We start from the raw sequence: 576,716 nt of genomic DNA on the forward strand, positions 1-576,716 counted from the left end.
GAAGAGAACCCTTTTCTCTTCAGGACAGAGAGGAAACAAAGCTTGCAAACTGTGGCAAATAAAATAGTCTCAAAACAAGCTACAGTTTCAAACAAGTGGAGAAAATAACATCACCTCTATAAAAGCAGATCTTCCCCACTGAAGATGTTCAGCTTGTTCCAAGTCCTTTCTGTTAGCTTGCACCTGAAGCTGACTTCTTATAAAGCTGATGAGGTCCAGCTGTTTTATGGTCCTTTTTTTTAATCTCTGGTCTCCCCTTTCCCACAGAGAATCCTGACTTGGAGCTCCAAATATTCTAATCCAGTACACATGTAACATCTGGGAGCCAGATAGGTACAATGATCACAATGTTTAAGTATTTAAAAAAAAATAGTTTATATCTATCTATCTATCTAGATACAAACTATTTTTAATTTTTTTTTAATAGTATCTATCTATCCAGATAGATAGATAGATAGATGGCTACTATTAAAAAACTAGTTTATATCTATAAAATAGTTTATATCCAGATAGATAGATAGGTAGGTATAATTTTTTTCTTTTTCTTTTTCTAGCATTGTTAAAGGTTATACCTATTTAAATATTAGTGTGATGTTTATATTGTTTTCAACAATGTTTATGTTTTGCACTCATTTAATGATCATATCATAATATTGGAGGGCATGCCATAATTGGATCACTGAGAACTTTTGGGACAGTCAAATCAGTTTGTTTTCAGCTTTGAATCTCATATTAATGCACTTGAGTTATACCTATGAAGGTACGCCCATATTATGTTATCACTCAGTTTATGGACAAACATGGATATAGACAATCATGGCAAATTTAAAAATATGTACTTTAGACTGATTTTTGGCACATAAGTCAAGATGCTTTCATTGGTATCTCCATTTAACCTTCAGCATGCCAAAATAAATAGATACCTTGCCCCAGAAAAATAATCAAAACAGCTGGGGTTGAACCATAGACAGCAAGTGGGAAAAGTTAGGTGCTTCCAAAGGGCAATTCAGAGTTTCTAGCAAGGAGACACCTGAGCAAAGAGTTGCCTAGATCTAGCCAATGGAAACACTGTATATATCTACAGGTGCACTTTAATGCACATTAGCCTATTTAATGTGCGTTAAACCATCACTAAAAATGTGCTATTTAGTTAATGCACATTAAAATAGGCTAATGCATATTGAGTGTCAATTAGCTCTTTAGTTAATTCTCATTAAGACAAGCTAATATTGCATCAACATTTATACACGTACCTTTTAATTTAGTATGTTGAGAACGTGAGAGAAAAGGAAAGGTGGGAATCAAGGTAAAGAATCTTAGCTTGATGAGTTCCAAATGATATAGAAGTGGGATGTTAACTCTACGCTCTTAGCACAAAGTTATTCTGGATGTCTTTGCTTAATTTTTTTTTTTCCTGGTTAGGTGCCCAAATTCATTTAGACAGCTAATTTACTGGTTTGGATCTGATCATACAGTGCATTTAATAATAGAATCATGTATCCTAATTATTTTACAGTAAATATGCATTAATACACCTGACTGTGTCATAGTTTCTAAGGGCTTACATTGTAGCCTTAGCTAACATACTGTACACAGACATTTATCTGATAGGTTTGGAAAATTCTTTTTTCTTTTATAATAGAAGGAATGGTTCTCCTTTACTTTATCCCTCCAGCCCATCTGCAAACATACTCTCAGAAAATACAAAATTCACAGAATTGAGAGATTATTTTTAAGAGTAGCCTTGTTTCTACATTCTACAGACAAAACTAGATCAAGATTATTTTCACTTACGTTGGTTTCCTTTCAGCAGGTCTTTCATAGTCATCCTAAGTTTACAACATGTGCTTAATTGCCTTTTTTTTCTTTTTGGTTATGCACAAATATAAGCATGTCTAATTTTTTTTGCAAAATTGGAGGCATAGAGTTTAATTTGTCCAGTAAGAATCAGTAAGATTATTTCCACTCGCTTTAATGCAACCTAATGCCATTTGCAACCAAGATACAAATATGCTGGTGACAATCTCTAAACTAAATAGTAAGACTGGAATGTAAATGAAATCCACAAAAATGAATGGAATATTATTGGCCATATTGGTTTTTGCAAAGTTCAATGAAATGTAGCCAGCTATTTTATCTTTTCCAGGAAACATCACTAACCGTTAACTAACAGCTGCTAAATGGAATTTACAAAGTCCCAAAGTACTAATCTCAAAATACAACCTGATATTTGACGATAGAAAAGCTTCTCCTAACATGAACTTTCCTGAGCAAAGTTGTAAAATTCTATACTTTTCTTAACAGTCTGAAAATTTCCACATAGGAACGTCAACCACCAGAATTTAAAAGGATCAACTGTGTTTTTGCATGAAGCAGTTAAGAGAAAGGAATTATATGGAGGCACATTTGTCTTCAAAATTGTATTTAACTACTAATAAACATTAGAAAAAGCCACCAAAGAAAAACAGTCATAGACAAATAGGACTGAAAGGGACCTCAGCAGGTCATCAAGTTCAACCCCCTGCTAATACAATCCCAGGCATAATATAATCTAACCTGAACTTTAAAATTTCTAGCAGTGTTTTCCTAAACTCTTCAGGTAACCTGTGCCATTGCTTAAAAATCCTCAAAGTTCTTCCTAGTATTTGATGTACCTAAATATTCCTTGTTGCATTCTTTGTCACTTACATCTTTGTCCTGTCAGCTGTGGACACAGAGAATAACTGATCAGCTCAATAAAATCCCTTTAGAAAATCTCCATTTGAAAATTTGCCCTAAGAAGGTTAAGTTTGTTTCGTTTTGTTTTTTTCTCATTGTGTAGGAACTGCTGGACATCAGTACTGATGTAATAAGGAAGTAGGAGTTTAAATGGAATCAGATATTTCTATAGACAAAAAATGTCTAATGGCAGTAAATTTTTGATCTGACATATATGAACAGTTAAGAACAGCTATCTTCTGTCTGTTATTATGGACATATTAATTCACTTCAGAAAGTTATATTACTACTGTATGTATCTACATAGTGCTATCATTTTACAAACAGGATGCTGTTGTATGAGTTTGGCAAAATATTAATATCCCAGACCACTAAGATTATCTGTACAAGAATTTCAGACTCCCACACATTTCCAGACATAACAATTGTAACAATGTTAAATTATGGCATTGTAAGATGTTTTGATCCATTTGTTTACATTACTTCCCAACATCATAACAAACAACTAAATTGCTATCTCTTTAAAACTGTTTTCATTCATTGGTTTTATACCAGTATAGAAGTGGACAGATGCAACAGTTAAATTGGAACAGTTAACATGTCCCAGTGGCAAAGTTCATTCCCTTTCCTGTTCTTTTAAAATAATTTAATGTTATATCTGTTAACACTCTTTATCTGGAACAGAGCTCTCTATTTTTTGGCTTGTATTTTAAGAAATAAATAAAAAATGTAAAAAAAAAAATCTAACTTTGAAGAAGATAAAATATAAATGCTATGATTTAGAACTAGTTTATTGTTCGGTGTCATGAACTTTAAATCCTTACCTTTTGTGCTCTCTAATCTATATGAGTGCCACAGATCCATATCTAAAAAAACCCCAAAAAACTCAAGCTAGATTTATGCCTCTGTTCCTTCTTTTATAACAAACTGAGATCCACTGAGTATTTATTAGTGAAGAGAAATGAATCTGAAGAGTTGATATTTCCTACGTTTTAAGTTGTTCTACTTTGACTGTGTCACAACCCAAAGTTGTGATTTTTTTTGTTTGTGTGCGCTTCGGCACTGCTAAATTATTTTTCCCGCTAAATTGCAGCTTCTTTGCACGGTGGAGTTTTCTGCTGCAGAAGAGAACCCCGGTGCAACGGAGAATTTCCCGCCAATTTGAAGCTTTCTTTGCATGGTGCATTTCTTTTGCATCTAAGAAATGCATGGTGCAAGGAGCTCCCGCCATTTGTATGAGAATTCGTGCCACATTATTGGCCGATTCTAACATATGCACATGTGGCGGCTAGCGATTGGCTTGCTAGCTGTATAAAGAGCTTGGGTGGTTTCCGCCCAAGTTGGAAAGAAATTGGAGAACTCCGAGGAGACCCCCGCAAGGGAGGACTCCACGAACACCAGGAGAGAGAGAGAGAAAACCTTCGCCTTGTGTGAAGATCTCTAAGCGCTGCGGATCATTACGGACCCAACGCATTTCTTAAAAGGCAATAGAGGCCTGAACAGCCTCTAGCCTCTCCCCGTCGCCGATAAATTCCTAGACGTATCCCTTCCTGTACAAGAAACTACCGAACCCACGGAGCTTCAACAACTCCAGGGAAAAGAACGAATTTGTCATAGTCCTCTAACGAGGATTTAAGCAGAGCTGTACCTGGAAACTGTCCAGCCTACACCACGACCATCTTTGGTGTAAGTAAACAATCTTTAAATCAACCACTATGCGTCCATGACTAATTCTAGCTTGCCCCCAGTCTTCTCCGACCCCGCGTGCCCGGGCTGCTGGCCATGGCCCGCGTGCACAAAAGGGCCCGGATAGCTCCCAGCCCGCACAGACTGTACCATGAATTATCCTCCAGGAGTTGAATTATCAGATAAGAATGAACCAGTCAATAAATAAGGTCTATGAAGCCCAAAAACTAGCAACAATTTTCACTTATTTTACTGAATACTGTGCAGGTCAAATTCATTGATTTCTACTGCAATGGATAAGCACATACCAATATACTATTTAAGAGAGATTGGCACATAATAGGATATGCTTTTTCTTTTAAAGGCTTTTTGTGAATAAATCCACCTTTTTACTATACATTTAACAAAATATATACATCTGCATATAATCCTCTCAGGAAACCAATTGCATTAGAACCTTTTTCATGATATACTGCATTATGTAAACAATTTTTCACAAATTTCTATTGGACATTATATGAAACACATCACAGCTATGGACCACATGCAATGCTTATAAGTAGACTGAAGAATAGCCACAACTGATGTAAATGATCAAATTACCAGACATTAAATTTGTTAGTCATAATGTAATAGCATCTAGGCACCTTAGTCATTGCCCAGGATCCCACTGAGTTAGGCTTTGCACTATAAACATAACAAGAATCCCTGCCTCAAATTGTTTATGGTCTAATTGCATCACCATGGGGATTTCTACTTCACTCCTCACCCCACAACCCTTCTAACTTTTCTTTCAAGGATATGGCTGGTAGAAGATAGGACTGTCTGTAAGTCACCCACATAAAAGAGCTAATTGGGCAGTAAAGGCCACTTGATCAGCATTTGTCTCCCTGCAGCTCTGTAGAAAAAGCTGATAAAGCTGTCGGCAATATGTCCATCATGGCAACGTCTGAATAAAGAATGGAAACCCTCACTTTGTCATTGCCTCCCCTGCCATAACCCCAGCTCTTCCCAGGGCTCTGTGGTTGGTGCCATTGTTTTGAAGGTGCCACTGGTGCTGCCAGAAACCTAATAGTGGTAGTAGGGTCCCAGAGGGAATCCCTGACTGTTTCCTCCCTGAGTGAACTATCACAGAGCCAGAGACACTCCCTTCTCTTTGTAAGGAGTAGGGGGAAAGGAGAAAGTAGACAACTGTGGGATACTGGAGGTGGAAGAAACATGCAGACCTATAAAATTTGTTTCAAAGAACAAAACCAACTGCTGTTTAAAATAGCAACATTTTTGTGGTAGAGCTGCCATTTTTATAGTGTAACAAACTGTGAACACATGGACACTCAATTTTTGTCATACTAAAATAATGTATATACAACATGACAAACTGAACATTTGCCAAAAGCCTGAGAGGCCAGTTTGTAAAGCCTCAGTTATCTGCTGGTTGTCAGAATAAGGACACCAGTGTCAAGAACAAAATACTAGGGCTGGAGTAAAGGGAAATGGTACACATAATCTGCTCATGATGGGCCAAGTCCAAATGCAATTAAGTATATAAAAAGAGGACCATTGACTTCAATCAGTTTTATATGAGACAAATGTGTAATCTGTCAAGGTTTTATAGGATCTGCTCGTGGCATACTTTAAAAGCTTCCTGCACACATAATTTACACCCACAAGCACCCAGGGACAGATCCAGGGAGCTGTATTGGTGTAGTTGTACCCCCACTTTAATTTCTGCTCCACTCAAACTTTAGACCAACTGCCTGGCAGGGTGGTGGCATTTCTATTCAAGCAGTGCTGAGGAAGTTCATTGACTTCATGGGTCATTGAAATCTACCTGATTCTTGCTAATTTCTCTTTAATCAGTTCATTCCTGCTAATTTCATTTATAAATTACCCTTTCTCTTTTTATGGTCTTGATGTTCTGCTATTCAAATTATTCTTTCCTTTGAAATTTTTCTGTCTGTTAGACATTCCTAGTAAAGTCTCTCTTCTACTTCACAGCCCTGAAGACTGTTTTTAGCTCTAACTAAAAACCTTAACTCAGGTGTGGTAATATTAACTCATGTAAAGATAACTGCTAATAAAGTATTGGCGGTACTAGCAAGATGCTTAAGATGACTAGATTTGCTTTATAAATCTGAATAAGATATGTACATGTAACTATAATGAGTACTAACTATAATTAGTGCACTTTTCTATAGTTACATTTGTTCTTGCTGTGATCTTAAACTGATTAATATAGTGCTAGGCCCTAGCATATTGGTAAAGTTTATTGTTTCTCTTTTACTGGAGAAAAATGTGTTATATGTGTGTTTACCACACCATCTGCACCCCTCTTTTCCAAATCCTTGCTCTGTCCATGCAAACATCATTACTAATATAACAACTATATATTTCAGGGGCATTAAGATAATGAGCCGAAACTCCAAAAATGTGAAATCTCTTACCAGCTTTCCCCAGGTCTCTCTGTATGCCCTTAGAAAAACTTTTCTTCTTTCTGTGCCTGCATCTCAATTGCAAAATGGAAACAATAATATCACCATAGTTCAAGAAGTCTTGTGAGGATAAATACATTAATGCTTACAAGCTGTTCAAATGATACCATGAAAAAAGCCATAAAAAAGCTTATAAATAAATAAATCCTAGTAATCATTCAGCAAAATGGCTGGTTGTGTTGCAATATTTGCATATGCACTATTCAAAACTTGGTCTTTTATTTTTTTAAAGGATTCCAGTTGACCTTTAAGAAATTTTTACTCATTTCATGCAGGACAGTAATGCAAAATCCTTTTAACATAAGGCTCAATATTCATTTGTACTTGACACTTCTGACAAATAACATGTCTCTTTTAAAACAGTTTATCTTTTCAAAAGTACTGCGATTAAAACTAGTTTTAGAGGCTTATGTATAAAGAAAGAGACAAGTGTTTTTGACAGCATATGTTTCCAAGTACAGCATAGCTGTACCTCCCCTTTGATACAAGGTAGGATACTTTAAAGAGTGCTCTACTGGAAACACATCTTGCTTCCTGTCAGTTTGTCTGTCAGGCTACAAAAGAGCCTACTTGATCTGCAACCATAAGGCAAACCAGCTTCTGCAACAGAGTCTTTCTTCATGCTGAGGACTGCTGCTGCTGTTGTATGGGCCTTTGCATGCCAGCAGCTGTTCCTGTTATGGCTTCTGCCATACATTGTGGTGGCCCCTCTGAATCAATGCTTGGGGCTCGTGACTCAATCACCCACCCATAGTTATGATACTACCTGTAGATCAGTCTTAGTTCCTAGGCATTTCAAGTCTCTAGATGCTGTTCAGTATAAGAGGAGAGAGTGGAGTTGGATGCCCAGAAACACTGAAACATTCAGTTAAGAAGTGTGCATCAAAACTTGAGCTCTGATATCACATTTTTGTATGTAAAAAGAAACATTTTGATTATTTGATTTTCTGGTTTTATTTTCCTTTCTTCCAGGAATGTTTACATGTAATAATTATTTGTGAAACACAATTAACTTGCTCCCTCCTCCACTCCCAAGAATTCCAGAATTATGGAATGAACTTTCCAACTTTTCACCAGTCTTTCTTGACTCCATTCACAGAGACATTTGGCCAACATTTTGCTCCCAATTCTTCCAAATAAAACTATGGAGATCGTTGGTGTTATTTAACAAGATTGCATGATGTTATATATTCCCAGTGGAGATTGGGCTCCTTATGTGCAATATAAGCCTCTTCCCATAACATAGGAATTATTGAAATAGATACCTAAATCTCATCTTTGAGACAAGAGCTGTTATAAAATAATTAAAGGCAGTTATTTCTTACCATAACAGTTTGAAAAATGGTAAGAAACTGGTATAGACAGTTGCAAATTATAAAACCATCCCTTGGGGGGGGGGGGTTCCACATCATTATATTATAATCCATACTGTTTCTTATTATTCCCTTCTATATATAAAGCACAACAGACAGCAATGCTCTCTGTAGCCTATAATTTTCACATAGGCAGCTGCCAAAATGGTTATTTTTGGCCACTTTTATATACTGAGTACAAATTTTAGTTCCTGAGTGACTCTTCAGTCAGGAACACATTATTTTATCCAGGAATTTCCAGGAAAGGGTTTATGCATGGAAGTGGGTTGAGATGACTTATTTGAAAGTCATAAAAATGAGGTATTTCTGCAACAAAAAAGCTTCTACTTTATTCTATGAGATACTTCTGCATTTCCTGTTATACACAGGCAATGCAAACACTCTACTTCTTCAAACAAATGGCTTATGGCTTTAGGTTACATAAGAACTTAAGAATTGCCATTTCCTGGGTCAGGCCATAGGCCCATTTTACCTAGTATTCTGTGTCACACAGTGGCAGAGAGTGGATGCTGAAAGGGAGAATGAACTGGTTATTACCAGCATTTTTCTGATTGTTCCCCTCTCACTTGAAGCCTCCAGTATTTAACATCTGGGAAGCTTGATTCAGATGCTGGACTCCTAACTCCCATGGTCAGTAGCTACTGATGAACCTTTCCTCTAAGAATTTGTCCAATCTCATTTTGAATCTGGCTAAACTGTCTGCTTCCACAATATCTGGTGGCAATGACTTCCACATTTTCATTACATGCTGTGCAAAACAAGAACTTCATGTTGTTAGTTTTATGTTGCACTTTAAGGGAGGAAGCTCTTCAGGAACTGTGGCCCACACAGGAGTTCTGACTGAATTCTACTTTCTCATGTTTGATATTTTATATTATTATTATTCAAAACACCTCTTATTTCTGGTTCTATAGCTATGCTTTGTAATATCGCATATGATGTACTTGTCAAGTGGTGGGGAGGGGACAGGGGATGTATTTAAGGGCCCTGCTACATGTTCAAATTAAAGCTGGAGAGAAACCAGCTATAGAATTGTTACACATTTTCAAGCACTAACTTTATAGCTGATTGGCTTTTCTTATAGCTGGATAGTCATTACTGTGTAAACATTACTTTGCTTGTGTGGCCAATCTGAATTCATTGTGCAATTAACCAGTTAATTGAGTAATATATGTAGTGTGTAGCAGGGATCTAAAAGACTATAGTTCCTCACATTTATAGAACAATCCCATAAGAAAGCTATTCCTGACTAATGATTTCAGATAAATTGGATGGATTTAATCTCCTTTTCTATGAAGTCATTTTGTGTATTAACCAGGCATACAATAAACTGGAAAGAGATACCTACTAAAACTTTATTAGAGTATTTTATTCTTGATGGATACAGAAAGGGTCAATCCTTTCTTACTTGTCCTTCCATTATTTTTAAAGAAACACAAAATAAGAGTATTGTATATACAGAGTTTAGTCTTAAAATATATTTAGCTGATCTTTAAACTGCTAGAGTAAAACTAAACAGAAGCACTGTAATTACTAACTATGGGTGTTTTTACATGTGCTCTGGGAGTGGGGGTGCTCCGAGAGCCACTCTAAGTAAAGCACCTAGAGCATCTCATATATCAATATCTCCGAACTTCAAAATGCTACCCCCCACCACCATTTTGAATCATGAAGATCCTGATACATGATACGCAGGAGGCTGCTGGAGTGCATTAATTGCCATGCTCCAGCAGACTCAATTAATTTAGTCTGCTGCGATGCATTTGAATTCCAGTGAGTCACGGCAGCCTCCTTGCCTGTGTACAGGCACCTTTTAAGTCCTTCTGAGAAACAACTTACATTGTCTGAGATTTTGAGGGCCTAATGCTGGAAATATTCATCTCCCTTCTCCTTCCAGTCCTTTGGATTACAAATTGTGCACAGATGATAACGATCGTCTGCCACTCAGACCTAATTATCTCAGCAAAGTAAAAAGAATAAATTACATGGATACATTTCTCCCTTTCACCAAGTAATTTATTTAAAACAGAAACATTACTGGTTATAAACTGGCAAAAACTGGCAGCAGGCAATGTTCTCCACATCTATAATAAAGCATCGTGATTTGAGCACAAATGACTGGAGATTAAATACCTGATATTTATGTATGAGAAAACTGCTCAATGAGAGGCAATCAGATGGACCTGGAGCCCAAAAAAGAGTAATTTAGCTGTTTGGTAGAAGAAATCATTATGTGAAAATAAGAGCCAGTTCTTGGACCAAGGCAGTGCTTTGCCAAATAAAGGAGATAAGGCTGGACTTTTGGAGGACACCAAGAGATAAGACTGTCAAACATAAAGACCCTATTTTGTTCTGTTTGTTACAGATGACAGTACACATTAACAAAACAAATTTTAAACACCCACACCTAGGCCACCCTAACCTAGGGGCATTTTTACACGAGCACTGGGAGGCTTGGGGGGGAGGGGAGGGGAGGGATTTTAATTAGAAAACTGAACTAAGTAAAAGCACCCAAGCATCACATGCATCAGCATCCCTGTACTGAAAAATGGCAGCAGGGTACTTTGAACTAAAGTTTGTCAAACAAGCTTAGTTCAAAGCACTGCACTACCATTTTTCAGTGTAGGGATGCTGATACACATGACGCTAGAGTCTGCTAGAGTGGCTTAATTCCCATGCTTCAGCAGACTTGATTAACTGAGTCTGCTTCGACAAGCTGTATTTCCAGAACGTTGGAGAAGACTCTGTGCACGTGTATAGGAGCCCTTTAAGAGCTACATAGCTCTATAACCAATCAATCCATGGCATCTTTGCTGAAATAGCAATGTGACTAATTGCTGGCATAATAGGAGCAGGTTTATTATGTATAGGAGGGAATTAATATCACCTGTTGGCTGCTGACCTTTCACTGTACCTCTTGTTCTATGATTCCACTTCAGCAGTGACTGGCTTCAAACAAGTTTTCATAGATACTTTACTTTTCCTGGCAAGATGTTCAATTGCTAAGTAGAATAAAGGTAGTGTGATAAGACCAGTGAGCTTTGTTCTTCGGCCCAATGGGAAGGAGGGTGATCTAAAACTATTCCTTATTATCTGAAGCCAATCTCCGGTGTAGGAAGTCTGTTAGTTTGAACAGCAGAGAGTTGGAAAATCATATTGCAGTCTTCCTACTACAGTTTTTTCAGGGAATTTACAGCTATGTAACAGAGCAAAATGCTGTAACTTTATATGTGAAGGGAGAATGCTGAACTGGTCTTGTAGATTTCTGACTTACTCTCATTTCTCTAGGTAGATACCCATTTTGAAATAATTCCCAAAGAGCTCCCCGCAGCAATGGATGGAACAGATATTTGAAAGTGTCCCAGGGGAGCGGGGGCACCGGGAGACCCCCGCGGCGGCCAAGGGGTCTGCTTACCTCCTGCAGGGCCGGAAGACCCGAAGAGACTCCACGCGCCGGCGCTGCTGGCGCGGGCCATCAGCCGGGCATTTATCCGGCTGTGGCTGAGCGGCGGGGGCGGGGCACGCCGGCCGGGAGGAACAAAAGGCGGCCCCACCGATGCAGCGGGGTGGCTGGAGGGAGAGAGCAGGAGCGCGGAGCTCCAGTGAGCAGGGGATCAGCCGCCACCCGCGGAATGCGGGACGCCGCCGGATAGAGGCGGAGCAGGCTGTGAGCAGCGCAGCGGAGAGCCCAGAGGGGCAGAGACAGGGGGAGAAGTCAGCCCCAGAGGCGGGGCAGCAGCCGGGGAACTCGCCACCCGAGGCAGCGGGAGGCGTAGCAGCTACCCCGGGAGCGGGGCCAGCTGTAGCCGGTGTTGCGGAGCAGGCTGCGAGCAGCGCAGCGGAGAACCCAGAAGGGATGAGACAGAGGGAGAAGTCACCCCCAGAGGCGGGGCAGCAGCCAGCGGGGAACCCAACACCTGAGGCAGCGTGAGGCGTAGCAGCTACCCTGAGAGCGGGGCCAGCTGTAGCCGGTATTGCGGAGCCGCCGGAGTGGGTAACGGCGGCCGAGACTATTGCGGGAGGCAGAGAGGACGGCTGCCTCCCAAGGAAGGAGGGATCAGGGCAGCACCCTCCAACTGGGTGAGGCATACCCGGCCCGAAGACAGCCTGTAGGGGCTAGGGTGCCCGAGCCGAGAGAGAGGACGAGACGAGGACGGGTGAGAGGCCAGGACAGGAAGACCTGAGGTGGCGTATGGCCGGGGTGTAGGGGAGGACGGAGCCCCGAGAGTACCTGCGAAGAGGCGTGCCGGCACCAGGGGATACCCCGAGGGAAGACCCCCCACTGAGAGAGTCATCAAAGTCGTGGCAGGCGAGTTCTGGGGTCCCCCTTAATACCAGCCAGGGTAAACCCTGGGGCGTACCAACGAAGCTCGGGGGCACAAGATCCTGAGCCCGGGCTAAGGCAGCGCGCGAGCTCCTAATCGAACGGAGGCGGGTACAGAAAGCTTTAAAGAAATCTGTTCCTGGAGATTTTCCTAAGGGCATACTCTGAAATTTGGGGAAACATTCCCCTTTCCTGAATATGTTTGAGGGTTTTTCTGTGAATGTTCTGATATGCATCTGAGGTGACTTTTAAAGGACAAGTTACAGAGGGAATTCTCCAACATATTAATTGCATCAGCCTTTTCCAAGGCATGGTAGAGATTTATACTTCTTTATAAATTCAAGACAATTTTCTTCCGTGTATGTAATAAAAGAGCTGTAAGTAGAAGCTAGAAAGAAGGCAATAAGCAAAGTTCTAAAACCTCTTTAACCTCTTTGCTGAGAATTTGCCTGATTATTTGTTTACCTACTTATTTTCCACAGAGTAAAATAACTTAGTTATAATCACAAAATATAGTAAGAAAATTCAGCATTAGGGTGTTTAATTCATATTTCTAGTTTCTTGATTCATTCACTGAAAAGCATCTATAGGATCAATTTTGTTCATCTTCCATGGCCCTAATCTGATTGTTTGAAGTCTTTGCCATTCTATAGCAGAAACAAAATGTATGTAAGTTCCCTTAAACATTGCCTAGGGTGCCTCGCAGAGGGTAATAAAAGGGTCCATAGACTCTTCATTGAAGAACAGGAATCCAATGACAATTTTGAGACCTAGCGATGACTGTAGTCTTCAAACGGTAAATATTCAATTTCAGTCTAGATTGTTCATTTGGGATGTTCAAAGCTCATAATAGTTTTGTCATGAAAAACAGCAGACGAGATAGTGCATAGTAACAAATATATGGAAAGACCATTGATAAAGACAGCATTAATGTCTCAAAGAAGAAGGAAATAAAAGGGATGGATTTTATCTAGGGAGACAAGAAATGGCTTACATGTAGTGGATATAACTAATCAAAGTAATCTGAGAATTATGAACTATAAGAAATTGATTTTGGCACATATGAACATTTTTTTTAAAATGTGATTATATTATTATTCATAACTTTTCAAACACCAAAAGGGATAGTTATTAATAACCATAATAACATGATGCCCACCCAGGTGTGAATCGGCTGGCTTCTATCCATGTAAAATCTTTTAAATTATATTGAGGTAGGAGCAAGGTAGAAACACAATCTGGAAATGAAATAATTAGAATATTCTAAGGAAAAAAACATTAAACTTATATTAAGGGAAAAAATATTAAGAGAATCTTATAAATAGTTCCTTACCCCCCTCACTACAACATGCACCTATATGCAAATGTTGGAAGAACTGGGAATGTAGCACACTAGAAATAATAACTAGGAAGTAAAATGATGCATAATTAAGATCATCCAAACAATTTTAAATCTAGCCTTCTGTTACTTAAATTTTCATTTTGTACAATTATTCTTTCTCTCAGTAAGATGAAAATATTCAGATAAGCAAGTTTCGAATGAGTAATTTGAGATGTTTAGAACTTCATTTCAAATGAATAATTTCCCTATAAGTTAAGAACTCTAAAATATATAGATATGGTTTTTACATACTTCTTTATGAAATATAATGGTGTTCCCATGTCATCCTGTCCTGTTGACATGTAATTGACCTAATTTATATCTGTATAAGGCCTTCTCTACACATGCAGGTAAAGGTACAATGGAATCTAATATGCGATTCACACAATCCCACCTCCTGCTATGCCACATGTGCATGGCAGGAGGTGTTATTGTAGGATCGCACATTAGATCTAATCACGTCTGATTGCTGATGCAGGGGGACCCTGATCCCAGGCTCCACCTCCACCTGCAAGAAGCAAGCTTCTGAATCTGGGAGGCCTACACACCCATGTTAAGGGGCTCCCAGCTGCAGGGGCACCCCACACACCCCTGGGGCAGTGGGACTATGATACCCCCCCCCCTCCAGGGGTACAAGGAAGCCCCCAGGATGGGAGGTTCACTGCTGCAGAGATCTCCCCACCCAAGGGGTGTGGGAAGCCCCGGGGCCAATTAATCTCTTGCACATACCCCTAGGATATAGGAATTGCCCATGTGGCAATCCTCCCACCCTGGGGGTTTCACACCGCCTGAAAGCCTAAAGATCACAACAGGGACAATATTCACCCTTTGGGATTTTGCCAAGAGCAACAGTGTGGGGACTCAGTATCTGAAACTATGGGACTCTTGGTCCTGGCTGGGGTGCCACTGGGACCCAGAGTCAGCAGCTGCTGGGGCTGAGAGTCCCCAGCAATTGTAGGGCTCGCACCCCACCTGAGCAAGGTGCATCCTTATGGCTGGAAGTCTTGTCAGCTGATGGGGCTCCCAGCCACAGAGAAGACCCTGCTACATGTGCAAACTAAAGCCCAATAGTTAGACATTTTTTAGGTCTAACTTTAGAGCTAGTTGGAGCTCTTTATGACATTGGCAATGTGTAGGGGTGCACGTGCACCCCCTGAGCTTGGCAGTGCATGCCCTGCAAAAAGTGCCACCAACACTGCTGGCGGCACCTGCGGGTGGTCGCCACTTGCCCCTCCCCTCTTGCTGCCAACACCGCAGGTGGTGTCTGCAGGCAGTCCCCAATCACGTCTGGCTGCTGCTGCTGCTGCCGATGGCCTCTGCGGGTAGTCACTAATCACCAGTCAGCATTCACTGCCCCCCACCACCACTGACACCACTGTGGCCGTCTGCTGGAGCTCCCCACTCACAGACACCACTGCTACCACCTGTGTGCAGTCACCATGCCCCCCCCACCCCCAGCTCTGGGGGTACGCAGCGTTCACACTTTGTGATGTGATAAGTACTTTGCACATGTAGCTGGTCTCATGGTAATTGTGCAATTAACCAGTTAATTGCATGATACACATGTAGAGGGGGGCTAAGATATTAGTTGTCCCAAGCACAGTATTTTTTTTCAATGTGTATTCTGCCTCACAATACAGCAGCAAAGCTGAGATAATAATTAGCAACGGCTTGTTTCTGATCAAATGCCTGCAAGTGGAATGTGAAATTCTCAGATTTATTTTTCATTTGAAAATTATTGGCAGATTTCTATGGAAAATTCTTTTTGGCCTGAAGTTTATCTGTGAACAGCTTAATTCAAAGATTAGAAGTTCATATTTATATGTCAAACTGCTTAAATTACCATATTTCTTCAAATCCAAGACAATATTAAATTTAAGATGACCCCCCCCCAAAAAATTAGATTCTATACACAGAAAATTATAAATGTGTTATAATTTTCCATGTATGGAATCTAATTAGTGGGAGGTCATCTTAAATTCATCCCCCTCCCCCTCCACTGTTGTGATAGGGAAAGCACTGGCATGGGTGAAGGGCCAGACTCTGCCCTTTGCCTTCCCTGCCTACTCCCCCTGCCCCTTGCTGCTTCTGCTGCCTCTTCCCCATGTGCCCGCCTTCCTCCTCTGTCCCTGTGCTTGCCCCCTCACTTCCTGCCCCATTGATTCAAGTAAATACAGTACTTCTGCATTTTTTTAAACCTGGATTAGATAACTACTGTAGGTAATAAGCACACAGGGGCCTTATTATATATTCCTGTATATAAGTACTTGTAATTTTCTCATTTCAAACTTCCCTGTTAATTATAAATAGGGATGGGCACATAGTCAAATTACAGTAAGATAAATAAGGGTGAGAGTGACCGTGAGAAGTAAGCTACCAAAACCTAGCATTCTTTTACTGTGAGGCAAGAGTAGGCATGTGGGCAGTTACCATGGAGTATCATAATAGCAAAAATCTTTGTCTTTCTTTCCATCATGATGAGGTGACTTGTTTGTATGCCATCCCCTAACACATCCAGTCAATCAGAAACAATACTGCAGACTTAGTATGTCTAACCACTTCAGTTTACACTCTAGTTAGGCAAGTCACATGGTACTTTTATTTAGTTGGACAAAGTCTAGATTGCATTTTTTAAATTGAATGTACAACATAACATTCATTTTAAGGACCAGTTCAAGAAGACAAGCTTCAAAAATTACTTCTGAATTGTATTTCCCTTGGAATCATTGTCCAGCTCTTAATCATAAGTCATTCAATTAGCATCAATAAGCACTACCACATGATTAATGCAAACATCTACCACAAAGCACAATGAATGAAAATATAGACTGTGGACTATCTAGAACCATAGATAAAAAATTGGAGAATATTAATTGAAAAAGGTTATGTCTGTGTTAAAAAAATCATGAAAAGATATTTTTCATTCAGCTTTAGACAAAATTTTGCTAAGGATTAAAACATTACATAAAACAGGAATTTAAGTCAAAGCCTCACAATCCTCCATAACTGCAGTAACAGAAAGACATTATAGAATCTTGTGTATAGAAACAAGTGTTAGCATGATTACCTCTACTCCTGCTCTCTTTCCCATCAGGAATGTGTTTAGAAACTTCTGAATATCAATGAACCAGAGTAGATCTTAATTAGCCTTTCATCAGTATCTTCACAGCTGCTTGGTGCTGTAGAAGTAATAACAAAGTGACAAAAAAGAAAAGAAAAAGGCCAGTCACAACTACACACAGTTCAAAACAGATCTAAAAACAGTAAGTAAAAGATGGTGGTTGTGGGCGATTCCAGCTATCAGCTATGCTGTATGATGTACATCTGTTGAAAAAAGATTAAAGGTGAGCATAGGCTTTGATATATTTGATTAGAATTTCTTGTTACAAATGGTTAGACAGAAAACCAAGAAGAAAGCAGTTCAGGACTTAATAAGGTTCCTGAAAATATAAGCAGTATATACTATAAACTTTGAAATAAACTAAAACAAACCTGAAAGTTAAAAAAAAAGAATTTATGATATGGAAGCCCCGTGTATTGGTGAAATGTTAAGTTGAGGATGATTTCTGCTAGTTTGCATCTTTCCAATTATAGGTGGGATGTCAAAAATAAAGGGAAGAATGTGCTGTTAGCACAGGTCTTTCTTTCCATATGTGCGCCAGAAGAAGTGTAATGATGGGTAGGCAACTGGAGCACCAACCATGGGCATCCAAAAACAACAGCCACCCCTGTGGCCAGCCCATCTAGCCTAGTCTCTGCTGCTGTCACCATCCACTGTGTAGACCCCAGTAGTTCTGCTTCTGTGCACCAGGGTTAGGAGTGGTGGTATTTCTCCTCTTGCCTGCCTTTTGGATGGGTTTCTGTGTGTATGGAAACCTACAAGTTGTGTCAAAAGAGGGACTAGATGAGAAATAAAGTGATCCTGGTAACAGATATACACTAAACCTCCAAGCACTAAGCAGAGGAAAGTTAAACAGTCGGAGAGCATGACAGCTTTTCTGTGCATCCTTTCGACTCCTGTGGAGGCAGAGCAGGAGGGGAACCTTCTGAAATGGGAGAAGAGGTGAGGCACCAGCTGGAAGCTTCAAATGAGTTAAAACCAATGCAGAGCATGGCACTTTTATTGAAATGCCCCTCATTCAAATGAAATTCGACTCTTGGAGAGTCTAAAGGACCCGTGCCAAAAAAGAATGCAGAAGAAATTCTGTTTGGAACTTATAGATTCTCTTGCTCCCTATGCAGTTCCAAGCATAATTTAATCCTACCAGATGAATTTTCAAATGTGCCTAAGAAATTTAGGGACTTAAATAATAGCATTTTACAATAAGATTTAGTCTTCTAGGCATAAAAGCCTGCTTGCAGACATTTATTTTTAAAAGTGCTTTACCAGAAGAAGCAACGCATTACTTTGACCTGGCTTTGCAGCATCTGTAAAGATTAGGCACTTCAGTGGGGCTTTTTTGTGCTTTTAGCTAATAGCTCATTCTGTCAACTTCTAGCTAAAAGCATGCAAAAAAACCCCAATTAAAGTGCCCAATCTTTACAGACATTGGGTGAGCTAGGTTGAAGTAACATGCTGCCTCTTCTGGGCATGCCAGGGGTTCAGTGTGGAAAAGGGACAGAGTTTAGAGTAAAGCACTATTTTTGTTTGTTTGTTTTTTTATGTCTGCAAGCACCCTAAGTCACTTTTGAAAATTTGACCCTAACTGATCACCACTCACATGCAACATGGACTTTATGATGAGGTGGTCAACCAGTCAGAAAAGAATTAAAAACAATACTTGAGAGAGAGAGAGAGAGAGACTTGAATGTAGATTTCAAACAAGTAGTGATGGCGGTTTTACAATTACTCTGATGTTTTTCCTATTATGACATTTGAAAAAAAAGGTAATTTTATTTCAGAGTCACTGTTGATGCTGTGTTTAGGCTTACCTGTTATACTTAGAACTGGATACAATAAAATATAAAACTTTCTGAAAAAGGAAGTTAGAATACAGTTTTGGTTACGTGCAACTCTAGCAAAGTCTTTGTGTCGTTGCTAATAGTAAGCACTATCCTGAAAGATTCTGAGTAATGTCCAATTGTTACACAAATTGCCAATTGCTCAAATCACGAGCAAGACCTTATGAGGGAGGACAAGGCAAAATGCCACATTTATTGATTAAGCACTTAATACACACACACCCCACATTCAAACCCCAATTTCTGCTCTGCGTTGGTATATGTTACCAGTCTTATCAGTACTCTGATCAACTTAGTGGCCAGCCAAGTTGATCATGAGTAGGAGCCAGGCTTCTGCTGGTCTATCTTGTCAGACAAACCAATGCTCCAAGATGATATGCAGAACAAGACCCAAAATCTGTATGTCTCACCACATCTTATATAGCCTTGCCAATTCACCCAGTCATCTGGGCTTTGCTGTGTTACCACTATGTTCTTCCTTGAAAGTCGATTGCCATTGTTCTCTCACTGTTCTATGGTGCATTCTTCTTGTTTTGGTCTTTTATCTGTCTGCATTCTTCAGCCAGTTGCCAGCTGATGTTTTCCTTTTCCACAGACACACTCTCATCCATTCTCTCATACATACAGCATACAAAGGCTGAGTACTTATGTCAAGCTACAGAGCAATACAAAATGGAGTTTCTTAATGCAATGCAAGACTCAAAAAAATACATAAGATTAAAAGCAATAGGCAAAAAATCTATTTGTATAACGCAATCCCATTGTCTTGGGCTTGTCTTACCATCTTTCATGATCTCTCAAGGACCACTCATGTCCTTCTGTGACAAAATCTCATGCGTTAGGTTTAGGCATTCCAGAATAGAATGCTTGTTGAGTTTAACATATTTGGGTGACATTGAAAAGGAGACTAGAACCTTTGACTTTGTCTCTTATGGCTCTTCTTTGGCCAATGCTTTGAATTTGATTTATAGAAATGTTACAGAAAGAAAGAAAACTCCACCTTGAGAATATACTGAATGCCCAGCAATAAATATTTAAGTGTTTTATACAAAATGAACCAGAATCAAAAGAAGAAACTGAGAGTAACTCACAACAAGGGAGGCAGCAGCTTGGAATCCACTTTGGCAAAGGAGCCAGGTCTATCAGTGCCGTAACCACTGGGAAATTGAGTGTAAGGAGAGCTTTCTTCTCCTTATTGATTTTGCAGATGGTGCTGAAATCTAGCCTTTCATTTCAGTTGCTTTGCATTTATTAAAAATGCCCAAAATAGAAACAACACATTTTGATTCAAGTAGAATTAAGGATTTCATTCACTCGCTGTATTAAGTTGACTCTTTTGCTTGTTTTGTTTCACTTTGGATATAAATTATTTTGTAATTTAATTTTATTTATTTATTACTATTTAGCTCCCAAGGCAAAAATATACATTGTTTCAACAAGTCGAGTCAGAATCCTATCAAGGCTCACCTATTTCCTGTTGACCAAGCTGCTGAGTTCTAGAGCAGCTCACTACACAGGAAAGACCAAATCAGGGAAGTGGGACTTCCTGGGCAATGGGAAATCCTAACAAGTGAGTCTACATAGGAGTCATTAAATCTACTCATGGGGGTCACTACACACAGAAGCCATTGCTCATTCCCTTACCCAATGGTTATAAATGCCCTTATATACTATATACAGAGTGTGTGTGTGTGTGTGTGTGTGTGTGTGTGTGTGTGTGTGTGTGTGTGTGTGAGAGAGAGAGAGAGAGAGAGAGTTCGTCCTTTGTGAGTGAAGATGACCACAACCAGCGGGGTGGGTGGGGGACAGAAGAGAGAAAGGAAGTGGGAAAGAAGAAGGGATGGAGAAAAGAAAAAGGGAGAAAGACAGGAAAAAGGAGAAAGAAAAGAGGAAAGAGAGAGAAGGGGGGTGGAGACTAGGTCACATATATGTCATATATATGGCATATATATATATCTATATATAACTATATGCATCTATCATACACACACACACACACACAAAATGGAGCAAATGTTATATATAACATTTATTCTCTTCTCACCAGATTGCATGGAGTTTATGAAAGCACTATTAATTGCAAGCTGTAATGTGATCCTATTTAAAAATACTGGAATTTGCTTTTGAGTTTGATGAAAACTAACAGATTAAATCAGAAAAATTAAACTGATTAATGCAATGTGAAAAACCAAGAAATAGAAAGGTTCATTAAACAATTACAGTGTACACTCAAAGAGGATCATCCCTTGAGAGAAATTTTCCCAACCCTCCACACTCCATATTTACAAAAAACCTCCAAACCTTGTTCAACTCATCATCAGAAGGAAATTCTCCACTAATCAACAGACACTAAGCAGAGCATAACCCTGCCTTAACCATAAATCCAAATTTGTCAACAGGTGCCTGGGCTGCCAGAAAATGGCATCTAGCCATGAGCCAGATCTGCCATTTTGCCCACCCCTGCTCTAAAAGAACTGTCATGGAAAACTGATACAATAACAAGAAGGTAAATACTTTTTTACAGAACTACCTTCTTCTTTCTGACCTCCTAATCCTTATACTCAGGAGAAATCTGGAAAACATGTTCATATTACAGGCCTGGGAACAAAACTTCATTACCTTGCTGGACACCAAAGACCAAGGACTAAATACACCTTGTGTGTTCAATAACTTCTCTGTGTTCCAATGGAGCTTTCTCCCTTTTGAATGGTTCTGCTGTATATAATTAGGTCATTTATTCAACTGTACCTGTCTCGTAACTTGTCTTTGTGCCTAGTTTATACCCATCCTCCATTTCCTTAAAGCCTGTGGCACATGTTCATTTAATAGTGCAGTAGACTGTTGGCTTCAACCTCAGATAGTCCCAGGTCAGGGTTACCCAGGGTTATCAGGGTAGAAAGGGTAGGTTACCCAGAGTTATCATGGTAGACAATCAGCTCATTTTTAAAACCTGCACTTGGGCGGCTGTGGCTGAATCAGGACGAATCTCTACCATGCATGGGGACCCCAGGATCGAAGAGGATCTTTCTGGTCACAGGGACCCAGCAGACCAAGACCTTTAAAAACTGCATCTGCAGTCCAGCTGCATGTTTTGCTTTCTGGGTTACAGTGAGCCTGACACTGGAGAAACACTCCCCGCTGTTGGCTCACTACACCCATATTATTTGCCTCCCAGGATCAGGCAAGGGTGCTGGGTTCAGGATCCAGTGCTGCCCCCAGCCTGTTCCCACAAATCAAGTAGGGTACAGCTTTGTCCTGGACCCTGGCTCAGCTAAGAATCAGGATCTGTTATGTGTGAGCCCCAAAAGGCCACGTGTTCAATTTAAGTCATAACACCAACAAGCTACAAAGAAATTACATTATATGTGAAATAATACTTTGGCTCACTAGCTATATCAACACACCATAAAGTGGTTTGCATGTGTGTCAGGATTACTATATATGTCACAGTTAACACCTTAGTCATAGCATAAATTTAACATATAAAGGGATCCTAAGTGACTGTTTTAATTTACTTATAGAGTTAAATAGAATCCATTGTTTTGTCTGTTATTTAGCTTAGGCCGTACTTCTTTTCCCAATCTAACAAAGGATACTTTGTGCCCCAAAGCTAGTCTAACATATCTCCCAATTATACAATTGGCCCAATAAAAGATATCACCAAAAATCTCTTGCTTAATAAAACATGAAAGAAAGAATTTAGTGGTAGCAGTTCTAGGTTGCATGTAGGGACTAAGTGTTGACCAAAAGAAAAAAAAAAGAGAGAACTCAAGTCATGTGACCCCAGCCAGGTGCTTGTCCAGTCTCCTCTTGAAGACCCCCAAGGTAGGGGAGAACACCACCACCCTTGGAAGCCCAGTCCAGATTCTGGTGACCCTAACCATGAAGAAGTTCTTTCTGATGTATAGAGAAGGTAACTAAGAATCAGACAATAATGGTTCTCATTAACAAGCTGCAAATCATAGGCAAAGTTCATTACAAGTCAGGTATATTCAATATATGATCCTGCCCCCACAAAATTTGCAGTATCGGTTCCTTTAAAAAAATACATTAACTGAACAAATTTGTACATATTGAGAAATGATGACTAAATAGGCATCTTAGCACAGCCCTGAAATGGCTTGGAAACAGGAGTTGAAACCAAACAGAATCCCAGGATTTTGTGACCTCCTTTCTTTCTCTTTTAAAAATTAAAATATTTTTGGCCATTTTGGTTTTGGAGAAAGCATAAACATTAGGGTTGTGTGAAATTTCACTGTTTGTTTCAATTCAACAGTTTTGACTCATTTGGAGCTTGAAACAGTGAAATTGAATCGAAACAAAGGGCTTCAAAACACCCTCAAAACAAAACAAGGCTAGTTGAAACATATTGAAAGTTGTGAAATGTTTTGAGTTTCAAAGCAGCCACCAGCCAAGAGGTGGGAGACAGGGGAGAACTGGGGCTGCACTCCCAGTGGCTCCACAGCCCCATGTGGCTCAGCCAGGAGCACAGACCTGGCTCTCCCCACCTCCTACAGCCCGGCTGCAGGAAGCCAATCACAGCGCAGGGGAAGGGAACTGAGCCTGGGGTCAATTCCTCTCCCCAGCACTGTGATCTGGCTGGAGAAGGGAAATGAACCCAGCTGGGCTGAGTTCCCATCCCCAACCCGATCTAGCACTGGGGTGGGAACTCAGCTAGGCTGAGTTCCTTTCCCAGCCACATCATAGCATTGGGTAGGGGAACTGAGCAATCAGGCTCAGATACCTTCCCCAGCTCCCCGGTCCCAGGAGGCAACACCCAGGTTCCCTCCCTCATCTGGCAGGTACATTAGGGGCTTGCAGCCCTGGGAGAACTGGCACAGCCCTCACAACCCTCCTGGGGTTGTAGGCCTCCACCTGCCTGCTGGATGAGAGAGGCTGTTTTGAGCTTCCCCATTACAGTGAATGGGTGAAACAATATCGAAACAGCGTCAATGTTTCAACAAAGCAAAACAGAACAGCGGTTTTGAATTGAAATGACACGTTGTTCCATCAAAACCTCGAAACTCAAGTTGAAATGGAATGGTGCCATTTCGCACAGCCCTAATAAACATTCCAACCACATACAAATCAATGCAGCTGAAACCAGCATGAATCTGCAGATAGTGGTACAGTAGGTCTGAGAAGTATAAACGCAGTCACGGTCCTGAAAATTCTGCAGCCACACAATTTTCTATTTTGCTATTTTGATCAGTCATCTTCCCCTACCTTACCTATCCTGTATTACAAAATGGTAGGTGGGCCACAGAATAGAAAGCAGGAGCTCTTGAAGTGGTCCTGGTATAAAGAAAGAGTGTTCTGGTAGGGAAATGATTCAGTACCATAACCTTAAGGAATCACAGGAAGGCAGCTTTTCAAAGTGGGAACAGTATTATGCAGTTATGAGAAGATGCTGTTACAACTGGTCTTTACTAGGTATCAGAAATAAGGTGGGATATTTCTCTCAGAATGGTCACTGGTATTCAAGTTAGTGGAGACAAGTGTTATTAATGTGAAAAGTCACCTCTAATATATCTAAGTTCAGTTATTGAAGTTTGATTATCTTATACTAGGTTGAAGTTGGCTCAACATTCTTTAAAGAAGAACACAGACTTAGTGGAAATGTGATTTTTTTTCCTGTTTAGAATTGCATGCATCTCCTTGTACGCCAACATTGCTATGTCCTTCTGTGCTAAAGAAACAATAGTAATTCAGCCCTGACTTTTTCAACTTAGTTTATTCTTCCAGAGAGGTGAAGTTTTCTATAATGACATTTAACATCCTAACTTTTGGGTCCATTCAGTGAGTATTTTGTCCCTTTTTGCATTCCAGAACAATAACATAAAAAGGCCACTCTCTATCAAGAACTGTGGAAATAATTAAATGTATGGATGAGACTTGCCTTCTGGTAAAAGACAGCAAACATATAAATGGCTGCACAACTGACTGGGGATACCTTATTTTTTTATGACCTACTGAATAACTTTGTCTAACCAAAGGTACTTACTGCATGATAGTCAATAATTACTACATCCTAATTAAATTAAGAAAAAATGGTTGTTTTATATATGTGCTACAAACATCTTTTAAAGAGAGCAATAGAACAAGGAAATATCAGTCAACACTGATATTTCCCTAATACCCTAAGTACGCTCACCGTACTTAGGGTAGAAGGAAAGAAACAAACTGGAAAAATCCAATCCCTTAGTGTATGGCAAAATAGTTAGGCTGTGAAATCCCTCTAGGCACTGAGCAAAGCTTTTCTTTCCACACCAAGAAATAACAGCACCTCATGTGTGATTAAAAAGGGGGAAAGTACTCTGATCATTTAAAAGAACGATAGTCTCCAAAATTTCCAAGGACTTTTAAGGAAACAAAAGGACTATGAAATAATTATTTTCTCACTTAAAATAAAATACACTGTTGGTTAAAGGGCTGCATGCCCAAAGACATAACTGTGAGTTTATGTTTAGTATTTCAAGTAAGTATTGCTATTGAATTACAGCACAAAGGTGCATAGCCTTTAGGCAGAAAAAGCAAATTAGAAAATGAAAACACCAAGTTGGAAGAATGATTTTATGGGAAATACTTGAGTCATTTGCTTTTCACACACTTTTCAAAGGCAGATGTATTATCCTTTATGAAAGCTTTTTAAACTTTTAAGTTACCAATAAAACAAAATGTATAGCTATACATTTTACATGGCTTATATAGAAGCAAGACAAAGAATAAAGGTGGTTTATTAATATAAATGGTATGAATTAAGTTTGACTGCCACTTTAGAAATGATCTCCAAAGACTACTTATAAAAAAGATTACAGCCAGAAATGGTCAGGTTTTGTTTAACAAATTAAGTTCAGGTTGAGGGGTTTTGGTTGAGCTTGTCAGAGCAAGGCTGCCGTACCACAACTCAGGTGTTATGTATAGATATATAAAGATGCACAAGTACCATGTGATTTTCAGGTGACTTCTCTATCTGGCTGCCTTTGTCTATCTAGCATTAGTTTTTCCTTTGTTCTAAGTTTTATGACCACTGTTGGTCTAAGGGCTTTGTTAGGGCCTTGTTACATGATAATTGTGGGTGGGTATGCCTGCCTCACTCTGCTCCACCCTCCCCAGTACCCAACATCCCCACTCACTGGCCCTGTTCCCCTACCCATTCCACTTACTTGTGCATGCCCATGCTGCCTATCTCAGGCTGCCTGTCCCAGCTTCCCTGCCCAGCTACCACCACTGCTGCTCTCTGAGCTATCTCAGCCCAGAGAAAAACAGCAGTACACCAGTGGTGGGGTGGGGGCTGGGCAGCCAGGTTAACCCTTCCCTGCCTGTTCCCCTGGGACAGACAGTGTAGGCAGCCACAAGTAAGTGGGGGAAGGGAGGCCTGGGAGAGGTAAGGGGAGTGTCAGGAGTGGGAGGGAGAACTGGGGGAGCCCCAGGGGGCAGGGAGAAACCTAGCATGGAAAGCAAGGGATTCTTACCTTTCAGTCCTCCAGGCCCCTTCTGGCTTGAATATACGACTGCTCCAAACCTGAGTTAGCACTAACACCAATCAACATTTATGCAGCTCCCAGTGTAATGTGTAACAAGGCCCTTACTTGTTAATTTTAGGTGGCTCAGGGACCTCTTAAACCCCTGGATTGTCATGTAAACTAGTTTTAAGCACTTATAGGCATCTTAAAGTTATACCACTCCAGGGCAGGTTTATCTCTGATTTCTGTTACCCAGTTCATGTTCCATGAATATGTGGCCACTCCCCAGAGATAAGCCACCCAAGTTTCAGTCCTCCAGCATCCTAGGATGCAGTATTCCTTCCCTCACCCTTCTGTTCTATGTGGACAATTCACAGCTGTAGCTCCTAGCCATGTGCCTGCTTGCCAGCCCCCTACTGGCAAGTCACAGTTGTGCAGATCAGGGGACAGTCAAAGAAGGTTTTAGGCTGAACTAAATTAGTCTAAACTCAGACTAACACTAACTTCAATCAACATTTCAGAAGCTTAAAGTGCAATGTGTAACAAAGCTCTAACAATCTTCTGCCCAAATATAACACACACCTGTTCACGTTGTTTTCATTGCATTGAATGTTTTTTCTAGAGTTAAAATCGTCATTTTCCCATTGTCACCTACAGTTCCTGGGTGACTTAGGTAACAAAATAGCCCTTTTCACATTTTCTAATGGTTGAAAATGTAGCCAGGTCAATACAGAAATTGAAAAAAAAGTGATGATATAACATTCAGAGTTTTCATTTTGTTGCCACATATGAAGAGTAGCTATATCATAACCCAAGGTTTTTAATTACATCTATTTTTTTCGCACTTGTTTTATGAATTAGAGATAAGGCTTTTACATTCCAGAGTCCATTGGAAAAGTTAATCATTTAGACAATTTGATAACCCCAGTCTTTCAGTGATTCAGCCCAAATTTAATATATTGTGGTTTTGGACTTACTCTTGAACAAGGAAGGTTACAACAATCACAATTTGTTGGGGACTGAGTTCAGTTTCTTCTTTTCTTTGCTATCTTTATAAAGATACTTAAACATATTTAGTAAGTTAAATTATAAGGGTGATCAAATCTTTTATTAATTCTGCATTCCTGGTTTTCCCATGTAGCTCCTAAGAAGCCTATTTTCTCTGATGCATTTTCCTTCCTACATAACCCTGTCTGAATATTTCTGCTTGGGTTTTACTAATGATTTTTCCATATTTTTAGTCAGAAGAATGTTTCAGAGTAGTTCTTACCAAGTCTTAACTACTCTTTCCTTGATTACAAGAAAAGTACTGCATGAGAATTTCCATCAACTGGTTGAAGTAGAGATGATAGGAGAGATGAGGAATCCTCCACCAGCTGCAAACTTATTTATATAGGTTTGAAACCAGGGTCAGATGATAATAAAAAGCTACTTAGAATTAATTTGTATTTACTTTTAATTAGACTATATTATACATTTTAGTAATGTTTGGGGACATATACACATACCTTACTGTAATATATACAATATGTTAAATCTGGGCTGAATTACTTGAAAGCCTGGGATTATCAAACTGTCAAAATGATTAACTTTGCAATGGACTCTTCATTTATATGGGAAAAGTCCTCTCTCTAATTCATAGAACAAAGACAAAAAAACAGACAATGTCATTAAGAACCATGGGTTGTGATATGGTTATTCTTCACATGTGGCAACTAAATGTTATATCATCTCCTTTTTTAGATTGCCTTATTGACCTGGTCCAAGAGATAGCTACATTTTCAAGCATTAGAAAAAGTAAAATGGACAATTTTGTTGCACCTTCCTTCAGTTCTTCAATGTGTATATTATTTAACACAGACTTCATTGATGATGGGTGCAGTCAGCAGAAGTAAATCAAAGGTAGTGTGTCCCAGCCACCTGCAGAGGGTTTGGGATTGACAGTGTGGTCAGGGGGTAGAAAGGTAAGAAAGGTTTATTGATGTAACAAACACACAACTATGCGTAAATATCAAAACAAGGATAAGCAATAATAATTCACATTGGCAACTTATAGGCAGTCCCTTCTGATGCCTGATGTACAAGTTGCTCTTCTGCAAAGCTCAGCAAAGTCAGGCATCCCCGATCAGCGCTGTCCAAGGGGTACCGGGAAGAACCCTGGTACTAAGTCTTTGGGCTCCTCGAGATCCATGGGCCCACCGAATCCAGGTCAGCAGCTAATCTTAAATCAGGAGCTTCTTTTACAGAGCTGCATCTTCCTTCTAAATGATTTCTGGATGTGGCAGCCAATTTATAACTTCTGAGCAATGCTGATAATTTACAGTGATCCAGATTTTCCCTACTTCAAACTCTCCTTAGGCTGACCAATAGCAGTACAAGTCTTGCATTCTTTTGATAAGGTTAATTTTTACTATGACACAGGGCCTACTGCTTCAAGGCTTTGTTAAATTTACTAGGCCTTACTTTATACAAGGCCTTACTACATCTTTGACTTTAATTAGGCTCTTAGCAACAACATATAGCTTAATATTTAAACAAATAACAGAAAAACACTTGGTTTAATCTTCATAGAGCCTTCAGCAAGCACCTTTATCACACAGACATAATTTTCACCTGGCACAGAAGTGTATTTGGATGTACACATCACTATTGAATTTGGCTTGATACATTTAGTCTTTTTTTTAAAGTAGAGGGTTGCCTGAATAGAGTAGCCATTTGTATATCTCTTATTATTTTTAAGATTCTTGAGTACATCTCCATAGTGATGGAAATGTCTCTGTTAGATAGCTACCTGTGGAGGAGTGAGAGAGAGTAAACAGAGCCCCTGGGGTGCTTTACATACTGGGCAGCTGAGACTAAGGGAAGAAGAGTGGCTGGCAGTGACATAGAAGGACAATGAAAGTAAACAGAGCAGTGTGAGCAGCTGGTGAGGCTGCAGCTGGAGACCAGTGAAGGAAAAAAGGAATCACAGCAATACTTTTGGAGCAGTTGCTCACTCTGGATTGGAGGAGAGAGGCTGCCAGGAAGCATTTCTGGCCCCAGAGATGGGCAGAGAGGATGGATTCCCTGCAAGCTTCTGATAGGAGTGGCTGAGTGTTCCTGCAAGCAGGTACTGCTGACCCTGCCAGAGAAATGCTGTGGGAGTGACCAAATGAAGGAGGCATGTGGAGGTGTGCGTACATGAGGATTTTGAAAGTACTGAAGCGGAGTAGCTGCTAAGGATCCAGGAGAGAGACAAGGAAGATTTCATTCTAAGGTAAGAGCCACCTCGGTGGGTATTTGTTTTGCTTAGAAGAGAGATCCTACCGAGGGACTGTGTCTGCTCACCAATAGACCTATGAGGATCTGTAAAAAGCAGCATTATATTAATCAGTTTGGGATATGAGAGACTGATCCCAAGGTAAAGGGGACATGGACTGACTTTAAAGTGAGACTGAAACAGTTGTATCTGGGGTGTTTGAGCCTAGTCTAAGGCTATCCCCTAGATGTGGGTGTATGTCAGACTAAGACTACGGTCACCCAGGTGGCAGGCTACAGATGACTGTGCATTAGAGAATCGGTCAGCAGAAAACCAGGCCAAAGAGAAGCTTCAAGTTCCATCCAGAGTGGCTAGGGTGGGGTAAAAGGGAGGTTTGGAGCCCCATAGAAGAAGAGATTGGGACCTGAAGGATCTCAGGGTATTGCCTCCTATTAACATTGTACCAACAAAGTCGTGGCAGGATATATAGATTTTCCAGGTATAGAATCTAATTATTGGAGGTTTTTCTTGAATTTGTCCCCCTCCCACTGCTACTGGATGGAAAATAAATTGTGGGGTGGGGGGAGGAAATCAGGTAGCCTCCTTCCCCTTTGGACTGCCTGGTGAGCCATAATGGCCACAGGACAGTTTTCCCTGGAGGCTAATATGCTAACATGCTGAGCTGACATCTTGACTCTCAGCCCCAATGATAAATTAGTTCCTGGGCTTCCCATCTTCACTCGCAACTTTTATACTTGATTCCTTTCCAAGCGGAAGCTATAGTCTGTTCCTCAAGGCACTACTCCTGTCTCTGTCACTTGCATTTTTCAAGCATTTCAACACTTTCTGTGCCTCTCAGTTGTAGATGTTCCCTCATGCCCAGATACAAAAGCTATTCAGCAACTGGCAAAGGGAACTTCAGCAACTTGAGTGTACTCAGTTTCCTACAGGAAACAATTACATTAAAAATCCATCACCCCACAACTGCCCTTAGCAGGTAGAATGTAACAAAGTCCTACCAAAAGTGTATGAAAAGTAATTTTCCAAATGTGGGCTGATCTAAGGAGCTCCACAAAACTAGTGTAGCACAAATAGTGTATGTATATTTGTTAGGGTTCCTTTGAGCATTTATGTTCAGTGATGTAATCCACACCTGCATGCAGTAATAAGCTCTAATATGTTAAATGTTGTCAGTTTTAATTGTTCAATAATGACATATTTTGCCCAATGCTAATAGTAAGTAATTTATTCCATTTAAATCAATAGAATGGACCAGAGACTATAGTATCGGTACTACTTACACATGTAAGAGATACATGGGTATCCAAATGTTTAAGTACAATCCTATTCCAACCTGCCTGAGCTTCTGAAAACCCATTAACAAAACTAATGGGTGGATTTCACACTTCCTTGAGACTTTTCCCTTCATTTTAAGTTTTGATGATAGTGCATTATGAAAGTATCATTTTTCCAGGGACCCAAGTAAGTTGAATAGAATTACACTTAGATACTGTGCTATCTCATTACTCAGGAAAAGGCAGAGAGATTGCACTCAAAAGGGCTCTATTTTCTCTCAAAAGGGCAACTGCTAACACACATACAAAGATAGCTAACAACTGCCTGTTGATGTCATCACATCAGCCCTCCAGAAGGGAATTAACCCTTACTATTACAAATATCTAGCAAATAGATGTAGAATTGGTCCAAAATAAGAGCAAGGAAGGAACAAAGGAAATCAAAAACAATATTTTGTTGTGTGTGATTGGAAATAAACCTGCATTTCTTTTACCTCTGTCCTCTGATAATGGTGAAATTTGTATCCTTTACTATTACACTCACAAAAACATCACTTTACAAAAGATTGCCTTGAGAAGTTGTGGAATCTCCATCAAGGCTTTAAAGAGCAAGTCTGATATAGCCTGGACACGAGTGATCCTGCTTTGAGCAGGGGCTTGGCCTAGATGACCTCCTGCGATCCCTTCCATCCCTACATGTCTATGATCCTATTCTACCCTGTGCAACAGCCAAAATTCCGACAAGCTGCCTAGATTCCATGTTCACTTCCACTTTAACTTAGAAGAATACCTATGTAACTATACCTGACCTACCGCACACACTAACAAGCAACCCACCTAATCATTTGATTCAAAGTATGTTCTGTTATAACTTTATTCAGTTTGGGGAATACACAGTTTTGGGCATTGCACTCACAAACTCCATCATTCCAGATCCAATATGTTGTTGGCTTTTTTCATTAAAATGTGTTCCTTTAAATACAACAAACAAATAAGAAAAACTTATAGTTCTGTTAATGCAAAATGATTCCTGAGTATGTTACCTGATTCTGTGGAAGATCTGCCATCAAAATAACACAATTTTCATTTTTTTAAATATCCATTAAATAACATACATTCCTCCTGTGTTATACAAATATTTCCACAGAGCAAGATTCAGTTCCTTCCTTTTCTAACACAGGGGATGAGGAGACAACAGTTTAAAATTCCAGTTTCCAATAATAGCAAGATTTAGTGAAAAACATTTTAAGCCATGATAAATTGTGGTTCAGTGGCTTGAGTCTTTTAAACTCATTGAACTTTTTTTGGTATAAAACTTTGTATGGAAATCTCTCAGTAATATGTTTTCACATGAAATCTCTGACCTTGTTTGCTTTTGATTGGGCAGGAAATACGTGGGGAAAGACGCTCTGAAAGTAGCCTGAAATAGTTATTTAGCCCTGCTCTGAAATAGGAAGCACTGAGGCCTGCAAAAATTAATGGCAAAAAATATATAAATTTGGAAGCTAGGAATTGTATTAATTTCCTTCTATCTACACTGCTTCATTGAACTTTTATTTTAAGAAGCATGCAAATGATATTCACCTGCTTCCTAACTCTTCCCTTCACCCTTCCTTGGCTCAGCCAGCATAGGCACAGTCATGTTCCAACTCAGGGGAAGCAGAAATTTACCTGTATTAAAGGAAGAGAGTAAATGGAGCAGCTACTTACCTTTTGGGATTGCCTATGTATATGGTACATTTTGCCAACTTCTACTTCACACTGTGGGCCATGACATGTGACTCAAGGCCTGAGAGTTCAAATGAAAATATCTCTCTTTGGATAAAATGGATAAAATATTCAATATCCTGTAATAATTTCAAAGCTACATTTCAAGGCTCTTCATATAACAGAGAGACACCGAAAGATTTATTAACTGATCTTTCAATATAAGTTTATTTTTTCAGGTGTTTTGATGCAGGTTTTTGTGTTTAAAAAACATGTTAGACTATTTTTTCATTACTGGATAATTAGTGTCTAGTATATGGACTCTTCTACCAAGATTGGGAGCTTTAAAAAAAGTATAAGGTACCCCTTTCTTGCAAAAATGAATGAAAGCTAGATTCTTAACCCTCCTAGACCTGTGAGAACTCCTACATGCTGGCATGCAGCCCAGGAAGAAACATAATAATTTCCTCTATACTTTTCTAATAAAGTGCTTGAAATTTGATCTGGATTTGATAGAAGTGATAGAAGTACCATTACTACAACAACTGAGTTTTCACTGTCCATTCAGCCCTTGGCTTCCTGCTGAGCTTACACTCCAATCATATCCATTTGTGATGGTAGTTTTTATGACAGAAGCATCTGTTACTAGGAGACAGAGAACCAAAAAATCATTTCACATACACCTCAACAACTTCTCTCAGATGGCAACTTTTACCTTTTGCCCCTAATGAGTAACTTTATATTTCTACCACCCTCACCTTTGCCAGTGGTATGGAGCATTTTCTGGCACCATCCCCCCCCCCCCCCCCCCGAAAACTACAAAATAATTCACGTTACCTTTTATTTCTATGCCCATGTCTTAGTCTGATTTTCCAACCTAACTTTACCAAACTTTTCCTGCTTTTATGCCCCAATGGCATTCATGTGATTTTACTAGAACACTAGTCCATTAGAGCTCTGGTATTACTTCTGTATATAATGACTTTCTGTACAATATCTAATGACTGTAGGTAATGACTTTCTCTAGAATTTCATTTTTCATAGGAAGAAACAGAATCCTTCACTTGTTGAATGATTATGTAATCAGAAAAGGTTACATTCATTTAGCTGTAATGAATTAATGAAATTTATGGTTGAGGCCTGCAGGCAAGACCCTATGAATGTTTCTGAGTCTATTGATATTCATAAAACTTTAGGACTTTGTGAAAATTTTCATGATTACCTGGCACTTAGAGCTGTGAATAACAAACACATTTTTAATAATAGAGTAAAATCAGCCTATATATTTGGAGATACAATCTCAGAGCTGAAATATCATAGATTTCATAGATGTCATAGATTTATAGAGTTGGAAAGGACCTGGTAGATCATCAGGTCCGACCCCCTGCTGCAGGCAGGAAAGAGCACTGGGGTTAAGTAACCCTAGCCAGATGCCTATCTAATCTCCTCTTGAACATCTCCAGGGTAGGGGAAAGCACCACCTCCCTTGAAAGCCCATTCTAATATTTTGGCAACCCTTACCATAAAGAATTTCTTCCTTATGTCCAATCTAAATTTGTTCTCCTTCAGTTTGTGGCCATTACTTCTGGTAACCCCAAGGGGCACCCTAGTAAACAGTGTCCCCTATTCCCTGCTGACCCCCCTAGATGAGTTTGTAGCCAGCCATAAGATTACCTCTCAGCCTTCTCTTGTGGAGGCTGAAGAGACTCAGATCCCTCAGTATGAAAAACGTGAGAACAACGTTTTAACTTGTTGGCTTTTACCTGGGGGGGTTGTTCATCAAAGTCCTGGTTTCTCACCTGAAGGCTGGCAAACAAATATGAAGAGAACGCAACTATCTACACTGTTTTTCTTACAACTTAGGGAGAAAGTTCTGAAACTCGGTTCTACAGTATGAATAGAAAAAGTGAGAACAATTGCACTAGATGCACAGAGAATGCAATTTTTCAGTTTTAACAAATAGGATCATAGGAATTTTTATAGATTCATTGAGTTTAGGACTCAGCAGGACCATACAACAAGGATCAGGGAATCAATCCAGGCTGTTATGACTGCCTGAAGCATTACTTGCAGGTAGTTAATGCATATTTTCCTGAGTGTGTATTTTCCATGCATATATGCCTGAAGAAAGGTGACTGTGCCCAAAAGCTTGCTAAGAATGTTTTTCCAACTACTTAGTTGGTTTAATAAAAGATATCACATTTACTCAAGGAACCGTGCCTGCCTAATTTCCTGAATGGCGTTCATTTCTGAGAATCTTAAGATATTATATATTTTCAAAAGCATGTACCCTTTCCCCCAAAATCAGCTGCTGGAAATTCAAGTGTAGATTTTAAGCAAGGAAATGAAGTAATAGCAGCTTATGCTTCAGGAGGCCCTGCAGGGAAAAGACAAAGTAACACTGCACGGGCTGCACAGGGGGCTCTCCAGCTGACTGTGGGGACTTTCTTTCCCCTTGCAGAGGTTTATGCTGCAGTCCCTGCTATTGACTCAGAGAAGCTGCTTCCCAGGCATGCAGGGCCTGGCTTTGCTGTATTTCTAAAGTAGAACTAAGCCCCAGGTGCTAAATCCTGCCAAAGCTTCTGGCTGCCCACCCAGATCAGCTCAAAAAGAGAAGTCATCAGGCATTTTGGCTCAGGCAGCAGCACCTGCAGTGTCCTGAAGCTAGGGAGTTAAGAGAGCATCCCTATGCCATGGAAAAAAGTTTAGCACCCGGGGCAAAGCCTGCAGCGGCAGCCCACCCTTGCCCTGCGCACAGATCCAGGGAGCACATGCCCCCTACCTATGCTTGCCCAGGAGTGCATGTAGTGGCAAGAGCCACCCTGCCTCCATCCTTATGCCCACCCCCCACCCCCAAACGAGCCGCTCAAGGCTCCTTCCTGCACCCCACCCCAGCTGGGCAGCACCTGTTGGCACCCCTTTGCTTTGACACCTGGGATGGTCATCCCATTCACCCCACTTTGCTGTGGCACTGGAACAACCACAATGTTTTGCTCCTCCTAGACTTTAGCTGCCTGTGTTTTTCTTAGGAAAATACCACACTTACTAGTGTTTTCAAAGGAAAAATCTTTTTTTTCTTCATTCTGCCATATAACATGGGGAAATGTTGTATGTAAAAAAATAACATGATATTTAACAATGGAGAATCTATCATTTCCCTAGGTCATTTGTACCAACAGTTATTCAGCCTAACTTTTAACAATGTTCTAGAGATGGGATCTCATTATCTTTGCTCTGCTAGAATAGAGAGTCCTCGACTACCCAGTATTTTTCTTTCTGTGGAACTACTTTCAATCACCACTCAATCTGTTTAGAACCAGATTAAATTCTTTAAGTTTCTTATTGCAAGCTTTTTTTTCTCTCAAAATCTTTCCTAAACTGGAGATGCCAATACTATATACAGTAGCCTAGTAACATTCTCATTTAAGTTTCATGCAAAGGTAAAACCACTGTCCTACTACTAGTTACTGTTACCCTGTAGAAATGAAGAATGAATGCACTATGACTCCTAAATACTTTTCAGACTCACTAGATTCAGCTTCCTCACTTCCCAAAGTACAGTCTGCATGACTTGTTCATAGATGCATTTGGCTGCATTAAAGCACATTTTATTGATTGTGACTGTCACTGATAGGTATTGTAAGGCCTCGGGGACCTCTTTGTGGGTGCCCTGCCTCCCAGTGACTTCAGGGTGAAACCCTGTTCCAGTGCCCCCTAGATGGTCTGGGCGCTGCCCCTCTTTCTCACCTGCCACATCTTTGCTGTTGTAAGTTGGGGAGGCAGTTCCTGGTTGGTGCTGGGAGGTGTCTCGACCCTGGATGTTGTCTTCGTGGGGCTCCAAAACCTCCCTTTTACCCCACCCTTACCACGCCTTCAGCCTGGGACAAAACAGCTTCCTGCAGATCTTCTCCACACTGCCTGTTTTGCCAGGGCTGGGTCTTCAGGGCCATGAACCCTAGCAGGGGGCCACCCCTGGGTCTCAGGTTGGTTTCCCCCTCTTAAAGAAAATAAACTTACCCCATATGAGGTCATTCACAACTCAAGAGAAAAGATGGTGGCACCTGCCGGTACAGCTCCCAAGCCCGCCTTCCTCTCTCTCTCGGGCTCCTTTCTTTCCCCCTCCTAGGGGCTTATCTGTCTCCTTCCCCTTTAGTGGGTAGGGGTACTGGGACCTTCCCTGTGATCCATCCCTACCAGTTCCTCCGGTGTCCCCACCCTGGCATCCGGCTGACCTGGGGTCCAGCTGTCTTGGTTGCTCTTGCCAGCGTCCCTCTGCCCCCCTTTCTCGGGACTCACGGTTCCCCTCCAGAGCCATCTGAGGATGATTGTGGATCTGAGCGTTTGCCCTGAATCCTAATTCCAGGGCTCCTTGTCAGAGCCTTGCCATTCCCCTGCAGCATCCCACCTGAGCGCTGCTCTCCAGTGGGGCTCCTCAGCTCCTGCCAGCCCATGAACCCACCTCCTGTCTCACTGGTCTCCTGGTGGCCAGCTGCCTCCTCCTCTGGGGAGCTGGGGCTAGAGCTGGAGCCTCCCAGTTCCTCAGATGGCGATTCCCACCTGGTGCTTCGTTCCTCTCTCCCCCGCTCCACCCCAGCTGTTTCTCTGGCTGCCTTTTGAGCAGCCTGCACTGCTCAGAGACCATGCACCCAGCTCTCCCTGACACGCAGGCTCAGGCAGCTGTGAAACCACTGAGGCTGCATTTGTGTTGGCATCCATGCTCCAGCCTCCTCCCTGCTGCTGTCTATCCCGGCTCCTAAGGTAAGTGCCGCAGTGCTTTGGTTAGGGGTCTGGGCCACGCTGAGGTCCTGTCTCCCCTCTCACAGTGACAGATTTATCAAGTGATCCAGACTACTTGTAGGACTGCCTTTTACTCCTTATTATATAACACTTTGTTAGATTTATTTTCAGTCTCAAATTTTATCAGGGTTGATAGAGGCCAGAGATCACCTCCACCATTTAGCCCTTGGAAGTCATTGGCCATATTCACATTCCCATAGTGGCATACTTACTTCATGATAATGGCTAAAAAGGTTGAATTGCATAGGACCAAATTCTAATCCCCAAGTAACTACCTATAAACAGTCTATCTTATGACGATCACATGTTGACAGCTTCTTTTTCTCAAATCTCTTGTTAAATGATATTTAATTCATAAAATGTATGCTTTATTGATATTGGTGTTTTTTAATCAGATTGTTATGTGAGGTGCTATATTAAATACCTTTTACAAAGTTTATCCCATTTACAGTTATCAACCAAATTTATAATCTCCTCAAAGAAATAAATCAGATTTGTTTGACAGGACCTACTTTCCATAAAACTGTATTGAATGATTTTAAGTACTTTCCTATCTTTTGATTCTTTATCAGCTGAATCCCACATTCTTTTTATCACCAGAGTTCCATTAGTTACCTAGGTTTGAAGCCTACAACTATCCTGTTCATCTTGCTTTTAAAATATCACCACAATATTAGCACTTTTTTAGGCAGCTGGGATTTCATCAGAAACTCAAGATTTATTCAAATGTAATATCTATAGGCCAGAGATCTCCTAATCCAACTCCTTGGGATATAAGTTAGCCATTCCTCCTGATTATATTGTATCTATCTCTTAAGGATGATGTTTAACATCCTCCTTAGTAGTAGAGTAGAAAGTATTTCATTATCCCTATATGATATGAAGACTGTAGTTTGTATCTTTCTAAATACAGAATAGATTGAACGCTCCCCTGTTTTCTATATCAGCATTAACAATTTTACCAGCTCCAGCTAGTAAGAATCATTTATCATTTCTGAGATTATTTTCGTGTTGTTGTTTCTAATATACTTAAATACACATGTACATACATATACTGCCTTATTTATTATCTATAACTCTGCACGCAAAAACTTGTGATCCAATTTATATTTTACTTTTTATCACATTTGCTTGTCTAGTTCAAACTGCTACCTTCACATTGCAACTTAAACAGAATTGGCTTTTAGCCAAAATTATCCTTTTTTTCGGTGCATCTTTTTGGCCATCTAAAAAACTCTACTTAAACAGCTACCTGTTTTCATGAATATTTTTCTGTCTGTCGCAGAGCACTGGGGTGCCCTGCTCCTAGAGAGTGGAAACTGCCAGGGAGAGAGCCCTGGCAGGACATAACGAGCACAGCTGCAGGTTGCCCGGGGCAACTGGAGGCAGCGAAAGACCCACACCTGACAGCGGTTAGCTGGCGGTAAGGGGCAAGGCCTGGCCCTTATAAAGCCCAGAGCTGAGGCCAGGCTGGCAGTTCCCTGCCGGCAGCCAGGCGGAGAGGAGCTCCTGGGGCTGAAATGCAAGAACTGCTCGAGCAGAGTAAAGGATGGCGGCTCCGGGAGATTGGAGCAATGTTGTTATAGCCAGGCGGCCTTAAGTTACGTTGTAGCCTAGAGGGGGCGCAGAAGTCCCCAGGAAAGGGGGCGACATTACAGGGAAGGCCCCAGAGAGGGGTGACATTGCAGGGAGACCCCGAGTGGGCTCAGAGAGCCCAAGAGGGGGGCAGCATGACAGAGGAGGCCCGAGAGACGGGCATGAATATAGGCAGAGAGACACAACAATGTCTATCCCATCTGCGAGGCTTGGGGCTTGGTATTAGGGGTTGGTAGGAGCTATGCGTAGCCCATAAGGCAAGGGTGCCTAGGAAGCACCCATCATACAGGGAGACCCCCGGTGGGTCCGGGAAAACACGGGGACAGAGGTCCCAGCTAACCATGCCCAAGGAGACGTGAGGCAGCCTCCCAACTTTACCTTAAGATCAAAGACGTGGCAGGTGAGAATAGAGGGTGCCCTTGGGCCGACTTGGCACGGAGGAAGGGGCCTCAAGGAGATCACGGCCGTCCTGCAGGACCCCGCCATGACACTGTCTTTGTGCCTCTATATCAGTTTCACTGATAATTTCTTTTAGAAGTGATAAATTGGATCTTCTGAAATACCATATAGATTCACTTGGTAGTTACAACAGTCTTCTCTTTGCTAATAGTGAATATAATCAAGCTTGATCACCTATCCCTAGGCAACCACCAACTTCCAGTCCTGTGAATAATTCATCATTTTCCATCTTAATGTGATCCAAAATGAAGTGACTTCATGCTTTGTGTAATACCTTGGGTTAGAACATAATTTAGAATTCTTGAACTCCAAGAGTGTTTTAGAACTGGCTATATGAGACCTCCAGCATGTCTCCCAAGATGAACTCTCCCATTAAAACAGTTTTTCATGCCATAAATTATAGACAAGTATTTATTAAAGTACTCTTTTATTTTCTAGTTTATGGGGTCTCTGATAATTGCTTGGTCCTGTGGCTTTGTAGTTTGGCCTAGAATGAATCCATGCTAGAACTTATATTCTGAGCCATCGATAACTAAAACACACAATGTTTCCCCCATCTTTCATCTACTTCATCCTTCTGAAGGTTAAACTATTTTTTTAATTCAATCATAAAAATCTTCCCAGAAGTTTTCAAAAATTGTAATTGTGACAAATTTCTTTTCATCAACAAGAATTCTCCTCTGTGTGAATTCCTCTTGCTTATAAACCTAGACTCTGGGCATGAGTTTATAAGTAGTTGAAAATTTTCTTCTCTTCATACTCTTTGCCATGTTGGTTCAGTTTGTTAAGAACATATGGTATTGAATTTGACTCCCTGGCATCCCAGTTTGTGGTATTAGTTTAGTATCCTCTTGGTTGCTCTAGCTGGTCTTATCCTGAGAAAGTAAACTATCCTACCTATATGATGTTGACCATCCCATTTGTACAGCTCCACTGGAATGTAGCCCAATGTTTCAGATAGGGTTGGCAAGCCAACCTATTGGCTGTAGTCAAAAATTGTCAAACATTTCATGAAGCCAAGAATGCCCTAGGTGGAGGCCTACTTTATGTATTGCATCATGGTGTTATCTGTTAGGAAGTACAGGAGAAATAAACATCTTGCCTCTTGGTCCTACAGGAGTCAGGATACTCTCACACACACACTTAGGAGCAGACACTACCTACCCCACTCGTATCTCCTGAGCTCTTTCAACCTTTTTAATGGGAAGCCCCCACTAAGCCATATGGGGAAGTAGGACCTACTCTGTGCTGAAGGAAGAACAAAAACCAGAAACATAGGCAAGCTTCTTCTAGTGGCAATCTGCTGTGATAACAGGCTGTGAGGAAAGAGAAGAGCCATAGGAAACTAAGATTAACTGACCAGAATTGCAAGCAGCTGTCCCAGCCCTGAGGCTGCAAAGAACTATGCACAGCTCCTTCTTCTCCCAGTGTTACCATAGGGGAGGGGGAGTAAGCCTCAACTCCAAGGTAAAAAGAGACCCAGAGCAGGGAAAGGGGGAATGCCTGGATCCGGAAGTTGCTGACTCAGCCAGAGCGATAGCAGGGACAACTGAAGGTACTGAGGGAGCAGCTAGGATTGGGTTTCAGAGAAGCAGCTCTATTGAGGGAGTTGCCAGAGAAGAAAAGCATGAAGGAGCAACTCAGGGAAACTGCCCTGGGGCAGTCTGGAGAGACAAGCAGGGAAGGACATACCATAAAGATGCTAATAGCAGGGATGAGAAGAGTTACCATAAAGACTGGACTATAAGGGCAGGAAGAAGTCCCAGTTTGTTTTCTTTTCTATTTTCTTTGGAGTGGGAGAGGATTCCTCCCGGAAATATCAGGATAGTGTGTGGCGACTATCTGAACAATAGGCCAGGAAAAAAAATGGTTAAATACATGTCAGGTCATTGTGTTGCTCCAAGCCTGGTGAAGGATAACCAGGCTCAGCGGGGCTACTGATTGATCAGATCCAGAAATATACAAAGCATTTAGCTGGCTCTGAGGTAGATTGCATGGACTACTGATTGAAGATCTGGTGGAATGGGCAAGTGTGTAGGGGTTGGTGGAGCCCTCAATACACTGAGGCAGACCTCAAGACCAACAACTTCAAAAGCTGCACATCCAGGCATTTCTTTTCTCCCTTAACAACAAGTCATGGTAGGTGAGACCACGGACATGTGAAAGGTTCCATCAAGACATTGTCGTGGGCTTCATCCAGCTGGCTGAAGTGAAAAGACTGTCTTAGTACAGAAAACAGATTGAGGGAAAAAAAGCAGGGAAAACCTCCCAGATGAGGTAGTGAATACTAGAGACTGACAAAAACCAGCAAAGTTGAGGCAAGCATCTGATCCAAAAAGCTGGATGGACTTTGGTAAGTGCCCTCCTTTGGACACAGGCATGTCTAAATGTAGACAACATAACTACCTCTTAAAAACTGACCTTTTTGTCTCTTATAATTGCTATGCATGTCTTATTTCTGTTTATTTTCATTCTGTCTTTTCATTATAATATGGAATCACCAGTAATGATGGTTTGTCCTTTTAGGATAATATTTGGGAATTAATATTTCACTTTCTTCTAATTTCTGATAGTAAGGGAAGCTCTTAAATTAAAATATATCAAATGTTCAATTATTAATTTACTTCTTCAGATTACATCTTTCTTTGTCATAGAAAAGATATGCAATGATTTGGATAAATACTGGATTGATTAAAACTGGAATGAATCCATCATATTTAATAGCTCTATAAACAGTCTCAATTCTGGAAATATTTTGTGACTATAACAAAATGCTAAATGGCACAGATCTTCTCTAAAATTATATTCTCTCTGTATCTGTTCAACTGTATACCTAACATGGGGTGAGCAAATTGATTCTAAAAGAAAACATCCTGATTACTTTAGTCCTATGTAAATATATTTACAATGTTTTCAAAGTACTTTGATATTTCTAAAATTGTCTTTTGCTTCTCTGGAGCAAAACCCCCAGTTTTTTTCTTTTTTTAAAATTTATTTTAAAATTCATTCTCTCCCCTTTCCCCAACCATTTCTGACTTTTTCTCTCCCTCTCTATTCTCTATAGATAAATATAAGCGAGCTCAGACTTAGGATAAGCTTTAAACATTTTTATTGTGGTAGCAAGTTTTTGGTTTTGGATGTCCACTGTTTTATATTGTATTATTATTAGGTTTGTATTGATTCTTACTGTTGTATATTGTATTAGTATCATTTTCATATTGATTTTTATTGTTTCATATGGATATTGTATGTTTTAGGCCTGTGTTTGTAAGTGAACCAAAGTCATATCAAGTTTTCATTTTATATGTCAAGCCTCCATCTTGTGTCCGCTGCCTGGGCATCCCATGTTGCAACTGTATGAGTCACGTACCCCTCCCATGTAAATTGATTCCCCGATGAATAAGAATGATTGAAATATAATGGTAGCAGGTCTCTACTGAATGGCCTGTAATGACTGGGCCATCACCTCACATTGATTCATCCAGGAACCACGGACCTCACCCAGGAACAGAGACAAGACCAGTACTTGAAAGACAAAGGACCCTGCAAAACCAGCAACTCTCACCATTACAGACACCCAAAACTGCACATCCCTGCATGGAGCACACATGCTCAGTACGCCAGGGTTTGACCCTTGCCTGGGCATGCCTCCTGTCACTAGGGTCACACAAGATCTGCTCCTATAAAAAGGGGCAGTGAAGACAGACCCAGTGGGATGCTCTCTCCATCTGAACCAGCACTATGCTACACCACCTATCCACGCAGAGGCCCTGCCAGCGACCCCCCTCTGGGCAACACCTACTGGGCAAGGACCCCTTTCCAGCCTGGATAGGTAGATATTACCTGCATACCTCCTTCTACAATTTGGACTCTCTCTCTCTCTCCCCTTGTGGACTTCAGCCCCTGCACCAAGCCTCTCTAACCCCTGCTGCCATTGTGTTTGTGTGTGTGTGTGTGTGTGTGTGCGCGCATGCGTGTATGTATGTGCGCGCATGCGTGTGTGCAAGGGAACCAATAAGACATTGTGTCACCATCTCCCCTGTTCAATAAAACCACTGTCATTTGCAACCCCAAGTTGGGTCATGTTTTACTAAATCCCAGTCCCTTCCCTATCTTAAATTCCAGCCTTATTCTCTCTGTCTCTCAGTTCTAGCCCCCACCCCTCTCCACTAGTTTCCCGACCTCCTCTCAATTCCTACTGCCTTTTCCCTGTGACTTTCTGTTGCCTTTCTCTGCTTTCCCATTGCCCCGCTGCCTTTCAGTCACTCCTGCCACTTTTCCTGTGATTTTCTGCTGTCCCCCTGCTTCCCACACCCCTACTGCCTTTTCCCTGTGACTTTTTGCTGCCTTTCTCTGCTTTCCCACTGCCCTGCTGCCTTTCAGTCTCTCCTGCTGCTTTTTCTGTGATTTTCTGATGTCCGTCTCTCTGTTTTCATGCTTCCCCCACACCTTCTGTAGTCATTCCCGCCCCCCCCCCATAGCTTCCCAGCTCATCATGGCTGTCCTGCAATTTTCTCCAGCTCCCAGCACCTACTGCTGCTCCGTGCAACTTCTCTAGCTGCCCCAGAGCATCCTCTGGCCCCCCACACCCAGAGCCCCTCTTTAACACCCACATTTTCCCTTAGTCCTATTTTCCTTCTCCCCACCTACCTTTTCAGCTCCCCCGTAGGTCTGGCTCCAGTCCCAGCCACTGTGCCGGCATTGCTTCCCTGTTCTGCAGGCTTTGTGTGTTGTCTTTTAATCAATTAAGATCAATTAACCTAAAGTTACCTCCGAGCATCTGTTCTTCAGCCCAGGCCCCTCTAGTCTACTGGTTCTAATCCTGGTCCTGGTAACTTTAACTCCCTACACTTCTACTTTTTTACCTTAACCTTTCCCCAGGTATCCCAAGTACACCAAGCACATACATACATACACATCACAACACCCAACTTAGGAACTCACCTGTATGTATGTGTAGGTTGGTGGTATGTGTGTAAATTAGTGAATACACATATATATACATATCATTGTGTGTGTGTGTGTGTGTGTGGTATATGAATTAGTAATCCACGTATGTGTATTGGATGTGCAGGTATTGGTAACTGGTAAGTGATTCTGTCTAAATTTGGTGTGTGTAGCGTGTATGGACTTAAACTGGTGATAGGTGTGCATGAACCTAAACTAGTTATTTTGAACATGTGTGTATCTGAGTTGCTAAAGTGAGAGTGTATGTGTGTGTGTATACAAATTAGTGATCTGTGTCTAACTTTTGAGGTGTATAGTGTATGTGCTTGAATTGGTAATAGGTATGTATGTGCCTAGGCTGGTTTGGATGTGTGTGTGTGTGTGTGTGTGTGTGTATGTGTGTGTGTGTGTATGTGCCTGAGCTGGTAGTGTGTGTGTGTATGCACCTAATTGATTTGTGTCTATGTATATGTGCAATTGTGTCACACCCTCCTGTCTAATAACACAATATTAAAATCCTGAGAGTTGGTCTGACCTCACAGGGCAACATCTCTTCCAGTTTTCAGTATATCATCAAAATAACAGACACATTTTGATTCCTGGACTGCCTCATATTTTATCTTATGAAACACTACATGTTTACTGGTCATATACAATTTTCATGGTAAATCTGTAGCCTTATATAGAAGGAGTAGTTCAATCTGGCTTTCTTACTACCTGTCATGTGATCATTCTAGAGAAACCTTAGGGTCCTGACACATGTTACACTTAAGATGTGATTAACCAGCAAGGAATAAACCATAAAGTTATACACAAAAATATATAACAACTTTGTGCCTGGTTCCTATCATGACATTAATTGAACGTGTGGTCAGGCTGGGGTTCCCAGTCATGCTGTGAGTCCTGTGGCTGGGAGCCCCATCAGTTGATCAGTGCTACCAGCCATGGGATTGCACCATCAGCTGATGGGGATCGGCTGACAGGGTTTCCAGCCACAGAAGCTTGCTACTTGCTGATGCAGAGGGAACCTGGGATTGTGATCATGGGCTCCCCCTGCACTGCCAAGAAGGTGGGATGGGATCGGATGCTCGATCCCACAGTTATGTCTCCTGCCACGCGCATGTAGCATAGCAAGAAGCATGCCTGCGGGGATCACTCACCAGATCCCATGACATCTTTACTTGCATGTCTGCCAGGTACCTGAGGTACCTGACTCAGGTACCTGAGACACTGTGAACCTGTCTAAAATGATAGTTACCACACCTTTCTAAGCAGCAAACCAAAAGGAAATAAAGAAGAAAAAACTCTCCCCTTCCCTGGGATGAATCATCTGGGCCAGAGTTCAGTGGATCAGATTTGTTCTGTGCTATATTCTAGATATGGCAAATACAAGTTTGTCTGTGGACAAATAAAGGAACTGCAAGACTATTTCTATTACAACATGTAACAATTTGTATAAAACTTAATGTTTAGGGTAAAGAGTCCTTGGATCAGCCTTTCAGAACAAGACACCATCAGTGGAGGATTTTAAAACTATTTATGAATTTGGTCATTTTCATAAGTCCTTTTTTAAGTTTATTTCTCTCTTCAATTCTGTCCTAGTCCAGAGTCATGTTTTTATGTAACAAGTTTAAGAGTGGGATGACCAATCTGGTGTTTCTGGACAAAAAACTAATAGTGTAAAGGATTAGTTTGTTATACATACAAAAAAGACCACTGTCAATGTTTAACAATATTTCATTTACAAAATAATGTCTACTTTTCATTCTCTGTTGCATTTTAATGCTGTATCTTGCTGGACATATTGCATGTTGTCTCTGCAAAGGGATGCTTCAGTCTGAAAGCAGGGATGCTTCAGTCTGAAAGCAAAAAAGACCACTGTCAATGTTTAACAATATTTCATTTACAAAATAATGTCTACTTTTCATTCTCTGTTGCATTTTAATGCTGTATCTTGCTGGACATATTGCATGTTGTCTCTGCAAAGGGATGCTTCAGTCTGAAAGCAGGGCTGGTTTTATGCAGAGGCAAACTAGACACGTGTCTAGGGCCCTAAGTGAAGAAGGGGCCCAACTGTACTTATTTTACATATTATAATTATTGAGTGAAAAAAAGTCGGGTCCCATGAGTTTGTTTGCCTAGGGCCCACTTGAAGGTCAATCTGTCCCTGTCTGAAAGTAGTCCACATGCCACTTAAAACTTAAACTAAAGTCAGAGCAAATAAGGATAATTTTTAAATTCATTTAATGTAAATGGTCAGATCATAACTAACTTTATTCAAATGGAAGACTAATTACAGAGGGGAAAGATCAGATTGCACAAAGAGCCTTTCCCAGATATTTTGAGGCTTCTCCCAAGGGCAGTACAGTCATCCACCGTAGCAATCTTCAAAAAAAAATCTTGATGCCCATCTTGCTGGGGTCATTTGATCCCAGCAGTCTTTCCTGCCCACGAGCAGGGGGGCTGGATCTGATGATCTGTAAGGTCCCTTCCAGCCCCTAACAACTATGAAACTATTAGTTGGGGTAGGTACAATCACAACTGTTAGTTCACTTCCCTAAAAAGCCTTCTTATATATCTAGTCCCACCCCATATGAAGTAATTAATTATAGCTAAGACAATATAGGGGTGGGGATTGATAGTGCTCACTGGAACTTCCATTGCAAAGTGCAGCCTTCTTGAACCTCTGTGTCAAGCCCAGGGCAGCTTTCAAGAAACACATACAGCCTACTCATTGTTGAGCCCAAGTCCAGAAATGTGGCAACATAGACTGAGTATAAATGTTCATTTCTACTGGAAGAAACAAACATTGACCAGCCAGGAGGTGCTAGAATGCTGCATCCTGAGCTAACCCCAGCCTCAGGGAAGCCCATTAATTGACAGCCTTCCTCTTCCCTGCCTCAGAAGGGGGTGAGAGGGTTTCAGCCTCTGGAAAATACCACCACTCTGCCAATCAGAATTGGGGTGCAGAGTACTCAGCCACCACAGCAGAGTTCTGGGAGCCTACTGCAGGTGTAAGACAGGCTGCCTCACCTCACACTGCTCTGGGTTGACCCAAGGCAGCAGGGACACTTCATCACAGTAGCAAGTCTTGCTTTGAGTCAGTAGGTCAGCAAGGGAAAACTGGGCTTGGGCTTGCCAGGGTTTTGACCCCTCCATCTTATAAATCACCATGCCAGCCATTCAGCAGACTGGCTGGGAACCAGACTTGGAAGGCTTTCCCCAAGCCTGTCTGCCAGCTATGCTGGCTTTTAAATTGCAGGTCTTGCTACTCATTTGAGTAGCAGGGGCATGCAAGGGAAATCAGAGCTCTTAGGAGCCAGGCTTGGTATTTCAATCTCGCCCACCTCTCCCCCTTCTTGTGCTTAGCTAGGCGGGAGAGTGGTGAAAAGGAGAAGTAGGCAGGGGGCAGTGCAGTACCCAGGACCCAAGCAGAGGGAGCAGCATGGCAAAATCCTTGCCTGCTTCTCACAGTGGGAACTCCAGCATGAGAAGTAGGGAGGGATCAAGTTGGGCTGCTCTTCCCCTCCCATCTATACAAAGAGGGAGCAGCTTCCCCCTGTACCTTCTCAAGACTAGGATGACCCCAGCCTCAAGCAGGCATGGGAGCCTTAACCCTGGCTCCACTCCTCCTGGTCGCCAAGGGAATTAAGCAGTTGGAAAGTTTGCAGACATTCAGCTTCCCAAGAGAAACTTTTCCAGGAGTGATTTAACCCTTATTGATCCCCAGTTATTTTTCTCCTGGAGCAGCCCTTTTTTTTCCCCTCAGAGAGAAAAAAAAAAAGCTTCAACATTTTCTCACACATTTTTTCTACCAGGAGAATAGCAATTCTCCCAATAGAAACTGAATGCTTGTATTTGGTCATAGTCAGTTTGGAGTGGTCCTGAACATGTTCCTTTGCACTGTTCTGGGCCTCTCTGTATTGGTATGCTTCTTGGCACACATTCAGGGCCATTCTAAGACAGCAATACTGCCTAATTTTTAGGCTTTGGCAGAATCTGATTGGGAACAATCAGGCAGGATATTCCTCTGAGCAACAGACCTAGAATCAGCACAGAAGCAATAGATATAGTCCTGAGTTTCTACAGCTGCTTTTTGCCTAGTATGGTGTCTGCATAATAAGATAAGTAACATCCCTTTAAATATTTAATAAGACCTCTAGAGTATCTTCTGCATTTTGGAAGCTACCAGAAGCCTACAAGAGCAGAAGTGCATGTATATAGTTTGGCATGTTGTTTATCATCAGTAATTGTGGATAGCTGGATCCTAATATACTTAAGTAGTTCCTTTATATTATGTTTGTTTTGCAAAGAGTAAAGACTTAACTCCCTGCCTTCACCCTTGCAGCCTACAGCTTAAAGCAAACAATCTAATCAAAATGTAGCGGTAGAAAATAAAATAAATGTAGTGCTATTTTATTCACAAGTGAAGGTGAATTATATTTTCTATTCATCACTAGACATTACAACTATAACCTTTTTGTGTTTTTTAATATACCTTGTTGGACCTAGAAGGATGTGTAGCACTTCTATCTTAAAACTTCTTTGCTGCAATTTCCAGTGAGAACAGAATTTCTAACAAGTGCACGTTCATTATAGTACAGGGAGAGGTTCCCTGACATTTTTTCACCAGCTTTAATTATGCATAGTTGTTTCAGAGAATGATTATGTGCATGTTCACTGAAAACACAGATTATGTGATTCTTCATTACAGGATCAAGGTCAACAAGCAATAGACATTCCCTGTGAGTGGGCAGAAGGGCTTCTTCTATGGTACCTTCAACCTAAGAATCATATGTTCTGTTGAAAGAAGTACTACAGGATTCAGTATTACTATTTCAAAACTTCCTCAAAAGGACATTTCATCTTCACTGCAAATCCCTATAAGCAAGAGACCAAATAAGTATTTTTGTTCCTTTGCCAACTCTATCTAAAACTGAATTAAGTAAAAGGTATAGCTGGTTTTATTTTGCAAAGAATTGATTATAAAACAAATTTGGGTGGAAATATGCAGATTCAAAGTGCTAATACAAAATTCTGTGTTGAAAAATGTTTGAACACAATTCTTATTAAACCAGCAAAGCAATTGGAAATCACACCAATTCTAATCTAGTTTTTTTTGCAATTCATTATTCATGGTTGTTTTCATGAATGAAAGAGGTCTTTGCATTAATTAAAAAGAGAATGGTTATCTATTTCTAAGATGACAGGCAAATTTTCAGAGAGAAACACTTTCTTTAACATAGGAAAAAATGACATATTTGAGACAAATTAGGTCTTGGAAATGCAACAAGAATGAAACTCTTCATCATTTTGACTGACAATGATAAGTTTTTTCTGTACACCAAATCAGATCGTGAGCTGCTATAAATCTAGTATAACTTCACAAAAAATAGAGGTATGACAGTTTCTATCAGCTGAGGCTCTGATCTCAGTATTCTTAATCAATAATATTAAACAATCATCTTTTCAAATCAAGTCATCCAAAAAAATATTTTATGGTCTTAACTGGATTACTAAGGAAAATGTCATATCTCTGTACTTATATTCTAGCCACTGTCAGTCAGTATGGCTCCAGTGGCATAGGCTGAGGATATCAGCTTTATGCTCTATTTAGGGATCTGAAAATTGTGACAGATGTGTCAAATCTTCTGTCTGAATCAGTTGCAATTGTAGGAAGTCATCTTCAGAAGTCATGTTACAGCATGTAATCTCAAAGCACAGCCCCAAGCCTGCTCCCCTTGGCATTAATGGAGTTGACCTGAGCCTAGAAGACCTCTTTGCATTCAAGCAATGTTTTGGTGAGTTAAACCCCATTACCTCAGAAGGTGTGATTAGGAGTATACCTGTTCTATCCTCACACAGCTAGGAAATATCCCTCTATTCAGAAATATTCAAATTGTTCATATTGGTAGGAAGCGCTGTCTCAATATTTATATCACAATATTCCAGGCACATGCTTTTATTCCAAGACAAGATAAAAATAGACTAAATGAATCCCCTGTCAATACTGGGGATTCTTCCATTTTTGAGTAGTCTTTAAACTATATAAAGGGACTGCAAAGTGGACGCATAATTAAAATCAGAATGGTAGCATCTATACCTACAGTGGACAGGTGCCTATATCCCACAAGGTGCAATGCAGCAGAGAAACAAGCTCCTTAGTTACATCTCTATTTATTTTGTAAGTGCAGTCAATGGAGTTAAATCACTTATTAAAGGTTAGTATGTGTTAGTCTGAAGTCAGGCAGAAGACAGGGTATAGATACACCTCACAGACTAAGTCAGAGATGCACAAGCTTTCATGAGCCAGAGCTCATGTTATCAGGGCTAGATACAGAAATTCAGGGAGGTTAGATTACATTTAAAATGGCCACTCAATTTAACTTACTTCTCCCAGGTGCAGACTTTATACTTAGATGCCTAGTTAGGTCAACCTAAGTGTGAACTGAACAGAAGTTCAGGGAGGTTAGATCAGTCTAAAAATAGCTCACCTGATCTAATTTAACCCCACCTCCATGATAGTTTAACTTAGATGGGATCCAGAGAGACTGATCTTACCAAATGACACATTACAACCTGCCTCACAGCTGATTCACATGGTACCTGCCTGACCTGACCTCTTACATTCCTTTTTCCCACCCCACCACCTTTTCTCTCCTCCTCTCCTGCACTTCTCTGCCCATTCCCCCCCACCCCCCGCTCTGCCCCGCCTCCCATTCCCTACCATTTCCTTTTTATTGCTAGCCTCTTTATTACCTTGTATTATTACTTCTGTAGTGTTTTCCCTTTGGCTTTTTTTCTCCCCTGTTTTCTCCCCCCTCCCTTTACCTTTTGTTTTCCTACTTCTACCCTTTTATATTTTCACTGGCATCCTGTCATACTTTTAGCTTCTCCATTTCCTGCTTTCCTTATCTCCAAGTAGTCCCTGTTTCACAGACTGACTTTTTTACCTTGTATTTCATTTCTGTTGTCTCCCTCTGACTTTTTCTTCCCCCTGCTCTCTACCTGCTCCCTTCCCTGCATTTCCTTTCATCTTGCTTATCTCTACCTATTTACATTTTCACTGACATCCCTCCACACTTTTAGCTTCTCTCGTTCCTTGGAGTCTCAGACCAGCAGAGAGACTCCCTATACCTGACCTAGGGTGACTGCACCCAAAAGCTTGCTAAGAACTTTTTTCCAACTACTCAGTTGGTCTAATAAAACATATCACATCTACCCAAAGAACCTTTCCTGCATTTTTAGACATAGTAACTCCGAGCGTGCCCACACATGCAGGCACACGCTCTTGCAGCAACTCAAATAGAAGTGGTGCAAATTTGAGCTATGGCTTTTTCCCTCAGTGCACATGCCTAGACATGCACTTTGGTGTGGGGAAAATTGTGCCAGTTGGGGCAAAATAACCCTACCTGGCTCCTCCTGGATCTGGCTCTCCCCACAGGAGCTACTGCCCTCCCTGCAGGGCCCAGAGCTCCTGCAGGGGCTACAGCCCTGCACCCACCCCTCCCCTGCATGACCTCAGATTACCAGTAGCAGCCATGGCAATTGGGTCTCTTGGAGCCTCATGGCAGAGCCCCACCACATGGTGTGGGGGACAGTGGGCCTTGGCCCCAGCAACCTGGCACTCACGCTGCCACTGCTGCATCATATGGGTGCAGCCCAGCTCGGCAGGGTGCCACATGGCACCGCACACTGTTTGGCAGCTCAGGGTGCTCTGGCTGTCACCTGGGGTCATCACCATTCAGTCCCAGTGGCCCCAAGATGCCCAACAGCATGCAGCACCCTGTAAAGCCAGGCCACACCCACATGATGGGGCAGCAGCAGCAGCGCAGGTGCCAAGCCCCACTGCCCTCCACTGCTCCATGCCATGCAGGGTGGCTCTGCCACAAAACTCTGAGCTACCCCAACCACCACTGCTACTGCTGGTAAGTGTGGGCTGTGAGGTGGGGGGGTCTGGATGGGGGAGTGAGTAGGGAGTTGGGGGAACCAGCAGAGGCTGGGGGAATGAACAGGGAGCTTCAGAAAAGGACAGGGAGCTGAGAGAGCATGTGGTGGGGCTGGGTGGGCCCCCCATGGTCCCCTCCACCCTTCTTCAGCCCCTCCAACTCTCTGCTTACCTGGCACAAAGCCAAGTCCATGTCCCTGCAGCCTGCACTGCTGCTTTCCCTGCATAGGCAAGCAGTGTGCTTCAGCACTGGGGCAAGGGCCAGCCATAGAGGTACTCTGGCTGGCTACTAGAGAAACTCTGTGGAGGACCTGAGCCTCTGGTTTCCTGAGGGCATAGTCCAAGACTGTGCCCTGTCCCACTTTTTTCCCCTGGTGTATATTTTGATACTTGGATCTCCAGGTAGCAAATTTTGCCCCCACACTTCAAATATTCAGGACAGGGAATTTTTTTTTATTCCTGCACATGCATCTTGCAGCTCTCAAAGAGGTTTGAGATGGAAACTAAATATTTAGTGATGACTGATAAACAATAACTGATTCTGGATTCTTAGCCTCTCATGATGGACCTACCATGAAGCAAAAGAAGACTGGCACAAATGTAAGCAATGAGATGATGAGGAAGTTTCTGGCAAGGCAAATTGGATACACATATAGACAAGGTGTTTCTTACTATTATAGTATGAACAATATGACCATCCATGTGTGTTAGAATAAATGAAAAATACAATCTAATGTTCTTGTTAATGCATTTGGGGGAGTATTTTGTGGAGCATTAAGCCAAACTGATTTATTTCAATAGGAATAATAATAGTAATAGCAATAATATAGATATAGGAACATAGGGCAAAAATAAAATAAAAAAACACTCCAGTAACTTTTTGCTATGAAAAAGTTAATGAAACAAAAAATGAGTGTAATAAATTATTACATTTACTCCGAAGCATAATTATTCAGAATCTCACAATGCCAACAGAAACACAGCTGTTTCTTCTGATAAATACTAATTAGCTAGAGGAAAATCTAATCTTTAATAAATTTAATTAAATATGTTTGTTGAAATCTTTAAGTTACCCTAAAGACACAGTTTTTCTTTTCTCTTTATGAGTAAAGTGAATAACTAGCAGTTATAATACCCATTGTGGAAACCAGAACTATCCCTACTCAAATCTGAATGGAGCATGCTCTGTGTCCAGTTTAAATTTACTTCCTTCCCAAGGTCTGCCTTATCTAACTTAAACAAAACAAACCCATGTAGCCTCCAAACTTAGCTACTTTCTGCAGTCAGCCCCCTTTTCATTTTAGTCTTAATGCCCTGTATCTCAGACACACAGCAGAAACTCATATCATGAGATCCACCTCCATTCAAGGCTGTGGCAGGAGAGATTATGGTTGCATAACACCGGAGTTCTGCAATAGAATACAGTGTCCCAGAACCTATTGCTCTGTGGGCACGTCTACATAAGATATTTATGAAGAGTGGCCTAATTAGCTCCAAAGAAAAGTCTCCATGTCTACACATGTGGCCCTATTAGGTCAGTAAACTAATAATCTAATAAAGGCCTCCACAATAAACTACTAAAGTACTTGTGAATACAAGTACTATTCTGTGGCAATGTTATTTATTGTGCAGCAATACATGTGTAGACACTAACGGGGATGGCTGGGGCATAAAGATGCTTTAGTGCAGGGGCTGCCTGCTGGCTAGCTCCACACTGAACACCCTCATGCCCCATCCAGCCCCTCCACAGCTCATTGAGCCAGGTTGGAGCCAGGTTGGAGCCACCTGTGACCTCCAGAGCCCCCTGCCATGTGCTGCAGTCCTGGGCACATGTGTAAAGGTGGCATACGGGAGCTATAAACTCTGGTGCAATATGCACTGGAGTTGCTTGTTCCACATTAATTGCACATGTAGATGTACCCAGTGAAAGCATAGTTTTAATTATAAACACTTGGTAAAATAGGCTCATAGGAAAATAGGGCTGGAAGGGACCTCACAAGGTCATCTATTCCAGGCCCCTGCTCACTGCTCCAGGCAGGCTCTCTTCCTACTTTTTTCCACCCTCAATCCCAAATACAGTATTTAAAACCACTTTAAGAAAAGAAACAAGAAAAGCCATCAAGATGTGTAACGCTGCTCTTGGTCTGGCTACAGTCATTTGACAGTGGTCAAAGATACAAAACTTCAATAAACCTGTCACATAATTGGAAGTTTTACCCATTGACTATTCCATATGTTATTATTCCTTATTCATGCCTGTGCAATCAGTGATTGTGAGATCATTAGTCACAAATGGAATTTGGCCTAATACTGCTAGTCGGTTAAAAAAGTGATTTCAATATAAAATATTAAAAGTCAAACTGTCCTGAATTCAGTTAGCAGGTGAGTGGATAAGCTGCTGGAGTAATAGAAAACAGGTTTAATTTGTATTAGTGCAAGGGGATATAGAATAGTAAAAAGCTGTCTTACCTCAAACAACATTTTGTACAGCTGACTAAGTTCGCTTGTATAAGGATGTTCATAATCACATCACAATGTTTACTGAAAAAAACAAGTAAAATTACTAATGGCAGAAGGAATCATCTTCCTATTCTTGATACAGTTCCAAGAGTCCAAAAAACACATCATCTTAACTATAGAGTTGTCAAAAAAGGGAGTAATTAAAACAAATCTTAACACAAAAGGGAAAATTTTTCTTTAAAAAATATTTGTGTTTTCTGAGCCACTCTAGGTTACTTTGAGTAAAACTGTTCTAAGCCTTAGAACTCCAGATTCTTGCCATATTGTGTTATTTACACTGAGAATTTACATGAGAACCAACATAAAAACTTCTCAATGCAAAGGCATTTATTAGAAGGAAGATGTAACAAAGATTTGTCTGGTAGTGATATCAGAAGCAGTATTTCCAAGGCCAGAGACAATGACAGCATCTATATCTTATTCATACCTTCCTGGGATATATATGTATAACTTCCTATGCTATCAACAATATTTACAAGCCCACAGACAATTGGCCATCCATTTAGAGAGTCTTACAAGCATTTTACCATTAAAATTGAAAACATTTAAATCAGTGGTTCTCAATCTTTTTAGACTCAAAACAGCCCTGAAAAAAATGTCAGCTCAGCTTTCACTTATTTTTTGACTATAGAAAAATCCTTCTGTTATAAAGATTTTAGATGCACCATAAAATATCAGAATATTTTTGACACTATGGGCACTGAGGGTACGGGGGTGGGGAGGAGTGCTCTGTTACAGTGGATCTGAGAGCCACTCTAATTAAAGCGTTGCAGTGTCTCATGTATCAGCATCTCCACATTTCCAAATGGCATCGGGGGAACTTGAATTAAAGCTCATTTGATGAGCTTTAGTTCAAGGGCCCCTGCCACCATTTGAAGTCCAGGGACAATGATACATGAGACATGGGAGGCTGCTGGAGTGTAGTAATCACCACTCTCCAGCAGACTCAATTAATTGAGCCTATTCTGACATGCTGCAATTACAGTGCATCGGAGCAGGCTCCATGCTCATGTACTAGCACCATAGGAGGATTAATGCATGGGCTGATGGGACCTGGGCCCAGGGAACCCTACCAATCAGGGGCCCCCTATGTGCCTGGGTTCCCATGGGAAACAGCGGGTTTCCCCTTGCAAGCTGTCAGCATTTTCACTTTCAAGGAGTGTTTGGGGCTGCCAGGAGCAAGACCCAGGGGGCACTGTGTGCCTGTGCATAGTCCCATGTGGCCTGGAAAATAGCCAGTCAGCATGCAGAGCAGACCCCTGCAGGTAAGTGTATGGGGGAAAGGGAGTGGGGGCATATCTAGACCCCGATGGTGAGGAAGGAAGTGGGGAAAAGGCATAAGTGGGGCTGGGGGTGCTGCCAGACCTGGAACTGGGGTAGGGAGACAGATGGAGCCCGGGGTAACTCATCCAGAGTGTGTGGGGGTGCAGCTCCCTGCTGCTGCACACACATCTGAGTGGAGGCATTGGGTGGCATGTGCCTCCCCACCCTAGATTTGTGCACAGGGTGGATGCAGGCTGCCCACTGCAAGATTGGGGCTCTCTGCCCTGCTGCCTTTGCCTTGGGAGCCACACAGTTGTGCCTCCCACTGCTAGGTGGGCAGGGGATGCATGGCTTCCGGGGTAAAGGCAGCAGGGCAGACAGCCCCGAGGCCACAGTAGGCAACTTGCATTCACTCTCACCCTGCTTGGCTCTACTCTGGCCATGGGGTTGGGGTGGGAGGAAGTAGGGAGGGGTGACAGCTGAAAATTGTGTCGACAATACCTGTATGGAGAGAAACCAGAAGCTGAGCTCTAGGAAGATCATGGGGTGGGGACAGATGAAGGGGAGGAGATTGAGTATGAGCCTGGTGCTGAACTTCCCCTGTATGTCCCTACAGGAAGGGAAGAAGTCAGCCAAGCATTTCCAGTAGTAGTAACTCACTCAGGGCCACAAAGGGGAAATCCCTGAACAGAGCTGTGCTCCTTTACCCATGTAGAGATTCAAGATATACAAGAGAAGTATAAGTCCAAGATGGGAGAGCCAGTGATAGACTGGCTAGTTCAAATGTATAGTAAAGGGGCCTCTGCAATATCAGTGAGCTGTGCTGAGGTGGCCCAAGTCATCCTGTGCCCTGAGCTCCAGTTAAATCAGTTTGCAAGAGGTAATGAAAATGTTACTTTGCTTTCTGCTGCACTACAGGCGACCACTGCCAGTTATGGTAATATGGAAGAAGAGCTTAACCCTGCCCCTTGGGATGAGCCAATTTAAAGGAAGCTGTCCACTGCTTGTATCAGTTAACACTAACTGAAATAATATGTGCAGCAGTTTGGACATGCACACCAGATGCAGAAGTCATAACAGCACTGTTGTGGAGGAGGTTTTGCCAATGAGCACCATCAGAGTGCACCTCAGCCCTGTTGACCTTGGAGCCACAGGTAGTGAATCACCCAGTAACAAGTGCAATCCAGCAATTAGTGCAGCTCCTACCCATTTTGCAGAAGTCAATGAAAACCACCAAGACCATGGCAGTGGCCTCAGTGAAAGACAAACCCCTGACCCCCCTGAATTGTTGGGAAAAGCTGGGGAAGGCGGGCCCACAACTCTGCAAGTAAGAATCTGGAAAGACTTGTTAGCTGCCAGTTTCAATAAGGTGCAAATTGATGGACTGCCCACCAATGTCCTACAAGGGCTGTGGGGTAAACACTGTAGCAAAGGGGCAAGCCCAAAAGCAGAGCCTTCTGCACTGCCGGCAGTGTCACCAGAGGGATTCTCTGCCCTGAGGGTGGAACTGTCAACATTTTCCCAGGCATATGCAGGGCCACCAGCCTTTACCTCCCCTGCTCGTGTAACCTAGGAAGTTCGGCCGGCCCAACCCCAAAGGAAAGGGGCCATCATGGGGGCAGTAGCAGGCTGGACACCAGTATCTAAAGTTAATATTAGCCCCTTAATTTAGATACCTGTACAGATTCAATTAAGTAAAAGTGAACAGTCAATCAATATGCTATTAGACACAGGTGCCCAGATTTGCATTTTAGATTCTGTGGATTGGAAGGGGGAGAAAGGAACCCCTTATCAAGTAATGGAGTCAGAGGCACTAGAAAACCAGGACATCTGGTCCAAGTGACCTTCACACTACCTAATGGCTCTAAAGTAATGGTGGCAGCAGTAATACTTAAAGGGGGAGCAAGCTTACTGGGACTTAATGTACTAAGAGGACAGCAATTTGCCCTTAAGCAAGAAAATTGGCAGTCTGGGTGCGCAGTGCCTCACCAAAAACCAGAAGAAATAGCTATAAGAGCTGTAACTCGATGTAACATAATCCCACTGACCCTGCCTCCCATGAAAGGAATACATAGACCCCAGTATCAAACTCCTCCCAAGGCTACCCAACCTATCCAGTGTATTATCAGCCAGTAGTTGGAGAATGGGAGTATTATCTGAACCCACTCTCCATATAGCAATCCAGTGTGGCCAGTTCCTAAGCCACACCCTGGAAGGGTGTGGGCAATGGGGTCCCGCAGGGTTCGGTCCTTGGACCGATACTCTTTAATGTCTTCATCAGCGACTTGGACAAGGGAGTGAAACGTACTCTGTCCAAGTTTGCAGATGACACAAAGCTATGGGGAGAAGTGGACACGCCGGAGGGCAGGGAACAGCTGCAGGCAGACCTGGATAGGTTGCACAAGTGGGCAGAAAACAACAGGATGCAGTTCAACAAGGAGAAATGCAAAGTGCTGCACCTAGGGAGGAAAAATGTCCAGCACACCTACAGCCTAGGGAATGACCTGCTGGGTGGCACAGAGGTGGAAAGGGATCTTGGAGTCCTAGTGGACTCCAAGATGAACATGAGCCGGCAGTGTGACGAAGCCATCAAAAAAGCCAATGGTACTTTATCGTGCATCAGCAGATGCATGACAAATAGGTCCAGGGAGGTGATACTTCCCCTCTATAGGGCGTTGGTCAGACCGCAGTTGGAGTACTGCGTGCAATTCTGGGCGCCACACTTCAAGAAGGATGCGGATAACCTGGAGAGGATCCAGAGAAGGGCAACTCGTATGGTCAAGGGCCTGCAGACCAAGCCCTATGAGGAGAGACTAGAGAAACTGGACCTTTTCAGCCTCCGCAAGAGAAGGTTGAGAGGCGACCTTGTGGCTGCCTATAAGTTCATCATGGGGGCACAGAAGGGAATTGGTGAGGATTTATTCACCAAGGCGCCCCCGGGGGTTACAAGAAACAATGGCCACAAGCTAGCAGAGAGCAGATTTAGACTGGACATTAGGAAGAACTTCTTCACAGTTCGAGTGGCCAAGGTCTGGAACGGGCTCCCAAGGGAGGTGGTGCTCTCCCCTACCCTGGGGGTCTTCAAGAGGAGGTTAGACGAGTATCTAGCTGGGGTCATCTAGACCCAGCACTCTTTCCTGCTTATGCAGGGTTTCGGACTTGATGATCTATTGAGGTCCCTTCCGACCCTAACATCTATGAATCTATGAATCTATGAAATGGAGGGTGGTGGCTGACTATTGACTTTTGAGCTTTGAATGCTAATACTGACCCCTTGATGGCTGCTGTCCTGTCACCCAGCCTTGACAGAAAGCATCCAGTGTTATGGCCCTGCATGGATGGGATCCGTTGATATCAAAGACATGTTACGACAGTACATGTTTGTAGCCATAGAAGTTATCATGGGAATAATGTTCTCCTGCACCTCAGTGAAAGCTGCTGCCCAGGACACTTGTGAAGCACTAGAAACTCTGGCTAGCTGTGTATCCACCACCCATAGAACTACAGAGCAATAATAGCCCTCACTTCCTCAATCATCTTATGTATTACTGAACTGTGAAATATGGCATGTTATGGACATATCACATCCCATACCATCCACAGTCTAACGGACTGGTAGAGCGAGCCACTGGCATCCTCAAATGCAATTTGCAGTTAGCCACTGGCCCAGCTCTTAAGGACTGGCACTTGCACCTAGATCAAGCCATCGATTAGGCTAATAACCAACCTCATCCGAGAGGTAGCCCTATGCAACAGTCCTTTAGTTTAGGTGGTCCCCACGAGCTGGCAGTAGAGCGACCTAGGGGTGGTGATCCAGGAAAGCTCCAAGCAGGAGATTGAAGCATCCTCAGGGAAGCATCCTCAGGGAGATAAATAAGAGGGGACACTATTGGCAAAAGGTATGCATAATGCATGGTGGGTATTTAAGTCAGATTCATCTAATGGGAGCCAAGATCCTTGTTGCCTTGTTCCTACAGATTGGATCTGTCCACAAATGCGGCCATAGCCATTCCTATTTAAGCCTGCTACTGAAGACAAGTTCTATCACCTGTCTGAATCAGCTAGCACCATAAAGTGGTGGACTGTTATAACTGTATTCTTCTTACTAATGCCTTATTGTGTTTCCTGGGTAGGGCGTGTCTGCTATCCTTCTTATTACCCAGACATTTATGAACTTGCTCCTAAAGATCTAAAGGAGTGGCCTGACCCTGAAGAGCATTCCCCAAAAACTTGCTCAGTAAAACAATGACCTTCACGTGGTCCAGCCGCAGTATCCATATTAAAAGAAACCTGCCACCCAAGAGCAAGTGAAATCCTTGTCTCTAAGTAGAAGAAACAAGATAGTTGACTGGCAAGGTGGTAACTGTCAGTGCACCTGTGGCACTGGTCATTATCTTGGGTACATTCCCTACCTGAAGGCTGGAATGACCAACTGTGGGAAGGGAGGTAATTGTTGTAGCTCTGCTCATTTATAGGTTTGTTGTTACATACTTCCTGAGAGAAACCCTATTGAGCTCAACGCCCCTGAGTCTGTGCTCCCAATAGTGTATTCTGCATCTGTTCAGCCTCTCAAGCCACTGTGTTTATGGGAAAATCGATCCCTCCCCATTCCCTGATGTAGTGCATGTAGCTTTAGCATCTTAGCTGTAGCTATCACAGTGCTTCAGCAAGCAAGGTGTGGAGTGTGACAGCTGAAAATTGTGTCTAAAGTGCTTGCTGAATGCTCTGTGAGGATTAGACCAGGTGTTTCTTGTCATTTGTTCATGTATTGTAAGCTGTATTTTGCCGCTAAGAGCCTAATTAAAGTCAAAGATTAGTGAGGCCTTGTATGTAGTGACGCCTAGTAAATTTAGCAAGGCCTTGTAGAAATAGTAGTAGGCCTTGTGTAGTTAAACTTAACCTTATCAGAAGAATGCAAAGGCTTGTAGTGCTATTGATCAGTCCTAAGAAAAGTTGTAGTGAGAGAATCTAAATGTCTGTAAGTTATCAGCATAGCTCAGAAGTTATAAATTGGCTAGCAAATCCAGAAATCAATAGAAGAAAGATGCAGCATTGTGAAAGAAGCTACTAATTTAAGATTAGCTTTTGACCTAAATTCAGTAGGCCAATAGATCTCGAAGAGCCCAAAGACTGAATACCAGGGTCCTTCCCGGTACCCCTTGGACAGCACAGATCAGAGATGCCTGACTTTGCTGAGCTTTAGAGAAGAGAAACTTGTCATACTTCAGGCATCAAAGGGGACTACCAATAAGTTGCTGATGTGAATTGTTATTGTCTGTCATTGTTTCCTTGTTACTAAGTGTAGTTGTGTTTTTGTTAAGTAAACAAACAATAAACCTTTCTTACCTTTTACTCCCAACCACACTCTCAATCCTGAACCCTCTGCTGCCATCTAGGACAGGAGGAGAGGTGGACATGTGCCCCACCCCCAGCCCAGCTAGGTCCACCCAGCCTCCCCTGTGGTCAGGGGTGGCACCAGCCTTTTCCTGGTGGGGGGGTGGGGGTGGGGCTGGGCGTAGCCAGGCCAGAGGCTGGCCAAAGGCTTAGCCAGGCTAGAGGTTTGGGAAGTTATAGCTACCCTAAAATTTGCCTTGGCCCCCAAGATACCCACCCCCTCCCAGGGCCATCACCACCCGCACAGCTGAGCCCACCCCACTCCCACCTGCTTCAAGCCCAGGCCTGGCCCAGCCCCACCACCAAGAAGATGCTCGAGCTGCCAGGAGCAACACATCTTTGTGGGTTCAGCTGTGCAGAGCAGGAGGGTAGGCGGGGGTGCTGTGAAGGTAGCTAGAGGAGAACTAAAGTGAATCTGGGGGTGGCTATAGCCACCCCAAACCCTCCCCAGTGCCACCCTTGCCCATATGGCTTGGATGCCTGCTCTGCTCCACCCTTAGCAGCAGCAGCAGCAGCACCAGAAGGGGAAGGGACCACTCCCCCTCCCCCCCACTGGATCCCAGGGCCCCAGTAAATCTTAATCTGCCTCTGACAGGCAGATTAATCTTAACGGAAGTCTCTGGGTTTATCTTGTGAGTTGTATAGGTTTTAGAACACCTAACAGTGTTAATATTGAGTGGGACCCTCAAAAGATCTTCTCAGCTGCCACATCACCCTAATTGAGAATCACCAATTTAAAATTATTCAGAAATGAGAGAAAATATTCATAGTAAAAACAATGACTCATTCAACCTTTCTAATGTTCTGAGCCATTCAATCACTAGCAAGATTCCAAAATTAAATCCTTGACTATCTTGCAGCAATTTGTCTTACACCTGAATTGCTTCTGCTGTTCAAAGTAGTGAAGTGACTACCTTTTAATATGGGTCATCTCAAAGTAGAGTTTAAAAAAGCAATATTCCCTTTAGCACTACTACAAAATGGGATACAGCATGTAGAATATGGTCACTTAATTAAACTGTGATGCATACAACTGAGGAAAAGAACACAGATTGCATGAACATTTTTAATGTGTTTTATTTCTCAAACAAAATTATAGGAACATTCTGCTCAGTTAAATATATTACTTGAATATATTCTTGACTATATATTACTTGAATATATGCTTATACCATAAAGCAATGATGAAACCAACAAGAAAGACCAGAAAAAAAGGAAATTTATCAGAGATATTGATCAACCATAAAGATCTGGTAAATACAGTATAAAATATATCACAGGTTAAATATACCATATGTACTTGAATTTAAGATGGTCCCCCAATAATTATATACATTTGTTATAATTTTCTAGGTATAGAATCTAATTAGTGGAGATTTGCCTTGAATTTGTCCCCCTTCAACTTTCACTGCAGGTAAAGGAAATCTTTGTCCTCTGCCCACAACTTCTTCTCCTTACAGCCCCTCCCCTCCACCCTTATTCTCAGAGCCTCCTTTATCTGAGCATATGGAAGAAAGGGACAAATTTGAAAACACTGACCTTGAAATACACATGCCTGTAATAATTTTCATATAGGCAAATTACTATGGGTTCCCATAGATTTAGTTAATCCAAAAGTGATGCATTTTTACATTTTTTAAAACTGCTACAGGTTTTAGCATCCTTACTCCATAAACACATTTTTTAAGCAGCACTTTTGTATCCAATTATATATAGTAGAAGTTGTGCTTGATATTAGTCCAAAGCCAAAAGGATCATGATTTATCATATAGTTCATTGGACAGGGACCCAGCAAAATCAAGAGAATTTCAAGCCATGGTGACCCCACAGCTCAGCACTGCTCAGTATGTGTGTGTACTCCAGAAACCCCCACAAAGGATCTATGTGCTAATTAGCACCCCACTCATGACTGAAACTGGGTGTTCTTGTCACAAGTCCTGGGATCCTGCAAAAATGTATATGAAGATGAGGTACAGGGCATCCTGTTCTGGCTCCCTTTCATGGAGGGCTGGGCCACACTTACATGTGACAGGCTAATGGAGGGGGCTACAGAGAGATTCTGGATGGACTGTTTAGGGCCCTGTTTGCTGATGCATGCCACATATTTAAGGCTTGTGAAGAAACAGGAATAATTGGAAATAGGAAAAAAACAAGCAACTTAGATGTGGGAGTGAAGAAGAAGTTGAAATATGGTCAGTGTAGTGGCTTATCATGACTGTAAAATCATGACCATATATTTTATTCATATGGGCTGCATTAAGCTATCCTTGTGGTAGGTTCCCAAGAGTAGATTGCTCCTTGGCCTGTGGAGCAAGATTAGGATGATGGCCTGTTCTATGAAGAATGAGGAGCAATGAAAGGAATGTGTACAAGTACAATGAGAGGGTGGGAAAATACTAAAGAAAGAACCCAAATTTTTTTTCTGAATGTGAGGAAAAAAACTGGTCTAGGAAAAATAGAAGTAGTTTATGAGACTGCAATGGAGACTGCAGCATCTCCTACAAGTGGCAGTGAAGGGATTCTTGGTAGTGGAGGAAATTAGAGATATGAATAACCTATTGAATAAGTGGTTTAGACAGAAAGGACAGAGCAAAATCTTCCTTGCAAAGGCCATCTGAGTGGAGGATAAAGAAGAATGGTCCTCTTACTTTGCCCAAAGGAGAGGGGAAAAAAAGTTTTACAGCAGTGTGAAATGAGAGGGGAGTGCTGCTAACAAAGACAGAAGAGATATTGAGTGTGGTGAAGCAGTTTTACTAAAATTTATACTCCAGCAGGGTGTTGCATCAAGGAGCCTTTGACTCATTTTTGACAGGGTTAGAGGCAAACTTGGAGGAAAGTAAGGCATTAGCCCAAGAAGGACTAGACATTGGAGAAACAATGGGAGGCAATCTGAACCTTCAAGACAAGAAAGGCCCCAGGGAATAATGGGATCCTGGTAGAATTTTAAAAGACTTTTTGGGACATACTAAGCCCCAATATGTTAATGGTGTTCCAGGAGTGTCAGGACAGCCAGCAGATGGGGGCTGGTATGGACACAGGAATAATAATGCTATTGTACAAGAAAGGAGAGGGAAAAGTTGGAGAACTGGAGGAAAATCTACTTATTGAACCTACATTATAAAATAATGGCTGGGGTGTTAGTGAAAAGATTTAAAAGTTGTTGGAAAGGTAGTCCACAGTCATCAGGCTTGCACAGTCCCCAGTACAGTAGTAACTATAACAGTACTACTACTAAGAGATGTGATTTTGTACTATCAAGAATGAGGACTTAATGTGGCAGTCTTACATATCAATTTAGAAAAAATATATGAGTGGGTGGCACGTGAGTTCCTGTTTGGTAAACTGAACAAGACAGGGCTCCCACCAAAGTTTCTAAATTGGATTAATAATTATACATAAAAGAGTATGGTATAGGGTAGGAGTGAATGGTCATCTAATGGTGGAAGTCAAGGTCAGATCAGGCATGAGACAGGGGTGCCCCTGTCACTAATCCTATTCATTTGCACCATTGAGCAGAGGATCAGGACAGATTGCATGATCAAGGGTGTGTCAATTCCTGAAGAAAAGGCCATGCAAGCAAGATGCATGTTATGTAAGGACAGTGTTATTATCTTAGCAAGAGACAGCATGTCCCTAAAATGGGTGATAAGACATACAAATGAATATGAAAAGGCATTGGAGGCAAAACTAATGTACAAAAAAGGATTCATAGATTCATAGAAGTAGGGTCGGAAGGGACCTTGTAGATCATCAAGTCCCACCCCCTGCCCTGGGCAGGAGGGAAAACCAGGCTGAAATGACCCCAGCCAGGTAGACGTCAAGCCTCCTCTTAAAGACCCTCAGGGTAGGAGCCAGCACCACTTCCCTTGGAAGTTGGCACCAGATCCTAGCTGCCCTGACTGGATGCCTTATTGGATGTCTAGTCGAAACTGACTCTCTAACAATTTATGGCCATTATTTGTTGTTACCCCAGGGGGCACTAGGGGGGACAGGGTCTCTCCCAAACCCTGCTGGTCCCCCCCTGATGAGTTTATAAACAGCCACCAGGTCCCCCCTCAGCCTTCTCTTGCAAAGGCTGAACTGGTTAAGGTTCCATAGCCTCTCTTCATAGGGTCTGCCCTGCTGTCCCTGGATCATGTGGGTGGCCCTCCTCTGGACCCTCTCAATGCTGTCCACATCCCTCCTGAAGTGCGGTGTCCAGAACTGGATGCAGTACTCCAGCTGCAGCCTGACCAGTGTCGCATAGAGGGGGAGGATCACCTCCTTGGCTCTGCTTGAGATGCATCTGTGGATACACGACAAGGTACGGTTAGCCCTACTGACCATGAGCTCGCATTGTCAGCCCATGTTCATCTTGGAGTCAATAATGATTCCAAGATCTCTTTCTGCCACTGTGCTCTTGAGAAGGGAGTTTCCCAGCTTGTAAGTGTGCTGCTGGTTCCTACTGATAAGGAAGTGCCTGGTGGTGGGGAAGATGGAAAGAATGGTAAAATTGCAATGACAGATCACAATGGACCAAATCAAGAATTGGGAGTGGAGGTGGATGTGCAACTTGCAGGTGAATCAGCCTGGGAAAAGGTGAAAAAGAAGATGAAAAAAACAACAACTGGGGAGTTGGTACAATTGTAAGCTGTCAAATGCAGGATGCTTAAATGGAATTAAGGCAGTCATAATCCCAATCATACTGTATGTAGTTGTGGTGTTCCCTCTGTCATAGACAACCATGTATAGGATTCAATGGAAGCTGATGGTGTTCTTTTGGAAAGCCAAAAGGGAAAGGCTTAGGAGAACAACACTATACAAGGAGAAATTGAATGGAGGATGGGGCTTCCCAGATGTGTTTCTGTTTGTTTATGTGAAGTATGTCAGTCTTTGCTGCACTGAAGGAGCAAAAAGGGGCACCAAATGGGCTGGGTTTGTCTACTACTATGCAGAGATATTACTGCATAAGCATAATGTATATAAAAGGTCATGTTCATAGTCCTGGACCTGGATAATTCTGCCAATGTATGAGGAGATTGTAAAATTTGTGAATTGGTATGGGATGCAGACAATAGCCACAACAGAGTTAATGAACCGTAAAAAAAAAAATCTAGGTCTGGGTCAGGGTAAGGGAGATTATGTCCCCAGTGGGAAGGTTCATAGAGGAAGAAGCACAGGCTATTTGGAAGGCAGGTGTTTGACCAAAGCTTTTAGATGCAACACCAGGACTTCAGTCAATTGCTAGTACATCAGATAGTCCCAGTATGGGCACTCCATTACAGCTGGGGAATACGTACAATAGCCAAATGCCCCAAACATGTCACAGGGAAGAAAACATCTGGCATGTGATGTGGGAGTGTCAGTGCAACAGAATAGTCTTAGTAGAGTAAGGCAGAGAAAATCCTGCAGCAACTGGGTGCTAAGAGGTAACTCATGCTAGAAGTGGTTCTGTGCAGATTGTGGCCTCGAGCCCAGAAGAAGGATAGAGGAATAGTATAGAAAACTGTAGTGAGCTTTTGTATGGCATTGTGGAAAACACAAAATTTACTAGTCCTGCAACAATTGGACCTTTCTGTGGAAAATACCTTGCATTTGAGCTTGAACAAACTGGGATGGTATTGCTAGCAGGACACAAAAGAACTAGTTACAGAGCAAGTTATGGATTTATAGAAAAGAGACGAATGGCAATACCGAGTAGATCTAAGACGATGAAAAGATGATGAGGCCTGAGAGGTGAAGAAGTTATAGCTGCAGGCCAGGGTTTGACTAGGACTAGACATGATAAAGGATAAGTCAAAATATATATAGGATAAGAGGTGATAGATGATAAAAGACAAGTTTGGAAGGCAACAGTGAATAATGCAGTATAAAGAAGCGAAAGTGTCCACGTGTCTGGTGAAGGAGAGAATCATTTGATAATCTATAAATGCTCTCTGTTTTTTGTTAGTCTTATTTGTTGAAAGCATATTTTAAGTTTTGACACCTTATTATTTCATTTCCTTCTTAGTTGATGTAGTTTTTATAACGTAATGTAAACCAATGGAAGCATGTTTTAAGTTTCAGTACTTTATTGTTTTGATGGCCTGCAATTGATGTAGTATTTTTTTTTTTTAATGAAATGTAAGCTGACAGAAGCAGGTTTTTAAGCTTTTGATACTTTCATAATTTTTTTTAAAGGCTCCCATCAGTATGTCTGTTCAATATGGACCATGTGTTTTATAGTCGTGCTCAGTGTTGGCTGCACTTAATCAGCTTTATAGTTGTTTTCCATTACTGAGCACGTGCTGCTTTTGGCAGCAGTTCAATGACAGACAATGTATTTAATGAGTGTTCCTTGTATGTGAATGGTAAGATGAGGAGCTTTTTCCACATGCTGATTGGGAAAAGAAACCTCATCTTATATTTGAGTAAATATGGTATATATACTGTGAATCTGTTATACAGTCGTTGTTATTAGATACTTACCACCTAGCCTACAGGCAAAAAAAAATCATACGTTAGGTTTTTTTCTTCCTGTCTCAAGCACTAGTGGAGAAAAAGCCATAAATAATAGAATTTCCCAAAATGTGCGTCTAATTCCCTCCTCCAGTTGTTACATTTAAAGATTCCAGGGAGGGGAATTAATTTTTGGAGCAGTAATAACAACGATATAATTACTAGCTGCTTGCAGACATAGGAAAAAAAATGGTGCTTTACTTGAAACTTGGCATGCTCCCACACTGAGCCCAGAGCATGCCCAGAAGAGGCAGAGTGTTAGTTCCACCCAACTTTCGCAAAGTCTCTATTAATCAGACACTTTAGTCGGGTTGTTTTTAGGACTTTTACCTAATAGCTGATTTAGTCAGCTTGAGATAAGAATGCCAAAAAGCCCCACTGAAGCACCTGATTTATACAGATGCTGCAGAGCCGGGTTGAAGTAATGCTCTGATGCTTCCAGGAAAGCACTTTTTTTTTCCACATCCAACAGCACTCGTTTTTATGACAAGTGTTATATTTTTGGGCTTCATCAAATGACATATACATAGAGTACAACTAGGCAAAATTCTTCAAATAATCTATTCACTATAAAATGAAACTTTGGTTTAATTGAAACTATTTGCAAATTACAGTTGAGTCCAAAAGATAATTTTAGCCAAAGGAAAAAAAAAGAGAAAAAATGTTCAGTTTTGACCTTTCCAGACAACAAGACATTCCAATTTGTTATTTCAGAAAGATTTTGCTTTTGGATTGGTATCAATTATTGTTATAAAAAGTGTGTTTAAAAGCATATAAAGAATCCTGAAAAATAAACATTTTATGAAATTAAGGAAAATAATATTGGGAAAATTTATTATTTTATTTTTGCATTGCACTGTTAAATGAGTCTTCAGTGGTGGGACTATGGTATTGAAAATAATGATAAATAAAACATTTTTTTCTATTATAAATCTGTGCCTGAAGAAGGTGTTGAGGGTAAGAAGGGTTTGTTCTCTCATATGAGGAAAGAGGTAAAAACTGATATTCTGAAAGAAATAATAAAGTTGGAAACTTGATTAAATAATTTTGTGCTGTTATTACCATTTGATATGGTAGGCCAAAAAATGACTGGAAGGAAAGAGAAACTATCAAAGATAAGGTTTGCCTGGTACCCTAATAGATGTCACTTTGATAGGGGGCATCCTGACTGCACATTTGGATTAAAAGTGCCTGGTAAGAGTTCCACTTCCTGATTTTATGTTTTCCTTTTCCTTTTCTTTTCCTTTGTTTTAATGCAACATGAAGACAAGGAGGATATTCCTGGCAAAACTGTGTTGTCATTTGGGTCATTCTAATGAGCTATATAGCATTTGTCCCTGTAAAGCCACAAACTCTCAAAAGGTTTATATACTAACTGAACTGTCTGAGAAGTCTCTGGGATCAAGGTTAGAGCAAGATTGCCCTCCAGGTGACTTCTGGGGACCTTATGACATTTGACTGTAAATATGAGGGAGTTCCAAATGCACCATTAAGGAACATAATGACTGTGTAGTAATTAGTAAGGCATCTGAAGGGCTTTTTAGGGAGTTGGAGACTATAGTAACTGGTAATGTTCATTAGAGACAGCAATTAGAGCACCAGGACTGAGCCCAAAACCTGAGGATGCCTACACACATACAAAAAGCACTACTGCAATTAGGCATGGCTGACTTGTACTTGTAAATGAAGTTAGCTGCTAGACTGTATAAACATTTAAATGTAGTTCCCTTGGCTTTATTTATCGAGGGAAGATTTATAAGGATTAATTGCAAGAGACTCTACAAGAAGAGTTTAAAAAATGTATTAAACAACAGAAGAAAAACTGAGGGGAAATTTTAAGGAAATTAAATGTATGACCCACAGGTCCAAACATCCAATATCCATCGTTGATAGAGAATGGAAAATCTCCTTGCTTCTCACAGTCTAATCAACATCTTGCCATTATCAGTACAAAAGGGACATGAAAATGTAGACTTTGATGATTTGGGGATCATTCTCAGTAGCTTATGAATCTCCATTGATCTTGTGAAAGTGCTGTATCACTGAACATGCAGTCAACTGAATTCTGTTAAAAGCTGGATCATATATCCCCCAGAGAGGTGAATGGAAGTTCAATAAATCTTGATGGCCCCATTCAAGGGGGCAATGAGAAGGCTGTGAATCTTGAGTGGAACCAGTTTTCTACAACCTCTGCATAATCACCTATAAAGTTTAGAGACTGGAAAAACATCCAAAGGGAATAAGACAGAAATGGGATGCTAACATTGTGCCTGAAATACTTGGGGAAGGGGTACACATGTGTTGAGGAGAAATTCAGAGGCAAACCAGAAAGGAAAAGTTTGGGCAAAGAGGGAGGGTCTAGAGGACAAACCACACTCAGGAGGAAAATTCCTAGATTCACTGAAGGACTCTGATGTAGGCCCGAAGAACGGTCAAGACTGGTAATGAAAATGAAACATAGAAATATAAACTAGTGCTCATTGTCCAATGTTCTGTATAATTATATGGCTAAGTAAAAGGAAGATCCTTATAAAAGCACCTATTTCTTTAAATTATTAGGTATTCCTAAGGATGCAAAGTGAAAACTCAAGAGGCTCATGAGACTGGAGCTCCAGAAAGGGAGCAACTTTCCTACTCCTAAGAAGTATGAGAGTACTGGCCGTGGGGTCTTAAGCATTCTTTTTGGTCTTTAGAATTGTTTTTGACAGAAAGCTACAATGATTTGAAGTGTTCATGGAATGTCATTTATGTTTCCCTAAATTAGTTTTGCTGATATAAAGTGTTTGGTGCCTACAAACAGCTAAAAATAAGCTACATCTAATTTTCTATGTTTGCATGAGCTATGATGTTCCGTATAAATAGAATTTTATACTCTTGTAGGATAGCCAGTCAAAGGGCGTGCCCACACATGCAAGCACATGAGCTTGCAGCAGCTCAAATAGAAGCAGTGCAAATTTGAGCCGGGGCTTTTTGCCTCAGTGCACATGCTCAGACATGCACTTTGTTGTGGAGCAAATTGTGCCACTTGGGGCAAAATAACCCTGCCTAGCTCCTCCCCGATCTTCAGCCAGGGGTAGCTAGACCCCAGGGCTAGCACCTGTGCTGTCCCCAGCAGTATAAAAAGCTTCCCTGTCCTGGCCCCAGCAGTATAAAAAGCTGCCCTGGCAAGTAGCTCAGGGCTACTAGCTCTCAGGAGCTTCTGGGGCCCAGTCAATTGGTACCTGGGGACACTACCCCTTGTGCCAGCTGGACTGCTGCAGCAGCCCTGAGAGTTCCCTGCACCCTGTACCCACTGCAGCAGTCTGGCAGTGGGGGCTGCTGCCTGGCTGCAACCTGCTGTGCACCTGCCAGACTCAGATGGGGACTGCACAGCCAGTAGAGGTATCTGCCCCTCTGGGCCAGCTGCCAGTGGACTGTGGTTGTAGGGCTGGCCTGTGTGCGGCACTACTGCCATTCATGCCCCCTGCCCGACCATCTGAGCAGCTATCACCCAGAAGATGTTCTGGGTGTGGTGTACTGCTTTGACCTGTCAAAGCATGTCCTCCTGGCCCCACTTGGCCAGAAGGTCAGCCACAGCCAGATGGGTCCAAGGTGCCAGCTCTGAGCAGGCAGGGTCCTGCCACTGGCCTCCCTGGAAGGAATTCTGGTGTTCCCTATTGGAAAACTGAAAAATCCCTGATAAAAAAAATCCCAAAAATCAGTATGTAAAATACCCCCAAATCCATGTTCCTCCACAGGTAAAACAAAAGTCCACTATAAAGAAAGAGAGTGAGAGTGAGACTGAGACAGAGACAGAGACAGCGATCAGTTGGACAATGTTTTATTGATATATCTACAGTGTTGAAGCAAGTCTCTTATCATAATAAGAAAGTGAACTCTAAATAGAGGTTTCATGAATTCATGAATACATATTTTGCTGCCCTCCCACAGGGCAATGACCCCCACACAAGGGGCTGGTCCCCCACACAAGGGCTATGGCCCCCCAACAGGGGATTCAGCCCCTACACAAGGGATTTGACCCCACACAAGGGGTTCAACCCCTAGCAGAGGGTTCAGCCCCCACACAAGGGCTACACCCCCCAACAGGGGGTTTGCCCCCCCACACAAAGGGTTTGGCCCTCTGAAACGGGGTTCAGACCCCCAAAAGGGGGTTCAGCACTCTCACAAGGGATACAGCCCCCCAACAGGGTCCAAATGGCCCCCACAGGGGTTACCACCCCCCCTGCAAGCCCCACATGCCCCACCCCAGCCCCCCAATTGCTGCCCCACCTGGGCCCATTCCCCACCAGCTGCTGCAGTCCCCCCAGTGGCTGGGGAGGGAGGGCTGGGGGAGTGGGCAGGGCCATCGGTGGTTCCCCCCACAGTCCCTTCCCCCCTCCTGCAGCCTCTCCGACCCCTTACTCACTGGCACCAGAGCCCTGGTGCTGAAACATGCGGCCTAGCTGGCTGTGTGTTTCAGCACCAGGGCAAGGGGCAACCATAGAGATGCTCTGGCAACCAGAGTATCTCCATGGAGGACCCAGCCTCCAGTTGCCTGAGGGCACAGTCCCAAATATTTGGCCCTGCTTTTTTATAGTTCCCTTTTTTTTAGACGCCTGGATATCCAGGAGTCTAATTTTCTCCCCACGCTGCCAGTTTGCAGTGAGGGGAACATTTTTTTGTTCCCGCACATACCTGTTGCCCCACCTCAAAGGGGTTTGAGGTGGGGCAAGAGGCACATGTGTGCTTGTTTGGACGCACCCAAAGAGGACAGATGAGACTTCAGGAGGGACAAAGACTATTCACACCTAGTGGATCAAAACCCAAATAACTGGGAGAAGTATATACTGAGAATTTATATTAACATAGATATGCATATTGGCTGCTAATATAAGGCACACCATGGCAGGATAACCCAGAAAAGGGAATTGCTTTTTAAGGGAAAAAATATTCTACACTGAGCAAGGGAAACGATATTGCCTTGGAGAGAAAGGAAGCTGCATTTTTAGACAGTCTTGCAGATCAAGGCTAAGATGCAGGGATAAGGTAAAATCATAGTTCTGATATTTACTTTGAGGGGGAGGGTCATTTGTTTATTTTTATATCTTTGCCTGCATCTTAATGTATGATTTTTTTATGTTTGTTCTTGTTTTTATAATAAATATATATTTTTTTTATTTTGTATAATATACTTATTGTCAATGACAATGGTAATTTAAATGCATTTGACCATAGATGCATGTCTCTTCCAAGGTAGGGGAAATCTCTTTCCTGAATGCATGCCCAGAGAAGGGTATGATTCTTCTAACTGGCAACACATGGCAGAGAGGTACATGGGACTGGAAAGCACCCCTGAAGATATGAGAACACCCAGGGAGTGTATCTCAAAAGTGTACTTGGTTGCATCTGGGGGCAGGGTGAGTCACAGTTTCCTTGGCAAAAAACTTAAGGAATTTCAGATATGTCAGCTGTCAAGGCCCAGCTCCTGTGTGCTCAGTGGGTGGTCTAAGTAGGCACCTCTTTTGTCTGTTCCTCCCATCAAGCCAGGCTCCATAAAAAGGGAAATTAAAAATAAAGGTGGAAGATATGAAAATAAACTCTAGGAAATGGCAATTCAGTAAAAAGGTCTAGGTTTTACTTCTCAATATGCAAGAACCTTAAGGAAGAATAATGGTCATAGGTGCCAATGTTGTCATTTTGTATCAACTAACATCATCATCTTCCTAGGTTTGGCTGAAGGTGGCTAGGAGTGCTGCCATTCTTCAAAATTGGCTTCTTTTGCAGATCTCATTAAGGTTTAAAAATGTACCTGAAGTAGATGTTAAATCAAGCTCTAACCTCTGATTATTTGATTTCTAAATATGAATATTATATTTGGGACCATGCAAATACATGTATGTTTCCTGTCTCACAGACATTACTACATGAAATTGAGCCTTGGTTTGTATCAGGATGCTCCTGCCTCAGGCAAGGGGTCGGACTAGATGACCTGCAGAGGTCCCTTCCAGCCCTACTTCCCTATGATTCACATGGCTAATCACTAGTAGCCAGACAATCTGAACAGTCAGTCTCTTCTTTGGAAACTTTAAGCTGCTAAATTTCCAATAAGTTCAAAGGAAGTATGCTACAGAATGTGAATAGTACTGTATCCAGAAAACTGGAAGTTCTTATGGCAGGAGATTTATTTATTTAATTACATTTAAATTGTGGGAAAATCTAATACCAATTTTATGATTCCGCATCTTCTTATGATGCCAAACAAGCCCTAAAAAAGTGCTAGTTTTCTGATAAACTATATCAAGGTCAATACTGTTACAGCTCTGAAACAGCTAAACCACCTGGTTCATTCATTTTAGTCTAAATCCTCCTGATACTCCTTTCATCAGTGGAGCTGCCAACACAAACTAGGATTTTTCACATGTTGGCTCTCTTCTTTAATACTTCTGTCTGTCACACAGTAACTGCATCCCTCTCCTCATCATGGAAGTGTCATACAATATCCTTTCTGGATTGGAATATAAAACTTTTAAAACAACTAAGTTGTATATTCTTTTATTGGAACACCACAGCTGACTCCTTTGGCACATTCTTTTTTTAAGGAAGCCACAGCACAGCTAAAAGCATAGCCTGCTTAGAAACAGCAATATATTGTGGACACAAATAAAGGAATCCATTCTGTTATTTCAGGCAGATGCGAAACATTTTTAAGTGAAGAATTACCAAATAATTTATTACAGATTGTCTCTGTAAAATGAGCTATTGTGTTTGTAAAGTAGATGTAAATGACAGAAACAAACACAAAACCAAAACTTAGCCAACACCCCATTTCTTCCTCTCTCCCCCCCCCCCCCCCAACTCTCCTCTGTGACAAGAAAACCATCTTTAAAGCAATTGTTATCTGGCCATCCAGATTCAGTGTGGGATTGTGTATTTCTACCTATTCCTTTCTGAAACATTGGCTTTACTAAGAATGCCTCTGACACAGATTGTGCTTTCTGACCATCTATTGGTTATAATAACAAGAAGCAATCCTTTGGTAATGTGCAAACAGAAGCCAACTATGCTGAGAGATCAAAAAGCTACATGTTGAAAAGATCACAATTGTAACCATACAAACATTGGTAAAAGCAAGAATTTGAAAATGGTTCTTGGTCCTTTTAAGAGATGGTATAAACAAAAATCCTAACCACATTTAGCAGAAGTGGGATGGGAACCAGAGTTCACTGACAGAGTGACATTTGTTGCATGACCGGCCCCTTTAAAGTGCTTTACAGCAGTGCCCTGACAGAAGTGCATGGCTGCAGAGGGCTTTAAAAGTGCCTAGTCACATGACAAATTCATGCTCATGTTATAAGGGTTCAGATGAAGGCACTCCAAAATGGAGCACCTTCATTAATTTCTGTCTATCCCTGCATGAGATTGGATCTGGGCTAAGGTAGCTCAGTCTTGCCCCCAGTGCAGTCTGCAGGAAGGGAAAGGGAGAAGGGAGAGGAGGGACCTCTGGGCTGGAGTTTGCCCAGCCTGAGCTGGAGGGGGAGGTGTTTGGATTGGATTCCCTACCTGGCAGGGGGGCTTCAATCCATGCACAGAATGGATTCTGAAACAGAATTAATTCTGAAACCAGAAGAAAGTTGAATAATTTCTAACTTGTTCTGTTTTCATGTTTATATAAGTCTGACATTCAGAGTTCAGCTAGAAGCAGGAAATGTTTCATAAGAATATCTTGTCCATGTGAGATGTTCACCTCAGTTTTGCAAAACCATGAAATTCAGATAGCATCACTAAGGTTCAGAGTATATCAGCACTTTGCTAATTAGACCTTTTGTAGTTTGCTAGTTTTTACCACTTTTGTCCTCTTAATTTAAGTGAAGATTCATGATTTTTCTGTAGTTGCCTGAGAGAGGATATCTACCAGAAAAAAAGTTTATTGTAAGCCGCAAGCAACTAACATCTGGGAGAATTAACAGATCAAACAGAGCTTAATGGATTGCCCCATAAATTATAGTTCCATGCAGAGATTAAAATTGTCCTGTTAACAAATTTAATGTTTCTGTTCTCTGACTTTTAGAGGCCATTGAGTACAATCAAGCATCTCTGGTTTCAAAATGAATAGGCAGTAGTCAGAGATTAAACCGATATTATATTTCTGCTCTCCTGCCTTGATCTTTTTGGAGATGGAGCCTCCTGACTTGGAAATTACAAGAAATTAAATATCTAGACATTTGCATTTCTACTGATTGAAAAAAATATAATTATGGGAAATTTAATACCTACATCCAAATTTAAACAGATATGCACAGATGGGAGCATCTGCATTTCTGTTTCCAGAGACTTATCAACCTCTTAAAGATTAAGACTATGCTGAAATTAATATTTCTAATTAGCATGTTGCCAATAAAAGTTTCTGAGCACAGATTAAAACATTTGGGGAAAGCTTCATATGGCCAGGAATAATCATTCAAATAAACTTGTATTGCCTGCTTATTTTGTTAAAAGAAAACTTTAAAGAGTCAGTTGCTGTGGAGATGCTTGCTTGGCCTCTTCTCATCCCTGGCATGGATATATATAATTTGCCACAGATATATTTGTCAATTATATATATATAATTGAACATGCATTGCTTGCTCTTAATATACTCCTGATATTCTAGACATAATAATAAGCAGGACTGAAACTGTCCTTTAATTGTCATGAGGAAAGTACATAAAGAGGATCAATAAAAATGGAACAGTATTTTTGTGCGCAATATCTACATTTTTATTGGCCAACACTCATGTGCTATTCAATATAAAGGTAACCTATAGAAACTATTGGACTCCTTTCTGATTTTGCCAGGTAGATAAACTATCTGATATCAGGGATTGGATAATACTGACCAATAAATACATACCTATGATGTGCAATTGTTTGATTGAGAAGCTCTACCCCTGCCTTCTCTGATGATGCCCTTAGAGGATTAGAGTTAGACCTGAAAAATAATATTGGAAAAGATGCAGAGTCTTCTCCCAACAAGTCCCCAAATTTATACTCATCAGCTGATGTGTTCCAGTAGGACAAGAAGTCATGAACAATCCCTACCCTATTACAATCTTCAGAGGCAATTGCATAGGTTCCTTCACTTCTATCCCACTTGGAGGTAGCCATCTCCCCACAAAACCATTCATTAATCTGAAGCAAGGAATATTCCATTCTCTTCACATTCTTCAAAGAAGTGTCCTGGAAAATATCAAAGAGTGAGTAATTGGTTACATTCTATTTAGAAGCAACAGGGTAGAAAATGTACATGAGGCAGCAATGCATTTATCAATAGCTGGGGCCCAAGATATATTTGTTTGTAAAATAAATGTGAACACTTCAGGGAACTTTACAAAGCTAAATGGCAAGTAAGGAAAATCCAATAATTACCTGAAAGCATGTAAACTACATGGTGGCCAAGGACCTTATTACACAGTGAATTGGGGCAGTTCCTGGAGCTCTTAACAGCTGGATTGTCTGTACTTTAACACCTGAAACTAGTTTTAAGCACTCCTTATGCAGCTCAAAATTATGCCACTTCAGGGCAGGATAATTTCTGAACCATGCTACCCAATTCATGTTGCACTAAGGTTTAGCCACCTGACCTGCCCACCCTCCCCTGCTGGTCTGAATTGAGTCCACTGTCCCTCCCACCCTCCCCAGCATCCCATACCCATTCTCACTGCCTCCCCAACCCCTCCCCCCACCACTTACTTATGGCTGCCCATGCTGTCTGTTCCAGGGGAGCTGGCTCAGCCTGGAGAAGAGCAGCAGTCCAGCAGCAGCAGCTGGGCAAACAGGTTAACTCTTCCCTGCCTGCCTCCCTGGGGCAGACAGCCAGACAGCTAGAAGTAGGTGGAACTGGGGGAGCAGAGAGGGGAGCCCCAGAAGTGTAGGGAAACTGGAGGAACCTCAAGGATCAGGAGGGAAACCTGGAATGGGAGGCGGGGTGGACTTTTACCATTCAGTACCCCACATCGCTACTGGCCTGCAGTGTGACTGCTCCAAACTCAACAGCTATCAACATCTGTGCAGCTCACAGTTTAAGGTGTAACAAAGCAGCCCTAAGTGTTTAAGGAATCTCTCTCTAAACCCAATGGTACAGCTTTATAGAAAGATTCAAACCTCATTCAAGTCCATTGCATTCTCAGCATCAACAGTAACTTAATATCCTTCCTGATGATATCCAACCATCTTTGGTTGATAATCCAGAAGATTTATCACTGACAGCTGCTACCTTGAATATTGCATTCATTACAGCATAAAAAGGAAGTATACCATAACCCTCCCTGGCTACTGGTTGCTAGTTATTCAGTATGGCATTCTTCATTAGCTACTGGAGTTCCTGAGAAACCTCTGCTTTAGTGGTTTGTTCTTGCAGGATTGTAGAAAGAACCATAAGGAACCATCGTCCCTGCACTAAATGAACATGCCACTTGAAACAATCTACTGATGCAAACACTATTAGTTACTGGGATACCAGTCCATCAAATAAGCTTTTAAAAATCCCCCCAAATAAGTATTTTCTGAAATATGACCTATTTTTTATGGATTTGTAGCTCCTACATCTCTTTTTTTCCTCCGAACACTGGAAGTAACATCAAAATCTAATTGGCAACTGATACTGCCTTGTTAGTTTGGATCAGCCATGTTGAAATGAAACTGTTATGCTTGTGATGTGGATTTTGTCACCTTATCTAAACATGTCACTGCTGTTTCTTCATCCATGTGATAATTTGCCTTGAAACAGTTGCACGGGTGTCCCCTCAGTCAGCCAATTCCCTATTTGTCACTGTACATTTGCACTTTTACTTCCCTACATGCAAAGATGCTTCAATTAATAATGTAAGTTGACCAAACGTGTCAGATTCCACAGGCGGTTGCACTTTCACACAGAATATCTGTGCATTCTCAGATTTCAGAATTGTTATTGCTGCTGGTTTTCTTCACAGAACAATTTCAAGGCAGCACAAGCAGAGGAGAAACTATATCATGCTCCATAGGCAAATAATACATTAAGGTGTTTAGTAATGCTAGACCAGGCAATGTAGACACATTAAAGTCTGATTTCACGATCGAAGCTGGCCTCAGAAGTACCAATTCAAAAGCTAAAAAAACCCAAAAAACAAAAATTAAAATCATAAGCAATTCCATCCATGTCTCCATTTGTTATTTCCCACCTCATATGCTGCCCCCACCCCACACATCTTTCTTTCCTCTTGTAACCAAAATGCAGTCTTTCACATTTGTGCCACATTCTGGTGTTCCAGAATGAAACACACCGGGCTCCAGCTCCAAGTCACTTTTCACCCACTTCACCCACCCAGTGTGATGAACAGCCACTTGCAGGCAGCCAAGTGGGTAGGAGGTGGCCAGGAGCTGCAGCTGTGGACTGGGGCAGGAGCTGCCCACTTGCAGCTTCCCCCCTGCCTGACAGGGCATCTGGTGCCCAGCATACTTCCTCAAAGTTTCCCCTACTACCTGCTACCCAGAGCAGCACAGCAGGGGCAGAAGGAGGAGGAGCCGCTGGATGCTTGGGGAGCCAAGCAGTTCCTGGGTGGCTGTGAGAGCACTCCCCCTAGGAAGCTGTGCACTCTGGCTGGGGCCAGGGAACTGCTATCAGTGGGCATGGGGAGAGTGCAAGCAGGGGTGTGGTGTGGGCTGCAGAGCACTGTGGAAACAACCACAGGCCAGATGCAACCAGTTGGTGGGCCAGATCTGGCCCTCGGGCCATATTTTGCCTACCCCTGGGCTACACCCTACTTTGTCAGATGCTATGAATCAGCATGTATCATGCATACAGGAATCTGAGAAATAATTTTCCAACATTTCAATACAGACTTTTAAAAATTCCTGACTAAGGACCCCATGGACCAGTACCAGAGGGAACAACACAAGCTCTTAAAGACGTTACCTCTGAAACTACAAGAGAGGATTTCTGCTTCTACCTCTCAGATTCCAAGCCAGGCACCTTTTACTTACTACCCAAGATCCACAAACCTGGCAATCCAGAATGCCCCATTGCTTGGCACTTACATCACCACAGAAGGAGTTTCTAGTTATGCTGACTATTCCCATATGCCATGGGAGCTTCCAGCGATTTGAAAAACACCAAAGATTCCCTAAAGAAACTAGGCTTCATTGATAAGCTTCCAGCAAACACTATATTGGGTACCATGGATTGCAATCTCAATGCACCTCAGTACATCAACATAGCATCCCCCATGAGACAGATAAGCCATAAGGAAATTTTCTTCGGGGTGACACTGCTGCTGTTTCCATTCCACTCTCCTGCTTTGCTCTCATACAATATTATTTCATATTTAGAGACTGCCTGTACCTACAAGTGAACAGCACTGCCCTGGGAACACACATGCTCTCCAGTATGTCACAGGTACCCTCTCATCCTCTTAATATACCTAAGGTACGTCGATGACATATTCATTGTATGAATAATGGGGAAAAATCTCTAGAGAAACTCCACCAGGACTTTAACGACTGCCAATCCTCCATCAAACTGACTCTTAGAATCATAGAGTCATAGAAAACTAGGGTTGGAAGGGACCTCTGGAGGTCATCTAACCCAACCCCCTACTCAAAGAAGGACCATTCCTAACTAGATCATCCTAGTCAAGGCTTTGTCTAGGAGGTTCTTAAAAACTCCAATGATGGACAGTCAACAACCTCTCTTGGTAACCTGTTCTAATGTTTTACTCTCCCCCCTCCCCTTTTTTCCCCCACCCAGGAGAAATTTTTTCCTAATATTTAACCTAAACTTCCCTTGCTGCAACTTGAGACCATTGCTCCTTGTTCTGTCATCTGCAACCACTGAGAACAGTCTAGCTCCAGCCTCTTTGTAACTACCCTTCAGGTAGTTGAAACCTGCTATTAAATCCCCCCATCACTCTTCACTTCTCCAGACTAAATAACTGCAGTTCCCTTAGCCTCTACTCAGAAGTAATGTGTTTCAGCCCTCTCACCATTCAAGTTGCCCTCCACTGGACTCTATCAAATTTGTCCATATCCTTTCTGTAGTGAGTGGCCCAAAACTGAACATAGTACTCAAGATGTGGCCTCTCCAGTGCTGGGGCATAATCACTTTCCTTGACCTGCTGACAACACTCCTACCAGTATAGCCCAGGGTGCTGTTACCCTTCTTGGCAACAAGGGCACACTGCTAGCTCATATTCAGTTTTATTGTCCACTGTTAACCCCAGGTCCTTTTCTGCACAGGTGCTGCACAGCCAGTCAGCCTCCAGCCTGTACCGGTGCATGGAACTGTGCCGCTCTAAGTGCAGATCTTTGCACTTGTCCTTTTTGAACCTCATGAGATTTCTTTTGGTCCAATTCTCCATTTGACTAGGTCACTCTGAATCCTAGCCCTATGCTCCAGTATATCTAGTACTCCCCCCAGCTTGGTATCAACTGCAAACTTGGTGAGGGTGCACTCTATACCATCTTCCAGGTTGTTGATGAAAATATTGAACAAAACTGGCCACAGAACCTACCCCTGGGGCACTCCATTTGGACTGGCTGCCAACTAGACATTGAGCCAGTAATTAATGTTCTCTGAGCCCAGTGCTCCAGTCAGTTTTCTATTCAACTTACAGTCCATTCAACCAGCCCATACTTCCTGAGCTTGCCTGCAAAAATGTTGTGGGATACCGTACCAAAGGCCTTGCTAAAATCAAGGTACACCACATCCACTGGTCTCCTCATATCTACAGAGCCAGTCATCTCATCATAGAAGGCAATCAGATTGGTCAGGCATGACTTACCCTTGGTGAATCCATGCTGACTGTTCCTAATCACCTTTTTCTCTTCCAAGTGCTTAAAAATAGATTCCTTGAGGATCTGCTCCATCACTTCTCCAGGGACTGAGGTGAGGCTGACTGGTCTGTGGGCCATGGATCCTCCTTTTGCCCTTTCTTAATTATGGGCACTATGTTTGCCCTTTTCCTATCATCTGGGACCTCTCCTAATCACCATGAGTTTTCAAAGATGATGGTTCTGCAATCACATCAGCCAACTCCCTCAGCTCCCTCGGGTGCATTCCATCTGGCCCCATGGACTTGTACACATCCTCGCACTTAGAGCAGGTTACATTCCTGGAAAAGGCACTGTAAGTCGAAATGATGCAAGTCAAATCTGATTTTCCCATAGAAACAATGTTATAATAGGGGGTTACATTCCTGACCAAGGGCCTGATGCCCAACTTTTTATAGAAATGACCATAAACACCATATTTAAACCAACTATTTAATTTTATTTAATCAGAAGGTGAAGGAGCACCTTCACCAGGGTCATGAAATGAGCTTCTTTGGGGAGATTTTTGGGGAGACTTAGGGCCACTTGATGGCTTTTTGAGAAACTAATCCACGGAAGTTTGTTTTGCTGCCCTCTTTTTCTCATTGTAAATTTCTCTGTAGCACACATAGGCATTAGAGATCAAGTTGTTGGTCTTTGAGCTGCGTTCAAGGTTGGGATCCATTTTTTCAAAAATTACCATTGCAGCTTCCAAATGTTTGAAGGCCTCACTCATCTGCTTTGTTGTCATGGTACCTTGAGCAGGACTCTCTTCAATCTGGGCCTGATTTACTGCCTTCCTTTTCTCCTCAAGATGGACAAGCTCTTCATTGGTCAGTTCCTGGGAATGAGAGGCCAGCAGCTCCTCAACATCTTCTGTTTCAACTTCTAGCTGTAGCAGGCCAGCCATCTTCACAACATCAACAGTGACTTCATCTACTTGGTCTTTAAATCCTTGGAAATCAAAGACAAATTCTGGACACAATTTTTTCCAGACACCATTGAGGTTGGATTCTGTAACCTCCTTACAAGATTGTCCAATGGTCTTCACTGCATCCAGGATGTTGAAGCCCTTCCAGAATTCCTTGGGGGTTGGTCCACCTTCCTGGTCTGTGATGCTGATGACCCGGGTTCTTCTAAGGTAGTAATCCTTAAAAGATTAAATGACCCCCTAGTCCATAGGCTGGAGCAGCGATGTTGTGTTGGGGGGCAGGAAAATGACCTTGATGTTAGGGTCTAAATCTGCCAGGTGTGCAGGATGTCCAGGGGCATTGTCTAAAATAAACAAGCCTTGTGTGCAAGGTTGTTCCTCTCACAATTCTCAACAGCCGGCACAAAATAAACAGTGAACCATTCCTCAAAAACGGCCCCAGTCACCCAAGCTTTACGATTTGATTTCCAGATGACTAGAAGACTGCCTTTAACATAACCCTTAAGTGCTCTGGGATTCTCAGAATGATAAACAAATAAAGGTTTGAGCTTGAAATCACACACAGCATTTGAACCAAGCAAAAGGGTAAGCCTATCTTTAGCTGCTTTAAAACCAGCCATAATTTTTTCTTGTTGGACGATGTACATCCTGGAAGGCATTTTCTTCCAGAACATCCCAGTCTAGTCAACAGTGAAGATTTGCCTGGCACAATAACTTCCCTCTTCAATGATTTTAAACAATATTTTAGGAAAATCTTGAGCTGCAATCTCATCAGCACTAGTAGCTTCACCTTGCACCCTGATGTTATGCAAGGCATACCTGCCTTTAAAATGCATGAACCAACCCTTACTTGCACTGAATTTTTCATCCTTGGATCCCTCACCACATTGTTGCTTCACAGTGTCAAAAAGACTCAAAGCCTTGCCTTGAATGGTGGCTAAACTCAAAGGCACACAGTGCTGAGTTTGATCCTGAATCTACAAAATCAAAAGTTTTTCCATCTCAGCCACAAGTCCTGCACATTGCCTTATAATAATGGATTGGAATGAGGCCACACTTTTAATTTCACCACTTATTTTTTCCTTTTTTCTAATAACAGGTTTGCACAGTAGTATGAACCAGGTCCAATTGCCTACCAATTTCAGTTTGTGACAAACCACTCTTGCTAATCTTGATCATGTTGGCTTTCACCTCTAATGTGATGGCTTTTCTCCATTTCTTACCAGAACCCTCACCATCACTAAAGCACTGCCTTTTCCTATTATCAGCCATTTTTAAGAATATAAGAAACATCAGGAAGCAGAAACCCTTACACTAAGAAACATCAGGAAGCAGACTCAACACAGTACTGAATATAAAAAAGCTTAACACTAACACTAAGAATCCAATAATCCAAAGAATACAAGAAATGTATGCACCGGAGCACATCAGAAAGCAGGAGCACACCAGAGCACATGAAGAAGCAGACTGACTGGATGATGTATGGCACTGGATCCTTGCACTTACAGCATGCCGTAAGTGAGAGGATCCAGTGCCGCAAGTAATAACATAGGTGTAAATGGTGGAGCACCGCAAGTCGGAGCACCAGATGTCAAGAACTGCCTGCAGTCCCTAACCTGTTCTTTTGCCACTTTTGGCTGTTCACCTCCTCCCCAAACTATGCTGCCAAGTGCAGTAGTCTGAGAGATGACCTTGCCTGTGAAGACTGAGGTGAAAAAGGTACTGAATACATCAGCCTTTTCTGCATCCTCTGTTGCTAGGTTGCCTTTCCCATTCAGTAAGGGACCCGTGTTTTCCCTGATTTTACTCTTGTTACTGACATACTTATAGCAACCCTTCTTATTATCCTTCACATCGCTTGCTAGCTGCAACACCAACTGTGCTTTGGCCTTCCTGACTTCATCCCTGCATGTCTGAGCTATACTTTTATACCCCTTATACTTCAATACTCTATCCAGAATATCCATTTCTTAGATACCACTGTGAAAGACTGAAATAGTCACATTGCCACCATATTGTATCAGCAACCAACCAACCACTGTAGATATCTCTCTGACACCAACTTTTAACCTAAGCACACCACTAGACCCTTGTCTACATGCAAACTCTACATTAAAACCATATTTATTGTGATCCCACCAACCAGGATGTACCCCTTAGAGATCTGGAGCAGGGATTCCTACACTTACAATACAATCCCAAAATCCTAGCCACTCAAATCAACAGAGCCAGACTCAGACCCCACTCTGACCTGCTACAATACCAACCCTATAACAAAGACAACATAATTCCTCTTGTCTTCTGCAGTCCCCAGCTTGATCATTTTAGACTCATTATTAATGACCTCCAACCTCTCCTAGAATATTATGACCACGTCAAAGCAGTCTTGCTGGAAAAGCCTGTCCTGGTTTACAGAGAGCCCCCCAACAATGTCTTCTCCAGCAACAGACTACCTAATTCTTACTATCGCCAAGACACCAGGCTTTGCAACAAATCCAGATGCCAGCTGTGCCCCCTTGACAGCACAGACCACATCATCACTGGGTCAAAAAACACAGTTTATAACATCCCAGTTTCATTCACCTGCTCCTACCAATGACATACGTAGCATGGCCTGCTTACAATTGCATTTTGCTGCCTATGCTGGACAAATGGGGCAATCCTTACATGAAAGAATAAATGGACACTGATGTGACATTGATTTCAGAAAGAAACAAAAGCCTGTGATAGGGCACTGACTTTCCTGGACATTCTTTCACTGACCTCAGAGTAACTGTTCTTAACCAACAAAACTTAAAAAAAAAATCCCAAAAACACAAAATTGTGGAAAAAGAAGTCATCCACAGACAGGATTCTGTTAAAATTGGTTTTATGAGAGATTATGGATTCTTATCTCATTATGTGGAATAGTTTATATAACCACTAGCTCCTTCAGTCTGATAGCTGCTTTGTTTATCTTCTTCAATCCCTTCAACTCCCTATCACCTCTGTCAGCAGTGACCCCTTCTTTCTTGCCCCCTATCAATATGCTCTGCATTAAATGCTCCCTGCTCTCTGTAAATACATCCATAGCTTCTGAGGAAGTAGGCTGTGGCCAGTCTGGATGAGTAGGTCTGTATGATGTCAGACTGGCCTGCCATTTGCCTACTAACATGGCTAACAATCTCTCGCTAAGGAGGAGGAATGAGTTAAGATGGCCTGACTTCATATCAGGGATTAAGATTACATATTTGATGTAAGAAAGATTTTTTTCCCCTTGTAAATGCAGCAAATGTGACAGGCAATACATTGAGAAAGAATAAATGTGAAATACTTTTATACAGAGATACTCTTTAGAGGAGAAATGCACTCTAAATAATAAGGTTTGTGTGCATAAATCAGGAAATTCTTTGAAATGTGCCCCTAAGGAGACACTGACCTTTGCCATTTACCTCTGCAGCTGTAAAAGACTAGAACCTGCTGCAGGACATTTTTGAATAAACAGTATTTATTTAGCCTGTGGGGTTGTGAAAGGGTGTTTCAGTGAAATACAAACAGCAATGGCCCACTTCTCTCACTTTAATTTTCAGACATTAATTCATTTGAACCTTTTTGGCATTGGGAAGCCTGAATTTCCCTCAGCAATTCACTAATACGTTTAGCATTAGTTCTAAACTTCTCATGCTGGGAGCATCAGATGCGTTTGCTACCAGAGGATAGATTTGCTTTGATTAATCAGGGCGATGATATTGCACGGGTTCTTCCTTTATCATTCTGAAGTTGTGACCTCTGCATATTTCCAAGACTTAATACTATGTCCTATTCCCTTTCTTGCCTGAGGTTTTGCAGACAGACATGAATTGTATGGCATTATAATTTTGCCTTCACAGTCCCAGTGAAATAATGCAGCAATGAGATGAGAATTAGTATGCTTTTCCATTTTACATGCTTCCTACTCCTAGCTCTCTTCATTATTCTTACCACTGACATTAAATCTGCCCAAACTGCACACAGCTTACTGTATATCAACAATTTTATTTTATTTATTTGTGTTATTACCATCAGAGCTTGAATTGCTGGAAATCTATTAAGTACTAAGACGAAGTGCTCGCTTGCCACGTATTATCTCTGGTCTAATGAACTGACCACCTTGTGTTAATATTGTTTATGTTCCTATATTAATAATACACTGAAAAACTGATCAGTTCACAACCCTTACAATTTTTTTGTAATATGCTTCACAATCTCACACTGAAGCAAGGGGGATTTCATCCATCTGTGCTGCAGTCACAAGGACCAGCTTGTTTTTCTGCCAAAAAGATGAATGAATGTTCAGGAAAGGCTGGAACAGATTTAGGAGATTAAAGAAAGATTCTGAATGCATTTATTAAACCCTATTCAAAGGATTACTCTCTCTTCCTTTTATAGATAAAGTTAACTCTTAGTAACAGTACTGAGATGTATTGGATTTTCTTTTATAAATTTCTGCCTTTTAACTGACCCTGAAAATATAATTTATTCCTTTTCCCTAAAAAAAAAAAAAAAAAAGCATCAAAATGGATATATTTCTGCTTTATGAGCCAAATCTGCATTGGTTTATTGTGGGATGGGTAATGGGATTTAATGATGCTCAAAAATAAGAAGTTTTGATCCTCAATAGCACGAGTTATGCCTGTATAAACATGTGTCTGAGTTTCATTGTGAAAGAGAGTCTCATACCAAATGAATCTTGGAAATTTCTAAAAACAGACTTCATGCATGGGTTAGGACTTTGTACACATTTCAGTTTTTCGTGATTTATGCACACAAACCTTATTATTTAAAGTTAATTTCTCTCGTCCGAAGAATATCTCTGTATAAAAGCATTTCACATTTATTGTTTCTCAATGTATTGACTGTCACATTTGCTCCATTTACAAGCAAAAAAATCTTTCTTACACCAAAAATGTAACCTTAATGCCTGGTACGAAGTCAGGATATCTTTACTCATTCCTCCTCGTTAGAGACAGATAGTTAGCCATGTTAGTAGGCAAAAGGCAGGCTAGTGTGGCACCATCTTTCTAACTTGCCTCCAGTATTTATTGATCTGGGTGTCCAGCATCCATGCCAAATCTGAGTAGTCTAGCCAAACATTTTACATCGTCCTAATCACCACTTCACCAAAATAACTAAATAAATAAATAAAAGGTCTTGTTCACCTTAAAAGGAGCAAAAACTGATTTAATGTAGAAACTATGGGCACTTATATACATGCTCTGGGGGTGGAGGGGAGGAGTTTTAATTAGAGAGGGTCCAGGAGCCGCTCTAATTAAAGTGCCAGAGCATCTCATGTATCAACATCCCCACACTTCACAATGGCAGTGGTGGCACTAAAACTAAAGCTCAATGCGCTTTAGTTCAGGTACCCTTGCCACCATTTTGAAGTGGAGAGAAGCTGATACATGAGATGCAAGAGGCTGCTGGAGTGCAGTAATTACCATGCTCCAGCAAACTCAATTGATCTGCAATTACAACATGTTGAAGCAGCTTCCCAGCTCATGTACAGGCACCCTATGTGACATTTTCACTTGTAGCATTAGTCCTTCTAGAGCAGATTCAGTTTGGTGAAGCAGAGTATGTAAGGTTGTAGAGTTGTTGCATGTCACCTACCTCTCCTCTGCAAAGAGAACTTCAGTCCCTACTGAGAGTGAAAGCACAAGCCTGTTTAAAAGATTGAAAAAGCTCACCTTCAATTCCATATCCTATCAACTCCACTACTCTAAATTATGGTTGCTGGAGATATAAGTCAAGATAGATTCGGCCATTTTCCATTTCCTACTTACAAATCATATAAAGTCACCCTTGACAACCAGGGGATCAATTAATCATTTGCAGAAGTATACAAATTAGTTACGTTTCCTAAGAAAAATAAAAGACATCTTGCTTATAACTATTGAAATCAATACTGCCAGCATTTTTACAAAGAAAAATTACTTGTGTTATGTTATGGTAGTTTAAGAGTGATGTAGCTGTGATGGTCCAGAAAGGATGCAAGAGGCAAAGATTTCTTAGGGTGATGTCTTTGATTGGACTAACTATATAGTTAATGTAAAGTTAAATAAAATAGGTTTTGTTTTTTTTGTAAAATCATGTTAGTTTTCCAATAAATGTTTAATTATGATATGAATATGTAGAATTAAAGGAAAAACTTGCCCCCACAGACTTGTGTGCAGAAGGGTCTTTTGGCATTGGATCTAGTGCCATTCCACTCTGTGAGAATAAGAAGTAGACAGGATATGTATTCAACTCCAGGAGATTTCCTGAGTTACCATACTCAAGAGATGCTGGAGTTAGTGGTAGGCTTCAGTAGTTCCTTTTACAGGAGTCAGTAGCAAAATAGGCCTTCGGGATCAGAGGCATGGGTGGCTGCCCAGGGTCCAATTGTCAGGAGGCACCACACACACACATACACACACACACACACCCTGCCTCTTGTGCCAGGTAGATGACATCGGGGGACTCCAGTGGCAACTGGTCCCAGTGGTTAGGTAGTGGGGATGACCCTCAACTTGGCCATACCTGGAGCTGACTAGCCAGGGCAGCAGGATAAAAAGCCCCTGGGCAGTGGTGGTAGCAGTGGCAAGCACTGCCAGGCAGCATGATAGGCTAGGATGAGGGCACAGAGGGCTGGGCCATGGGCAAGGTAGCAATGTCCAGTGAGAAGGCAGTATGGCTGGGCAGCCCTGTTTGTGTGCCAAGTACCTTACCATCACTGACCTGCTGGGGCTGGAGGTTGAGCTGCACCCTCCCCAACCACCACCACCGCTGCCAAGGGTGAGGGTGCAGGTGGCTGGAAGGTGCAGGTGGTACTGCCCTACCACTGGGGCTGAGCTTATTGGGCAGGCAGCCCTGCCTACTGCCCACCTGCTTGCCCTTTCTGTCACTCTTCACCAAGCCCCACTCCCCACCCCCAGGCCAGCATCAGGCCAGCATCTTGAGTGAGTGGGCACGCACTGCTCCACCATTGCCCATGAGGTCCCTTGCCACCCTCAGCTGCTGACACATGCGTGCCCCTCACCCATGCACACAATCACATATACATACACCCACATACCCACATCCCCTCTACACACACATCCCACATCCCCCCTACACACACTCAAACACCCATCCCCACACACTCATTCCACATACCCCCCATCCCCTACACATACCCCCTTTTCCCCGCACACACAGAACCAGTGACATGGGAGGGTGCCCCAAATATAAGTCCACCCAGGGCACCATTTTCTCTAAGGCAATCTAATCCTGCCACTGACTCATTTCTTATCTTAAATTTCCATGCTTAGGGGGATTTCACCTTTTTTTCCACATTTCAAGGATCCTCAAAGAACATCCGAGGTTCCTAGGCTACATCTTAGGGAAAAGGATTTACTTGGCAGAGCAAGCATACCACAGCCAGGTTTACAGGATAGATTTTCAGTGGAGTTCAACATTTGAGCTTTTACTTAAACTGTTACCTCTCATCTGTGTTCCTGGGGAACCTTGGCACAGGACACAGTCTGTCTGACTCACAAAGAATTCCCCCCCACCCCACACCTAAACAAAACTGATTAAGATGCAGTGAGAGACACACCTAAGACCCTCCAGATAAGAGTGACAAGAGTGAAACAACTGCCCTAGGTCTCATTTGCATCTGAGATGGAACCAGATGACCATTCATTTACATGGGAGATGAAGAACAGAAAGCCTGAAGCAGAGACTGCAGTGAATTCTGGGATCAGAGAAGCAGGGCAGCACTGCATGATGGGGAATCTGTGCTGCAAATGCTAATCAACCCACATTTACACACACCCAGCTCAGCATTTATTGGACCAGTTCTAATCTGGATTTACTAAGGACTTCCCCCTCCCCCCCCCCCAACACACACACATCTCTAAGTTTAATAGGTATCTCGGGCCATACATTCCCCGGTCCCACTATGGGAGGCCTATTTAAACTTGATCGACTAAAACTTGGTTGCTGGGTTAGGGAATGCTGACACAAGAGACCGAGTCAGAGGGGGTATGGGCAACATTTGAACAATGGTAAAGGGGTTCATCACAGCATCCAGCCCACTGGAGCCCTGACCACAACGTTGTCATACTTTTCCCGAGATGACTGGTGGAAGTCCACTCCACAAAAGGTTATTAACACCCCAATAATTGCCTTAAGTCTGTTAAAAGACTATAGTAAGACCTGGAAAAGTCATGCTAAGCTGAGGCTTGTTCACAACAAGTAAAAATCCAAAATCCTGATGCTGCAAGCTATCTATTGTTTCTGAAGAAACCATAAGATATCCCATCAGTATATCTGCTATCCATAGCAATTTCAAGCTGGCTCCCAAGTATCTGGTTACTCCCTAACCTTCTGTGTTTCCTGATTATCAATCAGTTTCTTGAGATGTTCCAAACCAGATAACCCCTTGTCAATAGAAAAGACAATGATTTACACTATTGAGAATGCTTTGAAGAAGCTGAACTGAGGGTATAAAAATCTGTAAAAAAAAGCAGCAGTGTGTGTGCTGACACCATCCACTGTTCTTCTTGAGAGGCTGGAGGAAACATATCAACTCCGTTCAAAGATTGTGCTACGAACTTTACCTGTCAGCTTTGCAACCCGAGTACCTTGGACTGGTGAGATCCCAGCGCACTCTCTCTCTTTTCACTCTAGGCATAAATTTCTGAACCTGAACTGTACTAGTTAAGCTTGAGCTAAGTTTCCCCAAATACTTAGTGAAACCAGGGTAGTATTGTCATTGTTTGTATTTGTTTTTCCTTTGCATGTCTATTACTATTAGTACCATTATATATTTCATATACTTAGCAATAAATAACTTTTATAGTCAAACTGGTAGTAACTGGGTACATTTTTCCTTCTCTACTTCTCCTTCCTCACTTGCTCTGCAGCAACACTTCTTTTACCTAAGCTAAAGATCCCTGTGAAGCCCAAAATATTCTGTGGGGTCTGCTCATCAAAAGGCTAAAGATTGGGACGTGCCGAGTTTGAAACACATAAGGGGATCAGCTTGTACAGGCTGATTGACCCAGTTTGGCTCAGATGTGCCCTAATGAACTGAATGCTGGCCCATGAGGGTGTCAGCTGGACACCCAGCCAGATTCTGAGGTCTTCTGTTCACCTGTGTGCTTGTGTCTGACTGCAGTTTATTGTTGCTTTGATTAACTGATTCTTGGCATATGAGGGTGTCAGCCTGTCCATGCTGATCAACCTGGCCGGGTCAGGCGTGTCACATTAATCTGTGTGTGTTTGTGTGTGTATGACCGATTTGGTGACTGGAGGAACCCAGTCCCATTGAAACTGAGTCCTGCAAGATAGCTCCATTGGGGGTGAGGACTTGAAGAAGGGAGAGATACAGCTCCATATAGAAACACAAGTAACACAAGCAGTACATTGATAGAATTACCAAGACCCTAGAAACGTATGCCTAATAAATGAGCACACCCCAAAGTAATGGGCAAATCTGATAACAAAACTAATGCTTCTGCAGTAGTCAAAGTAGAGAAGAGATAGGAAAAAGGAGTATGTAGCACTATTAAACTTCCATTGCTTTAGGAAATGCATGAACCCAAGCTTCATTTGTCTCTAGCAGCTGTTTAGATTGAATTCAAAGTTCCATGGCACATTTTGTGGATAAATAATCTTACTATCTTGGCTAATGCTCCTCATTTTATAATGCAAGCTGAGTTATGTAAGGCTGTATATGTAGTATTCCTAAGTGTATTTCCATATGCATTCACCTTGCTGCCAGTATTTGACTCATTCATTTGTAATGTTCTTTGGAAGATCTCAAGAGTATAAGGAGCAAGATAAACAAAAATGTTATCCATGACAGGACAGATTTGCTCTGTATGAAAGGTCCCCTCTCTGATGTGCTAACTTTATACTTTTGGAGTCACTTCAAACCGTTTTGTTAATATATTGGGATCAGTTTCAAAGGACAGTTTTATATGAATAAAGAGGATTTAGCTAATTTTGTATAACCTAATATACATACTCTGATTCATATTTATTTCCCTGGATAAAGCAAGTCCTACAAATGTACATGTGAGTTACTACCCATTTGTGTATTTTTTTCCCCTAAATCAGCCTTGCAACATTCTATTCAGCCTGGATAGCAATTTTTTTGATGACCAGGTAAATTAATCATGTTTTTGTCATGATCATCAACTCATAGAAAGTCTGAGGAAGTGGATTTTCTACCTAGACTAGTAAATCTTTAATGACATGTGGCACTACAACCCTACAATAGGTTTAATAAAAAAATGTTTTCCATAAGAAAGAAGGACTCTGATATAACCAACTCAGATTCATAGCTTGATTGACAAATCATGTTATTTATAGCTCTCACATTAAGGTTTTTAGAATTAAGAGCCCAATCCAAAACTCAGTAAAGTCAACCTAAAAATTCCCATTGACTTAAGCCTAACGCTGTGGCACAAGCCAAGAAATTAAAATCTCAGACTTCTCCAACAAACTCCTGAAAGTTGTGACGATTTGACAATTTCTTCTTTTTCTTTGCCTCCATCTTGTCTCATTGTCCAGGTCAGCAGTTTGTCTCTAAGCATTCCTGCCTAGTGCATCCTCCAGGATGACCACCTTCTTGTCGTCTAGCATTCTGAACCGTCTCTGCATCCTGTTCTTATTTTCTGCTATCCTTAAACAGTTTCTTCTTTATCCTTCCTTTCAGTTGGCCTCAAATACCTTTATGCTATCTGTAATGTTTTTTACTAACTTTCCTGAAGCAGCACTGGTATCATTGTATGCAGATTGCACCCTCTCCAACCTCCAACCAACCTCATTCTTGAATCTCAAACTATCGCCTCTATAAACTTCCACCACTTTACACTTTGTTCCACAACTATCCTCCACTAATATTTTAACCCAGAAGTCCATTATTTGTTTTGCTCCAGAATCTACTTTTCTAGACAAACTGTACAGTCTTCACATTTTTAGGCCTCTCCTTGTCAGGAAGTAGGCATTCTGGGACTTGTTGGAATTGTAACAGTAGGCAATTAATGGCTCTTCATATGCAAAAAATATGTATGGACAACAGTCAAACTAACTCAAAGACTTAATCGGCTGCATTTCTGGTTTCAAGGTTTTATCCTCTATGACAGTCATCATAGCCTTTTATTTTTTACCCTGCATATGCAATGAAATCTGTTTCTCTAATCAGGTACTCAGCGGGCGCATCTAAACATGTGCCCCACTTTGCAGTTGGTACTGCGCAGGCATTTAGTACTTGCTTTAGTATTTTAGTGGGTACAAAATGACTGCTCAGTACCCACCAGTACTGCGCAGTCCTGGCAGCACATGGGTTGTTTCCAACCCAACTACACAGTAGCAATGAGTGGTGGCATCACAGTTAGTGTCCGCTGACACTACATCACCGTAGCTCATTGCTATGGTGACACAGCATCTCGTATAGACATGCCCAGGTATTCATAATTAATTTATCACTTGGTTCATCTTTTTTCCAAATGTTGCATATCTGATCAGCAACCTCTAAACACAGCAGTTCATCACCATAATTCAAGGATTGGTATCAAAGGTCAGTCTAACCACTTCAGATTGAGGAGATCTTAATGAAAGAAATACCGCTGGTATTATGAGAGTGCTTGTGACTCACTAGATGACTTTGCAGCAAAAAGCTTTGACCTCTGCAATGCCACCTATAATTGTGTTGCTGCAGATGGTCTATGAGTTCTGCTGCTGTCACAAAGATAGTGTGTTTTTTTGGAAGATCAGCACTACAGTGGGGCTGTCTTTAAACCTTGCAGAAGATCACTGCCTAACTGTAGCCAGCAATTCCAATGAGTCAACTGGTGTCCTGCTCTGAACTCTGTGGAACTTCAGCGGGTCCACAAAATGCTTCTCTGATGAGCCATTCATGTCAAAAGAAGCCACTTCCTGCAAACACAACAGGAGTGACAAAACTCTTCCTGGGTCCTGCCTGGTATCTCTGACCTTATTAAACTAACTGTGAGTTCAAAGCTGCCTACAGCTGCTGCAAACAAATGAACCAACAAACAACAGCAAGTCCTGTATGGAAGCTGATGAAGGATTGTGAGGGATTTTTCAAGATATTCCACCCTGTCTTGCAGGCTCCAGAAGCCAAATCAACAGATTACATCAAATGCTTCATTTATGGTAATAGAAGTCACATAGAGCTCACACTTTTGTTCATGACATTTCTCCTAAATCTGACATGTAACTAAAATAATGTCTACCATGCCCTGACTGGCTCTAAAGTTGCACTGAAACTTTAGCATTTTCAGGAGCAATTGGTAAAGAGTATCCAAGACAATATTTCACTAGCAGTTGACATCCTTTAATAGTTACTGCACTCCATTCCACATATTACATTAAATATTAAATATTGCATTAAAATTTGGCCTTTGCTTGGTGCCCTTTCTTTGGATGCCTACTACCTTACCTTATAATCTTTCTGCTGAAATTATTCCTACTCCATTTCCCTATGTTACCAAGCCTTGATAAATCATGTTTTAGGCCTCTCCAATATTCATGGATTTTGAACCCTTCCATTTTGTCTCTTGTATAACAGCAACCACTGTGCATTCTCCTAGCTTTTCTTTCATTCCTCCCACGTTCAGGGAAACCGAACATAACTCTTTGATTCATTTCTTTAGAATCACTCAGAATGTGCAAACTTTTGCCAGTTTCTACAGTTGGCAGATGAAATATCTTCTAATCTCTCATATGTGATAAGCTAGCATTGCAGTGGTATACTCCCAGAAAAGGAATACAGTATATATGAATGGCATAATTCTTACACACCTTAGGACCAGGCCTACTTTTCTTAGTATGAAATCAGAATTTCCTTCTCCTGTATGCTTCTCTGCCATGGCTGACAAGCTCCAGCTACCTGATTATAAGGTGACAACCTTGACAAGCTTAATTTCCTAACTATACTCTTGTTCCACTCTCTGAACCTGCAACATTACTGTATTTTTTTGTATTCAATATTTATATCAGCTTTTTGTCTTGTTATTTCCTTACTGTGTTAATAGTCATAAGAGATTGTTAACTGAGGCTAAGAATATTATCCCCATAAATCCATTCAGCGTATAAATGTTTTTTTTGCCTATGACACTATTCTAAACTAGCATCATACAAATTAAAGTTCTGTCTTTTCCAAGAATTGGTAACTGTAAAACTGACATCAGTAGTATTTTACAGGCTGTTTTTGAATCTCAAGTTTCAAGACATAAAAGATTTTCCTGTTGCTCTATAAGTCAGATTTAAAAACAAAAATAAAAAAGCAAAAAAAAAGCAGTGATCCAGATTATGGCATTCACTGGCCCTAAAAAACAGCATGGCTCAAGCTTCCTGTGGCACCAGTCCCACACAGTATCAGGGGGTACTTTTTGACATAGTCATATAGTATTCTCCTCCCTCTGAAGGACTTGCTGAGTCCTCCTTCCCTCTGAAGTAGCTGTGGCAGCAGGAAGGTACTCATGCTTTCCTTTATCCCCCCAGGTCTGAGAAGAGGGACTCCCCAACCCCCCAAGAGACTCTAAGGTGACAACAGGAGCAGCAGTAAGGAACCTCCTTCCCCTCACAGAAGCAAGGAAGATAAGAAGTGCCACCAGTTGTCCCTTTGTTCCTCCCCAGAATTTGAACTATATCTGCTAAAGTGTGTGAATCCATGTGTGGTTTTCTTGCAAAACACATTTAAATGAGTTGTTCACACTATGGCTGTTTGGGATTATGTAGATGAGATCCCAGATGCTGAAAGCCTTAGCATAAGCACCCATTTAGATGGAAGGGACTATTTAGCTTCATCAGAATAATTGTTTCACGCTGTCTACAGACGCAGGTAGACTTTGCCGTAGTGGTTACACTCAGATTATATTTTCAAACTTTTTTTCCACAACTGTCAAAGATAGAAATGTCCTTTTCTACTTAAATGAAAGCTAAGATTTCGATGTAATCGTACAAATCCAAGTTCTAGCCTCCTAGGCATGAACCTATTGTATTTAGGCCTTTACCTGACCTTGCCTCTAGTGTGCGTAATGACCTCCAATCATAACTATATCAAGCATAACTTGGAGCTGTTTGAAAGACTTTGAAAAACATTTCTACTGTGGCGTACATAACCACTGAAGAGTCCTATAAATATTTTTAATCCTTTAATTTTAAAAGAACCAATACATGGATATGACATGGAACATATTATTGTTAGTATATACTAGCCTTCTTCTTTGATTGGTTGTGTGTGCTGGGGTCTGCACACATGAGCATGCACCCAGATGTCCCTTCAATATAAGCCCATAACAGTAACACAACATTGGAGCCATTCACTTCTAGTTGTGGTATCATCTCCATCTACTTTAAGTGTTTCATCATACAAGAACATCTATAGGAAGATGTGATTATCTTCTGGTAAGGGGATACAATGTATCAAACACCGCCTGCCTGTTATGACCCCATGCTGTAGGAAACCCAAATGGCTAACATGGGCTTTCATTCAAACCTGGGCTATGCAGGCCTTCTCAGCCCTGCGCCCAATTGAAGCACAAGAGAAAATGAGCTTCACCATCACTTCCTTGTCAGTGGGTCTTTACTACTAGATCTTTGAGTATAATTAAGCCATTTCTTTGCAGCTTTTTATTTGCTAGGGGCTAGCTAGGAGGGATTTTTAGGGTTATGTTCCTTTTCAGTTTCCTTGTTGTATGGAAATAGTAGAAAGTAAAATCTAGTGTTATGGTTTATTAAATTACTATGTCTGTTTAAACACAAACAATATATGAAATTCTAAGATCTCCTCACACTTCTGTGTGAGATGTTGCAAGGTAATTGAACCTGTCAAATCTACCAGCAGCATACACATTTTACTTCTCATGTACAATGCAGAATACCATATGTTATTTTTAGAACTAATCTGACAGTTTATTTGAACTGACATCTTATATCTTGAGACTTACATCTCAAAGAAATTCAAGCACACAAATTCTACAGATTTCTCTTTCCAGATAAGAACCTTCAGTACAGGTCTGCTGTGGGACCTGAGAAAACACGTTTTGGATAAGAAACTTGAAAGACAAGCATTTTGAGTGAATGCTTCAAAATTTTAGCACCCCTGGGAAACTGCAACCTGTTTTTCTTCACTTAATAGGTGAAATTCCAGTTAATGAGCCTGCAGAGATGTATGGTACTTGTGGGTAAAAAAAAAAGGGGGAGAGAAAGAGAGAGAGAGAGAGAGAAGACCAAAACCACAAAAAGTTTACCTTTAGATGGCAAATAGAAAATATTGTAGTAAGTACCCCTAGCATTTGCGTGTGATTAAAATTGTCAGTTCTCATCAAACAGTTGGGATGAAGACCTGTGTCAGGACTTTAAAAGTATTCACTTAGGCAAGTGAGTGGGAGAAAAATTGACCTCTGGCTGTGCATATAATTGAGGTCCCTGGTTGAGCTGCTGAACTGAAAATTTACTTTCAAAGTTTGGTTCATATTGACTCTCAAACATTGAAACAAAATAATGAAAACCAATTATTTGCAAGTCAAATGAAACATTTAATTTTCAGATGCTTATAATGAAAGCAAAGGAGACAAAGGACTAGGTTAGCAAACATAGGAAAAGGAAGTCTGTCTTCTTCTGAAAAAGTGCAGTGGCTAGAGCACTTACCCAAGATGTGATAAAATGAGGTTCAACTCCTTCCTCTGTCCACCAGTGGTGAACAGAGGATCGCAGGGTTAGTTTCATGGTTCAGGCAGCTGAATGCTGTCCTGGATAATTGGATTCAATCCCTACCTCTGCCAGAAAATTCGTATGTGCTGCTAGGCAAGACCCATCAACCAAACTTTATATTTATGAGCACGAACTATGTGTTCCTCATTTACTGGTGCCTGATTTGGAATGTGAGGGTATGATTTGTAGAAATGCTGAACATTCACAGCTGAAGCTGAAGTCAGTGATAGCTATGCTTTGAACACATCAAATGTTATATCATGCTAAGTACTCTGAAAATTAGGTCCTAGCTATTTCAAATTGGGCACACAAATTTAATGGACTCTTTAGAGCTTAATCTTGCTGCGTCTAAGGTCCATCTATTAAATGGGATGATAATATCCCTCATCTCACAGGAGTATTGTGGAAAAATATTTGTGAAGCACTTGGATACTTCAGTGATAAGCACCACAGAAAAGCCCATAGAAAATTAATAATGCTGCCTTCACAGCAGAGTTTGAAAAGTATGCAGTAAATAAGGCATGAGGCTACATACTGAGCAATGAGGAGAAAACAAACTGCTGAAATCTGTTCATTAAATTGGCATCATCAGCTCTGAGCACTGAATTAGCCTGGCATCACATGGAAGGCAGGAGCTGCTTCTGCATGCCTCCCAGCATATGCTGAGGGCTCCCTGAGTTGCTGGAGATTGACAAGTGCAGGCAAGTGCCTAGGCCACCCCTAATTGCCTACCAAGTGATAGCAACCATGTCCCCAACCCCGTACCACCTCACTGCAGATCGTCCCCTGCAACCCACCCAGAACTTTCCAGAAAAAGCCCAGAGCAAGTGCAATCCTTTATTAATTGCATGTGCCCCAATGACTGGCCTTCCCACACCCTGCCATGGCACCTCACTGCCCATGCCCAAATCTGCAAAGCCAGGAGCTTCTGCACATACTGCTTGTCACCCTGCATGACTCTTGCCAGAGGCTACAGAACATCACTCATGGCCATTTGAAAAAGCCTGGCCAATGGTCACCATGCGATGCATCCTCCTGCTCCTGAACCAACAACTGTCAGTCCCATGAGGGGCCACCTTCCGCACCCTCTCCCAGCCCAGCATCCTGGACTGGGCTACTGGCTTCCATGTATCTGACAAGGACAATGACCCTCAGGATGCCATGGATGCCAGGGTGCTCTAGCACCATCTCCAGACTGTCAAGTGCTGGTTCCGGGCCCGCACCATCAGCAGCAACTAGTCAGAATGGATTGTCCTGGATACCTGGGATGATGAACAGTGAGTTTAGACCTTCTGCATGCAATAGATCACCTTCATGGACATTATAGCCCAGACACCCTGCACACCGCACACCTCAACATCAGCATGCAGCCACCCCTCACTCCGGAGAAGTGGGTGATCATTGCCATCTGGAAACTGTCCATCCTCAGCAGTCTCCACTCCATCACCAACCAGATCAGTGTGGTCAAGTCCATGGCTAGAGAGGCCATCTGGGAGGTGTGCCTGGTCATTCAGAATGCCCTGGCCAATTATATCATCTGCCTTGTCAACCTACTAGGTGATCACTAGTTACTACTGCATGGGCTTCCCCACCTACAAGAGGCCATGGACAGCACCCACATCTCTATCTTCTGAATGCCCCAAGGAACCCAGATGTTCATCAACCACAAGGGTTACTTCTCCCTCATCCTGCAGGGCATCATCAACTCCCTCAGGCCAGTTCACCCACATTTTCACCAGGTGGCTGGGCAGTGCCCATGATGCCCACATCTTCCACAATTCCCTCGTCCCCCAGATGATGGAGAACAGGTGCAATGCTCCTTGAGTCCCCATTTTCATCAGCAGCAACATTATTGTCCCTCCCCTTATCATCACAGACCCAGCTTACTTCCTCCTGTCCTAGCTCATGAGGCCCTACAAGGAGCAGGGGGAATAGGTTCATGGATTGTGAGGCTGGAAGGGACCTCAGAAGATTATTGATACTCAGATAATCAGGGCCCAAGCGGTGATGATCCCAACAAGAAGCAAGGGGGGCAAGAGTACCCAAAAGCCCCCCTGGCTCACCAAGGACATCCAGGAATGCCTGGTTGCCAAAAAGGTGATGTACATCCAGTGGAAGGTGGGGGGGGGGGCTATCTCCAAAGAGGAGTATACCTCCACTTCTCGGGCCTGTAGGGGGGCTGTTAGGAAAGCTAAGGCAGACATAGAGCTAGGACTAGCATCCAAGATCAAAGATAATAAAAAGTCCTTTTTCAAATATATAGGGAGGATGAAGAAGGCACTGAGAAACGTGGGGCCCGTGCAAGATACACTGGGCAATCTGGTGGCTGCACCAGAGGAGAAAGCAGACCTCTTTAACAAATTCTTCACCTCCATTTTCTTGTGCAGGGACCAGGACTCCCCCACCATGATTCAAGATGGACTCGAGGGGAACACCTCCAGACCTAAGGTTGAGGAGGACCAGATTAGAGTGCTTCTGGAGGGGTTGGATGTGTTCAGATCAGCAGGTCCAGATGCTTTCCACCCCAGGGCGTTGAGGGAGCTAGTATTGCAGGGCCCTTGGAATGGCTTTACGAGAGCTCATGGTGCTTGGACCTGGTGCCAGATGATTCGAAGATAGCCAATGTGGTCCCCATCTTTAAAAAAGGGAGGAGGGAGGACCCAGGCAACTATAGGCCTGTCAGTCTTACCTCAATCCTGGGGAAACTCTTTGAGAAGATCATCAAAGAGCACATCTGTGATGGGCCAGCATCGGGGATGATGCTAAAGGGCAACCAGCATGTTTTCATTAGGGGCAGGTCATGTCAGACCAACCTGATTGCCTTTTTACAATCAGGTCACAAAAGCATTGGATGCAGGTGTTGCCGTGGATGTAGTCTTTCTGGACTTCAGCAAGGCCTTTGACACTGTCGACCACCCCCTCCTCATTAAAAAACTAGGCGACTAAGGCATTGATGCCTACACGGTCAAATAGATTGCAAATTGGCTGAAGGGTCATAATCAGAGTGTGGTGGTGGACAGGTCATATTTAACCTGGGGGGAAGTGGGCAGTGGAATCCCCCAGGGCTCGGTCCTTGGGCCCACACTGTTCAATTTCTTTATCAGAGATTTGGATGATGGGGTGAAAAGCAACCTGCTTAAATTTGCTGATGATACCAAAAATTTGGGGTGAGGTGGGCATGCTAGCAGGGAGACCTGGATGCAGAAAGACCTGGATAGGTTGCAGGGATGGGCTAACAAAAACAGGATGCATTTCAATACTGACAAGTGCAGGGTGCTGCATTTGGGCAGTAGTAACCAGCAGCACATTTATAAGATGGGAAACTCCCTTCTTGAGAGCACGGAGGCAGAAAAGGATCTTGGAGTCATTATTGACTCCAAGATGAACATGGGCCGACAATGCGAGGTCACGGTCGGCAGGGCTAACTGGACCTTATCGTGCATCCACAGGTGCATCTCAAGTAGGGCCAAGGAGGTGATCCTCGCCCTCTACATGACACTGGTCAGGCCACAGCTGGAGTACTGTGTCCAGTTCTGGGCACCCCACTTCAAGAGGGATGTGGACAACATTGAGAAGGTCCAAAGGAGGGCTACCAGCATGATCCAGGGACAGCAGGGCAGACCCTACAATGAGAGGCTACGGGACCTGAACCTGTTCAGCCTTCACAAGAGAGGCTGAGGGGAGACCTGGTGACCATCTATAAACTCACTAAGGGGGACCAGAAGGGTTTGGGGGAGACCCTGTTTCCCCTAGTGCCCCTCAGGATAACAAGGAATAACGGCCACAAGTTGTTGGAGAGTAGGTTTAGATTAGACATCCGTAGGAAGTACTTCACAGTCAGGGCGGCTAGGATCTGGAACCAACTTCCAAGGGAAGTGGTGCTGGCTCCTACCCTGGGGGTTTTTAAGAAGAAGCTTGATGCCTACCTGGCTGGGGTCATTTGAGGCCAGTTTTCCTCCTGCCCAGGCAGGGGGTCAGACTTGAAGATCTACAAGGTCCCTTCCGACCCTACTTCTATGATTCTATGATTGAGTCCAACCTCTGTGCACGAAGCAGGAAAGATAACTGGGGCCAGGTGACCCCAGCAAGGTGACCATCTAGTTTCCTCTTAAAGATTTCCAGGGTAGGCAATTGCAGCACTTCTGCAGCACTTCTGTACACCCTAACTATGAAGAAGTTTTTCCTAACGTTGAGCCTGAAATGGTCTTCTATGAGTTTGTGACCATTACTCCTGGTTTTCCCCAAGGGTGCCCTGGTGAACCGTTGTTCACTGAGCCCTTGATGTAAGCCCCTGATATAGTGGTAAGCTGCTACCAAGTCCCCTCTCAGCCTTCTCTTTTTCAGGCTGAAGAGTCCCAGATCCCTCAGCCTTTCTCGTATGGCTTGCCGTGCAAGTCTCTAATCAGACGGGTGGCCCTTCTTTGGACTCTCTCAAGCTTTGCCATGTTCTTTTTAAAGTGTGGCACCCAGAATTGGATGCAGTACTCCAGCTGTGGCCTCACCTAGGCTGAGTGGGAGAATCACTTCCTTGGTTTTGCTGGAGATGCATCAATTGATGCATGCCAGAGTATTATTTGCCCTGTTGGCTACAGCATTGTACTGCCAGCTCATGTTCATACTGTGGTCTATTATTACCCCCAGGTCCTTTTCATTCATAGTGCTGGTCATATTGGCATTGCCAAACCTGTAGGTGTATAGGAAATTGTTCATGTAGGGGAATGCTGAAAGGAAGATGTCAATTACTGTCTGATCAGGTGTATAGATGGCTATACCCTGTACAGGAGGGATCGTGTAGAGAAAAGGGGCGGGGGTGTAGCTCTCTATGTTAAGGAAAGCTACACATCCCTGCAAGCCGATATTGGTGACCAGGGTGGACGGCTGGAGACCCTCTGGGTTAAAATCCATGGGGAACACAACACAGGGGACACAATGGTGGGAGTCTACTACAGACCTCCCACCCAAAGTCCTGAGCTTGACCAGGAGTTTGCCCGGGAACTGGCTGAGGCCGCATGCTCCAGGACCATGGTTGTCATGGGTGACTTCAATTACCCGGACATCTCATGGGAGGAACGCTCAGCAAAATCTGAGCGGTCACAAAGCTTCCTCTCGTGCGTGGATGACCTCTACCTGACTCAAGAAGTCTATGGGCCAATGAGAGGCAAAGCGCTGCTCGACCTGGTGCTGGCTACTGGGGATGACCTAGTCGGCGACTTAGTGATCGATGGGAAGCTGGGTGACAGCGACCATGAGCTGATCACCTTCACCATCCGCCGAAAAGCTGGCAAGTCAGTCAGCAAGTCCTTGACTTCAGGAAAGCCGACTTTGAGAAGCTCAGGAGGCTTGTCAGTGAGGCCCTAAGGGACTGTGACCGCAGGGAGAGGGGAGTTCAAGAAGAGTGGTTGCTCCTCAAGGGAGCGATCCTCAATGCACAAACTAAGTCTATTCCATCTCGGAGGAAAGGCAGCAAGAGGGCACAGCAGCCCCCCTGGCTCTCCAGGGACCTAGCAGACCTCCTGAGGCTAAAAAGAAAGGCCTACAAAGGATGGAGGATGGGAGCCACCTCCAAGGAGGATTATTCTGCACTGGTCCGGTCCTGTAGGGAGCAGACCAGGAAAGCCAAGGCTGCAACTGAACTCCAACTAGCTTTGAGCATCAAGAACAATAAAAAGTCCTCTTTCAGATATGTGGGGAGCTGGAGGAAAAGCAGGGGCAACGTTGGACCCCTGCTGAACCAGATGGGGCAACTGACAACTGACGCCCAGGAAAAAGCCAACCTATTAAATAGGTACTTTGCGTCGGTCTTTCATCAGTCCCATGGGACACCCATGCCCGCTACGGGACAGGGAAGTCTGGGTGAGGGTGATCCCCTGCCCTCCATTGATGCTGACTTCGTGAAGTAACATCTTGAGAAGCTGGATACCTTCAAGTCAGCCGGCCCTGACAATCTTCACCCCAGGGTACTCAAGGAGCTGGCGAGCATCATAGCCCAGCCTCTAGCGCGGATCTTTGAAAACTCTTGGCGCTCTGGTGTAGTGCCCGAAGACTGGAAGAAGGCCAATGTGGTGCCTATCTTCAAGAAAGGGAGGAAAGTGGATCCGGCTAACTATAGGCCCATTAGCCTGACTTCTATCCCGGTGAAGATCTTAGAAAAGTTTATCAAAGAGGCCATCCTTAATGGACTGGCCGACGCCAACATCTTAAGGGATAGCCAGCACGGGTTTGTCGTGGGTAGGTCTTGCTTAACCAATCTCATTTCCTTCTATGACCAGGTCACCTATCACCTGGACAAGGGAGAAGAGATTGATGTCATATATCTTGACTTCAAAAAAGCCTTTGACCTGGTTTCCCATAATCACCTCTTAGAGAAACTAGCCAATTGTCGCCTTGGGTCCTCCATGATCCACTGGCTGGAAAACTGGCTCCGGGGTCGGACCCAGAGGGTAGTAATTGATGGAAGTCACTCATTGTGGTGTCCTGTGACCAGTGCAGTCCCCCAGGGCTCTGTCCTTGGACCCATACTGTTCAACATCTTCATTAATGATGTGGACACTGGAGTCAGAAGTGGACTGGCCAAGTTCACTGATGACACCAAACTTTGGGGCAAAGCATCCACACCAGAAGACAGGCGGGTGATCCAGGCTGACCTGGACAGGCTCAGCAAGTGGGCGGATGAGAATCTGATGGTGTTCAACGCCGATAAATGCAAGGTTCTCCACCTTGGGAAGAAAAACCCGCAGCATCCTTATAGGCTCGGCAGTGCTATGTTGGCTAACACTATGCAAGAAAGAGACTTGGGGGTCATCATTGACCACAAGATGAACATGAGCCTGCAGTGCGATGCTGCAGCTAGTAAAGCGACCAAAATGCTGGCTTGCATCCATAGATGCTTCTCAAGCAAATCCCGGGACGTCATTCTCCCCTTGTACTCGGCCTTAGTGAGGCCACAGCTGGAGTACTGCATCCAGTTTTGGGCTCCACAATTCAAAAAGGATGTGGAGAAGCTTGAGAGAGTCCAGAGAAGAGCCACGCGCATGATCAGAGGTCAGGGAAGCAGACCCTACGATGAAAGGCTGAGAGCCCTGGGGCTCTTTAGCCTGGAAAAGCACAGGCCCAGGGGTGATCTGATGGCCACCTATAAGTTTATCAGGGGTGACCACCAGTATCTGGGGGAACGTCTGTTCACCAGAGCGCTCCAAGGGATGACGACTAGGTCGAATGGTCATAAACTACTACAAGACCGTTTCAGGCTGGACATAAGGAAGAATTTCTTTACTGTCTGAGCCCCCAAGGTCTGGAACAGCCTGCCACCGGAGGTGTTTCAAGCGCCTACATTGAACACCTTCAAGAGCAAACTGTATGCTCATCTTGCTGGGATCCTATGAACCCAGCTGACTTCCTGCCCTTTGGGCAGGGGGCTGGACTCAATGATCTTCCGAGGTCCCTTCCAGCCCTAATGTCTATGAAATCTATGAAATCCCTGTCCAGCAGGTAGTGGTGCTCTCTCATCATTGTCGAGCCCTACAGCCAGCAAACTTCCACCCCTCTGCACGCCCCCACCCTCCCTACCAGGCAGCGGCACTGCTGCAGGCAGAGGCAGGCAGGCAGGGATGTGGGGTGCAGTCGGCAAGGAGGTGGAAGCAGGGGTGAGAGGTGCAGGGGGCTGTGTAGCACCCCTTTGACCACAGCAGCCACTTCTGAACTAGTAAGTACCAGAGCTCGGAATATGTAACTGAACCCCATTGCAGGAATATTGTTAGATTTGTCACACCAAAAAATGTTGAAGATCATTTAGGACCTAATAGAAGTCCTTTGAAGTTCGGGGAGTCTTAGTATCAGCAAAAAGATGTTGATAGATAAAAGGATGACTCAGGATGTGACAAAGAGTAAAATCTTATTATGGAAAGAGTGAGAATGTTGGCCATTCAACAGATGTGGGAAGATGAAAATAAAAAGGTTTCAAAAACTTTTGGCCAAGTTTTTTTGAAGGTTTATCTAAAACTGAAATTTTTTTAATGTCTATCCATGCCAGAGGAAACCAAAAAGGAATAGAGTGGTCCAGTATCTTTTTAAAAAGTGCTCAAAAATTCAAATACTTACAAACATATGCTTACCACCTATAAATCTCATAAAAAAACACTTTCTCATATTATTACTAGAGTTGGCTGGTAATCTCAGGCAAAATGAGGACATGAAGAAAGGCTTAAAAATAAACCAAGGGAAAATGAATCAAACATTGAAGTTACAAATAGATTTGGGTCAAATTGTAGGAAGAGTTTTGACTTAATGCTTATTTTATCAAAGCATTTTATCCATCCACTTCTCATTCATGCATATTTCTTACTATATTAAGCATAATCAGTTCATCATTTGTCAGTTTAGCTGTTGAACTTGGAAATAAATTTGATTTAAATATTACATTTCTAAACAACTAATATGATTGAATGGAACCTTGAAAAAGGAAAAACTAAAATACTAACCATACTTTCATTTTACTTTAATATAGCTTTATGCTTTTTAACAAATAATATGCATATTATGTTAATGGACTTGAGTATCTTTATGGACTCTGTCAATGAATGAAGATTTTAAAAACTAACCATATGACAGTGTAGCTAAATTTCTTTTACTCTACCTCCATCCCTCACTTGTATAATTTAGGCTTTAAATTTTGATGGCTATCAAAAAACTTGTAAAATCACCAACTATCTTACAACTTCTCTCTGAGATTAGTCTTTTTTCTTCTATACAAGTACCTTATCACGTTTACAGACCTTCAAAATAAATACATTTATAACCTAATTATCCATCTAATCCAGGCTCTCCTTCTGAGGTCCTTTTCCGATTTCCCTCATGCAGCTATGTCAAGTGTCAGATCTGTTTGAGGTAGGATTCCATGGACCAACCACATTCTGAAAGACTTTAAGTTCCACCTACCAAATGCCAATTATGATATCCACCCAAGCACATGGCAAAATGAATTGGGCATTTGTAAAAGTACCTCTTTGGAGGCTAGTGGACAGTATTAGGACACGGTGACATATAAGCAGCCTTTTCAAAACAGAGTGTTCAAGTTTTTACATAATAGAAAATGCAATGTAGCTTACTTTAGTTTCATTGAAAGCTGAGATACCTTGCAAGTACTACTAGGTAAAATAAACATGGGCAGTTGTGCATAGGGGCGAAGGAGGGAGGTGGGTAATTGGGCTCAGCCTCCCCAAACAGGTATGGCTGGAAGGCAGCGTGGCCATAGGTTGCTGCAGCAGGGGGGAGGGGTGCGCATACTGATATGCCCTGTGCAACCAGGATTGCAGCTGGCTCAGGAGGCAGGTAAGTTTCTTTCTTTACCTGGGCTTGAGGAGGGGAGGGCAGATCAAGACCCCCACAGTGCAAGAGGCAGTGGGGTAGGGGCAGGGCCGAATCATTCATCCCTCCCCCTGCCCCTCTCCCTGCTGCACTGTGGGGATTGTCCCGTGACCCAGCCCAGATGGGGCCCCATTCATGGTGAATGGAGTTCCAGCAAGGCTGAGTCACGGGACAATCAGAGCCCAGCAGCTCCTCCAGAGGTGTGATGTGGCACTAAGGACCCAAGGTGGGGACACATGTACCCCCGATCTTTGCACAGGCCAAGGACGGGCTGCATCTGTGACCTGGGCTCTGCTTGCTCCCTGCCTCTGTGCCTCATTGCCACCTTTGAAAGTGGCGCAGCACCATACGAGTTCCGCCACTGCAGAGAAGCACATGGCATTGCGCCATGCCCATTTTAAAGTAGCAGCAGTGAGGTTCAGAGGCTGGGAGCAGACAGAGCCCAGCTTGCAGCTGTGGCCTGCCTTTGCCCAGTGCCCCCCACTTGCATGTGCCCCCCATTTGGCTCCCTGGTGCCACAATATGCCAAAGAGAGCTGCTGGGCTCTGACTGTCCCATGACTGGGCCTGGCTGGGGCCCTATTCACTGTGAATGACGGCCCAGATGGGCCATGTCATGGGGCAATCAGAGCCCAATGTCTCATCCAGGGGCATGGTGTGGGGTTACTAAGGGGGGGTGATGTGCCCCTCCTCTCCCAGCTCCCGCACAGTGCACATAGTGGCAGGAGCCATCTGCCCACACCCGTGAAGGAGTCACTGGGCTCCGATTGCCCTACAACCTGGCCTGGCCTGAACACAGCCTGGTGCAGCCCCACTCCTTCTCCCATGGCCCTTCCCTCTCCCCCCCCCCCCCCCGCCGTCTCCAGCATACTTTCCCATGTGGGGAGGCACATACACACGTGCATGCACACTAAGCTCCCCTCCCCACCCCACCCCACCCCACCCCCCCCCAAAAAAAATTCTCCATCTGCCTACACAGTTGTGGTATAGTAAATAAGCTGTAAATTAAAAACATATCTTATCTACCAACAGCTAGTTTGTGTAACCATGCTCTTACCTGTACTTGACATTTCTCTCAGTCTCCTCTAGCTTCATGTAGGTATAATACTCCCTGTCTTGGCCATCTTGCTTCAGGCTGGCTTTTAGGCTATAGACACAAATAAAGACAAAGGTCAGTCCATAAAGAGTCACAGCAAATTGCAGCTGGGAACTAATGAACAAGCTGTTCGCTAAAATTGTGAGAAATTAGGAGGCTCTGCAGTAAAAGGCAGAAAGTTGACATATTTGCCCTAAGTCATATGAGGGTTAATTTTCCCTCTTGAGGCAGGGCTAAATTGCTTTTAGAAATTGCTGTGTTTATAGCTTTTTTTAAATCTTGACTGGTGTCATGACCCCTTTATAACTTAAAGTCTAGGTGTCTCCTTGCATCTCTACCAACACTTTCAATACATGCAAACTTCTTCCTTTTTTCTAGCACATAATCCTGTACTGGTATAGTATCCTCCTTTAATACTAGGCCTACTATTGGAAACTGTAAAGTAGTCCTTGTTTGGCTGGAGCTAGGTCCTGTATATTTCCTTAAGGAATCTAAGATAAATAATCTTGGAGGTTATTTATTTATTTATTTTCCATCCTCCTTGGGTGCATCCAGACGAGAGCAGATGTGCAGTATGTGGCACCGCAAACATGTCATCAAACTTGTGTGTGCTGCTCCATTGGTTTTTCTCATGGGGTTTTTTGTGGGGCCCTGGATATATAACATGCTTCATATCCAGAGGTAAAAAAAAACACAGTAAAAAAAAATGGAGAGGCACATGCATGGGCAGCGTGTGTTGCTGAAAAATGGAGCCAGGCTGTCTGGAACCCCAATGCAGCTGCCAGCCAGGCTCTGCCTTGCAGGATCACCATAGCTGTAAACCCAGGAGGCCCCCAGGACCCCAGGTAAGGCTTCTGGGGCCAGTAGAGTGCCCTACCAGCCCCAGAGTAACTTGCCTCATGCCAAAGCACATGTGGCATAGGTGTTCCCCAAGAACAAGTAGCTGTGGTGCAAGGTGCACCACTGCTGCTTGTCCCTGGGCAACCAAATGTCCACACTCATCTGGACACGACCCTTGATTCCTTAAACAACCCCTTTTGATCTAACTGCATAGCAATCAACCCATTAAAAAACATATATACTTGCATACACACACACACACGCACACGCAGGCAGTGTATTAATGAAATACAGATATTTCCTGGTTTATCATAATCCTCTTCTGTGCTTTTCATTATGACTCCATTAACTTCTATTGAATTAATCCAGATTTACAGTACTATAAGCAAGAACGTAATCAAGCACTCATCTTTTGCCAAGCTGGAGGTTATCTTTTTACGTACATAAATGTTTCTCCCAAAGAAACTCATACAAAAGTTATAGTGATGCCAGAAAATCATAAAAAGACCACATAAAGGAATGCGTGGGATTTTAAAGTGGGGGCTGCCTTCTAAACAACCTCTTTTCCCAATATATCTCTTAGACAAATTGCAGACCGACTTGTTGCTGCCAGCAGAAAGAGAAGATACCATATTCTCACTTAAAACATACACCTTTTATTCCCAAAAAGCAGCTGCTGGAAATTGAAGTGTGCATTATATGCAAGGAAATATGGTAAATGAAGTTTCTGCCAGTTACCGGGCTGAAATATAAGAACATATACAATGCCATACTGAGTATAAGTGTCCCTGAACTTGTCACCTCCCCTTTGAAGCTGCCTATACTATCTGCCTCTAGAATATTCTGTGACAATGAATTCCACAAGTTAACTACATGATGTGTAAAGAAATTTTTCTTGCTAGTTTTAAATCTGTCTCCTAATTTTAGTGGGTACCCTCTTGTCCTAGTCCTCTGGGATTTGTTGAATAACAGTTCCTCAATTTACCTTGTCCATTCCCTTTGTAATTGTATAAAACTCTATCATATGCTCCCCATATCCCCCCTAGCTTTCTCCTTTCCAAACTGAAGAGCCCCAGGCTTTTTAGTCTCTCCTGGTATGGCAACTGCTTCATGCCTCCATCATTTTGGTTACTTTTCTCTGTACCTTTTCTAATTCTACTACATCCTTTTTAAGATGTGGAGACCAGAACTGCACACAGTATTGCAGTATTCCAATGCAGTATTCATCGGATGCACAATGAATTTGAACAGTAGCATAAAGATGTTCCCCGTTTTGTTTTCAGTTCTGTTCTTAATGATGACCAACATTTTATTACTTTTTTTGATCACCACTGCACATTGAAAGTGAAGTCTGCATGTGATCCACCGGTGGCAGAACAGTGAACAGGGCTGGACCCTTAGCTGCTGCTATTCAGGCAGAATTACCATTAACCCTATGGCAACCCATGTAACACATTACATAAGATTACCATTAACCCTAACACAATGAAGACCTAGTACCTTAAACTGCCACAAGTAAAGGAGGGGAACCATGGCAGCCAATGTCCTGCTTCTATAAAATGTTCTCAATATATGCTGAAGAGGTAGAGGGTCATGCCCCCTGCTACAGAGGAAGGCTGAACCCCCACAGTCTGTACTAATCTGACCAGGGGGTAAAATTCTTCCTGACCTCAAATATGGTGATCATTCTGACCCTGCCAGGTGGACTCACTGTTTTAATAGTAAAGAATTTTTTTCTGGATATCCAAACTATACTTTTTTGCCGCAACTTCAGGTCATTGGTCTGTGTTCTCCTCTCTGCAGCAAGAGAGAAAAGGTGTTTTTCCTCTCTTAATTGAAGCCCTTCAAGTATTAGCAGGAAGCGATCATGTCTGCTCTTAAGTGCCTTTTCCACAAGCTGAACATGCCTAGCTCCTTCAGCTTCTCATATGACCTATTTTCTAAGTGCTTAATCATCTTAGTTGCTTGCCTCTGGACCCTTTCTAACTTCTCCACATCTTTTTTAAAGTGTGGAGCCCAGTACTCCAGATGAGGTCTAGCCAATTCTGAGTGTAGAGGAAATATCATCTCTTGTGTCTTGCACCTAATGCTTCTGTTGATGCGTCCCAAAACTGCATTCACCATTTGTGTGGCCATATTACACTGCAGACTCATATTGAGTCTGGTATCTACCAAAACTCCCAAGTCCTAGTCCATAGGGCTGCCATCCAGTGAAGTGTCACACATTTTATATTTGTGTTTTCAATTTTTCCTCTAGAGGTGTATCACCTTGCATTTGCCCACATTGAATTTCATCCTGTTAGCTCTAGCCCAACTTTCCAATCCATTGAGATCCTTCTGAATTGTGCTCACATCCTCCAAAAAGTGTGCAATCCTCTCAGTTTCATGTCATCTGCAAACTGGCTTAAGAAGCTTTCTATGCCAGCATCAAAATTGTTATTCAACACACTGAAGAGCACTGGGCCCAGGACAGACCCCTGTGGGGCTCCATTTAAAGCCTCCTGCCATTCTGACATTGACCTGTTAATAAGTACCCTTTGCTTGAGGCTATTGAGACAGTTATCTATTCACTTTGTAGTGGTTTTATCCAGCCTAGATTTCTCCAATTTGTTTATGAGAAGGCCATGTGGTGCCTTGTCAATAGCCTTGCTGAAGTCCTGATGCACTATACCCACAGCATTCCCTTCATTCATCCAAGTAGTTATTTTGTCAAAGAAAGAGATTATTTGTTTGATGTGATTTTTTTTTTTCATAAATCCATGCTAGCTGCTTCTGATCAGCCTTCCCTCCTCCAGATGCTTGCAAATGGCCTTCCTTAGGATATGCTTCAGGATCTTCCCAGGTATTGAGGTGATACTAAAAGGCCTGTAGTTTCCTGAGTCCTCCTTTTTGCCTTTTTAAAGAGGGACACTACATTAGCCCTTTTCCTCTGGTACCTGGCCCATCTCCCATGACTTCATGGAAATCATTGGCAAGGGCTCCATGATTTCCTCTGTCAGTTCCTTCAGGACCCTGGGATTCATCCAGCCCTAAATTCAATCAGACCCAACAAAAGCTCTCTATCTCTTTTGTTATCTTCTCTACCAGCTTTCTCTCTTCCTTATCCAGATTATTCATATTGTCATGGTGCAGGGTCCTGCAGGAGGGCCATGATCTCCTCAAGGCCCCCTTCCCGTGCCAAGTTGGCCCCAAGGGCACCCTCAAATTCTCGCCCGCCACATCTTTGATGACACCATATATTTGGGGAGGCTGTCTTTTATGCCCCCTCAGTCACGTCCTGATGGACACTAAGACCCCGTGGTTTCTTGGACCCCTCGTGGGTCCCACTCTTCAATGGGTGCTTCAGAGGCATCCTAGCCTTATGGGCTACGTGTGGCTCCAACCACCCCTTTACTATGCCCCAAGCCTCGCAGCTGGAATAGACGTTGTTCGGTCCAGGTCTAGACCCTCTCTCTGGCACTTGGGCTCTCTGCAGCCCTGTCTCTCTCCGCGCCTTCTCTCTGGCACTTCTCAAAGCGCCACCCCCTTCTCTGGGCCTTCTCAGTAATGCCGCCCTCTCTCTTGGGCCTTCTCAATACTGCTGCCCCCTCCTCGGGGCCCTTCCACAATGCTGCCCCCTCTCAGGGCCTTCTCAATACTGCTGCCCCCTCCTCGGGGCCTTCTCACTACTGCTGCCCCCTCCTCGGGGCCTTCTCAAGCGCTGCCCCCCACTTCTCTGGGGCTCACTGCAAAGCTGTCCCCTTCTCTGGGGCTCACCACACCTGCACCGGGGCTTCTCAGCAACGCCCCCTTTCTGGGGCTTCTCAGCTGCCCCCCTCTGGGGCTGGGGTCAGTGCACCCTGAATGCTGCACCCTTGCTGGTGCTGGGGTACCCACACTGCTGTGGGTCCCCTATGAGGCCTCCTCCAACCCCTAATAGCCTCACCCAAACCACCGGTATCAGACAGTAACACAAACACAAGCCCCTTGGCTATAACATAAACAGAAGCCACCCGGCTATAACCACATTCAAGCCTACCAGGGATTCTTCATTTTGCAGCAGTGTCAGACGCTGCTCCTGCATCAGGCTTCTCCTCTCTTCCATGACAGAAAACTCCTTCCTCCTTGGCTGCTGGCAGGGAACTGCTAGCCTGGCCTCAGCCCCTGGGCTTTATATGGGAGCCAGGCCCTGCCCCTCCTGGTCAGCTGACCTCCTCTGGTTGACCTGCCAACCCACAATTGGGTTCATCCCTCACTGCTAGGGCTCCTTCCCTAGCAATTTTTACTTCTTAGGAGCAGTGCACCTAAGTGCTCCGCAAAAATATTAGGTGTCTGGCTGAAGCTTAAAAACAAATTGTGAAGACCAGGGAAAAGTAGTTTTTGAGTAGATCCATCATCTTTGCATCTTTAGTTAGGAGTTCCCCCCGGCTTGTTACCAAAGGACTCATAGTTTCCTTAGTTTCTTCTTTTCTGGCCAACATCCTTCTAGAACCTCTTTTTGTTGTCCTCAACCTCCTTTATCAGGTGCATCTCATTATTTATCTTTACTTTCTTTATTTTGGTCCTGCAGGCTCTTGCTATTTCCTGGTTTGCTTCCTTGGGACCTGCCCATTCTTCCATTTCCTATATGATTTCCTTCTGCATTTGAGGCATTTTACAAGCTCCTTGTACAGTCATATCGCTCTCTTGCCACTCTTCTTGTAATTCCATTGTATTGGGACACTTTCTTGTTGGGCTTCCACTATGTGCCCTTAGAAGTTCCTGGACACCTTTATCCTTCAATCAGTCCTCCCATGACACCATGCCTATTAGCTTCTTGAGTTGGTGCAAACGGGAGTCATCAACCACCACCAATTTTTTTCTTCCTTTTGGTGCAGTGGTCCTGAGCCCATGTCCTTGGGACTTTGCACTTCCTGCTCTCTAGGAGGCTGCTACCTTCTCTGCCTCATGCCTGCAGTCTTTGAAAAAATTATCAAGGCTCACATTTGTGAGAGCCTGGCAGGAAAAATTATGCTGAGGGGAAACTGGCATGGGTTCGTAGCAGGTAGATCATGCCTGAGTAATCTAGTCTCTTTTTATGACCAGGTTACAAAACACCTGGATGCAGGAGTAGCGGTTGACATCGTTTACTTAGACTTCAGGAAGGCCTTCGATATGGTATCCCACCCCATACTGGTGAACAAGTTAAGAGGCTGTGACTTGGATGACTACACAGTCCGGTGGGTGATGAATTGGCTAGAGGGTCATACCCAGAGAGTCGTAGCAGATGGGGCGGTATCGACCCGGAAGGGTGTGGGCAGTGGGGTCCTGCAGGGCTTGGTCCTTGGACCGATACTCTTTAATGTCTTCGTCAGCAACTTGGACGAGGGAGTGAAGTGTCCCGAGGAGTGTAGGATTAGTCAAGTACCTGAACTTGTGTGGAACACGGTCCCTGGTCAAAGTTGTGCCAAAGGGGTCAAAACCTGGTCATCAGAGTCACACTTTTAATCCAAAATGATATCTATGTTCATAGCCCTGGTCTGGTCAAAGGTCAGGAGCTGGGGAGTGCAGACAACAGGACAGGCAGGGATGAGGTATTAGGTCCCAGGGCTGGAGCAGGGATAAAGCAAGGTAAGGGCAAGATTAAGTCAAGACTGTGGTGACGCAGAAGCAAGGCTGAACTGCTGTGGGCTGTGAGGCATTAAGTGGCCAGGACCCAGATAAAGGTTATTCAGGACCCAGATATTCAGTCCAGCTGGTTCTGTCCAGCCAATCAGTTTGGTGCTTGCAGTTGGTGCTGCTCTGGGACCAAGCAATCTACCCTTTGCTTAGTGGAAAATCTCCCCTTTAACACAGAGGTGGGCAATTATTTGGGTCCATGGGCTACATAGGGAGTTCTGCTGAGCTGTTCTAGACTGGGTCAGCACCCCCCCCCCCACACACACACACCCCCACGCTGAGCAACAGCTCACCAAAACGCCCTACGTGGGATGAGGCCATGGGTGGGGAGTGGTGTTCAGGAGTGGGATGGTCAGGCAAGGCTGGGCTCATGAAGCAGGGTCATGGGGCAGTGACAGTGTAGGGCCAGGACTCGGGAAAGAGCCATGATCCACTGCCTGCATACCCCTGCAATAGGCATCAGTTCTGCAAGCAGGGACTTGCAGCAAACGGATTGCGATTCTGCTCCAGCCTGTCACCACCTCAAGATCCCAGACCTGGCCCCAGACGCAGCTCCCCACACAGCTCCCAGTGGGTCTCCAAGGAGATCCTTGGATTGGGGACGCCACAGGGCCAGGGCAGAATTACAATCTTCTCCCTACGCATCCCTCCCTAGAGAACTGGGGCTCTGCTCCAGCCCTGGCCCCATGCTGCCACTGCCCTATGATCCCAGGACCTCCATGGAGACTAGCCAGGAGCTGCATGGGCAAGACAGATGGGCTGGGGCTGAGGACTGTCAGGGAGCTGTGTCTAGGATTGGGTCCAGGATCTTGGGGTGGTGACAGTGTGAGGCTAGGGTCTGGGCAGAGCCATGATCTTCTCCCTGCAGGTAGAACCTGCCCCCATGGCAGGAGTGTATGGGCAGAGGAATGCAGCTCTGCCCTGGGCCCCCGTCCCCAGCCCCACACGGTCACTGCCCGAAGATCCTGGTGTCTCCCTAGCCCTGCACACCTGTCCCACACCCAGATGCCACCCCTATCCAGCCCACAGCCCTATCCCAGTGATGAAGCTAAGCTCCCAGCCCACATGGGTCCTGTCCCCAGTGGTGGGTGCAGGTTGGATTCACTGGAGTGCCTGGGCAGTGGGGCTGGGTCCAGCGGTGGCAGCAGTTGGAAGAAGCTGCCTCCGTGACCAAGGCTGCCAGGAAATGGAGTCCTGCCACTGCCCTAGTCCTGCTGGGAACCCAGGGGCAGTGGGACCAGCTGCACACACCATGGCCTGGGCTGGTCCCTGCGTCTGGGCCAGGAGGGACCGAGGGACCCACTGCAGGTCAGACAAAATCCCTCAGCAGGCCAGATCCAGCTCACAGGCTGTATTTTGTCCACCCCTGCTCTAACAGTTAGGAACAAAAAAGAGGCTTTTTTCCCAAATGGTCTTGTGGAACTAATCTACATCAAGACTTGATCATAGGAGGAATATCTGAATCTCTTGATGAGGAACTCACTGTTTTTAAATTACCCCTACACAACAATGCTTTGATAAATTCTAAGCATATTCATATATTACACAAATTATTTTTTTCTAATGAAGCTTGGATTTGCATATTTACTCTCCTGATCATCAAAGGATTTTGTAAAAGTACAAAACTAAAGCCTGGGGAAAGGATTTACTTTTGGTGAATCTGTGTTCAGAAGTTTCAAAAGTTATTTTAGCTAAGTAACTTGGTACTCATTATTCAGTAAGGCCCAGAGCCTGGATTCCCCCTATATCCTCAGTTCCTATTGCCTTCAGTGGAAGTTTTCAACTTTGTGTTTGTGTTATGCATAAAGAAAGCAAGAATGACCAATAAGTATTCTTTGCATGTGTCCTCCAAAGGAAGTGACTGTTGATCCCTGCTCCTGAAATGCCCCCATTCCCTATTTTGGCAGATAAAAACTATAGCTTTAGTATTGTAAATCGATGTGTCATAAATAATTCAACATTTTACTTGAGTAATAAAATTGGCGACTCAACTCCTTTTGCATGGAAGCTGGATGGAAATTAAAACGCTATACACGTTGCATTTTTCCAGACTACAGAGTACATTTGTCTTGGGGAAAAAATGTTAGAAATACATATATTGAACCTAGAGAATAGATGAAATACAGATTACTTGAATCCAGGTGCCTGGTTTTTATAAGTTGTTTACACTATGAAACTGGATGTATTTTAAATATATATAAGACAGTAAGCAATATATTAAATAAAGAACTGGTCTTAAATTTAGGGGAAGAAAACAACTTTTTACCTTATTAGTTCATCAAATGTTGATATCTTACATGCTATTTCTAGCCCTTTTCACGTATTACTTAGAGAAGCTAAGCATCTAGCTCACTGTGTATTCTAGCTATTAAAGCCATGATACAAATCCAGGCTAAATTCCTTCCTCGCTTCTCTCTAGCTTCCACTTTGAAACCTTGTACAGTCTGGCATTTATGAATATGTTTAAATTTATGTTCACTGTTATTTCTATGATGTCCATAAGACAACTCACATTATAAAAGCTATGTACCTTTCTGAATGATGTCCTACATTTTTAAGTGTTTGTCAAAATGGCAATACTAAAGAGAGTGCATGTCTGTACACAAATGCTTATATTCATGAGTGTAGTTTTATGTCTAATCCTGTTTAGTCTCAGTCCATTATAAAAAAACAGTTTTAGTTTATGTCCCAATTTAGGAATAAGTATATTTGCTTTAAATTAATCTGGCTCTGTTTTAGAAAGCTAAAAATATTTGTATGAAATACAGTACATCAACAAATGAATTCAGCTGGCAGTGGTTTCAATAAAGCTAACATAAGCTACTATTAGAACAACATGAGATTTCTGAGGTTTATCATCTGCATCGCTGGACCTAAATGTAAATAAAAGATGCTCTAATCTGCACATTTCCAGCTTTGATACATTTTACCAATATGCCCTAACAATATGGAAATCATACAGTACAAGCAAAATTTACAAGTATGCATGATTCCTAGGTGCTCAGAAAGCCCTTGAATTATATAGTATCAAATGTAGTCAAAAGGAACAGGATTTAAAATTCATATCACAAACATGTACATTTTCCTTCAAGCTTACCTTCAAATCAATCCAGCCCTATCAGTTTTAAAATTTTTGAGCTTATCAGCTGCAATGTACATTTTTCTTCAATCTAAACTGAAAAGGCTCCTTTCTATTTCCCATTGGAAATTCTAAATAGCAAATATGTCATTTGCAATATCATTTCAAATCAGTTGTAATTAGGATGTGGTAAAGAACGTGTGATCAGAAAGCCTTGGCACTATTAAAAGGTACACAACAGACTTGTGAATAATGGGATGCTTTGGTAAACTCACCAGATGTAAATGACAATATATTAGGACAAAGGGAAGTCAGAGCGTTGAACAAACTTTGGACAGAACTTTGCATGCATTAAACTATGATATTAAATCTTCATAGGTAAGAGCACTACTCCTCAAGTGCAGATGTAGAATTAATATTAAGGTAAACATGCAATATATTGTTTATTACCCTAGAGTAATTAGTTTAAGCATTTTTAAATCACCTTGGCAACTATCATCTTATGTATAGAGAGGTAGTTAGCCAGGCAGAAGGTAGGGGACAGCAGCATCTTAGAGATTCACTGGTTCAAATCAATGTATGTCACCCTGCTCTTGGTACTAGTTTCCACAATCTCTGCCAAGACACTCGCACCCCCCCCGCCCCCCCCCAGAGATTACATATGGACCTAGGTAATTGTATTTTGGAAAATGTTTGACACCATAACACATATTCACTCTATAACTTCAACTTGAATATTGTTATGAATAGTTAGAGGCACAATCACCTTCATTAAGTCATCATCTTCTTATGTCTCTGTACCACATTTGACCATTTTGTTGCACAAGTTTGTGCTCCTTTATTGTACTTTGCAAGATCTTTCATTGTACATGTGCCTTTGACCAGCATGTATTGCAGCAGGTGTTGCACAGGCTGAGGATTTTGCTGCAGTCACAGGTGGTTGAACCAATGATATAGCCCCACTTCTTCATTAGTTCCTTGGAACATATGACTCCAGTATGTAGGTGGGTGAGACGTTGCCACCTTTGCCATCATTCATCAGTCCCTGGTATTAAAGACTTGGCTGCTGGAATGTACATTTTTTTCACTGTCATGAGGAAGCTCCTGCATGACTTTAGATGTTTGGGTGCTGTGGGAAGGTCATACAGCATGTGCCTCAAATCTTCAGTTTGTCTCAGTCCTTCTATCCTGCTGGACACTGCTCTTCTGATGTCAGGCAGAGCAATGCCACCCAGCAGGTACACACTGTTTAGGTGGGTAAGCTTCAGACATCCCATGTTGCATCAGCAGCTATTATCATTCAGAATGTGGTCAAGGCACTTAGCATGTACAGGGCATGCATATTTTGCAGAGGAGACGCTGAGCAACAGACCAGTGGCTCAGATGGTTGAAGGGCTAGCTCCCTATTTCGAGTTGGTGAGCTTATATAGAATATACAAGTGCTCACCTTTGCTTTCGTCTTTATGTGTTCTTTGTACGAGCAGATTCTATCAAGGGTGACTCCAAGGTAAACTAGTTTGGGCAGTGGGATAGTAGGGTCGCAGAACATGTAATGTTGAGCTGGCAGTTGGCCTCATGATTTTTCAGATGGAAGGCGCATATTTGTGTTTTTGGTGGGTTGGTGTGGAATTGATTTTCAATGTAGTATGGGGTTAGGCTAATTAGTGCCTTGCTTATTGATTTTTGCAACATGGTCAAAGCCAGTGTTTGGGGCTGTTATGCACAAGTCATCTACAAAAAAAGGTCTGTTTTCGAGCAAGGTCTGAATCATCTCTGTAAGGTGTAGATATGTGGAGGAGTCGTCGGTTGGTTACATGTATACATTCATTAGGTGAAAACAGCATGTGACTATTTGACACCTCCTTGGCCGTCACAAACATGTTTGCATATCAACCGTAAGCTGTGAAAATGTGCACCTGGAACATGCCAGCATCATATAACACAACACAGTGAGAGACCCAGTCAAATCAGTTGCAGCAAAATCACCTCAGATGCCTTGTATTTCTTCTTCAAAAACTCCCAAGAGAAATCTTGCTTTGTTAAGGCTTCATCCCAGGTTCAATTTTTAGTGAAAGACCTAGAAAACAGTGCTGGGACTTAGCATCTTTCCCACCATTCTCCTGGCTGGGCAGACTTCAAGAAGGCTCCCAGAGAGCTGCACCAGAGTGCCACCTGAATGTAAAAGTGTGAACTTGGATCAAAATTGCAAGCAGAATAAACTTGCTAAAATGAATACATTACTGTTAGGCTCACTTTTGTTCTAGTTATAATTAGAAAAAAAATCCTTATTTTCCTTAACTCTGCTAGCAACTGATTTCTCATTGCATCTTCAGATTCTCTTCTCATTTTATTTCATTCCATACGCTTTAACTGATTTTTTTTCATGTCAAGTTCCCATGTCAATTTTTTTTTCCATGTTAAGAATTTAAGGATGATAGGAAAACATAAAAATATTCTGAGAAGCCCTCAGGGATTCTCTCTCAACCTGATATGACCTAAAACCTGAATCAACTTTGAATCAGTGACCGTGAATGTTTTTATACCATTTCTTCATATTATTCAAATAGTGCATTTGCACTGAGATAACTTTCAGGGATATTTATTTCTCTCACTTTAGTTTTATCTGATAAAAATGCTGTGTAGTGAGGCCTGAGAATAAATATACTTCCAAAAGACACTTAAATGGAGATTTGGTTGGGCTGATTATTTTACTGTCCATAGCCGGAAAGGCAACCAACTTCAGACACAATAGATAAATGACAGTTCTCATTCTGGTTTCCTGACCCTTGCATTGTATTACATTAGATGCATGCCAAAGACCCCTTTTACATTTTGTCAAATATAGGATTATTATTAATTATGGTGAAATTTGCAGGATATTTCTTTCTAGTAATGGGCAGATAAGGACCAAAAATGTTAAATGATAACCTATATTTTCTGATATTTTTTGTAATCTTCATGTGTGTTGTTGTAGGATTAATAGGTCTTAAAGACAGGGACCATATCCTTCTTATTGGATTGTAAAACACCCAGTATGATAGTTTCACAATTCTGGTGTATAGTATATAAACTGACATGAAATGGGCAGAAGTTTCCTAGTGGTGGACCAACCACAAAGGAATAAGTTGATTTGATTAAAGAGCACTAGACAAAAAAAATCTAGCACTGTGATTATGAAGAATGTTAAGATAATTACACTATACTGGCACAGTGCTGTTTACACTGGCAATGAGCTTTTGTCTTTGTGTGCAGAAAATAATTTGATAATATTTACCACAATTTTTGATTTGGGAATTTACAGATGGTTTTTGTGAATGCCTCTCTGTGGCTGCCTTGTAGTTTTAATTATTAGCTCAAATAAGCACAGTCCCCAAGAAAGCATCTTTAACAGAGAACTGTTTACTCTGGAGTCAAACAAGTAAATGTTCTTCAAGTCAATGCTGACTATGAACACTGAGAATTGTTGTCAAATTTATCTGGCTGTATTCTATTTTAACTTTCCAGTTTTCATTATTCATAACTCTTTGAGAATTTCTTTTTTTCTAACTGCAAATGATCTAAGACTCAGCAAGATCCCTTAATACAACTTATAGATTGTACACATTGTTGCTGTAGAATAATAAAATACAGTATTCTTGTGAATCCCAATTGATTTCATCATTCATATGGGAAATAAGCAATGTTTCTTCACTTAAGCTAATAGCATCCTAAACTTTTTTTCCAATATAGACATAACATTATTGATTCCATTACCAGTGCTCAGAATTCATGATGTTTTGCCCCATTTATCATGAATGACACTTATGAAAATACTTTTTGTCACTCCACACTTTCTTGACTGTGTTACAGTGTAAGTGAGTGAGACAAACTCTTTAGCCCAACCTCAACTAACAACAACAACAAACCAAAACTTGCAACCATAGTGTTTGCCAACTGCAGATTATTTTGTAGTTATAAACATGTTTCAAACACTAGAAATATTTTTCCTGAAATCCCATACTACTCCACATCAGCAACAATTTAAGGTGCTAAGCCTCTTCCAAATGCCTAGAAAAATTCTACCTTTTCCAATACAAGGAAACGCTCTTTTTTAACAACATAATCACAGGCTTAGCACATAAAACAATAAAGGATGAATAACATGGTATCTGTGTTAGGGATGGAAAACTAGTGGGATCGTAAAAATGTGTGTGTTACTGCTATATAAATTGGAGGTAAATTATTAATTTGTTACTGGAATCATTAGGAGTGCTATTGAGCAAGGTAAACAATAGCTCAATAGCAATCTTCTGTCAAAGGAAATGATCATGGGGAGCAAAAATTGTCCATTGTAGTTGTACAGGATAATGCTCAATGGTCTGAGAGAATAAAGACACTTTCATGAATATGAAAGAAAGGGTAAGCAAATGCCAATAAAGACAGACTCAATTAAAGATTTCTGGAGGGAGATTGGTGCAGTAAAACCAGATTAACTTAATGCCTGGAACTAGGGGGAATAAAGAGCACTTTGAAAGGTTTAACAGATGAATTAAGGTCTGAGAACCATAAGGTATGGAGCTCCGTCAATTCCCATTGATGTCAATGAGGCTGGAATGCGCTCACCAGTAGCAGAGGAACGGGCTCTTAATGTGGAAGTAGGCAACATTAAACATGATCCTAAATGCACTGTTAATGAACTGCTTTTTAAAAATCAGCTTTAAAAAGAAAATTAAGAGGGAAGAGGCACAGGAAATTAAAAAGCAGTTAAGATGTAACAGATACTGACAAAAAGCAGGCAACAGATATATGGATAAAAGTAAGCACTCGCTTCAGTTGGTGCAGTAAACTTTGTAGTAGAGAGGTAAAGGATGCTACGGTAGAAAAAAAAGCTTCTGTTCATTTGATTTCACATTAAAGCTTGATTGAATTATTTTAAATGCCTCTTGTATAAAATTGTTGAATATGACACTATTAGACAAAATATAGCCCCATTGCTAGTTTCATTGTGTTGATTAGAACAAGAAAATCAGAGCTACATGTTCCTTGTGTGTGTTCAACAAGTGCTGCCTATAGTTCTGTTTTCTGGGATGTATTTGTTATAGCTATATTTCCTGAGATGTATACTATTACATCCATGTATTAATTACATTTTTGTCAAAGCCATAGATCCAGAGGGTACAAGAACAGAGTCTATTACCTCTGCAATTCAGGCATCTGAAAATGCTCAGTGTTCTTTCCTCATATGCCTGCAGCTCCAATCTTCCTGTCCGTAGAGACATCATTAAACTCCATTTCCTGTTGCATTCAAAATTAAAACAGCATCCCTCAGGGATTACACAGATGCCTAAGTCATAATAATGGAGCTGTAGAAACATTTGCAGGCTGCAGCTTCTTCATTTTTTGTTTGTTTGTTTTTAAAGAAATATTCATGTTCAATTTATAATTAAACAAATTTATTAGTGGATATCTGAGGCCCCAGACTTCATATAGTATTGGAAGAAGAAGGTTATGGTAATTGTTCAAAATAGCTCCTGAAAAGACATATTAAATACTGACTTGTGAGAAATGATGATGGTTTAATAATAACAGTTTTTAGAATCTGACCTGTATTAAGTCAATGAAGCTGATGTTTGGTAGAGGCTCTCAGGTAAGGTGAACCTCTTTCTTTTTCTTCTCTTCTATTAAAGAGATTTCTGCCTCATTTTATTAGTGTTTGGATATTTCATTTTTCCATTCATAGGGAACGTGTTAGATCTAAGTCTATTAAAAAATGCATCAATGTTTTAGAAATAATGTCACAATGCATTTTTTTCACTGTTCCCTATGCTAGTCACAGTTACAGCAAGGTCACTTGCTTCTTTTCATACTTCTTGAATCTGACAAGTTATCAATAGTTTCCAGGTTCCGTGTTTTAGTATTAACCCATATATTTAATGGCGATTACCATTAAAAAGTCAACATTTTTCAAGAAAACTTACTTTTGCTATTTCTTTTAATAAATGATCTATAAAAAATGCTGTATTCTATACCCAGGGGCCACTATTAAAAACTTACCATTTTGAGGACTGATGTTGATGGCAATATTTGACTATCACAGCTTAATCTGAGAATTTTTTTGTACACAGATTGTAGAGACCATAAATAGAACTCTGCATGGGCACTGATCCATTCTTCTAAGGAAATGAGGGAATTTACATATCTAAATAACTTTACCTCAATAATTACAGTATTTTAAGTATTCCCTATGGTGCATGTGTGAAAGTAGAAGGAATATTGCAAAGGCTAAGTTAATTTTGATTTTCTTTTCTAAAATAGGCAAGTTTGAAAATATCCCATGTTAGCATTTGTTGTATCTCGACATACACGGACTTTGCAAAGAAGGCAGCCTTCTCTAGCCTTTTCACTGTGCCAGGCACCCCACCCTTCATATGTCAATCCATCTCAAACTCACCTGTGCCTTTTCTTCACTGCCACCCCCACTTCATCATTCCCTGAGAGTCATCCATAAGCTTTATAGCACTCTTCTCATTCAGACTTCTTCACAAGATACACTTTTCCAATGATATTTGCAGAAAATTAACTATATATTATTGTCTCAGTAAAGAAACATTGGCAACTGGTCATATATTCAATAAAATAAAACTGTTAAAGTACTTGATATGGACTTCTCCCCTTCTCCCTTTGAATATTTATTCTTTTAAAACTCAAAGCCCTTCAGGCAAGGATGCAATGTGCTCTGTATTTAACTACCAAAGACATTTTAGCCATCGGTATAAACATGTAGAACCTCTCACTTACGAATGTTTCTGTTCAATGTATGTATTCAACATATAAGTTGCACCAAAGCATTTATTCTTTTTCCCAGGAGCTTCCGTAAGGAAAGGTACATGATTCCATATATTCTTGGATGCCCAATTAGATTAGCAGTCAAAATTTCAGCAAGTTAAAAGGATTGGTTTTCACTAGAGTTGACAGTTATCTCCAGAAGCATAACTAGCAATTTTTGCACCCTGGACACAGATGTTGGTGGGTGGGGGGAATGGGGAGGGTAGTTATGCTAAGTCCCAGAGAGACTTACTTGACTCCAGCTCGCCACACTCTGGCTGCTGCTGCCACAGTGCAGGCTCCCCACACATGGGACACTGCTGCTAACTGCTGGATGCTAGAGGCTGCTGGGTTTGATGTTAACTATATTACTGCAGGGATTCTTAGCCAGAGTGCTGTGGCACCTTAGGAAGATCCTTTTAAGAGTGCCACCCCACTGCCGCTCTTAGGTTGACCAGCCCCGCCATATATCTGTTTCTGGGAGACACCATATGGAGCCAGATTGGAAAGGAGCTGGGGCAGGAGAGGATGCCCTGCTGCAGTCCAGCCTGATGGAAGGAGCCAAAAGAAAGCTGCTGCTGCTGACCTGCCTGAAAGCCCAGACTTGCAATATCACCACTGTAGATAGGAATGCTGCTCCTGGCCCTATGTTTCCTAGCGAGCGAGCCATTGAGGCAAAGGCAGGGGGAAATATTTCCCTTGTATCAGGAAAGGAGGGGTTCCAGGAGTCCAAAAGGGTGAGAATCACCATACCACTAGTCATCTCTCTCCCTCAATTCATAGCTGGTCACTGCCAGATATACCAGGTAGCAGATTGTTACTTCAAATATCAATGCCCATTTCTACAAATCTTCCCTATTGACAAAGGGCATCTTCCTGAACCATAATCCAAATATCCAGTCATCCATGCTGAAGAGCAACATCGTTTCTTTGTCTAGAAGAAGCTCCATTTTCTAATACATATTTTAAAGCCATGATATTCACATAGCTTCTAAATGTTGCACAGATACCTAACATATATTGCATTTATGTTGACACTTAACAGGAACATCTAGACATGCACTTTAATGTGCGGTAGTCTATTTTACTGTGCTTTAAAGCATTGCTAAAAAAAGTGCTATTATGCTAATGCACAGTAAAATAGGCTACTGCATGTTAAGTGTCACTCAAAAAGCATGTGCTTGCACTACTAAGCATTAGGGCAGCCTAATGGACACTTATTTGGTAACTCGCATTAGAGTTACTAAATGTAATGCATATTAGGAAAAGTGCATTAATGCACATATAGATGTGCTCAACCTATACCTGATAATAGATTCATAGACAGTAGTAATAAAAGATACTTGTAAGATCATCTAGTCCACCTCACTGCCAAGAGAAGATTATTTTCAGTGCATTTTTTCTCATGATTTGTCCTATCCTATTCTGCTATTCTGTCAAATAGAAGGAATATGCTAGGATATGAATATGAGGTATTTTTATTTATGAAAACAATCAGCTTAATTACAATGAAAAAGACATCATTTGTGAAAGTCAGCTGTGGCCCTCTTTGGTAGCTGAATTACGTTTTGCACTGTAGCATGAAAGGTCTTCATATTAAGGCAATTGTAAACAATTATCTATTCTACCTAGTTAGTAAACAACTGACTCCAATTGGCTGAACTGAAAACTGTTGGCAGTTTAAGAAGACTTTTTTTCCACAAAACTTTGGAACTAATGGCCCTGTGTAAGTCACAAAACCTTTTTAACTTGAAATGAAGATGTTACCAACTCAGGCATAATAACTGCAGGATATTCCATGATTGTCTTTAAATGTTTTAATACCAGTGATTTTCCTCAATGCAAATTTACTACAAAAAGGGCACATCTACACAAGACACTTTACTGTCCAGTAGACTAATCTACTGCCCAGTAAAATATCACTGTCTACACATTATGGTATTTACTATGCAGTAAGTTAGTCTACTGCACAGTTAGCTAGTACCTGTAAATATAGGTAGTACACTTGTGTAGACGCTGACCGGGAGCAAATTTGATCCTTGTCAGCCACACCAGCAGAGGGCCACAGAGGATGGGGAGTTCTCTGTCCCCAGTCCTGGTGCTGATCAGCTCCTGGCTTCCCACAGAAGCTGGGAGCCAAGCTGAGCCATGATTAGACAAATCTTTGCTTCCCTGCTCAGCCAGCGGCTCACCAGCAGCTTTCCAAGGAGCTGGGCAGCTCCTGGTGAGCCCCCTGCTCAGCAGGGATTCCCTATCCAGCTGCGGGCTCACCATCAGCTGCCCCAGGAGCAGGACAGCTCCCAGAGAGCCCCCTGCTGGGCACGGGGTTTGTTGGCAGCTGTGTCCCTTGATGTGAATGGATGGGGCCAGAAGAGTTCTGCCGGCTACAGCAGCCACTTTCTCTTGGCCCTGTGCACATCTGGACCCCTCCCAATGTGCACAGGGCCAGGAAACAGCTGTCACTGCAGCTGGCAGAGCTCTCTTGGCCCCATGCCCCCTGCCAGCCCCCAAACTAGCACCCCAGGGAGTCTGGAGCTCCCCCTGGCTGTTGCAGAGGCAGGCAGACATGAACAACTCGTGTCCCAGTGGCTGAGGGTGGGGGGGCATGGCAGTGATGGCAGTAAGTGGGGGAGCTCCTGTGCTGGCAGGGGTGGGGGAGAGTTGGTGAGCACTGATCAAGGGTCAGCAACCACCTGCAGATGCCGCCAGCAGTGGCGGCAGTGGCCAGCAGGGATTGTGGATAGCCTGTAGATGACTGGCTCAACCCCCTTGTGCCTTGCAGATAGTAGGCGGATAGCCTGTGATGACTGCTCAACCCCTTTTATGTAGGGGGTGCACTGCCATGCTCAGGGGGTACACTTGCACCCACGTGCATCCCCTATGTGTCACCCCTGGTGGCAGAGCAGGGAAGAAGCAGCCCTGTACTGGGCTGCTCCCATTGGAAGCAGATTTCCACTCCCAGGGAATGCTTTACTATATCGCATTAATAGCACATCTACAAGCACCCAAACAGTACTGTAATTTAGATTACTAGTAGCAACTTTTTTTGTTGTTGATATGGAGAAGTGCTGAAAAGCTTCAAAAGTATATTTGGGTACATTACAGAAGTATATAGAAGTACAGGCATTAAAAATGGAAAATACCATATATCATTTGGTTAATTTATCTGCAAGTAAAGGACTGTTTATTCTTTAAAGTGTTTTTTCATTGCTTTCATTTTTACCCCATCTACGATTTCCCTAATATTCAGCCAAAAGTTTCCTATTACTCTTTTCCATTCCCCAGCCAGTTCAGTACTCTGCTTTATTCAGTTTCACCCTGCACAACAATGTAGGGCAGTGGTGGCCAAGCAAGAACACATGGGCCACATACTAGCCCTTCGGGTGAGGTGTGTGTCCCATGGGCCACCAGCTGGACAGCTCTGCCTTAATAAAAGTTACAGGAAAGTAATAATAATAATAGAAAATGCAGAGAAGGTTCAAGTTTTTTACTTCAGGGATTAGAAAGGAGTAAGCATTAAGGATGGGGAGAGCAGATATTCTTTCTGGAGAAGGGGAAGAACAAGTTAGAAATTTCTTAGATAAAATGGATATTTTCAAAGAAGCAGAGCTGGATAAGACTTATCCTACAGTACTCAAGGAAATGGATGAAATAACTGCAGGGCCATTGGTTATTTTCTTTGAGAACTTATGAAAGTCAAGGTGATAAGAAACAGCCAACATGAATGCATGAAGAACAAGACATGCATAAACAATCTAACTGTTTTTTTACAAGATGACAAGACTTGTGAATAGAGAGAGAGAGCAGTAGATATGATATACCTTCTGATATTGTCTACCACAACATGGTCATAAGTAAATTAAGGAAATATAGTCTTGAGTGTACAGTAAGGTGGATGCATAGGTGTTTGGATAAAGATTCTTAAAGAGAAATCATCACCATCGCAATGTCAGACTGGAAGGAATAATCAAAGGGAGGGGTTTGTCCTTAATCCAGTACCGTGGAATGCATTCATTAGTAATGTGGAGAATGACAACTGGTGTACACAGTACATTTGCCTAAGACCAAATTGAGTAGGGTAACAGCACTTTAGAGGACAGAATTAGAATTCAAAGGAGCTTTGATAAATGGGAAAAATGGTGTGAAACAAATAGGATGAAATTCAGTAAGGCAACGGCAAAATACTACATGTAAAAAGGCATAATCAAATGCACAAATACAAAATGGAAAAAATTAGCTAGGCTGTGGTAATGCAGAATTGGATGAGAGTTAATAGGGGATAACAAATTGAATAGGAAGCATCAGTATTATATAGCTGCAGAAAAGCTAAAGACATACTAGTATGTATTAAAGAGAGAGGTGGGAAGTGAGTCTTTTACTCTATTCAGCACTTATGAGGGATTTCCTAGAAGTGAGTTCAATTTTGAGTCCCATACTTAAAGAAAAATATTGACAAATTGGAGAGTCCAGCAGCAAGTAAAAAAAAAAATAGAGTTCTAGGAAACAGGCTGGAGGAAATGGAATTTTTTATCTAAGTAAAAAGAACAGTGGGGGCAGGGGAGAGTATCACATGCAAAAATGTTTGCTATAAAAAGGATGGTGATCAATTGTTTCCTCTGTCCATAGGGGATAGGACAAGAACTCATTGATTTGCATTGCAGCAAGGGGATTTCAGGTTACATGCTATGAAGGACTGTTCTAATTATGACAATGGCTAAACCCTGAAACAGATAACCTAGAAAAAGTCATAGAATCACTGGAAGTTTTTAAAGACAGGTTAGACAAACATATATTACTTTAAGTAAGGACCTGCCTTTTCTGGGCAAATTCTTCTTTGAATCTGTGAGTTAAGAAATAGCTTCTATTGCCTTTGCCAGTAATGTGGCAGCAAGCTAAAACCCCTGCACATTAATTACTGATATTTTTGAGTCCCAGAATGAAAGAAAAGTTTTAGTTTGTGTTGTCTTTGGGTTCATAGTCTCAGATGTTTATAAGTAAGTCTACTTGGTAGAACTTAACGTGCAGTCACTAGGATAGTAAATCTTCAGAGTCTTCTCCATATACGGTCCAAGAAGAAGAGCACTGAGCACACCAGTTTGTTGACACACTCCAAAGCTGGAAGTTTGCTTTGGAGACTGTCAATTGAGACTTCCCCCAGTACCCACTCTCAAGTCCTCAGCCATCCAGTGGGTGTAAGAGCAACCACTTGGAAAGAGTTCAGAGCAGCCTTACCAGTGAAAGTCTGGGTCTGGAGAAGATCAGTGGATTTGAGTAGCTAGGCCATACACTACCCCATACTCCACAAAACCTGTTAGTGACACAATACAAGTGAATCACAAAAGGCTTACCCCATATCAAGGTCATACTTGCCAGGGGTCATGGACATCCTACTTTCCCATAATAGAATTCTACCCTGTTCAACTCATCAATATAGCTCTTCTTCACCGATATAGAGATATGGATTCTGGTAGATGCTAATATTATCTCTCTGTAGAGTTATGAGAGAGAAATTTTGCCAAAAGCATTTAGGAGTTTTTGGTAATTGTGCTAGAATTCTAAGCCCATGCAAATCTTTTTTTCCCCCTTGTTTAGACTAAACACTCTTCTTTTTAACTTCTCTTTCAGTTTCATCACAGAAAAACTGCTTTGATTTCCCTAGCCCTGTGACAAAACTCCAGGAGATCCCATGATATACAGTTCTGAACCAGAATCATAATGCCTTTTAAATGTCAGGAAATTTGAGCACAAAGTATAAAGTGATGGCTTACATTCATACCTTGTGTGTACCAATACATCAAACTCATTAAAATCTTTGGTTTGCATCACCAAATATTTGCAAATTCTTGTCAGTCCTTGTATGAATATGATTCAAAGGTTGACATTCTTATGAAGCAAGAAGCTTGTTGTAGCTCACTTGGTTTTATTATTATGAAACTTTTATCCATTTTATCCATTTCTCATTCAAATCTTGTTGGGAGCTTTCTTAGAAATTATTCATCCTTTATTCTGTTTGTGTATACTCAGGTTCAACATATATCATTTGCATTATTTGATGACTATATACACAAATTAAATATTTCCACTGAAGAAATAAGCCAAACAAGAAATCATATATGTTTTGAACGTTGGCTACAAATGGATGACAAATCCTAATATTAACTAAGACCGACACTTTTATTTTTTCTAAAATTAGTACTGCCATTTGATTCTCAATGATACTATTATATTTTTAGAATAGTATGGGTTCCTGAGTGAGAGAAAAAATAGCTATACATTCCTTGAATATTTATTTGTGATTATTTAATAGAGAATCGTGGAAAGTTAGGGCAAGAAAAAATGGCAGTCAGTCATTTATCCTGCCCAGATTATTTGGGCTTATGAAGCAAAAGTATCATGGCCATAATTGTTAGGTTTGATGCAGAGGTTAACCTCACACAGATTTTTTGTGGCATGTCTCAGAATTTACAGCTTCATATTTTTCATCCATATAATCTTGTGATCCATAATCTCTAAATACCTCTATTGAAAACGTTGCCTCTAGGTAGTTACTGAAGAATATGTGTTACTTTTAGCTGTTTGGTACTGGTATAAAACAGATTTTTTTCCTCAGGCAAAAAGCTGTCACAATGAATAGCATGACTGTATATCATTTTAATTTTGGAATTCTTCTTCACATGGGCCATCTTTCATAACAACACTTTATTGATCTTCAAATTTATTTCATATGAAATAGAGATGTGCCTGAGCTTCACAAGCTGCCTAGTCCAGATCTCTCCCTGTCCTTGTACATTCCGTTTAAACTGGGGACATTTGGGGATATAACATCTACATAATACATAAGTAAAATCCTGACTCCTATTGAAGTTGTGCAATTTACTTCAATGAGGCAAGTATTTCATTACAGCTTTCCAAATGGTTTCAGATTAGAAATTGCACAAAAACCTGATTTCTGAGTATGAAAATTCCCCACCCATCCCTGAAAATAATGCATTTTTGTCCTTTAAAAATATCTGAGTACCAAAAAGCAAACCAATGCATCCATTCAGAATTACGTTCTCCAAGCAAGCAAAATAGAATTTGCTTCATTTTTTTCTTATGATAAATTGAGTAAAAGCCATTAATACCAAAACAATACAAAGAAAGGTATACTCAAACAAAGGGATTTAGTCCACTTTCTATATGATCCACAGATAACAATTCACAACAGGTATATTTGGTGTTGGTTTTCTCAGGTTAGAAAAGGTAGAAGAATGAACAAGTAAAAGACCTCTATTGATCTGTGAAAACAGACATCTTTACAAAAACTATAACAGCAGCATCACGGAGTCAATAATCTTTAGGGATCTAGATAAAAAGGAAGAGAAGTAAAAGAACAATTAAGAGCACATATTCTGACATAATTTACAGTAGGTTCATAGCATTTATTCAAATAAGTTATAGTCTATGAAAGCTCAGGTCTCTCTAAGAGCATTACATTTAGGCTAGGTACAGACATTCAAAAAGCCCAAGGTAGAATTGCTTAAACGTATGAGGTATTGGGGGGGGGAGGGGTGTCTGTAAGCACACCCTAGTTTAGGTCAGGAGTGAACAAAACAGAAGTTTATCCTTTGGAGGAGAGGGCAGAGGGAGTAAGGCTGCCTGCACTGGCTGAAGCAAGAAAGTTAAGGGTGCTCAAACACACCTCCCAGAATGACCCAAAGTCTTCTGAGGCTGCTGGAGATTGCCAAGCACTGCCAAGTCAGTGACAGGCATCTCTGGCCTGGTCTGCTCCCTGGCACTGCGCTGGCTCACAGTGCCAAAGGTATCTCTCGATGGGTGTGCAGGAACCCATGGTGCTGTGAGCAGATCCAGTGCTATGGAGCCAGACAGGCTGCAGAAGTCTGTCACTGCTACAGCCACTGATGGGAGGGGAAAGAGGACCTCAGCCATGCCCAGCTCCTGGGCACTACACTGTCTCATGATGCTGTGGCTGTCTTCCAGTGGGTGTGTGGGAGGCTACCGAGAGACCCCCATTGCGCCACGAGCAGGAGCAGTTCCAGGGAGCCAAGTGTTTTTCCCCTTCCCCATCAATGGTAGCTTCAGTGACAGATTTCTGCAGCCTGGCCAGCTCCCTATGAGGAGAAGCTGGGGGGGGGGGGGGAAAGAGGCCGCAAAGATGCCTGGGATGCTGGCAGACAGCAACCTACCTTGATTCGCAAGTGGATCTGGAATTGAAGTTTGAGTCACCCATCTAATCTAGATTGAAAAAGGCTGATACCACATTGATCCAGGTCTATCTTAGACTGCAACCTGCCATTTTTAAAGCAGTCTATGTGCTCTGAACTTCTGTTTTGTTATAGGCCTAGACCAGTTTCCGACCACCTAAACCAAAAAAGTGTAATGTCTGTACCTGGCCTTATATGTACCTAACCAGGGTTAGATTAGTCTAAATACCCAATTGTGCAGGCATTAGGAGGCTTTAATTCAGTCAAAATATGGTGCACCTGATCCAAGTCAGTTCATGTCAGGAGGTGCATTAACTTAAACCGAGAACAGGTTAATCCAACCTCTTAAATACCTGTTTCCATTCACAGAGCAACCCTTAGGCTGGGAAAACCCAGCTTCTCTCCTCAGCCCCAAGGTTGTGTTAATCCACCCCACCCCCCAGACCCTGACTCAGATACTTTTAGCCCCCTGACACCCCTCTCCAACTGGGCAACCCTCCCCTACCACAGACCACCAAATCCTCCTCGCATCCATCAGCCTCCCATTTCCCACCAAACTGCTCACAGACCCATCAACTGCCTCCCTCCTCTGCAGACCCACCACCCCTCTCCCCACCTTGATATACTTATATTGGGATCCCACTGCAGTTCCCGGGAGCAGCAAAACACTGCACACCCTGACCTGCCTTCTGCCTAAATTCAGACTAATGTTGCTATCTCTTTATAAGTTATAAAGGGTACATCAGAAAGACAATAAGTGACCTTCTGTTGCACTGACAATGTTGAAAATTGGTTCTAAAAATAAACGTACTGGGCAAATCCAGTGGTAGTATTATGCCCTGCATTACTGGAGATTTAAGAATCTTACTTGTAAATGATACCCAATATAAATTGTGTATTGTCTTTACATCCAGCTTTGCATTTCTAATAGTAAATAGTTTGTATTAAAAGAAACTGTAATATTATTGAACAATTTTGTAAGTATTTGTTAACTGAGGATACAAAATCTCTGTAACAATGGACAAATACAATTCCTCTGTATTCCAGATTAAATTCAGGGTAACCTTAATCTTGTAAACTAAATCAGATTTAAGGTTTAGATTTAAAATTTATGGCTTTGAATTCTTAGTAGTTAACTCTTCTTACAAGAGTGTCCTTAATCACAACATAAATCCAGGAAGATTAAGTGTTTTTACACATTTCTATTGTCTTGAAAAATGGATCTCTCATAAGACTAGCTGTGACAAGAAACTAAGCATTGAGTCTACTTTCCAATGGACAAAAAAGCGAAACAAAATCTAGGATATTTCAAAGGGTGTCAAGATTTGAGAATCTATTTTTAACCCAAACATAGAAGGAAGTTCAGAATTTTACTCAGATTTTTCCTTTGGAGAAAAAATGTTCATAATTCATACTACAACTGAGAAAGCACATTTCACAACTGGATAATTATATTCCTGTAGAAAAATATTGAAAGATAGGTTACAAAAAATAGTGTTGTTGGAAAATTGACATGTAAATAGTATTAGTTGTTGGATTATAAGGGTATTGTGACTAAGGACCTGTTTTGTTTTTCAAAAAGTACAATTTGTTCTTGAAAGTTGGTATTATGTCATCACTCTTAAATAACATGATCTAAAGATGGATGCACTTCATCATGACAATGACAACAGTGATGAATGACAGCTCATCTGTCAAATCACATCATAATTATCAGATTATGCATTTACTTAAGGAGAGAATAATTAAAAGGTCTACTTTTACAAATATATTAATTTGATCCCAAATGGGTTTTGTGCAAGCAACAAAGATGACACTGCTTGATGGTGAATGCTTTAAAACATCTGCCACACAACAAATAAGTTGCAGTTAAAACTTTTTTATCTAGAAACCACTGACGTCTTAAAAGAAAAAAGAAATGTTGATTCATTTAGTTAGTTTTTTTCTTCTGAGCTTCTGGAAATAAATATTAATCTCTTGTTTATATCCCAGTACCTTAAGTACATAATGCCTTAAATATTACATAAAAGGTGATGCTTTTTGGATCCTATTTCCACAGTGTGTTTATTATGCTTTATTCAATTTGTAACAACATAGAGACAAAAAAACTATTAAAAATGTATCCTATTCACTAATGAAAAATTGAATTCCTAATGCTGTCTTATTTATGTCATAAGACATTGTGATTGGATGTGAATAAATTCTACAGAACTAATGATTTCATGTTAGCAAAACCTAATAAAAATGGACAACATTTTTCAGGAAATTTGGGGAAATCCTGACACTTATGATCTCGGTTTTATAACACTTATTTCAAGAGAGACAAGATTTCACCATGCATATTGTTAAATGCCCACATTCCTCTCAGCAGAAGATAATATTCCTAGTTTTATTTTGACCAACTGGATTTTGAAATGTTTCTAACTGCTTCTACCTCTATATTCTACCTTTTCATTTTTAAATATATTTTAGCATACCTCTTCTGTTCAACTGAACCAAAAGAAAGGCATTCTGAACCAACATTTTTCTTCAGAGGGAGTTATTTGCCAAAATGCTAAGTCTTTCAGTGTTGACTGGAGCAATGCCAAGGGCCAAAATTGGGCCCTAGGTGGTTTGAAAATCCAGCTAGGCCACTATCTTTTTGTTTAGGGACCTAAATAGTTTTGAAAATCTGGTTCAAGGTTTTCAGTTCAGCTGGTATAGCAAAATGCATTATACATTTCAACATAAACTCTAGAGATTTGGATGATGAGAATCATTTGGCAAAATATGTTTCAAGGACCCATCCTGACCTTCCAGATATTGTGATAGCTATACTTTTCTTTCTGAAAATGTAAGGATTTCAACTATACTTACCTCTTCAGATGCCCAGATGCTACACTCTTAAACGTTTCATTAATCAATCATAATTTGAATATTGACCTATTATATAAACACACATATACACAACACTAAACTCAAAGCCCCGTGTTTAGATCTTAGACATCAGAAACTGACTTCAGTAAAACTCTTCCCCTGTTTTATTCCCAGAATACTTTATTACAACTAAAGTTTCAAGTGGGTGGTACCTTGGTGGAGTATGTTAGCTTGTGACATGCAGGAGGTCAAACTGGACAATCTACCACATTTACTTAAATCCAAAACAATCCCCCCCACCCCCCAATGCAACATGAGAAAAAACAGCCCCTCATCTTGGAGTCAAGTACAAGTTGGGGATGGGGCAGGGGGGCAGGCTGTTGCTGCAGCTCTGAATCTGGTCCCAATTTGGACTCAGGGTAGAAGTAAGAGCCACAGCCACTTATCCCCCATGCCCTGTTCCTCACCGGCTCTACTCTTCTCCTACCTCTGCTGTCTGTCCTCTCCCCTCACCTCTCACCCTCTGCTCCACCTCTAGCTCCAACTCCAGCTCTGACCATAGCCTGCTCTGGCTTGGGACACAGAGAACATGTTGCCTTTGTAGCCCCCATACAGCAGCAGGTTATATATATGGCATTGTAACCATGCAATAGTGATTGTAGTCCCTGCTCCAGGGGTAGGGGTGGAGCTGCTGCTACCATAACTGTTGCTGCATGGTTTGACCACAGCTAGAACTATCATGTGCTCTGTGCCCCAGGCTGTAAGGGAGTCACAGTCCAAGCTGAGAAAAAGGTAAGAGGCAGTGGAAGTGATGAGAAAGGGGCAGATGGCATGGAGGAAGGCAGCAGGGAGGCAGGCAGCAGGAGGGGGAGGCACCACGGGAGGCAGGTGGAAGAAGGACAAGTGGTTGGGAAGCACACATGCTAGGGGGTTGTGCAGGTACCATGGATGGGGCAGGCGTCAGGGGGAACAGGCAGAGGGGCAGGCAGGAGGGGAGGCAAGTGGTGGCGGGGGAGAGGGGACAGGTCCCAGGGGGTGGAGGACAAATTTATACATTTTCTACATCTAGAATCTAATTATTGGGGCATCATCTTAAATTAAAAGTCATCTTCATAGATTCATAGATTCCTAGATGTTAGGGTCGGAAGGGACCTCAATAGATCATCAAGTCCGACCCCCTGCATAAGCAGGAAAGAGTGCTGGGTCTAAATGACCCCAGCTAGATACTCGTCTAACCTCCTCTTGAAGACCCCCAGGGTAGGGGAGAGCACCACCTCCCTTGGGAGCCCGTTCCAGACCTTGGCCACTCGAACTGTGAAGAAGTTCTTCCTAATGTCCAGTCTAAATCTGCTCTCTGCTAGCTTGTGGCCATTGTTTCTTGTAACCCCCAGGGGCGCCTTGGTGAATAAATCCTCACAAATTCCCTTCTGTGCCCCCGTGATGAACTTATAGGCAGCCACAAGGTCGCCTCTCAACCTTCTCTTGCGGAGGCTGAAAAGGTCCAGTTTCTCTAGTCTCTCCTCATAGGGCTTGGTCTGCAGGCCCTTGACCATACGAGTTGCCCTTCGCTGTACCCTCTCCAGGTTATCCACATCCTTCTTGAAGTGTGGCGCCCAGAATTGCACGCAGTACTCCAACTGCGGTCTGACCAGCGCCCTATAGAGGGGAAGTATCACCTCCCTGGACCTATTTGTCATGCATCTGCTGATGCACGATAAAGCGCCATTGGCTTTTCTGATGGCTTCGTCACACTGCCGGCTCATGTTCAACTTGGAGTCCACTAGGACTCCAAGATCCCTTTCCACCTCTGTGCCACCCAGCAGGTCATTCCCTAGGCTGTAGGTGTGCTGGACATTTTTCCTCCCTAGGTGCAGCACTTTGCATTTCTCCTTGTTGAACTGTATCCTGTTGTTTTCTGCCCACTTGTCCAGCCTATCCAGGTCTGCCTGCAGCTGTTCCCTGCCCTCCGGCGTGTCCACTTCTCCCCATAGCTTTGTGTCATCTGCAAACTTGGACAGAGTACATTTCACTCCCACGTCCAAGTCGCTGATGAAGACATTAAAGAGTATCGGTCCAAGGACCGAACCCTGCGGGACCCCACTGCCCACACCCTTCCAGGTCGAGACCGACCCATCTACCACGACTCTTTGGGTGCGACCCTCTAGCCAATTCGCCACCCACCGGACTGTGCAGTCATCCACATCACAGCCTCTTAATTTGTTCACCAGTAAGGGGTGGGATACCGTATCGAAGGCCTTCCTGAAGTCCAGGTATACGACATCCACCCCTCCTCCTGTGTCCAGGCGTTTTGTAACCTGGTCATAGAAAGAGACTAGGTTGGTCAGGCACGATCTGCCCGCCACAAACCCATGCTGGTTTCCCCTCAGCATAATTTGTCCTGCCGGGCTCTCACAAATGTGAGCCTTGATAATTTTTTCAAACACTTTACCAAGGATGGAGGTGAGACTGACCGGCCTATAGTTGCCCGGGTCCTCCTTCCTCCCCTTTTTGAAAATGGGGACCACGTTAGCCCTTTTCCAGTCCTCCAGGACTTGGCCTGTGCGCCACGAGCATTCGAATATTCCCGCCAGTGGCTCTGCCATGACGTCGGCCAGTGCCTTCAGCACCCTTGGATGGAGCCCATCCGGGCCTGCCGACTTAAAGGCATCCAGTTCTTCCAAGTGACTCTGCACCACCTCAGGATCTACGCATGGAAGTCTGGCGCCTTGCTGCTGCCTCTCTACAACCCCAGTGAGAGACTTGTCGTGCCCCTCGCTTAGGAACACTGAGGCAAAGAACTCGTTGAGGAGTTCAGCCTTGTCCCCCCTATCTGTCACCAATTGCTTCTGCCCATTTAGCAGGGGTCCTATTCCTCCCTGGGCCTTCCTTTTACTCCCTATGTATCTAAAAAACAATTTCTTGTTGTCCTTTACTTGGGTTGCCATCCTCAGCTCCATGGTAGCTTTGGCCCGCCTAACTGCCTCCCTACAAGCACGAGCAGAGGAGGTATATTCGTCTTTGGTGATCTCTCCCTGTTTCCACTTTTTATGTGCTCCCCTTTTGGCCCTTAGGCTGCCCTGGATTTCTCTGGTCAGCCATGGAAGCCTCCTGGCCCCTTTCCCTCTTTTGCCTCGCTCGGGGATCGTCTTGCTTTTTGCCCAAAGGATCGTTTCCTTTAGGCACAGCCACCCTTCTTGGGCACCCATCCCATCAAAACTCCTACTCTGCAGTGCTTCCTTGACTAATCACCTGAGTGCAATGAGATCAGCTTTCCTAAAGTCTAGCACTTTCACCCTCCTAGTTACCTTACCCACTCGCCGTCTTATGTTGAATTCTATCATAAGGTGATCACTGTCTCCCAGATAGCTACCGATCTGGAGGTCCCCTATCATGTCATCTCCCGTTGCCAATACCAGATCCAGTATGGCATTCCCCCTAGTGGGACCATACACCTCCTGTGTCAGGTGGAGGTCCTGTACACAAGTTAGAAACCTGCGTGAGCGATGGGACCTTGCTGTCTGCGTCTCCCAGCAGATGTCCGGGTAGTTTAGGTCCCCCATGACTACCGCCTCTTTAGCTTTTATGGTCTCCGAGAGTTGCCTCAGGCAATAATTGTCCCTTGTGTTCTTAAGCTTTATGGTGTATATAAGAGAATCATATCCAATTATTTACCAAGAGATGCTGAAATTCCTGCAAGGCATATTTTTTTTCCTAAATGGAAATGTTATCTCAAAGGAATATCAGCATAACTCACAGACAGCAAATTAATCTAAATCACTCCAACCAACTGTATTATGGGGCTTTTATTAATTTTAATTATTTCTGTCCAACAGTTTAGGAGACTAGTCTATTATTCATGATTCAATACATGTTTCAGTTAAATTCTGCCTCTGTTACATTCATCTAAGTTAGGCCTAAGTCCACATATGTCAAGGATTCTGAATTTATAACAAAGCTGCTGATACCAGAATCTGTCCTATGTTGACTAACTTTTATTTTGAAAATAGTGAATCGTATTTAGTACCTTCCAGAAATTTGCAAAACCACAGTTAATAAAGATCTGCCAACAGCTGTATGTAATTACTGAGAACCCTGGTCAGTTTTGGCATAATGTCTTCCTGTAGAATATATGCACTACATCTTGTAATTCAGGCCTATGCGTCTTTATTTTTTATCCATTATTAGCATAAAGTAACAGTTCTGTTCATACCCACTATCTCACAGTTATTACTACTGTATAGCTATCTCCTTATACAATGTTGTGCCTAGAAGACAAACAGGTGCATTTAGTATATTAAAAATATAATATCGGGTCTTTCTAGAGTTGAGCTAGTGTAGCTAGTGTAACCTGCTGATTTAATTTTTAATTTTTCTCGTTTGCTTTCAGTTTTTCAGGTAAACAAGTTTTTACATGTGAAAAGGCTTGCAGAAAGTAAAAGTGTCCTTAATACTTGTGCTAATAATATTAAGAGAATACTCACCCTTAAAAATCTTCTCTGACCACTTTGAAATGCACTTATTACTGTCACAATAATGTAGCTTAATTAAACACTTATGAGTGCTTTGGATAATTTTCAAATATAAAAGGCTCCCAATATATAAAATTTGGGTCATGTAATGAGCAAACAGAAACAAACGACATGGCTCGGGATACAAGCATTGCATGTAGATCATTAGAATCCAGTTTCGCCTGGTGCACACATGTTCACAGCCCTTGGTCTGATCTAAAAATGGTGCACTCATTTAGACCTTGCCTGATTAGATCTCATTCTAGATTGACAGGAGTTAGTCAGTTTTAATGAACACATGTACACTTACCAAGCGATAAAAGCTTACCCTGCTGTCATCCAAGCATCTCAGTGTACATTGCTCCCCTCCCACTCAAAAGAGACTGCATCATCACAGACCAAACCCTTTCTGTTGTCAAACCTGGGGCTAGGAAAGTCTCTCTCCATGACCCCATCACTGTTAAACTATTAACCTTCTGGAGCCTGACCAGGCAGGGAAAGCCACCTGCCAGGATCCTAGTGGCCCTGCCACCACCCCATGGGGCACATCTACTCCCTGGTGCCACCTCAGACCGCTGCACCTGTAGCCCCAGGAGTGGGGCTGCTGGCACTGGCTTTGAAATGCAGTGTGGGGAAGATGTTGTCTTTGGCTTGGCTTGAGAGCCATGAGCTCTGGTGGCAGTCTTGGGGTTTTCCATGGCCAGAACCCCAGGATCCCAGTGGTCAAAGCCCTCCTTCCATGATCAGAGCTCCAGCTCCAGCCACAGTGGCAGGGGAAATGCCCCAGCTTGACCACAGGCAGAGACCCCCCCTCCCCCCACTACATCCGGAGCCCCAGCTTCAAAATAGGAGACTCAGAGGAATCTGATAACCTGACAACTGAGAGAGAAGAGGGAGGAAGCAGCTGTTGTTAGGAGATGGGGGTGGTTCCCCTGGGCTTTAGCCAATGTGTCCTGACCTGTTCCTTCCATGCTCTCACCTGTCTCCAGGCAGACTGCAAAGCCTACAAAGCACACTGGGATGCATGCTCTGGGACCCCTTGGCTAGATGTCCTTTGCTGGGCAGTCTCTAGAGTAGGCAGCCAGCCAAATGAACACTTGTACAGCCTTGGACTGGTAGGGTTTCCAACTGATTAATCTAAACCATTTAATTGATACTGGTTCATCTGAATTCTCACACACACTTTTAAGCAACAAACAAATATGGTGACCTAGCTGTGAACCAACAAGCTCACCTCCACCTACAAAGTGCTCAGAGGTCTTATCTTTCATTGGCCAAGATGGAAATTGAGAGCTTTCACTATCTACACATTTAAACCCCTCCTGCTCATGACAACTAACAATTAATAACAATCCTAGGAGGATCACAGATGCTATCAAACAGAAAGTAAGTTAAAATTAATCCAATGTATTTTTTGTTCCTCTTTCAACCAGGTCCAGTTTATACTTTTGGCCACACAGTTTCAAGCAAAGACACTTTTTTCTTGTTCAAAAGCAAAATAACCTTATCAACTGTTCCAGTAACTCATTTCAGCAGTTCTGTCATTTCATCCCTCAAAAACTAGCTTGCACATACACATTCACAGTTCCTAAGAACATAGCAGTACATTATTAAGCCATCTCCCCATTTCAGGTGTATAATTATATTAGAACTAATTTTTGAAAGACACTTTTCCTTTACCAAACATGTAATTAGCATGTCCCATAGAAGAGCAAAGGGAATGAAGAAAGCCTACTTATTTTTATAAATAAGCCGTGTGTGGCTGGATAAAGTTAAGAGAATTCAATGTCACATGATTCACTTTTTCTCTTAAAATTACACAGAGGCATAAGGACTATGAAAAAAGGAAAAAATATATTTTTATTCAAAACAGCTCTAGCATCAAAGTGTTCAATGACTTGATAACAAAATACTGCATTGCATGGATAAAATGTCTGGTCCTACTTGCAAAGTAAGGATTGTATAAATTGTTGTAATGAGCACACTATATTACCCCTTAGGTTTCCAAGTTGTTCCTGACCAAATAGTGGCATCTTTAATGGGCCAGTGCTTATGTTACAGTATGAAAGAATAGTGGTTCCTGAATGAAGTGAGTTACTTGTCAAAGTGTCTTTCTGTAATTTAGGGAAACCATCAATATTAGACAACGTTTAGATTTTGTTCTTTCCATTTGTTACCATCTGAATCTTTCTTTGTTACAATACCATCTCAATAGAAAAACCTTGACCATTATATATCTCATCTATATCCCATCACATGAATATCAAAATAACCTATGTTCTGAAACTAAGAGTTAAAATACTTCCTCTTCTTGTTCTCCATACATATCTGCCAGTATAAATATACTTTATAATTTTACAAATTACAGTATTTGTATTAAAGCTTTGCAAATCGTTACGATTTAACATGGCAAAACAGTTGTGTTTTGGTTCTATCCTTAAATCCTTTTTGGGGGTAATGAAAACCAGCCAAAATAAGTGACTGAAAATAATACAAACAACACATTTATTTAGAAAAATAAACTGAAAATGCTGTTTGTCTGTTACATTTCTTCATGAATCATAGATAAATGGCTATAAAAACTTTTATGTCAAATACATATTACAAATGACCTTTTTTCTTTCATAGTAATTGGGAGGATCCTGTCAACATTCAACAGGAACATTTGGGGTATATAGTTCAATAGGTTCAATTTCTTGGCTGTTACTATGATATAAAATGAATTTCATAAAAAAATATTAGATCCCTTTTTTTAAATCCACTTTATCATGTTGATGCTTTTCTCATATATATTTTTTAAACTTAAGAAAGGACCACATTCTTTTTGGGAATGATCCTCACTGCAAAGAGAGAGCAATTGTTTTCTTCAGTTTTTAACTTTTTAATTCCTTTTGGAGCCCCTGCAACACGTAGCTTGTTGTGGTCAAAAATCTCATGGGGCCATCTGTGCAAATGATGGCGCACATCATTACCCTGAATGGAAGTGACAGTGCAAATACGAGAAGTGCATTGAGATGCAATCTGTAACAACTGAACTGTTTCTTCAGATTTGGGCAGAGGACTAGAGACAATATCCTTCTAAGCATTTAGCATCACTGGCGCTCTGTTCTTCTATGGCTTTGAATATATACATGGGATGATGGAGGTCTTCTTTCCCCATAAAAACCAACATTCCTATATTGTAGTAAATGCATTGCTTTGCCTGCAATCACTTAAGTGCTTTATATTTCCTTTTGGCTACATATTGAATATTTTTTGGATGCTGGCTAGACCCCATGATCCATTTTCTGGTTGTTATTCTAATTCTTCAGTATTGAGCTTCTCAAGTGTCAGGCTTGGAGACAGCTGTTCCCAAAATGGGGCATGGTATTTTAGGCCTTTTGACTTTTCATTCTGACTGAACTGGAATTTAAGGCTGTGGCTTTTGTCAGGGCTCAGCTCATAGGTGTCAGATCTGAGGCAGAAGATTTGATGTGGATTATACCAGTGGTTAGTTCTGCTCTGACTTCAAGGGCTTCCATGCTCCAAGAAGGGTCAGGTTCCTGGTTACTTTCAGATCTGGCCTGCAAGAAGTCACAATGATGAATCTGACATGAGAGAAATTAACTAATGTGCCTTCAAATGTAGATATTCAATCTAGCCTGAAGGAGCTGTCAAAGGAGAAAAAGAAAAGAAGAACCAGGTTATAATAAGGTAACTTTAGACAAGCAAAACTAACAGGAAAACAAGGAACAATCATCATAGGAACATATCATAGAAAATTAGGGTTGGAAAGGACCTCAGGAGGTCATCTAGTCCAGTGTTTCCCAAACTTTTCCATCCCAAGGCACACTTACAATAATAACAATTTTCTGCGGCACACCAGTTAAGGCATTCCCCATCCTCATACGTACTGTAGCTCATTGCCATGGCAAAATTCCGCAGCACACCTGTTCATTTCTGACGGCACACTTTTGTGCGGTGGCACAGTGGTTGGGAAACACTGATTTAATCCAGCCCCCTACTCAAAGCAGGACAACCCCCAAGTAGACCTTTCAAGCCAAATCTTAATCCAGTTGGGCCTCAAAAACCTCCAAGGATGGAGATTTCACCACCTCTCTGGGTAACTCCAATAGTTTACTACCCTCCCAGTGAGGAAGTTTTTCCTAATATCTAACCTACACTTTCCTTGCTGCAACTTGAGACCACTGCTCCTTGTTGTCATCTACCACGAAGAAGAACAGTCTAGTTCCATCCTCTGTGTAACCCTCTTCAGGTAGTTAAAGGCTGCTATGAAATCCCCCCTCAGTCTTCTTTTCTGCAGACTAAATGAACCCAGTTCCTTCAGCCTCTCCTCAGAAGTCATGTGCCCCCCAGCCCCCTAACCATTTTCACTGCCATCAGTTGGACTCTCTCCAATTTGTCCACATCCTTTCTATGGTGGGGGGAGGGAGTACTTCTGGACACAGTACTCCAGATGTGACAATCACATTTCCATGGAAGCAAAGAGTTTGAATAAGTCCAAAATCTTAAGATTCACTGACATTTGATGATTGAATATCTTTACTAATACAGGATCAGATGCTTAGCTGGTATAAATAGGCATAGGCTCCTGGAGATCAGTGGAACCACATGAGGTTGCACCAGCTGAGGTTCTGATAAATACTATTTTGGGTGCTGGAACATATTTTAGGGGACTGTAAAGAGATGATGCTAGAATAGTTTACAAATGTAAAAGAATATCCTCGGGAGTTTGCATCCATTAAAAGTGTATATGAAAGTATTTCCCTTAGTACTGAAAATTAATCAGGTGTTCCTAGGATCCTTCTTGGGAAAAATAAAATAAATATAAAATTTAAAAATTAGTAAATATTTGAAAATTCTTCCAAGAAGTCAAACTTAATTTAGACAGGAGTCCTCCATTCAAATCCCTGTTCCAAATAAGGCAGAAAGTAGATGTCAAACAGTTTTCTAATCAATAGACTACATAGTATTCTGAGATGAGTCTTCCACAAACACTCTGTTGTTGTTCATCATGTGCAAAATGCTTAGCCACCAAAACATGGGGGGGGGGGGGGGGGGGGGGGGAGAGACAGAGAAAGAGAGAATGATTTTCTTGGTTAGTGATTAGGGCACTCACTCAGGAAATGGAACATCTTGATTTTGCAGTGATGTTTAATTATGTATACAAAGTGGAAGAGTCAATGGGAGAAACTGCAAGAACCTCAGAATACCAGACTGCATAGGGATTAGGGAAATCTCCTGGGAGATTAGAAATGTAAACTCAAATTCCCTTAGTCAAAGGAGGGAATTCACCTTGAAGGCTTATCTTCATTCAGCCTGACTGATCTAAACTCAGCCATTGAGAAATAAAGAGGAAAAATAATGATTCTCCTTATAATATTTTTTTTATTGTTCATTTTTAATTTTTTTTAAAGTAAAATGTTTTGTGGTGAAATGAAATTTTGAGGGAGAGTTTAGTCTGAGACAACAGCAACAAAAAAGATTTTTTTTTAATGATTTTATCTGAACTTGGTGGGGGGGGGGTTGTTTTGGGGGTTCTTTCAATATTTTGTTTTAGTTACTGCACCAGAAAATCAATTTTTTGCAGAGCCCTTTTTTACCAGAATGTAACACTGACCTGTGTAGTCCAGTATCCAAACTCTGACAGAAATATTACATTGAACAATTTTACCAGAGCTTGATTCTGGAGGAAATTTCTTCATAATTTCAGCTATTCAGGGTATGATTTATATCCTGAATAATAAAAAAAAATAACTACCACCATACAATCCATCAGAATTATATTCCATAACTGTTCATATATCCTTGGAAACATGCAGCTCATTCATCCCTTTAACTTTTGTGCTCAGATATGCAATGTCTAATAAATTATACAAGTTGAAAATGCCTTTTGGGAAAAAAGTAGTGGGGGAGGGGAGGGAGAGAGAAATCAAAATGGTGGCAGTGCATCTGATTTATGCTCCATTCAGGTATAGTAAGGGTTTAACTAGTTAAATAGAAAAATGAATAACACTATCACTACTGTTTGCCAGAATGAAGTTCCTCCTAAGAATTTATTCTCAGCAACCATTAGAAGTGAAATGAAAACCATGGGGGGTTTTTTGGTGGTGAAGTTAATATATATCCAAATTTGTAAAAATATGAAACACAAAAATAAAAGCCCAAAAGTATTTTCTCAGTATTATTTCAAATAACACACTTTTTATTGACTGCACAGCTGAGTATCTCTCTATCCACCCATCCACACTTATTGAAGGGACCAATATCTGTACAATTTTAACTGATATTCTCCATACAGCACAAAAAGTATCATTTGCATAATAATGTCATATAATATATTGTCAATTATATATCTCATAGAAAACACAGTATGCAGTGTTTAGACACATCCACAGGACAATCTTAATAAAATTATTGATATGCATCAAAAAATAGTAGGGATGTCAATTAATTGTCGCTAACATGCACAATTACTGCATTAATTGGTTCTGGCATTAATTTTTTTAATGCATTAATTGTGCATGTGGTTTTGGAGCCCACACCTGGGCTCCACTCTGCACCATCACTGCTGCCTATGGGCTACCCAACAGGGCAGTGGTGGAAATGTAGAGGACCACAGGGCAGCCCAGGCAGGGGCTCCAGGCTGCTGCAGCAGAAAGGCTGGGGAGTGGGGAGGATGTGCACAGACAGACAAACAGCCACAGCATGCATGCAGACAGGAATGCAGCCCAACTGTGTGTAGAGCAGCGCCCAGCAGGTAAGTCTACATGGGGGGGGTAGATCAGGGCCCACTCTATGAGGAAAGGAGTGGGGCAAGGGCTAGAGTAAATGGGACCCTGGGGCCAGGACAGGTCATGGAGTTGTGGGTGGCTTGTCCAGTGGGGTGGAGGAGAAGGGGCACAGCTCCCCGCCACTGTGCACAGCCCCAGGGGAGGCATGTGCCCCCCAGATTTGTGCATGGGGCAGAGGCAGGCTGCCCACTGTGGGCTAGGGCTCTGCACCCTGCTGCCCTTGCCCTACAAGCCACATGATGCCATGTTGTGCCTACCACCACCAGGCAGGCAGGGGTACACATGGCTAGTGTGAGGCTGCTGAGGAAAAGGCAGCAGGGCACACAGCCCCAGCCCATAGAGGTCAGCCTACCTCCAGCCCAGCTCCTACCTCTACCTCCAGCCCAGCTCCTACCTCAGGCTCCAGATGGAGGCTGGCATACCTCCAGCCCATACACAAATCTGGGGGGGGGGGGACATGCCCCCCCATGCCTTCTCCCACCCCTTCCCCTGCACAGACTTACTGGTCAGGCACTGCTGTATACACACCTGGGCTGCATTCCTGTAGGGTTACCGTATTTCCAATTTCAAGGAAGAGGACACCTGTTGAGGGGGGTAAAACGATTGTGGGGAGGGGCAGTGATGTGCCCCTGTCCCCCACTCCCAAGCCACAGCCCCCCAGCCCTGCTACTGCCCCTCACTCCTGACCCACCCCACCCCACCCCACATCCTGCCAGGGCGTGCGGGTTTCTCCCTGCTTCTCGAGCTCCAGACCCCCCTGCAGTGACACCCCCCTCATCAGGCTCCAAGCCACTCACACTCACCCACAGCCTCCCACACCTTCACAAATTCCCCCCACACACACACCACCCCCAACCATACAAAGTACCTGCGTAATTTTGCATAATTTTGAGTTTTCAGCTGTGCGATTAAAATCTTGATTAATTGTGACTAATTTTTGTAATTGTGCAGCTAATTGTGATCAAATTTTTAAATCATTTGACAGCCCTGTAGTATCAAATTTAAATTATTAACATTGTGAAGGGGAGCATTCAGATACTAGGAATATGTAATTTAAAGCTGCATAAGCTGTTTACTTTCATTACTGTGAAAGAGTGAGAGTAAGTGTGGACACAACGGGAGAGAGAGGAGAGTGCTGCTTCTGGAGCTATTGCCTTATTAGGATCAAAGCACCGAGAGAAGCAGGGAGTGGCAGGACCCAAGCTGCAAGGGAAGAAGATTGCAGCGTGACCTGAGGTCCAGGAAGAGAGGGAGGAAAAAAGAGACGAGAAGATAATGAAGAAGGAACCATAGGAGGATCCGCGGAGAGACCAGCAGTGTTCACTGTTGGAGCAAGAAGGAATGGAGAGAGGGGCAGATCCCTGGGAGGACTCTGAAAGATTTGGGATATCCATCAACAATAATAAAAAAAAAAAAAAAGAATTTTTGTTATAAACTCTCCATCAGAATTAATGACTGGTCCAGTTTGGTCACCGAGAGGGTTTGAGACCACTAGTTAAAGAGGAAGCTGATTGGTGGGGCTGATAGCAATAAACAGATTACAGGCAGGGAGATCTGAAAAGATAAAATGTCCCTTAAAATTTTGAGACATTGAACCAAATAAAAGAAAAGTAAGAAGATCCTAGTGGAGAGTCAGTTCATCAATGCTAAGTTTAGTTAATTTGTTTGTTAACTGTTACAAAGTAGAATCGTTTTGGATAAGAGTTACAAAGTTAATACTTTAAGGGATACAATGAACATCCTCAGTCTGATGGCGTGTGGAATTTTAACACAATGTTGTAAAAAAGGAAAATAAAGGAAAAAAATCTACCTCTAGGATCTAGGGGCAAAGGGCAAAGGGCATGGCTCCGCAGTGGCAGTGCTTGCACGCAAAGCCCCCCCACCCTGCATGGAGATGCCACCGTGGAGCTGTGCAGCTGGTTGTGGGGCATGCCACTGAAAGCCCCCCATTTCACCCCCTGGCCAGGCGATACATATGTGGCCAGCATATGGTGGTTGCCATCGCACTGCTGCTGCCGCGCCCTGTGCCACTTGCCCACAAAGCCATTCAGGTGGCCATGAGATGGTAGTGCAGGGTGCAGTGGCAGAGTTGCGGTGGTGGCCTCCATGTGCGAACCTCCTGTCAGGCCAGCTGGCATGTGTGTGGCCCATAGAGTGGCACCCCTGCCCTCACCTGCCAGACCTGCTCCTGGGAGTGGGCACAGGGGCACACTCCCCCAACACCTTCCCTTTCCCCAGCCCTGCCCCACCCCTTCTCCCCCACACACACTTATCTGCTAGGGTGGGTGTCAGTGTTCATGTCTGCATGTCTGTGGGTCTGGGGGGCTCTTGCAAGGGGCATCAGGAGGCTTGTTGAGGCGGGGGGGGGGGGAATTCAGGCACCAGCAGCACTGGGAGGGACTGTGGGGGCCCTTTAATTTTTATCACAGATTTTGGGTTTTTAATCAGAGAATTTGCAGTTTTTAATCAGCGAAAACAAGGATCCCTGATTATGAGACAGAAAATTATTATTCTGAGGTGAAAAAGTAAGGCAAAGACAGACATTATAGGCACATCCAGATGAGCATGCACATGTCTCTTGCCCCATCTCCAACCCCTTTGAAATGGGACATCAGGCACATGCAGGAATGAAAAAATGGATATCCAGGGGTCTAAAAAAAAATTGAAGTTTAAAAAAGCGTAGCAACCTGAGGCAACCAGAGGTTGGGTACTCCACAGAGTATCTCTGTGGTTGGCCCCTTGCCATAGTGCTGGGGCCCTTTGTCCTTGTGCTGTGGCCAGCCAGGCCACATGTTCAGCACCAGGGCTGCAGTACCAGTGAGTAAAGGGTTGGGGGAGGAGGGAGGGAACTATGGGGGGGTGCCAACACTGGACCCACCCACTCCCCCAGTCCCCTCGACCCCTGCCCTGCCTGACCCCAACTCCTACCAGCCCTGCCCCCGTGGACCCTGACCCCTGCCCTGCCTGGCCCCATTCCTCCCATCCCCCCAAGCCTCCCCTATCCCTGCTCCCCCCCATAGTTTAAAACAAACAAAAAAACCTCCGGCACTTACCAGCAGTTGGAGCTGCCATCTGGCTGACTGGAACCCCACCCACACAGTGCTGGGCAGGGTGACAGCCCCAGCAGCCCCGGCCTGGGCCCACCTTCTCCCACTGCTGTCCTGTGCTGCTGGGGGGGGGCCTCTGCCAGGAGGCCCTGGAACCCCCCCACCCCTGATTCTAAGATAAGCAGAGGCTTTTTTTCCCGTTTTTTCTGGGGTTTTGGGGGGGGGTTTAAGTGGTGGTGCCTGGGGTTGGGGGGACAGCCATGGGGTGTAAGTTGGGGGGTGAGGCTGGGCAGGGCAGCCATTGGGGAGTCTGGGGAAGCGAGGGGCTGGGGCTGGGTGGGGCAGCAGCAGCTGGCGGGGGATGAGGCCAGATAGGGCAGCAATTGGGGGGCTGGGGTGGGGCATTTCAGCCTTGCAGGGGGGTGGTAGACCCTGCAGGAGCCATTTGGCCCCTGTTGTGGGGTTGAACCCCTTGTTGGGGGCCATAGCCCTTGTGTGGGGACCAAACCCCCTGTGGGAGGGCAGCAAAATATATATTAATGTATTCATGAATTCATTAAACGTATTAAGAGTTCACTTTATTATTATAATAAGAGACTTGCTTCAACACTGTAGATATATCAATAAAACATTGTCCAACTGATCGCTGTCTCTGTCACTCTCTCTCTCTCTCTCTCTTTCTAGTGGTCTTTTGTTTTACTTGTGGAAGAACATGGATTTGGGGGTATTTTACAGACTGATTTTGGGATTTATCAGGGGTTTTTCAGTTTTCCAATAGGGAACACCAGTATTCCTGCTAGGGAGGCCAGTAGCAGGACCCTCCTTGCTCAGAGCTGGCACCTTGGATCCAGCTGGTTGTGCCTGACCTCCTGGCCAAATGAGGCCAGGAGGCCATGCTTTGACAGTTCAAAGCAGAACATCTTTGGGGTGATAGCTGCCCAGATGGCCGGGCAGGGGGCACACATGGCAGTAGGCCAACCCTACAACCACAGTCCACTGGCAGCTGGCCCAGAGGGGCAGATGCCTCTACTGGCTCTGCAGTCCCCATCCGGGTCTGGCAGGTGCACAGCAGGTCACAGCCAGGCAGCAGCCCCCACTGCCAGGCTGCTGCAGTGTGTAGAGGGTGCAGGGAACTCTCAGGGCTGCTTCAGCAGTCCAGCTGCCACAAGGGGTAGTGTCCCCATCTACCAATTGGCCGGCCTCCAGAAGCTCCTGAGAGCTAGTAGCCCTGAGCTACTTGCCAGGGCAGCTTTTTATACTGCTGGGGCCAGGATGTGGCAGCTTTTTATACTGCTGAGGACAGCACAGGTGCTGGCCCTGGGCTCTAGCTCCCCTTGGCTGCAGATATGGGAGGAGCCAGGCAGGGTTATTTTGCCCCAAGTGGCACAATTTGCTCCACAACAAAGTGCATGGCCAAGCATGTGTGCTGAGGCAAAAAGCCCCGGCACAAATTTGCACCGCTTCTATTTGAGCTGCTGCAAGCGCACGTGCTTGCATGTGTGGACACGCCCTATGGGTGTTGATAGGTGAACAAGGTATTCAGAATAAAAAAAAGGAAGGAATTTACCATGCATCAAGTCACATTGGAGTTTAACTCCTGAATGATGCAACTATTAAATTACTATGCTTTTAAGTTTCCACTTAACATAGAACAAACACATATAAAAGATACTGTCAGGCAGCTGACATGTAAGACATCTCTCTCCTCCCTTTAACTTAGTATAATTTATCTGTCCACCCCCTAAGATATTTGGAAAACATTTTTTTTAAAGGTTCAATAGTTTGGGGATCTCAATGCTTCGGCACAGAGCCTGAGACCTAGTGCATTATTTTAGATTTCTTAGCATTTAAAGTTTTATAAGTTCTGCATTTAAATAATTAATCAATCTGAATGATACCCTGAGAAATAGGTAAACATTATTTTCCCACACCTATCAATATCTCCATATTGCAAAGCAATAGACCTCAGACATATATACGTGTACATAAACCGAACTACAGATGCAGTGTATATCTACGCTAATGTCAAATCAGATATATTCAAGATAGATTTAAGCTAATAAGCCCAGGTAGTGGAAATAGTCCAAACACAGAAGCATAGAACTCAGCATGCTTTTTTCTCAGGCAGGTTTGGTATGGTAGCTTTTTTGCTAGATTGCTACCAGTACCCAAGCTAGCTAATACAAGTATGTCTAGTCTACATTGTATTCATTTCTGTGACTGCAGTAGAGCTACATCTACAAGAAGACAGCTGAACAAATAGGCCTATAGACACGGAGATAGAGGAGAGAGATCCATTTTCATTCCCTTCTTCCCATAGCATCAGTAACTCATTCCATGACCCTCTTCAATTTCATTCTAAAAAAGTGCACCATCTTCAGTTACTTTTTGAAATGTATTCATTATAAGAATTTTGAAAAAAGTGTAGATCTGGGTGGGTCCAAAAATCAATATTATATATATTATCAATAGACCTTTCTATTATTAAAATAGAGCTGGAGAGAGAGCTTCTAATAAAGGGACTGTAAAGAGAAAACATTCTGTAAGTGTAATAGGTAAACATGAAGATATTAAATGAACACTGATATAGAAGTTCAGCATCATCAGTAAATTGTTTTTTAAACACAGAAGACATTCATTCAGGTCAAAAATCTACAATATTTACAGGGTATTAATATTAATCAAATGTTTGTTTCACATAAATTCCCAAAACAGAATTTGTGAAAGATATAATGTAAAGATCATTTAAATCTCTTTTATCTTATCAAATAAATGATATTTTGGGTAGTTATTTATCAACATTTAACTAATGATTTCAGTGACAACTGGCATTATTCATAGAAAAAAGGCATTTTAGAGGTGGCATCTTAAAAGTTGCTCTTTCCACACCTTCTAATTACCTGTTCTCTCATAGTTTTCATAGTTTAATGAGGGCAGGAAATTATTTCCAGAATTACATATTTAAAAGTAAATAAAACAATTATGAAGGCCTCATAGGAAATCAACTTAATATTTATTTTGGGCATGAAAGTGAGTTTACTTGAGTAATGATAAACTGTATTAATTCAAAATCATTTGAAGGTTATACTAAAAATACCTGCAAGGCTAGCTATTTAAAAACCTATTTATTGCTCACAAGTTGCATCCCAACTCCATATATATATATATATATATATATATATATATATATATATATATATATAAAACCAGTAACTGTCCCTCATGTGGGTGTTGCCAGGTAGGACTAAATTACATCATGTGGGTACAAGAAAAGAATCTAGAGGTGGCTTCTAGTCAAAAATCACTTTTGAACAATCTGCTATGGAGTAGAGAAGACCGAGAGGGGATTTGATAACAGTTTTCAAATGCCTGAAGAGTGATTTTAAAAAAAGAGTGATGAAGATGGACAATTCCATGTTTCTGCAGGGGACAGGACAAAGAGCAATAGTTTTAAACTGGAACAAGGGAAATTTAGGTTGGCTGTTAGGAAGGCTTTTCACATTATTCAGGTGGTTAAATATTGGAATGGTCTACCTAAAGAGAACGTGGAATCTCCACCCTTGGATGTTTTTCAGAGCAGGTTAGACAGACTCTGTACAGTGGTAATTTAGATAGGGATGATCCAGCCTTGAACAGGGACTTAGACTAGATAATCTCCTGAGGTCCTCGTCAGCCTTGCTTTTCTATGATTCTGTGAAAATATTCTTCAAAGTATTATGTAAATATTTCCTAGGTATTTCTACATTCTAACAATATAATTCCTAGCTACTATGTTACATTTTGTAGTTATAGATCCATATGCTAATACTTCTTTCAATGAAAGGGAATTGGTCAGCTCTTGTTTTTTGCTTTTACTAAATTATGCTGTTTTTATGCATTATAAATTATTACACTTAAATGGCGAAGATATTTAAATAGGCTGATGGGTGTAGACATAGTTCCTCAATCTTCTTCAGGTAACTTTTTTAAAATAAGGAAATATAAAAGGCAGTTTAGACAATATTTGAATTTTCAGCCAAAATCCTAAACATTGTGGCCAAAAAAGTGATGAAGTTACAGGTATGCATTTGGCAGACTTGTGATGTCAGTTCCATGCATGTTCCATTACCCTACAATGTCATAACTTTATATGATAATGTTGACATGTCTGTGCTTTGTAGCATTCTCCTATGGCAGACATTTTTGTCTTATAGCAGAGTTAACAATCCAATTTAAACAAAATTAAATGTTAATCATTTCAAAATCAATCTGTTGTTTTGTCTTCATTTTTCTCCTGGTCACCACCTTTTAGAATACTATGTTTTAATTTTGAATCATTTGGCAGTAGCTTTTTCCATAGGAAATTATGGTCCTATGTTTCCAGCCTGTAAAGAATCAAGGTTTCATTATATTATCAATTTAAATACTCCTAGTCTTTATTCAAAATAGTTTCTAGTATAGTTTTTAAATATGTTATAAAATGCTACCAAAATATTCAAATAGTTGAAATATTTTTCTGAAAATATTTCCTTGAGTACTGTAATGTTTGCTTGTCAATTCCCTGCATTTACTTGACACCTACAATTCAACTGAACTACAATCTTATTGATCTTATTTTATCACTCCTAGTACATTATGATATTATGCACAGTCATATGTTACTACAGCATTGATGACTGCATAGATTTTTCTGAAAATTCAGGCACTACACCCAAACTATTTTCAGTTCAGTCCACTTTGAGAATCTCCACAGAGAATGCTAAAAAAAGATTAGAATACAATAGAGATTACTCTCCAATTATAGTTTATATTTTTTTTGCAAGTTTATTGTCTAAATATTAACGTCTGTGCACCAAGAAGAGGCCTCATAAGGATTTGAACTCTTAAGTGTACATGGTCACTACAATATATAACACTAATAACACCTTCTTGCTTTTCCTGTCGCTCAGGTCTCCTATCATTTTACTGTATGATGTGTCCTTAGGTTAAATTTCTTTATGCTCTGTACAACAGCCATCACACACTGGATATAATATAAACAGATAGTAAAACAATGAAGATTTTTAATTTAAGAAATGTTGATAGAAATGTTATAGTGGTTTTTAGGGCTGTGCGAAGTTTCTGTCACTGATTCGATTTGACAGAAATTTGGCCTGATTCGGTGGTTGAATCTAAAAATCCAAATCAAAAGAGGAGATCCTTTAATCTCTCCAAATTGAATTGGATCCCTCCAAACCAATTTTGAAAATTTGACGATTCAGACATAGACACAGCATTAAATGTTTTTCTACATACCTCAAGGGACCAGTCAGCTCATGAATGCTGAGATGGGGGAGCGGATGGAACATCCCATAGGAGTGTGGGGGGCTCCCCAGCACACACAGCAGCAGACGTGGACATGGACCAGAAACACTTCCTGTCCTCTTCTGAGTCCTCCAGGGAGCACGCTGGGTGGCCCCTCTGTGCCCCCTCACTCAGCAACTGGTGCCTCCTGGGTCTGAGGGGACACCTGGGGTCCCCTCATGGCCAATTGCAGAGCTGGGGTTTATGGGGGGGGCCCCCCGAGTGCTTGGCAGTGGACCCGGGAAGTGGACCAAAAATACTTATGCTCCACTTCTGGGTTTGCTGCCAAGCAGGCGAGGGGTCCCACCGTGCTCCTGTGGGAATCTCCATCTGCCCCACCATGCCTGGTGCCTTGAGGTATGTAGGAAAAAAATTTAAAGTCGTGTCTATGGCCAAATTGCTGATTCTCCAAATCAGCATTGAATCATCAGATTTGGATTCAGCCGAATCCAGTCAGGGACAGTGATCCGAATCAACTAATTGAATCATTGTCCCCAATTTAGGCCGAATCTGAATCCAAATTGAATACAGTCTGTTTTTCACACCCCTAGTGATTTTCTCAGTGTACACTACAGAATGACACAAGTGACAGAGGGAAGTAGAGAACTGATTTCTCATATGACTGACAACTAGGGGTGCACCAATAAAGATTTTCTTGGCAGATGCTGATAGCCAATTATTAACCAGCTATACAGGCCAATTCTGATCCAATAAACAATTTACAGGAATGCAGCTGGGCAGCACAGAAAGCAGGTAAGTCTGTAGAGGGGAAGGGGTGTGAAGGTGGAAAGTGGCATGGGTGGGAAGATTCAACCAGGGAGCTGAATGGGGCAAGGAGTGAGACAGATCCATGAGCTGAGCTGTGCAAAGGGCAGGTGCGGGCTGCTTGCTGTGGGTTCAGGGCTCTTTGCTCTGCTGCCTTTGCTCCAGGGGACCCATGTCAGGCACACTCCCCCAACCCACCCAGCAGCATGAGGCACAACTTGCTGCTCCCCACTGCTGCTGTGTGGGCAGGGAACAAGGGGGCATGCAACCAGTGTGGGCTCCTGAGGGAAAGGCAGCAGAGTAGAACACCCTGAGCCCTCAGTGAGCAGCCTGCATCCACCTTGTGCACAAATCTGGGGGGCACATGCCCCTCCATGCCTCCTTTGTGGGGTGTGCACAGTGGTGGGGAGCTGCCTCCCCTCCTCCCCCCCACCCATGTCCCCTGGACAAGCTGCCTGTGGCTCCATCCCACTCTCTGTCCCAAGTCCCATTCACCATCCTGGCTGCATCAACAAGGTAGGGTATAGGGTAGGGTTCCATTCCCAGCAGGGGCCTGTGTATGGTGTTTGGGGGTGGGGGGGCAGGGGTTGGTGGCCCTGCTCCCATACCCAAATAGCACTTACAGGTCCCTGCTGGGAATGGAGCCCACAGACATACACCTCCACTAATACAGACCAGCCTTTCAGATAGGGTCTGGGTTTGGCAGGAGGGTTGGGGGAACTCCAGGAATGGTGGGAGCAGGGCTGGGTTCCCATCTCAGTGGAATCTATTCCTGGCAGAGGTTGAGTTTATGCTGTCTGGGTATGGGGAGAGTGAGGTCTTGTGGCTGTGGTGGTAGAGTTTCCATCTGCAATGCTACTCAGGTTGCCAACACCCCAGATCTCATCAGGGCACTGCCTGGTGCTTCAGGAAGCCTGGCTATGGTGGTGGGGCTTTGCCCACAGTGCTTCTGGGGATGCCATCACCCCAGCTCTCCACTGAGGGATTGCTACCATGGGAGGCCTTGCCACCATGCCCAGAGCCCCAGATTTCCGGTAGCACAGTCGCATGCACACGCATTCAGACATATTGTTACACCTCAGCTCTGTATTCTTGGGCAACCCTGGCACAGGATGCAGTCTGTCTGACTCACAAAGGACTCACCCCCCCCCCTCCCCTCCTCTACCTAAATGAAACTGATTAAGATGCAGCGAGAGACGCACCTGAGACCCTCACCAGATAAGGGTGACAAGAGTGAATCAACTGCCCTAGGTCTTATTTGCATCCGAGATGGAACCAGATGACCATTCATTTACATGAGAGATGGAAAACAGAAAGCCTGAAGCAGAAACTGCAGTGAATTCTGGGACCAGAGAAGCAGGAGAGCGCTGCATGATGGGGAATCTGTGCTTCCAATGTTAATCAACCCATGTTCACACACACCCAGCTCAGCATTTATCAGACCAGTTCTAATCTGGATTTGCTAAGGACTTTTCCCCCCCAGACACACACACACACCTCTAAGTTTAATAGGCATCTCGGGCCGTACATTCCCCGGTCCCACTATGGGAGGCCTATTTAAACTTGATTGACTAAAACTCGGTTGCTGGGTTAGGGAATGCTGAGGCAAGAGACCGAGTCAGAGTGGGTATGGGCAACATTTGAACAATGGTTAAGGGTTCATCACAGCATCCAGCCTGCTGGAGCCCTAATCACAGGTGTTGTCATATCTTTCCCGAGACGACTGGTGGGAGTCCTCTCCACAAAAGGTTATGAACACTCCAATAATTGCTTTAAGTCTGTTAAAAGACTATAGTAAGATCTGGAAAAGTCATGCTAAGCTGAGGCTTGTGCACAACAAGTAAAAATCCAAAATCCTGATGCTGCAAGCTATCTATTGTTCCTGAAGAAACCATGAGATATCCCATCAGTATATCTGCCATCCATAGGAATCTCAAGCTGGCTCCCAAGTATTTGGGTTACTCCCTAATCTTAAGTGTTTCCTGATTATCAATCAGTTTCCTGAGATGGTCCAAACCAGATAACCCCTTGTCAATAGAAAAGACAATGATTTACACTACTGAGGGTGCTTCGAAGCAGCTGAACTGAGGGTATAAAAATCTGTAAGTGTGTGTGCTGAAAGAAGAGAAAGAAAAAGAAGAAGAAGCAGGAGGAAAGAAGGAAAAGGAAAGAAGAAGAAAACTCCTGTGCTGATACCATCCCCTGTCATTCTTGGGACGCTGGAAGAACAGATCGTCTCTCTCTTCAAGGATTGTGCTATGGACTGTGCCTGTCAGCTTTGCAGCCTGAGTACCGTGGACTAGGTGAGACCCCAGCGTTCTCTCTCTTCTGTCTAGGCATAAACTTCTGAACCTGAACTTTATTAGTTAAGCCTAAGCTAAGTTTCTCCAAATACTTAGTGAAACCAGGGTAGTATTGTCATTGTTTGTGTTTGTTTTTCTTTTGCATGTCTATTACTACTAGTACTATTATACATTTCATATGCTTAGCAATAAATAACTTTTATAGTCAAACTGGTAGTAATTGGGTATATTTTTCCTTCTCTGCTTCTCTTTCCTCCCGTGCTCTGCAGCAATGCTTCTTTTACCTATGCTAAAGATCCCTGTGAAGCCTAAATTATTGTGGGGTCTGCTCATCAAGAGGCCAAAGATTGGGACGTGCTGAATTTGAAACACATAAGGGGATCAGCTTGTACAGGCTGATTGACCCAGCTTGACTCAGACGTGCCCTTATGAACTGAATGCTGGCCCATGAGGGTGTCAGCTGGACACCCAGCCGGATTCAGAGGGATTCTGTTTACCTGTGTGCTTGTGTTTGACTGCATTTTATTGTTGCTCTTATGAACTGATTCTTGGCATATGAGGGTGTCAGCCTGTCCATGCTGATCAGCCCGGCCAAGTCAGGCGTGTCACGTTAATTTGTGTGTGTTTGTGTGTATGACTGATTTGGTGACTGGAGAAACCCAGTCCCATTGAGATTGAGTCCTGCAAGATAGCTCCACTGGGGGTGAGGGCTTGCAGAAGGGAGAAATACAGCTCCGTATAGTAACACAAGCAGCACACTGACAGAATCACCAAGACCCTAGAAACTATCCCTAATAAATGAGCACACCCCAAAGTAATGGGCACATTTGGTAACAATATAAACACACTATTCCTCTAGGGTCCACCTCACACATATGTACACATATTCTTTGTCCCTGCAGGGACCAGGCCCAGGTCCAGGTGCAGAGGTGGGGCCAGTTTGGAGAGTTGGGTTGGGTGCTGGTGAATGGTTTTTTTATACCTGCTCAGGATGGCAGGGATGACAGCTTCATAGGCCTAGCACTGTGGAGAAGGGCTGGGTTTTCCTAGGCCCTTAACTGTGCAGGGCAATGTTTTACTGAATCTCAATCTGCAGCAATAGGGTGCAGGACAAGTCACAGATTCTCTCTGGGGGGGAGGGGGCAGCAGAGCAAAGTATGCTGGAGGACAGCATGGTGGCTTCTATCAGAGAAATAAGTGTAAACGTGTGTTTCTCTGGTAAAAATGCTATAGAAGGCTACTTCTATCTTGTCATTTCTACCAGACCCACCATTTTTGATCTGGCAGAAACTGCTTCTGTTTGAACGCTTGCATACCTAGGGTTTCTACCAGTGGAATGGTGATTCCACTGGCAGAAATGTAATGCTTGTACATACCCTAAAACAGTCTGCTTAATTTAACATAACAAAACAAAGGCTGAGAGAGGATTTTCTTGTTCTCAATAAATACATTTGGAAGGCAAATGGCAGAGAAGAAGTAGTGAAAAAACAATGTTGATACAAGGAACAAATGGGTATAAACTAACCAGGAAAAAAAATTAATAAGAAGTGTGTTAAAAGATTAATCTAAACATAAAAGGAAGGAAGTTCTGGAACAGCCGTCCAAAATAAATAGCAAGAGGAAAAAGGAAAAGAAAAGAAAAAAATGACCTAACTAGTTTTAAGACTGAACTTTATAAATTTAAGAAACAGATTGCATGAGGTGGTTGCTTGTGATAATGGGGAATTGAGTTCAGTGGCCCAAGAGACCCCTTCTAGGCCTAAGTGCCAATGAAGTTGTCCTTCCAGTGTTCAGACAAAACACACTGGCAGGCCAAAAATGAAGCAGCTTTCAGGCGTGGCATTTGCTTACATGTACTTGTCTACTGCACTAGGAACTTCTGTCACGAGAGCTGCTAGGTTGACATCTGTCATCAGCATTTAATTGTTGGAAGAATCTTGCTTGCCATTGCAACATTCTATGACTAAAAAGACCAGAAGATACTCTTAAGTATTTATACTTGTCTATTTATTATACTTAAGAAGCCAGTATATTAAATGAACAATACCAGCAAATAGGTTTCTATTTTTTCAAACTGTCCTTGTATTTTTCTTGCCAATATAAATAGGTACTATGCACATGAAAGCCTTAAAAGCATAATTTAATATACACATGAAAAATACACTCTTCAACTGAGTCTGATACATGATCCATCTGAGCTATGAAAATTAATATATTATTCTTGTTAAGATGTGTCAAGCATGCAGGGTGCCTAACCTTTAGTGCAAGAGTACATTGGACCAAACTAAGTTGCATTACATGAGAAATCAAATGGCACTCAGATGGTATGAAGATTGTAACATCTGTCTTCACTGGAGTGTATTTCACCCACAGATGCCATTTCTAGTCCTCCCACTCAAAAATAGTACTCTGAACAGTAAGTTCTGCCACTTTCTACAGTACAAGCCACTTTTAATCTCAGTGGTCATAATCTAAGCAAACTGATTCTTCTGTGTATTATGCCAAGTTTAAAACCATGACTTTCACTTCCCTGTGGATGAGCAGCAAGCTGCAAGTGTGGCCCTGCCCCCAGTCAGTGGCAGGAGGGCTGGGGGAACCTGCAAGATTAAAGTTGCTGCTGTGCATGTGGCCAGGAGCATAGACGGCCATCTTGGAAAGCAGCACCCTGCAGGTAAGTCGGGGTGGGGGAGGAAGAGGCATGGGAGAGCATACAAAGGCCTCCATGGGGAGGGAGGGAGGGAGGGAGAGGGACAGAGGGTAAAGCCAGGCACTGCCCAGCTAGGACAGTGAATGGTAGCCTGGGGCTGGTAATGGGAGGAGCTGCAGGCAGTTCATCCAGGGGCATGGGGGGAGGTGGGCAGCTCCCCACCACTACGTGCACTCCCAAGGGAGGCATGTGCCTCCTCAAATTGCATGCAGATTGAGGGTGGGCTTCCCACTGTGGGCTTGGGTCCAGGGGCTGTGCTGGCCCCTTCCCAGAATGGAGGTTGGGAGCAGGGAGGGCTCAGCTGCAAGTAGTAGGGGATGGTGGCAGCAGCAGTGCTGGGAGGGGTGGCTATGGGGAGGAGACTATGGGGAATTTTGGGGTGACTATAGCCCCCACCACCCCTGCTCAGGGCACTGTGCTCTGCTGCCCTTCCCTGGGGAGCCTCCCACTGCAGGGAGGGCAAAGGACGCACAGCCAGCACAGGGCTCCCGAGGGAAAGGCAGCAAAGTGCAGTGCCCTGAGCAGAGGTGGCACTAAGGGGGTGTTGGGGGGGCTACAGCAACTCCAAAATTTCCCAAAGCCACTGACAACTGGAGGGGTAGTAGAGTGCCCATACAAAATATAGCTGGGGCAGAGGGAGAGGGATAGGACAAGCATGGCAGAGCCTGAACATGGTTTCAGCTGCTAGCACCTGAGCTTCTAATTGTTAGATCTGGCTTATGTAACTGGCTGCAGGAAAAGTTTCACAGCTGAGGGTCCTGTCTAGAAGGAAGCATAAATCTATAACATCAGGTCATAGGCCCCTCTATCGTCCCTATCCTTCTCTTTGACATTATATTTCTGACTCTCTGCTCAACTTGTTGCTTTCTGAAAAGCTCTCCTCTTAGTGCCTTACTCCTCTTGTACACAGAAGCAGCAACCTGATTTGGGGCTGAACATTTAGCCTGGCATCTGGTTGCTTGGGGGTAAGGCACTACAACTCCAAAGTACATTTAAGGATCTGACTGCAGGTTAAAGTCCCTGTGTAAGCCAGCAACTGACTTCAAAATATAAATCAGGCAGAACTCAGCCACCCATACTAACTGGCATCCCCTAAACTACCAATACCTTACAAATCTGTAAAAAATATCATTATTATTATTGGACTAGAACAGCAAAATGGCTGTAATATAAACTAGAAAAAGGCAGCCTTGAAAGGATTATAGCAAGTAAATATTAATATGAGAATTGATATTTTAAATATATATGTCAAATGTAGTATGTGGAAAAGTGCCACACATTTTTAATAATATTGTAACAGCAAGAGTTCCCCTTAGAAGAGTTAGTTATATTTTTATTATATAGAATTTTATATAATTAATATTTTTAATGTTGTTATATATTATAATGTAATAATTTAAATCTTTTGAGGCAATATTTTGATTCTCCTCACTTATTTAAATAGAAGTGGGTTTTCAGCTTAAAACCATAGCCCAGTAAAACAAGAAATCAAATTATTGCTGTCAAGCCACTGAAAATTCAGTTTATACACTGTTGGATTTATGTTACTCATTCACGACTTCATTCTCTTGCACAACATCTGCTTTTAGAAGTTCTTATTTATTGTCCTGGACATTGCAGAATAAAAATACAAAATTGCAAAATTGTGGTTTCACTAGGGTACAGCTATCCAGCAATAACTCCTCCTTTGAAGTCATATTTCTTCTGTAATCAGTACCATATGGCTGCTGTCAGTACCTTCCAAACATATGAACATCAACCAGAACTGTTTCTGGGAACCTACTGCTATTCCCTTGTACAAGTAGATTGTCTTCTCACTCTACCAGACATAATGAATCTCTAATCCATTTCCCCCCTTCTTTAGAAGATGCCAGGCATGTCTACACAGGACGGTTAATGCCCATTGGACTAACTCTACTGCACATTGGACAGCTGGCAAAAGCTGGACTAATGTGCAGTAGATTAGTCCAGTGGGCATTAAGCGTCACACAAGAATTGTTCATCTGCTCTAATGCACAGTAGCACCAACTACAGCGCATTTAGTACCTGATAATAGGTACTAATTTAATGTGCCATAATTACAGCACATTAATATATACGTAGATACACCTGCCTTCTTGTAACCAGCTTACAGTTCTGCTTTTCAAAAGAAGAGACCTACTACAGAACATTTTTCTTCAATAGGCTCCTGGCAATTTATGACCAAATAAACTGTGGAAGCCAAACCACCCAACCAGGCCCCTGGGCTTCAGGAAGGAAAGAAAAAAAAATCCACAGGGCCCAGGCTGTTACAGCAGTGAGGGAAACATTCTTTTTAACTCAAGGAACAAAACAAGCACAATGGCCATATCAAGGCCCCCCAAAACACTCCTGTGCTAATCTTCAAGGCTAGGTACAGATATTCAAAAAAAATTCCTCAAACCTACATGGGTTTTTGTAAGTGCCCTAGTTTAGGTAGGTTGGAAGTGAACAGAACAGAAGTTCTTCCTTCAGTTGCCGGGGAGGGGAGAAGAAAGGGGGTGCAGAGCACACAGGCTGCCTGCACTGGCTGAGGCCAGCAGGTTATGGGTGGTCAAGCACACCTCCCAGTGTGATCTGTGGCCCCCACAGGCTGCTGGAGACTGCTAAACACAGCTGAGTCAGTGATAGGTATCTGTAGCCCACACAGCTCCCTACTTGTGTGTCACTGCCTGCTTGTGTGGGCATGGGGGTCTCTCATTGGGATCCAACACACCCACTCAGGGACCCACATGCCTCCCATAACCCAGCACAGTGCCAGGGAGCTGGGCACAGCCAAGCACTCCTTTCCCCTCCCCTTCCTTCCCCTCCCTGCCAGCAGTCAGCATCAGTGACAGGCATCTGCAGCCTGTGTGGGCTCCCTGCAAAAAGGTGCTACTGGGGGCCTGGAAAGGTGCCTGGGATGCTGATAGACAGTGACCTACTGTGATTTGTGAGTGGGGCTGATATTGAAGTTTGATTCACTGGTCTAATTTAAATCGATTAGGTCTGGTACCACATCAAGCCAAGTCTAAGATCAGGAACCTCCATTTTTAAACCAATCTATACACTCCAAACTTCTGCTATGTTATGGGCTCAGACACGTTTCTAACCACCTAAACCAGAAAAAGTGTAACGTGTGTAGCAGGTTCACTTTTCAGAGCTTGGGTTAAGTCCGAGGCTTGAGATCCTGCTGTTTTGATTGGTGGAGCCCATCTACCAATCAGGAGGCAGCAGGAGAAATAAAGTCATGCTCCTTTCCTGAGGGGAGGGAGAGAAGAGCTCTCCCAGACCTGATTGAAGGCTGTAAACTGTCAGGTCCAGAAGACTTCGGGGGCAGAGCCTTGGAGAATATAAAAGGAGCTGTGCACCTAGCACAAGAGGAGATGCAATGAGGGACTCAAGAAGAGCGGAGAGAAGCTGGGGAGCTCTCCCCCAGCAGGCAATAGGCACAAGGCTCCAGAAGCTGCCACTGGAGAAGCAGCCTTGGGAGCAGTGTGAGATCGCTTGGGCTGTTGACAGTGCACAGGGATGGTGCATGGAGACCCAGCCCTGGGAGTGTAAGACCATTTGGGCCCATCACGGTTCACAGTTCAGTGCACGGAGCCTAGGCTTTGGGAGCCACAAGTGGTGGCTTGAGCCTGCAACCCTGGCAGGGCCAGTGGGCCACAGTGCGTGGGGCAGTGCACGGGGCAAAGGCATTGGGGCTGCAGTAAGGTGGCTCAGGTCTCATCTCCCAGCAAGCAGCCAGGTCCCATGGTGTGCAGGGTGGCACACGGGCCCGAGCCTTGGGAGCCAGGGAGCATCAGAGGCTGCTTGGGTTAGCCACCCGGCATGAGAATGGCTGGCCAGAGCCTGAAGGGCCTGGCCTGTGCTAAGACAGCCCTCAGTGCTGAGCCAGGGGACGGGAAAATGGTAGTGCTGCAGCGTAAGGCCCAGCAGCAGTGGTGCAGCAGTTGAGAGGAGCTGAGCCCTTACTGCCCAGAGCAGGGCACAGGGTGGGGAGGAACCCAGTGGCATGGGAGAGGCCTGGAGAGGCGCTCCAGCAGAGGAGACCCCACTGAGCTATGCCCAGACCACCGCCACCTGAGGAAGTGTGAGTCATTGGGCCCTTGGGTCCCACAGAGGAAAGACATTTGGGGCAGGCAAACTCAGAGAAGGGGCTGGGTGAGCAGCCCCCCTGCCTACTTAAGGCCCTAAGGGAAGAGGCCCCTGGTGCTTCCTGGACACCCCCCAAGGGACCCATTGGAAGGAGGACTCTCTCTTCCCATGGGTTAGGTACTATATTAAGGAATAGATGATATTAAGATTATTCATGTTTGCACCTTGTATTTTGTAATTGAAATGTTGTATTGTGATGTTGTAAATAGTTTTATTTAGGGTTTGACCTTAGTTATTGGTTAGTGCTCACTGTAAATAAATATATATGATATTTAGTTTCATGTTTATGTATATTATAACTTAATAAATTGTATATAGTTAAGAACTTTGGGCTTGGGCTAACTCTATAGAGGAAAGAGGGATCTGCTTGAAATTCTGGCATCCCTCTTGCAGCACCCATCCCATTCAACTGAGAATAGGGCACACCCTTGGGTGTACCTGGGTTACAAGTGTGTACCTAGCCCAAATGTATGGAAGACCTTTTCTTTCAAGAGCAGAATGACAACCCCTGGTAGGGAAAAGATATGAGTTTCTCTTTGAGTGCACAGGAGGTTAAATCATCAATCTTCTGCTCAGCCAGTCTACTACAGAGCCACACTCTTACAATTTTCAAGCACAAAGGGGTGGGGGTGTTGCAATTTCAGAATTAGGTCCTGCAGAACCTTCTCCTCAGCACAAGATTGTATGCAGGTTTACTTACATTAGTGGGATAGATGCATCACACTATGACACAATTTAGGAAAGTGATATATCTTGTCAACTTGTACTGGTGTCAGAGAAGGAATGATTTAAAATGTCTTTCTCTGCTTTTCCAGTACAACTGACTTTTAGATCATTAAAAAGCAGCTAAAGATTTCTGCAAAGCACATGGAGTTGTACTAGAGCTAGCTGACTTTTCTTTCCCACTGAAAACTTTTATCTTTCTTAAATTAAATACAGGTTTTGTCCAAAATTATGCTTTAATGAGAAAAATCTCATTTTCACTGATTTTTTTTTATTAAGAAACAAACCACTTGTAGCAAAACACTTGGTTGAAAAATGGCCCAAAGTATTTGGTACCTTTACATTTATTCTTCTCAGAAAAGTGGGGAAGCTTTCTAAGTCTAAAGAGAATTTTTTTAAATGTCAGTGTCCTCCTTTAAGTGACAAAACTTCTGTGTGGCACTGGCCTATTTTTCTCAGGAAGAAAAACTGAAGACAGTGAGGAAACTTAGGGAGAAGGCTAGTTCACATTTTTTTCTATACTTTGCTGCTGTTTTATAGCTGTCAAAAGTGGCAAACTGAATATAGGCAACATATAATTTTTCTAGCCTCTCTGATTTTTTTTTAAATTTTTCAGTAGAAAAAAAATATTTCCTAATGTAAACATCTGACAGGGATTTTTCCCTCTCAAAATTTCCCCTAGGAAAAATTTCCTCTGGATAGAGGACTAAGCCTGCTATAAACAGTCTGCTTGCACTAACTTCCATTTGATTTTCTTACTATTGACTTTACTATGACTAAGGCACGTGAAGAGAGTGTAGAGGTTTGCATATTTATAAATATCTGAGTGTGCGAAGTTAAATGTAGGAACCACAAAGGTCACTGTCATCTGTGTTGGAGCACAAAATTGTATGATTTTGCTGAGCTATTTCAAGGCTGTGTTCAAAATGTGATAAATTATAGGCCTTTGAGAAGTGGCAAATATTTGCTTCAGATTCAACCGATTTGGGGGACAGTGATTCAATTTGGTGATTTGAATCACTGTCCTGGATCAATTCAGCCAAACTTGATTCAGAGATTCAGCTGCTGCTGAATCTCTGATTCACACAGGCCCATCCCCCGCCTGCTCTCCCAGCCCTGCAATGGCTGTCCCGCCTGCCCCAGCTCCCGGCACTTTGAAAAAAAAAGCCCCAACTCACTGGGTAATGCCGGGTGGGGGTGCAATCCCTGCTGACCCCCACTGCCCCATGCTGCATGGGGGGCTCTTCATGAGCTCTCTGACCGCCCCATCCCAGCCCTGCCCCCATGACTACCCTGCCCATCCCAGCTTCAGCCCTTTAAGGAAAAAAAATCCCCAAAACCCCAGACTCACCAGTTCCTGCCCAGTGGCGGGTGATCCCCGCTGCCCCCCACTGCCCCCACCATGTGGGGGGGCTCTTCCATGCCCCCTGAAGCCCTGAGTCTCCTGCAAGAGCTGGTGAACCCAGAGATTTGTTTGTTTGTTTGTTTTTCTTAAAGGGCCAGAGCTGGGGTGGGCAGGGCAGCTGTGGGGGGGGGTCTGAGGGAGTGGGCAGGGGTTGGGGGGCTCATGCAGCATGGAGCAGTGGGGGGCAGTGGGCATTGCCCTCCCCCTCCCACCTGGCAGCACCTGGTGAGTCAGGGTTTTTTTTTTTTAAAGCACCAGGAGCTGGGGCGGGTGGGGCAGCTATGGGAGGGGTTGGGAGAGCAGGCAGGGAAAATTGGGGGAGCAGGAAAGGGATGGGGCCTGACAAGTGTCTCCCCATGGTCGCCTCCCCCCTCCTCCAGCCTCCTGCCACCCCCTACTTACCAACTCTGAGTCTGGCTCCAGCTCCCAGCTGCAGCGGGTGAGGACTACCTGAATCATCGAGCCCCTCTGAATCTTTTCCAAATCAATTCAGAGAACTTTGAATTGATTCGGACCTTTTTATTGGTCCCCTAATTTGATTCAGATTTGGAGATTCAGCCACCGAGTAAGGCCAAATATCCTCTGAATCGAATCAGCACCCAAAGTTTTGCACAGCCCTAATAATTTATACCCATAAACTGGAATTTCTATGCATTTAATAAGCCCATCTTGGAGAAAGAGGCTTCTCTCATTCTGCAGTATTTGCACATCACATTGACCTTGATTAAACCTGGTTTGATATTTTCCTGTCAGACTGTAAAAAATTAAGTCAAAGGAGGTGAGTAAAGCAACATGAAATGGAACAGTGGTAAAAAATAAGTTAGTATCTTAAGGTGAAGTTACATATCACATGTAGACCAAACTAAATCTTTGCAATATAAAGCAGTGTTGAAGTTAGTGTGCTGTGAGCAGTGACACATTAAGGGTTAGTACCATTTCTTGCCTGCACAACTCTGACTTGCCACTAGACAGCTGGCAAATGTGTGTGGCCAAGACACCTGGGCTCTATCCCTGATCTGGGTGGGGTAAGGAGAGGAGCTGGGGGCAGTATGTCCTGGGATGTTGGAGGACTGCATATTGCTCATTTTATTTGTATGGAGCAGGCTGAAATTACCCTAATATGAGCTAGATAGCATGACCCAGAGTTACCCCTCGCCTGAAGTGGCATAACTTTGAGATGTTCAGAGGGTACTTAGTATGAGTTAACAAGTTTTAATGAATGAATGTTCATGTTTCAAGTGCCCTTAGTATGGTCTAAGTGTAATATGTAATTGGAAGGTAAATATGTCTCCTAGGGCCACTGTCCCATAGGACTGGGCCCGTGCCACCCCCAGGGCTTCAGGGGCTTGATCCTGTAGGACAACAGTCCCAGGTGCCTGGTCCTGACCCAGGGCACATATTTATAAGTGTAGACGGGGAATATCATGGGGTTCCTTTGATTGTGGCTGGAAATTGTGAGAAGCCCCAGGATGAAGGGATAATACCATAACTGAACAGACATCTGTCACAATAAATTAATGCAAACTATTAATAGGAATCACTGCATTCACATGTTTGGGCATTTAGGGTGTGACAAAGGGCAAAGATGTCTGTTCACTCACATTTTGTGCTGCCATAAAAAACATTCTGGCATGACAAGAGCAACATCTGTTTGCTGTCTAACAGTCACAAAGCACATTTTGTAACAAAGACTGTTTCTTTTACCAAGGCCTGAAGAGAGTTACTGGAAGGTGGACTAAGAAAGAAATCACAAATCTGAGATCACAATAGAAGCCTTGCTGTTCAGATCAGTGAGCCCTCCATGGGAAGACTAACATTCCAGCTTCTTTTGGGGGAGGAAATAAAGACATTAGCAAACAGGCTATTCCAACCTTGTTTAAATCACCCTGCCACCTGAACTCATGCTAGCAGCAGGAGATGTTGTGCTTGTTGCATGTGTCTGCTTGACTGCATACTGAGAGCCAAAAGCTAAGTACAGACAGACAGTCAAAAAGCCCGAAGCTGAATCAATTCAGTCTTCACAGGTTAGCCTAATTTGCATAGGTTGAACTGATAAGCAAGTAAACAGACATTCACTTTTGATTCTGGAAATGCAGCCACATGCCTGCAGTGGCTCAGACTAGAAGCCATGGGGTGCAAGAGCATGCTTTTAACCAATGTGCCATCTCTCTGTGTACACCATAATATGGTCTGGTTCTTAGTAAACGATAAGTGAAATATTTATAAATGAGATATAAACTGGGAGGAAAAACCCTCACACGATTGAAGAATTCCACTTTTGGGACATTTTGGGACATTCAGTTGGAAAAGAATAAAATGAAAGAACTTAAATTCCCAAATTTGTTTTGAATATTGCAACTGATTTTAATTAGATATAATATAATTTCTTTTGCTTTATTAATATAAAAATATAGTGCCACAGGAAAGTTGCTGTCTCTTATATGAAATGTATTTATTAACCTCATGAAAGGAGAAGATTAAAAAAAAAATAGTATGTGCTGTATTTCTTAATTGAAAATGAACCAAGTAGAGTTAATATTAATTCAATATTACCAGCTTACGTATAAAAAATGAGGGAATCAAAGGCAATAATAATGTTAATCTATGCATCACTAAGACTTACAAATGTTTTTTATTGGGTTTTTTTAACATCTTATACTGAAGTTGGTTCTCAGTACAGGCTGCATGAATGCATGCATCTTATGCATGTACCTTTGTAAAAAACTGCTGATTATGCCAAACAGTCTTTAATTTAAATTAAAAATACACACATACACATGCATGCACATTGATGAAGCCATAAATTCATAATAGTTTTCATTAGACATGAATAAGCATGAGTAATTAAGTCATTATATATATGGCTTCATTACTCATGCTTATTCATGTATAATGAAGACTACGGGATATGTTAAAAGTTTTTAATAAATTTGTTGCTGCCCCCAGAAATACATTTTACTTCCTAAAGAATAATCAAAGTGTTTTTATTACGGAACATTACATTTTTAAGAATATATTAAATGAAGTTGATCTATTAGTCTTAAATGAGTTTGTTTTTTGTTGTTGTTTTTTTTTACCTAGATCTGTGGATTTATGTTATATGTACAAAGTCCAGAGGGGAAAAAAAAATAATAAACCTCTGTTGCCTCAATATTAGTTAATCAATATATTAGACACATTTGGGGAATATAATTTTTAGGACCTTTTCCCTCATAGATGAAAAGGATATCAATACACTGTCATTTTAAATGTTTGTTTTCATTTTTATTTGTGATTATATGTGCATTCATGAAAATCCATGGTTACCAAACATTACTCCTAATAGTATCATCCTAAATTATTTATACTTCCCATTTAAATGGCACCAATACTTTTAGGCAATTTTATCATTGCATTGTATACCTCAAGAAAATCATACATTTCAGTATGCTTAACTGCTTCATAACCAAAGGCTAAACACGGGGGGGGGGGAGGAGGGAGCAGGGGGGGGAGAGAGAGACAGAGATGGGGCGGGGGAGAGAGAGAGAGAGAGATTTACTTTAAGTTTACAACCTGATATCCATCGGGTTTTTTCCAAGTTTGCAAGATGTACATGATGGTATCTTTTTTTATAATTTTTATTAAACAAGAATAAAATAATCATCAAATAAAAATAAATATAATAAAAAATAATAATCACAGGAATACCCATATAAACAGTTCAAGAGGATATACCTATATGGGCATCTACAGGATATAATAAGCAGTCTCTTTAGTGCTGATAAAACTAACTTAAAGATGATAATTTCTTTCCCTGAGGGAAAGTACTGGTATAACAGATACCTGTATAAGGAATATAGTTAACCACCATTAGATTACTTGCAAAACACTCAAGTTGCTCTAAGATACTCAAGAAAAAAGACAATGCTAGGAAAGGTTCAAGAAAAAGAAAAGTAAGCTTTGATGAGCCATAGATTTATGGAGTCTGATTTCGTCTCGTCTGGTTTTGTCACACAAAAAAATAGGACCAGCAACCTTTCTAGTCAGAAATGCATTTAAGTAAAATTGACTAGAGAAGTATTCTCCCAGACAATACATATATAATAGCCAAGTTAAAAATTCAGCCAACACACAGCTGACTAAAACCATTCTGTTCAGCATTTCCAACATCTTAAAACATTTAACAGTCCATTTTAGTAATTGTACTGATATGACCTCATTTCTATTAATCTTTTCAGACATCCACCTCCTTAGAAACAGAAAACATACGGCACACAATATTAGGGCATTTACAGACATTACACTTAGACCCTCCCTGTCCCTCATCCAGGTTATTTCTCCCCTTTTACAAACATCCCCTGCCCCTGCTTCACTCCAAAAGTTTGCTGGTTTGCATCAACAGGAAAAGGAACCCTGAACTCCTTGACTTCAGGAAAGCTGACTTTGACAAGCTCAGGAGGCTTGTCAGTGAGGCCCTAAGGGACTGTGACCACCGGGAGAGGGGAGTTCAAGAAGAGTGGTTGCTCCTTAAGGGAGCGATCCTCAATGCACAAACTAAGTCTATTCCATCTCGGAGGAAAGGCAGCAAGAGGGCACAGCAGCCCCCCTGGCTCTCCAGGGACCTAGCAGACCTCCTGAGGCTAAAAAGAAAGGCCTATAAAGGATGGAGGATGGGAGTCACCTCCAAGGAGGATTATTCTGCACTGGTCCGGTCCTGTAGGGAGCTGACCAGGAAAGACAAGGCTGCAACTGAACTCCAACTAGCTTTGAGCATCAAGGACAATAAAAAAGTCCTTTTTCAGATATGTGGAGAGCCGGAGGAAAAGCAGGGGCAACGTTGGACCCCTGCTGAACCAGATGGGGCAACTGACAACTGACGCCCAGGAAAAAGCCAACCTATTAAATAGGTACTTTGTGTCGGTCTTTAATCAGCCCCATGGGACACCCATGCCCGCTACAGGGCCGGGAAGTCTGGGTGAGGGTGATCCCCTGCCCTCCATTAATGCTGACTTCGTGAAGGAACATCTTGAGAAGCTGGATACCTTCAAGTCAGCCAGCCCTGACAATCTTCACCCCAGGGTACTCAAGGAGCTGGCGAGCATCATAGCCCAGCCTCTAGCGCGGATCTTTGAAAACTCTTGGCGCTCTGGTGTAGTGCCCGAAGACTGGAAGAAGGCCAATGTGGTGCCTATCTTCAAGAAAGGGAGGAAAGTGGATCCGGCTAACTATAGGCCCATCAGCCTGACTTCTATCCCGGGGAAGATCTTAGAAAAGTTTATTAAAGAGGCCATCCTTAATGGACTGGCCGATGCCAACATCCTAAGGGATAGCCAGCACGGGTTTGTCGTGGGTAGGTCTTGCTTGACCAATCTCATTTCCTTCTACGACCAGGTGACCTATCACCTGGACAAGGGAGATGAGATTGATGTCATATATCTTGACTTCAAAAAAGCCTTCGATCTGGTGTCTCATGATCGTCTCTTGGAGAAACTGGCCAATTGTCGCCTTGGGTCCTCCACGATCCACTGGCTGGAAAATTGGCTCCGGGGTTGGACCCAGAGGGTAGTAATTGATGGAAGTCACTCATCGTGGTGTCCGGTGACCAGTGGGGTCCCCCAGGGCTCTGTCCTTGGACCCATACTGTTCAACATCTTCATTAATGATGTGGACACTGGAGTCAGAAGCGGACTGGCCAAGTTCGCAGATGACACCAAACTTTGGGGCAAAGCATCCACACCAGAAGACAGGCGGATGATCCAGGCTGACCTGGACAGGCTCAGCAAGTGGGCGGATGAGAATCTGATGGTGTTCAACGCCGATAAATGCAAGGTTCTCCACCTTGGGAAGAAAAACCTGCAGCATCCTTATAGGCTCGGCAGTGCTTTGTTGGCTAGCACTATGGAAGAAAGAGACTTGGGGGTCATCATTGACCACAAGATGAACATGAGCCTGCAATGCGATGCTGCGGCTAGTAAAGCGACCAAAACGCCGGCTTGCATCCATAGATGCTTCTCAAGCAAATCCCGGGACGTCATTCTCCCCCTGTACTCGGCCTTAGTGAGGCCGCAGCTGGAGTACTGTGTCCAGTTTTGGGCTCCACAATTCAAAAAGGATGTGGAGAAGCTTGAGAGAGTCCAGAGAAGAGCCACGCGCATGATCAGAGGTCAGGGAAGCAGACCCTACGATGACAGGCTTAGAGCCCTGGGGCTCTTTAGCCTGGAAAAGCGCAGGCTCAGGGGTGATCTGATGGCCACCTACAAGTTTATCAGGGGTGACCACCAGTATCTGGGGGAACGTTTGTTCACCAGAGCGCCCCAAGGGATGACGAATGGTCACAAACTACTACAAGACCGTTTCAGGCTGGACATAAGGAAGAATTTCTTTACTGTCCGAGCCCCCAAGGTCTGGAACAGCCTGCCACCGGAGGTTGTTCAAGCGCCTTCATTGAACACCTTCAAGATGAAACTGGATGCTTATCTTGCTGGGATCCATGACCCCAGCTGACTTCCTGCCCTTTGGGCGGGGGGCTGGACTCAATGATCTTCCGAGGTCCCTTCCACCCCTAATGTCTATGAAATCTATGAAAACCCAGCTGAAACATAGACAACACTCAACAAGTTTTCTGTATTAAAAAAAGAGAAAAGCTTGGCTACTGCAACACTGGAAACTGAAGCACATCTATTCCTCATGTCATATTCCCCCACATCCTGCTGTGTGCCCTCCAGGAGAATGCAAGGACAGGGCATAGTATCAAGGTGGCCAGAGTTGTGGCCACTCCTGCCTAGGATCCCAGGCCAGAGGAACTCAGGGCAGGAGCTCCATTGTCCAGTGCCAGGTACTAAGGGACTCAAAGCCCTCCACCCCTACTCATCCAGGGAGCTCTCCTCGTCCCCAAAGGTGAGGAGGTAGTTGGCCAGGGCTTCATGGACCCAGACTCCCTGCCACTGTGTGGGGCTGTTGCCCCAACATCATTGGGGGGCTTGCTCTTTCCAGCATCCCTGGTCCACACATGCATGGCACCCCATGGCACACTGTGCCTTCTCTGCCCAGGCTTCAAAGAAGACCTTTCCCTTGGTCTAACAGATGTAGGAACCAGCATCATACCTATTGGCTGGCAAACTCCCTTCTTGTCAGCACAGAGGTAGAAAGGGATTTTGGAGTCATTATTGATTCCAAGATGAACATGAGCCGCCAATGTAAGGACACGGTCAGTAAGGCTAACCGCACCTTGTCATGCATCCACAGATGCATCAGAAACAGGTCCAAGGATGTGATCCTCCCCCTCTATGCAACATTGGTCAGACCACAGTTGGAGTACTGCATCCAGTTCTGGGTGTCACACTTCAGGAGGGATGTGGCCAGAATCAAGAGGGTCCAGAGGAGGACCACTCACATAGTCAGGGAGCAGCAAGGTAGGCTCTACGAAGACAGGCTACAGGACCTAAACCTGTTCAGCCTTCATAAGAGAAGGCTGAGATGGGATCTGGTGGCCATCTATAAACTTGCCAGGGGAAACCTGCGGGGAATTGGAGAGTCCCTGTTTCCCCAGGCACTACAGGAGTAACTAGGAATAACAGCCACAAGTTGATTGAGAGTAGGTTCAGGCTAGATATCAGGAAGCACTACTTCTCAGTCAGGGTGGCTAGGATCTGGAACCAACTTCCAAGGGAAGTGGTGCTCACTCCTACCATGGGGGTCTTCAAAAGATGGCTAGATAATCACCTAGCTGGGGTCATTTGACCCCAGCATTTTTTCCTGTCCATGAAAGGGGGTCAGACTTGATGATCTGCTCAGGTCCCTTCCGACCCTACCAACTATGAAACTATGTTGTGCAGCATGCATGTGGTGACAATGAGGTGTGGCAGGTTCTTTTCCTCCACCTAGAGACACAAGCTGAGAGGCCAGTGGTGTGCTTTGAGGTGGCTAGAGGCATGCTCCAGTCATGTGGCACCTGCTCAGTAGTTGAAGTGCTCCTTTCGGTAGGTGCTTCATAAGCCAGAGCATGACAGGCTAAGCTGGGTCCCTGATAATGAGGGGAGGGATGACAACAGTGCAGATGATGAAACTAGGGACTCCTGGAGCATAGCACCTGTTCTCCATCCTTTGGAAGAGGGGGAATTTGTGGAAGATGTAGGCATCATGGGCATTGCCCACCCAACTGGTGAAGATGTGGGTGAAATGGTCCTGGTGGTTGACAATGCCCTGCAGGATGACAGAGAAGTAGCCCTTGCAGATGATGAATGCTCAGGCACCTTTGGGCAGGCAGAGGATGGGGAGGTGGTGCTGTCCACAGCCCCCAAACAGTTGGGGAAGCCTGTGTGGCAGAAGCCAGTGACTGCCTCCTGCAGGTTGGTAAGGTGAATAAAGGGGCTGGCCAGAATGTTCTGGATGACAAAATGCATCACCCAGACCATAGACCTATCCATGCCAAACTGGTTGTCTATGTAGCAGAGACTGCTAGGATTGGCCAGCTTTAAGATGGCAATGGCCGACCACTTCTCTGGAGTGAGGGGTGGCTGTATACTATATCCTGGCACATGATGTGTGGGTATGTAGAAGGTACAAACCCACTGTTTTTTGTCCCAGGTGTCTAGGACAATCTGCTCACACTACTGCTAGCGATGTGGGCTCAAAACTGGTGCTCAACAATCTGGAGGTGGTGCCAGAGCACTCCAAAGTCCCTGGTGTCTTGGGTGGCCTCATCCTTGTTGGCCACTTAGAAGTTGATGGCCCAGTCCAGGAAGCTTGTTGGATGCAGACCGGTAGCTGGGTCAGAAATATACATCCAATGGCAACCAGCTGCTGGATCATGTCCAGATGGCCCATGCATGATGTCCCACAGCCTCTTGTGAGTCACACAGGACATGCTGCAGCTTCTGGGTCTGCCTGCTTAGGTGTAGGCAATGGGGCAGCATGGTGGAGTGCAGGCAGGCCTGGACATGGAGGCATGTGCGATTAATGGGGCAGGACACTTCTTGCTCTGGGGCTCTTCAGAAAGCCCCTGGACAGGACACAGGAAAGGGTCCGCAGTGAGGTAAATGAGGGGTTGGGAGTCTAGACTCCCAAAGCAAGTTTTATTCTCCCAGCTCAGCCAAGGTGCTCAAGAGGAGGGCAAAGAAAGTGCTTCAGGGACATCCTCAAGGCCAACTTAAAAAAATGCAACATTGATGTCAACTTGTGGGATACTATTGCCCAGGACTGTCTCAAATGGAGGAAGAGTCTCCTGCTGGTATCTCAGTACTATGAATCCTTACAACAACAGAAGATGGTAAAGTGGGTGTTGCAGACCAAATCAAGAATCCAGAACCACTCACTCCACATGGAAACATGTCTGAGCTGCAGTAGAGTCTGTTGATCTGGAATAGGCCTCATCAGCCATCTTTGGACACACAGATAAGACAGTCATGAAAGACAATCATCCTCGACTGCGAGGGATTGCCAGAGAAAAAGAAGGCACTAGTTATATTTGAGGTATAGTGCTATTTAAGGAATGCACTAGTTATATTTGGGGTATAGTGCTACCTTAAATAGCACTACCTCTTAAGGAAGATAGAGTCGTGTTTGCTAAAGATTTTGTCATTGTTAGAAACATTTCATTTTTCCCATATTTGTAAGAGATCATTTGTATACTTTATATTTTTGAGAGTTACAATAGGAACCTGGATTTTTTCCTTAGGCTTGTGCAAATAGAAGGGTTTATAAACTAGCCAGAAATATTTGTAGCAGCAACAAACAGATGCATGGGAACACTGAGGTGCTCCAGCTGTTCGCTGCAGTTTTTGTTTCAAAAGGCACCACTTCTCTGATCAGTTGCATGAGGCTGCAAGTCCTCCTAACACAAAAAAAAATCTAGGTTCTACTATTTATATTCTTCTGAGGCATTAACAGAATTTTAACAGAGGCAGACAGGTAGCCTAGCATTAAGGCACTGGATTGAGATATGAGAGATTTGGGTTCAACCTTCTCTTTTTCACAGGACTTCCCATGTAAAATTGGGCAATTAATTTAATCAACCTGTGCCTCACATAACCAATCCTTGTGTTCTCTCTCCTTCTCTTTATATATATCTGACTTATCTATTTTAAATATAAGCATTTCAGAACGGCAAATGTACAATCACAAGATAAAAGACTGCTTCTGACAACAAGGACCTCATTCTGGTTAAAGGCTTCATGTACTACTGTAATACAAACTATAAATAAATTTAAAAGGATAAAGAAAAGACTGGCTTCACGTAGTACTTTTTGACTGCCTATAAATTGAGTTGTATGTCTGGACAAATGCAAGACTTATTGCTTCTCCCATTTAATATCTACTGATTTTTGGCCCCAGTCCAGACAGCCTCAAACCTTGGGTCTCAAACCAGGGGCTGTCCAGGACAAGGCTGACAAAACACATAGAATAAACCCACTATGGTGATGTGAAGACCTGTGTGGCATTTAAAAGTATCTTTTTGCAGATTTCCTGACATAAAAATCAGATCTCTCAAACTGAGAGGTTGATAGAGAGTGCAATGGCATTTGAAACTTTTATCCTTGATTCTTGCCCTTTCTTTCATGCTGAGTTAAAAGAAATTTCTTTAATTAGCTTGAACATACATGTGGGCCAAGTGACAGTAGAACAAAGATTCAAAAAAAGGATGATACAGGAGAACAGCTAAATTCCTAGTGGAGGGAAACATTTGCTGCCCAGTTCAATGTTCTGGATGGTTAGTGAAGAGTCAAATTGTGTTGAGCTTGAGGAATTAGTCAGAAAATGTACCTGTCTGAACTGACACACATGAGGACACACGAAGTAAATAATGCAATAAAAAATTAAAATGGGACAGAAAGGCCTTAACAAATGGAAGCATTATCTGTTCATTATTAGCCCAAAAGAAGGGCATACAACTATTTGCCTCAGGGATCAAATCCCAATCGTGTCCTTTTTACTTGCCAGTGCAGGGGCTTTCTCTGTGCTGGCAACCTGAAAGATGAGTGTCCAGCTGGGCCTGACATTAGGCTGATTGTTGGCCCAGCCCTGCATCATGCCAGGGCCTTGAACCAGCTCCTGGGCAGCCTGGAGTCAACAGTCATTTTGATTGTTGCCTGCAGGACCAGACTGGATACAGTTCAAGACCCCAGTATGGTGTTGGGCCTGATAATCAGTTGATTGTTGGAACCAGCTGGACAGCCTTGGGACATTCACTGGGGCTGTTCAGGAAGACAATCAGCTGATTGTCAGGCCTGTCTTGGACAGTCCCAGGTTCAAGACCTGGGGCTGCCAGGGCTGGGGCCAACAATCAGCTGACTGTCAAACTCTTATGCTCTGCAGCTCTGGCCAGGCTGCTGGTCATGGGGATCAGAGGTTCCCTTGGGAGAGATTAAACTTCCCCGCTGGGGACTTTAAGCATGTCAATTTAAAGTCCTGAGCAAGGAAGCCTTTCCACTCCCACCCTCTGGCTAGGGCCAACAATCAGCTGATTGCTGGTCTTGGGTCCCTGTGCTGATTGTCAACTCAGCCACATGTTAATTTTAAGGTACCAGAGAAAATGGCCATAAAACATTTGGGATATGTGGAACATTTTTATGGCTCAGCTCCCATTTTATGGCACATTAAGCCGTAGAATCACAGAAAATTGTATGCATGTGTAGCACCCTGCCCCGTTATGTTGTGATGAACATGTCAATTGTGGCATAACTGTAACATGTAGAGAAGGCTTAAGTGTCTTCCTTAACTAAGATATGCTTCTTTTAAATAGATGCAATATTTTAGATTAGATAATCTTTTTGGAATCACACACTGTAACTATTGTAAAAGTGAGGGACAGTTGAAGCAAACTTTAGGAGACACCGCATGATGTCAAATGTAGCAGATTATGACATTACCACCCAACAGAAAGGAAAACTATCACTTTACAAATTTAAAACCAACTTGGACAACATATAAAATAAAACAATTCTTACTTCACAGGAGATGGAGTAGAAGACCCATTGCTTCTTTTTTATCATTTATTTACTACCATCAGAATTGGGGCAGAAGTTAAATATTTCCAAAGAAAACTATGCTTTCTTTATAGATACGTTGTCCACCAATCAGGTTGCTTAGTCTAGTTTTATAAAACAAAATACCCTTTAAAATGAAATGAATCACTAAAATAGTGTTCCTGCATGGTTAATCATTTACATTTCATTATAGTATGCATATATAAATCCCTTCTATGCTACATCATATATGATAACTATTTATTTGGCTCAATTGAGCATATCTCACTGTTCTTTGTTTTGCTATGTTACATTACTTGCTGGTAACTACTAACTATCTGCTGTCAGTAATTACTGATTTGTAAGTTATATTTACCAGTATTTTTTTCTATCAGTAAGCTCATCAGAGAAAATTAAACAGACTTTTTTTGTCTATGTGATACTATTATACTTTTCACATGCCACTACAATCAGCCAAGTCAGACAGAGAGTCCAAGCTAAAAAAACCTGTTAATATACTGTAGTAATTCCACTGAGAAGATCAACTATAAAAAAGGCAGCAAAAAAATGCTGGGATTTACAATGTTCAGGACATAAGGGAAATAAAGGATATGTGTCAAAAGGAAAAGGCAAGAAACAACAGAGAAAGCTTTTTTTTTTCTGGCCTGTTAGATAATTGAGTAGATATCACAAACAGAAGATCCAAAAGGAAGTAACAGAATGAAAGAGGTTAGATTTCTACATACTCCTGCTTTTACACAAGGAAGGCTCATACTTCTGAAAGTCCTGGAAATGTTTAGTATCTAGACCCAAATACTTCAAAATGAGACCAGCAGGAATCTGTGCAAGAAGCTCTTTCCCTGATCAAGATCCAATAGCCTTTCAGTCTATAACTGGCACCTGATGACTTCCTTCTGGGAACTACTTTGCCTTAATCAGATATTAAAATGTCCTCAGCTATTAAAATGAATATGCTTCATGGATCACTATATGTGATCAATATATATGTGCTAAATAAGTCATTAGTAGATCTCCGTTATGGATGAAAAATGACCTCACCAGATCTTGGTAATCTGAAAAAAAATCTGAGAAAGCTGACAAAGCTGCACTCATTATAACAGCTGGCGATTTAAACCCCCTTCAAAATGAATGCTCCTTACAAGTGACACCTTACAGTGAATAAACTACTTATTTTGGAAGTCTTGCATCTGCTATTCATTTCCTCTCCCCCCACACTCCATGTCTTAAAATAATATACTAAATTGTTTGAAAACTATTCAGAGTACATCCTTCAGTCTTTTGAGCTGGAAAGAATGGTTAAGTGACTTCACTTGTCTAATTTAAGAAATATATATATATCCAGTGAAAATAGCCATGAATGAAATAATGTAGCTACAATGATTTCTGCTTATTTTGACATTTACTGATCTTTGTTACATTTCACATCTCATTGCCATGATTCACGAAAGCCAGCAACCTTATGGGACTAAATCTATGTTTCAGACCAGTTTTTAAGGCAAGAAGACTGAGAAAAACATCAGAAGATACTTTTAAAATTCTTTGGTTTCTCCTGTTTAAAGATTTGTCTGTTGTGGGATGAAATAATTTATGTTTCTAGCTGACAGCATTTTGTTTGTTAACAAATGGTTTACAGGATTCAGCGTTTTCCTTTACATTCTGCCACAAATATTTTGCCGCTGAGGATTACATATGAATTTGACTGCTAGTACTGATATGAAAATTCCTTAAGTTACACTGCTTTTGCATTAAGATATTCCCTCAAAGCATGTTAGTGTGACAGGAATGTAAGATCATAGCAGTTTTTTGCACTGCGTATGATCTAGCAAACAATATTCTAGCTCTGAAGAAGAGAGAGATAACAAAGCTGAATGCTCACTTAAACATTTTCGATGAAAACTATTGGCCTGATTCTCCAAAGTGCTCTTGATTCTTTATGCCACTTCAGTGATGTGCTTTAGTGTTAGGATATGTGGCCAGGGAAGGATTAGGTTATGTGGCCTTGAATCCTTTAGTCGTGGAAAGTTATAACAGCTTTCTTCTACTCTCCTCAGTGCCAGAATAGGGAGTTTGGATGTTTGTTGTCTCATTGAGCTTGGCTGGTAGAGGACATGAAGGCTTCTGATATCTGGTACAGAAGGCTGCTCTTTCTTAAGAAGCTGATACATACTCTAATTTGTAACATGAAACTGGCATTTGGCATCCTAAGAACTGAGGTCAAGCAAGGAATTTAAGCCCCATTTTACCTCCTGCTCCCAACTTGTGCTGAGCCTTTCTCAGCTTGCCTAAAGGATGTGTTCTCTTTAGCCTTGTGGCAGGCCTGCCAGGCTTTGCCCGGCTCTCTAGGCTTAGGAGACCGTGAATGCAATTGGTAGGGCAAAACCCACCAATCAGAGACAGGCAGGGGAGGAGCCAGGAGGAGAGTCCACTCCTCCTCTACTCCAAAGCAGGGAGGAAGGTGAGATAGGAGTGGACTTAATTGGGAACTGCAGTTGCAGCCCCCCTGATTGGTTAATTTTCAATCTGGGAGCAGAGCTCTAGAAAGGGATATAAGCAGTTGTGTGCCAAGCACATGGGGCAGTTGACGAGGAACGAAGACGAAGGAAGAGGTCCCAGGGCCAAGAAAAACAGGGAGAGCTGCCCAGCAGGTGTATCCAGCTACCTAGAAGAGCCCAAAAGATTCCACCACTGGACAGCAGTGGTAGGCGGTGCAGGCACTGCATAGAGGGTCTGCGAGGGACCGGGACCCCGGGAGCCACAGTGAGATTGCTTGGGTCTCCAAGCACAGCATAGGGCCGGGCACGGGAGCCAGTGCTACCACAGGGTGAGTCATTGCAGGGCATAAGGCCCTGGAGAAGGAGGAGCCGGGTGGTCCGGGACCCATTCCCTGCAGTGGGTCCACAGGGGCCCTGGGAACGGAGCAGTTCCCGAGCGCGGGGAGCAGCATTCAGAGCAGCACAGCCCTGGGCATGCACAAGGCAGCCCAGGCCTGCAACTCCCCCTGAGAAGGATCGAGCCACTGGGTCGTGTGAGTGAGTCACACCACTCCCCTGATGCCTGGAACTGAGCCCTCCCTTGGAGAAATATTAGCCACGCCAGGGAGCTTATGAACACTGCGCCATCCAACTCCTTGGGACACGTGAATCAGTGGGGCAATGGGTCTCCCACCGGGAAGTGACACTCGAGAAAAGGTAGCCTCAATACAGAGGCAGGAGGAACAGACTCACCCCTAGACCTGGAGAACCTTGCATCTTGCATCTCATATTTTGGAATGTTTATTAATTGTTTGATACATACTGTGCATTTTTGGAGTGTTTATTAACTCATCTGTATGCCTTGTATTTTAGAGTGCCATTTATTGTTGTATTTACTTGTTCATACCGTTTGGGACCATTATGCTTACCTGTTTGCATTTAGGTATGTATATAGTTATAGTTACATGTATGTGTAACCTGTAAATACTCACTTTTGTTCACTACCTTTTTATATACATATATTAACTTCATACCTGGTTAAGACATCACTTTCTGTTCCTCCTATATTGAGACATGATAGGTGGGAGGGTACTGTGAGTAGACTACAGTTTCCACCCCCAGCACATGTGCACTGCTGGCTTTCCCCTTCTTTTGGTAAGGGGAGACACTCACTTTGCGGACACTCGGGTTACAACCTCAACATAAAGACATAAGGTTGTTGGTTCTTTGTTTTTTGCTCTGATGAGAATGAAGCCAGGCTAGCTAGCAGCTGCGTACTACATCAGACAACAATTCTTTGTAAACATCTAGATATACTGCCTTCTTTGAATGAAATCTGTTCAATCCCAGAGAGTGAGGGTCACTTCATTCCAAAAGTCCACCTTTCTCTCTCCTTTAAAGTTATATGAATATCAGTGTGAGAAAGAAGATATACTGGATAATATTGGAGCTGCAACACTATGAGTATCTGCTCATTGAAGGGATTACAAATTTTGGAGTGAGAGCAGAAAAAAAAATGTAGGGATCTATTTATCAAAATAGTGCAGGTCCTCAAATATATAAGAAAGATGACTGTAAATCCCTGATTCAGATCAAGACGTCCATACATATTAGATGCTTTAGGCTATTTGGAATGGAATTATGTTTGAAACATTAATCCTACTATGTGCACACTGAGATAGATAAGGTCCTTCCTAGTGCTGTTTCCCAAGCCAGAATGCAAATTAAGTCTGTTTGCAGCTCTTTTAAAGAAGGCACAGATGATATGACCACTTCAGCCTTCTCCTCAAGCATTCCTTTTTCTGCTTGGGATACCCAGCCAAGTTATTGGTAAATAGCATTTTAAAAATAGATTACAAAATTATACTGCTTTATCATGCAGGAAACATATGAAGGATGAAACTACATACCACACTAATATGTTATAATGTATTTTTCTTGCATTTGGTTTTATGTATTTCTTCATTCAGGTATTTTTTTTTTTTCTTGCTGTACTAAGGTTTAGAAGTAGCAAATGCTAAATCATGATAAATACATGCTATATGCAGTCACATTCAATCATACTAAATATAGCCATATAATAGAATGGTACAAATTTAGTTATGCTACAGAAACTTTGGATGTTTATCAGAAGATTTTTATGTCTCTTCATCTACCCTTCTGACTCCTCAGTCTCCCATCATTCTCCAAAGCACATTCTTCCATTCCAGTTGCCCACTTCTGTTTCTGTGAATTACCTCCACAACAAAAGTGATGCCATACATCCAGCTGAACAGAATGATGCTATTTTCAGAATCCAAATGAATGCTGTGAGAGAGCCACATTCTGTCCCTGCTGTCTTTTCCTTTTCATAGAATGAGAAATACTAAAATGAAAAATGGCAAATAGGACAGAAAACTTCTAGCAGCTGCCTCTGTGAGCCCCTCTACACATGTAATTGCAGGTATGATAGGAACTAGTGCATGATCCACATCATTTGGCCTCCTGCCATGCCACACATGCATGACAGAAGGCATGATTGTGGGATCATGAATTAGATCCCATCATGCCTTACTTGCCAGTGCAGGAGGAGCCAAATCCCAGGCTCTCCCATGTACCCCATGGCTAAGAGACCAGAAGTTGTGTCTTGCAGGGTGTCTGGTGCGTTTGTGTGGCTGGGAGAACATAGCACCTGTGATCCCCTAGCTGCGGGGGAGCATGGGACACCAAAGGGGCATGGGCTACATGTGTAAATTAAAGCTGGATAGAAACCAGGTATAAAATTTCTACACATTTTCCTGCAATAACTTTATACCTGGTTGGACCTGTTTAAGGCACAACAGTTACCTTGCATGTGTAGTCAGTATAAAATAATTGCACAATTAACCAGGTAATTGCTAATGCACATAACATGTAGAGGAAACCTGAGTCCCCTCTTTGGTTGAAAGAGGAAGGTGGAGGAACAGTGAGAGAAAAATCAGAGAGAACGTACAGTAAACTTAATTTGATAAGTAGATGGCATCTTGTAAGTAAAAAGAAAAGAAACCAAGCTGTGGAAATCTGAAGAGCATCTTTCTCTACTTTGAATGGCTAGTACTGTTTCTAGAAATGGTCAGACAAGTATAATATTAGAGAGTACAATACTGTCCAACTAGAAAGGACGCTAGTATAATGGCAGCTGTCTGAAATATCAGTTTGGATCAAACAATACAGATATGAGACATCTCCTCCCACTAGTACAGGAAAATGGTCTGTAGAGTCTACATCACTATATGAAAAAGCAAATGGGAATGGAATGATCTGAATATTTTGAAGCTGTGGGTGGTGCCTTGGATACCGCAGTTTAAATGTCATGCACAATAGAAAACATTATCTTAGAGTTCAAGAACTGCCTTATCTGTTTAGAGAGCTTGAAAAATTCTCTTTGGTGTTCACAGGGGTTATTAGATTTACTGATTGATTAAAAAAAATACAATACAAATATGTACAGCTTGCTGTCAAATCTTAACAGCAACATAATAGAATCTGTTGGCATGAGAAGAGGTTTCCAGGGAACTGGCTGAAGAACTTGGTTAAGCCACTTTTACAAAGGTTAACAGTATTTTATTCTTAAAAATACCTACGCTTCCTGGCATCATCAAAGGGAATCTAAAGACTTTCAAGTGAAAAAAGCTCAAGGGGCTTGCTTTTATTTCCATTTTTTTATTATATTTCATAGACACAAATGTATAGTGGAACAATACACTGGAGAAGCAAACTGAATCTTCTACATCAATAATTAGAAGTGCGTGCTTACTGTTTAAAAAGAATATGTTCTACAAAAGTAAAAGCAAAACACCAATGGGCATGAATTGCTGAAATGAATTATTTTAACTGGTTTATTTACCCCTGGGGAATACCAAGATGAAAACAGATTTAAAGTGAAAGTGTGTCTTTAAATGTGAAACCTAAAAAAAGGAAAGGATAACAACAATAACAACAAAACACTAAAACACGAAAGCTCCTTATGCTATGGTAGGGATATACTCAAATAGCAGAGCCTGGGGCCAAATTTCATGGGCTTATTATGGCCCTGGCTTCCAATTTCATAGGTAGATCACACCCTCCCCCCACCATGCCTGATTGTCACAACCCCACTGTCTCCTAGCCTGGCCTGTTCCTGCTCCCCACCCAGCCCTGACGTGCACTGGGGGAATAATAAGCACCCTGGGTCCTCCCCAGTGTGGGGATGGGCCACTGCCACCCCACTACTCCCTGGCCAGGCCACGCTGCCCCCACTGCCCCAACCCAGTTCTGCTCCTTCTGGCCCAGCCCTGCTCCCCCTGCCCCTCCCTGGCCCCATGCAGGTGTGCAGACGGGCTTCTCCACAGTCTCCCATTTCAGCTAGGCCACACTCCCCATGCCCCAGCCTGGCCCTGCTCCCCTCAGCCCAGCCCTATTCCCCCTGCCACAGCCCAGCCATGCTGTTCACCTGTACCACCCCAGCTCTGCTCTCCCTGGCCCTGTCCTCCACCCTCTGCAGCACCTATTTACCACAGGATGGGCTCATCCAGGCCAGGCAAATGTGGCTGTGGAGAAAAAAAAAGGAGGGCTAGACCTTTCCTACATTCTGGGGTTGCAAGGCTGAGAGGCTGCATGAGGGCAGCCCTCTTGCCCAAACATCAGCAACCTGGGGTAGGGGGGGGACAAAAACTTTTTTACATGGAGCCCCACTTTTCCCTGCTTTTTTTGCAGTGCTCCTTTTTTCATGGATTTCTCTGATTTTTGCAGAAGATGCCTCATTTCGCATTTTCAGTATAAATTACAAAATCATGATTTCAGTATGTCCCTAACTATGGGCGTACAGATCACTACACTTATCACAACTGCAGGCTAGTAAAATCAAAAGATCTTTGCCATATAACAAAATCTTCATGTATCATGTCAGACTCACAAAATATGTCATGGTCAAAGATAAGCTACATTCCTTATTTCCAAATATCTTTCTTCCACAAGGCCAACTTCCATTTCAAGAAAAACTTCCCCACCCCTTCACCAATACAAAACCTTTACAATTACATTGAATCTAATAAAAGGTAACCTGACAAGTGAACTTTGGTTTCAGTTTTCCATTAAAAACAATATAACAACTATGAGAATTATTTGCGAATCATATTCCTGGCATGTATAGTATAAGGCATACAAACCATATTCTAGCAGAGAATGGAAAGTGGACAGCTCAATTACACCTTATGAGTGTATACCAACATTACATTTAGATCACCCTAGCCAAACTTAGGGTGATATAAATGACTGGGTGTGCAGGCATTTACAGGGCCTGAGGTTGCCTTAAAAATGGTGCACCCAATCTAAAATTAAACAAGCACAACAACAAAATGCACATTAAGCATAAAACAAGCATTAATTCTCATCAAACAAAAATTAACTTTAGATCAGCATGGAGTTAATCCAACTTAGTGAGGGTTAACTCAGACTACTGAACACTTACATAGGTCTCCAGCACAACCCGGGACTGAGAAAGACCAGCCAATTTCCATAGCCCTGGGGCTTTGCTATTTTTATGTTCACCCCAAGCTGTTTCCCCCCTGACTAGCCCTCCCCCCAACTGGACAGCCCTCAACAGAAACATCACCATGACCCCACAGACCTACCAGCCTTACTCTCCCCCCTGATTTACTTGCCTTTGGCTGCCCATGTAAATGCTTGCAAGCATTGATCCCCAGTCAGGTGTAGGCAGCTTAAACTAAGTTGCCTACTCCAGACCCCCAGTCTTCTGAATTCTTGTTCAGATCCCATGGTGCCATAGGAAGCAAGTAACTGACACAAAAATTAGCTGTGCCATAGGGAGCAAGTAACTGACACAAAAAAGCAAGTAACTGCATAAAAATTAGCTTTCTTTTAAAAGGTATCTGAGAAAACTCAGGGGGAAAGAGAGGGTGCCTATACACGTGCAGTGAGGCTGCTCTGATGCGCTGTAATTATGGCACATTGAAGCAGACTCAATTCATCAAGTCTACTGGAGCATGATAATTACTGTGCTCCAGCAGACTCCAGTGTCACATGTATCAATGTCCCTGTGCTGAAAAATGGTGGCAGGGGGGCTTTAACTAAGTTAACCAAGTTAAAGCCCTCCCCCCCTCACCACCATTTTTCAGTGTGAGGATGCTAATACATGTGACGTACCTGGTGCTTGTATCACTCTAAAGCTCCCCCTCCCCACTCCTAAAGCACATGTATAAATACCCAGATGTAATTTGTCTTGAGCTTGGAAGGAGCTCACTTTTGAATATTTTCAGAATCAAAAAGCAGTTCCATTAGGAGGAGACCTAGCTCCTGCCACAGCACCTGAGAAAATGGAGTAGGTCTAAAGAGTTACTCTTGTATACCACTCTTCTTCAAGAAGAGCAACAAGCCTGAAAGCCTGTCCAGGAAGATCTATTCAAACTTGGGGTAGATGAAATATGTTTTATTTGAGGGTTGGGGGGGGGGGGAGTTTTCTTTAGGGCATTGCTACAAAGCAAATCCAGAAGTAGAAGCCCTGAGCTATAAGGACTCTGAAAGAGAAGAATCCCAAATGTGGGACTGAGAAACAGCACTGGGCAGGACAACATAAGTTTAAGACTTTTGGTCACTTGTTTTAGAATTTGTTGTGGAAGTGCTACCCTGGAAGGCAAAATGAGACCTGTTTTGAGGACTGAGTCACAAGAGAAGCAAACCACACCAAAGTCTGGAGTGCCAGATGAGAGCAAGGGTCTATAATGTCATGTTCAACAATGAGGATGTGTTGTTGGGGGGGGGGGGTGAGGTGGTGTCACTTGTTCACAGGTGGCTGTTGTCAAACCAACTAAAAAAACCACATATATTAGAGACTGAATAAAGATATCCTGTACCATCCTGTTGGTACAAGGTATAGTAGCTGATGGGGAAGCAGAGTTTATGGGGCTCCAAAAAGGATCAGCAAATACCCTTCTCCTGTAATATTTATATCTTGACACAATGTGAACGGGATTCTAGCCCTGAGAAATTCAGTCATAAGATGACTAAATAAATTAGACTGTTAGATGCAAAAAGAAAAAAAAAAAGAGTTCCTGAATAATACTCACAAATATACTATGTCCCTATCCTGTCCTATACCACCTGCATAGGTGTTCTGAGAGCAGAAAAAAATGAAGGTTCTTTCATCTTTTCTTTCTGCCAGAACACCCATACAATACAAAGTGTGATTTTCCCCCTAAAACTTAAATCTTAAAGAAGATGAATAACTACCCTAGTTTGGCATTTCATGAACATATTGTAAATAAAAAATATGTTCCTTTAATAATCCTTTTCACTGAGTTTATCAGTTATGTCATGCGGTACATTTGGAATGTTGTTGTATAGCCACGATGCTCCAAGAAATGTAAGGCAAGGCATTTTTATGATATCTTTTATTAGATGAACTGTGTAGTTGGGAACGATGTTGGACAAGTTTCGGATATATAAAGTACTCTTTTTCAGGTCACAGTCTATATAACATTATTCGTTAAAAAATATATAGGAAAGTAAAGCAAGAGTATGTTAAAAGAATTAGTCCCACACTTTCAAGTGCCTAGCAGTTTTGGATGCCCCAAATGACATGATCTGGGGAGTCCTAATTTTCAGACACTTGTGTTTAGAACTTTCTGAAAAACTTGTCAAAATGTGTCAAAACTGGGCTCCAAAAAATCACTGAACACTTGGAAAGTTTAATCTTAAATGCTTAGTGTAATAAAAGGTAGGGTGCAGTAGTTCATTTGCCCAGTCCAGGAAGTAATCTCCATATCTATTGGCTGCTATAGAATGTTCCAGGTAGACCTGAACTATTTTGTTGTTCAGCCAATAGTAAATTGACTGAAAAATGCAGCTTAATTTATGCCAATATCATTTGCAAATTTAGATCAAATTCAATACAGAATTTTGGCTAGGTTAAAAAAAAAAAAGTATCATTAGCAGTGCTGTAGCACCTAAATGTCAGCTAGTATCTAGGTGGTAAGTGTACTTAGCCAGGATGTTGAAGAACCATCTTCAATTCTCTCCTTTTTCCTAAAGGGACATGAACTTAAATCTCCCAGGATCGCACCGCAACCACAATGACATAATCTATTTATGCTGTTCTGCTCTGCAAAAATAAATGCTCAATGGAGCAGAGGCTGGCATGCAGGTGTCCAAACTCTTAAGTTAAATGTTCAAGGTTGCAGATCCGCTTAGTGCTTTAGACTATTTAAGTATTTCATACAATGACTGAGTATTTCATACAGTGAGGCACTGCCCCCTGGAATGCGCTGAGGGAGACCCATCTCCGAATGCACCTTGGCTTATAGTAAGACAGTTACCTAGAAAATGGTAGGGTTAGGTTCAAATCCCTGCCTTAAACCAGACTGTGGGTTTTAACTTAGGTCTCCCACCTGCCGATGAAGGTCCAAATCACAAAGGTATATAGGATATGCTGGTAAAGGTCTATTATTCCTCCTGTTCCACTTTGAATAAAATGTTTACTCAGCAAGAAAGAGTGAGAGAAAGAAAATGACTCTCTCCTGGTAGTAAGGATGCTCAACTAAAAGCTGAAACACTTCAGTATCACTAATAGTTCTATTAGGTAGTTTGCGAAGCTAAACTTTATTATCATTGCTTTTCTTACATGAAATGAAACATTTTGTTATGTGCCCAACAGAATATTGTGCTTTTAAAAACAAAGCCTTTTTCAAACTTTTCATTTGGTGAAGCACTCCACAATTTTCATTTTGGTTTTGAATGAACCTTCCTTCCTGTTCACTGTTCAGGAGCTGAACAGAGAAATGAATTCTTTTCACAGCAGCAGTTCTAGGTAACTGGTAAAATGTCCTGACTTTGATTTCAGAGTTTAAAATAGGCAAAACTCGAACAAATGAAAGCTGTAGGCTTTGCCATCTAGCATAGCTTAATATAATAGAGCACAACTAGCACCTCTGGTAAAACAGTTGAAGATAAAAACAAACATATTTGACATAAGTTTTTTTCTCTCTTTCTGATAGCTTGGGCTTTCCCACCCTGTATCTCTTTTAAGTGTTATGTTCATTTATTGTGCCACTAAATCTAATGGAATGTTAATGGGCCTGCAGCAGCAGAGCAGATAAACCTAATGACCAGAAGAGAAAAAGTTAAGCCAATATACTATCTGTTGTACCTATTAATGAACAGACAATTTATTATGTTCAACAGGTTTTTACTAGTGTGGATGCATAGATAATTAATTATTTCGAAGCAGCATTGCCATCCCCTCTTTCTCCATGGAATAGCCATTCTACATGGAAAAGTTTCAAAAAGTGTGATTTAATGCTAACCGAAAGATTTAGTAACTAAGAACAATGCAACAACAGTACTTAAAATGCAACCTCTGCTACAGAGATTTCAACTGAGATGCAAGTTCCTTCTCATTGGTATAGAAATGTCTACATAAATCTGAAGGGAAAAGATCTAGGAAGCAGGTTTATTTTACTGCAGTCATCAAATCCATCTTTGTAGAACAACAAGGGAGGATGACAACAAATTTCTGATAGTTCTGTTTTCCCTTTTAAAAATTGGTAAACAGAAATAAAATAATAAAAGTCCTACCACAGGGCCTATTTACTGCTGGTCAGGCATACACTACCAAGCTCTCCATGAAAGATGTACTTGATAGGATTTTGAAGCAGCACCCAATTAATTAAAGTGGAATTACAGAGAGAATGTTAGGCAAACACTTTTGCAATCTATTTAAATCTAAGGTAATTAATAACAATTAATCCTATTACAATAAATAGCAAGTGCATTAATAATTATCATATTGTTATTTTAATACGGTGCCATTTTTTCTCTAAGTTGCAAAGTAACAGTCGCACATTATTTTTTAAAATAGCCCCTTGATGATGAAGATAAATTCAGAGCATACTCAAAATCATTAACTAAAAATTAAAGTCAGTATTCATTAATCTTGGCTTTCCTAGAGAAACAGAAAATATTACTATTCAAAACTACATTGGGGCAATTTGGTAAATCAATTACCATATAAAATTATATTCAGAAATAATGCTCACTCGCACAGATATCGGACTCATTTCATATATCGTCCACAGTGAAATTTAATTTTAATAATCACTGGTTTTATTAATTGTTCTTCTGTATAGACCGATTACTTTTTTCAAAAGGCAATTTGCTATTAGTGGTGAAGCAATGAGTTATTACAGATGTAATCATATACTTTATCTTGCTGTCAACTCAATCCTGTTTCCATGAAGGGTATTTTCTAATGTTTTGTTCAGCATTTTAACCAAATAAGATTCCATTGCTCTTGTTACATGACTAGCTCAGAGCTGTTCAGCTCTCATCTTTCTAATTTCATCTCATTACTTATGATTATTTCTCTATATATCATATTACTGAACAGATTGATGTTTACATTATTCTAAGACTTGCAGTGCATCTTCTTATATTTATATAAAAACAACCATTGAAAATTGTGGCTCAACAAGACCAAATATTTTGCTTATTTTGATTTATTTGAAATTTCCCATTCTGAATTAAAATTTACAATACATTTCTGCATAAAGTGTTGTGTTTTTTAAATATTATGAGACAGCAACTTTCATTTTGTTTTCAGGGAAAATTATTTTCTACCATGTTCCCTGCCTACTTTCCTGTATTTATCATTGGAGTAAAATAGAAAGAGGAGATGAAAAGTGTGAAAAATTGTTTTTCCTCACTTTGAATACATCTGTCACCCTTTTTCCTGTGGAGACAAACTGTGCAGAGTTAAGTGAGAAAAAAAAAAATCACCAAAATAATTATTCAGAAAAGTCTCATCTTTCACCAACCAAAAACATTCATTTAATTTTATGGGATCAACTATAATTTGCTATTTGTTATTTTTGAAGAGTTGCTAATATGACACCTTTTAGTCCCTACTTTTAAAAAAATCTGACCTAAAGGACAACTAAAGGGCCATGACTTTAATGGAACATGCTAAATTAACCAGTTGCTAAACTGTTTATAAGAATGCTTAGAATTCAGGTTACGCAAATGTTTTTCCAAATGTCAATAACAACAATTACCATATTTTCTGGTGAACCACTCCTCCCCAAATACTGCACCTTGTTTAGGAAATGCAGAATGAAGGGGAAAAAAGATTTTTGGGGGAATCCTGGCCAAATGCTAACCTCATGGATCAAGGACAGAATCAACTCTTCCACGTCACTTGCTTTCCCTTTCCTGCTCATCCAAAGGCTTGAGTTTTAATCCTCTCACAGCTATTGCAGAACTGAAGCAGCTTTTGGCTACTGAAGACTTCCCCTTGTTAAATGACTGGTTAGAAGAGAAGCACGGCCTCCAGGCTCCACGCTTCCATTTCAAGGCAGAAATCAGCATTGCCATTTATGATACACACACCAATTTTGGATGGCTGATTTTTGGGAAACTGTGCATGTGGTATGCAAGTAAATATCATATATCAAATTTAAGTTAATAAATTAGAAGGTCCAGTGTTACCTTCCTTGTTACCCAGAGTGTTTCTGTACAATATAATTTTTCCCTTTAAATTCTCCATCATATTGGTTCAATTTGTTTGCTACATGCTAACTTTGTTTGTAACACATTTACCTTCATAGTGCGCTCTGTTTGTGGTGGTTTGTTTAACACTCTGGCTGCTCCATCCTGTTTTCCAGTGGAGCAGAGTAGAGCTCTTTTCCATGAGTTTGTCCTGTTTGTACAGATCTGTCTCCAACTAGAACATGGCCCTAAGTGCCACAAAGAATACATCTTCACCTTCTCATTGGACATGCTGCTAACAATTCATCACTATTCTCTACCTTCTCCCCTCTCTTGTTCATTGGGATCACAAATATTTATCACAATCTCTCTTGGACCTGCCTCTTTTTAGCTTTTTCAAAGTCCTTATAGCTTTCTATAATCTGGTGGCTGCTAAGAGTTAATTGTTGCTACAGCAAGAGGTTGGCTTATGGAGTACAAAGGTTTTTTCATAGTAACTCTTCCAAATTCCTCATTTTAATTATTTAATATAAAAGCTGTGGATATTCCTGTTGGGTATACAAAAGTCAAATAATTTTGTATTCTTTGCCTCAAAGAGGCGGTGTGTTTTGTGGGGAGGAAAAATATTGCCCTTTATTATTTTTGATTTTGTCACTTTTTATTGAATGTCCTTAGTCTACGAGTTACAAGACAGGATTCCAGCTGCATCTCCTCTATATCATATATATAGGATCAGGAACCATCTTTCTTCTCTTTTTCTAGAAGTAAATAATTACAATCTTTCATGATATCTCTCAAAATGAATGGCTGTTCTTGACACTCATCTCAAGAAACTGAGAGTTTTCTCTCAGACTACCATTTCATGTAGTCTGGGGAAACAAACTCCAATAGTTCAATTGCAAAATAAACCTGTCACAAATATGATTCTCTGATGAGTATAAAGAAATAATACTCAAACACTGAATTTTATTTCTAAAAGGTGCAGGTCAATTCAACATGTGATCTACCCCTAGGATATGTACTGTTTTACTATGGAACACCCAGTACAAGGTCTATTGCAGTTATCACAAATATACCACATTTTTTCTTTGCGTGTTCACAGGTTACATTGTATTTTTAACATTTAATTTTTGTCCCTCCATCACAACAACAGGTTTGCAAAAATGCATCAACAGAATTTGCAGAACACTTTTGCTTTCATAATACTTGAGCTATTGCAGCTTATATAAATAACTATGAATATATGTTATGCAGATTATGGATCATTATATTATTCATATTTATAAATAAAAAAAGTGAAATGCCTTTTTCCAAACATCTTCTTAATTCTGGTACATGCAGAGAAATCTCTCTTGAATATGAAGTGTGAAGTTTGTAAGCTATAACAATGCATACTGCCTAGGAGTCAGGTTCAGAACTAATAACACAGCAGAATACATAAATCATGAATATTCACAGCCTAACACACAGGCAAGCTGTCTAAGAGTTTTATGAAGATTACAATAATGTATCCAGTATGAGTATATAACACAAGTGGACAGATCTGTGAGTACATGCCATTAACCTCCTCTTAATGATTGTACTCTAATATCTTGTGTACGATTTGGATGGAAGTTGAAATCCTAATTATTTATTTCCAGAATACTAACAACAAAATCACAGTCAAGGACAATAAAATTATTCTCAGTAATTTATGTTCAGAAAGACCCTCAGTTTATTTAAGGCAAGCTTTCTTATATCCTTACATCTTTTTTTTGTTTTGTTATACAATGGTAAATAATTTAGTGATATTAATTTCAACACGTCCTACTGTAGGTACAAAAGATATCTCTTTGTATTGTCTGTTATTTATTCAGTGCTAACCCTTATTGAATAAACTCATGTTCTTTTTATAAGTACAATGATACGTTTTGAAGATTTTGGCCATAATCTATACCTGAATCCTCAATTCAGAGACTAAACTCAATATATTTTGTCTTATTAATAAAGTTTGTAAAGTGAACTTCAAAAAGTAGCAGCCAAGTGCTGACACACTATCCAGAACTAGAAACAATAAAATCATATCGAAAAACAGGGCTGGAAGGGACCTCAGCGTCTGATCCAAACCTTTCCTCAAGGCAGGGCCATTCATATCTAAACTATCCTAAACAAGTGTTTGTTTCTCTCATTTATGCTTAAAAACATTGTGAAGAACTCTTGTATAGCTACCAGACACAATGCCTGAAGCTTAAATATCCTAGCTTGTCACAGGTAAAGCCGAGAGATGAGGGCACTGTCAATCTCCTGCCACTGCAACGACAGGAAGTAGTTATTATGTTCAAGAGATTCAGGGAAAAGAACCATGCCAATTCCACACCTCTCCCTCCTCCCGCCACACACCCACCCACCCACAGTCTGACCCTGGGCCATATTTTCTGATCCCAAAAGTGATGATCAGTCTGATCCTGAATACAGGAACAAGATCTGCTCGTCAGAAAGCTCTGGGTTTTTTAGTCTCAGCAGCACATCGCACATTCTAGTCAAAATCCCTAGCCTTAGCTGCAGCTAACGTCCAGTGCTTCTAAGGAATGTCACTCCCATAAGCATCAGGAAGGGGAAAAATTCCTTCCAGGCCTCATGTGGCAAACAGCCCAGAAGCACAGAAAAACCAGACACCCTCCACTCTACACTGCAACTTGGGGGCCACAAAACAACTCTCTGCATCACCTGTCCTCCACTGACTTGTGGATCACATGAAAAGCATTTGTGTTACCAGTACAAATCTATATCAATCTGATCCCAGACCTCAATAAACTATTGTTATTTGCAGCTCCATACAGCAATGGTAAATGACTTTTGTTTGTTTGTTTTAATATTTGACCTTCAATTAGTTACATATATTCGATCAGTTTAGTTATCAGCAGGTTGATTTTTGGGGATTTTTTTCTACTTTTGACTTTGCCCACACAGCCAAAATTTGTTTACTCTTATTCAAAATGCCTACACTTTACTTAATTGGTGTCATTTAGTGTCTTTCCACTTGCAACATATTTCTACTTTGAAATATTCTCAACTAAGAATCAATGAGCTTCTCTTTTTCCAAGTAGTCAAAATACTGCCTAATCTTTTCTCACAGACTTCTGCATATAGACTGAAAAGCTATGAATGGAATATCCTACAGCATGTCCTCACTATAAAAGCAATTCAAGCTCTTAGCCAGGTGTGATTCCTAAATAGGCTTCTGTTCATACATAATGCCTTATGCCTAGATAAAGAATAGTCTGAGCACTGCTTATACTCTTGCTGCTGTAAGTATATAAGTATACTGCTTATACTCTTGCTGCTAACTTTCCTCTGTGGGTAACAAACACATTTGTGGCACTCAACCTTTTGGACCTGCACACCAGATGAGTAGCACAGGGCTACTGAAGGACTGAATCATATCCCAAGTGCCTGGATCAGGTCTTACATGGCTTTGGCTGGCCCTCATGAACTGGGATCAGGTACCGTGATGCCTTTGCCCTGTCCTGTATGCTAGGATTGGGCCTCGTGCCATCTCCACCCAGACACACATGCCAGGACCAGTCTTTGGAGCCTCATGCCAGCTTTGCTCATGCCTGCACTCTGTGATTGGGCCCTGCATCACCCTGCACTGGATCTAGTGAGGAGGACATGTCCCAAAGGACTCACCAAGGACTAGTGGGGAGCCCCATGGGTTGGATGACAGTGCTGGGGGATGGATCTGGCCTGCAGGCTCTCAGTTAAGCACCTTTGATCTAAATAATCTGAATGCTTCTAGGCCTTGAGGGCCTTCCTATAATTCCCCCTTGTACCCAGAAAGTCAAGTTCTCTCAGTATTCACTTGAAAAAAGCAGAGCAATTCAACTTGCTGTTGTGTTAAGCACCATGGAATATGAGCTGAGAAGAACTAAGGGCATCTATACACGTGCTGTGGGGTGGGGGGAAAGCCTTCAATTAGAGCAGCTCTGAGGGCCCCTCTAATTAAAGCACCCACAGCATCATGTGTAGTCAGCGTCCTGTGCTTCCAAATGGCGGCAGGGTGCTTTAGTTAAAGCATCCCCACTGCCATTTTGAAGTGTAGGGATGCTGAATACACATGATGTGGAGACTCCTGGAGCATGCTAATTACCATACTCCAGCAGACCCGATTGAGTCCACTCCGACACGTGCTAATTAGCATGCGTCACAGCAGAAATCTGTCACATGTATAGGTGCCCTAAGAGTTCAGCCTCAGTGTGGACCAACAATTCTAATATACAGCTTTGTAGCACCACTGCTCACAGCCACACTAGGTACAAATCCAGATAGTAAGACCAAGGTGCTGATCACCTAGCCTAGATGTGCAATGAAGCCGTATTTTTGAGACATGAGAATATATCACTTCCATATAAAATTTAGCCCCCATTGTTTGCATCAAATTAAAAATTCAGGGTGATCAAAAGATGTTTAAGGTAACTTTGGAAAAAAGTATTATGTTTCCATCCAAAATTATAATCCTTTTACATTTTTTCTTCAGTCAACAAACTGTCCGATCATTCTCAACTCTAAATCCCAAGCTAAGGGAGATTTATGAAAATATGTTTGATATGGACTTAGTATCTTAAGTAAGGATTCCAGTGAATTAAGTGGTGAAAAAAATTGCAGATTAGCAGACAGTATTTTACTACTATAGCACGTGTTCCACCAAGACCCATTTCTATTAGAGGTTGCCAAATAATCAGCAAAAAGCAAGCATTTGAGTTATAACCAAGCAGCATGGTGTACAATGGTCCTGTCACAGTGAAGGATGGCAAGCTGCAAAGAAGGGAACATTTTATTTTTTTGTTCCAAGGTATATACTAAGTCCTCCCAAAGTTATGAGTACTCTGGATTTAAGGCAGTGACATAATATTTAACTACTGCATGCTATGCACCCATGGCCTTGGGTTATATGAAGTTAAATCCATAAAAGGAGTTAGGTGGAGTTTAAGTATCTAAGGGAAAAGTTTCAAATCTGAAAACTCCAGCTCAGCTGCTGGCTTGCTATAGCAGTGCTCACACTTGATAGAAGCTGCAAGCTGTGACCTTAAATGTCTCTAGATATTTAAAAGTTCTGTTTATTCACATGCTTAAAAACATTTCTGTTTTGATAGAGCTGAGCAGGTTGGTACATTGGACATGAACTTGGCTGGGATTCAGACATTAGGCATTCTTCCATTCATATTTTCAAAGTTCATGATTGAGGGGTTATTCTTGGGGCACATCAAATACCCACTGACAGGATCACACTCCATGTAAAATACTGTGGCAGCTGCACTTTTAAAACACAACCTGAAGTTGTGATGGTGCCTCTCCTCTTTTTCTATAATAGTGAAAAAGAGAACTTGCCCAGGTTGCAGAATACTTGGGTACAATTCTGTCCTCTTGCTAAAGGGATTCCAAAACTACATGACCCTGCTCCCAAGAGACTGCTAACTGCCTGACCATCTGCTATTCTGAGTGTATGAATTCTCCATGACTTGTGTTGAAACTATGATATTCTGGTGAAGAGATTCCACTGAACCAAAGAGTGAGCACAAAGGAGTAGGGCTGTGCGAGTCTTCAGATCCCGCTTCGGCGTCCAAGGCAGAACGCCTGGATCAAAGCGGGGCCTCAGCAAAGATATCCAAAGCGGGTCGAAGCATCCGAAGTGCTTCGGATCCACTTCGGACGCTTCGGTCCCACTTCGGACATCTTGATTGACAATTAGAAGAGGGAAGGGGAGCGGGGAAGGGACGGAGAGTGGGGCGGGGGGGAGCAGTGGGGAAGACTGATATCTGTAGGTAGCCAGTGAGAAGGATTTCTCCCTGGCTACCTTTCCAATGGCAGCGTCTGTGGGGTGGGACTAGAAACAGCATAAAAGCTTCTGTTTGGAGCCCTTGTGTGCCTTTTCCAGCATGTTCCCTGTCAGCATCTGTGTGAGAGAGGAATGCTCAGACTGAGACTTGCCTGCTCCTTTTTCTTGTTAGGAAGGAGTGGGTAGGAATTAGCTTAGCTTAGCAATTCTATTAAATTATTATTAGTATTATGATTCAATTTATTTCTTCGAATTTATATTTGCTCTTTTTTGGGGGGGAACTTTGCAAAAAGAAAGGTGTGTTTTCCCAGCCAGTGTGATCTATCACTGTGCAGGGAGGCACAGATTGCTTGCACGTATGCACACACACACACACACACACACACACACACACACACAGACCCACAATATAGAAAAAAATCAGATATTCACATCAGAAGAAGACAGACAGACAGCACACAATTTTTACATAACCCTTAACACCGAAGCAAACATTCAAAGAGGCCAGTGCACGCACGCAACAGAGGGAATAAAATGCACAATACAAAAGGATTCACACACACACAGAGACCTTTTGCAGCACAGGAAAGATCAATATGAAACATGCTGGAAAGGCAGGTGCCAGGTCTTCTGGCAGGGAGGGAAGGGGGGTACAGGCAGAGCTAGAGCTCTGCACCCACATGAGTTTTGCCTGTCAGCAGCTTGGGGTGCAGTTCCTCCCAAGCCCCTGCACCAATCTCCTTGAAACTTGGCAGGCTTTGCAGCCTCATCAGGGGCTAGCATCTCTGCAGTTTTCAGCCCCCTGTGATGTAACTCATAGACGTGGCAGGAGTTTTGCTTTCAAGAATTTGGGGTGCAGTTCCCCCCAAGCTCCCACACCAATCTTCTTGACACTTGGCAGACTTCATGCGCTCAGCAGAGGCTATCATCTCTGAAAGTTGCACCCATATCAGAGCTAAAATAACAAATGTATAGATATTTAATTCATCCCCCATTATAACCTATAGCCGGATCTCCAAAGTGGCCCCAAAGCTTCGGAGCTGCTTCAGCCAGATTGAAGTGGGAAACTGATCCGGAGCTCCGGATTGGATCGTGGCCACCCAAAGTGGCTGGATCCAAAGCCAGATCAGATCACTGCCAACTCACACAGGCCTACAAAGGAGACACCTGACTCTTTATTTTTGCATGTAGGGCACTTATGAGTCTGGGTATGAGACAGGTTCCATTCTCTGCTTCCAAGATTGTTTATATTTTTCTAATAATGGTTTCATATAAAACAAATGAATAATGCTAGAAGCAGAGTTCAGGTCTTCTCCATCCCATACAAATACCTTAACAACTGACAGAATCACATTAACACTTTCTGGCTAGGGACAGAAATTACACATAAACAAGTATAAATTATCAGAAATCAGTTCAAATCTGTAACACAGCACAAGTTTAGTGCACATAAACCATTTTCAAAATGGCCAAAACCAGTTGAGATAAACCTGGATGGACTTAACTGACTTAGGTTAAATCAATTTATTGAACATCTGTCCTAGATCCCCTCTAGATTCAAGTTAACAGTCCCCACAAATGCTTTTCACTTACCCTGCAAACCCCTCCTTGCAGGGTGAGCCACTGCAGGCATGTGGCCGCATTTCCAGAATCAAAAGCGAATGTCTGTTCACTTGCTTATCAGTTCAATCTATGCAGTTTAGAATCATCTGCTAAGACTGAATTGATTCAGCCTTGGGCTTTTTGACAGGCTGTACTTAGCCCCTCTGATTCTTGAATTATTTTCTGTACAGAAACATAACTTCAACGGAGAAGGGAAAGGGGCACCCACTGACAACCTGAGCTGGACTGGACTGGTCAGAATAACTGATAATCTGGTCACTCTGGGAAAGAAAGAATTCAAACCCATATCCCAACAAGCAGAAGAAGGCATTAGAATCCCATGTTATAAACAGGCATTTGTTTCTAGCAGTGGAAATTTCTCCATGAGTTGTGTAGGAAGGCTGTGCCGTGTGGTGTAGGAGACCCACCCCTCCTGAGCAGCTCCCCGCACAGTCCCCCTATAATCCATCCACACCTACCCACATATGCCACAGCTCCCCACATTCCTCAACAGCCACCCATATCCTCCAATCCCCCTCCTGCAAATCCCACATTCCCCCAGCAAATACCCTGCATGCACAGCTGCCAGACAGGATGAGACCTGCTGGCAGGAGCTCTGGCTGCAGGGGCAGCTGGTTAGTGAAGGGATCAGGGGGAGCTCTAACTGCTCTATGGTAAGAAAACCAAAGGCAAACAGCAAAACATATAGGTATTTAGAATTCATTTTATTATTATGATAGAGACACTGGTAGGCTTCCAAATTACTTTAACACTGTTGATATATCAATAAAAGATTGCCCAATTTATCGCTGTCTCTCTCTCACTCCCTCTCTCTATACATAGTGGCCTTTTGTTTTAATTGTGGAAAAACATGGATTTTAGGGTATTGTACAGAGTGACTTTGGGATTTTTTCTTATCAGGGATTTTTCAGTTTTCAAATGGGGAACACTAGAATTCCTGCTAGGAAAGCAAGTGGCAGGACCCAGACAGAGGAGCCTGCTCAGAGCTGGCACCTTGGACCCAGCTGGAGGTAGCTGACCTCCTAGTCAACTGGGGCCCGGAGGACATGCTTTGAAGTTCAAAGCAGGCCATCATACTGGGAACATCTTCCAGGTGATAGTTGCCCAGATGGCCGGGCAGGGGACACACATGGCAGTAGTGCCACCCAAAGGCCAACTCTGCAGCCACAGCTGTGGCAGTTGCCTCTACTGGATGTGCAGTCCCCATCCACGTCTGGCAGGTGTGCAGCAGGTCACAGATAGGCAGCAGCCCCCACTACCAGACTGCTGCAGTGGGTAGAGGGTGCAGGGAACTCTCAGGGCTGCTTCAGCAGTCCAGCTAGCACAAGGGGTAGTATCCCCAGGTACCAATTGGCCAGGCCTCAGAAGCTCCTAAGAGTGAGTAGCCCTGAGCTACTTGCCAGGGCAGCTTTTTTTTACTGATGGGGCCAGGACAGGGCAGCTTTTTATACTGCTGGGGACAGTACATGTAGCTGCAGATCCAGGAGGAGCCAGGCAGGGTTTTTTTGCTCCAAGTGGCACAGTTTGACCCATACCAAAGTGCATGTCCGGGCACATGCTCTGAGGCAAAAACCCCGGCTCAAATTTGCACCACTTCTATTTGCGCTGCTGCAGGTGCACATTCTTGAATGTGTGGACATGCCCCCAAGCAGTCCTTGGTCTGGGGAAAAAGGCTGGGAGCATTGCCCTGCTGCTCCCATCCCATCCCAGTCTAGGAGGGGAGCATAGAGGTATTCATTGTTGCAAGAAAGTTTCTCTTACACAGACAATCTTCCAGATGTCAAATTGGAAGGACTTTTTCCCAGACGGGGCATGTTTTACCTGGGAAAATTAACCTTTGTACAATCCTAATTTCTACTGGGAAAGCAGGGAGACTCTCAGTAGAAATATAAGACCCATATGTGAGACCCAGTCTCCCACTCTAGAAAATAAGAAATTGTTTTTAAAGAAAAGAATGATCTTTTCTTGGTTCTCTAAAAGATCTGTAGGCATTTGCCATAAGGAGAAAGTGCCAGGTTAAGAGTCCTGGATAAGCAGTGTAGGAAACAGTCAAGCTGAGAATGCAGAATTCAGGTTTGCTACTAGAAGCAAGAACCCTGGGTGTTCTATCTATGTCTAAACTAGGACTGCCTAACTTCTGGGCAACCAGGGGCCACATGCTATGTGGGCCATATTCCAGTCCAGGGAACAGCATGGGCCACAAACTGAGGGCTGCTCGATGCTTGAGTGACCCTCCTCCCCCTCCCCCGGGGGCTCTCCCTCATCATATACACTGCACAGGCAGCCTGCCTCTAGCTACCTAAGAAATCTGCCCCCCTTCCCCTGGAAGCACAGGCTGCCTGGCTCCCCCTTCTGCCAGTCATACTTGCAGCACCCCACACATCTCCTACCCACAAGCCCACCAACAGTAAGTACACCATTTCAGTCTTTTATTCATATAATAAGGAAAGATATTGTGAAAACAAACATTAACAAAAGAGTCATATTCAAATATGCATAGTAGTGACAGTGAAAATACAAGCGGCTAAACCAAGCCCACCAACTAATTGCAAAACTTGTGAATCTCTCTTTTCCAGTTCTGCCCTAAGAACTTTTTTCCAATGAAAATTTCTAAAAAGCACCACTGAGCATGAAGTCGTTAAAAGAGGATTTGAAGAAACAAATCAAGAATCAAATGTAATGCACTCATCTAATCACTGCAATTTCACTTTATAAACTGAATGAAACTAGTTAGTATTCTCACTGTAAGGTTAAACCCAAACTATCAAAACCACAACAGCTCACTTATTTATTCATGTGACACAACTTACATTTTTCTTGATTGCTTTAAAGCACTTCAGAACTAGGAAGAGACAAGGTTAGGGGTTAGAAAAGGAAGATTAAAAGCTCATAAAAACTGATTTAGTACTTCCAAATGTAGAGCTATATCATACCATTAATTATCTTACAATTGGCTCATTTTCTTGGACCTACTGAGATGAATTGAAAAACCCTAGACAAGAAGCTTTTCCCAATCCAAACCTCATCATCTGCACTGATGAAAAATTTGACTAAGCCACAAATTAAGTAGAATGAAAAAGGACTAAGTAACGTTTAGCTAGTACTATTCATAGCTGATTTGTTTGGGGGGTTCTTTTTTCTTTTTGTGGTTTAGAGATTTGTTCACATATTTTTGCAAAGTGATTTTAAGGGACTTGAGGGAAACAATTTGAAATATGATTTCATGTCATTCAAGTTAATGCAAAAAATCTTCAAAATGGGAAGCAAATCAGTAATAACGATTTTATAGAATATCAAGATATTTACATTCCCTACTGTGTAGAGCAACTGTCATTTCCACAACCATATCAATATTAAATGTTTCATCTTCTCCTCTAGTCTAAATATTATATGCAATGGAATTTGTGCCATCTTATCCTATTTGTGCAGTTCATTCCCTGCAAGAAGGATAGGAATGTAGGTTACATTTATAATTAAATGATAAGGTTATGGACTATACTGAAAGATCTACTGTTGCTTCAGAAATGAAATTGCAACAATTTACACTCATATAAAGACTGTATTGCACTCTTTGCCACATTGATTGAGCATGGTCTTTGCTGCAATTATGAGTCCTATAGGAATGATGCTATAGCACCTAGTAATACAGTTTGTTCAAAATGTCTTAACACTCAAACATTTAAATTGCCATAGACATTAAATGGAATCAGAAGTTAGTAGCTGAAACAATTTTATTTGTTCCCTTAGTTTTCATCAGCCCATAGGACTGCAAAATATTTTTAAAGAGAGAGATTAATGGTCTTACCTGCACAAAAAGATTGACTTTGAAAGTGTGCCCATTAAAAAAAAATAAACAGAATACATGGACAAAATATCTTCCTATGAATACCTTATTCATATACTCAATAGGGACACCATCAAATTTCATGACACTTCAAGAATATCTTAATGAAGGAAAATACAAATTTTAAAGTGTATTACAGGTCTTGTGAAGGGGTAGGGACAGAAATTACACATAAACAGCTATAAGTGATTGGAAACTGGTTCAAATCAGTAACACCACATAAGTTCAATGCACATAAACTGTTTTCTGAATGGTCAAAACTGGTTTGAGGTAAACCTGGATGTATGTAGTATCAGACTTAACTGATTTAGGTTAAATTGGTTTATTGAACTTCTGTCCCAGATCCACTCCAGATTCAAGCTGTCTGCTCCAGCAGAGTAGGGAGGCATGCTCTAGTGCCCCCCAGCTTCTGGCCTGGGCTACTGCAGGCATGTGGCTACATTTCTGGAAACAAAAATGAATGTCTGTTCACGTTCTTATTGGTTCAACCTATGCAGCTTAAACTAACCTGCAAAAATTGAATTGATTCAGCCTCAGGTTTTGGTTTTTTTTTTTTACTATGTTCACTTAGCCAAGAAGTTTAAGAAATGTGGATTTTTGAGCATTTGCTTGTCTGTTGCTCATCCACAGCCTTGGATTCTTTTGTATTATTGTGTATCATTGATTTAAAAGTCAATAAATGCTAAAACATAACAAAATAGCTGCACCCCATGAATAATTCTGTACTGAAACTACTGAAGTAAGATGCTTGATGGTTTATAGTGATATAATCCTTAAGAAGCTGAATAAGAGTTGGAGGTTTAGGTCAGTTTATAAATTATGGAGAATTTTTTCTGTTTCACATATCCGCTGAGCATACTCTAGATTGTGAATTTTCACAGTGAATGAAAACCATTCCTAATTTTCATGATTTTACACAGAGACTAATGTTTTTTTTCTAAAGCCCAACTCCTGGAGTTATGATTACATGAGTACCTAAAATTTTGCTTTCAAATGTGAACTTCCTAGCCTCTCAGAGTCGCAGAGAATAGCTAGGAACTGGGAGCTAAAAAGGCAGTACAATGAGAAGGCAAATAGGAAGAATTCAAAACGTATTTGTTTATTTTTTAACTCATGATTGGTAAACCAGTCTCACACTCAGGGTTTTATAGTGCTCGGTGTTGTTAACACTAAGGATTACTCCTTGTTGAAAAGATGAGGAAAATGTACGAAGCCACTGGATCCCAGACAATAATATTTAGTATCCCTCCTCTGTTAGGAGAAAAATGAGGAGTATAAAATCATTTGACAAGCATCTATAATGTTGACTGCTCATCTAAAATGAGATTACACTATAAGACCTTTAAAGAGATGTCATGTTAATGAGATAACTTGTACTAGCAAGGTTCCTTTGATCGTTGCGTTTTTTCATCTGTAGGATGCACTTGTATATTTGTTTTTAGTGAGAAAATCAGCTAAAATATTAGTGAATATTTTTTGTGGGAAAAATATGTTGTACAGCTTATTATGGGGTATTCTACAGAACCAATCCAAAATATAAATATGTAGCAGAAGATAAGCATTAGTAGCTAAAAAGTCACAGAATAAAAAAGGAACATATTATATTTTAACCAAAGAGTTTCTGAAATTCTATTATCCCTCTTGAAAAGCACATTTTTCTTCATCAATCTATTGTCCACAGCTGTCAACCTACAATTGACTAGCCAAGTCAGTACATGCCAGATGCTCATAAATACAAAATACAGAGATACTCAGAGCTAGTGCGTTATCAAGTTATATAGTATATATAGTGGCATTAAACCTTTTCTGAACCTGCTACAAATTATAGATTAAATTTTAGGGAAGAAGGTGGAAGTCACAATAATGCTCAATCAATATAATTATTCAATATCTCTGGAATGTAAGTGGCAGGCAGATAACAGAGATTGCAGAGCCACTGGCGGGAATATTCGAATGCTCGTGGCGCACGGGCCAAGTCCCAGAAGACTGGAAAAGGGCTAACGTGGTCCCCATTTTCAAGAAGGGGAGGAAGGAGGACCCGGGCAACTATAGGCCGGTCAGTCTCACCTCCATCCTTGGCGAAGTCTTTGAAAAAATTATCAAGGCTCACATTTGTGAGAGCCTGGCAGGGCAAATTATGCTGAGGGGAAACCAGCATGGGTTTGTGGCGGGCAGATCGTGCCTGACCAACCTAGTCTCTTTCTATGACCAGGTTACGAAACGCCTGGACACAGGAGGAGGGGTGGATGTCGTATACTTAGACTTCAGGAAGGCCTTCAATACGGTATCCCACCCCATACTGGTGAACAAGTTAAGAGGCTGTGATGTGGATGACTGCACAGTCCGGTGGGTGGCGAATTGGCTAGAGGGTCGCACCCAAAGAGTCGTGGTAGATGGGTCGGTCTCGACCTGGAAGGGTGTGGGCAGTGGGGTCCCGCAGGGTTCAGTCCTTGGACCGATACTCTTTAATGTCTTCATCAGCAACTTGGACGAGGGAGTGAAATGTACTCTGTCCAAGTTTGCAGATGACACAAAGCTATGGGGAGAAGTGGACATGCCGGAGGGCAGGGAACAGCTGCAGGCAGACCTGGATAGGCTGGACAAGTGGGCAGAAAACAACAGGATGCAGTTCAACAAGGAGAAATGCAAAGTGCTGCACCTAGGGAGGAAAAATGTCCAGCACACCTACAGCCTACGGAATGACCTGCTGGGTGGCACAGAGGTGGAAAGGGATCTTGGAGTCCTAGTGGACTCCAAGATGAACATGAGCCGGCAGTGTGACGAAGCCATCAGAAAAGCCAATGGCACTTTATCGTGCATCAGCAGATGCATGACGAATAGGTCCAGGGAGGTGATACTTCCCCTCTATAGGGCGTTGGTCAGACCGCAGTTGGAGTACCGCGTGCAATTCTGGGTGCCACACTTCAAGAAGGATGCGGATAACCTGGAGAGGGTCCAGAGAAGGGCAACTCGTATGGTCAAGGGCCTGCAGACCAAGCCCTACGAGGAGAGACTAGAGAAACTGGACCTTTTCAGCCTCCGCAAGAGAAGGTTGAGAGGCGACCTTGTGGCTGCCTATAAGTTCATCACGGGGGCACAGAAGGGAATTGGTGAGGATTTATTCACCAAGGCGCCCCCAGGGGTTACAAGAAATAATGGCCACAAGCTAGTAGAGAGCAGATTTAGACTGGACATTAGGAAGAACTTCTTCACAGTTCGAGTGGCCAAGGTCTGGAACGGGCTCCCAAGGGAGGTGGTGCTCTCCCCTACCCTGGGGGTCTTCAAGAGGAGGTTAGATGAGTATCTAGCTGGGGTCATCTAGACCCAGCACTCTTTCCTGCTTATGCAGGGGGTCGGACTTGATGATCTATTGAGGTCCCTTCCGACCCTAACATCTATGAATCTATGAATCTATGAACCTTAAACTATAACAGCAAGTGGGTTTTCAAATGAATGAAAATGAAAGAAAACCATGTTAGCTATCTACTTTCCACACAAAGTATTTATCACAGTAACATATGGTACAAATGACACAGTAAAATGTATTTTCAAAGTGCACAACAATGTAAGTTTCCATTTCAGTTCACAGAATACCAAAATCTAGAGTATATGCAGCAGCAGGGAGGAAAGTTCAACCAGCTGTGGAGACCATGCAACCTGTAGCCGGAAGGGACAGACTGGCTATCCTCATATTTGCACAGAAGATATTCTTAGAGCAACAGAAATGCAGTGCTCAGCATCACTTCAGACAGTGCTCGACTTTAACATTCCAGACTGGCCATGTGTTTCAGCTTTTGTTACTAATGAAATAATTTAATATACACAGAAATATAAATTTAATTGTCTGCATACCTTTAAATCAGTTCAAGGAATTAAAAAACAAATCTCCCAAAGCCAGGCCATGGATCAGACAAAATCCAGACAAATTTCCCCAGGAAAATCACAGGTATGGAGACATTTAAAATAAAGGCGGCAACATCCAAAATAACCCATGCAGCCTCTCTACAGATATTGGATTATCTATTTTGACACAGCATACAGATTCATCCATGCCTATTTTTTATTCTACATTATAATACCAAACAAAAATAGGCTTGACTAGTAGTTTAGAAAATAAGCCTTAATATTGTCGACTCCACACTTCATAAAGATAGCTTTAGGTTAAATTAGATATAATATTTTATAAAAATGGGTGATAGTATGTTCTCAGCATATGAATTAAATTCCTCCTTGTGAACATAGATTGTGCAAAACTATCAGACTGATCAAAACCCCTTGTAGTAGGTTATGACACCAGGCCAGCTTCTCCTTGCTCACTTTTAAAATTACTTTCACTTAGTTCTGCTCAAGATGACAATTAAGTCTCTCAAATAATGTATAACTTGCATGCAAATCTCTGCAACTGAGTATACTGGTCTCTCCCTTACCTAAGAGTTTCCTGTTAGGATAAAAGCTTTTTAGTGCTCCACTGTCATTCAGGGCAGAATGAGATGGATTTTATTTCATTTTCCTTGGCTGAGAAGAAGTAACTAGGATATACCCTACAACATTTCTCCTTGTTGCAAGGGAACAGGCACATGTCATATTGCTACCTGCATCAGAATTTATCCTGGTTGGCTAGAACAGCACAAGACAACTCTCTCTCACTCTATAAGGCTCCTGGATCTAGGTTCCTAGTGAGAACACTAACCTGAAGGGGCATTTCCTTTCTCTCAGCACCTGCATAAGTCATTCCCTGTGCATGTCTGCTTCAGATCTCTGGAATGGGATGAGACTGGCCTTTTAGACTTCCTTTTTTGTTACCAAAGGAGTGCATGCCATAGCATGCCACATCTACAGATGTTTGCTTAATACAGAACGGTTCTGTACACCCAACAGTGATATTAAGTCTAAGCAAGTGAAATGTGGTTTAGAGTCCACTGGATTTCAAAACATTTCAGCTAGGGACAGACATTACACATAAACCAGCTTAAGTGATCAGAAACTGGTTTAAACCTGTAGCAGAGAAGATGTTCAGAGCAAATAAACCAGTTTGAAAATGGTTGAAACCAGTTTAATATAAACCTGGTTGAATGTAGTATCAGACTTAACTGATTTGGGTCAAACTGGTTTATGCAATGTCTGTCCCAAACCCCTTGCTGGTTTAAATTAAATCAGATTCCCCCAGGATCCCGGCATGCTCTCTGGGCTGGGCAGGGCTCGTTGCTCCACAGCAGAGCTCACCCCTCCCCTCTGCTCCCTGGCTGCAGCTCCAGCAGAGACTGAAGACATGTGCCTGGCTTCTTCTCCCCCACCTCTGCTAAACAAGCATTCCCCCAACCCTCACAGACACCTTTCAGCATTAGCTAACAGACCACAAGCTGGCTACCTCAAAGGTAGAATCAACAGGCAGCTGGTAATGTCCCTCTGTTGTTTTCTTAATGGGCTGATAAACACTGAATTAGGGGTGAGAAACATTCCATACTGGGCTGGTCAGGAGGGAGGGGGGACCCTCAGTAATGATATGTCCTGCTGGGGCCTGGCCATGCCTCCACCCCCCACTCAGGTCAGCTGTGTGGATGGGAAGGGAGGGCTGCTCTAGCACCCCTTGGTTTCTAGCCTGAGTTACTGCAAGCATGTGCCTGCATTTCTGGATTGAAAAGCAAATGTCTATCCACCTCCAAATTGGTTCAAGCTTTGCAGGTTAAAACCTGCAAATATTGAATTAATTCAGGCTCAGGCTTTTTGAATGTCTGTCCCTAGCCTTCATGAAACAATAGAACATTTGTATTCATAGATGTTAGATGTTAGGGTCGGAAGGGACCTCAATAGATCATCAAGTCCGACCCCCATTGTATTATGGGAGAGGGGGCATGAATATTGATTATTATCCTTCCTGTTTTCAATAAGGAAGAAATCCAAAAAGTTCCTGATCTATACCATACAGAAGAAATATCAGCATTAAAAAAATCACAGCAGTCAAACAAGCAATAGTACTAAATCTACTTTGTAAAAATTCGAAAGATTATTTGGCTGTTCATTCTTTGTTGCTTTATGAAATCTAACATAATTAGAAGCCCTAATTAATGAGGAAAAGCTACATTAGACATGATTATAGGATAGAATATTCGTACAACCTTATACTAAAGTAATTTATGAAATTAAAAAAGAAAAGTTAAAAATAATATTCTGAAAAAAAAACAAAACTTGAGAGTGCGTGACAAGCCTGGGAAAGAGCGATGGTGAGAAAAAAAAATATTTGGTTTGTACTGCTGCCAGCAATTTTGACTGAGGACACGGACACAAATCTCAAGATTATCATGTAATATTACAATTAATTCAGTGTTAACCATCAATCATCAGCTATTCTGTCACATTTTACTGTCAGACCTTTTACATTTTGAAACTCTAATATTTAAAAGTTACAAATTTATTTCTTGCTTCGTATTAAGACTTATTAATTCAGTATCTGGAACTTACCAAGTGAAAGAACCTAAAATATAAACTGAACTTTAAGCAGAGGAAGGTGATCACAGCAAGTAAAATGTTATGATTACAACAATTAGGACTCATGTGAGTTGTTTTATTATACTATCTTTTATTTTAAATAATTTAAGACAATTACTATAAGCTTCTTTAAAATGTTATTAATTTTGCTGAATGGAATTATTATTTCTAGAGGGAAATGCAAAATATTAGAGTGATATACTGAAGTGCATTTTTTATTTATTTTTTCCCCTAAACTATTGTAATGACCCAACAAATCTTACAATAATATATCACAGAGAAAGGAACAATCATTATATTGAATAAATATACACATATGTTGGTCACTGGCAAAGATAGCTAGATATGCAAACATATCTATCTACAATACCTGAATAATTTATTATGCAATTCTTAGATGGATAGAACATATCACTATTTTCTGAAGTTTGACTTATTTGGATGGAATTTCCCCCATTGTTTCAAACGGAAAAAAAAAGAAATTCCATGGTGTGAAACTATAGTCAGTTTTAATATTATATCATGAGAAGGCATTCTAGTCATAGCATGATGGGGTCCAACATTGTATCTCGAAGAATTTTCCTTGAAAAAATTCCTTATTTTACTGAGAAGGAAGAGGAAGTAAAGCTGGGTAGAGAAGAGAGGATTAAGCAACTATGTGGATCCAGCTCCCACTTCCCAGATAAGGCACAGCACAGAAAAGCCATCCTCAACAAGACACTCTACTGTGGTCATGGTCAACCACTCTGCTTCTTTTAAGTGGAATAGAGGAAGGATTTGCACCATTTATACGGATCTTCAGTGGTCTCGCAGTAATTCCCATGATCTCCATGGGAACTCTCTAGTGCAAGTCTTTAATTTCACCTGTAAAAAGGGGCAAGGATTTGGCCATAAGTGAAAGATAATAGCCTTCTTATAAAAGCCTATAATAGCCTTTTCAGAGGGATGTGGTACATCTCTGCTTCATAAAATGAGTGTGGTAATACTGAAACAATTTTCATTGCTCTTTGCTAATGTCAGGTGTATAATAATCATCTTAAAAACAATCAGAAGCATCAAAGTGATCCTATAATTTCAACATTTGCTAATTTGCTCCTTAGCTACAGCAAAAGTGCTGGAAACTGCTGTAGCTAGCACATTTCTCCTTCTACACTACCTCATAAAATTAACAAAAAGGAATGAGGCTATGTGTTTCAGCTTTTATTTAAAACTATAAAAATAAACCATGTAAAGGAATTAGAATAATCCTCTTTTATGCTGCAGTAAAAGGATACCCGTTTTATTTTGTATGATTAATGCTAACATTTCTCAAAGTGTATATTCAAAATGTTCAAAATTTTTCTTAGGCAAATCCAAGGCCACCTGTAAGAACTTGATCTGTCTCTTTATTTTTATTTGTTTGATGTGTTATTTTTTCTTTACTTGACAAAATCTGTTCTTGAACTCATAAAGAATCGTCAAAGAATGATAAAAAATCCTTTAAAATCCATTTAAAATACACTGGTTTTTGTAGTACCTGTCAGGTTATAAACAATGCACTTTTTAACTTCCACCTTTTAGGGATTTTAGTAGTATTTTAGCCCACTGAGAAACTTGCTCTATTTAAATTTTTTAGGGAGTATTTACACTGAATTCTGTTTTCAGTTTTCATCATGCTGTGAAATTGCATGCATGGTTTTTGTTTGTGCGAACAAACTTTTTTTTCTCCGCTGTTACGCATGCTGAAATGTTTATATTGCTCATGACTGAAATAGTTCAGTTCATAAAACACAATTTATCATGTCAGTTTAAATACCCATAATTGTAGTTTTTCCTTTTAATCAATTTTGTGTTTCCCTTTACTGTAGGTTTGCCTGCCTTTTCACCTATTGTGTATTCTTTCTCTTCATGATCTTTTTGTACTCTCAGGCTCAGGACAAACACAATCCATAGTTTTGGCTATCAAGACAAGTGGTAACATGGCCATATTTCTAGGGATGTGTAAATACATCAAGTACAAGAATACAGGGAGAAAAATAAGGAAGATCAATGTATAAAACTGAGATTCATCTATCAAGACACATCAAAGACTACAAAAATAAAAAGCATTCTCTGTGTCAGAAGTAAGAGGAAGATCAAGAAAGTGATAAATTTTGCAAAAGGAAAATAGAAGCAGATTAAATTATTTGTCTGCGATTTGGCCTTCTTTTTGTTCCACAAAACTATTTTCTGTCTTGCAGAAGTCAATTAATTACATTCTAAATAAAATAATAATGCCAATATTATTTTTAGATTTATTTTTTCTGAAAACACAGAAACTGGAAATCCTTCTCTGCTTTCCAATACTCAGGCTTTCCTAGTACCTTGCCAAACTATCAGCCATATGAACGCAGTCTTCGAAGAATTAAAGGATGTCATGTATTGCTTTCAAAGTAATTTCTGAGATAAGCAAGCAGCACAAGCGGTAGTACGTCATGAGTAAATCTGATGGCTGAAAGCTTCTCTCTGCAAAACAAGGCCAAAAACTTTGTTGTCCTACTTGCATAAACTAGCAACTGAACAGATTTACACTGAACAAAATTCCTACCAATGCCGCTGAAAATAATTTATCCAGCAAATGACCTTTAACAATTACATTCCCAATGTATAGTAAAATACTGAGCTGAATTCACTAATTCAAACACGAACAGTTCTATTTGTAAAATGCACTCTTTGAAATCTTCTAGGGCTGCAAAGTCTGCAGGGAGCAGTCTCCTGGATCATCCTTAAGAATTAAATTGCTTGCTGGAAAAAGTAAGTGTAAATGATGTATGCCTGGAACACCTGGTGTTTATGCTATTATTTCCTCTTGAAGCACACAATTAGAGTCCCAGGAATTTAATTCTTATAATATTTAAAGTTTTGGAACATTCAAATTAAGCAGCCCAGGTCACTGAACATTATTACTAATGCTAGTTTTGTTTTAATGGTCAAAATATAATTTCCTTAGTGTAACAATAGGAAGAAATTGAAATAAATGCTACCAAATCTAAGGGTCTGTTTACTTGCCCCTTAGGTTAGTGTCTCAGTTCTGTTCTGGCAGTGCCTATCAGAAGACGTGTACCCAGCTACTTAGGCAGGTGAAGCTTCTTGAGTTTACATAAATGCTCTTCTTGGATCTGCCAGTGAAATGTTACTGAAATGCCATTGAATTGGCTATGTTTGCACTGACTCAGGATTTGTGATCCCAATTTGATTTCCAAGCAGACCTTTTAATGGCTGCCAAAATTGAGAGACCATATGTTAATTATTTGATTCTGGTTACTGCCTCCATGAAGTCATGGAATGAATACAGATCTCTCTGAGATTTCTTCCATTACGGAAAATATATGACCATATTTTAATAATAGAGAAGACAGTATGGGAAAGAACACAAAAGACTGTGACTCAGAATACAGATTTCATGTGCCACTTACTAGCATAGGGATCTTGGAAGCTTTTTAGTTCCCTATTTCCTCTCATATCATTTGCATTTAAGCATTCCCACAAAAATCATCTGCTCTGAGGGCATGAACCTAAGCTCCTTGAGGCAATGACTGCTTTTTGGTATGAACAGTGGAGTCATCTTACATGGAGCACCAAAGGCACTATTGTATGTCAAGAAATGTTCTAATATTTTTAAAAGACTGGTATTATTTACAGGTTTTATTTTTTAAATGGTAGCTTTAAAATAAGACTTGCTTTATTTTACCATCTTTTTACAGATGAAAGAGTATGATTATTTTTTAACTCAAAGTACATGTGTGCAAGGGATCTAGACTATAAAACAGCATATCTGTCACATCTCCACATTATTGTTTCTTCTTGGGTTTGTGAGAGAGGGAATTAAGAATGAATGGAAGCTTCTGTGACTGATAAATTTAGGAAATTAAAGCATTGTGTTTAGGCACAGAAAGTATTAAGGAAAGGAACCAACCATGAACATAATGAACGGTGCCCTACCTGATTTGGGGAGAGATTTAAGAATCACATAAACTCATCTAATATTTTGCCTCTCCATTAAAGAGATTGACAAATTTATATCAACTAGGTTGGTGGTTTTTTTGTGATGGGGACACTTGTGGAGTAAGACAGCTAAACACATTTACATAGATTACATAACATAAGCTTCTGGATGACTAGCACCATCAATCTGTAGGAGCTCAGATATTAAATGTGCAACAGCAGCCTGGAAGCACAAAATGGTCTGATGGTTTTATTCAACTATATGTACAGATTACGAGCAAGTCCATCATTTGTTTCAAATTATCAGTGGTATATTTTGACACACTAATGTAAACAAGGGTCAACAGTGAGCACACTAGGAGTTCTGGGCAGTCATACATAAACACAAAACTTTTTCTCCAACCTCAATTTGTCAACTAAAGTGGACTGCTTCAATAAATGCTTCATGTTAACACATACTAACTGTAAGGCTTTATTAAAAATAATTTATAACTTAATTGAATACTAAATTTAAACTCTGTTGCATCTATAATAACAGCAGAAGATAAATTATTAAATTACTATTTTGGTCTGCAATGCACAAAATGTCATTCCAATTTTCAAAGAATAGCAAGAACTTTTATGGATATTAGACTTGATTACCAAAAGAGTTTTCAATCCAATAACTGGAAGTAGGAGCCAGAAGAGATACATTTCCTCAGGCATCTTAATAGCTATTATTTCTACAAACATATTCTTTATTCCCATTTGCATTGCATTCTTTCAAAAAAGTCACACTGTGATTGTGATTCCTTGATCTCTCCAAAATAATAATTATGTGATGTATTTAAAATGTCAATGGCAAAAAGGATCTTTGTTCTTAAAATCTTTTATTTTCCTAATGACTATTCAAAAAATATACTTTGAGATGCTTCTTTCATTTTTAACGGTCAAAAACAATGTTAACAGACTATTATTTATATAAAACAAACTACATTTTATCATGGTTTCTTTACAATTATGTGTAACTTGACTTGCCATAAAAAGTGTTCACTGGGTTACAAAAAATGAAGAGAGAATTGTTTCTGACACAGTCACTGCAGGGATAGGAAAAAAGGGATGTTAATGACTCACATTTTATGTTGTCTCGATTCTAAGCCTGGAACTTACAATATTCAAGGGAGGAAAGGAAAATATATTTTTCTTCTATCTGAAAAAAAAAACAAACCTTTCAATTTACACTGTTTCTCTACATAAGGACTATAAATATACCTCTTTAAAGGACCAACAATTTGTATACTCTCAGCTGCACCTGTTTTTTGTACATTGTTTTTGTACATAATGTAATTGCATGTGTAACGCTATCTATAATTTTATTTGCATGTACAAATCTCTGAAGAGTTTGTTTCAGCCACCCAGGGAAGGAAAAAAAGACTCCAGAGATGTGATTTAAATAGGACACATATTATTTAGCAACACTTCAGAGACTTATCCAGCAGGGACTTGAACTAGACAGGTCATTCCTACAATAATCCACTCCATTTAATGGAGGGCAATGAGTGCCACTTCATGCTGTTCTATTTGGTAGAAAGCTGTCATCAGTTCTCTACTCCTCAGTTCCATCTGATGGAAGGTTCCTACCAGCCTGCTATTCCTTCACAACATTAACCGGTTCCTAGAACTTCTTGCCAAACCCCACTGACCTCCCCTTAAATGAAGGTGGAAAGGATGAGAGAGAGGAAATTCACTGAACCAGACAGTAAAAGCCTTTCAGACCCATTCCACTTCTTTAAGTGATGTTTGATCTTAATCCACTTTGAATTCTGAATTCCTAGGGAACTTGATCCCCTGTTGAAAGGAAACCTGCCAAGTTGCCACAACATGATTTTCACACAAAAGTCAATAGGTTTATACAATGTATACTACTATCCAGCCAGTTGTCCAAAACACCTTCCCTCCCCGCTCTTTGAACTCAAGCAGAGAATAACCACTCACATGTGTAGTTAATGAGAGCTTAATTGTGGAGAGGGCACAATCCTTAAAAAGAGACTAAAGGTTTTTATTTCCCCTGCTGGCTCAGAGAAAGCATCCCACATCACTGGTGTCTGGGTAAACTGGTAAGTCTATTGCCTATGCATTCATGAAATAGAAGAGAGAGAAATGTTATAATTAGAAATGGTAAAAAAAAAATTATGTATAATTTTTGCCAACTAAAAATATGCTAATGAAAGAAATAAACTTCCATGATACAGGTGTCTAGCTGTAGCCGTGTTGGTCTAAGGACATAGGCAGACAATGTTCCTTGGGTGAATCTGATATCTTTTATTGGACCAACCCAAATAGTTGGAGAATAGTTATTAAGCAAGCTTTCGGGTTCAAAAACCCTTCGTCAGGCTAAGGAAGTTTCAGCAGTTGGTGTGTGCTCTTCCTGGATGGACTGAAAAGTAAAGAAGCCAGGCTGGGCTGGTATGCATACAAGACAGGTAGTCAGTGAAAATGTAGATTGAGGAGTCAATCGGTGAGAGACAGGCTGGGGAAAGGTGGGGGTGGGGAAGAGAGAGAAGGGGGATGAAAGTGGAGAGATACCTGGGGAGTCCTATGTCAGGCAGGTTATAATGTGTCATGAATCCAATGTCTATATTTAGTCCATGATTTTTAGTATCCAGGAGGTTGATGAAGTGGAGTTCATAGGCTCATCTCTAGGAAGTGTTTTGTAAGTTTCCTTTGAGGATCAGGATGGAGAGATTGGAGAGAGAGTGGTTTTCTTGTGAGAAATGTGCCCCTACAGGTAATTGGGTATTTCTGTCTTTGATAGATTTCCAGTGTGCATTCATTCTGGTCCGCAGTTGTTGTTTGGTCTCTCCTATGTAATTTCCATCAGGGCATTTGGTGCATCGGATGAGATATATAACATTTCTGGAGGTGCAGCTGTAAGATCCTGGGATGCTGATGGCTCTGTTGTGGGGTGTAGTAATAGTGTGGGTGGTGGAGATGTGTTGGCAGGTTTTGCATTTCTTGTCATGGCACGGTCTGGATCCTTTTGGTGTGTTCTGGGCTTGAGGAAGTTTGCTTCTGGTGATGAGGTTGGCGAGGTTTGGTGCTTGTTTGAAGGCTAGGATGGGTGGCTCTGGGAAGATCTTTTTAAGAATAGGGTCTCTTTCTAGTATGGGTTGCAATTGTTTGAGGATTTTCCATACAGGTTCAAGGGAGGCGTGATATGTCATAACCAGCGGTGTGCGATTTGTGGGGGGTTTTCTTCTGTACTGCAGCAGTTCTTCACGTGGTATCCGGATGGCTCTTTCAAATGTGTGATCTATCTGTCTGGAGGTGTGTCCTTGTTGGGTGAAAGCCTTTTTAAGACTGGTGAGGTGGCAATCCCGGGTGTTCTCTTCAGTGCAAATTCGGTGGTACCTGAGGGCTTGGCTGTATATCACAGCTTTTTTGGTGTGTTTAGGGGGACTGCTGGTTCTGTGCAGATATGTATGTTGGTCTGTGGGTTTCTTGTATAACGTGGTCTGTATTTTATTATTCTGGATACTGATCATCGTGTCTAAAAAGGAGATGTTGGTGCTGGAGTATTCTAGAGAAAGTTGGATGGAGGGATGGTGATTGTTCAATTTCTGATGGAACTCAATCAGAGATTGTAGGTTTTCAGTCCAAAATTCTTTCAATACTGGAAAGAGACCCTATTCTTAAAAAGATCTTCCCTGACCCACCCATCCTAGACTTCAAACAAGCACCAAACCTCGCCAACCTCATCACCAGAAGCAAACTTCCTCAAGCCCAGAACACACCAAAAGGATCCAGACCGTGCCATGACAAGAAATGCAAAACCTGCCAACACATCTCCACCACCCCCACAATCACTACACACCACAACAGAGCCATCAGCATTCCTGGATCTTACAGCTGCACCTCCAGAAATGTTATATATCTCATCCAATGCACCAAATGCCCTGATAGAAAATACGTAGGAGAGACCAAACAACAACTGCGCTCCAGAATGAACGCACACTGGAAATCTATCAAAGACAGAAATACCCAATTACCAGTGGGGGCACATTTCTCACAAGAAAACCATTCTCTCTCCAATCTCTCAGTCCTGATCCTCAAAGGAAACTTACACAACACTTCCCAGAGATGAGCCTATGAACTCCATTTCATCGACCTCCTGGATACTAAAAATCATGGACTAAATATAGACATTGGATTCATGACACATTATAACCTGCCTGACATCGGACTCCCCAGGTATCTCTCCACTTTCATCCCCCTTCTCTCTCTCTCTCCCCCCGCCCCCCCCCCCCAGCCTGTCTCTCACCCATTGACTCCTCAATCTACATTTTCACTGACTACCTGTCTTGTATGCATACCAGCCCAGCTGCTGGCTTCTTTACTTTTCATTCCATCCAGGAAGAGCACACACCAACTGCTGAAACTTCCTTAGCCTGACAAAGGGTTTTTGAACCCGAAAGCTTGCTTAATAATTATTTTCCAACTATTTGGGTTTGTCTAATAAAAGATATCAGATTCACCCAAGGAACATTGTCTGCCTAAACTTCCATGGGAAATTTACACCAAAATTTTCATTTTCAACAGAAATGGAAAATGCCATTTTCTTTCAGTAATCAAACCAGAATGACATTTTAAGTTGAAGTCAAGTCAAGTCAGTCCTGAGGCCACACTAACCATTGGGGCACCTCTGATGTAGTAATAACTTTCCTCCATTCTTTCTGGTCTTGTGCAATCCTTGTACAATCAGTCAGTTTTAATCCTGTCCAGTCTTTGATGCTGGTGGTCCAGCTTGTTCTAAGTCTTCCTCCTCTTCTTCATCCTTCCACAGCACCCTGCAGCATGGTATTGGTAAGGATTATGGACCTTCTTGTTACATGTCCAAACCACTGCATCTTTCTTTTTCTTCAATTTTGAGTAAGGGTTTGTATTTACCAACTTCTTAGCCGATTTGATCTTTCATAGATTAATTTGTTCTGCGCGCCATGTAGGGTATGTGTAGAAGTCTTCTGAAGCACCACATTACAAAGTTATCAATTTGCATTTCTAGTGCCCTAGTGAGTGTCCAGGTCTCACAGCCATAGAGAGTTATTGAAATGACAGCAACATATAGTAGGTGGAGTTGCATTTTCATTGTGATGTTGTTGCTGGTCTAGATATTCTTCAGTTTTGCTAGTTGTCCAATGGCAGTGGCTATTCTTGTTTTTATTTATTTTTCTAATGTAGTATCTTCTGTGATGGTTGCTCCAAGCTATTTAAGTATTGAAAGTATTGACACCCCTACCCCCCCCAAAAAAACCCAAAAACCTTTTCCATTTGATTTTTTCCTGCAAGACGGGCAAAATATTTTACTGTAGAGTTTTAGGGAAAGCTTTCTTGTTAACAACTTCCTATGTGAAAACTTTCAGGCTTTTGACCAGCTCTACTTGTACCTTTAAACATATACTTTTGTGAAATATCAAGATAAATCTCCAGAAACAGAGAGAAAGGTTGACAAACAGGACAGCGTGTTCTTTCACAAGTAATAATGTAATTGTAAGTAAATGTTCCTCACGTAAGAGGATTTGTTTGGTTGTTTAAGTAGCAATCACCAATAGGAATCATCTCCTTTGAAGGGTATAAGGACTCATGCATAGCTCTTCTAGTGTACTTTGAATTAGACAGAACATTCGTTAACATGTTCTCTTTCCTCTGTAATCCAGTTCCTAAAGCATATTCAACTGTTACTTTAATGACTCTTCTATCAGGCTCTTTCCCTTTCTCTGTCCCTCCTTGTCCTCTTGCGTTTTTCATCAACTGCTTTGCCCAGTAGCGAATAATCAAACGCATGCTTCTAAAAATATTTCCTGACATCTGTTTTCAATTTATCTTTTTTTCATGCCCTTTGCAAGCTCTCTGTCCTATCATCAGTACAGTGGGCCAAATCCATCCACAATGTAACCACTATAGCCAATGGCTCTAGGGATACATTTGGCCTGGTCTGTCCAAAGGATTAACACTGTCTAAGCTATTTAAAATGACATTTCAAGGCAATTCCCTCTTAACTGTCATGCTCTATAAGAAGCATCTCTATTTCTCTTATAATTGCAATTTATTCTCAGAATTACCTCTGCAGCTTTTATCAAAGGTTACCTATTTTTATGCTGCTTTTCTTTCACTGGAGTTCATTGTAGACCTCTTAGGTTTTAAGACTTTTTGTAGCAATGCTCATCTTAAAGGGTGTAAGAGAATGTTAGTCAGGTCCTGGTCAATGACTAGGACTTCTACACATAGTGGAAATGGAAATAATAATAATAGTATTATTAATATTCACAACAACAACAAACTATTGAATGAAGCTGTAGATTGAAGATACAGGCAAAGGAACAAATGACACTAATTAAAATAAAGTGGGAACTGACGTAATAACTATCCATATATTCTCACCTTACAATAAGTGAAACAACACCAGGGAAGTTTAGCCTTCAATAAAACAGGACTATTAAGGCTTGCTTTCACTTACTCTGGAATGAGAGTGGACACAGACAGTTGTTACCATGCACCAGCTACTCTGTGGTAAACCACTACCTCCTTTTAACTTTCTGTCATTTATTTGTCCCGTTGCATGGAAGGGATTCCACATGTCACTTAATACATTTCCATTTCCACCGTAATCCAATAATACAATTAATAAAATAATAGGCCGGGGTTAAATCCAACAGGGTACTGAAGACATTTTACTCTGTAGGGTGTCTTGGTGTTAACAGGACAGAGCACTATATTTAGGGATTTTAAAGTAAGTATTCTGCTTATTCCCATTTTATTTCCATCTTTTTATTCCCAAATTATTCCCCATCCCATGGCATACCCATCTCATCTCCTGCCATGTACCTTTTGGAAAATAATTTTTAGGAAAGAAGAGAGTCAAAGGCTTAAGCTAACAGAGATGCAGCAGATGCAACTTAACTAAGGACTGATGGAAATTGATAATTTCATCACAATCTTTTCTATCTAACTAACAATTCTCTGTCTTGTGTTGATTCACTCCAAAGGCTAGGGACAGAAATTACACATGAACTGGTATAAGTGAACAAAACCCAGTTCAAATCTGTAACAAAACAGAAGTTCAGTGCACATAAACCATTTTCAAAATAACCTAAACTGATTTAAGATAAACCTAGATGGATGTAGTATCAGACATAACTGATTTAGGTTAAATTGGTTTATTGAACTTCTGTCCCAGATCCCCATCCAGATTCAGCTTAACTCACAGAACCCCAACATCCCAGCATGCTTTGCAGGGTGGGCAGACTAGCCTTGGCCCAAGCTGTCTCCTCCAGCTGAGGAGGGAGGCATGCTCTAGCACCTGCCAGCTTCTGGCCTTGGCCACTGCAGGCATGTGGCTGCATTTCTGGAATCAGAACTGAATATCAGTTCACTTGCTTATTGATTCAAGTGACACAGTTTAGACTAACCTGCAAAGATTAAATCAATTCAGCTTTTGGCTTTCTAACTGTCTGTACTTAGCCACAGTCTCTTCACCTCAGGCTTTTCTCCACATCTGCCCACTTATGCAGGCTTCATTCTTTCTCTGCCTCTATTTCACTATTCCTTTCAATGCCCTTCTTTGTCTTTCACTTATCCACTACTTATTAAAGCTCTGTTTCTCCTTACCCATCCTTTTTCCTCCCCTCGCCCCAAAATAATCTTAGTATTAATTTGACATTTGCCATTGTCACATTGTTCACTTTGCTTCTGTGTTAATCCTTTTTCCTCCACCCTACCTCTGCTCTATCAGTTTAAATTGTAAATTCTCAGGGGCAGCCACCATCTATTATCCTTCAGCTGTACAGTGCCTAGCACAATAAGTTTTTGGTTGTTTCTTGGGTGCTATCACATTAAACATGATTACTTATGACAACCCAGACCCTAGGCAACTCTGATACTGGATTGTCACTGACAGTGTGTAAAACAAGCATTAGTCAAACCAAAGTGATTGACAAAGTACTCAGTTATTACAGTGAACAGTGTTGAAGACACGCCTCCATTTTTTCCCATGTAGTTCATGTTTCAGAATCAGGAAGCTATTATATCCATTTGGAGTGGGGGGGGGGGGGTTGCTTTTAAACAGTTCATTTTCACAGAAACATTTTGAAACAATTCACCATGAACTGAGTCAAATGTTTTTGTAGTCTTCATTGGGGGAAAACTTTTGCCATTATGTCTAATATTTTGTTAATTAACATATTTGCTATGAGACCTTCCAATGCACACATGTATGTATCATAATAGCAGGAGAAAATGCGTCTAAAATTTCATCACCATGCCAAAATACTTGTTACTGCACAAGTCACTAAGGAATTCAAATACAAAATGAAAGTGGCACCTTTACAGAGCCCTTAGGATGTCTATACACATGCTTCAGGGTGGGAAGTAGGTGTTTTAATTAAAGCAGCTCTCAGGAGTCGCTCTAATTAAAAAGCCCGCAGCATCTCATGTATTCAGCAACCTGTGCTTCAAAATGGCAGTGGGGGCACTTTAATACAAAAATGTCAAACAAGCTTCAGTTAAAGTGTCCATGCTGACATTTTGAAATGTCAGTACCCTAAATATGGATGACGGCGAGGCTGCTAAAGCATTCTGATTAAAACGTATTGGAGCAGGCATCCCACATACGTACAGGTACCCTTAGTGTTTCTGCTGTCAAAAGAGCTCTCATCAATAGTAGGCAAAAAGTGAGCAGAAAGATTTTCCTCTTCTTCTGGTACATTTTTTGATAGACTATAAGTGTAACTTGCAGAATGTTGGGTTCAGAAAGTAAAAAAAAATTACATAATTGTCCAAAAAGACATCTTCAAAGGGAAGATAGTAGTTCAAACTTTCTAATGTCGAATGCCAAAAGCAGCAGACGATAAATCATCTCAGCAAACCACATCCATAATATTAACCAGGAGACATTTTGGAGCTGGAAGAAGGATCTTCTAATGATCATAAGGGTAAATGTCTAATGCTTAGAGCAGGAGATTAAGATTTGTTTGATTTCAACACAAATTTTGACAGATGCTTCCCAGTGCTGCCAAGGGCTCCCTAGAGAGTAAAGCTGCTCAGAGGAACAACAGTTTTAAGTGTCCCTAGTTCCATAAACAGTAGCTTCTCCCTGCAGCTCCAGCTATCTCTTAGGTTATATCCTTTCTGCTCTGTAGCTTGGGAAACTGTATCTCCAATTTCCCATCTGTAAAATAGGTACAGCAATAACATGTGCTAGGGGGATGGGGAGACTAACTACCACTAATAACATTTATAAAATACCTTGAGAGCCACAGTGAAAGGTATCACATAAACATGCCTTCATTTTCAGTTTTATCTAAGAATGAGGGTAACTGGAAAAGTGAATTTCCCTCATGAGATGGAGGCATGGGAATTATTCCAATTAGCAATGAAAAGTCAGGAAAAAAAATGGAGGAAATATCAAATTCCTATTTCAAGTGAACAGGCACAACATTTTTAGCTTGTTGTCAACTGCTGTCCAGCACTCCCCCACTGACCCTGCCACAGATCCTTCCTGCACCTGCCATGGTCAAGGGGCAAGCTGCTGGTGGGCCAAGTTGTGGGGGACCCTTGTCCTTCTCTCCATGGCAGTGGCACACCCAAGAGCCCCCTGGGTGGGCTGCTAGTGGGCTGGGAGATGCTCAGAGGCAGCAGCCACCAGATCCAAATCTTCCCCGAGCCTGCCAGGGTTTCTGGCACCCTCAGCATGATCCCCGCTGCCTTTCTGATGCCTAGGATCACCCAGGAATGGACTGGCTTGCCCCTGCCCCGGGGAAGTGCAGAGAAGTGGCAGGAGGGCAGCTGGGTGTGCTGGTGACCAGAGAAAGGGGCAGGGACAGTTCACAATGTGCTGGTAGCCCACCAAGCCCAAGCTTCCCTGAGCCCACCTGGACTTCCAGAGTGCTGTGCACTGTCCCCACTGCCTTCTCTAGCCATCAGCACACCCAGCCACCCTCCTGCTGCTTCCCTGCACCGCTCCAAGGGCAAACCAGCCCATTTCTGGATGGTCCCAGGTGGCGGGAAGGTGGTGGGAACAGTGCATGGGGCACTGCTCCCAGGGCAGGCTCAAGGAAGAGGTGGATCCGGCAAGTGCTGCCTCTGAGCTGGGGCAGCACATGGTTCACTAGCAGCCCACACCTGTAGCCACTGCAGAGGCAAGGACCATGAGAGGCAACAAATTTCAAAGGCAAACTGAGAAAACACGAGCACTTTAGAATACTTAAGTCACATCCATTCCACCTCCCTGACAAGCCTATACCATCAACATGAAATAAAACCTCACGGTCACCATGTACTCCCCAGTTCACCAATAAGACAGTACATGACTTATAGAACATATCCCAGTGGCACTGTTAGGCTCTTCTCTGGTGCACACATAATAGACCACTCCTATTCTGCTTAAATCCAGGGCTTTGAGGGTTTTTTAAATTTTATCAGGACCAGTCCAGAGTGCAACAGAAAGGTGGTATAGACATGACCTTCAAAAACTCAAACTTAAAAAAGAAAAGGATTTTCAAAGAAGCATGAAAGACTTGTTCATCTACATACAATACCCTGAATTTACCAACATAAGCTGAATAAGAATAAATACAGCCTAAAACATTATCTTTGAGATGTGTGAACTGTTCCATGCATCTCAGTGGCCATTCTCATCCCCTCTCCCCTGTGCCAATGTGTGAGATATGCATGTGTGAGATATGAGTTTAGGATAGGCATCAGGCATTCAAGAACATACATTTTCATATCCACCCCTCAGTCTCACCAGTGTAAAGTTAGTGCATGCTTCCAGCATGCCTATTCTCAGCCCCTTACACAAAAGGTCAAAGCCTTCCTAGATATCAGCATGCACAGTGCCCAAAGACAGGATCTCAGACCCTACAAAATTTCCAATACTCCAGGTCATATGGGGGGCATGGAGAGGGGCTAAATTCACACCAAAATAGCACAGCCTTCTAGACAATGGGTCTAGTAGGAAGAGGGGTTCAGATGCATCTAACAGGAATGGCATCAACAGATCTCAGCCTAAATTAGGTACTGTGACTCAGACATCCTCCCAGAGACATATCCTGTGTAGAGGAGTAGATACCATATGACTAACAGGCCCCCTCCCTTAATTCTCCATAAGTCACCCATCCCACAGTGCCACCTCTCACCCTAGTCCTTACCCCTTCTCTTGACCTAAACCTCCCTGACCAATCCCCATCTGTACCCATTCCCACCAATTCCTCTGATCTCCCCATTACCCCACAAACACTTCTTCCTGTATTCTTTGCACTTCTCTGTTGTTTAATAATTTATTCCCTCCTTTCATAAGCACATATAATTTGTTTTCTTTTATAAAATATTTTGGATTCCTACATTTTCTGCTGTACTTGCGAAAGCCTTTTGACAGAAGCACACTACCATCTTTCCCCTCCCTTCCCAAAAGATTTCTGTCAAAGGTCAAATTTGAATCAACACTGGCTCAAGTTCAAAACTGTTTTATGTCCCCTCAAGATGCATAGCCTCTGTGAAAGCTAGTAAGCTAGAAAAACCATTTAACTCTTCCATTTATTCACATGCAATTAAGCTCATGAGCATGAGGCTTAGGCCTATACTGGGAATCATTTTTTTTTTTTTTAACGCCGGTTTTCATTTTTGCTTAGAGCAGTGGCTGCCATGAACTGTTTGTAGTTTCCAGGATTTTTCTAGTCATGACTGCACTTATAGTGGGGATAATTTTCTGCAACCCCATAAACACAATTACCACTAGTTTTGTGCCTTCAAATAACTGGGGCTGGGACTTGCTGTACTTCAGCTGTTCTGTGGCAACTGTCCCTGTGCTACAATTTTTTCACAAGACTGAAAGCAAGATAGTTTATGGCTAAATGAAACAGAGTTGCCTTGAGTTAGTTTTTACATATGACAGGGTGGGAGAGGACATATGAACAGTTATGGCAGAGCTGCTGAAGCACAGTAAAGCCCTACCTCCCTATTTACTGCAGGTACATAAACTGTTTATTGCCTACAATACACACTAAGTGAAGGAGTTTCTTGTGGTTCGGTGGTAGAAGCCTTGTCTGCCACATGGGAGACAAATCCAGCCATGGAGGCACCAAACGTCTGAACTCAGTCTGGCCTTTGGATTATGTCTCAGAGGCCTAAAGTGGGGATGGGCAGCCTTCACTCCTCTAAAAGCTCATGCCTAGGCATATGCATCGAAGGTCTGGGCAACCACCCATGCAACAGGATCAACAGTTGCCAAATGCTAAGCAAAAACCAAGGGGTAAACAGATCTGCTTTGGACCTTGCCACAGGGTAACAGACCACAGTAAAAAGACTCATCCTGTGTTAAACATGGACACATAAATGACAGTAACCTCTAATTAAACTGGAGGAGGGAAGCAGAAGAAAGGAAGCCTATTGCATAGTTGCATCCTTCACGTGGCCACAATAAGTCTGTGTGGGGGTGGGTGCTACTTTATCTCAGCTGCTCCATGGTAACTGTTCCTGTACCATTGTGTTTCATTGTGAGAACTAAATGAGGGCAGTTTGCCCCTGAATGGAACAGGGCTAAATTGCCATGGTTTAGTTTGCATTTATTCTGAAGTAGCTGGGCCACAGGGATGCTTGTTATGGAACAGGTGAGGTGTTAAGTCCTTCCCTTTGCTAGTTGCATGCAGACACTACAACTGTAACTCAGAGGGAATTAGGGCCTCTGAAGGAGCTGGTGATCTAGCTGATAACTGCCCTACTTGGAATCATAACCCCTAATTTGCGAACCACTGCATTAATGTCCACTGCATTAATGTCCAGAAGAGACAACCTCTTCAGACATGATCAGAGCCATAATTTGATCTATAGACTTTTTCAGGACAAAAAAATAGTGGAATCTTTTAAACCATATAAAATCTTTCCTCTGAGCATTTTATTTCAGTAACTCCTTCAAGCAATTTACACTTGGGATATGAATACTGCACTCACATGAAGCACACCGAATTTCAAGGCAATCTGAATAACCACATAACTGCATGGATTTTAGTCCACTTACCCTTTAAACAGAAAGATATTCTTAACCTTAAATATAGCAGAATTAACTCTTCTACAGTTTAACAGATAACTGCTCAATTAAACAGATAACTGCTCACAAACCTAAAATATGTTGAAACCTAGTAGAATGTCAAATTATTCTGAACCTATACGTTTAAAGGAATCATAATGAGCTCACAAATATTTCACAAGCAAAGCAAGGAACTTGACTGCTTAAATTATGTGGTAAGTTGTTCAGATACTTTGAATTACCATGCATTGAATAAAGTTTTATTTTGTCGGGTTTTTTGTTATTTATTTTCCTCCTTTGTTTAAATGAAAACCACTAACAACAACAAAAATTACTAGCCTAAAATGAATAAGAAGAATAATTATAACAGTAAAAGTTAACTCACGATACTTTACAGTCTCCTGCATAAAAAACTGCTGACCTAGAAAGCATGTGGCTACTACTGGATGTGATAATAAACAGCTTTTTAAGTTTAATAAAAGTATAAGAAATCTCAAGTGAGGAGACATGCATAATCTGAAAATAGAAACAATAAAAATATCTGAAACGAAACACCAAATGCTACCAGCAATCCAAAGTATACAGAAATAGCATTTCAATTTAAGTGGAAGACTGTAAACCAGTGACAGGCTGATTCCAACATGCCTAGAACTAATTGATTTTTTTTTTCAAAAGTAGAAAAATGAATCATTTACAATTTAGTAACAAATATTCTAAAAATAATTGTGACTATTTCATGATGGAACATATTTACAGTAGGTGCTAAAGGAGTATAAAGGAATATAGATATGATTTAAATGAGGGAATAATCAAGTAACCAACCACTCAAAAACCTGAGCCAAAGCAAATGAAGAAACTAATTCAGAAGAAGCAGTCCAGCAAGCAAATCACTGAACAACATTTGGAGAACCCTTGGTAAACTAACGTTGTGACACAAATACATTTTGGAGACAAAAACAGAAAGGGGAATTGCCACATAGTCAACATTCAGTCGGCAAATGAACCAAATCATTGAGATCATGACCCAAGAGCGGGAAGCAGCATCAGCCCCTGTTCAGGCACACTCAGAAAAGGAAAGAATAACTCTTCATCCCATTTGTTAGTGAGGACAGCTAGATTATACTAAGCAAGTTATATTTATCAGTAGAAAAAATAGAGCTGTTCCAGAAGGGGGAGTTTGTCCTTAAACTGTAGCACTACATTTGGGCAGGGAGGAAAACATACTGAGCAACACGAGCAATGAGAGGTGTGATGCCTAAAGAGTGAAAGTACTTACCAGTGGGTCCTTGGAGGGGAGTCAGAAGGGGAGCCACTTAAACGTGAAAAGTGGGCATTTTCGTGTGCATTTTCTCCTACTCAACTAGTCTACACAAGGTATTGTAGATACTCATCTTAATTCTTTTAGTACCTAGTTCAGGGATTTTCCTTGTGCCCAAGGAAGGATATTTTCATCATTTCCTTCCCTCTTATACTAATGTCAGATCTAGTAGAGTAACCGGGGGAAGGAGGAGGAGAGGAAAGTGGGACACCAGCCTGGGTGTCAATTTAGAAGGGTTGAAATGATCCCCACCCCCCACTCCCATCTTTGCTGCAGTAGCAGCAGCCTCCCAGCCATAGTAGCTGGGCAGGAACAGCCCTGGCACCCTGTAGTATATCAAGGCCAGGGTAAGCAGGGGAAATTGTGCCTTGCAGCTGGTGTACAGGGCACCTTTCCCCCAGCCACAGGAGTCCAAGCCCATGCTACCACAGCAGCAGCCACAGCAGTAGCAGCAGCCACCACCAGAATGTGGAGAGCTGGGATTATAGCAGGTAAGATTCCACCCCCAGCCACACCTGCTCTAGCTCTCCAGCAGCAGGCATAAATATCAGACAAAAACCAAAACACATTTTTTCAACAATATCCCACTGTTTCTTTCACCATCACTATCCACTGCTTATCACTTGCCTTCCAAAAAGTGATGTTATGTTTATAGGGTTATGTTCATTTTTCCTCTCAAAACTAATCCAAGAAGCTAGATATGTAATCCTCAAAAAAGAAGGGGGGGAGGGGTGGTGAGGGGCTGAGATGATGGACATACAAAAAGTTTTATGCATTTCAGGTGACAGTCCTCTTACTGAGAGGGGGGCAAGGCCCTCAAGCCCCCATGTACTCGGCACCTCTGGTCAGATTTGCAATATTCAATTATGCTGATTTTCTTGATAAACAAACTGATATGTAGTTAATTTGTTCAACAAGATTGTGAAAGTATGCTGTGGATGTATCTATACACGCACTTTACTGCCTAATTAGCTCCACAGTAAATCATCACCATCTACATGTGCGGCACTATTAAGCTGCAGTAAACTAATCAACTCTGCCATAGGATAGTACCGCCCAACACAAATACTATTCTTTGGCAGTTATTTACTCCACTGCAACACACATAGGCACTAACTGGGGCTGGCTGAGTCATGAGGGAGCTACAGTGCAGAGCTGCCTCCTGGCTAGCACAACACTGTAGTACCCTTCTATCCCAGCCAGCCCCTCTGTAGCATGCTGAGTTGGGGTGGAGCAGCTCTGGGCTGGCAGGCTAATGCCCCAGAACCCTTGCCAGCCACAGCTACACTGCCTGGCTCAACATATTGTGGTCCCAGCTGCACGAGTAAACACAGTGTCTTAGAGCAATAAACTGGTGTGAGCTCTACAGGAGTTTATTCAGGCACACTAATTTCACATGTAGATGTGCCCTGCAAATACAAACCTTTCTCATTGCATGTAAAAGGCTTGCCTTTTATTTTGAGTCCTACCATCATCTGGCAGTGTGGTAACACTATTTTGTATTTCATTTTAATGTTACTACAGTGATTAAAAATATAGCATAAAACACAAAAAATGTTTATATTACTACTGAAAGTTTATGAAGTATTCACTTAAATGACATTAAAGGCTGCGTACACACATTCAAATGACCCAGGAGAATTCTCTTGGGTTTGTTTTCTGACTGGAAAAAATATACCTGGAGATGGCCAAAAAGATATTTGAATGCTTAGCCCCTGAAGACCAGAGAGCTTTCAGTGATGATGCTGTGTGCATCATATCTAAGCTTGATCTGCAGGTCCCTTCAGTTTCCCTGGAGACAGAATGGCAGCTGTACACAGGGCAGCGCTGAGTGGCTGACCCAAAATGCTCAGCATCATCCTGTATCTCCCGACTACACAATATGGGATTGTGAAGAGGGTTCAGTTGGAACAGTAGAGGCTCAGCTGGAACAGTAGAGTCCAGTAAGTGACACTATTTCCCCGTGAAAGATGCGAGGCAAAGCACCCTGAGATGCTGAAGGACTTTCTTGTGGCTTCTCTCAGAAGTGAACATATACAGACATTCACTCTTGCAGGAGAAACTCTCTTGAAAGTGATTTAACCATGGTTATTTTTGTCCTGGAGCAACCATTTTTGCCCTGAGAGAAAAATCCTGAACATCTCTACAGTACACTGGTTTCTACTGGGAGAGCCACAACTCTCCCAGGATAAACTAAATTTCTGTATGAGGCCAAAAATGTCATTTAATGTCTGAGGTATTGATAATTGGACTCTGAAATGTATGGTTAATGACTAACAGAGAAATTATCCTATTAAATTTGAATTTGGGCGGGAATGGCAGGAATATTTGAACGCTCGGGGCTCACGGACCAAGTCCCGGAGGACTGGAAAAGGGCTAACGTGGTCCCCATTTTCAAAAAAGGGAGGAAGGAGGACCCAGGCAACTATAGGCCAGTCAGTCTCACCTCCATCTTTGGTAAAGTCTTTGAAAAAATTATCAAGGCTCACATTTGTGAGAGCCCGGCAGGGCAAATTATGCTGAGGGGAAACCAGCACGGGTTTGTGGCGGGCAGATCGTGCCTGACCAATCTAGTCTCTTTCTATGACCAGGTTACGAAACGCCTGGACACAGGAGGAGGGGTGGATGTCGTATACTTAGACTTCAGGAAGGCCTTCGATACGGTATCCCACCCCATACTGGTGAACAAGTTAAGAGGCTGTGATGTGGATGACTGCACAGTCCAGTGGGTGGCGAATTGGCTAGAGGGTTGCACCCAAAGAGTCGTGGTGGATGGGTCGGTCTCGACCTGGAAGGGTGTGGGCAGTGGGGTCCCGCAGGGTTCGGTCCTTGGACCGATACTCTTTTATGTCTTCATCAGTGACTTGGACGTGGGAGTGAAATGTACTCTGTCCAAGTTTGCAGATGACACAAAGCTATGGGGAGAAGTGGACACGCCGGAGGGCAGGGAACAGCTGCAGGCAGACCTGGATAGGTTGCACAAGTGGGCAGAAAACAACAGGATGCAGTTCAACAAGGAGAAATGCAAAGTGCTGCACCTAGGGAGGAAAAATGTCCAGCACACCTACAGCCTAGGGAATGACCTGCTGGGTGGCACAGAGGTGGAAAGGGATCTTGGAGTCCTAGTGGACTCCAAGATGAACATGAGCCGGCAGTGTGACGAAGCCATCAGAAAAGCCAATGGCACTTTATCGTGCATCAGCAGATGCATGACGAATAGGTCCAGGGAGGTGATACTTCCCCTCTATAGGGCGCTGATCAGACCGCAGTTGGAGTACTGCGTGCAATTCTGGGCGCCGCACTTCAAGAAGGATGTGGATAACCTGGAGAGGGTCCAGAGAAGGGCAACTCGTATGGTCAAGGGCCTGCAGACCAAGCCCTACGAGGAGAGACTAGAGAAACTGGACCTTTTCAGCCTCCGCAAGAGAAGGTTGAGAGGCGACCTTGTGGCTGCCTATAAGTTCATCACGGGGGCACAGAAGGGAATTGGTGAGGATTTATTCACCAAGGCGCCCCCGGGGGTTACAAGAAACAATGGCCACAAGCTAGCAGAGAGCAGATTTAGATTGGACATTAGGAAGAACTTCTTCACAGTTCGAGTGGCCAAGGTCTGGAACGGGCTCCCAAGGGAGGTGGTGCTCTCCCCTACCCTGGGGGTCTTCAAGAGGAGGTTAGATGAGTATCTAGCTGGGGTCATCTAGACCCAGCACTCTTTCCTGCTTATGCAGGGGGTCGGACTCAATGATCTATTGAGGTCCCTTCTGACCCTAACATCTATGAATCTATGAATCTATAAAAGAAAAATTTAGTTTACGCCAAGGACAATGTTTTATATTGAATCACACACAGAAGCATATTATAGAACCACAGAATCATAGAACAGTTGAGTTGTGAGGGACCTCAGGAAGTCATCTAGTCCAACCCCCCACTCCCCAATTAGATCATCCCATCCAAGGCTTTATCTACCCAGGTCTTAAACACCTCCAAGGATGGAGATTCCACAACCTCTCTGGGTAACCTCTTCCAGTTCTTTACTACCCTCCTAGAGAAAAAGTTTTTCCTAATATCTAACCTAAGCTTCCCATACTACAACTTCAGACCATTGCTCCTTGTTCTGTCATCTGCCACCACTGAGAACAGCCTAGCTCCGTCCTCTTTGGAAAGACCCTTCAAGTATCACAGAATCACAGAAGTAGGTTCGGAAGGGACCTTGCAGATCTTCAGGTCCGACCCCCTGCCTGGGCAGGAGGGAAACTGGGCTCAAGTGACCCCAGCAAGGTAGGCATCGAGCCGCTTCTTAAAGACCCCCAGGGTAGGAGCCAGCACCACTTCCCTTGGAAGTTGGTTCCAGATCCTAGCCTCCCTAACTGTGAAGTAGTTCTTATGGATGTCTAATCTAAAGCTACTCTCCAACAACTTGTGGCCGTTAATCCTTGTTATCCCGGGGGGCGCTAGGGGAAACAAGGTCTCCCCCAAACCCTTCTGGTCCCCCCTCGTGAGTTTATAGACAGTCACCAGGTCCCCCCTCAGCCTTCTCTTGTGAAGGCTGAACAGGTTCAGGTCCCATAGCCTCTCATTGTAGGGTCTGCCCTGCTGTCCCCGGATCATGCTGGTTGCCCTTCTCTGGACCCTCTCAATGTTGTCCACATCCCTCTTGAAGTGGGGTGCCCAGAACTGGACACAGTACTCCAGCTGTGGCCTGACCAGTGTCACGTAGAGGGGGAGGATCACCTCCTTGGCCCTACTTGAGATGCACCTGTGGATACATGATAGGGTCCGGTTGGCCCTGCCGACCGTGGCCTCACATTGTTGGCCCATGTTCATCTTGGAGTCAATAATGACTTGGAGGTAGTTAAAGGCTGCTTTAAATCTCTTACCACCCCTTCCCTTCCCCCATCTTCTCTTTTCCAGACTAAATAAGCCCAGTTCCCTCAGCCTCACCTCTCCTCAGAAGTCACAAATGGCAGCCCCCTAACCATTGTTGTTGCCCTCTACTGTACTCCAATTTTTCTATGTACTTTCTGTGGTGGAGGGTCCAAAACTGGACAGAGTACTCCAGATGTGGTCTCACCAGTGATGAATAGAGGGAAATGAACACTTCCCTCAACCTGCTGACAATGCTCCTACAAATGCAGTGCAGGATTGCATACAGTCAGCCTTCTTGGAAACAAGGGTACACTGTTGCCTTATATTTAGTTTATTGTCCACTGTAAGCCCCAGGTCCTTTTGTGCAAAGCTACTGCTTAGCTAGTTGGTCCCCAGCCTATACCAGCGCATGGGATTCTTCCATCTTAAGTGCGGGACTTGGCACTTCTCCTTATTGAACCTCATGAGATTTCTTTTGGTCAAATTCTTCAATTTATTGAGGTCTCTGAATCCTAACCCTACCCTCCAGTGTATTTACTACTCCACCCCATGTTGTTAACATTTGCAAACTTGCTACGAGTGCACTCTATCCTATCTTTCAAGTCATTGATGAAGATATTGACTAAAACTTGGCCCAGGATCAACCCCTGGAGCACTCTATTTGATATGCATCGCCAACTAGACATCAAGCCATTAATTACTACCCTCTGAGCCTGACAATCCACCCAACTCATACTTCCTTAGCTCACTTGTGATAATGTTGTGGGAGGCCATATCAAAAGCCTTGCTTAAGTCAAGGTATATCACATCCACTGCTTTCCCCACCTGCAAAGAGCCAGTCTTCTCATCATAGAAGGCAATCAGTTTGGTCAGGCATGACTTGCCCTTGATGAATCCATGCTGACTGTTCCTAATCATCTTCTTCTCCTCCAAGTGCTTAGAAATGGCTTCCTTGCAGACCTGCTTCATGATTTTTCCAGGGACTGAAGTGAGGCTGAGAAGTCAGGATTCCTTGGTTGCTCCTTCTTCCCTTGCTTAAATATGGGCACTATGTTTGCCCTTTTCCAATCATCCAGGACTTCTCCTGATAGCTATGAGTTTTCAAAGATGAAGGCCAGTGGCTCTGCAATCACATCTGCCAACTTCCTCAGCACCCTCAGGTGCATCCTATTCAGCCCCATGGACTTGGACCCATCCAGCTTTTCTAAAACAGTGTAGAACCTGTTCTTTTGCCACTGTTGGTTGCTTACCTCCTCCCCAAACTATGTTGTCAGGTGCAATACTCTGGGAGTTGACCTTGCCTATTAAGACTGAGGTAAAAAAGGCATCGAGTACTTCGGCCTTTTCCACATCCTGCCTCCCCCACTTAGTAAGAGACCCACATTTTCCCTGATCTTCCTCTGGTTGCTTGACACACTTGTAGAAACCCTTCCTGTTACCTTTCATGTCCCTTGCTAGTTGAACTTTGGCCTTCCTGATTTCATCCCTGCATGCCCAAGCAATACTCTTATACTCCTCCCTAGTCATCTATCCAAATTTCCACATCTTGTAGGCTTCTTTTTTGTGTTTTAGCTCACTGAAGGGTTCCCCCGCTAAACCAATCTGGTCTTCTGCCATACTTCTTGGTCTTCCTGAGCATCAGGATGGTTCATTTCTGCACCTTCATTAAGGCTTATTTAAAGTACAGCCAGGTTTCCTGGGCTCCTCTCCTCCTTTCCTCATACTAGCCTCCAAGGGAATCCTGCCCATCACTTCCCTAAGGCAGTTGAAGTCTGCTTTTCTGAAGTCCAGGGATCTTACTCTTCTGCTCTCCTTCCTTCCTTTCCTCAGGATTCTGAATTCAATCATCTCATGGTCACTACTGCTCAAGTTGCCATCTACTAGTACATTCCCCTCCAATTTTTCCTTGTTTTTGAGCAGCAAGTTGCCCCCTCCTGCTTGTGCTTCCTCCAGGTTACCTACTTCCCCACTAACCACAGGACATAGGTCTCCATCCCCTGGTGAACCAAGTTTAAAACCTTCCTCACTAGGTTAGCGAGCCTTTCTGTGAACATGCTCTTCCCTCTCTGTCAGATGGATCCCAGCTCTTTCTAGCAAGCCTTCTTCTTGGAACAATATCCCAAGGTCAAAGAAGCCAAAACCCTGAAGGCAACAACATCTACACAGCAATGCATTGATCTACAGGATGCATCTGCTCCTGCTCATGCCCTTCCTCTTGACCAGAAGGATTGAGGAGAACACCACCTAAGCCTTTGTCCCCTTCACACTTGTACCCAAAGTCCTGTCGTCATTTTTGATCTGCTAGGGGTCACCCCTAGCACTATCATTGGTGCCCACATGGATAAGCAGTATCAGGGCAGGATGAGTCTCAGGAGTCCTTTAGTAATATTTCAGAACCAGGCTCCACATAAGCATCAGACTTCCTGAGACAACAGCTCGGGGCAGCAGATTGATGCATCCATCCCCTGAAGAAGCAGGTCTCCAAACACCACCACCAGTCATTTCCATCTTGATGGCAGTGATCTTGATCCTCCCAACCTTGGGGAAGCAGTGAACAGTTCTGCCTGGACAGACACCTCACAGGTGCAAGCAGAGGAAGAGCTGGCGGTGGCAGTGATCTGATATTGTGACGTCCTCCAGACATTTTTTGGTCTCCTAGTCTGCCGCCTCTCTCTTCCTTCTCCTTTTGCCAAGCAGACCTTCCCTAGCAAACTCCCCTGTAAGCTGTCCTGTTTGCTTTTCATTTGTCCCAAAATGTTCCCTTTTCCTTGCTTCTGCTCACCAAGCTTACGGTGAAGAAAGGTGAGGGAGAGTTTCCAGACAAACTCCCTAGTAAACTCCCCCTCACTCAGGATTCTAGTTAAGCAAGAGGCTTAAGTATCAGTCTAAATCCTGAGTTTAAACTACTAACACTAAATATATATAGGTTAGCTACAATTAATTAAAGAAAGCGCTCACTTAAAGGCTCCCTTTCAAAGAGAGGGGTGGCAAACTAACCTCTGAACTGATTTGAGAACTGCTTGCAAACTGCCCTATTTGCTGTCTTGTTCACTAACTCCCTGGTCACTTGGTGAATATCCTTGTATACCCTGCTGGGCCTAGCTCTGCCCCCTTGTTAAGGCTTTTGTCAGATACAGACACCAGTCACCCAAAAGTCTCTCAGCTAGCAGTGCCCCTGGATGCTCAGAGCACATGCTCAACATGCACACAGCCCACCAAACAAACACTCAGCAAACCAAAACACACAGGAAGCCTTGGCTCACTGATCTTTCCACAGCAGGATCTGGTGGCTGGTGACTGGTTCCTCTTCCTCTTGCCCTTTCCCTTCCTACTCTTGCTCTCAGTGAACTGCTTGCAACCTGCCCATATGAATTTGCACACTAAGAGCCAAGCATTACAATTCTCTGGGCTTTTCACATAAGTAGTTATCTTTTTAAAACCTATGTGGCTCAATGAGTCAATTTAGGCCATGTACAGAAATTGTTTCTCCTAGGAAAGTCACTGCTCTCCCAGGAGAAGCCACAAGTGTACAGAAGATCAAGATTTTTCTCCCAGAGTAAATAGGGCTGCTACAAGAGAAAAATAACCTGGAAACAGCCAGAGTTAAAGGAAGTGTCTGTATATTTTTTTCTGGGAGAACCCAAAACACAGTCCTCCAGCATCCCAGGGTGCTTTACTCTCACCCCCTAGGGAAACAGCATGTTGCTCACTGGACTCTGCTTCTCCAGAGAAGAACACATCCCCTTTACAATCCCACATTATATTTTAGGGTGATGCAAGCTGATTTACCAGTCTGGGTCAGTAAGGGCAGTCCTGTCATCTGCTGCCATCAATTGCCAGGCAGACTTGGGAGCCTGCAAAGCACACTAAAATGGGTGCACAGGGGCCCTCTGGCTGTGCAGCATCAGCATGGCAAGCTCTCCTTTCCAAGGGCTCAGTATTTGAGTGTCTGTTCAGGCATCTCTGGGTAAGTTTTCTACCAGGAGAACAAACTTGGGATAATTCTTTTAGATAATCTGAATGCATGTACTAATTTACAATCTACTGTTCTAATTTGTATCAAGAAAAAAGAAAGTGAATAACATGCAGACTTTTTGTATAGCTAGAGCTGTAATTAAGTGGAGAAATCTGGTAGAAAATGAACGTTACATGTAAAACTCATGAATACTGTACATTGTAATTTACATTGAACTCTTAATGCTCAACATGTATTTTCCACTCTTTACTCTTTGATTTCAGGTTTTCATAATTAATGCGTCTTTCATCTGAACAATGTAACTGTGTCTCTAAGAGCTAGTTCCTGCAGTGTGCAGGGGGTGGCGGACAGTTTCCATAGAGTTATTCATGAGTGCACAATGAGATCAGAAATGACCTCAATCAGATTAGATTATAAACTCTTTGGAACATGGACTGTGCAAGATAGTTACATAGTTTGTCTCTCTGTCCTAATGCAACATCAGTAAATAAGGTTTAAAAGTACATGTTTTCAAAAGTTTACACGTATGAAATCACTTAAGTATTGCTACTCAGATGAAACACAGATTTATATTTTTCTAGCATAGCTAGTACAGATTATTTAGGGGATGTTAGATTCTATGGATGCAATTAAGCAAACAAGATGCTTAGGAACTGTATTATTAAAACTGTGACTTGGCAATTCTTGGCAATGACATGCTCAACATTTCATAAGTTAATGCTAAAATGTCCCTTTGAGCAGAAAACAGGAGTCCCCTTTTTAAAACTAATCCTAGTCCATTTATCCAGCTAAAACCTGGAAGCAGAAAACCTCCTGAAGCAAAATTTCATGAGAAGGGTATCTGAAAAGGAATAGGAAAGCAGATTAAATAGACACTGTGCTTAAGTGGAAGTAATTGACCCAGCGATCTATTGCAACATAGGCCCAATTTTTCCAGGAATAAGTTAAGTGGTCTCCAAAGAGAAAGGTAGAGAAAAGAGGGACCTGGGAATGTGGACTGCATTTCTTGACTGTTCCACTAAAGATTTCTTCTGTTGCCCAGAGTTGAGTGATTGAAGGGGCTAGTGATGAAAGATACCTCCTTTTGTAGATATACTGGCACTTCCTTATAGGACAGTAAATGGACAATTGAATTGGTCTCTGGCTGAGATAAGGTCTTCTTTTTGGGGCAGGTATAGAAGTTCTAAAAAGTTAAAGGTAGTCCTAGAGTCTTTAAAAATATGCCACATCTCTCTCAAGGCTAAAAAATTCTGCCCCTTCAACAGAAAGGCCCTTTGTTTGTGAGCAGTGAAGCCAGGAAGCCCGTCCTATGTAAAACATTGTGACCATTGAGTTAGATGTGCTATCATCCCCATTTAGAGTCACTCTAAATCATCCCCATTTAGAGAGATTTTGAGCACAAATTATCTCCCATTAAAGAGCGCAATAAAAACTTCCTGATAGTTGAGATAATACTAGTGAAGGATGTCAGATGAGCACAACTTCTAAAGTCATACCACAACTGAAAATCATAAATTATACAGTCACACTGGACTATGAATAAAGTATGGGGTAGGAGTTTGAAAATTCAAAGCTGAATTCCACAATCAAGATAAGGTGTGAAGTGGTAACTAGTTAAATTTTCTGGAACCAGGAGTCAGAGCAGGAGTCCTTTTCTTCATCAGGATGCACACACTGGGACAGTCTCCGAGTGAGAAAGAAAAGGAGAGGATGAAGAAGGAATCTCAAGGAATGCCAAGTGAGGGATCTCCCCCTGGAACAGCTACTAGGTCTGTGCTTACCACAGAACTTTTCAGGTACTGCCACTGATGATGGACTTCACAAATGGAAACTTCCATTGTTAGAATATTTGTGCCCAGATGAATTCAGTGATATGGAATCAGAGGCTGACTCAATGGACTTACCCAAAAGTTAAAGGCAGTTAACGTAGCCTTCAAAAAATGAAATATTGCCTTCAAGAGTAAAGGCACTTGGCATGCCCATCCATCATAGTTCCCTCTCAGGACAAACATCTGGTGACAAAAGTTGTGGGACAGGGTCCGAGGAAAAAAAACGGAGCCTCACTCAAGCAGAGAAGCCACTAGAATATGTTTACCCATTTTTAAAAATGGGCTGTGTATACTAAGTATGCATTCTTATTACAGATCTGGTTCAAAGAAATTGGTCTTTTACCTCTTGACATCCCTGGTAGCTGAATATTCTTTTAAACTAGATTTTCCTCCAGTGTGATAATACATTGTCACAGATATAAAATACATTCTTTCTGATGAACTTACATCACAGTTTATTAGATATAATCCTAATAAACTGTAAAATGTACACAAAGGCAAGCTTTTTAACTTAATATTTGCTTTTTACTGGAGATATAATTACAAAAGAATTAAGTAAATATGCATTTTTCATACAGTAGAAATTTTGCCACTAATTTTCTAGTAATAACTAATGACAAAAAGTGAAAAGGTATAAATGTACATAGTACCTGGATCTGATCTGGTGTGGCTAGTGCTTCCACTGTCACTAGCAAAAAGAAAGATGAACAAACACAGAGAATAAGAGAAACTTGCGTTCTTACAGTTTTGGTGGACCACCAGAACACAGTTACCATGAACTTTGACCCCTTTTCATTAAATTGCAGAGTGTAATGAATCCTTACACAATATGTCCTTTATCCAAGGTGCTTATCAATCATTGATATTAAACATGTTTTATCAAAAGGAAACAGAACCCAAAATTTTAACTCTGAATTATCATGATGTCATGTTTTTACTTGTTCTTCAGTTATCTGTTCTCTAATGATAACTTATCTATGTATTCAAAAAAATAAAAAATGGACAAGGTAGGTTTCTCCCCCTTTGTCATTTGATTTTACAAAAAGAGACTGAATTGCGAACAAAAAGAATATAATCTTAATCTAGGATACAGCAGAATGTAAAAGTAAATGAGGTTGTCTGATAAGAACCCAGGAAGAAAAGTCTAGGCTATAAGTTTATTTATGAAAATTTAACTTATGCTATTTTTGCTGTTAAAAGTCCATTTTTTCAATCATATCTGTAGGGTCATATATGTGTAAACCAAACTAAATGAGAATAAGAATCTACTCATTTCCTCTCTGAAAAAAAAAATATAATCTACTCATTGGTTTATGGCCACTAATTAACAAACTACTTGGCAATGTGACAATATTCACTATGAAAATGAAAGTTATTAGCAGCTAAAGAGTGGTTTCCATTTTCAAAGGGCTGCAAGAATGTTAATTAAGAAATTTGTTTTCTTAGTAAGAATAGTAAAGTTAAGAAATTAGTTCAATGCAGTTTTTTGGCCACTTTTTCCCCACAGATACCCCTCCTGAATCACTGAGTTTACACACTGGGGATACCGCAGAGAGATTGTGTTCTTATTGGTATGAATATACAAGTGCAACATAATAAACAATATCAATGGTTTAACTCTGTAAACCATCATAAGAACGTATACATCATACAAGAATCATGTACATCATACATAATAAGAATGATATATACTTTTCCTATATAGTGCCCTAAAATCAAAAAATTCTCCAAACAGAAGTGTTTTACAAACACTGGTTATTGGAAACCAGAATACAGATGTGTGAAGAAGAAGTAATTATATCTTCATGTTATATGTGGATAGAGTGAAGGACATACAGATTAAGTGACTTGTTGAAGATTAAAAAAGAAGAAAGAAATGAAGGCTTAACATCATAAATACTTGGCAGCTTCCTTGGAAAGGAAATATTAATGACCTCTACAGCACCCCCAAAATGTTTAAATAATCCCTCAGAGTTTTATGAGGGAAGAGAAAACTGGCCACAGGGCAAATATTAAGGCTGACATAATTAATACCTGGAATGTGATCTAAGTATTTCAGGGTCAGGGAGAGATCAGTCTGATCAGGTGGGCTAGTGAGTCCATGTCCATGGGAGGGTTGGCAGGATTGTGGGAGGCTGGCGGGTCCAGGAGGGGGTGCTGTCTGTCTGGGAATGTGCGCACGGGGGCTGGGGCGGGGGAGAGGAGTGGGAGGTGGGTTGTAAGAGTAAAAGTAGCCCAAGTCAGGGTAAGGAGAGGGAAGAAAAAGCATACTCTGGTGAACTACATTAGATCAGGATCTCCATTTTTTTCCTGGTCTAACCTCCCCACATGTCTGTACAGTTCAGCACTTAGACCTAACACTGCATGTACCCTGACAAACCCATCTTCCTGTCTCTGAAATCATTCATGTCATATTTTGCTTTGAGACTTGTGGAAAGTTCAAATATTTAAAAAAACATATCTAACTGTGAAGAAGCTAGGGCAGGGTGGCATGACTTTTTGTAGGCAACCTATTTCATCACTTAATGGGATCTTGCCTAATTATGTGAACCCCACTGTATATCCCGTCTCTGAATCTGGATTTACCTAGCTTCTCTGCAAAGTTCTGAAGCCTGCACTGAACTGCATGCTTGTGTACTCTGCTGATAGCAGTACAGGAGCCAATTAGGTTTAAAGATAACTCAGGTATGTTGATACAAGCTGCAGTCAGAGCAATGACAGCAATGTAGACAATCCCTGAATTTGAATGGCAAATTGTCCGAGGCAGAAACCATTGTTACCATTTTTGTCCCATGGCCAAATCACCCTGAACAATCAAAAATAAGAAAACAAGCACATCACAAGGCACAGCATGAAGACAATTTTCTGTTCTGTAAATTTTGATAAATACATTGCTACAAAATCTTCACGCTCTTCTCTTTCAAACAAAATACTTCTAACTTTAAAACCCACCTGGTAACGTAGCCCTTGTTGCAGCTAAACAATGTGTTTAAATATCTAAAATGTGCAAAGCCTTCTTTTCCAGTTTTATTTTGATAGATATAAGCTATACACAGAACAGTCTAGATCATGAGATATGGAGGGAAACTATTTTGCTTTGTAATATAAAAGCAAATTAGTCTCCCAGTTTTGTACACAACAACCTGCTAGTAGTATAATGGGAAATAAGATCTGATATGAAAGCAGCAAGTAATCCTATGCTCTACTACACAGGCATACACCACATTATGTTTGCAGCTCTGTAAAATTATTATCAAAATCTATGCTGCTAAAGACTACAGCTGATCAAAGTTCACATTTTCATTCTGTAGAAAATGCTGACACTCATGGGTAGGGGGAATCCTTCTGTTTTGGAATGAAAACTAAAATTTCTTAAAATTCCATCAACAAGGAAAACAACATTAAGATGGTCCAAAAACAAGCATTTTGCTTAAATTGTTAATGATATTGACCCTGAAAGCTGCAGAGGTTAGTGTCCTAGACTCAAGTCCCTGTAGGAAAGAGATGAAAGCTCAGAGGTCCCTGAACCCAGGGACTGTCCTCACAGCAGGTCTGCCAAGAGCCACGGACCTTGGAAGTACAGGTTCCACAGGAGCCCACCAGGCAAGCTGTCAGAAAATAGGACAGTGTCCAGCTGAAAAGCTGATTACATTGCAGTAGATGGTCACAGAAGCTGATATAATCTCTGTGAAACATTGCATTTGTTACGACTCAGTATTTTCCAGAGAAAATCTATTTCCTCAGAGAATTTTTCTAGCAATGAAATATTCACAGTAAATAAGTGGCTAGGAAAATCTGTCTCTTTCTTCTACCCCACCTCCCCTTGAGCAGTGAAGGAGAGCTTCTAAACTCTTATTCTAAATATTTGTGGTGAAAATATGTTAGCTAACAAAGTATGAACATGTGTTCCTCCAGCAGACCTATCAAAGAGAACCTTATTCTGTGAAATGTAAAACCATTCACTTGTGAGCTGGATAGGAAAAATCCTAGCTTAAATTATGCCTTTTTTTCCGCTAAAAAAAAATGAATTTACTTCCATGTCTTACTACCATAACACAGCACAGATGAGGCCCTGCCCTCCTTCATAATGCCACCCTGCTGGGATGGTTATAACAGAGGCATTGATACGTACCCCACTAAATTGATGTAGTAACAGGACACCTAAGACTGTTCAAAGTCCAGTAGCCCTCAGATGCAGCCTACTACTGAGTAGCACAGAGCCTCCTACTGCTCCCCTGGAGAAATGCTGTTTCTCATAGGTTGTTTCTAAAATGGTATGATAGAGCCAGAAGACAGGCAAATTATAAGCATTGAAGAAACCCATGGGAGAAGCACTCTAACTTTCAAGCTTTACTCTAAATACCCATGTTTAGGTAGGAAGGAAGCAGAACACACATTAGCCCTTGTTGGGAGAAACAGGGTGGGCTTGAATCATGGTCACATGGCCTGAGCACAAAGGGAAAGAGGGCTCTTGCACACCTCCCAGAGTGCCCCATGGGCTCCCTGGAATGCAGAAGACTCCTGAGCAAAGCTGAAGAGCCAAGCCATGTGATTGGCTGACAGGGACATAATGGTTGCCCAGCTTGACCTGATGCAGTAGAGGCTCCCCATGGCATACACCCTCATGGCTACAAGCCACTCACATGCCCACTCATTGCACCCTGTGCCTGGTGTGTGTGTGTGTGTGTGTGTGTGTGTGTGTGTGTGTGTGTGTGTACACGTGCACACATGTGTATGTCCTGGATGCTTGGGTTGTGTGCATGTGTGTATGCACTTATGCCCCAGATGCCTGGACTCTTTGTGCGTGTCTGTGTTCCCCCACCTTCCCCTACACACAGAACCCAGGCATCCTGGACATACACACACAACCCAGGCATCTGTGGCACAACTTGGCCACTGACTTACATGCAGCCGATGAGGATGATGCCTGACTGTTGTGCAGCTCCTCATTCCCTGGGGTGATGGCAAGTGGGCACTACATTCCCAGGGTTCCCAATTTTGTCATTGACATCATCATAGTCCCCAAAATCCTCGTCGACTGGCCTACCCCCTCCTGACCTATTCCCTTCAGTCCTAGCTCATGAGGCCCTATGGGGGGGGGGGGGGGGGGGGCAGCTGGACCAATGAAAAGAGCACTTCAGCTATGGACCAGGCCTGGCACCATAAGTACACACAATACAAGGATGGGGGATAGGGTGAACCACCTGCCAATGTGTGTGACCCTGGTCCCGCACCACAGCAGGCTGTCCAGATCCACAAAGCCCTGGCCAACTGCCTCCTCATGCACATGGACTGGGAGCTCTTTCTGGGTGGGTTGGAGGGATTTGGGCACTTATGCTCTGGCACTGGGTCTCCTGCTACAGGCTCCTCTGGCCCTGCATCATAGGCACTGCTGCCCACAGTTTAGGCTGCGTGGGCATCGTCCCCTTTCCTATCTCCATCCCCAACCTCTCCCAGGGGCACATACTGGGGTGTGGGGGAATGCAGCGCAAGGAAGAGACATGGGGTGCTAACTTCAAAGTGCTCAGAACCACCACACTTTCAACGATATATGCCCCAGCAGATTACTGTTGTCCTATATGGTCCAGAAGTTGTCGCACTAAAGAGCTTGAATCTGTAACAATCAACAGAGACTCATAACAGGCTGCACAACTTATGCACACACAAATGTATCCCTACACTCTAGGACATTAGACCAAGTGACATAAGAAGACAAACCCTAACTGCTCCCCTGATGCCAAATTTATGGGCTTGTGGAGAGCCCAGCAGACCAGGTCCTGTGGCCTTGTGTTGTACTAAATTTAAATAAGGGGTGGGGTGAATAGAAATTAAATGATCATTCAGAGTAATCCAGCTCGAAATCTATTCCTACAGCATTTAATACCAATGCCAAACTAGTTCACCATTGGGCACAAAGCATGGGTCAAGCTGAAAAGATAAAGATCTGGATATGGACACTTCAAAACAACACTGTACAAGATGAACACCCTGGACAGCCCCTTGCGTGAATGCGATATCCACAGTCAGACCAGCACCTAATCGAAAGCTGCAATCTTTACAAGTGCCCAGATGGGGTAGATGGAATACAAACACTGCACAATAATACCAGACAGTGGCTCATAGCTGGCCAGGGGAAACAAGAGGGGAGGAGGGTGTTTGGAAACAGGGGCTCTCATCAGTGACAGCTTGGGGGAGGAGGCAGGGCCAGCCCAATGCTCGGGCAGAGGAAATGAGCTTTAATCTAGGCTAGATCACTGCTGAATGAGGCCGGGGGGGGGGGGGGGGGTGTGCCACAATGCTCATGGGATGTCAGCAGAATGTAACCTACCATGAGTCACAATGGGATCTGATACAGAAGTTCATCATGGTGCTCTGACCTACAGCACTTAAGTCTGATACCACATCCATCCAGGGTTATCTTAGGGTGGAATCTGCCATTTTTACAGTGCTCTATGTGCCCTGAGCACCTGTTCAGTTATGGCTGCAGAGAACTTTCTGTATGCCTACCACACAATAAATGTAACTTCTGTACCTGGCTGAAAAGATGTATTGTTCCATTACAATGCCCTTACCCATTTATTCTTCTTTCTTCCCCCAGACCTCAGCCTCATTTTTCTTCTGTCTACTTTATATCAGTGCATCTCACTTTTCCTGTACATTCATTAACAGGCACGGTTCATTCTGTACCTAATTATAAAAGTTCTACTGAAGACAATTGTGACATTTGGATTATTTCTCTGTCCTTAGTTTCAGTACAGAAGTTGAATGGCTTTTAATAAGCATATTATACTAATTGCTCAGGAACTTCCTAAAGATTTGAAAGTGACTTTTCCTCCTTTTTCAGAGAGTGAGTAAAAACCAGAAAGTAAAACAGCTGAAATTCAGTTATAGATAATGTAAAAAATACCAAGATATCAAAAAGTTAATTCATGGACATTTACACACTGTCTACACTTTCAAATACCATTTTTAAGTAAAATCAGGCTGATTTTAAAATAGACACTTTGGGCAATTTTCAGCACTAAAAGGACAATGCCAACTGCACTAGTATTTCAGATTTTGCAAAATCTGTTTGCATTATGCTTGGCCTTCTAACTTTGCTTGACTGAGTTCATAAAACACATGCATGCTTCTGTTCAAAAGAAGAGAGGGAAAAATATGTAACCCTAATGTATACAAATCTATACAGTTTGGGTCTACCTAAACTGAAATATGCTTAAATCAAAATATGAAAGTTCATTGTTATTGCAAATGGATAAGTTGTGACATGTAGGAGGGACCAAAGCTGAAACTTTTCACTTATCCATTTGCTTTACATTTCTTCAGCATGAAAGAAAACATGCTACAGAATGGAAATGTATTTTCCTCTACAACAGTAAGCATTTAATCCTTTTTCATGCCAACGTCTATTAATGGCCAATAACGACATCTGTCATATTTTTTCTTCATGAAGGCAACTGTATGATATCTTGGGAGGTTACTGAAGCTCTGCTCTTACTATATACTACCCACATAAACAAGAAATCTAATATTTGCCAAGCACTGTGTCATAATAGACACTTTAGTGAAGGCACTGATGTGCCAAAGGTTCATTCTATATTACTAAAAGACAGTGAGATAAGGAAAATTGTGCTATCAACAACATAAGGAACAGAAAACCACACTTGCTTGAGATGCTTGTATTGTATTGTTCATTACTGTCATAGAGGTAGCTAAGCACACGCTTTTGTCTGTGCTAGGTCTGGGGCCTAAAGTTAACATTGCAAAATTCAATCATGTAATTATGCTGAAATTTGTAAAACCCAGGAAAACAAACACCAGTTAAAATTACAGTGCATCATGCTTATTTCTTGACTATACAAAAGACAATGTAATTTGTAGCCTCTAGTACAAAATAATATACCATATCTGGACAAAAATGAAAGAGGCAGATGGTAAAGCACTTACAAAAATATTATTCAGTTGTTCACGTGCTAATTAAGAGTAAGGAGGCTGAGTAGTTTAACATGCCTGAAAAAGCCTTATTTCACAAACTCAATCCTATGCTAGAGAAGAAATAAACATTTGCATGAAAAAAAGGCTGTCATGGAGCTGCTGCTCTCATATTCTTCTACATCAAGAGCAATCAGAAGTGAAATTTAAAGAAAAATAAACAAATCTACCTGGCAAAGTAAACTATGGGAGCTAAATCTATTTCATTCTCATGGAGGCATCACTAAAGAATGTGCTAGAACATATTTGCTCAAAGTACGTTTGGTTTCCATAATTAGTCAACTCCTTTTTCCGTTCAATATAAGTGATCTCCCTTCTCTTATTAGGTGTGTTAGTTTTTCATTAGGCAAGCCTTGGAATGTGAATTGTCTGAAGCCAGACAGCTCCTAAAAAAGTACACCGTTACTGTAATAACCCCAAACTGTTTAGTTTACAAAAGACAGCAGGATATATTATGCAGAGCTCCTGAAGGATGGGGTAGGATACAGGCAGGAAGGAAAAAACTTCCCCCACCCTGACATTAAGAGATATAGTCACAACTGAAACCCCTGCACTGTCCTGGCCATAAAGACTAGCATGTTAATCACTGCAAAAATGACACCACGATGATTCCAACTCTCATTATTTGCAAAAGTGAGAAAAGCTGCCAGCTGTCCAAGAAAGGAGTTTATGCTGCATTCCTTAAATAAATGATTCTCAACCAGAGTGCCATGGCACCCCAGAATGCCTTGAGATCCTTTCAAGGATGCCAAAATGTGCCACACAATGTTAGCTCTGTTAGGTGTGCAAACACGATTCACAAGATAAACTCAGAGATTTCAAAACAGAACTGCATAATGTTAAAAACTTTCTGACCTGTTGTGGTCTTCCTAAGTTCTTTGCAACAAAATTATTCTATTAGTCTGTAGTCAAAAATTGAGTGAAAATTAAAAGATGACATTTTATGAGGGGTACTTTGAGTACATCAAGGGGTGCTTTGAGTCTAAAAAGGTTGATAACCACTGCCCTAAGTTGACAGGCATGGCATAGGTTGATAGACATCAGGTATGCACATCAACTTAGGTTGATAGGTATGCATAGCTGCCAAATAGGAGCATCTGTCAAGCAAGTGACATGCAATTAAAGATCTGTAGCTATGCTATCCTCTTTATTTATTTCTTAAATGTAAGTTTTGGCTTCTGAAGGTCTTAATTAGCATACCAGACTTTCTTATTTATTATGACACATGATTGCCCATTTCCACAACTGGAAAATGGGTGGCTTCACATAGGCCTTTTTCCCCACATAAGGCTGCTTCAGTAAGTTGGTCTGCCACACAGGCCAGAAATATTCATGACATTTAAAGTTCCTCAAGTGCAGTTGTCATGGTAATTCCTGATTTATCATAATAAGCTTGGTGGCTTCAAGGGCTACAAGGTAGCTACAGAACTAATTCCTGCAATTGGTAAATGAAGGTTGTTTGATCATTCTCCCCACAGATACTCCATAAAGATTTCTATAAACATCTAGTTAAAATACAATAGATTAGCAAATCTGCCTACTGTCTTAAAGTTCTTTCTGCATCACAAAATAAGTCAGCATGATAAAAGTCCCAGCTTGCGATTCACATAAAATAACATCCACACCTAATTGCTATGCAACAAAGATATAACTGCAATTTTTATGAACTAAACTGCTGTGTGCTTACTGATAGCATCAGTGCTGTGACTGTTTTAAAGTTATGCAAAGACACATTCCATCCTAATAGATTCAGAAATGTCAGGATGCAATATGTAATTACTGCATACTGTGTAACATACACTGTGCTTTAAAATACACAATAGGTACCAAGTAATTTTGAGATGAAATGTTCCAGATTTTACACTTACTGTTGTGCTCCATTCTTCTGCTCTGTGTCTTTGCAAAGATCTAAAATGTCATATTTTTCTTCAATTCTATGATAGTTTATAGAAATCCATTAGGTATCCCCTCTCTTGCTTTATGTCTGGAATTATGCTTTCCCTCATTCTTCAATATACACTAAAAAGATCTCTAGAGCTAAGGTCCCCGGTAGATGTTCAGTTAAAGGCACCATGTGATCTGATGCATGATCTCAACGATTGTGCTTTCTGCCATGCTACATGCATGGCAGGAGAGACAATTGTGGGATTGGGAATTAGATTCCCATTGCACCATACAACTGGTACAGGGGGAGCCTGGAATCATGATCAGAGTCCATCATTCATGATCCTAGGTTCCCTCTACATCAGCATGCAGGAAGCCACTCAGATCTCCAGCCCCAACCTTAGAAGTATATCAGAGTCAAGGGCTCCAATACACCCTTGAGGCTGGGAGCACCAATCAGATGATTGCCACTCCCAGGCAGGTATACCAGAGCCCTCAACCCTGTTGTGCCCCCAAGGTTGGGAGCACAGATAACCTGATCTGCACCTCCCAGGCTCCAACGGGGCAAGAGAGCCAAAGGATAAAGGTTCTGCTGCCTCCTTAAGCTGACCAGGGCTCCCAGCCTCTGGGTCACAGCAGAGTAACAATTTTGTGGCTTATTCCTTGCTTTATCATGCCATTAATTGCATTAACATATGGCCAGGTTACTATTTACAATGTGATTAACTGGTTAATCCTGTCTTAAGTGTAACATCTGCCTGGGGCCTTTCTGAAATACAAAACAAAAATAGTATTGCAGTAAAGCTATGCCACCTGTAATGCTACATACTTTGAGATAAAAATCAATGACTAATGCAGTCAGACTAGTGATTCATAGCATGATTACAACATTTCCACTTCAATTACACATAGTTGCTCAGACTTCTCTTTAGTCATTGAAAAAGGAGCTATAATTAAAACATGTAAATAAAGATTTCTGTGTAGCCTCAGAGGATGCATAAAATACTCTGATAATTAAACAGTATATTCTGTACTCTGCTAACTCTAAAACCAGGGATTTGAACTAACCAGAGGGTGCCAAACAGTATGGTAGCCAAAGTTAATTATTTCATATAACATCTTAGATATATCAAAATGTTTTTGAACATCAAAATCATCAAGATGCTGGAGAGTTTGCCTTTTTATATACAATGGACTCTGATTTAAATGGAAACACAAAACAAAACAAAGGGTTGTAAGAAACATGTAGTAACCTCAGTCCCCGAAGGGCAAGAGGAACAACTATGATTTCTTTTGCCAGTTCTCCCCATAATGTCTTAACAGTTAATGGCACAACACAATTTCATTTCCAGGTTTTGTGTCAGAAAGTCTCCCCATGCCAGCTGTATCCTAATGTACAACAGTGTGAAAAAGAAGTAATCTACACTTTTTTTTTCTACATTTCAAAACTTCTTTCATAGAACTTCACTAAGTGAATGGAAAACTCCAAGGATCTTCCATCCTTTCTCTGTTTGAGGTCTGAATATGGACATTTAAAACAATCTTACAATGTAGATTTCTTCTCTATGGACTGCCACCTTGACAGGGTGTAGAGGCTTGCGTACACCAATGACCTTAACAGCAACACTGTCAGGAGCCTTGTAGTCCTGGTAGTGTCACCTATAGTGCTAAGGTCAAAGGTGAGGTATCAGATGAAGAGTATTCCAACATAACAAAGACCTCAACAGTGGAGCAGGCAGATAAAGGAGGCACATTTCTGAATGGCTGTGAAGGTGGATGAAGGCTGCAGTGGAAGAGTAACCCATGTCATCTTGGATCTCCTTGCCACTGGACACAGGTTTCTCCTCCAGCAAGATCCATGCGGTTGCAATGCTCAACAGCCTCCTCATGTAAAGCACATGTGCAGGCTTCTCCCACTGAAGAACCAACCAATGCCCATAGCCTCTACAAAGTCCTGAGATGACAGACAAGTAGCATCATGGATGGGTGAAGTGATTGCCGGGAGTCCCTAGTCACGGATCCACACACAGTCAGTAGTCGGGTGGGAGGTCACTTCACCCTTAGAAGGGGACAGAAGGGCGATTAGGCAGCTGAGATTGTGACTGAGCAGTCCTTTTTAGATCCCCTCTGCTCCCCTACATGGGAAGGGGGCTAGAAAAGGTGCCCCAAACATAGGCTGTCCCACCGTATCTAACCCGACTGGATCACTTGAATTATCGTCAAAACACAAAACTTATCTTTGCACCCTGGAATGTATGAACCCTACTAGCCATGCTAAAAAAAGTGACAGACCTCAACATACAACAGCTATTGCCGCCCAACAATTCTTGCGATACACTGCTGTCAGCGAGACCAGATATGCAGACAATGGCCATGTGAGGGAGGAGAGGGGTGGCTATATATTCTTCTGGAAAGAGAAACCTGCAAACAACAGGTGAATACATGGTGTTGGTTTTGCCAACAACCAGATTGTCAGATAAATGACTGAACTCCATGCTGGCATTAACGAGCATCTTATAATTCTCCATCTCCAACTGACCAACAATGTTTGTTACTGTCATCAGCGCATACACCCCAATACTCAATGCTGAGGAAGAACAGAAAGAACAGTTTTATGCTGACCTTGATGAAATCCTGACAATCATCCCAAAAGAGGATAAGATCATTCTTCTTGGAGATTTCAATGCGACATTTGGCCAGAACTAACATGTGGAGGGGGCACCATTGGGAAGGAAGAAGTGGGCAAAGCCAATTCCAATGGCATCCTCTTAGTAAATGTGCAGAGCATGACCTTGTCATTACTAACACTACTTTCAGACAATGTGACAGGTACAAAACAACATGGCAACACCACCACTCAAAACAATGGCACTGTAGCAGAGCACAGGTTGTGCCTGCCACTAAGGGGTTTAAGCAGGCAGGAAGCAGCCTGCAGGTGGAAGCAGACCCAATCAGGTGGTCACATGATAGTCAGGAGGCCACTTGGTGAAAAGGCTGGGGAACCTGGGTATAAGGCTAGGCCCTGACAGCAGAACTGGCAGTTGCTGCAGGGAGCCAAAGGGTGAACATCTCCCAGCTGGAGTACTGCTACTCCCAGAACACCTGGAGGTCAAGGGTAGGAAGTATGGAGATGGAGGAGGGTCCTAGTCCTGGGGAATGACCTAAAACTACACTCTACTGGGGAGGATGGTGTGGTGGGGCTGCCTGTGGCAGGGCAGTCTCCAGGAAATGCCACACCTGTGCCTCCACAGTGAAGGCAAGTATGGGGTGCCAGACAGCCTCAGCCCTCACTCCCTTGTGCATGACCCCATAGAGGAAAAAGGCTAGGGGAGCACACCCCAACAGAAAAACATAGGACCAAGACCCACTGAGTGGGGCCTGAGGTGGGGTCCAGGTCAAGAGAAGAGGGTCTGAGACAGGGCCTAGGCCCACTGAGTGAGGCTTGAGGTTCAAGGGGTGTTAGGCCCAGCAACCCAGTGAAGGGTAGAATATAAACCCCAGTGAGGAGCAGAGTATTGAAGCTCCAGTGAGGCCCCAGGGAGGGGGAAACCCCAGTGAAGGGGGCCAGGTAAAATCCCCAGTGAAGGGGGTATAGGGTATGTAGCCCAGGTAGGGATGCCCAAGGCCAAGTTTGGGCCAGAGGCTGAGTGCAGCCCAGCTAAGGGGCCAGGGGAGTAATAGTGGAGTTGGATGCTATCTGTGAGGCATGGGACTTAGTATAAGGGAAGATTAGTAGCTATGTATTTCACCCTTGGCATCAGGGCAATTAAATGGGCAGCCTCCTGCCTAGGAACAACTTTAGTTACAATAAAGGTGTGGCAGGTAAGGCAGGTGGGAAGGCCAAAGTAGTGACAAGCCTTGAGATGGTCACCCATTACAGGCACCTCCTCAACTATATCATTATAAAAGCACATCATCTAAAAGATGTTGATATCATGCATCTTATGAGAGAAGCCAAAGACTGCTCGACTGATCATTGCTTAGTGAGATCAATCAGGTCCATTAGGGTTGCATTAAAACATCAAAAGCAACCCGATCAGTCTAAACACAGTACAACATCAAATGCCTTCAGACACCAAGACAGCACAAAGGCCTCCAAACATATCTCAGCAAGAAACTCGCCAATCTTAGAACTGGAAATTATAACACTTGTATTGAAGAAGACAACAAGCTCTAGAGATCATCCATGAAGCTTGCATGAAATCAACTGGATTTATTACCCAATGCCATCAAGGCTGGTTTGATGAAAAGAACACTTAGATAAAAGCCCTTCTCAATTGGAAGACAACCAATTTCTATGACTCGCAAAACCATCCTACATTCAGTCAGAAGCCTGGAACTTTTTGATGGCTTAAAGCAGAAGCCCAGAGAAAGTTTTGAAATAAAAAACAAGTGGTGGGAAGAAAAGACAAAAGAAATCCAATGATTTGTTGACAATCATGACATGTAGAGCTTCTTCAGTGCAATCAAAGATGTGCCTGGACTAAGCTCTTGTGGATCTGAGGATGGCAGTACACTCCTCAAAGATGAGTCCATCAAAAACCACTAGAAGGAGCACTACCAAAAGCTCATGACTGATGAAACCATTGAATCCATCCCACAGCATCCAGTAAGGGAAGCACTTGCCAGTCCACCAACCTCTGAAGAAGTCTGCCAGGTGATAACACAGATGCAGAACAATAAAGCATCTGGCCCTGATGGCATACCAGCTCAGGTCTTCAACGCTGGTGGGAAAACTATGGCCAACAAGTTCCACATACTTCTCAAAATCTCAAGTTTCTCAAAATCTAGAACACTGAGGAAATTCCTGCTGACCTAAGGAATGCTAATATTGTCACCATTTTTAAAAAGGGAGGCAAGTCTGACTGTGGAAACTATCAAGGTAACTATCTTTCCATCACTGGGAAGATCCTTGCTCAAATTCTGCTGAACTCACTGCTCCTTTTTGCTGAGGAAATCCTTCCCAAGTCTCATTGTGGCTTCAGACCATCAACAGGCATCATGGACATGATTTTTTCTGCCTGGCAGATCCAGGAAAAATGCCAAGAACACCACCAGGAACTATACATGGCTTTTTTTGATTTGAGCAAAGCCTTCAACGCTGTTAACCATGAGACTCTATGGAAGATCTTATCAAAGTTTGGCTGCCCAGGGAAATCTATCACTATCCTAAAACTCCTTCATGACCAGATGCCTGCCTCCATCCTATGCAGTGGCTCTGCTATGGAGCCCTTTGCCATTTGAACTGGCATCAAGCAGGGCAGTGCCAATGCATAAGAGGTGCACAAGGGTGCACATGCACTCCCTGAGAGCGCTGGTGCACCCCCTGAACTGCTGCATTCGCCACTTAGGCAATGAGCAGGGGAGGCAGGCAGGAGTGCTGGTGCCCCTCCTGCAAGCACTGGCTGACCGCTGCAATTGCTGCAGCCACTTCCAGGAGCTACAGACTGTAGCTGCTTCTAGGAGTGGCTGCAGTGATCGGCCAGCACTTGCTCCCGGAAGCAGCTGCAGCCACTGCCGGAAGCGGCTGCAGCAATCGGCCATCACGTGATTGCTCGCAGGGGTCCCCCCCCCAGGTTGGCATGATTGGTTGCAGGGGGGGCCTGTGCCCCCCGTGACTAAGACAGCACCAGTTGCCCATAAAGCAGGGCTGTGTGATTGTACCCATTTTGTTTTCCATCTTTCTTATGGTAATCAAGATGCTCATCCATGACTGTCTGTCACGTGGCATCGGCACTGAGTACAGGATGGACAGGTATCTTTTCAATCTTCCCCGCCTACATACCAAAACCAAAGTTATTTTGGCCTCAGTCTTGGAACTTCAGTACTCCGATGATTGCCTTGTCATTACACATATAGAGAAAGACCTACAAATGGCCCTTAACTGCTTTTCTCAAGCATACCAGTGCCTGGGACTAAGCCATAACATCAGAAAAACAAAGGTCCTTCACCAGCCTGCTCTGAACTGATCAACTCCACCAGGAAAGATCCTCATTGACAGATACGACCATCACACAAATGCCACTGAATCATCACGTGTTCAACAATCACATCAGGACTTGAACAAAGCTCCTACTATATAAGGCTGTCGTAATCCCAACTCTTTTCCAAGGCTGTCAAGTTTGGGGGGACCTACAGGGACCACCTGAAAAGCCTGGAATGCCATCACCAGCACTACCTCTAGAAGATCCTTGGCAAAAAGTGGGAGGATCATTGCACAAATGCCAGTGTCCTCACCAATATTAACACCACCAGTATGAAAGCGTTGATTACTCAACATCAGTTGTGGTGGACAGGGCACTGTTTGCGCATATCTTATGTACGTTTCCAAAACAACTGCTATACTCCCAACTCAGCCAAGGACAAAGGACACATGGGGGCCAGAGGAAATGCTTCTAGGACATCCTCAAGGCAAATGCTAAGTGTGGCATTTATACCACCAACTGGGAAAAACTAGCCCAGGACAGGGCTACATGGCAACACCTTGCAAGAGAATGTACATCTTATTTTGAGGAAAAGAGTTTCATCTTGGAGGTAGAAAAGTGACAGAAATGGAAGGAAAGGAAACAAGACCAAGAAATCCAGGGTCCAACTTAGCCTTCTTAGCCATCAACAAATTCATTTACAACCCTTTACTTGACCTGTGGGAGTGATCATCTTCGACTGTGAGAGATCACTGCCACCACTGCACAATGTAGACTTAAAAGTATCAAGAAGGGGTAAAAACTAAATAATAGTCTGAAATGGTTATACACAACCATGGTTACTGAAGTTGTGTATAATATTAGGTCATTTCATTTTTAGTATACTTAAAAAGATCTTGCTGCAGAAGCTCAAAGTATGTTAAATATAATTTTTAAAATGTTATATTTTGGTAATGATCTGTCTTTGAAACTATCTAGTTATGGGTGATTTGCTATGAGCTCTTAAGGATGATATAAAACAGATTACTTCCCAAGTGTTTTAAAGATGCTTCACAATAGCTGTGGTCTGAATATAAGAAATGTTGCTTGCTGCATATAACATTGTATTGTTCCTTATAACATTTTAATTTAATGTTTCTGGGCAATATTATAAAGCTTTAAGTTAACTACTTCCAATGTTTTGCAGGTTTACTTATTTTCATTTAAACTTTATTTTGTCTGTTGATACTGTAAAAATTGTATGCCAGTAAAAATAAAACACTGTAGGAAGACAAGAAAAACATCCATTATAAAGTCCTACATCTATAATATTCTTACTAAGTATTATATGCAGCTTTGATCCATTAAAGAAAGACTGGATTAGCAAATATTCCAGAAAAAAATGATACCCTTCACGCTCCAAAACTTTATTTCTGGCCCAAAGGAACATCACATCTTAAAACCTAGCATATAAAAGCATTAGGGAAAGTGAATTAATGCAGACCAATGGTGCAAACAAGCATTTCAACAACCCCACTCACATATGTGCCTGACCTAAACTTCAGTTTGGTTTTCCTGCAATTTGTCCAGCTGGAGGTAAGTTGGTGGGGGGAAGAAGGGAATGGGGAGAAGGGTTTGAGGGATACTGGCAGGTATGGTAGAGGGGCTGGCAAGTGCCGGTGGGGTAGTTGAATGAGAGGCTGGGCTTTCCCAGCCCCAGGGCTATGCTGTGAATGTGTGCAGGTATTCCTTAGGTTGGGTTAACCCATTTTAGATTGGGTTAGCCCAGGCTGATCTAAAGTTCGTTCACCTCCAACATAAACTAATTTTATATTGGGCATGCCATTTTTAGGGCAATTTAATCCCTATGAATGCTTGCACCACTGATCATTTAGATAAACCTAACATTGGTTAAATCAATCCAAATGTAACACTAGTACATACCCATAGTCAAACTGTATTTTAGCTAAAATCTTGCTACAGAATTCAAGACAATTAACAATATTTTTAACCATGTCTGCTATACACAGTGCCAGTACTTACTGTACATAATGACTGCTTTGGTGCCAAATTAGTGCAAATGCAGCAGCATAAAAGAATACTTAAAAAGCTATGGAGAAGATTAACAGAATCGTCAATCTTAGCCTGCAGTGACTAATGCAGACTAATGGGAAAGTGCAAATACCTCACAAATCTCTCTCAACCCCCAAAAAGTGCATTATTGCTGCATCTTCTCTTCAGTCCCCCTCTCCAGGCCAAACTAATGCATGAACTTGCTGGTACTCAGATGGATTATAGTTGCTGTTTGGCTCACTACTGCTTGGCATACTCTTACAGCTGAAATACAGCATCTTCACTGTATTCCTTCCCTAGATCCCCCTGAGCTGGAGGGAGTGGAGGGACGGGTGAAGGTTTCCCCCATTCCCAGTTTCATGAGGAGGACTGTCTCACCCCAGTCACTGGTCACTGACTGCAAAAAAACAGCATCTTCATTACTGGTCCCTTACGTGGCTTGCCGCCTACAAAACTTCCAAATATTATTGAGCAAAAAGCATTTCCTTTCTATAGGAAAGAATCAGTATGGCACCTCTCGGAAGGCTTGATGGCTTCCTTAACTTGACCTCATATATTAAGTCATACAAGGAGTGAGGTGATTATCCCTCCTGGCTTTAAAACTGGTTTGTTTTTTGAGAGGGTGGGGGCAGAGGAAGAAAGAGGAGAAGGAAAAGGGATCAATTTGTTATTTATATTATCATGGTACTGAGAAGTCTCAGCTAATATCCGAACAATGCTGTGCTGCTGTAAAAGCTATAATAAAAAAAAAAGAGACCACGAATTGTGTTTGCAGAAATTGAGGAATGAAGATAAAGTACTTTAGCAAGATGCATAATTCCACCCAGACCAGACCTTCTGTTGATGGTAATAGGATTACTTAGATGATTTGAGGGCATCCACCAGTTCCTGTAGTGTCCTGGAACAGAACCCAGGGAAAGAAAACCTGTATATGTAGTATCTGAGACTATTCTTGGGAGAAGAACTAGGTTTAGGTACATATAGTAAGTGAAGAACACAATCCTAAATCTCTACTTAGCTGCTTCACCTTGTACTGGTTACCACATCTGGGCAGAAACTAAATATTGGCCCATATGTAAATATTAAAAACCTAGCTGCAGTAACATCTAAGATTATTGACACTGAAATCAAGATAAGAATCATTTAGGATACACATTTTAAAACCGTAACCTGAAAAGTCCTCCAGTTGGCAAGATGAAAGATAAATATAATTAAGATTTTCCAGAGAAAAAGGTGAGTGCCAGAACTGATAACTAGCTCTTACATTTTAACAACTTTGAATAATGCAATAGGAAAATTTGCCTGTTGAGCCTATTTTTCCTGTGATTGACAGTAAATACTATAGCTAAATGAAACTTAACATGCTTCAGATGACCTCTGAAAGTTAATCATCTGATAGGATCTTCTGAAAAGTTAAAACTTATTTACTTTGGATTCCAATTGATTTATACCCCCTAGAGAAAAAAAATGAGTTATGGAAGGCAATATTATGGCTCCACTGAAGTCACTAGTAAAACTCTTATTTCATTCTACATGGTTAGGAGGGAAAACTAAAGGGTGCCCACCTCTTCACATAAGGGAGCTGGTTTAGAGATTTAGATAATTTTTTTATCATACACCTGCTTAAAAGAACTATTCTGATGGGATATAGGAGCTGAGGTTGTTGGAAGCCAGTTTAGTAGAGCAGAAGCTGCAGCTTCCAGGGAACAGATAAGGAAAGAGATAAGGAACAGACAAAGCAGGATTAAGGTACCAGTACTGAGAGATAGCATCATGGTTGGGTCTATACTAGAATGCAGATAAATGTTATCTAAAAAGGCTTCACAGGGAAAGACAAATATCTTTAAAGACCAAAAGAGATGAAAGAATACAAGAAGAGAAAAAAAAAAAAAAGTACAGTATTTCAAACAGAAATTTAAGAACCGGAGCTAAAGTGTACTAAAAATTAAATTTAGAGAAAGGTATGTAACAAACAGGTTGGTGCATATGACCAGTCTCCCTCTACATAGAGCTCATAACAGACAGGTTGAGTTATAAGAATCAGTAGCTACAATACTACATCCAAGAGGTAGGTCATACAATTGGAATTCTGCCATCATACTAAAGATTAAGCAAGGGACTTCCAGAACTAAAAGCAGGAGGTGCTACCACTTAAGCTAAGATTCTGCAGCTGCAACTTGAGAACCAAGCTGCTGAAGCTGTTGAGAAAGAAAACTCATATCCTCTGTGAAATTAGATCACAAAGGGAGAGCTGTAACATCTAGTCACCCTGGGTTATATGTTAACACAGTGAGCACAGTGAAAGGAATCAGAAGCTTAAAAAAATTGGAAAAGAAAAAAGAGAGCCAAGACAAAACTGAACTAGACATATAACAAACACAAGATATATGACTATAACTTCTTCTATACAATATGTGCTATTAAAAAAAAACATTTTTTCTAATTGCGTTAAATTATAGCAGTAGGCATATATTGTAACTTATTATGCTGAAGTCAGTATCCCAAGATAAAGCTTTCCTATTTTAATGGGAACAACAATGCAGTTGCATTGTTTGAGTGTGGATATATGCATGTCATTAACATCCTGACTGTGTTTAAAGTCACAAGGGTAAATGGAACTTCATGGAAGGTTTTGCAGTACTTTTGATTTTTTTGTAGGAAAAACAGTTCCTTATCCCTATTGTAACCAAAATAATTCCGCTGGTAAATGCAAGTGATGGGATCGAACAACAACAAAAAACACTTGGAAGCGTACAATAGCTAATGACTACCTTGCATTGTGATAACTGGATATACCACACAGTACGATGCAGTATGAGGCTCTAAGTCCCAAAGGCATATTTGTACCATATGGAACCTTGCTCACTGTATAAAATTCAGCAGGGCTTAGTAATTTGCTACAGAAAGAGTGATTATGTTTCCTGGATATTATGCTTGTTGCTGGTTTTGTTATTTTGGTCAAAGTAAATTCTTCAAAGATACAGTAATGTGAATCTAGTGGAGCAACTACAAGGCTTAGTTCAGTTGAATTTCTACTGCTACGTGCAAACATAAAGGAATATATTTTATTTCCATATTGGTTAATAAAACTCCACAAATACCTGGCCAAACTCTTTCAAAGCTAAAAAGCTTAACTCTGTTTTGCATTCTAGTTCAAATCTAAATACATTGTTCTGACCCATCTACCTATATTCTGCTGTTTGTGTAATTTTCAAACTTAATTTTGGAGGGATGTATCTGTGCTAGATACCAACATTCCTACTTCTATGAATAATAAATACTCTTTCTAAAATACAATTAAAATGATCGATAGTTTTCTAACTCATAAGAATATTAATTGGGTTCACCACCAAAATGTGATAGAGAAATATCTTGTTTTGCATGTTAATTCTTAGTAATTGCACAGAGGTTTTCATCTTCAAAGCCCTTTACCAGCATTAACCAGCCATGGCCGAAGACTTAGGCAAATTTCCCATTGTCTTCAAAAGAGGATTTGCATGAAGAACTGTATAAAAACTTGAATTTCATCCATGTGAACAACCAAGTACTATCTCCATTTTACAAACAGAGCACAGCAAGCAGAGGACAACTGATAGGGCAGTGACTTCTTTTGCCAAAAATGTCAGTAAATATGTAATCATATCAACATGATCTTCAAGTTGCAGCAAGGGAAGTTTAGGTCAGATATTAGAAAAAAACTCTCTGACTAGGATGGTAGTAAAGCACTGGAAAAGGCTACCCAGAGACGTTGTAGATCTTCATTCTTGGAGGTTTTTAACAACTGGATAGACAAAGCCTTGGCTGGAATGATCTAGTTGGGGATGGTCCTACTTTGAGCAGGAGGTTGAACTAGATGACTTCCTGAGGTCCCTTCCAACACTAATTTTCTAGGATTCTGTGATTCTAACGTACCTTCCAATTACATCTTCATTTCCATACCTAAGATACAGCTTTCTGAAAGTTTAATGATTACATCATATATACAAAGCATACATGATGCTCTTGATGCAAGCACTCAAGCATATAAAATAGGAATCAGAACTCATGGCAAAGGTGACATATTTTATTAGACCAGCTAGATATTTGCAAAAACAATCTTTATTTGCAAGCTTTTGGGTGCCCACACCCTTCCTCAGGAATAAGAGAATGCAAAGACTGTAACATTTCTCCTACATGGAAATGAATATTCCTATTTCACAGGAAAGCTGAAGGTGTTGTAAGATCTCCTGGTAGGACAAGTTCATTTTGTGCATTCTCCTATGCCTAGGGAAGGGTGAGTGCACCCGAAAACTGGCAAATAAAGACTTTTTTTGCAAATATCTAGTTGGTCTAATAACGGATCTCACCACTGCTATGAATTCTGATTCCTTTTGCCTGTAGACCAGTTGGCTACCACCTGCATCCCTGGGGCATATAAAAACATATTTGTTAAGATTCAGTCAGGAATCTTTAGCTGGAGCTGCAGTTTGCTCCACCTAATGATACATTATATTTTTAGCAAGTGTACTTCAAAAGTTTCACTTATTACAAAGTCCTATAATACTAATTATTCTATTAGCACAGGCATACTGAACTTTACCACTAATTGCTACTCACACACAACATTTTCAAGATGAACTCTGAACATTGGTGAAACCACAGTTAGAAATGTTCAGCTGTAATTGCTTTTTACAATCCATGATCTGAAGCCTGTTCACTGTACTAGAGTACTTAACAAAAATTCTTTGGTGGGTATATGGGATATCAAATAACTTTATTTGTACTTACCATGTGATTTTATGCCACTTTGCTGCACACAGGGTGTAATATTGGGGCTTTTTATTGCTTGATTAGAAAGTGCTCATAACCTATTTGTTTATGCTTATATATAGGAAAAAACAGTTTCTCAAGTGGCATACATCACACTGTTGTAGTGGTCGATTTCCTCAAGATCGTCTTCTGGGGTTTTGGTGCAGTTTGTGGAGGCACAGTTGCAGGTCGGAGAGGAGGAAAGCTATTACTAGGACTTATTCCCAAGCCTCCATTTTCTAGAGGAAATGGAGGAAGAGGGGGTGAGGGAGGTGGGAGGGGAGAACATTGGTGAGGAAGCTTTCCTGGCACCCGGGCAGGCTCACTGTGCAAGTGGACCTCCCTGTTTTTAATGTTATACCGAACGTCACAGTCAGGGCAGTAGCCATGGTACTGAACTTTCTCATTAAATCGTACCCGTTCCCGTGTTGCTGTCTGAGGACACCTGTCTTTATCAGGTCTATGGATCAGAGGCTGCAGTGAGGACTTTGTCCAAGTTACTATTAGGTATACAACACACATCCCCATTTGGGATTTTGTTTGGACCTCCCGGTAAGCCTCCATTTCGAAGCAGGGTCCCATTTGTCTTTACAGGGTTAGCAGAGGGAACCAGTCTGTGAGGTTCTTCACACTTTACAGGAGTCAATCGTGGAGGAGGTGGTGGTGGGTTGGGCTTCCTCAGTACTGTGAGGATGGCAGATGGATGTGCCGGAGCCTTGATGAGTGGTGCATTGGCACGCACCTTGACCTTCTCCAAGCTGGACGCTGTTGTGCTGCTTGAGCTACTGTTCAGCGTGTCAGTTTTGGAACTGTCTGTCATCTCATCCTCCAGCTGCAGGTCAGAGGTCAGTGTGTCAATCTGGTCGACCACCTGTGCAGAAACCAGAATGAATTATTGATAAAGGTTTGCCACAGTAAAGGCAAACAAAGCTGTATTCACAATCATCTGTTCCTTTCTTGGAATTCAAATATTTTAACATTCTGTGTGATGAATCACTGTTTCTGCTTTTGTCTTGTCTAAATACAATAATTGAAAAAAAAAATCTGTGATTATTCCTCTCATCCAAATACAAACAAAATACAATTTCAGCCTTTCCACAATGATATTTCTGAATCTTCTCTCCAGGGCTTACCTACTAATAACACTGTGTGTGAACTATAATCCTTCAATAATACGGTTTGCCTCAGTGCAGTATAGGGCTGAATTATTTAACTTCAGCTTGTAAAAGATGATATTTGAATCTGGATGCACTGTCAAAGATCTCTTAGAGCTGATTTTTAACATAATCCACATTTAAATATGTATCTCTGAATTGGAAATATTGTAGATATACTGCCAAAAGTTAAGCTACATTCCTTTAGGAACTATTTTCTATATAAATAATTCAGGTAGTGAAATGCACTACCTGGCTTATATGAAATGATCTCTTTTCTTTTGGATCAGTAATGCAGCTATTTTAACAACAACAACAAAATAGATACAAAAATTGTTTGCAAAATGTACCAGTGGATATACCTCAGACTTAATTTTCCATGCATTTTGTACAAATTCCTCTACCTATCATACTTCTAATTTTGCTCATTTCTATAGCTTCATGACTCTTCTACTTTGCTACTTTACAATTTATGATCTCAGCTAATTCAACATTCCCTCCACTAATTATAACAAACTTTGTACACTGATTAAAAGCCCTTCTGAAAAACCCTGCCTAGTCATTAACTCTAAAATAAGCATACCAAAGGGGGGGGGGAAGCATACAAAGGGGGAAAAAAAGCATAGAAAAGCTCAATGCCAAAAAATCCAAAAAAACATCAGATTGGACAATGCACAGTGGAGAAAACCCTAACTTAGACAGCTACATTGACTGCTTCAGGGAAAGAATGAACAATGAAATAATCAGCAACACATGCCACCATAACAACCTCTCTCTACCAGAGAAAAAGGCCATAGAATCTCTAAGATCTAATCACCAAACAGTAATAAAACCAGCAGATAAAGGAGGAGACATAGTCATCCTAAACCGTGAAGACTACATAAAGGAAGCCAACAGACAGCTCTCTGACACCACCTACTACAAAGAACTACAAGAAGATCCTATTCCCCTTCTCACCAAGAAACTCAACAATACCATCAAATCATGTCCATCAAGACTACAAGAAAAACTACAGACCTTGATCCCCCCCACTACCTAACCCAGGGACTTTTTACATGCTCCCTAAAATCCACAAACAAGGGAACCCTGGCAGACCTATCATATCCAACCATGGGACCCTAACTTAGGAAATATCAGGTTTTGTTGAATCAATCCTAAAACCACTTGTCACTCAGAGCAAATTTTGTACAAGACACTACAGACTTTCTACAGAAACTTAAAAACATAGACCACCTTCCCAGCAACACCCTCCTAGCCACCATGGATGTTACCAGCCTATACACCAACATCCCACACCAGGATGGCATCCGAACCTGCCTTACATATCTACAGGAACAAGATTACAACTCAGAATACAGACCCAAAGATATTACTGACCTTATACACTTCATCCTCACATACAATTTCACTTTTAATAATCAACACTCCTCCAGATGATGGGAAAAGCTATGGGCACCAAAATGGCCCCACAGTATGCCAACCTTTTTATGAGCCACCTGGAAGAAGGCTTCCTCAAGAACTGCACCATCAAACCCTTGCTATATTTAAGATATATCGATGACATTGTGGCAGAGCACAGGGTGTGTCTGCCACTTTAAAGGCCTGGAGCTGGCAGCCTCCAGGTGCCTGATTAAGGATCATAGTGGGGTCCTGTACGGATGATTCTGGGGCCCAGTGTGGGGCTGGTGATTATAGGAACACCAAGATGCCATCTGCGAGGCTTGGGCTGCGGTATTAGGGGAGGTCGGAGCCGCAGAGAGCGCCCCCTGGCATTGGGGCACTAATGGGCAGCCTCCCGCTTAATTGACATCTGTGATTGAATCAACTGTCATCAAAGGCGTGGCGGGCGAGATAGTCGGGCGGTTGCCCAGAGGCAGGTGGGCGGGCCACGAAGAGCTCGGCCCTGAGTAGGCCCCCTGTCACGGTGACAGGTGAGCGGGCCGTAGAGCTTGGCCCAGAGGAGGCCCCCTGTCACAGACATCTTCGTCATTTGGACTGAAAACCTACAATCTCTGATTGAGTTCCATCAGAAATTGAACAATCACCATCCCTCCATCCAACTTTCTCTAGAATACTCCAGCACCAACATCTCCTTTTTAGACACGATGATCAGTATCCAGAATAATAAAATACAGACCACGTTATACAAGAAACCCACAGACCAACATACATATCTGCACAGAACCAGCAGTCCCCCTAAACACACCAAAAAAGCTGTGATATACAGCCAAGCCCTCAGGTACCACCGAATTTGCACTGAAGAGAACACCCGGGATTGCCACCTCACCAGTCTTAAAAAGGCTTTCACCCAACAAGGACACACCTCCAGACAGATAGATCACACATTTGAAAGAGCCATCCGGATACCACGTGAAGAACTGCTGCAGTACAGAAGAAAACCCCCCACAAATCGCACACCGCTGGTTATGACATATCACGCCTCCCTTGAACCTGTATGGAAAATCCTCAAACAATTGCAACCCATACTAGAAAGAGACCCTATTCTTAAAAAGATCTTCCCAGAGCCACCCATCCTAGCCTTCAAACAAGCACCAAACCTCGCCAACCTCATCACCAGAAGCAAACTTCCTCAAGCCCAGAACACACCAAAAGGATCCAGACCGTGCCATGACAAGAAATGCAAAACCTGCCAACACATCTCCACCACCCCCACTATTACTACACCCCACAACAGAGCCATCAGCATCCCAGGATCTTACAGCTGCACCTCCAGAAATGTTATATATCTCATCCGATGCACCAAATGCCCTGATGGAAATTACATAGGAGAGACCAAACAACAACTGCGGACCAGAATGAATGCACACTGGAAATCTATCAAAGACAGAAATACCCAATTACCTGTAGGGGCACATTTCTCACAAGAAAACCACTCTCTCTCCAATCTCTCCATCCTGATCCTCAAAGGAAACTTACAAAACACTTCCTAGAGATGAGCCTATGAACTCCACTTCATCAACCTCCTGGATACTAAAAATCATGGACTAAATATAGACATTGGATTCATGACACATTATAACCTGCCTGACATAGGACTCCCCAGGTATCTCTCCACTTTCATCCCCCTTCTCTCTCTTCCCCACCCCCACCTTTCCCCAGCCTGTCTCTCACCCATTGACTCCTCAATCTACATTTTCACTGACTACCTGTCTTGTATGCATACCAGCCCAGCCGCTGGCTTCTTTACTTTTCAGTCCATCCAGGAAGAGCACGCACCAACTGCTGAAACTTCCTCAGCCTGTCAAAGGGTTTTTGAACCCGAAAACTTGCTTAATAATTATTTTCCAACTATTTAAGTTGGTCTAATAAAAGATATTAGATTCACACAAAGAACCTTGTCTGCCTAGAAAATCATTACAAATTTGAAAACTGACAAACGTGACTTCTTCCTCCTGTACCTGCCCAATACTCTATGGTAAAGATTCTCGTGCTAAACCCATTTTCCAATTTTAATATGTTTTCAGATAAAAGTCATCATTCTCTTTGTTGGGGGTAATACTGATGCCATTGGCTTAAAGTATAATATCTGATTAAAATACACAAAAACACATTTTTAACATTTGCTAAGGCTAGCAAGTTGGCCACTGCCTATACTTTATTTATAGTGTGTAACAGGTCTCCTAAGTTGCAATGCATTGCTTCTGTCCCTAAATGATTGGGGAAAACTTAGAAGAGAATAATGAACAGTAAACATATTCTTGTTCTCACTTGGATACAAGCATTCATACTGGATGGCATTTACCTTTATGCACAGATCAATGTGCAACTACTGTCTCTATCATTGCACTGGGATGAATGTTATCTGTTTATGTGTGTCATTTATCAATAATGCATCTATACCAATAACTCATCTGTGTGTGAATGTTGCTGCGCAATGAACAATAAAAGACACAAATATAAATGAACCAAAACTGTTTAGAATAAGAACAAATGTTTGTGAATCATGCTGGAGAAATATTTAATAAGTTTCCACATATATTAACACTCTAAAACTTTTTTATTCTGTTGGTGGAAAAATTTCATATGAAATCCTAAACCATTTTTATATGTTATAGATATACAGGCATATACACTTTTGTCCTCTTCAGAACAGAGGAAAATTCTGTAAAATATTGCTAAAGTGGGAAAAAGCTAAAAAAACTTAAAAATAAGTCATTACAATTTCACTCCCTTGAAGATTCAGGCAATCCTACATTTATTTGCTATTATAAATGTGCTGCTATCATCTACTGTGCTGCAGTCTCTGATTAGGTATTTCAGAATATTTTTTTTGTAATAAAAAATAGGCAACCATTTGTACCCATGGGAGGTAGATCCTTATTTCATAGAGGAATTGGAACCTGAAAGACTTTCTTGGCTTTGCTGAACTCTATCAATGTGCATTCCTCTGCAGAAGATGGAGCAAAGCCACCCTTAGTAATGTAGTGCCTAGCCCATTCCACAACCCTTTTCCCCCACCTAAGGCATGCAATTCTTGTTGCCGATTGCTGATACTTATTTGTATGCTGTACATTTTCAGAATTTTGTTAAGCCCTTATGCCTAGGTGTTGCACAAACACATAGCAAGGGATGACAGGGACCTTATAAAGAGAAATAATCTTATTCTCCATTTTACAGATAGGAACTGAGACAGGGAGAGATTAAGTGTACTTCTCAAAAGTCAAACATCTAGAGTGGCAAAGAAACTCAATAAGAGCAGTCACAGCATTAGGGCTCTGAAAACATAAGCTGATCCACATAGGTTTAGTGTAACATTGCACTGGAACAGGGCTTGTAAGCTTGGGTAAGAAAAGATGCATCCAGCTGTATATTTGAATTATCATAGAACCTGTTCATGTCAAGAGCAGTCTGGCCCTGGTGCCATCGATGACAGAAAGCTTACCTACCCCTGACTGCTAATTGGTCAGTCTTCTGTGCATCTTTGCTCAGTATTTGAAGCAGACTTAACAGACAGGTGAAGCTTCCAAAATGGGATTTGTATGTTTCTTGTGACATACCCCCTCCCCAAGATTGTTATGTAACTTCATAAATCATACAGTAAAATTCAATGTGGATCACACACTTGGGGTGGGGTGGGGTGGGGAGGTAGAGCCACTGAGGTATTCTGTATCAAAGGGGTCACAGCAGTGCCCCTGACTGTTATGTAATGTGATTGGCCAGGAATTTGATTCATGGAGATTATTTTAACAAACAAACAGCTCCATATTAAGTATTTCAGAAGTTCCAGTACCAAATTCCTGATAACGAGGAAAGAAAAAGCGTAAATTGGCCTTCACCAAAGTATGTACACTTTGGGCATTATTATGAACCAAAAATGTATTCCTATTTTTATTAAGATTATTTGTATTGCAATAATTCTTGAAAGTCCCAGTCAAAGATTAGGGCTTCATGATGGACACAAAGTATGACTCATGCCCTAAGAAGAAAACTGTGACAAATAAATCTCTCTCAGACCCAATATAATCCTACAGAGATTTTTTTTTAAATGGTAAGCATCAGTTTGAGACTGAAACATGAAGTCTAAGTACATACAGTGAAAAAAGCCTGAGCCTGAATCAATTCAATCTTCACCTGTTAGTCTAAGATGAGTAGATTGAACCAATAAGCAAGTGAACAAACATTGATTTTGATTCCAGAAATGCACCCACTTCCCTGCAATGGCCCAAGCTATAAAACAAGGGACACTAAAACACACCTCCCTGCTCAGCTGGACCAAACAGCTTGAGCCAAGCCTAGCTCACCCATCCTGCAAGGGGCAGTTTGTGGCAGGAGGTGCAAAGCATCCTGGTATGCTGGGGGATCGTGAGTTAACTTGAATCTGGAGGGGATCTGGGACAGAAGTAAAATAAACCAATTTAACTTAAATCAGTTAAGTCCAATACTACATCCATCCAGGTTTATCATAAACTAGTTTCAGCCATTTTGAAAGTGGTTTATTTGTACAGAATTTCTGTTGTGTTACAGATTTGAACTGGTTTCCAATCACTTATACCAATTTATGTGTAATTTCTGTCCCTAGCCTAAAGGCCATATTAAATCTCTCATATGAGTATATAGCTCCAATTTAAACATTATGTATATGGATCACGTAATGATAGATAAAGTGATGGGAAAGACTTCGTAGTCCATTCAGTCTATCCTCCTGCCAAAGCAAGATTTTTCCTGGAACTAATAGTAAAGCCTATCCCCAAACTATGCCATGAATATAAATTGCTTTATGCAGTTTATCTTTTGCCCCTTGGCAAGCATATAATACACATTGGGAATTTCCTGCCACCTCCTTATTTATAAAACAGGAAAGCACACAGAATGGCTCTGACAGGATAACACAGCTTATCTGCCTTGACTCCTCTTCATTTTAAATTGCCATTCTGTTCACAGACCTTTTTTGTTTCCTCACCTAAAAAATAAATAAGAAAGTGGGGTGGGGGGAATAGAAAGCATGCAACTCATAAGGAAAAATATTCCATGAACATTAATGTACAAGTTTAAAACAAGACAACCTCCACTTCAAAGGGGGATTTTCTATTAAAGTGAAAAGGATAAAATAAAGGTTTAAGGAAAAAAAGAGAAAAACAAAACAACCCTCCCCCCTCCCCCACTCAACAGTTATTCAATATCTCGGGACCTACTGAATTCATAGCGGAAGTAGAGTGCATGGTGGCTCCTTTAATCTTGCACGTTGCCTCATGCACACCTCATCCCTTGCCCCCATTCACTGCTGATTGGTGGAGGACCCTGCCGCTCCCTCCTGATAAGCAGGAAAGCAAAAACCATGGATTTAAACATGTCAGTGTTTTATGCCTCCCCACCAGTCAGCAGCAAACAGCAGGGCCATATCAGCCAATCAGTAGCAGAAGGCAAAAACAGTGCCATATTTAAAACTGCAGTTGTTACCTCCCCACTGATCAGGAATGAGCTGCAAGTGGGGGCCCTCCACCAATCAGTAGTGTGGAGTGCAGAGGAACCTGCAAGATTAAAGGAGTCACAGCACACCCTACTTCCACCACGAATTCAGGAGGTAACTATCAATATCTGTCTGCCTTCCAGGGATAGTATAAAAACTGGAATTGATTCAGCACTATGACTACCAAGGAGTACCCTGTCTCCATTCATGGGACAACTATGTGAAGAGAGGAATCAACTGCAGGGGTAATAGGCACCAGCTTGTTGCCTGTACTATGTAACAGCCTGTGCAAGTGGTTGGCCAACAAATTTAATCTCCCTGTAGATTTCCAAAAGAGCATTCCCATGGAGACTGCCCAGTGAACAGGTTGAATCATGATGTGCCTTAGTGTCTTGGTCAACCCTACCCACTTTCTGAGTTGCTGAATATTATTTAAGATCCTATAATAAAAAAGAAAATCTTGGGAATAGCTCTATCAGGCCTTCAGTCAGCGCAGATGTAGTTAGGGATCTTCTGGAAGGGCTAGAAATTTTTTAATCTGCAAATCCAAATGCTCTTCACCCAAGGGTGTTGAGGGAGCTGGCAGAGGTCATCGCGGAGCCCTTGGCCTGGCTGTATGAGCATTCGTGGTCATCTGGCCAGTTGCCGGGGGACTGGAAACTGGCTAATGTGGTCCCAATTTTCAAGAAGGTGAGAAAGGAGGACCCAAGTAACTAGAGGCCTGTAAGCCTCACCTCGGTGCTCGGGAAGATCTTGGGCAGAATCATCAAGGAGCACATCTGTGGGGGGCCTGCAGGGGAGATCATGCTCAGGGGCAATCAGCATGAGTTCATCAAAGGCAGTTCCTGCCAGACCAACCTGATTGTAACTAAATCCTTGGATGATGGTGTCACTGTAGACATAGTCTTTCTAGACTTTAAGAAGGCCTTTGACACTGTCTCTCACCCCATCCTCATCAATAAATTAAGCAACTGTGGCATTGATGCCTGCACAGTTGGATGGGTAAAAAACTGGCTCATGGGGTGCACCCAGAGAGTAGTGGTGGATGGGTTGTACTCAACCTGGTGAGATGTGAGCAGTGGGGTACCCCAGGGCTTGGTCCTCAGGCCTGCAATGTTTAACATCTTCATCAGAGACTTGGACGAGGGGCTGGAAAGCACGCTGTCCAAATTTGCTGATGACACTAAGATGTGGGGCGAGGTGGACACACTTGAAGGGAGAGAGAGGCCACAACTAGATTTAGACAGACTACAAAAGTGGGCAGATGAGAATAGGATGGGGTTCAACGTAGACAGGGTGCTGCACCTTGGGAGAAATAATCCACAGCATACATACAGGCTGGGGAGTTCCCTTCTTGACAGCACAGAGGCGGAAAGGGATCTTGGAATCGTTATTGACTCCAAGATGAACATGAGCCGCCAATGCCAGACTGCAGCCAGCAAGGCCAGCCATACCTTGTCATGCATCCAAAGGTGCATCTCAAGCCGGTCCAGAGAGGTGATACTCCCCCTCTATGCGACTTTGGTCAGACCACAGTTGGAGTACTGCATCCAGTTCTGGGTGCCGCACTTCAAAAGGGATGTGGCCAGCCTGGAGAGGTTTCAAAAGATGGCCACCCACTTGGTGAGAGGGCAGCAGGACAGGCCCTACGAGGAGAGACTGAAGGACCTGAACCTGTTCAGCCTCAGCAAGAGGAGGCTGAGGGGAGATCTAGTGGCTGCCTACAAGCTCATCAGGGGAGATCAACAGCAAATAGGCAGAGCCCCTTTCTCCCCAGCACCACCTAGGGTGACAAGAAACAATGGTAATAAGCTGATGGAGAATAGGTTTAGGTTAGAGATCAGAAGGCAATATTTTACGGTTAGGGTGGCCAAAATCTGGAACCAACTTCCCAGGGAAGTGGTCTTTGCCCCTACCTTGGGCAAATTCTAGAGGAGGTTGGATAATCACCTGTCTAGGGTCTTGTGAACTCAGCATTCATTCTTGCCTGTGGCAGGGGGTCAGGCTAGATGATCTGTTCAGGTCCCTCCTGACCCTAGCTACTATGAAACTATGAAAAGCAGCAGTTCTGAGAAGGCAAATTTACATCAGAGATCTTGGGAAACAGACAGAAGTGGAGCTCCCTGATCTAACTCATGGCAATTCATAGAAATCACCATGAGTTTGACTGATCCCTCAGATCCAACAGATGTTAGCTGCTGGATTGGGAGGGTGGAGGATCAACTTCAATTTGGAGCTGATACAGGGAGAGAGGCTGCATCTTCTCCTGCCTCCATTCCCCCCCTACCTGCCTTCTCTGTTGCTGTCTCTGGATGGGAGGGGGAGGAGGCAAGGAAACGAGGTCTTCTGGGGTTTCCTTAGGCTCACTGGAGTGGACAGGGGCGAGTAGATTGAAGCCATGCCCCCAAGTTGAGGAGCTCCAATTCACCAGCCCTCCCCCCACTCCAGCAGGGCTAAGATAACCCCTTTCTCCTCCTCCCATCCAGAGACAGCAGTTGCAGTTAACTGTGCTGTATCCAGAGCAGACAGATATCAATTAAGTTGCTCCACTTAGGAGCATTTTCATTTGAACCTTCATACAAAGAAAGTTAATTCATCGCCTTTCCGCCACGTGGAAAGGGATCTTGAAGTCATAGTGGACTCCGATGAACATCCACATGGTGGAAAGGAGACATGGTGGAACCCACCTATGGAGATTCCACCATGAACATGAGTCTTCAGTGTGATGAAGTCATCAGCAAAGCTAACTGCACTTTATTGTGCATCAGCAGATGCATGACAAACAGAACTAAGAAGGTGATACTTCCCCTCTATCAGGCACTGGTCAGACCACAGTTGGAATACTGCATCCAGTTTCGGGCACCATACTTTAAGAGGGATGTGGATAACCTGGAGACAGTCCAGAGAAGGGCCACTCGTATGGTTAAGGGCTTGCGGGCCAAGCCCTATGAGGAGAAACTAGGGCACCTGGACCTCTTCAGCCTCCACAAGAGAAGGTTGAGAGGTGACCTTGTGGCTGCCTATAAATTCATCATGGGGGCACAGAAGGGAATCGGTGAGGCTCTACTCACCAAGGCACCCCTGGGGGTTAGAAGAAATAAGCTAGCAGAGAGCAGATTTAGACTGGACATTAGGAAGAACTTCTTCACAGTTAGAGTGGCCAAAATCTGGAGTGGGCTTCCAAGGGAGGTGGTACTCTCCCCTACCCTGGGGGTCTTCAAGAGGAGGTTAGATGGGCATCTGGCTGGGGTTATCTGAACCCAGCACTCTTTCCTGCCTATGCAGGGGGTCAGACTCGATGATCTACTGAGGTCCCTTCCGACCCTAACATCTATGAATCTATGAATTACAAAACAAATGTCATTTCTGTCTGTGCCCTTTGTTATCCCATGCCACCAGTTAACTAGTTTCCAATTAACTTGCCTTAGGCAACACAATTAAAAATGCTAGTGGAGGTACTCTCAAACATTTGTTAGGGAGTCCATGGTCAACTGAGAGTGGAGTGCAATAAGAACAAACATTCGCAAAGTGACTACACAAGAATTTACAACTGGCATTTAGACCAGACAGTCAATAAGCTTATAATCAATTAAAACTATACTCTAGATAAGCCTATGTAGCAAGCCTGGTTTAACAGTAAATAGTTACATAGAGGTTATTAGCCTGGTTCATTAGGCAGAAGGCAAGGTAGAGATGTACATTATAGAATCACTAAAATCAGAGATGCATAAGCATCTGTCCTTTCATAGCATCTAACAATATTAACTCAGTTCACTCTACATGTTACGGGTATCACGCAATTAACTGGTTAATTGCACACTTACCCTGAGACCAGATACACATACAAAGTAGCTATTACATCATAAAAAGCTCCAAACAGGTATAAAGTTAGACCTTGAAAATGTGTGCTATACAATTGGTTGCTATAGAGCTTTAATTTGCCTGTGTAGTAAGGTCTCCCCTGCAGCTAGAAGCCTCATCGGCAGATAGGTCTCCGAGACGCAAGGATGCACCATGCCTAGTGTGAGACCCCCAAGCTCTGGGGATCATAACTGCTGTGATCTCCAAGGCTCAGGGTGCAGGAAAGCCCTTGGACCTACACAGTAGGGCTGTGTGAAGCTTTGGTAGCCAATTTGATTCAGAGGAGATTCAGCCTGATTCAGGGGCCAAATCTCCAAATCGAATCGGGAGACCAATTAAAACATCTGAATCAATTCAGCACCTCCAAATTGATTCAGAGATTCGGGCAGTCTCTGCTTAGGGCCACAGAGAGCTGGCCCCAGGCTCCATGCCAGTAAACAGGGGGTGCGGAGGCTGGAGGAGGGGGGAGGAGACCCGGGGGGATCCCTGCCTGGCCCCATCCCCCACCGACTCCCCCAGCCCCATGAGTGCCCCCCCACCCAGCCCCACCCCTTGTCCATGGCTGCCCGACCTAGCCCCAGTGTCCCAGGACTTTAAAAAAAAAGGCCTGCACTCACCAGCTGCAGCAGCAGTGATTGGGGCCTCTGGGGGCTCATGGCAGAGCCCCCCCCATGCAGGGTGCTGCACACTGTCCTGGAGCTGGGACTGCTCCAGCAGTCATCCAGATTCCAGGAGTGCTAAACGCAAGTGACTGTAGCTCCCAGACAGCATGCCAAGCCCTGGGGCGCCCTGCCGAGCCACACTGCACCCTCACGGAAATTGTCAATTCAGCAGGCAAATTTCTAAATCCAAATCAGCCAAAGTGATCAGGACAGTGATTTGAATCACTGAATCAAATTGCTGTCCCTCTGAATTGGCTAAATCTGAAGACAAATCTCACTGCTTCGCACAGGCCTACCACACCAGGTTCCTGGTCCTGGCTGTGCCTCACCTGCAGCCAGGACTGAGCGCCTCCACAGATGAGGTGTAGATGGGACATAGAGCCCCATCAGATGTTTCAGCAGAGGGCAATGAAAATGGTTAGGGAACTAGTGGAAAGACTTATGAGGAGAGGCTGAAGGAACTAGCTTTATTTAGGCTTCAGAAGATAAGACTGAAGGGAGATTTGATAGCACCCTTTAACTACCTGAAGTGTGGTTACAAAGAGGATGGAGCTGGACTGTTCTCAGTGGTGGCAGATGACAAAAGAAGGAGCAATGTTCTCAAGTTGCAGCAAGGGAAATTTAAGTTATATATTAGGAAAAACTTTCTAACTAGGCAGGTGGTGAAGCACTGGAACAGGTTACCTAGAGACATGGTAGAATCTCCACAGGCAACTGCTAGGGCTGCATGTGCCCCCCCAACAGCCGACACTGATGCTGTCAGTAGGGCTGGTGCCCCCCCCCAACAGGGCCGCCACCAGCTTCTGTGAGTGCCCCCCCCCCAGATTCAGGAGGTACCAGTCACTCATGGGAATCTCCATCCTTAGAGGTTTTTAAGGCCCGGCTTAACACAGCCCTGCATGAAATGATCTAATTGGGGATGGTTCTGCTTTGAAAAAGGGTTTGGACTAGATGATCTCCTGAGGTCCCTTCCAACCTAAATTTTCTATTATTCTATGGTTCTATGTGGGGATTCTTGGATTCCCAGCTGTTCATGGCGCCTGTGGCTGGGAGCCTCCTTACCAAAAGAGGCTCCCAACCATTAGTGCCTGCTTCTGATTCAGGGGCAGCCCAGGATTGGGCTTCCCCTACACTGGCAATAAGGTGCAATTGGATCTAATGTGTGATCCCATTATTGTGCCTCCTGCCATGGACACGTGGCATGACCAGAAGTGCAATTGTATGGATCACACATTAGATCCAATTGCACCTTTACCTGAATGTGAAAAGAGGGCCTCAGGCTCACAAAAGCTTATATATCTCTGATTTAATTAGTCTACAAGATGCATCTCTACTCTGGCTTCAGTAAATAGCTCTATTACAGCATTAATAAAAAATGAAATAAAAAGGTACCAGGTATATGGATTTGTGTTTGATATATTTGGATACATTTGATAATCCTCGTTATGAAAGTTCCTCTTTGAAAAAGCCTCAGAAGGCAATCTTCATAGTACTTTCTATACCTGTTAATGCACAGGAAGAAGTTATGGAAACCTTGTTGTATATTCAATCACAGGAGCAGTTTCACTGAGGTCATCAGGACTAGTCATGTATGTAAATGACCACCAACATGAATAAAGTTGCACAAGCTAGATCAGTGGTGCTCAACCTTTCAGTGCAGCAGGCCAGATGAGTGACGTGGAGCCCATCCACACCATATTCCACATGCCAAGATTGGGCACTACAGGATTTAGCCTCACACTGCCTCCCTCACCCCCCGAGCTCTCTCCTTAAGGTCTACACTGCGGAATTGGGACCGTGTGCTGTAGGGTGGGGCCCTGCACCACCTCCAGCTGGCCCATGTGTGTCCAGGTTGGGCCAGGGTCCACCGCTACACATTGTGTGCTATCCAGTTCCCCACAGATCCAAACGTTTGGTAGCAGGGAGTGGCAATGGCTGCCATCACTCCCCCGTCTCCAAGTTTTCATACGAGGGGAAGCCTTGAGGGCTGGATGGCCTGGCTCTGTGGACTAAAACTGACCTGCAGGTTGGCAGTTGGGCACTTCTGAGCTAGAACAATGGTAGAGGAGGACCTTAGTTGAAACAATTATTGTTAAACTTCTGCTCTACATTGTGCTAAATTGAAATAAATGTACATGTACTGCAGTGATTTTTAAAATGTGGTATACTGAAACCTTACTCTCAAACACAAAAAATAATAACTCAAGATATTAAAAATCAAATGCCTGAACTATGAGGATACAGACACTCTCTCCTAATACCTTCAGACAGTATTAGCTGTCATAGTTTCATTAAGGTGCTGTGATAAATTATACCAATTGAAGATCTACTCCCAATATATAGAACATTTAGTTTTCCATCCTAGCTTCTGGATGGTTTTCTTCCCTTTAGTTATTAATTCTTTGGTCCTTAAAGTGAGGGGGAGTGAGAAATCAAAATGTGTTTGTGCTATCAAATTCTATTGTTTTATGCAAAACTACTACAAACCATTTCAAATACATAAAATAATGGCTTCCGTGACATGTACCCCCCAGTCAAAATAAACAGGAAAGCATGCTTTCAATTTAATTACAAAGAACGTGAACAAAAGTATCCTGACAGAGTCCTTTCAGCAAATGTGGGCATTACACTAACATTTTAAAATTTCCTGGAACTGAAGGCTTTACTGCCTGAAACAACCATGTCTTTTCTTAAGTGCTCACCCATTTTCATTATCCATGCTCTCCTAGCTTTCTGTTTTACATGGTTTGGCATTTGAGCTTCCTCCTCCCACATTATCACTTATGTGCCATCTGTTACTTCTAACACAGCTGCATAAACTACATTTAAATGGTGGTGTGTAGTGATATTACTCCAAAGATGGAATAGTAACCATTTTATTATAACACTTCAGTAATAACAAGGTATGAATTAAAATAAAAGGATTTCTGCAGGTTATTCAGACGTTGAGCCACTATAGACAAAGATATAGAAGTCTTCCACAATTTTAACTGGGGAAAAGAGCATATTCTTTCTTCAACTTCTCATTTTCCTAATTTGTTAGAGAGCTGAATCTTAACAAACATGAATTTACTTAAATTCTGAACACCTTTCACTATTTCTAATAAGCTTGTCAAGTTTGACACTTTTTTCATTCTACATGCAAAATACACCATCAAACATACTAGCCAGAAGAATTAAGGATCCGTGGAAACTGGCATCCAACTTTATCTCAGAAATTTAATGCTTACCTTTAAGATTTGACAAACATACTATGTCAGTAGCTTTAATGTCTTATGATTATTTCTCCAGTCCCTCAAGTCATTGCTCCTTTGGCAGAATTATAACTAAATCTGCTAAAACAAGCTGTCAAACTATAATGAGGTAAGAACGTGAGAAAGTAAATAATCTCAATGTGTTGTTGAGAGTCCAGATTCAACATGGCTAAGGACACAAATTAAATTAAATTTGTTTCTATGACACTTACCACTGCAAGACCCTGATTAAAACTTGCTTATAACATTACAAAGCTTTAAGCACTGAGGCTGAAGTTTTTCATGCCTACTGCCTGAGTCGTAATGCTTATTTATTTCCAAGAAATTTCAGTTAATGCAGTTCAGGTGTTTCTAAGAATGGGATTCAGCAAAAATGCAATGTTTTTCTCCATATTAAAACAAAAAAGCATACAACTGCTTCATTGTAAATAGCAGTATTTTAAATTATCTATTTTTGTTTTCTAAAACTATGTTGTCCATTTTCCTAATAACCAAATCATGAGCATATAATGATTGATTTCCCCTCACTGAGGGGGAAAAAAGATAAAATCAAAACAATAACTATTAAAAGTCTCATACAATCAACAATGGTTAAATGAACTTAATTTTTCACGTTTTATCAATTTTTGATTCGCAAAAATTATTTGGGTTTCAGTTTTCTATTAAGGAAAACAATATAATCAATGGCTGCTGCTCCTTAACAATCTTTAAAAAAAAATCTTTTGTCTAAATTCCTTCTCATACTACAATTTACTTAAATAAAAGGCATTAAAAATAAGTTATTTTTAGGGCTGTCAATTAATTGCAGTTAATATATTAACTGGTGTTCATGTTAATTTTTTTTAATGCACTAATCACACATGTGGTTTTGGACCCCAGGCCTGGGCTCTGCTCCGCTGCCATCATCACTGCCTCCAGGCCACCCAGCGGTGCAGCAGTGGCAGCACAGAGGACTGCAGGGCAGGCTGGGTGTGGGCTCTGGGCTGCTGCAGCAGGGGAGGAAGGGGCGTTCACAGACACAGATGAGCAGCTTTAGCCTGCATGCAGCCAGGAACGCAGCCTGGTGGAGTGTACAGCACCACCCAGTAGGTACTTCTGTGGAGGAGAAGGGGCATGGGGAAGGGAAGGAGGGGCAGATCAAGGCCCCCATGGTGAGGGAGCGAGTGGGACAGGGGTGAATGGGGCCCTAGGGCCAAGGCAGGTCATGGGATGGAGCAGCATGTGCCCCCCCAGATTTGTGCATGGGGCAGAGGTGGGATGCAGGCTGGGGCTCTTTGCACCCTGCTGCCTTTGCCCCAGCAGACAGAGGCACAGCATGGCATCACACAGCTCCAGGGGAAACTGCAGGAGGGTCCAGAGCCCCAGCCTGCAGCCCACCTCCGCCCTACATACAAATCTGAGAGGGACATGCCCCCTGTGCCTCCTCTGGGGGTACGCACAGCAGCGGGAGCATAATTTACATAATTTGAGTTTTTCTGTGCATAATTTTGAGTTTTTAGCTGTGCAATTAAAATCACGACTAATTGTGACTATTTTCTTTTAATCACACAACTAATTGTGATCAATTTTTTTGATCAATTGAAAGTCCTAGTTATTTTCAGAGCAGCATAAATATGGGCATTACAGATGAATAAAGAAGATTGTTTCTACTACAGTAACAAATCTATGGGCACTTTTATACATGCTCCATAGGTTGCAGGTTGCGGAGTGGTAGCTCTTTAATTAGAAAGGCTCTGAGAGCTTTTTGACGAGCTTAGGTTCAAGTGCCCCCACCACAATCTTGAAGCACAGGGATGCTGATACATGAGATGCAGAAGGTTGCTGGAGTGTGGTAATTGCCACACTCCAGCAGACTCAATTAAACACTAGAATTCCAGTTTGTTGGAGCAGCTTCCGCACTCACGTACAGGTGCCTTATGTTTAGACATGATGAAGAAAAGATATACCAGAGAACTAAAAAGACAAAATCCTTTTTAATGTTGCCTGTATTTGTTTGGACTTAGAAAAAGCAATTAAGTTAGTCTAATTTCTATTTATAAACCAACTACTTTCAGCTTCCAAATGTCAACTTCTAAAATTTGGAATAATCTAAGGAAGAGCTTCTGTCCAACTGATCTACAGTACACACTGTTATTTAATTCTGCTGCTAAGATATTTAGTTTAACTAACCTCACTCCTATGTTCACTGATCATTCTAGAGTTCCTGAGCTAGGATGTATTTAGCATGATAGACAGCAAGCTGTACCTACTCACCCATGTTAGCAAACACAGCATGGTGCTATGAGTGGGATACATTCTGCATGGTGTGAAAATAAGGTTAAGTTTTCATGTCACATAAATGAGAAGGCAAAAAGAATAGCAAGCAAACAGATGGTATAGACATGCAAGGAAATACAACATACAAGGGAAGATTAAAAAAAAAACCTGACACAAAACGAAGACTAAAATTAAAGTTCACAACAACAGGTGACCATGCATAGGCTCAGTGAAAATTTCCCTTATTCTCACCTCTAAATGGTAGAGAATGGAAGAAGATGGTATTAAGATCTAGCAAGTTTTGAGGTTCCTGAAGCAGTTTAAAATGGGAAGACTTAAAATAGAGATGAAGATTTTAAAAAAGAAGTGTGTAAAGCTAGAATCTAAAATAAATGGCTGTTTAAAAAAAAAAAAGACAAAAAGTGACAAAAAAATCCATAGGGCTATGACTTCAACGTAAGATGCTCTGGACATGGTACAGTTAAAAATTAAATTGAGAGAACTCTAGGATTATATAATACACTAACAGAACAAGCAGAAACTGAAACAGTCTAGAGGGGACTTTACCTTAATTTAGTACTGAAAAGAATACTGCTTTTGAGTGACAGCAAATTCTGGTCTTATCTTTGTTTGGGAAAACAGATTTTTTTTATTATACAAATATTAAAAAAACAAAGGGTGAAATTGCAAAGGTATGTGGCCCTCCCAGGGGCCGAGCACAAAATACTTGTCAGCAACAAAAACCAGCATGTCACCAGAGACTTGAAACCTCCTCACCCATATTCACTGGGGACATGTAGGACAGCTGTCTGTCTTCCACCTTGCAGAGGATCCCCTCAATGGCCAGTGCAGCACAAACTGGCACACATTTGCTTTCAAGGTGAAGTGTGAAATGTACCAGGAAGCAGAAACATTGGGAGGCATCATCAAAACCAGCCCATGAACCAGTTTCTGCAGCTTTTCAGAGTCACCATCTTGGCCTAGCCTACCAGGAAACTGGCCAGGCAGATCATGTTCCCCTTCAGTGCTAGGTACAGGATAGAGAAGATGTATACAGTCTTGGAGAAGACCAAAACAGCTTTGAGACAATGTATGAAAATGAATTTTGTGATACCAGAAATGCAGTGTTGGATGCAGAGGTGCAGCAGTACAGTTGCCCCCACAACACTTTGCTTATGTTGCAGGTAATCTCTGAGCACAGGGTCTGGAAGAAGCCCCTATTTTCATGTGAGACCAGAGCACAAGAGTGAGAGCACCACTGCCACTGCTCACCCCTCCTTCCCTGCCTCTGAATGCAGTGGGGAAGGGGCAGGAAAGAAAGGGTTAACAGCTGCAGCATTCACCCCCTGGGCTCCACAGCTACCTGAAAGCCAGGGCCCCAGCCAGACCCTGACTGAATCAGCTGGTGAGCTCAGAGCTTACTACTCACACAGAACATGGGCAGGATCCTGGGCTGACCAGGTGGCAAGATCAGAGCTTACTGCATGTGTGGTACAGCCAAAGTTGGGGACCACATCCATTTGCCCTATTCCTGGATACAGTACTACAGAAATTCCATTGTAACAGAGAAAACTCAGTTTAGCAGGGCTGACAAGAGGTTGAAAGAACAGGCGAGGAATTGAGTTTGGGTTACAGATGCATTTCCTAGGCTTCAGAAATGATAAACTGCAAATATTGTGTTGTGGAAAAACCTTTGAGAAGGTGGCAAAGGCAGCCTCTGTATTTCTGGCACATGGCTGACTGGTGAGGGGAAAGGCCGCACAGTGGCAGATAGAGAAGAGAGAGGAAAGCAGAGCATAAGATTAGACAGGGAGCACAGGGTAGGGAACAAAAAGCAATTCATCAGAGTCAGCAGGAGAAAGGAATCAGTGTAGCACTTGGAAGGGAGGGTACAGGGCTAATTAGTAGCATGGTTGCCAAAACAGTTGGCCTCCACAGCTAGGGACAGACATTCAAGAAGCCTGATCCTGAATTGATTCAATCTTTGCAGGTTACTCTAGCCTGGCTAAGCTAAATCAGTTTTGTAATCGGATGGACATTCCAGGCACATGCCTAGAGTGGCTCAGGCTAGAAGCTGGGGTGGGGTGCTATAGCAGCCCTCCGTTCCTTTCACAGCATGGAGATGAGGGGAGTGTAGCCAGGCTCCAGCAGGACCTCTGATTAGCCCAGCAGGAAGTTGATAACAGTGTTTATCACCCAATTAAGATAACAGAGGGACATTACCAGCTACTTGTTGATTCTGCCTGTGGATTCTACCTGTTAATTCAGCACAGAGCGTAGCCAGCATGTGGTCTGCTAGCTAATACACAGACACCTCCTCAGCAAGGCAGATGGGAGGGCGGAATTCCTACCTAGCAGGGAGTGGTGAGGGGAGGGGGGAAGCAGACCCCAGTCTCTGGAGCTCCAGCCAGGGAATAGAAGGGAAGGGCCAGCCCTGCTGTGGAGCAGAGAGTATGCCAGGATGCTGGGGGGGTCTGATTTAGCTTAAACCAGCAAAGGGTCTGGGACAGACTTGCATAAACCAGTTTGAGCCAAATCAGTTAAGTCTGATACTGCATTCAACCAGGTTTATCTCAAACCAGTTTCATCCTGGTTTATGTGCACTGAAAATCTGTTCTGTTACAGGTTTAAACCAGTTTCTGATCACTTAAACCAGCTTGTATATAATGTCTGTCCCTGGCCCACTGGTTTAGATCAAACAAATATGCAAGGTCCTGCCTAACACTCAAATAATGGTAGCTTGTTTTTGTTTGTTTGTTTTTCTCAAACACTTCTACACACATATTTGTATAATATTAAATATTATTTAATATTATAAATGTATATATATATACACATTATATATATAATGTATATATATATACACATTATATAAATACATAATACATATATATAAATAGATATAAATATATCTATTTATATATATCTATATAAATAGATATATGCCGGGAGCAACTCCACACATAGACGGCAAGGGAGCTGCGGAGCCCGCAGCGAGCCAGCACCTCAAGTGAGGACTATACCTGCACACAAGCCAGGAGGTGAGGCAGAAGGAGACCCCAGGGCATGGGGAGGTCAATGGACCTGGGAAGAACTAGAGGGAGGTCTGCTGCTGTGGCAAGACCCAGAGAGAGGGTTGCAGCTTAAAGAAGACCCAGAGAGAGGGCTGCAGGGCGGAGAAAACCCAGAGAGAGGGCAGCAGCTAGGCGGAGACCCAGAGAGAGGGCAACTCTGTAGTGAAGACCCTAAGAGAGGGCAACGGTTCTGCAGACAGCTGGAGAGAGGGCCGCTGCCCTCAAGGTATCCAGAGAGAGGGTCTCGCCAGGGAAAAGAAGGAGTAATGTTCAGCCAGGATAGGTGGTGTGGGGGCATAGAGCTGGACCCCGTGGAGGTAGCTCAGTCAATAAGTAGGGGTGTAGAGGGGTTAGCCGTGTTCCCTAAGGAAGCCCAACAGGGGCAAGGTTATTTCTCTCGTGATATTTATTAAGTTGCTAAGCTGAATTTTGAAGGGTGTTCAGTTTGTTTTCCCTGTTTTAGAAGGGGCTGAGGACGTATCTAGATAGACTGAGGGAGTGAGAGGCAGGCGCGTTGTTAAGAATTTAAGGACACGTACAGTCCGTCAAGGAAGTGACCAGAACTTGCTGAGCTGGGAAAAGGGCGAGGTGTAGGGGAGGAGGAGCCTCACAGAAGACATCAACGAAACAGGTGACCAACGAGGGTGACCGCATTGTACGGAGTCCCACCCACTGGAAGATTCAAAGTTGTGGCAGGTGAGAAGGGGCAACCTGCGACGCATGTGAAGACCTCCTGTAAGGCCACCTGCAACAGCAAGGCGAGTACCGGTAAGCACTCAGAGCAAGGAAGCCTGAGGTAAGATATACGAGGCCCGGCAGGTACAGACCTGAAGCAGAATGTATTGCATTTGAAAGCTTAGCTAAGTCTTTCCCAACTAAGCAGTTAAACCAATAATATGTATCGCCCACAGAAATTCTTGTTTTCCTGAATAAAACTGGTTATAAAAATCTGTATTGGTGGTTCATCAGACTTCAAAATCCTTATAGTAGATAGTATACCCACAGACAAGAACAGAAGAGCAGCATTTTTTTTTAAATGAAGCTTGACATGCAAATACATGCATTATGTGCCATGTTATTTGTTGATTTATTGGCAGAAATCAGGCAACTGCAAATACAAATTGAAAGTAGTTGTCTGTCTAGCAATTCACTGTGCATGAGTGAATGGGGGTTTTTTTGTTTTGTTTTGTTTTTTGTTGGGGGTTTTTTGCTTAAGGCTCTCTCTCTCTTTCTCTCTCTCTTTTAACAGAATTAGGGATTGGTAGAGTAATCCTGAGTACCTCACTCAGGAATATCCTATGGTAGTGTAATTCCATAGGTAAATTCTGTTTCATATATACAAAACAAATGTTGCACTGACTACAGCTAAAAACAGAGTTTAAAGTTTCTTTTGCACAACCATTGCATCCAAAATGTCTTAGTAAATATCCTCTCTTGAAAACTGCTATTCAATAATTAAACAGCGTGAATATTTACATTAATTTGATTTATAAAAATAGGAATATTATGTGGGGGCTCTGTTTCATTATTACCAAATTTCACAATTAAAAGTTTGATAAAAAATTATAATATACATTTAAAAATATGTAAATAGAATGTATATAGAGATTGGTTCAGGAAACACACACATAATTTTAAAAAATGCATTTTAGAAAATATTAAATTTGGATTTCATGAGATGTTTCCAAATTTCACATAATTAAAGTATGAATACTGAATAATTTTCTAGAAAAGTAAAATTTGGCAAGTTATTAGTGAGTGTAGTTTCATCATTTTAATTTGTTTTTTCTTCAGATAAAATGTAAAATAGCCAATATTTAGCATTTCAAAGGGATGTAGTTCCTTTGTCAAATGTTTTCAGTGTATACCACTTTGGGCGTAAGGTATGTAAATAGGTTCTTGATTATAATGAACATTCTTAAACATAAAAGTTGCATAAATGTATATAACTAAAGTTAAAATAAAAAAAAATTTCAGTCTCATTACTGTGTTTTTGTAATCAGCTTGCAAACAATGTTATAAGTATGTGCATCACAATATTATTACTTTTCACTGGATAAACTGAAATTTCACTCCCTCAGAGTTTTTTTTTTTTAATTTTCAATTCCTATTAAAAACAACACATTTTCTCCTATGGCTTAGACATCATGATGATCAACCCTTTAGAAATATCTCAAATAAATAAATAGAACAATACATTATTTAGTTCTGAATAATTTCTCCAATATTCAGTGCAGCTGAAAGTGCTTTCTGATCCTATATATATTGAAGCTCCTTGTATACAACTAAAACCAAGGCAATAAGCAATAGCTTACACAGCCATTGACATTAGAAACTGTCTCACTGAAAGGAATATTAAGCAGGAACTTTGTGCTAAGATCAAGAGAAGAACATTAACCAGAAAGTTTTGATAAGATCAAATATAGATTCAAATAGATAGCTAGTCTATCCTTTTTTTGAAGACTGTGGTTTCATCTAAGCATTCCAGTGAAATGCTAGAAGCCTCTCGGTTTTGTTCCTCTGATAGGAAAACCTATTAGTAGAGCACTGTCCAAATGTTAGAGGGCCAAAAGGGTGCCACACAGATAGTGTGTGCTACTGACAGCCCAGAGCCAGGGGTGGAGCCCTGGGCATGCATCCCAGCATGCTCTTCAGGTTCTCTTCAGGCTGCCAGAGAGGGCCAAGAACAGCTGAGCGGAAAGGGCAGTAGTGATTGGCCGACTGTCCCAGAGAACCATGCCCCCTGGGAAACTCGTGATCACAATCTCACTCCCTGCCTCTCTGCTATGAGGTTGTGAGAGATGTAGAGTCCATCTTCTCTCTTGTTAGCTGCAGGCAGGGGTGATGCATAGGGGGTGCACACAGGTGCACGTGCACCCCTTGTGCATGGCAGTGCACCCCCTACAAAAATGTGACTGTGGCGGTGCCTGTTGCTGCCGCTGCACTCCCACCACTGCCATACCCTACCAGCCACCAGGGGCATGAGTTGCTCACAGTTGCAGGCATATCAATTTCTATTCCAGCAGCCAGCATGGTACCTTTCTTGGTCTTGAGGACCTGGGGATATTGGTGTGGGAGCATGGGGGTCTAGGTATTGGGGGTTTGGGTGTCAGAGGTCTAATGGTGTGGGGGTCTGGTATGGAGATTTGTGGGTCTGGGTCACATGTAGGGGACACACATTCCTCAGCTCCCTATGTCTCCTTGCAGTGCAATAAAAGCATCTGGGCTTTCCTGGTTCTGAGGCAGTCAGAGGGACTATTTTGCTTCATGCCTGACTGAAGCAGCAAGGTCATTTGAATCATAGACTGGTGCCAGGTGAGGGATAGAGAGGCAGAGCAATGCACATTATGATGCTGGAGCATGGCATTATAGCTTCTGTCAGAGGGGTAAGTGTATACACAGTCATTCTCCTGGGATCCATTTCTACCTGGTTGTAATTAGGTGTGTTTTCTCCTAGAACTGCCATTTTTGGTCTGCTAGAAACATGACACTAGTACACACTCTATATCCTGGACCTTTGGATTCACTGATTTAATAGGATCATTGCAATAAGAGGGGAAAAAGGTAAATTAAGCTTAGGTATAGTGCTAGATTAGGTAAAAATCACTCTTGAAATAAACACTTTAAAAGTGTTATGGGGGTGCTGGTTGTATCCATATTGGTCTAAGGACATAGGCAAACAAGGTTATTTGTGTAAATGTGATATTTTAATTAAACCAACTAAATAGTTGGAAAAATTGTCCTTAGCCAGCTTTCAGACACAAACACCCTTGTTCAGGCATAGGGAGAGCTATAGAAGTGTTGTAGCATTTGTACTGGAGTGCAAATAAATATCAGCTCAAATCATGATGCACAATATGAATTTATTTTTCAGGACACTGGCAAGGGTGCTAGCTGCTGAGCCACAGTGACACACATTAAAAAGAATGTTACAAGGGAGTAGACCCAGAGGGTTGGCAGATTCTTGCAAACTCTTCCTCTAGTTTGAATGCACACAGAGTTATCCTTGAAGACTCAAGCAGTCCCCAAACTCATCATTTCACTTTTAAATCAAGGTTTTAGCAAACCCCCATATTCAAAGCAAAGCTCAATAGCAAAATTACTGAGAAGTGAGGGGGGGAAGGAGGGGGACCCAACAAGATGAGGGTGAAGTTCTGAATTTCTTTTGTTAATGATCACCTATGAATGAAGGAGACTTACTTCAATGACTCCAAAGAAAACCTGGCCCAAGAGAACACTTGTATTATGTTCCTGTGTTGTGAGAGGTATCTGAGTGCACTTTCACTGATATTGCTAAAATTACCCTTGAAAGCAGGTTCTCCAGAAAAAGTGTCTTGGCTCTTTCAAACTGTACCTTACTTTAAAAAAATAACTATTATCATCAGAATCATCAATATTAAGGAGATACGTAATATCTTCAATCTAAGAATATTAAAATATTGACATATAGTCATTGCATTACCTCTTATCATTGGTCATGTTGTGAGTGTTAGCTCCTGCATTGCTGTATAACAAGTATTAGAATAACAGTTCCTTTTGTCTCTATTCCCTTGTGCACCCACAATGGAAATGCCATAATACTGACTATAATGTCTTAGATTGGAAGCTCTTCATGGTATGGACCGTTGTTTCTGTTCTATTTATACAGTCAATAAGACTCCTAGGGCATCTTTACACGTGCTCTGGGAGTGAGGGGGAGGGAACTTTGACTATAGCAGCTCTCTGCAGCCACTCTAAAGCACCCACAGCATCTCACATATTCAGCATCACATGCTTCAAAATGGCAGCAGAGGTGCTTTAACTAAAGCTCATTTGACAAGCTTTAGTTAAAGCACCCCCACCACCATTTTGAAGTGCAGGGATGCTGAATATGTGAGACACCATGGCTTCTAGATCATGCTAATTAGCATGCCTCAGCAGACTCAGTTAATTAAGTTTGCTTCAATGTGATGTAATTACAGAATGTAGGAGCAGGTGTCCTGCATGTCTACAGGCACCCCTAGATGCTACAGTTATACGACTAATACAGTGAAGTTACACATTACACTATACTAAATCTGTGGAATGCTGAGCAGTGTTAAAGTTATAACATGCTGTGAGAAGTTGCACATTAAGGGTTGATACCATTTTTTTCCTGCACAGCTCTGAATTGCCGTTGACAAGCAGGAGCATGGCTAGAAGCCAGGACACTTGGGTCTATCCCTGGTGTGGGGTGGAGGGTTAAGTGGGGCAGTGCATCCTGGGATGCTGGAGGACTGCATAGTGCTCATTTTATCTCCATGGAACAGCCTGAAGTTACCCTAACATGAGCTAGGAAGCATGACCCAGTATTAGCCATCACCTGAAGTGACATACATTCAGATGGCACTTAGCATGGGTTAACAAACTTTAATACAAGGACTCTCATGTTTCAAGTACTTTTATTATGGTGTAATTTGAACACAGCTTCACCCTAGTAGTCAGGAGTTCAAGAAAGGTTAGAGAGTACCTTGCAGAACATATACAATTAGTTCTAGTAACACATGGTTGGTTGCCTTTTAGGAATTATTTGCTACCAACAATTAGTACTTCTACTTACCTTTATTACAAAATGTTTAAAGAATGTAATAAACTGGCATATATGGTGAATGTATTTTTATGAGGAGGGAGTTGTTTTGGGAAGGTAATCCTGAGGAAATAAAAGTTGTTCTCATATGGTTGCCACTTAGGTCTGTGGATACTAGACTCACTCATATTTACAGATAACATGTAGTTTTAAAACTGCAATATTATTGTGGAAAAAGCAAAACTCAAATATTAAAAGCAAGAAGGCTGCCAACAGAACAACAGCATAAAAAAGCTAATACGCTATGCTTTGCTTGCTATGTGTTTCAGATATATGGCAGAGAGAGAGAGAGAGAGAGAGAGACTGAGAGAGATCTATAGCTATCTCAGAAATTATAAAATTAACTACAATAAATTGTTGACACAGCACATGCCTAGTTTGACCAACAAAATGAGGATCATTTCAGGAAAGAGTTCATAGAAGCACACAGTGCAATCCCAAATATAGGGGTTATGGAGCAGATTGACTGAGATGTCTCTCCACACTTCCCGAGGCATGAGCTTGAGCTTTTGCTTTAGTCTCACACCAAAGGCAAACCCCAGTCAACCCAGCTATAAATGACTACACTTTCATTTGGATAAGGGAATCAATGATTACTCTCATGTGCTACTGGGTATAGAAGCTGGTGTACTTTCACCATAATTTTACCATGCTAACCAAAGGGGCCACTTAGGTATAGACACAGTTTTGACTCACACTATTAAAATATTCCCCAAAAGAAACTCTCTTCATTGCACTAACCTCTCACACAGAGGCCAACATCTGATCTTCCAAATGTAATAAATGAATGCAGATGGTCCTAAATATTCAAGAAAAATGTAGTATTTTGACACTAAAACTATTTTTAGGATGAACTGGTACTTTGTGATCCTGTGATATATTTGTTAGGCATAGTACATCTCCAGAAAAAGAGTATTTGAGGTAAATAAGAAAAGCCTAATTGAATTTAAGTGTACATACATGCCCAACTAAAATTGAATTAAAGTGGAATTTTATCAAAATCATTTTCATTAGATATTAAAAAATCTGTACATCTATCCTGGTTTTATCCGAGTGACCTAGAAAGCAGTACAAATCTGTTGTGGGGGGAGGCGGGGAAATCTATATTTCATATAGTTTTCAACCAATCTCTCTCTCTCTGTGTCTCTTTAGAGCCAACTTCTGTGCTCAGATATGCATTTAATTTGAATGGAATCACCTATGTTTATCTGAGGACAGACTTTGGTCATCTACTCTTTTCCAGTCTTTGCTTATGGTACTTTTCCAATTAATTACTCCAGTGGAGAAACTAGGAAATTGGCAGTTCAGCTATTTCAGGATTTTATGGTGGAGGCAAGTGTCAAAACCATGTTAAAACACAGCACATTCTATAAGCAATGACTTGGTACTTTTTTCCCTTTACGAATCTTATCTCATTTGCTGTCCCAATCCTCTCCTCTCCCTCAACTTTTTGGCTAGGGACAGAAATTACACATAAACGGGTTTAAGTCATAAGAAACTGAACAGAAGTTCGGTGGATATAAACCAGTTTCAAAATGGCTGAAACTGGTGAAGATAAACCTAGTTGAAAGTAGCATCAGACTTAACTGTAGTATCAGACTTAATGGTTGGGTCAAACTTTTTTTATGAAGCTTCTGTCCATGGCCCCTTCCTCATTCAAGTTAAATCACAGTCCCCCAGCATCCCAGTATGCTTTCCAACCCTGGGGTGGGCTGTGTTGTCTGCTGCAGCAGAGAAGGGTTGTGGTGGGGCGGGTGGGAGGGGGGAGGATGCAGGGACAGCCTGCAAACCCTGGCTGGGATCTGGGGCCAGGGAAGGAGGTTAAACATCCCTCTCCCCAAGTACAAACCTGCCCTGCCCTGCTAAAAACTTACTGTCGGCTGCAACTGTGGACTACAAACCCCAGAGGCACCTGGAAGCAGGAAGAAGAAATGATGAGCAACCCTGCAGAGTCCTGCTGATGTCATTCTGGACTGCAAATCCCAGAGACCTTGGGAGCAGCAGAAAGAGAAAGCAAACATACAGCCCATGTTGGCTATATGGCAGAGAGCCATGCTCTGGCACCCCCTGGCTTCTGGCCTGAGCCACTGCAGATAGGTGGCTAAATTTGCTGAATCTAAAGTTAATATTTGTCCAGTTGTTTCTCAGTTTAATTTCTGTATCTTAGACTAACCTGCAAAGACTGAATCAATTCAGCCTCAGGCTTTTTGACTGTCTATACTTAGCCTTTGAGGTCCAGTTTAAAAAAATAATAATAATAATTGATGTAAAGACATCTAAAATCTGTTATCGGTATATGTACATGCACAGGCTTAAAAAGTCCTGAACACTTTCTACAAGGGCTGCAGAAGACATTGTATTTGCAATGATTCTACTAATGAGACTAGAGTTAAGGGAAAAAATTCTAGCAGTTAAAAAGACAGGCTAGAATTCAATACAGGCAGTCCCCGACTGTGGCAATGCGGGACTCCTCGCCTAGCCACAGTGCTAGGTTCCCCACTTGCCTTTGGGTACTCCACCCACCTGACTCACCTGCCATCCCTTGGTAATTAATATGATGATAATTAAGGTAGGAGGCTGCCCATTTTATGCCCCGATGCCAGGGGGTGCCATCTGAGGCTCCGTACCTCACCTACACTGCAGCCCATGCCTCGCAGATGGTATCCAGATGTTACAGTGCTCGCAGCCTACAGCCAGACAAAGCTTAGGCCATGCCACCAAGCCTTAGTCACACACACATTCTTATCGCCTTCCTTTCACTAGGGCCTCTCACACTCCACCCTCTCTCACAGGGTCTCTTTCATCCATCAACAACTTATTCTGCCTTGCTCCCTCTTGAAGCAGGCCCCTTAGGCTGTAGGCTTAGCTAGTCCATTCCTTGGGTGGCAGACATACTGTCTTTTTGGGCATCTCCCACGACCCTCAGCAGGGTAGTGGCCAGCCAATTACCCAACCGGGTCTATGTTTACTCTGGCCCCTTCTGGGGGCAACTCTATATAAATAAACATATAGGGCTCTCAGCCCTCTGGTTTTCCCTCCCTTCACTGGGGCTCCTCATCTCCGCCCCCTTTCTGGGACTACCCCTCATCAGGGCGTTCTTCTCCAACACCACAACTGGTGTTCCAGGGTCTCACGGGGACTCTCACTCCCCCCTGAAGCAGCATGTCATTGTGCTACTCATCTCTGCCCCCTTCACTCAGAGCTCCACTGTCTGCCCCACTTAACTTGTGGCTCCACTCTCTGCCTTCCCTCACTCAGGGCTCCACACCACCTGCTCACTCGGAGCCATGGGACTTCCCTCCCTGGTGGGCTCAGGTGGCTGTAGCTGTGCCTGGCCCATACTACCTTTCCTCAGGGTTTTGCACCCCACACAGGGCTCAGGTGGCCACAGCCATGCCTGGCCCCCCGCTCTCCCTCCTTAGGATATTGCACCCCACAGGGCTCAGGTGGCCTTAGCCGTGCCTGGCCCCCACTCTCTCCGATGTTAAATAAACCCACCCAAAGGTGAGGGTTAGGGTTAAGGGGCCCCTACCCACCTTTCACTGGGGTGATAACTGGCCTGGCATTTCCTGGTGGCTCCCATGCCACTGAGAGCCCCACCAGGCCACCCACTCCCGGCAGGGTGCAGTTTTAGGTCATGCCCAGGACCAGCAGCCTCCAATACATCCCCTACAGCTCCTCCCTTAGCTCCAGGATATTATGGAGCATTGCAGCCAGACAATGTTACTGCATCCAGTGTTATGCAAACCACCTGAAGGTGACGGCTAGGGTTAAGGCACCCCTACCTGCCTTTCACTGGGGTGATAACTGGCCTGGCATTTCCTGGGGGCTTCCGCACCGAGAGTCCTCAAGTGGCAAGCACCCAAAAGGTGCTTCGCCACACACCTCCCCCCTTAGAATAAGATTTGGGGGCTTTGCTTTGCTGCCTTCCCTGCTGGGCTCTGCCCCAGCCTACTGCAGCCCCTGCCACATGGCGAGCACCCCAAAGGTGCTCCACCACATTGACTTACAATGTTTCGAATTACGTTTCACACTTACAACATTTATAAATTGACATCCTGTTTCAACTTTATGACATCAGTTTTGACTTTACAACACTTGATCTGATGCAATGCCACACCAGCAAACAAGTTCGTTGCATTGCTTATCTCCCTGGAGAACATCTGTCCAAATATCCTTGGATACTTTCTTTAAGAAAGCAGAGGAGACTCCAGAAAAACCAGCAACCAAGACTCCTGAGAAGATTCCAGCCAAGAACCCTTCAAAAAGTCCAGCAAAGTCACCTCAAAGAAGTCCTTCCAAATCAGTATAATTGCTATTTACAATATAAATACATTAATGTAGCTATATTACTCATCTATAATTGATCGAGTACAAAATTCTGGGGTAATTTTGGTGAATATAAGGTATCAGGCCTTGGTTCAGGAACCAATCCCCCATTTATTCTTATGAGAAAATTGGTTCTGAGTTACAATGTTTCAACTTAAGACCTCGTTTTCAGGAACCAACTGTATTGTAAGTCTGAGGACTTCCTGTAGTCCCTCTCAGAGACACTGCCTGTGCTATGAGGAATGGGAAGGGAGGAAGAGTGTACTTCTAAGTCTAGTAACTCCACTTAAAATTCTAGCAAAGCCAAAGTAGCTTTCGCATGAATCAATAGGTTAAATTAAAGCCAGCATAACTCAACCAGCTAACTTGCATGAAAAAAAGAAAAACTGCTGTGTTTACACAAGAATTTTAAAGGCATGTCTATACAGGACAAGGTAATACAATGCTATGTATCTAAACCAAGCTCTGCATTATCTCCAAACCCAGAAACAAATTAGCCACATTAGCATATTGTGTTAATTAGCTCTGCTGAGAGGGCTGATGAAGGACTTATTAACCTGGATGTACTGCCATAGTATGCAGTGTGTAATTAGCATGCACAGAGTTAATAAGGGGTATCTCTGCATGGCATTGTCTCCTGCTACACAGATCAAGTTAAAATGAATTAGCTAACCAAATTTTAGGTCATATCTTTTCCTTATAAAGAGTAGGGGACCCAAGAGGCATGTCAATAGTACACTAGTGAACCTGACCAATATAATGTTAAGAAGTTTGTTTGGCCTTGCCCAGAGCCAACAAAATTCTTGTGGGCTCAAAACAGAGATTGAGATGCAGACACTTCCCAAGGGCTCCACCTACACCTTGGGCACTTGTACACATGCTTCATGGGTTGGGGCGTGGGAAGGGCAAGGGGGAACACTTTAGTTCAGGGGTGGGCAAAATGGTGGATCTGGCTGGAAGCCCAACTATTTCCCAGCAGCCCCTGCCCACATGGTTGAGGCCATGCTCCATGGAGACCCTGGCCACAGCTGTGCTGTGATAGCACAAGGATCTTGAGACAGGCAACAGATCATGGCTCTGCCCTAGTCCCAGACCAAGCTGCCCCTGCCGCAAGATCCCAGTGGCTCCCGAGCAGCCCTCTGCCCTGCCCTGCCCTGCCACACACCCTGCCAGTGCAGCTAGGGCCAGTCTCCATGGCAACCCCAGCCTTGCACTATCACAGTGCAGCTGTGCCTGGGAACCCCATGGAAACCCGCCCCAGCCATGCAAGTAATTGCCACGCTCCACCAGTTTCAGTTACCATATTTTGTGGTATATACATCAACCCTGTGTATAGGTCAACCCCTGGCTTTCTGATCTGAAAGGTAAGAATTTTCATAGGCACAGTGTTTAAGTCATGGCTGGGCTTGGCACTCAGCTGGCATGGGCCCATCCCCTGCAGGCAGTACTGCCAGCACCGCTTGTAGGGGATGGGGCCATGCCACCTGAGTGTGAGCCCATCCCTGTCCCTTGACCCTGAGAGTGGCACCAAGCCCAGCACTGCTCACATGAGATGGAGAGGTGGACGGGCTCAGCTAGACTCAGCCCCATCCCCTGTAAGCAGTGTTGCCAGTGCCCCCCTGAAAACACTACTGGGCTCAGCCAAGCCTGGCTGAGCCCATCCCCATCCCTGTCCTCTGCAAGTGGTGCCAGCCATGCAGGGCATGAGGCCATTGTGAACGGTGCTGCCAAATGGTAAGTCCAGCGCTGCTCATAGGGGATGAAGCTATGCTAGCCAAGTGCCAAGCCCACCCCCATTCCCTGCGAGTGGCGCTGGGCCTGCCATTCACAGCAGCAGTGATGCCAGCACTACCTGCAGCAGACAGGGCCAGGCTCAATGCTCAGCTGGTGCAGCCCCATCCCCTGCAAGCCAGATGCCACTTGTAGGGGATGGGACTGGGTTCAGCTGGGCTTGGTGCTTGAAGGGTGTGTCCTCTTCCCCTGCAAGTTGAACCGGCAGCACCACTCACAGAGAATGGATCCACATCAGCTGAGCGCTGAGCCCAGCCCTGTCTCTGTCCCCTACAAGCAGCACTGGGCTCAGCACTGCTCACAGGGGACAGGGCTGGGACCAAGCTCAGTGCCAGCTCTCACAGCCCTGTCCCCTGTAAGCAACACCAGCACAGTGTGTGAGCTGAGTTTGATTTTTAAGGCACAAAAATTGGGCTTCAAATCCCAACTTATACACTGTGAAATACAGTAGTTGAGTCTGCTCCAACAGGCTGTAATCACAACATGTCAGAACAGCTTCTGTGCTCATGTACAAGCACCCACTGGAGCTAGGGACAGAAGCTACACATAAACTGATTTAACTGATCATAAACTGGTTTAACCCTGTGTAACCCAGGCGGTACTCCAAGAGGAAACCCCCCTCCAATTGAAGGGATCAAAGCAGGTGCACAAGCGCTGTGGGAGGTGTAGGGACTCTCCTCCCCCTATAGAGCAGGGCCAGACCACTGATGGGGACTTAACCATATAACTTTTAATGAGGGAACAATACTAGGAACATAACAGGCATAAATCAGGGAGTATAGTGGACACCACAATGCCCCAAGGGGGCAGGATTCAACGAAGGTTAGACACTTACAATCATTGATAAAAGACAGGGTTAACAAAATATAAAACACAAACAGCAGAGTAAACAATGCTGGTTGGTGAAATATTTGACATTTTGTATTTTGTGCCTTTTTATGACAAGGAAATATAGGGCCTAGGTACCTGGAGGAGGAGAAGGGGAAAGCACAATGGCCCCTTTCCACGGCAAGATTTGCTTCTTGTTAGCTCACTCACCCCAAGTCACCCCAGCCGGTACTTAAACTCAGATCTCCCACATGGTAGGCAGAAACACTGCCACACAGCCACCACCAGTAGCACTGCTCCAACCTCCTAGGGGTCTTGACCTTCCTGGAGCCCCAGCCTCACATCAAGCTGCCTGGCCTCTGACTGGAGGAGATGGAAACCAAGCTGGGAACCTCTCAGGTCGCTGCTCAGATCTTGCTGGAGCTGGGGAGCCTCTCCTGCTGGCCACAGCCTCTCGTAGGGGATCCTGGAGCCCAGCAGGAAGCCTCTCCTGTCGGCTGCATGCCGCGCTGCTGAGGGTCCAACTGCTGCCTGCAGGTCCCACTCCTTCAGGCTCTTCTGGGGCAACTGCTCTCACCCCGCTGGCTCAGCTCTTGCCAGCTCCTTGAAGCTCCTTCCTTGTGGTCCCTCACTGGTCTCTTTCCTGAGTCAGCTGTGCTGCCCCTTTTATCCCCCTCCAGGTGACCCAAGGGGCCAATCAGGGGACATGGAGGGTGAGTCTCTGGGGCCTGATTGGTGAGGAAAGGAAATCCCAAGTCCTCCAATCATCTTTTGCCCTTTCAAAACCCCTGGGCTAAGTCACCACCAGCTAGCCCATCACACCTGTAACAGAATAGATGGACAGCACACACAAACCACTTTCAAAATGACCAATGGATGGATGGATGTAGTATCAGATTTAACTGATTTAGGTTAAGCCGGTTTATGGAACTTCTGTCCCAGATCCCCTTCCAACTCAAGTCAGCTCAATCTTTCAGCATCCTGGGATGCTTTCCAGCCCTGAGCTGTCCTATTTGCTGCAGCAGAGGAGGGCCAGCCCCAGGCCCAGCTATTACAGAGCTGAGGCAGTAAAACCCCTGCTTCCTGCCTGTGCCCATCAGCCCAGTGGGATGGAAGCAGAGGAATGGATCCCTAGAACCACCTAGTCGAGGTCTGCACAGTGACGGGGAATGAAAAACCCATGTGGTGGGGGATTTTTGTTCCCCTGAAGCCCAGCAAGTGAGGCTGAGATTGGCCCATCCCCACCCCCTCATTAGCCCCCCACTGCTCAGAGGCAAGGGGCGGAGGGGGTGGAAATGCAGTCCCCCAGCCCAGCACTCCTCCCCCCCCAGCCAGGGTCTACATGGCACAGGGAGGGGAAGTCACTGCAGTGGGGGATTTTGTTCCCTCCCAGCCCAGTTAGACAGGCTGGGATTGCACCGCCCATGCCTCCTCAACAACCACCAACCTCTCTAAAAGGTAGGGAGCAGGGAGGAACATACCTGCCCCAGACCAGCACCAGTCCTCCCCTCCCATCTAGGGCAGCCCCAGGGAGCTGGGGGACTTCCCCTCCTTCCCCACACAGCTTCCTGCCTCAGTTGCTGCCACAGGAGGGAGGAGGAAGGAGTTCCTTGGCTGAGTGCTGGCCTGTGCAGCTTCCCTCCACCCCAGTGTCTCCTCACCCAGAGGAGCCCTGGGGAACCAAGGAGAATTCCCCTCTCCCTGACCCCCCAATTCATCTGCTGTCATGGGGGTGAGCATTGAGGGGGAGAGGAATCAGAGGCAAGCAGATGCACAAGGAAGCTGGAGGGGGAGAATTAGTCTAACCTGTGTAGATTGAATCCATTCTGCCTCAGGCTTTTATGATTGTTTGTACTTAGCCTGGATGACTTCCACTGCTTCTCTGTATATAAGACTTAGCCCAGTGGAGCTTTCATATTCTGAGGTTTCCAGCAACTGACCTTACTGTTCACCCTTAAAACTAGGTCTTATGACTATTCCTGGTCACTCACATTAACCCCAATCCTGTAGGAGCTAAGTCTTCAAAATATCCCTGCACTACTACAAGGCAAGTACTATTATCCCTCTGCCCCTTAGGTAGACATATGTAATAGGAAGTTATATAGGAAGCCTATAATGGAACAGATAATTTAATCTACACTACCCATTGAACCATCCTTCCAGGGAACACTTTGCACTTATTATTTGCATACAAAAGGAACACCTAATGTGCATGTACTAGCAACAAATATTTGTTATAGAATGAAGGTGAAAATCAGGTCTGCCTAGACTAGAAAATTGGTAGGTGTATGTCAGTAACAGATTACAGTAATGCAACTACATAGACAAGAGTTCATAGCAGAAACAGCATATGGAGCAGGCTTTCAAGATACACTCATAACAACAACAACAACAAATCAAGTCCCATCTTGCACTATTCCTACTTGCAGTGAAGATTTGTTACAAGAAGCCTGAGGCATGCCCAATTTTTCCCTTAATCTTTTTGTGAATAATAACAATAACACGCAAGCATCACAATTTTTGGTTAGGTTAACTCAGATACCCGATAGATATGCAATGTGCCTGACATGCCACCAGGTGATTGATCCTCCCTGAAAAGAAGAGTTCTCATCCACAACTCCTTTTCAATCAGAGATGTGTTTTATTGCTTGCCATGCAAAACAGCTTCTTTCACATAAAGCTGCAAGATTTTAACAGTACTGGTAGTGGGAAAGAACAGAGTAGCACAGGAAAGATCTATCAGGTGCCTAGTACCAAATGTTGTCATGCTGCACAGAATATTTTGGCTCTGTCTACCTAAAATAGAAATACAGCCCTACCTGATAATCAGTAGTGTCAAGCACATCCATTTATTATTTTATGCTTTCTGTGCTTTTAGTGAAATATAAATTACTGTAGAGGCAAACAGGAATGTTATTATATTATTCATATTTTAATACTAATGAATAGTGACCTACCAAATTTATAGGCCTGGGCAGCAGATTACACAGCTGTAACATGGCCAGGGCCCCTGATTTCACAGCCACATCACAGCGAGGGCTGCCATTTTGAAGGTAGAGCAAAGCAACCACTGCCCCCATGATTCTGATTGGCTGAGGGTCACTGCAAGTCCTAGCCCTCCCAGGCACTGATCGAAAGCTCTAGCTCAGGTCACTTGCACTGGCCCACTAGGTGACTTGTGCAGGGTGGCACCAAGGCAGCCTGTGCTGGACTCCTGTTGGCACCTGCTAGCTCAGGCCCCAGCCAGCATGCAGCTTCTGCTAGAGCTGTTCCTGGTGCAGCTGCAGCCAAGTGCTGCTCTGTGCCCCCTGCCTCCAGCAGTGGTTCATGCCTTTGCTCTTGCACCTGCTGTGCTGTGCTGCACCACGCTACACCATGCTGGGTGAGCAGTTTCAGCCAGGTGGCTCCTACCCCAGTGCGCGAGGCTCTGGCTTCAGTACCTGGCCATCAGATCTGGAGCCAGAGCCCTGGCATTATGCATGGGGCTTGGACTGGTGCAACCTGTACCCCTCTCCCACCAGTGTCCACTGCCCACCTGGGTGCTGTTCTGCACCCCCTGCCTCCAGTTCCAGAATCTGGAGCTGGATCCCTGTGTGCCTGCTGGGAGTGGTGTGGCATGGTGCAGCTGTAGTGAAAGGAGGAGCTGCTGCTGGAGGTTGGAGATGCAGAGTAGCACCCAGCTGGCCGCATCCACCCTGGGAATAGGCCACTGGAAGCTGTTGCTGTCTCTGATGCACTGCACTGTGACACACCATGCTATTCTGAATGGGCAGGCAGGTGAGCAGCTTCAGCCAGGTGGCTCCTGCCACAATGCCAGAGCTCTGGCTTCAGCTCCTGGCTGCTTTCCTAGGAGCTGGACCTGGAGCCACATGTGCTGGGGCAGGAGCAGAAACAGCTTTCAGCTGCTGTTCCCAAGGTGGCTGCAGCCAGCAGAGTGCTGCTCTGTGCCCCCCACCTCCAGCATCAGCTCCTCCTCTTGCTCCTGCTGCACCACACTGCACCACTCCTGGCAGACACATGGGTGTCTGGCTCCAAAACCTGGAACTGGAGGCAGCAGGTGCAAAGCAGCACTTGGCCAGATTTGGTGTGGGCTGCTCCAGTGTGAGCGAACGGGTCTCAGCCCCATGCAGATCACTGCAGAGGCAACACAGACTGCACTGCCCAAGGAGCTTTGCTGCTTGTGCCCCCCCTCCCCTTCCCCCTCCCCTCACCCACAGCAGGCTCCCAGGACCTAGCAGCTAGGCAACCCACACCTACACACACCTAGCTGGAGCTGCCTAGCTTAATTCAGTAATTCAGCTTAATTCAGTAATTGTTACCCTTTTCAAGGGGCAATAATTAATTATTAAATAAACAGTTTAAGTAGCTGCTCTTTCCTTCCCCTTCCCCACCCCCCCTGCCACTCCCTCTGCCCTTCAGGAGAAGGAGACTTTTGACCAGCTTTTCCCTGCTCCCCTCCCCTTCTGGAGAGGGGAACTTTTCCCACCTCTCTCTTCCCTCCCCCTCCTTCAAGAGATGGGCAGGCTTTTTTTTTGTTTGTTTGTTTTTTGTACTTTTTACTCCCTTCCCCCTCCCCCCACCCTTCTAGAAGCAGCTTTTTGCTGGCCCTTTCCCAGCTTTTGAACATAGCTGGTTCCCTGCACTTTTTCACAGTGAACTGGCTATTTCATGGGAGGCTGCCAATCACATGATTTCCATGAAATCTTGTATTTGGTAAGTCCCTACTGATGAACAACAATCTTACACAGAAAACATGCTTTTTTTAAAAATATATATATATTTCAAATGGTAAGGAAATGATATGTTGAAAACACAGATGTTTTAGTTCATGCAGGTTCACCGAACATTCTTGACTAAGAAAGGATAACTATTAATCTATTTGCATGCAAATGTCTAAAAATCTAGAGAAAAAATATAAACTGTACTTTAAACCAAAAAAATCTCTGATATAAGAAGATATGATTATACTATAATTATACTTTGTTAAATAATTTTGAATAATAATTTAAGAGAAGGAAGATTTTCATTTAGACTTAAAAACAAACAATTGTATTCTGCTAACTTTTAAATAAAATAAAAGTTGAAGACACAATTTTGTATAAAGTATATAATTGTTTAAATTTAAGGATAAATTTTCTTCTGAGATGCCACAGTGTCCAATAAATCAGTTACCACAGCTCTGATTTATTTTAAGTTTATTTTTTAGGTGAATGCAACACAAAGACTAGACTTTTCACTTAATGGTTATTTAAAAACAAATCAAAGACTGACTCTCAGGGGGACAAGGCTAACCAGGGCTGGTCTGAGGCCTCCACCCAGACCGAGCCCATGGGGGAGCTGATGTCCCCCTACCTCCTCGCCTGTGGGGGATCCCCAGCAGGGCCAGGGGGGGCAGAGATTGGGGGCCCCACACCTGTCCGGCAGGTGCCCGTCTTAGGGATCTGGAGGCAGAGGTGAGGGAGCTCCGGGAGGAGGTTAGCAGGCTGAGGATGAAATTGACAGTTATTTCCTTTCCCTGCAGGACCAGGCACCCAAGGAAGAAGCAGCCCAGGGAATGCCCTCCACAGCAGAGTGGCAGATGGTCACATCCAGGACTGGAGCTGCTCGCAGCGAAGAGGTACCAAGTTCCTCCAGTCCAACTGGAGAACAGGTACGAGGCCCTGGCAACCCTGCAGGAGATGGAAGGGGAGGAGGAAACCCTTGGGCAGGAAGAAACACCACATTCTTCACGCTCCGAACAGGTCAAGAGATCCAAGCGGACCCAGAGGAGGAGGCGACGAGTGCTCGTCATAGGCGACTCCATCCTGAGAGGTACGGAGGGGCCAATCTGTCGCCAGGACCCCTCAACACGAGAGGTATACTGCCTGCCGGGAGCAAAGATTCGGGTTGTGAAGGAGGTAATCCAGGCCAGGATCAAGCCCACTGACTACTACCCCATGGTCCTAGTCCATGTGGGTACTAATGATGCGGCCAGGAGAACCCCCGATCACCTGATGGCGGACTACACTGCTCTGGGCAGCGTGCTGAGGGAGTTCGGTGCACAGGTAGTATTCTCTTCCAACCTACCAGTGAACGGACGCACAAGACGGCATGAGAACTGCATCCGAGAGACCAACTGGCAGCTTCGGCAGTGGTGTCTCGAGGCAGGCTTCGGCTTCCTGGACAACGACCCGCATATTACAACGAGGGACATGCTCAGTTGGGATGGGCTTCACCTGTCCCCCAAAGGTAAGCGTGTGTTTTCTTCTAGGTTGGCGGATCTCCTCCGGCGGGCTTTAAACTAGGCTCACCGGGGGGAGGGAAAGATGAGGGCGGGGGAAGCTGTGGACCACCAAACCATGTGGCACCCACAAGGACAGCCCAGCCTGAAGAAAGAGAACATTGGGAACCTGCAAGACGTGGGGCGGCCAACACTACGGCACAGGTAAGAAACGAGAAGGTAAGAAATAAGGGGCCCCTTGGGACTCGGAGCGGGGGGGCAGCAAAGGCACCTGTCACAGGGCTCAAGTGCCTATATACTAATGCTAGGAGCATGAGAAACAAGCAGGATGAACTAGCGCTCCTCCTTGCACAAAACACCTACGACTTAGTAGGGCTAACGGAAACCTGGTGGGATTCGTCCCACGACTGGGTGGTACATATTGAGGGTTATAGATTGTACAGAAAGGACAGGGTGGGGAAAAAAGGGGGAGGGGTTGCGCTCTATGTCAATGATCAATATACGTCAACCCTCATCAAGACGGAATCCAAGGATGAGGAAGTAGAAGGATTGTGGGTTAGGCTACATGGGGGGCAAGGAGAAAGGGATTTGGTGGTAGGGGTCTGCTACAGACCCCCACATCAAGGGGAAGAAATAGCTGCAGGGCTCCTGAGGCAGCTCACAGAGACCATAAAAGCTAAAGAGGCGGTAGTCATGGGCGACCTAAACTACCCAGACATCTGCTGGGAGACACAGACGGCAAAATCCCACCACTCACGCAGGTTTCTAACCTGTGTACAAGACCTCCACCTGACACAGGAGGTACATGGTCCCACTAGGGGGAATGCCATACTGGATCTGGTATTGGCAACGGGGGATGACATGGTAGGGGACCTCCAGATCGGTAGCCATCTGGGGGACAGTGATCACCTAATAATAGAATTCACCATAAGACGTCGAGTGGGTAAGGTAACTAGTAGGGTGAAAGTACTAGACTTTAGGAAAGCTGATTTAAATGAACTCAGGCGATTAGTCAAGGACGCACTGCAGTGTAGGAGTTTTGAAACGATGGGAGCCCAAGAAGGGTGGCTGTGCCTTAAGGAAACGATCCTTCGGGCACAAAGCGAGACAATCCCCATGCGGGGTAAAAGAGGGAAAGGGGCCAGGAGGCTTCCCTGGCTGACCGCAGAAATCCAGGGCAGCCTAAGGGCCAAAAGGGGAGCACATAAAAAGTGGAAACAGGGAGAGATCACCAAAAACGAATATACCTCCTCTGCTCGTGCTTGTAGGGAGGCAGTTAGACGGGCCAAAGCTACCATGTAGCTGAGGATGGCATCCCAAGTAAAGGACAACAAGAAATTGTTTTTTAGATATATAGGGAGTAAAAGGAAGGCCCAGGGAGGAATAGGACCCCTGCTAAATGGGCAGAAACAATTGGTGACGGACAGGGGGGACAAGGCTGAACTCCTCAACGAGTTCTTTGCCTCAGTGTTCCTAAGCGAGGGGCATGACAAGTCTCTCACTGGGCTTGTAGACAGGCAGCAGCAAGGCGCCAGACTTCCATGCGTAGACCCTGAGATGGTGCAGAGTCACTTGGAAGAACTGGATGCCTTTAAGTCGGCAGGCCCAGATGAGCTCCATCTGAGGGTGCTGAAGGCACTGGCCGACATCATTGCAGAGCCACTGGTGGGAATATTTGAATGCTCGTGGCGCACGGGCCAAGTCCTGGAGGACTGGAAAAGGGCCAATGTGGTCCCCATTTTCAAGAAGGGGAGGAAGGAGGACCCGGGCAACTATAGGCCAGTCAGTCTCACCTCCATCCTTGGCAAAGTCTTTGAAAAAATTATCAAGGCTCACATATGCGAGAGCCCGGCAGGACAAATTATGCTGAGGGGAAACCAGCACGGGTTCGTGGCAGGCAGATCGTGCCTGACCAATCTAGTCTCTTTTTATGACCAGGTTACGAAATGCCTGGACACAGGACGAGGGGTGGATGTCATATACTTAGACTTCAGGAAGGCCTTCGATACGGTATCCCACCCCATATTGGTGAACAAGTTAAGACGCTGTGACTTGGATGACTACACAGTCCGGTGGGTGGCGAATTGGCTAGAGGGTTGCACCCAGAGAGTCGTGGTGGACGGGTCGGCTTTGACCTGGAAGGGTGTGGGCAGTGGGGTCCCGCAGGGCTCAGTCCTTGGACCGATACTCTTTAATGTCTTCATCAGCGACTTGGACGAGGGAGTGAAATGTATTCTGTCCAAGTTTGCAGATGACACAAAGCTATGGGGAGAAGTGGACACGCCGGAGGGCAGGGAACAGCTGCAAGCAGACCTGGACAGGTTGGACAAGTGGGCAGAAAACAACAGAATGCAGTTCAACAAGGAGAAATGCAAAGTGCTGCACCTAGGGAGGAAAAATGTCCAGCACACCTACAGCCTAGGGAATGACCTGCTGGGTGGCACGGAAGTGGAAAGGGATCTTGGAGTCCTAGTGGACTCCAAGATGAACATGAGCCGGCAGTGTGACGAAGCCATCAGAAAAGCCAACGGCACTTTATCATGCATCAGCAGATGCATGACGAATAGGTCCAGGGAGGTGATACTTCCCCTCTATCGGGCGCTGGTCAGACCACAGTTGGAGTACTGCGTGCAATTCTGGGCGCCGCAATTCAAGAGGGATGCGGATAACCTGGAGAGGGTCCAGAGAAGGGCCACTTGTATGGTTAAGGGCCTGCAGACCAAGGCCTATGAGGAGAGACTAGAGAAACTGGACCTTTTCAGCCTCCGCAAGAGAAGGTTGAGAGGCGACCTCATGGCTGCCTATAAGTTCATCATGGGGGCACAGAAGGGAATTGGTGAGTATTTATTCACCAAGGCGCCCCCGGGGGTCACAAGAAATAATAGCCACAAGCTAACAGAGAGCAGATTTAGACTGGACATTAGGAAGAACTTCTTCACAGTTCGAGTGGCCAAGGTCTGGAACAGGCTCCCAAGGGAGGTGGTGCTCTCCCCTACCCTGGGGGTCTTCAAGAAGAGGTTAGATAAGCATCTAGCTGGGGTCATCTAGACCCAGCACTCTTTCCTGCCTATGCAGGGGGTCGGACTCGATGATCTATTGAGGTCCCTTCCGGCCCTAACATCTATGAATCTATGAATCTATACCATTAAATATTGCTATTTAATTCTAATATCATAAAAGCATAATTCTGTCTGTCTGTCTGTCCATAACGTTTTATTTGTACTCTGGCTGATGGAAAATGCCATCATGGTTCCAAACCCATGTGGAGGACTGGACCCCGCTCCCTGCAAGTGGTGCTGAGGACCAAACAGGGGTTGGGAGAGCCAAGGCCAGCAGTGCTGCCCTTGGCTCCCCAACCCTGATTGCTGCAGGAGGCAGAACAGCAGCAGCATGAGGTGTTAGGTGGCAGGACTTTATCCCAGCCTTCTCCCACCCCCTGTCATTCTTGATGGGCAATTGGCTAGTATTGAATACTGCCACATTATACACTATTCCTAGTATGCTGGTGTTTAATAACAGTATTTAGTGATATGGTTTTAGATATTATAGTTTCTTTCCATATAAACTAAATAGAGTAATTATGATGCAATGAAGTCCCAAAGCAACACACAGTATTTTCTATCTGGAAATAAATAGCGAGTCAGGGACAGGAACTTGTAAATGAAAAACTGAAGCCCTGCCTGTTTCTACAAGTGTCCATTTTACAAGAGTAGAACAAACAAGAAAAAGTGGTGAAAAACGTCAAAGTCTGATACGCGTCTGCATTATTTTACTCCACAAATGCTAACACCCACAAAAGATACATAAAAGCCTGAGCTCACCTTCTCATATAGCATTTGATGGCTTTACTGCTGATCCTGCTACACCACCGTATTTAGCTTGTTTTTAATCACCATGATTATAATGTACACAGATGGATTAAATGTTTATCCTAACTAACCAATATGACTGTGTCCTTTTCGTATTAATCAAACTCATTTACAGAAGCTTAGTATTAAGGAAAAGCTGAATTAAATACCACAGAATAGTACCAGGTAGAGTAAACGATCCTTGATCAATGAGAGGGTGCAATGACATAGCTATTCACTCTGGCTTAAGGAGATAGTACTAAGGATACTCTGAGCATTGATTTCATTGAAGAGGAGAAATCTTACCTCCCTCTTTATCTCTCTATCTTGATTCCAGTGGAGACTCCAAAAAATATTTTAATGCAATAGTTTGTTATGATGCTACTAAGCCATAGGTCATCAGTAGGCAGGTAAACTGAATCTGCTATATAGTAAGTAGTTTTTCCTCCCCAGAGTGGACAGTAAATAGGTCTGGATGAAGAGGGAACTTCTAGGTACTTAGGATGTCAATAGTGTGGTGAAGAATGGTCAGTAAGTAGGATCCTAGAGGATTTGTAAACTGGGCGTTGCAATCAATGTTTTTTGGCAGATTACCAGTCCCGACCAATATATATTTCATGCACTGCTGGTGACAACCAAGCATGTAAATGGTGAAGGGCTAGCTAACGAACCACCAGGAGACTTGGTGCAACTGCCATGGTGTTCCAAGCTACGCAACAGAAAGCTCGCAGCAATTCCACTGAGGGGAAGAGTGACCATTCTAATTTTGAATCATCATTAAATGGGAAATTGTCATGTTGAAAAAGAAAACCAGGTAAAATTTGCCTCTCCCTTCCACAGTAACCTGCAAGCATCATAATTAAAGATTAATGTCCTTAGTACAAAATTCAGGCAGAACTAAAACTCTTCCTTCTCTCACAAATCTATTTCCTGAAAGGCCCCATTCTTCTTGAAATGGTTTCTCATTGTAATTATTTGTAGAATACCTTTAATCTTGTCCTCCAAGGACTTGTTCACTAACATGCTGGTGGGTTTTTTTGTTTTGTTTTGGTTTTGTTGGGTTTTTTTGGGATGCGGAGGGAGTGGGGTAGGAGGGGAATCAGGAACCTCTGTCACATAAAATTTAGCCCATCTGAAAACAAGAGTGCAACAAAGAAGCCTGCAGTTATGGAACACATATACAGAACAAGTTTACCATCTGCCACTTTCCAAATGAATATGGATCTCATTACTGCTAGATGATCTCTAAAGAGAACTGGTCCTGCTGCCTATGCTCTTACATGAGCAAAAGGCAGAAGAACAAGAAGTCCACTAGGCTACCAAGAGGCAATGGAAATACAAATTTAGGATTATATTTAGCAAAAGGTATCATTACGGTAGAATAAGTATGTTACAGGCAATAAAAATAATGTTATGGAGGGGTTAGACAAGAGGAATGACAGATGATACTGGGATTATTTTGCCATTAGGAAGGGTAAGGAAATAACCTGATAGAGCTATTTGGCATAGCTAAGTGAGTGATGTGATTAAGCTAATTTAATAGTATTGTTTAGCCTAGAGTTATGTGGAGTAGAAGCCATTTAAGAGAACAAAGGCAAGAATAATTTGAGGAGGTAATATTTTATGCGGTTAGTGATAAATCGACTTACCTACCCCAGTGATATTGCAAAGATGTAATGTTTTGGTACAAATTGAATAAATACATAGAATTCAACAATTAAGAATAGTAGTAACTTTTCGTCCTTTAAAAAAAAAAAAAAGCTTAATGAACTTTGAAGAATAAAAGAAAAGATTTTCTAGTGATCATAACTTTCTTTAGGTTACACAGTTGTTTGTTTTGGTTTTGGATACTTTTAAAAAAGTTATTTTCAATTTGCATTTCCCTGCTCCTCTAGCACAAGGATTTGATTACTTTATACTAGGGCTTGGCAACCTACAAACAGTGGACTGGATTCAACCCACAGAGTTGTCCCGCAAACATGGGGCTTCAGCGACATTTGGCAGCATGGGGTTTTGGTGGCACACACTCTTACAATGCTACCACAAGGAGAAGCAATGGCTGTGGGAGGTTTCCCCATGCTACCTCAGGGGGAACCAGGAGCTCTGCTCATACTGCCAAAGGGAGAAGGGGCAGCTGGATGCAGGAGCTCTCCCTGTGCTTCTGAGAAAAGAAGCCACAGCAGCAGGGGCAACTAGTGCCAACCTGACCACCCACCTGTGACCCAAGCTGTTGCAACCTGCTGATTGCTGACCTAGACAATAGAGATAGCAGAGTTACCACTGTAAGCATTTAACAGGAATGAGCGTCTGGCTCTGGTCCTATATGACTACAATTACAAGAGGAGAGAAAATAATTATAACAACAATACTTAGATGGTGTTCACCACTTCTTCTTAATGTGAAAGCTGCAAGTTGATCAGAATTTTCTAAAATGTGATGCCCACCCCCCACCACCCCCTGCCAATAACACATAACCTGAAACAATAACTAGTAAGAAGAGGCAGTTTAACTTAGCATACAGGGAACTGAACCGGAATTCCTGGCACTGTTCTATTAGTTTGTAAAGTCACTTCATTTTTCTATTTACTTGCCTGCTGACATTGGTCAACATCTTGTTGATGCCTTAAAAAGAGCCTTAGAAAGAGCATCTTTATTCAGATATCTTTTAAATCTACTTTAACAATAAAGAACAAGCATATGCACTTCCCATCAAATAGCCTTGGAAGGAAAGAAAGTAGTTTAACAAAAAAAAGAGAGAAAATTGTAAGTAGCGAAGATGGGGATAAGAAATGAGAGGGGATGTGTGTGCACCTCTTCTGTATATGACCAGAAAAAAGTAAAATCTCATTATGCATCATATGAAGACAGAGTACACACACTTTTCACAGAACCAGAACATTGGGGAAAAAATGAATTAGATGAAGTAGAAACTAAGAGCTACACTAAAACAAACTACTGGAGTTGAGTTTGGAGGGCGGGGGGAGGTGTTCTTTAACCCCCCCCGCAAAAAAAACAGTTCAGCTTTCTAGTCTTATTCAGGCTCCTGCCCTCAGGCTTCCAGATTTTTATCTTCACTTCTCCTGCCCACCATGCAGTGATCTTGAGGTACTAGTTTAAATAATTTCCAATCACACTTTTTTTTCATCTCTTAGGTTTTCTTCTTACATAGAGCTATTTATTTTCTAGGTCTGCAGGCCACTGTTTCCAAAGCTTTACTCGGTATAAGTTAACTTATAGGAATTTCAAAAAGTTAAGGAACATTTGACTTGTCAGATCACTGTGACTCTTTAAAGTTATCTCATCTTCTTACCCTGTTTCCCTCTGTCTATTTATTCATTGCATTTTAGCTACATATCAAACTGTGAACTCTAACTCAAAGATATGGCCTGTGATTTACTTGTATAGCTCCTAGTTCCATGAGGCTCCCATCCCTTCATCAGGTTTTAGCTATTAACGCATAGAATATATTATATTAGCAATAGAAATGCATACATATCTTATATAAAATGGTTTATAGATTATCTGAGATACCAAACACCAGCCTCACAGCATATTGAGACAAATAAGCACTCTTTTTGCACACCCTGTAATATGTTGTGTTCCTTATGTAACTGCAATTTATGTTCTGTGCAAATAAAACATTAAGGGTGCCTGTCCCTGTTATACCTCTCCTGTTATGTTACACTTTTACTGTGTCCACGTGACAAAAGTCTCCATTAAGCTAGCTAAATCACATCTGTGTATCCACGTTATCAGCTGACTTTATCATGGGGGGGTTGCTAATTTAAAATACCTCTGACATGTTTTATTTTTAGCTCCTAAATTTCTTCCATGAGGGTTATTTTTATCATTTTAAATTTGTAACGTGGATCTGACTTATGCCCGAAAATGTGATTTTTCCCTGCTTTGCAACTGTTGCACCTCCAGGTGCCACTTGGGTTCACTTGTAAATCCACAGAAATCCATGGAAGTTCATATAATTTCTCTTGCACTGATTCAACTGGAAGCCAGGTGCTAATCTTGCTAAATTTTACTGATTATTTTATTGCTTGTTTTACATTAATTGAAAAGGTTTCACAAAGAAATTTCAGAAGAAATGTTTAATGTGTGTTTTCAGAAAATAAGTTAATTACAAGTACAGCTGTAATATTTAAAAATTACAGTCAGTATAGCAAATCTGTGCATTCCATATTCAGTAGATTGTAGCCAGTGTCACAGAAAAATATATACACAGCAGAAGAGAGAAAGAGGTGTACAGAAAGACCAACTGAATGGATGGATTTCATCATAGCCTTGAATTGCTTGAATTGCCTGCCAACTAAAAACTGCAAAATGAATTATCTTCCAAATTAAACTATGCTTTTCCTGAATAGGATTATTTTCCATAGCGCGCACACAATATTTCACTATCTATATATTCACACAACTTCCATTTTGCATATTTTAACAATTTTTTAGTATTTTATTTTTTAAAAGGGAAAACAACAATATCATTTTTTTTTTTAACCAGAAAATACTTTGTTTTTCAGGAAGGACAGGGAGGGTTGTTGTTGTTTTGAGGGGGGGGGGGGTTGTTGCTGTTTTTTATTTATCTTATTAGAGGACAAAAATTCTGCTCCATTTCCATTAGACAAAACAAAACAAAAAAAATTGGGTGACAGCATTTGAAAGGCTATTTTAGGAGAAACTATTGGGCTTTCTTTTAAACCACTTAATTGTATTCACTATACTTATTTCTCTATGGAAATTGAAAAGGGTGAACTTTCTACCTTATGTATAAAAATGAGTTCATAGAGAAACTAAGAACAAGCTGAAGGATTTCCATTGTATATAGGTGGGAAGCATCCACTAGGAAAAATCAAATATTTAACATATGAATAATGTACACTCCAGCATAAGATTAAAAAAAAAAAAGACAATGCATATCTTGATGTAAGAGAAAATCAAAGAACAAAAGATAAGAGGTATGAGTGTGTGGGTGTTTTAATGAAGGAAGTTGAGTGGAACTTTTTTTAGTGATGTTTTATAATTAACCTAGTATATAATTTGCAAGGTCTATTGTCCAAGATGAACTAGAGAAACAATTGCCATTAATGGACATCATAGGGACCTAATAGTTGGTCAGATGGGAAAGAATTTGTTGTTATTGGCTATTATGATTTTTTAAATACGTAATATGCATACACCTAGAGTTATTGCAGATGCAATTTAATAAAAAAAACAGGGTCTGATCTAGCTCCCATTAACGCAACAGGAGTTTCTTCACCAACTTCGATTAGCATCGAATTTGGATCCTAAGGTACTGAAGGTTTGGGAAAAGGCATTTGTATTATTCAAAAGTTATCATGATTGTGGTATGTATAACATGCCAAATAATATAGATGCACAGAAGGAAGGCTGTAGCCAGTAATACCAAAAAGGATGCTGCTGCTGAAAGGGTACAAAACTGGTTTTGGAAGTATACTATGAGTATAGCTAAGTAACCTGGGTATTTCTACTGGTGAAACACATTAAAAGGCCTAGAAATCTTAAGGTTTCTTTTTCCTGCAGAAAGGGAATAATAAATGAGCTTAGTGTACTTCTATAAACTGAAAAATTAGTAACATTCATTCTCTTTATTACAGTAGTAAAATCAACTATAATACAACTACAGAAGGACGCATGTGTGCATGTATATGGGGTCATATGTATACACACACAGACCATCAGTTCCTAAAAATACAGACACCGTACATGGGTAGACAGAAATCCAGGCTGCAAACAGATATTTTTTTTAATGGCAAGGATATGACTTTCAGATAGACAATCATTATATATAACAACTTCAAAGGAAGAACTTCTTCACAGTTCGAGTGGCCAAGGTCTGGAATGGGCTCCCAAGGGAGGTGGTGCTCTCCCCTACCCTGGGGGTCTTCAAGAGGAGGTTAGACGAGTATCTAGCTGGGGTCATTTAGACCCAGCACTCTTTCCTGCTTATGCAGGGGGTCGGACTTGATGATCTATTGAGGTCCCTTCCGACCCTAACATCTATGAATCTATGAAAAACTAAGTAGAACACTCTTTACCAGAAAAATAGGTATATGCAGTTTAAGGTGCTCCTTCTGAATAAAACTGCATCTCAACTGCACGGTGTGTGCGTCTGTGTAGGAGGCGGGAGGCTTATGAATCCACTTCTCATTCATGATTCCATATGCTTTACTAAAGCCAGATGCTATGTTTTCCTATATTAGTACCACCTTGTCCACTTAGTAGCAGGTGAAGGAGAGAAGAGGGAAAAGCAGGGAGGAGCATTATTTCTGATTTCTGGATCAGAGGAGAAATTATTCCATTCAGTATGAAAAATGAGGCAGCAACCAGCTTTAGCCTAAGGGTTCTGAAATATTTTGACCCAAGAAGCAGTATTTAATGAAAATCGAAATGTGATTTGATTTTCTGTTGACTTAGGTGTAAATGTAATACTAACTTGTCAAATCTTTTGGAATCCCCTATTGCAGATGCTGTGAGCACTAACTTAATGCAATCCATCTCCACTGTGCTGTCTTAAATCCAATCCATCTTATTTTTATTAAAAGTATGAACAAAATTAAACACAGTTTTTTATATCATCAGTATCTGATATTTCAGCCACCTGTTTGCTTTCTGTATCTTTGGACATTGCCACCTGCTAAACAGTACCATTGCTGTTAAGGTCCAGTGCTACATGCTTAACACTTGGGCCACAACAACAATAGATCCCATCTAGTTCAAAGTACCATGACACTTATAGCAAGTCAAACTATAAAGCTGTATGTAAACAGAATAAAAATCACTTCCTAAATATACAGAACTATTTTTTTTTCATTGAGCTAATGGTTTGTTCTCTGGCATAGGCTGCTACATTCATAGTATGTTCATAAAATTCTAGAAATGGTGATTTGCTATTAAACTAAAATTACTATAATATTAGTATTCCAGATTGTACCACTACGAGGTACCATAATGATGACATTAAAGAGGCCATTAGAAGTTCACTACAGCTTGGATGAACAGACATCCAATTCATACTTCTGAAAGCTTAAAAATGATTTGCATTACTAAAAGGATGCCTAACGTTTGTTTATGCTCCATTACTTGTATATTTTAAATCTTCAGGAAAGAATTCTACTGTCTTGGATGGGAGAGCTGGCTGCCTTTTAAGGAATAAAGGCAGAATAAAAGAATACAATTTTTAAAGTATATTTTTTCTTAAATATGAAGGGAACATTGTTTATGAGTTTTCAGTAAGAGATGAATAGTAATAAAAATATGTAAAATGAAGTGCTTTCATACAATGGAATAAATCACAGAAATGTGGGGCAGGGTTTTTCTTTTCCCCAAGTAGGACATATTTTATCTCATCTTGGTTTATCAGATGTATATCTAGCATTGTTCTTGTTATATCTCAATCAGGTGAAGCTACTAAATAATACCTGAGATAAAATATTGCATAGCTACTTTTGTAGAAGATTACTTGAAATTCAAGAAAGATAAGAAAGAATGTACATATGCAATAGGAGAGGTTTTAAATAAAGGCGGTTTATTGTTTTAGGATGTTTTCTGGCAGATGGGCAACAAGATGATAGAAAAATATTACCAGGGGACTATGTAAATTTTTTTTAGAATCCATTTCTTAAGAATTGTCTATTCACCTTCAAGGACCATCTGGTTATAAATGAAGAAAAATCACCAAACCATGGAAGTTCACACATCAGTGAAAAATCATTTATTTTATTCTTCTGTCAATGTAAGTGAATTTAAAATATAGAAATGTATTCACAATCCTTTATCATATTTCTGTTCCTTAGAAGTGTTGGCTAAATTGGACAAATATCATGAAAAAGAATTCCATGCTTTAGGGAAGATTTACACAGTACTAGATTAAAGGAGTATTCAAAACAATAATTACTATTCACATGAAGAAAACATTTGGTATTGTCCAAAGACCATCTTCATGCTTAATAACTGTTGGGACAAATGGCATTAGTAAGATGGATAAAAATGAAAATAATTATCCTCTTCACAAATGAAGTCACCCAGTTATCATGCTTTATTTCTACTAGAGGAAGACACCATAGAAAGTCATCAGGCTTTAATATTTTGACAAACCATCATCTCTAAACTAAATTACATGAAATTACATGGCTAAACCTTAAATAAAGATCCTTTGGTGCAGTACCACCAGTATAAACTGTCCCAAAAGACAACTGCATCATCAAGGTAAAGAAAACTTTTTAAAGATATGCAAGGTGAGAACAAATGTTTAGCACACCCAGTCTATGATCATGCAGTTTAAAGTAAACTAGGAGCAACATGTACAGGGATTCATTGGCACCAGAAGCTGCAGGGGGAACCTGGTGTAAGTAACCTGGGCTGCTGGGAGGGTGAGTAGGATCAAGGAGGCCAGTAGGTCAGGGCAGGTGGGGTTGGTGGGTCTGCGGGGGGTGGGGGGTTGCCTATTGGGGGTGGTAGGGGGAGGAAAGGAAGAATGCAGCCCAGGGTCTGGGGTGAGCAGTTAGGCTTTTCCAAACCTGGGGATGTGTTTTGACCCCACACAGATGTTCACTGGATTGGGTTTACCTGTTCCCAATTTAAGTTAGTTCACTTTCTCAAATGAACTAACTTAGATCAGGCCTGCCATTTTTATCCCAACTTAAATCCCCTGAACATTTGCAGAGATGGCATTTAGACTAACTTAACCCTAGTTAGGTAGATCTAAGTGTAACATCTTTAAGTACCTAGAGAGGCTTTCATAATCCTCACTTCACCTTCTGCATCTACACGTACTATTAATTCATAGTAGGCTTACTGCGCATTAATATACTGTGCAGTAAGCTTTCCCCTGGAGCACATCTACACATGCTCCCTGTTGGGAGCAGATTTGCTCCCACCCTGCTCTGTCCCCCTAGCTCCAGGCTCTACCAGGTGCTAAAGCAGAGGCCAGAAGAGCTTTGCAAGCTGTCTCCTGGTCCCATGCACACTGGGAGGGGACCTAATATGCATCAGGCTGGAAGACAGCTGCTCCTGCAGTGGACAAGCTCTCCTGGCCCCATCCCCATCAGGACACAGTGCCAGTGCCCCTTCCCCCACACCAAACTAGTTTCTGCCTCTTCCCTCCAGCTTCACAATCTCTGCCTCTTCCCCTCTCCCCTCCCTTACTGTCAGATGCTTCTTGAGCTGCTTTATTCTGAAGCACAGCATTTGGAAGCTCAGCCCTTGCCTGGCCATGCAGCAGTGTGAGCAAAGTGGCACTCCTGATTGTCTAGACAGGGAAAGGAGTTTGTGCCCAGGAGAGACTCCAGCCTCTGTCAGAGCTGAGCTGCACCTGACAAGTGTGGGAAAGGGATAGATGGTGGGGCAGAAGTTGCAGAAGGGAGCAGGTGGGGGCATGAGGCTGCTGTGGATCTGACTGATCTGACTATGGCCCCAACCTGGGCTCAGGACCAGAGTCAGAACCGCAGAAGTTGCCTGTTCCCCACTCTGCTTTGTACGCAAATATACAACAGGGGACTTTTTGCCCCCATGTTGATGTGGGGGGTAACCTTGCCTTATACTTGAATAAATAGGGTATTTCTGGTAAGTGCAATGCACAACACTGTACTAACCATTTCAAACAGCACTTTTTTTTTAGGGGAAACTTTTAAGTTATTTCAAAACAAAATATGAAAATTATAATCTACCATTAGTTTATCAGAATCAGAGTCTTGCTACATGTTATGCTTTTAATTGAAGCAAAATTAGAAAGGTATATAAACATAAAAAGTGTCCTCACCTGCATTCACCCAACCCAAGCCCTGTCTGTAGTTTATAAGCAATGATTTTCTATACTCACTTGAGAGTCTTAGAGATTCAGCAGAGTTTCTAAATACCAGAAAAGGATTTAAACTATTTAAAGGATAAACGGAAGTAAATGGCTCCTCACAAAAGGCATCATAGTCCAGATTTTTAAAGACCCCCATCAGATATACAAAGTCACAGATAGAGGGACATCAGAACACTGAGGGAAAAAAGGGGAAAATATTCAATGGCTTTTGAAATAAGCTCTCCCTTACAAGTCATGCCACCTACAGAAGCAGCAGTGTGGCTTTGAAAACATTTAAAGGGAGCCACCAAAATTAACTAAACTGAACGCTGGAAATTTACTTGTGTTTTTCAACTTTTAAAAAAGAAGGAATGTTACAAAAAAGCTAAGGGGAATTAGGACAGTACCAGTGCAGAAATAGGAAACAGGAATGGCTCCTCCATCTTTCAGAGGAGCCAAAAAATTAGACATCCTATTTTATTCTAAATTTAAAAAATTAAAATATTCTTCCCTTCATGCCCACAGCATACTGAAAATGCAAGGCCTCAGAAGGAAGGCCTTCTACAGAAGAGCCAATCAGAAGACTCATGAAAGGCACAGTCCTTGGGACATTTTGAAGCTAAATTGCCCAGAGCATTACAAAATATACTAAAATAAAGTTTTCTGCACTGTCCAGAGAATGTTAAAATGACAGAGTGAACCCTAGATTATCATGAGCTGAAGGCACAATTCAGAGTTCGTTTTTATGTCTATTTTTGTGCTCTGAGTATAATTAGTCTAATTCAATGTACGAATCAGTATGCTGAACACAACGAGGTGTATGTGGTCACTTGCCAAAGCAAATGGACAATTTACTCATGAAATGATGAATTTCATGAAAACCAAGACCAATCTTTCTATCCTGACAGATTTTGAGGGGATCTATTAAAACTATATTTTCAGTAAGATTTTCATCATCTGCAAACACATAGCATACTTCTTTAGCCAGCTAGAATCAACTGCAGATAATGCCCATAATAAAACAAAAAGCAGATGCTTATTACCTTTACTTTCTAATCAGGCAGGTATGGTAAAACAAGCTATAATATTCACCATAAGCATTTCTTTAATCGATTGCACCATAATTTACATTTTCATTTTTAGAATAAGAGGTTCTGGACCTGAACATATAAAAAATTTATCCACACAGAAACAGGCGCAGTGTTGTTTTCTTATTTCTCCAATAAATTGGCAGTGTATGATGGAGTAAACATTCAAAGCTTAGTGGGAGATAACATTAAAAACTAATTATGATAAAATGTATATGAAAATAACTGTAGTTATTTTAGCTGACCATTTTACTAAAACTATTCTTACTTGAGAGGAGGCCCATCTTCCCTTCTCCTCTACTTATCTGGTCATAAAAAAATATGAAAAACCCTTTTCCTTATTTATATTTTAAGTATTGAACAAATGTTCTAAGTGTAAGAAGAATGAAAAAGAAGAAAAGAAAAATAAATCAACTAGAACACAGTGGCTTCAACCACCCTTAAACATGGTAAACAGGTAAAATAAGTTGATGCTAACTCAAGGACCTTTCGTAAGATTTCTAGTAGTAATTTAAATTTAAAACAACATTCCAACTGAGAACGATGAATTTATCTAAATAAAAGGTAGAGTCAGTCAAATCCGCATTATCTTTCCAGCAGTCTGACTAGAAGCATGACTCTCATGATGCAACCTCATCAATTCTTAATGTCAAGATAGCAATCAGCAAGGCAGGATTAGAGTACAAGGAGCACTCAGAATTGCTGATCAAACTCCAAGTGAAGTATTAGTTTTGAAATGGATAAGAGCAAAGGATTCATAACGGTACCCAGGGCAATAACTTAAACAGGCAAGAAGATTAACTCAATTGCTATGTAAAAGTAAGAGTCAGAAAAGAAGTAAGGCCAACACACAATAAACTGAAAGAAAACCTCTTATGGTAGATAAGGAAAGGAAAAGTTACACATTCATAATTCAGCTTGTAGGGATTTTTCTTCTTCCTCAGTCCTGCAGATCTCTAATTCTATCAAAAGGGAAAAGGGGATGGAAAGAGTAGGGGACCAGAGAGGAGCGAGTCCTCACCCTTGGAATTACTGAGAGGATGGCAGAGGCAGAGAGGACATATTTAGTGCAGCTTCCTGCCTTGATTCAAAAGAGCTCAAATTTGATGTGCTTCCAGAATCATCCTGTTTTTCCAGGCCTTTACTAAGTGTGTGTTGTTAGAAACGAGGCTTGAGTATTGTGCAAAGAATGTTAAACAGGAAATTTTAAATGATGGTTACAAGTGATGTTTTTGATCCTGAATAGGTGAATAAGGTTTGCCAGCCTTGGGAGATTTTATGTAATATACTTCATTAAAATATTCGTTATTAAATAAGTAATATATTCTCAGATCTGTAGTACGATTTAATGAATTTCAACACTGAACAAAAGTTAATTATAAAACCTTGAAGGTTGCTACAAAATGGAATGAGTGTCCTTTCTCTAATTATGATGAAGAGGAAGAGGAACAGGACCCTATCTAGACTTTGGTCCGTGAGCAAATCGTTCAAGAGAAAAAACAGGTGATAAACATTATTCAAGCCACATCTGTGGCCTTAATAAGACTGACTGATAAGGAACTTTGTTACTATTTATATATCAGCCATTAACAAGTTATAATGGCTGAATGTAGCATGCGATCATCAGGCAAGTTCTCTCTCACCTAGCTTATCAAGTACTATTTACAGACAAAGGCTTCACAATAGGGCTCAGGAATTGTGCAACCTATTCAACCTTCTACTTTAAGTCTAGGATTATATCTTATTCCAGAAAAGTAAGTCTCAGCTAGGCTTCTATCTTGTCAAGGAATATATGTCCTATAAACAAGATGTAGCTGGCAGGTTCCTCTCTGTTCCTGATGATTCCCTCCAGTTCTGAAGATCTGTCTGTAGATCAAGAGTTGTAGAGTTTGGATACTGTCAATATGTTGTATGTGGATTGTTTAGAGGTGAAATGTTTTATTATACTTACTCCTTAAATGCTTGGTTAAAACAAACAAAAATTTGATTTAAGATGGATGTCAAGTCACTATATATTCACCAGTAGTCACAGACTCCAAAGCAAAAACTGTAGACTTGCTGAACCCAGTTATAAATGTTGGATGAATACAATAGATACCCAAGCTCCTGTAGTCTAGAACCCAATCTAAGGAGAGAATCATGCAGAATTACCTAAAGAAAGTTAAAAGTATGAGTCCTGATACCTAAGGGTCACTAAAACAGACAGAGGTAGATCTAGCCATATGACAAAATTAAACTTACCCAGGAGTTTTATCTTCATGTCTCCCAAAATTCTTGACATTGGTACAGTTTGTTCTGTTAAGTGAATGGGATGTTAGTCAAAGGTTCCGAAGAGGTACATGGACATTGCTAGATAATGAAGCCTTTTTTGTCTCTCTGGGAAAGCGGCTGCTTTTTACCTTGGCAGATTTTTTTTAAAGTTTACAAAAGTGGAACACCAGTCCAAGGGCTTTACTAGATAGGCAAGGACCAACAAGTGGGAGTAAGACCCAGGGAAAAGGCTCAGCACCACTTGATGTGACCGACTGGAAAGATAAACAGGCAAGTTACTGAATGAGAGAAAGATGATAGAAAGTGGATGGAAAGTCAAAAACCCTGGGAGCAGGCTGCAAAAAGACTGGAACTCCATAAAAGATTGCATACTCCAAAAAGAGTGAAAGCCTAGTCACCTTCATTGATTAGAAATAGAACAGCTACATTACATAGTATTGATCTCTGATAAATTATATTCTGTTTCCACTTCTATAGTCTGAAGTTTGCCTTCTGAAACTGAAATATTGAAGTAGTCAAAAAATTATAATCTCTGCAGCAATATCAAAAAGGACTCTATAGTTCTAGTAATATTTAAAAGTACCCAGAATATTAAAGTTGTGAAATTGCATTCTTTTGGGAATGATTTCAGTGAATGTTCACGTTGAATTACTCCCTTATAATCCTTCTTAGAGAGCTAGGTGCTCTAAAACTATAAAAGAAACAGAATGCTTCCAACCTCCTAGAACTTACACTCTTATGCAATTTATACCATGCTTTAGGGAGAAAAACCATAAAGCAAATAAGATGCCTCCTTAAACAGAGATATCATCCTAGCTCAACCACATTCCTGGCATTTAAAAATATTTATTTAAATTATATTGCTCCCTTTACAACAGTATTTGACTATTAATAGCTCACAGCACAGAGAAAAATGCTGCATGGTTCTTTCTATCCCTTCACTGTCATTTGTGACAACTGTATGCTAAGCTTCCCATCTTTCAACTTCAATTTTTCAATTGCCATTAATAGCCAGGGATGTTTCTGACCAGTGTATCAAAATGTAAAATAGGATGTATGCAAGTTGGCTCATACATACATGTGTCTTTGTATGTTGGACTATTTTACTAACTGTTCTATTATGTGTTAGGACACTAACTGTGTCACAAATTTGCTATTTTTTTTTAACCTAGAATCTGTTGACAATTTCTGAATATTTATTTTCCAAGTGGTTCTTTTTTTAACCCCCACTCCTCCTTTGAAATTGTTACTGCTTTTAGATTATTTATTTCTGCAGGAAAATAAGTTATTTTGTAACAGGAGAAGGAACATTAGAAGGAATTTATTAAGAAGAATTAAGAATCAGACTCAGTTAAGTTTTCATTAGGACATAATTCAGAGGAAAGTTAGAACAACAGAGTTTAACTACAAACCCCTCCTACCAAGTTGCAAACCAGACCCGAACATGAGAGAGAGCCTAGCTAGAGAGAAGACATGGGTTGGACCTAATTTGCACCAGAGTACTGTTTCACTGAGCATGTCTAAATTGCAGTTTCTCCCCCAGGTAAAAAGCAGAATAGATTTGCACCTTACAGACCAAGGGTGGTCAAAATATGGCCTGTGAACCAAATTCTGGTCTGCAGGCAGGCGATGCCGCATGATACCATTGCCTGCAAGCCCTGAGCAAGCTGCATTCAGGTCCTGGCCTCTGCTGGCAGACAGCAAAAGCAGTAATTCCAGCTGTGGCTCCTGCATCTGCTGGTACCATGGGGTCACTGTTCAGAAGAAGCCCCACTCACCCAGCACCATGTGGTGCCAGAAGAAGCCAGAGCCAGAACTGCTGCCCATGCCATCCACCACCAGAGGCAGGGGCCCAAGTGCACCCAGGTAGGTGGGGTTTCTTCTGCCCAGCACCCCCTGCAGCACCTGGGAGATGCAATCCACTCCCACAGGTCCTGGGCGAGCTACACTCAGTCCCCGGCCGCTGACAGCAGGCAATGCCCAGGGCCTGGAAGGCTGGACTGCATCTCCCAGATGCCACAGGGGACACTGGGAAGAAGCAGGCCTCCCCACTTTGGCATCATGTCCCCTCTTGCTCCCCTGGAGAGGAAGAGAGAAATGGGGATGGGATGAAAGAGGGAAAATGAGCAATGCTGGGAGAGGCAAACAAACAAAGAGTAGGAACAAAGGGGGCACAAAAGCTAATCCAGATAATGGGATAAGGATCCATAGTTTCTGTTTAAACCATAATTAACACAACCCAGCATGTGAATGATTTCTTGTTCCACAATTTTCCACTCAAATAGATCTTAAAAAGTTTGCTGTCTAAGAAGAGCCACCCTCAAATCAGTGCTGGAGTGTCCAGAGAGGCTAAAGTGTTCTGTCAGACGTTTGCATGTCTTTCTGCAGCTGATGACAGAACTGTATTCATTAATTCTGTCCCATAGGGATCACCCCATGTGTCTGACAGAGATAGCAGGTGATGGTTATATGTCACTGGTGGAACTACAACTGAATCAACCTTGGATGTTACAATTCATGTTATTTCATCGAATGATGCTGTGGTCTGTATTGATGTGCAGGCACAGAAGGCATCTGGGCCTATTGCAAAGTCCTAGTGCCTTAGTAAGACTGGAAGTTAAGGAGCCCATTGCTTGAGAGATGCCATTTGAGGTTAAGGGGCTGTCCATAAGCCAGGACAGGTTTGTCCTCCATGACTACTTTGAAATAGTCATCCTTTTCCAGGAGGGGTTGAAGGTCGTTAAGGATATGTCTGAGGTGTCCAAGCTGGAGGCCCTAAGTGACAATGAGAGGGACTCTGCAGATAAATGTTTACAATACAACTCAAAACTGTAGCCATTCAACTCAACAAAGCCAGACTCAAACCCCACTTTGATCTGCTACAATACCAATCCCAGGACAAGGACAAAAGTCCCATCAGACTAACATGGCTAACTATGTGGCTCCATTTCTCACCTGCCATTTCTGGCACTTATGCACATCTTGCAATTGTGTTGCATGTGCAGTGTGGATATGTAAATGTCCACATGATTACTAAATATGCACAGTAGACTATGCTTTACCTGGACAGGTACATGTATTCATAAAGTCCCAAATATACATGTACATAAGTCCTAAAATTTTGGGTTAAAAGAAAAACTAGGAATGCCTTCCCACATTTTAGCCCAATTTCCAAGTAAATAGGACACTCATCCAGGAAGTGAAAGACCCAGGATTTAAGATCTCCCTTGTCCTGAGGGGATTTGAACCTGCTCCTCTCAGAACAGTACTCAGACCTCTGTGGGGGAAGCCCCGCACTGGAGCCAACTGCTTCCCCTGCTTCCTGCAGTGCAAGCCCCACCGCTATGCCAGGAGTGGAGGGAGCCCTGTCCTTTGCTTTCCCACAGAGTCCAGCACTAGGCTTCCCCACTGCAAGTACAGAGTTGCAAACGTGACGTGGAGCCTCAGCAGAGACAGCCAGCACTGTGCTGGAGGTGTGGAGTGCATCCCCATGCAGTCTGCCCGGTTGCTTCTGCTGCCACGGCTCCACACGACACCTGCAGCTCTGCACTTGCAGTGGGGAATCCCCATTCTGGACTCTGTGGGGAAGCAGGGGGTGGGGCTCCCTCCACTACTGATACAGTGCTGGGACCTGCACAGTGACGAGTGGGGGAAGCAGCTGGCTCCAGTGTGGAGCTTCCCCTGCTGTGAGGGCTGGAGCTGTAGACTCAGGCTCAGGGCCACAGGGATAAGGCAGGTTCCACTCCCACCCACAGTGCAGTGCTGGCTGCAGCCATGCCTGCGGTGAGCACAAGTACCCTGACCTCCTCACCTCCTGCTGCTGCCCCCACCTCTGGGGCCAAGCAGCAACACATGGAGACCCCCTCCCAGCCCTGCAGGGGCAGGGAGGGAAGGGGAAAAAGAGGAAGAGTCCCCATACAGCAACTCAAAGTTCCCTTCCCCACCCTCGGAAAAGGAGGGGGGAAAGTTCCCCCCAGCCCCCCAGCACAGAACAAAGTCCCCCTCCCCACCGCACAGGACAACCAAGCCAGCATGTCCCCTGTGGGACAACCAACCCAGCATAGGCAGGGAGAAGGGTTAATTCCTTCCTCCATCTCTTCCCTGCAGCCAGGGTCTGCCAGCTCCAGGGCCACTGGTGCAACCTCCTCCCTTCTGCTTCCCGCATACAGGCTGACCCAGCCTGCAGTGGGAGAAGAGGAGGAGAGAAGAATTAAGCCCCTCCCTGCCCACTTTGCCATAATGGTGCCATACCAGCTGGTTTCTCTTCTAGGGTGGGTTCCTGCTCTGGCTAGAGAGCAGAGGGGCAGGAGCAGCCCTGCAGCTGGAACAGAGAGCCCCACCCAGCTGAGAGAGCATGCTGGGATACTGGGGGTGTCTGGTTTAGCTTGAACCAGCAAGGGGTCTGGGACAGACATTGCATAAACTGGTTTGAGCCAAATCAGTTGAGGCTGATACTACATTCAACCATGTTTATCTCAAACTGGTTTCAGCCATTTTCAAACTGGTTTATGTGCACTGAATGCATGTTCTGTTACAGGTTTAAACTAGTTTCTGATCACTTCAACCAGTTTATGTGTAATGTCTGTCCCTAGCCTAAAACTCCCACTTTCTGAACAAATGCCCTAACCATTTGGCTCTTGGGTTAACCCTCCCACCCCATTTTGGACTCTTAGCTGGTATAATTTTGTGATTTGTACTCACCTAGCATAGATCTGTACCTGCCCAACCAGTATGCAGCCCGCTCTTAGTGTTCTCTCTCCTTTCAGGAGACAACTCAAAAGTGAATGTCTTCTGGGATGTAAATATACCTAATTTAAATCTTCCTGAATAGGCCTGGTCACAAATGTACGTTAAATGCAACTGATTTCATTGCATTTAGGAAGTATAACTGAAGAAATTTCCTCTATCACACATGCACATCCTTAAAAACTATTCAACTAATAGTCTGTTCTTGTCCAAGCACTATACAAATTGTGAGATGTGAGCAACATTTCTCATTACCATTTTGGCACATCTGCAATGACAGCACATTCATTTATTCTATAAATATTCCAAAGTAATAAAATTCAGCTGTGGTAAAAGCACTGCTTCATATTACTTTTGCTTTACTTGTTGCAAGATGATTCATGTAAATTAAGTCAGATCTCAGGGGAACAAAGTATTCTATGTTAACAGGAAAAGTATGGTACCAGCTTGTGCCTCCTATTTTTTCTACGTCTCCTGGCTTCCTTTAGTAGAGGTAGCTTGGCATATCCCAGAATATCCCATCTTTCTTGAAATTGCTGATTTTTATATTGGAAAGAGAGGAAACAGTGAAAAGGTGTTGGATTTTTAAAGAAATCTATAAAAAGTTACTATTAAAAGTACCATGTTTTCAAAACTGCACACTTTCAACTTCTGCCTTCTGAAGTTATTTGCCATGTTACTAATAAGTTTTTCCTCCCCTGTTTGAACTGCTAAAGAACATTTTATATGATTATAAAATGTCTGAGTATGAACAGAACAGAAGAAGCTCGGGTGGGAGATGCCATCTTTGCAACATGCTATGAAGTTTTATATCAGTGATGGTCAACTTTTTGTCACCATGAACCAGATGAGCAGTGTGGAGTCTGACTGGGCTGGATTGGATCTTGGGATTCATCAACACCCCCTCCATCACCGTGCATGCTAAGATTGGATCCAAGGGGTCCAGCACCTTTACCTCCCACATTCTGGGTTTGGGTCCCAGGAGGTGGTACTGCCCCCTACCACCACCTCCCATCCCCTACGTGCCAGGATTAGGTCCTGGGAGCCTGGCACTGCTGTCTTTTAGACCCCCATACTAGGATTGGGTTCAGAGGCCCAGCGCTGCTGCCAGCTAGTCCTGCATGCTAGGATCAGGTGCTGGACCCAGCGCACAGGGCCTGAAGCTCCCCATGGGACCAGAGAGTTGGCAGCGGGGAAGTGGTGACACCACTTCCCTGCCACCAAATTTCCAATCCCCTGGGGAGACCCATAGGCCAGGTGACATGGCACCATGGGCCACATCTGGCCCACAGACTGGAAGTTGAACACTGCTGTTCTAAACTTATACCCCACACAAAACCCAAATCTTTGGGTTTGGTCACTCAAGGTACAAAGCAGCAGGAGAACCTCCTTGTGGTGCTGCTAATACATTCTTACTCTACAGACATAGATGGTAGGTCGGAGTCACATTCAAGCTTTCCCAAACCACCATTAGTCCCATTCTCTGCATACACAGAGAGAACTCCTAACAGAGCAGTTTCAGGCAAGGTTTGCACACTTTCCTGCTGAAATGGCCCTGAGGTTTTCCATGACAGAGAAAGGGAAAAAAGTGATCCTTTTTATAGCTGAGCAGGCAATCATTTGAGGTTGCTATATGAAGCTTCTACAAGAGCAAGGTTGATGAGCTCTACCCTATGGTTGGCAATTCCATGATGTTCATAAATGTTGTTTCTCTCACATAATATTATCTTCACTCTGAAAAGAGATTGTTTTGTGATTATAATAGCATCATTCAGTAGTGCTGACTTAGTGTTGATGAGTACAGTTAGAGCCAGGTCAGCATTCCAATAGAAACCCCAATGTGCAGGGTAACTGAGCCAGAACATTTTTATTTAATGTTCTTCTTTTTGGAAACTGAAACTTGCTGATGCTAGGGACAGTATAAATCAGAAACTTTTACTTATTGTGGCTAATAGTAACAAAACATTCCCAAGTGGTTTAAAAGGGACAGTGTCAAATTTAAGTTTCCAGACCTACACTGCTGTGCCCCAGTTACACATAGATTCCTTTGTGTAACTAGGTGTCTACACATGACTCACAAGATAAACCCAGTGATTTCCAATAGGAATCCATATTTTCAAAAACATTCTGATCTGTTGTAATCTTTCTGAGTTTTTTGTGTAACACCCACACACACATATTTGGTTGTTGCATATTGTATTTTTATGTGGGCAAGTTGGCCCCTGTTGCTTTGGCCATGTGCTCAGCACATGGAAAGCTGAGACTGGTTTCTGGGCAAAGCATGTAAAACCCTCTGGCCTCATTGGGCAGAGGACACAGAGGATTCTTTAGGCAGGTTGGTTGGGATAAAGACTGCAGTGTGGTACTCCCCATGAATGACGCGTGCCTCCTGAGGCTAGGGGGACACAGCCACCACCCTCAGGTGGTGGCGGTGATGTCAGCGGCAAGGGTGTGGTGGCAGTGAGCAGGGACTGTCTGCAGATGGCCATGGTGACATCAGCGGTGAGGGCAGGCCAAGCAGGGACTGCCCTCAGGTGGCTGAGGCAATGTCAGTGGTGAGGGGAAGGGTGGCAAGCAGCAGGTGGCGAGCGGAGACTGCCCACAGCCGCCGGCAATGAACAGGGACTGCCCACAGTTGCATCAACGGTGAGGAGGGGGGCAGTGACTGCCTGCAGAAGCCAACGGCAGCTTCAGCAGCGGCCAATCTCAGGGGGAGACACGTGCCACCCTGTGCATCACCTATGGTGCTCCCTGACTGGACAAGGCCAGGGTGATGTCATGCAAAGGGATAATAAATGAGTTAGGCTGGTTTGGGTGGGGGAAAAGCTGCTAGCAGCTACTGAAGAGTGATGTCTCCTCCAAGGGAGAAGGAGTTGCAGATAGCAAAAAGGGAAGCTCAGGTAAAGGAGAGAGAAAGGGAGAATTGTCCTCCCCCTTTTCTTCCCCATTTTTTTGGAGGGTTTAAGGGATTAATACTGGGGGAAAAGAGTATTGGTTCTTGGGTTTGCTGGCCAGGAGTTAGGCCTAGCTGTTTAAACAGGGTTAAAACCTGGGAGTTTCTAATCCTGCCAGTTTTGGGCTGGGATTGAGGTTTGCAACTTTATGCTCCCCATGGAGCTGTGACCCAAACTACCTGTAGCACAGGTCTAGAGAGTAGGCTTGGTCTTTACTCTTGTTTCTTTTGATAATCCTCTGCTCTAGTCAAGCTGCGTGGTTGGGCTGGCTGTAGCCACTAACCACTCTGGCTCTGTCTGGAGGTTTTTTTTCTGCAGTTTGTTTCAGCAAGCCATATAAACCAGCCCAGAAGTTTTGGGGTGCTTGCATGCTGTCTGGAGCTGCAGTCACTCTCTACACACATATACCACCTCTCCGTGGGAACAAAGATTGTCATGCTACCATTCCTCCAAGAGCAACAAGGGGTCCCTTACTCCACAGAAGGACCCACGATCTTTAGCAGATTCCCCAGACTCAGCGCAACCTATAGACTGTCATGTAGTTAGCAGTGTTTTATACTGCATTTTGATATTTCCCTCTGTTTTCTGTAATAAATCTGTCTTTTGTGCGTACAGTACTTGCAAGGAGGGGGTTTTGTTTATGCAGGACACCCTAGTAATTAGTGTTCCAAGATTTCTGGGTAGGGGCTCGAGCCAAGGGTATAATTTGTGAGGTACCCCAAAATGTGAACCCAGCCCTTGTGCTGCTGAACAGTGCCTGGAAGAAAGGTTACATTTGTAATGGAAACATTGCTATTTCCACAGTGAAAAACACAAGTGAAAGCTAAATGCTGCCATTTTCTGAGGGGTGCCATAAGTCTAAAAAGATTAAAAACCACTGTCCTAGAGGCTGAGATGCATATGGGATATAATCAGATAGTTAAGATAAATGATTTAATTCTTGTGAACCTACCAAAACTAATTTTGATGAAGTAAAAGTATGCCTTGAAAAATTCAGAATTTCCGTTATGTGTTTTAAATTGTTGTGGTGCTTAGACATATGGACCAGAGCTAAAAAAAATGTTAGGGAGAAAATAAATAATATATTTCCAAGGGCCACAAATTGAATTTGGGTAGTTGCTAGCTTATTACTTCTCTCCTGAGAAGTATTTATTACGTAAAACATTTATTATGTAAAATATTTCATAATATTTTACACTTGAGAGGAAAGGGAGAATCAATTCAAGCCAGCTTTGCAATTTCCTGAAGTCCTACAGTTAAAAAATTATTATAGAGTACTTGAAGAACTACATCTCAGATACACTATCCTTGAAAGCACAATGTGAAGGGACAAATATGTTAACATGTAAAGATTTACAATAACACCAGTACCAGCTTGAGAATTGAATCGTCCTCCAATTTAAACTGGTACCTTCCAATTTATTTGATTTTCATCTTTGAGAAAGCAGTTCAATGATATGGGCATCTTCTATCATTCTGGTGGAACTGGAATAATTCACTAACCATCATTTTAGACAGAGATGACAGCTAGGAACTCTACAGCTCTGTAGAAATATTCACTTATCTGAGCCAAAAGGCCAAGAAGCAATTAGTTACAGTCCTAGGAGCACCAAACCTACATTACTGCTACATTCCAATTACATAAGGGGCGGAGGGGAAGTATCCCCCATGAAACCTTAATTAAAAGTGTTTTGAAGGGAAAATAGAAAATTAGAAGAAATAGAATAGTGACCTTGACTGCTTCTGCTGCCTTTAACCTTATTAAGAATTCACATCTGTTGAAAGTAATGATCCTTCTTAAAGTCACATATGGTACTTTCTAGTGCCATGCCCAATTATGAATTAGCTATATGCTCAGTAAATCAACTTTTAAGATGAAATAATACATCCTCCATTTAAATTTCATGTATTAAATGTTGATGTCTGCTAGGCATTTTTGAGACAAAGAAAAGAAGAATGGAATGCCTTGACCCTAATGTAGATGTAAGAATGCTACAGATCATTCTAATTAGTAAGAAATTTATGAAGTGTTCAAGATTTCACTATGAAGTCCTTTTTGCCATATATGGAGTATTTTTAACATAGATACAGTATTTTTAACATACACACAGGTACAAGTGTGTGTACATGTGTATGTTAAAATACTGCACTGATGTTCATTTTCTATCACTTCCTTCAAATCTAGGAAAACATATTATGAACACCGCATCATTTATGCATGACATGGGTAAGTCTACACAGCAGCGCTGTGTAGAAATACTTGTAATAGCTCTAAATAATCTATGCATCTGATTCAGTTAGTTTATAAGGTGCACCTCTACTCTGCATTCTTCCTAAATAATCTAGCTCAGGTACTGAGCTGTGATCTAGCTGTGTGAGCCCAGCACTTCCCTCAGGCTAATCTATCCTACTTCCCCGAAGCACTCATTAGCAGGGTTGGAACACTGCATTAACACACCCATGCTGCTTCCAGTACCTGAGCTAGCTTGTTCAGAGCTAGCTCAAGTATCTCTACCCAGCACTGCACTGTATGTTAGCATTTCCAGCAGTAACAGTAAAAGATTGACAGTAGATGACTGATGTTTTGATGATTAGCATTACAATTTACAGTATGCACAATATGAAATGTTCAATACTTGAAAGATCACTAAAGTCTTTGCCAAAGAAAAAGAACTAATACCCTGAAAGTGTGAATACTTCACTAAAATAAACTGAATAATGAGAAGCTTATTGGCACTCTACTGATCACAGGATATTAAAAGTGGTGTCTGCATTATCGAAAACATCATGGGAAGGAGGGGCTGACCTTTTCAAGTACTTCCTGATGTCCTGGTTTGCCTGCAGCATTGCTTTCCCTGTTTCACCATAGGAGGAGGTGGGAGTAGGTTATGAAGCTTCTGTTAAAAAAATTAGAAATCTTTTAAAATTAGTTCACTAACTTCAAGTTTTCTAAATATATATCAGATGGAAACTACACTGAAGGCCCTGAAGGAAGTGCAGTACTAACTAGTTATGTAACTGAATTGTGCATATGGAGAACTATAGAGCTGAGAAGGAGTGCTGAAGGGATGCCAGTGAATGAATGTCTGAAAGACAGTGGATGCCATAATGCAGTCTGCTGCTGAGTGCACCATTTCCTAGAGCTTGAAACCTTTTGGACACACTGAGTTTACAGGTTTTCAAGGGATGTGAAAGCAAAGAGATGTAGAACCTTTGTAGAGGTTCCAGAAGCAATCATTAGGTTAGCTAGCAAAAGAAATACACAGATCCAAACACAATTAAGACCTATCCATATTTCCTTGCCTCAGTTACATTATCAGCACTCTTGAAAGTTATTTGGGCCTCCAAAGAATCCAAATCTTCCTTCTCTCCTGACCTGACCTAGAATTTTTCTTTGGAGTTGATCTTTCCTCTGTCCTTTCCTCTCCACAGCTAGCTTCCTTCTATGGTCTCCCTAGAAATGGCTGGTGGGAGATGCTTTAAAAACCTATATTCCTCTTTGTCGACTAACGTCCTGATTAGCCTCATCAGATGATCAAAGTCCCCCACCATAAGGAAGTAATCTCTTTCTTTTGTTAACCCTCAGACATATCCTGAAAACCAAGAAAGGTTTGAAGAGCCAGTCCAACCAAAATTAAATACCCATAAACATAAATGCCGAAAAAATTTAATAGAAAATCTAAAAAGTAAATACAGACAAGATAAATAACTAAACAGTAAATATAAGGCATATCAAAAACAATGGATTAAACACTTAAGTGCACATTTATCTAAATGTATAACAATCTTATTGAGATTTGCAGGCAAATTGATCTTCATATTTCTAGGTCTTAGTCTTAAAAAACATCTGCAACAGGTGCCAGCCTACTAGGGAAAGGACTTTTCACCTATGTTTCTAATTAAGTTTTTAAAAAGTTTTTATCTTAGCTCATCTGCAGATGAGCTATTCAGCAAGAACTGTAGGTCAAAGCTGAAGAACAAAGATTCATAGATGAGCCCAGATTTTTGTACTTTTTGGCTTGGCTAAAATATGAAAAAAGCTTACTAAATAAAGTAAAAAAAAATACATAAAATGCTCCTAATAGGTGTTACTCTAATACATATATGTGTATTCTTATTCTCTCTCTAAGCTATAACTTACCTAAAATATCTTGTCTAATCACTAAATGCATTTCAAAGGACTTATAGCAAGATGTTTAGCCTAGTGTTTTTCCATTCCATCTTCCTTGAATTTTCTAAAATGGCTCACAACTTGTGACATTCTCTGGCATAATCTACACTTGGTTACATCCCCTCCCAAAATTCAGACTTAGAAAAAATTGTTGTCTTAACTGATACCCTGCTCTGTCCAAGGAGGCTTCCATGACTTGGAAGACCATTACGATATAATAATCCTCTGTTGGTAAACCTAGAACATTATTCCTTAAAATGTGTGCATGTGTGTTAGGTCACTGGGGGGGTGGTCAACAGAGAATCCCCACATTCAAAATGGACTTTGCAGTCTTATACTGGTATATCAAGAGTCCCATATATTGAACATAACCCATGAACAGCACAAGTATATTCTACAGATTGTACACACATAGTATATTCTATACACACAGCTGGATGGAACTTTCTAAATCAGGCTTAAGAGGATGGGAGAAGGAGCCAAATCCCGTCTGGAGGAGCTCTACCTCTAACTCTTTAGCTTTAAGCCATCCCAGGCATCTCCTCTAATTTGTCTCGATGAGAATCTCAGAATTACTGATACCTTGAGGCCACTGGGCTGCCAGATATTAAAATACTACTTACAGTAGTATGTAGTAGGACATACTAATATCCTATTCATTTCTCATATATACTTTTAGTTCTTCTATAATTTATTTTTTCTGAATGATTCTGGCTAAAATGATCAATTTTTTTATTTTAAAATGTCAAAGAATAACATTCCACTTAAGTGCAGTTTAGACAAGCAAATGGATTAAAACAGGAATAATCCTACTAGATAGGACCAACAAGATCCTGAAATCCCTTTCAGTGCTACTTTTGTAGTATTTCATCTCAGGGTCAAAACAGACTATAGATTAGAGTGGGGTTTTGTAAATGATTAAGATTAGTCCTGTAGTGTTGGCATACAGGGCAATATTTATACAACTTTGAAGGATATCTCATCTAGCAATGAACAAATACTTTCTGGAGGAATCCTAAAACAGTATAAGGGCAAGATATTCTCCCCTTCCTCCTCCCTCAGAAAAAAAATAAAATCAAGCTTACTGATAACAGGAAGCTTCCTATAAAATTGCTTCATGAAACAGGGATAAAATACTGGTTGAAAGGACACAGAGAAACCAGTGTTATCCTTAAACATTGAGATGTCACTATTTACTGGCAATAAAATAAATCAACCATTTCAATTACTGGCAGACTGAAACTGGTACTACATACATGTGTTCTTGAGATTCAAATTCATGACCCTGGCATAAAGCCCAAGAAACAGGACCTTGTGGAAGTGATTACTGTGGAACCTGATAAATGGAATCCTCCTGTTCAGCTATACATAACAGATGAGAAAGAAGATATTCTTCTGAACTCTTCCTTATGCCATTCTTACGAATTGGCAGAGTAAAATGACCCAGTTGTGATGTCCTGTTGTACAAGAATATTCACCAGTTAAACAAAAACAAAACTCAAAAGGTAAGAAGACATCCACCATAAAGATTAGTGTGGAAAGACTGACAACATAACAGCACTCTGGTTGAACTTAATTAAGTCTTGCAACAAACACAACCTAGGCCAGTTTTAATAGTGTTGACCCATGCTGCAGGACTTCAGAAATCCCAGTTATAGTAATTTTATATAGAACAGTACCTCAGAACACTTTTACTCCTTTTTCTCCTCTAAAAATGGAAGATAATATTTCAAGCTAATCTAACACACATCTTTAGAAACATTTAGCATTTATTGAAAATTCTTTAACTAACTAAAACAAATTCATGCTGGCAAGTGAGAAGGCACCGTTCTGAGGAAAACCTGGGTTCTACATGCCTAAAGGACCCCCCTCCTCCCCTAAGCTCTACCACTATCCCTATATCTGCCAAGAACTACCACCCGCAAGTATCATCTATGAACCAAATTCTCTTGGCCAAAACAAGAGCAAGGTTGTTTTCAGATGTTCCTCTGCATCTCTGGAACTCCCTCCCCCTGAGGCCCACTGAGGCCCAAGCCTGGCCATCTGTTGGAAGTGACATACAACCATTTCCTTTGAGTGGGCTTTTAGCAGGTAAGCTTACGTTCTAGGAAGACAAGGTTCTTTGGGTATATCTGATATCTTTTATTAGACCAACTCAAACAATTGGAAAAAATTCTTCTTTGCAAGTTTTTAGGCGCAAACACCCTCCTTCAGGCTCAGGAAGCATCTGCAGTTGGTCTCTACTCTTCCTGGATGGAATGAATAGTAAAGAAGCCAGAGGCTAGTATGCATGCAAGAAAGCCAGCCACTGACCGTATAAATAGACTTAAATTTTAGGCATTCTTTTGGAGTGAGAACAAGTGTTCACTTCACCCATCGGTTCTAGGTTGAGGTGGCTTACTGGAAGCCACCTAGACCTAGACTGGGAGCGGTGTATGCACCAGTTCCCCGCTACCAGAAGCTATGTATGTAGTCATTCACTGCTTTTAGAAGCTACATGGGGAGCTAGGTAAGAAACTCTGTGGAGGTGGGGGGCAGGGGCAGAAGGGAGGACAGACAGGCAGGATCACAGGAGTAGTCCACAGGCAGTTGGCAGGACCAGGATGGGTAGGAGGCTGGCAGCTCTCTGGATGAGAGGTCAGAGGACTAAAAATAGCTCAGGGAGGATCAGAGGGTATAATTAGCATAGCCCTGGGGCCTGGCTGAGCAGTTGGGCTTTCCCAGTCCCAGGGCCACACTGCAAATGCATACAGGCATACAGGAGATTGAGTGAACCCTTTCCTAGATCAGGTTAACCCTTTTTGATTTAAGTTAGTTCACCTCCTGGGCTAGGGACAGACATTCAAAAAGTCTGAGCCTGAATTGTTTCAACCTTTGCAGGTTAATCTAACTTAGCTATGCTGAACTGGTTTGGAATTCCATAGATATTCCCTCTGGACTGAAGAAATGCTGGCACATGCCTGCAATGGCTCAGGCTAGAAGCCGGTAGAGCAGCCCTCCCTTCCCTTCCACACAACTGAGCTGAGCTGAGCTGAGCTGAGCTGAGGGGCAGTGTGGCCAGGCAGGAGGCTCTGATTAGGGAGGGGTTCCCTCCCCACCCTCACTGCTCCTGACCAGGGAGGGAGCCAGCAGGGAGTTGATAACAGAACATTTATCACCCCATCAAGAAAATATAAGCCTCTCTCATTAGTTCAAGCTCTTCTTAAACAACTTATTCCAAGGAAGGAATGGAGAGACATTACCAGCTGACCTGTTGATTAGCTCCAAAAAGCCATAAGCAGGCACTGTCCTGTCCACCTTACATAGGCACATCTCAGCATTAGCTAGCATAACACATTCAGGCTACAGTCTGTGCTGTGGGAGTAGGGAGTGGTTGGGGGGGTGGGGAGTGGCAAGGGGAAGCCAGGCAAACACTGCTGTACTTGTAGTCTCTGCCAGATCACCAGCTGAGGAGCAGAGGGACGGGGCCAGCCTTGCTCTGGAGCAGAGAGCCCCACCCAGGGCTGCAAAGCATCTGGGATGCTGGGGGACTCTGGTTTAAATTAAACCAGGAAGGGATCTGGGACAGACATTGCATAACCTGGTTTGACCTAAGTCAATTAAATCTGATACTACACTCAACCAGGTTTATCTCAAACCAGTTTCAGCCACTTTGAAATTGATTTATGTGCACTGAACATCTGTTATATTACAGGTTTAAACTAGTTTCTGATCACTTAAAACAGTTTATGTGTAATGTCTGTCCCTAGCCCTGAAGTGCATGAACATAGATTGGGGCATACCATTTTTTTGGCCAAATTAAACCTCCTGAACACCTGCATGATTGGCCATTTAGAGTGACCTAACTTTGGCTAGGTTGATCTAAATGTAATACATGTACATACCCTGGGGAAACTGTTTTATTATTTTGTCTGTTTTTATTTCTTTGTTACTGTATGCCACCCTGAGATTTTTGGGGTGGGTGGCATAAAAATCAAACAAATAAATAGTGTAGCCTCTTGATGGCAAGCAGGGCACGGAATAGCAGTCCCAGAGAAGTCCACACCATCACAGGAGCATTAGAGGGAAGGAAAGAGTCTTTAGAACCTAGCTCCCCTCTACCTTACGTGGTACTAAAAATCCTAGTTACATCCAGGGTTCTGAGAAGACAAGATGACACAATAATAAAGAAATTAAAAGACATAAGCATCAGACTGCTTCTCAATGATAGGATACCACTATTTTGACAAAGACTCCATTTAATAATTCTCCTTAGGCTGTAGTAAGTCCCACAGGGAATACGTACTTACAAAGCAAAGGTAGCAGAATATGGATAATCTATTCATTATTTTTCTGCTTTGACAAAAATACCTTAGTCCAATCATAACTGAGAAAAAAAGAGGTGCCCCCCACGTGGTAAAGTTAGAATTCATTAACTTTGGCTAGAAACTTAAATATTTTATTACCATAAAATACATTGGATCAGATCTTTAGCTAGTGTAAATCAGCATGCCTCCTTGGTCCAGTGAGTATCCTGATGGTGCAATAGGATGTTTAACATGTATTGTCATTTGCCAATGACAAAGGTTAAAAGACTTTGAAGGGATGTGAGAATTTCTTCCAAATGTTTGCCACAATCTTAATTGGAAAAGAAAAAGCATGGCTCTTCAGGGGTGTTGGTTGTAGCTGTGTTGGTCTAAGGACATAGGCAGACAAGGTTATTTGGGTAATTTCAATATCTTTTATCAGGAGCACTCTGGGATGTCCTGGAAATACTCTCTACCAGAAACATTTCAGTAGTGGTGTGAATTCTATTAAGGTACAGATATTATTTAACAAAGGGATCCCAAGAACCCAACATCCATTTGTACATCAATGCTGCTTCCTTTAGCTTAATGATAAAAGGCATGTTAATGTGAAGCTGAAGATCAGGCGTTTGATTTCTTTATTATTCTGTTTTGTTGTCTTCTGTGGTCCAACACAGAAATGTAATGTTGCCTCTAGGCATAGTTTACTGATCTGCATACCAGTGTCTAATGCATCTCACAGCCCTGTGGATGGAAAAGCCATGTATATGTCCTAACTTAAAAAGGAAGTGGTGTATTTAACAACTTCAAAGCATTCTCTTTAGTTATGATCCCCAAAACTGGTATTTCTTCCAAATAATTTCTCTGTCTTAGTAGAGAAGTTTAAATTCTCAACTATAATAGGCTAATGGTGTAAAGATCAATGTCTGGCACATAGGCGATGTATATGGGGGATACAGGGGGACATGTGCCCCCCCCCCCGAGATTGGCCACTGCTGAAGCCATTGTTGGCTTCTGTAGGTGGTCACCGCCCCCCCACCCCCCACCCCACCAACATGGCCACTGGGGGCTGTGGGCAATCCCCGCTCGCTGCCCGCCATTCAACACCCCCACCTTTCACTGCCAACTCCGCCAGTGGCAGCTGCGGACGGTCCCCACTTGCTGTCATGGTGCCCCCCCCCCAGTCACAGGAGGCAGCAGTTGCTCATGGTCTGGCATATGTTCTGCAAGTTCTGAGCATATGACTAGGACTCTTAAGAACAGATGAAGTTTTCTAGGAACAAAGTCCCTCTACCTGCAAATGTGCCCTAATTCTGTCCTTACTAAAGTTCTTCAGCAAGGTACAACCACAGACAATATTAAAGGGACCCTGAAAAGTTAGTTCTCTCACAACTGATTGTATTTGATCTTACACAGATAAGAAATATGAAAAAATAGAAAGTTGTAAAAATGATTCATTATTTTAAGAATTCTTTTTACATAATGTTTAACTTCTCTACACAGGCAGAAAACACAGGCAACAAAAAAATCTAAGTCTTCCCCACAAAACCTAATATACTAGTTGCAACTTGCTGTCATTCATGGCTGAATGGCAAGGTCAAAACAACCCAGCTGTGGCATTAGACACTTATGGGTGAACAAGTGACAAAGGGGAAATCCTAAATGCTAACACTTCCAAACTAAACTGATAAAGGCATTAGAGGTCTCGGACCCACAAAACATGCATAATTACACTTTTACATTTTCACAGTTCCTTTCTGCTCTCAATTACATAATGGCTGATGCCTTGCAAATGACTGACTTCTTAGTGGATTCTGACATGATCTAAGAGGTCATTAAATAGATTTTAGGTTGAAGCAAAAACACCATAGTTTTTACATGTAGCCCAGGTAGTACCTGGGTAAGTACTCCCCTCTCCAACTGAAGGGAGACTTAGCAAGGCCAATGTGCTGTGGGAGGAAACTGCAGGCTGAACCAGTTTCCCTCTGTTCCCAAAAGAGCCTGGCCAGCACTTGCTAAAACTTAACTATGTAAAGATTTTTTATTATTACATTAAAAGATAAATATATACAGTTATACAAACATTGTTAAATATATTTACATATGCTATTAGCATCTAAACCTTGTTCTAGATATATAGAGATATCTATCTATAAAGAAATGCTCAATGCCATGCCTCTACCACCAAGTTCCCTGGCCACTTGCCAGGGATTGTGGATCTGAGCTGCCTCAGGCAGCTCCCAAGGTCCCTCTCTGTGCACCGGCCGTACACTGACTGCCTGGCTGCTTGCCAGGGGCTGCGGACCCGGGCTGCCTTCTGCAGCTCCCCAGGGTCTGGCTCTGTGCACCACTTGTGCACTAACTGGGCTGGAGACCCAAGCTGTCATGTGCAGCTCCCAGGGCTCACCCCATTGCACCAAGGAGTTCATCGATGCTGCGCTCCTCAGCAGTGGGGCTGGGGATGCAGCCACTTGGCACTCCCATCCAATGAGATCGGTCTTCAGGTTCTTCAGGGCACTGGCTCCACGCCGGTGGCCAGTTCTCACCATTTCTTCCTTCTCCCCTCTCCCTTCTCTGTCCCTCAATGAAAACCCCCCGTGTGCTGGGCACACTGCTTCTTTTATACCTTCCAGAGGTTCCACCCCAAGAATGTAGATGACCCAATCAGGGTGAGAGGGAACATAGTCCTCACCCAGGTTTGGACTCCTTGCCTCACCCCAGGTAGGGGCAGGGCAAGCCCTCCCCCAGTGCTTATCTGATTGGTGGAAAAGCTCCACCAATCACGACTGGAATTCTCTGTGCCTGGCATGTTATTGGCAAGTCTGCCATATACATGTTTATAGAACTCTCACACAAGGCACTAAGTACTTCCTAAGCTAGGCCTGGCTGGCCTCCTTCGATCAAAAAAGTTTTCATTTTTAACACATTCAATTACATTGTGTTTCAATTAAAAAAAGAAAATGTTTGTTTTGAAATGCCTTTTAATAGAAAAATATCCTGAAAAACAGCTACATAACAAATTGTTCAAGTTATATAATGTAGCAGTGTCTTTTATGTCAAATGTTTTTTAATAGAAAATATCCTGAACAACAGCTACATAACAAATTGTTCAAATTATATAATGTAGGCAAGTCATAAAAAAACTCAGTTTTCTTTCAGATGTTTCAAACATATTTAAAAATTGTTTTTAAGACAAGAAGTTGAGTACCTCCAACAGGTCCATTCAGGAAGTGACTCCAGATGAAAAAATTACTGGAATAAGATACAACTTTATATTTAAGGATGCTAATCTATTATAGAATACCAAACAGTATGAACTTCATTATAAAATAGTTTGGTTCCCTTAGATGTGCATTCCCATATCTCAAACAACTTTAATTATTTTAAAAATCTGAATACAAATTCCCTGTGATTAAATTATACTTGGTTTGAGGTTAATTTTATTATTATTATTTTACTCTTCAAATATTGATATGTACTCAACCTTAAGTCTTGTTTCATATCATTTTTAGCTGGAGGTATACAAGGCAGATTAAACTGTCTAGTCACTATAAAAATGAATTCTTGAAAATACTTAAAAGGCTAATATGGAATTTTGGTAACTGGTTACAGAGGCTACATTTGAGACTTCCCTGTCTGTGGTAGAAAATCCATCAGCAAAAGAGAAAAGAAAGTGCGTAAATCTGTGGTTTGGGAAATCATGGAACAAGAGATTAGGCCAATAAATAGTATGTAATTCACTTTCCTAATTATGCAACCTTACACTGCCTATGTACCTTAAGACATTTAAGTCATTCTGCCCAGATCCTGTAACCAATCTGGCATGGATGGGCTGCTCTATGAAAGTAGATACCTATTTTGCTCATTGGAGTCCTGCACTGATACAGCAGTTAACCTGTGCAAGCTGTAAATAGTCATAGAATTTGTCCTAGGAAACAGCCTTTTGTCCCGAGACCCTACAGACATACAAGTTCACTATCCTGCTTCAAGTCCCTCTGAAGTACATAAGATAAAGTGTGCTAAAGGGTTTTTTTTTTCCCCTGGGACATGTCTACGTGCTTCTGAATTTTTAGCAGATCATTTGTAGGACAAACTGGTCAGGCTGTATGCTCTTCGCTGGCCCACCTACTGGCTGAAGAGCAGCAATGCAGCTTGGAAGGACAAAGTGAATAATGGTGCCACAATGGTTTTGATCTGGGTCAAACCATAGGATAATCAGGCCTATGTCAAATGAGATGTCTGTTTACAGCCACAGGCCCCAGACAGGTATGATATTTTTAGCACTGCAAATGCCTTTGTAGTACTACAGAAGTTGAGGGGGTAGATATGCACATTGCACCTAGCACTATGAAAATGGCACCAGTGCTACAGAAATGTTCCTGTTTGAAACTTCTCTGCAGCACTATGTTTTGTGGCACCACATTTAATGTATGCCCAATTATATGTCGTGCTTCAGGAGGCCTCTTTCCCAGTGCCCCCCAGCCCTTGATGGATGGCTCCCACATAGCCCAAAGGGAGCAAAGCTTTTCCTCTCAGGCAGTGTGAGTGGTTAAATATGCTACATTATACTGAGCCAATAGTGAAAAACAAATGTTCTTAATCTTGATGTGTTAGGTTCATGTCCCATCTCCATGGGAGATTAAAAGGCAAGTCTGTAGACATACCAAGTAACACTCAGACTTCAATTTAAGAATGTTCCTGGTACACTCAGCAGCCATTTAAGATTAAAAAAAAAAAAAAAATCACCTAAATATCAGAGGGGGGGGGGGGATGGCCTGATTTTCAGAGTTACTAAGTACCAGGAGTTCCTATTGATCTCAGTCAGAATACATGTCTGACAGCATTTTGGAAAATCAGCTTTTGTTTGGGTACATAACTGTTGTTTGGAAACCAATTTTAGGTGACCAAAACTGAAAAAAATTAGAAACTACTAATAGAAATAAATTGAATAAAGTGAGAAAGCAGGATGGGAACAATGCCAAATCTTGACTTTCAGAAAAATAAAATCATGTATATGTAAAAAGTGGTAAATATGATGAATCTTCCCTGTGCATGCCTGCCAAATTGAATTTATCTTAGTAGCATTTGTCAAGAAAGAAAAGAAAAGCAGCAATAAACACCAACTAAAGGGGAACCAATGTGATTTACAGAAGTAGTAAGTTTTAGCTTCTCTCAGCTACAACAAAAACTACAGGGAGAGAAAAATTCTGTGGGCTTCAGTCTGCTTTAAGGAACAAAAGCCAAATTGGTTGAGCAACAGGAGCACCACCTGTACAACAACCATAATGAACATTAAGAAGCAAAAGGGAGTCCCCAGGTACTTGGCAAGCTTCACGTTTTACTAAATACTATCTGAAATATACACACACGTGAATGTGCACATACACACAAGTGTGCATGGGTGTGTGCACGTGCACATGTATGCATATGCATATGTTATCAGTGAGGATCCTGGTTTTCTCTGTTTAAAAAAATGGAAATTCTCTGATAATAAGACACAAATTCTCTGATTAAAAACCCCAAAATCCGTGATTAAAATGAAAGTCCACTATACATACATACATATACACACACACACACACACACACACACACACAGGTATCAGTTGAACACAATGTTTTATTGATATATTTACAATTTTAAAGTAATTTGGGAGCCTACCAGTGCCTCAATCACTATAATAAACTCTAAATACCTATAAATTTTGGTGTTTGATATTGGATTTTTTAGCATGGAAAATCAGAGCTCTCCTTACCCTCTTCATTCATCAGGATGTGGGTCCTTCTGCAGCTGTTCCCCATTCAAACTGCTTTGTGGTGCTAAGCAGCCCTAACATGCCAGTGCATTGTGTCCATTGATCCTCAAACCCGACTCACAGCCCCCTGCAGCAGCTTCCAAGCCCCGGTTGCCACCTGTAGGAGGCAGCACAACCAGACAAGAGCCCATGGGATGGGCAGGTATAAGCTCCCACTGCAAGCTGAATACCCACTGCTGTGCACACTCCCAGAGGAGAGACAGAGCATACATGCCCCCCAGATTTGTACGCAGATGGGTGTGGGCTCAAGACTTCCTATCCTGCGGCCCTCCCCCTGGGGCCTCCACAGGCCAGGAGGCAGGACCTGGTGAGGCAGGGCAGAGTGGGGCTGGGCGCCACCACTGTGAGTCCTGCGCCAGCATGGCAAGGTGCCCTGGTCCACGCCACCGCCCCTGCTGCTGCCAGATGAGCAGAAGGCACCTCACCATGGTAGTGTGGGGCACATGGTAGCCCCTGCCTGACCACCCTCCTTCCGGTCCCCCAGTCCCTTACAGGCTAGAACTCTGCCAGCATGGAAGGAGAAACCCACCATTTCCTGTGTTTTTCTCCTTGAAATGAGAAATTCTAGGATTTTCTTCTTGAAATGAAGCTCTTTGAAATGAGAAAATCTGGATTTTACCATATTTTACCATGACAAATGGAAAACCTGGATCCCTGATTATCAGTTACAGTTACATATAGATTCTCAAACTGATGATACTCTGTATGTATGCAAGTGCACGTTGTGAGTGTATAGTATTGTAGATATAGATATCCTAAAAATATATCCTGATATATACACATACATATATACATACATAAGTCTGTAAAATATATATTTTAAACACTGTATAGAGCCTGAAATGCTAGGGTTTCAGTCAAAACAATTTCCGTCAGAGACGGAGTGTTTTGCATTTAATCAAAAATATGATGTAAAATGGAGGGGAGGGGGGTGGGGATTTGCAGGGTTAGTCAGCCCCATGCTCCCATTGGAAGCCCATGAAAATTACCACTTAGCTCCCAATTTGTGCTTTTTGAATCTATCTGGAAAGTTTTTATTTCTTGGATGGAAATTCTTAATGGATATCTACCATGTCCTGTCATCTTTAACATATTTTAGGTTTTTCTTTTGCAGACTTTGCATTAATATCAAGGTGGTAATGTCAGAGGAATAAAATTGGGCTATTAGAGAACTTGCAAGTTGCCTTCTCCACGGCCACTCCAAAGATTATTCCTGTGGTCTCGGTATCTCTCTCAGGAGCACTTGACTCATGTTTTCGTCTTCATCCAGCACCTTTGCCCCAGAATGAACCATTGCATTCCAATTATACTTGCATTTAAATATCACAGTGAGAGCAGGTCACACATATATTAAACTGAAGAACACACAAGGTATTTAAGTGTACTGCCAATTGTTTAATACCTAGTTTCCAAATCCCTGGAAATTGAAAACTGGTTACACAAAAACAAACTCTCACTAGCATTTTGTCATGTGCTAGAATTAACAGCTTAGAAAAAAAAGAAAATTGAGGGAAAAGGGCAACAGGCAGGAATTTTTCTGTAACGTTCAAAGATACTAATCTGTACCCTGTGTTATTAGTCACAGAGCCAGTACTAGCAGAGCCTTTCTTAATTCAAATCTGGACAAGATGTGAATATAACTATATTTTAATCTGTTAAATTTTATGTTATGTATTTTTCCATGCAAAAATTGTTGATTTTGTTTGTAAATTAAATGCCAAAAAACCTCTCTCTCAGCCAGCTTTCCTTTCTTCACTATTTTAGGAAGTTATTTCACAAATACAATGAACCCTGAATACAAAAAAAAAATGTTATATTTGGGTTTTGTTTCCTAAAATGATTGAAGAAAAATATAGGCCATAAATAACAAACCTACACCATTGTTCTCTCAAAGGTCCAAAACTTCCCCTCACATTTAAAAATCACAGTAGGAGTATTCTGAAGATAAAAACCCGTCATCCTGTTGAAGGCAGGGCTAGCTGGATAACCCCACAATCCACTACATGCACACTTAGGTGCAGACCTCTTTCCCAAGACTGACTTCCATATCTCTCTGGCCCTATGACATTTTCACATAAATTTACACCCACATTTAAGGGCCCTGGTTTAGAAAAAAAAGAAAAAGCTTAGGGATCTGCATATGTGCCAGGAAAGACTTTAGGTCTGTAAAAGCCAGCTATACAAAATATAAAGCCTTATCAGAGCATGTTTGTGACCTGGAAGATGCATTGTCACTCTGTTTCAAATGAGAAAACAATTCCTTACAACTCCACCAGTATTGTGTGGAGGAGATACTCCCCTACTCACTGAAAGAGTGGGTGCACAGAAAGTCTTTCTGAAACTGAAAATGTTGGATGAATTTCCTGGTCTATTCTAGAACATGAAACGTAAATACTCACTTCAAATACTGTATTGATATCAAAAAAGAAGTTGTGGCTGTTCTGAAAAGGGGAGGGGGAGGAGGAGGAAGGGCTTCTTTTCAAATCAAAACCACATGCTGATGCAGCCCTTATGCTGATACAGGCAAGACTGTAAAATAAGATTCCTGTGGTCAACAGAATCCTGGAATTTTTTTTCATGACAAACACAAATGACAGAAGTCTTAAGAGTTTTAAAGACAAAAAAGAGTGAACCCTATTGCTTTAGATGAGTGAAGCACTGAGTAACTTATTTGAGTGCTCACAACTGTGAAAAAGGGAATAAACTGGTATATTTTAATACAATAGTTTTATTCCTGAAATATTATAATGGTCTATGAAGGATCCTTACCACCAAATTTATGATCCTTTTTTGTGAAATAGAGATTATTGATTCACAGACATAATGGGCATTTATGTACACACATTTTCATGCTGCAATGCACTGAAAATCCGGCTTGTCAGAGCAGACTTCATTAATCGGGGGCTACACCCACCCCCACCAGCTCAGTACTGTGCAAAGGATGGGAGGGCTGCTCTAGCACCCCCAAGTTTCTAGCCTGAGCCATTGCAAGCATGTACCTGAATTTCCTCAGTCCAAAGAGAATGTCTGTCCAATTACAAATTGGTTCAGCCTAGCCAGGTTAGACTAACCTGCAAAGATTGAATCAATTCAGCCTTAGGCTTTTTGAATGTCTGTCCCTAGCCCATGGGACCTCAGCAGTGCATTTGCACATAATACAAATTAGGACTAGGGGAATGAGTATAGGGAGCCACTATATCATGTAGGCTAGGGAAAGAAATTACTCAAACTAGTCTAAGTAATCAGAAGCCAGTTTAAAACCTGTAACAAAAAAAGAGAAGTTCAGTCCACATAAACTGGCTTCAAAACAGCCAAAATCAGTTTGAGATGAAGTTTGAAAACCACTGATCTAGGTCTAACCTGAGCCCCTGCTTTGAGCTACCATTTTATTTGCGCACACACCCCAGAGGAGCAGCACAGCCAGGCACAGAGCACCTCTCATCTTAGTAGCTGCTGCAGCTCAACTCAGCTCAGCAAAGCGGGCTATACCAGCTGTGGCTCCAGCACCTCCTACCTTGCTCTACTGTGGCTCTAAGAAGTGCACCCACTGTGCTAGGCTCCTGGCGGCACAGCAGCTCACTGATGGAGCCTGCCTGGGGCTCCCTGCCCCCACATACCCCTACAAGTCTGCAGTAGTGCTGACTGCTTGGAAACTTTTTGCCCACGCCCTCTGTGAACATGCATCACAGTTTGAATACCAGTGACCTAGATTAATGTAGTTTTAAACTTAAGTGATTTAGGTGAAATTGGTCTGTCGAACTTTTGTACCAGACATTCAAAAAGCTTGAGCCTGAATTCATTCAATATTTGGAGACTAATCTAACCTGGCTAAGCTAAATCAGTTTGTAACCACACAGACTTCCCAGACATTCAGGCATATGCCTGCAATGGCTCAGGCTAGATGCCAAGGGGTGCTAGAGCAGCTTTATATTCCCTTAGACAGTACTGAGCTGAGGGGGGGCATGGACAGGCCCCAGTAGGACTCTCTGATTAGCCTAGCAGGGAATTGATAACAGTGTTTAATCACCCTTAACTCAGTGTTTATCACCCCATTAAGGAAACAACAGAGGTGCATTACCAGCTATCTGTTGACTCTGCCTTTGGTCTGTCTGCAGCAGCACAGACCCTAGCCAGCATGTGGTCTGCTCACTAACACAGATACCTCCTCAGCAAGGCAGAGGGGAAGGCGGAATTCCTGCTTGGCAGAAAGTGGAGGGCGGGGCAGGGAGAGCAGCCTGCAGTCTCTGCTGGAGGTGCAGCCAGCAAGCAGAGGGGAGGGGCTAGCCCTGCTGTGGAACAGAGAGCCCAGCCCACCCCAGAGAGCATGCCAGGATCCTGGGGGTGTCTGGTTTATCTTAAACCAGCAAGGGATCCAGGACAGAAATTGCATAAACCAGTGTGAGCCAAATCAGTTAAGTCTAATAGTACATTCAACCAGATTTATCTCAAACCAGTTTTAGCCATTTTCAAACTGGTTTATGTTCACTGAACATCTGCTCTGTTACAAGTTTAAACCAGTTTCTGATCACTTAAACCGGTTTGCGTGTAATGTCTATCCCTAGCCCAACCGCCTGAGCTGTCTGTCCCAGGGTGCAGGCAGGGAAGGGTTAAACAACTAGGATCTGCTCAGCATGGCTGGGCAGGCAGTTTAACCCTTTCCTACCTGCTCTTTAGAGCTGGCAGCCACAAATTATCAGGGAACAACAGGAAATTGAGCCTGGGTCTGGAGTGCTGGGGAGAGTTGGGGGGCAGGAGGCTCAATCTGGACCAACAAGAGAGGGGAGCAGGCCCCATCTCGGCACCTGGACCAGGGCTCCTTCTCCCTAGGGGGTGGAGAGGGTGGGGAGCAGGGGCTGAGGCATTTGCCAGGCAGCCAATAGGGATGGTCCCCACTTGGCTGGGCTCAGCAATGTCCCATAGGCTGAGAGGCATGCTCTAGCACCTTCTGCCTTCTGGGCTTGGTCACTGCAGGCTTCTGCCTGCATTTCCATACTGAACACTGAATGTCACTTCAGTCCCTTATCAGTTTAATCTACGCAGATTAGAGAAACCAGTGAAAATTGAATCAACTCCACTTTGGGCCTTTTGACTATCTGTACTGAGCCATAGAGTCTATCAACTTTTTTAAAAAAGAGCTTTCTGTGCATTTATTGCATTAGACATTTCATGAGTATTCAGTAAGGTTTTACGACTCATCCCTATACCACCTATAATCTGTTCCTTTACCAGGATTTTCTCATTCTCTCCCAGAAACATAAAAAAGTCTATATAATTCTGCATATATGACAGAATTTAAGCCTTTAATTCAACTAGGCATACTTAGATTATTTCCACCACCAGCCTAAATAATTCAATTTTAGGTTAACAAATTTGTGAATAAAATATTGAAGCTGAAAATATGCAACAGAATTAACTTAGGAAAGATTAAAGGTGTGTTGAAAGTCTGTGTTTTAGGGAAGATGTTCATAAAAACATCATTAATACATTTAATTTTTCATTCTCCTTTTTTCTATCTCTTGTGTATGTGCCTAAAGAAGTTATGTTGCTTCATGGAAGACACAGTTACCCATGAAGTTACATAGTTTCTTTAAGCACATACACAGGCACTAGATAAAACAGATTTGATTGAGGACTGTGTCTGGCACCAAGAGCCTTTGACTAGCCAGGACTAGAAAAACCAGCCCGCCCTGCCCCTGCCCCACTCACCAGACAGAGAGTGTGCAAGTTTTTTGCTTCACTCTGCTAGTCTTTTAGGAGACCAAGGTTATGAGCAGCACCACAAAAACTTGGTGAGGTAGGAGCCATACAAGCATTCCAGCCCCCTAACTACTCAGTTGCAAGCTCACCAGCCAGGGATTGATAGAGGGCTGCTCCTTAATGCTCCCTGCTTGCACGGTACCCCAATAATTGACAGGGGCAGACTGTCAATGACCACTCAAAAGGGTGGAAGGCAGTGGTGATACTGCTTGAACCATCGCAGAGAGACCCAGGACTGTTCAAGTCACCACAGTAGCAGGGTCCCCATAGCTTCTTGGCAGGCTATTGGGTGGGCTAGCAATACTTCCTCCCTTCCCTTTGGAGACATTATACATGGTACTAGAAAATAGTGAAGTTGTAGTTTAAAAAGCTAGAAGTTTGTGGTGGAATCACTAGGTGTTTTCTTCCACAAATTACTTGGACACCTGCCTGCTCCCTATTTGTGAAAGGAAAAAGGTGCTTTTCCTGACACAAATATATTTGTCCATACCCCAAATATATATATTTGGCAGCTATACCAAGAATGAAATCAGGCTGCTCAGCCAAAAAGAGGAAAGGATTTAAGCAAGAGGCAAAATAGCAAGACAGACCTCTTACTATTCAACCTTCATTTCAAAATAAGTAGGCCATAATGAAGTGTGGTAAGACCTTTTTTGTTTTTAAATAGTATTAAATAAGGCCTTGCCTTCATGACAAAGCTGTTCTAGTTCAGGGGTGTAATCTTTTAGAAGAAATCCATTTCAGCTTCATTCTAATAAGCCCCTTTGCAACTGAAATAAGAATTTCCACATAGAGCTTGACATTGGTTTAAATACATTGGTTCAATAAACTGATTTCAGTTAAATTGGTACACCTTTCTCAGACAAAGAAGGTCTTAGAAGACTGGAGAAGAGATCTCACAATAATGATTGAGTATATGCTACCCCAACAACTTAAATAGCACTGCTCCAAAAATAATGACCCCAAGTTTTGTCCACTTTGAATAGGAAATTACACAGATAACTAACTGGAAATGCTTATCAAATTGTTCTTCCTGATATGGCTTCCTTATATGCCTGATATGGCAATCTTTTACCTTGGAGGAAGTTCTAAATTATTTCAGCTGAATAGACATTTCTTATTGTTTTAAATCAAACTCAGGAAAGAGTTAAAAAATGTTATCATTGATATAACTCAATCTCCTTTCATTTGTTAATTGGACGGATTTATATGGAAACAGTACAGCACATGACCAATCTTGCTAAAAGTATCTGGGGTTTATAGACTTGTGAAAAAATAAAGTACATCTAGCAGAAAATAATACATTTGGAGATCCTGTCAAAGACCACCTGACAGCATGTAAGTCCAAAATAAAAAGATGTTTAAGTTAATTCTCAAGATCCTTTAGCTTATTATCAAGTTCTAGAAAAAAGACAGACCTTCTGACACTGATTTTAAAGTCTCCCGGGTAAAGTAAGGCCACTATCTCCAGTGGGGAAAAAGAATAGGAATTTTTAAAACTTTTCCCACCTAAATAAGTTGTGAAAAAAGATTGTTGTACAAAGGTAGACATCCCCCCCACCACCCCCAAGTGTAACTTTATCAAAAGTATCTAAAGCTATAACATGTACTGAATTAAGCATTCTCAATGTGAGCATTATTTAATCCTTGAAATAATGAGTCTGTCTGTTTGGAGGCCGAGGGAGGAGGAATAAATTGTAGGACTTTAAATGTAGGAATGGACTAACTTTAATAAACAACTTACACAAGTGATTTCAAGGTTGAAAAATCTCCAAAAAAGGTGAGCATCAGAGTTAAAATAAATCCAATACATACAATATACCCAGGAATATGAGGAGTTACTAAAACAAATCCAACAAGCAACAACAAGAACCACCCAGACTTTTCCTGCCACTCAATATATCCCATAACAATAAAGTGTCCTTTGTTATGTGAAAAAGGATCTTCTGACTGTAAATGGTAAATTTTAAAAAATTAGTGCACAAACTGTAAGCAGAAGGATATTTTCAAGACTAGGTGGTAAGACCTTTGTATATCCAGGTGTAAAATAGTAGGCATGAATAAAAGAAATAGTCATATAATTTGTTTCCCCAAACAACATCAGTAAATTAAAAGAGAGAATCTTTCAGAGACTAACAGGGGAGGCTGAGGGGTATCTTCTCTGTAGCCCAATGAACTGGCTTCTTTGTAACCAGTGAGGCAGAACTCCTCAGTAGATCAGAAGCATTTCACCCTGATCCATGTCAAAAATATCAAAAAAGTTAATTAAAAATACATTCAGAACCTAAAACAGTCCAATAGTACCCTATAAAGAAATGAACAAATCTGTCCTTACTACCCCATTGATATCCTTTTTAAGAAAAACATAAAAATGAACAGCCCAAAGCGAAAAGGTTATGAAACCTCCTACCTAATGATTTTAAAATAGCCCATCTTTTGGATCAGAGCCCTCAGGCTGGTGCAACAACTGTCATCTCTCAAAACTCAATTCCAGGGCAAATGAGATGAACATCATTATCCTATTCAGGTTAAGCATCATCAGGAGAATTGTAACAATAAGACAGACACAGAATAGAAATAGTGATCATTGCTTGTCACAGAGAACAGAACAATCTGTCTCTGCTAAATTCCAGAGCTGAGTGGAACATGGATATTATTACAAAATATGCCCATTATAATTTCAGTAAGAACTAGAACTTATTACAGATATCACTCAGATTTATAACCTACAACACACAGTAAAAATCCACTTCATCCTCAACCACAAAAGTTTTACTTTCAATAACCAACGCTTCCTTTAAATCACAGACACAAAGATGGCACCTGCGTGTACAAAGATGGCACCTAAGTACAGATATTTTCTAAGCCACTTTTAAGAGGACAATTTTAAAACTACATATACCTGAATTACATAGATGACATTTTCATCATTTGAGCAGAAGACCTGCCACACTTATTGACTTTTAGGGCTGTGCAAAATTTTGCCAGCAGTTTCATTTCAATGATGTTTTGACTCGTTTTGAGCTCAAAACAGCAAAACTGAAATGAAACAGAGAGCTTCAAAACAGCCTCGAAATGAAATGAGGCAAGTGAAAATGTTTTGAAATTTTCAAAACTTTTCAAGTTTCAAAGCACAAGGTAGGCTTGCCTGCAGGGAAACGGAAACTAAAGTATGGAGATGGGGAGGGGAAAAGGGGGGCGGGGGGGAAGGAGTGCTCTCATTATTGACTATGTAGCTGGTCAATGATTGTCATTCTTTCTTGAGGTCCCTTCCAATCCCAGTGCTCTGGGGGAGGGAAGGAAAAACTGCATAAAAGGCATTGTTTGAACTGCCCTGCTTTCTGTCTTGGTGTCAGTTGAGTGAGGGTGCACCTTAATACACACAGCGTCACCCACCCATGTCACGAGTTTTGCCTGTCAGCAGCTAGAGGTGCAGGGCCCCAGAACCCAGACTCCCCCTGCACCTATCTCCTGCACAGCTGGCTGGCTTTGTGGCTACAGCAGGGCCTAGCAGGCTTTCAGTTTTCATCCCCCTGTGTCCCAAAACAGACACAGTCTCACAAGCACCCATGTCACGAGTTTTGCCTGTCAGCAGCCAGAGGTAAAGGGCCCCAGAACCCAGAAGCCCCTGCACCTATCTCCTTGACAGCTGGCAGGCTTTGTAGCCTCAGTAGAGGTCAGCAGGCCTGCAGTTTTCCATGGCTTAACACATACACGTGACATGAGGTTTTTGTTTTCAAGACTTTGAGGTACAGTTTCCCTAAAAACCCTGCACCTATCTCCTTGACATGTGGCAGACTTCATGCCCTCAGAAGGGGCTACCATCCCTGCAAGTTTAATCCAAATCAGGCCAGAAATTACAATGTTATAGACTGTTTTGAGCTTCCACATTATAACCTATGGGTGAAACGTCGAAACAGTGAAACTGTTTCAACAAAACAGAACAGCGATTTCGAATCGAACGGTTTTGAAATGGAACAGTTTTGAATCAAAATGAAATGCGAAACAAAATGCTGTTCCATTGAAACATCGAAACGCAAGCCGAAATGCAACAGTGCCATTTCACACAGCCCTACTGGCTTCCACCACAGCTAGAACACTATCATCTTCTATATTCTATTTTCTAGAGTCTCTCTGGAATACTCCTACAATAACAATTTTTTGGATGCCATGAGCCATATCTGGGATGGCACCCTACTAATAACTATATGTAAAGAAACCACAAAAAAAATCACACTTAGGGCCCTGCCACATATTTAACTCAAAGCTGGATAGAAACCAGATACAGAGTTGTTACACATTTTCAAGCACTAACTTGGTAGCTGGTTGATTCCACTTTTTATAGCTGGATAATCATTTTTTATGGTGTGTTAATTACTTTGCACATTCGGCTGGTCTAAATGTATTGCACGATTAACCAGCTAATTGTGTGATAATTATTTTGTACTTCTGGCCTGTCTTACTTTTGCACATGTGACCAGTCTAATTGTATTGCATGATTAACCAGTTAATTGCATAATATACATAATGTGTGGCAGAGGCCTTATGTGCACAAAGTCCACAATAATCTCAAACACACCAAAAAAGCATGTAATTATAGCCAGGCCCTCAGATACCATCTAACCTACTCTGAAGAGAATATTTGTGACACTCACCTCACCAACCAGAAGGCTATTTTTACCCAGAAAGGACATTGCAAAAGAGAAAGAAGACATTTTTGAAGAAGTCAACCAAATGCTTTGTACTGGCTACACCCCTCACTGGCACCTATAAGAAGGATCATCAAATATTTACAGCCTGTGATAGAAGAGGAATAGACCTCAAGAGAAATATTCCCAACCCTTACCTTCCCCCACACTCCAGGCTTTCAAACAATATCCAAACCTCACCCAACTCATCACCTCAAGATAATTCCCTGCTGATTAAAGACACCCAACGGAAGACAACTCTACCTTAACAATAAATGCAAAATCTGTCAACCCATGTCCATTGCTATCACAATCATCACTCCCACACTGAAACCATCAGAATCTATGGATCCTACATATGTATACTATGGAATGTGGTATACTGCATCCAATGCATCAAATGTCCTCATGGAAGCTAAATGGGTGAAATGAAACTACTACTACACTCTAGAATGAACTCACAGACAAAATATAGGTCAGGAATATAATCACCAGTAGGAGAATACTTTTAACAGAAGCCCCATTCCCCTTTCTGACCTCATAATCCTTGTACACAAGAGAAATCTGAAAAACTCTCATCAGAAGAATCCGGGAACAAAATTCATAGCCTTACTGGACTCTAAAAAACATGGACTAAATGGTAGGCATTACATGGCTCACTACAATCCATCTGCTATCTCTGATAATCTGTCTGTGCTCCACAGGTAATAAGGATCTTTTCCGTCTGGAGTGGTTCTTTTCTTCTACATAATTAGGTTATCTATTCAACTGCACTTCTCTCATTTCAAAACCATTTCTAAAAACTTCTCTTTACTCTTAGCTTTTAACCCTATATTCTTTTAAATTAACGTTTTCTTTTACATATGGGTTTAAATGTACCTGCATATGGGTTGCATACAGACATTCAGAGAGCTTAGAAAGAAGTTAGCTGGAATTAAAAATGGTCACCATCACTAAAGTAAGTCAGGACGTGGAGGCTAGCAGGTAAGGGATTGGGGGCAGGGGAAATCTGCGGGCAAGCAAGCTCCAAGGTGGGTCTGTGGAGAAGCTGAGGGGGCAGATGACATCCATGGTGGAGAGGGATTTGAGGGCAAGCAGAGTCCATAAGGGGCACAGGGGAAGCAGGATCCACAGGAGGGATCAAAGTTATTGTGGGGAGCAGATGAAGTCCTTGATGGGTGAGGGAATTTGGGAGCAAGTAGAGTCTTTGGGAGGGATTGGGGGGCAGGTGGGATTTGTGGGGGGGGACTGAAGGGATCAGGTGGGGGAAGTGGAGTCTTTGGGGGGGATTGGGGGCAGGTAGTGTCTAGGGTCTGCAGAGAGATCAGGGAGGACAACAGGAGGGATCAAGGGTCAGGCAGCATCCACAGGGGAGACTGGAGAATCAGGGGGCAAGCAGGGTCCATGGGAGGGATCGGGGGTTAGGCGAGAACCATTGGGGGAATTGGGGATCAGGGCAACTGGCGAGGTTCACAGAAGGGGTTGGTGGGATAGAGGGGCAGGGGGGCTCATGGGTTAATACAGGGGCTCCCTTTTCAGACCCAGGGACCAAAGGCTATATTTATCCCCCCAACCCATCCAAGCCCCCCACCCCTAGATGAACAACTCCCCTGATGAACCTGCCCTCCATCCCTCCCCCCACCAGGATTTATTTCCTTAGCTCCTAGCATCAACAAAATCCCAGCATCAGCTGATAAAATAGACACTAGGAGCAGCTTCCAGGATGAGGGGTTTGGTGGACTTATGAGGGTGGGGGCTGGCTGGCCTGTGGCATGGGAAGGGATGGGCTGTTTGTCTGGCAGTGGACAGGCTAAAAATAGCCCAGTGCCAGTGGGGCAGGTAAGAAAAGTGCAGCCTCATGGCTGGGGCCAGTGTGTGGTCTTTCCCAGGCACAGAAACTGTATGGAAGTTCAGGCAATTAGATCAGTCTAAAAATGGTCGACCCAATCTAAGTTAGACTGCCTCAGAAGTCTGGTCAGCTTAGGTCAGTCATTTTTAGTCTGGTCTAACCTTCCTGAAACTTCTGTATAAGTTGCACTTAGATCAAACCTACCAGGGATCTGGGGGCACAAGAAGAAGAGCAGCTCCCCATTGCAACTCAGAACTTTGCAGGAAGTGCTATGAGTTGCAACCATCCCCTAGACCCAACAGAAGTTCACTGCTGGACCCTGGAGTTGGGTATTCCAGCTGCTTGCTGTGAGCCTGCAACCCAGTCTCCATAGTAATGCCACTCCCCCTCCAAGTGAGGATGCTGTTTTCAGAATGGGGGGGGGGGAAGGGAGCAGAGGGAGCTCATTCTCAGGGTTCCCCAGCCAATACTGGAGAGTGGTGTGAGTGAATTGGAACCCCCACCCCCACCTCATGGCGGGGGGGAAGAAAAAGCAGGCTCTAATCCACCACCCCACCCTCCAACACCAGCTGAAAAAAACCCAAACTAAACTCCCTCTGCTCCATTTCCTCTCTCCCATTAAAAAAAAAAAAATTGACAGGCTGGGATTCCACAGACACAAGTTACAGAATACACTCTGTTTTGGAGCATGTTCATCTCTACTCTCATGCAATGAGGGTTCAGATTTCTGTGGGATCAGGCCCTTTTAAAGCAGTCTGCAGCCATGTACTTCTGTTTGGTCATGACTGTAGTCTGTTTTCTGGGGCTAGATCAGGCAAAAATTGTCACTTCTTTTTGCACCCTAAGTGTAAGGTCCACACTTGGGTGAACTAAGTTAGAGAGGGTAGCCATTTTTAACACCATCTAACCTCCCTGAATATTTGCATACACCCATGGAGGTGTCTGTTATTTAAATTAGGTTGTACCATCTTCTTTCCTAGACCTTAGGAAGGGTACTGTGTATGAAAAGCTTGCCTAACATCTCTTCCGCTATACAGTTGTTCTAAGAAAAGCCAACACCAGAAAACCCACGCTTTAAGCAAATTAAAGCAATCATGATGAATAAATTCCTTTGTGGTGATATTTTGCCACTGATTTTAATTTTGACAGAATTTATTCAGTATGTGCAATTCCTTTTTTTTCTTTCTTTTTTTTTAAACCCTCCAAATCATATGAGTGGAGTTTTCTTTTTGCTACATCACAGCTGTAGCATTAGGTATTTTGTGTGTGTTAGAGAAGGAGTTCATTACTAATCACAAATGACTCTAGTAGATACTAGCCATGGACTTTATATCCTACCTTGTAAAATCAACTTCTTCTTTCATTGCAGTCATATCAAAATGATCCAAAAATCATGTTATTTCTAAATGTGAATTCTAACATTTACATTGGAAATATCACTTGAGAGAGAGACCTATTTTTACTTTCTCTAAAAGAATCTGTGTATATGTACAGAAGTCTAAAATATAAAAAGTAGGGATGCACCGATAGAGATCTATTGGGCCAATACCGATGGCTAATTTTTAATGAGCCATATCGGCCAATACCAATCCAATTGCTGATATGCAACTCACAGCATGGAGAGCAATGTTGGGCTGGTAAGTCTGTTGTGGGGGAAGGAGAGTGGGGGGCATATCAAGGTAGTGGGGCTGGGGTAGAGGCAGAGGCAAGCAGGGTGGAGCATGGGACAAGTAGCTCATCCGGGGGTGGCCACAAGGGGGGAAGCTACCGCTGCCAGATGCACCCTGAGAGGTGATGGGGTGCATGTGCCTCTGGATCACTAGCACTGTGACTAAAAGAGTCTTGGGGGTCCTGACTGACCACAGAAAGAATATGAGCTACCAATGAGATGCTGTAGTTGGCAAAGCAAACCAAACCCTGGCATGCATCCACTTTCAAGCAAACCCAGGGACACCATCCTCCCACTTTACTTGGCCTTAGTGAGGCTGCAGCTGAAGTTCTGGGCCCCTCACTTCAAAAGGGATATGGATAAGCTTGAGAGAGTCCCAAGGAAAGCCACTTGCATGATCAAAGGCTAAGAGAGCAAGCCTTATGAGGAGAGGCTAAGGACACCAGCCCAAACATTGAACTCTTCAACCTGGAGAAGAGGAGGCTTAGGGGGGACTTGGTAGAAGCTTATAAGTATATAACAGGGGTGCACCAGGGTCTGGGAGAACAGTTGTTCACCAGGGCTTCCCTAGGGATAACAAGGTCTAATGGCCACAAACTTCTGGAAGCCAATTTAGACTGGACGTAAGGAAAAACTTCTTTACAGTCCGAGTGTCTAGGGTCTGGAACAGACTCCCCCAGAGGTGGTGCAAGCACCTACTCTGGACTCTTTCAAAAAGTGTTTGGATGATTTAACCCCAGCAGACTTCCTGCCTAGGGCAGGGGGGCTGGACTCGATCTCATGAGGTCCCTTCCAGCCCCTAATGTCTATGAATCTGCATGTGGGGCAAGGGCAGGTGGGCTGATGTTGCAGGCTGGGGCCGGGGTAGCACTGGTCTCTTCCTGGCGGGGGGGTGCTGAGCCAGGCTGTGCTTGGGGCAAGCGAGGGTGGCACTGGGAAGAGGGACTACGGGGGGGAGGAGGGGGTCGTGGTGCTGCAGCAACTCCATAATTTGCCATAGCCCCCACAACACCCCTCCCAGTGTCTCCCAACCCCCCTCACAGCTCTATCCAGCACCCCACCCCAGCTGTGCAGGACCTGCCCAGCCCCACTTCCTCCCTCACCTCAGGGGCCTCAATCTGCACACCCCCCCATGCCCCTTCCCTCACAACAGACTTAACAGCCACACACAGCTGCTCTCTACCCTGCTGGGCTGCACTCCTGACTGCCTGCATGCTGCACTGCAGCTGCACACATGCACGAGGCATTTATTGGTGACATTAATTGGCCACATCAGCCAAAAAAACGCTGATTGACAATAATGTCAATTTTCCTTTTATCAGTGCCAATCCAACATGCGACTTGTGTATTGGTGCACCTCTAATAAAAAGCAGACAATTTCAATGTATTGCAAAATATAAAGTAAGATTGACTATAAAATACCCTATTAATGAGGGCTGTTTTAACCAAAAGACAACAGTAACTCCAAAGACTACAGAAATTATATGTCCCTCAAGGATTAGAATTGCAAAGTATGTGCAACTACCTCAAGAGGTGATACAGTTTTCATTTGCTCTGAGTGAAGCGACAGTGGCTTTCTAAGTTCCAACAGGATTGTCATTTGAAAGGTATTTTTTCTAAGGCATTATGGGTCCAATTTAAACTTTCACAATCTATTAAAGAAGGGTGTACTGAGGATTATTCTTCATTGTGATTGAGTTAACAAAATGAAGCTAAAAAGCTAAATTCTGCTGAAAACCATTCACTAGAACAACAGCCTAGTGGTGTACTTATTTGTCAAGAATTTCATTACCAGTAGTTTTAAATTAACAATTGCATTTTCACAATATACTTTCAGGTAAACAATACAAATTTGAAGAGAAAGAAGAAACCATAAAATCAGTTACTTTACCACAAAGCCCTGCAAAACAGATTAAGTTGCTTCAGTGCCATCCAGGGAAACATTTTCAAAGGAAATGTGGAGGGCCAGGTGAGAAAGAGAGTGGAAAAAAAGATACAATATTTAAATCATCATTTCCGTATACAAGTCTAAACTCAGCCATTTACCTTTCAGGTGGAGACATTTTCATTTATAACTTGTTTTCATTTTTAAGAAAGTTAAGTACCCATTATTTTATCCACAAGGCCCATCCATTTACTTGGAATGAGGCTTACAGTTAAAGCTTCAAAACTTGTAATTTTCATTTTGGGGAAAATAACTAAATTACTAAAACAGGTATCTGCAGTTCTGTAGCAGATTTTTGCAATTCACAGGGAAGGGACATTCCAAATTTTCTGTTTGTTTTGGGGGGAGGGGGAAGATTTTTGTTCTATTTTTCTAACACAAGTTGAAAATGGGGCAAGAAGCATTAAAGCCCCATGAACCAGAGCCTCCAGGTTTCCATAAATTTTAGGGAACCTATACACATGCAGCAAGGCTGCTCCTACATGCTGTAATTACAGACTTGATTAATCAAGTTTCCTGGCACATGGTAATTACCATGCTCCAGCAGACTCCAGCATCACCTGTGTCAGTGTCCCCATGCTGAAAAATGGTGGTGAGGGTGCTTTAACTAAATTAAACAAGTCTGCTTCGACATGCTGTAAGTACAGTGAGTCTAAGGAGGCTCACTACACATGTATATGTACCCTCAGAGCCACTCTAATTAAAGCCCCCCACAATACACACACACACTCCTGGACCATGCGTATAAATGCCTGAAAGCCCAAGCTTGACCTAGAATTCTCGCCTTTGGACTGATTGCACTGCAGGTGCAGGGAGCTGAGACACAGCCAAATATACGGCTTCCAAGCTCTTGATTCTGTAGTAAGAAGCTTGGTAGTCCTGTCCTGTCCTGTCCCTTATCCAGTCCACACAGCAGAGCTGCTCCAAAGCTGAGATCCTCCAAGTCTCAAGGCAACCCACATGCCAAGGCAACGCACACAGCAGGGCTGCAAATTCTGGAGTCCCAAAGCAGCCTGCTCTAAAAGGTGGCAGGAAATGATAGTTCTCCAACAGAATCCTGCCTGTGTGTATACAACAATCCATCCAAACAAATAAATTTTGGCAAAACATTTCAGTTTTGACAAATTGGCATTTTGTGACAAAATCCTTACTGGTTCTAGTTACCCATTTATACATGTGTCACCCTGCTTTATCCAGTAAATTGCTAGGTTGTGAAGGTTTGTCTTCATGAGGGTTTCTGATAAGTGTAGTGGGGGGGGTTCTAATTTGTGATCACTTTCTTGTTGTACTCCTATACATACGCACATGAGTGCACATACTTGAGATACAGACAAAAGGCTGCAGAGTGGAAGCATAAGGAGCAAGCTCAAAGTAGTACCCTTGATGCTTGTTGTAGAAGAAAGGCCAGGTAGCAGGAAACAGAGCACTCCGAGTCAAGAGCAGAATCAGGAACCAGATTGTGGAGGACAAAATTCAGCAACAGGTTACCGGGAGTGAGAGCAGTCTGCTAGAAGAATGCATGGGATACCATTACATCTGACTGGCACTGACTCCTGTGAGACTGAACAATAAAACTGATCCACAGTCTGCATGACCAGCATCCCAGATACAATGCCTGAGAAGTGATAAGGGACACAAACTACTATTTTCTTCCACTAGACTGCACATAGCTGAGAGAGTCCTCAACTATATGCTGATCTATTATAAAATCTAAATATTGTACCCAAGTTACATAGACACACTTTTTCTGCCAGCCTTGGTAAAGAATTCTCCTGTACATACCAGCAGTGAGTATATTCATAAAATGTATACTTTGATCATAGCACTCCAATAACAAACACTGTCCTAAATTGCCATAATTGGCCAGGATTCCTTTTTCAATGAGCTCCTGAGAAATGCAAAGCAACTATCATGCTACCATATTGCCCCTACCACTTTTGAGGTTTGTGTGAGGACACAAACTAGGGAAAGAGTATGGCCACTGTCTGAACCCCTGCCTTCAAGCTGCTCTAAATTGTTATTGGATACTGAACTGGAACCAACAGGCCAGGATTTGTGAAGCAGAATGATAGCTAAAAGTTACCCTTCACACTTCTCTTTCCTACAATGGACTGAAGAAAACATTTCTAAAAATAGGTCAGGTTCCTGGTCATTTTATAGAAGAGTATCTGATACAGTCAGACAGGGCCTTTTTATTGTCATGAAGAAACTAGTTTGTCCCCCAAACTGTTGAACGTCATTCACTCATTACATCAATGTATGAAGATAACTGTAGCATATGAAAATAAAGAATCAAACCCCTTTGACATCAGCAGTGGAGAGAAACAGGGGTGTGCCTTAGCCCTTGTGCCCTTTAATATCTACTTTTCATTCCTGCTTCTTCATGCATTCAAGGACAGCAATGATGGCATTTCTCTTTGAACCAGATTATATGGAGACTTGTTTAACTTCGCATGGTTAAAATTGAAAACCAAGATGAAAAAAATGGTTCTAAAACATTTCCTGTTTACAGATGACAAGGCCTAGGTTGCCCACAGCGAATCTGCCCAAGAGATTTTGTACGGAAGATGTTTTGAATCATGCAAGAGTTTTGGGATGGTAACTAGTCTCAAAAAGATTGTGATCACATACCAAGGGGTGAAAGAACCAATACCTGACATCACTCTCGAGGATACATTTCTTGGTGTCATTAACAATTTTTGCTGCTTGGATTCTATGATCAGCAGGAACTTACCCCTCAGATTGAAATGACTAACAAAATCAGAAAAGCAACTAAGAATTTTGGGTTATTACATAAACATGCATGAAACAAGAACAAACTATTACCTAAGGTGAAGATGCAAATCTACAAGACTTGTCTGCTGTTATCCCTACTTTATGGTTCAGAAACATGGACTACATATGGTAGGCATATCAGGAGATTGAACAGCTTCCACATGAGATATCTACATAAGATCCTGAAAATAAAGTGGGAAGACAGAATGCCAAATACAGAGGTACTGGAGTGCACAGAATTGACACACTTAGAAACCACCATCAAGAAGAGGAGGTTGCAATGGATCAGCCTCATCAGGGGAATGGGAACAGACCATATCTCCAAGAACAGTGAGTTTTGAGATGGCTCTAGAAAGCGGAGTTGCACTCTCTGCACATGTCTCTTGCAGCATCTCACAAATCTTTGAGATGCTGCAAGAGGCACGTGTGGGAACAAAAACAAAAACAAAAACATTCTCTGCACTGCAAATTTGCAGCATGGGGGCAAAATTAGACCCCTGGATTTCCAGGGATCAAAAAAATACCCCAAGGGAAAAAAGCGGGGCAGGCACCCTGAAGCAACTGAAAGCTCGGGTCCTCCACAGAAACACTCTGGTGCTCAGCCAGAGCATCTCTATGGTTGGCCCTCACCCCAGTGCTGAGCATGCTGCCTGCCCTGCCTAGGCAGGCAGCGGGCCAGCTGGAGGGCTCCATGCCGGTAACTAGGAGGTGGGAGGGGGCTGGAAGAGGAGGAAGTAGACTATGGGGGGACCCCACACCAGCCCCAGTCCCCACCTGCCCCCTGATCCCCCCAGATCACTGCCCCACCCAGCCCCATACCCGCCTGCCCGCCCAAACCCCACAATCACTGTCTCATCTGGCCCCATCCCCCGCTTGACCCCCGAGCCCCCCCATCCCAGCAATTAAGAAAAAAAAGCCTTGCACTCACTGACAGTAGCAGCTGCCATTGGGGTCACTGGGGCCTTGTGGCAGAGTCCTCCACACACAGCACAAGGCAGTGGGGGGCAGCAGGGACCAGCCCCAGCCACCTGGCACCCGCACTGCCACTGCCTCATCATGCAGGTGTGGTCTGGGTTGGCAGGACGCTGCACAGTACCGTACACTGTCAGGGAGCTGGGGCCACTTGGGATGAGTGGTGCTGGGCCCCAGATGACAGTCACATTGGCCCCAGCTGCCCGGGTGGCACCTGCACAATAGGACAGTGGTAGTGCAGGTGCCAGACATCCAGGGCTAGTCCCTGATGCCCTGTGCTGTGCTAGGGGGCTCTGCCATGATGCCTCAGTGACCCTGACAGCAATTGCTACAGCTGGTGAGTGCAGCTTTTTTTTTTCTCTCTCTAAAGTGCTGGGAAGCTGGGGCCTGGTGGGGCAGCCATTGGAGGTCTGGGGGTGCAAGTGGAGGATGGGGATGGGTGAGACAGCCATTGGGGGAACTGCAGAAGTTGGTGGGGGATGGGGCCAGGCAAGGCAGCAATTCAGGGGTTTAGGGGATCAAGCAGGGGTGGGGCACATGGGACCTGCAGGGAGTAGTAGCCCCTGCGGGGGCATTGTGGCCCCTGTTGGGGGGGTATAGCCCCTGTTGGGGGGGCAGTCCATGAACTGGACAGGACGGATGCAGGGGGCAGGGGACCCACACATCCTGAGCAGCCCCTCATGATCCACCCACACCTACCCACAGCCCCCCATGCCTCTTCCAACCCCCCTTCTGGAAACCCCATATCCCCCCAGCATACCCCCTGCATGCCCAGCTGCCAGACAAGATGAGACCTGCTGGCAGGAGCTCTGGCTGCAGGGGCAGCTGTCCCCACATCGAGGTTAGTGAAGGGGTCAGGTGGAGCTCTAACTGCTCTATGGTAAGAAAACCAAAGGCAAACAGCAAAACATATAGGTATTTAGAATTAATTTTATTATGATGATAGAGGCACTGGTAGGTTTCCAAATTCCAATTGCAACACTGTAGATATATCAATAAAACATTGCCCAACTGATTGCTCTCTCTCTATACATAGTGGTCTTTTGTTTTAATTGTGGAAGAACATGGATTTTGGGGTATTTTACAGAGTGACTTTGGGATTTTTTTTATCAGGGATTTTTCAGTTTTCAAATAGGGAATACCAGAATTCCTCCTAGGGAGGCAAGTGGCAGGACTCAGGCAAAGGAGCCTGCTCAGAGCTGGCACTTTGGACCCAGCTGGAGGTGGCCAACCTCCAGGCCAATTGGGGCCAGGAGGACATGCTTTGACAGTTCAAAGCAGGTCACCACACTGGGGATATCTTCCGGGCAATAGCTGCCCAGATGGCCAAGCAGGGGGCACGCATGGCAGCAGTGCCACACAAAGGCCAACTCTCCAGCCACTAATAGATGCCTCTACTGGCTGTGCAGTCCCCATCCAGGTCTGCCAGGTACACAGCAGGTCACAGACAGGCAGCAGCCCCCACTGCCAGACTGTTGCAGTGGGTAGAGGATGCAGGGAATTCTCAGGGTTGCTTTAGCAGTCCAGCTGGTACAAGGGGTAGTGTCCCCTGGTACCAGCTGGCCAGGCCCCAGAAGCTCCTGAGAGCAAGTAGCCTTGAGCTACTGGCCAGGGCAGCTTTTTGTACTGATGTGGTCAGGACAGGACAGCTTTTTACACTGCTGGGGCCAGCACAGGTGGTGGCCCCAGGCTGTAGCTCCCCTTGGCTGCAGATGTTTTTTAGATATATAGGGAGTAAAAGGAAGGTCCAGGGAGGAATACGACCCCTGCTAAATGGGCAGAAGCAATTGGTGACGGACAGGGGGGACAAGGCTGAACTCCTCAACAAGTTCTTTGCCTCAGTGTTCCTAAGCAAGGGGCACGACAAGTCTCTCACTGGGCTTGTAGAGAGGCAACAGCAAGGCACCAAACTACCATGCGTAGACCCTGAGATGGTGCAGAGTCACTTAGACGAACTGGATGCCTTTAAGTCAGCAGGCCCGGATGAGCTCCATCCGAGGGTGCTGAAGGCACTGGCCGACATCATTGCAGAGCCACTGGTGGGAATATTTGAACGCTCGTGGTGCACGGGCAAAGTCCCGGAGGACTGGAAAAGGGCCAATGTGGTCCCCATTTTCAAGAAGGGGAGGAAGGAGGACCCGGGCAACTATAGGCCAGTCAGTCTCACCTCCATCCTTGGCAAAATCTTTGAAAAAATTATCAAGGCTTACATTTGCGAGAGCCCGGCAGGACAGATTATGCTGAGGTGAAACCAGCACAGGTTTGTAGCAGGCAGATCGTGTCTAACTAATCTAGTCTATTTTTATGACCAGGTTACGAAACACCTGGACACAGGAGGAGGGGTGGATGTCGTATACTTAGACTTCAGGAAGGCCTTCGATACAGTATCCCACCCCATACTGGTGAACAAGTTAAGACGCTGTGACTTGGATGACTACACAGTCAGGTAGGTGGCAAATTGGCTAGAGGGTCGCACCCAGAGAGTCGTGGTGGATGGGTCGGTTTCAACCTGGAAGGGTGTGGGCAGTGGGGTCCCGCAGGGCTCGGTCCTTGGACCGATACTCTTTAATGTCTTCATCAGCAACTTGGACAAGGGAGTGAAATGTACTCTGTCCAAGTTTGCAAATGACACAAAGCTATGGGAAGAAGTGGACACACCGGAGGGCAGGGAACAGCTGCAAGCAGACCTGGACAGGTTGGACAAGTGGGCAGAAAACAACAGAATGCAGTTCAACAAGGAGAAGTGCTGCACCTAGGGAGGAAAAATGTCCAGCACACCTACAGCCTAGGGAATGACCTGCTGGGTGGCATGGAAGTGGAAAGGGATCTTGGAGTCCTAGTAGACTCCAAGATGAACATGAGTCGGCAGTGTGACGAAGCCATCAGAAAAGCCAATGGCACTTTATCGTGCATCAGCAGATGCATGACGAATAGATCCAAGGAGGTGATATTTCCCCTCTATCGGTCGCTGGTCAGACCGCAGTTGGAGTACTGCATGCAATTCTGGGCACCGCACTTAAAGAGGGATGCGGATAACCTGGAGAGGGTCCAGAGAAGGGCCACTCGTATGGTTAAGGGCTTGCAGACCAAGCCCTACAAGGAGAGACTAGAGAACCTGGACCTTTTCAGCCTCCGCAAGAGAAGGTTGAGAGGCGACCTTGTGGCTGCCTATAAGTTCATCACGGGGGCATAGAAGGGAATTGGTGAGGTTTTATTCACCAAGGCGCCCCTGGGGGTTACAAGAAATAATGGCCACAAGCTAACAGAGAGCAGATTTAGATTGGACATTAGGAAGAACTTCTTCACAGTTAGAGTGGCCAAGGTCTGGAATGGGCTCCCAAGGGAGGTGGTGCTCTCCCCTACCCTGGGGGTCTTCAAGAGGAGGTTAGATAAACATCTAGCTGGGGTCATCTAGACCCAGCACTCTTTCCTGCCTATGCAGGTGGTTGGACTCGATGATCTATTGAGGTCCCTTCCTACCCTAACATCTATGAATCTATGAATGTTGGAGGAGTCAGGCAGGGTTAGTTTACCCCAAGTGGCACAACTTGCACCACACCAAAGTGCATGGCCAGGCATGTGTGCTGAGGCAAAAAGCCCAAGCTCAAATTTTCACCGCTTCTGTTTGAGCTGCTGCAAGCGCATGTGCCTGCATGTGTGGATACACCCTATGGCCGCATCTAAATAAGCACAGTCATGTGTTATGTGGGGCCGCAGATGTTGGAGACTGAATAGGGAGCAGCATGGAGGGGTTTTTTGACCTCTGGATATCCTGTGGAGGTTAAAAAACAAACAAACCATGGAGTAGCACATGCAGCAGCAGCATGCACTGCCTGGGCAGTCAGAGCCACACTCTGGCTGCCAGCCAGGCTCCATGCAGCAGGAACGATGCTGAGGCAGCCCTAGGAGGCCCCTAGGTAAGTCTCCTGGGACCACCCCAGTGCTGGCCCCAGCCTCCCCTACCCCACCTGGGATAACTTGGCATGTGCCAGCATGCACATGGCACAGGCGCTCCCCAAGGACAAGTAGCTGTGGTGCAAAGTGTGCTGTTGCTAGTTGTCCCCAGGGAGCCAAAAGTCCATGCACAGCTGGACACAACCTATGGTGGTACCACGATATGTACAAAAATTATATGAAGTTGTTCAACATCAATGTAAAAAGCTGGGAAAAGTGCACAAAATCCCATCTGATTTGGAGGGAACATCTGGCACTGTGTGCTGCTCAACATGAAGCAGCTTTGATCCAGAAGCAAAACAAGAAAGAAGAAAGCAGCATGCTGTAAATTTGGACTCCAACTCAGACAACTTGCGGATCTGACTGCTATAAAAATCAGAAAAGAACAAACAGATCTCTGTTCTGTTGGTGAGAAAAATATTTTCTTTCCATGACTTATGTCAACACGCACCACTTTTGTCAATGAAATAGCAGTGAAAGACAGGATGTTACTTGCACAAGCATTTGAGTTTTGAGGGAAGTGTTGCTAGCTTAATGGATGATAATCATTATTTCATGGTACTTCATATTCACTTCAAATGCTGAATGGATTTTTGTGCAAAAGGGAAAGAGGCCTCATGCATATTAAATTTCCATATTTCAAAATACCATTTAGCACCGTAAATGCAAAATATCATGATTTTAAAAAAGATTTAAGCACTGTCAAAGCACAACAACAGACCTGATTCAGCCTTGCAATCAAACTGATACCCTTTCATCAAACATATTCCAGGTCGAGAATGGATCACAACATACAAAGTGTTTTTAGGTTTTGGGCCTGGCCTTCCCACTACCACACCAAAGTATTTAGGATGACATATGAACAATAGTGGGTATGCAGAAACATTTTACTGACAGAATCAATCGCTGAAAATACTAGGCATTGTTTCCATTCTCTAGTACTGAAGAATCAAAATACTTCTACAGATTAGGTCAAGTTCTGATCTCATTTTTTTAATGATGGATTCTTATCTTCATCTCAACTAAAGCAGAGCAGGCTTCTCCAGAAGCCAGTCAAGCCAGCCGCACAATCTCAAAACACTGTACATCCACATCTACCTCTAAACCATAGGTCCCATTACTCAGGTGTACTCATTTAGGGTTTAGCCCTGAAAGGCACCAAAACACTGTTTCACCAGACATCGGACACTTAACGGTGCATCTAAGCATAAACATGTAAAATTGAGTGCTTAAACATATGAGTAAAGATATCCAGAAAAGGATCCAGAATTTTGCAAAGGGACATGCAAGAATAGTGACAAGCACTGCAGGGATGACTTTTCCCCTTGCTCCCACCATCCTCTAACCCCCTCACTGAGGCAGGCAGACTGTGCCATAGGAGCAGTGGTTGGGGAATTTTAAGTCCCCAAAGTAGGTAAGAATTCCCCCTCTCAGAGGCATGTCCCATCCCATCCCTTCCCTTCCCTCACTCCCACACCTGCTGCTGCCACTGTCCCTGCTTTCTCAGGGGAAAAGGGAACTCCAGAGCAGCTCCAGCCAGGCTGCATGGGGGCTGGGCCACAACAGCAGCATCTGGGCAGGCAAGGAAAGTGAACCTTCCTGCTTGCTTCTGCTACTTCTGTCTTGGGTGGAACCCAGCTCCTGTGCAGCTGGGACAGTGGCAGGGATGGGGGACAGGAAGGGAGAGGACAGGGAGGAACATGCCTCTGAGCACAGAGGGGAAAGGAGGTGGTATGGGAGGGGGGATTCTTACCTTCTTCAAGAACTTAAAGTCTCCAGCTGCAGCTCCTCCCATGGGGTTATAAAGGGCGCATGGCAACACCACTGAATCTGCTCAGGATCCACCCCCGAAGATGTCACATATTTAACCAGCTAGCATGGTTTTCCTTTTTCAGACTGACCCCCAACTGCTTGATCCTGCACCAATGAATTTCAGCTTATTTAAGTGAACATAGGGTTCTGACACTTAATTCATTTTCAGTCAGACCCAATGACTTTAACTATCAGGCCATCTAACTGCTTAAAACAAATATTTGAATGACCAGACTCAACTATGTAAGTCCACTGGCCAACTTCAGTCCTATTGAAGCAGTATACTTAGCAGAATTTTGATCCTACGATTATTCTTTTTTTTCCCTTGCAGCATTTTGTTTCTTAAGAGATGGTTAAAATGAAATGCTTGTAAAAAAATGGGGACTTATTGGAAAGAAAAGTCTTCCCTGAGGAATTTATTTTTGTTTGTCCAAAAAAGTGTAACAGTCAAAACTTGAATACAAAATTTCATGCATTTTATACATTTAGGAATTGTGAAGAAAATGTGCACTTTCTTTTAGGCTAGTTTGTGTTGTATTATTTTACTTTACTCCCCCTTGAAAGAAAGTGATGGGAAATCGCTAACAATTTATGAACAGGAGAAAGTAATATTTTTCACCCTTAAATATTACCTGAATACTTAATCTTGGAAAGTAATACTTTGACTTCAGTAAACATTTTCTATTTAGGTCAGAGAACAAAGTAGTACATAGAAGTCAGTAGTACCATTTTTTACCAAAAGGCAAAAGCAGGAAACAGTAACAAAGTGGAGGAAATTGGGTTTGTTCCATCGCAGCTTCATTTTTTTTCAGTTCTTCTAATTTCCTATGAGAAAAAAATGTATTTTGTCTAATAGAAAAAGTTCAACTGGTGATTTTTTTTCCCATAAAAATTCCCACAGAACTAATCCCCATTTTTTAGCTAGGTCTAAGTCTGAAATATCGATTGCATTTTCAGTTTCTAACATTTGATTTTTATGGTTATGTTTTTGGCTTAAAGTAAGCACAACACATAAAAGAGGTATTTTAACAGGGGAACAAGAGTTTTAATTCCTGAAAGCCCAATTATGCATGCAACTTCAGAGCTGTACATTCAAATTCTGCCTTAGCATAAACACAGTATCATGCAAATACCCGCATGGCTTTTCCATGGGCACAAGGTCCTTTGAGGACTTAAAGTCTGGCCTATAATCTCTTGTTTGGTTTTGTTTTCATCTTTGACACAAAATAGTACCAATTTTGCCTTAATAAAAACTCACAATATACAACTGAAATGACAAAAACAATATAGCAGTTGGCTTGGTAAGAAGTAGTTATAGATGCATAATGGTGGGCAATGGTATGTAATAAAATTCATTTTCTGCACAGAAAAGTGTGACCTCACCATTCTGCCTTTCAAGCTATAGCTTAATCTTTTCTGACTGGAAATAAATTATATAGCAACATACAACTATCTAGTGTTATGTACTGTATTTTCTTCATTCTCTTTCCTCTTCTTCTGTAAGGCTAGAACTATTGTTTTTAGGAAGATGTCAAAGCTAGAATAAATGTAAGTGAAAAAAAAGTATGTCTTTGAAACTTTTAATGACTAGATATTTTTTCTTTCTTTGAGCTATTACTTATTAAGTTTAGGAAGAGGTTCAATAGTAAACATCTCTACTAAATAAAATAATGATGGATTCTAAACACTGCAGAATAAATGAAGATCAGTTTTAAAAATTGTATCCCCATTTCTGTGCTATGCAAGACATCAAAATCCTTAAGAAACTAATATGTACTTACTAGTTATGAACTGGGCATTAGAGCATGAAGGAATAAACAAAAATATTTTCCTGGTATAGCAATGTTGCATCAAAGATCCATTTCTTGCTCTTCTTCATTCTGAATATTAGTAACTCTGAACAACAACAAACTGTACAAATTAAAATGGTGCCCTGTTGTATTGCAGTCTCCTGCTCTAATATGACTGCAGCATTTGGCAAGAGCTGGATTTCTCCATCCTGGCAGATGCAGCAAGGCATTAATACAGTTTCCTCATTAATCCTAGGAGCTTCTTGTTTCCTGAGATCACCTTAGTCACTCTAATCCAGTTGCAAATTTCAAGATAGGAGAAATATCAACATTTTATCTGATCTGACCTTCTTAAGACCATATTTTCATTACTATTATTTTTTATGTAGGCCTTTAAGAGCTTTTTTAAAAGAAATAATTTCATAATGGTCCAGAAGCTTCTCTTAACTACATTCAGAAATTGTTCAAAAGATATAACAGAACAAGCAAAAAAGGACAGAGGAAGCAAAAAAGGACAGATGGGAGAAAGAGCTTACTCTGAGGACAACAGGAGATATATGGGTCAGAGCAGGATGAGACAACTAAAATAGTTGGGAATGATGAGAGAAGAGGAGGAAGAATGACATGAGTTGAAACAACTACATACAATCCTGTTTTCTTGTTTGGTTGATTATGTTTGTTCATACCTTTCTGCTGTATATTGAACATAGAAGGAGCCAAGGAGCTGCGATCAAAACACCAAACAGGGTTTGAAAGAAAGGACTAGGTATAGAATATTTATCACTGCACAATTCAGGAAGATTTTGGATTCAGGAAGAAAGTCTTAGGCTGCTAGTCCTAAAAGAGGAATGGGAAAGTTTTGGCAGAAAGTGACTGATTTGCTTCAAGGAGTTAGTAACCAGAATTTTTTCCTCTGTGCCCTAATTGCACATTACACTTTCAGCCTTTTCTTCTGTTTATCTGGTAAAAGACTCTAGATAGCCATGCCTTCTCTCTAAGCTCACTTAGGATCATAGGAAAGTAGAGTTGGAAGGAACCTCACCTGGTTATCTAGTCTAGCCCCTCACTCAAGACAGGACCATCCCTGATCAAACCATCCCAGTCAAGTGTCTGCATTTAGGATACACTACAAATTTAATATTAAAAATAGTTAAATAATAATCACTGAAATAACTTAAAAGGTAGATTCTCTGTCATAGACATTTTTTTAAATAAAAGTTAGATTTTTTTTCTCAAACAGATGCTGTAGTTTAGGTATTGGATGTGAAGCAGAAATTAATTCAAGAAAGTCCTATGGTTTATGCTATGTATCAAGGCTGTCCAGCTGGTGTCCCACAGGCAGCCTGCAAAGGGGTTAACTGCAGTCCCCATCCCCTACCCAGCCACAACTCTCTTTCTGCCTCTCCCATGCCCCACTTCTCCAGTTTCTCTAGTTACAAAAGCAGCTGCAATCCCAAGGCTTCCTCTACCTCTGGCTTCCCCTTCCCTGCCCCAGGGGTGTGTAGTGCAGTGGGGTAGACCCCCTCGGTGCTGTGGGAGTCCACAGCCCATTTTGGATTATCTATACCACAACTATAACCTCCTGACTGCAGGAATCAGACAACAATGAAGGAAGGAACAATTTTTAATCTATGACTTTCAATGTAAAATTAATCACATTTATCTCAAACCGGTTTCAGCCATTTACAAACTGGTTTACGTTCACTAGACATCTGTTCTGTTACAGGTTTAAATCAGTTTCTGATCACTTAAACAGGTTTATGTGTATTGTCTGTCCCTAGCCATAGAGATGTATAATAATGAAGCTTTATTATTTTCATTTTTTCCTCAGATTAACTTCAAAAATGATCTAACTCAAGAAAATAGAAACACTACCGCTATTAAGTCCCACTTCAGCACAGCTTCTCCCATCTCCATGACTTCTCCAAAAGTCATCACTACTCCCTTGAACAGATTAACACATGCTAAAATACAGTTTGATGTGAATAGAAGTTTGAAAGATATTAAATATATTATCCTGATTATTTACAATTACAACTCCTGAATCTTACTCAAGACAAGGCCAGTGCTGAATAGGAATGGTTTGGGCCATAGTGTCAACAGAACAGGGATTAAAGTAAGGTAGTATAGGGGAATCAATGTGCCCTCTCCTTCTCCAAAAGCAAAGTATAGCATTCACTCTTCTCTTGGGTTGGATAATCATTAAATCATTAACCCCCCGCTGTCCTTTGTCCTTAGCTTGGCTTAGTGAGAGCTCCTTTTCCTGTTTCAATCATTTTAACCACTGCAGCAGAAATAGTAGCTTTATCTAGGAGATTTAGAGAGGAACCTTGGCATCAAACAGTATCCGTTAAATTCTCCCCTTGCACACCAAACACATACCGAATCTGTACACATTTTTTGTCAATAACTTTCTCATGGCTTTTCCATTTCCTGACTTAACAAGGAATTACCAATGATAATAGTAATTTCATAGACTTGTGAGGCTCTTGATATCATTCTCTATTCTGTCTCATTTCCTCTACATCTTTATGTTCTTTATCATTTAAGGAAATGTTGAGGTGTAGCAGGGTACCTCTGCACCTGTGGCAGCCCTACATAGGGCAGCACTGGCTGTCATGGTGCAGATGATGGCAGCTATTTGTGTCCCATCCCAAAGGTAGCACCAAGGACTGTGGCATCCCAGTCATCCTCCCTCAATAACAGTTCATAATCGAGTTACTACTAGATCTGCAGTAATTTTGGGATGAAACTTTTTTTATTAGAATTCATGTTAGTTTTACCAAATTGTTCGTGATAACTCCCCCGCCCCGCATTTTTTTTTAAAGAAAAAGTCACTTTTTTAAAAACGGTTTCATTTTGATGTTTTATAAAACAACCATTTTGATTCTTTGAATAAATGGCAGTTTCACAATTGTGAGCAATCTTAAAAAAAGCCTCAAAACATTCTTAAAATGAAAATGAAATCTTTCATTTTGTGTCGAAAGCACCACTGCATTCAGCCTAAAATGACTTTATTTCTATTTTCCATTATATATTTGATTTTTATGTCCTTTTAACATCAAATTAATGCTAAATATGGAAATTGTGTTGGCAGTAAAAATGTGTGGAATTTTGTTTTAATGAAAGTGTCTGATAGGCTGGAAACAGACATCACCTTTGTGTCACCATAAAAATGTTTATAGTGGCATAAAACTCAAGCAAACAGACTTCTATGCCCCTTGTCATTCCACAAATACCCCAAATTGTGTCCATGACAATAGGTAGGTAAAATTAGTGCCCCTTTTTTTTTTTGCAACGGACACTCATTTGCTATATGGCAGAAGAGTGTGGGCAGCCCAGAAGTGCCCGTACTTTCCAGCCACTCTGGGCAGACATTCCCAGGGCTTTAGGTACCCAATCCTGCATACCCACAAAGGGATTCTCCAGGCACATGTAATGTGCTGCTGCACCTCATCTCAGGACAATGGAAGACATCTGCCACCCAATGAAGTCGATCAACTGTGCCAGGACACATTCTGGCACAGCTGATCCCACTCCAAAAACAATGTCTGTTTACAACACACTGACTCCTTGGAACTCGTACAAACTCAACCCATACATTACTCAAGTATTGCAGGGCATAAAATATATAGGATCATATTGCCATTCTGAGGCACCTGACACCTACCCTGCATAGGGACAATGGTGTAAATGACAAGCAGCCTATGAGTCCCTGCAATCACCGCTCACTGCCATGTGGCTAAGACAGCTTTTAAAACGCGTTTCTAAGAACAAGTTAGCAAATACAATGCAGACACTATGTTCTAACAGAAATAATACCAACTTAAATCACATAAGATATAGAGTTCTATTAAATATCTGTTCTCAGACACTGCATCTTTGAGTTGTTTGTATGAGGTGAATGGAGCACTGAACAAAATTTTTCCTTGAAAGTTTCTGGTGTAAAATTCTAACTTTTCAGCAACAAGCAAACAGCTAAGAATCACAAACAACTCCTTAAGCATATTATGTAATTTTTCAAGCTCAGAAGAGCAGCTAAGAGGAAACAGAAAAGTGAGAAGTAAATACTGTGACTATAAAACAAATGTGGAATGGCTGATAGGGGATAAGCTGTTTGGAACTGAGCATCCTCTTTCTAAAACCCAGTTCCACTCATAAAGCTATGAGTGAGTTTTCAACAGAAGGTTGTTAGAATCAGGGGGATTTTGACTAGGAAAGTAATTAAAGCAACAGTAGATTTCTTTAACTGAAACCAATGAGTATTATAAATTTCTGCTACAGATTATGATTTATAATGGCACTACGTCCTACACAGTGTAGATCTCACTGATCAACAAGAGGAACTCTCATTTCAGGGCCTTCACATCTTTATGGCTGCTTACAGAAAATAGTGTTTTGCCATAGTTTTTGAAATCCCATGCCTGCAGATTGTGTCTAACTCTTCCTGTGCCTAAATGCCCTCAGGAACCTCCTGCCAACCAGCTGGTCATCTGCTGCTCCTCTTTTTCCCAGTCCTCCAATTCCTGGACCACTGGAAACTGCACAATTTTCCAAGGCCATTCTTTTATTTGCTGTATTATATAACAAAAAATATCATCCTATTTTAGTGTCCATCTGCTTTAAATCTCCTACAGCAGGGGGAAGAGATGAGAAAAGCATCTCCAAACTACCAGGTTCTTCCAACGTGCATCTGCCACAAAAGGTCTCTCTCACAGGCTCACTGATCTTTACACCTACGATATATTTCTATAAACCTGTGATGGTTTGCTTAGAAAATCTGGTAACCCTACAACTATGTATTTTGCACCATATTGTAAAGTTTGCAATGACAGTTTATAACAGTGTCACTGAAACACTAATAACCTACTCTAATGACCAGTTAATAAAATATTTCCACAATATGCTAAGTTTTAATAGAATTTTAGTAGTAGTAGTAATTTATTTACATCTTTTGCCAAAACAATACAGTTAAATGAACAATAAAAAATTTATATATAATTTATCACTTTTGCTAAAAGCATACAAGACCACACATTCTACCAATTTAAACAAAATTAAAACATTAAACTATAGATAAAAATGAAAAGTAAAACAGGGGACATTCTATTTAATTTTGGCCTTTTTCTTTGGTCAATCAATGCAGATACACTTAGGGAGTATGTTACAGGCTGCAACTTGTTAGAGAGAAGTCAAACTGTTTTTTCTTTGTTAGTACAATATTCAACATTTTCCAGTAGTAGATCCATTCTCTGCTTATTTCTTCAAAGAGCAAAAAAAGACCACAAACTGATTCATCTTGTTAAAAGAACATATTCTGTCTGAATATGGGCTCCAACACCACTGGCCCTTGACAGCTACAGATCTCATTAGAGTAAATTGCAGTCTAGTAATGTCCTCATTGTTTGTAGTTTGTACAGCAGATAGGTAGGTTTCTAGGCCAAAACAGTGCTTTTTCAGTCTTAAAAAAGGGGAAGTTAGAGAAAGCCTCGCCATCTCCATATCTGTCTGTATGATGGCATCCTTAATTTTCAAATGTGTCTTGCTTTAAATATAGCGTAATATTGGATCACTGATTCTCAGTACATTTCCCAGTACTTTTGTCTAAAAGAGAATATAGATGTTATTTGACCAGCCAAAGAAGGATTTATTTAGAGAAAGAGAGACTTCTAAAATGCACGTTTATATTTTAAAAATCTTAATACTAAGCCACTAAACCAGTAGACTAGATTTCCTAATTCCTAACCCTACTATAATTTATTAAAATCCAACATTCCTAACCTCTAAAAATGATTCTGTGCTATGTGAATGAGCCTATGTAGAAAATGTAGGAAGAAATCACCTTAGTTACTACTACCAATCATTATACTTTATCTCCCTGCTGTGAAGCCCCCAAAGTGAGCAAGGATTAATAGAATATAGAACAAGGCCACATTTTGATATACAGACAACTCAGAAAAAATCCTAAATTATTCTCTTCCAAACAATGTGACAAGTTAGTATTTTATTCCACTATATAGTTGTAAAGTGTCTTTGATTTATAGACTCTCCGGTACGGGATTAATGGACTGGTAGAATTAAATGAATTGATCAGTTCCACTTTAGCATTCTTTGTACTTGTATTTAAAGATTGCCTTGTCTTTAGAAAGTAGCCATTTAAAAAAAAAAAAAAAAAGATGTTTTCTTAAATATATGGGAACAACATCCAAAGTAAAAAATGTAGTAAATGACAATTTTCTTTAACCGCAGTTATTACATAAGTTACAAATGCAACATATTTCATCATAAAAAGCAGTGCTTTTATGGATGTATAAACATTCCTTTTAATGAAGTAAAAGTAATTCAATTTAAATAAAGATTCATTTAAAATATAAAGGTATTTGAATTACTTCTTACTGCAGTATGTCATTTTACTATTTAAGAAAAAAATTATATGCTATATCAGGTTTGCTATTTTATGAAAAGCTTCAAAATATGCTCCTTTAAAAAAAAAAACCCAACAATGCTCTTTTAAGGATATAGACATCATTAGTCTAGCACTGACCTACAGCTTGCATGCACCCTCAAAGAAAGCAGCCATCCCTATAGTAAATTATCAAAATATTCTAGTTCAGCAGTGTGTCCTTGTCTTCAGGTAAACAAAACTCACCAGTTCCATTCCCATCAGATATCTTCTACCTGAAAGTTTCTCTTCTCTATGTAATAAGATCCAACAGATCTATTACAATGACTAGTCAGACAGTTTTTATCTGGAATATGGCAACAAATTCAGCTCCGCTTATGTAGTGCCAGGGCAGACATACAGACTGTCACGAATAACTTTCAAGGAGTAAAACAATGCTCCAAGGCCATATAGAATCACTCAGAGCCAGCTGATGCTGTAAATTTTCACCTCCCAAGACCATGACTTTGGATTGTGATGAAGATTATGATGTTCTGTCTGCCTTGTTGACAGTCTACTTACTCTTCTATGAATCCCTTCTTTGTTGTTTACTGACAGATTGCATAACAGTCCATGGGGTCTTGATCTTCACTGATAATTAAAATAGTGAATAGTAAATAGCAAAATATCCAAGACCCATCTTATGCAAAATTTCAGATTATATCATCATAACAGTTTTTTCCAGCCCTAAATATCTATAAATTTATAAAACAGTAATTTTCAGAGGTTCCTTATGAGAGGCATACCTCCTGCTAGGTTTCTACTACAACTAGTATTCTAAGGATCTTGGAAAAGCAGAAACAGCAATTACTAGTACTGCAAGTGCTTCCATTCATAGGCAACCAAGAAAAACTCTCTGCAAGATGATGGAATGAAAAAGTGAAAATAAACTTTCAGGTCTATGGCAGACATAAACCTCTCTGTACACAGCTAATAGTTGAGCTCTGAAAGCCTAAATCCTGGACTTTGTTTTTTGTTCTGGCTGTTTTCTGGTTTCAAAAAGGAATCTGTTCAGATGTTTCAGAGAAAGTAATGCTGCTCCCCTTGCATCTTTTCAAGATTTTGGGCAGGATGTCATTCTGTGCTCTCTGTTATGGTGGGGGTGTAGACAGTAGAGTCCTGGTGTGATTACACATGCGTGGTATGACAAGAGGTTGGAACTCTCTGCAACATCCAACCTTCAAACCTCAATGGCCTACTCATGATCTCATGACCTACTTTTAACAGCTGAGCATGTGCAGTGAGTTGTCTGTTTGAGCCAAGTTGTTTGCATGCTAATCAGGGGAACATGACACTTAGGACTGTTATGTTAAGGAGTTATTATGGTTTAGTGTAATAGCTTGATTTTTATGGTCCTTCCTGTGATTGACAGACATCAAAGAGTAATGACTGCATCTCCTTTGATGGACAGGTGGCATTATTTAGGTCCTATAAAGCCTGTCCAGTGTAGGGGGTCAGCACAGCGTTTCGTGGTCGTTGTCAGAGCTGGAGCTCGTTGAGGCCGAAGGGTTCGCTGAGACTTGCTCCATCTCGCGCTTTCTGCTTCTTTTGCTTGGTGTGTGTGTGTATGTGACTGAGTGTGCAAGTATAACTAGTGTACAACTGATCTAGGGTTTCATTGTTTGAAATTGTCTGGAATCCAAAATTAGGACTTGTAGAACAAGTCAGAACAGGATGTATTGGGACAGTGTTCGGGAGCAACAACAGAGGGTTCGTATCACCTGGGCACTTGCCAGCCACTCACCTGCTTCATTGTGTTGCATTGGTTGAATAAAGTATCACCTACCCTTTGCTGAGGTGCTCAGTACCCACCTGCGTGAGAGGGAACAGCATAGAAATCCTCAGGGGTGTGAGCGCTGCACAGCAGGCCTTCCCTGCCCGTCAGCTCTCTGGGGTGATATAGTGTGCCACCTAGGGTGACAGACTAATATTGCGTTCTTTAACTGTACATTGTCTGTATAGTGTTTATAGTGTTGTAAGCAGTTGTGTTAGTTGTTAAAGTGCTTTGTTGTTATTTTCTTGCCATACTATACACTTTGTTAACACTCCTGTGGAGTTTTCATTGATACTTTGCACCTCTGGTTGGGGCTGGGCAGTAGGCCAATTTCCAGAAGCATTTAACTCTTTGGTTGCCCTCAAATCTATAAGGGTAGTTGGTAGGATACAGAGGCTTAACAATCCTCTGTGTGTTTGAGACATGGGTGGATGCCTGAAGTGGTCCCTGGGGTTCTCTCTTTTTTTGCTATGCCCTTGCCAGCTTTTCCTGCTCTTCAGGGGGAGTTTATCTACCACGTGAAAGTTCTAACATTCTAAATATTATTTGGCTTTTTCCATATTCTAAGACTTGTTTGGGTGTTTTAAATTGAGAAAGGAATGAATCTGTGCTTGGGGTCCTAGATTCCCCATTCTAGATTTTGTTAATCACCTATTTATCTTCACTGCTGATCTGGGGCTGAAATCTAGACATATCGGCATGTACACACAAGCACGGAGGAATTCCAGAGCATCCAACTTGATTAATCGAGTCTGCTAGAGCATGGAAATTACCATGCTCTAGCAGCCTACTGCATCTCATGTATCAACATCCCTGCATTTTAAAATGGCAGCAGGGGACACTTGCTCAATAAGCTTTCGCTCAAATGTCTCCACTGCCATTTTTAAGCATGGAGGTGCCAATACACAAGACACAGTGGCACTTTAATTAGAGTGGCTCTGAGAGCTGCTCTTGTTAAAGTACTGTCGTCCTCCCACCACCACCACTAGAGCATGTGTAAAGATGCCCATAAATCAGAAGTCAAAGAAACAGTTTTAAAGAATAGTACTATTCCAGTTCCAGTATTGTTCATTTTTTTTGTTAAGGACATGGGTGATTTAATTGAGTATTAACTTATTAAATATGTGAATGACATCAAGACGAATGAGGTAGCAGGCATTTTGCAAGACAACACTAGGATTCAAAATGACCTGATAATAGCAAAAATAGTCCAAAATAAATAGGATGATATACAATAAGGAAAAATGTAGAGTCTACTTTGAATGAAACAGTAAAATGCATAAGCACAAAATGAGGAATGACCAGGGGAATATGTAATGTTGCTGCAAAAAAAACCCAACAACTAAGAGCATGCCGGGACGTATTAACAGATGCATTGTCTGCAAGTCATGGCAACAGATCTCTCCATTTATTAAGTACTGGTGAAGCCTCATTAGTTTTGGGCACCATAATTTAAGAAAGATATGGATAAATTGGGAAAAAGTGAGTCCAGAGGAAAGAGAAAAAATATTAAGTGTTTAAAAACGTGACCTGTCAAGAAAGGAATTGGGATTATTTAATCTGGAAATGAAAAGACTGAAGGGGGCGGTACTTTGTAACAGTCTTCAAATACAAAAAAGGGGCTATTATAAAAAGGATAGAAAATTAAATGCTCTATGTCTTTATGGGGGACAATACTAATGTAATGGCTTAAGTATACAACAGGAAAGATATCTAGATCTATTAGGACACACTTTCTAAACCTGAAGGTAGTTAAGCACAGAACTAAATTACCTAGAGAAATTGTGGAATCTCCAACACTAAAAGACTTTAATTGCAAGCTTGACAAACATATGTCAAAGATGGTTAGACAGAGATGATGCTGCCTTGAGGAAGGACTTGGACTCTTGGGCTAAGTACAGACAGTCAAAAACCCTAAGACTGAATTGATTCAATCTTTGCAGGTTAGTCTGCATAGACTGAACCAATAAGAAAGTAAGGAGACATTCACTTTTGATTCCAGAAATGCAGACACATGGCTGCAATGGCCCAGGCCAGAAGCCAGGGGGGCAGTAGAACGTACCACCCCGCTCAGCTGGAACAGATGGCATGGACCAAGACTTGTGTGCCCACCCTGGGGAGGGGGGGGGGGGAGGGGAGAGGGTTGTGGGGGACATGCAAAGCATCCTAGGATGCCGGGGAACTGTGAATTAACTTGAATATGGAAGTGATTTGGGACAGAAGTTCAATAAACTGATTTAACCTAAATCAGTTAAGCCTGATGCTACATCCATCCAGATTTATTCTAAACTGGTTTTATCCATTTTAAAAGTGGTTTATGTGCACTGAACTTCTGTTGCATTACAAATTTGAACAAGTTCCTCATCACTTACACTGGTTTATGTATAATTTCTGTCCCTAGCCCTAAGCCCTATTTTTCAGTGACTCTGGCTGATATGTCCTATGGCTTCAGTTTCCCTGAACTTGCTTATGAAGTGGGATTTCTTTTCTATTTTGGGGACAGAAGCCTCAAACCCCTTAACTAATGTTATTTTTCCTGAGAGAAACCCTTTGACAATCAGATTTCTTGGTTTTTAGAGGGATGACATTTGTAATAGCATCTAAAATATCTGTAACATTGTAATAGTATGAATAGAATTCAAGCTAGGATTGCTTGAAAAAGGCATGTCAAGGCTGCAGAGATTCTCAGAGCAGCTGATGTCACCCCAACTCCTCCTGGGCAAGAAGTCAGCTTACTTGTCAGGATGGAAACCTCCCTGTCAAATGGAATTGCTATATCCTTGACCAGGTAAGAAAGAGATCACCAGTAATGGCCCTAGAACGTTTTACCTCATTTCCCAATTTCTTCAGTTTAGCAGATGTTTACACAGCTGTTATGATACTCTCCAGTCTGGAGTTGAACTGACAACCTGAATTTCCAAACCTATAGAAATGTGTTACCTCATTGTCTCAATTAGTATTCAATCACATTCTTCCTTCTCAGAAAACTCCAAAAGAGAAAAAAAATATAGGACTGTGGTGTTTTAAAACAAGATTTTGTTCCATACACTGTTTAGTTCTGCTGCATCGGCTTCTTTTCCAGAGACCTGAGGAAGGATACTGTGGTACCTAAAAGCTTGTCTATATCCCTGCCAGCTATATAGATGGCTATATGGTGAGTAAAGAATTGCAGATTTCAGCAGCATAAAAATGGGGTCTATTCCCTTCCCTCCCCCATGAATAAATTCCACTGTCACTGTGCAAAACTACAATTCCCAAAAAGCTGTACACTGTACGACATACATCACCTGTGCCAGCTGCTTCCTGCAGCCAGAAAGTACAGGCAGAGCTTGCGGTGGACACTCCCTCTCCCCATCCTCCTGGCACCCCTCCTTTTAGGCCTTCCCCAGAGCACTCACTTACGTTACTGCTACAACTCAATCAACTTTGTATCATCCACAAAATTACTAAGCGTGCATTCAGTCCCATCATCCAAACCATGAATAAAGATGTTGAACAGACCCTGGGGGAATCTCACTTGATGCTTCCCTCTAACTCGACATAGAGCTATTGATGACTACTCATTGTATGCGATGATCCAACCAGTTATGCATCCACCTTACAGTACTTTCATCCAGTCCGTATTTCCTATTATATCTGTGTCTCCAGTAAGATGGAGATAATACTTTCCTAATATAAAAAGATGTTGTGAAGATAAATACAATGACAAATACTAAGGTAGCATTCAGATTTTACAGTTTTGGGAACCAGATAAGTGGAGGGATTATGACCCCTTAAATGCCTTTCTTTGAGGAAAGTATTATTGACCACCCCCTCTGGCACATTTTCATGGATGATTTTAAAAATGTTAACACTGGCCAGGAAGAGACTTATACCGATATCAGATTGCTGTCCTGTTATTAGACTCCTAAGGAAAGCACTTTAGGAAAGAGAAGCAAAAGAACACTTAATTTATCAATCTTAATAGAGCTTAAAGATGAGAGAGCAGTGGTGACCAGATAACTACCTTAGGGCATGTGTAGACAAAACATGGGCCCTAAATTGAAGTGATGGGTTTTAAAAAACACCGTTTTAATTTAGGGCTGATTAAACCCCCGTGTCATGCACACACCCCACTGACTTACCTGCCTCTCCGCCGAGGAGGGGAGGGCAAGCTGCTGGTGGGCAGAGCGGTCCCTGAACTGCATGGGGGACAGGAGTTTTCCTCCACGGCAGTGGCGGCCCACCCCCAGGTAGCACCCGCCAGCAGGCACCAGACTTGGGTGGTCCTGGGGGGCACTGCAGCCACAGAGGGAAGCACCAGGCCCCCATGCAGCTCAGGCAGGCAGGCACGCAGGCTTCAAGGGGGAGGTGGGGGGCAAAAAAGATCAGGATCACTGCTTTTCTTGGACAGAGCCTACTTCCCCAGGCTGCTGCCAGGCTGCCTGTGGGGCTTCCTGCAGTGCCATGGAGCTGCAAGGAGTCCAGTGCTTCATTCCACAGCTGTAGGGACAGCAAACTAAAACTCCTTGAAGGAGTTTAATTTCTTGTGCCCCAAGTCATTTAAGGTGCGTTATGCCGCCGAATTTCCTGCAGTGGCTGGAATTAATGTGCGATACACCACCAAGGCGTGCAGACACCGACACTATTAAAGCAATGCAAAAGCATTTAGCCCGCGTTGAAGCGTCATGCACACATGCCTCTCGTTTCGACTACACACAGCCTTAGACTAAGACACTTTTAGGCATGCCTCGAAGCAGAAGTATTAGCGCCTGAAGAACATTAAATTGCAAAACTCTTCAACATCCTTAGCACCTCACTTTGCCATCTGCCAAATGAGACTTACAGTACATCACTACATCAAGGAGGTATGGCAAGGATAAAGATGCATTAAAGATTTTTAAGTGCTCTGGTCCTATGAGACATGTAAGTCATTTAAGTACCTAAGAACTAAATAAGAACTAAATAAAACCAATGAAACAGAGAAGAATTTGGTTCACATTCCTGCCTCTGATATCAGTTATTTTAAGGTTTAGTAAATATTAAAATGCCTCCTTCCAACACAATTTTTTAATATAAAAACCTTCCTACCTTGCCATAAGCAGAAAATATAATAGAGAAGTTGAGTCAAACCTCCCACTCTAGGCTCTCTCAACTCTATGTATCTATTATATATGAAGTCTCCTTGACTTGATTATCTATACTAAGGCCCTGATTCTATTCTGCCCATTAGGCATGTAAGTGGGCCTAAATGCATTTCTACTATACCTAGATCAAGTCCTTGAAAACTGTTAATGCAAAGGGGAGGTGGATTCTCCTTGCTGGTTTTTGTAACTTAGTATTAAGGGTCAGATCATGGTGTGTTACAAAAACAGATGCAGTATGGATTTCCAGGGACTTGAACATGGTGGAATGGAACTGTAATTAGGCACTCAAACCCAATTAGATACTTAACAGATAGAACAACATGAAATCCACAGAGCATTTAGGCCAGATTCATAAATTTTCACTAAATAGCTTTATTTAAAGCAGCATGAAAATATTTTGCTAAGAGTACCCCATAAAGAAAATACTATAAAGAAAAGATTATACAATGCAACTGAGTTGCTTTAGAGAGGTCCTCTGTCCATTGCCAACAACTCCATAAAGTGAAATTTTATTTTAAAACTACTAAAATAATTAATATAATTTTTTTTAACATAAGCTGTGCTAAAGCAAACTTTCACATTTTCAAATAATTTTGGTAGTTGTATTATAGTATATCACTGAACTTAAAAATGAATAAATATTTTTAATACATTTTAATTTTGCCTCCACATAAGACTGGTCCAAAATGGTAGCATTTAGACTTCTAGCAAAACGTATCAGATAGGTAGATGCTAAAATACTTATTTGCCAGTGTTGGCTGCTAATTAGAGGTATAAATGCTAAGGCTGATGTTTACAGGTTTGTGTCTTCAGTATATTTCATCTACAAAATTAGAAGAATGATTTAAACACTAGCAGGAATGTAGAGTTAAGACTCCACAGAATCCTTATCTCAATTGCTGTCTCGCTACTATAATTGTCCGTCCGAGATCAACTGGCAACATCACACTTATCTTAGTAACAAACATGTAAAAATGCATCTCTGTACTAAATTATAATTTCAAATTCCATCTCAGATTTAGGGTCTACATATTTTACCTTCTTAACTGCATAAAAAGCAGCTAACAACATTTTAGCTATACCTGTCATAAATTTAAATAGTTACTTAAAAAGCTGGGGGGGGGGGGGAATATTGTTCTTTATTAGATTCTTTAATTTTTTTTTTCTGTAGATTCTATGAAGCTCTATAATATGCTTATAAAAGCATTTGGACTTTCTCAGTGTAGAACATAGGATTTTTTTCCCATAATCTTATGGAAAAGACATGATTTTATCTTTAGACAAAAGATGCAATAATTCAGTTGTTACATTCCATCAGTACAATTTGCAATTTGAGAAACCCTTATAATCACGGATTACTATTGTAATAGAGTGTAACAGCTTGAGTTAATTCTTACTTAGGGTTTTAACCTAAAGATTATCAACACAGGAAGAAGTTCATATTTGGTCACTGTCATTTTTAGTTCTTAAAATTTGAGCACAAATAACATCTGAAAAACAAGCTTAATTCTTTCTTTGAATTAAAGGGGAGAAAAACTTGTCATCATTCATAATTAAAAATAAAATTCTTCTACCTCCTGGTTCTGAAACTTTCATAACTAGGTTGGAAATATAGGAAACACAGGACTAATACTAAACAAAGCTATAAATGTATAATTCTGTTGTGCAGAGTATGAAATACACATGACTGGTAGACTACGCAGGCATTTTACACATTTATTTTTTGTAAATCCTGGACATAGCAACCACCAGAAAAGGAGACCTAGACTATAGTATAAATATTACTATAAAAAGTTGCCTATTTGAAATTCACTACAGTGCAGCATTTTACTCAACTGTAACATTAAGGATGGAAACAACAATGGTAGTTTCAGATGGTGGCTGAAAAATCCAAATTTTAAAGCCTTAGTGGAACGCCCCCCACAGCCCATCCGAACAGTCATCTAATTGGCAGAAGGAAAGAATTCTCCCATAGTGGGACGCTCCCTGTTCTCCCCAGCAGAAGAACAGCTTCATTTTTTGCACTCCTCTGGGCTGACATGGAGGAGTGCAGGAAAGGGGGCAAGAGCACTCAGTCGCTGTGGCAACGCTCCAGGAGCCATTTCACACAGGCCTGGCAGTCTGCCTCTGGGTTGCTCCAGAGCAGTATGGGGAAAGGAAAAAACATTTTGCCACAGTGGCAAAACTCCCAAGCCTTGCCACTGGGGCATACCACCCTGCTGTGCCATGCTCTCCTAAGTGTCATCTGAGGGGCAAAGGGAAACCATGGGGTGAGGAGGTGAGTTTGGGAAAAGTCTTGGCACACCAGGCTCCCAGGCCCTCTGGCTTTTAAATCACCATCCCAGTTTGCTCAACTGAGCAGCGAGGGGACGCAAGGGGAAGTCAGTGCACCTGAACAGGGTTGCAGAGGGGAGGGGACAGAACAGAGGGAACAGCATGGCAAAGCCCTTGCCTGCTTCTCACACCAGGAACTCCAGTAAGAGAAGCTGGTGGGGGAGCAGCTGGAGCTGCTTCTCCCCATCCCTCCCAACTATGGGAGGGGTAGAGCAGCTGTATCCTGCACCTTCCCCAAGCCAGTAACTACCATCTTGGGAAGGTGCAGGAGCCTTTTCCCTGGCTGAATTCCTCCTGGTTCCCAGGAGGAGGTAAGCCAGGGGAAAGTGTGCAGATGTTCAGTCTCCCACAAAAAACTATCGCAGGATCACTTAACCCTGCTTGTGCCCAAGTTATTCTTTTCCCAGAGCAGCTGTTTTTGCTTTAGGATAAAAAGCTTAAACATCTGCACACTTTTGTTTTCTACAAGGGGAACAGTGATGCTCTGGTTAAAAACATACCATCTGTATGTGGCCTAAATCAAAGTCAAGTCTGAATGCAAGTCTGCATTGAGCAAAACAAAAATAAAAATTGCTGGTAAGGATATGAAACAGTTCTAATTATTTTATTCAGATTTTGTTAAGAGTTTAATTTATTTTATCCTTCAACTCTCTCAAAGTTAATTGAATGTTCTTACCTGCCTTATTAATGCTTTGAAGATGTAAAGAGCTACATAAGCACTAAGCAGTATTATTCTCCCAGAATTAGAGATGCAGTCAGTTTTCAGCAAAATAACCTCCCAAGCAGTTCTAAAAAGTTCTTAAATCTCAAAGGAAACAAAAACAAAAAGAAGAATTTCTTAAGTATTCAAATTAATAATCAAGATAACAAAGCCTAATCTTTTAAGCACAAAAGTAGCAAAGTCCTAATTGACTTTAATTACAAGCTTCCTGCTGTGAAGCTTAGCAAGGTATTTTATTCAGCATTTCTCTGATCCAGAGAGAGAGTTGAGAAAGTGGCTCTGGCCTTCATCAATACTTCTTACTTAGTCAACTCCCAACTTTAGCAACTATTTGCCTATCTCCACCTCCATTCTTTCTTTATGACTCTGTAACATAGCGCCAGCACAGTAACTTGCTAGTAAATCATATGTCAGATTATCCTGAAGTAGATAAACCACCAATTTTCTTCTTTGAAACAAAATCTGAAACAAAAACATATGGGGAGTAAAGGGGGCAGGTAATAATGCAAAATGCATCACTTCAGATTTTACATTCTCCAGGACGAAATTTAAAACTTAGAGTTTCTGGTAAGCACCACAAATGTTTAAAAGTGCTAACAGCAATTTATGTTTCAGTTGCACATGTTTTCAGTACAAAGCAATAAAACTCTAATTCAATAACATTTTGTATTAGTGTCAGTTAAAAATGAATCAAGTGGACTCTTTTTTTTTCACAGAGGAAAGCAAGCTACACACGCTAACAGTAACAATTTGTGATGTGCAAATTATAAAATGTGCAGTTGAAAAACATACCTGTTACCATTTGGGAAAACTTTTTATATAGTTTAAGATTTCAATAGGAGGTTACAAATTCTTTCTATCTGTACAAAGATTTCACCTCCATTTCAGATGTGTGTCATTTTAACTTCTCTTTTTCCTCCTATATATTGGTCTATGTTAGCACATGACCAGCAACTGAGGGTTGTTAACTTACGTGTTTCACAACTAAAATGTAACCCCCTCAAATTGGAGGATTGGACCAAAATAAATCTTATGAGGTTTAACAAGGACAAATGCAATGTCCTGCACTTAGGACAGAACAATCCCATGCACCAGTACAGGCTGGGAGCTCACTGGCTGGGCAGCAGCTCTGCAGAAAAGGATCTTGGGGTTATAGTGAACAATAAACTGAATATGAGCCAACAGTGCTCCCTTCTTCTCAAGGAAGCTAATAACATACTGGGCTGCATTGGAGGAGTGTTGCTAGCAGGTCAAGGGAAGGGATTCTTCCCCTCTATTTAGCACTGGTGAGGCCACGTCTGGAATACCATGTTCAGTTTTGGGCCCCCAACTACAGAAAGCATGTGGACACATCAGAAAGAGTCCAGCAGAGGGCAATGAAAATGGTGAGGGGGTTGGGACACATTATTTATGAGAAGCTAAAGGAACTGGGCTTATTTAATCTAGAGAAAAGAAGACAGAGGAGATTTAATGGCCTTCAACTACCTGAAGCAGGATTCAAAAGAGGATGGAGCTAAGCCAGTAGTTTCCAACCTTTTCTATACAGCAAACTCAATCAAAGAACTCACTTTTGTCAGACCAAGTAAAGAAACAATCTATTTTACATATTTATATTTGTAAATATTTAAATATGTAAATTTGTAAATATTTACATGTATGCCTGGGTGTGGGTTGCAAAGTTGTCCATACCAGGTTTTTTTGTATTTTTACTATTTTTACTATTAAAAGCTATTATACAATGCTTCCTCTTACAGTATATGGGATATGAGGTTTATCATGCCATTTTTTCCTCTTAGTCTGCTACTTACCCCAATAACCCATACTTGATGCCTCAAAAGAATAAGGGGAAAAAAATGACAAAATACAAAAATCCAACATGCAGCCAGTCTTTTACATTAGTCTTCAGTTTATACCCTGATGTGATAAACCCAATACCTTTGGCATAGCTGGCTGTACAGGTTAACAATAATCCTGAAGTATTCAGTTGCAATATCTAGTCTCAGTGACCATTTGCAGCAGAAAATGCCAAAAATGGACACAGTACCAATAAAACAGGTTTTGTTTTTATTAATACTACTTTTAATTTCCTTTTGTCTTTACAAAATAAGATAAAAAGAACAATTCATTTGTCATAAGCCCTTTATCATTTGAATGGCTCAGCCAAATCCCCATTTGCTATTTCTCTTTGTTTATTATCTGTAATGTCTGTACATCCAGTTACTGCAGAAAATCCCTCCATACACTAATTCTAACCATTTTAATCTGTCTTGTCTAGTCCTGTTTAGTTTCTGCTATTTCTTAAGGAGAAACCAAAACTGGGCACAGCATTCCAAATGAGTCATTATTAATGTATCATTTTCATATTTTTCTCTTTAAAGCATCCGACCATCCATTTTTTCCACTGTAAACTAGATATAGTTCATGCTGAGATCAAGCTGAGACATTTTCACTGCAAGAGACAATGACCCTGCAAGTATCACAGTGATAATACTGCTATCATCACAGGCATTTGTGTGTGCATTTATCCAATGGATGTTTATGCAGTATACTGATACCACTACTGAATAGTTCTATTGAATTGGTTTCAGCTTATCTGAAACCAACTTATTAATTCACTAAAGGCAGTGCAGGGACTTCCTAAAAACCATATGTATGCATAATTAAAGTTCTGTAATGTATAAATACAGGAGTTGCAAGTTTATTTATGGTAGTTAGGAATGCATTTGCACTTCCATTATTCTATGTCACTGGCTTTACCACAAGCATATGCATGTTTCCTCATAAAGTACAAATGTTCCCCAATGAAAAATTTCCCTTTGACATCCATATCAAGCACAAGCCTGTTGAATAGATGAACAGCTTCAGTATTTGATATTCTGTTTCACTTTGATACATTTGGAAACACAATCAAAGTTCACTTTATCTAACATATCCACAGACATCTTGGCAGAAAGGTTATTTGGAAAGAAATGGAAGTTAAATATTGATAAAAATGTAGTAATAAATTATTTTATCAGTCTTAAAACAACACAAAGCAGTCACTAGTGCATCAATTAAATACTAATTTTCTTGTTGTCAAAGGGCAGCTTTCTATCCTAACTTTTTACCCTGAAATCAGTGTTATGGCCAGAGCTGATACCAGTGGGCCCAGTCAGACATATGGCTCTGCACACTAAAAAGGTATAAAGGAAATTATTCCTGAGAGTAGGAATTTCTGAACATATTAATTCAAAGAGAAGATGGATACCATGGTGGTTAAAGGAAATCAGATTGTGAAAGGGTCAGAAACAGGGGTATGTGTTCAACCTCCTTAAGATAAAGGAAAATAAGAAAACTAAAGTATTAAGACTTTATTTTCTATCCTGATCTCTTATTTATCTTCCTAATAGCTAATAAGAGGAAAAAGAAAAGCAATACAGACATATATGATATAAGGTGAATATTGTTGATTTCTTCGATCCTTTAGGAAAATGGATCATTAGAAGGGAATATGTTTTACAGGAAAAAGTGATTTCTGGTATTCCAAGCATATACATGTTTGCAGCCTCTTTCTTTGCCATGCTGCCGAAGTGGCTTGAGGCAGTCTTAATAAAAGGGTGGTTAGTGGCAGCCCTAAATCCAAATTCCTCTCAGCTTTGAGAACTCTCAACAGTCTCTGTAACTACACTAAACTTAATGAATTGTGAAGAGCAGAAAAGAAAAGATACCAATACTACACCTAGATGCTTATGAAGGCAGAAAGTAGCACTATTATTCAGTTGCTGTGGGAAGAGTCGCTGATTCAGAAGAAAAAATAGCCTGGGAACAACCAGAGTTAAAACACTCCCAGGAGAGAATCCCCTCAGAAAATGAACATCTGTACATGTTCTCTTCTAAGAGAAGCCACAACACAGTCCTCCATCATCCCAGGGTGCTTTGCTCCCTCAAGGATACCATCACAGGCTGAACTCTGCTCCTTCAAAATAGAATACACTTGCATCACAATCTCATAGGCTAGGGGTAGTCATTCAGAAAGCCTGAGCCTGAATTGATTCAATCTTTGCAGGTTAGTCTAATCTGCCTAGGTTGAACTGGTTTGCAACTGCACAGACATTCCCTCTGTACTGAAGAAATGCTGGCACATGCCTGCAGTGGCTTAGGCTAGAAGCCAGGGACACTAAAGCAGCGCTCCTCTCCGTTCCACGGTGCTGAAGAGGGGCATGGCCAGGCCCCAGTAGGACACTCTGATAAGGGAGGGGTATAAACCTCCACCCTGCCTGCACCATCCCAGGCTTTTCCCTGCTTGCTGCTCAAGGGGCGGGACTGTTGCCAGATCCCAGGCCCTGGCTAGCACTCTGAGGCAAATGGGGGGGGGGGAGGGGAGGAGGAGTTCAGTGCATGCATCTGTTGATGATACTGAGCTTTTCAATCTCCCTCTCAATGCTTCTTCAAACTGTCTGCAAACCTGACAGGTGAGGAAGCCAGCTGGGGGATAACACAGCATTTATCAGCCCACCAACAAAACAAAAACCTCTGTGATTAGTTCAAGCTCTTCTTAGACAGCTTTTTCTGAGGAGGGAAGGGAGGGACATTACCAGCTGACCTGTTGATTAGCTCCAAAAAGCTCTAAGCGAACACTGTTCTGTCTGCCTGTCCCAGTGAAATTGGACACACACACACACACACCCCTCTCAGTATTAGCTAACATATCACATGCCTAGGGTCCATGGGGCTGGGATCCATGCTGTGGGAGATGGGAGGGAGGGAAAGGGGAACCCTGCTTAAACAGCAAGCAGCAAGGAGGGTGGGGCAGGGAAAAGCCAGGCAGACCCTGCTGTGCCTGCAGTCTCCACCAGAGCTCTGGCTAGGCAGCAGAGGGACAGAGCAGACAGCACAGACCAGGGATTCAAAGCATCTGGGATGCTGGGGGACCCTAGTTTAACTTGAACCAGGATGGGGTCTGGGACAGACATTGCATAAACCGGTTTGACCCAAATCAGTTAAGTCCGATACTACATTCAGCCATTTTGAAACGGGTTTATGTGCACCGAACTTATGTTCTGTTACAGGTTTAAACCAGTTTCCGATCACTTAAACCGGTTTGTGTGACATGTCTGTCCCTAGGCCTATTGTGCAGCAGAAAAACATAGACCAACTCTGCTCATTCTGTTTCAGCTAATCAGGGCTTCCATGCATCCTGCTGTCATATGTCACCAGGCAGGCTTGGGAGCCTGCAGAGCATGCTTAGATCTGTGCATAGGGTCTCCCTGGTTGCACAGGGTCAGCACCGCAAGCTCCTTGCTCTTCAACGGCATTAGAATGTCTGTTCAGACATCTCCAGGTAAGTTTTTCTACTAGGACAATAAACCTGGGATAGCTCTCCCAGATCATTTGAACATGTGCATACAGCCTATGTCCCTTCTTCAAATGGTGCACTGTGCAAACCCACATTTGCAAGCATCTTACTCAAAGGATTTGTACAAGTTATAGCATGTAACTCCAATTCTCAAATTTTCTAGTTTCTCTCTCAAGTAATATATAAAATCTATTATGAAGTAGGATATTGAAGTTCCAAGATATGTGGCACTCAGCTTTAATGCAAAAAAATAGAAAAGGAGTTAGAGGAAATTTATTTTAAAATCCTCTATCAACATCATGATAGCTATCATAGAGCAATTTTATTATATTAGTTTTGAATGCATTTTTTTGTAATCTAATTTTAGATTTGCAGGAAAATGGTTCTTTTCATTTCAAGAGGCATTCATGTCTTAGAAAGTAAATTGTCATTCTTTGCCAAGCTTACCAGTGTCCTGACTTATTAAAAACAAAAGGAACTGAATATTTGACTAAACCTTGAAAGGAATTCATTGATGAATAAGAATTACTTGCTAAAAATCATAAAAATATTGGCTCACTCAGATATTTTTTTCTAGACAGCACAATACCTTAATCAAGTGATGAAGTGATTTGGTAGCAAATCACTATTCCTCCTGGGAGGCAGCAGCACAGGTGGTGGGTGGTGGTGCTCCAACTCCGCCCGCCCGCCCGCACATACCCCCTACCCCTTTCCAAGTACCCCTAGGGGTACACATTCCCCCAGCTGACAACCCCTGCCCTAAACCATTTAACTTAAGTAATGGGCATGTAGCATGTTCTCCAAAAAGACTAAACAGTGACATCTATTCAGCAGCCCATTGCTAACTTAGGCAGGGACAACTGTTTATTAAATGTGCTATTCAGGCAGAAGCCATATTTTTAACAAAACATTATATATGATTTCAGGTACCGCTGTACCATCATGGTGAGTAAATGCATTTGGTTTCACTGTCATTTTATCAGCCTTCCTCCATCAGGTATCAATTAGACAAATAAGTGCATAATTTGGAGTCTCTTACAAATGTGCTTGCATTTTGTTCAGAAAGGTACAATGGTAACATTAGGCAGCAACATTTTCTTTATTACAATGTAAAAATATACACATTTTCCCATTCTGCGGTGACTGTTTGAACTGTTCATGAGCAGGACACAGAGGAGCAGAAGCAAGAACAGAACAAAAAAGAGAAAGACCAGAATAGCCAAATGATCCAGGAATACATCTGGTTTATGGGAAACACAGGTGCAAATCCTGGCTGTCTGGTTTGGACCAGGTTGAGCTCAGGTTTTTCAGCCTGAGTGAATGTCCAAACCACAACACTATTGTCAATTCTCCAGCTTTGCTTTCTGTATTTCATCCTGGACCTAAGAAATCTTTCCTGATAAAAGTTTAGCTGAAAAAGGTACATTCCTTCAAAAAAGTTGACAAATCAACATTTCAAAAATTCTCACTAGCTCTAGTCATCCTTGCAACAAAGAAAATATTTGACCAAAAGAGGGTGTTGCATCTGTTTACTATGGAGTTGAATTTGCCTATTTCCACAAAAAAGAAGCCAAATAAGCTTATAGTTTTCTCTTTTTGACAGTGGCCTAAATCCATTCATCCAACCTTGCAGTCAATGGATCTGTTTATTGTGCCCCCCTGAGATATGGAGAAGTATTTTCCATTTAAAAGTAGCTATTTTCCATTTAAAAGTAGCTAACTGCAACATATGTTCCACAAAAGTCTCTTGCATGTTCCCCACACCTAGCAGCATCAAAAGTCATAGGATTTAGCTGCCCTATCTGGAAGCAAAATGCTAGTCAGACCTTTGTAGTCAGAGAACCACCCACAAATCATCAACCCTTACCCAGCAGAAATCTTCATCAGCCTCTTACACACAGTATATGCGATTCTCTTTGCTTCTAGAGAAAGAGAATACACTCTTTGTTTTCCATCAGTAGAAGGAAAATAGCAGAACTAAAAACAGAGATGAAGAAATGAGGAGGTATACAATATGCACATCATTGGACTATGAAAAAGATAACACTGGAAAATAAAGGTGAATGCATCTGAGGATAAATTACAATAAAAATGGGAACGGAAGAAGGAACAAATAAAGAGATGGGTCAGAAAAAAGGAAGTTAGTAAATAAATGAAGGAAAGGCAAGAGGAAGAAGACAATGAAAAATGTGGAAATTGGAAGTGGAAATCAACGAGGATAAGAAGGAAGAGGTAACACTGAAAATATTAAAAAGGTACCTATATAAAAGGTATAAAAGGGAAATGAGAGGAAGGACAGAAAAACAATGAAACAGAAGTGTAAAACAGACATCAATATCCACATCCACATTATTAATAGTTACAAGGTGAGACAGCCTAAATATTTCCATTTTAAGGATTATATAGAGAGTTCCCCCCTAACCATTACCATTTAGAATTAATTTCTAGATTAGGCTTCTTCTTAAAGATAGCTTATTATTTTTAATTATTAGCAAGAATTATTTATCTCTTTTCTGAAATAAGAGAAACAAACAACAAATCCAGATATGAGAAATGGTTGGTAGTCATGCTTTGCTGTTACTTGTTTAGAACACCAGTGCCAAGTGTGGTAAGGAAAGAGCTGAAATGTGGCAGTACACATTTGGCAGGAATCTCAGATGCTTTTCAGTGTTCTGATGAAAATAATTTACAACTGAGCTGACCTCAGAAGAGACTACCTGAAGCACCTGCCAGAGATGGAAAAAGCCCTTAGTACCCTAAAGCTGAAGTGAGGACTTAAGGCCCTCTCTACATGTTACAGGTATTGCACAGTTATCTGGTTAACTGCACAATTACCTGGAAACCAGCTACATGTCCAAAGATGTTATCATGATAAAAAGCTCCAACCAGCTATAAAGTTAGACCTCAAAAATATGTACTAACTTTATAGTCAGTTTCAATCCAGCTTTAATTTGCACGTGTAGCAGGGTCTCCCTCCCAGCCATAGGCATGCACCATGCCCAGTGAAAATCCCCCAAACCCTAAGGTTCACAGCAGTCCCGATCCCCAGGGCCTGGGGATTTATGGACAGTTCCTCCCCCCGAGCCCTAAGGATCACAGAAGCCACAATCTCCAGGGTCCAGGGGTTTCACACACCCCAAGCATTTTGGGGGGGGAGGGGGGGGGTAATAATCATGGCATATACTGGAGTGTGAAATCCCCAAACCCTGGAGATCACAGCTGTCATAATCCCTAGGGCTCAGGGGTATGCAAGATCCTTGGACCCTGGGGGGTTGCCACTGCAATAATCCCTAGGGCTCTATGGTACAAGTAACCCCTAGGGCAGAGGCAAGTGCCCTTATGGTGATCCTCCAGGCCTGGGGGTTTGCCTGCACATCCAGGGCCACAAGATCACTGAAGCAGGGATCCTCCAACCCCAAGATTATATGGGGTGCCCCCACAGCTGGAAGTCCCTCAACTGGGGTCTGCTGGGCTGCTGCCATGGGAGCCTACTTTTTGCTAGTGTAGGAGGAGCTGCACCAGCAATAAGGCACAATGGGATCCAGTGTGCAATCCCACAGTCCTGCCTACTGTCATGCATGTGTGGCATGCCAGGAGGCAAAACTGTGTCAATCACACATTAGCTCCCATCGTGCCTTTGCCTACATGTGTAGAGGGGCCCTAAAACATAGCGAGAGATGACAATCATATTAAAAGATAATAAGCTGCAATACAAAATGGGAGCCTATGCCTATTTAGATCCTTTCCCCCTGACCTCAGACATTTGTCTACCTTTCCACTACTACCTCTCTCTCTCCAACTGGGGCTGCTGATTAGAAAAACATGTAAAGCCTGTGACACTGGAACTCCACAAACCTCAAAAAAGCAAATGACAGACTCCTTTTCATATGTTTTCACCTTGTTGGATTTTTTCGGGTCTGATTTTTATTAATAGATGAAGAATTCTGTATGCAAAAGGATTGGAGCAAATGAGCCTTTAAGCTATACAGATGACAACAAAAACAAAAATAAAAATGAAATAAGATTAGGACAGTCATTTAAATGCATGAGGTCACCCGACAGTTGAAGTACCTTACCTGTGTTGCCCACAAGGGAAATATTTACAGAACATACCTAAACCAAGTATGCAGTGAAGTGTTTATTACAATAAAAAGACTGTAATTTTACCACAGCATGCTGAAAATTATGTATTGAAGAAAAAACCTCTTCTAATTGCAAGGAAGATTGAGAAGAAAGAAGCGGTGCTGACCTCATTATAAAATATCCAGCTGGACAAGGAAAAAGGTTCCCCAAGCTATTAAGCATTTGGATTTCAGAGGAAAAAGCCTAAAATTTCCTTTTAATATTTATTTTACATTTTAGTTATTACTGTATCTTCTTCCCCCCCCTCCCCCCCTTATTTGTATCACCTCACTTAGGCTATTAACTAGATGGAATCCAAGAGAGAAAAAAAGCCCTGTTCCATGCTTATACTGTTCAGAGAGTCAAAACCAACTTGAAAAAGAACAATTGCCCTTCAGAATTCTTAGAAAATAAATATTTCTAGATGACACATTTTTATAGGTTTATGTTTTTTAATGGTGGTTTTACTGTTGTTGTTATTTTTCTCCTGGAAGTCACAGGCCTGACATGTTGCTGATGCTGATTTCACAGAAATAAATTAAGCTGGCTATAGCCCCATACTGTGAAAATTCAGAGACTCACAAAAGGAAGAATGTATTCAGAAGGAAGAGGAAGCCTGGTTTGACCTCTTGGAACCATCAACATTAAAATGGGCACACAGATAGTAATATACAGCCACAATAAATGAAGTTGTTGAGCACCAAAATAACAAAGCCATGATCAACTACTGGGAAAGAGAAAATTCACTGCATTTTTTTAATGTCTTGGTATAACCTCACTGATAGCCAGAAACCTTGATCCACTGTTATCACACCAGCAATGACAGCCTCTCCTCCTCTGACCGTCTAAGCCACTTAACTTCTCCACCTTAGCTCCCTGCGAAAATGAGAATATAATAACTGCTATATCTCAAGTCCTTTTAAAGAGCTTTGACAAGAAATATTGCTATTACAATTATTAGTTCATTCCATTTTGTTTATAATGTGCCAGAAGGAATGAGCATCTCATTCTTCCCTGGAGTTATTCAGGAAAAATCAGGTGAGCTTAAATGATCTTATGACTTGGGTATTCGGCCTTAAGAAGTATGAATCTATTTAAAGTTTCTGAGCTATTTTCAGCCAAGTTATATATTTTTGGGGGGTGGGAAAGGAATTACATTAGAAGTCTTGGAAAAAACATACCTATTTGGAAAGGACCTATGTTCTACTTGCAGAGGACATGGTTCTAGCATAGAAACCAGTCTCTTTTAAATAGGCGGGGGGGGGGGGGGGGGTCCCCACCAGTCACATGCATTCTAGTATATGCCTTGTTTGTTTTATAATCCTTTCTCAGAGTATTTAAAGTTATACTTTCTACTTTATTTTCATCCCTCTAGTCAGTATAACATAATGTAAATGACTTATTGAATCAAAATATTTACAACATACCCTGCACTGGTTAGCTATTATTCCTGATTCTTAATCAGATGCCTTAACTAGTCAACATACAAAGAACTGTACATTTTTTGACTGAATATATAACTTGAAAATAATTTTCAGCAAATGATGTATATACTAAAATCTACATTAAGTATATTTAGGCTAGCTAAGGTCAAACATTTAAATGTTTGTAGAAATCAAACATGAAAGGGTCTTGAATAGAAGCAAATCAAAACATTCTTTCCAAATTAAATATTCTATCAGCCCCAGTAATATCCCATGATAGCAAATGCCATGCACTCACTACTTATCTTATTACACCCACATTATTTAAAATATTTATTTCAGTAAATCTATGTCAGCTGCTTCACTACTAAATATTCTGGATACATCTAGCTACATTATGTGCTCCACTGTGCAGAATATACCAAGTATTCCTCTAACGTTGTACTGATTTCAAATGTATGTTAAGAGAATATCCGGGGTGGATTAAAACCATGCTGGCTAAATTCCAGACCCCTTCACACCATACACTCTGGAAAGCCAAAGTTGCAACTGACACATACTGACTATGGTAGAATCACATCTGCCTTTGTTTACCACCATGTCCCTTGTTCTCACTCTGACATGGACTCTGAAGGGTATCAGCAATTGCCAGCGCATTCCCTTATTCCTACATCCTGATCTGACAATAATAAGTCAGTATGTAGCAATCATTATTAAGATGTTCTCCCTGCTGCACCATAAACAACTGAAGCATCAGTGCCCCCTGCACCCAAGGATCCTACTTTAATCCTTCCTTTGACTATTGAGATAAAAAGATCAGAAAACTAGATGTTAAATACTGGGCTAAGACTTAGGATATTTTTTAAAAAGAGAAACAGCAAACTATATATGTCAATGTCACCCTTGCAATCGTGCTTGTATCCATTTTCCTCACCAATGGCTATGACAAGACCTTGAAATACCTACCAAAAAAAAGTTACTTGTGATTGCATTTCTGCCATAATTAGCATTCAGATTAACTCACTGTTCACAAGTTAAACATAGGCTTCAACTCATTAGACACCAGTTAGCAATCTTTTTATCGCTGTCTCTTCAACTTGACAAGCAACAGCTCAGCAGCACTACCTCGATGAATTAATTATGTTCTAAAACATATTTACATACTTAAATATGTATAATATGATAAAAAAATTATATTAAACTATTATACTGTCTAGAGAACATGTTCTAGTTTTTGTGGTCCCCTTTGGACTCTCACAGAAATGCTCACTGGTTGATGGAACTATTAAAAATAAAAGGGTGGGGGGGAGGGGAGGAAGCTTGAAAAGTAGAAGCTTTAAAAAAATATAATTTTGAATGCTTAAGATTCAAGCCCCAAAGGTTTAGATTGCTGGGAATGAATGACAGGAGGCTGCAAAGTACCATGAGTGAAATGATTGTACTTGAGGTCTTACGAATTTGCATATTGGCTTTGTTAATTATTTGTCTTCATCCCCAGTTAGAAGGTGAACACTAGACATGAGCCAGAGAAATATACTCTGTGCATTTCCACTATGTGGGCAGCAGGGGAAAAATGTTCTCTAGTAGCCAGCTTTTTTCTTTCCTCCTTTTTTGTGGACTGAGAATTAGAGGGGGCAGGTGAAGGGGTAGGGAAGTTGTTCTTTAAGGCCAGGTACAGACATTACACTTTTACCAGTATAAGTGATCGGAAACTGGTCTATACCCATAACAGAACAGAAGTTTGGCACACACAAACTGCTTTAAAAATGATGGAACCTGATCTAAGATTTGTCCCTCCACACCAAAGGTCGAATTTGTGTTCTGTTTCCTACTGAGCTAAACTACGTTGCTTACAGAAAACTGCACACTTTGGATTGATTCTGCCTCAGGCTTTTTGAATGTTTGTACCTAGCCTAAAAGCATACATTTTTCTTGATCTGACTTTACCATTAATTTCCTCAGCATTAGCTTCCAGAACCTCACTTTTGTCTTCACATATGTTTTTAGATGACAAGTCATATTGTGATAAGTTACATCAGGCTACATTTACTGCATTAGTCATGCAGTAAGCCATACACAATCTGAAGTACGCTTTATTACAAGAAATACAGATTTTAAGAGAAATTTCATAGGAAGGAAAAAACCCAAAGTTTATGTCATCAGGGAAAAATGCTTGTAACATCAGTGGGAAAAATAATCTGTAGATGAATTGCAGTTAATTCATTGTAATTCGGCAAAAATTATCCTAGGTGTTTAGACAGGAATAAGTAAGAGGCATAACCTTCTGAAACATAAAGTTCACAACTGCTTCAAAACTGACTTGCAAAGATTAAAAACAGCAGATTCCATCAAATCAGGCTCTATGAAGTGCCACTCAGTGTACCATATAATGTAAGATACCCCCCTACCTGCTCCAGTCCTATTAAAACTGCAGGCGGATCTGGACAGACCCATGAAATGGGCGGATGAGAACCTGATGGTGTTCAACATCGAAAAATGCAAGGTTCTCCACCTCGGGAGGAAAAATCTGCAGCATGCTTATAGGCTCGGTAGTGTTATGCTGCTAAGCACTACAGATGAAAGGGACTTGGGGGTCATGGTTGACCACAAGATGAACATGAGCCTTCAATGAGATGCTTCAGCTAGTAAAGCGAGCAAAAAGCTGGCTTGCATCCATAGATGCTTCTCAAGCAAATCCCGGGACGTCATTCTCCCGCTGTTCTCGGCCTTGGTGAGGCCACAGCTGGAGTACTGCATCCACTTTTGGGCTCCACAATTCAAAAAGGATGTGGAGAAGCTTGATAGGGTGCAGAGGAGAGCCATGCGCATGATCAGAGGTCAGGAAAACAGACCTTATGATGAGAGGCTGAGAGCCATGGGAAAGCGCAGGCTCAAGGGTGATCTGGTGGCTACCTATAAGTTTATCAGGGGTGCTCATCAGGATCTGGGGGAACGTCTGTTCACTAGAGCCCCCCAAGGGATGACAAGATTGAACGGTCACAAACTCCACTGTGACCAATCCAGGCTGGACATAAGAAAGAACTTCTTCACTGTCTGAGCCCCCAAGGTTTGGAATAGACTGCCACCGGAGGTGGTTCAAGCACCCACTTTGAATGCCTTCAAGACACATTTGGATGCTTATCTTGCTGGGATCCTATGATCCCTGCTGACTTCCTGCCCCTGGGGCAGGGGGCTGGATTCGATGATCCTCCGGGGTCCCTTCCAGCCCAAATGTCTATGAAATCTATGAAAACTATTTCCATATAGATGTCCTACTGAGGTAAAGTCCTACCATGCACAACCCTGAACCATCATAACCAGCATATAATTTAGCTAGAGAATAGAATAGTCTCAAAAATCAGCATAAAAATGGCTTAGGCCTCTGGGATATGTACAGACAGTCAAAAAGCCCAAGGTTGAATCAATTCAATCTTCGCAGGTTAGCCTAAACTGCAGATTGAACCAATAAGAAAGTGAACAGACATTCAACATTTGATTCCAGAAATGCAGCCACATGCCTGCATTGGCTCAGGCCAGAAGCCAGAGGCTGCAAGACCATGCCACCTTGCTTGGCTGGAGCATGGGCCAAAGCTAGCCAAACCACCCGGGAGAGGTGGGGAGGTTTACAGGGGAGATGAAAAGCATCCTGGGATGCTGGAGGACTGTGAGTTAAAATAAATCTGGAGGACTAGAGGAACAGCATTATAACAAATCTTATTACAAACAAATTTGTGATGACAAATGTGTTTCAGTAACATATGGCAGCTACAGAAGAGTTTCAAAAGATAGTATCACCAGTACATATTGACCATTTTCTTAACTAAACAGAAAAACAGACACTAAATAACTTTAAGTAGCTACTTTAAAAGTCTCTCAAATTAACCTTTACAAAATGTTTTTCTTTAAATTATCTAGCTTTTTCCCCCTTTAAGAAAAATCTCACTAGTCTTATGGAACACATGCATAAGTTATTTCAAGAAAAATTCATGGTCTGATACTTAAACTAGTGAAGAAGCTACTAGATGTTGCCATTTCTGCCTATTTAAGGTAACTCTATTTGCCTCCTGGCACTACCTTAGAATCACAGAAAATTAGGATTGGAAAGGACCTCAGGAGGTCACCTAGTCCAACCCCCTGCTCAAAGTGGGACCATCCCCAACTAGATCATCCCAGCCAAGGCTTTGTCTAGCCAGGTCTTCAAAACGTTCAAGGACAGAGAGTCTACAGGCTTCCTGGGTAACCTGTTCCAATGTTTTACTACCCTCCTAGTGAGAAAATGATTGCTAATATCTAACCTGAACTTCCCTTGCTGCAACTTAAGACTGTTGCTTCTTGTTCTGTTCTCAGTGGTGGCAGATGACAGTCTAGCTCCAACGTCTTTTGAATAACCCTTCAGATAGTTGAAGGCTGCTATTAAATCCCCTCTCAGTCTTCTCTTTTGTAGATTAATAAGCCCAGTTCCCTCAGCCTCTCCTTCTAAGTCATGTGCCCCAGGCCACTCTTCATTTTCATTGCCCTCCACTAGACTCTCCAATTAGTCCACATCCTTTCTGTAGCGGGGGGCCCAAAACTGAACACAGTACAGGCAGTCCTTGACTTACAATGTTTTGAGTTACAACATTTCAAACTTACAACATTTATAAATTGACACCCCATTTCAACTTCATGATGTCAGTTTCAACTTTACAACGCTTGATCCAATGTGATGCCACACCAGCAAACAAGTTCACTGCATCACTCAACTCTCTGGAAAACATCTGTCCAAACTTCCTTGGACACTTTCTTTAAGAAAGCAGACAGGACTCCAGAAAAACCTGCAACCAAGACTCCTGAGAAGACTCCAGCCAAGAACTCTTCAAAAAGTCCAACCAAGATCCTTTCAAAAAGTCCAGCAAAGTCACCACAAAGAAGTCCTTACAAATCGATATGATTGCTATTACCAATATAAATACATTAATGTAGCTATATTACTCATCTATAATTGATCAAGTACAAAATTCTGAGGTATTTTTTTTATGAAAATAGGGTAATGGGCCTTGGGTCAAGAACCAATCCCCCATTTATAACATTGTTTCTTATGAGAAAATTGGTTCTGAGTTACAACATTTCAACTTAAAATGCAGTTTTCAGGAACCAATTGTGTTGTAAGTCCAAGGACTGCCTGTACTCCAGATGTGGCCTCACCAGTGCTGAATAGAGGGGAAGAATCGCTTCTGTTGACCTGCTGGCAACACTCCTCCAATGCAGCCCAGTATGTTGTTAGCCTTCTTGACAAGAAGGGCACACCATTGGCTCATATTCAGCTTATTGTTCACTATACCCCAAGATCCTTTTCTGCAGAGCTGCTGCCCAGCCAGTTAGCCCCCAGCCTGTAGTGGTGCAAGAGATTCTTCCATTTTAAGTGCAGGACTTTGCACTTGTCCTTGTTGAACCTCATGAGATTTCTTTTGGTCTAATCCTCCAATTTGTCTAGGTATATCTGAATCGTAGCCCTACCCTCCAATGTATCCACTACTCCTCACAACTTGGTGTCATCTGTAAACTTGGTGAGGCTGCACTCCATACCATCTTCCAGGTTGTTGATAAAGATATTGAACAAAACTGACCACAGAACCTACCCCTGGGGTACTTCACTTGTACTGGCTGCCAACTAAACATTGAGCCAGTAATTACTACTCTCTATGGCCAATGCTCGAGCCAGTTTGCTATCCACTTTACAGTCCATTCAGCCAGTCGATACTTCCTTAGCTTACCTATAAGAATATTGTGGGAGACCATGTCAAAAGCCTTGCTAAAATCAAGGTATACCACATCCACTGGTCTCCCCACATCCACAGAGCCAGTCATCTCGTCGTAGAAGACAATCAGGTTGGTCAGGAGTGACTTGGCCTTGGTGAATCCATGCTGACTGTTCCTAATCACCTTCTTCTTCCAATGCTTAGAAATGTATTCCTTCTTTCTCCCCTTCCTTCCAGAGTGAGGTAGTCATCACCTTGGGAAGTCCTGGTAGCATGTCAACTCAACTGAAGCTACAATTCCTAAGTATTGGAGGTAAAAAGTGGCTTCTCACAAAACCAGTGAAGAAATTAAAGTCTTCCATGCTAACTGCCCTGGCATAAAGCAGACTTCTACAGTTCTAGAAACACTCTAACCATTCCATGGAAACCAACACAAATTATGCCATGCCAGTATAACAGTACTGTCAAGGCCAGATATTCATTAATCACTGGTCAGGCCCCTAAAAATCAACATGGTATAAAAGTCATCCTTTTTTTAAATAATATCATATAATCTATTAAAATATAATATACTACTTGTTTATTTTTCATTTCTGTATCTATATTCAAAACAAACACCTCTAAAATGGCAGGGACAGATCTAGACATTTTTATTTAGTTGGTTTTTGTTTTAAAAAATATAAAAGCAGGGAACCTTGTGAATAAACCTGGCTTCAAGGTTTAGGACTTCAAGAAAAGAAAATATTGCCAGATCTGCTATAAATTACTAGGAGCTAAATATCTGACATTCTCAAGTCTCCAATACTGAAGAATATGGGTTGTGTTCCTGTCAATTCTGTCTGGCAAAAATACAGGGAAGAACAGAATTTGTAGGACTGAGAGGCTACTTATGGCAAAAGGATTCATTTCCATGGTTGAAAATGTGTTGTTTGCATATAATGTTGGGGAAAATGACTCATTCCAGTGGTACCATGAGTATCGCTAGCATTCTAGACCTTTTTAAAAATATGGGACATACCCAAATCAGGTAAAGTTATGTGATCAGTCACATTGCAAAAAGTTGTTCCTCATTTCTCCATAGCTGTCCTCTCAAGTATATTGCCAATACGGCATATGGATTTATCTGTAACAACTTCACCACAGATTGTTCAAACTAGATAAACTATTCACAGTCTAAGAGCCATAGCTGAGCTGGTGATAGTGCTATTGCACTTGTACTTATCTGTACATATACTGCACTTGTGATTTGTGCATTTGTGGTCTGTGCAGATATTTTAGTCAAGAACCAAGCTGAGCCATTTTCATAATCAAGTTCTGATCACCTAACACACTGTTGAAATAGGCTTGCATAGGCTGACAGAGGACATGAAACAACTAGTTGTGAATATTTTGGAAGAAATGAGATCTACTCCATTTTCTCTAATTTTACCAAATGCAATGTTGTCCCATTCAGTTCCATTCCAAATTCTGCTGCAAAGATTACTCTCCTATCATGTCACTTTGATCCCTGTCCTGGATTCCAGCAGCCTTTACCAACAAAAATAAGTTGCTTGTCATTGACTAGAAGGTCTATCCTCAATGCCACTCATCCTCTTCTCTGTCTAAAGGTAGACTCTTACCTCTGATAAGCCCAGTCTCTACCACCTGCTTGCTACACTTTCAAATAAGAACTTTTGTGATCTCTCCTATACTGCCTCTCCTGTTTGGAAGGAATGCTCCAAATGCCACAAAAACCTCTTACAACCTCCTTAAATACCCCTTTTTACACAATGAATATAAAAATCCTTAAGTTAGGGTACAGGTGTTCCGAGATCACCATTGATGATGCTAACCAATAACATCTCATTGTTTCTTTGTAGTCCCCTGTCTGAGTTTTTTGACTCACACTTTACACAGCAGACTCCTTAGGGTAGATCCTGTATTTTTTTATACAAGTGATTCTCAACCTGGGTGCCAGGGCACCCTAGGGTGCTGCAAGATCCTTTTAAGGATTCTATGCAATATTAGCAATATTAGCAAACACCCACACATGGTTCATAATTTAAAACTCAAGAGATGTCAAATAGGAATCCATAGTACCAAAAACATTCTGACCTGTTGTGGTCTTTCTGATTTCAACAGAAGAATTGTGCTATTATTTTTTCTGCAGGCCAGGAGTGAGTGAAAGCTAAGAGCTGGCATTTTCCAAGGAGTGACTTGAGTCTAACAAGGTTGAGACCACTGGTTTGTACAGTTCTTGACACAGTAGGGTTCTGGGCCATGACTAGGTCTCCAAGGTGCTGCAGTAATACAAATAACATCAACACTGAATAATAAATTCTATTTGGAGCAACAGAAACCTCTGCTTTTCCCTTTTTTCCTCACTGAATTACTGACCAAGCCAACTCTGCTTAGCTTACAAGATATGGCATATTCATAGCCTGAGGTGTTTTGCTTTAGAGAGAATGTAAATGCTCACATGAAGCCCATGAAGCTTATGATGGTAGGTTAAGGCGATCCCAGAGGCAAGCTTTAAAATGAGTACAGACACCCCTTAGCTACAAGGTTTTTTTTTTCCTTTACCTGAAGTATTTTGCATGTTGAACTGTACTGCTCCTCCTTTTAAGTACTTGAGTGTGGGAGTGGAAAGGACAAGGGAACTTTTCAGGGTTGTACATCCGCCAAGGAAATAAAGTAGAAGCCACCAGTTCACAAGATAAAAATGGCCAATGAATAACAAAAGTATATTTTGCTGGATGTAAAGTACATTCTGCATATTTTACAAGTGAAGTGACTAAAAAAAGATTCATGTAAAAGGTTCATAACTGTCATTCCCTGTATATTTCTGAAATGGCTGCTTTGTGCTTTTAGCAGATTTTTGCCTTAGCTATAGGGTACCCTGCGCCCCCTCCCTCCATATGTTTCTAGTCTTCAATGACTATCATTAGAGGCTTGAAAATCAGACAGTTATCATTCATAGTTAAACTGGGTCAGCAAAGGTTAAAAAAAATCATCATCTTGGTAACAAATGCAACATGATGGATTTTTTGTTCATTCTACTCTCTCTATCATAGTCTAAAGATCTTTATTCATTAGGACTCTGTATATGATGCTGCTCACACTCTCCAATACCATTTTATTCTTAAGCTCCCCACTTGATCCCTACTAAATTACTATTTACCCTTCATTTCTGGAAATAGGGTTTTACCTCAGTAAAGTCATAATAATCTTGGTCTCTTAGGCTAGGGGCAGACATTACACATAAACCAGTTCAAGTGTAACAGAACAGAAGTTTAGTGCACATAGTTTCAAAATGGCCAAAACTGGTTTAAGATAGACCTCACTGGATGTAGTATCAGACTTAACTAATTCAGGTTAAACTGGTCTATTGAACTTCTGTCCCAGATCTCCCAACTCAAGTTACCTCACTGTCCTCCAGCATCCCATAATCCTTTGCATGCCTGTGCTGTCTACTCCAAGAAGCTGGACTGGCCCCACCCCCTAGGCTGTCATATTGTTGCAGCAGCAAAGCTCCTGCTCCCCAGGCCTGCATCCTGTCTATGCCTGCTAGTGGCAGTATGGGGGGTAAAGGGCTGGGGGAGCAGGGGGCCCCCCACTGTGTGAGCTCCCCCATCAACTGTGCTTACTCTTGCCAGTCTACACAGCTATTCAGCTCTGCTGCCAGTGCACAGAGCTTTCAGCCTTGCTCTTGCCTGCTGATGTCAGCCAAGCTGGGCAGGATCGGGGACTACAGGCTTCCCACAGCTGTGCTTTCTTGGGTCTAGAGGGGCTGGGACTGGGCCTGTGGAGAGGAGGCTTCCACTCCACCACCTTTGATGCCGAGTTGCTTGGCTGACATTTCTGATGCAGCAGTTCTGAGCCTCAGTTCCTGTCTGCCCATGTCAGCTAAGCCAGGCAGTGGCCAGGGGCAGGAAGGAGCAGAACCCCCACCCTTCAGGCCCAACCCCAGCCTGCCAAACCTAAGCAAGCACAGCTGTGGGGAGCCTGCATTCTCCCACCCTTCCCCACACCCTGCCAAGATCACCTGACATGGACAAGGGTAGAAGCAGGGCTGAGCGCCATGCAGGCTGTCAGCTGAGCCAGGCAGCATGATGGCAGTGGGGAAGCAGAGCCCCCCCCACCACCACCGTGGCCTTGCCCTTGCCCCCCCCTGCCACTCGAGCAACTACAGCTGGGGGGGGGGGAAGTGTCCCCTTGCTGCTAACAGAGCTGCTGGTGTGGGGTGGGGCTGGGGAACGAGGCCCCACTGGGAGGCATGCCAAAGTGCCCCTTGCCTGGCCAGTGCAGGTATCTGTGTGGCTCCTTCCTTCCACCCAAGAGTGAACATGCATTCTGTTCACTCGTGGTTCAATCTATACAGCTTGGAGAAAGCTGGGTAAATTGAATACATTCCACCTTGGGCTTTTCAAATGCCTGTACTTTGCCTTGGTGTTAAGCTATTCCTTTCAGCTGAAAACAGAAAACTTACTACAGCATTTCTACTATTCAGTAAAGAAAACAATGGGAGAACTTTGTTTCTACAAGAAAAATTAATACGTCCTAGTACAAGTGTGTGAGGATGCACACTCAAGGTCTTCACTCTAGGATTATGGCAAGAATGCCAACGACACAACCCGCTGGCTAGATCTGACCTACAGTCTCTTCACGTGCACTCCCTGAGCGCATTTCCAGGTCAGTGCAAGTGGCCACAGGGGGACCCCTCCCCCAGTCACTGACAGGCAGCTGGGGCGGACACACGTGTCCCATTTGCCCTCCCCCCCCACCCCCCCAACTCAGGAGGCACCAGACACCCATGGGGGCAAGCAACAGCTACTGCTGTCAGGTCCAGATCCAGTCCAGGGGGGTGGGGGTGGTCGAGTTTGACCCCCTGGTTTACAGTAAAACTAGCTTCAACAACAACAAAAATTATCACAAGTCCTTCCTAACTTCCTATTGCTCTAAAAATTCAAATGCATAATTTAGTTATAATTACTACTATAAAAAAAACACACACATCATAGTATTATTAACTCCCATAACAGACCTCTAGGTCCATGGGACAAATTAAAAATGCTTCTTCATGAATAAATTATCCTAATTGACCCCTCTATTGAAAATTACTGAGTATTATGAGTTATGCACCCTGTTAAAATCAGCCTTATGTTGTTTCTTTGACAGGCCTTTTATTAGGTGTTGAAGTCAACAGAAAGAGTTACACTGACTTCACTTTGCTGCAAATGTGCCATGTATGACATGTGTGTCATATTATATGACACTTCTGTAACTTTCACAACATATATATGAGTCCTAAAACTCTAAAGGTAAAGGGGTAGACTGAGAAAACTTTTTGAATTGATGAGATTGAAAATGCAAAGTTTAGGGGATATAATTACTACAAACCATCAGCATTGATACTAAAATACAAAGACATTTTAAGCTTAGGATACATTTGCAAATCCATTTTTTTACTCTACTTCTAGTTTAAAAGTATGTGTTAACCATTTATCCCTCTTATTTTAGTGATTATTGTAGACAATGAACTTTTTCCAAAAATCAGTTTTTGGTTATCATGCAGCAACATAATTCTACACAATGCAGGTTACAGTGAATGCAGGAAAATATTTATGGTAACTGAGAAGATGGGAAGGAATGTTTATAAATACTTCATGCCAATATGTCTCAATAGAGGCCAGGGTCTGCAAATAACCAGACCAAAGCATGTGCTTACATTTATCATGCAACTTGTCTCCTTTGCCTTCAGTGGAACTACCCATGAATCTAGTTAAACATTTGCACCAGTATTTGCAAGATGAGGGCCATAGATTTCAAGATTTGTGTAGCAGAAACATGGTCCTAATGTGTTGTCTATGAGCACCTAGAATACATATGTGCTATATAAAAATATGATGTTCATGAATCTGTTCTCTGTTATTTTTATTATTAATCAGTACACAAGCTTTCGGGCAAAATAATTTTAATTAGTGTCAAAGAATAAGCAGCAAAATCTACTTATGCCAAAAATAGCCTTTGAGGTGCATGTTAGTCAATAAAATCCATGTAACATTTTTAGGTTTGACAAATCAAATGATTCTTTTTGACCTTTTTTTGTTTCCAAAAGAGGGCAGGGGAGATAAATTATATTATAAAATGTAGGCTGAAATATTTTCAATATTTACTAAGGAACACAAAATAGGATGACACTGGATAATTACATAAAGCTAGTAAACATTTCAAAATGTACGCAGGAGCTTCGAAAAAGAAGAGGGCTTGCTCCTAAATCATGTAATCAAATAGATTATTCCCAGATTAAAAACACACTATTAAGACATACAATTCATAGGATAAAAGTTAATTAATAAAAGAGACAGATAATGTGTATAAGGAAAGAAAGTATATATAAATGAAGCTTATATTAAGATGTTTTTGGAACCTAAGGAGCAAGAATTAATTTAACAGTCAAAAAAACCCTCTGACTGCAAAATTATTTTCCATTTTCTTCCCCTGTAATGACTTGCGATCAAAATTGTAGATTATACACCAGATTGTGCCATGCATTAATAAGACTCATTATGTCTACCTTTAGGGGAATAATGCTTTTAGTTTTCCCATTACTTTTCAACACTGTACATACAGTGAATGATTATATTGCTGTTTACCGACAATTTCCAATTTTTCAAAGCGTGAGTCATTTCAGTCTATTTTTAAAATTTATGCAGGGAAACAGATCATTGATGTCAAAACAGTCATTAAATATTTCTGAACATATAGCTACCATTGCGTGCTTTGTAGCTAAACACTTCAGATTTAATTTTTATAGCAAGGAATGTTTACTTGTTCCTCAGTGTCAAAACTGGACAGAAACACCTCCTGTCTCTTTCTCATGTTGATGTCCTGCTTCCCATTTTAGTTTCCAGCTGGTTTTCTTCTTCTTATGCGTGTCCTATTTGATCCATCCGTTCATCCAGCTGCAGCAACTCTGAGCTGATCCTAGCGCTGGTGGCAGGGAGTCTTGTCTTCTAAAAATTATAGCCTGATGAAGAGTAAAGCTTACTAGCAGGGAGAAGGAAGGAAAAGCAGGGCTCTGATTCTCTGCTAATGGACACCCACGCAAGTCTCTCCCACTACCATCCCCTCTGAATTGTTAAAAAAACTCAAACAGCCAATTCTCAGATGATATACCTGTGGAAACTAGACAGTTCCCAAAGAGTTAGGTTTACAGAGTAATTAATATATGACACAGAAACAATCGTCATCACCACCAAAGGTACAACAAAACTTCACCTGTAGGATCATTTCACCCCAAAACGCATCTAAAAGAGCTTTAAGTCTCTGTTATCCTAGCATCCTAACAAGAAAGTCCCATTCCCACCATTAAGGGGAAATATACATTTTCTATTTGTACACACAACTCTGACTCTTCCAACTTTGCCTGCAAGCTTAAAATGCCAAATGTGATAAAACTGCAACATTCTGCTACAGGAAGAATTTATTTCCACTAAGAGCCACAAGCTGTTTCATATCTTCATTTGAATTATGAATGAACTGCCTTTGAACTCAGCTCTCTAAGTGAATGACAAACTCATTTCAAGTATCACAACCATTGGAGTGTAGAATTAACATCCTACTTCATCTGTGGTTTCTCATATCAGAATAAAATCCTACCATCCAAAAGTCATGACCAAAACTGCTAATTTACACAAGACAGGTTAAGACCCTTAGTAACAGTGTCTAACAAGCTGTACTTCTGCCCTCAGAATTTTAGGAGAGATGTCATAATCTAAAAACACACAAGTAATATGTAACATTAACTAATGTCCATGAACCTTAGGACTCTGGGAAACGTCTAAAACCAGCTGGATTATCGTTGCTATTATGTGGGTCAGCACATACTTTGAACTTCATTTTGATTCCTCAAATCCTGTTATGTTCCATTACCAGATCTGCATTCATATTTGATTTTACTGAGGCTAAAAGATTATGGGAAAACATGGCTGCTGTGGACACCTCAAATAGTAAGGTATCATGAATTTAATCAAAAACACAGTTAAATTAATTGGAACCTGTAAGTGGGTCACTAGCTCAGCTTCCTTACCAAGGCTAGTAGCTCTGTGTTCAGGGTTTCCAGCCAGTTTGTTTTACAGGGGGGGCAACCTTGTCCCCACAGTAAACAAAGCAAACAAAACAAACATTCATGCAAACAACAAACAAACTACATCCTGCTGTCTTTTTTCCGACTGCAGAGAGACAACGGAGTCTCTGCATCTCCCTCAGCACTGCAGTCTCCTCTTCTCTTTTGCAGTCTGCTCCATGGCTTTTAACCTTCTTTGTGGCTCTACCCTCCCAGTTTGCTCCATCTTCCAACCAGGCAGTCTATTAACTGGTAATCACCTGACAGCTAGGTTTAGCCCCTGCAGACTATGCACCTCTTTACAGAGCCCCTTCCATAATTTCAACCAGTTTTGAATTAAATCATAATAAAGTAGTTCTGTCTCTACACTTTTACTCGCTGTGCATTTTTCCTGCTGTACATCTGTCCCATTTGGATTTGTCTTCTTTTTTGTTCCAACTGTTCCTGGTATATATAGTCTGCTAATCTTCAGGATATGTTGTGTTTTACATTTAAAAATGTATCCAAAAGGACTCTGAAACTGAAGTTTTGGTATCCCACTGAAAGCATCTCTGCTGGCTCCTCCTGGCAGGAGCCATAACAGTCTACTCACATGAGTACTCACACTACTAGCTTCTTGCAGCCAAAGAGATGAAGAAAACTAGTCCTAGCCAACCTAGCCTTACAGCTGAAGCTCTGAATTTATGCCTACAATATGAAAAAAAAAAACAGTGACCATCACTACCTACCCTAATATTTTAAAGTAATTTATAATCTTCTTTACCACCTTTCTTTGCTTTTCTTATTTGTTCACCTGTCCACATTCAGCTTGGAAAACTAATTTTAAATGGCTAAGTTTATGAATAAGGCAAAAACATTCAATCACAACTTTTATACTAGTACCATCATTTTAGAAAAGGGGTTAAAAAAGCAAAGTTGCTTTTGCAATTTGTAACTTTCCTACATTTTGAGTAAACAGAAGTAGACATTTTTGCATCATGACAACCTATTAAGGAGCTGTATCATTACTCTACAAGAAGGAAACACCTTGCATCCTAGTCAATGTGTGCAAGCAGTAAGAACACACATATCATGACAAAAACAGTATATATAAATTGGGACCAGGAGACAGGGGAGTCAACATCTTAAGCATATTGAGAAACATAGAAAGAATGGAAGGTAAGAGTATTTATAAGTAGTAAGAGGGATTAGAGTATGGAAAGAGTACTGCAAATCAGTGGAATGGCTCCAAAGGGAACAGCCAAGTCTTCCCTTTATATGTTAGTACTACTTTCACAAGTTTATGCTTTACTGAATTAGGAATCTAAATGAACACTGTTTGAATCAAGTTTGGCATTTTAAGGGTTTTACAAAAATGTTTTAATTCATTTTAACAGAAAACATGTTTTTCCTGCTATGTAACTATCATGTTTACCATACCATTATTTTATAGCTTCTTACACATTAGTGTTCCAGAAAAACAGTAGAAGGACTAAATTTTAGGCAATAAAATAAATAAATGAAAACCCAATGCATGACATCTGGAAGACAATGATGAACTAATCTTACTCATTCAACAAATAAATACCGAGTCAAATTTTAACTAATGGTTGTATGCTCTCTCCCGGAAAGCATGTAGGGTAAAAGTAAGTAAGAATCAAGATGTTTTTGCCCAAATTCATTCGTCCTTCCAGATATATAAAATAGCCATGCTACATCTTCTGAGAACAAGTCTGTGGAGGTAGATTATAGAGTCAGATTTAGGAGTAGACTAAGTGTTCATGAATTTCAAAGAGCCATGTTCCCCTATTACTGTAATAGGTCATTTCTGAAAGGGTTGTCCCTACTCTTGCTCTTCATATCGTGTGGCTTTTTCCAGCTACAATATAGGCATATATTAACACTGCTTTTGCCATTGTACTTGTTTTACAGAACATCTACATGCCACAATTTGGCCCAATACATTAGCATGCACTCCTGCTTCACCTGTAACCTGAAATGCATTCAGGGATATTCCATGAATTCCCTGTTACATATAATAAAAGAGTTATATCCAGCAGCTGGTACAGACAAATTGAAGGCACAGTCAGTATATAGCTAAACATGATCAGCATTAAGCTAAATATGTTGTTGTATAAAAGATTTGGCATATTGATTCCGGAACATTATGAAGACTCAACATATATAAGATATGTAACTAAATACTCCTATATAACCAATAAAAATGATAAACTCTGAACAGAGAGCTAATTTCTGAGATGATGTCAATCACAGACTCAATGTATTTGAAGTGGCACACTCATCTTTTATAGATATTGAAAATTATCTCCTCACATCAACCTCTCTCCTTTGTAGTACCATCTGCAAGCAATCTTCCCCATATTTTCTTTCAAGATAGCATCAGCTATGCTAGAAAATAGGCATCTTTGACTGGACCAATGGTACCGGTTGATCCAATCTATACAGTTTCTCCAATAAAAGATACAAAAAAACCCAAACAAACAACCTCTGCCCACTTGTATATTTCCTAGACTACAGTAACTACAATGACCTTCTAAGAGTACTACAGTAAAATCCCTGTTACCCAGCATTTGAGTAACTGGAACACTATTAACTGGAATTTTTGGCTGGCTGGCCAGAGGTGGGGGGGGAGGGTAGAAAACTTGCACTTGGCGGCTGCCACCGCCACCGACCATCACGCGCTGCCATCCCTCCACATATGGCCACTGCCACCCCCGCCCCCCGACTCCATGTGCAGCTGCCACCACCCCCTCCACCCTGCCAAAGCCTCCACTCCATGTCTGGCTGGAAACCCCTGTGCCTCAGGTAACCGGCACTTTTAGGTTACTGGCACCCCCATTCCCCACTCATGCCAGATAACAGGGATTGTACTGTACTTAATAAACAGACACAGATCATTTTTAGTAAACTAATCCTACCATTCCTAAGCATTTATTTATACAACCTAGTTGTAAGGCCCCATTTCAAAGGCCTCCAGTAAAGTGGACTGTCATGTGGATGCTTCCTTTATATGACACTCTATAGTAACAAGATATATTTGAACAAGACAAAGCTATGTGCAAACACATTCTATTTATAAAACAGCTCTACAACATGAAAGTGGATTCCCCATAATATTTTAAAGACAATATTTTGAATTTTCTATGAGTAACAGAAACTAGCAGATTGTGTAATCTCATCATACAGTTGCTATGGCATTACTACCTTGGTGCAAAAATATCAGATGAATGTTGAAAGAATAGGTTTAATCTTATGAAAGAAATGTCTACAGTAATTTTCCATAAAAGTTTAAAGTAAAAACTCATTTTCATTGATTCCGTTAAACCATAATTAACACCTTTACAACTCATAGCATTGCTCCATAGCAGAGAAATAGCCCTAAGGTACTAAATAAGGTCTGTCAATTCATTTATGTTTGGGCATTTGTACATACCATGGGGTTATACTTCAGTTTAATCCTCCCTAAATTTAAGTGGTGGGTTTTTAAAAACACCATTTCAATTTAGGGTGAAGTAAACCCCCATGGCATGTACACAAGGGTCAGGCCCGACCCTTACCTGCCTCTCCAGCAGTGGGGAAGGGAGGGCAAGCAGCTGGTGGACTGAGTGGTCCCTGAGCTGAAGGACGGGTGGAGTGGGGAGGGCTGGTGCTTCCCTCCATGGCAATGGCAGCACCTCCCAGGCAGCACCCACCCGCAAGCACCTGGCCTGAGCTGTCCCATAGGGCACTACAGCTGCGGAGGGAAGCATCAGGCCTTTGCACAGCTCAGGCAGGCAGGTAGGCTCCAGGGAGAAAAAAGAAAGAGAGATTAGGCTTGCCACTCCTCCCCCTCCTCCCCCTTCACTGTGCAGGCTGCCGCCGGGCTGCCTGCACAGCCCCTGAGATGCACAGGGCCCAGTGCTTTCCTTCATGGCAAACTAAACTACCTCAGACATGTTTTAGTTTGCTACATCCCGAAGTCATTTAACACACATTACGCCACCAACAATACAAACAGCCTGCCATTAAAGCACGTTATGCTACTGATATGTGCAAACAGCTGCACCATTAAAGTGGTGCAAAAGGGCATTACGGTTCTTTAAAAGCCAATTCTGTGGAGTGTACAAATGGCCATTGGTACTTGGATAGGCCCTGTTACCATACCACCTAACCTTACAAGTTTTAATATATTTATCCTCACAATACTCTGAGAGACAAGGGAGGTATTATTGTCCCCATTTCATAGAGAGAATTGACTTTAGGTTATAGATAATGTTGTACAGCAATTCCTTTTCAAACTGCTCTCATGTCTCTCTCAGGAAATGTCACAAGCAGAGTTGCAAGATATTTTTTATTGCAAAATCCCAAAGTCAGACCAAAGGGAAGTTATGTTCTTCTGAGTTTCCTTACAAATCTGAAATCTGAGCTAAAAGTAATCCAAAGTTTTCAAAGGAGCCAGTTACAGGTTCACTCTGGGGATGGTTATTTTGATCAAGTTCCAGATTCAGTAAAACACAAAACTGTTTGTCCATCGGTCACTTGTTTAAAATGTAAATGTGGCTATCAGAGACTCTGAACAGATGTATATTAGTTTAAAAAACCCCATAAGTTTCAGGGCACAAAGCCATATAAGAAAAGGTTCACATGGACCTCTGTGCACAGAAAATGCTGATTGAAGCACAACATAAGTGACAGTAGTGACTGCAGTATGCATTCAGAGGATTTGCTACCTCTAAATACAGAACTGACTTCATATTTCCCTTTTCCTATTATTCCCGGGTTCCGATTAATCCTTTGCTAAGTGTGGGGCATAGAATGTCACTATTCTTGCCTCTAAGATGTAATACAGTTCAGGAATGACAAACATTTTGAAACTAATGCTGGAAAAACAGCTTAGTAATATTTTCCCCAATGATACAAAATGGGAGAAGAAGCATTACCTTTACAGCAAGAAAGAGCAGACAATAACCAGTGATAGAAACAGGGGAACATACAGGGAGATTGATGGGTTTAGTGAGTATTTTAAAAACATCATATCTATGTGACCTGGCAAATAATAAACTGGCCTATCTTTGGTTGATAGATGGGAAATGATTCCTGTATGTCATATTTTACTCTATTATACAATATAATATATAAATTTATTTCAGTATATAACAAAAGGACCACACACCACGTTTACCTGAATCTAAGACAACTTCAAATTTACAATGACTCCCAGTAATTAGGCCCTAGACATGGAAAATTATCAAATTTGTTATAATTTTCCATATCAAGAATCTAGTTATTGGAGGGAGATCTTAAATTTATTTCCCCACCACTGCAGGAAAACAGGGGCAGGGGAGGCAGGTAGGGGGTAAAACAGGGGCTGGAGGGCAAGCAGTGTAACCCCCACCCTTTGATACCCTTGTGCCTGCCCCCTTCACAATACCTGCCTTCCTGCCTGCCCTGCTTTGGCTGTTTTTCCCCACTGATGCAGAAACAGGGGGAGCCCCAGAGCTACTTCCACTCCACATTCCAGGGAGCCACTGTGCCAGTAGCCTAGCTCAGCAGCACGAACATTTCAGCAGAAAGTCTACCTTTGTCAAAATGCATCACTAAATGTTGGTAAAAAGAACTTACAATTTTCCTTAGCCAAAAGACATACCAGAATTTTTACAAGTTCAAAAAAATGTTTTATATCAACTGATTTTTAAATGATTTCTAGGTGTGAGATAATGTCTCGTTGCAGTTTCACATGCTATAGATGATTTTAATCCAAATAATTTTAAAATTAAGCTCTAAAATAAACCCCTTAACTAGACCTTAACTAAAAACATTTTCCATAGGTTACTATATTGTGCTTGGATAGCCACATTGGTCTGACCCCTTTAAAAATCATTGAGGCTCCATGTGGGCCCAAGGGTCTGCTTCTACAATTCATTCAAAATAGAGACCTGGGATCAAAGTGTAACACAAACTGAATTCCCAAAATCTCTGAGCTAGTGGCATCTTTCCTTTTTTAGAATTACAGGTTACAACTTTTCCTTTAGGGCAGTGCTTCTCAACCTTTTTTAGTTTCAAGACATCCATTGAAAAATGCCAACTCTTAGTTCTAACTCATGTTTTGACTATAACAAAAATAATAGAAACATTTTTACGTTGCAAATCAGGTTCACACACCTAACTTTGCTAACATTGTGTGGTACCCCATGGCACCCTCGAAAGGATCTCAAGGCACGCCAAAGTGCCACAACACCACAGTAGAGAATCACTGCTTTAGGGAGAAAAAAAAACCCAACATTTTTAAAATGTAGAATAATGTCGTAATTAGTCACTGTTATCTAAAACATGTATTTTTCCTCTTCCTACAAATGCACAGAGCCAGATAATGATATACTGAACTGGACTGCTTTGTTTCATCCAGTTTGTTGGTTCTAGAAAAAAAAGAATTTCACCTTTCTTATAGTAAGCACAAAAAACATGTTAAAAGAACATTAAGGTTAAAAAATCAACCACTTAAAATTTCACGAACGCCAGAATTATGTTTGCCACTACAACTTTAATTGCCACCTTACGCTCATGTATTATAATACAGCCTTAGAACACATTGCTCATTTTTCACAGAACTGCTGATCCCTTCAGTGCACGGGATATGCCTGGTTTGAGGATCTCAGGGTCAAATAAATAACGGAGGAAACTATTGAATAGATCCCTAGTTTTGACTTCATTCTTGGCAATGCTAGAAGGTATGGAATAAATGGAGACAGAAAGAGAAGGACAGTTAACTATTTCTGCTTCTAACATACAGTTTATCTGTAATGCTGGACAAGTCACATCAGTCAGACCGTTCATTGAGGGTCACTACTTATCTGTTCTTCATTTTCTGAATGCAGCCTGATTTCTGATTTGCTAAGCAATACAGCTGAAATGAAAGCCAACAGGAGATGAGCTTTGGACATATGAAGTGCTATGACATAATGCAAAGAATGAAAAAAAAAATCAGGTCTAAAGTATTGTAAAAATTGAGTACCTGAAATTAAAAGATATTTTTATTTTAAATTCTTTATATGCATTAGTTTCCCCATCTATAAAATGGACATAATACCCCTTTTAGCTCACAAGCATGCTCTGAAGATAATCTGTTAAGAAAAATAGTAAGACACAGGAATTGTGGGCTGTGAAGAGGAAGCCCACAATTTCTACCCATCCCTCTCAACTCTATTCCCTATACCTGCCCTGACTTTACATTCTAGTCCCAGTCTCTTCACACAACCTGCCCTAGCTCTCTGCCAACTCCATCTCCAGTTTCCAGTTACAGTTTTTCTCTCCCTCATGTGAGGCAGCAGGCCCAGAGTATGTCTATCCCATACTCAATGTCCCAATCATCCACAGGCCTTTTTTGTCTCCTCTGCCTATAAATAAAGTGACTTCCTCCTCTATCTTGCCTGGGACCAGTAGACTGTCATTGAGAACATGGGAGAAGTAGGTTCAACACTTGTAAATTCAAATAACCAGACTCAGTTCTGCCACAATGGTTCAGTGCTACATTTCTGTAACATGGACTTTTGACTATCCTCATGAGTATCTGCCTCAATTAGGCCATCCGAACTCTTGGGCAACTTTTGCCTGCTAAACTACAAGTTCCTCATCTAAAGTAGGGGGGAAAGATCAGTAGAGGTTTTCAGTGAAAGAGGCACCAAATGAAAGGGGGTAATCAATTCTTGCTTCTTTTCCCCAGAAAATGGCAAGCTGTTTGGGCTGTTAAAAAAAAAAAAAGGCACCCCCTCCCACCCCTCGACCCCCAAATGAAAACAAAAAAAAACTCTACACCCTGAGACAAACAGCATGGAAAATGTCAGCATAAAAAGTCAACATTTTGCAAAGTTATAAACAATTCAGGACACAGACTTTCTTATAACAGGAAACAGCTTTAATTTTGGATAGTGCTATTCCTCCTACATGTATCCTTTATGCTAAAGTATTCACTAGTCTGTTACCCTCATCACACACAAATAAACTGTAGTCTTATGATACAGCAGTAATTATAAAAGTAAAGTTGTTGAGAAAAAGATGACTCCTCATAAGGAGATGCCAACCTGAAAAGGGTAAGAAAGGCATCTTAGACTACAGGCCATACTCTCAGACTCATCTTTCCTTATCACAAAATGGATGTTACGTAGGCTCTGAAGCCCTCCCCACCTCCCCCTCTAGCTGAAGAAAAGGGGAACAAAATGAATTTGGTATCCACCTTTCCTGCAGCTTATTACACACACACACACAAACACACACACACACACACACACACACACACACACACACACACGACTCAATCATGCCTTTAGCCTTTTGGTTACTACCAGACAGGTAGTCATGACTTTCTTCTCTCTAGTTTCCTTCCTTTGTCAGTAGTACCAGTTCCTTTTCCTGCTTCTCCCTACATCTTTCCCAGTAGCAGAAAATCCTTCTTGCAATATTTGTTCCTACTTTTTACATTGAAATTACCAGTCTTGTCAATTTCAAAGTTAAAATCTGCTGTTCTAGGGCATAGAAATGTCTGTAAAATGAGGATAACACCATAGTGTCAGCTTATATTCATCATGTTTTCTTTGCAGAGGAAGGAGCTAAAAGATGTTTTAAATGAAGCCTGTTTAGATTTTTCAGGAAGTAATGGTTTGCTTCTGCCATCTCACTGAGGAAAGCATCCCACTTGCTACTAGTTTTAAGATATGAATCTTTCCTAAAAATCCATGTATTACTACAGCACTGCTCTAACTCCATAGCTGTCAGATGGCACCACTACCTTGCCTTACACATTCTTTTTCTTAGCATGTGAACAAGGTTTTACTATTATTAAAACTGACTACAATACACAATTTCATTAATTCTCTGGGAGACACTGTGGCAAGCAACAGAAGTCTTAGTCTTGACCTCAACCTACAGTTGATTCTTTCAAAAGAGCTGTTTCTGGAGAACTGGGCACTGCTGTTCAGCGGAGGTTACTCAGAGAAGAGACAGCCCTGCATGCATGCTATCTGTGAGCATCTCCATTCAAGGTTTCGTATACACATATAGAAAGGCAAGTTGCACACAGAAGTCTATACAGTAGGCTGCACTCTAATACAGCAATCAAATCTAGTTTTAAATGAGTCAGTTCAGGAAGTGGCAAAGGTCTATTCATTTCAGCAGCACACTGCCCAGCCTGGACTAATTTATCCTGCTTCTGTTCTCTACAATACCCTGCAGTTTGCTGTCAAGAACATATCCCAACTCCTGGAGCATTACTGGTGGCAATAAGAAGCCATCCTGCAATGCCCAAATATCCACTACTACTCCAATATCCATTACTACTCAGTGTCAGAAATTACTACAGTGTAATGAATTATTTTACCCACCAATTATAGAAGCTCACTTTTCCCAGCCTAAACCAAAGTTCTTTAATGGCAAATGGCTACAGCATTGCAGCACAACAATTAGCATACAAGAAAGAGAATAGCAATTGAAATACTTTGTTCAAAATAGACATTTAATTATCACATAATGTAAAAGTTAATGCCAGTTGATTAAGATTTAATTGTGGTATATTAGCATTTATGTAACAGGCAACTTAGTTTCATTATTAACAAGAAGCCATGCATAAGAGAGATGCATTTCATATCTATAATTCATACTGATAACAATGATGTTTCATTCTTCATTAATAAAACAAATTCAGCTTAAAAGAGCAGATAAGACTTAAGGACATTATTATTTTCCCATAGAAACCAAGTTGGGATCTAAACAAGTACTTAATATTAGTAACTGTAATACCAATAAGATTTCAAAACCCTTTAGAGTCCTTTTTTCTCTCTCCTTAATCCTGAGGTCATACATTATATTTAAAAAGACATAAAAGCTGCCCCACAATATTAGGTCTTAATATACCATATTCGCTCAAATCCAAGATGCGGTTTTCTCCCCAATCAGCATATGGGGGAAGGAAGCCTCCTCTTAGATTAGAATACCAGCTCAATTCTAGCTTCGGTTCCAAGCTTGGGGCTGAAACAAAAGCTGAGTCACTGCCTGTCCTAGGCTAAAATAGCTTGTTTGGTGGGGGAGAGGGCACACAGCTGGGGAGAATGCCAGTGAGACCATGGGGAGGGACTTGCAGCATGCACCCTCCACCGCTTACCCCTTGTGCCTGTGTATGTCCTGCCATGCCCTGCTCCCCTTTGAAGCCCCGCCCATCCTCTTCTCCCCTTCCCCCCCCCCCCCGCCATTATCTTCTGCTTCAGTCCCTCCATCTTTGACCCAGCCTGGTCAGAAACCACCAACACTTCTTCCTGGCCACTCAGGCTGGGGTTGGGCAGGGCTACCACTGCTGCTGACTGGAGGAGCAGACCTGCAGTAGAAAGTAAAGGGTGTAGGGGAAGGGAGAAGGGATAGGCAGGCATGGAGGACAGGCAGCAAGAGTCAGGCACAAGCATGGGGGGACAAGGGATGGAAGGGCAGGCTGGAGGGGGGAAGCAGGGGTTTGAGAGGCAGGGAGTGGAGAGGCAGGAAAAGGCATGGGGACAAGGGGTAGGGAGCAGGCAGCAAGGGTAACAGGCACACACATGGGAGAAAGGGAACCAAGAGGCAGGGGCCTGGCCCCTTGCCTTCCACCATTGCTTTTACCATCAGAGCAGTGGGGGGGAGAGAGGAATCGAATTTTAACAAAACTTCCAGGAATTAGATTCTATACATGGAACATTATAACAAGTTTATACTATTCCATGTATAGAATTTAATGGGGGGGGGGGGAAGGATCTTAAATTTGAAGCTGTCCTGGATTTGGGTAAATAAAGTAGGTCATTATATGGCACTGTCCATAGCAGTAGCATCTGAGGACCCAATAGTGTGCTCAACATAGAGGCTAAGTACAGACATTCAAAAAGCCCAAGGCTAAATCAATTCAGTGTCCATAGACTGAACTAACAAATAAGTGAACAGACATTCACTTTTGATACCAGAAATGCAGATGTGACAGGGGCAACTCTCAAGGCCAGATCTCATGCTGGCCTGCCCACCTATCTCTATGGGCACTCTGCCCAGTCTTTCCTGCCATGGCTTTGTCGTTCCATAAACTTGTGGTAAATGTGGGAGACTCTGGGACATTACATGCCTTGATGCCAGGGGGCACTATCTGTGGTTCTGACCTTCCCTACACTGCAGCCCAAGATTCACAGATGGTGTCACAGTTCTTAGCATCAATGGCTCCATACTGGGCCCCATGATCCTCCAATCTGGACCCCAATTGGATCCCTCCTATCATGAGGCCATTCTGCCCTCATTCCAGGCTACCTAGCTCCCTGTACTCTTCCCCCTCTTGGGCATTGTGCCCCCAGGACCTTTGGCCACACAGGCCCTGGCCTCACCTCCAAGGACAGTTGGAACCCCAGGCCCTTGGCTCTAGGCATCCCTCGCAGTGTGCCCCTGGCCCTTTTGACCCTTCTGGTCCTGACCCCGGCATTGCCCAGTCGAGGGTGCCTCAAGTCAGGCTTCTTGAGCATCTAGCCCACTCTCTCTCATTGGTATGCCTTCTCAGCCCTACTACGGGGTTACCCACCAAGTTGTGGGAGCTGGAGTTATTAAATCACCCCAGCCCACCTTTAACCAGGGTGGTAACTTGCCTGGCATTTCCTGGGGGCTCCCACACTACCAGGAGCCCCACCAGGCCCCCCATCCTCGGCAGGATGCAGTTTTAGGTCATGCCCAGGAGCAAAAGCCTCTTAGCCATCCCCATAAGCTCTTGCCCTTACCTCCTGGTTGCTCTTGCTGCAGCTCAGCTAGGCAATATTTCTGCCTGGGCTAGCAGCAGCAGACTACAGCCTTTATATAGTAGGGTCACCTGCTGGATGCCTGACCCAGCCCTTAAAGTGACAGGCACCAACAGTGCCCTGCCACATCAGACATATACATGCAATGACCTAAGCCAGAAGCGCTTTAGCGCATCTCCCAGCATGGCTGGAGCAGATAGCTTGGACCAAGGCTAGGCTGCCCACCCTGCAAGGTGGGGGCTTGTGGGTATGGTGCAAAGGGATGATGGGAGACTACAAATTTACTTGCATCTGGAGAGGATCTGGGACACAAGTTTAATAAACTGATTTAACCTAAATCAGTTAAGTCGGATACTACATCCATCCAGATTTATCTTAAACCAGATTCGGCTCTTTTGAAAAAAATCTATGCGCGCTGAACTTCTGTTGTGTTACAGTTTTGAACCAGTTTCCAATCACTTACACCAGTTTATGATTCATTTCTGTCCCAGCCCTAAAAGTTTGGTGATGATTGTTCAATCCTACTTTCTCTTCATAATAAACATGTTATTAACTGTAGCATGACCTTTAATATAAAAGTAAGCAGTCAAGATTTTTGCTTTTCATTTTTGCTGAAGACTTCACTGCAGAACTTGCTCAGAAATAATGGTCTGGAGTTTTCAAATTAGTTTTTATTTCAAGCTTTTTTGTGCTCCTTGTTGACTGATCTCTATTAAACAATCAAGCTCAGAAATAAACCTAAATGCAGCTCTGTGCCCAAATACTGAATCATGGAGAAAGTTGTCTCACTATATTTAGTGTGTGTATTGCTAGAAGTACTGGAGAGGGGGCAAACCCCTTTTAGTGGTTCTTAGGACACCCTCAGTAATACAAGTGTTATACAAGATGCCAGTTTAGTGTTCATAGAATAACAAATACATACAAAATGCTCCTTACTATGTTTGGTAATTCTGTACCAGGCATTTAAAGACAAGTTACATATTCACTGGACAGGTCAAACCTAGGCATCAATGATCTAATAATTCAGGATGTAAAAACCAAAACATCTATGGATTGCTATCACCAACCGATTTCATGAAAGTAAACAGCAGCAACAACAACAACTACAAATAAAATCTCTAAAATCCCTAATACTGCTTAAAAAATTAGGGCTAGCATCTCAGTTGGGACAGACTGACATGCCTTTTTTCAGCATTGAATTATTGTACTCAAGTGCCACACAATTTTTTCCCAAAGAACAGCTGCTGAAAATTGGAATGTGCATTTTAAGTGAGGAAATACAGTAACAGCAATTTCTGCCACTTAAGCTTCTGCTGGGTGAAAGTCAAAAGTAAATTCTACACAACATCACATGGAGCCGAACAATAAGCAGGCTTGGCTCCTTAGTTAATGCTACTTAGTTATTTACTACAAAGAAAGATCTTTTTTCCTTCACTCTGCCTTTCAAAAATAGGGTGTATACCTTATTCCAGGGCATATATGTGCAAGAAAACACAGTGATTTATGATAGTTTACACTGAGACACTGTCCAATATAATTTAGAAACTTAAAAAGGGCACCAAAGCCATCACTTCTGCATTTTTGGCAGAGCAGGTGGGGAGTGGGGAATGGGAGTATGGAAGTTTATGTTGATCTCAGTTCACATCCTTCTATCCTACCCATCAGAAGCAAGTCTATATGTATATTGAGTTCAGTGTCCAGGTTCAGCATTTGTACTATTTAGATGTTACACCAAATTCTCTGCTCTGATATTTAAAGTAAAATAAAGAAATAGATTTCAAGGGGAAAAAAATCAAACAGAATATGTAAAATGTATATTAGGTTAACACATCAGTGTTTTCAGTTTAACCAAATTATCTTTTCTATCTCAAAGTTCTATTTCTCTCAATATATTATGTATTACTAGCTTCTTGTTTTGTACCTCCCTCTTGCCCCTTTCCCATATTATCTGTAAGAGCATACTGGCCTGTTATCCTTTAATCAGCCATACCAACCCCTCCATTTATAACACAAGCTCTCAAAACAGTACAATATATTTCTCGCAATACCCAAATTAATAAGAACTCTGCTTAGTCAATACCTTGACAGCTAACACTAAAGACATTGCACAACAAAACTAATAATTATTATTTCCTGTATTAACTAATACAATTTCATGCTATTTTAAAGTGATGACAGTCCAACTATTCAAATTCTGTGAAATTTGTTTAATGGACTGAACCAAATAATCACTTTGTAAAAAACAAGTCTGCCCAGGGCACTTAACACAAGCTGACAATAAAACCATCATCCTTATAGTCCTACCTTAATGTGGACTCCTCAGTTCAGCCACATATTATCTCCCTGTCAGCTGCACATATTCACCTTATCACTTGCACTTCAAAAACAAGTGTTACATAGTTGTCACACTGCTGACCACAGACTATAGTTTAGAATTATCCAAGAAATACCATAAGCATGAAATTCAAGAAACACTCAAAATGTTAGGAAACAATGGAGACAGAGAAAGGAGTTACCTTTTTTCCCCACACTTTTATTGAGCCTGAAAAATATGTCCCCAAAAGCAACCTGCCCCAAAATGGGAAGAGAGGGAGCACCAGCCTCCCACTTTTTGATGCTCAAACACAGAACTTTGTTACACTCCCCAGGTCTTTGTGGGCCCATATTATTCATCAACTTCAGAAAGAATACATCCATAGTCAAAGCTACTGCATGAGACATCCAGCAGGCCTTGTACATATATCCAGGTCTCTATACAAACTTCACTGTGGAGCTTCAATGATACAAAGTTTTGGGGAATAAGAAATTACTCCAGTTCCTAAACTCTGTAATCTGAGAAATGCCAGTCAACACTATTAATTTTATTTCAACCAATAAAAACCATATCGTACTGTCAGAACTAGCTTCAATTTGAAACCTTGTGAACTGAAGGCATCAGTTGTACTATGTACCTGCTTGAAGTAGAAAGATGCTTGCATAATGCAAATGCAAAACTAATTTTAAATTCCAAAAGTACCTGCCAAAAATTACTTCACAATTCAAAGCGTCTAAAAGCAAGTAAGTGGCAATGGATTACAGATAGGGATAAATACATGTAGCAACTTCATAAAGACTGAAATATTAGTTTAAAAAAAATAATGGCATTTTATTTAATCTAGGTATTTGATTTTAACCAGATACTTTTAACTTACAGCGCCCACGAACATAGAAATTTATCAAAGGATAAGAGACTAAATATACATGATGAACACTTTCCTCTATGCCAACTATCAAGTGTGGGGACAACATTAACTTGAATATTTTAAAAAGCTAATTGGAGCAATTGCACCTCATTGTATTTGCCAGGAAATCTTAAGCTGGAGGGGGGAAAGCTTATATTATAGTATATATCACAGGTTTCCTTTGGCTGTTTAAGGATAGAAAAATCTAACTTTCAAATCTACTCTGTGCTATTACATTTGAAAATAGGCAAAATATACATGCAAACCTCCAGCAACCATAACTGTTTATTATTGTAATTTTGAAGACAAAAGAGAGAACAATTTTATCTATTATGTTTTCATAGTAAGTAGTGAATTTTCTATTTATTTGAGCTAGCCGATTAAATTTTAATTGGAACTACTTTGCATACTAATATTTTCTAACCAATCACCAAAACTAATTTTGATAAGCCACCTAGTTCTCACATTTCAAAAGGTATGAAAAAAGCATAAACGGAAGCAACATTTTGAAAAAGTATCTTACTCACTTGTCTTTGTATTGCTGTAAGAAAAAGGATTTAATTCTGTACTCTTTTATGTCAGGAAGGTTGATGGAGTTGCAATGGGATCAAACTGGCACAGTAGAATGGAGGATAAGTCCCATGTTGCCATTTGCTAATGTTTCAAATCTTCTCATTATTTCCAACCCCCCCCCTCCCCCCTTTTTCCAACTCGCTTTAGAGGAACATTATCTGAATATTCTGTTTTTAGCACCCTGACTTATGCAATATTCTGTACAATTTTATAACTTCTTGAAAGATCATAGTTTAAAAATAATATTGTATATACAATCTTTTAGTTATTTCATCCAACTTCCTATAATTCAGTTCCAGACAAAGAATCTTGCATTGCTGCTTCACAGGATAAACTTAAAACTAGAGTTGGAAGCTTTAACTTTCATTAAACATTTTATTACACTAGCTTCAGAGGATCAGTTTGTGGCATAAGATACAATTCAGCATATGTAAAGACATCTTAAATGGACCTTCAACTTCGTATCTCTGAATAGGGCATATCTCCTTTCTGAGCATATTTCATCAAGAAAAATAAGAAGCAAAAGTCAAATATGATGCAAGATTGACATCATACAGGAATTCTCAGGACAGGATTCAGTAAAAATAATACTTCAAAACTGCATGTGTTCTTCAGATTACTGAGAAAGAATCTGCAATAATTTTTTTGAATGATTCAACCTTCAGTGCTGCCAAACTTCATTATGCACTGTAGGACACATCGCAAGAAACAATGGATGAGTGTGTTAACCTTTAAACACATATGAACATTCTATTATCTTTGAAGAACAGAGTACTGACAATATTCCTTCTGCTTGGGGAAGCTACTCCTCACTATTCAACTCTATTTTAGTTCAGTGATATTAAACCAAAACAAAATGCCAGTGGGTCTAAATCTCAAGGCCCCTAACACAATGGATTCAAGGAGGAGCAGAATTGCTGCTAGTTTGGGAACCATGAGTTTTAGTATAGAACTTTTCAGAATGAAGGGGGCTGAAAAAAAAAGTTCAAGGGTGGTTCTTCCCACACCAGCGTGGTGGTAGAGGACACTAGGGGTCCTGACAGAGCCCTGACAAAGGGCCGTGAGTTAAAGCGCTGCACTAAACCAACAGACATTTGTCTGTTGGGTCAAGGCAGGAGGAGGAAATTGAACCTGCCTACAGGAGCCCAAGGAGCTGCCTCTTTCTCCCAGCCCCTCCCCAACCCTCCCATCTCCATGGCTGTCAGCAGAAGGGAGAGGAGATGGGGAGCGAGCTCTGGGCTGAGGTTTGCCTATTCAGAGTTGGAGAGAAGAGAGTGATTGGGAATCACAAGGCAGGAAAGCTTCAATCCACCTGCCCCCCATCCTGCCAGGCAAATCCCAGATGACAGCTCGTTCCCCATCCCCCTCACCCCTCCCTTCCTGCTGACAGCCCCAGGGACAGGGGACAAATTAACCCTAGGGAACACAATTTGATGAGGCTTAAATGGTCACACAATTGGCCACTTTAAAAGCACTCTGCAGCCATGCATGTGTGTCACAGCACAGCTGTAGAGCACTTTCAGGGGGCCGATTGCACAAAAATATAATTTCTGTCTGCGCCCACAAGTGGCACATATAAACAGCTAGAGAGTCAGTGACTTACAACCAAAGAATTAAGGTAGCCCACAAGCCATATGGAAATAAAGTACACATCATCATCACCCTACATAACCCTATATTTTCCTCCCATGGAAAGTAGTTTATAGCTGAGACTTTGCAAAGAGAACCAAAAATCACCAAATGTTTGCAAGTCTGAATTATGAGCAATATAATGAAAACTTTTGACTCAAGCCAGATGTTTTAACCACATTTTTCTTTGTACACATGAACTTATAGTTCCAAACATTCTAAAATAGGTGAAATATCAAAGGGTCCTTCGAATGTCAGTTTGATGAGAATGTTAGATTAATGGGATACTATAATACAAATGCATTATTCTTCTGTACACTGCCTTGTCATGTCTCTACCTGAATGGGTAGGTGTTGATGGAGCGAGTGCCCAGGATGCCACCCTCACCTCACCTGTCATGCCTTTGGTTTTAAGGGGAAAAAAAGGACAAGCCAAAGATGGTACGGGTACCTCCATGGGCACACTCATGTAGTGGTGGGTTTTCCTTGGGGCTCCTCTTCCCCTATACCCCATCCACATGTCAACTGGTGGTATAAAGACAGCTGCCTGGATCTCCAACTGCTACGGTGGATTATCTGAATGTCCAGGGATGTTTTGATGCAAGATGCAATTACTTATTTACTAATCCAAAGAAGATGTCATGCACATGTCAGTCTGTTAATCCTCTCTCTATGTTGACAAGACATTGGTTATCAGCAGGGATCCAGGTTTTCCATTTCCCATGGAAAAAACAGAGAAAACCACGGATTTCCTATTTTTAATCAGAGAAAATGCAGATTTTCCCTTTTACAAGAGAAACCCACACATTTCCCCCTTTTGCAAAGAGCTCTGCAGGCTTGCTGCATTCCAGCCTGCAAGAGCTGTTTGCAAAAAGGGTGGGAAACCCCCAACCCTGCCTAGAGGGGAAGGGAGAGGGGGAAGGGCAGGGCCTGACGCTTGCACTTACCTGAGGCTGCTTCAGGCTCATTTTTCTTGCTGGAGGTAAGTGGGGGTTGGAGATTGTAGGGCAGGGCTGGAGGGGATGCTGGCTCAGGGCTGAAGGAACAGGGAGGTTTGCAGCTGGCCAGGCTCTCCGGCTAGGAGGGGGTTTGCAGCCTCCCCGCTCCCAGCTGGAGTGCCCAGCTGGCTAAAAACCCCCACCACTCCTGGCCAGCTGCAAATCCCTCCTCACAACCAGAGTGCCCAGCCAGGGAGTGTCCAAGCTGGCTGGGGGCTGAGGGAGCAGGGGGCTGCAACTCCCCCTAACCCCCGCCAGAGTGCCTGGGGGGCTACAAACCTCCCCCACTCCCAACTGGAGTGCCCAAGTTGGCTGGGGGCTGAGGGAGTGGAGAAGCTTGCAGCCGGTCAGGCACTAAGGCCAGGAAATGGTGTTTGCAGCTTTCCCACTCCCAGCTGGACTACCCGGGCAGCTACAACCACCCCCTCCGCCCCCCCACTCCTCAGCCCCCAGCCAACTTGGGCACTCTCCTGCTGGGGGCGGGGGGTTGCAGCCTCCCTGGCATTCTGGCCAGAAGCAGGGAGGCTGAAAACCCCACCCCCCTGGCCACAGTGACAGGCTGCAAACCCTGGGTGGCAAACACTGCACTCCCCACCCTGCTGCCCTCTTCCAGGCCCGTCGGAGCACAGCATGTGTGACTGGCACAGCAGGGCCATGCAGGAAAGCTGCTTGCCTCTGCAAGCTCTGTGCTGCCCTGGCCACACTTCCTCTGTGTGCACAGGGGCAGTCAAGGGTTGCGCCACTCACTACTACCCCCACCTGCAGGGGAAGTGGGGCCAGGGCAGTGCGGAGCTCGCAGTGGCAGGCAGCTTTTGTGCATGTCCCCACATGTGCACTACTGCTCCAGGTTTCACACGCTGCACTCTGGAGGGCCTGGGGGAGGGCAGCAGGGTGAGGAGCACAAGCCTGCAGCACACACCCGCCCTGCCCTACCCCCCACAGATCTGAGGTGTGCAGGTCCCCCCTGCCCCAAGAGTGTGTGCTGCCACTGAAAGCTGGCCCTGCCCGAGTCTGCAGCAGGCAAGAGCAGCGGGAGACCCGGCTCATGCTCCTGCTGTAACAGCTGCTGCCTTCTATTGGGGGCAGGGGGCTGCAGACCTGGGTCCCTGGCCCCATAGCCCTGGCAGCTGGGGGGGCAGGGGCTGTGGGGAGCATTTAATTTTAACCACGGATTTTTGGATTTTTATCAGAGAATTTGCAAGTTTTTAATCAGAGAATTTATGATTTTTTGAAGGAAAACCAGAATCCCTGGTTATCAGGACTAAAGTCTTGGTCTTAATCTACAACACCTTTAATGGGTTGATCTTGGCATTAGAAGAGATGACCCCTAGGGTTGCCCATGTAGCAAAACCCCCAGTTTTTCTTCTTTTTTTATTTATTTTAAAATGCATTCAGTCCTCTTCCCCAACCATTTCTGACCTTTTCTCTCCCTCTCTTTTCCCTATAGATAAGTATAAGTAAGCTAAGATATAGGATAAGCTTTAAACATTTTTATTTTGGTAGCAAGTTTTTGGTTTTGGATATCCACCATTTTATATTGTATTATTATTAGGTTTGTACTGATTCTTACTGTTGTATATTGTATTATTATCATTTTTATATTGATTTTTCTGGTTTCATATGGATATTGTATGGAGAATGATTGGGAATAATTGAAATACAATGGTAGCAGGCCTCTACTGAATGGACTAGGGTCACACGAAGACAGACCCAGTGGAACGCTCTCTCCATCTGGACCAGCACCATGCCACACCACCTATCCACCCAGAGGCCCTGCCGGCGACCCCCCTCTGGACAACATCTATTGGACAAGGACCCCTTTCCAGCCTGGATAAGTAGATATTACCTGCATACCTCCTCCTACAATTTGGACTCTCTCTTTCTCCTCCTAGACTTCAGTGAACTTCAGCCCCTGCACCAAGCCGCTCTAACCCCTGCTGCCATTTTGTGTGTGTGGGTGCAAGGGAAACAATTTGACATTGTGTCACCATCTCCCCTGTTCAATAAAAACACTGTCATTTGCAACCCTGAGTTAGGTCATGTTTTACTGAATCCCAGTCCCTTCCTTATCTTAGATTCCAGGCTCACTCTCTCTCTCTCTCAGCTCTAGCCCTCACCCCTCTCTACTAGTTTCCCGATCTCCTCTCAATTCCTACTGCCTTTTCCCTGTGACATTCTGCTGCCTTTCTCTGCTTTCCTGCTGTCCTGCCGCCTGCTGCTTTTCCTGTTTTTTTCTGCTGTCCAGCTCTCTGTTTTCTCAGGCTTCCCCTGCACCTTCTGTAATACTCCCCCGCCCCCCCCACTGCAGTTCCCCAGCTCCTCTTAGCTGTCCTGCAGTTTTCTCCAGCTTCCAGCACCTACTGCCACTCCCTGCAACTTCTCTAGCTGCCCGGGAGCCATCCTCTGACTCCCCACACCCAGAGCCCCTCTTTAACACCCACACTTTCCCTTAGTCCCATTTTCCTCTCTCCCCACCTACCTTTTCAGCTCCCCCGTAGCTCTGGCTCCGGTCCCAGCCACTGTGCCGGCATGCTTCCCTGCTCTGCAGGCTTTGAGTGTTGTCTTTTAATCAATTAAGAACCTAAACTTACCCCTGAGCCTCAGTTCTTCAGCCCAGGACCCTCTAGTCAACCGGTTCTAATCCCGGTCCTGGTAACTTTAACTCCCTACACTTCTACTTTCTTACCTTAACCTTTCCCCAGGTATCCCAAGTACACCAAGCACATACATACATACATACACATCACAACACCCAACTTAGGAACTCACCTGTGTGTATGTGTAGGTGGGTGGTATGTGTGTAAATTAGTGAATATACATATATAGATGTCATTGTGTGTGTGTGTGTGTGTGGTATATGAATTAGTAATCCACATATGTGTATTGGATGTGCAGGTGTTGGTAACTGGTAACTGATTCTGTCTAAATGTGGTGTGTGTAGCGTGTATGGGCTTAAACTGGTGATAGGTGTGCATGAACCTAGACTGGTTATTTTGAATGTGTGTGTATCTGAGTTGCTAGTGTGTGTGTGTGTGTGTGTGTGTGTGTGTGTGTGTATGGCATTGTGTGCCTGATATATGACTTAGTGATCTGTGTCTAACTTTTGGGGTGTATAGTGTATATGCTTGAATTGGTGATAAGTATGCATGTGCCTATGCTGGTTTGGATGTGTATGTGCCTGAGCTGGTAGTGTGTGGGTGTATGCACCTAACTGATTTGTGTGTGTTTTGTATATATGCAATTGTGTCACACCCTCCTGTCTAACATCGCAATATTGAGATCCTAAGAGTTGGCCTGACCCCCCCAGGGCAACACCCATTTCCAATTATATTAAGGCACCTATACACATGCAGCTAGGCTGCTCCAAGATGCTGTAATTACAGTGTATCAGAGCAGACTCAATTAAGTGAGTTTTCTGGAGCATGGTAATTACCGCACTCCAGCGTCATGTGCAACAATATCCCCATGCTGCTAAATGGTGGCTGGGCCGCTTTAACTAAAGCTTGTTCAACAAGCTTTGGTTAAAGCACCCCCGCCACCGTTTTTCAATTCAGGGACACTGATACACGTGACCTCTGGGTGCTTTAGAGTGGCTCTTGGAGTCACTCTAATTAAAGTGGCCCCTATGCAACCAACTCCTGAAGAGCAACTATAAATGCCCTTAGTGGTTTTCCAGTGCAACTGTCAAAGCAAGATATCCCTGTTGCTAGTCAGCAGGTTCTGGAATGCCTACCAATTGCTAAGACAAAACGTAAAACACAACTCTTTACCTTGGCTTGCCCACAGCAATGATGATGATCATTTTTAAGAATCGCTACCAATTTGTGAAGTGGGTTCATTTCCCTAGGATGTGTTGAACATATTTAAATTAAGCTTTTGGTTCAACACAATTCATGTGTCATTGTGGAAAGAACGTAAACACCTAGACTATGAGCCATTGATGCAATAGACATTTAAAGAACAAACAAAAAACCAAACAAATACAAAATGCAAAATGATCAGGTGAGGTGTTTCCAGTACAGATACAGAAATCTTTACATGTGCTCCAGGACACTGCAGGGAAGGGAAGGGGGTGATTTAATTAAAGTAGATCTCAGGAGCCACTCTAATTAACAATGCCCGCAACGTCTCGTGTATTCAGCATCCCTCACTTCAAAGTGGTGGCAGAAGCACTTGAACTAAAGCTTATTCAATGAGCTTTGGTTAAAACTGCCCCCACTGACATTTTGAAATACGGAAATGCTGAATGAATACACATGATGCTGAGCCTGCTGGAGCATTCTAATTAGAACATGTCAGAGCAGGCATCGGGAACACATATATGTGCCCTGGTGATACCTCCTGTGAAAAACTGCATGCAACTCCTATTATCGTATTCAAGAATATCTATTCCAAAATAAATACTAGAATGACTAGAACAGGAAGAAGGCTTATATTTCAAAACACAACTGAAAGACATTGGCCTGTTCATCCAAAAAAAATCAAGATTAAGAGAACTATGATTACTCTAGGTTAATACATCAAGGAGTTAAGGCTAGTAAGAGAAAAGAGTAATTTACAAGGTTAAAGAACAATGCTGGCCCAAAAGTCAACCTACAACAAATCGGGTGGACTTTAGACGAAGTTTTTTTAATCATCCAAGACACTGGTAGACATTCTGGAAGAGGAGTAGTGGGAGCAGAGATTCTGATTAGTTGCAAAAAAAGAGCTTGTTCAGGTTATGAAATATGACATAATTGCCTGTGATAGTGGGGAACTAACCTCAATGACTAGGAACTCCTAGTCTTAAATTCCTAAAACTAAGGAATTATGTTGCTGATTTGTATTCCACCCTTCACTGTCTCAAACAGGAAACCAGCTTGTTTAGCTTCACTTTTCAAACTAGTTTTACTTTCTAGCTCTCTAGTGTTATTTTATATATTGTAAGGAGGAGCCTAGAAGTGCTTGTTGGGTACATTTAAGTCTAAATTCATGAAATTCTGAATTCAAGATGCGCTCTTTAAAACCCATTCATTTTTGAAACCCTAATAAAGGTTGCAACATGACATACCATGTTTTTAACACAGTTCCGTTTTAACTAAACAAAAAAGTGAAACACCATCAGTATTAGATTTTACACTATCCATTTTGTTATTAAGTTTAACTAAAATGTTCACTGATATTCTATAAACTTAGAAAAGCTTCCCCTCTTCAGAAAAGACTAGCAAAAAAACCCAAACAAACAAAAAAAAACTGCTAAAAGTATTTCAATGCTGGCCCCCGGCCAATTTTTATTTTAATATTACCTACACACCTTTTCATAATGCACAGCCTCCTTTATGAAACTTCTGAAATCTTAAAAAGATATCCACAACATCATATACACAAAACCTTGTGCAATCTTAGAACCTAGAATGCAATCTTGCTCACATAGACAAAATTTCAACTGACAATAGGAACAGAATCACAGTTTTGCTTTACTGTTGTTTTTTTCTGCCACTGTCAGCAGCACCCAGACAGCATGAAGTCTATACATTTTAGCACAGACATATGCATTCTTGTTCCGGTACTATTTTTACATGAAAACCAAATTTATACATGCTCTATTTAGTTTATGGCTGTACAATGCACAGTACTCTCAGGTAGCTTAGTATTGCATAAAAGGAACGAATGTAGCTGACAACTGTTTAGAAAACAAAATAGCTAGCATAAATTCAACAGTGCTCTTTCTTCTGTCAGGCCACTCAGTGTTAACAACTTGTGCTCTGTGTATGTTCCAGGTCTTTCTTTTAACTTTATATTGTATGAAAGGAGTTACTTACTTTGGCAGCTTGATTCCAGTTGGATCAAAGCAATTTCACACAGTACCACATCAGCATTTAATGTATTCCTGATAACTCGAAAAATGTGTGCCTGATGTTCAGGGCCACATATGAATTGCATAACAACTTCTTGATACTACAAAACATACTAAGGTGAAATTCTTCCATGTGTTTGCATTTCTGTAACACTTAATGTATGAATGTTTCATGTACTCCAAGCAAAATTATGATTTAACTAACTACAAAAGATACAAAGACTATAAAACAACATGCACTTAAAATAAATGTCCCTGTAAAGATTATTGCTGCTTTCATACTCAGGGAAGAACTTGAAGCAGAAGTGTACTGCTATAGAGAATGGTAGATTTTGCAGCATGTAACCTAGTCACAAGACAGCTTGGTCCTAATGAAGGAATAGGGAGTATCTCTGGCTTACACAAGTGTAACACACATGAAGGCTTCAGGTTACAGTAGCAACACAGTCCATATCATTCTTTTAGCAATACATCTGAAAATATGGTTTATTTCTCTGTTCATTTAATGTGCACCTACTTAATGGTTATAGGAGTAGTAGGAATTAAGAAGCACCTGTTACCAAGTCCCTGTGTAGTATCAGTATATAAAGCCTAATTAGCATGTGGAACTCATTGCCACAGGATGTTGTGCAGGCCAATAGTTTCACCATTTCAGAGAGAGAGAGAGGGAGAGAGAAAGAGGGGTATATGGAACATAAGTCCAGGGCTGGATTAACACTTTAGTGGACCCCAGGCAGACAAACTCATGGGCCCTTGGCCCAGTCAAGACCTGCCTCCCTACCCCAGCACTTCCGCCTGTGGGGAGCAGGGCTCAGACCACCACTAGGAAGCAGCTACAGTGGGTGGTGAAGCCAGTGGAGCACTGTTGCCAAGTCATGTGAGAAAATGAGTGGCACTGCCTTTAAAAACAAGACCAAAACAAACTCAAGACATTTCAAAGAGAGAGGAGTGGGGGTGGGAGGGAAATAGGGTATGGTCAGAGAATATATGTGGGTGTGAAGGAGAGTGGGGGGTGTGGAGACCCCCCACATACCTCCTCCCCATGTCACACAGCCCTCTCCACCTGCAGAAGCATCCCTCAGGGCACTCGTGGCACATGCAGGTGCCAGCACTCCACAATGTGCAGCTCCAGCCAGCGCTGCATGGTGGTGGCAAAGAGTGCACCCCCGCCAGCCACTGCTGTCACACGGGGCTCCACACAGCCTACGTGCAGCTCCGTGCTACCTGGAGGAAGCTGTGTAAGCTGGAGCCAGCTGCCTTCCCCACCCTCTGCTTCCCAGGACCTGGAGGCAGGGAGGTGAGGAAGGCAGTCAGCTCTGGGCTTTTCCCAGTACTGCAGAGCTGTACGTGCACCGTGAAGAGCCCAGCATGAGAGAGGCAGTTGGCAGGGCTGCACGCCACATTCCCGCCATGCAGCACTGGCCAGAGGTGCACACCCAGGCCTGCTCAGGCCACAAGTACCCTGAGGGCTGCCACTGGTGGTGGTGGAGGGGGTGGTGAGTCACAGGGAGAGTGTGGGGGGGGCCACCTCCCCACCCCACCCTCACACCCACACCCTGCCCCCCTGAGCTCTGTGCACCCACTGCACCCTGGGCACGGTCTCCGTACTCCCGCCCAGCTGCAGCTGCCTCCCCCTACCTGGTGCCCAGAGCAAGCCAGACACAGGTGAAGGCATGCAGGGCCCTGAGACAGCAGCAGCAACCAGCCTGGAAGCTGTGTGCTGGCCAAGCCTGGCCCTTCCACGACTCCATCTTATTTCTACAACCAGGACCCACAGTTTGGGAACTGCTATATTACAGAAAAGCCCCAAATAAGCAACCTCTAAATCAAAAAGCCCAAAAAACCACAACCCATGACTCTCTAAAAATCAAAGCAACTTTTTTAAAAAAACAAGTCCACTTATTATAAGCAAACTTGGCAGCACTGCAGCAGAAGGCAAGGGAGGTTGATGGGGCCATTTGTACAACAGCCATGGAGGAAAGTTCAGAGCCCTAGGCATGTGCCTAGTTTGCCTATGCATTAATCCAGCCCTGCATAGGTCCATCAGAGGCTATTAAACACAAAAGTTAGGGATGCAACCTACTCATGGTGACTGGAAGGGTATGACAGGAAATGAGCTACACAGGTGCCCTGAGTTCATATACTCTTCCTCTAAAGCAAAGGCCAGCAACACACTTTGGCCATTCTCTTATTATCAGGGCTGTGCGAAAAGGGCCCTATTTGGTTCGGATTCGGCCCAAATCGGGGACAGCAATTCAATCCGTTGATTCAGGTCGCTATCTCTAATTTGATTCGGCCGAATCTGAATCTGAAGATTTGATGCCAATTTGGTGAATCAGCGATTCAGACACAAGCACAGCTTTAAAAGTTTTTTTCTAGATACCCTGAGGTAGCAGCATAGCTCGTGATCGCTAAGGTGCTGGGGCACATGGAGCATCCCACAGGAGCATGGGGGCGCTCTCCAGCATACCGGGCAGCAAACCCGGAAGTGAACAGGAAGTACTTCTGGGTCTGCCAGGGAGCACACTGGGGGCCCTCCCTGCCCCCCTAGCTCAGCGATTGGCCACAGGGGTACCCCCCCCAGACCCAGGAGGCACCAGTCACCCAGCCAAGGGGGTGTTGGGGGCCCCCCCTGCACACTCCCCGATGGACCAGTACTTCTGGTACACTTCCATGTCTGCTGCCAAGCACACTGGAGAGCCTCCCCATGCTTCTGTGGGATGCTGCATGCACCCCAGTACGGTAGCGTTCAGAGCCCCTGCTACCTAGAGGTATGTAGAAAGAACATTTAAAGCTGTGTCTATGTCCAAATCGCCGAATCTGTCCTAATCTTTCCAAATCGATTCAGGGAGATTAAGGGGTCCTCTGATTCCATTTGGATTCAGAGATTCAGCCACTGAATCAGGCCAAATCGAATCAGGGACCGAAGCTTCACACAGCCCTAACAATTATTACTTCTATATGCTGGAATGCCATTCAAACACTTCCAGTGTGATTTTCTTCCTCCAGATCACTAAAACATATATAGAATTAACTGTTCTCTCTTTAATCCTTTCTCTGGACACAGCCTACAACTACCCACACAGTAAAACAACAAGTTGTTGCCTACAATGCCTTCCTTTTAGGTAAAAGTACCAGTTGTGCACAAAAATTGTGAGCTCAGAAAACAGAAGATGGTGGCATTGAAGTTAAAATATCTGCCCAGGCAGGTCCCAGAGATGCTGAATATGGAATATTCCACACAAACATGCTTATTTCACCCCAAACAACTGAATGCCAGCCTTGTTAGGGGAGAAGTGCAACCACATCAGTAACAGATTGGGCCATTTATTTTACTATAGCTATTAACTTTGCCATTGCCTGAAGCACACTGTCTCTTCTTCAATTCATGTCCAAGTTTCCTATCTGATAACTTTATAGAAACTGAACATTGCACTTACTTGAAGAAGGAAAGACTTATTTATGCATTCTTTCCAAAGACAAATTTTTGGAGACTTGGAAGTAGATGTAATGGAACTAGGAAAGACAGGACCTTTATTGGTTTATTAATTTGAAGTTCAGTATTTTCAGGTGATTAGGACATCTCTGACCTTTCAATATAAGGCAGCATCAAATACTACATAATCATCCCTTTTGAAGACCGTCAACTGAAAAGTGTTCAAAATTTATGGCCTGTGCAGCAGCCTGTTCAGATTGTTACCAAATAGTATTTACTCTGCTAGCACTTGGGTGCATCGTGCATGTCCATTTTGGATTGCAATGAACTTTGGCATTAGCTACAAAGCTGTTTCCTTTCAATAAAAGGCTGAAGCCTCTTCTTTTACCAATTAAATGCTATGCAAATATTTCAAATTATTTTCAGGAATTTGTTCTGAATTATAAGTTTCTCTCTATATAAAAGCATTAATCAAATGATTCAGCAAAGCATTTCCCTGGTTCAATGAAGCGTGGGATTCCAAACTTGTGTGATAGTACCAGGAAACTTCGGAGAGTGAATCTTTAAGAAATCAGTGACATTACAAATATAAGATGAAACTTCACACACTAACTTACGTACACCCTGAAGTCATAGTTGCTATATCTATGCTATAACCACTACTGCCAAATAAAAACAGAAACAATCTATTACTTTTAAATTAGAGGGCATAATTGTAGTTACTTTTTTTAGTCTCCTGGCTTCTCAGAACACAAATCACCTAACTAGAAGTGTGCTTCCCTGATTTATTTTTTTTTCCAAAAGAGGGTCTATAGAAGAGTCCACATCCAATGCTCCAGATGAAAATCTAAACCATGATATCTTGGTCCAGGTTTCATCATCAAGTGACTTTTCAAATGACTTGGATTAAAGGACTATCCTTTTTTGGTAGCTGCTATAACAGCAACCACACAGTTCAGCTTAAGCAATACCTTTTTCCAACATAAAATATATACTGTAGCTAGCAAACACCCTTAGTCTTTCAGTTTAACAAGATAAGAGTTTAAGTTTCCAGTTAGTTAATTGCGCCCTTGGGAGGACTAGGCATATGTCAGCTAAAACTTAGTACTTGCTAGGATGTAATGTTACAAATTTCCCAGTCAACCCCTTACTGCCTGGAGTATTTTTGTGGTTACTCTAGCCTAAACATGCCTATAAATGTGGGAAAATAGGCATAAGTTTAAAGTTTGGAGCCCCAGGAACTCCTATAATAAGCATCTGTTCTCAGCCACACAGTAATTTTGCCATCTGTTTTTAAAAGAAACGTTAATAACTTCAAGGTTTGTTGCTCTGGGTTTTAGTAAAAGTAAATTAAGTTAAGGAGAAGTTTTCCTTTTTCTGAATACATTGATAATACAATATATTACCCAGAATACGATGTAAGGGTGACTCATAGTAACAGGCTCCCTGATTTAATAGGGAAGAAACTGCAGAGAGAGTAGAGGGCTAAGAGGTCATTTCAAAGAGTTGTGGCATTACTTTTAGACCAACGTTTAAAATAAAACACTCTCATAGAAGCAAGATGTTCCTTCTCGTCTTGATTAAACAGAAGGCTATTATTCTGTAAATATGGAACTATTTAGGTAGATGCTCTATTAGTCATTACAATCATTGTGTATGTTCCCAGCTTTGATTACTGAAGTAGTCCCCCTCACCTCCTTCCTTGATCTTCCAAGATACAGCTCTTACAGTGACCATTAAAAACCTCCTTGGACAAAGAACAGATGTGAATAGTTAAGTAGGTGGAATATTGTCCTACTAAATATAACTTCAGGGTGAAAGACGAATAACTTCACACACTTCACACCCATTATTTTAATAATTTAGTTCTGAAACATTGATTCTTTCAACTCAAGAACACACTGAATACACATGCAACCAGCAGCTACAATTAAAAACTAAACAAATGTTTGAGGAAGAAACAAACAGCATAATGTAACAGCTTCAGTCTCTGTAACAGTTCAAGAGTTCTGACCTACCATCACAATGGAAATGTTCTTTTAAAATATAAGCAAGCCTAGGGAAGACTATAATAAGGTATATGTTCTGAACATCACAGTCCTGAAAAAGAATCTACCCTCATGCAGTCAAAAGAGTTACTGTAACAGGATACAGAAGTTTGTCTATAGTATATACATGGTGAGGAAAGAAAACCAAAACATTTCTAAAAGAATTCTGTGTTTGATTTACACTGCATATAGAAAAAGGTTTTACTCAAGCAGAATTAGCCAGGGTTACAACAATTTGATGTACCTGGGCTTGATACTTACCACACTTCAAAACAGTAAAAGGTGTTTAATATGGGAGGTGTCATATGCTCACCCTAACACTTATTAACTGCAATTAAAACATCAGCAAACATTCAACTAGTTAGTACATGTTGAGAGTCATCATGGTGTTGCAAAACTGCTCCCTTTCAGGCAAGTATTATCTAGCATACTAATTTTAACCAATACTAACTTTAATAGGTTTCAGCATCCCATGATTTGCAACTGTGGCAAGTGGCCATTTGACTGCATAATGTACCAACTTTAATACATCATAACATGCCAATGAATTGCAACCATTGCAAGTGAATGTGTGACTACACCTGAACTCACATTCACCTTTTAATTGCCTACAAAACTGGCATTTCAAATATGATAATACCAGTGACAGAAATAAAAAAACCAGGAAGTTTAAATCCTCTAAATGCACAGCAGTCCAACCTATATAGAGACTCTATGAAGTCAGACTTGATTTAGAGTATGTTATTCCCTGTTTCAAAAGAGAATACGTGACATAGGTATGCTGAGAATTCTTGTGGGGATTTAGTATATATTATAAATGCTGGACAAGTGGAAGCATTCACATAGCCAACTTTCACAGACATCTCAACATAGCTACAGCACAGGATTTATTTAGGGTATGAAACCAATTTTTTAAATGCAGCAGTTTGTAGCTATTTGTATATTGTATTACACATGGCCCTTTAGAAAATAGGTACTCAGACAAAACTGCTATTCACAAGTCTTCTCATAACTTTAGGAGCTTTTAATTAAAAGGCATGAAAAGAAGTGCTTACATTTTCGCACTTGCACAATTACTATTCAGGTTATACCCCCATATTACTAGAATTTACACCTTTAACTCCACCTCTACTTGGTAAAAAGGATTCCCAAAGTCATTTGCCCATCAGGTAAAAATAAACCCAGTTGTGTCTCACAGATGTAGCCAGCCAAAGTAGACAGGTTTGCTTAGATAAAAAAACATGCTACTGTAAATGATAACAGTAACCACCAACCCAGGAGGAGAAATCTTGTTTGCTCGCTAGAGGAAAGCAGGAGCATGTGTATGTACAGATTGATTTACATTCATGGCACAGAAGCCCTCGCCTCCCTGGGTTCTGACCAACATGTACTACTGCCACACAAGCCAATTTTCTAAAAAAAAACCCTTTAAAACTGTTCAGAGACTTGTTCTTCAAATAAGAACCAGACACTTCTTTTCCTGTTCCCCCCCCCAAAAAAATACACAGCACACAGACAGTGGCACATTAAAAAAAAAGAGAAGCTGTAGACACAGTGTCCAGCAAGACATAAAATGATCTGGTACTGTGTGTGCGTGTTTGGGGAGGAGGGGGGTGGGGTAGAGGACTGACAGGTTCCCCTCATGTTTATGTGGCTGGCCCAGGTGTAATTGTACTGAACAGTGCCTGTTTTCGCTCTCCGAAAAGGCTGCACTGCATTTAAAATCTCACCTGATGCTGACAAGTTAGTGATGAACAGTTTAACGCTGTAAAGTGGGTTTGGGACTAGACTAATGAATAGACCCAGGCTGAAAGCCTAGCTTCTTTCTGAAAAGGAAAGGCTTGAATTTCAAGCTGCCACCCGTGGCAGAAGTCTATTGAATAAAACTTACTGGTTAAAAGGGGGGGGGGAGATACTATCGGAGAGCAAAAGCACAGACTGCTACAAATGTCAGATCACAGAATCACAGAAAACTAGGTTTGGGAGGGACCTCGGGAGATCATCTTGTCCAAAGGATCAGGGAGCACCGGGCGCACAGATTTGGGATTTGGGTTTCGCAGCGCGTTAAAGCCAGCCATCTGTCGAGCAGTCGCGAAAGGGAGATCGGGGGGAGGGCTTTGCCGGCGCTTCGCCGCACCCGGGTCCCGCGCCATCCCCGGCTCACGAGGCGGCGGAAGCTGTCCCTGGCCGGCGCCGTGACAGTACAATGGCTTCCACGCAGGGGCAGGCCAGCAAGACAGCGGGCTCGCCTCGTGATCCCTGCGGGCTCGGCCAGCGCTCAGCTGCCCAAACCGCGACAGATGTGCGCGTGTCCCCCCCCGCGCGCGCGCGCGCGCACACACACACACACTCTCTCCAGCACTGCCTGCTTGTAGGTGCGGGCTCCCTCGGTCCTCTCTCTCAGGCCAGGCGGAGAGGGGGCAGCTCCACTGGCAAAGTCAGACTGGAGCTGGGGAGGGGGAGATCTTTCTCTGCCCCTCTGCAGAGCTACTCCCACCAGTGCAGCAGTCCCCGGGGGAGCTGCAGGGGTTCCTCAATAGTCCCCCCGCCCCCCCCCCACACACACACCGAGATCCCTGAAATCCCAGCCGCAGAGGGAGAAGCCCGGGGGGGGGAGCGCAGCAGTGCCCTGGGAGCCGGGAGCGAGGGTGGTCTTTGGCGAGGGGCTGCGTCTCCCCCTCGGCAGGAAAGGCGCGGGGAAGAGCTGAGCCGCAGCCTGCGGGGAGCCTGGCACATCCGAGCGAGGCGGTGCGTGGGGCTTCTCCCTCCCTCCCGCCTGCCGCGCGGCGGAGACACTAGTTGATCCCCCCGTGCCCGGCCCGGCCCGGCGAGCACTTGTCGGGGCTGCCCTCGCCCGGGGCAGGAGGGTCGTGGGGTGGAAGCGGGGGGTCCTGCCCCTGCCCCCCGCCCCCCCAGCTCTCACCTCCTTGAGCTCCTTGGCCACGTCTTTGAGGTCCCCCAGGACTAATTCCAGGTCCTCCACGATGATCTTGATCTGCTCCTTCACCTTGGCCTTGGCGGCGGCGGGCTGCCCCGCGCCGGGCGAGGAGGAGGAGGATGAGGAGGAGGTGGTCCCCTTGGACTTGGCGGACATGCTGCGGGGCCGAGGCCGGGGCGGCGGAGGGCGAGGCAGGTCAGGCGCGCTGGGCGCCCCGGGCCCCGTCCCTCGGGCTGCCGCCGGCTGCCTGGCCGCGCATGGCGGGCGCGGGGCCGCCGCCGCTCTCCGCCGGGCACCGGCACTGTGGCGCTGCCATCAACTCCCCGAGAACTGCGCGGAGCGGCCGGGCTGCAGCCGGGCGGGCGCCGCGCCTGCGCCTCCCTCCCCGGCCGCAAGCACACGCGGGCAGCCCCTGCCTCCAACCCCAGCCCCAGCCCGCTACGCCCCGCGGGACCCGCCGGCTCCTAGCGCGGGGCACCGGGGGGATTGCTTCACCCCACCGCCCCAAACTTTCTCATCTTTTCCAGCGCCGCTGCGGGGAGCCGTCCTGCACGGCCCGCCCCCGGGGGCGCCTTGTGTGCGGGGGGAGCCGGGGGGGGGGGGTGTGCTGGCAGAGGAGGGCAAGGGGCTGGCAACTCCCCCCGCCCAACCAGCCGCCGCCTCCTGCTGGCGGGAGCTCACGTGGGGGCTGCTCGCGGCTCTGCGACAAAATGGGGACCCCCCACACCCCCCCACACGAGATGGGGAGCCCCTCCCACACACATATACAAAGTGGACCCCCCCCACACACACACACACATACAAAGTGGACCCCCCCCCACACACACACACGAGATGGGGAGCCTCCCCACACAGGAGGCGTACCCCCCACACACACGCACACTGGTGCCAGGGGCAGGGGGCACCACAGGGGAACCTGTGAAAGCGAGGGAGGAGCACTCTCGGGGCAGCCCCTGGCAGAGCTCCCGGGAGGGTTTGGGGTTTCTGATTTATTTTTTATTTTTTTTGCTTCCTGCTGCTCCAGGAGGATGTGTTTCGGTCCAACATTGAGTCCCAGCTTCTCCCGCCCACCCTGGGCCTTTCTCCCAGTTTGGGGACCCGTACAGATCTCCCTGGGGACCAGGAAGCATCATCTTATGTTCGGATGACATGATGCCGCCCCGGGTCCGAGTCCCCTCCCTTGCCCTAAGGGGACGTGGACGGGCCCCCGGGCCCTGGGGCTGCGGAGCAGGTGAGGCTCGATCCACCTTCTCCTCCCTCGCGACGCCGCGGGGGAGCGGAGCCGCTTCGGAGCCCCTCTGGTTACTTCCGAGAAACAGGCAGGCTCACTCCCGCACAGGGCTGCCTCCTGGCTTGCTTCAGCACTGAGTTTGCGGGGGCTGGAAGGGGAAGAGATTGCCAGATCCCGCTCACCTCTAGTGGCTTTTCAACTCATTGCAAGAAAAAGACAGCGTGGCCCAGGCTGGGGACTCGCATCGGGCATTTCCAGCTCAGAACAACCAGGAGAGGCCAGAGAGCCCAGCCCTGCTCGCAGGATCCCCCCGGGGACTTTGCCACTGGCTTTGAAATCTTGAATGCTGCTGTTCCTGGACCTGTGTCTCCCCCAGGGTGTTTGTGCCCCAAAGCTTGCAAAGAACTTTTTTTTCTAACTAGTTTATTGGTCTAATAAAAGATATCCTAGCTACCCAAAAAGCCTTGTCTGCTTTTGTTCCTGGGGGATCTCTTTTGGCAGGTAGAGACGTTTTCACTGAGTGAGGGGAAAGAGCTGAGTGGCTGCAGTGCATTTAAAACCTCACCTGTTGCTGACAAGTTAGTGATGAACAGTTTAATGCTGTAAAGTGGGTTTGGGGCTAGACAAGTGAATAGACCCAGGCTGAAAGCCTAGCTCCTTTCTGAAAAGGAAAGCCTTTCCAGAGTGAAAGGCAAGCTCAGTCTGCCAAAACTTGGTGTCCTCCTTTAGGAAAAACTCCCCTTGGAGGACTTGGCTCAAAGTGTCTCATAGTTAATCTGCCAATACTGAGAAAAACTGGAGAGAATATTTGAGTTGGTCTAATAAAAGATATCAGATTTACCCAAAGAACCTTGTCTGCCTGTGTCCTTAGAGGCTATCACCTACACCCCTGAACACTGAGAAAAGTATTTTTCAAAGGCATTCACTGGAGCTTTTGAATTTCACAAGGACTCCCTTCACACCCTTTCTTAAAGCACAACTTTTCTTAAAGCCTTTAGGCAAGTAATAGTTTCAGCTAGCCCACTCAGCATCCGAGTGAAATAGTTTTCAGTTAACCCACTCAGATGTTCAAAGAGGGAATTGGAAAACTGATGATGATGATAATGCTAATAGCAGTAATAATAATAATTGGTGCTATTATTATTGTAAATGGTATTAACAACAATAACTATGATAATAGCACCAATTATTATTACGGTTGTTGTTATTGCTTATCCAATATGGAAAGAGAAACAATATCATATGGCTTGCTACTCTTTGGCAACAGTTTGAATTTCAGATCAGCAAATTGGTAGGAGTGTGGGGAGAACAAACCCACAAGCTGCTGAATAGTTTCAAATAATTAATTTGAAAGATACATTTGAGTATCTTTCTATGTGTAGACTTGCCATGAACAGAGGAGAGGCACAATTCATCAAAAGCCATTAATCAAGCTATTCATGCAGAAACTAGTGTGTATCCAGCTTATAATTACCATAAAAAGTCTCTGTAGTTACAAACAAGTTTACAGCTAGGGACAGATCAGTTGACTTTTTGCTGACAGATTCTCTCTGATAATGACTAAAACTACATTTCAGGAAGGCATAAACTTCCTTTCAACTAATTGTAAGTTACCGTGTTATTACACAGTGGGTTTAAAGTAAGCTCCCTCCTGAATGCAGCTGGAGATGATCAAAATGACAACTCCAGCTCTTTTGTCTGGAGTTCCTTATAACTAGTCCCCGTTTTGGTTACCCTAATTCATTCTATAATTTGCAATTTATTTTCACCTAATTCCCTCTTAATTATATATATGTTAAGTCATATTGATCCCTATGGGACATCTTGGCATTAAACATTTCTGTCCCAAGTGGTGAAAATTTCTTCCTGCTTTGCCTCTTCAACCAGTTTTGAGCCATGACAACATTTTACCTTTAACTTCATTATTACAAAGCTCTGTATCGGACACTTTGCCTAAACATCTTTGAAAATGGGAACTATATAATCTACTTCTTCCATCTTTTTCTTCACTACTTATTAACTCTTTCAAATAATTTTAAATTAGAAATACACCATTACACCTCACAGAGACTGGGGTGATTTGTCCTAATTTTATTGTAATCATGTATTTATTCTTTACCTATAAAGATTTATTATCTATTTTTCTGGTTAGATGGTTAAAGTTCAGTGCTGTGTAACTCAATAAACCAGTCTTAGAATCTTTTCAGATAATGCATATATTGCTAGTCCTTTTCTCAATTATACATGACACTGTTTTTGTTTTTCTTTGGTTTGATGGGGTTTTTTTGCTTTGTTTTGTTTTGTGGGTTGGTTTTTTGTTTTGTTTTTGTTGTTGTTTTGTTTAATAAATTGCACATTTATGTAGTGGCTAAACTACTTAGCATTATAATTCCTTCTAAACTCTCAGATGAATGTCATTTGGTCTAAGAGATTTGTTGCAGCTTAATCTCTCAGGTTTTCTACTAGTACTCCATTTTATATCTATAAATCATATTCATCCACCAGCTTCTGAGAAGAGAGTTCATTTCTTATTTTTCTTTGCTTTGTTACCTTTTAACCCTAGTGATTTAACAAACCTACTGACAGCCAGATTGTCATAGGGCCTTGAGAGGGTGAATTAGATTACAGGACACAGAAGAAGCCTCCAAAAAACTCCATCTCTTTAGGAGGCCCATATAAAGGTCAACTACAATAGCAGTCCCTGCCATCTGGGAGAAGGTGGAAACAGACAGGGTCCTGGCCTTTTCTTGCTGCTCTGGCACATGGATCGCAGTTGGTGGTCCATAGACAGCACTGTCTCTACTTGTGTACTTGAAAGGCCTAGGCAGCTCTACTACAACCCCCACATACAGGGATTTATGCTAAGTGACTCATTCACAGGTTTCCTAAGGAGCATATGTTAGGGGGTTTTTTTTCCCTCTAGCAAGATTTTCCTTAAAACTTTAATTTCCCACGTAAAACTTAGCTCACAGATTTTTGTCCTTGTTTCATACTGAAAAAAACCCAAATAAAACAACAATTAAATGAATGGTTAGTGAAGGCATGTGGCACTCAGCCATGCCACAGCCAGCTGTGATCTATTAAAGCTCACAAGTTAGAGGGGTTGGGTCTGATCAGTAATTGGAAAGGACACATCTGAGGAAAAAAACTCAAGATGCTGCAAGAATTCTGGTGACTCACTCTATGGCACTTTTCCTTTGGAGGAAAAATTGATCAAACATCTCAGCATCATGTAGCGTAGAACTAATTGAAAATAAAATATGATTCATGAATAAGAACAAGTATAATTGGCTTTCCTTATGAAGTTGTAATTGATTGACATTATTCAAGCAGTCAGTCATGGGTGCTGATGAACACGTTCAGGAACACCACAAATTTTGCTAGAATATGAGCTGGACAATTCATATAGAAACTTAAGCACAAGTTATTTACTATTTGTTGTTTGCCATTTTTAGTTCTCCTAGTGGGGTGCTCATACAGCATGTGATTTACATAATCAGTCGTACACAGTGTAGAGTCAATGCAAACATTTTCCAAATGACATATAGCTGCTAGGCAGAGTTGTAGCTAGGAGATTGTTTTTCCCCCATTAATATATTTTGGCTTTTTTCTTTGTAATGTTTGTTTCACTGGCTTCATCCATCTCCCAAAGCATCTCACATTAACCATGATTAAAGGGGCAGTTCTGATTTTTTTTTTCCTGAAAATAGGTGCTGTTTCTGGTTCTTAAAAGCCTATCAGATGCCTGACTCCTCAGAGGAAAACTGATCAAGAATGCATTTTCCCCCAGGTCAGACTGGCAAGGATGATAGGGCTTTTTTATCTTCCCCTGTGGTGTAGACATGGAAAAATTATATACTGTCTAATTAAATTTCCCAAATTCCTTTTAACTGGATAAGGAATTATTTCCCAAATTTACTGAGCATAACATTATGCTGTTGAAATTAGGACAGCCATTATGTCCCACTCTAAGCTGGCTACATTTTTGTGGAAGTCTAAATGAAACAATATAAAAAAATAAGATGGTATCACACAATAAAATTACTTTTAGATGTCACAGTATGATCTTATATCTTTAAAACAAGAAAAAGCCCAAAGATAAAAGTTAACCCTTGAAAAAAAAACAAACACTAGGACTTTTACCTTTGTGGATTTGCTGAAGAAATTGAGCAAATGCGTATAAAGTGCTTTTTATTTCCTATCAATAGTTTTAAAATATTTTGAAAGTCACTAAAAATCATGAAAGTTGCTATGTAATATCGCCTTCCACACGAACCTCAGTTCACATATTTGACTGCCCAAACATACTCACCAAATCACTAGATCACTGGTTTCTATGTACATTCTAATTTATAACCAATTGGATTTCACAGACCCAATTCCATTTAAATGCACAACCTACTCTCAGTTACATTCCTCATGAATATTTGCATGTTGACGAAGACTGTATTGGATTATTTGTACAGAAAAAAAGTCTGAGGGCAGAGTTAAGACTCTCTACGGTCTTCACTCTAGGTGCTAGGTGGATGACATTGTGACCAGGGGTCTGCATTCAAAGTAAAACTACTATTTGTGTGGAGTCTGAGTACAGCTTGGGTTTCACAGCATTTGTCAAGAAAAAAATGCATTTAATAGGTTGGCCTAGATTAACAGGTTTATGTGAGAATTTCTCCCCTTAAACTGCCTATCTGTGCCTCTTCTCCTCCAGTTCACCAGTGTAGGCTGTACACTGTCACACTAATGACCCTTTCTTATTAAGTCTGTGGATTGGGATACTGTCTCTTGAGGCTTTTCTTACCTTGATGATATTCAGAAAGATTGGTATAGGTGCAGTAAAGATGAGGGATTGGTAAACTTGGAAACAGGAAGAGAGCTAAACTAAAGAGTTTACCAAAGATAGCTTCAGTAAGCTTAAGTCGGCCTTGAAGACATAGTTATTCCATAACAAAAAACCCCCCAAACAGTGAAAGCAAACAAGTCAAATGAAAATTTTACATGGGACTTGACTTTATAGTAAGATTTTCTGTGTGAAATGTCAAACTTGTTATGTGTGCCCAAGATGCTGTAGTCAGAAATAAAACCAGAAAGGAGAGGTTTAAAATCTTTGTTTTCTGCCAACGAAGCCCTATAGTGCTTAGAAAATTAATGTGATTCCCTGCAAGAAATATTCACAACTAAATTGACCATAATTTGTACTAATTTTGTTTTTCAATTAATGCAAAATTCAAGGTAATTTTGACTACAAAGGTGTTGGATACCTTTATGATACTATATTTGTGTTCTTAAATACTAGAGGTCACCACAAGAATAGACAAAACTGGTCTGAATAGGGAGTACATGCAACAGATACACTTTGGAGGATACATTTTCATCTTTAAAAATGTCACTTTGTAGAAAATCTTTTATTTCCGTCAACAATAGACTGTAGACACTCAAGTGAGATAAGCACCCCATTACCTGATCCTTGAGAACAAGACAACCAATTTGCATCCTCTTGCAGTAGTGAACTCATTGAATTTTCAAAACTTGGCCCCATACATTTTGTTCATTCTCTTTTAGCAAAGAGCAAAGAGAATTAAAACTATATTTTTAGATACAAGGCAACACGTATTTACTTCAAATGTAAATATGGAGAAGAAAAGAAGAGGTGAGCAGTAATACACTGTGGTTATCTGGGGAAAACAAAAGGATAACAATTTTTCATTCTCTACTGCAGAGGTTCCCAATCTTTTTCTTATTGTGTACCCCCTTCCAGATTTATCATCTGCCCGCATACCCCTACCAGCATACAGTTCATATTTTAACCCCTTAAGTGCCAATTATTATTATAAAGAAAATTAAATCCGCCATTACAGAATTTCTCTCACATATCCCCCCGAGATGTCTTGCGTATCCCCAGGAGTATGTGTACCACAGTTTGTGAACCCCTGCTCTATTATAACCATTAACTGAAAATATTTTTAAAAGCCATGGAAAAAAGCATGTAAGCAGCTATTTCTTCATTGCTGTGCTGAGCAAATGCTAAAAAAAGTTGCCAGGAAACAGTGGAGATTACAAAACAAATGTTTTAAATGAAAAAAACCCTGTGTGTGTGCATGCATATTTACATGTAATAGGATTGAAAGAAAAGTAATGGCTGCAAAAGGGCTGCAACTTCCCTCTGTGAACCCTGAAAAAAAATCAGAACTGTAGTAATTTTGTATAGCTGGTTTTAATAAGTCACTGAAGACTATATCCTTATGTTCTTGTGACAAAGCTTAGGTTTTTGTTTACTCGTTAACTATCAGGCAACAAATTTGTACCTTTTTTCCCCAAAGAGCCATCACTTGGTGTCAGATGCAAACTATTTCCTGTGAAAAAATATCCTTTTACCATTGGCATTCACTTCAGTAGTACATTATTGCAAACATCTGGAGCAATGCAGAAAAACAGTCTGGATTCTTTCCAAAAGCATCTCAATCCGAGCAGGCTGAGCAAAAGAACTGTATGGCTAAGTGAGTATTGTAAATTCAGGAAGGGGGTATGCAAAGGTAAAACATTAAGTCATTAATAAGAATGGGGAGGTAAACAAATACAATTCTTCCATTTACAGGCCAGAGAAGATAGATGTACGATTTTTTTTCAAATCCTCTCATGTTACAATACTTACTACCTATTTTCTTTACCACAAACACTGTAAAACAGTATACTATACATCTGTACATTTACACAACCCAAGAGAATGATTTTAGATGTTGTAGTTTATGTATAGAGAGACAGCCAGCCTCTGCCATGTCCTCCCTCACTTTCCATCTTTAAATTAAACTAACAGAAAGGAGCCAGAAGCATAAGCATGGATTAATTCCTTTCAGTACTTACTGGCGAGCATACGGTTTGATCCTATGAGGTGCAAAGCATTCCCAGAATGTGCTGAATGTTTGCCATTCCCCTCTGATTTTAAATGGAGTTCAGAACACTCTGCACATCTCAGGAATACACAGTACCTTGCAGGATTGACCCTATCATGGCTGTGCTATAATGATCATAGCACTGGCTCTCTTCAAAGGGAATGCTTTGTATGAAGTCCTATAGAATGTGTGCACCTAATCTGTCCTTAAATTACCTGCCAACTATAAATGAAAAGCTATGTTCTTCCCCTGGTGTCTCCCCAAATTATTGAATTATAGTGACTAAAACTGAACTTTTTGTTCTGGCAAATGCCATTTTTTCATTTTAAATAGTATTTAATAGAAAGTTCCCACTGCAGAATTTTTAAATGAGTATCACATACTTCCACAGTTTCTCAGGGCTCATGTAAAAATATTTAGATTTATTTATATCCAACATAAGGCAATTTTAAGAGGTTAGTTATATAGTAGTATGTATATCTAAGGGCCCCCTAGTTGTTCAGGTAAAGGCATGATAGGATCTGCTACATGACACACACAATAGCACCTCCTGCCATGACACACATAATATCCAATCATGCCTTATTGTCAGTGCAGGGGGAGTCCAGGATCATGATCCTGGGATCTCCTGAACTGCAAGAAGCAAGCTTCTGCAGCTGGGAGCCTCATCAGCTGTGGGACTCTCAGTCGCAGCAGCACATGGTGCATCTCTGTGGCTCACAGCTCCATCAGCTGACAGGGCTCCTAGCCATGGGGTCAAAGCTATCACTCAATGGATTTCTTGCAAATTAAAGCTGAATAGAATTATCTATAAAGTTGTTACACAGTTTCAAGCTCTAACCTTATAGCTAGATGGATCTTTTTATGGCATGATAGTTACTTTGCACATGTAGCTGATCTAAATTAATTGCACAATACACGTAACATGTAGAGGGGCCCTTAGTGTGCATATCACATACTGTATCTAATGCTTCTTTTTAAAAGATAGTGTGAGTTTGAAAGATCTCCTGTCACATGACAAGAGGTAGAACTTTCAGCGGATCTCTACGTTCTACTGACCAGTAGATAGCAGACATTCAAAGTAGGTTTAAACCATTTCCAGATCTGACCCAAAGGGTGTATAATTAGGAAAAAAATATGCCCTTTTGTTTCCCTCCTCCAAAGTTTACTGACATTACCTACACCCTCTGCACCTAGGATGAGAAAGCAAGAAGTCCTCTAACTTTAGGCAAATACTACTACTAGCACTCACTAGAAAGCCATTAAATCAATCCGTAGGAACAAGGCATCCACCAACAACTGCTTGCCTGCTGAAATCTATAGATATGCCAACAATGAAGTACCCTGAAAGCTCCATGAAGTTATAGTGCTCTGTTTGAAAAGGGAAGGAGTACCATAAGATTTGAAGATGCTCGGTTTGTACAATTACACAAAAACAAGGAGGACAGAAGTGACTGTAGAGCTATAGAGGTATCTCCCTGTTGAGCATTATCAGAAAAGTTGTCACTCGCATTATGGTTCCTAGGTTGCAATCTCTAGGTGAAAGAATCTATCCCAAAAGTCAATGCATTTTTTGTTCAGAACACTCCACCACTGATATGATATTTTTGGTCAAGCAACTACTAGAGAAGTGTAGAGAAAAATGAATACCACTGTACATAGCCTTCATTGATCTGACTAAGATCTTCTACATGGTCAACAGAACTTTTAATTGTTCTGAAGAAACTGGGTTGTCCCCCCAAAACTGTTGAACATCATTCTGTTATTACACTGAGGTCTGAATACAACTGTAGCATATGAAAACAAAGAAGAAAATGCCTTTGAAATAAAAAATGCAGTGAAACAGGGGTGTGTCTTAACTCCTGTGCTCTTTAACATCTACTTTTCTTTCCTGCTTCTACATGAATTCAAGGACAGCCACAATGGCATTTCTTTTTTAAACATATTAGATGGAGGCTTGTTCAATATTCCAAGGTTAAGAGAGAAAACCAAGGTGAAAGAATTGGTTCTGAGAGATTTCCTGTTTGCAGGAAATGGAGTCTTGGTTTCCCACAGTAAATCTTCCCTGAAAAATCTCTTGGGCAGATTTTTTGAGTCATGCAAAATCTTCAGGTTGACAATTAGTCTCAAGAAGACAGTGATCATGTACCGAAGTGTGGAAGAACCAATACCTGACATCACTCTGGATGATAAATCTTTTGGCATTATTAACAGCTTTTGTTACTAGTGTTATATGATCAACAGGAATCTTGACCTTCAGAATGAACTGACTAACAGAATCAGAAAAGAAGCTAAGAATTTTGGGCTGTTACAGAAATGTGCATGGAATGACTGGAAACTATCAACTAAGGTGAAGATGCAAATCTACAAGTCTTGCATGCTGTCATCCCTGCTTAATGGTTCAGAAATGTGAACTACATATGCTAGACACATCAAGAGACTGAACAGCTTCCACATGAGATACCTGATCCTGAAAATAAAGTGGGAAAACAAAATACCAAACACAGAGGTGCTGGAGTGCACAGGACTGACACACTTAGAAATCACTATCAAGAAGAAGAGGTTGCAATGGCTTGACCATGTCAGAAGAATTGAAGGAGACCATATCCCCAAGAATATTTTAATAGCAAGATTTGAGATGGTCCTAGGAAGTGGGGGTCTCCCTCTATGGCAGTACCATGGCATGTGCAAAAAAGATATGAAGTGATTCAACTTCCAAGTAGAAAGCTAGGAGGAGTGCACAGAATCCTGTCCAGTCTGGAGGGAATATCTGGCACTGGGTGCAGCACGAGATGAAGCAACTTTGATCCAGAGGATGGAAGCAAAGTGAGAAAGAAGAAAGCAGCGTGGTGTAAACCTGGACTCCAACTCAGACAAGACACAGATCTGTAAAACTTGTAGTAAGCAGTGCCATTCCCAAATTGGGCTTGTCAACCACAAGCCAATTCATCAGGCACCTGAATAGACTGCTTACACGTACACCATGGTCCAGACTGATGATCAACAGTTGCCTACACTAATAGCACTAATCCAATTCTAGATATATCATTTGCTTCCTGAGTATTTACCTTCAATCCACTTAGACCATTTCTTGAAATTCCCAGGAGACCCAAGATGGCTCTAGGTATATCATGAGGATTTAAATATCTTTGCTTGTTCTTTCAGATATTAAGCTAGGAGGGAAAGTGATCATTCTTTACCCACTGACCTGGAAAAAAAGAGACATCAGTAACAGGATACTTTGGATTCTGTATCCAACTCTGATTTAAAAACAGCACAACTACATGAGTTTAGTTTTTCATCACCTAAATATTTATTTATCTTCAGAATCCCTGTGGAATGCTTCTCAATTTTCAGCAAGTATTTTTGTGAACCTTCATGGTTCTGTGGCCAAATGAAATGAAACAGGTATGCTGGGATGTGTCCTGACACAGTCAATCCATTTCATTGGGCAAAACAGGCACAGCCCATTATCCTGCAGTGTCAGGCCCCTGCCACTCTTGGAAGCAGCTGGAGCTTGATCCTTCAGGATAATCCTTCCGGCACACCTTTACAAGTGGGAATCCCAGGGAATGGGAATTCCCAGGGTGCATAGGATCAGGTCCCTAGAGCTAGACTGTTCTTAGTGATGGCAGATGACAGAACAAGGAGCAATGGTCCCAAGTTGCAGCATGGGAAGTTTAGGTTAGAAATTAGAAAGAACTTTCTCACTAGGAGGGTAGTAAAGCATTGGAACAGGTTACCCAGAAAGGCTGACTGATTTAAACCTGTAACGGAACAGACATTCAATGCACATAAACCAGTTTGAAAATGGCTGAAACGGGTTTGAGATAAACCTGGTTGAATGTAGTATCAGACTTAACTGATTTGGCTCAACTGGTTTATGCATTGTCTGTCCCAGAACCTTTGCTGGTTTGAGTTAAATGAGAGACCCACGGCATCCCGGCATGTTCTCTGGGTGGGGGGTCTCTGCTGCAGCCCAGCCAGGCAGGCCCTATCCCTTGAGCAGGGACCAGCAGGGGCAGGGGTCTGGCCAGAGAGGGATTTAATTCCCCCTCCCTGTGCCACCCGCAGGGACCCAAGCTGGGTCTGCCTGCAGTCCCTGCTTGCTGCTGCAGCAGGGGGGCACCATGGCCCCAGAGGCAGAGGGAGGCAGGGAGCAGAGTTCATTTGCCCTCTACCCCACTGGCAGCTAGGTGGCTTCCTCCCAGTAATAGGCCCCCAGTGGTCCCCTCCATCAGAGGCCGGGGAAATAACCCTGTCCCTCCTCCTCCCCGCCTCCCAGCACCCTGCCATCAGGAGGGGGGATTATTCAGCTGCTTTCTCCGAGCACAGAGAAACAGTGGCTGGGCGTGCAGACCCCACTGGGCAGACCTGGCTGCAGTGTAAGCGGCCCCCCTGTGCTTGGAGCAAACCCCTCCCAGCACGAAGGGTCTTATTCAGCTGCTGGCCACAGGCTCTGCCCAGCAGAGCCGCAGCTGAAGCTCGGGGTGGGAATAAAAGGGGCTGAATAAACTCCCTCAGTGGCTTGCCCTGGCACAGAACAAGTGGTGGGGGCCAGCCCTGCCCCCACCCAGCAGCTGGAGCAGCGAGCAGTGAGCCCCAGACTGGCAGCAGTTCATCATGGCTTCCCAGTGGGCCTGTGCTGCGTGGCTGGCTGAGCAGCTGTGAAGCACAGTGGCACTGCAGGGGCTTGAAGGTCTCTGGTCCATTCCATATCCAAGCCCGCAGTGCAGTCCCTCGCGGAGAAGGGGCTCACTCTCCCCCATAGCGTGATGGGGGCTGCCGTCCCCAGTAAAGGCTCTTCCCCTCCCACTGCAGCAGCAGGGAGGGGACACAGCCAGACATAGCCCCTGGGGGTGGGTCAGAGATGGGGTTATTCCTCCGGCCCCCAGCAGAGGGGACCTCCAGGGGCCTATGCCAGGGAGGAAGCCACCCGGCAGCCAGTGGGGTACAGGGGAAATGAACTCTGCTTCCTGCCCACCTCTGCTTAAGGGGCCATGGTGCCCCCCTGCTGCAGCAGTGAGGGGGCGTTAGGACAGACCCGGCTTGGGTCCCTGCTGGTAGCACAGGGAGAGGGAATTAAACCCCTCTCTGGCCAGTTCAGCCTGGGTTGGCCATGCCCCACCCCCCAGCACAGCTTCCCTGCAGGTGAAGGCCAGCTCTAACGCCCCCTCATTCCTGGCCTGAGCAACTACAGGCATGTGCCCAAATTGTCTGTCTGGAGAGCATGTTCGTCCTGTTACCATGTTCAGCCTTGGCAAGTTAGACTAACCTACAAAGGTTGAATCAGTTCAGGCTCAAGTTTTTTGAACTTCTGTCCCTAGCTTATAGGTTCCATTTTATGAATTTCTTAAAGCAAGGGATATATACAGGATGCCTGGGATGAGAAACTGGAACAGGCTGCAGTCTTCCATCCAGATAAAGATTATAGGAATTTTATGAAAGAATTTAAGAGTATTTGACAAAAATCAATATTGGATTATTATGTAATTACATTTTATCTGGATTGTTTTGCTAGTAGTATAAAAGTGGAAAAATAGGTCTAATATGTTCCCATTATCAGGGAAGCTTCCAAAATGCTAATCTACTTTTTAACTAACAAGGCTAGATCCTTCTGCTTCAATGTTGCTATGCTGATTTATGCTGGCTAAGAATCTACCCCATGGCCTATAAATGTTATTTATAATATGGAGTAGTTTTCAAGTTAAATATTTAGGACAGAAAAAAGGTATTTTAAACCAAGAATAGCTAGATCATTCTAAGCATCAGAAATGACCAGTATTTGAGTTAAATATCTAGAACAGATAAAAGCATTTTTAATCAAGAAAAGCCTAGATATCTCTAAGCATCAGAAATGATCAATCCAATTTATAAATGGAATTCCTAGTCAAAAGACTTTAATATCACATTTTAACCCAAAGTAAAATATAAAAACCTTTAACTACAAAATGCTTCTAATCAAACTGAGAGACTGAGACATCTTCAGTGATTTAATAGTGTCACTGTTAAGTTACAGCAACTAAAAAATTCATGGTGATGAATATTTCTAAGAGCAAACTAATCACATTTATATTGTTCTTACTGAAGATACATTTTGGGGGGTTTTCTAAGTCATTATACAATAAACATACTTTATATAGAAAAAAACAAAACAAACAATCAACATTTTGATCTTTCTGAAGATACATTTTGGGGGGGTTTCTAAGTCATTATACAATAAACATACTTTAAATAGAAAAAGCATAACAAGCTTAATCAACATTTTATGGAGAAGCAGTCCATAGCCTCCTTTTTGGGAAATCAATCCATACCACTTGTTTACTTCATAGCTGCGTTTCATTCTATTACATCCACCCTCCCCGCCTATGAAGGTTAAGGATGTACCAATCTCTCAGTTATCTTTGTTCTAAATATTTAACTCAAAATCTGAAAATGGAAACATTTTAGACCCCATAAATAGTCCTTGGAGCAGAGACCAGAAACCAAGTCGTCTTCTTCATGACTGAGTGTCCTACCCTTTGTTCTCTCTTGACTTTAATTTTGAATTCTTTTCTGCAAAGTGGCACAGCTTCAGTAGATGGAAGAGTTCCTACCCCACCCTATCTATAGCCTATTGGGTGTTGGTTGGGGCATTCTTCAGGGAAGTTTAAAATGAGCTTTCTATTCCACTCAGGTAAAGGAACTTCAATCTCCCACATCTTGGATACATTGTCTGACCATTAGTCTATTGCATGAAGAAAAGGGCAGTGGTTCCTGTGTATTTAAGAAGAGAGTAACTCCTGTCTATTCTTGACAGAAAGGTTGCAGGTGAAGTTTTCAAGCTGTAGGTCTCAAGTGGAAGAAACTATTTCCTGTAGTCTTGAATGGAATGCCTAACACCAGAGAGGGATGGGATTTAAGTTAAAACCCATTTCTCAGTGTTTCCTATTGGCTAGTCCTAGTTGGCTATCACTGGTTATGTCTACATGAGATGCTGACTGCACAGCACACACAGAGTATTTTTATGAGAGTATGTTTAGGGCCACTTAAAGCTGGCAAACTTTCTTAATGGTGCCTTTCTGCGTGGACTTCACAAATGCTCATAGAGATACATTCAAAAACAAATATCTTGAGGTACTACTGTGTCCCAGTTTACAGAACCTGTGATACAAAAGTCATGTGAGAACAGCTGATTGCTAGGATTCGTTTTCAACAACAATTTACCCACAATTATCAATTTACAGAAGTTGGAAACTTAGAATCTGAACACTCGTCATTCTTGCAAACAATATAACATACCATACCTTGCTATTTGAAACAATAATATAAATCAAGCAGTTTATCTTCTGGAATCTTCATCTTGTCAGATTTGAAGGTAATTTTAACCAAGAGGTTAAGAAGAAAACCAATTGACATTAACATTTTAAAGTTCCTACCAAATCTAGACTCCTCTTTAAGTTACACCTTTCACAGCTTGCACAATTTAAATTGCAGGTTTCCCTTGTAGGATGGATACAGTGTTTCTAAAGGTAAACCTAAATTCTGTCAGCATCTACATTTCCAGCATTAAAATTCCTTGGGCCCTTAAGTTCTGCTTCTGGGCATGCACAAAAAGTGCCTTAGTCTTGACAGAAGTTAGCAACCTAATTCATGTCTAAGTCCCTGCAGGTTCCATAAGCCAGGCATTCCTCTGTATCTCTTTTCTTGGGGATCAGAAGGTGGAGAGCAAGTAAATGTTCAAACAGAGCATACATCCTAGAGATGCATAAAACTTAGAAGGAAAAGAAAGTAGTGGTGATGCTGTTCTCTCCTTTTATCCAGTATCATAAGTATTATTGCAATTTCTCAAGATGTGAGACATGGGTTCAATTCTGCTTTTTCCTTTAATGGATCTTAGCCCACCCCTCCCACCATCAAGAATAGCACCCTAAGCATAAGGGTCTAAGATACTCTGGGTTGTAGTAGTAGGACTCTTAGTTCTTCCCACTGAATATATTTCATTCTGCATGGAATAATGAGTTATTTATTGGATAAGGGAAAGAAGGAGAACATGTTTCTATAAATTAATGATTAGGGTATTCACTGAAGTAGGCTGAAAGGTGGGTTGGTGGCTGAAGATGGGTTCTAAACCCTACTCCAATAAATGTTTTAGTATTTTATATAAAACAGTCATTGGACCAGGGACAGAAATCCAGACTTCTCCCTTCCCTCAGGTGAACACTCTAACTACTGTACTCTAGAGTTATGCTCACTCATTCTCAATCTGGCTAGTAGTTATTTATTTATTCCAAGAGAAGTAGAACAAACTGAAGGGTACTGACAGATGTGCAGGCCCCCACTGTAACTCATGGCACTTTATATAAAGTGCCGTGAGTTACAGCATCCCTCCCACCCCAACCCAACAGATGTTCACCTATTGGAGCTCCAATACACCCACCCCACTTCCAGCTCAGACTGGGCAAACCCCAGCCCACAGCTCCCTCCCATTCCCTTCTCCCTCCTGAGCTGTATCAGCCCAGCCCCGATTGCATGACAGATCGATCCTAGGGAACACAAGTTCCCTAAGGCACTCCACTATGGAGTCCCTTCATCTGATCCCTCACATTTGAGGGTTTTGTCACACGATCATCCACTTTAAAAATGCTCTGCAGCCATACATGTGTGTCACAGCATGGCTGTAGAGTACTTTCAGAGGACTTACTGTGCAAAAAATGTAACTTCTTTTTGCATCCTGAGAGCATGACCACCACAGAATACTGCAAAACTTGATGGAATAGAGGAAAGAGGAAAAGACCCTGGAAAGAGAATAGAGCCAGGTTTCATCCCTGATCCAAGTCTTCTAGCACAGAGAAGGATAAAGACAAATACTCTGAGCACCAAAGTACTGAATAAAAATGGTGGATGTATGACCACTGCTTGCTACGTTATGTTAGAAGGGCCTAGCAGAGGTACTTTATACCAGGTGGGCATCTATGGTTTTGAATCCCAGTAAGAGATAGGATTCTTCTAGCATCCCAGAGTATGACCCCAGTCTCTGGAAAGGGTTCATAGGTAAGTTGGCTTAACTCCTCTATGAAATTAACCACCTTTATGCCTGAAAAGTGTAATTTGGTAAAACTGTGTTATTGGCAAGTTTGGCAAGTGTGATAATTGCCTTAAATCAAATAAGATTTGAAAATGTATTTACTGAAAATATACCTAAAATTAGATATCTTTCATATTTTGGTGGAATTGAGGTGATGGTCCTGATGGTCCAGGAATTATGCATCATGTCTCCAGAATGAAGGATCACTGGAAAAAAAATAAAGGACAGAAAGAGTAGAACACAAGAGAATTTTTTTCACAGGAAAATCACCCCCTGACTTCTCAGTTTTTGTGCTAAAAGGAAATCTAACCAACACCTTTACAAGAGGAGAATGAGAATAGAAATTCATTAGTCTATTGGACACTAAGTGCCAGGGACTTATCACAGACAATGACTTCATGGTCCATTATAATTACCTGATACTCACTAACCTCTGCACTTCACAGATAATACCAATCCTCCTGAACAGTCTTGTTCTTCCATTATGCAGTTTTTTTACTGCATCTCTCTTGCTGCTGGCTACTCGATCATTTTTCTTATATCCTGCTTTTTTAAAATATGGAGTTTTCTCAAGCTTTTTCTCTATCTGCTACTCAACTCTGCTGTGTTTCCTTCTTTCCAAGAGGCCTGATGAAGGTACTATGATATCTGAAACCTTGCAGTTGGTCCAATAAAAGATATCACCCACAAATTTCTTGCCTCTCTAAAATTAAAGGCCTTTGTAAACCAAAATGGTTGAATTATAAACCCATTGAAACCAGAGTTTATAATGATGACATAAATAGGCCCCTTAGTCAGTGTAATACTAAAACAGCTGTGTCATTCTATAAATACCAATGGAATTACAATCCTAATTTTTTCTGATTTGAATGTACTAGTTGAAAAGGTTTTGCATGGTAAATTACATATTATCCATCCTTCACAAATTAAAATATTTGCAAATTACAGTACTTAAAAATGTATGATGATTGAGTTAAAAAATATGTATATCCTTTGTTAAGTATGCATTACCAGTATATAGTTGAATAAATGAAGAATTTATTCTCCTGTCACAAAATAGAGGGTTCTAACAATTCTCATTTCCCTAAATCACATTTACATTGATTGAAACTATCTAATTTGCACAAAAGAGCAATGGAAAATTAATTTTAAAACACATTTGGTTTCACATATGTTTGCAATAAAACTGTTGTTTTAAATGGCTTAATTAGAATGGTTTGTCATACTTACTAGAAAACGACAGAACGGCGTAATTTCAACCACAGAAGTCAGGGAATGAGTGAAAAGGGTGGGCATGAAAGGAAGGCTTTAAAAGCATTTTAAGAACTTTTGGGGGGCTTTTTTATTAGTAGCTCCTGTAAAATAACTTCTCTCAACTTTATACATGTATGTCCCAGTGTGTGCTTGTCTGTCTATTTATAAGGAGAGAATCATGAGTCTGCCTTACATGCTGTATTTCATTCTCAAGAATTCACATTTACTGACTGGTGTCTCTCCCACTCCATACCTCAGAGTGGAATCATACTTATCAATGTCATGCTCCCACTGCTTTTCTCTTCCTTCAGGATTTTCCACTGAGGAACAACTGTAGTATTTTGGCCAGACCTCCACAGAAGGCTTTCTTGTATGATGTGGCAGGAAAGTTGGTGGGAATATACGATCACAGAAATCTGAGTTAGTAAAACTGAAGAGGGCTTTGCTGGAATTCAAATCAAAGTCATTTACAGTAACAGTGTTTTATTAACTTTTGTAATCTGAAGTCTTTTGTCTGCACAAAGCTTTTCTGAATCTGGATTTCCTGTAATAATATTTGCCATAGGTTTCCTGATTACCAGCAGCTTACCCAATAAAGAAGAAAGGTTTGCCTGATCTACTGTTGGCCCGCTGTATTCCCTACACACTCAATAATTCCCTTCCTAATATTGGCTATCCCAGTTTCTCTTCCACTCCACAGATCTGCGGGTGCTGATACAAGTAACAATTTGTCATGTGATCAACCCCCTGAAGCACTCTACAGCCATGCCCTTTGAGCTGCAGAGCACTTTAAAATGGCCTGATCCCATGCAATCTGAACCCACATTACATGAGGGTTCAGATGAAGGTGTTCCAAAGTGGAGCATCTTCATTAACTTGCAACAGCCTATGCCAGAAGCAGGGCTTGGCTGATGCAACCCAGCCCTGCTCCCAGCACTGTTTTCAGAACAAGAGGGAGAAAAGGGACAGGAAAGAGGGAGTTCCCTCTGCTGAAGCATAAGACGAGTGGCTTGGAGTACTCTGAGGGAATGGGCAAACCCCAGACAGAGCTTCCTTCTCTCCCTTCCCCCATTCTGAAGACAGCACTGGAGCTGAGAAGAGGGAGGGATGGGGCTGGGGAGAGTGGTTTCAGGCTTGCAGCCACTCTAGACTGCAGCTAGATTCCTCAACACCTGGGACCAACCAGTGAATGTCTGTTTGGTCCAGGGGATCACTATAACTCATCGTGCTTCCTATGAAGTGCCATGAGCTACAGCAGGGAGCTGCATACCTGTCAGTACCCTGTAGGTCATGCAGAGCCATAGAAAACAGCTCCCTAAAACAGTTTGGTTTTGAATGGTATTTCTTGTATGGACTTTTCCTTGGAACAATCAATGATTTTAACATTGCTTTAGATATGCTTGCAGGGTATAGAATATCACTTAACTTAAGAATAATGACCAAAACATTAGCATGATTCTTTATAGCCTTACACAGATTGCTGAGGAAGTGCCCTAAATTAGTACCTTCCCTAGATGTATTAGGCACAAAAGGTTGAACCAAATGGAAATAATTAATTAAGATAAAACAAAACAAAAAATCAATGTCTCCACTCGACAGCTCTCATAGTCAGAATGAGGTAAAACTGAGGAAATAAGATAATATGGTTTAGTTGTGTGATAGCAAGCTTTTAGATGTCTAACACAACTTAGAAACCTATATTTTAAACAGGATTTCTATGATTTATTTACACAGTATTCATAAATGTTACTTTTAATGACGGTATTCTTAGTAAAACTGTAGATCTGTTAAGTCTCCAAGTTACAAAGAAAGGGTTTTGGTATGTCATACCAGGACTGAGTTTTGGTATAGTCACAGAATGCATTCTGAATTCATTTTTTGGCATCTTGTAAAACATATAAATACTTTTCTTTAGCCAGAAACAGTTATATTTTTTAACAAAGAGTTTCAGGCACTTGTGGTGCCTTGTTTACATTCTACTTAGAATGCATCAGAGCAGACTCAATTAATCGAGTCTGCTTCATTTTCTAATCAGAACACTTTAGCATCACCTTACTATCATGTTATGGAAGGGCACCTATTGTGCCTGCCACTTTAAGGTCAAGAACAAGCAGCAGAGAAGCCTGCAGGTGGCTGGACTCCCAATCAGGAGTCATTCACATGGCCACCAGGAGACTACCTGATTGGGAAGAGGGCACAGCTGATAACAATAAAAATAAAAAACAATAAAAGCAGGCCCTGAGTAGTGGAGCGGGCAGCTCACTTCAAGCAGCCAGAGGGAGAACATTACCCAGCTGGAGCTGCTGCTCCCATAACATGTTGGGTGTACAGGGCAGAAACTATGGGGATGGCAGGAGGTTTCTGGTCCTGGGGCATGACCTAAAACTACACCCTACCAAGGATGGATGGTGTGATGGGGCCACTTGTGGCAGGGTGGTCCTTAGGAAATTCCACACCAGTTGCCTCCCTAGTGAAAGCCAAGTATGGGGTGCCTTATAGCCTCAGCCCCCACAACCTGGTGGGTAGGGACAAGAAGGGGACCAGGCATGTCTACGGACACCTGAGCCCCATGGGATGTAAGACCCTGAGGCCCCAGTAAAAGGGGACCAAGTGGTGGCCCCAGCAAAGGGGGCCGAAGAGTGGCCCCAGCAAGGGGGCAGAGTGAGGGGGCATACAGTGGGTAGTAGCCGTACAGAGTAGGGTCCACAGGGGCAGTCTGAAGGATTGTGCATGATGGTACAGATAAGGGTCCACATAGGCGGGCTTGAAGAGCTGCTCGGGGGTACATAAAATAGGGTCTGTGTGACTGGAAGGACTGCTCAGATGCCAGCCCCAACAGTTCAGTGACGGAGGCCCTAGTGAAAGGGGTATTAGATGGAGGCCCTAGTGAAAGGGTATGAGTGGAGGCCCTAGTGAGAGGCCAGAGGCCCAGGCATGTACAAGGAGGCCTGATACATAGTTTTTATTTTGGATACCATCTGGGAGGCATGGGACACGGTATATGGTAGGTTGGAGCCATGTATAATGCCCTAGGTATCAGGCACTTAATGGGCAGCCTCCCATATATTATATCAGTTATTTAAACATCAAGACATGGCAGATGAATCAGGGCAGACTGGCCTAGATAGATGGGGAGGCTGACCTTGGGATTGGCCCTGTGACTTTCCCCTGTCACACACGTGTATTAAGCCCCCATGAATTTCAAAATAGACATGTGGGCACTTTATCTAAACCTTGTCAAATGAGCTTCAGATAAAGTGTCCAGAGCCATTTTGAAATGCATTGGGGCTTAATAGACATGACAGTGAGCCACTTTAATTAGAGCAGCTGTCTGGGAACTATTCTAATTAAAATGCATGCCCCCCCCCCTTGCTCCCACCTCTGAGCATGTGTATAGGCCATCCTGCTGTGGAAATAAATGACAGGCTGAAAATCACCTATGAATGTGCCTAGAAACAGAACAAGTGGAATAGCTTGATTTATTAAATAAATCTATAGAGAACTAAGAAACTCACTTAACATTTCAGTATGGTAAAATATGAGGTGCCATATTAATTTGGGCCATAGAAACCTCCTGGTGAGAACTGAAGACATTGCAGTCACCAAGTTTGGGCTATTTTCTCTGTGTGTGTTTGTCTTCTTTAACAGTTTTTTTTTTTTTTTCCAGAGGGAATAGCAGAAAAATCAAAAGTTGGAGAAATGAGGTGGGGGCAGGAGGGCATAAGGGGAAGAGAGTGAAGAGGGAGGGGAGAAGAGACAGAAAAAATAAAGAAAACAAAGAATATGCCAAATTACACAGTCCATGCAAAAATAACAACAACAGCCACAACAAATCTGGAAACATAATAGAGAGGTAATTAAATGGTGAAGGATTTCACTCAAAGGAATATTTATTAGGTCTTCAGATTGTTTGAGGATAGCTGTCTTGTGTCCATGTATTAGTAGAAATCAGAGCAAAATCTGTGAACATAAAATCATTTTTCTTTTAATCCATGATCCTTTCATAATCCATAGTCTTGGCAAATGCCCTCTAAATCAAGCAAAATTTTTCCAGAAGTATATTCCTTTCCAGTCTTGCAGCTGAGTCCAGTCTAACTCATTTTACTGAGTCAGAACCTCATGGCGAAAAAATGTTGTGAATTTACTCTAATATTTAGGGGGTTGGCCCTTTCACTAGGACAACCAAAAAGAGTCTCAAGTGAGTTAAGAAGTAAAACTTAATTAGCAGTGTTTTCAAAATTGAACTCCAGGATCCAAAACTCTGCTACCTTTAGGCAATCCCATCAGACAAAAAGAAAATACTTTATCTTGTAACCTCTTCAGCAAGTATTCTATGATTTTTTCCCAAACTAGAACAATTGTTAATTATCAGAAAGTAAACACCCTCTTTTCATTCATTCAACCTATCTTCTCCAAAGTAGAGGCAACAGCTTAAAAGAAAATGTATCTTTACTTGTATCTTCTGTATTATTGAAAAGAAAACTTTTGAGTTTGAGAGCCTGCTGCCTGGAAAGTGTCATGGAAATGTGAAATATTACAGTCCAACTGTGTTTAAAAAAAGATTTATCTGGATATGAATCATATCCAGCACCTGTCTTAGCTGCTTTGATGATGTATTTGATTTATATGATTGAGTTATGGGAAACAGCACCAAGCAGCATACAAATGTATCTTTGATGGGTTGGATAAAACCAACAAACAGCCAACAAATAAAGACACTATCTCTACTGGAAGGCAGTTGGTAAGTTTTTACAACAGCAGAACTCTGGTAGTCAAAGCGTTTATCAAAATTTCATTATGAAAGCTGGCCAGAATTTCTTTTATATATATAAAAAGATTTTTTTTTTGTCATAAAATGCCAATTTGTTAAAACTGGAACTATCAATAAGAACATTTCAGTTGTGATTAAACTTACACTGGGAAAAAAAAATCTCAACTCCATGACAGAATTTCTAAGTAAAACCTGAAAAGAACCCCAGCATACCCAAGATATCTGGCATATGTACCCTGGGAAACTATTTTCCCACATGCCAGATATCTTGGGTATGTTGGGGGTCCTTTCAGGTTTTACTTAGAAATTCTGTCATCATCTTAAACACCAAGATACTGAGCATTGGGAGAGGAATCTCTCTTACTGTCGCTCTCTCAGACTAAGTATATGCATTCAAAAAGCCCACTGAGGAAGTGCTCTAACTTTCGACCTTTACTCTAAACATTCACAATTAGGTTGGGAGGCAGCAGAACACACGTTAGCCCTTGGGGGGGACAGGCTCAAGCATGCCTGCACATCCCGATTGCAGCAGGTAGAGGGGGCTCTTGCTCACCTCTCAACTTGCCCTGCCAAGCCACTTCTGATTGGCTAGCAGAGATATCATGGCCACCCACCTGGAAGCCTCCCCCCCCACACACGTACCTACACACACACACAGAATCCAGGTGTCCTGGACACTCACACACACGCAGACACACACACAGAGAACCGAGGTGTCCAGGACACACACACATATGCGCATGGAGAAAATGTAACAGAAAACCTGGGATTCTCTGTCACTTTAAGGAGAAGCCAGGGAGAGTCCTTCGTGGCAGACAGTGTGCAACTACATCTGGGTTGCCATGGAATCCAGTTAATGAACCTAATTAGAAGGCACCTGCAGCCAACCCTATGGAGTCACCTGACTGAAAAGGGGTAGGGCCTGGGAAAGATATAAGCCAGGGCCAGGGCATGCAGTCTGGCCCTGAAGGCTCTGCTGTGAGGTTGCCTGTTGCCGAGAGGCAGACTATGATCATGCTGTGCCTGGAGACAGGAAGTGAAAGGCTGAGGGCTAGCAGCAAACTAAGGCCCATAGTTGTAATATATAGCCCAGGAGGCTAGAAGTTTAGTTATAGCCAGAAGGGCTTATGTTTTGGTTACAGTTTGGTCAAGTGGTTTGGGTGGGACTGTAAGAAGTGCTTTTGGAGGTCCCATTAGCACCTGAGAGGCTCACAACTGTCTTGAGCCCTGCCCAGGGCAGGCTCAAGGTGCAACAGGAGGGTCCAGAGCCCAGACGAGGGCTGGACTTGGAGACCAGAGGGCCTGGTTCCCAAGAAGGGAAGGACCTGGACTTGGGGCCAGGGGTCCCAGAGCCTAAGAGGGCAGCAAGCCCAGAGCGAGGTGGACCCAGGGGCCAAAGACCCAGCACCCAAAGTATGGTGGAGGCAGAGCCCGCTAGGACAAGACTGAAGCAGAGACCCAGAAGCTTGGTCCAGTGCAGTGGATTGGAGCTAGAGTGTTCAATAAGAGAAAAGGGGTGGAAGATGAGATGGCTGAAGCCCAATACGAGAAATGATTATGTGTAACAGTTCTTAAGGCTACAAGTGCCCTAGGGTGGCACAGGCAATCAGGAGGACACACTCTGCCCAAGAGGGACAGAACTGAGAATAATGCAGGGTCCAGGACAGACCTGCTGGCTATTAGACAGATTGAGGCTCACTCTAGGACCCTGAGGCAGCCTCCCTCACAATAAAATTAATCCCTGGCTCCTCTGGCCCCATGTCATGGGCTGTGCTGCCCACAACCCAGGCTGCCCAGACACCATCCTTCTTCCCTTCTTGCTCTCTAACCCCCACCAGTGGCACACAGCAGGGTCCAGAGGAATACAGCATGAGGAAGAGACATGCCTTGTTTAAATCAAATGTTGGAGCTGCCAAACTACTAATGTGTTTAATAAACAAAAACTGTGCAATGTTTCCACTCTGGAACTTGGAACTCTCTTCTCAGTTAACACTGAGAAAGTGGGGAAAGACCCTGCCTGCACATAGTGGGTATGCCATTGAGCAGGGGAAGGGAGTGGGCAGCCACAGGGTCCTTAATTTAACAAACGTGAAAAATTAGGGTAGTAGGTGTGCATGAAACACAGTTTAATTAAATGTTGCAGCTGCCAAACTTTTCATGTTCATTCAAATCTTATAAAAGCCATAGTCTGTCTGTCCATAACACTTTATTTGCAGTCTGATTGGCTGATGGAAACAACCAATCAGAGTGTGAATACAGTGTTTGGACAGGAGGTGGCAAGCAGAGCTGGCCTTATTCCCCCTTCCCTTGTTCCTTGGAGGTGGCAGTGGCGGCACAGGGGAAAGCAGGGTTGAGATGCTGTAGGGGAGGGAAAGGCCAGCAGTGCTGGCTATACCCACCACTCCCTGCAGGCAGGGAATACAGAAGGGGGGCTGAGGCGCATGCCGCTGGCCTCACCCCCTCTCTCTCCCATGCTGCTCCCTTCTGATATGGGGGAGGAGCAGCAGGCCCGGGCCAACGTGGTGGTGGCAGGGGCAGGGGGAGGAGCAGACTCAAAGTGGGGGGAGAAGCTGGCCCACCACAGTGGCAGGGGGTGGGGAGCAGCAGACTTGGGTCGATCCGGGGGGAGGGGGAGGGGAGGAGCGGGTCCAGCCCCAAAATGGCGGCAGGGACAAAGGTGGGGGGGCCCAGCTCAGCCTCTCAATGGAGTGGGGGAAAGGGGGAGTGGGCCTGGCCCCAAAGATGTGGGGAGAGCTGGACATGGGCCTCTGTCCCTGCCTGCAATCCCCGTCCATCATTCTTGATGGGTAATTGGCTAGTAAGAAAGAAAAACTCGAACATTGCATGTTCTGGAACATGGACCAGAGACCAAAGGGACTGGCATTCATCACAGTGGGACCAGGGCCCACAGTGGCTTGACTGTGGGACACCCCTCCCTCCCCCTATTCTCTTTGGGACCCTGTGTCTATGCTGGCAACCATCAGTTGCCAGGCATAGTAAGTTAGCCATGGAAATAAATGGGCTGAGTAAATGCTGGCCCTGGCATCAAGTCTTGAGCAACCTAGTCCCCTTCTCCTCCTGCACCACTGCTTCCCAGAACAGGTCCCATCAGATGCCTTCCTGGCTCCTCAGACCACAGGTCATTGGTTCCTGTGGCCCATATCTCCTGTTCTGGGGCTCCCAGCATCCCCCAATCAAGGTGTGGTGTAAAGCATTCCCCTATGGCTGCTATCCAAGGCCCCCAACACCCATAAGTCCTACGGGGGCTTTGGGGGCCTTGGATGGCAGCCGTATGGAAGTTTGAGGAGCCAGGAAGGCAACTGGTGGGACCTGTTCTGGGGATACAACTTTAAGCACCACCAGCAAATTTTTCAGTTCAACATTAAGTACCACCAGGAAATTTTTGACATATAAAGTAATTATAATAAACCTGTTAAAATGTACCACTGACAGGTTGTCTGCATACCACTGGTGGTACACATACCACAGATTGGGAACAGCTGCTATATTGGGGTCTGTTTAGGTTAGGGTCTGAGTCAGATGGAAGCAATATGACGCCCCTTGAGGGATGGGGCACAGGAATTCCCCAGAATTATGGCCCCCCTGAGTGTAACACAAATTGACCAGCCCCCACCAACAGTAGAGGGTCCGGACCCTAGTGCCTCTGTTTCATTCCAGGCCAGTGGCATGGGGCTTGGGGGTGTTTGAGAAACATGAGGTCAATAGGGAGCATCAATAAACCAGTATCATCAGTTTTACACGTGAACAGTCATCGAGCCAAGACCACTCTGAATATCAGAGTAGGCAACCTTCCCTATGAGCATATACCAACTTGCCAAGGAGTCATATTAGACCATTCCCCCACCAATAAACATCACATTCAAAGGATCAGCAGTAAAGTCTCTGCATGGGCAGCTACTTTAAGTTTTTTAGCCAGCACAACATGGAGTGCCAACTTGAAAGTGCTCAGAACTACTGCACTTCCAATGGTATACACCCCAGCAAATTACTGTGCTCCTGCATGGTCCAGAAGTTGTCACACTAAACAATTTGACACTGCATTTAACAGTGCATAGAGACTCATAACAGGCTGCACAACTTGCACACACATAGATGTATTCCTTTCACTCTCAGACATTAGACCAAGTGACATAAGAAGACAAGACCCTAACCACTCCCCTGGTGCCAAGTTACCAGGCCCATGCAGAGCCCAGCAGGCCAGGTACTTGCATGTCACACTAAATTTAGATAAGGGGTGTGGTGAATGGAAATGAAATGAACATTGGAGTAATCTGGTCTGAAATCTATTCATACAGCATTTTATATTAACACCAAACAAGTCCCTCTTTGGGCATGGCCTTGACAGAGAAGCATCATGGGTCAAGCTGAATAGACTGAGATTTTCATGCAGATGCTTCAAAACAACACTGTACAAGATGAATATCTTGGACAGCCCCCTGTGTGAATGTGGTGTCCTCAATCAGCATGGCACTTAATCGAAAGCTGCAAACTTTACAAATGCCCAGACAGGGTAGATAGAATACAAACACAGAACAATAATACCAGACAGTGGCTCATAGCTGGCCAAGGTGAACAAGGCGGGTGGATAGGAAACAGAGGCTTTACTGGCTCTTGACAGTGACAGCCCAGGGCAAGGCCAGAGCACTGCCCTACTAGGGAGGGGTGAGCACGGTGCCACAATGCTCCATGGGATATTGCCACAATGCGGTTTACTGTGAGTCAGGATGGGGTGTGGGACAGATGTTCACTATAGTGCTCTAACCTACAGCACTGAAGTCTCATACCACGTCTATACAGGGTTATCTTGGAGCAGGATATGTGTTTTTACAGCACTCTGTGGGCCCTGGCCATCTGTTTGGTTATGGCTGTACAGCACTTTTTGCATGCCTACCACGCAATAAGTGTAACTTCTATACCTGACCTCTGTCTCTCCCTCATTAAAAAAAAAGAGAGAGAGAAACACTTCAACAGGCCTTAGTTTATCCCAAATTGGGAAAGGAAGAATTTTTTTAATCTACAAAGTTTTTCAGGAAGGGAAAACTATATCCCAGCCAGATCTACCCAGTACCTTGACAACAAACTGAATAGAGACATAGACACTCTGTTTTATACAGTTACAGCAGTGGGGCTGAGAATACAAAAGGCTAAAGCACATGACTGATAAAGTGAAGGGAACAACCCCCTTGCTTGGACAGAGTAAGTAACAGCTCTCTGAGAATGCTTGCTGATGTCAGCTGGACTCAGGAAGTTGCACTTCAGCTCCTTGGCTTCTGAAGAAGTTTTTGTTTGTTACTTTAGACTGATCAAATTTTTATCTCCATCTCATAACTTAAGTCTAAAAACAAATATAGGTTGAAAGGGAAATTCTTCTTAAATACTCTGGTTCTGTGAAGTCATATATAAATATAAAGGTCCCTGATTTTCAGTTAAAGGCAGTAGCATGTTAAAGTAAAAAAAATAACCAGCCCAAACCCTAGAGCAGTAAAATTGCATCATCTGCTTTCATGCCAGGGAGTGTTGAATGCACAAGATAGAACAACTAGTTAAAAATGTGATAGAGCCCCTCAGGGTAGACCTTCAACTTGCATAAATACCTAGGTAGAATTGGATGTGCTCAAAGATGTAGCATTTTGAGAGGTTATTACTGATGAATAATTTACATCACAGCAACATTCAGGATCCTTTCCTGAAGGAGACCCACTGTGCAAAGCACTTTGTGAATATATGCAGTGACATAACCCCTGTCCTGAAGAGCTTATATTCTAAGAGGTAAGACTAAATCACCTTCCAATCTATGGAAGTACTGCTAGGATAGCCTGGGGACTGGCACAACCACAAGCACAGCAAATAACTAAATATTTGACCCACACGATTGCTATATAATCTATTGTTTTCAGCACTTTTTCTCCTTATTCAACATAACCTAGAAGATATTATACATTCAAAGAATTTGGGAGTACTTGAATTCAGGATACTGTTTGAACTGTATACCCTTGTTGGTATTTTTCAGCAAAGATAAAGCAATACTCCTTTGATCACTTTCAGTCATATCTCCTTGCTTTTCTTTAAGTAGTAGGAGCCTCAGCTTCTGGAACACAGGAACCAGAATTAAGGCCCTTTCTGTGACTGGGTCGGTAACCACATTCCTATATTTTTAACATGTGCATCAATAACCTACTGCCTGTGACAAAGCAGTCCCTAATCTGATTACTTACATGAATAATAGGCAAAGTACCTGCTGCACAATTTGTGTAATAGCACAAAAATCTAATGTAAAAGATTTTCATTCATTTGACAATTAGTTGAAAACAATTTGTATTTCTCTACTGTCATCTGTCTACTATGCATCCCAAGTATGAACATGGCAGCTATTTTGAAGGAGAAACATTACTGATATTCCATGTAGGCTTTTTCCAGTAGTATATCGTGTTACTTTATCTTTGTGTATTTCCAATAAATGGAATAGATTGTTGTGAACTCAAATCAGACTGCCTTAGCTTTAAAAATAATCTTTATGTTTAACAGCTGGTCTAGAAAAGAAAATTGTCTCATTCCAGGTAGAATGCTATGTTGTCAGCGAAACCACGCAAAATTAGCTGTATGCTTTCATAAATCAGAAGCTAGTTTTCTTACAGCACAGGGCTCTTCTGGGGATTATGTAATGGATTTCATAGTTTGGTAGATTTAAACAAAATGTGGTGATGGGGGTTATTTGTAAGAAAGACTTCTGAGAACATTTGAAAAGATGATGGGGTTTTGCATTTCAAAGCTTTCTGTGTATCCTTAGAGGAGGTTTACAGAGAGGGAAAGGGAAATATAAGTTTAAATAAAAGGATATGCAAATATGAACTAATGATTTGTTTTCAGTTACATTAAGAAAAGGTTGAAACCAAAGGCTGAATCTTTGTACTAAATCATATATTGCTTTTGATTATCATTTCCCCCTTATTTCCCAAAACTCAGTCTCATGTAATGAAGTGTATTATGGTAAAATCACTCCTGCTGGCATTTCCCAACAATGTCTAACAGTCTTTCATTGAATTTTTTCAAGGCAGTTTTATATTATCCTGCTGATAGAAAATATAGTAGACAGTCAAAAACGTATAAGCAGTAATGGTATGCCGATCACTGCTTTAGCAAGTAATTTTAAAACTGAAGTGTCTTCTTCTTTTTAACTTCCAGGATCTAGCCTGATAATATAATAACCAATTAGGAGGAAATAAACATTCCAAATCAATTTCTTAAGTGTCTGTGGAAAATGAGGAATCTTTTAGGAGGCCCTAGGGGAACATTTAGAAATTACTGTGACAGACATATTAGAAATCTGTAGAATGAAAGATGATATAACCAGATTAAGGTTGTGGACCAATATAACAATATACTGATTTGAAAGGGGGGAAGGGATTTACCACTCCAGAGTGCACACCAGCTGAATTTACGTAGCTGTCATGTTCACTCCTACACCTATGGTTTAAGTGAATTAAACTGCTGTAACTTTTAACGTGAATATAGCAGGCTTAAATCAGAGTGGTTTCATTCCACCTGCATTGCACCAAATGAAAAAAATTCATTAGTTCAGCCTGACCCACCATAAATTGATATAATTTAAAATCACTCTAATTACTTTGTCCCTCCACACCCTGAATCAAACAGTGAAAATTCATGCTGATAATAGAAAATTTCAGAATAATTAGGTTTACAAGGCTACAATAGCCTCCAAGAAAAAGTGAGAAAAGGAACCTCCATCTGTTGCATCAGCTTATAGCAATTCTAGACTTTATGGGCACATTCTTTGGAACAAGGATCTGCTCTAGCTGTGCATTATGTCAGTTTTTAATCAATACAACATTTATTGAAGAGCGGGGAGGAGTCAGAAGAGCACAAATGGCTTGCAACTCCACCACTGCCAGCAAGTCCTCACATAGCTCAGTAGCACATTAACAGGAAAATAATAGTGCCAGCCTGAGCGAAGGCACAACCAAGGTGATTCATGGCATCTGTTGTAGGGTGTCCGCTGCCTCAGGCATGTTCTGTCTAAATTAGTGTAAACAGGTAACAGAATATGAACCTTGCCCTGTCAACAGTAGCAGCGCTTACAAATGTACATTTAAGTTTTGTAGGCTAAATAAGCATAGCATAAGGCTTCTTTTGTTGTTCATTACATAGTGAAAGTAGGACTGGTTGAGTATCATTGCCATCGATACTGCCTCCTTTGGGCATGATTCCTAAAGGAGGACAGTAAGTGTGGACACAGCATATTTGTCCAGAAATGGATCCCAACAGGGCACAGTATATTGCACTGGTTAAGGAATAGGCTTCTGGCAGTAATGGGTGTTCTAGCTTTTGGACTTTGTTCAACAGGGAACAAAATACAACAAAGTAGGGAATATTCCATCTAACTCAAGAATATACAATTTCTGAGTGGCTCGGGGCTGCCAGCCCCCTGGCCACAATGGCGCACACTCCCCAAGCTGTGTGTGGAATGTGCACTGCACCACATAGCCACTCCCGTCGCCCCACCCCCCCGCCCTTTCTGTGCTGCTCTGTGGGTGCCCTGACTCTCCTCACCAGTTGCGTTGCACGGGTCCTCCCTCCAGTGTTACATGGGTAACCTCTGCCATACAGCCTAGGGTGTCCCCCAGCTGAGTCACACCAGGCAACACCGCCTCCCCCCTCACTGTGCTGCACTGAGCATACCCCATAGATTGCCCTCCACCCTTCCCACAGGGGCAGGGCCATAAGCAGGGGCAGAGAAACAGAAGCTGAAGGAGGGAGGGGGAGCTCAGAGTCTCTGGCAGCAGCAGCTAGACAAGCAGTGCCCAGACCAGAAACCTGGGGGCCACAATTTAACCTCTCTGGGGCCACATGCAGTCCCTGGGCCACCAGTTGGATAGCCCTAATCTAGCAAATCCCTAGTCGTAGACAAATAATCCTAGGTTTAGACCACTCTAACCCCTTTTCCTCCTTTGTAAAGTGCAATAAATAACAAATCTGCCATTTGCCTCATCCTTTATATTGAATTCTCCGTAATTATTTTAGTAGCCTATATTTTTCCTTCTGTTCACTGAAAATGGGCTGTATTCAAAGAAACCTTTATAGTTTGTTGGAATATACCCTGTAACTGAACACTCAGTCTTTCCTTTTGGTCCTCTGTCCTTTAACTTGATTCTTTTTTATGACTCTCAATCTTTTTTCTTTCCAGATTGTTTATACTACTTAAAAGTCTCCTTCTTATTGCTTATACTAACTCTTTACATCCTCTTTTAACCACATTGGCCTCTGTTTCCCCTTTTCCTGTTTAAACTAAAAAAAAAAGAATTTCCATTGCAGTCCTTCCAAATGTTTCCCAAATAGTTTCCACTGTTCTGGTGGTGATTTCACAGGCAAGACCACATTATAATACTCTGTAGAGCCCCACACTTCCAGTACTCTTAATGTCAAAAACATATATGTGTTGTGCCCTCTAAAGGCTCATCCTCATTATAACAACGTTGACAGCATTCTTCTTAGTAATGATCCCTGTGTTCATACAGTACGGTCTTTCAATTTACACTGGATTAATCACTTCTAGATTATTGACTAGGATTAGGTCAAGAAAAGCCTGGGATTACTTGGACGATTAGACAATCCATTTGAATAAATAAACCCAGACTACTAGAAGTATGTGTCTCCTATTTCTTTTCAATGGATAGCATAGTAATTAAAATTATATCTTAGTGAAACATTTTTTTTTTTTTGCTTTCCTAAACTATAAAAAATCCAAAGCATGCATTAGCTTTATTTCCAAAAATGCCAAAATGTTGTTTTTTTTACCTTCATGCTCCTCCCTTCCTTCTCCTTCTGCTTTTGCATAGCTACACTTACAAGTTATTTTAAAAAAGATGGAAAAGAAAATATTCAACAGGCCTCTTCATGGTGGCATTCTGCCAATTTCATGTGGCTTCTTTACATTTTCTGCCAGTCCCTGCCGTGCTGTTAGTGATGGTCTCTGTTTCTCCTAGTCCACTAATTGCCTCTGTCTTCTTATAGTATCCAAAAATGAGAAGTCACAGCATCCTCTTGGCTTTTTGGTACTGCTAAAAACTCAGAGAAGATTTTATTTGTAACAGGAAAAACTTAGAGCTTCAGTAATTCCTAAGATTTAGATAATGCTAAGGTTTACAGGGTGCTAGGACACAGGAATTTAGTTTTCAAGTAAAATAAGGGTAAGTTTGCTTATTTATTTTCCTACTTTCTATTCTTTCTATTCTGACCTCCTGTTTAAATAATAAGAGCTCTTCCTGTTTTTATAGTATTTCTTGCTCTATGACTAGTTATGATAATTTGGAGGGATGCTTTATTTTTTAAATGAATATATAGAACACAGATAAAAAGAAAGGAGGCAAAGTTTCATAGATTCATAGATTGTTAGGGGCTGGAAGGGACCTTGTAGATCATCGGGTCCAGTCCCCTTGCACTAGGCAGGAAAAGACAACTGGGGTTAAGTGACCCCAGCAAGGTGATTGTCCAGTCTCCTTTTGAAGATTTCCAGGGTAGATAACTGCACCACCACTGGAGGGAGTTTATTCCACAGTCTGGACACCCTGACTGTAAAGGAGTTTTTCCTGGAACTGAGAAGCAGCCTTTCAGGAATTTGTATACATTGCTCCTGGTCTTCCTCAGGGGTGCCCTGGTGAACATCTGTTCACTGAGTTCTTGATGTATTCCCCTGATGTAGTGGTAAGCCACTACCAAGTCCCCTCTCAGCCTTCTCTTCTCTAGGCTGAAGAGGTCCAAGTCTCTCAGCCTCTCCTTGTATGGCTTGTCTTGCAAGTCCCTGATCATATGGGTGGCTCTTCTCTGGACCCTCTCAAGTTTTTCCATGTCCTTGCTGAAGTGCCGCAACCAGAACTGGATGCAGTACTCCAGCTGTGGTCTCACCAGTGCAGAGTACAGTGGGAGTATCACTTCCTTAGTTTTTCATGAGATGCAACTGTTAATGCATGCCGGTGTGTTGTCTGCCCTGCTGGCCATAGCATCGCACTGCCGGCTCATGTTCACGCGATGGTCAATTACTACCCCTAGGTCCCTTTCAGCTGTGCTGCAAGTCAAATTGTCACCACCGAGTCTGTAGGTATGTTCAGGATTGTTTCCCCCCCACCCCTCCCGATGGAACACCTTACACTTCTGAGTGTTGAACTTCATCTGGTTCTGGTCTGCCCAGCTCCCCAGCCTGTCCAAGTCCACCTGTATCTGCAACCTATCTTTTGGCATGACCACACTCCCCCATAACTTGGTGTCATCCACAAACTTGGCCAGCGAGCTTTTCACCCCCACATCTAAATCATTGATAAAGAGGTTGAAAAGCACCAGTGAAGTACAGACCACTGAGGGACACCACTGGCCACTTCTTGCCAGGATGACACAGATCCATTCATGAGAACTCTCTGTGTCCTACCATGCAGGCAGTTTTCCACCCACTGAACTGTTGAGCAGTTAAGTCCACAGTCTTCCAATTTTTCCACAAAGATATCGTGGGATACTAGAGGCTTTTGGAAGTCTAAGTATGTAATGTCAACCTTCTCTCCTACGTCCAGGTGGCGAGAGACCTGTTTGTAGAAGGAAATGAGATTGGTAAGACAAGACTACCTGAAATGAAGTCATGCTGGCTGTTATTCAAAATCTTACCCTCAATGAGCATATTGCACATAGATTCTTTAATGAGTTTTTCCAGGATTTTCCCTGGGATGGAGGTTAGGCTGATTGGCCTATAGTTGCCCAGGTCCTCTCTCTTCATGGTTTTAAACTAAAACTAGAAGTCATCACTATTTGCATAATTTACATCTGAAATTTTGATTTAGACAAATTTAGACAAAACATCTAGAAAACATCTATAATAATAGTTGAAGGCAGGGTAGCTTTGCACCTTTACAGTAGAGGTGGGCAATTATTTTGGGTGGAGTGCCAGTTATGAGTTTTGGTGTGGTCTCAAAGGCCACATCTTTCTCTTTCTCTCCCTTGCTCCCCAGAGCTATAGCATACCTGAACTCAATCCTCCCCCCCCCCCTCCACCTCCTTCCCTGTCCCAATTCCCTCCCTGTCTAGAGCTGTAGTATGCCCCAATCCCCATTCCTGTCCCAGAAGCTGCCAGCCTCATCCACAGTTTATGCCACCACCCACCCAGAATGGCAAAAGTAGCCCTGTGCAGATGCCAGCATCAGCTGTTGATGTGTCTGGCAGGCTCTGGGTAGGGATCAGGGCATCCATCCAGGTCCACAGCTGACATCATTGTGTCAGAGCTGAGATGAAGCAGTCCCACCCACCCACTGATTCACCCAGCACCACATGGTGGCCAAAGCCATAAGCCACCCATGTTCCAGATCCCATGAGCTGGTGGCCACCCATCCATGGACCAGATACAATCTGTTGGTGGGCTTGATCCAACCTGCAGGCTGTATTTTTCCTACCCCTGTCTTATAGACTAACCAAAGCAGAGATGTATAGTATAAACTTTCATAGGCAGAAGGCTTGCTTCATCAGATGCTGTGAAGGGACTGCAGGAAGCAGAGATTGTAAATAGAAAGCAGTGATTAGAAAAATCATGGCTGAACATTCTAACATCTATACACTGCAAGTCAGGTCAAAGATTTTGGAAAATAAGAGGAGGCAGCTCCCAGAAAATTCTTGCCAACTCTTTTACTCAACCCAGAGGATGTTATTACAGGATTTCAGGAGCTTAGGGTCTAAATCAAAGAGCATAAAAGTTAACAGAAAGACCCTCACTGATTTCACTAAGAGTTGAATCAGGTCTTTAGTTAGAGCTTTCTAAGTGCTTTTACAATGTAGGCACAATCAATCAAGCTCATATTTCTGTTACCACTTTTTCAAACAACTAAGCCCAGAGTCTACTGCTTCAAGTTAAGTACGGGACTAAATATAGGCATGTTGGGTGCATCTACCAATGCAAATATTTGGGAGCAGTTTACTCTTGAGTAAACTACTCTAGAGTAAATTTTCCCAGACACAGGTCTACATGTGCAGGGACACGGGAGTAGATTTACTAGTCCTGGCAGCAGACTTCTCCAACTCCCTGTAGCTCTGCAACAGGCCCCTGCTGCCATTATGGGTAGCTGGAGGCTCTGGCCACAGTTACCTGTGGCTGGCAGCCATTTTTAAAAGGCAGCCCCACTCCCTCCTCCTTGGCCAGCCACTTTTCTGGCAGGGAGCAGCATGCAAAGCACGGGGGCAACACACAGTGGCTCTCTTGCAGCAGCCTCTTCCCCCTGCAACATGGCTGCTCCACCCCCCACTCCTGGCAGTGACATCCAGTGCTCCAGGCTCCTGCTTGCCATGGTGCTAGCACAGCTGGCCCATTGTGCCAGCCGCCATCTGGCCCAGGGCAGTCTGGGCCCTTCCAGCTTCTGCACTCACAGTATCCACCTCGTCATCCTCGCTGCACCATGCCAGGCCCCCTGCCACTATATAGCTGCTGCCTGAACCCCATCCTGCCACCTAGACCCTGGCAGGAATGCAGATGATGTGTGTGGCAGACAGCTACCTTTGCCTCTCTCCAAAAACTGTGCTCTGTGACAATTTGGTTAATATAGGCCCTGCAGAAGGCAGACATCTCATCTCTTTAGGTAACATGAGTTGGATACATTTCTGAGGGAGGGGAGAAACCTGCTCCCTCTGCCTACATCACATACCTGGGTGAGGGGCTTATGCTGCCTATTGTTCTAAGCAATGCCAACCTGACTGTGAGGAGACTAGAGACCTTGTCATTCTGCCCAGCAACCAGTAATGTATTTCAAATTGGTTGGCTGGCAGCCAACAGGTGCTCACCTTGATTGGACCAGGTAAATGAGGTCGTAAGGTCTATATAAGTTAAGAACTGCCCAGAGGAGGGCAGTAGCCATGATGAAAACTCAGAGATAGAAGAGCTGGACCATCTGAAACTCTGTCTTTCTCTTGAAACGCATGATCAATGAATTGCCTGCCTCCAGAGGGAATCTCCACCTGCCTCTGGATGATACTTGTGAGTAAGCTACCTGAGATCTAACTAGCTATATAGCTTGCAGTAACTCAGATGCATGATCAAAGGCTACCCAGCCACCCTGTTTGCTCTATGGGATTTCTCTGATATTGCTCAACCCTGTACCCTATTCCAAACCTACTCCTTATAACCAATAAAGTTCTCCTTTGTACCTAGCATGAGAGACTTACTGGGAGTGGGTCTAGATTATGTCTTATGTCCCCTTGGTCTGGCTGCCTGAGGGAAACCACTGTTTGTGCTTCAGACTGAGGGAAGCACCCCAAGTTCTTGAAGTGGGTTGAGTACCCTCAAGGGCTACTAGGCCTGTGTTTCCCAGGGGGCACAGAGCCAGGATCACTCCAGGCCCTGGTATCCCCAGGCTAGCAGGTGTGCTCCAGGAAGGGGGTTGGCTAAACGTGAGGCACCCCCAGGGAGGCACTCAGAGCCTGGAAGGTGGTCAGGAACAGTGAGGTGGGTGGCTCAGCACAGGAACACCCCCTACTAGCCCGCCACAATGTGCTCCTGGATGCCAGTGCCAGGGCTGTCCACACCCTTCTGGGCCTCCAGCCCCACCACCTCTGAGTTTGCTCAACCAGCCAGGACTGGTGGCTGCAGGTCATCCAGGCCACCTAGGATGATAAGCAGTGGCTGGAGGCATTACTGAAGACCTGGGCCATCTTCCAGGACCTCCTAGAGTAGCAGCACATCACTATGTGGCAGCACCTCCCTGGATGTCCTGGATGTCCATTGCTCTGCTCAAGCTGGCCATGCTCACCACCCTCTACTATCTTGGCCACCTCTTCACCAGGGAAACAATTCTAGAGGTGTGTGCCACCCTTCAGGATGTGCTGGGACACATGGTTCTCTGTATGCATCATCAACTGCTGGTGGTGATAGGGTTTTGCACCCTGGGCTTTCCCCAATGCCTTGGGGACCTGGACAGGAATCACATCCCTGTCACCTGCTCACTCCATGACAACTACCCCTACTACAGCCAGAGGGGCTTCCTCTCTATCATGCTCCAGACTGTTGTTAACCAGCATGGCACCTTCATGAACATGACTGCCAGCTGGGCGGGCAGTGCCTATGATACCCACATGTTCTGCAACTCCACCCTGCCAGACCTGGTGGAGAGTGGGTGCTTTGTGCTGGGTCTGCCAGTCCTCCAGTTGGGTGCAGTGCTGGACCCACCCCTCCTCATCGGGGACTGCGCTTACCTGCTCCTCTCTTGGCTCATGCAGCCCTACACTGGCCAGTTGGACCCTTGTCAGGCATAGTTCAACTGCCGCCTGAACTGGACCTGTGCCCTAATAGAATCATAGAAAATTAGGGTTGGTAGGGACACCAGGAGGTCATCCAGTCCAAACCCCCGCTCAAAACAGAACCATCCGCAACTAGATCATCCCATATAAGGCTTTGTCTAGCCGGGTCTTAAAAACCTTCAAGGATGGAGAATCCACAACCTCTCTTGTAACCAACTCCAGTATTTTACTAGCCCCCTAGGGAGAAATTTCTTCCTAATATCTACTTAAAATGTCCTTGCTGTAACTTAAGACCATTGTCCCTTGTTCTGTGATCTGCCACCACTGAGAACAGTCTAGCTCCATCATCTTTTGAACCCCCCTGCTGATAGTTGAAGGCTGTTATTAAAACCCCTCTCAGTCTTCTCTTCTCTAGACTAAGTAAGCCCAGTTCTCTCGGCCTCTCCTTAGAAGTTGCATGCCCCATCCCCCTCACCATTTTCATTGCCCTCCGCTGGACTCTCTCCAATTTGTCCACATCCTTTCTCTAGTGAAGGGCCCAAAACTGAACACAGTACTCCAGATGTGGCCTCACCAGTGCTGAATAGAGGAGAAGAATGACTTCCTTAATCTGCTAGCAACACTGCTATCAATGCAACCCAGTATGCCACTAGCCTTCTTGGCAACAAGGGCACACTGTTAGCTCATAGTCAACTTATTGTCCGCTATAACCCCCAGGTTCTTTTCTGCAGAGCTGCTGCCTAGCCAGTCAGCCCCCAGCCTGTACTGTAACATGGGATTGTTCCTTCCTAAGTGCAGGACACTGCACTTGTCCCTGTTGAACCTCATTAGATTTTTTTTTTGGCCCAATCCTCCAATTTGTCTAGGTCACTCTGAATCCTTGCCCTACCATCCAGGATATCTACTACTCCTCCCAACTTGGTGTGATCTGCAAAATTGCTGATGGTGCACTCTATGCCATCTTCCAGATTGTTGATGAAGATATTGAACAAAACTGGCCCCAGGACTGACCCATGGGGCACTCCACTTGATATCGCCTGCCAACTAGACATCGAGCCATTGATTACTACCCTCTGAGCCTGACGCTCTAGACAGATTTCTATTCACTTTACAGTTCATTTTCCCAGCCCATACTTCCTTAGCTTGCCTGTGAGAATATTGTGGGAGACTGTATCAAAAGCCTTGCTAAAATCAAGGTATACCACATCCACTGGTCTCCCCACATCCACAGACCCAGTCCTCTCAGCATAGAAGGCAATCAGGTTGATCAGGCATGACTTGCCCTTGGTGAATCCATGCTGACTGTTCCTAAACACCTTCTTCTTCAAGTATTTAGAAATGGACTCCATGAGGATCTGCTTGATGATTTTTCCAGGACTGAGATGATCAGGAGAGGTCCCAGATATGGGTCCTCTCCCGATCACCATAAGTTTTCAAAGATGATGGCCAGTGGCTCTGCAATCATATCAGCCAACTCCCTCAGCACCTCGGGTACAATCCATCCACTCCCATGGATTTGTATATGACCAGCTTTTCTAAATAGTTACTAACCTGTTCTTTCACCACTGTTGGCTGCTCACCTCCTCCCCATACTGTGCTGCCTGGTGCAGTAGTTAGGTGCTATCCTTGCCTGTAAAGACTGAGGTAAAAAAGGCATTGAGTACTTCAGCCCTTCCTGCATCCTCTGTTACTATGTTGCCTCCCCCATTCAGTAAGGGACCCACACTTTCCCTGATCTTAGAATCATAGAATCACAGAATAGAAGGACTGGAAGGGACCTGTAAGATCATTGAAGCCGGTCACCTGCCATGGGCAGGAGGTAATTGGGCAGGAGGAGTGGGCCCTCATGAGGCCTATCCCCCATCCCCCTGATTATGTGGGTGGCCCTTCTCTGTACTCTTTATCCACATCCTTCTTGAAGTGCGGTGCCTAGAACTGGACACAGTACTCCAGCTGTGCCCTCACCAATGCCAAATAGAGGGGGAGAAGCACCTCTCTGAATCTATTGACCACACATCAGCTGATGCATGCCAGAGTTGGCAACTTCATCACACTGATGATTCATATTCATCCTTTGGTTGATAGTCACCCCCAGGTCCCTTTCAGATGCAGTGCCAGCCAGTGGGCCACCATGCATCATATAGTTATGGTGAAGGTTCTGCCTACCCAGATGAAAGACCCAGCACTTATCCCTGTTGAACTTCATCTGATTGCGTTCTGCCCATAGGACTAGCCTGTCAAGATCATCCTGGATACCTGCCCTGCCCTCAGATGTGCCTGCATTTCCCCACAGCTTGGCATCATTTGCAAACCTAATCATTGAGCTTCCCACTCCCTCATCCAAGTCATTGATAAAGATGTTAAAGAGTAGGGGCCCAAGCACTGATCCTTGGGGCACACCACTGGAGATGATTCTCCAGGATGAGGCCACTCCATCAATTACAACTCACTAGGGTTGTCCACTAATCCAGTTGCCAGCCCATCTCACCGTAGCCTGGTCTAGGCCAGTAGCCTCCAGCTTAATTCAGAGAATGTCATGGGAAACAGTATCAAAGGCCCTGCTGAAATCTAGGTAGATGATGTCAATGTCATGCCCCATGTCCAGCTGGTTAGTTACCCGGTCATAAAAGGGCACCAGGTTTGTTAGGCATGACCTCCCCTCAACAAGGCCATGCTCGTTGTTTCTCAGTACCCCACCAGTTATGACCTTGTGGTTGATGGCTTCCTTGATGTTTTTTCAAAGATTTTTCCCAAGATCTAAGTCAGACTGACCAGCCTATAGTTTGCAGGGTCATTCCTCTGCCCTTTCTTAAAGATGGGCACCACGTGGGACTTCTTCCAGTCATCCAGGACCACTCTTAAGTTCCATGACTCTTCAAAGAGCCTTGCTAGAGGCACCACTGAGTTCAGCCAATTCTTTCAGGACTCTCGGTTGCAAGTAGTCTAACCCAGCCAACTTGAAAATGTCCAAATGCTCTAAGAGTACTTTCACCTGCTCAGGGCTGATTTTGTGTGGACTACTGGCATTACTGTATTCTCTGAGTCTCCGGACAGGTGATAAATTCATGCCTAATTTCAAGAATACTGATCTGAAGTAAGAATTAAGGAGCTCTGCCTTTTCGCAGGGGCCAACTGTGGGCTCCCCCTCAGTATTCAGTAGGGGACCCATAGTGGAGCTTGATTTTTTTTTGCTCCCTGTGTACCTATAAAAGGACTTTTTGTTGTCTTTTATCTCAGTTGCCAACTTTATCTCCATGCATGCCTTGGCCTTCCTTGTTTGATACCTGTAGGCCTGGGTCATATGAGTGTACTCTTCTCTGGATGCTGAACCATTTTTCCATTGCCTGTAAGCTTCTTTTTTCTTTTTGAGAAGTTCCCTGATGTATCTGTTGAGCCAGGCGGGTCTGTTGGCTCCTTTCCCTCCTTTTGACTGTGTGGGGATGGTGAAATTTTGAACAGTGAGAATTGCCTCCTTAAGGAAGTGCCACCATTTCTGAACTCCCAAGTTATCCAGTCACTGGTTGCAAAGGGCCTTTCCATTTAGACTCTGGAGTTTACCAAAGTCTGCCTTTCTAAAGTCAAGGACTTCTGTTCTGCTGGTAGAATTCCTAGCCTTATGGTGGATGGTGAATCTAATCAACTCTTGATCACTGTTACCTAGAATACCTCCAATCTTCAGGTCCCCTACCATGTCTTCCCTTTTGGTCAGCACCAAGTCCAGAGTGACTTTATCCTTAGTCAGCTCCTCCAGAGCCTGTGACAAGAACAGGTCGTCAAAAGTTGCCAAGAAATTGGTTGATCTGCTGGAGCTGGTTGAATGGTCTTCCCAACAGATGACAGAGTAGTTGAAATCACCCATGAAGGTCTAGACACTAGTGATGACTGCATCTGTCAGTTCCCTGTGGAATGCCTGGTTGCTGTCCTCTTCTTGGTCAGGAGACCTATAGTAGACTCGCACCATCAGGTCCCCTTCTCCTGAGCCCTCTTGTATCTTGTCTTCGTCTTGTTACTGACATACTTGTAAAAACCCTTCTTGTTACCCTTCACACTCCTTGCTACCTGCAACTCCAATTGCACTTTGGTGTTCCTGACTTCATCCCTGCATGCTCGAGCAATACTCTTATACTCCTCCCTACTTCTTTGTCCAAATTTCCATTCTTATAAGCTTCCTTTTTGTGATTTGGTTAACTGAAGAGTTCCATGGTAAGCCAAGCTGGTCTTCTGCCATACTTGCTAGTCTTCCTGCACATCAGGATGATTTGTTTCTGCACTCTCCGTAAGGTTTCTTTGAAGGAGTCAAAGGTTTCTTTGCTTCTGCACTCCCCGTAAGGTTTCTTTGAAGGAGTCAAAGGTTTCTTTGAAGGAGTCTCTCCTGGACTCCTTTCCCCTTCAGACTGGCTTCCCAGAGGATCCTGACCACGAGTTCCCTGATCAAGTCAAAGTCTGCTTTTTTAAAGTCCAGGGTCCTTACTCTGCTGCTCTCCAACCTTCCTTTGCTCAGGATCCTGAATTCAATCATCTCATGGTCACTGCTGCCCAGGTTGCCATCTACTAGTACATTCTGCACCAATTCTTCCCTGTTTGTGATCAGCAGGGTAGGAAGAGCATGGCCCCTAGTTGGCTGCTCCAGCACTTGCACCAGGAAGTTGTCCCCAACACTCTCCACAAACTTTCTGGGTTGCCTGCACGCTGCTGTATTGTCCTCCCACCAGATATTAGGGTGATTGAAGTCCTACATGAGAACCAAGGCCCGTGATCAGCAAACTTCCACTACCTGTTTGAAGAAAGCCTCAACCACCACTTCCTCCTGGTCTAGTGGTCTGTAGAAGACTTCATCACAATACCACCCTTCTTGTTCTCTCCTCTGACCCTAACCCAGAGATTTTCAACAGGCCTATCTCCAATTTCATACTGGAGCTCTGAGCAATCATATGGTTCTTTTGCATAAAGTACAATTCCTCTGCCTCTTCTTCCCTACCTGTCCTTTCTGAACAGTTCATACCCATCCATGACAGTACTTCAGTCATGCGAGCTATCCCTCCCAGTCTCTATTATTCTAATTATGTCACAGTTCTGTGACTGTGCAAGGACTTCCAATTCTTCCTGCTTGTTTCCCAAGCTCCATGCATTCATGTACAGGCCCCTAAGGGTGTGTATAGATGAAACGGGGGCCCTAAATTGAAGCAGTGGGTTTTTAAAAACACTGCTTTAACTTAGGGCCCTGTAAACCCCCATGTCATGCACATACCCCGCTGACTTACCTGCCTTTTCGGTGGTGGGGAGGGGAGGGTGAGCTGCCAGTAGGCAGCGTGGTCCCTAGGCTGCGGGGGTGGGGCTCTGCCTCCATGGCAGTAGCAGCCTTCCCCCCCAGTTGGCACCTGCCCACAGGCACCCAGCTCAGGAGGTCCCAGGGGGCACCACAGCTTCAGAGGAAAGGATCGGGCCCCCACACAGCTCAGGCAGGCAAGCTTCAGGGGGGGGGTAAAAAAATAGATCAGGCTCGCTGCTTTTCTTGGGCGGAGCCTGACTTCCTGGGCTGCTGCCAGGCTGCCTGCAGGGCTTCCTGCAGAGGCCCTGAGCTGCACTCCTCAGTGGAGTTTTAGTTTGATGTGCCTCTAGTCATTTAAGGCGCATTACACTGCTGAATTTCCTACAGAGGCTGTAATTAATGTGCAATATGCCACCAATGCGTACAAACACCAACACCATTAAAACAGTGCAAAAGCATTTATCCTGCTTTAAAGTATTGTGCACACATGCCCCTCATTTTGTCTATGCACGGCCTCAGTTAACTATCAATTGTCCCGATTTCTTAGGAAGAATGAGAACATCTCCCCAGATACCTCCTCCTGGCCAAGTCATACACTTCCCCATTTACCTTAGGGCTTTGATCTCCAACCCCAGAGAACCTAGTTTAAAACACTCCTCAGTAAGTTGTCTGCAAAGGTGCTCTTTCCTCTCTTCATCAGCTGGATCCCATCTCTTCCTAGCAAAGCTTCTTGGACCATCATCCCATGGTCCAAGAAGCCAAAGCCCTACTGGCAACACTGTCTGTGCAGCCGTGCATTGATCTGCAGGACGTACTTGCTCCTTCCCAGGCCCTTTCCCTTGACCAGAAGCATTGAAGAGAATACCACCTGAGCCCCTGTCTCCTTCACCTTTGCACCCAGAGCCCTGTAATCATTTTTGATCTGCTCAGGGTCTCCCCTGAGAGTATCATTTGTGCCCACATGGATCAGCAGCATGGGGTAGTAGTCTGATGTCATTACTAATAACACTTTTTTTATTAAATTCATAAGTTTATATGCAGATATTATCATCATGCACTGACTCTTCTGTGTGTCAAAATTTATCAAGAAAATAATTGCTACAGGCACACTGGTATGTTTGTATGCCTTTCCCTTACTACTTGCTTGATCAAAATTAAGCACCTGTTGACATATCTTGCTGAATAAAAAGCTATACCCTCATGTTATAAATGACTTCAGGGGAATTAAAGAACAAAGGTACCAAAGCCTCAGTAAAGAAGATTTAATCCTCAAAAAAGCACACCAGACTTGAAACTATTGAATCTAGCTCTGTCCCAAGCTACAAACAAAATCCTGTCTCCTTTGCATTCAGAGAACCATAGTGGTGCTGCAAATCAGTCACCTTGTGTAATCAACATGACTTTCAGCCAGTATAGAAGGTCCACTTCATTGGCAGCTTGAACTTCATCCTCTGGGAAAAATGACATCAGCTTCTAAGTCTATCACAATCCTCAAATCTCAATACCTGTGAACCTATGCCTTTAACACTTCTGCAAAAAAACATATCAGCTCATTCTTCTAGATAGTGATTGAAAGTGTGTTCTTAGATGCAAGTGCCAAGATGTGACAAAAAACAGCAACAGCAAGGAGTTGAAGCAAAAGTCTTCAGTTATAAGTGGCCTCTTCTTGAGAAAGACTTATCTCCCTATCTCATTAAACTTGCCATGATTGAGGAATTCAACAATATTTGATCATAAGGAGCCACTAATTTGAGACAAACCCATAATCTTTAATTTGCAAATGTGCACATCATTTTTCTCAGCTTCTTCATACAGTTGACCAGCTTTCTATCCTCCAAAATTACAGCAATAAAACATTAGAGGGATCTAATGATAATGCCATAATGCTTAAGGTATAACCTGGAGCAAATCAGAAGTAGCTATAAAGCTCTAAGAGTCAAGGTAAAGAGTGGGGGCAGGGACTCAGCTGGTATTTTCTCCAATCTTTCCATTAAAGGGTCAAATGGCAGGTGGGGGCAAATACATCCAGGAGACAAATGCATGGCAAAACAGATCTTATTGCTCTGGTTGACATGACAGAAAGAGCACTGTTAAGCAAAGAGTGGACCCATCTAACAGAGAAATGCATCTTTGGTTACAGATTTTCTAATCTTGTGAGGAAGGTTTTAAATTGGCTTTGATGGGGACCAGTGACATAAGCCCCTGGGTTGATATAAACTACAGTGATCTAGAGAACAATGTGTGTGAGAGTGGGTAAAAAATCAGGTCATAATAGGTCATAAAAGGGATTAGAAAGATTAAATTTATGAACATCTTAGATGTCTGTATAGTAATGTATGACACAGGTGTAATAAACAGAAAGAACTAGAAACATTAAAACATAACCACAATTACAATAACTTTCACATGACAGGGCATATCTACATGAGAAGCTACTGCACAGTACTTGCTACTGTGCATTAGTATTGCCAGGCACTACCCATGACATAATGCTACTGAGCAGTAGTAATGAGCTACTGCACAGTAGCACTGGGAAAAAAGGTATGGTACTAGTGTTATGCAGTAATGCCACAGTTCTTACTGCACTAAATGACTGCAGTAAGAACTGTGCAGTCTGCTGCTCATGTAGACATAGCCACAGGAACTTACTGGGATAATTAACATGACTGAAATACTGATACAGAAGGGTACCATTTTTTAGGGAAAATGAGGTGAAAAAAGGAATAAAATGTTACCTACTGTGAGTAACCTGTATTATTTGCTCTGAGGGCCAGAATGTGACAGGAGCTAATTCTGTTAAAAGTCTGAGGCTATAGCAAAAAATTGTAGAGATAAAACCAGGAGGTTTCAGCACAAAATGAAAAACAACTAGCATTTAAGAAGGTAACAAAAAGCATTCTCTAAATCCACTAGTAGTAAGAAGAAGAGCCAACATCTACTACACAGCAGAGAGGAAAACACAAATGATATTGGGGGAAAAGGTTTAGGATGTGTACAAAAGTGCTGCATGCATTTTTTACAGTGCTGTAATTCACAGTACTTTTTATAGTACTATGAAGTTACAGCATTCTTAAACATGACAGAAAAGCAGTGTTTGACAGGCTGAGGGGGAGGGCAGGTACAGACTCTAAGCCTCCCTGCACTTTCCAGGCTAGAAGGCAGGGGGCACTCTGCAGCCTCCTGGGGCTTCTCCACTGGTCAGAAATTTGACCAGCATACAGAAGTTATTAAAAGCACTGTATGTTGCTAAAGTCCTATAAAATACAGCACTTCAAATTTAATACCTCATTTAACAAGGGTTAATTTAAAGCACTGTACCCATTTTTAAGTGCTGTAAAGCCATGCACTTCTGTTAAGTCACAGCAATAAAGATCTTTAAATGGAAAAAAGCAGCTTCTGTACATACCCTAAATGCCTTATTCTAATGTCAACTACAAAAACTTAATTTCTTAACCTTTAACAGTTAGCACAAGGTAAGAATTCAGTCTACAAGAGGAAAAAATAGAATTCAGGCTAGAAAAAGAAGGAAAAGTGGAGTTTACTGACTATTTAGGTATATTAGATGTTTTTAAATTGGCCTGGCCTGATGAAATTCACCCTAGAATAGGTAATAAACTAGCTAAGCAATCTCAGGGTTGTTAGCAATTATGTCTGAGAATCCATGAAGGATGATTGAGGTTTGATGATTGACAGAAAGCGTGAACATAGTGCCTTCTTTAAAAAGGAGGACATAGCTAATTATAGACCTATCAGCCTAATTTGAATTCCCAAAGAGATACAGGAGCAAGAATCAAACAATCTGTTTTTAAGCAGGCACAACTACTCTGATTCTATTTTAGGAAGCAGCATCACAAAGCAGTGTGGTGTGTTTAAGGATTCCATTGCCTGGCACAGTAAGTTTGCCATGTAAACATACCTACTATATCAGGGGTGGCCAACCTGGGGCATAAATGCTATAGGTGACATGAGCAGGCTCTGTGTGTGGAACACACTAGATTAGGGATGGGAAAGGCAGCACAGCAGCAGATAGGGAAGGAAGCAGAGAACAGAGCAGGAGATAAGGCAAGGGATACATGCTAGGAAACAGAAAGCAGACCAACCGATCTGGCAAAGGAAGATTATTGGAGTGGCACTCAGGAAGGTTATGGGACTAATTTGTGGCACACCTGCCAAAAAATGCTGGCCCCTCCCTGATCTCTATCAAAATTTGCCAGGTGTCAGATATGAATGGCTGACAAAAGCCTGCCCTTTTGTAAGTCTTGTGCCCTCTTTTTAATTACGCTAAGTTGTGCTACTTAGTAATCCAACTGTATGTGGTCCAGACTAGAGATATAGCTATATTTCTGCACCTTGGATAAAGCAGGGATGGGGGACAGAATAGACTGGGAAAGGGGCTGTGTTGAGCACAGGAGAATGGGAGGAGAGTTGAACAGTAGGGGTGTGTGAAACAGGCCATATTCTATTTGGATTCAGATTTGGCCCAAATCAGGGACAGTGATTTGATTCATTGATTCAGATCGCTGTCCCCAATTCGATTCGGCTGAATCTGAATCTGAAGATTCAATGCTGATTTACAGAATCAGCGATTTGACCATAGACACAATTTTAAATATTTTTCCTACATACCTTGAGGTACCAGGTGCAGCTCATGAATACTGTGATAGTGGGGCAGATAGAGCATCCCACAGGAGCATGGGGAGGCCCCCCGCATGCTCAGTGGCAAACCCAGAAGAGGACCAGAAGTATTTCTGTTCCACTTTCAGGTCTGCCAGGGAACACATGGGGGGGGTGCCCCCACAGCTCAGTGATCAGCTGAGGGGGGACCCTGGGAGGCACCAGTCGCTGAGCCAGGGCAGCATGGGGGGCCCCCCAGTGTACTCCCTAGCAGACCCAGAAGCAGACTGGAAGTACTTCTGGTCCACTTCTGGGTATGCTGCCGAGTGTGCTGGGGGCCCATGTAGGATGCTCCATCTGATGAGCAGCCTGGTACCTTGAGGTATGTAGAAAAAACAATTAAATCAGTGTCTATGGCCAAATCATTGAATGTTTCTGAATCTCTCCAAATTGATTCAGAGAGTTCTGATTCGATTCGGAGAGATTAAAGGGTGTCCTGATTTGATTAAGATTCAGAGATTCAGCCACCAAATCGGGCCAAATCTCTGCTGAATTAAATCAGGGACCAAAGCTTCACACAGCCCTAGTAAACAGAGTCTTACCTCCCTTAACATGGGCTGGAAGCTCCTACCATGGCGAGTGGAGGCAGAGTCCCCTTGTCAGCCCAGTAGTATAACTAAGGTAGGGTGACTGGGACAGTAGCCTTAGATGTTGGCTGGTGGGGTGTCAGACATAACAGTTGCCACTACAGCTTTGCAGCTGCACAGGAAGCCAGAAATCATTGCTGCCCCAATGCATTGCAGCTGCCCTGGGTACCCAGCTGCTCTGTTACACCTCTAAGTCTGCTTCACTTCCCTGCTGCATGTCCCTGCTGCAATAACTACCAGTTTAACCCTCTCACACCTGCTGTATGTGGAACATGATATACAGAAGTGGGGAGGGAAGTAACCAAGAGTTTCCTGCCTCCCATTTTCCTGGCCAAAGCTAACAGCACCTGGGTGAGCCCATCCCAGGTACAGCCCCCTGCCACCACTCTGGTACCCCTCTGCATCCCTTTAAGTATAACCTGGGTAGTACCTGGTTATGTACTCCCCTCTCCAATAGAAGTGAAAGGTTAGCAGGGCAGGTGTGCTATGGAGTGAAACTGCTGGCTGCACGCAGTTTCCCTTCTTCCCCTAAAGAGCCAAGCCAGGACACTCTGTTAACTTAACTATATACAAATTGAGTAATACAATAACCATAGGAAGGAATAAATATATAAATACACACACACACACACACAAACATGGAACTATATGCGCTATATGTAAACCAGGGTGGGCAAAATGCAGCCCGCGGGCCGGATGCAGCCTGCCAAGCCATTGTATCCAGCTCATGGGGCCCCTAAGAAATTTAGAAAATTTATATTTATCTGCCCCTGGCTGCCTATCATGCAGCCCTCGATGGCTTCCAAAAACTCAGTAAGCTGCCCTCCACTCGAAATAATTGCCTACCCCTGATGTATATTCTTTTACCTCCCCCGCTCAGGATACAGGTAAGTAAACCAGAACAAAAGGTAAAGATCAGGCAATATTATGCTCTATTAAAATACCAACTCACAAACATAGAATGCAAATACACAAAATATGAGTCTATGACTCACAAAATATATGATGCATGAAGATGAAAATGAACTCTTTGAGGGACACCAAGGTTCAGGCTGTTCTGGAGCAGTGGCTGTGCCCCAGTGACAAGGAAAGGGAGAAGATTCCCAAAGCCCTTTAGGCCCTCGCCCCAGTCAGTATATCCCCTAAGGGAGAAAACCTCCAAAACCTAGAGAGCCCCCACTCTTCAGGCTTTCTCTCCAGAGGCCAGTCTCAGATGCAGGGGGTGGGGGAGATTCCTTCTCCCCTGTGGTAATCCCCTTCCCTGGTAACTCATGAATCCAGGGGACCCAGGGGTCCTCATCTCCCCGGGTGGGTCACCTCCTCTCTCACCAAGGCTCCATCTGCCCTGGGCTCTCTCTGGGCTGCCGGCCCGCTCAGGACCTTGTGCACTGTTGCATGCACTGAGAATTCTGCTTTTTTGCTCAGGGTTGGAGACCCGGACACCTTGTGCACCTCCAGGGTCTCAGTCCACTCCTGGACCCTCCGTGCAACACTTTTGCACTGCTGCCTGGCCTTGTGCCAAGGGTTGGAGACCTGAGCTGCCTAGTGTAGCTCCAGGGTCTCGGTCCATTCCTGGACCCGGTGTGCACCAACCATGCACTGCTGCCTGGCCTCGTGCCAGGGGTTGGAGACCTGAGCTGCCTCGAGTGGTTCCCAAGGTCTCAGTCTGCTTCTGGACCCAGCATGCACCACCCATGCACTGAGTTCCTGGCCTTGTGCCAGGGGTTGAAGATCTGAGCTGCCTCGAGCAGCTCCCAGGGTCTCACTCCATGCACTGCTCATGCACCAAGTGCCTGGCCTTGGGCCACTCTCTGCTCCCATCCCACAAAGAGGTCTTCAGGGCAACAGCTCTGCCCCCAATGGCCAGTTCTTGCAGTTCTTCTTTTTGCCCAATCCCTTCTCTGTCCCTCACTGTAGCCACCTGTGTACTGGGCAAGCTGCTCTTTTTATGTCCTCCAGAGGTTCCACCCCTGGATTGCAAATGAACCAATCGGGAAGAGGTGGGGGTAGTCCCCAACTAGGTCCGGACTCTCCACCTCACCCCAGGTAGGGGTGGGGCAAACCTCTCTCATTCATCATCTGATTGGTGGCAATGCCCCACCAATCACTGGAAGCCTTTTCTGAGCTGGCAGCTAGGCTGCTGTCAGCAAGTTTGCCACAGAAGTATGCCCCCCAATAGACAAAGCCTGGGGCTTGTGCCCTGGTTGCACAGCTCCAGTTACACTTCTGGGCCAGATCCAAGACTGGGCTATATAATACTACATTAAAAACCTTCAGTAGAGTAACAAACAGCAAAAGAATGTTATTTCCTCCAGCAAATAGTTTTGCAAGGGAAATGAAAACATTTCACTTTGAAGGAGTCCATCATATAATGGAGACCAGTGTTCTCAGTTGTCATTGTAATTCACCAGATCATGATCCTTCTCACCACTACTCTACATATAGCTATTAGGTATACTGGCTGTTCAAACAAAAATCATAGAAAAGTAAGTTTGGAAGGGACCTTCAGAGGTTATCTAGTCCAACCTGTGGCAGAGGCAGGATCATCCCTATCCAAATCACCCTATACACATCCATTGTGTAACCTGTTGTAAAACTACATAGTCAAACTTGACATAGGCACAAGGCATGACACCCTAACGTACCACTGGTAAAGTAGGAGGACAACAGTGGCCAAGGGTTGCTAAAATATGTTTGAAAGATCAAAGGAAGAGAGCCCTGCCCCACACTGCAGAGGAAGGCAACCCTCTGCCTTCAGGCTGTACCAATTTCACCATGGGGGGAATATTCTTTCTTGACACCATATATGGTAATTGGTCTGACCTTGAGCAGAGGGACAAAACCCTGTAGCCAGGAACCTCCCAGTTTAAATCTGAAAAGGAGCATCTGCACACCACAGTCAAAATCCTCAGTCATGGCTGCAGCCAACGCCCAGTGATTCTGAGGAAAATGAGAAAAAAATACAAAGACAAAAAACCTTACAAGTTTAGCAAGAGGAGGAGAACAAAAAAAACACCTTCCCAGAACCCAAGTGGCAACCAGCAAGGCCCAGAAGCATGGGAAATATCCACAATAGATCACAGGCATAGACAATCCTGGATCATTCCTGGACAATGCTTCTCCAACCTCTTCTTGAACACCTCCAATGATAGAGAATACACAGTCCCTAGGCAGTCCATTCCATTGCCTCACTGTTATAATAGTGAAGAACTTCAAGCCATCATCTGCTCTCTGCAGCAAGAGAGAAGGTTGTTTTCCCTCTTCTTTATGGCAGCCCTTCAGAAATTTGAAGACTGCTATTATGTCTCCTCTTAAGCTTCTTTTCTGCAAGCTGAATGTAAGTATTTCCTTCAGCCTCTCCTCATATGACTTACCTTCCAAGCCCTTTATCATTTTGTTGCCTGCCTGTACACTATAGTGGGCTGTAAGTCGCTTAATGGTGATATGTATAGCATTTGCTTGCCTTCACTTAATCCAATTTTGGGGTAAGAGAAGAAAAATCAAAGGAAAAGATAGGCCAGAGGATGTCACAAGATGGGAACCATGTTTGCAGATTCCAGAAAGATAGAATGGGAAAAAACTAGGTTAATGGTCTCACTAAAGGTCACTTAAAGAAAGTACATTTAGTAGTTAGGCTAATCTTAGACCAGATATAGCTTAGAAATCAAATAAGAATAATGCATATGAATTTTAGAGTAACTCCAATTAAGATTTTTTTTATGTTTTTTAATCTTTTTCAGTAATCTTATTGATATTTTAGCCAAGGCATAGAGTATAAAAATCTGGGTTCATCTTAGAAACTCTGCTCTTCAACCTTGAAATACAGTTCTTGCTGAACAGACAATCTGCAGATGAAGCAAGATAAGAGCTCTTTTATAACTTAGTTTGAAACTTGGGTGAAAAGTCCTTTTCCCTAACAGGATGGCCACCTGTCAGAGGCTTTTTAAAGAAATACTTTTAAATTACCTTGAATGTTAACAAGATTATTATTTCTTGAGATGAATGTTCACTATATGACATTTTAATAGTCCCTCATGCAATACCCTTTCTTGCAACACAGTGTCTGCAATGCCACAAATAATCCTGCATCTAATAAGAGATATTGTCAGGTTCCTGAAAGCATAGTTCTTACTCTTTCAATATACAGAAAGATAGATGATTTGACTTCGTCAATTTTTCTCCTTTGCCCCTGGTTGCTAGGCACCACTTGAACCTTTGTCTTACCCTCCAGTTCTCTGCTATGCTGCCCAACATCAGAAAGGCAGGTGGAGGTTGCAAAACTTCTAGGACTAGCTGTCTTTTTACTTAACCTATAATTGTTCTGGAAGTTCATATACAAAATGGCCATTGTCCTTCCCCATGGCTCGAATGCTCCATTTGCTCTCAGTTTTCAACTTCTGTTTCAATTTAGAATTCAAATACTTTCAAGTTCTTTCTCATTCACCGCTTTTGATACAATGGAGTGATCACCAAGTTCAATAAATGCAGGTGTATATGAAAGAGAAAAACTAAATAACAAACTTTCATTGTGGAGCAGTGAGCAAACTCTGCAAACCCAACTGCTCCCTAATTGAGGAACCATCTCCCAATTCCAAACTCTTCTAAATTAAGGAGCGTCCCTAAATTATAATTTTTATAATAACGGATTCATACATTTATAGAACCCCCCCTAACCAGAAGCCTTATGAACATTGAAGGTGATGCCTATGCACAAGCAAAACTTTTCTTTGTTCTTCCATCAAAGCCTAACTCACTGAAAGAAGGCTCATTTAAGCACCAAAATCTAGTCTGCTCAACAAAACTTTTTAGAGTCACCCTACAGGTGTGATTCCATGATATAGCAACCAGGACTTACTAGCATGATAGATACCACTGTTGTTACTTAATAATATATTATGCCTATAAGAGTAAAATAAAAGGGTAGAACTTCACTCTCCAGTGTGGGCTATCATATCACAGCCATCTCAATGCTGTTCTGTCATCTCTGTGGGTAAAGGCGGAGGGAGAATAATTGAAACCTAAGTTGAAGAAGCACCCCCAATATAGGTTAGGAAGTGATCACTTCTATTGTACTGCTACTGCTAATCATTTAGGGGGCTTGCTGGTAGTGTGTCTGGATGAGCATGGGGCCAGGAGAGCTCTGCCAACTGCAGGAGCATCTCTCTCCTGGTCCTGTGCACATCAGGTCTCCTCCAAATGTACATGGTGCAGGAGACAGCTGCCACTGCAGCTGGCAGAACACTCCTGGCCCTGGGAACACTGGGACCACCCTATTTCCATTGCCAGCCCCTGGGCTAGCACTGGGGGAAGCCTGGAGCTACCCCAGACTGCTGCAGGGGGGAAGAGCAGGGTGGGAGCAGAACTGTACCAGGCTGCTCCCATTGGAGCAAAGCTGCTCCCAAGAGAGAGTACATGTAGATGTGCTCCCAGGTAGGGTTGCTGAGCAGTATTTTACTGCACAGTAAACCTACTTAAAATTAGTAGCATGCGTAGATGCACCCAGTGCTACTGAAATTGTATTCATATTGCTTGAACTGTTTTTTTCTTCTTTCTACTCTGGTTTCCATCAATCTGGTACATGATTAATGTGAAATTTATTGTAGAAGTTTTCAAACCGCCAGTGGTAGAAAAGGCTTTTGCTAGTCTCACCTTCCATTAAAAATACAGTTCCACAATTTTCCCTACAGGATTTGTGTTCATCAGCATTCCTACCATATAGGTCATGGTATCATTTCTTATTGCTTCATTACCTAAATCCCTTAACTAAACAAAAATGAAAATGACCATTCCCAAAATGTATTTGAATCTCAGCCAATCAAGGTATGTAGATAATACAGTTCTAATTATTTTAGAATCTAGTGGGTGTTTTTCCAGATGGGCAATTTGAATTCAATTTGGGGGTTTATTTTAATAGATTCCTTATTTTGTGGCATCAGTTCAATCTTTTCTTTTATTACTGATCATTTTTATCCAAGTAATTTTAGCATGCATATATATATAAATATGCATATACTGAAATAATTTTAGCATGCCTATATTAGGGCTGTGCAAAACAGCAGCATTCCGCTTTGACATCTGTTTTGATGTTTCAGCGAAACAGTGTTTCATTTCAAGTTTTGTTCCATTTTGAAAGCACTGTTCCATTCCATTTCATCAAAACAATTTCTCTGTTTGGACCTGTGTCAATGTTTCACCCATAGGCTATAATGAGGAAACATAAAACAGCCTATAACTTTATCATTTCTTGCCTGATTGTGATGAAACTTGCAGGGATGGTAGTCCCTTCTGAGAGCACAAAGCCTGCCAAGTTTCAGGGAGAAAGGTGCAGGGGTTTCTAGGAAACTGCATCTCAGGCTGCTGACAATCAAGATCCAGGGAGCATGAGCAGTGTCCTGTGATCCGGCAGGCAGATCGGGGGCCTGCACCCCCAGGAGGAGTCCAACAGAGCCCCTGCACCCCTCCCAGGGGTGTGGGTGGGCCCCAGTCTGCCTGCCAGATCACAGGATGCTGCTCCTGCTGCCTGAGACTCAGCGCTGCAATCAGCTGAGAACTGAGCCCAGTGGTGGGAGTTGCTTCCCCCCACCAGGCTCAGTTCCCAGCAGCTCACAGCCCCGTGGAACTCAGCCTGGTGGTGGGAGGTGGAGCACAGTGCCAGCTGTGCCCAGCTTCTGCCACTAGGCTGAGCTCCATGGGATTGGCGGAGATGTTTGGAGTACAGCTCGGTGGTGGGAGGTGGGCAGAGCTGGCAATTCCCTTCTGTGCTGCCTATAAGTTCATCATGGGGGCACAGAAGGGAATTGGTGAGGCTTTACTCACCAAGGCGCCCCTGGGAGTTACAAGAAATAATGGCCACAAGCTAGCAGAGAGCAGATTTAGACTGGACATTAGGAAGAACTTCTTCACAGTTCGAGTGGCCAAGGTCTGGAACGGGCTCCCAAGGGAGGTGGTGCTCTCCCCTACCCTGGGGGTCTTCAAGAGGAGGTTAGATAGGCATCTAGCTGGGGTCATCTAAACCCAGCACTCTTTCCTGCCTATGCAGGGGTTCAGACTCGATGATCTATTGAGGTCCCTTCTGACCCTAACATCTATGAATCTATGAATCTATGAACTTAAGCCTGCATTTTTAGAATTACTCCTGTCATTACTCCTGATCAGTTATGATTCCAGACATAGTATAAGTAGGACATTATAAGTTGCTCTCTGATTATGGAGCATCTATTAAGTCATAAATTCTTATTATTTGTTCATTTTAAACCTTCAGTTTTTAAAATGTAGAAGTTCAGTGTAAAATGCAATGTGTGTGTAAATACACACATACAGATACATAAACATATATGTATATGTATGTATACACACATATTGCATTTTACACTGAAATTTTACACTGAAATAATTTCAGTTGTTTTGCTTGTCTTAAGAGGCAAGTAATTCAGGTCAAGTTAGTCTGTTTGAAATTAAAATCTACATTGGAAAACCCCAGTCCAGTTAAAAAGAAGATTTTGGGATGATAGGAGAGAGGGGAACCAAGAAGAATCTGAGACCTGTGGCTTAGTCCAAGGGAGGCCAATTTGCTGCCCCAATTCAACAAGTGGCATGGGCAGCTTCTCTGTGTGATGCATGACAGCTCTGGAAGTGGCAGATATGGAGGAAGCAGAAGGCAGAGCAGTAGATCAGGCAGGAAGCATAAGACAAAAAACAGAAGCAGAGCAAGAGATTGGGCAGAGGAAAGAGATCAAAGTGGCACTATGGGAGGGTGTGGGGCTAATTTGTGGCATATCTGCCAAAAAGTTTGGCCCCCACTAGGTAATATTTTATAGCAATGAGAAGATAAATAATGGTTTGGCATATCCTCTATTATTAGCTATGGGTCACAACTGGTATCTTCACATTTGAACCATGGTTTCCCCCATCTAAATAGTTCTGATAAAACACAACTTGAATTTGAAAAACCCCAATTTTAAGTTTGAAAATGTAAAATCTGACAGGGTTTTAAATGTAGATGGCAGATTTGTGCCTTATAACCTAACCAAAGTATATATCACCTGAGCAAGTTTCTGGTGTAGATTGACTGCAGTCCATTTCATTCACCTGAGTGTGGTGTGCCATCCAGAAACAGAAAGATGTAGTTAACTATGTCAGTCTGAAGTAAAATAAGCTAGCCAAAGTAGATATATCTATATAAATATATCTATACTTATATCTATATCTAATGGCAGCAAACTGCTTCCACTTCTTGGGACCCTGCAATGGGCCTCTGCTGCCCAAGGTGCTAGCTCAGGGGCTGGCAGGGAGCACTGGGACATGAAACAGCTGTCTCCTGGCCAGGGCTGGGACATTACACCTGCCCTTGGGGGCTGCCTGCTGCCAGGGGATAGATAATATCCCCCGACCCAGAAGCAGTGGACTCCTGGTCCTGGCTCCCTGATCAGGGGAAGGGGATTTGGAAAGAGCTGCAGCCAAGGGGCAGACCCTAGCCCCTGCCCCAATCTGCTGGTGGGGCAACTGGCAGCTACCCCACTCCTGCAGCAATTTCCAAGCCCCGTGCCTTGATCATGTAATTGGGGCATGGGGCTTAGACCTGCCCCTGACCAGGACAGTTTCCAGCCCCTGCCTCACAGATCAAAGACTGGGGAGCCTGTTCCATGCTCAGCTGTGTGAACATGGACGTGAGTAGGGAACAGGCTGGGGAGTTTGTTCCCCACTCAGCTCCATGAGCATGGAACTGGGCAGGGAACAAGCTAGGGAGTTTGTTCCCTGCTCAGCTCCAAAAGTGAGCTCCACAATCTCTCCAGCCTGTTCCCCACCCACCTATACAGTCACAGAGCTGGGCAGGGAACGAGATACCCAACCCCAGCCAGCAGGGAGCTCCCAGTGCCAGCTCTGCACCACAGGCCCTTATCTCCCAGTGCCAACTCCGCAGACACAGGGCCAGGGATGGGAAATCCTTATTTCCCAGTGCCAGCTCCACAACCAGCCGATTGTGATGGCAGAGCTGGGGCTGGGAGATGAGGCTCTCCTAGCCCCCACTCCCCAATCGAGGTCTCGGAGTGGGGGGCTTGGAGCTCCCTGCTGCTGGGGCAGAGGGACATAGTCCCCACTCAGGCTCTGGTGACAGAGCTATCTCCTGCCCCCAGGAGACAGCTGACCATGAGCAGATTTGCTCTCAGTCAGGCTTCTATATGAGCGTTACTGTGCTGTTACTTAATGAAAGTAAATTTGCTACTTGCATTTGCAAGTAGCAAATTTACTCATGGATAGTGAGTTTTACTGCTTAGTAAGCATGAGCATGTGTAATCAGACATGCTTACTGTTCAGTAAACTATACTACTGCACAGTTAAGTGTCTCATAGAAATGCCCACTCAGTGCGAATCCACCCTGCCTTCTACTTTAAAACTCTGTCTGATTTTACATTTTCAAACTTCAACTTGGGGTATATAGTTAATACAAATAATACAGACATTGGAGTACTTTTCTGAGAAGATATGTATTTCCATCACTCAATAACCTACAGCCATAGCAAATTGGTGCTTTTTTAGAATAGTTGAAACCTAAGTTGCAGAAGCACACATGCATCCATATATATTATAGATATGTCTATACATATGTATATATAGAGAGAGCTCTGTATTAGCTGTATTATCTATATACCGTATGTATTAGGGCTGTGTGAAGCTTTGGTTGATGATTTGATTCAGTGGAGATTTGGCCCGATTCAGTGGTTGAATCTCTGAATCACATCAGGAGACCCTCTAATCTCGCAAATCAAATTGGAACTCTCCACACTGATTCGGAGAGATTCGGAAAGATTTGATGCTTGGGACATAGACACAGCTTTAAATGTTTTTTCTACATACCTCAAGGTACCAGGTGGCTCGTGAATGCTAAGATGCTGGGGTGGATGGGGCAACCCACAGGAGCATGGGGGCATCCCCAGCATGGCTGACAGCAGACCCAAAAGTGGACCTGAAGCACTTCCAGTCCATTTCTGGATCCACCGGGGAGTGCACGGGGGGACCCCCCTCCCACCGCCTGGCTCAGGAACTGATTCTTTCTGGGTCTGGGGGAGCACTCAGGGTCCCTGGGGCTGATCACTACACTGGGGAGTGCAGGAGGGCCCCCCAGCACGCTCAGCAGTGGACCCAAAAGTGGATCAGAAGTACTTCCAGTCTACTTCCAGTCCAGCAGGTTTGCTGCTGAGCATGCGGGGGCCTCCCCAAGATCATGTGGGAAACTCCATCCACCCCACCATCGTAGCATTCACAAGCCATGCCTGGTACCTTGAGGTATGTAGAAAAAACATTTAAAGCTGTGTCTATGGTTGAATCGCCGATTCTCTGAATCAGCATCGAATCTTCAGATTCGGATTCAGCCGAATCAAATCAGGACAGTGATCTGAATCAGCAAATTGAATCACTGTCCCAGATTCAGGCCAAATCCAAATCCAAATTGAATACGGCCCATTTTGCACACCCCTAATATGTATATATATGGATATGTGTGAGCTTCTGCAACTTAAGTTTTCAACTATTCTAAAAGAGATAGCAACTTCGTTTTATTATTAGGATTTTTTACAATATGATATACCACAGTACTGCTGATCCCAAACAAAGCTGTGAGACATCAGACATTTCCTCTTGGTAAGACCAAACCTCTTTTGGCCCTATATATTCTTTCTTTTTTGAAATTCAGCTATTTCAATTTATGCCACACTTTCCTAGCTGCTGTGTTTGGACATGGTGCAATTTATGATTCTTTCAGGAACTACTTATTACAACTTTGTGTATGTGATCAACTAGTTCTGTAGATTTAGAAAAACCTAATGAAGCACTCTAAGATAAATGTACATTAAAAATGCAGTACAAGCACATTACAACAAACCCTGTGATCAGCAATCCATCTCATGAACAATGCGTGCCCCTCACAGCTGGGGGGGCATGGCGGTGGTGGGAGCGTGGCAGCAGTGGTGGGAGCACAGCGTCGGTAAGTGGAGAAGTCACCACAGATGCCACCAGCGCTGTCAGTGGTGGGGGTTGCAAGCGCTGACCAGGGGTTGGCGACCACCTGCAGATGCCTCCAGCAGCATCGGCAGCGGCCAGAGGAGTTCACATACCACTCGCGGACACTGCCAGCGGTGTCAGTGGCGGGGTGGCAAGTGGTGATTGCCCACAGGCACTGCCAACACTGTTGGTGGCACCTTTTTGTAGGGGGTGCACCACCAGGCTCAGGGGGTGCAAGTGCACCCACATGCACCCCCTATACATTGCCCCTGACCCCTCTGCTACTCCTCCTGCCAACACACTTCTAACAATTTCAACAGAAAGAATCATTTTCTTTATTAATATGATGCATCAAATTCCCTAACTTTATTTTAGGGAAAACTTTCTTTTAATGAATTTTTCTTCTGGTCCTATTGAGATTCATTACAATGAGAGTGTACTGTACATTAAGGACTAGATTTAAAGAAGGAATTATGGCTCTTCAAGGTAGATGCCATACAACTTACCTTATAATTACATGGCCCCTGGAGTAAATACCAAAGCCCAGAGGTACATACATAAGTTCCTAAGGACTTAGTTAGATTTTAGGGCCTAGGTCCTATTCCATTCATTAAGTGCCTATGTAGATTTATGTGAGAGGAAGCTATTTCTTAGGGTGATATGTTTTATTAGACCAAGTGTAAAGTTAGGACAGAATTAGACAAGCTTTTTAATGCAAGACATTCTTCATCAGGTTTGACCAGAACAAGCTAAACACAGCATAGTAAAAAATAGTTGTAGAAGCAGGTGAGAGAAATTGTTAGGGGAAATGAATACATAATTAGCAGAAGAAAAGAAGCTCATTACTGGGCGATCAAGCTGTATCATAAGGGAGAAAGGTCATTCTCACCTTTCACTTGTGAAAAAAAATCAGGAGTTGGGGAAATTATAATGTGCCATATAACCAGTATCAGTGTTTAGTCCTTGGTTCTTTGTGTCCCCCCAGTTTATGAATTTTTGTTCCCAAGTTCACCTTTTAAAGGTATTAGGTAGATTTTATGCTATTTTATAGCTCAGGAAAATGCAAGGAAACTTCTTTCTTTCAGAAGGGCTTTACTGCAACTGCTAACACACACACACACACACACACACACAAACACACACACTCAAAGATGGCTGACAACTTTCCGTTGATGTATCATATCAGCCCTCAGGAAGGGAGTTAACTATTACTACTATATCCCTCTTTCTCAGGAAAAACTTGAAGGATTTCCAAAGAGCTGCAAAATCATCCTGAAAGGAAAGGTTACAAACACATCGCTTTCTTGTGAGTCTTTACCACTCTCTTCCCTAAAAAAAAAAGAGAATAATCAAAACAGAAACATCAGAAGCCTTTTCATTTAAACTGGATAGATTCACAAATCTAGTCTAGTGGGTGGAACTGATGCATATCCTGACTTAGTGTAGTAAACAGGTGGAATATGATGAAGATGCTCTCCATTCCTACAGAGAAGATCTCTGGGTGTCTCCACCCAATATGAACAAGGGGTATCCACCCTAGCCTGGACACTGCTTTGTATTCCTGCATCTGGAACCCAAACTTCCTGCTGTGGGGAAAGAGTGGGTACATTTCTTGAGGCATGCCTGGTGTTCTAATTCCATCTCTGACTGTCCTTTATCATTTGATCTTTCTCATGAAATTTCTGTGCATCAACAAGTTTTGAAACCAAGTCATCTATCATAGTTGGTAGAGTCGTACAGAGTTGGCAATTCATAAGCAACACAACTACTCTCCATCCATGCTATAATGGTGTTGAATGGTATATTAGGAGAGCCTTATAGAGATCTTTGTTATTCTAAAGCAAATTATTCACAGTCCATATTGCATGTTCTGCTTCTCCATTACTACATGGGAAATGTGGACCACTAAAATATGCTGGAAGTCATACTGGGCTGAAACTGCTTAAATGCCGCTCCAGAAAATTGTGGACCATTATTTGTTCTTAAAACTGAAGGTATGCTATGGCACACATATATAATCTTCAACACCATTATAACTCACTCAGTTGTGGTATTCTGGAACTGTGCCATTTCAAAGTAATGTCAGTAATAGTCAATAACAATGAGGTAAACAGAACCCTTCCAGGTCAGTAAGTCAGCTCTCAGCATTTGCCATGGATAATCTGGTAATTCAGTCATAAAACAGGACTCTATAGAAACTAGTCAGTGTTCAGTCCAAATCTTACCACTAGCCACCCATTCTTTATGTCATCACTGATGAAGGGCTACCACTGTCTGATGATCTCTGATTTGACATCTTGTAGTTCCCTGATGAGCTTCATGAATCTTCTGCAGGATCTCCTGGCATAGAGCAGAACATATAAGTACTCTGTTATGGAACTTGACTAAATCTCTGACAGTGTGGAAATTGAGTTTCTCTTGGTGGTACCTCGCCAGCTCACAGTCTTTGAATCTTACTTGAGGCCATCCTACTAAGCAGTACTTCTTTATCTTTAGATAGAAAGCATCAGCTTCTTGAGCTTTCTGGATCCTCATCTGTAATGAAACAGATAGGGGTATCCCCTCTGCAATAAGATCCACATAAACAGCAACATCTTGTGCTTGGAGTTCTTCCAGAGACAGTGATGTCTGCAATAGTGCCCTAGAGAAAGTATCTGCTGTTTGTAACTCTTTTCCAGGAGTGTATACAATACTATAGGTGAATTTCAGCATTCTTAGGTGAAATCTCTGGATTCTCAGTGAGAGTTCACTGAGGTTTGTCTATTAACAGGGACATGAGTGGCTTATGATCTATTTGTTAAGTTAAAGTCAGGCCAATGAGGAAAGTTCTGAGTCACTCACATGTCCATGTAACTGCTAGTGCTTCTTTTTCTGTGTGTCTATGTCAAGTTTCAGGTGAAGCAGGTACTCTTAACACAAGGCAATAGAGGCCAAATGGCCAACTTTTCGAAGTTGTTGTAATACTCCTCCAAGTCCACTGGATGCTACAATACATGTTCCTCGTGCTGGATCATATTAGGCTAATGTGACAGGGTCCCACCTAAGCAGCCTGCTTACCTGACAGCTGGTGGCCGGCATGAGCTTAGTGGGAGAAAAGCATACAACCCCACTCAAGAGAAGTATGAACAGCTGCTTGGGGTCAGCCCAGATCGAGGTGGCCAGCCTGCAATCCAACCAGCCAATGTCATGGCAGCCAGAAGGAGCACATTGGAAAAACTGAGCTGAAGGACAGGTTGGAAAAGGAAGATGGGGGATGCACCAGGACTGAAGGGGAGAAAACACAACACCCCCCCACACAAGGCACACCAGACTCAATCTATTGCCCCAGAAGGGGGCTAAGCCCACACTGAGGCATTGATGCCCTGCCCAGTCAACTGACCTGAGAAATTTGAGTTCAGGTATCTTTTTACATTCTAATCCTTTAAAGTGGAGGCATATGCACTGTTATACATGAATTCAATCTTCACACAGCACCTAGAAGGGAGAAGACCATGTAGAAACCCAACTCATCATGAGGGTCCAACAACAACACCTGAGTGGAAAGGGGTGGAGTGTAGGGGAGAAGGAGCCCATAGAAGCCTAACACAGACTCAGCTGCATCAAGTTTCCTGAGCAACCACAGGTACCACCTCCCCATGATTAAATATTCATCTAATAGGAACAGCAAGTCATGATGGTTGAGAAAAGGAAGGTACATCATAACCAAGTGAACAGGACATGCACACAGCCCAGCGGTGGCTTTCTGGGCATACGCCTGTCACACCTAGTATCAGGGATGAGCTAAGTATTGATTTGATCTCATTGAAGGTCGATTGTTGTAGTCAACCCCAGAGCCATATGTTCTTGTCACTTAAAAGGTCTCTTAAGGATTTTGTTATTGTTGACAGGTTTGACACAAAATGGCCTGAATATGTGGCCATTCCTAAAAATCTGCATAATTTTGGGATATCCTTAGGGTTTAGTAACCTCTTAACAGCTGCAACTTTTGCTGGACCTGGTTTGTTTCCTTGTGGTGTAATCCAATGCATGAATGACGCATGCCCCTGGTGGTGGGGGGAGCAGAGAGGTGGCAGGAGTGCAGTGGCAGCAGAGGTGGGGGTAAGCACAGAGCTCCCGCAGACACCACCAGTGCTGTTGGCAGTAGGGGAGGGGAGATAGCGACTGCTGACCAGGGGTCGGTGACCACCTGCAAGCACCGCTGGTGGCATTGGCAGTGGCCAGCGGTTATCGTAGACAAGCCACAGATGCCACTGGCGGCATCGGTGCTGGGGTGGCGAGCGGCAACCACCCGCAAGTGCCGCCAACAGTGTCACCGGTGCCTTTTTGTAGGGAGTGCACTGCCACGCTCAGGGGGTGCACGTGCATGCACATGCACCACCTACACATCACCCCTGAGCCAATGTCCCACAAACATGAGCTGATCAGCTTAAGTTTCATTAGTTTAGACCACATCACACCTAAAGTTTCCTCTAGGAGCTGGTTTAAAAGATTATAACTCTTTGTTGATCTCTAAAATATCCACAATGGCTTAATCTGGCTCATAGCCTACTCTGTAAACTATATACTTTCAGACTCCATAAAGACCTGCAAGAAAGAAATCTGAACTGTTCCCACTTAGGAGCTCTGTAAGTAGGATCATCCACATCCCTGTAGTGTGTACATGTGTATATGTGTTGTGGGTGCTTCTACATGTGCAATTAATTTGAAGCAAGAAACTGGAGCAGTTTGCACCAAAGTAAACTACTCCCAGGTGCAGCGTGTACACACACATCTGGGACAGCAGCAATTTGAAACAGAACAGAACAGTTTATGCCAGAGCCACTCCTGCTCTTCTGGCAGCGACACTGGGGGTCAGCCCAGGGCTCCAGGTGACAGCGCTGGGCAGTGGAGGGGTTGGCTGGGGCACAAGGGTACTGAAAGTCCAGAGCCATGTGGCTAGGCAGCAAGCAGGAATCTGGCCTCCTGCTGGCTGGGCTGACTGGGCACAATTTATGCTCACGGTCAGCCTCTACAAGTGTGTTTAATTGCAGTTAATTACCCCACTGTAAAATAGTATAGCCTTTGACAGTACTGTCTTACAGTGGCATCAGTTAGTTTGCCTCAGGCTAGCTGCAGTGATCTAATTAATTAGTTTACTATAGCAAAAGTGGACTTTTCATTAAGTATAACTCTAGATTCTTGGAGTTTTCTGAATGTTGCATCCAATCTTGTATTATGCTGTGCCTTGATGGTCCCAAAAACCAAAATGTCATTTGAATGACAAAGAACACCTTCTAGGCCATCCAATATCTGTGACATCTGAAGCTGAAAGAATTCAGGAGCTGCTGAGATCCTGAAAGGTAGCCATTTAAGTTGGTATCATCCAAATGAAGTAATAGAAGTTGTTAGCTGGGGTGATTCAATAGCTCGAGGAATCTGCCAGAATCTTGCCCTAGCATTCAATTTTGTGAAGACCTTGTCTCCTGTAAGTTCAGCCAAGGTGTGTTCCACTGAAGGAAGAATGTGTCTTTCTCGGCACACATATTTGTTCAACTGTGTGAGGTCAACATATATCCTAAATTTACCACGGGGTTTTGGTACAACCACCATCCCAGAACACCAAGAATTAGGTTCTTCGATATTTGTGATTACTCCCATTTCTTTCATTTGTGCTAGTTCTTCTTTTATGTTGTCCATTAGTGGCAAAGGTACTCATCTTGGTGTAGTTAATGCATATGGAAATGCGTCAGCTTTTAGGCATATCTTAACATGCACCTGATATTTTTCCAAAACCTGAAAACACAGATGAGTATTTGGTTCTTTAGTACTGCTTCAAGCGTTTCTGATCCTCTATTTCATCCAGTTGATGGACAAGTTGTAGTGCCTATATGACTGGTAAGCCAAACAAAGGTACAGCAAGAATACAAATCACATAGACTTCCTGGTCTATAGTTCTCTGCTTTAATGTTGTTTTTGCACTGAAGGATCCTAGTACTTTGAGGGTAATTTCACCTGGTCCCCATAATTTTTTAGTAGGAGGAAGGAGGATCCCATCCCTTTGTTGGTTGTAGTAAATATCAGGTATAGTTGAAACTGCTGCTCCTGTATCAATTTTAAATTAAACTAACTCTCCATTCTATTTATTTTTGGTTGTAGTTTCTTGACAATGTGCATTGCATTCATATTAGCTGAGGCCTGATGGGGCTTGGACTCAATCTGATTTCCTTTTGCTTAATTAACTCTGATTGGTGGGCTTGTGTGGCAGAGTATTAAATAAGAGAGTGTTAAATCAGGGTCCAACTGTAGCCTTTGTGAGAGGTCTTCATCATGAAGACCCACAACTAATCAGTCCCTAATTAGTTTTTCCTTGAGCTCCCCATATTTGCGAGATTCAGCCAATGTATGCAAAGATGTAAGAAAGCTGTCCACAGTTATAAAGGTTGCTCTTTTTCAGGCCTATGTGAATAGGGAAGTATTGGATTCAGATTCAGATTTGGCTGATTCAGGCAGGGTGAGCTGCAGTAGATGCCCTCATGGCAGCCCTGCCCAACCCCAGCCTAGCCCTTTAAAGCCCCACTTAAAAAAAAAAAAAAAGCCCCATACTCACTGGCTGCAGAAGCAGTGATGGGGGCCTCTGGGTGCTTGTGGCAGATCTGCCCTCTGCAGAGTGCGGGGCAGTGGAGGCAGCAGGGATTCCTCCCCCCTCCCCACCCTCCGCCTGGTACCTGTGAGGCAGCTGCCCCATTGTATGGGTGCAGCGTGGCTTGGCAGGGCACCGCACACTGTCTGGGAGCTGAGGCCACCCAGGATGAGCAGTGCCAGGCTCCAGCTGACAGGTGGAGCCACCCCAGCTCCCAGACAATGCATGGCACCCTGTCAAGCCACATTGCACCTATGCGATGTGGCAGCTGCCGTGCAGGTGCCAGGTGGGGGGGTGACCCCCTCTGCTCCCCACTGCCCTATGCTGCACAGGGGGGCTCTGGCATGAGCTGTCAGAGGCCCCAGTTGCTACTGCCAGAGCCAGAGAATACAGGACTTTTTCTTTTTTTTAAAGTGCCAGGAGGCTGGGCCGGGCAGGGGTGCCATTGGGGATGGGGTTGGGTGAGGGGGGAGATCAGGAAGTAGGAAGTGTGGAGGGACTCTGTCACATGGCCCCAGAGTCTCCACAGCCCCTGCTACTGCTGGTGAGTGTGGGACTTTTTGTTTTTTTAATGCCAGGAGACTGGGGCCAGGTGGGGGATGGGCCGGACAGGGCAGCCACGGGAGCTTCTCCCACAGCTCCTCCAGCAGTGCCTGCCTCTGCCCCAGAGGGTGGAGCTGCGGGGCCTAAGCCCTGCTGCCACTTGCCCAGCCAGCATGGGGGGAGAGGGGCACAATGCAGGCGCGGCTCACTCTGAGTGGCAGCAGGGCATAGCCCCTGTTCCCAGCACTACCACACCCACATCAGTGCTGGGAGTTGGGGTTCTGCCATGCCACCACTTGCCAGCCAGTGCAGGGGGCACAAGATGAGGGAGCGGCAGCGCTGGGACTGGGGGCTATGCCCTGCTGCCACTTGCCTCCTTCTGCCTGGAGTGAGCCACACCCACATCCCATGCCCTCCCCGCCTCTCTCCCAGAGTAATGGGCCCCCCATCCCAGATGCCCAGCATGTCCCAGCTCCAGCCCCAATTCCTCCCTCCCACACGTCCCTTCCCTCCCAGCTCCCCAACCCCAACAGACTTACCAGCTGGAGGCAGCTGTCAGCTGCCTGTTTACTCTATGGCCAAATATCCAATTCATCTGAATCTTTTCCAAAGCTTTTCTGAACCAATTTGGATGCTTTGAATCAATTCAAAGCTTTTACTTGGTCTTGATTTGATTCAGATTCAGAGATTTGGTACCCGAATCGGGTTGAATCTCCTCTGAATTGAATCACATACTGAAGCTTCACACAGCCCTACTGTTTATGGAAAATGAATCTAGCTTGTTCATAAATAATTTCTTTTGCCCCCCAAAATGTTCATTTAGTGCCTATACCACATCAACATATTGCTTTTTCTCTGCATTTGTAAGAGACATCAAAATGTTTGGCCTGTTCCCCCATGGAGTAGATGACAGTACTTACTTGGTACAATTCAGACTTTTTGTCCAGACATGATACTTCCTCAAAGTGGTTAAAGCAACTGATCCATCTAGGCCACGTTCCAGGGGACTGGAAATCAAACTGTTGTGGTGGTATAGCTTTAACTTCCTGCATTGTCCCTGTAGCCAGTCTGCCCGGAGCTGGACTCAGCTGCTACTGGAGCTTGGCCTATCATTTGGGAATCATTTGATTGCTAACCGATGTTTGTGTTCCTGTTGGCAGCAGGATTCAGCCACTCCTGTTACCATGTGCCATCTCACAGCTCAGGAAAAGGCAGGGAGACTTCTTGCTCAAAAGGGCTTTATTGCAACTGCTAACACACACGCAAAGATGGCTGACAACTTCCTGTTGATGTCATGTCAGCTCTCAGGAAGGGGGTTAACCCTTACTACTATAGATTTCCCTTGAGTACAAGGATAGTGACATCAGAGAAAGAGTGTATGTTCTGTGAGAAATGTGCTCCTCATGGTGTATGTGCATCTCTGTCCTTTATATCTTTTCTGTGAGAGTACATTCTGGTGCACAGTTCCAGTTAAGATTCATCTACTTAATTGCCATGAGGGCATTTGGTGCATTGGATCAGATGCATCACATTTTGGGAAAGAGTGTAGGACCATGGATTCTGATGGTTTTGTTATGGGGATTGTTGATAATAGTGACACTAGAAATGTGCTGACAGGTTAAGCTTTTCCTGCCAAGGCAAGGCTGTGTCCCACTTGATGATTGCTTGGCAATAGAGAGTTTGGTTCTGATGATGTGTTGGGCAAGGTTGTTTGAAAGTCAGGATTTGAGGGCCTGGGAATATTTCTCTTTGTTGTACACAGACTGTAGTTGCTTGATGGTTCTTCTGATTGGTTCCAGTATGGGGTGGTGGATGACCACTAGGAGTGTGCAGCCACATTGAGTTTTCTTTTTGTATTGTAGCAGGTTACTGTGGGCTACTTGGATACCTCTTTGAAATGCACAGTCTATTTCTCTACTGAAGTGTCTTTGTTGAATAAAGGCAGATTTAGGCTGGCCAGGCGGGCATCATGAGTGTTCTCCTCTGAGTAAATCTGGTGGTATCTGAGGGGCTGGCTGGCTTGAGGTTTTCTTGTGTGTGCTTGGGATGATGACTAGTCCCATGGACATAGTATATGGTAGTCTGTAGGATTTCTGTATGACATGGTTTGTAGGATGCCATCTTGAATATGGTTAGTGGTAGCTAGAAAGTTGATGTTAATATAAGAGTATTCCAGAGAAAATTTGATTGAGGGGTGATAGTTGTGAAACCTGTGGGGGCAGTCGATGAGTCTAGGTGTTCAGTCCAGATAATGAAAATATCATCTATATAAAGCAGGTATAGTGCAGATTTGATGGTGCCATTTTCTAGCATTTTTTTTTCCTCTGGGTAGCTTATGAAGAAGTTGCAATATTGAGGGGCCATCTTTGTACCCATAGCTGTGCTGAAGTTACAGTGTGACGATAGTTGAAAGTGACGTTTCTGTGGGTAAGGAAAAATGAGTGATTTGTACAACATATTGCAAATCTGAGTTGCTTCATTTTCTTGTAAGGATTTCAAGCAGGCAGCTGTACCTTCATGGTGTTGGAGTTTAGTGTTGGTGACATCCATGGTTGCAAGTATGGCCTTCTCAGATAGGAGGTTGATGTTCTGAACTCTGTTGAGGAACTCTGTGGTGTCTAGAAAATTTGCTCTTTAAGTGACAAGTGATTTCAGAATAGTTTCTATGAATCCTGATTGTTCTTCAGTGAGGGTACTGCAGTTGAATATGATGGGTCTGCTAAGGTTACCTTGTTCATGCATCTTTGGGATTATATAGAATATAACTTTTCTGGGATGGCAGAGCGAGTGATGAGTTGAAGTAGTTTTCCCTGAGGCTGATATGAGAAGGATTTAATTATATTTTTCAGTTTCAGAGTGAATACTGGTCCTTGCCAAACTTTTTGTAGTATTTGGGGTCAGGGACTTGTGTATTGGCTTGACTGATGGATGCCTTGATGATTAAGGATGATAATAGATCCACTTTTCTTCACTGGTTTGATTATCATATGACTATTGGATCTTAGGGACTTTTCTCTCTGAGGGAAACTTAGGTGCTTAATTGGACCTAAATGTGAATCTATTCTATCCTGCTAAAGCCCCTGAAAAAAAACACATTTACAGGTCTACTTTTGTAACACTCCATTCTCTAAATCTTAAAACTAAGTCACAAAAAACCTTCTTCAGTAACCGTTTTGAGCAACTCAAGCAGGGTGAACTAGAATAATACTTAGGCACCTAATAGGTGGAATTGGATGCGTCTAAGTCCTTGTTTAGGTACTTAAGCTTTCTTTGATTTTGAGCTTTATTTTATTTAATAAACATGTTTGATTTTGAACGGCAAACATATGTTTAAAGAAAATCTTATAGAAGTTTTCAAATTCACCATACAGTGTTGCTCTTCAGTTTATTTCAACTTTATAGAAGCCCTTTTTGGCATGCTAGTTTTTACTCACTGTTGTAAAGAAAACTAACATAGGCATTTCTTTTAAAGAAAATAACCTGAATAATGCAGAGATAGATGTAGACCCCTGCTGTTTGTTTCCTAGGCCCAAAATGAATCTCAATTATTTACAAAATATGGCTCCAATAGACTATAATTCATGGTTCTGGTTTCCTTTCTTTGTTGATTGGAAAAGAAAATACATCATAGTGAGCTAATGAAACTAGACTGCCATTGAAAAACATCAATTTCAGCAGTGCCTAAAGAATGGATAATAAAAATCAAATGCATGGATTCTGGTCAGATGCTAACATTATAAGTATTAAAGTGCCAGATTCCATTCTTAGTTCCTTTAGCACAAATCTATTGAAATTGAATGTCACAGATTGCATTGTGATTTTTGATGTTAATGAAAATTGTGCTTGATTCAGAAATAAGTCATTAGTTAGGCACTTGGTATGAGAATTGCATAGGCATTTAAGGATCTATTTCCATCTTTAGGCACCTACATACCTTTACAATTCTGCCCTCTGTTCATAAATATTTGACAAACTAGTTAATTAAATTAATGAATCAATGGAATAACTGGCCACATCTACACATGTGCTTAACTACAGAGTAGACTAATTAACTATGGAGTAAAGCATCACTGTCTATGTGTATGACGCTGTTAGTCTGTCTTACAGTGGGGTAATTAACTGTAATTAAACACACATGTAGAGGCTGACCATGAGTGTAAATTGTGCCCAGTCAGCCCAGCCAGCAGGAGGCCAGACTTCTGCTTGCTGCCTGGCCACATGGCTCTGGACTTTCAGCATCCTTGTGCCCCAGCCAACCCTTCCACCCCCCAACGCTGCCACCTGGAGCCCTGGGCTGACCCCCAGTGTCCCTGCCAGAAGAGCAGGAGTGGCCCTGGCATAAACTGTTCTGCTCTGTTTCAAATTGCTGCTGTCCCAAATGTGTGTGTACACACTGCACCTGGGAGCAGTTTACTCTGGTGCAAACTGCTCCAGAGTTTCTTGCTTCAAATTAATTGCACATGTAGAAGCACCCACAACACATATACACATGTACACACTACAGGGATGTGGATGATCCTACTTACAGAGCTCCTAAGTGGGAACAGTTCAGATTTCTTTCTTGCAGGTCTTTATGAAGTCTGCAAGTATATAGTTTACAGAGTAGGCTATGAGCCAGATTAAGCCATTGTGGATATTTTAGAGATCAACAAAGAGTTATAATCTTTTAAACCAGCTCCTAGAGGAAACTTTAGGTGTGATGTGGTCTAAACTAATGAAACTTAAGTTTAATATTTAATTGATTTAGCTTTGAATGGATGCAGTGTGTTAGCTGATACAACATTATTGAATTTATATAGGTGTGCATCATGGGTTTAGTTCATGACTTTTGAATTACCACAAGTCAGTCAAACAAAAATATTTGTTCTCTACACTAAGGCTCTCTCAAAAAGCTATTTCCATGTCAGATTTTAACATGCAAGCTTTGGCTGTTTAAACGGAAGTGTTGTTCAAAAATAGGTCACAATATTTTTACACTGCGAAACATGTTTTATTTTTACACCTAATCTTTACCCCCTCAAAAACAGTTTGCTCAAACTTCAGGCAGAGTTTGAGCAGGAAAAAGAAATATTTCAGAAAATGACTTGAGTAGAAACCATTTTGCAATCTTAATTAAAGCATTTGAAAATCTTCCAGTTGTAACAGATGGGACAAAAACCTTCTACATTTGATCTCAACCTTCTCTATTTAATTTTCCTTTCTATATTCTTCTATGTTTCCTCCATCCATGCTTTTTTCAAATCATGTAGTGACCCCAAAAACTGACAAGAAAAGGTTACTTCCCCCCTCCCACCCAAAAAAGAAAAAGTTGAGCCTCAGGCCTGGCCAAGTTGTGATAGGGAATAAGGGCTAATGAGGCTTTACATCACCTTCATGTTTCCTCACACATAATGCTGGGATTGCATAAGAGCCAATTCCATTTCTGTATGAAACCTCCAGGAAACTCTGAGTTTTGCTGGCTGAGGCTAGTAATGGTGCCCAAGGAACTGTTCTGTCCTCTAGGAATCACTGGAGCATATCACAACTCTGGCCTTATCACCATCTGCCTAAACACATCTGCTGCGATGGAATTACAAGTGGTATTAAAGCCAAATAATCCACAATTAGATGCTTAGCCAGATACTTCTTTCTGGCTTGTGGCATCAGTGGGAATACTGGGAGCTAGAATCAACCCCAAAAATCCTAGGATCACTTTTCACTTACAAAATCCCATAAAAAAGGGGACACTGCATGCCTAACAGCTGTTAAACACAAGAGTGGAATAAGATGCCACAACATAAGGGCTTCACGCTGCCCTCCAAGAAAAAAATAAAAATGGCTCTGACAAGTGTCTTTCAACTGATTAATTATCAAGAAAGCAGGAAAGATGTAAAATGTAAGTGACACATTTAGATTGATGCCATTAGAGAAGTTTCATTTCCTCATTTGTGATCTACGTAGAAATCCCACCAATGGGATTAATTTTAAGAAATTCTCAAACTGCACTGACTTTCTTTTTTCCTCAATAAATCTGCAATCTTTTATAGTAAAGGATCAGCCTGGTCCTGAAACAACATTTTTCTGGGTTATTAATTATACAAATGGTTCACAGTTATTTCCCAAACCTGGATGGAAATCTCAATAGGTAGTTCATGTTTCCGTTCCAGAGGGTGCACCCTTGTGAATAGAGAGTAGTTTTTCACAAAGAGAAGATTATTTGTTCAGGTGGTAAGTCTGCAAGTCTCTGAAAACTTTTATCACAGCCAGGAATTTCAGTGAGTAGCAATATGAAGCATGCAAGAGATTTTCAACAGTAATTTTCATTCCATATTTAAAACAACATATAATTTTACTTTGCAAAACTAAACACTCAAAATGGTTAGATTTATGGTTTCCTATGAAACTTTAATTCTTCCCTATTATGTATCCATCAGATGCAATGAATAATGCAGAAGTTCTTTAAAAAAACATAATATGTGCTTATGTAATTAAAGACTGATTTATAATGCATATGGACAACAGAGAAGAATTAAGATTACAGAGCCATTTTAAATTTTGAAATGGTTGATTTAACAACCTAAAAATAAATTTAAAATAGGTTTTTTTATGTTATTTTCTAGGTTGTTTTAAGGGAAAAAATATAATTATGCACAATTGTACAAATAACAATTCTGTTCTATTTTCAGATCATTAGTAGCACATATAGTAGAGGCAAATATAAGAATACAGTTCAACCAGGGCTCAAGCTGGTTTCTAACAGTGTAAAATACATCACAGACCCTCATTTATAAGTTTAAGCTGCTTACAGATGTTTTAAAAAACAAAAAAACCCAACCTGGTGCTTTACTTTAAACTCAGCTCGCCAGCACGCTGAACCCAGCACATGCCCAGAAGAAACATTGCGTTAGTTGGACCCTGCTTTCCCAAAGTCTATATAGTCTGGGAACTTCTGCGGGGCTTTTTTAGTGTAGGGGTCAGAAGTGCTCAGGGAGGCTGGAAGAGCAGGCGAGAGATGGGTCATGGCGGGGGTCCCCCCCATGGTCCCCTCCCCCATCCTCCAGCCCCCCGCTGCCCCCTTCTCCAGCTACTGACCAGCAGGGAGTTCAGTTCCAGCTCCCTGCGGCAGTAAGTGGGGACTGCCTGAATCTTCAAAGCTCTCCAAATCTTTTCTGAATTGATTCAGAGAGCTTCGAATTGATTCAGACCTTTTTATTGGTCTCCTGATTCATTTCAGATTCAGAGATTTGGCCACCAAATTGCACCGAAACTCCTCCGAATCAAATCAGTACCTAAAGCTTTGCACAGCCGCCCTAATAAACACCTCTCATTAGGAGATTAAAAAACTTGTCCGAAGAGTAACTGAAGCTAACTGGGGGAGACTGAGAAAGACTAGGCTGTCTGGGGATGCCATTTTAAAAATGTATTCTTCCCATTCCTGATTCTGAGTCAGTATTGTTAAAAGAAAACGACAAAAACAAAAGAAAACAATTCAAGGAGTCTAGAACAGTTTACAAAAGAGGAAAAGTAAACAGTCAAGGGAGACTAGAAATGAAAAACTTAAAACAGAGCACTTTAAGTGAAGATGAACAAATAAATGGAATCCTCATGCTTACTGTAAGATTATAGTTTGGTCGTTGGTAGTTCTATGTTGTTTTAGATATAAAACAATGTGGAGTACACTTCAATTGCTAAAGAATTGCCATTTTATTTGCAGACATATTGCCAAATCTTGGCCTCGTTCATCCTTGTCTGATTCTTGTAAGCTCAGCAATGTTCTTGTTTCCTCCATTCTAAACACCACTGGCTTGCCAAGAAAATTGATTTCCACGCAGCAGTTTATGCAACGTCTGTTGCCAATGTGCTATATTGTGCAAAGTGGGAAATTGCATAGACTTGAATTAGTCATTTACCAAGGGATATATTTGAAAAGTCTACTGTTGACCTGCCAAACTCACTGGTGGTGTCTACATTGAGATTTTTGTTACAATCTCTATCACTGCACTAGTAAGTCTAAACAGCAGTAGAAACACTGGTAGCTGGTCCCACATTAACTATCCTCATGAAAGTGGAGCTGGTAGTTTAGCAGCAAGATATTTTATCAAAATTCTCACCATTGTTAGAACCAGTGTTCTAATTAAAAACTGTAGATGATTCCTTAATTTATGCGGTGATATATGACACAAAAGGAAGGAAAAGCTGAAGCTCTTCATCCTACACCTCTGAATTCCACATAGGCTTTTATCTTGCAAGTTCTATTACAAAAAGAGGTAAAATTGTCAAAATCCTTCATGTTTACAAAACATGTTCTCCCTTAAGGTTTAGCACTGTGTGTACTTGAATCCCAAGGAAGACTTATTTATCGTCTATTGCTTTTCCTTCATTCTTATTTTGTATTACATGGCTTTTGAGATCATTTTAAATGAAAGATACCAAATAAAGAAACTGTTAGGAACTGGCCTAGAGTCCAGATATTCAAAAACCATTACTTCTACTGCTGAAGTGATATGACCCTGTTTGCTACTAGCCATTGTAGGGGATTCCTACCAAATAGACAGAGGGGAAGAGCTTTTTATTTATGAGGTAAACTGGGATATTTGGTATCAGCAAAAGCCTAAAAAGCTTGGCTAGTATCCCAAACTTGCTGCTTCTGTGCAGGTAGCCTTCTGCGTTCCAATTCTAGTTTTAGTTACAGTAGGCATCTGTCTTCAGTGGGAAACATCACTTTAATAATAATATAAGTTAAATGCTTTGGATAAAGATCTTAACCACAAGCAGTTATCCCTGTAGAGTAGCCAAAATACTAAATGCTCTTTCTGTCCTTTATCTTTGGTTTCCCAGTGAGTTCTCACAAAAGATAGTCTCAGCCAGTCTGTTGATACTGCTGAGCTGCACTGTTGGGGGACTTGAAAAGAGTGCTTTTGTGTTAGGAGAGTAGCTTTCTTTCTCTATTTACTCTCACTCTTGGGAGCAGGGGAATGAAAAGTACTAGAGTTGGAAGTAGAATTTGGGGTTCACAGTGTGATTTGCTTTAATATTTCTTCTTGACCTATTTAAAAGCTTTGAGAACAGTGTCTGTCTATGCAGTTGAAAGAAAGAGAACTCCAAAGTGGGATCCACATTGCAAAGTCACTTTCAGGCCTGGATCCATAGTAGGAATGTCTTTACAGCTTCTCTCCTAACCCTGGGGCCACAGCCAACAAGAGCAAGATTTATTCATTTGCTCCCACTCTGGCACACCAAAAGACATGAACAACTGGTGCCTCCTGAGACTTGGCAGGCACCACGGTGGTAAGTGTCGAGTGGGGACCGCTCGTGACTGCTGGCGTCCATGTCAGCAGTGATGAGTAGTGAGCGAGGACCGCCTGCAGCTTCCGGTGTCAGTGTCAGTGGTGGCGAGTAAGCAAGGACTGCCCACAGCCAGCACCAGCGGTCTCAGTGGTGAGGGAGGGTGGGTGTGGGTGGCAACTGCCTGTAGAAGCTGGTAGTGGCTTTGGCAGCAGTGTCTCGGGGGGGAGACACGTGTCCTACCGTTCCCTGCCCCCATGTGCCCCCTGCATGTGTTGCCCATGCCCAAAGAACAGCAACTAGGGGTACACACAAAAGTGCCAATTTTTGTCCAATCCTGGCACAGAAAACAGTCTATAGCCATGACCAAACACAAGTGTATGGCTGCAGACCAGTTCAAAAATGGAAAGGCAAAAATCTGAACCCTCTTTGCAGGAGGGTTCAGGTGAAGACACCACAAAACATAGCATCTTCTGTAATTTGTGTCTTCCTGCCTGACAGCCTCTGAACTGTTTTCAGAATGGGAGGGGGGGAAAGAGAGCATAGAGCATTTATTCTAGGATTTTTTCAGCCCCTGCTGGAGAGCAGGGTGGGTGTACTGGCGCCTCTCTGAGTGGGAGTGGGGATCCAATTCACCCACCCCACCCTCCAGTGCTGGCTGGGGAACCCAAAGAAGAACCCTCTCTTTCCCCACTCCCATTCTGAAAACAGTGCAGGCTGACATGGAGGAGGGGCAGTTGCAGCCAGTAGCTAGATTCCCCTCCCCCTGGGAACTAACAGCGAACTTCTGTTTGGTCCCAGGGATCACTGTAACCAGAACGCTTCCTGCAAAGTGTTCTGAGTTACAGCACAGTGCTACACTTCTGTCTACACCAGGGGTAGCTAACCTTGGCACATGCACCAGAGTGTGGCACGTGAAGGCGTTTTGCTTGGCACATGCACCTCAGGGTGGATGGTGGGGAAAGGGCCAGGGCTGTGCTCCCACAACAAGGATCCAGCCCCTTGCAGCTCCCTCATCATCCATCCCTGGCATGCCAACATCTTACAAATTGAGGCTTATGGGTGTTTTTGCCCAAAAACATTGCTGGCTGCTGGTCTACACCCTAGGTAGAATAGAAAGCATGTAAAAGCATGTAAAAGGTCCATCCTCAGGCTTGTTGCCTCAGATGAGTCTGAGAGCAGGTCCTCCAGTCTGCTCTGAGTGCCTCAGGGCTCAAACAACTGCTCAGATTATTTTTGTTGCCCTTAGCTTTTCTTTCCCTTTAACTGAAAGACACTATTTAGAAAAGAATACTGTAAAAATTGTATTTAGAAAATCCTGTAAAAAAGTTATTTTGGTGTTTCCAAAATGAAACACTTTCTTTTGACAACCTCAAAATGAAATGCCAGGACATTTTCAAAGCTTTATCTCAGTTTTTTTTCATAAAAAATTCTTCACCAAATTTGATCCAGTAGTTTCAGTTTCCTAAAGTCTGCTTTTCACTAACAAACTTTCGCACAGCTCCAGTGCGGACACCTATCCCTGGCACCTCTTACTAATATGCTGCTTGACTAGGCAAGTAAGTTCAGTTTTCTGCTTTGCCAGCTTAGAGATAATGATACATCCGTTCTTTTGTAAATCATATAGACAGCATTGAAGAAAAAGTGCTATAATAAGCATTTATTATAATGATCATTATCATTCTTATTAATATTGCAAATTACTTATTTTACCACAAGGGGGAAAAAAAGAAAAGAAAAAGAAAAGAAAGCCCAGTGATTTTACCTGCCATCACATATAAACTCACTGTCAAGGAATGGAAACAGACTTGTATTATAACAGGCTTCTCATTTTGAACATGCAGGTTTTATATTAGTTATATTTATATTAGAGTCACACCCAGAGCTCAGGGAGGGGTGTGTGTGGGGGGGGGGGGAGGGGGGGTTGCCTTTTTTCCCCATCAGGTGCATGGTACCATCCCTGTCCCAGAGAGTTTTCTTTTCTCAAAAGCTAAATAATAAACAGAGGGAGAACAGAATATAGCATACAGTAAAAATGGCTGAGAGAATGACATGTGTACATGTTAAAGCATCTCAGTTCTTTCTTATGGTTGGAGTGAGATTGTTATCAAGGTATATCTGCCCTGAAGAATTTTCTACTCTCAGTCTTCATATATAGGTGTTAACAAAGAACTCTTTGGGCGAGTTCGATAGGAACATAGGAACTGCCAGACTGGAACAGACACATGGTCCACCCACATAACCAGTATTTTCTGTGACGGCAGCTAGTACTGGATGCCTTTAGAGAAGGCCAAAGAACTACAAGTATGAAGATACAGGAAAATCTCTCCCATATCAGATTTTATCCTAATCTCTAATAGTTTGAGATTGGCTTAAACCTAGGAACCAGTGGTGACATGTAACACGGGGGTGCATGTGAACCCCCTGAGAGCACTGGTGCATCCCCTGACAGGCCACACTCCCCACTTAGGTGATGCACAGGGGGGCAGGTGGGAGTGTCAGTTCCCCCCGCTGCGAGTGCCAGCTGGGGAATGGGAATGGTGGATGAAGTGGCACAGACACTTTTGGGAGCCCGGTGGCTGCTTCCTAGTCACCTCAATCGGCCACAGGGGGACCGCCCCCCCCCCCCCCGGTTGGCGAGATCAGCTGTGGGGGGACTCCCCCCGGGCACTGTCTGGTCACTGTGGGGGGCACATGCCCCACCTCACTAAGGCGGCACCAGTCACCCATGCTAGAAACTGCATGAAAAAGCATCTGTTATTAAAAACAGTTTTGCAGCTTCCCTCCTTGCTGATTTTTCAAAATCTGTTGCATGTTTATCCATGTGTTAGTGTGAGATCATCCCCGGATTTACATTTTTATTTATTCATGTGATGCTAATCTCTTTTTTTGTTAATACAGTAGAGCAAGAACAGATGTACAGCACCGTAACTTCTCTCTCTGCTTGCAGCCTCAGCACCATAAGAGATGAAGCTACCTTCTACATGAGCCTACATTTTTCAATGTCAACTTAGATGTTTTTTCCTCCTAACCAGGGGAATACTACCTCTTATAAATGCCATGGTCATTATAGAAAATTATGGATGCCTAGAAAAAAGAGAATAGACACAGAGAACCAATCTCTGCTTTTGGTTACACCTGTGTAACCCCATTGATTTCAATGGGAGCTGTGTGTTTCTACCTGGGGGCAGAAATTTGTTCCTGAGGGCAGAACATTTACTTTTGCTGGTTTGTTTGTTTTGTTTCTATGGAGCTGATCACCAGATGATGACAGGAAACATTTTAGTTTTCAAAGCATGTTCTCATCACACAGCAGTGCCATGGAGCTCACAATTTATTCATAAGGACAAAATCTGCATTTTGAAAAACCACAAAGAAAGCTGAGAAACGGAATGATACTGCACGTAACCAAACACATCTTGAGGCCTAAATGTAACTGTGAAGTTATGGGCCATGCCCATATGCCAAATGAACTCAGTGGAAAGACAACTGATTTCAGTTGCACTCAGGTGGGGCCCAACATACAGTTATAAAACTATGCCAGATATTCAAGCATAGTATCTGGAATAAATTATCACTCTATATATGAAATCAGGTATTAAGGTTTAGGGTATGTCTGCTCCTCTACCACAACACTTTTGAGAGCACTGCCAAGCAATATGCACCACTCCTGATCTGCACAGGCAAGACCCAGAAAGAAGACAGTGAAGCTCTTGAGAGAGCCTTTACAGCTATTAAAAGCTTTTTCTCTCCGTTTTGCTTGAGAGCAGCAGCAGGTTGCACCTCAATTCAGCTTCCTTGCCTCCTCTCTAGGCTTGACATGTGCAGAGGCAATGCACTCAAGGAGCATTGAGAAAGTTGCCCTTAGTGTCTGTGAAATCTGAAAGGCTATTTTGTGTTTGTTCCCCTGAAACTAAAATAGGAGTCTACATAGTTGTCACAAGGTTTACTGTAAAAACTAGCATTATCTTGGTGAAGATAAATCATCCAATCTTGTAGTAGGTGTCATATTCTAATATTCTTATTCCAGGTTAGTCACTTTGTCAGTAGCTCATTACTTCAGAAGAGCTATTCTTGTAAAAAGGTACTATTTAAAGAGACGTAGTTAGTTGGCTGTATTAGTCTGAAATCACGGAGAAGGCAGGGCAGGGTGACATCTTAGATAATATCTGACCAACCAGGCTGTTGCCTATGAAAGCTTATGCCGCTCTGAACCAATCTCTAAGGTGCCTTCCTGCTCTGCCTTCTGCCTACCATGAATAAGTATGTCAACCTAGCCCAAAATTTGCTCTGACACTATAATGGAGAAAGAGCTATTAAAATAAAACCCCAGTTTTTAGAAGCCCTTGTTTTGTTTTACTGGGAAGATGGATTACATGGTTCCAGGTCATTTTAATTTCTATTTAGTCATCTAGATTCTTACTTAGTCACCCAGAACTAGAAAAGTAACTCATCTACACATCCAGAAAAATTTAAAAAATTAAATAGAAAAAGGAAAAGAGGCACAAACAGAACCACAATACTGTTTGATTTGACATTTGAATTGAAATCGTTTCAGCTTGTGGAAAATGTATTCTATTCCAATTAATAAACAATCGTGCAAAACAAACATCCAATGCAAAGGTAAACAACTTAGTATGAAGGAACAATTTAATTCAACTATACAATGAAATTAATAAATATGGATGCTGAAGAAAGCAAAAAAGTTAAATAAGTTATAAAGTGTTGTGCCTTGCATTTCTAATGAGTTGTAACTTAAATTGACACTGACCTAAACAAAAACTAAATCAATAAAAAGAACTAAGTTCAATGCTATTTGAAGTCTTTGTTTTGAGAGGACATTAATATGTTAACATTAATATGGAGAACTGACAAAAAAGGAGTTCTTCTGATAGGATACTTGTCGGCGGTCTCCCAATTTATGTGCATTTCATTCCATTTCTACAGAACTGGAGTTTTATTTTACTTTTATTTGGAGTTAGTTCAACATCTTCTAATAACCTGTTCATCAATCTTTAAGAGAATCAGAAACCAAAGTCCTGATTTTGACAAGATAAAACAGCCAAATTTTCAGCTAATTCTCTCAGAGGACCTTGAGTGATATACAGCACTTCACAAGTACAGACTCTTTTTGGCAAAAATGACTTGTCCCTGAAAAACAGGCATAGGTGGAATATCTCCACATATCAGACTTAATAAATCACTGATTTCCTAAACAATATTATAAATTAATATAATTTTGGGGGGTTTTTTTATTCCTACATCATACCTCACATTTCTGGACTGAGAGTCATGATGACAGGTTAAAAACTGTTCCTTCCTTAATTACACCAACTTTATACTATGGAGATACATATACTTCAACTCAGGATAGGTACAGAAATTTAGGGAGGTTAGGAGAAGGTTAAATCACATTAAAAATGGCCATCTGCTTTAATTTGGTTCGCCCAGGTGCAGACCTTATGCTACTTAAGTGGATCTAAGTATGAACTGTACAGAAGTTTAGGACAGTTAGAACAGTTTAAAAATGACTGACCTGATCTAAATTAACCCTAACTCTGAGGCACTAACAACTTAGATTGGGTTGGGTCGGCCATTTTTACAAGTCATAGAATCATAGAAAATTAGGGTTGGAAAGGACCTCAGGAGGTCATCTAGTCCAACCCCCAGCTAAAAGCAGGACCAGCCCCAACTAGATCATTCCAGCTAGGGCTTTGTTGAGCCAGGTCTTAAAAACCTCCAAGGATAGAGATTCCACCACCTCTCTGGGTGACCCAATCCAGTGTTTCACCATCCTCCTAGTGAGAAAGTTTTTCCTAATATCTAACCTAAACTTCCCTTGCTGCAACTTGAGATCACTGCTCCTTGTTCTGTCATCTGCCACCACTGATAGCAGTCTAGCTCCATCTTCTTTGAACCACCCTTCAGGTAGTTGAAGGCTGCTATCAAATCCCCACTCAGTCTTCTCTTGACTAAATAAGCCCAGTTCCCTCAGTCCCTTCTTGGAAGTCATGTGTCCCAGCCCCCTAACCATTTTCACTGCTCTCTGCTTTAGATGGATCTAACTGTCCTAAACTGTACATTTCCCAGAGTGAACCTAGGAAGCTGTGCTTTTCCTACCCTCTCCCTGGCACTGGGCTATTTTTTACCCCCTCCCCCCCAAACCCCTCACCACCTCCAGATGGATAACCCCCTGTCACAGTGGAATACTTCCCGCTGACCCTTATTGCAGCCCCAAAGCCTTCTAGGGTGTCCCAACCTCTCCTAGGGTGTGGGGAAAGGAGATACAAGCTTTCCACAGGAGCAGTTACTTACTGGAAGAAGTGCAGGCAGCACGGTCTGGGGAATCCCTAGTGCCGCATCTGCCATGCTTTATTAGCTTGTGCCAGCTCTGCCTGGGCCAGTGTGCAGCTGACTACATCATAAACATGTGCCCCACCCCAGCTGGGGATGGGAAGCCAGAGAGGAGGGAGCTTGGCAACTGGAGAGCTGGCTCCAGCCTGAGTATGCCCTGACAGGGGCGAGGAGAGAGGAATGATAACAGTTCTTCTAAACAAAGACTCGGAGGAGTCTCAGTACCTACCTTCATCCAGAGAGCTGGTAACGGGGATCTGACAGCTGGCAATAAGAGTGCTAAGAGGTCCTCATTGCCCTGCTGGAAGGGAGAAGACAACAAACCATACGTTAATTGTGCCGGAAGGAGGATATCCCCCAGAAACCCTTAGAGAAGGGTGCCCCTTTGGACTTTTCTTAAGTGAACGGAGAAAAAAGGAACTAGAGGTCTGAGCCCATTCGGGTGTAGCATTTCTAAGCCCCAAGGACTGAATCAAAAGTAGACTAGTGACTAAGCTATAACATAAACCAATCGTGATGACTGGAATACTCTGTATTCCAATGACAGACAACTTCAGTAAGATCTGTGAGACCAGGTTGGTGCAAGGATGGGGTGAAAGGGGAGGCAGAGCTCTGAGGAACAATACAGAACCAAAAGTTGCTGGTGACTTAGATCAAGGATCCTCCTTTTTTTCCACGTATACATCAAGATGTGGGGCAGGTGAGATGGAGGGCATACACTGTTAGCAATTACCTACCAAGTCAAACTGTCAGGCCCTAAGAACTGGTGAGCAGAAGATAGCTCCTCAAACTGCAGGTGGCCAGTCTCAATGAAGTACGGTTGCTTACACCCACTGTGGATCAGCCAGCCCCCTTGAGCCTTCCAAATCCCGCATCCTACAAGCTGCTTCCAGTGCAGCTTTTAAAAGTGTTTGCCAGTGTCAGTAGCTGAGCAAGTAAGTCAGGGTGGTAGGAGGGGATGGCAGGATGTGGGGGTTGGAGGATAAAAATAACCCCTAGTCCCAAGGGGGTGGGGGAGTGAGCCCTTTGTCCCCTCAACCCCACGTGTTCCCCTGATCCCCTAATCCCTCACAGACCCTACCAACCCCCTTGCACATATCATTTGCCCCCTGATCTCCTCAATCCCTCCTGCAAATCCCACCTACCCCTCTGATTCCCCTGATCCTTTCTGCAGATCTTGCTTGCCCCAACCTCCCCCCAGACCGCACTAGCCACCCTGATCCCCACCAATCCTTCCTTCACTTCCCAGATCCCTCCCTCTGCCTCCCCCCCCGCCCCATGCCCCAAAGCCATCCCCACACTAGCACCTTCCATCCTAATTTACCTTAGATCAAGTGGCCATTTTTAGCTCAATCAAACCTCCCTGATGCCTGTACGCAGCCTCAGTTACTCCCATTCACACCAGTAAAAAGGAAAATACCAGTCAAGCTTCCAAATAGTAAAGAATTGCAAAGTGGAATGTGTTGCATAAGCAGTAGATTTCATTTTGTATAGGTATAGGGAAATACAATTTCTTTTTGGTACTCTCCATTACAGTTGGAAGTGTAATGTGGTAAAACAAGTGTGTGATCACTTTAGAGAACCATACCTTTAATCAATCAGGATATAATCATAGATTTAGAATGTGTGGAACCCTTTTCAGGGTCTTGCAAAAGGTCATTTTTATCTTTATGACAACTGTTTAGGGAAAATTAAAGCATTTAATAATGTGTTACATGAATCTAATGCTTATTTTATTTAGAGCCCAATGTTCTTTTAAGGGATTCCTGCCATTGATTTCAGAAGGAACAGAAAGGGCCTTTAGATTACATTTGATTCAGTCTCCCCGATTTGACTTCTCCTCAAACACACGTCAGAATGGGAAGACAAAGCCACATTTGTTTGTTTATAGAAAGTGTTAAAATGCGTTCTCATTTGAGGAATCGTAGGAAAAGGAATAACTGTTTAAGAAAGAATGTGCAAGAACAAAAGTAGAATTTTATCCCTTAAAAGGAGAATGTGGAAAGAATGAGAATGAGTGCTTTGCTCTTCCTTGGTTGGTTTAGTATGCTAGGAAAAAAAGCACTGAAGAATTATACTTGATTTGCTGTCTGGATATCCTTGTAGAAGGTGGTTGATACAAAAGGGATCAAAAGTTATTACCTCCAAATGGAATTTAAGTCTTGGACTGAACCCAGGAGACTTAGGAAACTTTTTCCCCTGCTCTCCAATTCTTGGGCTGCTGTTGCTACAGTCACACCTCCTGCAGAGACAGTTGGCCAGCAAATCCATTATGCTGCGGGACCACTATGTGTCAGTGCTCCCCTACTTGTAAAACTCCCTACAGAATACCTTCCTGGTGAATGAAGAGCAGGAGAGGAGCCCACCTGTACAGAGCCCCTGTGCTCCTGTGAAGCAAAACTGTTTCATTTCCTGTCACTATTGGGCTGTATGAGATGAGCAGTAAATGTACCATCCTGTGGTAATCCTGTGGCAATTGAGGCAAGCCTGATGTGAGCTATACAGATCTCAAGATGAGCTAGCTCTCTACCTACTAGTGCTAATTCCCAAAATCACTCAGATCCCCAAATACCAAGTGATTATTAATAATGCCTGGCAATGATTTCAGTGAAATGGGAAGGATACTTACTATAATTTTTTCGCTGTTTTGTAAAGGCCTGAAGGTGACTGTGTTCTCTTCTATGCCATACAGAAAAAGGGAGATCTTGACCCCAGGTTATCTGTCACTGATTAAATATGTGAAAAGCAAGGATATTTTGGGGAGTGATGTCTTTTATTGGACCAACTGCATAGTTAGAAAAAACCTAAAGAAGAGCATGTCTAACATATTTCCTGGCCATCATGGCTACAACATCACTCCATTTCTACCAGTGATTTACTAAAGTATTGTGCAACTGTAATTTATTTTAGCACGTTCCTTCACCAGCAACAAAATGCATATGGAAAACATATATGCCACTTAGTTCCTGGTTTTATCCTGAAATGTACTGAAATCTCACCCAGTCATATTGATTGGAATACAAAAGACTTCAGCTAATTCATCATCTGATAAAGTGTAATTACTCCTTTCCAAATGTACAGCTATGCTAAATCACAATATAAATTGTTCTTGATAATTAGTCAGATTAAAAGGTACTGACCCATGCCCTCAGCAGTATCTGTCAAGATACCTAAGGTTCACAAAGCACTTCAGCTTCTCTTGGCTCAACAAGATATAGATAATATCTTTCATTTTGTTGATAGGCAGGTGCATTGAAAAGCAAAAACCTTCAACTGATTATTTTACTCCATCACAATCACGTAATCCTTTGCTTGCCCTTAATCTGAACTGAGACAAGAAGAATCTGCCATGATAGCATGGGACTATTGTAGGCTGTTGGTGGGTTAATGAACCAATCAACAGTCTACATTACATTAATATAGACGGTTGATGGGTTAATGAACCCACTGTGAGCATTGCCAGAACGTTGCTTAATCCTGGCAACATCATTTTTCTAGGGTGGAGTTGCCAGTACCTGCACAATCTCATTTGCCACAGAGATCTCCAAAAGGAGGTGCTTCTACTGTACATTTTGCCATGTAGGCTGGAGAACAGAAGCATAAGAGAAGTGCAGCAGTCATGCCAAAATCTGATTTTTCCAAGAAGAATTGAGAACAGCGATTCTCAACATTTTTAGACTTCAGGCACCCCTCATTAGACTCAAAGCACTCCTTGTAAAATGCCAACTCTTAGCTTTCACTCATTTCTTGACTACAGAAAAATAATGGAGCAATTCTTCAGTTGCAAAGAACAGAGAAAAATGACAACAGGTCAGAATGTTTTTGAAACTATGAATTCTTATTTGAAATCTTTGGATTTATTTTATTAATCTCTTTTTAGATGTTTGCACACCTAATAGAGTGTGGCATCTCATGACACACCAGTGTGTGATCTAGAATCATGGGGAGGACAAGGTAGGAAGGGATCTGAGCTCATTTAATCCAAACATCTGCTCAAGACAGAATAATATCTCTCTCAATGATCCCAATCTCATATTTGTTTAACCTGCACGTGAAGAATTTCTAATGACTGATTAATCCTCAGATAAGAACACCTCACTAGGTTATCTGTCCCAGTACTTAACCATGGTCATAATTATTTTTTTCTTAATATCAAACCTCAATCTCCCTAGTTGTAATTTCGGCCCATTACTTTTTGTTCTATACCCAGAGACAAAAAGGATAATTACTCACCTTCCTTTTAACAACACACTTTTTTTTTTTATTTGCAAACTACTATCAAATATCCTCTCTTCTTCAGGATAAATAATCCCAAATTTTTCCTGAGATGTCATTTTTCTTCTACTGAATCTAAAATAGAGGACAATAGGAAGCATACTGAACAATGAGCTCCTGCCATGCCATGTCTCTTCTGGCCCAGATATTCAATTTCCATCTCCCTTTGCTCATAGATGGGGATGTCATATATTGACACCAAAATATGCATATGATTATAATGGCATTCATTGGATAAGAGGTGTTTTGCTCTCTGCTTCTTTTAAAAACCAGTCAGCTACACTTTTGGCTTTATTCCTGGTACAGCTGTTATGAACTGTTTGCAAGAGCTTCAAGTTCTGGTGAACAAATCCCTCAAGGCCAATACAACAGTAAAATCCACAGCTTTAATCTACAATTACATATATATTTACAGTATGAGCCTGCTGTGAAAATGTGTGTTCAATGCATGCAGCTGTCTGTTTTAAAGATATTTTTTGAAAAATATAGTAATATAATAATGGTTATTTAAAGCTAAAAGTAAGAAAACAAGCATAAAATGCTACACTAGACACTCATTTTTAATTTATCTGTGAGATAAATTCTTCTGTCTGTTAGAATAAGATCACAATTGATTTAAGCATAATTAGATTTATACCATTATAGTTTAATAATATTTTTTCTCACTTTACTCATCTTTAAATTAATTTCTAGGATACTATCCTATCAATCAAAATTAAAGTGAATATACTTTTTTTTCTTTCAAATATGTAACTAGTTCTACTCCTTTCAGTGTAACTTTATCTTGTTATATACACACCACCCAAATGTACAGATCGAGGGAGGTGATGCTCCCCTCTATGCGGCACTAGTCAGGCCACAGTTGGAATACTGTGTCCAGTTCTGGGCACCGCACTTCAAGAGGGATGTGGAGAATCTGGAGAGGGTCCAGAGGAGGGCAACTCATGTGATTAGTGGCCTCCGTACAAAACCCTATGAGGGGAGGTTGAGAGATCTGGATCTCTTCAGCCTTCACAAGAGATGTCTGATGTGAGACCTTGTAGCAGCCTATAAGTTTATCAAGGGAGGACAACAGAGAGTTGAGATGAGCTATTTACCAGGGTACCCCTGGGAGTAACTAGGAATAATGGGTACAAACAAGTGGAGAATAGATTCAGGTTAGACATTAGAAAGAAATGTTTCCACAGTAAGGATGGCCAGAATCTGGAATGCGCTGCCAAGAGAGGTGGTACTATCACCTAACTTGGAGGTCTTCAAGTGGAGGCTAGATAGGCACCAGACTGGGGTCATCTTACCTCAGTCCTTTTCTTGCCTGGGGCAGGGGGTTGGACACGATGATCCTTCAGGGTCCCTTCCAACACTACAATCTATGAATCTATAGTATTTTCATATAACATGTATATAATGCAATGGATGCATACAGATATTTGGGGAAGTTAGGGATAAGTTAGATTGCTTTGAAAATGGCTACCCATCTAACTTATGTCACCCAGCTTTGGATCTTATACTAGTTAGGTGGATCTACATGTGAACTGTACAGAAGTTCAGGACAATTAGATGGCCAACCTGGTCTAAGATAAACATGCCTCTGAGGTACTCTATCTGAGCTCAGGTCTGGTGAGAATGTTCTAATTGAACTTCTGTACAGTCCCCAGCATAGCCCCAGAGCTGGGAAAGCCTAGCCACTAGCCCTAGCCCTGGGGCTGCACTTTTCCTACCCCTCCCTGGCACCAGGTTACTTTTAGTACACACCCACCACCTTGCCCCACCTTCAGGTGGACAACCCTCACAGAGAGCAGCCAGCCCAGCCCACCAAACCCCCCCATCCCACAAGCTGCTCCTAGTGCCAGTTTTAGCAGTGTTCACCAATGCTGGAAGCAGAGGAAATAAGTCAGGGTGGTCAGAGAAATGGGAGGGATGAGGGGGTAGGTTTCCCAGAGAGGTGTTCATCTCAGGGTGGGAGGGTTTGGGAGGCTAAAAATAGCCCCTGGTCCCAGGAGATGGTGGAGAGAGCTGCCGCATCCCCCCCCCCCCGCCCCCCGAAGGCACCCCTGTGGACCCTGGATCATGCCAAACCCTCCCAGACCCCAGCAACACCCCCACAGACCTCTGCCTGTCTCCCCAATCCATGCAAGACCTCTACCTCCCCCTTCCAACTTACCTTAGACTGGGTGGCTATTTTAAACTTGCTCTAACCTCCCATTAACCTCCCCAAATGTCTGTACACAGCCATTATGTTGCTGTGTTATCCATTTTAATTTTCTGATAGCTCAACACTGATAATCTTTATGTGATCTGAATGAACTCTGCAAATAAATATAGGAAAATCAGGTGGAATTTCCTTCAGGCAAATTTGTGTAATATACAATACAATAGCCAAATTTTCCAGAGGGGAGATAAAACAGATCAAGAGGGATGTGGTTAACCTGGAGAAAGTCCATAGAAGGGCCACTCATATGATTAAGAGCTTGCAGGCCAAACCCTATGGGGAGAGACTAGGACACCTGGACCTCTTCAGCCTCCACAAGAGAAGGTTGAGAGGCAACCTTGTGGCTGCCCATAAATTGATCATGGGGGCAGGGAAGGGAATTGGTGAGGCTCTACTCACCAAGGCACCCCTGGGGATTACAAGAAATAATGGCCATAAGCTAGCAGAGAGCAAATTTAGACTGGACATTAGGAAGAACTTCTTCACAGTTAGAGTGGCCAAGGTCTGGAATGGGTTCCCAAGGGAGGTGGTGCTCTCCCCTACCCTGGGGTTCTTCAAGAGGAGGTTAGATATGCATCTAGCTGGGGTCATCTAGACCCAGCACTCTTTCCTGCCTATGCAGGGTGTCAGACACAATGATCTATTGAGGTCCCTTCCAACCCTAACATCTATTAATCTATAAGATCATGATTATACAAACATGCAGAATGTCATAGACTAGTAAAAGTACTAAATATATTAAAGGTACGTATAGGTACTGCAGTTGGTTAAATACCTCTCCAATCAGTTCTTGGCTTACAGGTAGTAAATTCATAATGTTATAAGTGGGACTGTAACAGGGGGCCTTCTCGGGGCCCGTCTATCGATGGCCCCACCCACCTGTTCTGGGCCAATCGCCCACCTTCTCACCCACCACGCCTTGTTGTTAATGAATTAAGTTATTAATTAGGTGGGACATTGCCCATTTCTTGCCTGATGCCAGGGGGAGCTATCTGCAGCTCCATTTCTTCCGTACACCACAGCCCAAGCCTCCCAGATGGCATCCACTGTTGTCACTCTCACTGGCCCCACTATGGGCCCCAGAATCCTCCAATCAGGACCCCTCTAAGATCTCTCCATTCAGGCGGCCTATTCCACCTTCATTCGGGCTGCCTAGCTCCCTGAAACTTATTCCCCTCTCAGGCTTGGTCCCCCTGGGACCTTTGGCCACACAGGCCCTGGCCTCACTTCCAAGGCCAGTCGGAACCCCAGGCCCTCAGCTCTGGGTGTCCCTCACAGTGGGCCCCTGACCCTTTCGATCATTCTGGTCCTGGCCCCAGCATTGACCAGTCGAGGGTACTGTACATCAGGCCTCTGACCCTCTAGCCCAACTCTCTCCTGGGTCCACCTTTCTGACCCTTCTATGGGTAACCCACCTGGTTGTGGGAGCTAGGGTTATTAAGGCACCCTGACCCGCATTTCACTGGAGTGGTAACTGGCCTGGCACTTCCTGGGGACTCCTGCACCATTGAGAGCCCCACCAGGCCACCCACTCCTGGCAGGGTGCAGTTTTAGGTCATGCCCAGGACCAGGAGCCTCCAAACCATCCCCTACAGCTCCTGCCCTTACCTCCAGGTTCTTCCAAGCAGCCAGGCAATATTACTGCCTGACCTGCCAGCAGTGAACTGTTCTGTTTATATAGGCGGCCAGAGATCTAACATGGCCACCGCAATCAAGTACCTGCTGGCTGCTTGGCTGAGTCCTTAAAGTGGCAGGCACCAACAGTGCCCTGCCACAGGGACATACCTGTAGAAGGCGAAGTAAATGTTTTTCCGCCAATCTAAAGTATTTTCACAAGTAATAGCAGTACTGATGTAATCCCATAGTCCTCACCTAGATATAGGAGAGCTTTTTGTCCCAAAGAATGACTGCAAGTTTGGTCCCATATTGATTTTACCTGATACAGTTACTTAGGTAAATTATATATGACTGGCATTTCTCAGAAACAGCTGTCATTTGATAAATACGGACATTCCACAAGACTAACTGTTCTGTTGCTGACATGAAAGTCAAGCTTTTTGTTTTACTAAATGCAAGACTTACATAAAAGTGGCTTTTATTTCATTAAAAAGACATCAGAAAGCTGCTTCTTTTTTTAAAATTTATTTTCATGATGCCTAGAAACTGAATCAAGCAAAATCATACTCTTCATATACTCAGAGGGCACATCTAGATGAGTGCGGCCGTGCAGTATGAGGCACTGCAAATACATCTGCAGCACCACATACCGTACATTCAGATGTTCCCTGTGCTGCAAGGACATGTTGCTCGTGCGTGTGTTGCTCTGTTTTTTTTCCCCAGGGGTCAAAAAAACCTGTGGCGGGGAAAAAAAAGAGCAGCAGCACAGGCAGTGCATGCTGTTGAAAAGCAGAGCCAGACCACCTGGAACCACACAGTGGCTGGCAGACAGGCTCTGCCTGGCAGGATTGCCTCTGCTGCAGCCCCAGGAGGCCCCAGCACTGGCCCCAGCTTCCCCCCCCCCCCCCCCCCGGGGCAACTTGCCTCATGCCAAAGTGCATGTGGCACAGGAGTTCCCTGGAGACAAGTAGCTGTAACACAAAGTGCATCACTACTACTTGCCCCCAGAAAACCAAACATCTGCACTTGTCTAGACATGGCCAGAGGGTGCATCTAAGTAAGAAGATTTACTGCTCATTAGAATAATTCAAGCATAGTAAAGTGTCGCCATCTACACATGCGTGGGACTTACTGCATATTAAATTAATCTAATGCTCCATTTTCTAGTATCACCACATACAGGCACTAGATAATCCCCATGTGGTGGGGAAACAGCTGCCCCTGCAACCAGCACAGCTCTCCCTGCCTGGTAGAGATTGGGACCAGCCCCTGTGCCTCCTACCAGCCCCCAGGGCTGGCACCTGGAGGAGTACGGAGCTACCCCTTGGTGCTGCAGGGGGGAAGAGCAGGGCAGGAATAGCCCGGGACTGGACTGGACTACTCTTGTCAGGCACAATTTGTTTCCGATGGGGGCCCACGTGTAGATGTGTACCCAGGAATGTATTTTCTGCATGAATTACACATGTAGATGAACCCAGAAAGGACTGTATTTGTTAGAGGGGACTATATTTTAAACAGTTTTCTTTTATTGCCCTGCCAACAAAATAAGCTCCCTATCTAAACACTGGGGAGAGTTCATCATGGAATAACATTACAGAAGTCAATGAGGGTGATTGCTGCCATAAAAAAAAATCACTAGAGATTAGTCGGGGGTCATCTGATGTGCCAGGAAAGAAAACTGAAATCTTTTGACTTGATGTTTTATAGTTCAACACTCCCCTTTGTAAAACTGTACTTCTGCTGTTCTCCTAAGATGCATTAAAATGACAAGATCATGCATGCAAAGAAAGAAAGGAAGGAAGGAAGGAGAAAGCAAGCAAGCAACAAAGCCAATCAATAACATAATGTAACATGCTTAGCAGAAACTGTTATACTAAACACAAATTAAAGAAACAGTGGAATGCATCTGAACAACAACCATTTCTGTGCAGCTTTCTGGGGATTCAATAGGATGTTATGATAGCTAGTAACTAATACCTATTTTATTGTGTTTTACTTAAAGCATCTAAAAGGAAAATGAGAGGTGAATGCAGTGTGTGTGCGCTAATTTAAATCTAAATGATAAATTATGTAAATACTTTTTAAAAGTTTTTGTTATTTTTATAAAGAATTGAGTGACAGCACTTACAACAGAGAACTGAAGAAATGTGCTGGTACTTTCTATCTCCATTTCTCCATGTTACTTCAAAGTAAAAAAAGGCATGCAGTTTCCCATATTATGAAATATCAGCTCTTCATCTCCAGGCTAGAGGAAACTGCTAGTTCTGTAATCTTTGAAACCTATTCTATTATGGAAATCCTAACATACTCCTGACTATCTGGATTTAGTATTGTGGAAGACAGAGGTGCAAAACCATGGATGTTTTATCTGACCAAAGACATGGCTTCTAGAATTATGTAGGGATAACCTGAGTACCCTAGAAGCCCATATTTGGAAAATTGTGTGGTAAAATTCCCTATACTCTAAAGCATTTCATGACACACACAGTAAAATTTCCTTCCACAAGTGTAATCAGTTGCAGAAACTGCAGTGTCAGAGGAAATCTATGCCCCAAGGCTTTTGATCCTGGCTTAGTAATAACAGAATGTTTTTTCATTTTTTTAAATGGATACATAAATTATCTGGATCTTAGAACAGCACCCATTATCTGTATATGCTTATGAACTTTTGGTAGACAGATTTTAATGTAGGACCAACGTTTTTGAAGGTTAAGTTATAAATTTACTTTGTAAAAATGTCTGCGGAATAATTTAATGGTACTGAACTGTATTTACATTTATTTAACCTTTCAGTCTCATTAAAGGTTTCTTTGCATTTAAAGCAGAATCTTGATATTTACTTAAAGTGGTATAAGTTAGAGCAGGAGCGAACTGAACAAACATTCGCTGTTCTGTAGGAGGGCTCAGAGCCTGCCCACACAGGCCTAATACAGCAGTTTAGGGGCACTCTCATACACCTCTCAGGAGGCTGCCAGACCAGCCCCTCTCCCCAACCCACCTTCCCACCAACAAGCAACTGTCAGCAGCGACTGCGGAGGAAGAAGGGGGTGAGGGAGTCCCCATGCCATGTACCCCCCTACCCCCCTGATTGCTGGGTCAAGTCTTGGGGTGAAGGGGCTGGGCCAGGCTAGATCCATGTGACAGGGGCTACTCCTGCCCCAGCCTTTTGACAGCTGCAACCAAGAGCTGCAACATGGGTCTGCCTGGCCCACCTTTTCACCACACTGAGGACTGGGTGTGGGGGAAGGGAGCATGTGACAGGGGGTGCCCTCTTCCCCCATCCCCAGTTCCTAGCACCATGAAAAGCTGGGCAAGGCAGTCCCATTCTGCAGCTCCTAGCTGCAGCTATCAAGAGGCTGGGCCAGGGGGAGGGAGGGAACCCCCATGCCATGCAGATTCCCCCAAATTTCTGGGTTGGGTGTTGGGGGGAGCTCAGCCAGGTACAGATGTTTAATAAAGTGCTCTAACCTAAATTGCTTTAGTCTGCTACCATATCTATCTAGGGTTAACTTAAAGTGGGATCCACCATTTTAAAGAGCTTTATATGCCATTAATATCTGTTTTGTTACAGCTGTAAAGTGCTTTCTGTCCACTTAATGCATGACAAGTGTAACATCCGTACCTTGCCTGTGGCATTAAAACTCATCACACATGCTAACAGCTATATCAGCTATTCGTATGCTGTGTTGCAGGAATCCATATTTATTGATTTTGCTTCCAGACACTATATGAAGGCAAAATTTTAGGGGTGGAGTAACTTTTCCATTTGTAGCAAAGTTTATGGTGACTCATGAATGGAGTATATGGGGACATGAATGAGGTGAAGCAGTAGCTGAGAAATGAGATCCTGCCTTCAAGCTCACTGTTCATTCTGCTGGAGTCATTCCTCTGATGAAAGACTTCTGTGTTTTGCAACATTAGTTAAACATGTAGTCATTCACTGTTTCTGCAGTTTTGATACCTGGATGAAAGGCACTACATAGATGCTAAATGTTATCATTATCATTATTATTCTGTTGCACACTTACATTTGCAAACTTACCTCAGCCACTAAAATATTTCCCCTTAATATTTACAGAATAATCTTGTACTGTTGCTATGATCACAATAAGTCTCAGTCTTCTATAGATTTACAGACAAGAGAGTCTAGATTTTCTTCTTGACTACCATATAAAAAAGTAACATAATGTAATTCATAGAGCATTATTTTTAAATATACTTTGGTTGAGATGTATGTGCAAAGAAACACACATAATATTGAATTACATTAATTTAATATTGCCTATTACCAGAATCTAATTCTTTCTGGTTGTGCCTCTATAATTTATGTACTAATTGGCAATGCAAAGTCATGGATCAGTAAAAAGAATTGTAAATTAATTAAAAAGGCACCATGGGACTAGTCACTTAATGATGGTAAAATTCATTTTCAACTATGTTCAATGTTATCTCCATAATTACAAAGTAATAATTTTGGAAAGGAAGTTGTTTTTATAATATGGTCTGTTAAATTGATAATGCACTGAGAATCCAGCTTATAAGTGGCTTATTTTATGGTGCAGTGAACTGACTGCTCTTGAAAGTCTAAATTTGACCTACATTAATCACACTAGAATAATTACTAGATTACAAATTCAACATTACTAATTAAAATAATGTATTTTCTTTACTTGCACAATTATTATTATTGGCAGGAGGGTATTTTCCCCCCAATTTTTGGATGGTGGAAATGCATTTTTACTAGTCCCCTAGAGGCTGCTTTGAAAAAAGAATTAAATGGATATTTTTTGAAAATCTGGTTTTGTTTATGTCCTTCACATTCATTTCTTGTCCTTAATCACAGAGGAGGGAAGAAAGAGATAGAGCTGAAATCCCCTTTGTGTTTGCTAGCTGACTATTTCCAAAGAAAGAGAGAGAGAGAGATTGTCCGAAGTAAGGCAGACGGCAGGGCAGGGTGCCACCTTTAGTACTGCCTTGCTAAAATAAAAAACAGTGATGAATACTTCTTTCAGGCTTCTATCATACAGTGCGACCCAGAAGCACTTGTTCTTACTAGTACCTGGCATCCCTTTATTTGATGTATTCTTTTGGATCTCTCAACAAACCTTGAGACCATACTAGAGTTTATACTCTCCCAGGAGTTTATTTTTAAATAATGTTTACTGTGGAAATGTAGCAATTGCTTCTAAAGTGAAGTCAGTGAATAATGAATCAACAATTTGTATTGCCTTATGGAACAGTATTTTTACTTTATGTATTAATCTTATTTATTCTTCAGTAACACCAACAGTGCATGAGGTGCTTTGCAAACATAGTGAAAGACTCAGACACTGCTCTGAAGAGTACATAGTCTAAGGAAACAAAAGGCAGACAAAGAAGGGTAAAAACAGTTTATAATCAAAGGGGTATCATGTACCTTTGCTAAAAGCATTGTACATGGTGCAGCAAGGTATTGAACAGCCCCAGGAATTATTTTCAGTCAGAGTGGAAATAAAATTGCCTTCATGGGTGCAGCTAAATGAGCATGCCACATCCACTTTGCAGAACCTCAAAGGCCTTTAAGGTATTGCAAACCACACATGGTGCATGTGAAAAGGTTCTCCATGTTACATATTTGCAGCACAGAGTCAAAATTAGAAACCAGGAAATCCCAGTATCTAAAAAAAAAGTGCTGAAAAAGCTGGGTGTCACACACAGTTGCACCGTGCAGTGCACAGAACCAGAGCCTGGCTGTCCAGAGCCACACTCCAGCTGCCTGTCAGCCTCTGTCCCCTCAGAACATCACCACTGCAGCCCCAGGAGGCCCCTAGGACTCTAGGTAAGGCTGCTTGGGCCACCCCAGCAACATAGTTTTGCTACTGCTACTTGTCCCCGGGGAACGCCTGTGCATGCTTGTCTGGACACGCTCCATAAGTCTATTTCCAGCTTAGTATTTCTAATGCTTAGTCAGTACTCAGGAAGGAAATGGGGGCTCTAAGTGCTCAACTCTGGTCAGACATACAGAGCACTCTAGTTCATATTGGGTTTTCTTGACTACTTTACAAAAGTAATATCATAGTCTTTCTCATACTAACAATTTTATTGGTCTATAACGTCATACTTACTCATTTCATTATACTCTCTTTGGCCTTGTATGGTAATTTTAAGTGGCTATGATAGATACTAATTTTACAGTATGCAAGAGGCTGTATACACAAAATAGAAATCTTTCAAGTCTGACTACATATGAATGAGCTGAATCCTTTTCAGCACATCCCTTTATTACTAGCTATGGGTTGAATAGCCAAATTCTCCATTACTAGACTTTGATAAATTAGAGGCTGTTTTCCCAGGGAATGAAAGAATGACAACTACTGAGGATGACTTTGTAGACTTAATTGTGTTGATCTTGACACTTAGATTTTATTCCCAACGAAATTATTACAACAAGAAGCTGAATTAGTTTTAGGTCCATGTAATACATTTTTTTAAAATCCTTTTCATGCTGTTTTCCTTTATGATAACATTTACTCAACTAAGATTTAACCAACTACTAAACTGACTTGGAGATGACAGGACAAATTCTAGATCCTTGTGATGAATGAATCAATGTACAGGAAGGTTGGTGGCGATCCTGAGAGCTGAGAGGGTCTCTCCCTCTCTCTCTCTCATACACACACACACACACACACACACACACACACACACACACCTTCTGCATCAAGTCCACAGCTGTGGCTATGGCCATAAAATATAAAAGTGGTCATGTTCTGGGAAGGCCCCACAACTGAACCTAATAATCATCAATATTCATATTCCCAACCTTTCACTCCACTCTCTCCAGTTACTGCTGGATGATGCTCGTGTGAGTGACATTCCTTCCTCCACCATGTAATTACACTGGCATGGCTTTATGGCTTCTGGGGTTTTTTGCAGCTACACATGAATACTAAGATTTAACCTAAAAATAATACTGATTCCATACTCAATTAGCATTTTTCATTTGTCTCTAATGTTATTATTCCACCTGAGCTGCCTAATATAATTTTACTACAGATGCAGGGATGTTACTATGGAAATGCTACAAACACTGCTGCAATTGTACACCAATGAATTACAATGTACAATGAACTGTACACTCTCAAGTTATGGGAGTTCTGTACCCTCTCTCACACTGGTGCAAAAATTCTCATCCGGGACTTTTTGGACAAATCTTTACAATATGGAAAATCTACGCTATAACTCCTCATTTGGAAAACTGCCTTCTTCTCTAACTGCTATTCCTCATGGGGAAAAAAACCCCTCTGGATGTACTATTCGTTGAATACAGGCAGCATGTTATAATGTTTCTTCAAAAATCTAATGACTTTCTAGTTTTCTAATCTATGCTACTGTGCCGGTTTCTGTGACACTTGCTTGAATTTATGACTTCAAGCATAAAGTTGGCAAATGCTCAATAAAATAAAAAGCATAAAATATAGAAAAGATTAAGAACAAAGAACACAAGCTTTCAAACCTGAATTAATGCAGTTTATTCACAAAGAAGCTATGATGCCATTTGCTAAGCTGCATATCTGCTATCAGACACAAACAACAAGTGAATGCTTTTGTATGGGGGACCTTTATTGTAGTTTTACAAGCATTTTTAAATCCATGACAAATTAATGGAGGAGTTATGGGATATGAACGACCTGGGTATTTTTGACCAATACCACATACAGAAGGACTTCTTTTGTATAATTAGCTTGGGAGGGGGACGGGGGAGGCTACAACATTGCACCGTAGATCTGTTGGTAAATCTTATCTCCCCAGCATGCCTTTCCCTCTACAGGTACACGTATTTGAGTCAAGGTTTTAAAAAACAAGAGTCAAAATCTGGGTTTTTTGAGCATCTTCTTTAGTGGTTTCATGTACAAAAGGTTTGAAAATCCATCAGCTCCCAGAGAGCTCAATAGTTCACTGCTGGGAATACATCACCTTTGAAGATCAAGTAATTTACTTGACTAAATTTGGACCTAAATCCTAAATATAGACGTATGCTTTTGGGAGCAAAACACTGTATTTGCTCACATACCAGATGCACACAAGTAAGACATACACTTGTTTAGAAAGGTAAAATAAAGAAAAGATGGTCTGTAATCAAGATTTTTCCAGAGAATGGTTGAGGGGCAGAGTACTTGTCAGCATCATTCACCATCCACTTCCAGCTCCGGCAAAAGTTAGAAGTCTAACCCTGTCATAGCTGCTGCCCTTTTTTCACGTAGCTGAGGAAGGCATTTCAGGGTATCCATGCCTCCATGCTGGCATGGAAATCAGCTTACTCACCTAAAACACACACCACAATTTGGATTGGTAATTTGGGTGAGGGGAAGGTGCAGGTGTTAAGCAAGTAAATGCAGTATTTGACCATCAAGTAAAATTACTTGGATACAAGGGTAAAGTATTTTTGCCATAGTCTGTGTCTTTCTGCCAAATTTGCCTGTAATAAGAGCATTTAATAAAAGAATTTAAAATTAGTTCCATTTTGTTTCTTCTGCAAAATCCAGAACATTATTCTACAAGTTTGCATGAAAAATCAATTCTCTTTCTTGTTTTTCTTTTAATAGCTTCTCTGATTCAGTTAGATAGAATGATGCCCTTACAAAATAACGTGTGTTAGAGTTCAACTATGAATTCCCATTCAGTTTTGCTATCTTTAAAACTGCATTTAATATCGTTGGTGGAACCTGAAGGCAATGATTAAGTCATAAATTCAGCTGCTCCCACCTTAATTATTTACAGACCATATTTATCATTTACAGCAAGTGAGAGGTATATTGAGCAGTGAGCCACAAGCCTGAGCAACACAGGATTTTGATACATGTCCCTCTGATGCTCTAACTTCTGGCCTTCTAGTATGAATTGCATTTACTATAAAGCAGACTTATAGGCTGGCTTCAGAGACATAATGCAAGAAAAAAATAATAGAAACCACAAATATCCTGGGGGAAGGAACAAATAACATGCAGAAAGACTCCATAGCTCTGTCCTCCTTCACTTCTTCATAGCAGTTTTGAGGCGATGCACAATTACTAAAAACAGTACCAAAGGACCACAGTGCCTGTAATCCCCACTCTGACTGTAAATAAATCTGGTACAGAAAAGAAGAGGGTGCAATAACTTTTGGTTTACAAATAAGACACACCAGGAGAAGATGAGGCAGAAGTTTTTTTGCTCCTGTTCTGGTTTTCACAAAGTTATCAGAAAGGTTGTTTTGCAGTCTGAGGTAGGATCTACATTTTCCATCTAGAATGTGTATTGAGTGCTCAGCAAGAGCCCAGGATGGATCTAGGAGGGATGCAGTGGTGTTGTTGCCCTGTTGTTGCTCAGGATCTCAATATCACACTGTTAGACAGGAGGGTGTGGTGTACAATTGCACATACACACACACACAACAATCAATTAGGCTCACACACACACTCTAGGTGCATACATCCCCACCAGGAGTGCACACATATACTACCAACTCAGGCACATACACATCCAAAATTACCAGCCTAGGCACATGCACACCTATCACCAATTCAAGCACCTACACACTATACACACCAAAAGTTAGACAAAAATCAATTGTCAATACCCGCATACTCAGTACACATACACAGACCACTAATTCATATATCACATACATGATGACATACATACATATATTCAGCAGTTCACACACAAATCACCCACCTACACATACACACAGGTGAGTTCCTAACTTGGATGGCACGGTATGTGTGTGTGTGTTTGGGGTACTTGGGATACCTCGGGGAAGGTTAAGGTGAGAGAGAAGGTGTAAGGAGTAAAAGTTGCTGGAACCAGGATTAGAACTGGTAGACTAGAGAAAAGCTGGCAGAGGAACTGAGGCTTGGGGTTCCTTAAGGTCATGTGGCCCAAAGGTTACTCAGGGTCACCTGGTGCCTTGGTGGAAGCAAGGGAAAAAGCCCAGTGGCAAGGAGGAAACAGCCAGGAGACAGAGGCAGAAAGCTAGGAGATCAGGGAAAAAGGCAGTGGCAATGAGACAGTAGCAGTGGCAGAGATCAGGGGAAAGGCAGTAACAGTGGCAGAGATCAGGGGGAAAGGCAGTAACAGTGGCAGAGATCAGGGGAAAGGCAGTAACAGTGGCAGAGATCAGGGGGAAAGGCAGTAACAGTGGCAGAGATCAGGGGAAAATGCAATGGAGATGAGACAATGGAAAAGAAACAGGGGTTTGCAGGCAGAGAGGAGCTCAGGACAGCTGGAGCCACAGGAACATGGGACAGGTGTTGGAGGTGGCAGTGAACCAGAAGCAGGAGAGGGAGAAATGAGACAGAAATTAGAGGGGTGAGGAGCAGTGATTGGAGCAGGGGTGGAACCATAGTAAAGCAAAACCCAACTCAGGGTCCAAATAACAGTTTTATTAAATGAACACTGTACTGTACAGCTTGGTTCCCACACACACTCACACAATCACTCCCACACACTCTCTCTCACACACACACACAATGGCAGCAAGAGAAAGAGACTCAGTGGAAGGGCTGAAGTCCAGGCAGGGGAAGAGAAACAGAGTCCAAGCCCTTGGTGGAAGAGAGGGTGGGGGTGATAGCTACCTATCCAGGCTGGGAGAGGGTCCTCAATGGCCAGTCGGGGTCCTTCTCTAGCAGTTGTTGTCCAGAGGGGGGTCGCCAGCAGGGCTTCTGGGTGGATAGGTGGTGTGGCGTGGTGCTGGTCCAGATGGAGAGGGTGTCCCAAGGAGTCAGTCTTCACTACCCCTTTTATGGGGCAGACTATCTCTGATCTCCTATGGGGAGGGCCTGTCTAGGCAATGTCAGCCCTGTTCCAGAGGGCTCCAGGTGTTCTTACTGTGCATGTGCAGCCTTGGCACAATGGTGGGTTGCCTCATCTTTTGTTTCTTGAATGCAGAGGGTGGTTCCAATGGCTGGGTTGTTGGTCCAAGTATTGGTTTTGATGGTGGGTTGATTTAGTAGGGGATCCTGCTATCATTGTGTTTCACTCATCCATTCACTCCTTTGTTTCAGGCATTCAAGGAAAACAAATTTACATGGGAGAGGTTACAGAATTGCAACATACACAACAGGGCATAGGGACAAGATGGGAACAAAATGGGAATGGATACTTGACATCACTTTACATACACAGGCCTAAACCATACAATATTAATATGAAACAATAAAAATCAATGCACAAATGATAGGAACACAATACGAAAGAGTAAAAATCAGTAAAAATCAATACAAACATAACAGAACACTATTTACAATATATAAAGAAGGGGCTTATTACAATAATAGTATACAAGAACTTAGCTTACCTAGTATTACTTGTAATCACTTAAAGGGATAGAGAGCGTAGACAGAAAGTCAGAAATGGTTGGGGAAGGGGAGGGAATGTATTTTTAAATTAAAAAAAAAAAGGAAAAAACTGGTCTGTTACTACAGTGTAGTCACCCTCCTTTTAATTCCTGCTCCGCAAAAAAATTCCAAACCAATTGCCTAAGGTGGCAGCAGCTTTTCTATTCCTGTATCATTGCAGGAGTCACTTGATTTCATGACTCATCATAATCTAACTGATTCCTTCTAAAATCTTCATTTCATAGGTGTTAACAACCCTCATGCCTTTTTAACGGTCTTGATGTTCTACTAATCAAGCTAGGCTTCCTTTTACAATTCTGCTCTTTGTTAGCTGCTTCTAGTAAAGTAGCTCCAATTTCATAATTCTACAGATTGTGTTTAACTGTAGCTAAAAAGATTAACTCAGGTGTGGAAATAACTTTCAGTGAAGCATTGGATACATTGCCAGGATGCTCAAGAAGGCTTGATTTTGTTTTCTGAATCTGAAAAAGATGTACATTTAATCCTAAATGACTACAGAACTAAAGAAATAACGTAGTTTGATTATTTGTTGAGTTTTAATATATGCTATATAATATGGCAAATTAAAACACATTCCAATAAAGCTATTTTTTCTTTGATCCTAAACTGAATAATATATCCAAGGCCCCTAGCATATTAATAAAGCTTCTAGTTTATTTTTACCTGGAGAAAAAGATGTGTTATATGCAGTGATGCATCACACCATCTGCACCAGCAGGGTCAGGCGCTGAGGCACATTGTTGACAGCCCAGAGAAGTTCAAGGCCACAGCAGAAGTACTCATGGTGCAGTCCTGTCAGGTTCCAAAGAATCTGTGAATTGTATTAAATATCTTGTCATAAGGACTGTGCCTGTCTGGCCTTGAACATCCGGTCCCGTGTGGCTCTGGCTCAGATATTCGATGCTGTTCGCCTTACCATCCCTGGTGGTTCGTCGAGTAGATATTCACTTCTGGAGTGGTCTTCCCCAATGTCATCTGCCACAACTTTGAATATTATTTCAGTGGAGGGTCCAACCACTAGGAGTCTCTCGACGGTGGGACGTCTATCCGGTGGTCTTCTGCGAGGCTCCACTTCTCCTTTACCTCACCCTTACACCCAACCTCGATGGGTCACAGCTGTCCTCCTGGCCAGGTTCCCGACTGTTGAGCCCCTGATTACTTTCACTGGGGTGGTCCTCCCTGCCAACCGTAAGCAGCCTGTGGTATCCCGCCTGGGCTACAAGGTCACTGCCCTTCCCCTAAGGCTAACAACCCACCTCGAGGCTTAAGTAACACTCAGGCTCCATGAGCTCTGACTCTTAGCCCCTCCAAAACTGGGACACACAAAACACAAAAGAAAATCACTGATGCCCTCTGATGGGCCCAACTGCCTCTTTGCCAGACTCCCTCTGCCTAGGCACTAACAACCCACCCTTGACACTATGGGTCTGTTAGGCCCTATATGTGGCTGGGGTAGCCTACGGACTCCACCACTATTCTTCTCCCTCGTTACCCAGCCTTTTGTTTCTTTGGATCACCTGTGGTCCTCCAGTGGGCACCTGTCCCTGCGTCACCTGCTGGATCGGCACTACGCCGCTGAGGGTCGTGTTTCTGAGCCCGTCACACTGCCCTTGTCTCCTGTCTCCCACCTGGTGCACCTCTTTGGCTCTCCCGGTGCCCTCACCACTCTTATCTGGTCTGGTGCTGGGAATTGCATTGGCCTCTCCAGCCCCTCTGCTGTAGCCACTAGCATTGGGGTCTTTCTGCACCCCTCTGTCCTTTTGCCTGGGTTCCCAGTCATGAGGAGCTGCCTCCGGCTCATGGCTCCTTTCACTGCAGCCAGCAGCTTCTGGCTTGCAGTGGGCGCTGATGCATCCTTCCCTGCCAGGGAAAGCAACTTCTGGCTCCTTTTGCTCCCACAGGAGCTGCGGAGTGCCATCTCCTGCTAGTGCTCCTTCCAGCATCAATCTGCCCCCCTCCTCATTGCCAGCGGCCCATTTTATTTCTGCCTGCCGGCAATCGCAGCTGACATCACTGGCCGGCTGCAACTGTATAAAGGGGCGGCTGACGAGCTGCGTGGGTTCCTCCTTGGGTTCTGGCTACATAGATTCATAGATTCATAGATTGTAGAGTTGGAAGGGACCACAATGAATCATTGTGTCCGACCCCCTGCCCCTGGCAGGAAAGAGGACCGAGGTCAGATGATCCCAGCCAGGTGACTATCTAGCCTCCTCTTGAAGACCTCCAAGCTAGGTGATAGCACCACCTCTTTTTACCATTTCTCTTTTTTTTCCTTTCCCTCTGAGGGTTCCTGGCCCCGGGGCTCCCCCCTGGTATTTTGGGGTCCTCCCTTCTGTTTTTCCCTGTTACAAGGACACACAAAGGAAGGGCCATCTACACCTCCCCTTTTCAAGATCTTAGATCTGCCCAAGGCAAGAGTGATGCATACCTTCACACAAACCTGCATTCTGGGTCAAATTTTCTGTTGGTATACCTCCATTGATTTCACTATTCCCATTGTGGACAGGAGGAAATGCACTTGAGGCCTCTGTGCACTAACACTGCTTTTACACTGTTTTTGTAAAAACAATTACCATATCAAAAGCTGTAATTCTGTAAAGGACATTACAACTTGTGAAGGATACTACACAAAAAAAATCGTCAAGGGATGATCATCTATATTTTGGCATCACATCTGGCTGTTGTAAGTGGCTATTTTCTTTACAGAAGGAGGACTCAGAAGGATTTTCAAAAGCTGAGATTCTGTTTTAAAGCAAATCTCTGCAACAACACAAATGGAATGCAGGAAAAAATATGATATCAGCAGAAATGCCTCTAAATAGAATATTATTCACATTTGACATGATGAGCGAGTAGGTGTTTAAACTGAAACCTAGAAACCTTATAAATCACTTATCCTACATACACTATAATACTATAACTTTGTACTCAGTCTGCCATGTTGGTGTTTATTGCAGATGCATGGCAGTGCAAACATAAATCTGGAGATACAGTTCACAGCTTAGAAGTGAACTCCCCTTGCCCTCCCCCACAGCCCCAAATTTATTTTACTTTTACAAAGTCACAAGAACCCTTTAGAGCTTTGGTTTCAATGCTGGTGTTAATGCTTGAAAATAGGAGAACTCTAAAAGTCTTTGAAAGGTTCTTGACAGACAGCCTATATTGATCTTAAAGCTCTGAAATTGGATTAAGTCGCAAAGAGGCAGCAAACTTACTCTTTACAGTACACAGATGGTGGCTTCTCAGTCAATTTAGCCTAAACATCTAAGATCAGGTATGTAATTAATTTCTTGTAAGAAACCTCTTCACAATGTGCCACTAGCTTTACACTCTTCTCTCTCCTTTAATTCTGTACTCGTTGCCACTGGATATGACAATTCTTCCTCCCTCACCATGCTTCCATAATAAAAATTAAAAGGAAGTTGCAAATACTTTATTAAAACTTGAGGGTTTCCCAGTGACTCTTTGGATATAAGCAATGTAGGCTGAAGAAAGGAGACGGGGTATTCTGGTGGAAAGGAAAAGGGAGCTGAATCAGGTTATATTCATAGATCTACCATTGGCTTATGTTATCGCTTAATTAAGCCACTTCATTTACTATTATTGCCCAGCTCATATAGGGAAAACACTATGGTACTAAGGGCAGAGACATAACTTATCACAGGGTGAAAGGGTACAGGGTTTTACCCTGAATCAGCTGCTTTATGGTAATGCTGAGATGTATAGGGGTTTTCACATGTGTTCCAGGGATGGCAGGGGCCGGGGGGGTACTTTAATTAGAGCGGTTCTGGGAACCTATCTAATTAAAGAGCCTGCAGTGTCTCGTATATCAGCATCTCCATGCTTCCAAATGGCATCAGGAGCACTAACTAAAGCTCATTGAATGAGCTTTACCAATGGAGTAGATGATGCCAGGAAAGGCTTTCCCCCCATTTTACCAAACAGTACATTTTTCATACATCCACATTGGTACCATAGTTTGTCCTCTATATTAGAAAGGGACACTAATAGTTAGCTCCTTGTAAACAGGTCATTTAGCCTGCTAGCTTTTGAAGGCAAACCTGCCCCCTTAGGAGCATCTCAGCCAGTTCTCCATGGCAAAGTTCAGTCTTTAAATAAACAAATGAACAAAGAAACAAAAAACATACCCACCCCCCCCCACCCCGCCATCCTGTCCCAGACACTAGGAGAAAAGCCCCTTTCCCATCTGACTCCAGCACAGCAGCCTGACCCCTTTGTGCTTTCATTGCTTCTAGGAGCTTTTGATGCTCCCAGTGAGACAGTCCCTAATTAACCAAATGCCCCATATCTGAGCTTTCTTAACACTGCTTAATTTTTTCTCCTTAAAAGGGCAGACCGTCCTGTTATACCTTCTTTCTAAACTGCTCATAGGTTCTTGTATGGGAAAAATGATGCAAGTATTAAATTCCTTTTTAAATTCCTCCAGCCATAATTAAATCACATATTTCTGCAGTATCTAAGGTGTACATGAAACATCACACAGAAGTGTGGCCACATTTGCAAGAAAAGCAATTGGATCAATGAAAAGTTAAGCCTTTTTTGCTTTAGACAAAGCAATATGTCAAAAATGCAAATCTCAACAAGTTAGACAATTCTACCAATAATAGTGTTCAGGACAAAAGCTAGACAGTCAGAATTGAAATACAGCAATAATGGAACAATAAAAATATAAAGTCAAGTTCTGAATAGGTATATAGGTAGGAACCAAATGTTAAGTTATTATCACCTACACCCCTTTTCAGTGTAGGGTAGACCATGCTATATATTTTGATTCTTGAAGTCACCTGACTGTCCAGTTGTCATAGTTTTTACTCTGATATTATAATATTGCAATAAAGGTAAAATTCCAAACCAAGAATGACAAATTTCCAGAAAAACTGTAAAGGTTCTATTGTCATATCTTCACAGCTGCCTCTCATGTCCCTGACATTCAGTCATGACAAACCAAGAGCTTTAGAAACCGTGTTGCCATAGCTATTTACTCATGGCTCCACAGAAGTAACTTCAAGTACCTTTTATAGCTTATGAAGTTCCTAGTCAGGAATCCAGGGCTTACAGAGAGGAGAGTAGCTGTTTCCTGGCTTCAGTTCTTTTTGACTTTCATTATACATTTGTAATACCATAGAGCACTGACTTTGTGCACTCCACTCAGGGGACCAAGAGAGAAAGAAAAATCAGAAGAAAAAGGGCAAGGTGAAGGAGATTACTTGCAAAGTCCTTTTGAATATGTTTGGGCATTTTCTTGGCTAGATAAACACTACTTATGGCTTCATACAAATATTAGCTAGTAATGAAAAAAAACAAATCACACTGATTCAGAATGTAAACAGAGTCACCTAGACAAGGAAGAGGCCTGCCTATCCAACTAGGCACGTAATTATAATTTTCAGCACTTACCAAATGGAGTTGGACATCTTATTAGGAGTTTAACTGCAGTCATGGGATTTGCATATGGAATCAATTAGGCTGGCTTTAAGAGCCCTGGGTTTGTCACGCTTGTTCTCAATCTTTAAGAAACACATGCACTCTACATGAAAAAAACAAGAGAATGAGTGAGTACTGGGTAATTATTTGATTTGCACAGCATTTCACAGGCACTTGGAAAATGTTTGACTTGTTTGTATTAAAACAAATGTAAAAAAAGGAGGTATTTGCATCTGGTGTGTGAGATATGCAAGTAATTATCTGATTTCTAAGTCTTTCTTAAAGACAAATTTCAGAGGACTAGGTTTAATAAATCATTTTTTAAATCTCTAACAGAAGCTTAATGTGGACTTAAAGAGTCAAACCTACCCTTGCCTTAACATGGTTGTCTGGGGAACAAGAAACAGTTTTATGCTTCCTGGCATCAGGATCTTTTTACTTTACTATAAAAGACACAACTGAAATGAGCCAGTCGACATCATGAGGTATTGATCAGCCTCTAGTTGTGCCTCCCTTGGATGACTACTCATAATCATTTTCTGACAGAAACATTATACTGACAAGAAATTTCGAAAGCTCTCAATGCTACTATAAAACCCAGCAATAGAGTCACACAAGGAGTGAAGCAAATAGCTGACATCTATCTACTACCCGAGTCCAAAACTAGATTCTCAAAACCCAAGCTCACTTGCTGTTCAAAGTTCTTCAGTACTTAAGTTTCCACTAGTAAATTTCCCTGTGTCTAGGATGTTTATTTATAGGCATACCTAAAACAACCTAAGTATTGATAGCACTGATTAGATAGGTACCTGAGCATCATTGGGATTTTGAAAGTAAGCAGTTACAAACTTATTCTACCCCAGTCCAGTGGGTGTTCTTAGAATACACCTCTCAGCTTGGATTTTGGACAAAACAGTAGGACTGTGCAAAATTTCACTGACCATTTTGTTTTGACGCTGTTTTGAACCATTTCGACCACCGAGGAGTGCCAGATCTGGTACTGGATCTGGATCTTAGAAGGTACTTCGGAGGAGGTTTATGTAGAGGTGGAGGCAAGTGGTTCAGCTGAGTCCGCTCCTCTTGCTGTGCCTCTGCCTGCTGAGGAGGGGGAAAGTGCAGAAGCATCCACAGATGCACCTGGTCCCCAGAAGCAAGCAGGTAGTGTGGTCTGGGATCCCACGTACGCTATCTGCCTGCGCTGCTGAGCCAAAACCAGCCAGGGCAAGGGAACAAAACATATGAACACTACAGGGATGCTGATGCATCTCTGCAGGCACCACCCCCTTGCTCTTGTTCCTCCTCAGCCTGGCACCAGTGGAAGCATGCCCAAAGGGAAGTCTCCCATGCTCTCCAAAGCTCCCATCCCCCCAAAGCAGAGGCAGGCCACACTGGAACAGTGGGGGAAAGGCAGACAGAAAGTGGGGCATGTTGCAAGGCTGAGCGAGCTCACCCAAAGCACTGGGGAGATGCTTGCTGTCAATAGCCAGCCCTTCACCTTTGTTGAGTGGCCAGGGTTCAAGCAGCTCATGGCGCTTGCAGTCCCATCATACCAAGTGCCTGCATGCACCACCTTCAGTAGGAAGGTGGTGCCATCCCTGCATGAAGCATGCACGGAGTACATGAGGGACGAGCTGCTCAAGGCAGGTCCGCAGGTGGCCTTACACTTCACCTCAGACATCTGGAGCAGCCGGGGTGGAGATCATGCTTACAAGGTCTGTGTGAGTCTTCGGATCTCACTTCAGATCCGGACCCACTTCGGATGCTTTGGTGTCTGAAGCGGCACTTCCAGATCGAAGCGGGATCCCAGTAATGGTGTCCGGAGCAGGTCGGGGGCATCTGAAGTGCGTCAGACCCGCTTCAGCCATTTGGAGACAAGTAGAAGAGGGAGGGGGAGCGGGAGAGGGACAGAGAGTGGGAGGGGGGGAGGGAAGGGGAGTGTGGGGGGGGGAAGACTGACATCTGTAGGTAGCCAGGGAGAAATCCTTCCAATGGCAGTGTCTGTGGGGTGGGACTAAAAAAAGTATAAAAGCCCCTGTTTCCAGCCCTTCTGTGCCTTTTGCAGCTCGTTCCCTGTCAGCAAATGTGTGAGAGAGGAACACTGTGACTGAGACCTGCCTGCTGCTTTTTTGTGTTATAGAGGAGTGGTAAGGATTTAGCTTACTTTAGCTGAGTTTAGCTTAGCTATTCTATTCAATTATTAGTAGTATTACAATTCAATTTATTTCTTTGAATTCTTTTTTTGGAAATTTGTTTTGGAAACTTTGCAATAAGACAGTTGTGTTTTCCCAGCCTGTGTTATCTATCACTGTGCAGGGAGGCACAGATTGCTTGCACGTACGCACGCACACTCACATGCACACAAGCATGCATACACACACACACACACAGACCCAGAATATAGAAAAAAATCACAGCAGAAGAAGACAGACAGATATTTACAGAAGAGCAAGACACAGATAATATATTGAGACACAGGAAGACACACAAATAATTTCATTCACAGCATAAGATACAATATCATGAGAGCCACAAAGAAGACACACAAATAATTTCATTCACAGCACAAGATAGACACAGATATTCACAGGAGAGCAAGACAGAAAGATATACAAAAGGATTCACACACACACACAGAGACCTTTTGCAGCACAGGAAAGATCAATATGAAGTGTGCTGGAAAGGCAGGTGCCAGGTCTTCTGGCAGGGGAGGGAGGGGGGGTACAGGGAGAGCTAGAGCTGCAAGCCCCCCCGCCCCATCCCAAACACAGACGCATTCTATTCCTGAGCAGCCATGATGTCAGTGCTGCCAGTGGAAGCCAGGCAGTGGGAGCAGTGTCTGCACCTCATGTCCCTGCACCTGCACCACCTCTGCTCAGTCCAGAAGTAGGCACCAGCAGCGGAATCACTGCCTCTTCCACCCCAATTTCAGCTCTCAGCCTGAGTCTCCCACTGCCAGAGGAGGAGCTGGAACTGGAACCAGGGATGCTGAGCACGCTGGCTCGAGCAGTTCTGGGGGACTGAGGGGGAATCAGAGTTTGTGCTCCACACCCCTCAAGTTTCCCCTAGACCCACATCTCCTCCGGAAAGCAGCACCTTGGAGGAGGCTGAGGTTGTGGAGGCAAGTGGCTCAGCTGAGGCAGCTCCTCCTGCTGTTCAGCCTCAACCTGCTGAGAAGGGGGAAAAGGCAGGATCTTCGCCTTCAACTCAGAAGCAGGAGAGTAGTGTAGTGTGGGATCATTTTGAGATGGCAGATGATCCCAGGTTTGCCATCTGCCAGCACTGCTGAAGGCACATGAGCCGTGGCAAGGATGTGAGACACTTCTCCACCACAGCCATGCTGCTGCATCTGAGAAGGCACCGCCCCCTTCCCCTTCTTCCTGCTGCTCAGTCTGGCACCAGTGCGAGTGTGCTGAAAGGGAAGTCCACTGCTCACTCCAAAGCCCCCTTGCCCCCAAAGCAGAGGCAGGCCACCCTGGACCAGTGGGGGAAAGGTGGACAGAAAGGGGGGCATGTTCCCAAGGCGCGTGAGATCACCCAGATCATTGGGGAGATGCTTGCTCTGGATAGCCAGCCCTTCTCCCTAGTTACGCGGCCAGGGTTCAGGCAGCTTGTAGCACTTCTGGCCCCATTTTACAAAGTGCCCACATGCACCACCTTTAGCAGGGCAGTGGTGCCCTCCCTGTATCAGGCATGCAGGGAGTATTTGAGGGAGGAGCTGTGCAAGACAGGGCCACAGGTAGCCTCGAACTTCACCTCCGACATCTGGAGCAGCTTGGGTGGTGATCACGCCTACCTCTCCCTCACGGGGCACTGCTGCACTCAGTCAGGCCATCAGTGGGCTCTACTGCAAGCCAAGGTGCTGGATGAGTCCCACACGGCAAGGGAGATCATGGGGGCCACAAACTGCATAGTGCAGGGCTGACTCATTGGGCAGGCAGAGCTCACCTGCGGGTTCATGGTCACTGACAATGGAGCAAATATGGTGAAGGCTGTCCATGATGCCAACTTTGTTGGCATCTGCTGTGTGGCACACGAGCTGCACCTAATAGTGAGGGATGCGTTGGAGGGGGACAGGGCTGCCAGTGACGGTGCTGCCACCAGTACTGCTACAAGCCAGCTGATTTCAAAATGCAGGAAGGTGGTGGGCTACTTCCACTGCAGCATCAAGGAGGGCAAGATGCTGTGGGAGAAACAGGCAGAGCTCAGAATCCTGCAGCACAGAATCATGCAGGATGTGGAGACTCAGTGGAACTCCACATACCTGATGCTCGAGAACTAGTGGAGCAACAGAAGGCCATCCATGAGATGGCCTTGCCTGGGGAGATAGGGATCAGTCCCCACCTGAACAGAGCTGAGTGGGGTACCATCTCCCGGATCTTGGTGGTCCTCAAGCCCTTCCTTGAGGCCACCGAGACCCTTAGCGCTGGTGATGCCCTCCTCAGCCAGGTGATCCCCCTAGTAAGGGAACTGAAGAACCATGGAGAAGTTCCAGAGGATAATGTTCCTGGCTGGGGCAGGCCGTTGTCACCAGATGTCCAGGCACTGGTGAGGCCGCTGAAGGAGGGCATCAGGAGACGGGTGGATCCCTTGCGGTCCAATACAGTCCACATGATGGCGGGCATGTGTGACCTGAGGGTGAAGGGGAGCATGTGCACTGGCAGCCCCAAAACCCTTGATCACTGGCCATAGGTGCTGGTGAATAAAGTCAGGGAGGCCGAAGTGCAGAGGTGAGGGGATGTGAAAAAGGGGGATCTATTTTCCCATGCCCGCACTCCCAACGCCAGCACTGGCACCAGCACCAGCCAGTCTCCTCCACGCCAGCCACTGCCCATGTGGGCCATGGACATGGCTTCAATGCTGGGGTCCAAACTCACCAGACCCCAGCCTTGGGCAGGTAGTGCCAAGGCTTCAGTGGCTACCTATCTCACTGAGGATGTGGAGCCACTGGACTGTGACCCCTTGGCCTACTGGGCAAGCCATAGCCAGATGTGCCACCTAGAAGGCTGATGAAGTGCAGTTCATAGGCCCAGCTCTAAAAAGTGGTTTACATTGTAAATTGTTCCCTCTCAGGATCAGGGCTGAGAGACTGGAGGCAGAGCGCTTTTTTGGTGAGGAATGTGACCCACAGGTAGTTGGGCTTTGTTGTCTTTAATAGATTCTGGTGTGCAGTTTATGCGGGTACTGGAGATAGTTGGTAGGTTTTGTGTTTTGAACTGTAGGAAGTTGGCTTCAGTTCTGGTGATGAGGTTAGGTGCTTGTTTGAATGTACAAACCACTTTTCAGAGCTGGGCCTATGAACTTCACGTCATCAGCCTCCTAGGATGAACTCATGGACTCAATATACACAGTGGAATTCTGGCACACTGCGACCTGCCGGCCATCTGGCACCCAAGGCACCTCTACACTTTTACCTGCGTTGCTACATCCCCTTTCTCCACCACCCCTCATCCCAACCTGTCCCTCCCCCCCAACGCCTCCATTTTCATTTTCACTGACTGGCTTTCTTGCCTGCATTGCAGGCTAGACCAGCCTCTGGCTTCTTTACTATTTCTTCCATCCAGGACCACCTGCAGGTACTTCCTCAGCCTGACAAAGGGGTTTTCAACCCTAAAGCTTCCAAAGATACATTTTTTTTAAGTACTCCTTTTTTCATAATACATATATAGACATAAAAACACAAGATAAGCCATCACACACTATGAATAACATCATATGAATAACATGAATAACATCATATGTCCAACACAACACAACACAGCACAACATCTTTACTTCTTGCTGACATTCCTTTACTGGCTCTATGACAGTTCTGTTCGGGTACCTTTGATGCTGCTGCTGATGCTACTGGTATTGAGCCAGCTGAGTTATTGTACCTGTTGTCACATAAAGCAGAGGACAGGGCATGAGGCTATAGGGGAGGAAGAGGCCTCAGTGGGGCACACTGCCATGTTGTGCAGAGGCCCCAGTGCCAGCAAGGGTGCACCTTAACACACACACAGTGTCACCCACCCACATCATGAGTTTAGCCTGTCAGCAGGTTGGGGTGCAGGGCCCCAAATGACAGACTTCCCAAGAGAGACATACACAGCTGGCAGGCTTCATGGCCGGCAGGGCCCAACACTCACTCAGGCCTGCTCTAGGACACACACACAGAGCTGGCTGGCTTCATGGCCTCGCAGGGCCCAGCACTCATAGATTTCATAGACATTAGGGCTGGAAGGGACTTCGGAAGGTCATCGAGTCCAGCCCCCCGCCCGAAGGACAGGAAGTTAGCTGGGGTCATAGGATCCCAGCAAGATAAGCATCCAATTTACTCTTGAAGGTGTTCAGTGTAGATGCTTGAACCACCTCCAATGGCAGGCTATTCCAGACCTTGGAGGCTCAGACAGTAAAGAAATTTTTCTTTATGTCCAGCCTGAAACGGTCTTGCAGTACTTTATAAGTGTTCAACCTCGTCATCCCTTGGGGCGCACTGGTGAACAAACGTTCCCCCAGATACTGATGGTCACCCCTGATAAACTTATAGGTGGCCATCAGATCACCCCTGAGCCTGCACTTTTCCAAGCTAAAGAGCCTCATAGATCTCAGCCTGTCATTGTAAGGTCTGTTTTCTTGACCTCTGATCATGCGCGTGGCTCTTCTCTGGACTCTCTCAAGCTTCTCCACATCCTTTTTGAATTTTAAGGCCCAAAACTAGAAGCAGTACTCCAGCTGCAGCCTCACCAAGACTGAGTACAAGGGGAGAATGATGTCCCGGAATTTGCTTGAGAAGCATCTATGGATGCAAGCCAGCGTTTTGGTCACTTTACTAGCTGCAGCATCGCATTGCAGGCTCATGTTCATCTTGTGGTCAATGGTGACCCCCAAGTCTCTTTCTTCCATAGTACTAGCCAACATAACACTGCTGAGCCTACAAGTATGCTGCAGGTTTTTCCTCCCAAGGTGGAGAACCTTGCATTTTTCAGTGTTAAACACCATCAGGTTCTCGTCCACCCATTTGCTGAGCCTGTCCGGGTCAGCCTGGATCATCCTCCTGTCTTCAGGTGTGGATGCTTTGCCCCAAAGTTTGGTGTCATTGGTGAACTTGGTCAGTCCACTTCTGACTCCAATGTCCACATCATTAATAAAGATGTTGAACAATATGGGTCCAAGGACAGAGCCTTGGTGGGCCCCACTGGTCACAGGGCACCATGACGATTGACTTACGTCAATTACCACCCTCTGGGTCTGACCACAGAGCCAATTTCCCAGCCAGCGGATTGCGGTGGACCCAAGGCCACAATTGGCCAGCTTCACCAAGAGGTGATCATGGGATACCAGATGGAAGGCTTTTTTGGAGTCAAGATATATGACATCAATCTCTTCTCCCTTGTCCAGGTGATAGATCGCCTGGTCATAAAAGGAAATTAGATTGATCAAGCAAGACCTACCCGCTACAAACCCGTGCTGGCTATCCCTCAGGATGTTGGCGTCATCCAGTCCATTAAGGGTAGACTCTTTAATAAAGAGGCCACTCACTCAAGCCTGCACTAGGACTCACACACACAGCTGACTGGTAGGCTTCACGGCCTGGCAGGGCCCAGTACTCACTCAGGCCTGCACTAGGGCAGACACACACAGCTGGCTGGCTTCGTGGCCTCAGTAAGACCTACCACCCCTGCAGTTTTCTCTGTGTTGTAACACATAGACATGACAGGAGGTTTGCCTGTCAGCAGCGTGGGGTGTAGTTCCCCCCAACCCCTGCACTGATCTTCTTGAGACTTGGCAGGCTTTGTGGCCTTGGTAAGAGCTACCACCCCTGCAGTTTTCAGCCCACTGCACCTTAACACACACAGGGTCATTTTGTGTCATGAGTTTTGCCTGTCAGCAGCTTGGGGTGCAGTTCCCCCCCAACCCCAGCACCAATTGTCTTGAAACTTGGCAGGCTTCATGGACTCAGCAAGAGCTACCACCCCTGCAGTTTTGACCCCCCTGTGTTGTAACACATAGACATGACAGGAGTTTTGCTTTCAGGAATTTGGGGTGCAGTTCCCTCCAAACCCCTGCACTGATCTTCTTGAAACTTGTCAGGCTTTGTGGCCTCACCAGGGGCCAACACATCTGCAGTTTTGACCCCCCATGGCAAGGACGTGAGAAGTGTCTCTTGCCTAGGATGCTGAAACTCCAGTTCAATTTTCTTCTTTGCCTGGGAATACCTGAGGAAACCACCCTAACCCCAAAACTGAGATTGGGTACCTCAGTCTCTCCTGCTGGAACCATTCCAGTGTGTATAAATAAAATATTTGAGTATTAATTGAGATTTGAGACCAGGTCTCTCCTCTTACATGTGAGTGTCTTAATCACTGTGCAAAAGTCATTCTCCTTCTCTCTTCTTTCATCCAATAAACATCTGTTTATTATAGTTGATGGACAAAAGACTAAAGAAAGGACAAGAGCACTCACCAAACAATGCCTTTTAGCCTTATTAAGATATTCTCCTCAGAAGCATAACATGTGAGACGGAACGCAGAGCACAGTCTGGGTGTCTGTGTCTTCTGAAGAGCCTAGATGTCTTAGCTGGTGTGGTCCCCAAAAGGACACTTCAAGGTCCCTAAAAGTTAGATGCAGCAACACTCAGCTGGGCATGCTGAAGTCCCTTTGTGGATCCCCATAGTTCCGAGTACCAAAAACAAATGTTGTTCTAGTGTTTATCAAGTAAGCAATACCGAAAAAACAAAATGTAGTTCTGAATCTGAAAACTGAGTCAGTAGTCAATGGAGGGCAAGGAATCCTGAATTCTACCATGCCTTAAGCACAAGGAATCACTTGTTGAGCATGCATAAATTTGAAGGTTCTTAAATAAATATAAAAGGGATCACTTTTTGAGTACCCTAAGCAAAGGAAAATGCTGCTTTCCAATATATTTCAGAAACCTTGAATTATACAAAGCAGCTGTTTTATACATTTAGAAATCTGTTCATTTCAACACTGTAGTGGAGGGTGTCATTTATGAACACTCATCATTCTTTAAGATGTTTACAAAGAAAAAACATTTTCATTTACCTACTTAAATAAACAAAACAGGTATGACCAATACCAGTAATAGAAACATTTCACCATAGTTATTGTGGAATGATCTTCCATATGACACTTGAATGAGCCTGATATGAACAATTTCTGTTTGTAAAGTGGAGGAGAAATCATTAGGTGATGTAGATAGAGACTCAATTTCTATCATGCATTGTATTTGTGCAGTGCACTGTAATAATAATAATGATGTAGAATTAGGTTGTCATTTTCATCTTGACCACCACGACATTAACCATAAATGAGATGACTCATTTCAATCAACTTCCTTGGCACAAATGTAAAAATAAAAATTGCCACAGCTATCTGACACTTTACAGTGATCCCAAACTAATGTGATAACAATGACTACTGATTATAGCAACCATAATAATCACAAGAGTCAGCAAGGGAAATTGACCCAGGTCATCCTTTTTTTTTAAATTATGAGCAAAACACTGAAGACCCTTTCACTCAGGCATAATGAAAGTGTATGCAATGCTAAATGCTCTCCCAAAGGAAATATAAGAAAAAATTCAAGGACAAGCCATTCACCTATACAGCCTAGAACTGGAAATTCTGCTTTCATCAGTGGCGTTTGCTCTCCAAATACATTTATTGCCAGGCATTAAAAAATGAAAAAAGGATCCTAGGCAAGGGCTCCATATGTCATGTTTTTAGTATCTTAAATGTACCCAGAAATTATTAGTTGGCCAGTATTTTACATATAAAAGATATGAAAGAAAAATGCATTTCTCCCCCTCAACTGGACTTTCTTATGGGTACCAAATAGTTTATCCTAATATCTTCCAGAAGCTTAATAATGTAGAACAAAATTAGGAACCTGCTACAACCACTGATGAACAGTGACTGACAGGAGTAGTCCTACTGAAGGCAAATTTTGTGTAAGGGTAAGATTACATGTTACAACTAAATCACGTTAAAAGCACTTAAGATTAAGGATTTCACATTAAGGGCATTTTTACACATGTAAGCACTGCAGCACCGGCACTTTAAAGAGCGCAGTGTGCATCAGCTCGCATGTGGAACAGACTCGATTAATCAAAGCGATGGATCTCTGGTGTGCCACAAGACTAAAAGGTATGTGTATAGATGCACTATGGCTTCTTAACAAGTGCTAAGTGCCTTCTAGGCATCTTAAAGTTACACCAATTTGAGTGAAGATTGTGTATGAGCTGTGCTACCAAGCTCGAGTTAACTTCTGGTTGTTCACCTGAGATAAAACCACCATTATGTGGTCCTCTTGTATGCCAGGAGGCACTGCTCCAAGGGTGGATCATCCAGGACTCTACAACCCTGGACTGGGGACAGCCAGGAAGTAGTTGAATGGAGTCGGGGTAAGAGGAGAGTGAGGGGAAAAGGGTAAAGAGAGGCAGGGGGACCAGAATGAGGGGGAAAGGGGGAAGGGGTAGGAAGGTTGAGGTGGAGGGAGACAAGGGAGAGGAGCAAGAAGAGGGAGGGATTAGGTGGGCAGGCCAGAAACTTACAGGCTGCCATCCTCTAAATCATCCCTGTCACCTTGATCTTCCCCCACCACCTTCCTGCTCTGGTCATCCTCCCTGCCCCCCATTGGCCCTCAAATAACACCCCCAGTGCCCTGAATCATCTCCTCTACCATCAGACCACCCCAATACCCCCCTGAATCCTCCCACCCCCTGACTTGCCTCCCAATTGCCCCCTCTACCCCAGATCACCACCCTACCTCACCAATCAGCCCAAAAGCAGGAACAGTAGTGGCATGGGGTTGGGGGGGAGGGGAGGAGGTTGAGCTGTGTACATTAGAGAGGGTTTTAAACCATAATGTGTGACTGCTTAAAGCACAAGTTAACTTTTACACAGTTTAACATTCCTTAGATTTAGTGGATGCTAATTTAATGTGTAATCTCATACTAACAGCGCAGAACCAGCCATCTCGTTATGGAAAACCTTTTTCAGAAGACGCACACATACTTTTGGTAGAGACCTGGTAGGTAGATACTGCCCAAATTTATCAACGGAAGTATTATTGTATTCTGAAAAAACAGATGTGGGTAGAAAAAGTATTTTCTATCCTGGGGATAATTTGATATCATAAAAGAAATTCCTAGCCTAAACTGGAAAAATTCCAGAAAATTTCCATGAACCAAAAATCAAAAAAAGTTTTCAACTCAGTAGAACTAAAACCTTTCCTTTTTTGGTCATTTAAAGGCTTTTTACCTTGACTTCTACCATTATAAAAGTTTTACTATAATTAAATTGTGTATATGTGTGTGTGTGTGTGTGTATACACACACATACATACACACAATTTTTTATAGCTGTTCCTACACACTATATATATAAATGTATCTATATTTGTGTGTGTATGTATTTTTGTGTATATTTATACAGAAAGTTTAAGTTTATATATATAAATTTTCCATAGAATCCTGTTATACCATTAAAAAATGTGATTTTAAAAACTATTTTCCAAGTGTCAAAATGAACCTATTATTCATAAATTTACTATTCTTTTTTTCAAATTATTTCTGATTGAATATTTGTCAAACCAATTTTCCCCATAAAAAGTTTTTCTTCCTATAAGTGAGCATCAAAAAAGCCCCAACTGACTCTACTGAAATATGATTCTCCAAAATTGACATCAGTATTTGTTGCCTCTCACATCTCTGCCACTTCAGGCTCAGGACTGCCGCTGTGAAGCAGTGCCTGCACCGATATTCCCACTCAACATGTGCCAAGACGCAAAAATGAGATTTCAGAGGGGCCCTGAAATATGGCCAACAGTAGGAGGGAACGTAAACACCAACTTGCCCTGGCACATTCTCTGAACCTTACATGTGGAAAATGATTTCCAGTATCAGCAGTAGTCATACTCAAATATGAGTGACAGTCGTTATATTGAGATATGGCCAGTATGCCCTCAGGGCTGCTCTACAGTTGCTGCATTGCCTCATTTCTTGGACGTTTCTCATGCTCCTTGGGAATAAATAGCATGTGCTTCACAACTGCAGCCCTATGCGTGGTACAGAGCAGTGCAGACACCCTTGTGAATACTACCTACACTAGAGTTTCGAGTTCATTATACACTGTTTTATTCAAGTTAGCTAACATGTGTATGTATGCCAGTTTGTGCATTCCATTAATGTTGTTCCAAAACAACAGTACAAAATACAGATATTTAGAAACAAACCATGGGTGTTATTTTCTAAGTAACTGCTGAAATGAAAGTCACATGAGCTTGTAAATTATTTACATGCATCTAAAAATCTTATTCTAAATTTTTGGGAGCAATTGCCCCTCCCCTGCCACAAAAGAAACAGTATTGACAGTTCCTAAAGAAATGACTACGTCATCAACCTGCTTATTTTTTTCATTAAAAAAATGTTTCTGAGCTAAAATCTATATGCTGACTTTTAGCTTGGAGCAAGATTTTATTGCCAGGTTGTAAAGTAGGAGCAGTCTCTAAAGAAAACAGCTCTACCAACCAGAATCACTGCTTATTACTGTACTATGAATGAACATCTGGAAGTCGTGTGTTTACTGCTGGAAAATGTCAAGCCATGAAACCCAAATGCTGAACTAGCAGAGCTCAGGGGTAGAATAATATAGGACATAGAATCAAATACCACAACAAGGACAGCAGTATGTAGTTTGAATGGAGCCGTTCCTACACAATTTATGGATTCAAAGTAGTCCTGTTTATAACAATCAGGCCTAACACAAACTCAGTCTAATTACCCAGGTTGATCTGGAGTAATGGTGGTTAAGCTCTTGGCCCTGCGGGCCAGATGAGTGATGTGGGGCCAGTCTGTGGGCCAGACTGGGCCTCACAGGGCTTCAGCTGGTTCTCTTGCACCAGCATCAAGCACTGGAACCAGGCACCATACACTTCCAGCCCTGCACACTGGGATCAGGCTCTGGGGCCCAGCACTGCCTCTGCGTGTTAGGGTTAGGTGCCTAATCTAGTGAGTAGGGCCCAGAAATTTGGCAGTATGGGAGTACTGCTACCACTCCCCTGCTGCTGAATTTCCAGACCCATGGGAAGTCCCCTGGGCTAAACGACATAGCTCTGGTGGCTGAATATGGCCCGTGGGCTGGAGACTGAGCACCCCTGATCTAGAGACTGGAAAATATGAAGCTGCCAGATTCTGTTCAAATGTATTTCTTTTACTGGGAAATATAATCAGAACTGCCTACAATTAATAGCAGCCTTCAACTACCTGGAGGGGGGGTTGAAAGAGGATAGAGTTAAGCTGTTCTCAGTGGTGGCAGATGACAGAACAAGGAGCAGTGGTCTCAAGTTGCAGCAAGGGAAACTTAAGGTTATATATTAGGCAGAATTTTCCTGCTAGGAGGGTAGTAAAACAGTGGAACAGGTTACCCAGAGAGGCTGTGGAATCTCCATCATTGGAGGTTTTTAAGACCTAGCTAAACAAAGCTTTGGCTGGGATGATCTAGTTGGAGATGGTCCTGCTTTGAACAGGGGTTTGGACTAGATGACCTCCTGAGGTCCCTTCCAACCCTAATTTTCTATGATGTCTATGAATATGTAACTAGAAGTGTGCTTTAAATTAGTATTAAAAAAGAGGGAAAAGAAAAAAAAAGACAACAAATTCAAATATGTCATAAAATACAAAACAATGAATAGATATCATGGGTTGTGAATATGCTAATTGTTATTAACTGAAGAAGGTATCGGACACTGGGTGGAGATAACATTTCTTTGGTAGAACACTCTTACTCCATGGAATAAGAAAGTGGTTTGTAAGGACAATAATGATGCAACACAAACTACACCATGCGGACCAGGTTATCATCTGCATTAAGGCAGCTTTGAATTACTTTGCATACAGAATCATAAAATCATTATGATTTCCAGTCTATTAAGGTTGGAAGGGACCTCAGGAGGTCATCTAGTCCAACCCCCTATTCAAAGCAGGACTAGACTGAACTACTGAATATCTTTGGGCCTGGCATGTTTGGGGTTGGTGCAACTTAGCTCTGAAGGTGGTTGCACTTGTAATAGAGCCTGGCTCAGATCAGCATTTCTTTTTATTTGGAAGATCACCAGAGTCCTAAAAGGAAGTTTTGCCCATTCCCAGTTGAGGGACAAAGCTAAAATATTTAAGCATAATACAGAGAGGCCAAAGCCACAAAGTTTAGACAGTAATCCACTCTGAAGCTTGAATGTAGAAGCTGAGGTTTGATTCATTTTCCTCTCTACATTACTCTTTGAATCAAGAGTTTGCTGAAACAGCACTACTACCCAGTCATGGCCAACCATTTCAGTGATGAACACTGCCTTCTGCTCTGCTGACATTTTCCTGAGCAGTTCTTAAAATCTCCAACTTTTCTCCTGTAAGAAACATAATAAGAAGTATAAGTGGACATGTCGGGGTTAGAGGTCATGTAAAACAGATATGAATCATATTTTCACCTAAGACTGTGTGCTAAAGTGTCTCTTGGGATGCTGTATTTTATACAAGAGCTGCATATTTGAGGGGAGCACACAGTGATTGACATTTTACAAGACTGGCTTTGTAAGTAACATACCGAAGGTGAGATACCTGCAAAATAACAGTGTAAATGATTAATAATAAACCATTTTAGCAATGTAATATAAAATAGATCATTTTACTAATGCATGCATGAGGCTCACCCATACAGGGTCTTCAGTATCTATTCCAGTTGGTACAAAAGAACAATATCGGTTCTATTGCCTGGGAGAACTCTTCATTCACAAAAGGCAAGATATTTTCTAGCTTTACATAGTAACATAGGACTGGAACAGCATCAAGTCCAGTCCTTCGGGTTTGCAGGAAGTCGTTAACTGAAGGAATTACCACTTTTCTCCATACCGGGAAGGAGCAGGGAAGGAACCCAGGGAAAAGCTGAGTGCAAGGGGGGGGGAGGGGCCCGCCCCGTAGCTGACACTCCCTGCTGCAGCTGCTCGCAGCCCACATGGGGCTGTCAAGAGCAGACACAGGCAGCCTCACATGGGCTGTGAGTGGCTGCAGTGCAGGACAACGGCCACGGGGTGAGTGAGGGGCCACTTCCCCCCCCATGCTCCTTACATGCCTGAAGTACTCCCCTGCCCTTCTCCCCCCCCCACACACACTTACCTGAGGTTCCAGCACAGGACAGCCACTTGCTCCAAGGCCGGAAGCCCCTTCTGGGGCTTCCAGCTGGGGGGGTGGGGCCGGGCGGACCATGCTGTTGTGGAAGCCCACCAGGCTTTCCCTGGGTTCTACTGCCCTTGGTTCCTATGATTTTTGACAGGAACCAAGGGCAGATAAATATTAATTTTCTAAATATTTTAGGGGCCCCACAGACCAGACAGAATGGCCTTGCAGGCTGAATCCAGCCCGCAAGCAGTATTTTGTCTACCCCTGCTGTAGCACCTCCGTGCCCATGAATGACACATGCTCCCAGCATCTGGCGGGACATGGCAGTAGCAGGAGCATGGTGATGGGAGTGCAGTGGTAGAAGCGTGGCGGCAGTAAGTGGGAGCTCCCACAGATGCCTCTGGAAGTGTCAGTGGCGGAAGGTGAATGATGTCTGTGCTCCAAAGGTTTTCTTTTGCATGGTACTCAGCAAGGTGTGTCATCACGGCTATTTTGTCAATGTTGGGGGACATTCTTAGCTATTTTTATAATTGTATAGAGAGCAGTAGATAATTCATCTTCTGATAAATGTTGTCCTCTGTGTTGAGGATCCAAAAGATTTACTGCCAGATGAACTAGATTTATATTCAGTTGTCTAAATATCTCTGGAATATTTGAAAGGCTTGGTGCATCTCCTTCAAGTTTCTTGATAACCACTGAAACTGGTAGTAGCAAATTGAACGTTTTTTTAATTCAAACCCAGAACACATTGTTGTCAAGAATCTGCTTCCAAATGTTCATGGGAATAATCTGGGATACTGTATCATCTATTGAAGCACACTGCAAACAGTTTTTTGTGCGCAGCAAACTATGTAAACATTTTGTAGCCAAGCCCCATCTAGTTTCTCTTGGCAATAAAAGTGCACTGTCCTAACCCTGCTTCTCTTTCTGTAATTTCTTCAAAGTCTGATTAGCAACACGATGATTGTTGAATACCTTCACAATTGCTTTGCAGTTTGCCAATATTGTCTTTATTGTATTAACACTTACTGTGTCCTTTGCCAGAAGATTTAACCCATAAGCAAGACAGCCGAATACAGTTAAATTAGGATACTTTGCCTTTAATATTTGCCATGCAGCTTTCATGTTACTCACATTATCAGTTACAAGGGCTTGTACCCTGGAGGGACCTGCACTTTCAATCTCTTCACTCAGTAATTTATCTATGTATTCACCTGTATGATGAGAAGATTTGGTAGCAATTGCTTTAAGAAGATTGGTTCAGGTGTCGCTAGAGGTGTTCAATAAAGGATTTCCTTGTATATCAGTCCATCCATCTGACATTAGAGTCAGTGATTCTGCTTGACCAATCCTTTGAATAACCATTGTTTGAACTCTGTCATAATCTCTGAGAGAGAATGTGATAAGCGATAACATGATGGTAACTTATATGATGGGCAAATTAGTTTGTAATGATCCTTCCAGTATTGATTTTCAGTTATGGAAAGAGGTGTACCACTTGCAAATATAACTCTAACTAATGTCTCTTCTGCTTTTTCTTGATCTTTTTTTGACATTTTGTCCACAAACCTTGATAAAAAGCTTGACTGTCTTGAACAGCTACTCATGGTGGATCACATATCTGGTGACACTGATCTTGAAAACGAGGATCCTGCTGCTTCTTCCCCCAGACCTGGCAGCTCAACATTTTCATTTTCCATTTTGCAGATCTCCTATTTCACTTAAGCTACCAAGTTCCTGCAACAAAAGGGGAAAAGATTTTTATTTTAGCCTATTCTAGTCTGGCCTCATGCATCAGAAGAAGCAGCAGGGAGCTTGCTTCCCTGCTGTGTGCCAGAAAGAACGCTCTGCTGCTCAACTTGCTGCTCAGTTGCCCTGAGGTTGCAACTCCAAAGAGAAGTATAGTCTGGCCTCTGCCGTTGGGCAGAGGACTAAGTTCACTGTCCTTTGTTTAAATAGTTAACTATTTATGCAGTATGTAATTTTTTTTTTTTAATTCTTGTTAAGCCTAAGCCACTTTTGGTGCTTGGTGCAAGCAAAAAAGCAGGATACACATATTTTAAATAAATAAATAAATAAATAATAGTCCAGAGTTGCATTAATAACTTTTAAAATTATAATGTTTTAAAGCAATATAGATGCTAGTCTATACTGTGTGTTGTTTGACATATTAATTTGTTTACTTACATAGGATTCCTGAAGCAGACTTTTCTCAGATGGTGTTCCACCACATGACTGTATTAGCTTTCTGTATATGTCTTGTACTCTTTCAGGACAGTTTCTACATGTTATTAAATGTTTCTTCATTCTTGTTGCATTGTTAGCATACTCCTGCCCACAATATTTATATCTACCAACTTTCTTCCTTGCTTCAGTGGCTTGAACTTCACTATAATGATGCCACACACTAGGTTTTTTTTCTGATTAGGCATTATTATGACTACTTCAAACCAAAAGCTCTAAAAAAAACCTAACAGATCTCATTAAAACACTTCCAACTTTGCCAGCTCAAGAAAATAAATGACAGTGCTCTGTTTGTTTGCTGAACTGAAAGTGAAACAAAAATGAATCACAGTTTTAGTTTTGGTTTTGCTTTCACTTGCAGTCTGAGATGAAATAAGAATTTTAGCGTTGGTTTTGATTTGACCTGCACAGCCAATTAGGTGAATTCATAACTTGATTTTTGGTTTGGATTATTATATGAGTGTATTTACTAGGGCTGTGCAAAGCTTCGGGTGGTGATTTGATTTGAAGGAGATTTGGCCCAATTCAGTGGCCAAATCTCCGAATCCAAATTGAATCAGGGGACCAATTTAAAGGTCCGAATCGATTCAACGCTCTCCAAATCTTCGGCAAAGATTCAGAGAGCTTTGATGATTTGGGCAGTCCCCGGTGGCTGCAGCAGGGAACTGCAGCTGACTCCGAGCTGGTAAGTACTAGGAGCAGGGGAGTGGGGGCTGGGGAAGGGGACCATGGGGACCTGCCAGCCCCCCAAACCCTCCCTGCTCCCCTAGCCCCCCCTGACTCCCTCCCACTCCCCCAGCCCCCCATGGCCCCCCCCACCCCAGCTTGGTACTTAAAAGAAAAGCCCTGGTGCTCACCGGGTGCTGCCAGGCAGGGGAATGATCCCCACTGCTCCCCAGTGCCCCACACTGTGTGGAGGGCTCTGCATGAGCTCCCTGACCCCCTCTCACTCCCTCAGCCCCCCACGGGTGCCCCACCTGGGCCTGCTTTGGCCCTTTAAGAAAAAAAATGAGAAAAGCCCTGGGACAGAGAATGTAATAAGCAGAGAATGTAAACCCCAACATCTGGGTGAAGACAAAGAGACTGTGTTCAGGAAAGGACTGTAGACGAGTGCATGGGTGCGCAGATGTGCAGGTGCACCTACTGTAATGGGTGCACAGGTTTTTAATGCATTTAAAGGTGTGTGAAAAAAGCTTATGTGAGATACTCTGTGTGTGTGTGTGTGTATATATATATATATATATATATATATATATACACATACAAACACACACACTAGCCAATTGCCCACCAAGAATGATGGGGGGAGTGGGTGTGGATGGAGCCCTGTGGCCCCCCCCCCACCTGGGCCTGCTTCCCCCTTCACTCCTGCTGCTTGGGGTCCAGGCCCACTCCCCACTTCCCCGCCGCAGCAGCAGCAGGAGGGAAGGAGTGGGCCTGGGCCCGATGCGGGGAGTCTGGGGGAGGACCAAACCCAAAAGTGAGGAGAAGGCAGCCCGCCAGGGTGGTAGTGGGGAAAGGGGCTCAGCGGTCCTGGGCTAACATAGGGGTGGAGGAAGACTGGGCCCAGGCCCGAGGGTGGGGAGGCATGCTCCACCCCTCCCCCTGCCAATGCCACCTCAGGCTAGGCCTACTGCTCAGTTAGCCATTCAGAGCATGAATAAAGTGTTATGGACAGACAGACAGACAGATTAAGGCTTTTATATATTTTTTCTATATATAGTCCATATATATATATATATATATACACATTGCAAATATTATATATATATATATATATATATAGAAATAAAGTGTATCTGCCAACAGTGTCTGAGCCATGGAAGCCACAAGGTTGCCTCCATGCAGGCCCAGTGCCAATGTTCTGTCCCCTGTCACTTTAACCCATCAGAAAGGAGCTGCTCATACCAGCTCCAGCTTCAGCAGTGGGGACGGGGAGTATGGTGGGTTTTGGGTAGCTGAGTGCCTATCCCTGGGGTTTCCTAGAAGGGTGTGTGGGTAGCAGGACCCAGCTCTCATGGGCCTGTGCTCACATTCAGTGGGTTCTCCAAGGCTCTGCATCATGGCTATGAGAATGATTCTTGATGGGGTGAATGGATAGGACACAACCCAGGGACATGGGAACCACAGGGCTGGGGCTGCTTCAGAAAGAGAGACCCCAGACCTCTTCTCCTACAGCACCCTCAGCTGAGTAGCAGCATGCTGTGGGTCTGGGGCTGCTTTACCAACACAGAGCCCAAACCACTTTCCCATGTAGCCCCCCCTGTCCCAGCCACACAGTGTACTGCTGCCTGCCTGGGTGGACTGTGAGGGAAAGGGGTCTGAGCTCTGTCTCCCCACAGCAGCCCTGGCCCCACAGTGCACTGATTCCTGGCTGGGGGAGCTGTGGGGGAAGGGGGTCTGGGTTCTGTGTCCCTACAGCAGCTCCAGCCCCACGGCACACTGCTTTCTGGCTGGGGGAGCTGCAGGAAAAGGGGACTGAGCTCTGTGTCTGGAGACATCTCAACAGAGCCCAGACCCCTTTCCCCAACAGACCCCTCAGCCTGGCAGTGGCCTGCAGTAAGGCTGGTGCAGCTGTAGGAAGAGAGACCCCCATTCTAAACCCGTCCCTTCAGCCAGGCTGCAGCTCACAGCTGGCTGGAGGGAGGAAGTGGGGTTGGGATCAGAGGATGTAACTGACTCAAGTCAGTGGCAGCTGGGGTGGGGTGGGGTGGGGCTGGCTCAGCACTAAGGAAAAGCAAAGGAGCTCTGCTTGAGGCTGGAGTGCAGCCTTGTGCAAAGCCACCTAAGATGGCAGCAGAATGTTACCTATCTTAACTTATGATGGATATGGTACAAACATTCAGAAAAGTTCTGTAACCTAGAGCACTTTGGTTTAATACCACATACATCAAGGGTTAACTTAGAGAGCAATTCACCATTTTAAAGTGCTCTAAGAGCCATGAACATCTGTTCAGTCACAGATTTAGAGCACTTTTTGGGCAAACATGCAACAGGTCTGTACCTAGCCTTAGAGACTAGGTCAGAGACACATGAGCTTTCATAGGTAACAGCCTACTGCATCAGAGTAGGCTGTCACCTACAAAAACGCATGCCTTCCTGAACAGGTTAGTCTCTAAGGTGCCACCCTGCCCTCCCTTTTCTATCTGATCTCAGAGTTGCTGTCCTTAAGCAAAAATATTTAAAAGCCAACTTCAATGTGAAACTGTGGAAGAAGAAATTATAGGCAAACTGGCAGAAACTATTCCAATACTTGGATTGCTTTTAACTCCAGCAATTTATTCCTGTTTTAACCTTCTTTGTTTCTACTAAACTCTTCAACTCATCTTTTGCCCCCCTCAGCAGTGCCCTTTCCTGACCTTTTCCTTTATATTTAAATTCTAGAACTATGCAACAGGCTATTTTTCATTTCTGTTTTGGATTTGGCCGTTTCAGAGGGACAGTGATTCATTTTGGTGCTTTGGATCACTGTTCCATTTCGATTCAGCCAAATCTGTTTCAGAGGTTCAACACTGTTTTGATGCTGATTCAGAGATTTAGATTGCTCAGGGAGAGGCAGGCACAGCTGGATGGCTGCAGGTTCTCTTGAGGCTCCTCTGGCTGTGCCTGCCTCTCCCCAGGTTGGGGGAGCTGCGGGAGAAGCCCCCATGGCTTCCCTGCCCTGCCCCATGCCCTGCCCAGCCACAGCCTCCCAGCACATGGATGCTGGGGGGGGGCAATTCCCGCTGCCCCCCTCTGCCCCCCACTATATGAGGGGGCTCTGCCATGAGCCCTCAGAGGCCCTAATTGCCACTGCTACAGCTGGTGAGTGCAGGACTTTTTTTTTTTTAAGTGCCAGGAGGCTGGGCTGGGCAGGGAATGGGGCCAGGCAGGGCAGCCATGGGGGCCTCTTCTGCAGCTCCTCTGCCTGTGCCTGACTCTGCCCTGGCTGGGGGGAGAAACAGGAGAAGCCCCCATGGGACTGAGCCTATCCCCCACCCGGCCCCAGCCTCCCAGCACTTTAAAAGGAGGGATGCAGTACTGTGCCAGACTCTCCCTGGGAGGTGTGGGCCCCGAGATCTGAGTGCGGGATGACAGCAGGCTGCTGCTGACAGCTGGAGCCAGCGCCAGCACTGGGTTCTTTCTGACACTCGGCACAAGCTGCATCAAGTAGACTCGGGTACTGGTGCTGGCACTGGCCCCAGCTGAGAGCAGCAGCATACTGTCATCTTGCATACAGATCCAGGGGCCTGCACCTGGCAGGAGGTCTGCAGGACTGTGCCAGACTCCTGGGGGGCGCAGGCCCCCAGATCTGCACACAGAATGACAGCAGGCTGATGTCCCTCCCCAAGAGCACTGGAATTGGAAGGGACCTCAGGGACAGATTGCAAACACTAGCCAGCTACAGATGTCACTATCAGAGCAGTCCTTCCCCACACCCCCACTGCTCCCTCTGTCTTCTGAGTTTCTGTTTCCTCACAAGCCTGCCTCCAAAACAATCTGAAACATCTGAAACATTTCTGAAATGGTTTGAATAGTTTCATTTTGTTTTGGAGATGTTCCAGAGCCTTCCATTTCATTTCAAATTTGGTGTTTCAGGCACCAAAACAGGCCAAAACACCTCCAAAACGAAACGGCTGCTGAAGTTTCACATAGCCCTATTAAATTCTTCTCTATTTTAAACCTTTTTTTTTCTGAAAATCCATTGCCAGCATCTGATGAAGCAGGCTACATCATTTAGCATTTAATCTGGCACCCTGTCCTGATTTCTGCCTCACCTCTGACTAATATGGCTAACCACCTCTCTAAAGTTAATTATATAATTGAAATTGATTTATGGCTTTCGAGTCCTATTCTCTGATGGTCTGAACTCAGCAACATATTACCACTCTCAGTTCCTTTTGTCTTCAAGGAGACATTTTACCACCTTCCAAGTTCAGGCCCTTTGAGGACTGTGGTTTATATCATTGTGCCTATACTGAATTTGATCTAAGATAGCACTACATCACTCAAAAAAACAAACAGCCAAGCAAACAAATCTCTACAGAGTATTGGTAGGCAACTCTAATCACCTATTAAACCTAAATTCCTTCTAAGATTACTATTAAGAGATATTTTATATCTTAAAAACTCACTGCACAGTTTAGGAAAGGCACAGAGGGATGGCACCTTCATTAAACATTTCTAAACCTTCCCCTTCAGGTGTTTTTCTTGGGTTAATTAGAAATCAAGTTGGGATAGAAGCCATAATCTTTAGCTAATCACTTCTTACTATTAATAAATTGTGATCTCCACAGGGCACTGGCCTTGTTATGCTACCCTATTTAGCACTGGATCACTAATTCATTGTAAATCAGTTGGCCTTAGGTTTTTAGACAGAAGTATTGATGTTGTTTAAATATCTCATTTAGTGCCATTTAAAACAGCAGAGCCTGAAGCTGTTAGCACAAGAGTAGACTGGCATAACTCCTTATGTGCATAAAAATATATTGCCATCATGATAGCAAAAGCATAAAGACCACAAGAAGTTCCTTTGACTCAGAACTGGGCAACCATTTATACATACTTTTAAAAGAAAGGCATGTACTACTGAGACTCCTGGAGCAAGTTGTCTATTTAACCATTCCTTCATTTTTATGATGAACAACTTGGCAGAGGAAGCAAAAACTGATATGATTGGCTAAAAACATGTACAGGTCATCAGGGACTTGACTTCCAGAGAGCAGAAACAATGATTATAAGTAGAGATGGTCCCAAACCACAACCACATATCCAAGCATTTATAAATGTTTGGGAGTAAAATTTCAAAATATCAACAGAGATTTACATTTCAGAACAAACCCCTGCATTTTCCATTTTAACAAAATTAATCCCAAGAAAACCTAAACATGTATATAGATGTGTATTGTATGTTTGTAATTGCCAAATTCTGGAGATTTTGCAATCCACACTTAAAATCCAAATCCTGTGAGTTGAGCCCACCTCTAATAGATAGAAGAGGTACAGCTATATTATGCTTGAACCCAGTCTACAAATACTCATCAGGAACAGAAGACTTTTCACACTGCTCTGACCATACTTAAGGAAAGAAAGCAAATGTGTATGGCCTCTCAGGCCATGTCCAGATGAGCACAGACATTTGTTTCCCTGGGAAAAGTAGCAGCAGCTCAGCTTGTGCCCCTTCTACTTGTCTACATGGAATGCCCATGCCATACGCCCTGGTGTGTGGCAGGTTACCCTGGGTAGGGCAGGAGAGGCTGAGGCTAGCAACTGTGCTGGCCCAGGCAGCCTCATCTGGGGTCCTGGGGGCCTCCCAGGGCTACAGCCATGGCAGGAAGCCTGGCTGGCACCTGGAACATGGCTCCAACTGGCCAGGCTCTGGTTTTGAGTGGTGCACACTACTGCCACATGTGTCACCCCTTTTTTTTTTGGAATGGGTTTTTTGACCCCGGAATTTTCTGGAATCAACCACCCCCCCCTCCCCCCATGCAAGGTAGCAGCACAGGGAAGACCTGTATGTGCAGTGTGTGGTGCCACAAACAGGTCTGTGGTGCCCCATACCACACGTTCATACTCATCTGGATGCAGCCTCATTGTTGCAAAATGTATTAAAAATAATGCAAACATGGTCCGAGCTTGAATCATAAGACTTTGTTGACCTCTGCTACCTCCAATAGATCATTGGTTAGATGTCAACACACCACTTTAGGAAGGAAGAAGGCAAAGGAAAATACTATGGACAATTTACTATACAGTCTGAACTAGCAGTGATTGGACACAGCACTGATAATAGTTGTAAAGTTACTACAGTGTTAAATAAAATACAGGTTTTAAAGGGCTTTTATAAAAATATTGGTATTGCAATATAGCATCTGAAAAAAATCACTACCAAAGCAAAGTTAATGAAAACTGAAATTTAAAAGGTTCAGAAGCAAATCCCTATTAAACTCTTCAAGCATCCTTTACATTCTGTTGTTTATCCAAACCTTCCTGAAATATCCAAATACTTTCTCTCTGTGACAAGTTCTGGTTCCTACCAGAGATCACTACTACTCCTTTGGTGGACTCTCACCAAACAGCCCCTGGTTCAATTATTTCTTTTTAGTTCTAAAACAGGTCCCCTTTTAAAAAAGGTGGGGAGAATTACACTGATTGAAATCAAAAGAGAGGTTTGATGTTGTTTATCTGGAAAAAAAGAAGTGGGATAGTTCTTATTTTACCTGTAAAACAAAAGATTAGATTTATTCCTGCTGTTGGATTTCCTTTGTTTTCCATTATGGAAGGCAATAGGAGCTCCTTTGTGTGAAGAGGATACAATTCCACTAGCAGAGCCATTCGAGTCATCCGGGAGACCAACGGGTGTGGTGTACCTTGATTTTAGCAAGGCTTTTGATATGGTTTCCCACAGCATTCTTGCAAGCAAGCTAAGGAAGCATGGGCTGGATGAATGGACTATAAGGTGGACAGAAAACTTGCTGGAGCACTGGGCTCAGTGAGTAGTAAACAACGGCCCGATGTCTTGTTGGCAGCTGGTATCAAGTGGAGTGTACCAGTGGTCAGTCCTGGGGCTGGTTTTGTTCAAAGGCTGCATAAATGACCTGGAAGATGGCATAGAGTGTTCCCTCAACAAGTCTGCAAATTACACCAAGTTTGGGGGAGTAGTAGATGCAGTGGAGGGTAGAGCTAGGATTCAGAGTGACCTAGACAAATTGGAGGAAGAAATTCATGAGGTTCAGCAAGGACAAACACAAAGTCCTGCACTTAGGAAGGAACAATCCCATGCACCAGTACTGGCTGCGGGCTGACTGGCTGGGCAGCAGCTCTGCAGAAAAGGACCTGGGAGTTACAGTGGACAATAAACTAAATATGAGCCAGCCATGTGCCCTTGTTGCCAAGAAGGCTAATGGCATACTGGGCTGCATTTGTAGGAGTGTTGCCAGTAGGTAAAGGGGAGTGATTATTCCCATTTATTCAACACTGGAGAGGCCACATCTGGAGCACTTTGTTCAGCGTTGGGCCTCCCACTACAGAAAGGATGTGGAGAGTCCAGCGGAAGGCAATGAAAATAGTTCAGGGGTTGGGGGACATGACTTAGGAGGCAAGACTGAGAGACTTGGGATTATTTAGTCTACAGGAGAAAAGACTGAGCAGGGATTTAATAGCAGCCTTCAACTACCTGAAGTGGGGTTCAAAAGAGGATGGAGCTAGAATGTTTTCAGTGGTGGCAGATGACAGAACAAGGAGCAGCAGTCTCAAGTTACAACAAGGGAAGCTTAGGTTATGTATTAGGCAGAATTTTCTCACTTGGAGAGTAGTAAAACACTAGAACAGGTTACCCAGAGAGGTGGTAGAAGCTCCATCCTTGGATGTTTTCAAAACCCAGCTAGACAAAACTTTA

The 576,716-nt window shown here is 42.7% G+C and overlaps 1 protein-coding gene, 1 long non-coding RNA gene and 1 pseudogene across 2 annotated transcripts; 1 reads left to right on the forward strand and 2 right to left on the reverse strand.

Moving 5' to 3' along the window:
* Positions 1-82,408: 82,408 nt before the first annotated feature.
* Positions 82,409-84,046, reverse strand: LOC102558029 (tigger transposable element-derived protein 1-like; annotated as a pseudogene).
* A 58,688-nt stretch (positions 84,047-142,734) lies between these two features.
* On the reverse strand, positions 142,735-443,345 carry PRR16 (proline rich 16). The gene is given in 4 exon segments (XM_014608641.3): positions 142,735-144,542; positions 263,443-263,952; positions 263,954-264,334; positions 443,175-443,345. Coding segments are annotated over 3 exon segments (930 nt in total). The 3' UTR covers positions 142,735-144,542; positions 263,443-263,574.
* Positions 443,295-444,421, forward strand: LOC109280827 (uncharacterized). Its single transcript, XR_002087276.2, has 2 exons — positions 443,295-443,384; positions 444,214-444,421. It is a non-coding gene; the product is annotated as an uncharacterized LOC109280827 (long non-coding RNA).
* The last annotated feature ends 132,295 nt before the right edge of the window (positions 444,422-576,716 follow it).

Source organism: Alligator mississippiensis, chromosome 3 (assembly GCF_030867095.1).
Source record: "Alligator mississippiensis isolate rAllMis1 chromosome 3, rAllMis1, whole genome shotgun sequence".
In the NCBI taxonomy this organism is placed as follows: domain Eukaryota; kingdom Metazoa; phylum Chordata; order Crocodylia; family Alligatoridae; genus Alligator; species Alligator mississippiensis.